Below are 576,716 nucleotides of genomic sequence, written 5' to 3'. Positions count from 1 at the left end.
GGAAGAAGAGCTAAGTGAGCCACAACATTTACTATTCCTGAAAATTTTCCCCATGAACTTGAGCCAGAGGCCCAGAGTTGTCCCCGTTCAAATCCTGCCAGCTCCTTCTCATCACTCCCCTGTGCTCCACAGTGCAGCACAATGGTCCAGGAAACCAGCTCACAAGGCTGAATGTCAATCCAGTCTGCCCCGCTTCTTAACTCCATCATCTTGGAAAACTGTACTAACTCTCTGATCCTCGTTTTTTTAATAAAATAGGGACAGTAGTAGGACATACCTCATAAAATTGTTAATTGTTGTGAAGATTAAATGAAATAACAGATATAAAGAGCTTGGCAAATGCCTAAGCCACAGTAAGTCCTCAGTAAATAACGACAGTGATAACTAGCGTTTATGATGAAAATTACTATTAGTGGACAGCTGTATCCTCCTTAAAACTTTCCCTTTATTGACCTTAATTATATGTGTTGGGTTTTTTGAGCTATATTGATTTTGACTGTCAGAAGCTGTGTCTGATTTCTTTTGGCTCACCTCACACAACTAGGGCAAATATCAATACAATTCATGTGGAATTGTATCCAGAGGAAACAAATCTCTTAGAGAAAGAGGCAAAGTGAGCAGCCTAACCAAGTTGCTCTTAGATTAAGCAAGTACTACCACCAAAACCACCCAGTTGAGGAAGTATAAACAACTTCCTCCAAGGTAGTTTTGACCCCATCTTTTTGAGCTCATAAAATATGATGAGATCAGACAAATACCAGACAGGAAAACTCCTGGACATTCACTCCTGCCTCTGAGATTACTATGATTACCACGAAGCATGGCCACCAGTGCCAGGTGGTAGGAGGAGGGTGGCTTAAGAGTGGGATCTTCCTAAAACTGGGGGAGTGTGGACCTTCACTACTGAGGTCACAATATTCAGATTAAATCAGAATTAAAAGAGGCCACTAGCCATAGCATAGCTTCTCAGAGACAATCTCACCCTTTCCTTTACAATGAAGATGTTAAACTTCTCAGAAAGCGTGAGGGTCTCTTGAAATCATTAATTCAAGACCTTCTATCACAACTTTCTGTAATTAATTCCATTGATTGGCATGACTTCTGCACCATTCACCGAAGCTCCTAATAGAATTTTTCTATCTTCCAACAGCAGAAAAGATACTTTCATTATTAATCAAGCCAGCCCTTAATTTTTGAAGCTCCACCAATTCCTGTCTTATCCAAAAGAGATAAGTGGAATGCGCTCCACTTGTTTCTCTGACTTTCTAGCTCTGCAGTTCTCTCTATTATTCTGTGCTTTGCTCCTCTAAAAGCAATTCGCTCTTTTCCGAAGAGCAGCTCCAGTTTCACACAGAGATGCAGACTGACGGAGACAGGGACCTTTGGCAGGAATCTCCCCTCTTGTCTCTTTCCTTGATCACAGTATTTGGCCAACTTTTCAGGTCTTGAGCCCCTGAACTACTTCAGAGCCAGCCTCCCAGATCTCAACAGTGTTTAAAGAGCCCTTCCTCCTCACAAAAGATGAGGGAAGGAAGAAAGGAAGAGCCTGCATAAGGGAGAAAGAAAGGCAGGAGAGAGGAATGAAAGAAAGGGAAGAAGGGACAACATTTTAGTAACTTTCAGTTCAAAGTACTTTCTATACATTTTCATTAACCATGTAATGTATTATTTGCAAGTCTAAAGGTGAAGAAACAGATCAGAGGAGCTATGTAGCTTGTTCTAGAAGATCTCACAAGCTAGGAGCTAAAGTGACAGGAATTAGACATTCAACACGGCCCCCACAAGGCCCAGTAGCCAAGCCACTTCTAAATTTCTTTCTTGCTCCAACCATATGGCAAGTGATAATTCTTGAGCACCTGCCATGTATCCCTCAAGTCCTAGCCACAGTGCTAGTCACAAAGACAAATAAAATGCAATCCTGTCCTTAGATTTTCCTGATCTGCTTGTTGAGATGAACTTTGTACATACCCTAGACCCTTGCTGTGGGTCCTTGAGTTCTCCTGTTGATATGTCAATGAGGAGAACACACAAATGTCACAGGGAAGGTTAAAAGACACCCTACAGGGAAGACCCCCTACAAAGACATAGAAAGTAAGCTCCACTGTATGCTACACAGTGCTCAGCCCTGGAGATATGGGAACTCCCCCCCACAGCTTCTCTTCTCAGTAAGCTGACAGTTTGATGGGGAAAACAGAAAATAAGAAAACACTTACCTGTTCAATGAGTATTATATGGAGAAAAATGCCCAGTGCTGCCAACTAAAAAGGAGAGTCCTGTACTGATGGCCCGAAGAGGGCAGAGCAGTCAGATTAGCTTCCCTGAGAAGGCAATGCTTAACAGACTTAATGCATGAAAGGAATTAACCTGGGGAGGAAAGTTGCCAGCAAAGGATGCACAAGGGTCCGAGAGCCAGACCCTAGAACTCTTGTAAAGAAATGGGAAGAAAGCCAGAGAAACTAGGACACAGAATGACTGGAAAGGATGGGCGGCAAGTCAGAGCTGGGGACTCAGAGAGGGGCTTTGGCAGGCCACAACATCTGAGTCCAACTTCAACTGTCACATCGTACCAAAAAACTACGCAACCTAGGACACATTCTGAATTCAGTGAAGTCTCACATTCCCTGCACTTCTCTGCCAGGAAAAATGGAACAAAACTTTCATTTTTAGCTGAAATTAAGGATATCCAGGGCCTTTATTATTCACCAACTTGCTCCCAAAGGAAAATAATCCTCAGCCTCTCCCACCCCCAAGAGAGCCACTGACCTTTCAAAATTATATGCGGCTACGCTAACAGGGGCATGTTTCAGCAACAGTAATTGAGGGCTTGCACATTTCCCTGGAATTAATGAGCAGCTGAGAGACTTGACAACATGGGAGTAACATCGTCCATGGTAGGTGGTCACTCTCCTTAGCATGCACGCCTGGATGAGGTCACCACAAGGTTTGAACTCCTATCAGGATATTCTATGACATCCAGAGACAGGGCAGAGTTTTCTCAGGAAAACAAGAGAATGAGAAGTTAAGATGTAATCACTGTTAGGGAAGTGAGTCTCTGAAGAAACAATGTGAGGAGCTTTGAAGTTGGACTTTTCACAAACCCTTTTTTTAATGAGTTTCAAAACAGCCACTATATAGATGAACTCTAAGACTGGCTGGCATGTCAAGAAGAGACAAGGGGGAAAAAAAAAAAAGAGAAGAGACAAGGGGGAGCCTTATTTCTCAAAGGCAAGGACAGGAATTACATCAGCAAATGAAAGCTTGTCTGTAGGGAATAAGAAGGACCTCATTTAGAAGGCCATTGACTTTGTCAATAGGTCAGATGACTGCTACCTTAAAGGAGTCAGTTATATCCAGCAGTCAGTTTCTCTGGAAAGTAAATGGGAGAAGCTGTGAGGACAGAGGACAGACAACCTTTCCTGCATCTCAGAATCCCTTGAGAAGCTTTTAAAACTCTAGATACCCAGGCCACACACGATAGCTACTAAGTCAGCATGGGTAGGGCTAGGAGTCACACAATTTTGACTCCCTCTTCTCCTGAGATTCCATAAACATATTAGAAAGGAATGCAGTAAGAAGGCAGTACCCACCTGCAATAGAAGACGAAGTCATTGACCTCTGAGAAGCACTCAGCTTCCTTGCATGTCAGTTCTAGTCACATGACTCTGGTGGTTTTCAGTTACATACCCAGCTAAGCTATTCCAGACTCCGGTAAGCACCAATGGTAACTATGCAATCAATCTTAACCTTTTCTCCTTTGAGATAAATCCATGACATTCCTCCCATTTCGGTGAAATATTATAGGAGTGTATGAGCCTTTTAGGAACAAAGTCCAAAATGATATTTGTAACTTGAAATTTTTACTTTAATTAAAGGACTGTAGGGGAGAAAAATCATGGATAGACATTCCAAGTCAAATTATAGAAAGTTCCCTATTTCTCACCCATACAGATAAAATGTTACTTCCTTTTCAACTTTTTTTCAGGTGAGAATAAGTAACCACTAATGCTTCATGTTTTCAGTTCACATTTCCACCATGTAGCCTCACACCGGTATTTATTTGGCCTTTGACTTAGAAGAATGCAGTCCAAGTCACACTTCCTCTTCAGTAGAGAACTGCCAAGGGAAAAATGTAAATAAGTCAAGTCTCAAGGTTTGAGGAGACAGAACCAGTGCGGGTGGAGTATCATATGGGGTAAATCTGCCCAAATATAGATTTTAAAAAAGAAAGAACATTTTCAAATATTGTCAGAATTTCCAACAACAAAAAGATAGCAGGAAAAAAATTAGGTCAAATCTGCCCTCTTTATCTTTGTCTGGCCACAGTAGGAGGACTGGCTTCTTTGGATCACTAGAATCATGACAAGATGCAAAGTAGAACATGGCCCAGACATTCAGCATATCCTGTTACGTTACTGACTTTTCTTAGACAAATTCAAGAATATATTAAGTATCTAAGTGTATGCCAATCACCCTGGGATAGCCAAGGATTGAGAAGAGTTGGTTCTTGCCCTCTTCCAGACAGTGTTCAGAGAAGATAGAACTTAGGTACCCGAAGCAGGACCACTAAAGAATGTAAAACATGTGAGCACTAATAAAAGGGGTATCTGTGCAGTAGGCTGTTATAGTCTAGGAAGGCTGCAAGCAAGAGGCAAGAACAGAATAAGCCTTAGAGAACGAGTACAGTTTGTTTTAGAGAAGAAAACTTCTCGACCCATACAGACTTCTATGTTGATTCCTACCAAGAAGCCAAACCTTACCTCAAAAAATTCTGTTTGTCTCTTAATGGGGAGTTACAGCTAGACTGGAAGAGAATGGATGTTGTGTCACAAAGTTTCTTTCTCCAAAGGAACTCTGAACTGAACTCTTGCTCTTGTCTAACAGGATATGACTCCAGACCTACTTGATGGTCTTAACTCACTCGATTTGTGGTGATCCTTGGAGTCCTCCTCAAATGTAGGAATTCAAACATTCTAGAAATTACAGGGTTGTAGCATTGATCTGATGTGTCGGTCTAGAGGTGTAGGTAATACATACTGGTAGGTAATACATCCAGATAGTGATTTTGCAAATGCATTTTCATACTCTTTATGTCATCCCCTTCCTAATTACATTTCACAAATTGTTCTAAGGCTTTTCTTAGGACTTGCTAAGGCAAGTTCTACACACCCTTAGCACATGCTACCACAGATAGGATAGCATTTTCTCCAAGGAATATCAGATAGTTTTTTTTTTCCATTTGAGCCCAACGATAAAACATTCTTGTTTGTTTTTTTTCTTAACATTTCAAAGCATTTTTGATGCATTAGTAAAAAAAATTAGCTTTGGGCTGGGGATTTAGCTCAGGGACACTGTGCCTGCCTCGCGAGTCCAAAGTCCTGAGTTCAATCCCTGGTGTACCAAATAAATAAATAAATAAAAATAAAAATAATTAGTCTGAAGATACCTGGATAACAATTGGTTGATGGGTTGAAGTCAGAACCAAAACTATAATTTAAATTTCCTAAACTCCAATCCCAGGAGCTTTTCTAACTTGATTGTGCTACTATATTTATCACCACCAATAACAGCAAAGAAGCACAGAATATAAGAACAAGAAAGGACCTTCATGTTTACCCAGTCCTGGATACTTTATTAAGCATTAAACTCAATGCCCAGAGAGGGAATAAGACTGGTCCAGAACCAGCCTCGAGAGTTCTGCACCTTCATGATAGGTCAAAACTAGCATTATTGAATAGGAAAGGAGTTGAATAGAGAGGAGAGTTGGGGTTATATATTAAGTCCAGTCTTGACCTGTTCCCTTTGTCATTCATTGCCAAGGACCTGGGGAAGAACCCCCTGTCCTCCTGAAAAGGGTTTCTGTTTGATCCCACAGCAATCCATCAATGAAGCCATAAGGACATCGACCCTCCCTCGAAACAGCGGAGCCGGAGCCAATGGCAGCGGCAGTGGAGAGAATGGCCGGGTGGTCAGCCATGACTTCCCCAAGTCCATGCAATCAATCCCCTGCATGAGCCACAGTTCAGGGATGCCCTTGGGAGCCACGGGATTATAACTGGAGCAGGCAGAAAACCCTTGGGGAGCAGGCTCAGGCTCCCCTAGCCCCATCCCAAACCCTTCAGTGCCAAAAACAACAAAATGAAACGCCACCACCACCAACCACCGCAACCACAAGGAGGACGATTCAACAGATTTTCCTGGAGAATTAAAAAAAAAACATTTTCCTGTCCCTTTTCTTTTTTTGAAGTTCTTTCACCCTTTTACGTTTGCTAAGTGAGGATGATAAATAACAATGTACTGCAATAAGAGGAAAGTAACTTTGTCTAATGAAGCCTGTGTCTGAAAATGGAGTCACTGGAACACTAATGAAGAAACTGGACTTTTTTCTTTTAATTCAATTGTTAATGTGTCTTAGTGTGTGCAATTTTTTTTCTTACTAATATCCATGGTTTGCAGGTTCTGTTAAGCTCCTTACTTCTCCTTCCTTCCCATTCCCAAACCCCACCTACCCCTCTTCAGTTTTCAGATTGGAGATTCAAGATTCGTTCCACCTTGCAAGGAAGAAAAGGAAAATGGCAACCTTTAAAGCTAATTAACCCTGGGGCTGTCCATGTTACCCTCCACTCCTTGGCCCCAAGCCTTGGATGGAGGCAGACATTGTCAGAGAATTGGGCTGCTTTCCCCAGATGGAACTCTGCCTAAGCATTGATTTAGTCAAGAACACACGCAAAAAGCAACTCAGAACAGGGGTGGTGGACAGAGCAGGGGCAGATGTGTAGTCAGAGGAGGACTCATGAAGTTATTGCTGCTCAGGAAAAGCTTCCTTTGATGTGTAAGAGACATTCCATAGGTCAGAGATGGGATGGTGTATTTCTTCAGAGTAAACTTCAGCCCTGAGAAGTATGTCCTGCTATGCTCATGCTCAAGGGCTCTGCAGTGGCTAACAGTCAGTTGGCCTCCTGGAGCAAACAGAGCCTTAGGAAGAGCTGACAGCCAGGGAGCTATCACTCGTGATTCTTAATTGTCCTCTGCTGGATGTTGAGCGGGAACCCCAATGTGGAGAAGACTCTCTCTGTGGAGCCTCTGATGTGAGGGGAAGTGCTCTGCAAATGAATTGTGAAAGAAAGGTGATGGGAGAATTGTGGAAGAGGAAGCCTCTTTAAAGCCTAAAAGCAATACAGCTTTCCATGATGTGCCCTGTGCTAGGTTTGGGAGACCAAATATGAAGTTTAGGGTTACAGTGATGCAGAGAACTTGGGTTTTATGTTAATGCAGAGTATTGTTTTAGCATGGCCAGACAATGTTGTCATCTTTGGGAACAAAGATCCCCAGAGCTGAATTGTTTGAAAAAGGATAGGGAAATGGATTAAATTGATAATAACTTTGGGAGACTTTGAGATCCCTGACCACAACTTCTAACCCACAGAGGCTGATCTTCCCTCTGGCTAAGATAGAATGAGGACATTGCCTTTCAGTGATCAAAATCAGCACACTCATATTGCAACTACAAAGCTGATGTGAAGCAAGACTAGAGAAGTGACCAGGTTCATGGAGAAAAAACCAGGCTAACCCAAACTTTGACTGGAAGTGGGAGTCATTGGCACATAGCTTTCTCAGAGACCCCAACTCTCATTCTTGGTGCAACTGGCTTCCAGCTCTCCAGCAGCCACTCTTCTAGGTGCATGATTTAGTGCGTGCCATGTGTCATTAGCTTTTATTCATAACCATAATCTAGCTTGTTCCCCACCCCTCTACCTCTATCCAATCTTTTCTGATAGAGATTATCATTAGCAAGTGACAAGCAAAATGTTTCAGAGTCTACCTAGAGATAGGTGCAGTATGATTGGCTTCATCTATGGATTCTCTCAGTGGATACCCACCATCTCTGTGTCTCTCCTTTTCTTCTTCCATCAACCATAGAAAAGAATCATTTCAAAACCAAATCTTCACCCTTACAACCAAAACATTGTTCAGTTTCTTACATGTTGACATGGGAATGGTATGTGAAGCAGCACCCTCAAGATGGATTATCACCTTTTATTACAGCCATCTAATGTCTCCCCAACCTTCTGCCCTCAATCCAGACTTTTCTCAGCCCTTAGGCTACCAGTGTAGAATCTGACATGACCCACCAATAGGGAGTCTGCATTTTGGAAGAGTTGGAATTAGCCCTCTACCATCAACATGCTTCAAAGACCTTTTGCCTTTGGCCTGGTAAGATGCTCTCCAGTCCTGAGCCTACCAGCAATATGACTTGAGAGAGACTCTGTGTGTGCTAGAAATGAGGGTCTATGCTATGTGGGGGTCCACAACTCCGGCAGAAGATGCTTTTCGTCAATGGGTGGGTGAAGGGAAAACAAAAGCAAGAAAAAGTTAACTTGTATTATGTATTTTTACTACATTTTTCTTAAAAATAGAGCAATGGGAAAACTCTGAAAGAGATTGACATTTTTCTCAACAGGAATCCATACTTAACAGTTCCAGCTTTCATTAAATTTTGCTCTTTGGTACCTGGGCCTTTTATTTAACATCTATATTTGTTTTAGCTCTCTTGGCAGAAGTGTGAAAGGATTCTTGCTTGATCAAACACTAAATATTTTTTGGTTCCTGTTTTTTCTTTCAAATAGCCAGGTTTTTTTCTTTTGGTATTTGCATAAAATGAAAATATCACCAAGAATTAAATCACTGTGGATCCATTATCTACTTTTCATTTTTGTTCATTCCATTTTTGTGCCATTTCTGAAGCCAGGGCTCTAGAGATTGCTATTTTCTTATTGCTGAGCTTAAGACCAACTACAATGGTGACCACTGTGCCCAACTCACAAATAGCTCCCGAGTCATTTTGTCTGGACTAGAATACTAAATGATTCATCTAGACAGGATTTTTTAGAAGACAAAGAGCAGTGCTTGGCATTCATGGCCCACAATCTCAATCTCATAAATAGCTGAATTTGACACATGGCCATCATGGCACCATCTAGGAAACGATTGTTCACAGGGAGTATCTCCCAGATGTCTCCAAACTGGCATCCAGGTATATGTGTGATATACACAGTCACACCAAGAACCAAATCTAGGCCAGACTGACAAAAACTAATCTTTGTCCTCAGACCCCAGAACTCTCATTTTTGCCTGAAACTTTTTCTTTCCCTCCAGTTAGATGAGTTTTCTGGAAGGGATTTTGACTTTGTTGACACTTGGATATTTATGATAAAGAACTATATCAACTATTTCCCCCCAAGGAACTTTGAACATATTAGTCAGCTTTCCTATCACAGAGACACAATACCCAACTAAAAGAAAGAGAGCTTTCATTTGGCTCATCGTTCAGGGGGCTCAGCCTATGACAGTTTACTGGCTCCAAAGCAGAAATACCATGACAGAAGCATGTGTCAGAGCAAAGCTGCTCCATTCAAGACAGGGAGAGAAACAGGTAAGGACCTTATATGGTATCCGAGGTGATGCCCCATGACCAACCCAGACATACCCAGGAATGTGCTTTTAAAATTTACAAACTATGTCTTAATCCAATAAAGTTGACAAATTAGGATTAATGGTCACACATATTAACCAGGGTCAAAAATCAAAATAAAGGAGGTTCTAACATAGCAACTACTGTAGTAGAAAAGGGACAGGAATAAAAGGAGAAAACCGCAGGCTTGCTCCAGTCATTATTTACACCTCTCTGGCACCATGTAGTTGTCCAAGGGAAACAAGTACTTAACACTAATTTACAGGCAAAGAAAATGGTCTCTGTTTCCTTACTGTCAAGAAGTTTAGACAGAGATCATAATGTTATAATAGCACAGACCACCCTGTGTGAGCACTATGTTAAACACATCCATTCTTTCCATACCATGACAGTGACCCTTAGAGTAGAGCCCTACAGATGAGGCATCTGAGATTTAAAGAAAGAACATAGCTTGCTCACAATGGCATGACAGAGCCACAATTTACATCCCATTCCTAACTGCCCATGTCACTGTTAACCAGGTTATGGTGAGTGATAGCCAAGTAAATTGTTCTCTATCTACCTGTCAGACCAAAGTAACTGAAAATAGAAAGGTTAGAGCTACACCTTTCATTCCTTCAGGAAAACCCATCTATCCTCATCCACACAGGGTTGTAAAAAAAACTTTTTTGTTGTTGTTTTTAGTTTTTTGGTACTGGGGATCGAACTCGGGTCCTTGCACTTGCACAGCAGGTGGCGAAACCACTGAGCTAAATACCCGGCCCCCAAAAAAACTTTTAAAACACAGAGCAGCCGGCATGTTGGAGAGGAAACTGAAAACAGGTTCCTTGAAGTATTGCTTCAGCCTGGAGAAGAGTCCTCGGGCATCCATCATGGGGGGAAGGAGTTATCATTTGCTGTGAAGCAAGGTCCAAGGTCAATTCTGTGAGTTACAGGGCAATGGATTTAGATTCAACTAAGGGCCAGAGTAACCTCTTACTAAAATTAGGTTACTCCTGGAGTCAGAACAAGTCCTTGTCGAAGAGATGCTGCAGCTGTGAAAGTTGAAGAATATATTCTGTGATTGTCCACCCCTTCCAGATTCCTGGAATCCACAAGACCATTAGCTTGAGGTTCTGTGCGCCGAGCAGATGGCAGAGGGGCTAAAGAATTCAAGGTCATCCCATGTTATTTCTTGAATCTTTTATACTCCTACTCTTCAGGGTCAGCAACACCCTGATAGGCACTAAGATGGGATTAACAATACCCTGCAGAACAGGGCTTGACTCTCTTTCACTGAAGTAATATCAGAATGAGCTTATCTTAAATAATAGACGAGATGGAAAATTTGTTCCTTATCAAATACTAATGTGCTCTCTAGGAAAGACTTTCTATGGAGGAAAGGGGTCCATCCATATCCCACTTTAGAGATAAGTGGGGATCTTGAAGAAGCTTCTTCCTCAAGGAGACATGATGGGCAGAGAAACTGCAATGAAAATAACCAGGGTTTCTATTCCTGGCGTGTCCTCCCAACTCAGCCTTTCAAGATGGACAACAGAACCAAATGTACTTCCTGTGCCTCATTTTACTCATTGGGATATCCTGTTTCCAGACAGAAAGTTATTCTCATCCTGACTACGCATTAGGATCAGCTAGGGGAATTTTAAAAAGTCACCATTGTCCGAGATGCATCTCTAGATTTAGTTGGTCTGAAATGACATACAAGCAACACGTGGATTTCAAAAATAATATTATTGTTGTTGTTTTGGGTTCTTTTGTTCTAAACTCCCATGTGACTCTAATGTGTGGCCAGGATGGAACTAAAATTAGGTTATCAAAGCATTCATGAAAACTGAAAATCACATCGTGCTATATGAGAGACGTTTGTTTATGGCCAGAAAAACAGAACAATTTTCCTGATAGCAGTCCACTTTTTGGTATGTTTTTCCCCTTTCCTTTGCTCTGTGCATATCCCACATTGTGAGGCTGTTTGTGGAACAAGGGAACTGTATTTCTTTTTTAGTATTATTTATTTATATTAGTAGATGTTTGTGGTACCTAATGATTACCTTCTTGCAGGGACTTGGTATATGTACGTAACACATCTTAAGTCAAGGTCAAAGACTGGCAGGTGGCCAGTACTAGTCCTATGAAGAGTATCTCATAGGGCCTGTCCTGAATACCCAATGAGTAAGAATCCAGCTGGACAGGGAAGCCCAGGATATCAAATATCCACGTTCCTTGCTGTGGCTTAGCTCAGTGATAGACTGCTTGCCTAACATGTTCAAGACCCTGAGTTCCACACCCAGCAGCACAAACAAACAAAACCTCCATGGCATGAAAGGAAAAATGTCATTATATTCATCTGATACAAGAAAAAGAAAAGACACAGTCTCCAATTAAAGCTCTAAATGCTCCTTCACCCTTTACGCATGTTCATAATAACATAACTTTCTGCTATGGAAAAAGGAGAGACAGCAGACATTGTAGAAAGATAATCATCAGAGAAGTGTCTCCTTGGGATAAGGGAAAAAAACAACCCTGTCAAATGAGTCAGACTTCAACATATCCAGTTATTTTCCAAGCTGGAAAACTACTTGGCTGTTTCCATTATAGACACCAAATCCTACCACCTGCATTTTTAACATAGTTCATTGGAAGGCACTGCCCATCAGCCTCATCTTGGGGTAACAACTCTTAACTACTCCTCACTACTGCGTTTCCCACTTTTATAGCACACTCAGGAATGAGAACCAGCACTTGCTCAGTGCTAACTGCATAGTAGGTAAAACACTAAAGTTTCAAATGCGTTTCATTTAGTCCTCAGAGCAGCCATGCAGGGTAGGGACTGCAGCCCTGCAAGGGTGAGAATTATTTCCCTCATAAGAGAAAAATGCAGGCTAGGAACCCAATGTCCTGCGGTCGGTGAATAGCTTGGCCTAAATTCTGATTCATTCCGCCTTTCTGCTTTGAGTGTCACCATGCCAAAAAAAAAAAAAAAAAAATAGTACCAGAATGAAATTTAAAAGATATGAAGTCTGTTATCTGCATGGCTACCAATTGCTGTGTGACCTTGGGCAATTCATTTCTCCAGTCTAGGCCTGAGTGTCCTCATTTGTGAAATAAGGGAATGAGGATACTTGGCACAATTTCTGAGGCCCCTCTTAGCTATTATAGCCTTATGTTAATGGCTCCAACCAGGGACCCTTTAGTCTCAAGGAGACATTTGGTAACACATTTTGGGTTTTCGCAAGTGGGGAAGAGGTGCTACTTGGAAGTTAGTGAATAGAGACCAGGGGTGCTGCCAACCATCTTACAATGCACGAAGAACCCACACACAACAGAGAATGATCCTGCCCAAGATGCCAGTATTGCCTAGGTAGAGAAGCTGTCTTATGTAATTACAGCGTCCGAATAACGTGTTGGGTGGGGATGATAACAAGACAAGGCTGAAGAGAAAAGGGACAAGGACCCTACATCAAGCGAACTGTCAGAGGAAATGAGCAGTTACATGAGTTTAGACAAGCGAGGTGATGAGTTTAAGGAAGTGAGCTGAGGTGAGAAGAGTTCACCCCACGGCATCAACCAGACAACCCAGAGAAGACAAGGCTGGGTGTTTAATCAGACAACGGGGCTCGGGAGACAGCAGGAGGCTCCTCCTACAGATACAATTTGTTCTCTGCCCAGTCTCCTAGCCCTGATTTTGGCAGGTGACTCTGCACCCAGAACCAGTTCAGAGGCCTACAGGTGAGCCCCACCTACCCCCAAAGACACTAGACAAGCTTCATTTTTACCCCAGAATAAGATAAGCTTAGCCTTCTAACACACATACTCATCTGTGTCTGCAGGCACATGTCATGAAGAACAAACGACAAATAAGTGACAGTCCTGTCTCTCAGAGAGGTGACAGGAAATAAGACACGAAACACCATTAAATACAACATAAGTTCAAAGGTAATTGGTGCAAGGTGGGAAAAAGGCCAAGTGCCTGGGTCAACTTCCACACACCTCATGCCACCGAATGTCTATCCGCAAAGGGACTCTAACCACATGACACTCCATAGCTCTCCCTTTGATCACTGTTTTTCAGCTACTCCAGCTTCCACTCCACTCCTCAAACATGCCACACCTACTCCCACTTCAGCCCTTACACTTCTGATCTTACCTTGAAACCTTTTCACCCACATCTTCATGAGGCTGGCTCCTCATCATCCATACCTTAACACACAATGTCATCTACCCAGAATGGCATTTCCTCTCTACTCCATCTAAAGTAGCTCTGAAGTCGTTCACTTTCACATTACTCATCACCATCTAAAAGTATCTTGTTTACCTTCTTATTTTGCATTTCTCCCTTCTAGAACACCCATTCACAAGACCAGTGACCTTGTCTGACTCCACTCCAATGCCTGGCACATAATAATCCTCAATCAACACTATTGTTAAATGACTTGAAGAATGAGGTAGGGAGAGCTGAAACACCAGTGGTGTCGGAAGGAGTTTGAGATCATGTCTGCCTGGGGAAATGGTGAAGGAGGTAACACAAGAACAACATTCGTGTTCTGTCTTGAGAGTTTCATAGTCATTACAGAGCCAGAAATGAAAGAACAAGCTTTAAAAGAAGAGGGAACAAAATAATCCAAGACACAAACATAGAAACTGTCAGGGTTTCCTTGGGAAAAGGCAGATACCCAATGTGGCTGGCACCATAGTGGCCAAAGAGAGTCCAGAGAGTCTGGGCTTGGCATGGAGAGCTGACACTGAACATATCATCATGTAGGGAGCCACTGAAGGTTTTAAAATTGAGAAATTCATTCATGTATCAGTTATTGAATCTAGAAAAAAATGTATTTTAGGACTCTGTTATGTGCTAAGCACTGTACAAGACATTTATCACCACTCTTCTTGTTTAATCCTTATGGCAACATCTCCATGAGACAAGAGTAACACCCTGATTTATACATGAGCAACCTGAGGCTCAAACATGAAAGGAGAACTAGCCACCTAGGTTACATATTTGTCCTACACTACAATACAGAAATTCCCATAACAGAGCATAGGATGCTGTCTGTTGACATGACAGTTTCTAGTAAGAAGTCCTAGAAGGATACTACCAAAAAGGATAGGATGGTACTTGCTTGTAGATAGTACTTGCTTGAACATGCAAAGACGTCACCGGATAAGAAACTAGTAGTTCCCAAGTACCACACTGTGATAAGGATTCTGAGCCCACTGTATGTTCAATAAAAGGGAACTGTGATAGATGGATTCATAAATCATATCATGAGTACACCATGAGAAAGAGCAGCTTCTTTGCAATATATTCACCGTCCTTGTTATGTTAGAATATTCTTATCAATTCCTGAAGGACTATAGGCTATTTAGCCCATAAGAAATGTCTGTAATAATATAGGTACAAGATGGAAATGGCAGGTGCTTCTTGCATGTATGTAAGAATGCTGCATATATTTTTGGACTATTTTCCACAGTAAGGCTGAAATGCCAACAAAGAAAACAGTACACAAACTCCATAAATACTAAGCTAGAGGAATGATGTGGTAGAATATTAGTAGCTATATGCATTACCACTCACATCTGTTGAACATACTGACTGGGCTGGGCATTTTACATGCATTGTCAGATCTCCTGGTCACAAATCTTTGAGAAGAGATCATAGCATTTTTGGTGGATGAATGCTTTAAATGAATGAGACTCATAAGATTTGAAAAGGACCTAGAAAAATACTTAATCATTACTTTATCAAATCATGTCTTCTAAGTAAATGAAATTGAAGCCCTAGAGAATAAGTGACCAGACCAAAGCCACATAAGCTTCTGGTTATACTCATACTTGCTCAAAGGTAGCCCCACTGGGTATTTTGCATGTGGCAAAGAGGTCTTCTTGCCTTCAGGCAATTCTGAAACTCAATGTCTGGCTTTTCAATTTCTCTATAGCATTAGTTTTGTGTATCTAGATAAACTGGGCATGATTAGGGGAAGATATTTTACAGAGATGCTACTGAAAACTAAAACTAAGTCTTGTAATTCCAAGCCTCCTCTGGGAGGCTGAGGCAGAAGGACCACAAGTTTAAGTCCAGCCTCAGAACTTAGTGACTTAATGGGACCCTCTCTCAAAATTAAAAAAATTAAAATGGGCGGGGGATACAGTTCAAAATGAACACCTGGGTTCAATCCTCACTGTCATAAAAAATAAATTTAAGAAAAACCTTAGTTTAGTCTTAAATATAAATATAGAGTAGGCAAATGCCTAATGAGGGAACTTCAGGATCATGATCAAACTTTTCATACCGTATCCCCAAAATTTCATATTCAAGACAAAGCATTTTTTCCTGTTTGATAAATTGCTTGTAAATGCTGTTAATAGGCAAAAACTTATCTGGCAACATCAAACTGGGCAGACATACTTGCTACAAGATGTTTTCATGATAAAAGTGTCTAGAGGAATCACAGAGTCACTGCAAGGATAAAGCACACAGGGAGGTAAGCAAAGAAATCAGAATTTTTAAATGACAGGATATTAAGGCAATTGTCAGTACTCTACAGTTTACAAGGGAGCCCTTGTTTTAATGTACACATCTAAAATATAGCCGTGAAAACCGGTAGAAATTACTTATTCCAAAGGTAAGTTTGAAGTCAGATGCGTATGGTATTTGAAGTGGAAGATTAAGTTACCTAAGCAATTCCAGAAGGAAAAGTGTTTTTGAGGAAAAAAATAAACCTTAATTACATAGATGTTTTATACACATAAATCATTATCCTTTCCTCTATTTTGCTTTGAAACTTAATCACATAAAAGTCATTTTTATTTTTCTTTAAAAAAATGAGTTGTCATCTACAAGTCTTGGGTTCACACACAAATTCATTTAGGGAGGAATAAAGAAAGCTGTTAATTTGATTGAGTAATCAGCTTAATGAATTAAGAATCTATTTAGTAATGATACAGAAGCCATTCAGTAATGATACAGAAGTTAATTTCTAAAGCATTAGAAAAGAATTTTTAAAAGCCAATACAATACTGACAGTGTACTATGTATCTATGGGATATGACAGTCTGGCTTCCTACCCTTTGGGGAGCTGCTCCTGCTACTCTCCGATCATGTGATTCTGTTTGCACTGCCAGTCTTCATACACTATCCTGCTCATGTCCCTGGTTCAGACAATCATAATTCATTTTGCCCTGGCTACAATGATTGACCACACAATACCATATGACTCAAATGGAGCCCATTAGAATTTTTCCCTGGAGATTTAAATCTGGACTTTGAATTTTAAAAAGGCCCTTACTTTTTTGATTCTCAGCAAAAGCTACCCAAGGCTGTCTTTTGAACCATATAGAGAAAGCTTTTCTATAGTAAGAGAGAACAAAGTCAGTCACCTAAACCAGGATACAGAATGGAGGGAAAGAGCTCTGGGCCCTAGCACTGGAGAGGCCAGCCCTTAATCAAATTTTCCAGTTGTATGCCTGACCTATTCTGAGTTATAGTTCCAAATCTAACAAGCAAAGTAATTCTAAATCATGAACCAGTAACCAGCTATAAACCATACAATTGATTAAGAAAAAGAAAGTATTTGAGCATTAACCAAATAACCCTAAAGCTAGCAACTGGTTTCAAACAGATCTATCCAAATTCAACTTTTTCTGTCAAAATCTATTTGCATATACTGAGGTGCTGCTGTCACATTCTGACTTCTCTCAGCCTTCATTTTCTCCAGTGCTGCAGGGTTGAGGGGGATGCTTTTCTGCTAACCTGTCCCCCTGGGGTACTGTGAGTGTTAACTCATCAATTGAAAACTCTTTGAAAAAGATCTGATATTAAGGAAGCACTGAATGAGTCCTCAAAGGGGTTCCTTTCTGTCCGCAAGATTTTATTTCCTTCATCCTTTGGAATACAGTGCATTAGCAGAAGGTCTCCTAACATCTCACTTTCTCTTTCCCCCAACCCCACCTCCACTCTCCTTTTAAATTATTTCAGGAAGAGAAAGGGAACTGTTATTGTTCATATCTCTTTCTTTCTGCAGCACCAATCAGACACCAGCAGCTGGCCACCCGCTTTGCATTAGCTATGTTGCCTTTGATGAAAGGAAGCGCACTAAATCCATCAATTCTGTGAGGATTTGAAGAAGATTGCATAGATAAACTAGAATACATAAAGAGAAAAAATGAGACAGGCAAATTGCATTACCAGAGGGGCCAACCAGGCCAACCTGTAAGTTAGTGCTTTCTGAAGTTCCTGAAAAAATCTACATCCTATGTTGGCTCCTACATTAAATTTCACTCACTGTATCACTATGTTTGATTCTCTCAGTTAGAGTTATAGTTGCTCTGAAATAAGAATCTTCACATTGCCACAGAATTCTGCAGGCGGTAAGCTTTTCCACTGTCTGCCTTGCTCCTTACCAGTTTCAAGAGTGGTGGATAGATACTATTATTCCCATTTTATGACTGGAAATTTGAGGCTTAGGAAGATCAAGAGACTTGCTCCAAGTCACACACGCGACCATATGTGCAGTAGGAACTGGAATATGGACATTCTAAATCTTAATCTACCCTCTTTCAATAGAGAGTGCCAGAGGGTTGCTGAGTGGTGTGATTGGTCCCTTTCAAGTGGAGGAAAAAAGTGAAAACATGTATCAGTTACCTTGAAGAGGTAATGGGCCAAAAGTTAGCACTATAATGAAACACACAAACAGGCAAAAAACGATGGAAAGAAAAACACTCATATTGTTTTCAGTCAGAGTCAAGCTGAAAGGTAATTTGACAGGAAAGATATTTTGTTGCCATTACTATCCTAAGAAGCTAGAAGAACTCTGCTCACCAGGATGTCTTAAGAAGAGGTCTTTCCAGGTGATTGCAACGAATGCCTTTGAGGAGTTAACCAAGAGGTCTTTGCATTCCTCCCGAGGGTTATGTAAGCAAAAGTGGTGTTGCTGGGGCCAAGGATTTAGCTCAGTGGTTCCATCGCCTGCTTCGAAAGCGAAAGATCCAGAGCTCAATCCCTGGTACCAAAAACAAAACAAAATAAAAGTAGTGTTGCCGCTCCCCCCAGTTCCACATACCCTGTCCCCTGTACAATAGTGAAGCAAACATAAAGAAAGTTAACCAGAACAGTGCTGGGGCTCTGAGAACTCAGTTGGGGGGTTCAGATGCATGTCTATAATCCAGGCTTGTGTCTGATGAGAGCATCACATATAACTCTCTCTGAAGGCCAATAGCAGAGGTCTGAGAGGCAGGCACTGCTATCTATGTTTTCACTTGTGATACTCAGAGAGGTTAATTTGCCCTGTGCCCCAGAACTTCCAGCCAGGAAAGTCAGGTTTGCATTTTAGAGTTGTCTGGATTTTCCTTATTTCCAGCCTAGCACAATGACAAATGCTGACTTTTCACTATGAATGCCAAAAAGTGACCTTGTACACTAGTTTCTGTAACATTTCTCAGAGATATGAATTTTCAGTGAAAATCAATTACTAATCATCTTCTCAGTTCTCCCATATCTACGAAAGAGAAGGGAGCTGCAGGGCCTGTTTGTGAACCATTTTCCACACTCACCGTAGCCTCAAATAACCTTATGGGGTACAGAGTTGACACTAATATGCCCATTTCTCAAAGAGCAAATAAGGCTCAGAGGGATTTTATGGGAATGCCCAAGGCCAACACAGGACTTTTAACTACAGCCCTGGAAACATTCCCACTCGACTATCTCACCAGACCTAGCACATATTCAGTACTCGATACATTAACGAATGAATAAGAATGACTCCATTCACAGACTATATCTCAGGAGATCACGCTTTCAAATTCTCTACACAGACTTCCATCCATCGGCCTCCTTGTCACAGATAATCTGGACTTATTAAATGGTCAAATCTGCAGAAACTCTTCTTCCCACAGCCAAGACAAATGTCAGCAGCCTCATTTCCTTTTCTGTCGCCCTCCTGTCCTCTCCACACCCCCTCCCAGCAATCCTCTCACCCACAGACATGATTCCATTTGCTCTTTCTTCACCTGTCCTGCCGCTTGCTCCTTTCCCACTGGCTGGCATGCTGCTGAATCTCTCACTTGCCCCTACCCCTGCCTGTCTGGCATTGGCATTTCTGCCCAACCCTCACTCAGTCCATCCCAGCAGGACCAAAAGTGGCAAGAAGCATATCTGGATTCAAGGCTGGAGACAGACCAGACTCTACTCCAACTCCACAGAAATGACTTCCAGCTTCTCTAATCTTATAATGAAGGTGCATCTGTGTCTGCACCAGGGAGAGAGATTCCTGGTGATCAAGACTCAGGACTATCACTTTCTACCTGTTGAATTAACTGTGTGCGACTTTACAGAATCCTAGCCTAACACAGCTTGAGAACTTGGCATGATGATTGCTAGGTACCACAGGCCTCTCGCCTACATTTTTTCAGGAACATGGATACTCACTACTGCCTCCAGAGTAGCTGGGTCCACAGTTTTTAGTTAATTTTATTGGTGCACTTTTGATATACATAATGATCACATTCATCGTAGGGAATTTGTACCTGTATAAAATATATCTTGATTCTTCTTTTTTTCCCCAATCCTCTCCCCTCCCTTCAACTTTTCTTCCTCTCCTTATTTATAGGGGCAACATTTGGTCTGCTCTAATTCATACAAGTGTGTACCAAAACAGTGTAAAAATCAGACATATAATCCCAGCCACTGGCTCTTGATTTAACCTCGAAAGTAGTCCCCTTTTCCCAGAAATCTTGAAAGCAGTTCTCACCTTCTCCCATCTTGTACCCTTAAAAATAAACATTTCCATGGTTTTCAATAATGCATCATGCAGCCTGATTTCCTCAATACCCAGGGTCATGTCAGGAATCAACTAAGGCTGTGTGTGTATGTGTGTGTGTGTACGTAACAGGATTTATAAACAGAAGTGTCCCACATTAGTTGTCAAATCACATCATTGTTACTGTTATTGCCATGGTTTAAATTCTTCCTCTACATTCTAGTGATTCCTAGGCTGTCTCTGTACTCCACAAAAAGGATAGACTCAAAACATCTCAAAATCACCAATTCCCTCATCTTCAAGATGAGAAGGAAGAGAGCAGACTCATATTTCATGAGCAAAATGTTAAGCATTTTACATCACCATGTCATTTACTCCTCACAAAAACCCTACTCTGGAAAGAGATGGTGATTATCTTCACATATAAATGAAGAAACTGAGGTGAAAAGAAAACAAGCAACTTGAGCAAAATTGAAATTTATAAAAGGTACAAATTTTGGATCCAATCATTGACTTGCTAGAGCCTGACCATCTAACCACGAAGCTGAAGGATTTAAGGTGTTATCCAATATTACAGTTTGGATCTAGAATGTCCCCCAAAAGTCTCATGGGTTCAGAGGTGGGACTTTTAAAAAGTAATTGGATTATAGGGACACTTTACGCATCCAATGATAAATCCATAGCTGAATGTGCTGTTACAAAGTAGGGCCTCATCAGAAGAGGCAGTTCACTGAGGGCATTACTTGAAAGTGTATATTTCTCTCCTTGGATCCTCCTTTCTCTCTCTGCTTCCTGACTACCATGATGTACACCTGTCCTTTTCTAGGCACTTTCACCATACAGTTCTGCCTTGGATCCAGTCAACTATATAAGAACTAAGGCCTCCGAAACTGTGAGCCAAAATAAACCTCTCCTCATTTGTGGGTGTTGGATATTGTGTCCTACTGATGAGGAAAGTAACTGAGACAGATTTTGGTAACAGAGAACTGGGGTCATTGCTCTAAATATACCTGACCATGTATTTCAGAAGTCTTTTGAGTATCAAGAGAATTTTTCTAAATAGGAAGTAAAAATTTTTCATCAAAAGGACTATTTCATTACACATTTTTAACAAGGTAGTGAGAGGTGTTGATGGCCAAAGTCTCTTGAAATTGAAGAAAAGGGAAAATTTTCTGTCTCGTGTATCATGTCCTTATGGATATAACTCTCACTTTACAGGAATATCTACGGTATGTGTGGTTGTGGTTAACTAAAGATTAATTGGCAAACATTTGGTAGTAACCATTACCAAAATACTTCCGCCTTTTAAAATATGGTATGCCAGAGATAAGTTAGAGGGAGATTTTGGGGTTTGAGGTACTTCACATGCCTTCTGTGTTATACTGAACACTTATAACTAAGTAGCCATGAAGGTACGTATAAGAAACAGAACTCTACTGACATTGGGAAATCACCTGAAACTTTACAGAAATAAATGTATATTATCCTTTTAAGAAAAAAAAAAAAAAAAAGAAGCCTTTTGAACTGGCTTATGGGAGGATTTGGGGAAGGTTTGGAGATGCCAACTAGAGAAACCCTAGAATGATTTGAGCCAAATTTGATGGGAGATTCTAATCAGAACTCAAAAGACACAATGCTGATGTAAATGCAGACAGTGAAGACCAGGCCCAGGAGGCTTCAGGTGGAAACAAGTACACCACTGACAGTGTAGCTACAGGCCATGTTTGTTATGCTTTGGCAGAAAACTTGTCTATATTTGGCCCATATTCTGAGACTATGGGAGACTGAGATTAAGAACAACAAACTAGGGCTGGGGATTTAGCTTAGTGGTGCCACTGCCTGCCTCGCAAGCGCAAGGACCCAAGTTCCATCCCCGGTATAAAAAAAAAAAAAAGAGCAACAAACTAATCTGGCAAAGGTAATTTACAGGCAGCCCAATGTTCAGACAGTATCATGAGTACTTCTGGAAGCTTTTAGCTATATCTACAGTGAGAAACAGGAGCAAATAGAACTCAATGATTTGAAAAGTTTGGAGATTTGTCAGAAAGGAAGCACCTGCAAAGTTGGGATAAAAGGGAGCATTATTGTTGAAAAGATTAGCATTAAAAAGAAGCCAAGTATTTTGCATCAAGACAATAGGAAAATGCCTCAAGGGGATCTCAGGAATCAACAAGATTCCACTATTCACTGGCTCAAGGATTTAAAGGGGTAAATGTAGACTGCTTTAAAAGATTTAGCTTTGAAAAGAGAGCCCCAAGGCACTCTGCTTGGGAACTACCTAGGGAGTTGGTTCCCCAGGATTTGTTTCACAGACCTCAGTCATCTAGGCAGTCAAAAGTTTCTTAGGCCATGATTCAAGGGGACCTGGCTACTGTACAAACTGGAAACAGATTTTAGTATCATCCACATGGTGTTGTTTTATGGGAATGCAGAATGCAAGAGTTGGGGGTCAAGGAGGCTTCCACCCAGATTACAGTAGAAGACCTGGGAGGTCACTCAATGGGCCCCTGAGAGGGAGTGAGTAAAGCTGTGATAGTGAAGCACAAAGTGCAGTGAAGATCCTAGGGAGTTAGAGAAGCCAAGAACATGGAACATCAGCTGAGAAAGGCCACAGGGACTGAGTGTAGCCACTCTAAGAGAGAAGCCATGAGGGTTGCAACAGACAATACTGTAGAGGGGGGCTGCCTAGAGCTCAAATTGCACAGCTTGCTGCAAGTGCCGTGCACAGAGTTACAGGATATAATGTTTACCTTGCTAGGTTCTTGTCTTGCTTTTGTCCCATTTCTTTCCATTGTCCTATTTCTCTTTTTGAAATGAGAATGTTCACCTTGTGCCATTTTATGTCAGCAGTTTTAACTTACCTTTTTATTTTTTCAGAGGCATAGCGCTAAACATTTGCCCTGAGTCTCGGAGAACACTTTGGACTTGGACTTTTCAACAATGCTGGACCTGTTAAAACTTGGGCAACTCTCAGAGCTGGGAAAAAGTGCACTTTTCATAAAGAGATGAACCTGAGTTGGGGGGGGGGGGCAGAATGCTATGGTTGGGATCTATCAAAAGTCTCATGAGTTGAGAGATGAAGCTTTTAAAAGGTGACTGGCTCATGGGGGCACTGTATTCATCAGTAGATTGATCCACTGATGAACCCCTAACTGAATGTGTCTTAGAAGATGGGGAATCATCACAAGAGGCAGTTCACTGGCAGATTATAAAGTATATATCTTCCTCTTTGGCTCCTCCCTTCTCTTTCTGCATCCTGGACACCATGATGTGAGCAGTTGTCCCCTGCCAGGCTCTTTCACTGTGCTGTTTCTGCACTGGGGCTGGCTATGCAAGAACCAAGACCTCTGAAACTTTGAACCTAAATAAATCACACCTTATTTAAATTGTGGGTGTTGGATATTGTATCCCAATGATTAGAAAAGTGACTAAGATACCCAATGTCAGAAGCAATAGTCTATTCTATTCTATTCATTAATTAGGAGTTGTCAATTTGATGTTCATTTGGTAAAAGCTCACACCAACCTTGCAACAACTGTGGTCTAGGAGATGGAGCACACCTCTATGGTTACCAGGCACCTCTATCTGTTGGAGTGTGCAGCTCTGAAGGAGCAGAGGTTGAAAAAGCGTACTTGGAGACAAGACTTAGTTCAATCACTGAGAGGCCTGGAAAAGCTACTTCTCTTTATGAGAAGGCCTTAGGGAAAGAGCAACAAGCTGAGACCTCTGTGGTCATTTATTTGTAACTCAGGGAAATGAGAACAAAGATGCAGAAGAAAAGCACTTGCAACATTTGCATAGGGTTTTTAGTCGGGGAACAGAAAAGGAATGGTATGGTTTGTTACATGACAGATGTTAACCTATTTTAAGCAATCTTATTGGGACAGAGCAGACACAATGGCCAAAGCAAACATCTCTGCTAATAACTTATGGTTGATTATGCTGACTGTTGTCTTTCTATAAACTTTAACCATACATTCCAGAAGTCTTGAACTGTTGCCCAGGAAATCCCTTCCTATTTCACATTGAGTTCAAACAGTCCTTTGGCCAGGTTGTCCCCAAATTTGTCATTATCATCCTCAGGGGCTGGAGCTCAGCCAAGCCATAGAGTTGTGAGAAAGCTTCATATCTGCATTTGGCCTGGATGTCTTAGGAAAGGAGTTGGAACTGGTGTCCAGCAAAGGTAAAAAGACCAGGAATTACTCTGCTCAGTGACAGCTCTTCTCAAAGACCATCCAGGAAGTTAATCCTCAAGAAGAAGAGCACCACAAAATCTCAAAAATGAGAGCTGAAACCAGAATAGCATAAGAGCTACATTTAGACAATACGAAGTCTTGCATTCAAATCCTCACAGTAGGATAATACTGGGCAGTTAGCTAAATTATCTGAGCCTCTGCTTTCTCATCTACGGAAAGGGGGTAATTACTCCCACCAAAAAGTATTGACTAAGTGACCACAAGCACATAAAGCATTTAGGGCAATGCCTGGCACACTCCAGATCTCATACATAATAAAATTTATGATAACAAAAGAAAAGGAATTAAGTAGTTCAGTGTAAATTTTGGTACTCAAGAATCATTTTATTTTGAATTGGAGGAAGAAAAAGAAGAATTTCCCAAATTTCATAATTTTACTTTTCCTCAACGTGGTGTCATCTAAAACCAAACAAATAAGTACTTAGTTCTTCCTTTGTCCAAATCATTGTTTCACAAATAAGGAAATGAGTCAAAAAGAAGGAGCCAGGCTGTCCAGCATCACAGACCAAGTTGTTGGCAGAGAGGCTACAACTTATATTGCCTTCCCCAACGTTTGCTTCCAAAGCACAAGACCCTTGAAAGAAATTAAGAAAGAAAGGGACAAATCTACCACCCTGTGTCAGTCAAGGCAGTTCGAGCTGGCTTCCCAGGCTGCTTCTGGATATGAGAACATCATCCAGAATCCACCATGTACATGAATATGAAAGTTCAAGGTGCTAAAACTTTTTTCTTCCCTCCTCCTGGATTGCTCAGCTTGGCAACAATGGAAGTTAGCATCCAGAATCCTAATGGTGTAAACATTTGTGCTTAAAATCAAAACCTAAAATGAATGATTGCACGGTTGACCCTTAACTAAAATCCAGACCTTCTAAATCTTCCAGTCAAGAGCTCTGCCAACCTAGATGTCAGATGCTCTAGATTTTATTCCTGCATCAACACTGCACTGTCACAAGCTGCACCCACACTTAGTAACTCAAAACATGATTCTGTGGGTCCAGAAGTGGGCAGAGCACTGTAGGGACACCCTTCCTTCCTTCCTCCATTCCATAATATCTGGTATCCTCTGGTGTGAAGACACAAAGACCAGGAGGCTAGAAATTATCATCTTTACTTTTATGTCTGGTGACTACATTGGGATGACTCTGCCTCCCAGAGATGCTGGTTTCCCATGGCATGGTAGTTCCCAGGTGGGCATGGACACTCAGACTCCAAACACAAGTCCTTCCCTGGATGAAGCATACTTTTAATGAGCCATTCTGGAATGAGTGGCATCATTCAGCACATAGAATCACTTCCACCATATTACGTTGATGAAAGCAATCTTACACTCACCCAGATTTAAGAAGAGGAGTTATTTCAATGGGAGGAGCAGCAAAAGACTCTGAAAGTATTTTCTAAATGCTTCTTCCTAAAAATGCCCATTAGCTCCTTGAGGTCAGGGCCATATCTTCCACATTCCTTCTCCCCAATTCCAAGCATAAATCAGGAACTCTGAGGGCCAGAGATTTAGCTCAGTGGTGCCGCCACCTGCCTTCCAAGTGCAAAGTCCTGAGTTCAATCCCCAGTACAAAAAAAAAAAAAAAAAAAAAAAAAAAACATAAATCAGGAACTCTGAGCACAAATAAAATTGACACTGATCAGAGTCCTTGACCATGGCTTCCTGACAAGGTTCTGACTAAGTAGCCAGTCAGTTCTATTACACTGTTCATTCCTCCTTCCCTCACCCCCAATCTCTTCGTCTACTCCACTGCTAAGATCCATCAGCTCACCATCAAAAATACTTCCAAAATCTTTCCACTTCTCCTCATCTCCAGGGATGACGGCCTCATCAGTCTCTCCCTAAATTACCTTTCACTGATATCTGCTGTTCTGAAAGTGCAATCTAAGTTTCAGACTTGTAATCTGCAGCATTTGGCTCTGCCCACTCTCTGACCTCACTCATGTCCTCTTCTCCTTCACTCGTTGTGTTTCAGCCTCACCCACCTCTTCCCTTCCTTCAGTATACAAAGACCCTTGCTCCGAGACTCCTCCCCATACCTGTCTGCATGCCTGCTCGTTCTCATCCTCTAAGTAAGAGCTATGTATCTCCTCCTCAGAACAGCTTCTCTGAGCACCCTCTCTGCAAATGACTTTGTTCTTTTCATGCCAGTCATCGTGATCTGTAATGCCTAATTTTTTATCTTTGTGTTGGTTTTCTGACAAGTACACGGATCTCATCTTTCATTTACCACTCCACTCTCTGCACACAGAGTACTCTCTGGCCCAAAGCCTGTGCTTGATAAGTATCTGTAAAATAATGAACCAGATGCAATGCTGCATAGCTTCTGGGAGCAGAAAAAATGAATCCATAATTTTATTTACTCTTAAAAAGTAAATTACAGCAGTCCCCTACTCTTGATGATCTGCCTGCCAACCCAGACTGTGCTTTATAAAACCAAACAAAAAGAATTAAAGAATATTAGTGATTTGATAGGGCCCTCAGAGATCATTTAATTTCTCATTTTGTAAATGAGAAAACTGGAATCCAGAGAGGCCACAGGATTTTACCCCAGACCATATCCATTTCTTCATAACACAGTATTTCTCAGTGTTTAATTTCTTTAATTAAACAAGCAATTGTCCATTGAAAAAATGAATATTACGTAGAGATGTGTCTCATAAAGACTGGAGGGCCTGCTTTCATTCCCACTCCCTTCTCCAAGTAGAGTCACGGTTTCTACTTTGCACTGAAACCTTGCAGGGCTCCTTTGTGTGTGGTTATAAATACAGACGTGTGTATATACATATCCAGTGCTTCACCATCTCACTTGACTACCTTAAATATTAGTTTAGGCTTAGAAATAAAAAGGCTTGTTTAGAAAAACGCATCTTTAAAAAATACCATCAGTCACAGTGGGTTCAAGAAACAGGAGGATAGGCTGTGCTACCCAGCGACAGAGAGAAGGCCAATAGGGCATGGGGCCAGTTGAAAAGTCTCTGTAGGATGGACCAGCCAGCATCCACGGTGGCTAAATGAACTTTGATCTCTTCAGTTACTCAAGACCTGCTGTCCTGGGTGGTGAGTGAATTCTAACCAGTGCTGATGAAGAAGTGCTGACTGGTTTATGGACAATAATTACACAGCTAAGTAACCTCTTATATCTATCATTATGGTGGGTCAAAACTAGAAAAGGGGACATTTTCAAAGGGAAAGTAGTGGAGAATAACCCTAAAAGGGAGAGAAAGAAGAATTCAACAATTAATATTCAGAGGGTTGGACTCAGCTGAGGCTCAAATTGGGGAAATTACCAAGCCTCAGATATTCCCTGTAACAAGGGAATAACAAGCTGGGAGTTTAGCTCAGGGGTTTCGCTGCCTGCTGCGCAAGTGCAAAGACCCGAGTTCAATCCCCAGTACCAAAAAAAAAAAAACAAAAACAAAAAAAACAAGGGAATAACAGAGGTACTAATGGCGTGGTACCTAGGACGTAAACATCACCGAACCATACAAACTATTTTTAATGTAAACAGTAATAACTATGCTGGATGCCTTCTCTGTAGTATTTTACCAATCATATGCAACAGAAATTAAACTCAGTCATGAGTCATAATGACCTAAGATCTTTAAAAAGAAAAATTTTACCTATTACCCCAGGCTTGAGACAGTACTGAGGTCAAGAAGTGGTATGGCAGACCTTGCAATCTTGTTCTCCATAGCGAGATAAGTTTGGAGAAACCCTACTCTTTCTCTCAGTTGCTCTATCAGTGAATAGCAACACTTGACTTACCCCTAAAACCAATGCAGTGGTCTGCTGAGAACAACACAGACAAGTTTTCACTAAACATGGACTGTGTGAGTGAAAGAACAGTGAATGGTTTAATGGCAAAGCCATAGGGTGTTGGAAGAGTAGTTCAAGATCTATCATTAACCTACCAAACGACCTCGTAAGTCATTCTCTTACAATCTAAGTTCTCTTACCTATGATCTATGGATATCATGAATTCTAAGACACATTTTTTACTTTTAGCCTCTTTGGTAAGGATGGTGGATAAGTTCAACACACATTTAACTGTTTTATTAGGCACAATGAGCCTAGGGCCCACAACAATAATTTTAGAAACCCAGTATTCTTACTAAAATTAGAAGAAAAAATGAACTTTTAGGTCACATAGAATATTTTACACATAATATAATAATACATAAATTATTATAGATAATAATATAATTATCTATATAACCATACAGTAATAAAATTTAATTTTAATATTTGGTATGGGAGAAGAAACCAAAAAAAATCATAACACAACTGTAGCTCATCCCTTCTTCTAGCCCAAGGTGATAACCCTGCTGATTCTTTGTAGGATGCTAGCACTGTATAATATATGGCCTGAGAACAATTCTACTTTCTTAAGAATTATTAAAAACTTTTTAATGTGTCCCCAACATGTAAAATACAGAAGAATATTCTAAAAAGTAACTAACACAACTTCTTCCAATGCCAATAACTTATGATTCTCAACAGTTGTTGAAATGGTGTCTTTTAAATGTTCAAACACAGATCTCAATGTTGCGCCAACTAGATATTCCTTCTGCAACTGGGAGAAAATGACAGAGAACCCAAGGAGAGATTGGATTATTCTCAGAAAAACCTCCCTGAGCTATATGTGTATATAAAGAATAATGGAATTATAGACCCTTCCACCTCTGAAATTCAGAGACATAAGCAAGAATGACAGAAAGGAAACAAGCTATATGAAATGTCAAAAGTTAGTGGTTATATTTTAACAACAGTATATTTTACATTTTAGAAAACAGCAAAATCTTTTAAATTTCTAGATTTCTTCTTTTAAAACATTATAGACTATAAGGTGCCTACCAAAATTTACTTTCTCTTCTTCAATTCATACCTAGATTAACTTTCCCAGCATCCCTTGCATATGGCCTAGATTTGGCCAAGTCACTGAGTTTAACCAATGAAAGAAGAAATGTGTGTCACTTCTAGGTCTGCCCCATTTAAAAAAAAAAATTACCTGACATCTGCAACTTAAAGCAGAGGTTTATTTGGGCTCTTGGTTTCAGAGAGTTCTGTCCATAGTTGCCAGGCTCCAGGGCAGAAACAGCATGCTTAAAGGCTTGACAGAGGAAAGTTGCTCAGCCCATGGCATCCAGGAAGTAGAGAGAGAAGGGAGAAGCTGGGGACAAGAATACATCCCTCCTGGTCATGCCCCAGTGTCCAGCCCTCTCTTAACAGCACGTTCAGCAAGGAACTCATCAGTGTATGAATCCACTGATAAGTAGTGCCCCCATGATCCAGTCACCTTCCAAAAGCCCCACCTCCAAACATAAGAAACTTGGAGCAAGGCATTTTAGATTTAAATTACAACATGCTACATGCCTCTTTTTTTTTCCCTAAGTCTGGGTTCCTTAAGTTTCCCATGTTGCCTCAAACTCATGGTATCAAGTGATCCTCCTGCCTCACCCTCCTGAGCAGCTGGGACTACAGCCATATGTCACCCTGCCCTGCCATGCTCTTTTCTTACACAGCTAATGATTAAATCACTGTTTGGAGAAGCTACTTCATGGCACCCACACCCATCATAATTTTTCTTAACAGTAAGATCAACCAGAAATCAAATTCTATTTTGTTGAGTTATTACATGTTTAGATGTATTTGTTATTATGAAATAATTATGCAACAATGGACACATCACTGAGGTATAAGATCAACAAAGATACATCAGAATCAGATTAAGCCATTATATAAAGTAAGTGGACCAAACAGACATTTATAAAAACACTCCATCAATGGCAACAGAATACACATTCTTCTCTTCTACACATGCAATATCATCCAGGATAGATCATGTTAAACCACAAATCAAGTCTCAATAATTTTTTTAAATCTTTTCATGTATCATTTCAGGCAACAATGGGAGAAAATCAGACATAATGGGTCATGCTTGTAACCCCAGAACGCTGGAAGGCTGAGGCAAGAGGAATGCAATTTTGAGTCCAGCATTGGCAACTGAGCAACTTAATGAGACCCTGTCTCGAAATAAAAAATAAAAGAAGGGCTGGGGATTTTGCTCAGTTTAAAGGTCCTGGACTCAATCCATTATGCCAGAAAAAAGAGAACTAGAAGTCAACAACCAGAAGAATAATGGAAAAAATATAAATGCACAGAAAATGAACCTGCTGCTAAATAACAAATAGGTGGCTGAAGAAACTAAAAAGAGAAATCAAAAATTCTTTAAACAAAGGTAAACTACAACATATCAAAATCTGGGGGATACATCAAAACCATAAAAGTAATAAAAGAGACGTTTATAGCAATAATTGCATGCATCAAAAAAAAAAAGACTTCAAGTAAACAACCTAACAATGCACCTCAAGTACTTAGAAAAGCAAGAACAAATCAAAGTCAAAGTGAGTAGGAGGAAAGAAACAAGATCAGAAATAAATATAATTAAAACTTTACAAAAATAGAAAATGTAAAGGATCAGTTAAAAAAACGAATTGACTTTTGAAAAAATAACAAAACTGGCAAACATTTACCTAGACTAGCCAAGTGAAAGGAAAGGAAAATACAAACAAATAAAATCAAAGATTAAAAAGAAGACATTACATCTAATTACAAGGAAATAAAATGATCCTAAGAAATCACTATGGACAATTATATGCTAAAAAAATTCAAAGACCTAAGAAAATATATTCCCAAACACACACAGTCTCCCAAAACTAAATCAAGAAGAAATAGAAAGTGTAAAAAGACCAATAATGAGTAATGAGTTTGAGGCACTAATTAAAAACTCCCATCTAAAAACAAGTCCAGAACTTCACAGCTTTACAGCTAAATTCTACAAAACTTTTAAGGAAAAAGTAACTCCTGAAACTGCTCCAAAACTCTTGAAAAGCAAAGAACTCTCCCAAACACTTTTATGAAGGTAGCATTACCCTTGTACCAAACCAAAGACACAATAACAAAATGGAAACTACAGACAAATAGTATCTATATTTGAATATAGATGTAAAAGACTAATAGCAAACCAATGTAAAAGTACATCAAAATCAATATACATCATGATCAACTGGGATTCATCCAGGAATGCAAGGATGGATTAATATTCGTAAGTCAATAAGTACAATACATCACATCAACAGAACAAAAATAAATTACTCATCTCAACAAATACAAGAAAAAAATCTAAGATAAAAATCCCTTTATAATAAGAAACTCTCAACAAACTATGTATAAAAGGAATATATCCCATAATACTAAAGGCTATTAAAAACAACCCTATACCTGTATGCCAGCGTCACATTAAGTGGGAAGACCTGAAAGAATTTCCTACCAGATCAGGAACAAAACAATGATGTCCATTTCCACGACTCTTATTCAACAGATTACAAAACGTGTCAATAACACCAATTGGGCAAGACAAAGAAATAAAGGGTACCCAAATTAAAAGGAAGGAAGGAAGTTATTCATTTGCAAAAGGTATGACTTTATACATAAGAAAGCATAAATGCTCCTTCAAAATTGTTAGAACTAATAAAAAATTCAGTAATGTTGCAAAATCAACATACAAAAACAATAGCATTTTTATACATTGATAATATACTTCCTGAAAAGGAAATCAAAATAGGCAATCCCATTCATAATAGTGGCACAAAACAAAATTAGGAATAAATTAAACCAAGTAAGTGAAACATCTGTATACAGAAAATTATAAAACACTGATGAAAGAAATTATAGGAGACACAAAAACTGGAGAGCTATCCTGTGTTCATGAACCAGATGAATTAAATTGTTAAAATTATCATACAACCCAAAGCAATCCATAATTTAGCGCAATCCCCATCAAAACACCAATGAAATTCTTTTTTGTTTGCTTTTTTTGTTGTACTGGGGATTGAACCCAGGATCTTGGGCAAGCTGGGCAAGTGCTCTACCACTGAGCTACATCCCCAGCCTCTTGAAATTCTTCATAGAAAAACAAAACAATACTAAAATTCACATGGAACTATACAGACCCAGAATAGCCAAAGCAATCCTGGGGGAGTGGGAAATATATAAACAAAATTAGAGGCATCACAATATCTGACTTCAAAATATGCTACAAAACTCTAGTAACCAAAACATTGTGGAACTGGAATAAAAACAGAAATATAGACAAATGTAATGGAATAGAGAACATAGAATTACTCTACATACAAATATGTTCACAGAAGTGATGGCAGAAAACTTCCCAAGCAGGAGAAAAGAACTTGACATACAGATAAGTGAGGCATATAGGACTCCAGCTAGCCTTGATCAAAAAAAAAAATCTACACATAGGCATATAATAGTTAGGATTCCAGAAATCCAACAGAAGAACAAAATTCTACAAGCAGTGAGAGAAAAGAAACAAACCACATACAAAGGAAAGCCCATCAGAATCACAGCAGACTTCTCAATGCAAACCCTCAGGCCAAAAAGAGCTTGGAGTAATGTATTTCAAGCCCTCAAGGAAAACAGTCTCCAACACAGATTGAGGTATCCTGCAAAACTATCTTTCAAAATTGATGGAGAAATAAGATGTTTTCATGACAAAGAGCACCTTAGGAACTTCATGAATAGCAAACCAGCACTCCAAAAAATTTTAGACAATATCCTAGGAAAAGACAATAAGGATCACAACTGCAGGAAACCCAGCAGAATCAATCCATCAGGCACAACAAGAAATTAAATGCAAAGGGGGAGAATTCAACCAAAATAAAAAGTCATGACAATGATAAGTCAATATGGATCAGTTATAACATCAATGTTAATGGTCTCAATTCACCAGTCAAAAGAAATAGACTGGCAGAATGGGTCAAGAAACAATATCCAACAATATGATACATACAAGAAAAACACATAATTCAAAAAGAAACCCATAGACTGAAAGTTAAAGGGTGGAAAACAATACTACATGTGACAGGAACCCCCTCCCCCAAAAAAAGTAGGAGTAGCTATCCTCTTTGCAGATCAAGTGGATTTCAAACCAACAGTGATTAAGAGACACAAAGAAGGACACTACATCCTTGTAAAGGGAACAATCCAAGAGGAAGGGATGATAATCGTAAACATACATGAACCAAACACTAGTGTGACCAGCTATATAAACAAACACTAACAGACATGAAAAGTCATATACACACTAATACAATAGTAGGAGGGGATCTCAATACCCCAGTGTAATAAATAGATCAACTACACAAAAAATAAACAATGAAATACTAGAACTCAATCCAACTCTTGAACAAATAATCTTAATAGATGTTTACAGAGTCTTCCACCCCACAGATTCAGAATACACATTCTTTTCAGCTGCACATGGGTTGTTCTCCAAAAACAGACCACATACTCACCAATAGAACATGTTTAAGTAAGTGCAAAGGAATTGAAGTTATACCCTGTATATTATCAGACTATAGTGCAAGGAAATAACAAAAGAAACCACAAGAATTTCAGAAACACATGGAAATTGAACAACACACTGCTGAATAACCAATGGGTCACAGAGGAAATTAAAGAAGAAATCAGACAGTTCCTACAATTAAATGACAATGACAATACAACATATCAGAATCTATGGAACACAATGAAAGCAGTCTTACGAAGGAAATTCATAGCAATGAATACTCATATTAGGAAAACAGAGGGAGCCCAATTAAACAAGCTCATGCTGAACCTCAAGCTTCTAGAAAAGGAAGAGGAGGACAAACCCAAAGCTCATACAAGGGAGGACATTATAAAGATCAGAGCAGAAATCAATGCAATGTGCAATGAAGACTAAGAGAACAATACAAAAAATCAAAGAAGCCAAGAGTTGGTTCTTCAAAAGAATCAACAAAATTGAAAAACCCTTAGCCAACCTTATCAGAAAAAGGGGAAAAAAGGCCCAAATCCACGCAATTAGGAATGGAAAGGATGAAATTACAACGGAACCAGCAGAAATCCAGAGGATCATCAATACCTACTTCCAGAACCTAAATGACAATAAGATAGAAAACACAGAAGAAATGGATAGATTCCTAGATACATATGAATTACCAAAGTTGAACAAAGAAGACCTAAAAATTCTAAACAACCCAATATCAATCAATGAAATTGAAAACATAATTAAAAACGTACCAACTAAGAAAACACGGGTCCTCATGGCTTCATTGCTGAATTCTACAAGATATTTAGAGAGGAACTACTGCCACTACTGTTTAAACTCTTCAATGAAATTGAAAGGGAAGCAATACTCCCAAATACATTCCTGGAAGGAAGATTCACCTTGATACTAAAGCAGAGAAAGGCCCAACCGAAAAACAGAACTACATGCCAATCTCACTAATGAACATAGATGCAAAAATCCTTAATAAGATACTGGCAGATAGAATGCAGAAGATCATGCACCCTGACCAAGTGGGATTCGTCCCAGGGATGCAGGGATGGTTCAACACACACAAATCAATCAATGTAATACACTATATCAATAGAGTCAAGGACAAAAAACATATGATCATCTCAATAGATGCAGAAAAGTCATTTGACAAAATCCAACACGCATTTTATGATAAAAACCCAGAAAAAAATGGAATAGACAGTCTCTACCTCAATCTGATGAAAGCCATCTATGAAAAACCAACAGCCAATATCATAGTAAATGGTCAAAAGCTGAAATCCTTCACACTAAAATCACAAACAAGACAAGGATGTCTAAACTATCACCACTCCTGTTCAATATAGTCTTGGAAAAATTAGCCACAGCAATTAGACAAGAGAAAGAAACAAAAGGAATAAAGATAGGAAATGAAGAAGTCAAATTGTCATTTGTAGAAGACATGATACTCTATATAGAAGACCCCAAGAATGCTAGCAAAAGTCTTCTAGACTTAACCAAATTCAGTAAAGTAGCTGGATACAAGGTCAACACACAAAAACCAATAGCTTTTCTGTACCTGAACAACAGACTCACTGAGGGAGATAGAGGGCAAACAATTCCTTTCACAATCCAAGAAACTGAAATACTTAGGAGTCAACCTAACATGAGAAATCAAAGACCTCTTCTCTGAAAACTATAGCACTCTGAAGAGAGACTGATGATGATATCAGAAAATGGAAAGGCATCCCCTGCTCCTTGGGTAGGAAGGATTAATATAGTGAAAATGGCCATACTTCCAAAACTACTATATAGATTCAATGCAATCCCAATTGAAATTCCAGCAGCACACTTCACAGACCTTGAGAAAACAATCCAAAAATTCATTTGGAACAAGAAGAGACCCAGAATAACAAAAGCAATTCTAGGTAACAGAGACATGGCTGGGGGTATTACAACCCCCAACCTGAAATTATACTACAAAGCTACTGTGATAAAAACAGCATGGCACTGGCAAAGAAACAGACCTGAGGACCAGTGGAACAGATTAGGAGATACAGAAACAACGCCAGACGCACTCAGCCACCTCATCTTCGACAAAGGAGCCAAACACCCTCACTGGAGGAAAGATAGCCTCTTTAATAAATGGTGCTGGAAAAATTGGGTTTCAACTTGCCAAAGATTAAAACTAGACCTATATCTCGCACCATGCACTAAACTAAAATCTAAATGGATGAAAGATTTAAATAGTAAAACAAAAGTGCTGAACCAGCTGGAACAGAGGTTAGGTAGAACTCTTGAAGACATTGGTGTTGGAAAAGATTTTATGAACAAAACCTCAGTTATCTGTGAACTAGCATAAACAAGCAACAAGTGGGATCTCTTCTTACTAAAAAGCTTCTGCACAGCAAGAGAAACTGCCAACAGTGTGAAGAGACAACCCACAATGGGGGAAAAAATTTTTACCAGCTGTTCTTCAAAGGTCTACTATCTAGAATCTATAAAGAACTTTAAAAAAAATCAGACCCCCCCCACCAAATTTAAAGACCCAATCCAAAAATGGGCATCTGAGATGAACAGACATTTCTCAGACAAGGAAGTAGAAGTAGCAAATAAACGTATCAAAAAATGTTCAACATCACTGGTCATTCAAGGGATGCAAATGAAAACAACAATGAGGTTCTACCTCACCCCACAAAGAATGGCTGCGATCATGAAATCAACCAACAACAAATGCTGGCGGGGCTGTGAGGAAAGAGGAACCCTGCTCCACTGCTGGTGGGAGTGTAGACTGGTGCAACCACTGTGGAAATCAGTATGGAGATACCTCAAAGAACTAGGACTGGAAGTCCCATTTGACCCAGCTATTCCCCTGATGGGTATCTTCCCAAAAGAATTACAAGAATCATACCACAGTGATATATGTGCACCCATGTTCATAGCAGCACAGTTTGTAATAGCTAAAACTTGGAAACAACCCAAATGCCCACCAACTGGAGACTGGATAAAGAAAATGTGTTATTCTTTTAATGGAGTACTACTTAGCCATAAAAAATGAGAAATTAGAGACATTTATAACTAAATGGATGCACATTGAGGTGATACTCTTAAGTGAAATAGGAACACGTGTAAATACTGAACAGTTTCTCTAGTGTGAGAAACTGAAAGTGTAAATAAGGACTAAAAGGTATAACAGATAATGTGAAATAGAAAGAAAAGGGCAAAGGGAAAGGGGGAAGTTGGAGACATAGGGGAAAGGAAAGAAGGGAATGGAATTAGTATGAGAAAATGAAAAACTGGAAATAAAGTCTTTGTAAATAGGGAGGGATGGAGGGGTTGAAAGGAGGGCAGGGGAATGGGGAAAAAATAAGAACCAAGAGAGATTACATAAAGGTGTAAATTTCCAATGATGAATGTCATTATATTGTATGCCTAAAATGTACCAATAAAACTAATTAAAATTTTTAAAAATCTACATACAAACAGCCAACTAATATTTGACAAAAGCACTAAATGCATACATCAAAAAAAGGATAGTTTCTTCAATAAGTGATGCTGGCAAACTGGATATGCATATGCAGAAGAATGAAACTAGATCCCTACTTTGCACCATGTAAAATCAACCCAAAATGTATCAAAGACAAAGACCTAAATATGAGATCAGAATCTATAAAATTACTATAAGAAAATATTTGGAACCCTTTAAGAAACTGATGTAGGCAATCATCTGGGGTGGAGGATAGGACCTCAAATACACAGGCAATAAAAGTAAAAATAGACAATTTGGATTATATCAAACTGAAAAACAGGGACACAGCAAAAGAAAGAAGTCAACAGTTAGGAGACAACGTACAGAACAAGAGAAGATGTTTGGAAACCTATTCATAAAACAAGTGGTTAAATCCAAAATACATAAAGAATTCAAGAAACTTAACACTGAAAATACAAATAATTCAGTTTTTAAATGTGCTAAAGATCTGAATAGATATTTCTCAAAAGCGACATACAAATGGCCAACAAGTATGTACAAAATGTTCAATATCAGCAATCACCAGGGAAATTCAAATCCAAATCACAATGAGGTACCATCTTACCTCAATTACAATGTCTGCCATCAAAAAGACAAAAAAAGTAATAACTGCTGGTGAGGATTTTGAGGAAGGGGAACATTTATGCACTGTTGAAAGAAATATATGTTATTAGAGCCATTATGGAAATCAGTATGGAGATTATTCAAAAAGTAAAAATAAAACTGCCATATGATGCAACAGTTCCACTTCTGCATATATACCCAAAATAAAGGAAATCAAAGGAGCACCTTCTCTTCCACGTTTCTTTTTTTTCCCCCATTAAGTTTATTGGTACATTTTAGCTATAAAATATAGTTACATACATCATTGGGATCTTGCACCTTTAAATGAGTATCTTGGTTCTTATTTTTTTCCCCTTCCCCTGCCCTCCCTTCACCCCCTCCACCCTTCCCTATTTGCAAAGACTTTGTTTCCATTTTTTTCCTTTTCTCATAATTTTTCTTTTCCCTTCTTTCCTTTCCCCTACCCCTCCCATTTCCCCTACTCCTTTAGACCGTCTCTTCCTAGTACACAATATCAATTATACATTTTTTAAATTATGATATCAAAATTTAAAGGACATTACCACAGATTTTACACAATTTAAAAGGATATAGAAAGCATATTACAAAAATCTCTTTTAAATAAATTTGACAACTTCTAAGAAGTGCCTTGGAAGACAAATTAATGAAACTAACTCTGGAGGAAATATAAAATTTCAATAGCACCTATTAAAGAAAGTATATTACTAGCTTGAAAACCTACCCATATGACAACAGGCTCATATACGTTTTAACTGACATATACATAAAAACTGACATTTTTTTTGATCATGGCTATTTGGAGTCCTATATGCCTCACTTATCTGTATGTCAAGTTCTTTTCCCCTCCTTAGGAAGTTTTCTGCCCTCACTTCTGTGAACAGTTTTTTTTATGTCATCTGCACTCTTTCCTGTTTCTTCTTGACTCCAGTCAGTCTTATGTTATTCTTCTTTGCATCGTCTAGCAGCTGCTGGACTGATTTCTCGTGGTCCCTTACAATTTTAAAATAATTTTTCTTTTCCTGGCCACTAATTGCAATCTTATCTTCTATATCTGAAATTCTATCTTCACATTGGCTCATTCTGCTGCATAGACTTTCAGTGGAGTTTTTAATCTCCTGGAAATCTGTTTGCATCTGTTTTATGGATTCCATTTGTTTCCTGTGTTGGGTTTCCATCATGTTCCTGAGCTCCTCTCTAGATTTATTAATCTTGTCTTGCACTATGAGCACAATCTCTGCTGTTATCTGAGAAATTAATTCTGATTTTACTTTTTTCCAGATCCTCTTTTGTTGCCAGTTCAGGGAGTCCAGGTGGTTGAGTATCAGTTTTCCAACTCGTTTCCCTTTTGGGTTGCTGTAGGTGATCTGGAAGTCTGGTTTTGAGACTTGTTTACGTGTCTTCTCATTTTGACAGCGGGAGTGTTAGGCACACTTCCCGTGTGCTGGGGGGGTGGGGGGGAGTAAGGTGGCCCCAAAGCCTCCTCTTGTGGGCTGGGAGTGGCTCACCTCCTGTTTGCTGGAGGAGGTGGTACGGCAGCCTAGAAGCCTTCTCTTGTGCACTGGGAGCAGCTCACCTCCTCTGTGCTGGTGGGGGCTCTTCCATGTTTTTTGCAACACAATTCAAAATAACCAAGACACAAAAATCATTCTAAGTGTCCATTAATGGATGAATGGATAAGAAAATGTGGTGCATATACACAACGGAATATTGTTCAACTATAAAAAGAAAAAAAAATGAAATCCTTTCATTTGCAGCAAAATGTATAGAACTGGGGATCATTATGTCAAGTGAAATAACCCAGACACAGAAAACAAATACCACATGTTTTTACTCACTTGTGGAAATAAAAAGACTCATGCCATAGAAGAACAGAGTTGATTAGTGGTCACTAGAGCTAGAAAATGAAGGATAAAAGGGGATGGAAAGGAATTAGATAAGAGGCACCAAAATGCAATAAGTAGGAAGAATTAGTCCTCATTTTCTACAGGACTTTATGATAAATGCTAGTTACAACAATTTGTGATACACTTAAAATAACTAGAAAAGAAGTATATTAAAGTTCCCAGCACAAAGAAATGTTTGTTTGAGGAGATGGACATGTTTATTACTCTGATTTGATCATTATACATTGTATATATTTACTGAATTATCACATGATACTACATAATAAAGAATATTGTCTCAATGAAAAGATAGAAAAAACAATACATATATATGACAATGCATTTCAATAATGACCCAGCTTACCCTCCAAAATTAAATTTCTGATACAGATAAATAGAACTTGGACTTAAATGTGGTCCCTGAGTATGTATCTAAAAATTCATTCTTTGTTTTATTTGACATTTCAATAAGCTTCTCATTTATCTTTTATGAAAACTGTTCCTAAAGGGAAAAAACTACAATGACTCCCCCATCTAGGCCATAAGTAATGTTTCCATTTTCTGATTTCCAGTACATTGTATCACACTTATGGAATCTTTCAGTGTTACTGTAAAATCCATTTGATTGTGCCTGTCTTACCCTCATAATGAATGCTGACCTAGGGAAGTCACTATCTGCCCTACCCTCACTCTGGCCAAGAGGATCTGTTCTGCCCTGACCTCTGCTGCCCTTAACTGGATTGCAGCCAAGACCCATGCTAGCTGGCAACCACCTGTGCTCTGGCACCAAGAGAGGACCTCAGCAACCCATGTCTGTCTCTCAGGAGTAAGGAACATAGCAAGAGAGAAATGCTAGTAGGACAAGATGGTGAGAGGAGGCATCAGAGTAGAATTAGGGCCATGACAAGGCTAAGCCACGTACAAACTGGATTTGTGGAGGAATTAGAAGAGCACAGAGAGTGACAAAGGGCTGTCCTTTGTAGAGACAGAAGGAAGCAGATGCACACACTGATGCAGGCACATACTGTTAAAGCTTGTATCAAGATGCTCCCCCCAAAGCCTCACATGCTCATAGATGGGGCTTTTGGTAGATGGCTGGATCATAGGTGTGTGATTCTGGGACTGAGGGTGTGTGGTACTGGATTAGCCCACTGATTGGTTTAGCATAGTTCTGGGTTTGGATGATGGGAAGCCCCACCCTGGGACTGGGTGGCACCATCCAATAGGCAAACTACATCCCATTTCTTCTCCTAGTAAAACTCCTCTGAGCACTGGGACAATTTGAAAGGTTTCTTTGTGGCCGAAGAATCTCTTCAGAGTAGTTTCCTGGTTCATTCCTCTTTATTCTATTATTTGAAGATAAAAGAAGTTTCCCTTGAATGAATTAGCATTCATTCAAGCATTTACTTGTTTATTTATGCATTTTATAAATAGTTGAATTTGTTAAGCACATGCTTTGTATCAGCTGGGGATATCATTATGAACAAGATAGCCAAGGTCCATACCCCAACGGGATATACAGTCTGAGAAGTAATAGAAAATTATTAAGCCAATAAGCAAACCAAAAAATTATAGCAGATACTTTTTTAAAGATGCTCAGTGCAATGTGAAATATTGGTAAAGGGAAGTGGAGAGGGTCTTCAGTAGGATGGGCAGAGGAGTCCCTCTTAGATGATGTCTGAGCAGAAAGCTTATCTATGTGAAGGAGCCAGTCGTGGAAAGAGCCGGGTACAGAGCCAATTATGCCAGAGGGGAAAGGAGCACAAATGTCCCAAGGCTGCAGCAGATTGAAGTAACTAAAGAACAAAACAGAGATCTAGAGTATAGTAAGTAAAACAGATGTGAGATGCTCAGAGTACTAGGAAAGAGTCAGCCTTGAAACAGTATGGAGGTGTAAGGAAGCAATAGAGTAAAGCGGGAAAGAACTAATAAGGAAGTCCATGTAGCTGTCTTCCCACTGGCCCTTGCAATTTCCTTTACACACATCAGAGCAGGGTTAATGTTCTACATGCACACACCCCTATAACCAGAGTCCATTCTTTTTGGTCAGCACACAGACCATGCCAGATGTTAGGGTAATTTCTGGGTATCATCCTTGCATCTAATTCAACTATTTAATACATGCAGAATTATACACTTATTGCAAGAGAGGAAGAAGAGAAATACCTCTGATGGTCTGTAGTTCATAAGCAAGTTAGGTAATAAGGCATGGATGAGTAATCCAACTATGACATACCAGAGCCTTTCTTGTACTCACAGTAAGAATAACACACTTTGAAAATAAGAAGGAAACGTGAGGAAATGAGAAAGGAATCTTGACAGAGGTGACAGCTGAATTGCCGTTTGAAGCCATAAAGGGATGATACCATGCAGCCAGGTAGTTTGCTTGACCCACAAGGGAAAAAGCTTCAGCATAAATATAGACAATGTACATCAAGGTCAGGGTCTAGCAAGCAACAGTGAACAGATGGCATCAAAGGGTAGCAGAAAAAACAAGAAATGGAGTGTGACAGGAGAGAATGCTAGACCAGGCTAAGGGCAGAAGGGCTGTGAATGTCTGTCTCAGTGTCCACTTTCTTAGGTCGGCAGCAGTGAACATTTTAAAAAGCACAGGGCACAGGGGTAAGTATAGACTTTGAGTCCCAGCTCCTCCACTGCGAAACTCTTGGAGCTGGGGAAATCTTTTCTTGTGCGTCCCTGTTTCCTCATCAGTAAAACTAACAAAATACCAGACTACACAGAGTAGCTGACAATGAGATGAGATAATAAATATAAATATCTGGGTACAGTAGATACTCAATAAATACTAGTGGTTTTTACTGTTACGGGCAATGACTGAGGAGGGGAGTTACTAGTTAAAGTTGTAAGGCAGATGCACTGGAGGTAAGAGAGACAATCAGCAGACAGATCATGTTTAAATAATCTCCAGAGCAAAAGGAATTCTAAATGTCATTTAGTTTAATCATCTCATTTTAAAGAAAGTTTTAAAGAGGAGGTGTTACTGTTAGTACCCGTTATTTGGGTCCCAGTTCAGTGCTTTCTATCACACATTGCCTTCATAAAGTTTTCTACCCCTTAGCTAATAACTTGGGTTCAAAACAACAAAATTTACAATACACACAGATTTCATTGATATCAGACTTAGAATTTAGACCAAACTAGAAAAGAATGCCATCTTGATGAGTGAAATTAGAATGACTAACCATTACGACCGATCTTTGCCCCAACAAAGGCAGTATTTTCAAACCACATAGCCCCTGATTCATTCATATCTGAACTTGATTCTCACAGGGGGCATGGCTGAGAACTGCCCTAGACCTGCAACAGCTCAACCCTGTTTGATGCTAATTGCATGTGAATGCTTGAATTAAAAAGACATCATTAAAAGTACATTAAGTTTAATTATGCCAACAGCATCAGGCAGGAAGAGGTGCAGCTTAATGCAGAATGCATAATTAGTTAAGACTTAATCCATTAGATTCTTATGTTTTAAGAAAATGTCTCCCATCTATAAATGTCAACATAAGTAGTAGCGGGGAAACCACTCCCAGGTGAGGGCCATTTCTACCATGATGTCCCTGGTGATGCACACTGCCATGACATTCTTACACAGTGATGCCACAAACTTGTACGAGTCAGCCATCAATGAAAGCAGGGTTCAGGGCTCCCGGGGGAGGCACCCAGCTTCCTTCTGTCCCTTGGATCGTGTGATAAGAGTCTTGGGATAATAGTCTACAGTTCTTTAACCACCTCTATCTGCTTTGGTTTTTCCATCTACAAAATAAAGTTCATTATTTTAATTACTGTAACTACTTCATAGCATTAATGTGAGAATTAAGTGAGAAAATCCATATAAAGTGTTTAGGGCTGTCTTGAATATACTATACACTCAGTAAATGGCAGCTGCACCATCACCATCATTACTACTATTATTCCCTCTCTATTTGAACACATCATTTCTCTTCCTCCATAGAATAAGATGACCACACCTAACTTTATTTGTTTTGCTTTGGCTGGGAGAATGTCCATAACTCTTTGATCTTATTCCTAATAGGGTCCCCAAAGTGTTAAGAATAACTTGCATCTGCTGTTTCGAGATTATGAACCTCTTTGAGAAACTGATTAAAGAATATAAACCCCTACTCCAGGAAAAAAATGTATATATACACACATAAGCAGGGCATTCAGTTTTAGTACAATTGCAGAACCTGGCTGAAATTACTTACTTTGGGTTTACTCTTAGTCTTAGAGTGAATTCCTTACTCACTGCATGTGGTCTTCTCTTCTAAGCCAGGACTCAGACTTGTCTAAAATGTCAATTCCAAGTGAGATGTTTGTCAAAGCCCTACAACTTGAATTGCAAAGTGTTTCTCCTGGAAGAGGTGGGCAGTCGTTTATATTTCTGTGCAACTCTTTCAGATTTTCACCTGTTGTTTGCCTTAAACTCCGTCTTCGAGACCCTTGGGCCAGTAAGAGTGGAGATTTCTGCTCCAGCTCTATCCACAAAGCAGTTTTCTACTTGAGTCAGAAAGTGCCCTTCAGTTAATTTGCAAGATCTCCAAAGTGGGGTGAGCTCATCTTTCAGTGTTTAAATCTCTTTCAGTTTCTGTTTGCATTTTGTTACTCTCTAGATGTCTTCCACCCCTGTTTAAAGATATTTTCTGAGTTTATAATGATGTATGTGATTATGAAGACTGGCAAGACCCACAATCCATAGAACATCACCATGCTGGAGATGCAAAAAAGACAATGACTTCACTCCAGTTTAAGTCCTAAGGTCTGAGAACCGGGAGACCTGACAGAGTAGTTCCAGTCTAATGATGAGCATGCTCAGAACCGATGTTGCAGTTCCAGGGTAAAAGCAAAGAGAGACTGATGTTCCAACAGGAAGAGTTCTTCTTTCTCAGAGAAGGATCTGGCTGTTTGTTTTATCCCAAGCGTTCTGCTGACTGGATAGGGCCCAATTACATTACGGAGAGCAATGCACTGATTTAAAATATTACTCTCACCCCAAAGCTCTCTAACAGAAACACCCAGAATAATGTTCCATTATGTTGGCATACCAGGCCCAAACTGACACATAAAAGTAACCATCACAAACCCAGATAATGTATAGGAGATAAGGAGTTATTTTAAAATAACTGTGATAAACGTTTTTAAAATCTACAGAGTAAGATAAATTAAGGACTGAAGAGTTTGAGAAGTTCAGGAGAAATAGGTGAACCTAAAAATGAAAAGAAGAAATCCCACAATGGTAAAACATAATATTAGAAATGGTAGAGCACTTGCCTAGCATGAATGAAGTTCTGATTTCGATCTCCAGCATCACAGAAGGAATGAAGAGGAGGAGAAGAGATTTGTTTGGATTAGATTAATATCATATTAGGTACTACAGTAAAAGAACCTGCACAGTACAGTAGAGATTATCTAAACTAAAGCTAGAGAGAAAATACAATGAAAGAAAACAGAATGATATTTGATTATCTGTGGGGTAATAGCCAATGGTGTAATTAGAACCTAAGAGGAAGAGAGAGAAAAATGGGACAAGAAAAAAAAGCTGATGAAATAATAGCTGAATGTTTTCCAAAATTAATCTAAACAACATACTACATATCCAGGAGGCTCAGCAAAACACAACAGAAGAAAAAGAAATGCGCTTACAAAAAGCTACAGAAAATAGACACAAAAAATACAAGAAAATAATTTTTAAAATGAAAGCTGACTTCTCACAGAAACATGGAGACCAGAATATATTGGAAAACATCGTGGAAGTGCTAGAAAAGAAGATTGTCAGCCTATAATTTTATATACCTCAAAAATAACTTTCAAAGATGAAAGCAAAATGAAGACATTTTCTGATCAATAAAAACTAACACAATCTGAAGCCATCACGCTCACACTTAAAGAAACCACAAAGAAATAGTTCACACTGAAGGTAAATGAAATCAGATGGAAATATCAATCTACTGGAAATGACAAGGAGGAATGTAAACTTTAAATATATAATTAATTTTACAAGAATACTTTTATTTCATAAACATTTAAAAAGTCTGTTTTAAAGCACGAATAATGACAAGATAGTGTAGAATTTATAGCATACATATGAGTTAGATATATGACAAAAATGGCTTTCCCATGTGGGACTCTTCCTGGAAATCCAGGAGTTATTTTCCTCTTGATTTCCAATAAAAACTCTCCAAACTTCAAGGACTATGACAAAAATATAACAATCGATAGAAGTGAATATAAATGGGAGTGTACTCTTGTGAACTTCTTATACTGAACATAAAGTGGTATAACATCAATTTAAATTACACTACGATAAATTTATAAAAATTATAATCCATTTAGCAAATACTAAAAATATGGTACAGATTTTGATCTTAAAAATAGACAAGACAGAATACAATAACATAAATAAAATACTCAACAAAGGAAAATGGGAAAGGAGAAACCATGAACAGGGAGAATAACTAGGAAAAAAATAATATGGTAGATTAAAATCTATCAGTATTAATAATTATAACAAATGTAATTGAATTAAACACTCCAATTAAATGGCAGAAATTGTCATACTTGATAAAGCAAGAATCATTTTTCACTTATTTTTAGTAAGGCACAGAAGGAAAATAAAAAGAAGGAAACAGATACTCTACCAAGAGTCAACATAAAGAAGTTGGTGTGGATTGTATCAAACAAATTTCCTGACAAAGAGGATTAACAGAGATAAATAGGTACATTTCAGAGCTACAAGAGGACCCATTTATCAAAAAGGCTTACAGTCATAAATGTGTTCACCTAATCATAAGCTTTCAATATCTCTCAAACAAAAATTGGAAGCAGTAAAAGGAATTTAACAATTCCACAATCAGGATAGAAGATAACAACTCCCACTCTCCATGACTGATAAAGCAAGTAGACAAAATATTGGTGAAGATACACAGCCAACCAATTTAAACTAATTATATTAGAAGCATCACACCCAGCAACTGTAGAATACACATACTTTTCAAGTGCATGCATAACGATCACCAAGATAGACCATATCCTGGGCTATAGAATAAGTGCAAATAAACTTTAGAGAATTAAAATTACACAAAGCACACTATCTGATTATAACAGCATTTAGAAATCATTAACTATGCAACATCTAGAAAAATCCTGAATCTTTGGAAATTAAACAGCAGCCTTTTGAATTATTCATGGGCCAAAGGAAAAAATATTTTTAAAATAGTATGGAAGTAAATAAAAACACAGCATATCGAAGTTTGTGGATTATGTTCAAAGGTAAATTTGGTAGTTTTAAATGCTCATGTTAGAAAAGGAGAAATGGCTACAATCAATAACCACAAGTTCCAACTTAAAAAGCTGTGAAAGGAAAAGAAGCAAAATAAATTCAAAGTAGGTGGAACATGATAACACAGATAAGAACAGAAATCAACAAAATTTTTTAAAAGATGGAGACTAGAAAAACAACAAAGGCAAAGATGTTTCCTGCAAAGGAAGACTAAGAAACACCTTGCTAGAACAACTAAGAGAGAACATAAATCATCTAAAAGAGGTATGCAAAAGATCATATTATCACAGATCCTACAGACATGACGGCTATTATGGAAAACTTTTCTTTTTTATCATTATAAAAAATTATAAATAATAAAATATAAATAATAAAATTATTTCATTATTATAAAAGACTATTATGGACAACTTTATGCCAATGAACTCAATGGGTTAGATGAAATGAGAAATGTCTTGAAATATGCAATTTATCAAAACTAACACAAGATGACTATATCTTCGATCTAAGCTTGAGAAAAAGGAATGGGTATTTGTTTTTGTCACATCTAGTCAACACTGCACTGCAGTTCCTAACCAGGGAAATAAGCCAGAAACAAAAAGCATAAAACTTGGATGAAAGGAAGCAAAACTGTCTTTACTCACAAACAGTATGATTTTATAGAGAATCTATAGAAATCCTATTAGAGCAACTTAGTAAACTTAGTAATATCATAGAATGCAAAGATGACGTGTAAAAATTCAGCTGCATTTCTATATCTTAGCATCAAAGCTGAAAAATAAAATTAAATACCATTTACAATAGCATCAAAACTCTATAATGCACGTTAGGAAAAAGAAGGAAAAGAAACAAAGGGATGAGCTCAACAGGACAGTTTATTTCAGAACAAACCTGAGAGGGACCATTCTGGCCTTGACACCAGACCGATTCCTCTCATACAGACTGCGAGGTCTTTTATAGGGCCGTGAGGGGGAGAGTTCAGTGAAAGGGGTTTGAGGCTACCTGCCAAGTACAAGGCTTGAGAAAGTACAGGGGGCAGTGGTTGCTCAAGTACAAGGCTTGAGAAGTACAGGGAGTAGTGGTTGCTGATGATGGCAGGGCTCAACAATGACACGAGTTACTGGGTGCAGCTGTGCTGGGGTGGGGTGGTTTAAGTGGTCGGCTGAGGGTGGTGGCAGTCAGATTCCTTCAATACATAGGAATGTATTAGAAAGAATGAATACCCGTACACTGCAAACCATAAAACATTGCTTAAAAAAATAAAGACCTAAGTATAATGTGTTCATGTTTTGAAAGACAATATTAGCACAATGTCTATTTCCCCTTAAGTTGATCTCTATAGATTAAATGCAATCTCAATCAAAATCCTAAAGGCTTTTTTTAAAAAAAGAACTTGACAAGCTTATCCTAAAATTTTGAATGGAAGCGTGAAGGACCTATGGTAATCAGAACAATCTGAAAAAAAAGAAAAATGCTACATGACTTACAGTATTGGATTTGAAGATTCATTTATCAAAGCTAAAGGAATTAAGACAGTGTAGTGCTGGTTTAAAGATATTAAAAAACAAAAATAGAGCAGTAAGGACAGAAGCTAGAATCAAGGAACAGACCTAAATATGAATGGCCAATCGATTTTTGACAAAAGATAACTGTCATTGGGTGGATGTAGTCTTTTTAATAAAGGATGTCCTTTTTGTTTGTTTGTTTGTTTTGTTTTATTTGAGGCAGGATCTTGTTAATTCACTAAGTTTCCCATCAAATACTTTTTTATATTGAGACAAAGTCTTGCTAAGTTGCTAAGTAGCCCAGTCGGGTCTCAAACTTGTGATTCTCCTACCTCCGCCTCCCAGAGTGCTGAGATTAAAGCCACCACAGTTAGCTTCTATATTTTTTTAAATGGCTCTTTAATCATTTCTTAACACCATACTTAAAAAATCAACTCAACACAAAAAGATAAAGCCATAAAGCTTCTAGAAAACTGAGGATGTTTTCAAAGCCTATGGTAGATGAAGAGAAATAGCCCTATTTAAAAAGAACCAATAAACTGAATTTAACATTTAAAAATGCAAAAGACATTAAGAAAAGAATGTAGGCTACAGGTTGAGAGGCAATATTTAAAATACATATATTTGACAATGCACTAATAGCAAAAATATAGGAAGACGTCTCACAAATCAATAATATAAAGGAAAGCTACTCTCCAAAGTAGCAATAAAAACTTGAACAGACACTTCATGAAAGTAGATACACAAATAGTCAATATGCAAATAAAAAGCTACTAACATCATTACCCATAAGAGAAAGGTAAATTATATTTATACCCTAATAGGATACCATTTCATACCTACTAGATGGACTATGAAAAATATGTCTGAAAATACCAAGTGCTGAAAAACATAGAGCAACTGGAACTCTCATATATTGCTGGTGGGAATGCCAAATGATACAGCTACATTAGAAAATAGCCTGTGGTTCTGAATATACTTACTATATATCTACTCTATGACCTAGAAATTCAATTCTATAGTAGTTGCTCTGAAATGACACTAGATAGTCCTATTTCCTAATGTTTATAGCCTTTTGTAATTCCCTCCCTGAGTGATTTGCCTCTAACAATAAAATACAGCAACATTGAAGGGGTGTTGCCTCTGATATTAGATTTTAAAAGATTGTCACTTCCATTCTGCTAACAGGCTCTCCCACTGCCTTCTAATTTGCATGTTCTGATAAATCAAGCTGACATCAGGAGAGGCCCATATAGAAAGAAAAGGAGTATGGCATCCAGCCGTAGCCCACTAGGAACTAAGACCTTTAGTTCAACACGTGCAAGGAACACAATCCTACCAACACAACGTGCAAGCTTAGCAGTAGATCTTCCCAATTGTACCTTCAGACGAGACCTCACATAACACCTTGACTGAAGCTTTGTAAGATACTCTGAACTAAAGGGCCCAGCTGACCAGTACCCAGATTTCTGATCCACAGAAACTGTGAGATAATAAATCTATGTTGTTTTAAGCCACTAATTTTGTGTGATTGGTTATACTATAATAGATATCAAACATAAACTCATATGTATTTCCTGAAGAAAATTGGAAGCTTAAGTCTCAAAAAAATGATTTGTACGATAATTACCATAGTAGCAAAAATTACAATGTTAATCAAAAGGTGAACGGATAAATTATGGTGCATTCCTGCAATGGAACGCTATTCTGCTATATTGATAACATGCTAATTGTTTCAGGGGGTTGGATTAATTTAAATGGAGCACAAAATTCAGTTCATACTAAGACAATAATTCTAAAGTAGGTACAGGATACAACACTGCAATAACAGACTTCTTTAATTTTTAGGACTGTGTTGGGTTTCCCAGTATATGTGCTGTCTCCAGCTTTCATATCTTCAATGATATGCAAGTGAAGAATTTTGGAACAAGGAAGCCAGAGGTCTTCTCAGGGAAGGTGTCTTTTGTACTGAGCTGGTCAGGGAGCCAAATCATAGCTACAGGTCCAATATTTCCTGTCAGCACTCTTCAGAGTCCAAAACCTGTTGCAAGCCGTAAATTCAACTGTTAGTAAACAAGGTTGACTGGCCCATCTGTCCTGAGTCATAACCACTCACATTCATATGGCTATAAAACATCATTTATCTCCAATTACTACATTCTCTAGCTTTAGCCAAGGATTAATATATTCAGGAAACACCACAGGTAAGTATGTGGCCAATTCACATGAAATTAATTGATGCTACACATGAGGAATTAAAAAGAAACAAACTATTGAAATATAAACAAGATTGGATCACAAAATAATTATGTGAGCAAAAGAAACAAGACACAGGGGTATGTACTGAATGGTTCCATTCACAGGAAATTTTAGAACAGGCAAAACTAAATCGTGATGATAGAAAATAGAATGCACTTATGTCTTTGGAAGAACACAGATGTGAGGAGTTAGAATGAGTTTTGAATTGAATAGAAGAGCACACCAAGTAACACTGAGATTACGGAGAAGTCTGTATCTTGAGGGTGTACACATTCATTTGGCAGGTAAATACATAGAACTTTCTTTTCCATCTTCTAACATCTTGACCATGAAGACCACATGTTCCAGGTGGGACAACTATAAAACAGCGTTTCCATTGGTCCATGGCCCTGAGTGACTGTGCAGAGCAGTTTTCCACTGATCGTGTTAAACAAGCAGCATGAGTAAGAAATAAGCCATATGCTAAGCCAATGGTATTTTGTAATTGTTAATTCACCATGGCCTACTTTATCCTCCTGTTAGCAAGCTTTTCATGGCTGTGGCAAAATACCTGAGAAAGTCAAATGAAGGGAGAAAAGATTTATTTGGGTACACAGTGTCCAAAGTTTCAGTCCACAGTCTATTGGTTTCATCCCTTTGGGCCTGAGGCAAAGCAGGACATGATGGCAGCAGTAGTGTGACAGAAGAAAATCTTTCACCTGATGGTATACAGGAAACAGAGGGAAAGATCCAGAGAATGTGCTAGAGGGCTTCCCCCTTCGTCTGGTGCAACCTACATTCAAGGCAGGTCTCCCCCATCAGTTTGCTGTCCCACAGACAATCATCTCTGGAAACACTGCCACAGACACAGCCAGAAGTGTGCTTTACTAATATCCTACCTGTATCCAGTCAAGTTGACAATAAAGATTAGCCATCATACCTGCCTACTACACCCTTTCTGTGAATCTCCCAAGTACTTATACTTCCCCATGAATATACGCCAAGTGAAAAAAAAAAATGGATTGACACGGGGGGGGGGGGTGAGAAAGCTAGTGGAAAAGTTTAAAAACTGCACCTAGTGTTACGACTTGCATGTAGATGTCCTCCCAAAGCCTCATGTGCTCATAGGTGGGACTTTTCAGAGTTGGTTGGATTTAGGGTGTGTGAACATGGATTAAGAGTGTATGATAACTAAATTAGTCCAATAATTGGTTTAACATAGCTCTAGGCACACCTGGGTGGCATCAACCAATAGGCTTATAGCCTGGATGGGATAAAAGACAAAAAGAGGCTTGATGCTGATGCTTACCTGTCCCCTGCCTGCCATGCTATGGACTGTTGCTCCTCTGCCATGCTGCCCTGCCTTGGAGCCAGTCAACTGTGGACTGAAATGTGTACAAACTGTGAGCTAAAATAAACCTTTCTTCCTTTAACTTGTACGTGTCAAGTATTTTGTCCCAGCCACAAGATAGTAACTAAGACACAAAGGAACCTATTTCCATGTCTTTCAAATAAAATAGAAGGCTATAGTGCATACATGAATAAAAGACCAGGCTTGAGAACCAGTACTGGATTCAAGTCTCAGCTTTTCTACTTAGTAACTATGTGTCCTGAGCGAATTGGGCAAACTTTCTGCTACCTCCATTTCTTTGCCTGTGAAATAGGGCTATAACTAGATGAGAAAATGTATAAATGGCTTTGGACAGTGCTTAGCACATAGAGGGCAAATAATAAATGTTAACCTTTGTTATGAACCAAATTATGTACTCCAAAAACTATCTGTTGAATTCCCAAGCCTGAATGTGGCTATACTTGGAGATAGGGATTCTCAAGAAAGTAATTAAGGTTAAAAGAAGTTGCTAATCTGATAGGACTGCTGTCTTTACAAAAGGAAGAAAAAACACTAGAGCATCCCTCTCTCACACACACATTCTCTCTCTCCCTTCCTCTTCTGCCTTTCCTTCCCCTCTTATTAGTAAATGTTTGCAGTACATAATGTTTACATTCTTTGTGTGAAGTACATGTACATAACACATCTTAATTTCTTTTTTATCCCCTTTCCCTCCCCTTCCTTAGCCCTCATCTCTTGATTCCTTTTCTATTTGAGAAAGATCTGTCTCTTCACTTGCTGTTATCTATTGTATTTTGCTATGTGTTTATAATTTGTATTTCTCACATAAAAGAAATCATGCCGTATTTAAGCCTGTGTGTCTGATTTATTTCACCTAACAGTGTGGTCTCAAAGTGCATCCATTTTCCTACAGATGACTCAAGTTTATCTTTCTTTATGGCAGAGTGGTCCTCCACTGCAGGTAAACACCACATTTCTTTATTCATTCATCTATTAATGGACATACAGGTTGCTTCCAAGATTTAGCTATAATGAATTGTACTGCTATAAACTGTATGCTTGAAATCATTGTAAGATGATGTCCTTAATTCTTTCAGGAAGATACCTAGAAGAGGACAGCTGGATCAAATGGAATTTCTAGTTTGAGTTTTTTGAGAAATTTCTATACTGATTTCCAAACTGGTTGTGTTAGTTGATATTCCCACCAATAGTGTAAAGCATTCCTTTCTTTTCCCCACAGTCCCTCCAGCATGTTATTATTTGATTCCTTGATGATGACCACTCTTTCTACGATAAGATGGAATCTCAGTGTTGTTTTAGTTTGTATTTCTCTAATGGCTCACCGTACGGAGCACTTCTTCATGTATTTATTGATATCTCTACTTCTTTTGTGAAGTGTCTATTCATTTCACTTGTCCATTTATTGATTAGGTCTTTTATTTGGGGAATCTAATTTTTTAGTTCTTTATATATTCTAGATATGAGTCCTTCTTCAATACATGATTTTAAAGGAAAATTTTTGTTCACTTATTTAACAAATTCTTTAACAAACGAATATGCCTTTTAGGTATTGGATGTGTTGTAGAGCACTGGGCTTGAAGCACAAATAAGGTAGTCAGAGCCCTGATGGTTACATTCTAGTAAGAGAGACAAAATCCAAGTTAAAAAACTAGCACATAACGTCAGGTTGTGATACGTGCTGTAAAGAAACACAAGGCAGCAATGTTCATACTGAGGGGTTCTTTTGGTCATTATATTAAATGACAATTATACCATGAGCAGAGACTTGAGTGAAGCAAAGCAGTCATGAGAATATCTGGGGGATGAACCTCCGGGTAGAGAGAAGAACAAGAGCAAAAGTTCTGGATGGCAATATATTTGTCAAATTCGGGGAAGGGAAGGGAGGAGGGAGAGAAATTAGATGAAAGGGATAGCTGGAGATCAGATCTCATAGGACCTGGTGGACCTCAGGAAGAACTCTGGCTCTCATTCTGAGAGATGGGGCTTTACTAGGGGCATTGATGAAGAGAATAATTTGATTTAACTTCTATTTAAGAGTCACTCTTGGCTCCCGGGCTGCTGAGTGGAGAACGGATTGAAAGTTGGGGGTGGGGGAAAGGTCAAAGCAGCAAGATTCGTTAACTGTTTATTGCAAGAATCCATGCCAGAAAACATTATGGGCTAGTCTAAAGCAGTCATTGCAGGATGGTAGAGAGAGATCAGATTCTAAATATGTTACCAGGGAAGATTGGTTGCTGGACTGAATGTGGGATATAAGGTAAAGAAAGAAGACAGCGATGACAGTAAGGTTGTGGATGACACAGGAAGGGCTACTGCAAACAGACGAGAGGATCTGTATTTTAATCCTCTGCCCTGCCTCTAACCTACCATCTGACCCCACATCCCTCTGTGTGTGGTATGATAAACCTTTAAAGCAGGATTAACTACACGTGAAATGTCTTTCAGAACCATGTGAAAATCAAATCAAACTCAAAAGCTTTGAAAAAGTAGCAGCACAGACCATCAAAAGGCTATCCTTTATTTATTCCCAACACAGAGCCCCAGGAACTGCTGTTTCTGCCTTCCTGCTTGCCCGGTCTCCCTTCCTTCCCCAGGCACAGTGATGCAGGAAGTCATGGATGGCACTGACATAAGGGCCATTACTGTCTGCGGCAATGGGCAGAATGTGGCACACAGTGAGTGAGGGTGGCCTGGCCACTCGGGATGACTTACTCACTCTCACAACACGAGTGTCCCTGAAAATGAACAAGGGGTCAGGACCGGGGCTCTGTGAGGACACCATCCCTACCTACCCTTTGTCAAGTGGCTGCAGCCCAGCATGCTGTGTCCTGCACTGTACTATACTTCATGACTTCAGAGCAAGGAGGTGTGACCCTCATGGGGGGACCTTAAAACAGAAATGGTCCCCTGCACTCCCTGTTCCTGCCCATGCTTTATTTTTTTTTCTGCATTCACCCCTTACCATCTGATACAGAATAAGTTTTACTTGTTAATTGTCTATCACCCTCACCTGTACAGTATAAGTTCCTTGACAAAAGGGATTTCTGCCTGCTCAGTGTACAGCTCCATCCTAAATGTCTGAAAGAAGGCTTGATGTGCAACAGAGCCATAGTGAATTTTCATTGGATTGATCAATGGACAGCTTTTTGAAAACTCATTATCTGTTTATAGACACCTTATTAAACATTTTCTATTACAAAAAAATGTATAGACATGCAAAGAATCGTGGCACACAAATTCAGGGACTTTACAGGAACTCTGAAATCCACCCACGAATCAATCCCCTCAATTAAAAACTGTAAGATAACAGGGAGAGCCCATTGTCAGCAGACAGGATCTGCAGCCCCAGATTCTTTGCTGTGTGGCTTCAAACAAGCCATGACTGCAAGCTTGGCCTCATTCTCCTGGTCTATAAAATGGCTTGAATGTGCAAGGCGACTTATAATGTCTTTCTGACCTAACATTTGTAGTTACCTAGTGCTACAAAAGCAAAAAATCATTTATTGGACTAGTTCACTGTGAAGGTGGAAAAGTTGAATCTTGGGGGGAACCATCTCTAGCCATCTCCCCATAATGACTCAAGTTTGATCTGGATTCCCATTAACTGAGGCTCTGTGCAGATCTGTGCTATCATTACAGAGCTGAGATGTTATTTCCAGCCCAATACTTAGTTAATTGATGCTGATGTTGTCACTGTGTTTTCCTAATTGATATGACCCAATTCAAGAGCATAGAGAGTTGGCTATTTGTAGCTGATGAGGAAGAAAAGAAAGGCATGGCCTTCTCCTCACTGAGTCAGCTATCCTTACCAGCTTGTTTTTATATTTTTTTTTCTTATCACAGAGTCTCAATCACACGATATAAATTCAGGATCATGGCCAGGTGAGAAAGGTTACACGTACATAGGAGAAGGTACTCCAGAAAAGGGGAAATACAAAAGTCAACACCTAGAAGAGTGTTTCCTTCATAGTGGGCCCTCAATTGCCCAAGGGAAGGATAGAAAAATGTAGGGATGCTACATGACTTAAAGTGGGTTCTTTCACATGTAGCCTTCAGATTCGGTGAAGAGCAGGGCATGGGGAAGATGCTTCCTACTATCCACTTTCTCCTCTCCCCTATTTTCCTGTGTGCCACTTCGCATCATTAGAGTCAGTGACTTACAACTGCAGCCACCAGCAGATAAAAACAGCTCGATTATTGCATTGGGTTCCTGGGTCTGCTGTAACAAATTACTAGAATGTGCTACTTAAAAAAAACAAAAATGTATTTTTCAGTTTTAAAGGCCAGAAGTTCACTGAACTGAAATCAGGTTTTGAGGGCCACACTCCCTCTACAGGCTCTAGAGGAGAGTCTGCTTCCGGTCTTTTCTAGTTTCTGGTGGCTGCCAGCATTTCTTGGCTTGTGGTCCCATCACACCCATCTCTACTACCCCCATGATCCCACTGCCTCGTCCTCTTCTATGTGTTGAAATCTCCCTCTGCCCTGCTCTTATAAAGAATTCTTTTTAGAGTACAGAGTCCAAGTTCCCCCTCCTTTTTTCTGTGTCCTGACAGAAAAATCACAGCATGTCCTAACCACTTTGTGGCCCAGCCACTTTTAGGTTTATTCCAGAAGGCTGGAGCCCAGGCCAGGCCTTGAACGTTCCTAGGCACTGAAAAAGGCTTGTTCAAATCACTGAAAGAAACTGGCCCTAGCCCTAGGTCAAAATTCCACTAATCATCATATAAACTTCACACCCCAAGCCCCTCATGATAGACATACCAAGATGGAGCACCACTTTTTTCCTCTCTCCATCATGAGAAGAAGCTGCCTCACACTCTAATCTTCCCTAATAAATGCTTTACACCCATCTCCCTGTTATTAGTGCTTCTTTCTTTGGAATCCCAACCAGCCCCATATCAGGATATTTGGGATATTCTCTCGTGGGAACTTCCCTGTCACCACCTCTGGGGTGACTCCAGCAATGGATTTAATGAGAAAAGACCTGAGATCACCTAGGTATTTCAGAATGATCTCACCTCAAGGTACTTGTTGTATGGGGGACAAGGATTTGGCTCAGTGGCACCGCACCTGCCTCACAAGCACAAGGTCCTGTGTTTGATGCCCGGTACCAAAAAAATGAGCATAAAAGATACTTGTTGTGGGTTATGTCTAGATGTCCCCCCAAAGCCTCAGGCGGTCATAGGTGGGGGCTTTTTCAGAGGTTGCTGGGTCTAGAGTGTATGATGGTGGAATTAAGGGGATGTGATTATTAAATCAACCCACTGATTGGTTTGGTACCTGCCATAAGCCCAGTAGCCTAGATAGAATACTAAAAGGGCAGAAAGAAACTGCTACAGTCGCTTGGACTTGCTTCACTACTTTGTTGCCTTGCTACCTTCTGCCTGCCATGAACTGTTTCTCCTCTGTGATGCCTGTCTGCCATGCTACCCTGCCTTGGAGCCAGCTGATTATGGGCTGACACCTGGACAAACCATAAGCTAAGTAAACCTTAACTTGTTGGTGTTGAGTATTTTGTCTCAGCAACAAGAAAAGTAACTAAGACAATACTTAATCATGACAGCAAAGAATTTTGTTTTTGTCTTTCTATCCAAGGTAACACTTGCAAGTTCCAGGAATTGGGATGTGGACATATCACTGGGGGCAAATTTACTGCCTACAACAATCACACTCAGAGTTGCTTACTCTCCACAGCGACCCTAGTCAGTAACACACCTATCTCCATTGTAACCTAGGTATGAAAACAGACTTTCTCTTTAATCATTCTCCTTGAATATAATTTAGGAAAGTTACTTATTTCCAAATGCTTTTTTTACTATTGGGAGGTGGGAATAAGAGCAGAGAATGGAGCAACGGGCCCTTCCCTCTGTTGGCAGAAGGACAAACTGTCCGTGCTGGCTGGACCAGGTCATTACAAGTCAAACCCATAGAAAGGCACAAGGTCAGACAGCTGAGGCAAATTAGAGCTGGAATAGTCTGTGAACAAAAGAAGGCAAGAGAGGCTTGAGCTATTGCCCTCATAGTTCAAGGCAAAACCAGAAATGGAAAATAGTAAAAGTCTTTGGAGCCAAATGTTTACCAAATTCCATGAACTTTGTAAGATGAGGCCAGTTTTGCAATGTCAACCTCTCTTTACACAGGGGACCCCAGGCTCAGGCCAGCTCCTTTTCAGTGAGATAAGGGCCCCACTATGAGGCCAGTGCAGGCCATCTTCACTTCCTCCACAGCCCATCTCAATGCCCTGGCTGTGGAGCTCCTGGTGAAAGACACTAACCTGCCGGACTTACCTCTCCGGAGACAGAACGAGATAGGAGGAAGATGCCTTAAAGTCGGCCTTGACACCACTACATCCCTGTAAGTGAGAACCATAAAAAGGAAATCACAGATGAAATAAGAAAATCTTCAAAAGCCAAAAGGTACCCTGGATTTGCGTGCTTTACATTAAATGCACCACTTTAGCGGTGCAAGTTCCCATAATTGGCTAAGAGATCACACAGCGGGGGTTTTTCTCAGCCCAAGGAGATGAAATGACTTGTAGTCCTCACAAACAGAGGTTTTTCAAGTCTCTCCCCATGGTAATCTGAATATTTGCTGCCACACAGAGCATCTTACTGCCCCAATTTGTTCTCTTTACATTCCTCCGGAGACAAAACACCACTGGAAAATATTTCCCTCTTACTGATGAAATCTATGTCTCCTCTACTGGGCTCCTCCACATTTTTCTAGCCTTTCTCCTCCAGCTAATCCCTTTTCCCAAATCTCACAGCCAACAGCCAAGAATGCCCACATCACTTAGTCCCTAAATTACTGAAAGAACCTTTCCATCGATCTTCCCGCAGCACTCTCAACCCTAGTTGATTGTGCGTATCCTTCAGTTTGTGTGTCCATTTCATCATGGTACACTCCTGCAAAGGACTCCCCCACTGCCAACCCCCACAGTTCCATAGGTGATGTTCATTGGCTCTTGGGTGTAACATTAAGCATCATCAGGTGCAAAACAGTTAAGCTATTAGAGATTGCAAATGATCCATTAACATTATATATTATAACAAACCCTGTGGAGAGCGAAGGGTTGAAACAACCCTGAAAGACTCCTAACCCCCTTGAGATTTTTGAGTCAGATAAGAACATAATGAGCCAGGATATGAAACTGGTACAAAAACAAGGATGTTGACTTGTAAAGAAAACAACGAATATAGAGAGGATTTGAATGTTTGCTGGACAAGAAAGTAACATTCCCGGAATTGTAAAGATATATTTGACCTTTTCTCTGTAAAAATAATTAGTCACGAGATCATGAGGGGAGGAAGGGAGGGAGGCTGTGGGTAATGAAGGAGGACATATAAAAGGCTCAATAAAGTGAGAAGGAGAAGGCCCTCGCTCTCTCCTCCTTTTCTTTTCCCTTGAGTTTGTGTTGTTTTTCTTAATCCTCACCCCTCTCCTCAGGTACTGTTCGATTAGTGACGGCTGGCTCCGTCAAAACCCAAAGGTATGCTTACTATCAAGTCAAGGTCACTGGTTCATCTGAATTCTATACTTCTGCAAGTATAGAGAAAAATGGGGGTATTTTAGCCAATGAAGTAGGAATATCACATGACCCATGGTCTCCTGTCTGTACTCTTCTCTTTGTGGTAATTATGAATTACTGGAATGTTTTCATTATGCAGTGGTTTGTGTCATTATGCAGTGGTTTTCAATTTTTACAGTTTTGGTCATACAGCAAAGTCACATTTTTTACTTTTATTCATAGATCATATAGCTAAACCATGTACATTAAGTTTCTGCTTGTTATCACTTACATTAGCAACCTGAAGAAACTTCACCCAATTTAAATAGTAAATTTGGGATGGTAAGTATAGGAAATGAGAACAGTCCAAGGAGACTCTGGAAGCTCCTCCACTCACAAATCTGCAACCTGGGAGGCCTCAGAAGTTAGTTTCAGCCAAAGCTATGAAGTGGAATGACAGTCCAAGGAGAGGAGAGCCCAGGAAGAGGCCCCCAGAACACTATAGGCTGGCTCCCAGCACAGAGGAGGTGAGCCACGTGGGTGCTAGCAGCACACACACACACCCCCATGGAAATGAGAAGACACATAAACAAGTCTCAAAACCAGACTTCCAGATCACTTACAGCAACCAGAAAGAGAAATAAGAGGGAACAATCTGATGCTCAACCATCCGGACTCCCTGAACTGGCAAACAAACAGGATCTGGAAAAAATGAAATCAGAAATAATTTCTCAGATAACAGCAGAGATGGTGCTCATAGTGCAAGACATGATAAATAAATCTAGAGAGGACACAGATAAAGAAAATAGAGGAGCTGAAGAACATGATGGAATCCCAACATAGGAAACAAATGGAATCCATAAGACACATACAAACAGATCTCCAGGAGATTAAAAACTCCACTGAAAGCTTACTCAGCAGAATGAGCCAATGTGAGGACAGAATTTCAGATACAGAGGATAAGATTGCAATAAGTGACCAGGAAAAGAAAAATTGCTTTAAAATTTTAAGGGACCATGAGAAATCAATCCAGTAGGTGCCAGACCATACAAAGAAGAATAACATAAGACTGATTGGAGTCAATGAAGAAACAGGAGAGAGTACAGATGACATAAAAAAACTGTTCACAGAAGTGATGGCAGAAAACTTCACAAGCAGGGGAAAAGAACTTAACATACAGATAAGTGAGGCATATAGGACTCCAGCTAGCCTCGATCAAAAAAAAAAAAAAAAAAAAAAAAACTACAAATAGGCATATAATAGTTAAGATTCCAGAAACCCAACAGAAGGACAGAGTTCTACAAGCAGTGAGAGAAAATAAACAAATCACATACAAAGGAAAGCCCATCAGAATCACAGCAGACTTCTCAGTGCAAACCCTCAAGGCAAGAAGAACTTGGAGTGATGTATTTCAAGCCCTAAAGGAAAACAGCCTCCAACCCAGATTGATGTACCCTGCAAAACTATCTTTCAAAATGGATGGAGAAATAAGATACTTGCATGATAAAGAGCACCTCAGGAACTTCATGAATACCAAACCAGCACCCCGAAAAATTTTAGACAATACCCTAGGAAAAGACAATGAAGATCACAACTCCAGGAAACCCAGCAGAATGAATCCACTGGGCGTGACAAATTAAACGCAAAGGGAGAGAATCCAACAAAAAGAAAAAGTCATGACAAGGCTTTTAAAACTTTTAACTTCATCTCCCTAATGAGTGTAGAATTCAATCTTATTATTCTACTGATTAGTATTTTTCTGATTCTAGAGTTGCACACCATTCCTTGTGCTATACTGGCTATTTATCATCTTATGTCTACTTTTTAATTGGGTTGTCTATTAATGAGCTCTAAGAATTCTTTATATATTCTGCTCATAGGTTATATGCATTGTAAATATGGTCTGTTTAAGGACTACTTTTCATTTGAATGATGTCATTTAAAGTTCTAAATTTTGGTGGAATCTCATTTATCAAATTTTTTCTTTCATACATCATGTTTTTGTATCCTAGGTAGTTCTTGCCTACCCTGAATTCATAAATATCTTCCCTTATAATTTCTTCTTAAACTTTTATACTTTTAGGCTTTCTTATTTAGGTTCATAGATCCCTTCAAGTCATTTTCATGTATGGAAAAAAAGGGTTGAAGTTAATTTTTTACATACGGATACCAGGTGTTCTGGTGCCATTTGCTGAAGATACTATCTCTTCCTCGGCTCTTGAATCGAGTTTATATTCTATAAAATGCTAATGTTAAATAATCTTTCAAAACTCAATGGACCATATATGTGTGGTTCTATTTCTAGATTTTCTGTTTTATTCCAATGATCTATATGTCTTTCCTTACACCAACACTGCCTTGATTACTGTAGCTTTACAAGAAGTCTTAAAATTGTGTGCTAAATGTCTTCCAACACTGTTTTTGTTTTTGTTTTTGGCTTTTCTGGGTCCTTTGTACCCTACATAACTTTTAAATTTCAATATCCAGTTCTTCATTTGTAGCAAGTATACACAGACCTGAATTTTTATATATACCTTGTGTTTTCTAATCCTTCTAAATTCAAGTACAAGTTTTAGGGGCTCCTAAAGATTTCTTAGTATTTCCTCTCTAGATGATCATTTCATCTACATATAAAGATTTTGCTTCTGCTGTGCCAAACCTATCCTAGTTGTGTCATTTTATTGCCAGACTATTTTGGTGGGGACTAGGTTTCAAAGTTTAATGGACAGATAAAGAGTAAGCATATCTGCCCTTGTTCCCCACCTTAAGGAGAAAGCATTGTATCTTCTCCATTCATACAAGGCGTTTTCGCTGGAAGTATGGAGTGCATGTCTTTTAATTTGTTGAGAAGTTTCTGTTCTACTTCTGGTCTCTTGATAGCTTTTACCATGAACAGCTGAAGAATTTGGTCCAATACTTTTTCTCCAACTAGTGACAGGATCATATGGCTTTTTCCTTTCCTCTGTTAAAATGATGACTTTTGGGGGTGGATCTGCCAATGCTGAACCAACACTGCCATCCCTATAACAAAACCACTTTCTACATCCTGCCAGATCTGATTTCTAATAGTTTGTTTTGTTAAACAAATTTCTATCTATGTTCATATTTTTTTCTTCTATTATCTTTATCCAGCTTTAGGATTAGCACAATGTTGAGTTCTTAAAATGAGGGGAGAAGTGTTCCTTTTTTCTGCTTTAATTGTTTGATATAATTTATCAGTTAAAATGTTTATGAGCCTGCTGTTGTCATATAGGTAGGTTTTCAAGCTAGTAATATACTTTCTTTAATAGGTGCTATTCAAATTTTATATTTCCTCCAGAGTTAGTTTCATTAATTTGTCTTCCAAGTTACTTCTTAGACGTTGTCAAATTTATTTCAAAAAAGATTTTTGTAATATGCTTTCTATATCCTTTTAAATTCTGTAAAATCTGTGGTAATGTCCTCTAAATTTTGATATTGTAATTTAAAAATGTATAATTGAATTGTGTAACAGGAAGAAAAGGTCTAAAGGAGTAGGGGAAATGGGAGGGGTAGGGGAAAGGAAAGAAGGGAAAAGAAAAAATATGAGAAAAGGAAAAAAATGGAAACAAAGTCTTTGCAAATAGGGAAGGGTGGAGGGGGTGAAGGGAGGGCAAGGGAAGGGGAAAAAAAAATAAGAATCAAGATACTCATGTAAAGGTACAAGATCCCAATGATGAATGTAACTGTATTTTATATCTAAATTGTGCCAATAAACTAGATGGAAAAAATTCACTTGCCAAAATCCAGTCCACTGAATGACCAGGAGGCCAAGATAACCACATGAAGCTGCCAGTGACACGGAAAATCCATTTTACCGTTGAATACAAGCATCAAACCAAAAGTGTAATACAGGACTAGACACAATAGAACTGCTTCTTATGTGGGCAATTCTATGTAGCAGGCTCAACACAGGATTTATGGATTTTCTAAAGGCTAATGAATGTCCCAAATGCACTGAGAAGGTCTGCTAATCTTCCATAAGGAAAACATCAGAGATAAATAAGAGAAGTTCATCTGTCTCTTCACATCACACAGATAATAACACTATAACAATATACACAGCAGCCAGGCGTGGTGGCATATGCTTGTAATCCCAGCACTCTAGGAGGATAAGGCAGGAAGGAAGGAAGGAGTAGGCCAAGAAGGGGAATAGAAAGAGGAAGCTGGGGAAAAGAGGAGGAGTGGAGGGGAGAGGAGGAAGAGGAAGGAGAAAAGGAAGAAGAGGAGGGAACTGTAGGAGGAGCAGGAGGAAAGAGAGGAAGAAGGAGAAGGAGAAAACGAAACAACTATAGCAGCAACAAAGCTATTCTTACATTATTACAAAGTATCATGAAGGTAAAAATTGCAGTTATGTACACATACTAATAAAATGTTAAAAATACCAATTCTATAGCTTTTTTTTGTTTAACAACATAACAGAAATTACCTAAGTCTATTCTTTCATGGAACACTATTATTTTTGTAGAAAAAGAATGGAAATCTAAGGGGGGAAAAAACCCTCAAAATTTACTTTCTAAGTGAAATGTAGTTGTGAAAAGATTTAGTCAATTTCTATATTTCCCTTAAGAAACTTGTGTTTCATTTTCTTGCATGCAGCCTGTGAAATTCTTTTGTAAATCCCAGAATAAAAAAGATTGTGACACCAATTGCTTCATTTCTCTAAAAATGTGTTTTGTGCTTATTGGGCAGAAAATTAGTCAGGCGATAGTATCAAAGTCTGTATGTGCTGACCATGATGGCATGGTGTGCATATAAATATCAAAAGTCATACACATCTCATTAAACACACCAAAGAAAAAAGAAAAGTTGAGAACTGCTGGTTCTTCCCTACATATCATGTTTCAGTAACTCTTTTCCACCTTAACATCCGTAATCACCAACTAGCCCCATGTCATTCATTCACTTGTGCCTGGCTCCCCTATCCCTGGAAAGCTCCTAGCCGCTCCCAGCTCAGGTCTTCCTTCTTCCATGAAGTTTCCCCTGGAGACCAACAGTTCTTATTTTCAGTGTACATTAAGGGGTATGGGAGGAGAGGGCAATTTAAAATGCTGAGTCACTTTCTCAAAGTTCTGTTTCAGTAGGTCTTGAAGCGCAAGAACCTTCGTCCTAACACTGCCAGTGAGTCTAAAGTGAGTACAAGTGGTCTACAAACCATTAAAGAGTTACTGATAAGGTTGCACGTGCCTGTACTCCTAGCTATTTGAGAGGATGAGGAAGGAGGATTGCTTGAGCTCAAGAATTCAAGACCAGCTTGAGCAACGGAGTGAAACCCTGCCTCAAAAATAATAAATAAATAATGCGCTGACCTGACTGTGGTGATCTTGTCCTTGCCTTCTGATTAACATGTGTAAATATTCACTCAGTTAAAGCTCTTTCCACCTAATCCTATATTGTATCCTCAACTAGATCTCTCTCTTCCTTTGTATCCCCCAGCATAGAAAGTGTACAGTACATACAAGATGGTACTGACGGATACTCAATATGATGATGTACCATATTTGACAGAGAACTGCAGGGTCTGGAGTACCTTTGCCCACACATGGCATGCTTCCTCCTTCCTTCATGGTCTGGGCATAGCCCATTCCCTAGTGTTGATCATCACAGTAACTCTGCAGGTAATGTGGAAAGAGACACACTACCTTGCTGGAGAAGGCTGAGGGTAGATTTCATGATAACATCACTCTAGTGGCTAAGGAATAATATCCAGTTGATTTCCCTAAAGGTGGAATACACACCAAGAAAAGTATTACAGAAAAGAAGTTCTAGAAGGGGCAATTTCGATGAAACATATCAAACACGTCACCTACGAGAATGCTAATAGGACTGGAATGGGATGTGGAGGCATAGTCCTTCTCTGGAGGATCAAGCTACCAGAATGGGAGGAAATGGAACAGTCTTGCAACCCAACATACATAGTCCCCCTGATAAAGACAGGCCATGTACCCCCACTCTTTTTTCCAGGCCAGGTCCTCGGACCTATCTTTGACTTTTGGAACCTTTCCCATCAACAATGCTCTTGTTCACACTCTAAAAACTGAGTGGATTTTCCTATAACAATAAAGATGTATAGTCTCTTTTCTGCTAGACATGAGCCAGCAGATTTCATTCAGCTCCTCTGAGGAAAAGAGAAAGGGTGGCTTGATGGTGAAGACCCTCTGGTAAAGCTGGGTCAAAGAGGGAGCTAACACTGTATTTCTAGGTCAAATGAACCAATAACTTCTCCTTTACAAAAAGTACAAATTTGCTGCTGAATTATCAAGAAAAGGAACAAAGATAATTCATAATCTCACCATCCAAAAATAGCTAGAACATGTCTTCTTGGTATTTGTTCTATATATGTACATATTTATAAGTTTTACAAAAATGCTTATTCTTTCATGGAACATTTTATTCTATAAAATCTATTAGGAAACTTCTACAAAGAACTTTGTAATACATAATCATTTTAAATATTGGCAATATATCATAAATAGTTTTAATTAAAATATATCCTTTTACAAAATGACTATTAAAGATATAAAATTCCAGTAGTGCACAACCATAATTTAATTAATCTCATATTGTTGACCTTAACCTCTTCCACATTTTTCACTAAAGTACTTTTAATTTGTTCATTGCCAGCATCTCTTTTTCCTTAGGACAGATTCCTAAAGGTGACACTGCTAAATTCAGGAAAATGCCTTTGTAAATGACTTTTGATGTATCTATCCCTCTCAATTTCCTCTCATGTTCCCACAAGAACAGTTTTTCTTTTTTTTTTGATACCAGGGATCGAACTCTGGTCCTTGCGCTTGTGCAGCAGGTGGCAAAACCACTGAGCTAAATCCCCAGTAAGAACAGTTTTTCTATAACACTTGTTTTGATAGGACAATGTTTTGCAATATGATTGCTAAATTAGGGAGCAATTGAAGCATATTGCAAATTTCATATTTCCTTACACATGGTTTCCCCTGTACAAAACACCAGGTAAACACAGAAAACCGTGTCTTACTCAGTGGAGCCACATAGGAATACAGAAAATGCACACATGAACTGACAGTGCTTATACAGGCTGCAACCTTTCAGGTGCCTAATTCCACAGGCAAAACTGAAGTCTGCGACAAGTAAAATGCCTATTGAATGACTTTTTAACATCCTTCTTAACCATTTAACATGTATAAAACAATGCTACCATTTTTGTGAGCTTACTATGTTCTTTTTTTAATGTGTTAAAATGAATTTTTAAATGTTAAACCTGCCTCTCCAGTTTTCTCTGTGATTTATTTTTTGCATGGTTTTGCATGGCATAGTGAGTTTTAAGAACATATGACTTACTGAAACTTAGCATATCTGGAAAAATCTTCATTTATAATTGTCCCACAACTTCTTCCTTTTCCTACATCGTCTCAGAAAATTTTAACATGTCTCTGCTGAATGTTAGAAACTCAGCAATCACCCTCTTGTACCATGATGTGAAGTGAAAACAACCAGTTTTTGTCACTGCGTGCTTACTATATGACAGTGCAGAGTGCCATTCTCCTTGATTTGTCATCAATTCAATTCCATTTCCAGGGGATCCCTTGGGTGTCTTTCATGTTTTCAACTCCTACTTCCTCCATCCTGGCAGGCTCACCTTACTACTGCACAGACTACTAGAATATGCCCCAAAAGACACCAAGTTCTCTCTGCTCTACTGCTTCTGCTGAACTGCTTCCTGTGCATGAAATGACTTTCTTGCTTTTCATACATGGTCAATTCCACTGAGTCTTAAAGCAGCAGCTTAAACTGAAATGCTTTTGCAAGCTCTTCCCACACTTCCTAAGGCAGCTGTTGCTGCTTGTCTTTGCCCTCATAGAAAAATTTTCTCTTAAAACTATTTACACAAAATGTATTTCAAATGCATAGCCAGCTTATTTAATGGTTAATTCTTTAGTTCTGAATCATATAAGCAGCACTCATGAGCCAAAAGGCTCCATTAAATACTGAAATTTTTACAGAACCCTGCCCCTAACCATATGAATTCCATCTCCAGCCAGTCTTCCCACCCCACATACTCATCATCCTGAATTCCAGGACCATTTTTCCCTTTCTTTCCTTTGTTTTATAGCATCCTGTCAGCATCCTTAAAAATTATTTATTTTAGGGAGAAGAGCAGAGGCCCCCAGCACTGAGCAGCTGAGCCTTTGGGACTACCACACCACCACTCCCAGTGCAAGGGAGCAGAGTCCCTCCCAGTGCCGAGGAGGTGAGCCTTTTGGCCCACCATACCATCACCCCCAGCACAGAGAAGTAGAAGCCCCCAGGTTGGAGCGGCTGAGCCTTTCGGGCTGCCTTACCACTACCCCCAGCACAGAGGAACAGAGCCCTGCCCGGCACTGAGGAGGTTAGCCTAGAGGGTGCAAGCAGAAGCCTCCCCACCCCCAGCTGAAATGAGAAGACACATAAACAAGTCTCAAAACCAGACTTCCAGATCACCTAAAGCAACCCTAAAGGGAAACAAGACAGAACAATCTGATACTCAACCACCTGGAGTCCCTGAACTGGTGACAAAACAAGATCTGGAAAAAAAGAAATGAGACATAATTTCTCAGATAACAGCAGAGATTTTGCACATAGTGCAAGACATGATTAATAAATCTAGAGAAGACATAGATTAAAAAAATAGAGGAACTGAGAAACATGATGGAATCCCAACATAGGAAACAAATGGAATCCATAAAACACATGCAAACAGATTTCCAGATTAAAAACTCCATTGAAAGTTTACACAGTAGAATGAGCCAAACTGAAGACAGAATTTCAGATATAGAAGATAAGATTGCAATTAGTAACCAGGAAAAGAAAAAGTTCTTAAAAATAGTAAGGAACCACATGAAATCAATCCAGCAGCTGTTAGATGATGCAAAGAAGAATGACATAAGAGTGATCGCAGTCAATGGAGAAACAGGACAGAGTGAAGATGACATAAAAAAACTGTTCACAGATGTGATGGCAGAAAACTTCCCAAGCAGGGAATAAGAAATTGACATACAGATAAGTGAGGCATATAGGACTCCAAATAGCCTTGATCAAAAAAAATCTACACATAGGCATATAATAGTTAAGATTTCAGAAACCCAACAGAAGAACAAAATTCTACGAGCAGTTGGAGAGAAGAAACAAATCACATACGAAGGAAAGCCCATCAAAATCACAGCAGACTTCTCAGCACAGACCCTCAAGGCAAAAGAGCTTGGAGTGATGTATTTCAAGTCCTCAAGGAAAACAGCTTTCATCCCAGATTGAGGTACCCTGCAAAGTTATCTTTCAAAATGGACAGAGAAATAAGATACTTTCATAACAAAGAGCACCTTAGGAACTTCATGAATACCAAATCAGCACTCCAAAACATTTTAGGCAATATCCTAGGAAAATACAATGAGGATCACAACCCCAGGAAGTCCAGCAGAATGAATCCACCAGGCAAAACAAGAAATTAAATGCAAAGCAGGAGAATCCAGCAAAAAGAAAAGGTCATGACAATGATAAGTCAATACGTATCAGCTATAACCATCAGTGTTAATGGTCTCAATTCACCAGTCAAAAGAAATAGACGGGCAGAATGGGTCAAGAGGCAAGAACCAACAAAGTGCTCCATACAAGAAACACACTTAATTCAAAAAGAACCTCATAGACTTAAAGTTAAAGGGTAGAAAACAATACTCCATGCAACAGGAACATGAAAAAAAGCAGGAGTAGCTATCCTCTTTGCAGACCAAGTGGATTTCAAACCAACAGTGATTAAGAGAGTCAAAGGACACTAAATCCTTGTAAAGGGAACAATCCAAGAGGAAGAGAGGACAAACATAAATACATATGAGCCAAACACTACTGCACCCAACCATATAAAACAAACACTATCATACATGAAAAATCAAATAAACACAAATACAATAGTACTGGGTGACATCAATACCCCACCGTCACAAACAGATAGATCAACTAGACAAAACATAAGCAAAGAAATACTAGAACTCATTCAAACTCTTGAAAAAAAAAAACTTAACAGATGATAAGAGTGTTCCACCCCACAAAATCAGAATACACATTCTTTACAGCTGCACACAAGTCATTCTCCAAAATAGACCACATATTCACTCTTAGAACATGTTTAAGAGAGTGCAAAGGATTTGAAATGATAACCTGTTTATTATCAGATCATAGTGCAAAGAAATAACAAAAGAAACCACAAGAATTTCATAAACACATGGAAATTGAACAACACACTGGTGAATAACCAATGGGTCACAGGGGAAATTAAAGAAGAAATCAGACAGTTCCTTCAATTAAATGACAAAACAACATATCAGAATCTATGGGACACAGCAAAAGCAGTCTTACTAGGGAAATTCTTAGCAGTGAATACTCATATTAGGAAAACAGAGTGAGCCCAATTAAACAACTGGATGCCAAACCTCAAGCTTCTAGAAAAAAAAGAGGAGGACAAACCCAGAATTCATACAAGGGAAGAATTTATAAAGATCAGAGCAGAAATCAATGCAATAGAGACTAAGAGAATGATACAAAAAAATCAATGAAGCCAAGAGTTGGTTCTTCGAAAGAATAAACAAAATTGACAAACCCTTAGGAAACCTTATCAGAAAAAGGAAAGAAAAAGCCCAAATCCATGTAACTAGGAATAAAAAGGGTGAAATTACAATAGACCCAGCAGAAATCCAGAGGATCATCAATGCCTACTTTGAGAACCTATACACCAATAAGATGGAAAACACAGAAGAAATGGGCAGATTCCTAGACATGTATGAATTATCAAAGTTGAATGAAGAAGACCTACAAATTCTAAACAACCCAATATCAATTAATGAAATTGAAAACCTAATCAAAAATATACCAACTAAGGAAAGCCCAGGCCCTGATGGTGCCACTGCAAAATTCTACAAGACATTTAGAGAGGAACTACTGCCACCACTGTTTCAACTCTCCACTGAAATTGAAAGGGGAGCAATACTCCCAAATTCATTCCTGGAAGCAAGCATCACCTTGGTCCCCAAAGCAGAAAAGACTCAACCCAAAAAGAGAACTATAGGCCAATTTCACTACAGAACATAGATGCAAAACTCCTTAATAAGATACTGGCAGATAGAATGCAGAAGATCATCAAGAAGATCAGACACCCTGACCAAGTGGGATTCATCTCAGAGATACAGGGATGGTTCAACATATGCAAATCTATCAATGTAATACACTATATCAATAGAGCCAAGGACAAAAACCATATGATCATCTCAATAGATGCAGAAAAAGCATTTGACAAAATCCAACATGCATTTATGATAAAAACCCTACAAAAAATTGGAGTAGATGGTCTCTACCTCAATCTGATAAAAGCCATCTATGAAAAACCAACAGCCAGTATCATACTAAATGGTCAAAAACTGAAATCCTTCACACTAAAATCACGAACAAGACAAGCACGTCCACTATCACCACTCCTGTTTAATATAGTTTTGGAAACATTAGCCACGGCAATTAAACAAGAGAAAGAAATAAAAGGAATAAAGATAGGAAAGGAAGAAAAACTGTCATTATTTGCAGATGACATGATGCTGTATATAGAAGACCCCAAGAACTCCACCAAAAGTTTTCTAGACTTAATAACAAAATTCAGTCCAGTAGCTGGATACAAGGTCAATACACAAAAATCAATAGCTTTACATGAACAACACATTCACTCAGACAGAAATAGGGCAAACAATTCCTTCCACAATAGCATCCAAAACACTGAAATACCTAGGAATCAACCTAACAAGAAAAATCAAAGACCTCTTCTCTGAAAACTATAGAACTCTGGAAGGAGAGATTGAAGATGATATCAGAAAATGGAAAGACATCCCTTGCTCCTGGGTAGGACAAATCAACATAGTGAAAATGGCCATACTTCCAAAACTGCTATATAGATTCAATGCAAACCCAATTGAAATCTCAGCAGCATACTTCACAGACCTTGATAAAACAAACCCAAATATTCATTTGGAACAACAAGTGACCTAGAGTAGCAAAAGCAATTCTAAGCAACAGAGACATGGCAGGGAGTATCACAACCGCCAACTTGAAACTATACTACAAAGCTATTGTGATAAAAACAGCATGGTATTGGGGGAAAAAACAGACCAGACCTGAGGACCAGTGGAACAGATTAGAAGATGCAGAAACAACTCCAGACACACTCAGCCACCTCATCTTCGACAAAGGAGCCAAACACCCTCACTGGAGGAAAGATAGCCTCTTTAATAAATGGTGCTGGAAAAATTGGGCTTCAACTTGCCAAAGATTAAAACTAGACCTTTATCTCACATCATGCACTAAACTAAAATCTAAATGGATGAATATCTAAATAGTAAAACAGAAATGCTGAACTGGCTGGAACAGAGGTTAGGTAGAACTCTTGAAGACATTGGTGTAGGAAAAGATTTTATGAACACAACTTCAGTTGCCTGTGAACTAGCACAAACAATCAACAAGTGGGATCTCTTCTTATTAAAAAACGTCTGCACAGCAAGAGAAACCACCAGCAGTGTGAAGAGAAAACCCACCATATGGGTATCTTCCCCAAAGAATCAAAAGAATCATACTACAGTGATATATGTGCACCCATGTTCATAGCAGCACAGTTTATAACAGTTAAAACTTGAAAGCATCCCAAATGCCCATCAACTGCAGACTGGATAAAGAAAATGTGGGGGGGGGGGTTAATTAAATGGAGTACTACTCAGCCATAAAAAATGAGAAATTAGAGACATTTATAGATAAATGGATGCACATTGAGGCAATATTCTTAAGTGAAATAAATAGGCAGATTGTCCCTACAATAAAGGCTTGTTGTGGCCTGGTCAGGTCTTGGTTTTTGGCCTTTTACCTGACAGTCATGTGAGCTACAACCAATAATGCCACAGGGGTTGGGGCCTATGAGTTTTGGGGGCTCACATCTCACCACAGCCTTCCCTGGGTATCACACATCATGCTGCTGGATTTAATGTTTGACCTGCTCAATTTCAGTCTTGCTTTAATTCAGTTTCTATCTATTCCCCTATTCCTCTCTTTAGGAATGGGAATATTTACTCTGTGCCATTATATGTTACAATTATTTTAATTTCTTTCAGATTTTCACAGAGGCTTGCAGCTAAGAGTTTGCCTTGAGTCTTTGGATTCATAGAAAAACTTGAACCCATTGGAAACTGTGACCCCAAAAAACTTTCCTTCTTTAAGTTGTGAGTGTCATGGGTTTTGTCCAGTGAAAGGAATGGCTAAGATAATAGATAGATAGATGATAAACAGATAGATGATAAATTTCCAAATTCCAAACTCTATTAAATACTCTAAAATGAAAAGTTTGGAGTATGAAAGAGTATTGATATAAAGAATTTGAAATAAGGGTTTATAGAAGATTAGAAAAAATAGAGAATTAGTAGGAAGTTTGCAGGTTTAAAATACTTCATACAGTTTAAGATGCATAACAAAAATAAAGAAACTGAGAGCACTAAATGCAATTAAACTGCTGTAAGATCCTTGAATCACTTGTGAAGCAATAAAAGTACTGATTTAAATTTAAATTCATTGGTACATTTTAGGTATACAATATACTGACATTCATCATTAGAAATTTGTACCTTTACATAATCTCTCTTGGTTCTTATTTTTCCCCCTTCCTCTGCCCTCCCTTCAACCCCTCCACCCCTCCCTATTTACAAAAACTTTGTTTACATTTTTACATTTTCTCATATTAATTCCACTCCCTTCTTTCCTTTCCCCCACTCCTTCCACTTCCCCCTCCCCTTTGCCCCTTTTCTTCCTATTTCACATTACCCATTATACCTATTAGTCCTTATTTACATTTTCAGTTTCTCACACTAGAGAAACTATTCGGTATTTACACATGTATCCTCTTTATTTCACTGAAGAGTATTGCCTCAATGTGCACCCATTTATCTATAAATGTCTCTAATTTCTCATTTTTTATGGCTGAGTAGTACTCCATTTAATTTTTTAAAAACCACATTTTCTTTATCCAGTCTCCAGTTGATGGGCATTTGGGCTGCTTTCAAGTTTTAGCTATTACAAACTGTGCTGCTATGAACATGAGTGTGCATATATCACTGTAGTATGATTCTTTTAATTCTTTTGGGAAGATACCCAGCAGTGGAATAGTGGGGGTCAAAAGAGACTTCCAGTCCTAGTTCTTTGAGGTATCTCTGTACTGATTTCCACAGTGGTTGCACCAGTCTGCACTCCCACCAGCAGTGGAGCAGTGTTCTTCTTTCCCCACAGCCCCACCAGCATTTGCTATTGGTTGATCTCTTGATAGCAGCCATTCCTTCTGGGGTAAGGTGGAATCTCAGTATTGTTTTCATTTGCATCTCTCAAATGACCAGTGATATTGAACATTTTTTCATATGTTTATTTGCCATTTCTACTTCTTTGTCTGAGAAATGTCTGTTCATTTCAGATGCGCATTTTTGGATTGGATCTTTAAATTTGGGAAGTCTGATTTTTTACGTTCTTTATAGATTCTAGATAGTAGACCTTTGTCTGAGAATCAGCAGGTGAAAAATTTTTTCCACATTACGTGTTGTCTCTTCACCTTGTTGGTGGTTTCTCTTGCTGTGCAGAAGCTTTTCAATAAGAAGAGATTCCACCTGTTGATTATTTGTGCTAGTTCACGGGCAACTGAGGTTTTGTTCATAAATTCTTTTCCTACACCAAAACTGGATTTCAACCTACCAAAGATTAGAACTAGACCCACATCTATCATCATGCACTAAACTGAGAGCAAAGTGGATTAAAGATCTAAATATTAAAACAGAAACACTAAACTTGCTGGAAGATAAGTTAGGTAGAACTCTTGAAGACATTGGCATAGGAAAAGACTTTATGAACAAAACCTCAGTAGCACAGGAACTAGCACAAAGAATCAACAACTGGGATCTCATATTATTAAAAAGCTTCTGCACTGCAGAAGAAACTACCAACAGAACTAAGAGACAACATACAATCTGGGGGGAAAATTTTAGCAGCTGTTCCTAGGACAAAAGTCTACTATCTAGAATATATAAAGAACTCAAAGAAATCAGACCCCCTAAATTCAAAGAACCAATTCAAAACTGGGCATCTGAAATAAACAGACATTTCTCAGACAAAGAAGTAAAAGCAGCAAATAAATATATGAAAAAATATTCAACATCACTGGTCATTCAAGAGATGCAGATGAAAACAATGCTGAGATTACACCTCACCCCAGAAAGAATGGCTGCTATCAAGAGATCAACCAATAGCAAATGCTGGCGGGGGTGTGTGGAGAAAGGAACCCTTCTCCACTGCTGGTGGGAGTGCAGACTGGTGCAACCACTGTGGAAATCAGTATGGAGATACCTCAAAGAACTAGGACTAGAGGTCCCATTTGACCCAGCTATTCCCCTGCTGGGTATGCTCCCAAAAGAATTAAAAGAATCATACCACAGTGATACAGGTGCACCCATGTTTATAGCAGCAGTTTGTAATAGCTAAAGCTTGGAAGCAGCCCAAGTGCCCATCAACTGGAAACTGGATAAAGACGATGTGGGTTTTTAAAAAATGGAGTACTACTCAGCCACAAAGAACGACAAACTAGAAACATTTATAACTAAATGGATGCATATAGAGGCCATCCTCATAAGTGAAATAAATAGGACACGTGTAAATACCAAATAGTTTCTCTAGTGTGAGAAACTGAAAGTGTAAATAAAGGTTAAAATGATTGAAATTAATAATTGGTAACTTGAAATAGGAAAAAAATGTCCAAAGTGGTGGGGGGTGGGGGGAAGGGGAAAGGAAAGAAGGGAAAGGAACAATTATGAAAAAAGAAACAAAATGGAAATGAAGTCTATGTAAATAGGGAAGGGCAGAGGGGATGAAGGATGCACAGGTAATGGGGAAAAGATAAGAACCAAGATACATCATCTACAGGCACAAGCATCCAATCATAAATGTAAACTTACTGTATACATAAAATGTACCAATAAAAGAATTTAAAGTACCAAAAGAAAATCTTTCCCTACACCAATGTCTTCAAGAGTTCTACCTAACCTCTGTTCCAGACAGTTCAGCATTTCTATTTTAATATTTAGATCTTTAATCCATTTTGATTTTTGTTCAGTACATGGTGAGAGACATAGGTCTAGTTTTAATCTTTGGCAAGTTGAAACCTAATTTTTCCAGCACCATTTATTAAAGAGGCTACCTTTCCTTCAGTGAGGGTGGTTTGCTCCTTTGTCAAAGAATAATTGGCTGAGTATTTCTAGAGTTGTTTCTGCATTTTCTAATCTGTTCCATTGGTCCTCAGGTCAGTTTCTTTGCCAGTACCATGCCAGTATATGCCTCACTTATCTGTATGTCAAGTTCTTTTCCCTTGCTTGTGAAGTTTTCTGCTATTGCTTTTGTGAATAGTTTTTTTAATGTCATCTGTACTCTGTCCTGTTTCTTCATTGACTCCAATCAGCCTTATGTTATTCTTCTTTGGATGGTCTAGCAGGTGCTGGATCAATTTCTCCTGGTCCCTTACAATTTTAAAGCAATTTTTCTTTTCCTGGTCACTAATTACAATCTTATCTTCTATACCTGAAATTCTGTCCTCACATTGGCTCATTCTGCTGCATAAACTTTCAATGGAGTTTTTAATCTCCTGGAAATCTGTTTGCATGTGTTTTATGGATTCCATTTGTTTCCTATGTTGGGATTCCATCATGTTCCTCAGCTTCTCTATTTTTTATCTGTGTCCTCTCTAGATTTATTAATCATGTCTTGCACTCTGGGCACAATCTCTGCTGTTATGTGAGAAATTATTTCTGATTTAATTTTTTCAGTTCCTCTTTTATTGCCAGTTCAGGGAGTCCAGGTGGTTGAGTATCAGAGTGTTCCCTCTGGGGTTGCTGTAAGTGATCTGGAAGTCTGGTTTTGAGGCTTGTTTACATGTCTTCTCATTTCAATGGGGTTAGGGGTGGGTGCTGTTGGCGCCCATGCAGCTCACCCCCTCTGCTCTGGGAGAAGTGCTATGGCAGCTTGGAAGCCTCTTCCTCTGCACTAAAAGTACTGATTTAAAGGAATCAGATGAATGCAGGAACTCTAATGTAATTTCTCATGAGATCACTAAAGGAATAATGTCTCATTAAAAGGCTAATAGAAAAGAAAAATATAACAATAAAAATAATCAATTGGTCCAAAATAGAGGAACAAAGAATAAATCAAATGAAAAGCAAATAGCAAGAAGACCTAATTAAATCCAGCTTCTCAGCAATTAAATGTAAATTGACCAAATATTCCACTTATAAGACACTGATTGTCAATCTGGATAAAGAAGTAAAATCTAATTATATACTGTTTACTGGGTACACTCTTCACATACGACAGAATAAAATGTTTATAAAAGAAGCTTAAAATATACCTTCAAAAGAGATGAAGCAAGAGCTGACAAAACTAAAAGAAAAAATCCACAATCATAGTTGGAAATTTTAGCAACCTTTTTTCATATCTGGTGAAACTAACTGCAGAAGCTCAATGAAAACACAGAAGTCCACAACATGTCTGTCATAACTAATATGTATAACACCGTTTTCACTAAGTCAGTAACTGCAACTTTTTCACTTATCACAATAGATCAAATAACTTATGGATCAAATAACCAGATTCACCTGGGCAACCATATGAATGACATAGTTTCAACATCTCTTCTACTCAGATACTTCTAGATCACAGCCAGCCTACGTCTGCCTCTCTCTCTCTCTCTCTCTCTCTCTCTCTCTCTCTCTCTCTCTCTCTCTCTGTTTAAAGCAATAGGCTCTTAGCTGGTTTCTGGACTCTCTTTTCTTTTTCCTTCATTAATTCATTTCCCACATAACTTATCTTTACCAAGCTTAGTAGTAAAGAATAAAATATATGCTTGGTCTCAAAGTTTCCCTCTCAGAGATACAATGTTACTTTCAAGGAGGAAAATATCAACTACATAGGGGACAATTCAGATAATACCTTCACCAGGTGATCCAAAGTAAAATCACCAATGTGGTATACGGATGTTGTACACCACTAGATGTGGTACCCTGAGGTGGATGCAATATCACTTGTGGCATATTCCAGCCAGCAATATGTAGCCTGGTTCCATGACATTCTACATGAGAGAACATCAGACAAACCCAAAATAATGAGCATTCCATTACAGGTAAAACAAGGTTTATTCTTTAACAAAGTAAAATTGTGAAAGATAAAGAAAGGCTAAGTAACTTTCAGGTTAAAGACTATGGAGACATCACAGTGAAACAGAATGTGATCAAAGGGTAAAAACTGTACTGGAGGATAAAAGCTTATATTTCATATTATTATTACATTGGTTTATGATTACTTGTTAGCTAACAATACCAGAATAGGCATTATAGATGGATAAACATTACATTCATGGTAAATTTTTTGAAGTTATTAAATGTACTGTAGTATATAAGGAAATATCTGTATTCTTAGAAATAAACAATGAATTGTAGAATAAAGATGCATAATACAGCCTTACTCTCCAATATTTCAAGGATATATATAGAAGAGAGACAGGGATACACACACAGACATAGAGGAGAGAGGTTAACACTGGAGGGGGGAAAGAGAGAGAACGGTAAAGCAAATAAGGAAATGCTAAAGAATTATGATGTGTTATGTACAAGCATCAACTGCCCACAAGGTACATAATAATTATGTACTGCAAACATGTACTAATAAAAATAAAAATAATTGGGCCGGGGACTTAGCTCAGTGGTCTCGCTGCCTGCTGTGCAAGCGCAAGGATTCAAGTTCGATCCCCAGTATGAAAAATAAATAAATAAATAAAAATAAAAATAATTAATGAATCAAAGTACAACAGAAAGTCTGCAGTATTTTTACACATTTTCTAAAGGTTTTTAACTATTTTTGCAGGTAAAATACTTTATAAAGACAACAGGAAAAAATTTAGTTATTCTGTACAATTTAGTTGTGCCTCTTTAGGACTAGCCTGAAAATTACCTGGAGGCTTGGTAAAATACAGACCCTTGGCCCCACTTCTCATCACTGGCCTAGAGATTCTTATTCTATGGATGTGTTTAAAGTTTGAAACACATTAGCTAGAAGATGTTCTGAGAGTAGGATACTAGGCATTTGGGGGAGTTCACAATTTGAGGTTAAATGCCATTCTCTCACACCAGGTAACTATTATTTTCTTTGTAATACCTCTTTCAATCTTTCTGCTGATATCCAAAAGAGGTCCTACCTCAAACTCTTGATATGTCCATAACACTTCTTAAGACATGCTCATCTTCCCCACAACAAAGAGACAGACTGCATGTTCAAAGCTTGTAGCAGGGAACAATAAGGAGTTAGAATTTCATACAGTTGTTATGATAAATATACTATTTTCTACATATAATAACTGATGATATTCCTCTCTTAACACTACAATATAAATTTTCTTTAAAAAATGAATTTAATGGAGCTGACTAAAAATATATTTTAACAAAGCAGGTGGAACTCAGATACGACAAAAATTCTAATGTTACAGCAAATGATTGAAGTTCTGAAAACAAAACTCAAGAGGAAAAATCCAGAATTAGTTCTCCCAAGTCTCCTCTGAAACTTTATCTTCCACTATTCCATTTGTCCTTGACAGTGATTTCCAACTCCCTGAGCAAGACTTGGAACTGTTCTTCAGCTCTCTCCATTTACTGAGTCACCCTGCTCTCATCCCAAACCTGATCCCAAGGGGTTCTGTTCTGTGAAATAACTACATCAATATAGACAGCATATAAAGGTCTGGCCCTTTAAAAAAGCTAGGAGGAAAATAGAACATTTATTCCCCTGGGAAAAAAGAGCCCTGAGTCAGTGAGATAAGAATAGCTAAAAAAGAGTAATTTTACTTCTAGGAATGTATGCTTGGGTAATAAGCAGAGGAGCACACAAATTATTTTGTGCACTGACATTCTTTACTGCAAAAATTTGTAACAGCAAAATTCCAAAACCATCAATGCCTAACAACAGAAAACTGGGTAAATAATGGTCCATTGTATAGAAATATTTGGGGCTTATTTTACCAATAAAATCCATACATTGAAAGAATTTTTAATGATATAGGGAAATAGTCAAAGATGAGTAGACACATTGCTTTTGCTCTTACCATCCAAGTCATCTTTCATGTTTCACACAGCCTTATGGTTTAGCTCTTCCATGGCCCTCAAAGGCTTCTGTGTTGAAGGCTGGATCCCCAGCTGTGGCACCGTTGCGAGGTAGAGGAAACTAGGAGGTGGCCTAGTTGGAAGAGGTAGATCATGGGCCCCAGACCCTTCCTCCTTCTTTCCCTTCCCTCCCACCATGATGTGAACAACTTTGCTTCATCACATGCTCCCTGCCACGATGCTCTGCCTCACCACAGGCCCAAAACAATGAGGCCAACTGACCAGGGAGTGAAACCAGGAGCCAAAATAAGTCTTTCTTTCTTTTAAATTGCTTATCTCAGGTGTTTTGTCACAGAAACAGAAAGCTGACTAATACACATAACTACAAAATATTTGGAAAGATTAAACTAATCTCCAAAAAGGGTTTTAATTTGTCTGAACCAGTGTTTTTCAAAATGTGGATTCTAGGCCAGCATCACTAAGCTTGTTATCAATTCAAAGTCTTGGGCACCATCTTGACCTACTGAATCAAAAATGCTGGAGAAAGAACCCAGAAACCTGTGTTTTAACAAGCTCTTGAGGAGATTCTGAAGCCTGTTCAAACATAAGATCTACCGTGCTAAAACAATCCCATTTTACAACCGGGCTCAGGAATGGACGTATTATTCCATGGGCATCAATAAGAAATGAAGCAAAGTTTGCTAGGAGTTTCTGGCAAAGCTTTTCCGTGCTTAGGGGATTCTGTAGGAAGAGACAGTCTTCTCCTCCTAACCTTGTTTTTGTTTTTGATTTTGTATACTGATGTGGTACCTGGCATTGCAGAAGCCACGTTGCTTTATGAGCTGACACAGCAGAAATGGAGCTGAGAGAACAAAGTAGAGAGCAGTAATCCTAAATTCTATACTGTCTTTGGATTCCCAGTAACGTAAGCTACTCCATTTCTTCATTTTGCCTGCCAGTTTGAGTTGGTTATTTTATTACTTTTAGCTTAAAAATCCCCATCTGATATACAATGTGATCCTAAGTATAAAATGTATAGTTAGCTCAAGGGGAAAATACTGGAAAAATACAGCTAACATGGAAATTCTTGTTTCAGCTTAGTGGAGGGTTTTATTTTTAAAAGTTCATTTCCCCTATATTTTTAATTATTGTAATGCAAAGTACTTTAATAATCAGAAACACGTACTTAAAAAATAATATTGGGCAGAGATTATTTTGAACATGTTCCTTTTAAAAAGAGAGTCAAGGACTACTAAAATAAAAGAAGAGATAATAAAGGCAAGTGGTATGGGACCCTGGGCAGATGGTAAACCAAAGGAACCAAGAACACAGAGTGCTCAGAATTAGTAGCAGTGAGGTGTTAAGGAGACAATTAACACTTATATTCTAAATAGCAGCTGAATATAAATGAGGACAGATGGGGCTCAATCGCTATGAAAAGACCTCGGGCAGTACAAAGATGAAAGTAAAGATAAACAGGCAAATATTTAGAGAAAGGAGAATTATAAATAGTGGTACTATGCTCAATTTGAACCAAGAGTTTCATTTCCTTTAACCTTTGCTCCAACTCATATTCCAGGATTCATGACAAAAAGCTATGAATATTCCTGGTATACGCAGCTTATTGATACCTATATCATATATTTGCCACGTACTAAACACTGAACATACATTGTCTCCTTTAATCTTCTTTGAGATAGGTATTATTATCCCTAGTATACAGATTAGGCTGCCGAGTCTCAGAGTTTCTAGTACCTTCTTCAAATTCACATTGTCTGGAAGATTGTGAAGCTGCAAGTTAAGCTGTTCTGACTCTAGAACAGACCTGCCTACCTCTGTGCTACCATGGCAGCCAACAAATGTCTCAGAATAATAAATGTCATTGTACACATTGCCTGGTTTTATTGCTGCTGTCAATATAAGCACTTTAAAACCTTCTCATTCTTTATTACCCATGAAGTCTGAACACCCTTGATGAGAGATAAATGAAATTACTGAATAGGCATCCCCAATGAAAGACAATTCAGAGTCTCTCAAAGGACAGAAGAGAGAGAGATAATCTGGGGCTTGGAGCTCTGAACAGATAATAAATTAGATAAATATGTTTTAGGGCTCAAAGTTAGTTCCAGTGAGAGAACACCTATCACTTAATGGACATCATGAGAAATGCCTAATAAATTTAAAGAATCTCAGTTTACAACTCAAGCCCTATTTATTGATGAGTATAACTTAAGGAGTGAATGGAAACAGACCAAAAAATCTGGGCTGGGGCGGGGGGGGGGGGGGGGGTGCGGTGTCTGCTAACCAGGAAAGCATCTTAAGAAACAGGGATGGTAAACAGGGCAGATAGATGATAAATAGATAGATAGATAATAAATTCATTGTCTGCCTGAATTCAGTGGCCCACACCAGCAGGTTCTTTCTAAGGGGGAAGATTTTGAATGTGCTTGGGATGAAACATAAACCATCCACAGAAAAAGATAGTGAAGAATTATGGTGACCACAGCCAGTTCAAAAGGAACTAGTGTGTCCCTGGCCCCACTCCTTTATTTTTAATGAGATTTGGCTATCCTGTCCAAACAGTGCCGGGGAAGAAAGCCTGGCCAGAGAAGCCTTCAATCTCCCATTGAAGCTATTCTCGAAAACAATGTTCCATAGATGATTCACAATACTAACAGACCCCTGGATCCAGCAAAGTTGCTGTATAAAACCACTTCCTGTAATTGTCACAGAAAGCTACTTTTAGACAGAGTCTGCTCTTGGCTGAGACATGCAGAGAAGGAACAGGGCAAAGAACTTCATTTGTAGGGAAATTAAAAGCAGAATAAGGACCATGGGAGCCAGCTGGCTTTTAAACAATTAAGCTCACTAGGGAAAACAAAAGTTATATTTTACTACGCTTTTTACCATAAGAGTTCTCACTAAGTTCTCTGACTTTTCATTTGGCACTGGGTTTGATTTTAGTGGAACAGTAATATTTGAAGACATACCTTTCCTGTACATGAACAACAGACTCACTGGAAGAGGAACTGGAGAAGCATCTCCCTTCACAATAGCATCCAAAAAATGAAATACCTAGGAATCAACCTAACAAAGGAAATCAAAAACCTCTACTCTGAAAAATATAGCACTGTGAAAAAAGATATAGAAGAGGATATCAGAAAATGGAAAGACATCCCTTGCTCTTGAGTAGGAAGAACCAACATAGTGAAAATGGCCATATTTCCAATACTGCTATATAGATTCAATGCAATTCCAACTGAAATTCCAGCAGCATACTTCATGGACTTTGAGAAAACAATCCAAACATTCATTTGGAACAAGAAGAGACCCAGAGTAGCACAAGCAATTCTAGGCAACAAAGACAAGGTAGGGGGTATCACAATTCCCAACTTGAAACTGTACTACAAAGCTACTGTGATAAAAACAGCATGCTACTGGCAAAGAAACAGACTTGAGGATCAGTGGAACTGATTAGAAGATGCAGAAACAACTCCAGACACACTCAGCCACCTCCTCTTTGACAAAGGAGCCAACCACCCTCACTGGAGGAAAGATATTCTCTTTAATAAATGATGCTGGAAAAATTGGGTTTCAACCTGCCAAAGACTAAATCTAGACCTATATCTCTCACCATACACTAAAAAAATCAAAATGGATTAAAGATCTAAATATTAAAACAGAAACACTAAACCAGCTGGAAGAGAAGTTAGATAGAACTCTTGAAGACACTAGCATAGGAAAAGATTTCATGAACAAAACCCCATTTGCCCATGAACTAGCACAAAGAGTCAACAACTGGGATCTCTTCTTATTAAAAAGCTTCTGCACAGCAAGAGAAACCACCAACAATGTGAAGAGACAATCCACAATGTGGGAAAAAAAATTTTACCAGATGTTCTTCAGACAAAGAAAGGTCTACTGTCTAGAATATATGAAGAACTTTTTTAAAAATCAGACCTCCCAAATTAAAGACTCAATCCAAAAATGGCCAACTGAGATGAACAGACATTTCTCAGACAAAAAAGTAGAAATAGCAAATAAACATATGAAAAATGTTCAACATCACTGGTCATTTGAGAGATGCAAATGAAAACAATACTGAGATTCCACCTTACCCCAGAAAGAATGACTGTTATCATGAAATCAACCAATAACAAATGCTGGCAGGGATGTGGGGAGAAAGGAACCCTTCTCCATTGTTGTTGGGAGTGTAGACTGATGCAACCACTGTGGAAATCAGTATAGAGATACTTCAAAGAACTAGGATTAGAGGTCCCATTTGACCCTGCTATTCCCCTGCTGGGGATATTCCCCAAAGAATTAAAAGAATCATACCACAGTGATATATGCGCACCCAGGTTCATAGCAGCACAGTTTGTAATAGCTAAAATTTGGAAACAGCCCAAATGCCCATCATCTGGAGACTGGATAGAGAAAATGTGGGGGTTTTTTACAAAATAGAGTACTACTCAGAAATAAAGAATGAAAAATTAGAGACATTTATAGTTAAATGGATGCATATTGAGGCTGTACTCTTAAGTGAAATAAATAGGACACACATGTGTAAATACTGAATAGTTTCTCTAGGATGAGAAACTGAAAGTGTAAATAAGAATCAAAATGTATAATAGATAATGTGAAATAGGAAGAAAAGACGCAAAGGGGAATGGGAAGTGAGAAGGGTAAGGAAAGAAAAGGGAATGGAATTAATAGGAGAAAATGAAAAATGGGAACAAAGTATTTGTAAATAGAGAGAGGTGGAGGGGTTGAATGGAGGACAGGGGAATGGGGAAAAATTAAGAATCAAGATATATTATGTAAAGGTACAAACCTAAAAGGTGAATGTCTTCAAATTGTATACCTAAAATGTACCAATAAAATTAATTTTAAAAAAATAAATAAAGAGGCTCCTAGAGTTACAGGGAATTAAATGGACAATGTCATCTAGATTATGAATGCAACATACAGAGACTGGGTATATATATTCATCAATGTATACTCATCAGTGGGCCTGATAGAGTGTACTGAATGAATGAATGAATGAATGAATGAATGTTGACCTTCTAGAAATGCCATAAACTCTCAGGATGGAAAGTAATCTGAGTAAACATCCACCTGAACATTCATAAAACAAAGGACCCTCTTTAATGACATTCTTGACAAGAATGCTTCCCGTGTCAACCAGGACATCATTCTTGTATGTCACTCAGGAAAATTTTCAGATGGACATTTTTCTCTTGTTCACCCTTATCCTGAACAAGAATATCTATTCTTCCCTGAAAATTAAAGTCATTGGTCTTTATTCTCCTCTAAGATGCCAAAAATAAGTTAAGACCCAAATAATAAGTCAGGCAGTTTTAACATGACAGCCTTTTGCATATCTAATTGTCTTGACTCTATTCCAGGCTCAGTATTCCCTCTTCCTTTCACAACATTTGATATTGTATCAAGTTCCCTAGCCACCTGATTTCCAGCCATCCTTAGGTGCTGTACACCTAATCTTCAAGTATTACCCAGCCAGTATAAACTGGAGCAAAACTATGCCTGGTCTGAATATTCTATTGACATACTTGCAGCCCAAAATGAGGTAAGCATTTAATCAGCTTAAGAAACTCTGGGAAATATCTATGAATGAGCTTCTAAATGTTAGAAATATTTATTCCTTCACTCAGCAAGCCTTAAATGCGTATCTCACATATGCTAAGCACTACGTCAGGTGCTGAGGACACAGAGATTATTCCCACTCTTGTAAAACTAGGTCTTTAAGAGTTCTTCTGGCACTTTCTTTGAGCTAATCCACAAAGTAGACAAGCTTTTAAGCATCTTCAGGTGAAAATGCAATCTCTTCTAAGAGCAGTGTACCCTCAACTCTCACCAGTTATCACATATAAATAACTCCTCCTCCTCTCCTTTCCTTCACACAGATATCTCTGAGGTCACTTTTTAGGGCCTAAGGAATAGTACAAGGACTTGCTTTCCTTTACTCCCTGATTTTTCTCCCTCCACACACATAACTGAAACCTACCCTGTTGTCTATAACCTAAGTACTGTACTATCTCCTCAATGGTCCTCTCATTATCCCCTTCTACCTTAAAAAGCATTCTTCACATATACCACGGTGCCTCTTTTCAACTTAAACCACACCACCAATCCCATGAGAATCCTCTAGTGACACCCTCCCCCTGTCACAGCTCGAATAAAATGTGAAGTCCTTTTCCTGGTTTCCAGGACCTTCCCAGCTGGTGCTGCCAGACATCTTCCACCTTTATCCCTTTGTCTTTATGCTCCAATCTTAAAGGGCTCTTTCCGTTCATACAACACACCTATTTCTTTCCACCATAATGTCTTTGTACTTCCTGTTTCTTCTACTGACAATGTTCTTCCCCCAATCCTTTGCATGGAATACTGCCCGCTATAGTCTGGAACTTGAATGACCCCCTAAAGATCTACATATTGAAGGCTTGTTCCCCAACTTGTGATACTACTGGGAAGTCACAGAGCCTTTAGAGGTAAAGCCCTTAGAGGAAGAAAGTTAGATCATTGGGGGTGTGCCTTGAAGAGTGTATTGGGAACCCAGGCCCTCCACTTTTACTCTTTGCTTCCTAGCTGCCCTGAGATAAACAGACTCCACCCACCCCATGCTCCCACCATTGTATATTGCACCACCACAAGTCCAAACAACAGGCCCAAGTGACCATGGACCGGAACCTCTGAAACCATAAGCTAAAATAAGCCTTTTCTGGGGAGACCAGCATGGCATGTGAGCTGAGCCCCTCCCTGAGGAGCCCACCATCACTCTCTAGAAGACCATCATGACACAGCCTGAGCTCCACCCCAGGAGCCACCACCACTGGGGTCTAGACCTCATGTGACAGAGAGCCAAAAGGCCATCATTCTGAGCCAGAAAGATGGCTCAGTGGTGAGCAGCAGAGAGTGAGCCTCTCCTACACCTGTTGAGAATTGAAGCCCACTGAGAGCAAAGAAAATCACTCCAATAAACAATCAGTAGACTGCAGTGACTGGTGAGTTGTTGGGGTCACAATATGGGCCCCCTCGGGAGGAAGGGCAGTTTAAACATGCAATAGAACTGCAAGGCTGAAAATGAGCTTCCGCAGCCAGAAAGCAGCCTGAATAGTAGTAGACTACAGCCAGCTGGATGAGATCAACTGACACAGATCTGTATGCTGCCCAATTTGTACACAGGTGACAGCAGAGACATGTCTTGAAGGGAACATTTTTACTTCTTTTCTTTTTTGTCTTCTTAATTTCTCGACTTTCTTGTTCCTGCTTTTGCCCTGTTTTGTGTTTTCTCAATTGTTTCCATATTTATGAGTGTGAACCCAGTTTCCAGTTGCCCTGTTGCTATTAGTTTGTTCTATTCTTGTTTTTGTTCCTTCCCTCTCTTTTTCTTCTGCCCTCAGCAGTTTCCCAAAGTTTGCATGATCTACCTATATCTTCTAGCCTTACTGCTAATTGTTCCCTCTCCTACTTCTCTATCCACCCCCTAACTTCTTCTAAGTCTTCTCCCCAGAGAGCAATTTTGCTATTTTGAAAAGCTTATTTACTGCAAACATGTTTCTGATTGGTTCTAGATTTTGATATATAACCACAAGACTAGTTCATAAGGCTAAAGGTGATAGATTACCACAATTTGTCATTTTCTAACCTGTGTTTGATGCTATTATTGATGCTGATTGTACTATTCTGGCTAAAGTGATGTGATTGTTCTAGTTAGTGATTCTTCCAGGTATACCCAAACCAAGATTTCCTAAGGATCACTACAGACTCAAAACCCAAAGATCAACCCAGGAATTATACCAAAAACACCAACAACAAAAATGAAAAGACACCTAAACAAGATGCAAACCCAGACCTCTAAGCTCACCAAAGGCAAATCTAAGGGGCAATGAGGTGGAAGAACCTGAAAGCCAAAGACCTAGTCTCCCTGAAATGATAACAAAATAAATAACAAAACAAATGAATGAGGCTTTAGAAAAATTCAAAGGAGAAATAATTTCCCAGATAACTATAGAGATAGAGACCAAAATGAAAGATATACTTAGAGACTCTAGAATGGAAACACACAAAAACAAATAGGGGCGCTCAGGAACATGATGGAAAACATAAATGCCCAGCATAGGAAAGAAATGGAATCCATGAAGCTAATTCAAACAGATATCCAGGAGATTAAAGACTCTATTGAAAGTATACACAGCAGAATGAGCCACTGTGAATACAGAATATCAGATATAGAAGCCAGGACTCCAACAAGCCACAATCAAAAAAAAAAATCTACACGTAGGTATATAATAGTCAAGATTCCAGAAATCCAAGAAGAACAAAATATTAAAAGCAATTAGAGAAAAGAAACAAATTACATACAAAGGAAAGCCCATCAGAATCACAGCAGACTTCTCAACACAAACCCTCAAGTCAAGAAGATCCTGGAACCCTCCCTGGTGTGTCTGCCCCCCCACCCAACGTGGAGCCACATGACTCAGGCACTTTGTCTTCCACTTTGAAAATAGCCAACTTGTTCTATGATATCAGTGTTTGGGATGTGCAAGGTCAGTTTTTTTGAACCTACAATTATGACATCTGAGACAGATAAAGGATCAGTATTAATGTGACTCTGTTTTTAATATTAAAATCAAGCATTCAGTTCTAACTAAGCATTAAATGAGACTTCAGACTCTTTCCTAATGTAAAATGATAGGTATGAGATATATAATTACCCAACTACACTCTCCACCCAAGCTTTGAAACTAGCCCAGTTTTCCTGATTGCAAAGTTGGATTCTCATATTTACATTCAATGCTTTGTTAATGTTTAAATGTTTGGAATTAGAATAAATTCATTATAAAAATGAAAACAGCCACATTTATATATAAATTTATTTGGTTGAAAGAATTGAGTAGGCCTTCTGATTTAAATTTTAAAATACTTTGCATCTTACTTTTAATCAACTATGATGAGACAGTAGCATTCAGGATATAAAGCACAGTGCTAAACTCACATGCCTTATTAAGTTACTTTCAACCTAAAATTTTAAATTAGGAACACCATATTTTGTGATAGGCAAATGAATGAATATATGAAAGTTACAGTTGAAAAGTAAATATCTGTTGATAACTATTAAGAACCTTGACATTTCAGAGCTGGAAAGAGATCTTTCATGAGAGGACAAAGGAGTTTGCTGTCCTACAGAAAGGGAGAATACAGTTTTCTGTGACCATATATTAAAGGAAACAAGCTATATGACCTGACATTACTTTAGAAATGTAATTAAGTGAGTACATGTTAAATAAAAGAATGTTAGAAGCTGCCAATTACAATGCTATCAGATAATAATCAAGGCAGGCACAAGGATACATGCCTGTAATCCCAGCTACTGTACTTGGAAGGCTGAAGCAGAAGGATTGTAAGTTTGAGGCCTGCCTGGGCAACTTAGCAAGATATTACCTCAAAGTAAAATTTAAAAAGTGCTGAGGATGTAGGTCAGCGATAGTGTTCTTCTCACACATGCTGGAGGACCTGGGTTCAATCCCCATTACTGCAACATATGAATCATGTAATGAAAGACTACTTAGATTCAGACCATAGAAAAATATGTTGTCAAAAAATAACCTAGTGGTGTGACCTACTATTCTTCTTTAAAATCAAATTTGTCAGAAAAAGCTTCTACAGAAAAATTTGAAGTCTGCAACATTTCTAAAAAGGTACAACAATCTTTATTTTCTGTAATGGGTTTTTAGTTTTTAATGTGCTTAAACAATTAAAGATAATTAAATGTTTCCATTCAACCCAGATATTCCCCTTCTAGGTATCTTCCCAAAAGAGTTAAAGACATCATATTACAATTATACATTTATATCCATGTTTAAAGCAGCAAAAGTCATAATAGCTAAATTTTGGAAGTGGCCTGTATGTCCATCAGCAAATGAATGGTTAATGAAAATGTAGTATTTATACATAATGGATAATGCTCTGCCATAAAAAAGGATAAATTTTAGTCATTTCTAGGAAAACAGATGCACTATGAGACCATAATGTGAAGTGAAATAAATTAGACACTAGTTTAAATATCTCAGTTTTTCTCACATAAGAAAACCAAAATAAAAATAAAGAGCAAAAAATAAGTTACTAGAAATGGGGAGGTAGATATGTTGGAAAAGGGATGAGGATTGGCAGAGTAGGAGGTTTTCGGGCCAACCTACACCTGCTCCCAGCATAGAGGAGGCTTCTGGGTCAAATGCTACAACTCCCAGTGCAGGGGAGGCTCCCAGGTCAATGTGCCACAGCTCCAAGTTCAGAGTAGGAGGCTTCTGGGCCAAGCTACCACCACTCCCAGCACAGAGGAGGTGAGCCCCCTGGGTACCAGTAGCACACTCCCCACCCCATCCCACCCCCGTCAAAATGAGAAGATACAAAAACAAGCCTCAAAACAAGACTTCCAGATCACCTACAGCAACCCAAAAGGGAAACAAGATGGGACACTCTGATACTCAACCACCTGGACTCCCTGAGCTGGCAACAAAAGAGGATCTGGAAAAAATGAACTCAGAAATAATTTCACACGTAACAGCAGAGATTGTGCCCAGAGTGCAAGACATGATTAATAAATCTAGAGAAGACACAGACAAAAAAAGAGAGGAGCTGAGGAATATGATGGAATCCCAACATAGGAAACAAATGGAATTCATAAAACATATGCAAACAGATTTCCAGGAGATTAAAAACTCCATTGAAAGTCTACACAGCAGAATGAGCCAATGTAAGGACAGAATTTCAGATATAGAAGATAAGATTGCAATTAGTGACCACAAAAAGAAAAATTGCTTTAAAATTGTAACGGACCATAAGAAATCAATCCAGCAGCTGCTCGATAATTCAAAGAATAACATAAGACTGATCAGAGCCAATGAAGAAACAGGAGAGAGTGCAAATGAAATTTTAAAAATACTGTTCACAGAAGTGATGGCAGAAAACTTCACAAGGAGAGGAAAAGAAATTGATATACAGATAAGTGAGGCATATAGGACTCCAACTAGTCTTGATCAAAAATATTTACACATAGGCATATAATAAGATTCCAGAAACCCAACAGAAGAACAAAGTTCTACAAGCAGTTAGAGAAAAGAAACAAATCACATACAAGGAAACCCCATCAGACTCACAGCAGACTTCTCAATGCAAACACTCAAGGCAAGAAAAGCTTGGAGTGAACTATTGCAAGCCCTAAAGGAAAACAGCCTCCAACCCAGATTGATGTACCCTGCAAAACTATCTTTCACAATGGATGGAGAAATAAGATACTTTCATGACAAAGAGCACCTGAGGAACTTCATGAATACCAAACCAGCACTCCACAAAATTGTAAATAAAATCCTAGGAAAAGACAATGAGGATCACAACCCCAGGAACCCCAGTGAAATGAATCCACTGGGCACAACAAGAAATTAAAAGCAAAGGAGGGGAATCCAACAAAAAGAAAAAGTCATGACTATAAGTCAATAAGTATCAGTTATAACCATCAGTGTTAATGGTCTCAACTCACCAGTCAAAAGAAACAAACTGTCAGAATGGGACAAGAAGCAAGATCCAACAATATGCTGCATACAAGAAACACACTTAATTCAAAAAGAAACTCATAGACGGAAAGCTAAAGGGTGGAAAACAATACTTATGTGACAGGAACCCCCAAAAAAGTAAGAGTAGCTATCCTCTTTGCAGATCAAGTGGATTTCAAACCAACAGTGATTAAGAGAGACAAAGAAGTACACTAAATCCTTGTAAAGGGAACAATTCCAGAGGAAGAGGTAACAATCATAAATATATATGCACCAAACACTAGTGTGCCCAACTATATAAAACAAACACTAACAGACATGAAAAATCAAATAAGCACTAATACAATAGTAGCGAGGGATCTCAATACCTCACTGTCACAAATAGATCAACTAGACAAAATCAAGCAACAAAATACTAGAACTCAATCAAACTCTTGAAGAAATAAATGTAACAGATGTTTACGGTGCTCTACTCCAGAAAATCAGAATACACATTCTCTTTAGCTGCACACAGGTCATTCTCCAAACCAGACCACATACTCGCTAATAGAATATATTTAGGTAAGTGCAAAGGAATTGAAGTTATTCCCTGTATATTATAAGACCATAGTGTGATGAAATTGGAGATCAATAGCAAAAGAAACCACAAAAATTTTATAAACACGTGGAAATTGAACAACACACTTCTGAATAACCAATGGGTCACAGACAAAATTCAATAAGAAATCAGACAGTTCCTTCAATTAAATGACAATGACAATACAACATATCAGAATCTATGGGACACAATGAAAGCAGTCTTACAAGGGAAATTCATAGCAGTGAATACACATATTAGGAAAACATAGCAAGCCCAATTAAATTAGCTGATGCTAAACCTTAAGCTTCTAGAAAAAGAAGAGCATGACAAACCCAAAGCTCATATAAGAGAGGAAATTATAAAGATCACAGCAGAAATCAATGCAATGGACTAAGAGAATGACACAAAAAAATCAATGAAGCCAAGAGTTGGTTCTTGGAAAGAATCAACAAAATTGGGGCCAGGGATTTAGCTCAGTGATTCCAGTGCCTGCCTCACAAGTGCAAGGGTCAGAATTCAATCCCCTGTACCAAAAAAAAAAAAAAACAAATAAACAAAATTGGCCACCCCTTAGCCAACCTTATCAGAAAAAGGAAAGAAATGGCTCAAATCCATGCAATTAAGAATGAAAAGGAAATTACAATGGACAAAGCAGAAATCCAGAGAATCATCAATATCTACTTCAAAAACTATACACCAATAAGATGGAAAACAAAGAAGAAATTGACAGATTCCTAGATACATATGAATTACCAAACTTGAATGAAGAAGACCTAAAAATTCTAAACAACCCAATATCAATCAATGAAAATGAAAACTTAATTAAAAACTTATCAACTAAGAAAACACGGGTCCTCATGGCTTCACTGCTGAATTCTACAAGACATTTAGAGAGGAACTACTGCCACCACTGTTTAAACTCTTCAATGAAATTGACAGGGGAGCAGTACTCCTGAATTCATTCCTGGAAGCAAGCATCACCTTGATCCCCAAAGCGCAGAAAGGCCCAATTGAAAAAAGAGAACTATAGGCCAATCTCACTAATGAACATAGATGCAAAAATCCTTAATAAGATACTGGCAAACAGAATGCAGAAGATCATCAAGAAGATCATACACCCTGACCAAGTGGGATTCATCCCAGGGAGGCATGGATGGTTCAACATATGCAAATCAATCAATGTAATACACTATATCAATAGAGCCAAGGACAAAAACCATATGATCATCTCAATAGATGCAGAAAAAGCATTTGACAAAATCCAACAAGCATTTATGATAAAAACCCTACAAAAAATTGCAGTAGATGGTCTCTACCTCAATCTGATAAAAGCCATCTATGAAAAACTAACAGCCAGTATCATACTAAATGGTCAAAAACTGAAATCCTTCACACTAAAATCAGGAACAAGACAAGGATGTCCACTGTCACCACTCCTGTTCAATATAGTTATGGAAACATTATCCATGGCAATTAGACAAGAGAAAGAAATAAAAGGAATAAAGATAGGAAAGGAAGAAAAACTGTCATTATTTGCAGATGACGTGATAGTCTATAGAAGACCCCAAAGAACTCCACCAAAAGTTTTCTAGACTTAATAACAAAATTCAGTCCAGTAGCTGGATACAAGGTCAACACACAAAAATCAATAGCTTTACATGAACAACACACTCACTGAGACAGAAATAGGGCAAATAATTCCTTCCACAATAGCATCCAAAACACTGAAACACCTAGGAATCAACCTAACAAGAGAAATCAAAGACCTCTTCTCTGAAAACTATAGCACTCTGAAAAGAGAGATTGAAGACGATATCAGAAAATGGAAAGACATCCCTTGCTCCTGGGTAGGAAGGATCAACATTGTGAAAATGGCCATACTTCCAAAATTGCTGTATAGATTCAATGCAATTCCAACTGAAATCCCAGCAGCATACTTCACAGACCTTGAGAAAACGATCCAAAAATTCATTTGGAACAAGAAGAGACCCAGAAGAGCAAAAGCAATTCTAGGTAACAGAGACATGGCAGGGAGTAGAGTATCACAATCCCCAACTTGAAACTATACTACAAAGCTACTGTGATAAAAACAGCATGGTACTGGCAAAGAAACAGGCTTGAGGACCAGTGGAACAGATTAGAAGATGCAGAAACAACTCCAAATACACTCAGCCACCTCATCTTCAACAAAGGAGCCAAACACCCTCACTGGAGGAAAGATAGCATCTTTAATAAATGGTGCTGGAAAAATTGGGTTTCAACTTGCCAGAGACTAAAACTAAACCTGTATCTCTCACCATGCATGAAACTAAAATTGAAATGGATTAAAGATCTAAATATTAAAACAGAAACACAAAACCGGCTGGAAGAGAGTTTAGGAAGAACTCTTGAAGACATTGGTGTTGGAAAAGATTTTTATTAACAAAACCTCAGTTGCCTGTGCACTAGCACAAACAATCAACAAGTGACATCTCTTCTTACTAAAAACCTTCTGCACAGCAAGAGAAACCACCAGCAGTGTGAAGAGACAACCCACAATGTGGGAAAAAATTTTCACCTGCTGTCCCTCAGACAAAGGTTTACTATCTAGAATCTATAAAGAACTTAAAAAGATCAGACCTCCCAAATTTAAAGACCCAATCCAAAAATGGGAGTCTGAAATGAACAGACATTTCTCAAAGAAGTAGAAATAGCAAATAAATATATGAAAAAATGTTCAACATCACTCATCATTCGAGAGATGCAGATGAAAACAACCCTGAGATTCTACCTCACCCCAGAAAGAATGGCTGCTATCATGAAATCAACCAATAACAAATGCTGGCGGGGCTGTGGGGAAAGAGGAACCCTGCTCCACTGCTGGTGGGAGTGGAGACTGGTGAAACCACTGTGGAAATCAGTACAGAGATACCTCAAAGAACCAGGACTAGAGGTCCCATTTGACCTAGCTATTCCCCTACTGGGTGTCTTCCCGAAAGAATTAAAAGAATCATACCACAGTGATATATGTGCATCTATGTTTATAGCGGCACAGTTTGTAATAGCTAAGGTTTGGAAACAGCCCAAGTGCCCATCAACTGGAAACTGGATAAAGAAGATGTGGTTTTTTTTATAAAATGGAGTACTACTCAGCGATAAAGAATGAGAAACTAGAGTCATTTATAGTTAAATGGATGTGTATTGAGGCCATACTCTCAAGTGAAATAAATAGGACACAGATGTAAATACCAAATAGTTTCTCCTGTGAGAAACTGAAAGTGTAAATAAGGATGAAAATGATTAAAACAAATAATTGATCATTTGAAATAGGAAAAGGTCCAAAGGTGGAGAAGTGGTAGGAGGGGAAGGGGAAAAGGAAGAAAGGAAAAGAAAAATGATGAGAAAGAAAAAAAAATGGAAACAAAGTCTATGTAAATAGGGAAGCGTGGTGGGGGTGAAGGGCACATAAGTAATGGGGAAGAAAATAAGAACTAAGATACATAATGTTCAGGTGCAAACACCTAATGATAAATGTAGCTTATTGTATTCCTAAAATGTACCAATTAATACATAAATTTTTAAAAAGGAATTAAAGGGGCAAAGGGGAAGGGGGAGGGTTAGGGGAAAATAAGGAAGAGAATGGAATTAATATGAGAAAATGAAAAAATGGAAACAAAGTCTTTGTAAATAGGGAGGGATGGAGGCATTGAAGGGAGGGCAGGGGAAGGGGGAATAAATAAGAACCAAGGTACATTATGTAAAAGTGCAAATTTCCAATGATGAATGTCATTATATTGTATACCTAAAATGTACAAATAAAACAGAATTTTTTTAAAAGGGAAAGGGATTAAGAGATTAAGGGAGGGAGAAGGAATGGAGAGGAGACAAAGATGATAAAAAGAGTTAAAATGTGTTTATCATACCAACTCCCCACAATGAATGTACTCATTACATGCCACAAACATGTACTAATAAAAATAAGAAATTTAAAGAATAAAAAATAAAAAAAGAAGAGCCTGGAGTGAGGTATTTCAAGCCCTAAAAGCAAACAACCTCCAACCAGATTAATGTATCCTGCAAAACTATCTTTCAAAACCAATGGAGAAATAAAATACTTTCATGACAAAGAACACCTGAGGGACTACATGAATACCAAACTAACACTTCAAAAAAGTCTAAAAAATATCCTAGAAAAAGATAAGGAGGATTACAACTCCATGAACCCCAAGAGAATGAAACCATCAGGCAAGGCAAGAAATGAAATGGAAGGGGGGTGCCAACAATAGGAAAATATCGTGTCAATGATAAATCAATACATATCAGTTATAACCATCAATGTAAATGGTTTCAATTCACCAATCAAAAGAAACAGGCTGGCAGAATGGATCAAGGAGCAAGATTCAACAATATGCTGCTTATAAGAAATACATTTAATTGAAAAAGAAATTCAAAGACTGAAAGTTAAAGGATGGAAAACAATATTCCATGCAACAGGGACCCGGAAGAAAGCAGGGATAGCTATCCTATTTGCAGACAAAGTGGATTTCAAACCAAAAGTAAGTAAGAGAGACAAAGAAGGTCACTACATCCTTCTATGCATTTTTTTTGGTACTGGGGATTGAACTTGGGTCCTTCAGCTTGTGAGACAGACGGTGGAACCACTGAGCTAATTCCTCAGCCCCAACTACATCCTTGTAAAGGAAACAATCCAAGAGGAAGAGATGACAATCATGAATATCTATGCAGCAAATACTAGTGCACCCAACCATATAAAACAAATACTAATGGACATGAAAAATCATACAAGCACTAATACAATAGTAGTGGGGGACCTCAATACCCCACTGTCATAAATAGATTAACTAGACAAAAAAAATCAACAACAAAATACTAGAACTGAAGCAAACATTTGAACAAATAGACTTAATAGATGTCTGCAGAGTGTTCTACCCCACAAAATCAAAATACAAATTCTTCTCAGCTACACACAGGTCATTGTCCAAAATAGACCACATGCTAGCTAATAGAGCATGGTTAAGTAAATGCAAAAGAATTGAAGTGATACCCTGCATATTGTCAGACCACACCACAATGAAATTGGAGATCAATAGCAAAAGAAATCACAAGAACTCCATAAACACATGGAAATTGATAACGCCCTCCTGATCAAAAGAAGCCTTTTCTTCCTTTTAAGTATTTTGTCACAATGAGCAAAATGTGTCTAATGCACTGACTTCAACTTAGGTTTAGGGTCAAATATTACCTCCCCAAGAAGAAATCCCAGAACACTATCCCTAAAAAAAAAAAATCAGTTCCAGTCTTTCTGTTACTCACACACACACACACCAGATACATGGGCATATACTCAGCATCCTCATGATCATTCTTCTTGTTATTTTCTCCCTCAGTACGTGTTACCTGCAATTACCTTACTGGTGTGTTTGCCATCTGTGTGTTCCACTAAAAAAGATTCTATGCAAGCAGGAACCTGTTTGGTCACTCTATTCCCCGTGGTTTGAAGAATGTCTGACAAACAGCAGACTATAACCGTTTGTTGCATGACGAGTGAATAAGTGAAAGAACCGACAAATTCACCACTGTCACTCTCCTATCCATGATTTAACGCTTGTGTGGGAGCAGGGAAGGGAAGGGTGGAAAGAGAGAAACTGAGGACATGGACAAGTGTTAAAGAAAATAGGACCGAAGGAATGATCAGCCCCTCAAAGTTGTATTCCGCATAAAAAAGGAAGTTCTAAATTTCTAATGGCATGGTCATCCAACCAAGAAATGAGCTGCCTTGTAAGTGAGCCAGTCCCGTACTGTGTGCAGAAGGAGTTGCACAGCCACCCACAGAGCTACAGCAGAGGGGACTTACACACCCTAATAGACGCTGAACTGAGTGTCCTTAAAGGATGATCTCATGGCTGGGAGTGGGTCCAGGCCAGTGCAGGAGAAGCACTAAAGCCACGGTGAGGAGCTTCCTCCCCCAGTAAATACATGATGTACATCCAATTAGTTTCTCGGCACCAGCAAACTGTCTCTTAGTGCCCTCAGCAATGAGATTTGCTAATTGAAAACACTTCTCTCGATCTGCTTGAGAGGCTGGGACTAAACTAGGCTACTGAAATGTAGTCCATGCCTAACTGGGGCAGGGGAGGTACAGCCAGGCAGAAGGCAAGACCTACTGGGGCAGGGATGATGAGGTCACTACTTCAGAAAGGCTGAAACTTCCGTATTCCAGTGTTTGGGAATTGCATTTATTGGAAAATGAATCTTTTCAGGTGAAGGGAAGCATTTTCCCTCTTTTCTTTGGAATAATTCATTTGAGCGAAAAAGCAATTATAAAAATAGGACATCTCCAGGCCTCTGAGCTTGCTTGTAAGAAAATCAGACTTTGATCCAACAGTCTTGCTTCTGAAAGAGACATCCGTTGGCATGTGACTTGTGGTTGGTAATACTAAGGACTAGGCCAGGGAAGATGTGCACACATCAGATTTCAAGGCGGCTACGGGGGGCAAAATGAGCAGCAGCAGCAGCAGAGGCACAAACAATTGCAACAAAACACCTTGAGCCAGTCTCTGTGTTAACTTCTCCACCAGCAATGTCTCCTTTCATATTCTCAGCAATTCAATGAACAAATACTATTCTGATCCCATTTTATAGATTAGGAAACTGAGGCCCTAAAATGAAGAGATTTCCCCACGGTCACAAAGCTACTAAGTGCTGAAGGAAGGTCTGTGCCTTCAGAGCACAGACTGAAACTAAAATCAGTTTGCGTGGGTCGATGAAATGGGTTCACAAGTCAGCCACAAACTTGCGAGACAACATTTTGAAATGCAGGAGACCTGGGATAAGGCCTGAGATACTGCTCTTCTCACAATGCTGTAAGACGATGCTGATGTGCTGGTCTATGGCCACATTTTGAGCGCCAAGATTGTAGGAACCAGGTGAATGACGGCACCTCGGAGTACCCAGAAATTTCCTTACTCTATTAAGACACAGAGGCCATATAGGAAGAAAAGAAAATCTGATTCATTTTGTTTCAATCGCTGTCTTGGAGACATTAAATCTTAAAGGCTGTAACCTCCTACTTACCTCAGCCCAAAAAAGCTCTGTCACATTGTTCTCTAACCCTGCCCCCTTTTTCTCTTAAAAAGAGACCAGCAGTTGGCAATACATAAGGAGAAAAACACAATTAGGCCCCAAAGAAAAAAATCCCACAGCCCTTCCATTTCAATTAGAATCAGCGGCTGTTAGAAACGGGCACATTTAGAGCTGTAATACCAACGGAAACAGTGAATTCTCAATTGTGATCAAAGGCTTCATTTAGCTGGCTGAAAAGAAAGCATGAGCTTAATTGAACAAGAGCGAGAGATCGCCTCCAAAGCAGGCAGGCACAGTCAAATAGCATTGAATAATATAATGCATCTGATGAAGAAAACTTAGCCCTAGGCTACAAATGCCCTCGCTCGACCCATAAATCCTCATCAAAAAGAGACCTTCAAAAGTCACCCGGTCTGACTGCCCATCTCCCGAGGGAATACACCTTAGATCAAGACCTTTGAAATCTCTGGCTGTGATGCAGAGGGACACCTGTCACACCAACCTAGCGGACATGGACCGTCCATATATGACTGTATGTTAAGTAAAAGTTTCACAAAATAAGATTTATAATTTCCATCTGTTAAGTACTTGCTTTTCATTTTCATGTTTTGAAATGCTGTCAAGAACCACACAATTGATTTTGAGACCCGCCCATAGGTCTTGACCCACAGTTTGAAAACCACTGTCCTGGACGTCCAAGGAAAGTGACCAACCAGCCTCTTCATCTAACAAGTGGAAAGGAGAGGCATTAAACAAAGTACATATCTACACTACAAACTGAGGTGGGTGTGGGAAGGGGAGAGCAAGGACACGATGAGCGATGGTGATGGAGGAACCTATTTTGGACCAGAAAGATGGCTGCTCTTGAAAGCCCCTCTTGAAAGGAACATTCATCTGGGACCAAAGGAGGGGAGGAAGGCAGCCAGACAGGAAGAGAGTATTTATTCTACTCAAATATATCTTGTGCTGCAAATGCACAGTTGTCTATGGAAACCTCAAATGATAGTAATGACAGCAGCAACAGCCAAGCCAGGTTCATCAAGTTTTACCATTCATCAGACTCCAGCCACGTGCTTCACAAAACCACTAGAGCATAAGGGAATCAAGTGCCTGGTTTGAATCTCAGCCGCAGCTCTTACAAGCTGGGTGATCTGGGATGGGTTAGTTCACTTTTCTCATCTGCAGAGAAGGGATTATTTATAGTGCTTTGTTGCATCACTAGCAGGAATAAGTGCATTCAAATTAAGGGCTCAGAACAAGGGCATGGTACATACAAAATAAATTGCTAAATAAAGGGACATGGATACAAAATCTTCAAGAACTTGCTTCAAACAAATACCACTTGTCCGTGGGCACAGGAAAAGAAACCCACCTGCCAACCCTGAAGTGGCAGATCTTCAAGAAGTGTTTTGTCCCTCTAGGGAGACAGAGGCCTGATTCCTCAACACTGCAGAACCCGACCTGCAGACAAAGGGGACCGGAAGAAAGAGAGCAGTCTGGCCCCTTGCCCTAATTTCCACCTTGGGACCTGCATTCTCTTTCCTGGCTGATAAATTTTCCAGTTCAGCACCAAAGACACAGTTGATTTCTCCAGAGAACAGTAATGATGGGATTATAGTATGCTGATACAGGAAACCTCCAGATAAATAGTATTAGTGGCTTCAATGTTGAAAAATCCCTGCTTTCAAGAGACCTAAACTAACAAGTTCAAGTCACATCAATAATTAAAATTAAACTACTATGGTGAGCTGAAAGTCAACTCCAATATGACATTTTTTAAAACAGTTCTCCAAAGATGAACTTAATATCAGCTTCAGGGAGGCATCTATCGCAAACCCACAAAATCAGAAACAAAAAAGCAGGCTGTTCTACTGTGCACGTGCTGCTTCTAATTCCCCAGGACGCTGAGAACAGGGAAGCTTGGCTGGGCATTCGAAACACCCATCACTAGGAAAAGGTGGTAAAAATGAGGAGCAGGCCTGACACTTGTAGCTCATTCACACCCACCTTCTCAGTGTGTCCCCTCGTTACCTCTCCAGGTAAGCAGAGCAGGGATTTTCAGCCCCATTGCCTAGATGAGGAAAGTGAGGCCTGCAGCGGTATAGTGACAGGATCGGGAAGCATGGCCAGCAAGTGACCAGTGTGGGATGAATAACCATCCTGAAGTAGAGGAAACAGAGAGAGAATGGAAGGTATGGGAGGCCAGATGGGAAGAATGAACCTAAAGAGGGGAGATTCCTCAAAGAGAGGGCATGCAAGCATGCTCACACGCTGCAGGGGAAGTAAGAACACCTGAGGTTGAGGTGTTCGCCCGGAGAAGGACCGTGGAGGACGGAGACAGAAGATGAGGCCTGTGGAACTCTAATGGCTCATGCCCGTGCCTGAGTGAATAAAGCCCAGGTGTGTTAGTCAGTTGGGGCTCTATGTAGAAGGGAGGCTTGAGCCTCCTGGTCCCCACATTTTAACTTGTTTTTGATTCTCTTTATTTTTCATCTTCGTCATGCCTTGGTCAAGTTTGAGCTCAGCTTGTAGGCTGGTTCCTACAGGAAAGAACTGGGGGAAAAGAAAAATATCATACCTGTTATAATAACAGAAACATGGCATAAAATTTTAAGGCAAAAGACCCAATTGGGACAACTGAGCAAATTCATTCAAACGAATGGCTGTTAAAGTTATGCTTGTTCTTGTGCACTCTTAGAAGATGCTAATATTTTTATATTACTACTGACATAAAAATACCATTAGCCAACAATTTACTGAGTTAAGGATTTGTTTGAACACATTACATAAATAGTAATGCACCATTTAATCTTTACAACAACCTTACAAAGTAGAAGCTGTTATTTTACAATTGAGAAAGTAATATTCAGAGAGGTAGATCATTTGCTGAAACTCACACAGCGAGCAAGTCTGGGTCTGATTGTCAGCCTCAGGCTCCTAACATTTCTACATGGTGACTCCATAAATACCCTGTAAAAAGAGGTGAACATCAATTGGATCAAACTGTAGCAATTTGAATTCATAGCAACCAAGAATTAAGCTAAATGCTACCCAGTTTCTGTGTGCCCAGCAGGCAGCTTTACTGAGCTAATGAAGTTGTCACCCCTCTTATACACTTGACAAATATGTATTAAGCATCACCTTATGTCATTTACCATGCGGACAATGGGAATATGGCAGGAAATAAGTAAAACTCCCAGCCCTGAAACTTTCATTTGGGGCAGGAACTGATAGAACTGTGACAGAAAAAGTGACATAAATATTATGCTAGCTGGCGGTAAGTGTTGCAGAGAAAAGGCAAGAGAGAGAGAAGAGAAGCAAGTTTTTATTTATTTATTTATTTATTTTATTTATTTTTTTTTTTTTTTTGGTACCGGGGGTCAAACTTGGGTCCTTGTGCTTGCAAGGCAGGCTGCGGAACCACTGAGCTAAATCCCCGGCCCAGAAGCAAGTTTTTAAAGGATGGCCAGGGAAGCCCTCCCTGAGAAAGATGACCTTTCAGTCAAACTCTGAAATGGGTGAGACAGTGAGCTGTGCAGATGTCCAGAGACAATGTTTTAGATAAGACAAGAGCATCACAAGGTAAATGATAGACAGGGAGGAGGGTGTGGCTGCCTTGGAGAGTGGTAGGGGATGAGGTCCAAGGCCACGTGGGTAGGTAATGTGGACCTTGTCAGCCACCGTTAGGACTCAGGCTTCAAGTTGTCATGGAAGCCACTGAAGATTTAGCTGAGGAGTGGCCAGGTCTAAGATCTAACTCACACACAGTAACTGATAGACTCAACGGACAAGCGCAGAGCAGAGAGGGCAGGTAGGAGGTGAGAGATGATGACAGCTTGTTACTAATAATTATTATGATTTTAGTGTGATTCTTGATTCCTTACCAGTGCCTTCACATAAATTATGTTCCTAAATCTCCATTTAGATAAAAAAAAAAAAGCACTCAGATTTATGACTTATTGAAGTAGCTTGTTATTACGTGGCCTGCTTAAAATCCCTCAGCAAGTTACTAGCAAAGAAGAATCTTAAGTCTAATATGTTTTTATTCCACATTCTGGGCCCAAATCCCCTCTTGTTTCCACCTCCCAACCAGTCGCCTGGCCTCTCTGGCTTCTGCAGGGCTCAAATGTTTTTCATTCGACCACCACAGCCACTCTGCCTGATTCTAAATTCCACGGGTATGTGCCTGGTAGGCAACAGACAGACAGGTGTCAGATCCCACACATCACAGGGAATGAAGTCAGCCAAGGGAGAGGTCTTCCAGCTCCGGCCCCACAGTGATCTAATCCTCTTGGATGATGTATAATGGAAAAAGAGGGCGGGGGTCTTCGAATATAAACTGAATGTTTACTCAGTACTTCTCTGTGCGCAAAAAGGTTTGAGATGCCACTTGGGGAAAAAAGAAGAAATAAGACTCTCTGTTATATAACATTGTAATCTGTTATAGTCTCTGTTATATAACATTACATTCTCTGTTATATGCCATTATAATCCAGTGGGGAAAGAATATACACATTTATGGGTAAGCAAGACTGTGCAACAGAGCAGGAGATGGACTATCTAATACAGTGTGGAGGGCTTCAGAAAGTTCAGAGAGGGTTGAGATTAGAGATGTCTTCAGGGAAGGGGAAAAGGGAGGCTTGAAGAAAGAAACTTCTAGATGCTTTCTAAAGGCAGTCACCAAATTCCATAATTGTTTATAACCATCGGGATGCCATAGCATTAAGGCATCTATTTTCCCTTTCACATAGTTTGTCCCTTTGAGCATCCCAAACATCCAAGATAGCAGAAAGGGAATTTTCATTATTAAGACCAAAAAGTCTAAGCCAAAAGAAGTGCCTTAGGATATTTAAATGTGCAAACAATAAGGCTCTCTAGTCCAGGGATCAGTAAACTATGCCCTACAGGCTGGCCTCTTGCTTTTGTGAATAAAGTTTTATTGGCACACCCTCTTGCCTTTTTGACAACATATTGTTTGTGGCTTTTGTGATACAACAGCAGAGTTGAGTCACTGAAGCTAAGACTGTGTGACTCCATAGAGTGCCTGAAATTACTTATTCTCTGGCCACTTAGAAAACATTCTGTGACCCCTATTCTTCTTCATTATAGAGGTGGGAAAACTTGGGTCTTAAAGGATGAAGGTTGTAGGATGAGTTTGAGTGTTGCGCAGTCTGAAAGTAGGAAGATCATTTGAGAGTTGTTCTTCATGCTTCAATAATTTGGTTGTTTTCAGAAACACGCACACACACACACACACACACACATATACACAAACACAAACACAAAGCCCCTACCCTCAGGGCTCCTACATATGAGAGAGAAGAAACTCAAAGTAAAAGATCAAAATAAAAGTAGACAATGAGAAGTAAGGAGATAGATCTTTCTCAGAGGAGAAAGGGCCCAAGACATGGAGATGGGGGAGGTAGTGGAGGGACAGGGGACATAAAAAGGAATTGGGATGTGTTAGGTACATGTGCCAGCTCCTCAGAGGGATGTAAACATTATGTACTGCAAATGTGTACCAAAAGAGGAAAAAAAGCAAGGGGATCAAGAGATAAGCGGACGGGGGAGGGTGGGAAGGGAAACCAGATGAAAAAAGGAATTAAGATGCGTACCAACTTCCCACAAGAAATGTAAACACTATATACTACAATTAAAATTTTTTTAAAGTGAAGAAAATATCCAATGTTCAAAACACTATGAAAGGAAGAGAAGGATGAGATAGTGTGTAACTTGGGGCAAGAAAGGAAATTTTTTGGATAGGGGATGAGGAAAATCTTTCGGGGGAGATGATGTTTAAAGTAGGCCATGAAGAATAAAAGCCATGAAGAGCAGATGGAAGAGTGTTTATGCAGATGAAACAGCAAATGCTAAGTCCCTGAGATAGGGCCCCTCCATCCTAGATGGGAAGGCCAGCCAGCCCATTAGACATTTGGAATCTTCCATTCCTGGGTTCAAATTTTGGCTGTTCAGTGTGACCTCACACAAGTACCTTACATGTGTCTGAGCATCCCGGAAGTGGAAGTCCTGATACCTACTTCCTTGAGCTGTTGGCAGAATTTCATAAGACAAATTGGGTAAGGAACCTATGCTTTGTACAGTGCTCAACAATTTAATATTCATTAATATTCATGGGAGACATGAAGGTAGAACTTGCCACGGGGGCTCAATCACTGTGCACCAAGACACGGAAAGTTACTACTGCTGTCCAGTTGTCCAATGTATATGGAGAGAAACTAAATTCCAGAGATGCCAAGCGACCAGCCCAAGGTCACTCAGCAATTAAGAAGAGACACAATACAAACCAGCCCCTGTCCGCACAGCTGCTTCCTGCATTTCATCAGCATAGCAGTCTTAGTTATACTTTTAGCATTAACCACCAGGAAAATATCAAAACACTCAAAGATAGGTGGAGAGAACAGGTGAAAGGAATTCTTTCAACACCCTTGCAGAGTAAAATCCAAAGAAGTCCTTAGGCAGTACCTGCTACATATCATGGATACATAAAAAATGAATTCTCCATATTTTCTGGGCCCTGGAGGAACTCACAGGCTTTGGAGAAGACAGTTATGCAAATCTTGAAAGATTCAAGTTCTTCTAGAGGCATGGGAAGATGGAATAACTTACTCTGCTTAGGGGTCAGGGAAGGCTCTCACTACTGTAGAGAGAAAGTGTAACATGAGCTGATCATGAAAGGTATTGAGGAAATCAGAAAGAGTTTGTTTTGGCAGAACAGAGCAGGTAAGGGGCACACAGTAAGGCTGGAAAGGTGAGTTTGCCTTGTAGAGGGTCCCAGACCCCTGAACCAAGGAGCTTGGGCTTGATGCCAAAAAGGGGGCATTGAGTGAGGGAATAACCTGCTCAAAGGGACATTTGGCAAGATCACTTTGTCCATAGGGAAGAAGGATTTGAGGAGAGACCAAAGCAGAAAGACCAATATGGTGCCTACAACAAAGGCCTGACGTTATGACAATAATGGAAGGAAATATATTAGTCTGTTTTCTGTTACTATAATGAAATATCTGAGGCTGGGAACTGTATCCTTAAAGAGAGGTTTATTTGCCTTGGAGGTTCAAGGGCAAGACACAGGCTTCTGCTGAGCTCTGGTGAGGTCACCATGAAGGGCAGCAACACAATGGTGGCAGCCTGTGCAAAAGAGAGATAACAGAGATAGGAAGCCAGAGAGAATCAGGATCAGGCTCACTTTTAAAATGATTTTCCTGGGAGCACTAACCAGGGTCTCATGAGAACTACATTAATCCCTTCTGAGGGTAGTGCCCTCAAGAACCTGATTACTCCCTTTTAGGACCCACACCACCTTTCAGCACACTAAACTGCAGATCGAGCTCCCAACACATCGCCCATGGGGGACAAACGACATCTAAACCTTAACGGGAAAGAAAGCTGAATCTGAAGCCCGATACGGAGAATCTGCACTATGAAACGAAGGCTGCCATGTTGGGTGAGAAAGGGCCAACTTCCTTTCACTGGGATGGGAAATCTGGAAGTCCAGAGAAGGACAGCATGGCAGTAGGGAGGAATGAGTTCTTCATGTAGTCGAAGCAATGAAGCACTGTGTTTCCCAATAGTGTTACTTTTGTTTTTCTCATTACGAATGTCTTTTCATACCTCTGTGACATACACCAGATGAAGCCAGAACTGCTCCTCGTGAATGGAAGGAAGGAACAAAATCACAGATGTGCTGAGGGACCTGACAGGACAGGAGGACAAAAAGCAAAGGCCTGGAGCAAAGGGCAGTTCAGCAAATAGAGTTTAAAACCAGGTGCTTGGGTATGTTTTCCATTCTCCACCACTCAGTGATTTATTGTACACCTGCCAGCTCTCCTCTCCAAACTGTGAAAGTGGTAAGATTCCAATCCGTCCTCCAAGAGACTGGGGCCCAGGTTCAGAGCTTTGGATTTCTTTACCACAACTCTGCAGCAGTTCTGCTCTTGAGCAAGGCAGTACCAGATTTTCCCTTCTGCTACACCCATGCCCAACTTCAGTGAAATTACCCCAGGTCCCACAAGGCTGACCCTTCCACTGGCTCAGCCACCCGCCACACAGAGAGCAGAGAGCCCCTGCTCTGTCACCATGCCCACTGCACTGGGTGCCCCTGTCTTTTCCCGGGGCCTGACTATTTTAAGCCACCTCTGAGGCCCCACCTGGCTGGGTTCAGTGTTATCTCCTGTGCACAGTTGCCGCCTTGTTAAAAGGCAATCAGAGGCGCTGGCTTTAATAAATGTTAACACCCTTAGTGTGAAGTTGGGCAATTAAAACGCCTCCCCAGGACCTCTAGAACAGGCCTGTGGAAAATCTCCCATCTTAATAAGCTCCTGTCATCAGAGGACACTGGAGGAAGCAGGGATAAGGAGGAGGCATTAACACTTGCAAATGTGAGGGAGCAACCAGGAAAGGCCCTCTCTCCTCAGTTCCCAGCCCTCTCTGAGAATCCCACACCAGCTGGATTTTACCTGATAGGTCTAGGCACTTGGCATGGGAGACTTTAGAATCATCTAGTCCTGTATTTTTCAGACTTTCCATTTGCTTGGGGGGTTAAAACAGCCTGAGGCTGCTGGGCTGAAATTTTCAAAGCAAGCCTGAAAATGTGCAAGCCTAGTCAGTACTCCAGTGTTGCTGCCATGCTGGTCCAGAAATCAGTTTGAGAACCACTGACCTAGCCCAGTACCTTCACACTACAGTTGGAGGACCAAAGAGAGACAGGGACTTGCCTAAGGTATCAAATCTAATTAGCGTCCAACCCCATTCAAAGGACCAAAGCAAGCCTCTTGAGAATAGTCCCCAAATACGTGCTTTCAATTCCCTCCTTCCCTTTAGGTCCACTGTCTTTATTAAAACATCATCATCGATATCCTGAAATGACATCTTTGAAGTTCAGGGAAGAAAAGGTTGATGGCTGACTTCTTGCCTCATCAGTGCATGTGAAACCATGCTGGAAAGGAGCTGTCCTACATGCGTTATGTGACAAAATTGCCTTTGTTTCTTCTTCCCGTGGATGAGATTAGAGGCAGAGATTTTTTAGGGCCCTTAGACACTACTAGGTTAATCTTTTAACCAAGATCCAGAAAGGGCAACAGGTTTGTCCAGCGTCACACAACAGAGTGAAGGCCAGGGTAGTTCCCTAGATCTTAGTCTAGTGTTTTCCTGATCTCCTTCCTCCTACTAGGCCGATCAAGCGTGAGAATGCTCCAGTCTAACCATGTCCCAAAAGTCAGCCCCTGCTGAGGAGAAAGCAAGGAGCTACCTGCCTGCATCACAGCAGGTTTCGCATTGGCTGAGGCTCCAGAGCTGCTTCTGTGATCCAGGTGCTCTCCTCCCCCTTCAGAGGACCCTTGGCTTTCTTGTTGCAAATCTGTGCAACTGGGATACCTACCTCATTCATAGAGCACTACAAGAGGTAATGAGTAGAAAGTGCGCGTGCTCAGTAAAAAGTATATTTCTAAAGGAAGAAAATGACATGACAAAGAAATGAAAAATAAAATTCCTACTGGTGGAAAGAATTTCATGTCTAAGAGCTAAGAATCAGGGTTGAGTCCAGTTCTGCCACCAACTTCCTGGGAGATTCTGGGGAAGCCACTCATTCTTTCTGGGCTTCTATTGTCTGCTATACAGGGAAAGGATGTGGCTGGATGGCTTTTCAGGTCTGAGGTCTGTAAATGTGATTCACAACCTACTTGCTCACCATGGAAGTAATCCAGATCCACTGAGGACAGAGGAACCCAAGAAGGCAGGGGAACAGAGGAGGAGAGTGACCTCTGTCCAGCACTCCCTGCCCTGAGCTCACAGAAGCAGCACTCCCTACCTAAGGCTTATCTCTGTCCAGGCCACCCCTTCCGCAGTTGTCTTGTTCTATTCCTCAAATACACGCCAGTTTCCACTGCAAAGACTTTGTACATAGTCACTTCCTCTCCACACACCCACTATGTATTTGTATGTATACATGCACAAGTGTGCACACATGCGCGCGCGCGCGCACACACACACACACACACACACTTCCTCTGCCTCTGGCAGATCCACTTCTATAGAAAAAGTTCTACATTAGCTGCTTGTGGGAGGGAAATGGCCACAAATGACAGTCAGAGCTTCCCTAGGTATATGCATCCACATACCTGGAAACATTGTCACCAAGCACTGCTCCCTGGGAAAGGGTGTGGATGTGCAAAGGCAGAGAGCCATGGCAGCTTTCTGGAGGGCCAATCCGAGACATCTGGAAGTAAATCCACTAACTTATTCCACTTGAACAGCTACAGCAAAATACCTTAGACTACCTGGGTTATAAACTACAGTTATTTATTTCTCGTAGTTCTAGATGCCAAGAATTCCAAGATCAAGGTTTCAGCAGATTGAGGGTCTGGTGAAGGGCAGCTTTCTCACAGACAAATGACTATATTCTCATTGTGTCAGCACATCAGGGAATGGTGAGCATTTCCAGGGGCCTCTTTTCACAAGGGCACTAATCCATATAAGGGTGAAGTCCTCAGTACCTTGTCACCTCCCTGAAGCTCCTCCTCATGTCATCACCTTGAAGGTGAGGACATGAATATGAATTTGGGACAATGCATCACTTGGGGTGAAGCACACCTGACAGTGCCAGGTCTAAGGTGGTAACTTGAGGCTTAGTGTTCAGAACCTGGGCTTCAGAGAAAGACAAAGGAGAGTTCAATCCCAAGCCCTGCTACCAACTTATGGTACAGAGCCAAGGCTCTGGGGTTGAACATATGCTGCTCATATGTGAGACTGTCAATAAATGAGCATGCTTTCAGACTCCAGATGTACCACAGGGAAAATCAGCAGATCAGAATTACAGACTTCTACAAGAGGAGTTTGGCAACAAGCATGACAAAGATAAGGTATTTTTCAAAATGATATGTTGATAGGGAAAAGTAGAGCAAGCTAAGGGAAAATTAAGAAAGCAGTCAGTGGAGTAAGGTTGGCCTGGTACAGATGACTGAGTAGGCTTCAGAAGCAGTCTTGATGGAGGAGGATAAGTCACCCAAGAAAGATAGCTGGGCCAAAGCGAACAGCTAGAAAAAAGTTCTAGAGAATAGAAAGCAATAGGATAAATCAATGATACTATAATTTGCTTCTTTGAAAAGATCTGTAAAGTTGAATAAACTTTACATAATTTGACTAATAACAAAGTGGACAAGACTCAAATTACTGAAAGAGAAATAAGTGAGTGGGAAGATTTTATTACTGACCATACAGAAATGAAGAAGGAAAGAGGATGTATGAAAACCACATGTCAACAAATCAGGTAACTTTGATGAAATAGGAAAATTCCTAGAAATACACAATCTACTGAAATGGACTCAAGAAAAAATAGATAATATAAATAGACCCAAAACAAAGAGACTGACTTTTAAATTTACAACAGTGATGGCAAAAATGCCCAGACCCAGATGGCTTCACTAGTGAATTCTACAAAAATTTAAAGAATTAATGCTAATTCTGCAAAAGCTGTTCTAAAAGAAATAACAATTTCCCATCTCACTCTATCAAATCTGTGATATGCATCAAAGCCAAAAAATCCTCCCAATACATGAAAGCCACAGATCAATAACCCTCATGAATAAAGATGTTAAAATCCTCATCAAAACACTAGAAAACCAAAATATCAATATATAAAACAGATAATTCATCATGACCAGGTGTGATTTATCCCAGGAATGTTAGGTTGGTTTAGTGTCTGAAAGTTAATCAGTAAAAAATAATATATAAATAGAATAAAAGTTTAAAATATGATCATCTTTGTAGATGTAGCAAAAGCATTTAACAAAATCCAGTACACATTCATGACAGAGCATTCAACAAACTAAAAATTGAAGGAATTTCTTCAGTCTGATAAAGGGCATGTAGGAAAACCCACAGTTATCATCATACTAACAGAGAAAGACTGAATTCTTTCACCTTATTAACATCAACAAGTTAAGGTTATCTATCTCTCTCTATTCAGTATTGTCCTGGAGGCTCTAACCATTACAATATGCCAAGAAAATGAAACAAAAAAATATCCAGATTGGAATGGAAGATGTAAAACATTTTTATATCATTTGCAAATGACCTGATATTATATATGAAAAGACCTCAGAAATCCATCAAAAAAGTATTAGAACCAGTAAACAACTTCAGCAGTATAGCAGGATACATGATCAATATACAAAAATAAACTGTACTTGTAGATTTTAATAATGAATCCAAAAATGAAATTAAGAAAACCCAATTTCAAATATCAGCAAAAAGAATAAAATATCTAGAAATAAATTTGATGAAGAAATACGAGATTTTATACAGTAATAATGGCAAAACATAGTTAAAAGAAATACAAAATCTAAATAAATAAAGAGACACTCCAATCCCTTAACATAGTTAAGAGACAGTATTTCCTAACTTGATTTACAAATTCAGTGTGATCCCTATCAAAATACTAGCAGGCAATTTTTTACAGAAATTGAGAAGCTGATTCCAAAATTCATAGGGAAATGGAAGAGATTCAGAACAGCCAAACATTCTTGAAAAAGAAAAACAAAACTGAAAGTGTCACAGCTCCCAATTGCAAAACCTACTGCAAAATTACAGTAATTATGTTTGTGTGGCATTTGACGTAAAAATATATGAATATCAAGCAATGGAATATAATTAAAAATCTGGAAATAAAGACTCACACTTATGGTCAATTGATTTTCAGTAAGATTGTCAAAATTATTCAATGGGGAAAATAGTCTTTTTCATAAATGATGCTACAAGGCTGACATCCACGCACAAAACAACAAATTCTGATCCCTGTGCCACACCACAACTATTATGGCTTGTGTCTAGATGTCCCCTCAAAGCTTCATGCAGTCATAGGTGGGGCTTTACAGAGGTGGCTGAATCTAGAGGGTGTGATGCTGGAATTAAATGTGTGATGCTAGGACCAAAGGATGTGTGATTACTAAATTAGTCCACTGATTGGCTTGACATAGTTCTGGGTAGGATTAAAGATGCCCCACCCTGAGTTTGAGTGCTACCTAAGGGCGAGTGGCCTGGATAAAATATAAAAGGAAGAAAGAGGGTCACTTATAGGTCATTGCTTGTCACTTGCTGCCTTGCTACCTTCTGCCTACCATGAACTGTTTCTCCCAGCAATGCCCCTCTGGTATGCTACCCTGCCTTGGAGCCAGCCAATTATGAACCGAAACTGTTACAAACTGTGAGCCAAATAAACCTTACCTCCTTTAACTTTGAGTGTCAGATATTTTGTCTCAGTAACAAGAAAAGTAGCTAAGACAACAACTCAACATATATACCTATCTGTAAGAACTAAACTATACATTTTTTTAAGTGAAAAGAATAATTCTTTGTGTCCTTGGGTTAGACCATGGCTTCCTAGATATGTCATCAAAGGGACAAAAGATAACTGACCAAAAAATAAGTAAATTGAACTTCATCAGTATTTAAACTTTTGTGCTTCAAAGTACACAATCAAGACAATGAAAAATAAACAAATGGTGAAAGCCATTTTAAAATTTTATATATGACGAGAGACTTATATGCAGATTATATAAGGAGTTTTTGCAGCTCAAAAATAAAAAGACAGTTTAACAATTGGCCAAAGATTTAAATAGACATGTCTCCAAACAAGATTTGCAAATGTCAAGTAAGCATGAGAAAAGATGCTCAACATTTTTAGTCATTACAGAAATATATCATTGGGATGTCTAAAATAAAAATGACAGGCAATAATAAGTGTTCATAGCATGTAAAGAAAGGTTTCATACACTGCTGACTGATATGTAAAATGATGGAAAGCAGTTTAGCAGTTCCTTAACATGCTAAATATAGAGTAACTTATCAGCTTCACTGCTAGCTCTGTGCCCAAGGGAACTGAAAATATGTCTACACAAAAACGTGTATACATATGTTCATAGCAGCATTATTCTTGCTGGAATATGGAAACAACATAAACATATGTCAGTAGATGAAAGGGTATATCTATACAATGGCATAGTATTTGGCATAGAAAAGAATGATCCCTCCCAGCACAGCTCATGTGGCCTAAGTCCTTTTGATGGCAGCCCAGTCTACAGATGGTGTGGAATGATGGTCTCTGACACACTGGGCTCTACATTATTGCTTACACCTATACCCATTATTATCTGAATTATTGTGTTTACTTTATACCCAAACTGTGTGATGTTAGCAAGGAAAAGCTATTTCTTCTTGACACATGAAGAGATAATGTTCAGAGCAAATCATCTTGAAGCTTACAAAGTCAGTGAATGGAGGAGCCATCACCAGAGACCATGTCTCCAGAGCTGAACACATCCAGCTGACAAAAATTCCCTGCACTTAGACAGCCCTATGGGGCACTTATCCTGCCTTTCGAGCAGCAATAAAGATTGAGCATCCCTTATCCAAAATGCTTGACACCAGAAGTGTTTTATATCTTAGGTTTTTTGTTTTAGAGTATTTGCATCTACATAATGAGATATGTTAAGGATGGGACACAAGTCGAAAGATAAAATTCACAGAGAAGCTGAGCCAGTCCCAGCACCCAGAAGGAAGCTCCCCTGCAGCCATCCCAAGCTCCTAGGGCAGAGAAGGTGAGCCTCACGTGCACCAGAAGCACACACACACACACCCCCTGCCCCAGTGGAAACGAGAAGACACGTAAACAAGCCTCAAAAACAGACTTCTGTATCACCTACAGCAACCCCAAAGGGAAACGAGGTGGAACAATCTGATACTCAACCACCTGGACTCTCTGAACTGGCAACAAAAGAGGATCTGGGAAAAATGAAATCAGAAATAATTACTCAGATAACAGCAAAGATTTTGCTCATGGTGCAAGACATGATTAATAAATCTAGAGAGGACACAGATAAAAAAAATAGAGGATCTGAGGAACATGATGGAATCCCAACACAGAAAACAAATGGAATCCATAAAGCAGATGCAAACAGATTTCCAGGAGATTAAAAACTCCATTGAAAGTCTGTGCAACAGAATGAACCAATGTGAGGGTAGAATATCAGATATAGAAGAAAAGATTACAATTAGTGACCAGGAAAAGAAAAATTGCTTTAAAATTGTAAGGGAACACAAGAAATCAATCCAGTAGCTGCTAGACAATGCAAAGAAGAATAATATAAGACTGATTGGAGTCAATGAAGAAAGAGGAGAGAGTGCAGATGACATAAAAAAACTGTTCACAGAAGTGATGTCAGAAAACGTCCCAAGGAGGGGGAAAGAACTTGACATACAGATAAGTGAGGCATATAGGACTCCAGCTAGCCTCGATCAAAAAAAAAAATCTACACATAGGCATATAATAGTTAGGATTCCAGAAATCCAACAGAAGAACAAAATTCTACAAGCAGTGAGAGAAAAGAAACAAATCACATACAAAGGAAAGCCCATCAGAATCACAGCAGACTTCTCAATGCAAACCCTCAAGGCAAGAAGAACTTGGAGTGATGTATTTCAACCCCTAAAGGAAAACAGCCTCCAACCCAGATTGATGTACCCTGCAAAACTATCTTTCAAAATTGATGGAGAAATAAGATACTTTCTTGATAAAGAGCACCTGAGGAACTTCATGAATACCAAACCGGCACTCCAAAAAATTTTAGACAATACCCTAGGAAAAGACAATGAGGATCACAACTCCAGGAAACCCAGCAGAATGAATCCACTGGGCGTGACAAATTAAACGCAAAGGGGGAGAATCCAACAAAAAGAAAAAGTCATGACAAGGCTTTTAAAACTTTTAACTTCATCTCCCTAATGAGTGTAGAATTCAATCTTGTTATTGTACTGATTAGTATTTTTCTGATTCTAGAGTTGCACACCTTTCCTTGTGGTGTACTGGCTATTTCTCATCTTCTTATGTCTACTTTTTAATTGGGTTGTCTATTAATGAGCTCTAAGAATTCTTTATATATTCTGGTCATAGGTTATATGTATTGTAAATACGGTCTGTTTAAGGACTGCTTTTCATTTTAATGATCTCATTTAAAGTTCTAAATTTTGATGGAATCTCATTTATCAATTTTTTTCTTTTATACATCATGTCTTTTGTATCCTAGGTAGTTCTTGGCTACCCTGAATTCATAAACATTTTCCCTTATAATTTCCTCTTAAAGTTTTATACTTTTAGGCTTTCATATTTAGGTTCATAGACCCCCTTCAAGTCATTTTCATGTATGGAAATAAAGGGTTAAGGTTAATTTTTTATATACGGATACCAGGTGTTCTAGTGCCATTTGCTGAAAACACTATCTCTTCCTCAGCTCTTGAATTGAGTTTATATTCTATAAAATTCTAATGTTAAATAATCTTTCAAAACCCAATGGACCATATATGTGTGGTTCTATTTCTAGATTCTCTGTTTTATTCCAATGATCTATGTCTTTCCTTACACCAACACTGCCTTGATTACTGTAGCTTTACAGGAAGTCTTAAAATTAGGTACTAAATGTCTTCCAAAAATAGTTTTGTTCTGGGATTTTTTTTTAACTTTTCTAGATCCTTTGTACTCCTACATAACTTTTAAATTTCAATATCCAATTCTTCATTTATAGCAAGTATACACAGACCTGAATTTTTATTTATACCTTGTGTTTTCTAATCCTGCTAAATTCAAATACAAGTTCTAGGGGCTCCTAGAGATTTCTTAGTATTTTCTCTGTAGATGATCATTTCATCTACATATAAAGATTTTGCTTCTGCCGTGCCAATCCTATCCTAATTGTGTCATTTTATTGCCAGACTATTTTGGTGGGCCTAGGTTTCAAAGTTTAATGGACAGATAAAGAGTCAGCATATCTGCCCTTGTTCGCCACCTTAAGGAGAAAGCATTATATCTTCTCCATTCATATAAGGCATTCTCCCTGGAAGTATGGAGCATATCTCTTTAATCTGTTGAGAAGATTCTGTTCTACTTGTAGTCTCCTGATAGCTTTTACCATGAACAGCCGTGGAATTTAGTCCAATACTTTTTCTCCAACTAGTGACAGGATCATATGGCTTTTTCCTTTCCTCTGTTAAAATGATGACTTTTGGGGGTGGATCTGCCAATGCTGAACCAACACTGCCATCCCTATAACAAAACCACTTTCTACATCCTGCCAGATCTGACTTCTAATAGTTTGTTTTGTTAAACAAATTTCTATCTATGTTCATACTTTTTTCTTCTATTATCTTTATCCAGCTTTAGGATTAGCACAATGTTGAGTTCCTAAAATGAGGGGAGAAGTGTTCCTTCTTTTTTCTGCTTTAATTGTTTGATATAATTTATCAGTTAAAATGTATATGAGCCTGTTGTTGTCATATAGCTAGGTTTTCAAGCTAGGAATACACTTTCTTTAATAGGTGCTATTCAAATTTGATATTTCCTCCAGAGTTAGTTTCATTAATTTGTCTTCCAAGGTATTTCTTAGAAGTTGTCAAATTTATTTCAAAGAAGATTTTTGTAATATGCTTTCTATATCCTTTTAAATTATGTAAAATCTGTGGTAATGTCTCCTAGATCTTGATATTGTAATTTTAAAAATGTATAATTGATATTGTGTAACAGGAAGATAACGTCTAAAGGTGCAGGGGAAGTGGGAGGGGTAGGGGAAAGGAAAAAAGGGAAAAGAAAAAATATGAGAAAAGGAAAAAAATGGAAACAAAATCTTTGCAAATAGGGAAGGGTGGAGGGGGTGAAGGGAGGGCAGGGGAAGGGGAAAAAAATAAGGACCAAGAGTCTCATGTAATGGTACAAGATCCCAATGATGAATGTAACTGTATTTTATACTGAAAATGTACCAATAAACTTAATGGGAAAATAAATAAATAAATAAACAAACATAAAATTCATTGATGTTTTGTGTGCACTTTAGACACATACCCTGAGGGTAATTTTACACAGCATTTTTTTTTCTGGTACTGGGGATTGAACTCGGGACCTTGTACTTACAGGGCATGTGCTAAATCCCTGGCCCTTTACACATTATTTTTAGTGTGCCTGGGTCTTGAATGTAACCTATCACGTAAGGTCAGGTTTGGAATTTTCTACTTACAGTGTTATGTCAGTCCTGAAGAAGTTTCAGATTTTGGAATATTTCAAATTTTGGATTTGGGGATTAGAAGTGGTTGCCTTGTACTCTAGGAGTTGTTTGCCTATACTTATGCTTTGTAAGGCACTAAAGAACACCAAATCCAACACCTCCTCAATCTTCCCAATACATTGAGCACCACAAGGGCCTGCAGAAAGCATGCAATTGTGAAATGTAAGAGATACAGTGGAGACTGTTTACATCAGAAGTTCTCGTCACGGCTAGCACTAGGCAGCCCTGGAACCTTGGGGAAGCCACATCTGAACTCTAAAGCACTGTCAAATTCTAAAGCTGGGGTATCGTAACTAAATGTAAGTAGGGCCCTGTCATCCTGCTGGTGGCCCTGGCCTCTGAGGTCCTGATGCTTTGGTTTCTGCTGCTCTCAGCTTCATCCTGACCATTGCCCCATGATCTTTATGGCAATCTCCCTTCAGTATGACAGAGGCCTTCAGTCCCCCAATTTCCCTGCCTGGAACTTGCCTCCCCTGAGTCTTCTCATGACCCACTCCTCCTCATCATTCAGCTCTCAGATCAAATGGTACCTCTTTACTGCTGAGCCCTGATCACCCAAATGCAACACGCCATTACATGCGTTCTTCTTCCCTCTTACCGGTCTCTGAATTCCACGTGCAAAATAACAAACTTCTCATATGTATTTGTTTTCTTGCTTTCCACAAACCTCCTCTACTAAAATACAAGTTTTGTACCATGTGTGTGTACATGTGTGTGTTTGTGTGTACACACGTGTTCATGCACTCATGACAGCTTAGATGTTCTTAGAATAGTGCCTAGCACTTACAGGTTTTCAATAATTATTTGTTGAATGGATGAATTTTCCTAATTTTCTGAGAATCATATTAGCTATGGAAAGATTCGTTTGTCTGATGAATTTATTGACACCTACCAGGAAGCTGAGTCCTAAGGCCACAAGGGTATAAGATGCGACAAGGTAAAAGCTAAGAAGACACCTGGCACCCAGATTCCAGGAAGCATCAGGAGTAGAGGTTGCCCCAAGGGCAAAAGAAATTGTAAAGACCAATATCACCCTCTGTTCTTTGCCCCCTGAAATCCACACGTGTGTGCGCACGCACAAACACAGACATGTGCTCAAGTTCCCACCTATGTGTACTCTCACACACGCTCCAAACTCTGCCTCCCAAGAAAAACAGCTTGAAGCTGAGCTGCCCAAATCACACCTAGATCTCAGAAAGGGGAGAGATCATCCTTTATAATTACTGTGTAGGAGCTTCCACACGGCGCCCTACTGAGAGCAGGGAAGAAGGCGGATCAGAGCAGACGGCTTATTAAATTATCCAGTGCATCAACTCAATGAGCACTGCAAATAGCTTTATTTCTTTTCCTCTTTTTTTGATTTCCTACCCATGGGGTTTTATTGTTTGCTATTTTTCTCCACCGTTTAGAAGGCTCCTTCAGTGTTCAGATCACTGCCTTCCTTCTTCTGGCTCTCGTCTTTTCTCATCCCCCTTCCGGCATCGTTCGTGCAGTGTGGGGACGCAGCAAGGGTATTTGGTGGACTAGAGTCGGCTTTTGAAGTTAGAAGACCCAAACTCAGGTCTTGGTTCTGTATCTGTGTGAGCCTCACAGACATGAACTTCACCAAGCTGTGATTGGCTCTTAGGTAAAATAAAGATGATAGACTACTGCCTTGTCAGCCATGTTGGGCCAGACCCTAGAGCAGATGATGTCATGACCCTGCTTTACAAACTCCCCAGAGAGGAAGTCAGTGTGACTCCAGATGTCGTCAGGTAGGTCTTTGCCCTTTATCTCGGACAGGAAGTCATCTAACAAGTTCTGGGAAGAGGTCCTGTAAGTACCAGTCATTCTCATTTTTTCTGATTAAAATTACGGATTCCCTTAAAAGTACTAGATGATCCCTGCCTGGATAAGAGGATGATTTTCCGGTAGAGTTGGGGCCAACTGCAGGGAAGTTTGGCTCAGAGTTGTGCCTTCCAGGTTATTGTAAGTCATTATAAGGCTTCAATGAGAGAAGATGGTTAGAACCCTTGTGTGATGTCTTACAGATAGTGGGGTCTTGTGTGTGCATGGTTTTGACTCTCATCATAACCAAAGAGAAGAGCACTTCCATTTTAATATTTATTTACACTTTCAGTTTCTTACACTAGAGAAACTATTGAGTATTTGCACATGTTTGTCCTATTTATTTCACTTAAGAGGATGGCCTCAATATGCATCCATTTGGCTATAAATGACTAGTTTCTCATTCTTTATGGCTGAGTAGTACTCCATTTTATTAAAAAACCACATCTTCTTTATTCAGTTTCTAGTTGATGGGCCCTTGGGCAATAAATAAAGATTAAAATGAATAATTGATAATTTGAAATAGGAAGAAAAGTTTCAAAGGGGTAGGGGAAGTGGGAGGGGAAGGGGAAAGGAAAGAAGGGAAAAGAAAAATTATGAGGAAAGAAAAAATGGAAACAAAGTCTATGTAAATAGGGAAACATGGAGGGGGTGAAGGGTGCACAGGTAATGGGGAAAAAATAAGAACCAAGATACAGCATGTACAGGTGCAAGCACCCAATGATAAATGTAAACATATTGTATACCTAAAATGTACCAATAAAAGAACTTAAGCAAACAAACAAAAAACAAGAGGACTTCTGTGTCCACTTTGCCTGTGAGTGCTACAGCAGGAACAACCACGGAGATCACGAGCTGGACCAGAACATCACGTTCACCTGAGAACCTGTTGCCCATGGAGCCCCTATCCTCCTTCAGATCTTCTGACTTGAAAGGAAGGTGTAAAATCTAGCTTTTCAGCTGCCATCCCCACAATCTAAACAACTCTGATGCACAATTATTAAGAGTTCCTGTGTTCTAAGCTAGACAGCCCTCTAACCCAAAGACCAAAAATAATCAACCAACTACAGAAAGAAAATAATTCTACTTAAAACATCACAGTGAGAATAACTGGGAATATTACTTTTTTATTGCCGTATAACAAATCACCATACACTTGGTGGCTTAAAGCCACCTTATTAATTCTGGCCTAATTTCAGCAGGTCAGAGGTCTGAGTGTGGCATGGCTGGACTCTGCTCAGGGTCCCCTAGGGCTGCAGTCAAGATTCTGGCTGAGCTCAGCGTCCTTTCTCAAGCTCACACCTTGCATGCAGAATTCCGTTTCTTCTGACTGTAGGACTAAGGTCCCCATTTCTTGCTGACAGTTGACCCGAGGCCACTCTCAACCCAGAGGCATTCTCTGATCCTTGCCACCTGGCTCCCTCCATCTCTGAAACTAACCACTGAGAACTTCTTCACACTTTCTTCATTCTAACCTCTAGATCGAGGTTTAAGGGCCTGATAGTATAGGTAAGGCCCATCTTCTCAGTCACTCAAGTTAACTAATTAAGAACCTTAATTACATCTACAAAATTCCTTTTGTCACATGTGATCATGGGAGTGATAGCCCATGATATTTTACCCACATTCAAGGAAGGAAGCCAGGCCTGGTGGCACATGCCTTCCCAGCACTCTGGGAAGCTGAGACAGGAAGATCACAAGTTCAAGTCTAGTCTGGACAATTTAGCGAGACTGCCTCAAAAACTAAATAGCTCTGGGGATGTAGCTCCGGGCAAAGGTCCTGGGTTCAATCCCTAGTACTTCAGAGAGAGAAAGAGGGAGAGAGAGAGAGAGACTGTTTTTGCAAGGGTGACGGTCATTTTAGAGTGCCTCCCACCATGCTGGGACTATAATCTGTGACTATGACCAAAAAAAAAGCTTATGCCATCAAATGACCACCCTGTCAGATTAAAGCAATTGCTTTCTAATTCCCAAACTGACATTTTTACCTCCAAACCAAATAATAAAAGAGAAGTTCATCAATAACAGATGTAGCTAATACCTACTAATTATAGGCATTCTGTGAATGTACAATAAATTATAAAATTCTTGAATAGACACTTTTCTTGGTTTATCTACATGGAAAACTGAGGATCTAGCCTACTCACCAGCCTTGGCTTGTGAGGAGCAAACTCACCTGAAATGTATCTGAAGCTGAGCCAATCAAGCACTCAAACAAAATTAGGTAGGATGACAAACACACCTAGTCTAGTCCTTCCTATTTCCCCAGCACTGTCCCAGGATTTATATATATTATCCCATCTAGGAGTTAAAGCAACCTCATGAAATAGACATTATTCTCATTCTATAGATAAAAAATGTGAAATATTGGTTATATCATTTGCTTTAAAATACACACACACACACAGCAAGAGGAAGCACCAGGATTCAAACAGAGATCACTCCAATTTGCAACCATATGTTTTATCGACAGACCTAATATCAACAAATGTTGGTTCTTTTCTCTGTAACTTCAGCCATACAATAAATTTTTTTTAAAAAAATCAAAACAGGGAAATGTTCTTCAAGCAATGTTAAAAAAAGTAATAAGTACTACATTTTGTTCTTGCCCTAAGTAAAACTAAATCTCTCCAACAGTGTCAGATGTATTACTAATTACACAATTACATTATGCAGTCATGCTGGTAATAAAATTCTTGAAGTGCTTTCAGCAAATTCAAGTTGGAGAAAATAATGGCTTGCTTTAAAATTATTTACTAAATTAAGCAATTCTTTACTCAACATTGTTTTTAATAATTCAAGTACAGGATGTTTTATTATGAGCATTTCCCAAAAACAAGTTTAAAAAATAATTTCATTCTAGTTAGTATGTACATGGTTGTTCCAGAAAGGTATTTTAAAAAAATATTTAATATTCCTGTTTTGCCAGAGAGTGAGAGGCTTTTCACTCTTTCCATTATTTTTTTCAACTTGGATACCTCTCCATCCTGCTCCCAGAACTCTTAGAATAGGGGAGGAAAAATCAGTTTCATTTTGTTCCCTCAGCAGGTTACCACAGATGTTTCAAAATCCTTGGGAGGAAGGGAATAAAAGATGCTATGCTGGAAGTTTTCACCACTTCCCAAAGACAGTTGCACATCTCCCTTCCCATATGCTCTTCTACAGTGTGATTTTATACCCTCCCATCCTTCCCTGATCAAGAAGTGGAATCTATTTTATTTCCATGAATATTAGTGGCCTGACTACACAGGCTAATAGAATATAGCCCAAAAAAGTAGTTGTGTCCATTCTAGGCTCAGCTCTCAACTGGCTTGGCAGCTTCTGCTTCCTTCTCTTGGACAACTTGCTCTTGAAATGCTCCATCTGAGAACAAGCCAACATACAGAGATGTACACCACATGGAGAGACCATATGTAGCCAAGCTGATCAACCACCAGCCCCAACTGCTAGCCATGAGAAGCTGCCATCCTGGACATCTAGCCCAGTCAAGTCTTCAGATGACTGCAGCCCCAGCCACCATCTGACTGCATCCATGTGAGCTATCCCCAACAATAACCAGCCAGCTGAATCCATTCAGTCACAGAAGCTTGGAGATGATAAATTGCTGTTTTAAGCCCCTGAATTTTGTAGAAGTTCATTATACAGTAAAATAACCAGCTACCCCTCTTCCAATTAGTGAAAGTATGAACTAAGATCAGATCAGGCCACCAAGTGAGTGACTGTGTCTCCATGAAGGGACAATTGGAGTTTCCTGCTCTTCTGTGGGCCCTATTTTTCCATCTGTGAAACACAGTGTTAGAGCTAGGTCAGAGTTACAACCTAGAAGTCATTGTGAGTGATTACATGATGTCCCTGGTTAGAGATAATATTTCTAAAAGCCTGCACATTTGAATATGGTGAAGCCACACTTGCTAACTGAAAACCATGTTTCCTTGTTTTGGGCTAGAATCAAATCAACTCAGAGTAAAAACACTGTTCTCTTTGGCTACTCAGAAGCTGATTAGCGTCACATAAGGCTTTCATAGCTAAAAATGAAGTAAAGAATTAGATACTGCTTAACACATGCAGTTTGTTCAGCATAGAAAAATAATATTTTTAAATGTGAGTTTTTTAGCTGAAAAGGGAGTCCTCAAGGGTGAAAAGCATGTAATGACTGGAAATGTGATCAGTAACGGTGGCCCTAGATATCAACTATTAACCCCTTAACATGAACCAAGCTACTTACTCTGCTTAGAATAAGTATTAACTCCTCTCATCTTTCAAGTAATCCAGGAAGTGAATACCACTACCTTATCCACTTCACAGAGGCAAGAACTGAGGCCCAGAGACAAATTTGCTTATAAATAGCCACACAAATAGTAAATAGAAAAACCAGGATTCAACCCCATCATATTTCAAAATCTATATACTTGCTCTCAAAAGATACAGATTTGTATGTAACTTGAATTAAGTGTCCTCAAAGATTGTTCCTTCCATGTTCCCTCCTCTTAGACACTCTGTGCCAGGAAGACTGGTGGTATAAGTATAGAAGTGGTGGTGTAGAAGTATACCCCTTGGTCATAAAATGAAGAAGTACAACTGAGTGCTCCATGAGACTGGACAATATCACACAGGACTGAGTTCTCACATGCTGCTTTAGGGCCACAGATCTGTACCAAACTTTTGGAGAAATATCTCACTATTTAATAAAGTTGAAGGTATGACTACACTGATCCCATTCCTAAACACTTGTCACAGACAAACTTACACACCTATAACTAGGAGGTACTTATATGGAGGTTTATCAAAGTGTACTGGTTACCACAAAAACTCAGAAGCAATCTAAACATCCATCAATAAAATAATAGAAAGTAGCTTGTGTTATTGACATTCAAGGAATTACTTCCAGCATTTTAAAGTGAATCAACTAGACTTCTGGGAAGATGGCAGAGTGGTGAACAATGGCATATAAGCCTCTCTGAGATTCAGACTCCAAATGTGGGAGCATAGCAAATTGGGAAAGAGAAGAAGGAGGGAGGTGGATCCTCAGGACCCAGGAAGAATCTGAAGGGAAAATTGGTGCCCATAAGGAGTGCAAAGAGAGAGACTTCAATGCAGGAGAGAGAGGTGGCAAATGGCACTTTCTCCCTGACTCTGAGCTCACAACATGAGAGAGGCAGCTTGAACCTATAGAGGCATGGTGCGGGAGACTCCAGAAACCTCCCCAGAGAAATGCACCAGTGCAATGGAGCAGTAGATGCTGTGGGCTGCAGTAGCTGGTGAGTGACTCCAATCCAAATCTCCCCAGGACAGGACGACTGGCCAGACACCATTTTGAGAAAGGGCCACCTGAACCCACAACTCATAGTAGCCATGGATTGGCTTCATCTCAGGGGTCCCAGTGTCTGGCTAAGGCATAGGCATAGGACACATACATTCAGGGCCAAAGATCAAAGCTCAGAATGGCAAGATACACCCAGAGTGTTGTGGACTGAAAAACTCAGGTCCCAGCCTCAAAGCCAGAAAGCATGATCAGCCTAAACTTCAATGGAGTTGAAAGTGCAGGCTTGTTAGAATTATCCACCACCCCATCCTAATTCCCCTGTAGGCTTTCTGGAATCATCCAACATGGATCTGGGCTGTGTCTGTCTCCTTTGCCTACCAGTGACATCAGAGACACACCCTGAAGTGGACATTTTTTTAAATTTCTTTACTTTTTTTCCCTTCATTGTTTGTACTTGTTTTCTCATGGGTATAAACATTATTTTTCTTTTTCTTTTATGTTTTGTTTGTGTTTTTGTTTCATCCTTCTTTCTTTCCCTCCAGTCTTCTTCACCAGGTTCCCAAAGCTTGGGTAATCCTTCAGCTTTGCTTCTAATCTCTTTCTCTTCTTCTGTTTCTCTATTTTTTCCTCTTGCTCCTTTTAAACTTTCTCACCTGAGGGTAAAATCACTGTATTGAGGAGATATTTACTGTATATAATTTTCTGGTTTGTCTTAGATTTTGCTGTATAACTATAAATCTTGTTCATATGGTAACATGTGCCAAAATAATAGTTGCCACAGTTTGTCATTTTCTATTGGTTGATGGTTGATGCTATTGTCATTACTGATTGTACTACTTTAGCCAAGGTGACGTAGCTTTTGTGATCTGTTGTTCTTCCTTATATGCCAACACCAAGATTATCTGAGGGTCATAAATAATCCTACAGTCCAGTACCAAAGAACAAGGTGCTAAGCCAATTAGGCAGCAATTTCTCATCACTAATAAATTAAAGAGGTAGGATATTGAGACAGACTGAAAAGACAAAATCTAGCGACACCTAGAAAACATCTCTAAAAAGTAGTCATTTCCAAAGGAGGTTTTGATACTAATAATAAAGGTGCCTACCATAAGCAATTTACAAGTCTCAACATAGAAAACAAATTTTTTTAAAAATAGAAAACAAGAAGACACAGAAACAAGATGCAATCCCAGACTTCCAGCTCACCCAAGGCAAATTCAGGGGACAATGAGGTAGAAGAAATCAAAAGTCGCCCATCTGAATTTTCTGATATGGTATCAACAGAAGACACAAAGCAGATGAATGAAGCTCTACAGAAATTCAAATCAGAAATAATTTGTCAGATAACTAAAGAGATGATGACCATAATGAAGGACATGGTTAGTGAATCTAGACTAAACACAGATTTTTAAAATAGAGAAGCTTAGGAAAGACATGGAAACCATGACTTCCCAACATAAAAAGGAAATAGATTCCATGAAACAGATTTAAACAGACACCCAGGAGATTAAAACTTCTATTTGAAGGATACACAGCAGAATCAACCAATGGGAGGACAGAATATCAGATCTAGAAGACAGGTTTGCAGTTATACCTTATTCAAAGAAGAATTCTTATAAATAGCAAGCAACTATGAAAAATCAATCAAACAGCTGCTAGAGGATGCAAAGAAGAATAACATGAGATTGATCAGAATCAATGAAAAATCAGGAGTCAGTGCAAAGGACATAAAAAACCTGTTCATGGAAGGAATGGTGAAAATTTTCCAAGCATGGAAACAGAGTTTGACATACAGATAAATGAGGCACTTAGAACTCAAATTAGCCATGATCAAGGAAAAAAAACTACACCAAAGCCTATAATAGTCAAAATTCCAGAAATTCAGGACAAGAACAGAATATTAAAAGCCATTAGAAAAAAGAAACAAATCACCTATAAAGGAATGCCCATTAGAATCGTAGAAGACTTCTCAACACTAACCCTCAAGTCAAGAACTTGGAGTGAAGTATTCCAAGCCCTAAAAGAAAACAGCCTCCAATGCATAATGATATACCACACAAAATAATCTTGCAAAATTAATGGACAAATAAGATACTTCCATGATTAAGAACAATTGAAGAAATTCACGACCACCAAACTAGCACTCCAAAAAGTCCTCAAAAAATATTTTAGAAAGAGAAAATGAAGACAATAGTTCCATGAACCTCAATAGAATGAATCCAACAGGAAAGGCAAGCAATTAAACAGAGGGGAAAGAAAAAGTAACAAGCAATAGCAAAATAATATGACAAGGATAAGTCAATACATATCAATTACAACCATCAATGTAAATAGTATCAACTCACCAATCAAAAGAAATGGATGGATAGCATGGATCGAGAAACAAGAGCCAACAATATACTGCATATAAAAAACACATTTAACTCAAAAAGAAATTTATAGACTGAAAGTCAAAGGATGGAAAACAATACTCCATGTATCAGGAACCTGGGGGAAAAAACCAGGGGTAACTATTCCATTTGCAGACAAAATGGATTTCAAGCCAAGACTGATCAAGAGAGATAAAGAAGAAAAAGGGAGAGAGATAAAGAGGATCACTACATACTTGTTAAGGGAACAATCCAAGAAGAAGAGGTAACAATCATAAATATATATGCACCTAATACCAGTGCACCTAACTATATAAAACAAATATTAACAGACATGAAAAATCAAATAATCACTAATACAGTTGTACTAGGGGACCTCAGTACCCCATTGTCACAAATAGATCAATTAGACAAAAAAATCAACAAAGAAATATCAGAACTGAACCAACCTTTGAAAAAATGGACTTAGTAGAATACATATTTTTCTCAGCTGTACATGGGACTTCCTCCAAAACAGACCACATACTAGCTAGCTTACAGAACATGCTTAAGTAAATGCAAAGGAACTGAAACTGTCCTGTGCATATTATCAGATCACATCGCAATGAAACTGGAAATTGGTCACACAGAACACGCCAAATCAGCACACTGCAGACAGGCAGGTCTGTGCACCCCCTACTGAGGTCCTGAGTCACACAGAACACACTGAATCAGCCCACTGCAAACAGGCATGTTTACCCACGCCCTAGCGAGGTCCCCAGTCCCACGGAATACAGAATACGCCGAATCAGCCCACTGCACACAGGAAGGTCTGTGCACGCCCTACCGACGTCCTGAGTCATGCGGAAGACACCGAATCTCCCCGCTGCAGACAGGCAGCCACCTGGCTCCACACTACAAAGACGCAGAGGACACCAGACCACCAGACCAAGGTACTGAGTCCTGCTGTTCCTGGCCCAGAGGTAGGGGCTTCTGAGCCGTCATCCCACTGCTCCTTGTCCAGAGGAAGGGGCTTCCCGGTCACCATCCCTCCCGCTGCTCCCAGCCCAGAGGAAAGGGCTTTTGGGCCACCTTCTGTCCTGCTGCTCCTGGCCCAGAGGAAGGCGCTTCCAGGCCACCATCTCTCCCACCGCTCCCAGCCCAGAGGGAGGGGCTTCTGAGCTGCCATCCCACTGCTCCTGGTCCAGAGGAAAGGGCTTCCCGGCCACCATCCCTCCCGCTGTTCCCAGCCCACAGGAAAGGGCTATTGGGCCACCGTCCCTACCACTGCTCCCGGCCCCTGTCCCACCTCACCCAGCTCAGAGGAGGTAATCCATGCAGGTGCTAACAGCCCCCTGCCCCAGTTGAAATGAGAAAACACGTAAATAAGTCTCACAACCAGACTCCCAGGTCACCTACAGCAACCCCAAAGGGAAATGAGATGGAACATTCTGATACTCAACCACCTGGACCCACTGAACTGGCAAGAAAAGGGGATCTGGAAAAAATGAAATCAGAAATAATTTCTCAGATAACAGGAGAAATTGGGCCCCTAGTGCAAGACATGATTAATAAATCTAGAGAGGAGCTCAGGAATATGATGGAATCCCAACATAAGAAACAAATGGAATCCATAAAACAGATGCAGATAGATTTCCAGGACATGAAGAACTCCAGTGAAAGTCTACACAGCAGAATGAGCTGATGTGAGAACAGAATTTCAGATATAGAAGATAAGATTGCAATTAGTGACCAGGAAAAGAAAAATTGCTTCACAATTGTAAGGGAACATGAGAAATCAATCCAGCAGCTGCTAGATGATGCAAAGAAGAATAACATAAGACTGATTGGGCTCAATGAAGAAACAGGAGAGAGTGCAAATGACATAAAAAATCTCTTCACAGAAATAATGGCAGAAAACTTCCCAAGCAGGGGAAAAGAGCTTGACATACAGATAAATGAGGCATATAGGACTCCAAATAACCTTGATCAAAAAAAATCGACCCATAGGCATATAATTGTTAAGATTCCAGAAACTCAACAGAAGAACAAAGTTCTCCAAGCAGAGAAAAGAAACAAATCACATACAAAGGAAAGCCCATCAGAATCACAGCAGACTTCTCAACACAAACCATCTCAAGGCAGGAAGAGCTTGAAGTGACATATTCCAAGCCCTACAAGAAAACAGCCTCCAACCCAGATTGATGTACCCTGCAAAACTATCTTTCAAAATGGATGGAGAAATAAGATACTTTCATGACAAAGAGCACCTTAGGAACTTCGTGAATACCAAACCAGCACTCCAAAGAATTTTACACCATATCCTAGGAACAGACATTGAGGATCACAACCCCAGGAAGCAAAGCAGAATGAACCCATCTGGCATGACAAGAAATTAAATGGAAAGGGGGAGAACCCAACAAAAAGAAAAAGTCATGGCAATGACAAGTCAATACGTTTCAGTTATAACCATCAACGTTAATGGTCTCAATTCACCAATCAAAACAAATAGACTGGCAGAATGGGCCAAGAAGCAAAATCCAACAATATGCTGCATACAAGAAATGCATTTAATTCAAAAGGAAACTCATAGGCTGAAAGTTAAAGGGTGGAAAACAATACTCCATGTGACAGGAACCAAAAAAAAAAAGCAGAAGTAGCTATCCTCCTGGCAGATCAAGTAGATTTCAAAGCAACACTGATTAAGAGAGATGAAGAAGGACACTACATCCTTGTAAAGGGAAGAATCCAAGAGGAAGAGATAACAATCATAAATATCTATGCACTAAACACTAGTGCACCCAACTATATAAAACAAATACTAACAGACATGAAAAGTCACATATGCACTAATACAATTGTAGTGGGGGACCTCAACACCCCACTGTCACAAATAGATAGATCAACTAGACAAAAAATAAGTAATGAAATACTAGAACTCAATCAAACTCTTGAACAAATGAACTTAACAGATGTTTACAGAGTCTCCCACCCCACAAAATCAGAATACACATTCTTCTCAGCTGCACATGGGTCATTCTCCAAAATAGAGCACATACTCACACATAGAACATGTTTAAGTAAGTGCAAAGGAATTGAAGTTATCCCCTGTATATTATCAGACCATAGTGCGATGAAATTGGAGATCCATAGCAAAAGAAACTCAAAAAATTTCATAAACACGTGGAAATTGAACAACACACTTCTGAATAACCAATGGGTCACAGAGGAAATTAAAGAAGAAATCAGACAGTTCCTTCAATTAAATGACAATGACAATACAACATATTGGAATCTATGGGACACAACGAAAGCAGTCTTACGAGGGAAATTCTTAGCAGTGAACATGCCTATTAGGAAAACAGAACAAGCCCAATTAAACAACCTGATGCTGAACCTCAAGCTTCTAGAAAAAGAAGAGCAGGAAAACCCCAAAGCTCATACAAGGGAGGAAATTATAAAGATCAGAGCAGAAATCAATGTATTGGCGTCTAAGAGAACGATACAAAAAAATCAATGAAGCCAAGAGTTGGTTCTTCAAAAGAATCAACAAAATTGACAAACCCTTAGCCAACCTTGTCAGAAAAAGGAAAGAAAAGGCCCAAATCCATGCAATTAGGAATGAAAAGGGTGAAATGACAACAGACCCAGCAGAAATCCAGAGGATCATCAATACCTACTTCCAGAACCTATACGCCAATAAGATGGAAAACAAAGAAGAAATTGACAGATTCCTAGATACATATGAATTACCAAAGTTGAATGAAGAAGACCTCAAAATTCTGAACAACCCAATATCAACCAATGAAATTGAAAACATAATTAAAAACTTATCAACTAAGAAAAGCCCGGGCCCTGATGGTTTCACTGCTGAATTCTACAAGATATTTAGAGAGGAACTGCTGCCACTACTGTTTAAGCTCTTCAATGAAATTGAAAGGGAAGCAATACTCCCAAATTCATTCCTGGAAGCAAGCCTCACCTTGATCCCCAAAGCACAGAAAGGCCCAACTGAAAAAGAGAACTATAGGCCAATCTCACTAATGAACATAGATGCAAAAATCCTTAATAAGATAATGGCAAACAGAATGCAGAAGATCATCAAGAAGATCATACACCCTGATCAAGTGGGATTCATCCCAGGGAGGCACAGATGGTTCAACATATGCAAATCAATCAGTGTAATACACTATATCAATAGAGCCAAGGACAAAAACCATATGATTATCTCCATAGACGCAGAAAAGCATTTGACAAAATCCAACATGCATTTATGATAAAAACCCTACAAAAAATTGGAGTAGATGGTCTCTACCTCAAACTGATAGAAGCCATCTATGAAAAACCAACAGCCAATATCATACTAAATGGTCAAAACCTGAAATCCTTCACACTAAAATCAGGAACGAGACAAGGATGTCCACTATCACCACTCTTGTTCAATATAGTTCTGGAAATATTGGCCACGGCAATTAGACAAGAGAAAGAAATAAAAGGAATAAAGATAGGAAATAAAGAAGTCAAATTGTCATTCTTTGCAGATGACATGATACTCTATATAGAAGACCCCAAGAACTCCACCAAAAGTCTTCTAGACTTAATCACCAAATTCAGTCAAGTAGCTGGTTACAAGGTCAACACACAAAAATCAATAGCTTTCCTCTACACCAATGACAGACTCACTGAGAGAGAAATAGGGCAAATAATTCCTTTCACAATAGTATCCAAAAAACTGAAATACCTAGGAATCATCCTAACTAAAGAAATCAAAGACCTCTTCTCTGAAGACTATGGCACTCTGAAAAAGAGAGATTGAAGATGATATCAGAAAATGGACAGACATCCCCTGCTCCTGGGTAGGAAGGATTAATAGAGTGAAAATGGCCATACTTCCAAAACTGCTATATAGATTCAATGCAATTCCAATTGAGATCCCAGCAGCATACTTCATGGACCTTGAGAAAACAATCCAAAAATTCATTTGGAACAAGAAGAGACCCAGAATAGCAAAAGCAATTCTAGGTAACAGAGACATGGCAGGGGGTATCACAATCCCCAACCTGCCACTCTACTACAAAGCTACTGTGATAAAAACAGCATGGTACTGGCAAAGAAACAGGCTTGAGGACCAGTGGAACAGATTAGAAGATGCAGAAACAACGCCAGACACACTCAGCCATCTCATCTTCGACAAAGGAGCCAAACACCCTCACTGGAGGAAAGATAGCCTCTTTAATAAATGGTGCTGGAAAAATTGGGCTTCAACTTGCCAAAGATTAAAACTAGACCTATATCTCTCAGCATGCACTAAACTAAAATTGAAATGGATTAAAAATCTAAATATTAAAATAGAAACTCTGAACCAATTGGAACAGAGATTAGGTAGAACCCTTGAAGACATCGGTGTAGGAAAAGATTTTATGAACAAAACCTCAGTTGCCCGTGAACTAGCACAAACAATCAACAAATGGGATCTCTTCTTATTAAAAGGCTTCTGCACAGCAAGAAAAACCACCAACAGTGTGAAGAGACAACCCACAATGTGGGAAAAAATCTTCACCTGCTCTTCTTCAGACAAAGGTCCACTATCTCAAATCTATAAAGAACTTAAAAAGATCAGACCTCCCAAATTTAAAGACCCAATCCAAAAATGGGCATCTGAAATGAACAGACATTTCTCAGACAAAGAAGTAGAAATAGCAAATAAATACATGAAAAAATGTTCAACATCATTGGTCATTTGAGAGATGCAAATGAAAACAACACTGAGATTCCACTTCACTCCAGAAAGAATGGCTGCTATCATGAAATTAACCAATAACAAATGCTGGCAGGGAATGTGGGGAAAGAGGAACCCTGCTCCACTGCTGGTGGGAGTGTAGACTGGTGCAACCACTGTGGAAATCAGTATGGAGATACCTCAGAGAACTAGGACTGGAAGTCCCATTTGACCCCACTATTCCACTGCTGGGGATCTTCCCCAAAGAGTTAAAAGAATCACACCACAGTGTTATATGTGCACCCATGTTCATAGCAGCACAGTTTGTGATAGCTAAAACTTGGAAACAGCCCAAATGCCCATCAACTGGAGACTGGATAAAGAAAATGTGGTTTTTTAATAAAATGGAGTACTACTGAGCCATAAAAAATGAGAAATTAGAGACATTTATAGCTAAGTGGATGCACATTGAGGCGATACTCTTAAGTGAAATAAATAGGACACACATGTATAAATACCAAATAGTTTCTCTGGTGTGAGAAACTGAAAGTGTAAATAAGGACTAAAATGTATAACAGGTAATGTGAAATAGGAAGAAAAGGGGCAAAGGGGAAGAAAGTGGGAGGGCTAGGGGAAAGGATAGAAGGGAATGGGATTAATATGAGAAAATGGAAAAATAGGAGCAAAATCTTTGTAAATAGGGAGGAATGGAGGGGTAATAATGCAAAATAGGAAGAAAAGGTCCAAAGGTGTAGGGGTAGTGGGAGAGGCAGGGGAACGGAAAGAAGGGAAAGGAAAAATGATGAGAAATGGAAAAAATGGAAATAAACTCTTTGTAAATGGGGAAGGGTGGAGGGGGTGAAGGGAGGGCTAGGAATGGGGAAAAAATAAGAACCAAGATGCATTATGTAAAGGTACAATTCCCAATGAAAAATGTAATTGTGTTGTATACCTAAAATGTACCACTAAAAGAATTTAACAACAACAAAAAAATTCCTGACCTGAAATTACACTACAAAGCTACTGTGATAAAAACAGCATGGTACCAGCAAAAAAAAAAAAAGACCTAAGGATCAACGGAACAGAATAGAAAATGTACAAATAACTGCAAACACACTTAGCCACCTGATCTTTGACAAAGGGTCCTAACACCTTCACTGGAAGAAAGATAGCCTCTTTAATAAGTGCTGCTGGGAAAACTGGCATTCCACATGCCAAAGATGAAACCTAGACCCGTGTCTCTCACTATGCACTAAACTAAAATCAAACTGGGTCAAAGATCTAAACATTAAAACAGAAACACTAAATCTGCTGGAAGATAGAATAGGTAAAACTCTTGAAGACATACATGTAGGCAAAGATTTTATGAACAAAATCCCAACTGCACAGGAAATATTACAAAAAATCAATAACTGGGATCTCATCACACTAAAAAGCAAAAGCACAGCAAAAGAAACCACCAACAGAGTGAAGAGACAACATACAGAATGAGAAAAAAATCTTCATCAGCTATTCCTCAGACAAAGGACTAATATCTAGAATATATAAAACACTTTAAAAAAATCACACCTCCCAAATTTGAAGGCCCAATCCAAAAATGGGCATCTGAAATGAATAGACATTTCTCAGATGAAGAAGTGCACACAGCAAATAAACATATGAAAAAATGTTCAACATTGGGCCAGGGATTTAGCTCAGTGATGCAGCCACCTGCCTCTCAAGCACAAGGTCCTAAATTCAATCCCCAGTACCAAAAAAAAAAAAGTTCAACATCACTGGTCATTTGAGAAATGCAAATTAGAACAACAATGAGATTCCATCTCACTCCTAAAACAATTGGCATTATCAAAAAATATTAACCAATAACAAATGCTGGCAAATCTGTGGGGGAAAAGGAATGCTTCTCCTTTGCTAGTGGGACCACTATGGAAACTAGTATGTGATTCTTTAAAAATTAAAATTTCTTTAAAAATTTAAAAATTCTTCAAAAAACTAAAACTAGAGGTTCCATTTGATCCAGTTGTGCCTCTTCTAAGTATTTTCTCAAAAGAGTTAAAAGCACCATACACAGTGATATATGTACACTTACGTTCATAGCAGCACAATTTGTAATAATTAAATCCTGAAAGCAGCCCATATGCCCACCAACAGATAAGAAGATAAAGAAAATGTGATAGGGCCAGGGATTTAGCTCAGTGGTGCTACACCTGTTTCTCAAGTGCAAGGTCCTGAGGTCGAGTTCAATTCCTGGTACCGCAAAAAATGAAAATGTGGTATTATATACGGTGGCGTACTACTCTGCCATAAATGAGGATAAACTTGAGTTATTTGTAAGACAATGGATGCATCTCGAGACCATAATCTCAACAGTGAAATAAATCACACACATGCAAGTTTAAATATTGCATTTTTTCTCCCATGTGAGAAACCCAAAGGGCAAATAAGGAGCGTAATGGAGGATAGATACTGGGAAAGAGGAAGAAGATGTTCTTATGAGAAAGGGAACAAGGTGGAAGAGAGGGAAAAGAAAATAGGAGGAAAAACTGGAAACAAAACGTTTGTAAATGGGGAGGAGAAGAAAGGTTGAAGGGAGAGGAGGGGACTGGGGAAAAAAGGAAGAATCAAGATATATTATGTACAAGTACAAATTCCCTATGATGAATGTGATCAATATGTATGACAAATATGTATAAATAAAAAATAAAGTTAAAAAAAGACCTGCACCCAATGATAAATGTAGATGTATTGTATACCTAAAATGTACCGATAAAAGAATTTCAGCAAAAAAACAACAACAAAAAGACCTAGTGACATGGTAGATGGAGGGCTGAAAATGAGGCCAGTGGTAAAACACTTAATTAGCATGCACAGGGCAAGGAATTTGATCCCCAGCACTGCAAAAAAATATTAAAAATAAAATAAAGAATAGTGGGGTGGCTTCCCATTAGGTCCTGTTAGGGATGTGCTCAAATCACATTCATTCATTCTGCAAACATTTATTACCTACTAAGTGCCACAGATTCAGAAGTTGCCATGTACACCTCTAAGGGGAGGTGGCCATAGAGAAGGTAGCCAAAACTGAGCTAGACCTGGGAAACTGGCAGCAAGGCTCTCAGACAGTTTTTAAGAAAAACCATGGTCAAGATTCCCTAAGTTTGAGGTCAGCAGGCTTCCTGAGAAGATCACTTCACGCCCCTTGCAAACTCACCCTTCCTAGCCAGCCTTACACCTTTTGATGCCACACAGTCAGCTGGTTGGAGCACAAACCCCAAGTTAAACTGTGGTGACCCTGTTGACCCAATTAGGCCTCATTTACATGCATTTGCAATATGGCTTTGGCCCCACTCCCATGAGCTTTGGCCACTATGCTGGTTCCGAATAGGGCCACATCAGTTCAAAAAAATCACCCCTCCTGATATGAGTGTGGAGACTCATGTTGACTGGAAAGAAGCCCCATGACTTACCAATTCAACCACTCCCCAAGTTCCAGAAAAACCAACTCTGGAACTTGCTGTAGTTTCCATCTCTGGGCACTCTCCACGCTCCCTTTTTGAGGGAATGCGACCCCTACTTACAAAATTCCAAATGGAATAAGAAAAATGAATGACTCGGTCATCCAACCGCCTCATGTTACCAGATGGGGAAACAGAGGCCCGAAGGGAGGGAGAGAGCCAAAGTTGCCTCGACTCACAGAGCAGAGCAGAGATGAAGGCTCAGATCTCTGAATCCCTAAACCAGTTCTTTTTTCTCTGCCCTATCCTACACTCCATAAGGCTGTCTCTGAGTGGGGTGAGCAGATGAAGTAAACAGATAAGAAGGAAAAAGAATTATCTATGCTCCTCTCCTTGAAACGATGCTACTTCTCTCTCCACCTTTTCCTTTCACCACCTACCCTGGCTTTCAAACAGCAGGTCCTAAAAGGCTGCAATTGATTCCAGAGTTTTCACACCCTTTCTGTAGATCCAGTGTTCAATTAATCACCAATTTCACAACCCTAGCACCATCTCCCATTGCAGCAGGACACACAAAGTGAACACCTCTTCCAGAGGCAGCCTGCAGAGATGGACAGAGTCATAAGGAAGAGAGGAGAGAAGCCCAGACTGATTTCATTCTCACTCTAGCTCTGCCCTCATATACTGGGAGAGCTTGGACAAGACTTACTCTCTCTGAGCTTCCATGTGATCACTTGCTTCTGAGGACCCACATCCTAGCTTTTATCAATGACCAATACACATAGTATGACTTGATCTTCACTATATGATCTGCCTTAAACACAGACCCTGGAAAGTGCAAAAGAGTCACGGCCATGTGTGACTTGTGATGACCTCTATCTGTTCCTGACTCTTCTGGGATGTACAGCATGATTCCTGCTCTCAAAATTATACTTTCCAGTGGCCTCGAACAGTAAGCTTTGGAAAGAGTTCCACTCCTAACTTCAAGTTTGGACCATAAAACTCAGACCTGATCAGACCATTCTATTTCCCCTTGTCACTGTGACTGGTTCAGAGATGGACCAGGCCCAAGCAGAGCCAATGACAGAAACTGTCTTGCTGGGGCAACCACAGTACAGATCAATGCTCTTCTCTGCTGGGTATGGAATTGAGAAGATGGTAGGCCTTGAGTTTCTGCTCTCATCTTGAAGCCCAAAAGCAAGCTTAGATAGCAAAGAGCGGAATGAGAGAGGCAGCGAAATAATATAAATATAAATATCCCAGCAGCATCTTTTAAACTACAGTACCAAACTAGCCCTCAAATCATCCCTATCCTTGGACTTTAAATGCTCTTGATCAGCAAAGTTACTTTTTCACTTACTTGAGATGGGTTTTCTGTTGCAGTTGCAAGAATCCTAAATGACCCACTGTCCCCCCACAAGAAGGGCATCTGGCCCCATCTTTGAAAGCCTTCAGTGATGAGAACCTCTTGGCCTCAAGCTTCGTTTGTCCTTGCCTCTCTGAGCCACTCCAAGGAAGGCATCAGGGGGCAGCTAAGAGAAGAGACAGGAAATAAGAGATGTGAAGAGTGAAACCCATCCCCAGCTGCAGGGCGAGCTGACATTTATGGGAACTGTTAAATCACTAGTCTTCCCGGTTGTTTAATATCATATATTGATTTGAAAAAAAAAAAAAAAATATATATATATATATATATATATATATATCATATATTGATTTGCTTTTGTTTCCCTGAAGGGAAGAAGGATTTGACTAACAGCCAATGTTCCCGCGAGAGCAAGTGCCAGAGGGTCTTACTGAACACCGAAGAATGGAATGCCAGAGAAGAAAAGAAAAAGGGAAGAATGATGGCCTGCAAAATTGGAAAATAATACGTACTTCACTGGGGCTGACAGGCCCTGAGCAAGCAGGTGAAGAAGGTGAAATCTATCTCGGGTGTCTCGCCACTTCCTCTAATAGCTTCTGTAACCTCTCTCCGGCTTCACTGTCCCTCTCCCCCAGGGGGCACTATCTTGATACCTGGAGAAAACAAACGTTATTGCAGCTGTTCTTAAATACTTACACATTCAGCACTTGGGCTTCTCAGACTTCCTTATTTCCCTAATAAGTACTGGGTAGGTGTCTGTCACGTCCCAGGATAATCTTTTTCTTGTGGTGGTGTTGGACCTCGTAAGACTGATTTTGAGTTTATAATTACATTTGTAATTATCACTTAAATTGCTAATCCTTTGTGATTTTGTCAGGGTCGTGTCCCTGGTCCTCTCAGAATCCTTACATGCTGAGTGCAGTAGAGGCTATTCCACTGGACACAAACTTATGAGCCTGTATCTTCATTAATCTTGCTTACCAATAAGAGAATTGAGGCTCAGACCTAGCTGCAAGGATATGCATCTGGATCTGAATTTGGGTCTGTCTGATTCTTCCTCCAACAATGAAGACACAAACCAACAACTAAGCAGGAAATACATAGTTTGTTCAAATGCAGGCAGCCCTTGACTTCACACTTGCTCCCTTTCTTTCTCTCTTCAAACAAATGGCTATATGACTTTCAGCGAGTCATTTAACTTCTCTAGACTTCAGTCTCTTTACCTGAAGAAGTGAAGAGTTGAGCTAGAGCTACTTGGCTTTGAAATGGCCCGTTCAAGCTGTAGAATTTGGCCCAATACTTTTTCTCCAACTAGTGACAGGATCATATGGCTTTTTCCTTTCCTCTGTTAAAATGATGACTTTTGGGGGTGGATCTGCCAATGCTGAACCAACACTGCCATCCCTATAACAAAACCACTTTCTACATCCTGCCAGATCTGACTTCTAATAGTTTGTTTTGTTAAACAAATTTCTATCTATGTTCATATATTTTTCTTCTATTATCTTTATCCAGCTTTAGGATTAGCACAATGTTGAGTTCCTAAAATGAGGGGGGAAGTGTTCCTTCTTTTTTCTGCTTTAATTGTTTGATAAAATTTATCAGTTAAAATGTTTATGAGCCTGCTGTTGTCATATAGGTAGGTTTTCAAGCTAGGAATATACTTTCTTTAATAGGTGCTATTCAAATTTGATATTTCCTCCAGAGTTAGTTTCATTAATTTGTCTTCCAAGGTACTTCTTAGAAGTTGTCCAATTTATTTCAAAAAAGATTTTTGTAATATGCTTTCTATATCCTTTTAAATTCTGTAAAATCTGTGGTAATGTCTCCTAGATCTTAATATTGTAATGTAAAAAATGTATAACTGATATTGTGTAACAGGAAGAAAAGGTCTAAAGGAGCAGGGGAATTGGGAGGGGTAGGGGAAGGGAAAAAAGGGAAAGGAAAAAATATGGGAGAGGAAAAAAAATGGAAACAAGGTCTTTGCAAATAGGGAAGGGTGGAGGGGGGGAAGGGCGGAGGGGGGGAAGGGAGGGCAGGGGAAGGGGAAAAAAAATAAGAACCAAGAGACTCATGTAATCGTACAAGATCCCAATGATGAATGTAACTGTATTTTCTACCAAAATTGTACCAATAAACTTAATGGGAAAAAAAAAAAAAAAGAAATGGCCCGTTCAGATTCCTTCTTTCCTCTGCTGCCCAGGGCATGCATACTAAATTTTACCATCCACCTTTCAGGAGTGAAGACATAGTGCAGTAAAAATGAAAAATGTAGAGTGGGGGCATAGCTCAGCTGTAGAGTGCATGCTTAGCAAGCAGAAGGCCCTGGGCTCAAGCTCCAGCATCACAGAGAGAGAAAAACAGAAAGATACCTAAAGTTGCTTCTTCTCAGAAATCTCTACATGATATTCATCAAGCATTGTAGCATCGAAAACCACAGAATTTTACAGTCAAGATAACATTCTAAGTAAAAATTAATTTTAGGACCAGGGATTTAGGTCAGTGGTGCCGCCGCCTGCCTCGCAAGTGCAAGGTTTGGGGTTCAATCCCCAGTACCAAAAAAAAAAATTAATTATAAAAAATCTAATAGTTATAATTTACTGAGGGTCTTCTTCTTTGTGTCAGGCACTTTACTGAGCATTCCATATAACATTCCACTGAATCCACAAACAACTATGCAAGGCCAGTGCCCAGATCAGCCGCAGTGGAAGGAACTGGGGCAATAACCTTCTCAAAGTCACACATCTAGCTGGGCTGGAACCCAAGTTGGTTTTATTCCAAAACCATTCTCATTCAAGTGCCCAACCCACAGCAAAAATTATCTTCAAAATCCCAAGGGCTGTTCCAGAAGGCCTACAATTAAGAAGAATTTTTAAAATATGCAGACTTTTAAAAAAACACTTTTAACCTGAGAAAAGAGAGGAAGGCAATGTATGTGCCTTTTCCTGAAGGGATCCACCCAACACAGATGTAACTCCGCCTTCTCAGTGTCGTCTCTGCTTGCAGCAAAACAGTGATTTTTAAAAAGGAGGAACACTGTTTTAAACTAGGCCTCTTGTGCAATGTCAGTGTCATTAGCCTAATCAATGATAAGAAACCAAGTCAGTTGTTATCAGGATGACCACCAATAGACCATTGCCTTCCTCCATGCAGGGGACAGAAATAAATGTAATGGAGATGATCAGGACAAGAGGGAAGCTTCATTGACTTTCACTGCATCAGCGTATAGAGGAATCTTACTTCAAAGATCAGGGTCCCTGGTCTCTCCCAACTTTGAAAATAAGTAATCACATCAATGCTGCTTTTCTTTCTCTCTACCCATCCAAGTCTTCCTGGGCCTGCCAGAATCCCTTCCTAGAAACCGTCAGCTCCCACTGGCTTGATACTTCATTGCATTTTGATCCCTTTGTGAGATGGTTTTGCCCCTAAACAATGCTTGGTTTTAATTTTAACTCAGCTTGTGACTTTGCTAGTCACATTCCCTCTCTGAACCCCAATTCTTCATCTATAATAAGGCAGTTCAATAAAGAATGGAAGATCAGTTTTATCTCTAGAGCCTTTTCTATTCATTTGGTAGTGGGTGTCTGGAAGTGCCTGAAAATTCAGTGCTGAAAGCGGTTATGAAGCCAGCCTTGAGTTCAGCACAAAAGACTGTCAAGATTGATTGGTGACATCGGCCATGGGCATCAGAGGATAAGAAAGAACCCTGTGCTATGTCATTGCCATCCATGGGTAGATGATATCTGAGGCTGGCAGGCTCTAGCAGTGCATAATTCTTCTTCTCTGTATCCACAGTGCAGGAAGCACAGTCAAATTCTCACAAACTTTTCCAAGAAAATATCCTAAGTGGCAGGGGTGAATTCACTAACACACACTTCCAGGAGACGAATGGAATAAAGACCCAAAAGCAGAATGAAGGAGACACTGGTTCTAGACTTTCTGGTTCAGCCATTATAAAACCAGGCTTTTATCTTGCCTATTGTGGTTTTGCAATAAACTTTCCTTAGCTGACCTAGACTAAGGCAATTGCTGTTGCTTACAACCAAATTAATTTTATTCTTACTAAGAGCCTGTAACAGTCACAACTACCGAGTACAGGTATGTGGCTGGCCTTGTGCTAAGAGCTGGACTCCCTTTCATTCAGGCTCCAGTAGAATCTTGTGGCATAGGTGTTCTTCTGCCCATGATTTCAGAGAGTTAAATCACTTGTTCAGATTCCTAAGTGCCAGAGCCAGGAGTGAGGAAGTTTTACCTCCACACAAGTCCTGAGTCCCTAATCACTACATCTACAAACAGCCTCCAAATTATATCCCTGTTAGTTTTAATCTCTGAAGGAGGAGGGCAAGCCAAGACCAAGCACGACAGGATGTAGTATGCTGTTCTATAAGCTCACATGCCTCCTGGGTGCAGCACCACAAACCCCAGGGGAAGTACATGCACCAGTTTGAGAAACTGAAAATTAAATAGGTCATTTACAACTTTCCCATGAAGGGCTCTTCTGACATCCTTTCAGAGGACATTTTAGATGATTTTCTAAAATTGCCAGCTCCCCTAGGCTAGTGACCTTGGACTCAGTCTCATTGGTCCACTCCTAGCTGGGGCAACTTGACTATCCTCACTACAGAAGCGGTTTCCTAGTTCAAGTCTCCTGTTCCTGCTCTTTCTCAGAAAGTCTTTCATCTTCCAAAAAGATGGCCAAATGTATTTCATCTGCTTATTTATTTGGGGGGTGATTCAGAAGTATTAACATTTAATTCCTTCTCCTATTTTTAAATCAGGACTTTGATTTTAAAACATCAAGTTGGCCAGCTGAGCAATAATAATGTGCGTGAGAGTGGAAAAATAGTATGCTATTAACAAGTGGCTTCAAATTAATCTGAGGATATGTCCAACTAACACCCTTATCTTTTTGGATTCACCCACCTGGCTGTAGAAGAGATTTACACTTGCAAATTCTAAGCTCTGAAGAGTAATATTTCTGCTTCAAGCTGTCCTTAGGAAAAAAGAAAAGGAACAACTTTGTTGCATTTGGCCACGAGATTTGCTCGGTGCAGTGGTGGAATTTGCAAGGATGAAGGAAAAGGAGTTATTAAGGGGCAGTGAAACAAACTGTAGGAGTTAATGTTTCGTGGAACTTCAGGATAGACTTAGTGAGGGTAAAGGCTCTTCTGTTTCTACAAATTCATCTCAGGGTTTTTGTTTTTGGGTGGTAGAAACAAGTTTGAGTTTGACTGATAAAAGGTGTGCTGATTCTCTTCAGGAGCAAGGAGGGAAGCATATTAAGAGCTACCGGACCAATTATAGCTGTTTATTAAATACGCACCGTATGCCAGGCACCGTATTAAACTCTCCATTTTTAATCATTTGTTTCCCTTTAATCCCCTTAAAAACCCCAGGAGGGAAGTGTTATATTTTCCACTGTTTTGCAAATGATGAAAATGAGGTATGGGTAGGCTCAAAAGCTGCCCAGCAGCACCCCAGAGCTGAGGGGCAGAGTTGGGGCGCTCTGAGCCCAGGGGCTGCCCTCCCGGTTACTTCCAGTGCTGCCACTGTGGAGAGGTCCTCAGAACCCAGAGACTGCACTCCTGACCAAGGTCACCTTCACAGCACTGTGAGGGCCCTCCGGGCTCTGGTGTGAGGTATGCCTTCGCTACGGCATTCTCTAGTGCTCCAACATCCTGACTTGGGATCCTTTACTGCTGAGAGACCTGAAAGGTAATTTCCTGTTGTCCACTCCATTTTGCCATGGAGTCACTAAAGTCAAAATAAGTAACTTGTCCAAGGTCAAAAACAGGAGCGCTATCTGTGGGATTGTCCTTCTTGCACTGCTCATCTCTACTGCATACACCACCACCCTCCCACCCAGCACTGCCGTGCGTAGCTCATCCGTCTTCAGCAGCGCTTCGCAGATACCCACCTCCCTCAAAAAGCTCACCCGTATGGCATCCCAACACCGACTGGCTTGTGTATGTTATGCTGAAAAACCAAAAGAACCCTAGAACATAAGAGTAAGGAAGCCTCACACCCATAATTGTATTCATTTCCCTCGTTTTAGGAATAAAGCGTAGCCCACAGAAGCGAAAGGACCACATGGGACTCATGAACTTCATGAGTGTGCACGAGCGGAGTACAGGAAGAAAACCTGAACCTCTTTTATATTCATTTTCATAGCACAGTTGAGAAAAAAGTAAGCTTTACTGCTACATAATATGACACCAGCACTGTTTGCCTCAGTCTGCAGTTTAGGCAGGATCACTTCTTACTTAAAAGGTGTGCTGGATCCTGAGAGGGTGGAGTTATACAGTTCAGTGGTGAAAGCGAGCCTTCTTATTCACTTGGTTTCAGAGCATTACAACGTGTTGTCATTTATATGCTGCAGTCTCTCACTAAGGTTGATTGTTAATTTTTCAAAGAAGTGACATTGCTAACTAGTGAAATGTTTATAATACCCTGTAATGAGGTAGGAAGCAATCATGAAAACCGTTGGTGCCACACTGAGATGAGATGATTATTTTATGGGAAAATACTAAAGGGTTGTTGAAATTAAAGTCAAGCTACTCATTTTTAATAAAAAGTAAATAAATATTCCAAATCTGGTATTTTCTGGGATGATAAGTAATTGTAAACTACCAAACGTATATTTCCAACAGTAATTATAAATTCACTCTTCAAGATAAAATTTAAATTTGTAAAATGTGTTTTTAAAAAATTAGCTATTTTACCAACAACTTTTTAAGTTGCAATTAAGAAAACACTTGGAAAACAACCATTAGAAATGTTTTCTCATTGTATGCTGCCTAAGTCATGTCCTAAATAAAAATTCCACTTCCTGATCTATATTTAAAAATCTTCCTGGGCCAGGGATTTAGCTCAGTGGTGCCACCACCTGCCTTGCCAGTACAAGGTCCTGAGTTCGACCCCTGGTACCAAAAAAGAAAATCTTCCAAATGAAGAATTTAGCGGCTTTAACCCACTTTTAAATGTAAACCAACAATTATTTAACAACCAGTGAGAAATTCACTAGCTAAATTTAGTTAACCAAAATTTTTACACAAAGTGGCAGAGAGAATTTTAAAATGAGCATCATAATTTACAGAGTATATCCAATTATACCCTCCTTCTAACTGGATCAACATATTTCTGTGCAGTATCTTGAGAGTCATTAAAAAGCAAATATCAAAATAACCTGAACTTGGACAAGAATTCATAAATACCAACATCTTAAACTAAGTTTAAAAAATAGTGAAGCACAGTTCAATCCTTTTGATCTCCCTAAAATATTAATAACATATAACTATTTTACATACCATGTGAATAATACTATTTAACTGAGATTTTAAAAACTTTTAAAATGTTTTACTTCTGCTCTCATGCTTTCAAAATGTTTATTTACTGTATATTTTATAATATACCAAATATCTAATACAGTAGAACTTGATGGCAGTTTTGAAGTAAATATGCATGTATTTGCATACTCAACAGTATTTTGCTGAGAAGAGAGTTAGTCCAGAAAGTCTGGCAGCCTCTGGTCTGAGGTCTCTCATTTGGGAACCCTGAGTTCAGAGACACACATGGCCTCCAGTCGCCTTGGCCAAAGTCAGAACAGCTCGGCCTCAGATGCCAAGTTCCTGTCATGGCCACAGGCAGATAAGAACAACTAAGCCATTTGGGTTCCCTGAATGCAGGGAAAACCCCAAGGGTCACCTTCCAGCTCTATCTCAAGCCTAACAGGCCACAGACTTGTTGAAAAGCTTCACAGGCTCAAAATCTTGTGCCAACCATGTTAATCTTCTCCTTGAAAATCTACAATATTTTCCCTTTGGCCAAAGTTTGCAGTCCATGGACCTTTCCCAATTTTCCACTTGATTTCTCTTGTCGAGTAAGAAATAAGTCTTACAATAGATTTACCCTTATAATAAAGACTTTAGAGTACAGCAAATCATTGGTAATATAGTTAGCAATTAAAATAATGAAATAGATATATACTTATTCATATGATTTTAAATGATATTTATGATATATTGTAAAGGAAAAACCATATTTATAGAGTATGTATAAAATATGTATCTAGAATAGCTCTCCACAACAAATGTATACACACACTCTTCTAATCACAGTTATCTTTGGGAGATGGGATTTGGAGTGAGTTTTTTACATTATTGTACATCTGTATTTTTTTCTATTACAAGCTTGTGTGAGGAGAGTAGGACTGTATTTTAAATTGAAAAAATCCAAATAGATATTTCCACTAAATAGACCCTAATCGCGTTTTACTTACAACAATGAGAATAACCACCCCTTATTATCAGATGACAATTTTATTTAAAAGTACTTTTTATTCCATAATATCCTTTAACCCGAGCAATACAACAATATTCCCAAGGCATCATCTGAAATTTGTCCTTCCCCTGCTCAAAACCCTTTCTAGACCTGTTTTGTTCACTACTATAAAATAATGTCCAAAATAATCTGTGTAGCATGCACACAATTTATATCTGTTCTTATCCCACCACTTCAGCTTCATTTCCTTCTGCTTTTCAGCTACTTTCTACTTGAATTCACCATACACTTTCCTCCTTCTCTTTAAGCTTTTATCTGTAGAATGCCCTGTCTGCATGTTCTGCTGTATAAACTCCTGTCAGTTCTGTAAAACCCAGATCAAATGTTTCTCTGTTGAAAAGTCATTACTCAAGCACTATATTCTCTCTATCCCCAGAGCCCTTTCTTCCATTTTTCTTTTATAGCATGCTTCCCTTAGGGAACGGCAAACCCCTCGAGAACAAGGGTCCTATTTATTCAATTCTGAATTAACATCAAGAGCAATTCCTGGCACACAGGCAGTACTCAATAAGTAGTGGCTGCCTTAAGAAAAAGAAAGGTATCTTTACACAAAATAGAGAGAAGAATAAGTTCAATTAAGGTAGTATTCCCAAGAGACAAGGCCAGACGTGATAAGGGGAATGAAGGGCAGTTCATCAAGACAGGCTCAAGCAGTAAAAATTTAAAAATTAAAAAAAAAAAATATATATATATATATATGAATGACAGTTGCTATGTTTCAGCCATCCCATCCAAATAAGACATCTGAAAGTTTGAAAGTTTCAACTTTTAGATGATCTCTGCTTTCCAATGACAAGGCAGAAATTGTATCCTTTCCTGTAAATTCAGGGGTAAAAGACTTAATGGGACCTTTCCATGGTCCTGAAATTGTTGAGTGCCCATCTATCCATTTCCCTTCGTTCAACAAGGAATTACTGTCCTTATGTAACAGCCTGCTCCAGGCGCTAGGTTAGAATTACAGCTGTCAACAAGATAGATTATATTTATGCTGCTATTTTGGAATGTACAGTCAATGTTATGGACAAAGACATTAAACAAAGGAAGAAAAATATATACCAGATCCTGAGAAGCCTATTCAAACAATTAGAATAAGGAGACATGATAGGTTTAAAAGCTGCTACTTTAGCTTAAATGGTAAGCAAACATTTCTCTGAACAGGTAATAGTTATGACGGAGCCTGGAGACAAGAATCTGCCAGCCAAACCAAGAACATTTCAGGCACATAAAACATCCTTAAGGGGACAATGAGCTTGGTATATTCAAGGGACAGAAAGAAAAAACAGAGCTGCTGCATGGGAAATGAAGGAAATAAGAAGGTGAAGTGGAGGCATAATACTTAATTGGGCTACTTTAGAAAATTTTAGTTCTTTCTGAATGTAATGAGATAATCTTTCTATCAAGAACCTTCCAGGCAGGACTTACAAATGGATGGAGCATTTCAACCCTCCTCTAGATTAACCCTTCACCTTAGTCCTTGGGAGTATCTACCTTTATGAGTTCTCTGATTGTAATCTTGATACCTGAAACCAAACTGCCTAAAACAGAATGTGGAGTTTAGCAATAAAGCCATACAGAAAAGGAGGTGAGAAGTACACAGAGGAATGAGAAAGTAGATAATTTATAATTCCCTTGGAAACAACATAAAATACATTACAATTGGAAAGTTGAGAATCAGACGATTGGAACAAATGTAAGCTTCACAAAAAGAGGGACCTTGGCTATCTTATGTATTACTAGCTCCTGGTACCCATAACAATGGCTGACATAAATTCTCACTCAATTTTCATCTACTGAATAAACAGGTGAAAAAATGAAGAGAAGATGAGATATGGTGGCCGTACAAATACTGTACACCACGCAAATCTCCAAACATAGGGAGCATAGTCCACCAAAAGCTGCTGATAAAACGAACCAAGTTTTTTCTTTTTGTCATGACACAACTGCTCATCTAGTCCTTTGAATTGTAATTGGTTGATAAAAGAACTGGAGAAGGACCGGGGTTGCTCTCAGTGGTTTCGCCACCTGCTGTGCAAGTGCAAGGACCCAAGTTCGATCCCCAGTACCAAGAAAAAAAAAACTGGTAACCTTGAATTATAAAATATTTGTACTATACTCAAAGACATACAAATTTCTCCTATATCCTTGATCAAAATTTATCCTCCTAACAGCCACGTAAATAAATTAAGTGAATCAATAAATATTATCCCCATTACACAAGTTAGACACAGATGTGGGAGAATGCAACTTAACTCTTAGTAATATACAGAAGGTCTTTGACTTGGAGCACAGGGCTCTTTTTCCACAGCATGCTATGTGTCATAGCCAGGGTCATGGAGTAAACACCTATATTTTGCCTCCCCATAATCCATTCTGCTTTATTTTCACAGAGACACTTCACCTATATTTTCAGATTTTATATTAATTATGTGGTTAATTCCACCACATCTCCAAAGATGAACAGGTGACCAAAGAGAAGCCAATCAAAGCACTAAATGTTTCATGCATAGGCACACAACCCAACAAGATTCACTGGGAACCACCTGAAACCCTTGATGGATCCATTAGGGAAATGGTATTTTCACTGGGGTCCTTAAGCTGATATTTAAGCCATAATGACCCCATGTGGAAAATCCCTGTCTATGAATGAAGCAATTCCGTGAAAACCTGGATTCAGAGATGAAACAACATCAATACCCAGTGAATTCATTTGAGCACCTGAATTTGGCTATGAATGATGTACATTGTAGCCTTTACTGTTGTGAGAAATAATAAATTTAAATACCGTGAGCTGTGTTTCAGTCAATTGTCAAAAGCTGAACAGAATGTATCAATATTATATAAATAGTGTAGCTCAAAAATATTTTAGAGGGCTGGGGATTTAGCTCAGTGGTTCTGGCGCCCGCCTTCCAAGTGCAAGTTCCCGAATTCAATACCCGGTACAAAAAAAAAAAAAATATATATATATATATATATATATATATGGAAAAAATAACCACAATAAATAATTTTTATGATTTAGATCTAGATTATCATGGGGCTTCATGCAAACTCGTGGCCTTACCATTCATTTTTATTTCACCTTTCTACCAATGAACAGAGAATAGAAATCAAGAGACTTCAAAAGCATTTTCCTTTGAACTTTAAAAAGTCAGCTGGATAATTCTTCCTGGACATATTAATATTGCTGTAGAAAGAATAAAACACAGTATCTCTAATTCCATAAGCTTTAGGTTTGGGAAGGTGGTGAATAGAGGTGTAGTCAGTCATGAAGTAAACAGACAAAAAGAGAGAGTAAACAGTCTCAGAGGGAAACGGTTTACAAAAGAAAGAGAAAAGACTTCAGATCAATACTGGGAAAGGTTAGACTTTATAAGTAAAATCTCACAGCATTATGTACTCTCTAACCCCCTTCCTTTATTTTTCTCCACAGTATTTATCATCTGTCACACAACGTATTTATTTGTTTATCATCTATCTCCTCTACCAAAAAGGTGGGCTACATGTGATCAGTAGTCGTGTCTATTTCTTCATTGCTCTATCCCTAGTTTCTGAAGGAAAGCAGCATATAATGGGAATTGATAAGTAATGGTTGAACACTTGTTAAAAGTATTTGCATTTCTGTAACTCTTGTCCAGAAGTATGTATCGTCAGAGCATTTAAATGTTATGGTAATGATGGCTATGTTCAACTATTTAGAGATCTATACTCATATAAAAAGCAGAAATGTGTGCTATAAGCCTTCTGTCCATTTGCCATGTAAATTAGGACCATGGTAGGTTGAATCATGAATCACAACAGCATGGCTTTGGCAGCTAAAATATCACAGGAGGAAAAAACAGGCTGAAGAACTGTACAATGTAATACATTAACCACTAGCTATATGTGGACCACTGAAAGCTGCAATGTGGCAAGTCTGAACTGAGATATGCCATAAGTATAAAACAAATCCACATAACTTCAAAGTCTTAGTATGCTTTTTAAAAAGCTAATTATCTCAATAATTCTTACTATGATTACATGTTGAAATGATAACTTTTTATATAGTGGGTGAAATAAAATATATTTTAATTCATTTCTCCTATTTCCTTTTCCTTTCTTAAATATGGCTACCAGGAAATTTAAAATACGAAGCTTTAGTTTGCAGCACGCATCCTGCTCCCGTCTGGACAGTTCGCTATAGAGTGCTAGCTTTGTAAATTCAAGCCTGGAAAACTGGATGATAGACACCAACAACCCTGTCTGGCCTCTGGACTGATTGTTTCAGAAAGCATCAAGAGCCAACATTATAATAAGAATTTTCTTTTCACTGCATTTTTTTCTCTTGGACCTACTGTTTAAAGTTTTTATGAGATGATGCATTATTTTATGCCAAGGATTTCCAGTAGTATAAGTCCTGTTAAAGCGAATGGTACAGAGAGCAACCACAATTGCCCTGTGGACATCAAACCTCTGGCTCATTCATTTTGATGTCAAGGACAGTTTGATGTCTCCCTGTTTAAAATAACATTTTTTTTCTACATTCAATCAGCAGTGTTGGAAAACTGGCTTCTTTCAATTCTTGCTCCCTTATTACATGAAGTTCATAATGTTCACCCTTCTTGGGATTTACATTTCATTTTTCATCAATTTCAAATGCTTTCTCATCTGACCATATGAACAGAGAGCCTTGAATGTTGCTTAACTACTTTTGGCATCTGTTTATTTCTCTTCTCATCACCCAGAGTGGAATTAAATTAGGGTTCACATTGCTCTTATCTCTAACCTAGCAACACTCTTAGAAACAGGACTTCTAATTCTTTGCTTTAGTCCTGGTTCTCAAGAGATAGTAGTCAGAATGAATGACTGATTCCAACTAAGCCCCAGGAATATTATCTGTTTTGCACAGCTGGTGTCTCAAAGTGAAAAGTAACCCAGAGGAACTGTGCCGATTTCCTCCAACTCAAAGTGTAGATGCCACCCATGACCTCTTTAATAATTTCCCATATCAGGGAATAATTTTCCACTGGCTAGCCTTGTTTATAAAAGGATGCAGACACAAAGACATCAGTTAGTGTGGTCCTTGGACCAGCCACTTCCAGATCACCTGGAATTTATTAAAAATGCAAATCACTAGATCCTATCTCATAACCACTAAATCAGAATACCTTCGAGTGGGCCTGGAATCTGCATTTCCACAAACTTCCTCTTTACACATCCTACAGTTTGAGAACCAGAGGGAAATGAGAGCAAATCTATGGGAGCAAATACACAGGGAGAAGACAAAGGAAGAAGCAGACAGAGAGGTAGGCATGAGCCTTTGCAGAAGATACTATTGCCACCATGTATGAGCTAGACTCTCATCTCCCTTACTACTGCATAAATGGCCCCACTTCGAACATTTTTCTTTAGAAAACCTTGCACAGCATTTATGGGACATTGTCTCCCACTGTATCTTCACCACAGCAGCTGAAGCATCGAGCCTATGTTTATAGAAGAAAAATAAGGGCAGGCTATGTCTACAGAAAAGGAGTTACGGATTCTTACTAAAGGAAAGGAGGAAAATAATAAAGAGGAAATAAGACCAAAAACCATGACCTTAGGAATAAAGATTCTTGGATTCTTGTTTTAGCTACTTTCTCACTGCTGAGACAAAACACCCAATCCTCAAAAGCTAAAGGAAGAGAATTTTATCTTGGCTCAAGGTTTGTAAAGGTTTCAGTGCACAATCTGTTGGCTTCAAGGCAGGGTGGCGTGGCAGAGGGGCATCACAGAGGAAAAACAGTCCATGGGATGGCAGGTGGAAAGCAACGAGCCTTTCTTCTTTCCCTTTTTATTTCATCCAGGCTGTAAGCCTATTGGTTGGTGCCACCCATACCCAGGGTGGGTCTTCCCTCTTCAGTAAATCCATCATCTATGCACAAAACTGTGCTAAACCAAACAGTGCACTAATCCAGTATCACACCTATGACCCAGTATCACACCCTCATGATCCAGTCACTCCTAAAATCCCCACCTATGAGTACATGAGGCTTTAGAGGGACATCTAGATATAAGCCATAACAACATTCAAGTTGAAACTCATATATACATGAATCCAAAGAGAGAGGAAAAAAAGAAATAAGCTCTAGAAAAGTGAATGGACACACACTGTAAAGGAAAAATTTGTCCACTTACTGGGAAGAAATCAGTCCATATTTTGAGAACTGGAGAGGGAATAGTAGCTGTGGCTGAGATTTTGGAGTCATGAGTAGATTTAATTTTGGAGGCACTGGTGTTTCTGTGGATAGCTTCACTTTGAACCCTGCCGAGAAAGCAACAATACTTCCTGCCAAAGTCATCCTTCTCTGAATGCTGCTCCAGCAATTATGAAGATTGATAAATCCCCAGCTCTATAGTACACAAAGCCAGAGGCCCAGGAGACCTGACAGTATAGTTCTAGTCTATATCCAAATGCTTGAGAGCCAATAGAGGCTGTGGTTGTGTTCCAGTCCAAAGACCAGCAGGCTCCAGACTCAGACCAATGTTTCAGTTCAAGCCAAATGGCAGGAAAAGACCTTTGTCCCATCTCAAGGCAGTCAGACAAGAGGAGGTCCCTCTTATTTACTGAAAAGCCAGGCTTTCATTCTGTTCAAGTCTTTAACTCATTGGCTGAGGCCCAGATACACTATGGAAGACAATCTGCTCTATTCAGTCTACATATTCAAGTGCTAATCTCCTTGAGAAACACCTTGACAGGTATACCCAGAATAATGTTAGACTGTATATCTGGACAACACTTAGTCAAGGTGAAACATGAAATTAACCATCACAGGGACTCTGCACCAGTTGCAAGCATACCTCATACAGACCTTTACTGCATCTCCAGCTGCACACCTCCAAACTCAGCTTTGAGGCATTGGCCTCATCAACACCTGCTCGACAGTTGTTTTCTGTAGAGATTCAGGACAAAAGTGAAACAAGGGGATCTGAACAGCTCATCTATGTAAACCACACCTCAACTTAAATAAAAAGGGAAGTGAGACCAATGCGGCTGCCATGCAGCCTGTAGTTTGACCTTGAATTTCTACAACCATTAGAGCAGCTGCAACCCATAGACAGATGCCTGACTGGAGAGTGTGGAGCCCCAAGCTGAAGGAACAGTATGGCCAGGGTAAGGGAGGTCCTGTACAAAACCCCAGACATGATTGCAAGACTCAGCATACAGTTGTACTGATAGTACATTTTGTTATGGTAAAAGGATACAAATCAGACTGAATGAAAAAGAATGGAGTAAGACCAAGCACATCAGAGAAGGAGTGGTAAGAGTGAAATTCACAAGAGGTTGAACTAGTAAATGGGCTTTCTCCCACCACAAGAAAGGAATGTGAAGATGTGTTGGGCCCAGGGTAGCAGTCTGTGGAGGGTCAGCATGGGAGCATCTATCTACTTCATCAGTCACTTAAGGGAAATGCCAGAACTTACTAATTCTCAAAGAATGTGTATGCACGGCTGGAACATGTGACCAGAGATCACAAGATCATCACTGAGCACTCAATACATCCAGAGGTCATACCCATATCAGTGTGCAGCAGAAATACAAAATTCAGAATGTTCATATTGCCTGTCTGCTGTGGGTGAAAACTGAACCTCCCTGCACAGGTAAAGAACAAGTGTCCCAAGGTCATAGCAAAGAGAAGGAACACAATTACTGAACACCTGCAACTGAATGAATGAATCTTCGGGATGTTGCTATTTAATTATTGCACACAAGTTGTAATGATGCTAAATAAAATAGAATGTGCTGTTACTAGAGTGTCTTTGGTTGCAATAAAATGTATTTTTGTCACTCAGAAAGCAAAATTTAAAACTCATCTGTGATTCAGGGAGCATTTGCAGAAATATTTTCACTTTATTTGGTCACGCAGTCACAACTGCAAATATGTATCATATGTTTGAAGAAAACAGTCTTTAATTCAACAAGATACAGGGACACTGTCAAGCAGAGATGAGGGAGGGGGATAATCCCTGGCGGTAGATAATTACTGTTCCCTAAGGATTGAGAGTGTGTGTATTTAAAAGATGATAGATTTTCTTTTTAAAAAGTGGCTGCCTGTAATTCCTGGCATCATCTAAGAATAACCTTAAGGACAAAGGGAAAATCTAAATGTAAAAATGCTCCGGATGGCTTGGCAGTTCCCCACCACAGACTGAAAAGCTTTGCTGTGCAAATGCCTCAGTAGTCTTTGCATTTTAGCTAAGGGGCCACTCCCTCTAAACATGTAAATAGCTTTTACAATCATAAAAATCCTTCAGACAATAACCCCAGGGGAAGATTGAAACTGGAAGAGGAGCCCATCTGTTGGCTTGTTGGAAAGGCTGGAGAGGACATAAACAATGTCTTCTAAAGGGCATCTTCCTTTCTCTCTCTGATTCTATTATACTGATAACCATCTATTAGTAATTTACTTTTTAATAGACTAAAAAGTTGACTGTCTGAATTCAAGGGGAGCTATCATCTTTGTTGGGGTTTGACAAGATTTAAGGAATTGTGAAGAAAAGATAAAATTTCTACCTTAGTCTACAAATGATAAAGGAGTCTGTCCAGAGATGTAATCATGCAGTAGATAGCACTGTGTCTTGCACCCAAGGGAATGACGCTATGAGAGCTTTCATCCTTGAGAGCATCGTGTATCCTCCTCCATCTTTCTTATCACTCAGTAGAAATTATTGTATTGTGGTATTTACCTTCAGGGGAAATCTTTTGATGTTTAAATGTACTTGATGATTCTATCTTTCATAAATCTGAATACAAAAGCAAAAAAAAGAAGACTAGACTCTTCCTGCAGAAAAACGGTGGGTGTCTGGGTGCAGACACTGATCAAGTTGTCTTCATCCTTCAGATAGGCTGGGGGATGACAGTTTTCCCCATAACTCTCCTGGTCCCTGAACTGTATCATACATCTCCCCAGATGTCTATAATTTCTCCCCTGCACCTGAGTTCTGAATTACGTTAAAGGCAAAATAGAATATGCCTAGAACACGCTCACATTTTAGAAGGATGATGGCTAGAAACCTATTAGACTTCTTGTGAAAAAAAATTTCCGGGTCAGAGTTAGACTACAATTTGGGATAGTGTGCTACTTATACAGTTGTATTCCCCCATACCCCATGGTTCTGCAGAGGTACTCCTGATGAGGTGAGAGAAACAACACAAGGATAGAGCTGGCCACTACCTTTGTTTGATCAAAGCCATGCCAGTCTTATCTGCATCTGTGGGTATGTATATGTATATGGAGGTATATATGTGCACGTATGTATGCACATGACTAGAGGTATTCCTCATATGATTTTTTAAATTTTTATTAGTACATGCTTCCATTATGATTGGTTTTTTTTAAAAAGTCTTTTTATTACAGAAAATAAGTTAAAATATATAAACACTTTTGGAGATGATGAAGTAATAGACCAGGAATAGAAAAATTAATTTCCTAAGAGGCCTCAGGCGAGTAACTTCACCTCCCTAAAACTTTTTACCCTGATCAGCTAAAGTAAAAAGGTAGCCATTCTGATGCCCAAAGTTCCATCTTGCTTTGCAAGTTTATGATGCTCTGATGGAGAAAAGGAGCAGTCAGAATGAAGGAATCAAGCTATCACGAGTATAGAGAACCCTCCGAAATCAGAGAAGCCATCAGCACCTTCAGAAAAGGTGAATTGCCTCTTCCTTTTTATTTCAATATAACACTTGACACCGTGCCACTCCAAGTCGGAGTCCCCAGTCACATTCCAAGACAGCTTTGGGGGTAGAGAAAACAGTAGTCTAAACCCTGCATTTAAAGTAGTGGCTAGGGTGGGGATTTAGCTCAGTGGCACCGCACCCGCCTTGCAAGCACAAGGTCCTGAGTTTGATCCCTGGTACCAGAAAAAAAAAAAAAAGTAATGGCTTTTCCTTCCCTGGAGACTCTTCACTTTTATACACCTTCCTACCTCTCACATTGTTCTTCCCTGCACTCGTTGACCTACAAGCATGGAAATCCAGCATCATCCTGGAACATGTCAGAGGGACTATAAGCTGAGATATAGGTCTGATGCTAGACAATTCCCTGGAAATCATTCACCTATCAGGAAATAATGAATGGAATCCAAGTATCTTCACCCCATCCAGCCATACTTTCTGGAAATTCTTCTTCTTGAACTCTTCAAGTACCAGGTATTAAATGGACACTTGGGTGAAGCCAAGTCTACAGAGGTAAGGAAAGCATGGTCTCCACTTCAAGGATCCTCTAGCCTATGGACAGTGAGTACCCACTGTAATAAATCATGATAGGTGAAGGTAGCAGTATCTTGGGCATTATTTTCTACTTAATGTCTAGCAAATGGTTGGACATAGTAGGTTCGGTAAAGGTCTGGACAATAAATAAATTAATCTATGGAAATACAAAAAGAAAAACAACTAGTTTGACTAGGTTGTGTATCACAGAGAAACATTTGGAATTTACTACTAATTCACGGAAAATTTGTGATGAGATGTGAAATGCTTGGTGAGGTTTGTTCTGTTGTTTTTCAAAATTTATTGATCTTACCAGGATGCAGAAAACTTTCAGTCAAAGGAATAAATCTCTGATTTTAAAATTCTAAACACAACCAAGTGAGGTTTATAAAAGTTGGTTGTTTAGTTTTCAGGTAAAAAGGAAAACACTGAAATGTTAGCCCCAAGTGTAATGATTGCCACCCTGTTTTCACTGCCCACATCCCAGCCTCCCAGGAATAGGCACCAAGGCAATAAATAATTCATAATTTAATGTCCCAAACAGTATTGAGAAACAGTAAAACACTAGAACCTCAAAAATACAATTAACATATTTCTATTTATTCAAATCTTCCTCTCTACTTACAATTAATGATGTTGTGGTTAGGGTTGCCAGATAAAATACTGGACACACGGTTAAATTATAATTAAGATCAACAGTAAATAATTTTTCAGTGTAATTATGTCCTTAACATTGCATTGGATGTACATAATCCCAGGCAGCAGTTAAATCTGGCAATCCTAGTTGGAGTTGAGCACAGGACATCTGCATCCTTAATAAAATGACTACTAATTCCAAAGCTCATGTATTGAAATTGCTGCCCAACTTTCCCACATAGAACATTTCCTCATGGTAATCCTGTGAACATGTGCCCTCTTCTGGATAGTCTTGTAAAATCCTTGGCTAAAATGAATTGAGCCCAGACAGGTTATTCTAAGGGAGGACACTCAGTAGAGCTTGTCTGATAAAGACAGCGTTTTCCATCCAGCCCCAAGCCAGGCTGCTCACAGTCTCTGGAGACCTCTTCATGGTGACCACATCTCCACCAGCCCCATAATCTGCCATCAAGCAACGCAACTCTGCCTCCAAGTCACCACTGCTGGCTCCTTTCTGTTGGGAATTTGCAAGTAGGGCTGGCAGATTCTAATTCAGTCCAAACTAATCTCTTCAATGGAGTAAGTACATATCAAGAGATATGATGTGACTACATTTTGGCATCTCTTTGTCCCCAAAACAAAACAAAATAAATGGTTTTTAGGGTAAATTAAAAAAATTATCGACCAGAAAGGGAGACATTTGCACAGACTAAAATGTTTCATTTTTAGTCTAATCTCTCCCTAGAGCCCACCTGCGTTTCTGCCTGGTTTCCATTAACACAAGCCACATCCTTATAACAAGCTCCCCCTTTTACTTGATCTAAGTCAAATCAACTTCTATTATTTACAGTTATAGACTTAGCTATTACTATAAATAATTCAGTTTTTTAAACTGCCTCTCTCCACAAGAAATTTCAGGGACCCATTGATATTCAGATGGATAGAGGACTCTTTCATCAGTGTACAGTCACCAGTGGGCAAAGGAGACAAACCACTCACCCTTTTTATTAATCCAGTCTATTCATTTAGAATATATAAATGAAGCACCTGCCCTGTTGGATCTGTTTTGGATGCTTTGGCAAGCAGCCAGTAAGGTGACCAAAGATGCCTGCCCTCCTAGAGTTGTCTGTGTGTACACACACTTACATAAATATACATGCATATGTACACACACACACACAGGGTGTCAATATCAAGATAAAGATGATGTTAGCTAGATTGGTCCTCTTTCCATCACTGTAACAAAAATACCTTACCTACGCCGCTTAAAGGAGAAAAGGTTTGTTTTGGCTCACAGCTTCAGAGGTTTTAGTCCATGGTCACCTGGCTCCATTGCTTCAGCGCTGTGGTAAGGCAGAATCATCATGGTGAAAGGACTTGGCAGAAGAAAGGTGCTCACTTCATGGCAGCCAGGAAGCAGAGAAAAAAGGAAAGAGCCAGAAAAAAGATGCAAGGCTTCAAAGGCACACTCCAGTGACCTACTTCCTTCCACTGGGCTGCATCCCCTAATTAACTCAGCAGCAGATCAATCTGTGAGTAAAGTCTGTGCCCTCACAGTCTAATCATCATCTGCAAGTCCACCTCTGAACACATGAGATGTTTTGGATGCTTTAAATCTAAACCATAACTTTGGAAAAACAGAGAAGAAAGTTCAAATGTAAGGCATGTTTCAAAAGAATAAACTGAAAGATGTGTTGACCCATTGAACATATAGAGTGAAGAAAAGATGACTTTCACATTCATTGCTCCAGGACAGGGCAGGCACTACCACCTCAAAAACCTAGAAATCAGAAGAACTAAAGCTAATCCTTTATTATTCTCCTTGTACAACTGGACCACTTGTCATGTGTTCAGAGGTGGTTTCCAGAAGACAATTGGCTCATTCAGAGTTCATCCATGGACTGATCTACTGATGAGTTCATGAGGGGATAGGGCCTGCTTGAAGGAAGTGAGTCACTAGGCCGTGCCTTCGAAGGTTTGTATCTCTTTTCTGGCTTTTTCCCTTTTTCTCTGTTTCCTTTCATCTAAATTATCTTCCTTCTCCTACTTTCAACTAATCCTTGTTCTCCCCACATTTCAAAAAGGTAATTCAGAAACCATCACTCAGATCTTCTAATCAGAAAATCAAAGAAAATAAAAGATTCCTATGGATAAAAAATGTTGGAGTTGACTATTTTTTTTAAGAAGAGCACATATAGAGGCCATATATAAATTATCTCAGTATAAGCATCCCAAGGGAAATTGGACCACACACAGACAAGAAGGTACAAAATAGGTAATGGGTAAGTTAAAAACCCGTTGATCTCTCCAATAATCAAATAAATGTAAAGCAAAATAAGAAATATATTTTTCATCTAACAGATTGATGACACTGTAAAACAACAGCAACACCAGGCATTGTTGACATAGTCAGGAAACAGTCTGGTGGGCAAAAGTGAGGAGTCTTAACACTTTATAGAGACCAGTTTGGTGATTCATACCAAAACATCAAATTCGTTTTCCCTATGACTCAAGAATTCCACTTCTCGGAAGTTTTCTTTAGGAAATAGGACAACATCGGCCTACAATGTATTCACTGTTGATATGTTTACAATGGAAAAGATTCACTATCTCAATTAATATGGGGAGCTATCAAATAAATGAGGTCTATCTATACAATGAAATACTGTCCTGATAAACACACACACACACACACACACACACACATATATGACTAGAAAATATCTTGAAAGTAAATTCACCACAGTATCAATAGTGGTTAATTCTAGATAACTGGATTATGCCTAATATATATCTTCCCTTCTAAAATGTATCTTCATTTCTTTATTTTTGCAAATAGAAATCTTATAATAAAAAAGCTATTAAAATATTACTATGTAAAAAACAATAATAATAAAATACTATAAATAATATAATTAACTGGCCAGAAGATATTAATGAGCACCTCAAGGAATTTTAAATCACATACAAATATATAGAAAAATATTCAGATTTACAAGTAATTACATTCATGAAAACTAAACTATTCACACTTTTCAATCTAGTAAAGATATTTCTTTTGAACTTAAAATACACAGTGAAGATAAGAGGTAGTTAAGCAAAACATGATCAAACATTTAATAGACATGTAAAATGATACCACCTTTTTGGAAAGCAATTTTGCAATATTTTTCAAAACTCTTTAATTCTTTAATTTATTCATATACTTTGATGCAAAGAAATCTAAATACAGACACATAGACATGGAAATCATATTTATTATAAAAAGAAATTTTAAAGCAAAATAAATATGTATTGATCAGGGATGATTTAGTATATATATATAGAATAACATGAGATAGTAAACATATAATAAAGTTCACACTAATTAAAAGTATTTACTTTTCAAATGTTAAGTTGAATATATATATTTTTATATACGTAGATTATGTATGTACATATAAAAAGTAAGTTAAAAATGAATAAGAGAAACTATAACAACAAATCCCTTAAAATATCTATGAGTGTCTAGGAGGAAGAGTAATTTTTTTCTTCATATACTTTTCTCTATTTTCTAAATGTAAAACCGTGAATATAGCGCATTGTTAGAAGTGAATTTTTGCACTGGTTTTCTTCTGTGGGTTTGGGAAACTGGGAAGCTACAGCACTTGCATTATTCACTTATTCACTTTGGTATTCTGTCTGGCCTAGAAGCTCCTTTTACTAGGTCAGAACTGCTCTAGCTGCCCATGGCTCAGGATATCAAGGTCAAAGGCCTGATGGGCACAACTTCGAAAGACCCAGTTAGCCACCCCACCCTGCTGACCGAGTCTCACTTCTCACTCCTCTCCTAAATGCTTTCTCCTACCCTTGAAAATCAGTCCAAGCAGTTTCCCCGCCCAATTGAGTCTGCCTCTCCAAGGACTGCCACTCCTTATAAGGCTCAGACAGACCCTACTCCTTCAAAAGGCTCCCTGTGGCCGGCCAGACACCCTCCCCCTAAATCAGTCTGTACTACTTAATCCCTCCCTTTGACTCTTTCTTGCACTGTCTTCCTAAGTAATTGGGACAGCATCTGTCAGGTAGATTGCATATTGGCAAAACAAGATTTCACATACTGACACTAATAATTTCTGAATGCTTCCTAAAATAAACCAGACATAAGCCAGAACAAAGTGGTTAGGCAGGGTGAAATCCAAGGTAGCATCTCTCAAGTGTACCCCAAATCCCTTGTGAGGGGACCTTCAGCTACCCACGAGCTTCTCCCGCCAAGTTAGTATCCTCCCTGATCTAAGGAGACACAAATGTAGCTAGAGTAGATTCCTTTTGTATAAGAATTTCCTTATGCATGTCATGTCCCAGGTGAGGAAATATTTCTAGACGTTAGACTCTCCTGATTCTTGAATAATCTTGGCATCACTGACACCATATTTTCTCCTGGGAGGGAGGAAAGTAGAGTTCGTGGCCCAGAGTTCCAGAGGAGCTTACATCTTTTAAACAACAGGTAAGAAAGGGTTGGTCTTGGCTCCTGGGTCATTTATAAGCATAGGGTTTCTCCTTTAGTGAGACTCACCTGACCATTTACCATGTCATCGGTACCATTACTATATCATCATACTAAGCACCACCAGTTTTGAGCACTGTAAGTGGGCCAGAAATGTGACATATGTCATCCAATCCTCCTGTATTCCCCTGCTGAGATCTCTACCTATCAATGTACCCAAGGTTGCATACCTCAAAAGTAGCACAGCCAGTTATTCAACCTGTGGCTTCAAAGCCTGTAATCTTTCTACCACTCCAGGCACCTTTCTGTAAGCCCTTCACACCCACTCTAATGTGTTAATGACTGTCCCAATCAAAAGAAATCCTTCTTGGTGGCTAACCTAATTCCTGTGTGCTCCAGCTTCAAGCCATTTTCCTCCCTCCTCTTCTTGAGGGATGAGTCTCCAGGCTTTTGAAATCCCTCTGCCAGCATTGTTAAATCACCCCTCAGCCATCATCTCAGGATGAATCATTCTAGATCTTTTTCTTTTTGGTGGGGGGGGACCATTATTCCCTTCCATTCTCTTTCCCCAAACACTCCTCTTTCTCGGCAGCTTTCTGACATGCACTTTCCATTTTGAAAGGTACGTAAGGATTTCCAGGGCTGTTCTGGAGTTTTTGTTTTTATTTTATTTGAGAGGGTTAGGAGAAGTGTGAACTACTAGGGGTGTAACTTTCCATCTGTCCAATTGGAATGCTTTGTTTCTTTTTTATATCTCTTTTTATTAATTATATTGGTACATTTAAGGTATATAGTGTAATGACATTCATCACTGGAAATTTGCACCTTTACATAATCCATCTTGGTTCTTATTTTTCCCCCTTCCCCTGCCCTCCCTTTAACCCCTCAACCCCTCCCTATCTACAAGTAGGGGAAAAGAAAGAAGGGAATGGAATTAATGTGAGAAAAAGAAAAAATGGAATGCTTTGTTGCTGAGGGAAGATAGATTAGAAAAAAGTTCAGAGGGCTGGGGTCAGGGAAATAACTTAAAGAACCAAAATAAATGAGTTCAAATGAAGATGAATCAGAAACACTGGATTAAATTTCCCTGAGACCTTCAATCTTACCAGGAAATGTGCTAGGTAAACTAGATTTAGATTTGACTTAGCAAATGTAACTGGGTTTGTTTTGGGTTTTTTTTAAATGAGTGGGCTGGGGATTTAGCTCAGTGGCACCTCCCTGCTTTGCATGGGCAAGATCCTAAGTTCGATCCCTTGTACCAAAAACAAAAAAAGAGAGACAGAAAAAGACATTGAGTATACTCAAGATCCTTTCACTACCAGAATTAAACACTACCAGAGACTACCATTGCACCAGAGCAGACTGAAGCTGGGTTCCTAAGTCCCACCCCACCTCACCCTCAGCCACTATTTTCTGGCAAGGAGGTTCCAACAGGGTATAGAAGAACACCAGGTTGAAAATCGAGAGGCTTTAGATTCAGCCCTATCTTTTCAACTAAACTGGATGACCTTGGCAAATCCTTTCTACTTCATAGGCCTCAATTTTCTCAAATTTATTTTTACTTTTTGGTTGTTGTTTTGGAGTGCTGGGTACCAAATCCACACCTCACACAAGCTAGGACTTGGTGATAAAGATTTGGAAGATTCCACAAGTAGTGGAAAAATACAGTAATATAATGAAAGGAATCAGTAATACCTTTCAACAATAATACTCAATGTAAAAGGTTTTAACTCTCCAATCAAATGACAGACTGATAGACTGGATCAAAAATCAAAAATGAACTAGAAATTGCCTGAAAGAGATGCACCTCATCCACAATGAAACACACAGATTGAAAATACAAGGATGGAAAATGATAGGTCAAGCTCCAATAGCAGATGAAATAATACCAAGAATCAACAAATGGGAGTACATCAAATTAAAAAGTTTCTGCACAAGAGAAATAATCAACAGAGTGAAAAGCCAACCTATAGAATGGGGAAAAGGGTTTGCCAGCTACTCTTCTGATAGAGAACTAATATCTAGAATATATGAAGATCTCAAAAAATTAACACTGCAAAATAAATAACCCAATCAAAAAAAATGGGCACATGAATTGAATAGACACTTCCCCCCAAAAAAGAAGCACAAACAGCCAATAAGTACATGAAAAAAATGCTCATCATATTTAGCCATTAGGGAAATGCAAATCAAAACAACTTTGAGATTCCATCTTACTCCAGTCAGAATGGCCATCATTAAGAATACAAAAACAACAAATGCTAAAATGGATGTGAGGATAAAGGAACCCTTCTACACCACTGGTAGGAATATCAACTAGTACAACCACTATAGAGAGCAGTATGATGATTCCTTAAAAAACTAAAAATAGAGATCCATTTGAACCAGCCATATCCCTTCTAGGTATATTCCAGAAAGAGTCAAAGACATCATAATACGGTGATGCATACATAACCATATTTATAGCAGTGGAAGCCACAATAGCTAAATTCTGTTCATGGTTGCCCATTAACAGGCAAATAGATAACATGTGCTATAGATAGAGCCAGTGGAATATTATTCAGCCATAAATAATAATTAAATCATGTCATTTGAAGGTAAATGGATGAGTCTTTTATCCATAATGCTGAGTGAAATAAGCCAAACACAGAAAGTTAAATATCACATGGTTTCTCTTATATGAGAAATACAAAATATGAATTAATTGAAGAGCAAAATACAGGACAGGTTATACGAAAAATGCAGGCAGACCTTTTGGAGATGGAGAAGGGAATCATGGGAAGGGAAGAGGAGCGAGTTTAAGGAGTGGGGGGAAGGGATCAAACATTATCAAGAATTGATAGACACATACAATTTAAAAGTATTTGACAGATTCCAGGCAGGGATGAACTAGCCAAAAGCCAGTAGACAAAATTTGTAATAATAGGCGATATAGTTGGACCTCATTCCTTCAGGACAATTAGACTCTGGTAATGCACCCTGGCTTTTCCACTCATATTGGTCTTGATCAGAGCTCTGTTTCCTATGGCTGTTATAACAACTTTCCACAAAGTTGGTGGCTGGAAAAATCAGAAATTTATTGTCTCAAAATTCTGGAGGCCAGAAGTCCAAAACTAAGGCCTCAGAGGTCCATGTTGCCCACAGAAGACCCAGGAGAAGGTCCTGGGAAGAACCCACTCTTTGTCTCTCATGGCCTCTGATGTCCACCAGCACTTCCTGGCTGGAGACTGCATCCCTCCAATCACAGCCCCCTCTTCATACAGCTTCCTCCTCTTCTGTGCATCTGTCTCAAAACTTCCTCTGCTGCTCCTGTAAGGATACATGTGAATACATGCAAGGTCTACCCCAATAATCCAAGAAAACCTTATCCTCAGAATAACTTAACTTTGTCACCTCTTTTGCAAAATAAGCAAACATTCACGGGTTGAAGGGTTTGACATGGATCTCCACTGAGGAGCTATTTTCAGCCTACTGAGGTGAGGAGGCATGAGAAGGTTGGCCAAGTGTGACCCATTCCACACCAGAAAAGGCCACTGTCACAGCTCCTGGGACAAGGCTGTACACAGTGGGCTGGTGATACTTGTTGAAGGAAGTCATCATTGGATAAAGAATTAGATTTGAAGGCTGGGCATACAGCTCAGCAGCACAGTGCTTGCCTGGCAAGTGCGAGGTCCCGCGTTTGATTCCCAGTACCAAATAGAATTAGATCTGACGATATGATGAGAACTAAACCCATGAGCTGGACTCCCCCCCTCAAGAGCACTTGACCCAGTGGACACTAAATGTATGGATTCTTTTTAATAAACTTGACTACAAACACGAAATGGGGTTATGGCTTAGGGGAGACATTCACATGAAGGTATCAGCCTAAAATTTCTAGCTTTCTGTCAGAAGACAGAAAGAAAATGCCATTTACGTTCATAATCATTTCATAAAAGAAGGAACATTTTAACACCAAAAGGAAGGTCATTTCCTCAGAATAAAGGGCAGTCCTTAAAATTGAATTAATGTAACTACATTAAATATTCATTTTACAGCCCTTTTTTCCCCTCAGTTTGTTGCAAATGAAAATTCCATCATAGATCCGCACCAGCTTGCAAATGGGCATTGGGAAGCAAATGCCAACTAAAAATGTTGGAAGGGGAAAAACCACTCAGTTCTAGGAATGAAGAAAAGAGCGTCCATTGGGAGAGATTCTCTCTCCCCACATACCCAAAGGAGCCATCAGAACTCCAAGGAACCGCCCTGTGAAAACCCACCTGCCCATGATGTTGCCACTACAGCCTCTTGCCAAGACCTACTGAGAAGGAACATAGGGAGCCCATTAAACTTGCTCATGTTAAACAACCTGGATCTCCTCCTCTCCCTCTACTCTCCAGACTTCTCTCTTCTCAGTGATCAACTCAACCACTGCTCACCTTTGCCTCTTGCAAGTGCTGCCTCCTCCATGGCCCTGGCATGATGTCCCAGAGGCCTTTGCCATTTCAGTGCCCCTTAATCCTCACCTGCCAGCTCGCTGGGCTGGCCTGTGGTGCATGCCCTGTGCATATGTGTGCACCCTCCTGACCCCTCTCTCCTGACCAAACCTCCAGGGATGGGCAGATGGCATCTGCTTGCTAAGGACATAAATGTCCCTGACCCCTGCCCCTATGCCGAGATAATGTGAGCTCTCCAGTGTGACTGCACAGGAAGCTAGCCAAGCAGAGATTCATGTTCTGCCTGGCAGTATCATGGTTTATGACAAGACGTTCCCCCAAAGCCTCATGCACTTATAAGTGGGGCTTTGGGGGGATGATTAGATTATCGGGCATGATACCCATCAGAGGATTAGTCTAGGGATGGGTTTATAGCTGAATGTGATGTCAGGAGGTAAAGCCTAGTTGAAGGAGGTAGGTCACTGGGGGTGTGGCTTGGAAGGGATATCTCCGCTTCCTGCCGGCTATGCCATGAGCTGTTTCTCCTCAGTCATTCCCCTATGCCATCAGCCATGCCACCCTGCCTTGGAGCCAGCTGACTAGGGACTGAAACCTCTACAAACTGTGAGCCAAATAAACCTTTCCTCCTTTAACTTGCAGGTGTTGGGCATTTTGTCCCAGCAATGAGAAGAGTAACTAAGACAGTAAGTAACCATGGGGATTTCACTGCTTCATTCACGGAGCTTTCAGGAAACCGTCTAGAAAGAAAGCCACTCATGCCCCAAACCCAAACCTAACAAAGCCTCTCAAGCTAGAGAAGCCTTCCTTTATTGAGAAGATTCATCCACGCTTTTGGTACAAGAATGACATCTCAGTTATATAGAACAGCAGAGCATGAAAAATATCAATATTGGAATCTCTTGCAGTGAGTAAAAGTTGTCCGATAAAAAAGTTACCAATGACATCTTTAAAAAGTCACTGCACATGCCCACTGTATAATAATCAGTTGAGATATTGGTTGCTGTTTGTTGTCACTATGTAGAGGAATCCAGGAGAATGAGAGCTGCTGTATTTTGTTATTTCTATTTTTTTCTTCCTATACAAGTGAAGGTTTCGTGCTTGCTGGCCTCCTGGGGATACATATTGCAGGGCAACAGGCCCTTTGGGTTTTAATTGCAAATTCTAAATTCGCTGGGGTAGTTTTGCAGGGAAAGAGAAAAGATGCTGATGGAGAGACAGAGGGGACAGAAGATTTGCAAGAACTGCCCCCTTGTCTTCCTCCCTTTTTCCCACTCTACTCTCTTTGGTGCCACTGGCAGATGGTGGTCCTCGGGGGGCAATGGCAACATGTTGCAGGGGGTTCTGCTCTAAACCCTGGCCTTTCTTCCTGTCCTGACACAGACTCTCTCTGCTAACTCAGCACAAAAACTGCAGAATGCCTGACCCCAAAGGCATGCGCATCACGGCACACATGAAGGAGCCAAGACAAGACTGCTGCTATCTCCAGTCCAGTTCTGAGGAGGCTCACAGGGTGGGGAGAGAAAGCTCACCCACCAGTTGGGCAGGGTAGGTGGTGGGTGTAAAGAGCAGGAAATAATTGATATAATATGTCCCCAGATTTGTGGTATAAACTGATACTCATGTAGGTGCAAAGTGAAAAAAATAAATATAACACGATAGAAAATGGGGTAGTCTATATTCTCCCAATTTTTCATTTTTATAAAATGGATGTATATGTACAGATGAATACTGACGTAGACACACACACAAGCTAAGATGTGTTAGGTGTTTAGAAGATGTTGAGCCGCATCCACCCCTCTCCTAGCTCCTGAACAGCCTCATGAGGAACATAATGCCTTTATTCTCATTTTGCAGGCCAGGAAGCTGAGGCACAAGGAAACTAAATCATTTACTCAAGACTGTGCAAAAAATGGGCATGGGAACTGGTACTGAGCCCAGATCCTCTGTCTCTCGAAAGCTCCTCATTTTCTACTCGCCATTCCTTGTGTCCCAGAGGACTGCGCCTCTGCGGGTGTAACTGAAATGTCCATAGGATAACCTCAGAGGCGGAATTACAGGTGGTATTAATTACTCTCTCTGTTCTTGTCCATATTTTCTGTAATGAGGATGCTTTACTTTTACAATTAGAGAAAAATGATTTGCCTTTGGAACAACAGAGAGCCTTTGTGTTCCAGGAGACGCTCCTGACCCTCAGCACGGCCTCCAGGGACAGTAATGATCCAGCCCAGCTGGCTCAGGACCCCGCCCCGATACTGGCTTCTCCCGAGGCCAGGTCAGACCAGCTCCTCTGCAGGGCCCAGGAGAAGACACATAGGGAGACCTAGCCTTCTCCCTGTCTGCTGAACTTAAAAGCAGGCCCCCAAAAGGCATGCACGCTGTCTCCCCCACACACCCACGCCCTGAATCTGCTTGTTCCCACATAGGCAGGTCCCCAGGAGGTGTCGGCTGTGGAACGGTAGGTGCTGCAGAGCTGCCTTCCCACCCCCAGAGGGGCCCTCATGGAGTCCCAGGTACAGAGGCAGATGCCCAACCCAACCAGACCCCGAAAAGAGGCGCAGACTCTGCTGAGTGGGAACGGTCTGCTCAGAGTCCCCTTGCCAGACAAAAACTTCCCTGACGCTCACCACAGGCACAGACAGTGCCTAGAGATTTCCCATCGCTGACCCAGCTCAGCCTCTGCACAGAGAAGCCCTGGGCAGCTGAGCACCCCGCCCCGTGCACCTTTTCAGTGCTCTTTGCACTGGGGCTCTGCCTCAGAGGTCTCTTCTCCGTCCTGGCTGGGTTCTTTCCAGCTCGTCCTGAAATCACCTCTCTCCTCTTCACGGGGCGGAGTCGGCCTTGAGCTTTCCAGTCCTGATGCTGCAAGAGCCTAGGAAGCCCTTTCCTGTCTTGGCCTTTCCACTCACTAGAACGTTTTTCATGGAATGGGATGGGCTTTTGGTCTCGACTTGGAGTAACCTCTTCCCCAGCTCCCTTACTGCCCTGTCCAAGTAGAAAGCAGGTCCTGAACAGAGCATCCCCAGGCCAAAAGACACAAACACAAAAGAATGCAACTGGCTCAGTGCTGACAGACGTATGGTGATGGGCACTGGTCATGGGGCTGAGTGGTAGTATGAGTGAGGCGACTGCATCAGACCAGAGTGGGGGGCATATCCGAAGAGGGCAGCCACCACGCAGCCCCAGCTGGGTACTGCTTTGCAGGAATATAAGCTGCTGGCTGCATCTGTAGTGTTCCAAGAGACATCAGAATGCTGCATTTCCACATGAACTCTTAGGTTGCTCATCTCTACCTCCGAGTGCTTCTACAGGTACCTGCCATGCCTGCTCCCCTCAGTCCTTGCAGCTGAGCTCCTCTCTCCTCAGCCCACGCTTCCCTCCTGGGCTCATACCCTTTGCCCCACATCCATGGGCAGGCCCCATGTCCTGTCACTTCTGTCTCATCCCCAGGAAGTCCTGACTCCAGCCCTCCTGCTCAACTGCCCACAGGGCTAAAGTGGCGGCTCACCTATAATCTGGCAGAAGGAAAGAGCCTGGGTCCCCAGCAGGGTTTCCAAAGGCTGCCAATCCCACATGAGTGCCCGGCAGCCTCCATTGCCAAATCACCAGGGAACATAGACAAATGCCACCCCCGGCCCTTGAGCTGGTGAGCTATTCCCCCCACATCCTGTCCTCCCACCCACAATCTGCAAGCTAGCATGTGTGTCTCCGTTCCACTAATTGCAGGCTGACTGATGGGGCTGGAACAGCATTCTGGCTTCTGGGTACCAGCACTCAGAAGGCAGATGGGAGCCTTAGGAAGGCACTGCCTGAATCCACTTGGGAACTGACAGTTCCCAGTTCCTGGAGCCTGGGGTCCCTCACCCCATAGTCTGGAAATGAAGCTGCTTCCCAGCTCTGGAGCTTAGCTCCTGAATTCCCTAGGCAGGGACTTCCAGCTTCAGTAACGCTATCAATCCTCCAACAATCCACAGAAAGACAGCTGGGACCCCACAGTGGAGGACATGGGAGGGAGGGAGCATGACCTTCTTCGCTGGCCAGTCAGTGAGGAGGTGCCCCCTCCTCAGTGCCTGCTTCCACATGGAAACTGGTAGGGAAAAGTAGGGATTCTGTCCTCACTTCAGTGGCTGCAACAAACACAGGTAACATAGTCAGAGAGGTTCCCAGGCACCAGGTATTCTGCACATATTCAGTCACTTTATTCTCACTGTAGCTTTATGACATTGGCAGTGCCATGTACATTTGCAGGCAAGGAAACTGAGGCACAGGGCAGTTAAGTAACTTTCCCAAAATCACCCGGTTTCAGTTCATTCAGTCTGATATAAAATACCAGAGACTGGGTGTCCTGTAACCAGCAGAAATCCACTGTCCCTAGTTCTGGAGGGCAGGAAGACCAAGATCAAGGCTCCTAAAGCCTCAGGGTCCACTGAAGTCTTCTACATGGTTCATGGGTGGCCGTCTGCTTGCTGTGGCCTCACCTGATGAGAGGGAGGATGGGAAAAAAGCCTCTTGTATGTGGGCTTGCATCCCATTCATGAGGGCTCAGCCCTCATAATCGGAAATTTCCCAAAGTCCCAGAAATGAGCTCACTTGGGGATTAAGTTTCAATATGCAAATCTGAGGGTGGCAAACACTCAGCCTCTACCATAGGGCTAAGAAGTAAGAGAATGGGTGTTTGAACCCAGTCAGTCTGGTTACAAAGCTCATACTCTCAGCCACTTCACCATACTTACCAAGAATCTACTGTCAGTTATGCACATGGAAGCATTAACATTTATGACTGAGTCAAAAGTGGCAGAAGGATGTATAGAGCAAAATCCCTTAGAGAGAAGATAGAAACATACCGTTGCAGCACCTAGGACATGAAAAGTAAGGTGGTGGCGGGTGTAGGTACAAGGGTGGCTCAAGGGGCAGACACATCCCTGCTGAATCCAGGCCCCTCCATTCACTGCCCATATGGCTAATTCTGACAAGTCACTCACCTTACTAAGCCTCAGTTTTCTCATCTGGAAATGAGAAGTTGTAGCTAAATGCATCAGTGGGCAGATTAATAAAAAAGACCACCATTCCATTTATATGAAATGTGCAGTAGATTAATGGTTACCTGGGGCTGAGGGTGGAAACCAAGATGACTACAATGTTTACCCAAAAATAAAGCCTAACCAGAAAATATCCAGCCTTGAAAACTTACCTGCCTACGGAGCAGCCACTGAGCAAGAGAATAGCGATGGCAGGAAGGCCAGGATAGGCTGATCAGGCAGCATGTTTGATCTTTAGCTTTCAAGGCTGATTACTTTCTGGCTAAGTCTTAGTTTTGAGGAAAGAGAGTATAGATGGGCCTAAGGAGTTTTACAGGGGTGATAAAAGTATCTTAAAACTAGACTGTGCTAATGTTGCAAAACTGGGTGAACTTACTAAAAATCTTTACATTGAAATGATTAATGAACTTAAATAGGTATATTTTATGATACATAAATTATACCTCAATAAAGTTGTTAAACGATTACGTAAATCTGCTAGCACATAGTGGGCCTTCTACAGATAGAAGTAGTTCTTACCACCATCATTATTAATAAAAGTATTTATAGGTTTATGAAGTGGTAGTCTCCATGAATTAAATTTTTCTATTGTACAAATATAAAAAAATACAGATAAGCCAAAAAATTAATTCACTGGAAATACCACTCTGCGAGCCTGTTAAGAAATATGTTTTTCTTGTACAATAAAATGAGAAAGAGAAAAACTCAATTCCATTAAAATATCATTGAAGAACGGAATCCTATTATCATAGGGGTGATTTTAATTTTCTTCCTTTGGCTGATTCTTCACGTTGCAACAATGAATATGTACTACTTGGATAACGTGGTAGATGGTTGTTTTCCTAAGTGGCTTATTTTATACTGAGCCTTGTGCTAGACTCTGTGAAGCATGGAGAGTGGCATAAGAGTTCTTTCCAATGAGAGGGAGTACAGGCAGAACACATAAAGGACCGACCTGGAAAGCTAAAGAACAAGAAGTCAGGGTTCAGAAACCAAACACATCACCCCGGTGTGGCTAGCAGACCCCGAAGGGGAGAAGCCCACTGCCTGTTGGCCAGAGAAGGACTCCCGCAGTCACGGCCTGTACACGGCCCGAGAAGATCCACAGGAGGAATGCTTGCAGGCTCCACCAGTATTCACGGAGCCCGCCTCTGGGCCAGACCCTGCTAGGTGCCAGGGGTGTGTGGCAGCAGAACCATGGTTCCTGCCCAGCGACACAAACTCTGCAGCAGGGATGACGTCTCTGGACCCTGCCACCTCAGCCCAGCTCTGAGTGACAGGCTCGAGTGAAGCACCCACTAATCACCCTGTATATGGGGAGAGCGCGGAGGAGGGGCACTTCCTCTGGGTGTCTCTGAACTCCCAACCTTCATCTTTGCTGAGGCCAGAGGAAGAGTTAGAGAATGACCAGAATTACATCAAGACCTAGGTTCTCCTCTCAACATGAGTTCCCAGGAGTAAATCCTTTCTTTCTCCTAATACGAGTTTCCCCATCCCTAAAATGAGTTTAATTATTATGCATTGCAGCTCTGTAACCAGAACTAGGCTCTGGCCTGGCTCTGCCACTTAGCCAGCTCTGTGACCTAGCCCAACTTAGTCTCTGGAAGCCCAGTGTCCTCTTCTGAACAGCTGGGCCAAATGGCAGCATCCAAGACAGACAGTTTGTGGGGAAGGGAGGACTGAACAAGGTAATGCACGAAAAGCTTCTAGCAGTGTCAGCAAACACTTGGCAAACATAAACGACAGCTTCTGCCGGCTCCCAAGTCTGATTTGGAAATCACAGGGCAGCTCAACCCGGAAGGGTGTAAGGCGATGAACAGCATCTAAGAAATGCAAAACTAATAGACGAGGATGGCAAGAATGTAACAAGAAGGCCTCTAACCACAGGAGGAAAGGAAAAGATCATGTCTTAGCTTCCCCCTGCCCTTACCCACACACTGTACTTGGGCCAGCGCTGCCACCTACTGGCAGGAGAGGAGCTGTGCAAAAAGAATGCCCTCACCAACCCCACCCCCACGGGCTGAGGATCTGAAACAAACTTTAAGGCCACAAGAAAAGAAGCCTTAGATATGGGGCGGAGGGCGGTGGAGTCGTGCTTATCAGAATGGTTTGAGTGGGAAGGATTTTTTCCCTAGAGCTACAAGACCCAAATTCAAACCTTTACCAGTTATGAAGCTGGATACTGAGAACAGTGCCTCATTTTAGAGTGATAATACATGCAAAGTGCCTGACAGAATTGAGAACTCAGTAAAGAGGACTTTTCCTCTGAACCTCTCCTACTACCACATCCCATCTCTGGAATGTCCTGGGTGTGCTACGGTGCAGGATTCTCATGCTCTGGTTCACAACATGCCTGAGCACTCTGGACCCACGGATATGGCTCTCTGAGCACCAGAAAGGGCCAGGAGGCTGAGAAATCCCAGCTGGGTGACTGACAGGAGCAACCAGGACAGGTAAGAAGCCGGTAAGGAGAGCGATGAGGAACCCTGCTGGGTCCAGAGCAGCAGCCTTCCGACTCCCAGGGGCCCTGCGTGTCCCTTTGTCATGCCTACACCCTGGCTACTCTCACGGCCTGACCTGCACCCTGGAGACAGGATGGGTCTCCACTGTGCAGTGAGATCGACGGCAGGAGGAGAGTCCCTTGCCCAGCATCTCTTAGTGAGTCTTCAGCTCAAGCCTCCTTAAATTCTTACAACAACTACAGAGTAGGCAAGAACCATTATTCTATCACACAGAAAAACCCATCTCAGAGACAATGTGTAACTTATCCCAGAGCACATAGCAGAGCTAAGGGCCAGACGAGCATCATGTTATTATCATATTGCATATATTTATCCCCACTGCAGGCAGAAGTTTGGGCCAGATGATCCTTTAAGGCCCTTTCGATTCTCTTCTGTGATTCTAGGACTCCAACCTGTTCTCTCCAGTTTCTATCTTTCTGATTTCCTCAGTGAACCAACAGATCAAAATAAAACAGCGTCCTCTGGATCCCCTGAGCAAACCTTGAGACTATCCACTTCCTTTTGTCTGTGCCCCGCCCCACTGAGGTCTGCACTCTTGCATATTCGTGAACATTCTCCAGCTCTCCAAAGCCCAGCTCAATTCTCACCTGCTCCAGGAAGCCCTCTCGTACCTTCCCACCCAGGGAGAAATAACACGAACTTGGTGTTGAGCAAGTCAGCAGGATGCAAAATGCCAGCCTTCTGCAGGCCTCTCTGCCAGGCATTGTGCTGGACACGCACATCCCCTATCACATGCAGTATATACATGTGTATTTTATGCATGGATATTACATGCATGGGCATACACTCTTACATTTCACCTTCAAAACTTCCCTATGAGGCACAAGCCAATCATACACCTGCCTTCCACACCTGGAAAGCAAATCTCAGGGGGCTGATGTGATGCACACTTCAGGTCATTCACCAGAAAGGCTGAAGTATCAAGACAGAAAGGCTCAGAAAGGGAAAATTAAAACTCATCCTAGGACCGGGGACTTTGCTCAGTGGTTCCGCCACCTGCCTCACAAGCGCAAGGTCCGGAGTTCGATCCCTGGTACCAAAAAAAAAAGCTAGAAAACCCATCCTAGAGAGAGTAGGGGAGGTATAACAAGAAGGTAGTTTCCAGGGTAACATAGAAAGAATACAGGAAACTGAAAACCCATGAGAACTTGTGGTCAGAAGGCCCAGGATCCAGAACATCACAGAAGTGGACATTTCCCACATGTGGTGGCAGCTCACTAACTAATAAAAGACTGTCACAGCTTTTTCTCATTTAAAATACTGATCTTTTTAGATAGGTAATATCATTGTGCAGATTAAGAATCAGCGGCTGAAATAAGTCCTAACTAAGCTCAAACCATCCATAGGGAGGCTAAGCACATGAAACAAGCTGCTTCCAGACTCCATGCTCTTCTAGTACATAGTATATTCTTTGTAATATCACTTAGAAACATCTACCTAGAAGACCCCCTTTGCTTCTGGCTGGCCCTGGGTTTACTGCACAGGCTGGATGTGCTTTCCTTCTGGGTGTCAGTATGCCTCGATGCTCACTCTGACATTCAGGACTCTTGATTCCATGAAAATCATTTTCTTTCTTATTGTTGCTCTTCGAGAGCTCTGTGTGAAAACAAAACAATTTGCAGCGTAGCTCACCCTTTAGTAGATTCATGGATAGGCACCAAAACAAGGTCATGGATAAACAGAAAACAGAATGGCAGAAAAGGGCTGAGAGGCAGCGGTGAGCTTCTCATCATTCATTCGGCAACGCTTTGGGGGTCCCTGTCAAAGGGCTGTGGGCACAGTGAGGAGACTTCAGAACTCCACGCACATGGGCTTCCTCCCTCACAAGGCTGCTGAGGGTGAGTTTCAGAGACAGGGAATACAGGAGGGAACCTCCACCCCATCCTGAAGGCCCGGGGACGCGCACATCACAGATCCCAGCATCTCAGAGACTACTGTGGGCTCTACCATTCGCCACTGCCGCACCTGTCAGGGGCTCTTCTGCTACAACTGCTGTAGCCAGTTCCACCTGCTGTCCACCCCAACACCTACCTGTGGCCTTTTGTCGCCCTTCCCAGCCCAACTCTGAGGGAAACTTCCCTAGAAACTCGGCTTCCCCACCCCGGCCCACAGCAGGGAGCCAGCTCTCCATCCTCCCTCAGGGCCGACATCCTCTGTCCCTTCCCCATCCGTGTCTCCATCTGAGTCACCCAAACAGGTCCCAGTCCAGGGCAGGTTCTGATCCACTCAGCCATCTCTCTAGGCCTGGCACTTAGAGAGCTAATAACACGTTCTAACAGATCAAGCGAGTGAGTGGGGTCCAAACAGGACAGGGAAGGCTGGCTGCCCCAGGGTTCTAACCCTATGGACAGCATCCAGGCAGCAGTAGGAGAGACTGTATGGGGCCAATCAAACTTGTCTACTGGAGAAACCACTGAGCAGGCAACTGCTAAGGAAAGGGCTCCACAGGAAGCAACAGGAACACTGAGTAACTGAGTGACTGTGGGCTCAGGCAGTGTCTTTCAGAGAAAACTCCATTCAAGAAGAACTAAATCTGAGAAGTGGTCTACAAGAATAATATCCCATGATTACATTCATTTGCTGGCCACAGCACGTTTCTCTTTATAGACCGGGGACGCCCAGCATGCCAAGGCTCTGAGAAGTCATGCTATAGAGACCACAGCTTAACCCACACTGCCCATGTTTACTTATAGCACTGAGAGATTTTCTAGTGAAATTTGTTTCACATCCCAAGAAACTGGTGCTCCACTGGCCACACTTAGAAATTCGGGCTGCCAGGGAGGTCAATTATGATGGTCTGGGAAGGCCTCCCTCAGTGTTCCTCCTGCCACAAAAATCAGTATTTTATGGGAATTACAGCCTTAAGACAAAAGGACAAAATTTGAATGGTGGATTTTTCAGCTCTGGCCAGCAATATGAGAAGGGATAGGAGCAGGGCCATCAAATCTTTCCCCTTTGTCATCTACTAAAGATGTGACCTTCAGCAATTTTGGAACCCCCGTGTTCTGAACCCCTGAAGACAGCATCCAAATCTTCTCTATTTAACAGCTCCCCTTATCTAAATCAATACGAATTCAGTGATTTCCTTTTCCACCCACACAGTCAGCTTAGCGGGCTTGGAGCCTAAAGATAGCCCTCTCTGTGACATAACTGGAACAATACGTGCTAAAGAAGAAAAGAGAGACAATAGGCTCTAGGAAGGTTTGGAAAGGGAAGGGTCACCCGGGAAGGCTTCCCAGAGGAGTGTGGAGAGGTGAGCTGGGCTTATCGTGAGCAGAGAGGACAGGATGGCCAGGCCAGTCCTGGGAAGGGATGCAACTCAGTCAGCAAAGGCCTGCAGGAGCCAGGAGCACAGCCTGAGCCTTATTAAATCAGCTCAGTGCAATTGCTCCAGGGAACACTGCCACCAACAAGAGAGCAAACCAACCACTGGGAGTCAGCAGCTGCGTTGCCAAGGAACAGAGTCATTGCCCTGTCCTGCAGGTAACTGGAAGTGACAGGTGATCTGCTGAGCAGAGTGGAGTGCTTGCTTTCCCTGCAGAACCATGAGGGTGCTCTCCCTCTCCCTCCCCCTCCCCCTCCCCCTCTCCCTCTCCCTCTCTCTGTCTTCAGAAGAGGTGGAGACCCACTGAAGCTTGCCCAGGCGACAGTGACAGTGTGGTTGTTGGGAAGATTCCGATGATCTCAAAGACGCAAGGGCAGGAAGACCGGCCGAGCCTTGAGGAAAATAACCAAGTGCCAGGACAGGGCTCTGCCTTTGTCTCTCTGCCTTTTTCCCTTTCTTTGTTTCTGTCTTTCTCCCTCTCCTCCCTTACTGTCACTCTTCCTCTCCCTTCTCTCCCTTCCACCTCTCCTCTTCCTCTCCCTTTCCTTCTTTAAGCTCAAAGTCTAGACAGGAAAGAGGGATTTGGAGTGAACTGCTCCTCCTCTACTTCTTCCATTCAGTGCCAAAGTTTTTGAAGATTGGATTCAGGGTCAATGTGAGTACTTCCAACATACTTTCTGGGATAGAAGATGAATTCCAGCCTCCTCAGTGAAGCCTTTCAAATTATTCCAGCCCTCTGTGCTTCTCCCTCCTTGGGATTTCACAGGAGTTGTGCTGACTAGATGTCACGTACACCGGGGGTTCTGTGTGGCTTGGAAAGAGAGCAGATGTCTAGGAATCTAACACTTTAATAAAGAGTTGAGAATCCATAAAGCACCTTTACACCAAGCATTCTTCTAACCTGCTCAATAATCTCACAGAGCTGTTTGGCTCATGGTCAGATGGGGAAACTGAGGCTCAGAGAGGCTGAGGCACCAGAGGGTCAGAGTTGCAGGAGAATGCAGATCTCCACTTCCCCCTTATTTCCACCTCCCCATTTCTCCAGGTTTGCAGAGGCAGAGGACTACTCCACAAAGCCAAGGCTCTGGCTGGGACCAGGAGGGGATAGGTGCCATGGTACCAAGTCAAGAGAGCCATGTGCTTATTGATCGGATGGCTCTGTCTCAGGAAGAAGAGGGAGAAATGAAATTTTGGAGAAATGGGGAATGGAGGAGGGACATACAGATTTGGGCAGAAGAAAACCTGGAACGTACACGTGTGGCCAAAAGGAAGTCCCTAGAGCACCCCCCTCCAGCCCCAACTGCAGACAAAAGTTTAGAAGCCCCAAAATTCCCTAAAGGTCACAGAAGACAGGACTACAAAAAAGCTGCAGTGATCAAAACTGGCCAGAAGATGGAGCCAAATGCCGTGGAATCCTAGTTATCTTTCTGGTTGGTTCCTTGGTTGTTTTTTAAATTTTATTTCCAGGGCTTTAGATGCAGAAACTAAGATAAAAAGGGAGGAGGGGGCAGCAAAAGATCTGCTCATTGTCTCCCATCTGCTCATTGGCTATTCAGTATCTGCACACCACTCCCCTTCCTGCTTATACTGCCAGACTCTGTTCAAACTGAGTTCCTCGCAAGATGTTCTGATCTAAGTGCAGCTCAATTGTGCTAGACAGATGGGGACCAGGAAAGGGGATCACAGAGGGGCTGGGCTAACCAATCAGAACATCTAGATTCCCATGACCAACTTCAGACAACCCAAGTCCCCTTCTCACTCTGCCTGCATTGCTGAGATGATGGCTCAAACATCATTGCCTGCAAGGAAGGGCCCTGATCCAGCGACATCAGAACTTCAGTGAGTTTGGGTCAGAGCTTTAGTGAGTTTAGGGAGAAGTGACAGAGGCAACATGCTAAACACCCAGATTTCAAGCTCTCCTGTCCTGTCAGCAGGCCCTGACAGCTAGGCTGGCTTTGGATCTCTTACATTCTCTGAACCCATTGGCTCAGCTGTGGCTATTGGGTCATTTTGAGGGATGCACTAAATATCTGAGACTGAAACATAGTGGTCATCATATCGTACACACCCAATAAATATTAAAGCTTTGCTGTAGCATGTGTCAAAAATGACCCAAGTGAAAGAAGGAGGCTTCCAATCCAAGATACCACGGCTCCCAGCACAGAGGTGAGCCTCAACGGCATCAGCAGCACTCCTCCCCGGGCCCCCACCCCCCCGTCAAAAATGAGAAGACACAAAAACAAGCCTCAAAAATAGACTTCCAGATCACCTACAGCAACACCAAATGGAAACGAGATGGAACACTCTGATACTCAACCACCTGGACACCCTGAACTGGCAACAAAAGAGGATCTGAAAAAATTAAATCAGAAATAATTTCTCACATGACAGCAGAGATTGTGCCCATAGTGCAAGACATGGTACATAAATCTAGAGAGGACACAGATAAAAAAAAATAGAGGAGCTGAGGAACATGATGGTATCCCAACATAGGAAACAAATGGAATCCATAAAACAGATACAAACAGATTTCCAGGAGATTAAAAACTCCATTGAAAACTTACGCAGCAGAATGAGCTAATGTGAGGACAGAATTTCAGGTATAGAAGATAAGATTGTAATTAGTGACCAGGAAAAGAAAAATTCCTTTAAAATTGTAAGGGACCAGGAGAAATCGATCCAGCACCTGCTAGACCATCCAAAGAAGAATAACATAAGACTGACTGAAGTCACTGAAGAAACAGGAGAGAGTACAGATGACATAAAAAAAACTATTCACAAAAGTGATGGCAGAAAACTTCACAAGCAAGGGAAAAGAACTTGACATACAGATAAGTGAAGCACATAGGACTCCAAATAGCCTTGATTAAAAAAAAAAAACTACAAATAGGCATATAATTGTTAACATTCCAGAAACACAACAGAAGAACAAAGTTCTACAAGAACTTAGAGAAAAGAAACAAATCACATACAAAGGAAAGTCCATCAGAATCACAGCAGACTTCACAACACAAACCTTCAAGCCAAGAAGAGCTTGGAGTGACATATTCCAAGCCCTAAAGGAAAACAGCCTCCAACCCAGACTGATGTACCCTGCAAAACTATCCTTCAAAACTGATGGAGAAATAAGATACTTTCATGACAAAGAGCACCTGAGGAATTTCATGAATACCAAACCAGCACTCGAAAAAATTTTAGACAATATCCTAGGAAAAGACAACAAGGATAACAACCCCAGGAAGCGCAGCAGAATGAATCCATCTGTCATGACAAGAAATTAAACGCAAAGGGAGCAAATCCAACAAAAAGAAAAAGTCATAACAATGATAAGTCAGTAAGTATCAGTTATAACTATCAATGTTAATGATCTCAATTCACCAGTCAAAAGAAATAGACTGGCAGAACGGGTCAAGAAGCAAGATTCAACAATATGCTGCATACAAGAAACACACTTAATTCAAAAAGAAACTCATAGACTGAAAGTTAAAGGGTGGAAAACAATACTCCATGTGACAGGAACCCAAAAAAAAGCAGAACTAGCTATCCTCTTTGCAGATCAAGTGGATTTCAAACCAACACTGATTAAGAGAGACAAAGAAGGACACTACACTACATCCTTGTAAAGGGAACAATCCAAGAGGAAGAGATGACAATCATGAATATCTATGCAGCAAATACTAGTGCACCCAACCATATAAAACAAATACTAATGGACATGAAAAATCATACAAGCACTAATAGTAGTGGGGGACCTCAATACCCTACTGTCACAGATAGATCAACTAGACAAAAAGGTAATGAAATACTAGAACTCAATCGAACTCTTGAACAAATGAACTTAACAGATGTTTACAGAGTGTTCCACCCCACAGAATCAGAATAAACATTCTTTTCAGCTGCACACAGGTCATTCTCCAAAATAGACCACATACTCACTCATAGAACATATTCAGGTAAGTGCAAAGCACTTGAAGTTATCCCCTGTATATTATCAAACTATAGTGTGATGAAATTGGAGATCAATAGCAAAAGAAATCGCAAAAATTTCATAAACACATGAAAATTGAACAATACACTTCTGAATAACCAATGAGTCACAGAGGAAAGAAATTAGACAGTTCCTTCAATTAAATGACAATGACAACACAACATATAGGAATCTGTGGGACACAACAAAAGCAGTCTTACAAGGGAAATTCATAGCAGTGACTACTCATATTAGGAAAACAGAGCAAGCCAAATTAATCAACCTGATGCTGAACCTCAAGGTTCTAGAAAAAGAAGAGGAGGACAAACCCAAAGCTCATACAAGGGAGGAAATTATAAAGATCAGAGCAGAAATCAATGCAATGGAGACTAAGAATGATACAAAAAATCAACGAAGCCAAGAGTTGGTTCTTCAAAAGAATAAGCAAAATTGACAAACCCTTGGCCAACCTTATCAGAAAAAGAAAAGAAAAGGCCCAAATCCACGCAATTAAGGGTGAAAAGGATGAAATTACAATGGACCCAGGAGAAATCCACAGATCATCAATATCTACTTTGAGAACCTGTATGCCAGTAAGACGGAAAATGCAGAAGAAATGGACAGATTCCTAGACACATATGAATTACCAAAGTTAAACAAAGAAGACCTAAAAATTCTAAACAACCCAATATCAATCAATGAAAATGAAAATGGAATTAAAAACCTACCAACTAAGAAAAGCCCCAGTCCTGATGGCTTCACTGCTGAATTCTACAAGACATTTACAAAGGAACTACTGCCACCCCTGTTTAAACTCTTCAATGAAATTGAAAGGGAAGCAATACTCCCAAATTCATTCCTGGAAGCAAACATCGCCTTGGTCCCCAAAGCAGAGAAAGACCCAACCAAAAAAGAGAACTATAGGACAATCTCACTAATGAACATAGATGCAAAAACCCTTAATAAGATACTGGCAAGGAGGAAGCTTCTGGGTAGGCATGCTGTGGCTCCCAGCGTAGAGGAAGCTTCTGGGTAGGCATGCCACGGCTCCAAGCCCAGAGGAGACCTCCAGATCGGCACGCCATGGCTCCCAGGCAGGAGGAGGCTTCTGGATGACATGATACTCTACATAGAAGACCCCAAGAACTCCACCAAAAGTCTTCTAGACTTAATAACCAAATTCGGTAAAGTAGCTGGATACAAGGTCAACACAAAAAAATCAATAGCTTTCCTCTACACAAACAAACTCGTTGAGAGAGAAACAGGGCAAACAATTCCTTTCACAATAGCATCCAAAAAGCTGAAATACCTAGGAATCAACCTAACAAAAGAAATCAAAGCACTTTGAAAACTATAGCACTTTGAAAAAAGATATTGAAGGGGATATCAGAAAATGGAAAGACATCCCTTGCTCCTGGGTAGGAAGGATCAACATTGTGAAAATGTCCATACTTCCAAAATTGCTATATAGATTCAATCCAATCCCAATTGAAATCCCAGCAGCATACTTCATAGACCTTGAGAAAACAATCCAAAAATTCATTTGGAGCAAGAAGAGACCCAGAATAGCAAAAGCAATTCTAGGTAACAGAGACATGGCAGGGGGCATTACAACCCCCAACTTGAAACTATACTATAAAGCTACTGTGATAAAAACAGCATGGTACTGGCAAAGAAACAGACCTGAGGACCAATGGAACAGATCAGAAGATGCAGAAACAACACCAGACACACTCAGCCACCTCATCTTTGACAAAGGAGCCAAACACCCTCGATGGAGGAAAGATAGTCTCTTTAATAAATGGTGCAGGAGAAACTGGGTTTCAACTTGCCAAAGACTAAAACTAGACCTATATCTCTCACCATGCACTAATCTAAAATCGAAATGGATTAAAGATCTAAATATAAAAACAGAAACACTGAACTGGCTGGAACAGAGGTTAGGTAGAACTCTTCAAGACACTGGGGTAGGAAAAGACTTTATGAACAAAACCTCAGTTGCCCGTGAACTAGCACAAACAACCAACAAGTGGGATCTCTTCTTATTAAAAAGCTTCTGCACAGCAAGAGAAACCACCAGCAGTGTGAACAGACAACCCACAATGTGGGAAAAAATTTTCACCAGCAGTCCCTCAAGACAAAGGTCTACTATCTCGAACCTTTAAAGAACTTAAAAAGATCAGACCTCCCAAATTTAAAGACCCAATCCAAAAATGGGCAACTGAGATGAACAGACATTTCTCAGACAAAGAAGTACAAATAGCAAATAAATACATGAAAAAATGTCCAACATCACTGGTCATTTGCAAGAAGCAAACAAAACAATGCTGGGATTCCACCTCACCCCAGAAAGAATGGCTGCGATCATGAAATCAACCAATAGCAAATGCTGGTGGGGCTGTGGGGAAAGAGGAACACTGCTCCACTGCTGGTGGGAGTGTAGAATTGCACAACCACTATGGAAATCAGTATGGAGATACCTCAAAGAACTAGGATTGTAAGTCCCATTTGACCCTGCTATTCCCCTGCTGGGTATCTTCCCCAAAGAATTAAAAGAATCATACCACAGTGATATATGTGCACCCATGTTCATAGCAGCACAGTTTGTAATAGCTTAAACTTGGAAACAGCCAAAATGTCCGTCAACTGGAGACTGGATAAAGAAAACGTGGGTTTTTTTAATAAAATGGTGTACTACTCAGGCATAAAAAATGAAAAAGCAGAGACATTTATAGCGAAATGGATGCACACTGAGGCCATACTTCTTTTGTTTTGCGGCCATATTCAAGTGAAATATATAGGACGCACATGTGTAAATACCAAAGTTTCTCTAGTGTGAGGAACTGAAAGAGTAAATAAGGACTAAAAGTTATAATAGATAATGTGAAATAGGAAGAAAAGGGGCAAAGGGGAAGGGGAAGTGGGAGGGGTGGGGGAAAGGAAAGAAGGGAATAGAATTAATATGAGAAAATGGAAAAATGGAAACAAAGTCTTTGTAAATAGGGAGGAATGGATGGGTTGAAAGGAGGGCAGGGGAAGGGGGAAAATAAGAACCAAGAGAGATTATGTAAAGGTGCCAATTTCCAGTAATGAGTGCCATTATATTGTACACCTAAAATGTACCAATAAAATTTTAAAAATGATCCAAGTGTAACGATAAGGTAAAGATGAATGAAAAAGTCTTAAGTAGTGTAGTGGACAGTTTTTCCGTGTGGCCATCTTCCCTACTCCCTGTCTCCCTGACCATTCTTTCTCTGACCCCTCCCAGGCTCCAGCAATGCTGCTAGCTGGTTCTGCAGTTAATGGGAGCATTTCTTCTTTTTCTTCGTGACTACTTCGTGCTTCTTGGTGATCACGTCTGACCAAGATGAAGTGAGAGAATGGTGCAGGTGAGCGGGCCAGGCACCGGGAAGCCCCCAAAAGAGCCATGGCAGTCAGCACCAATTCTGCCCCTGGCGGTCTCCAGAACTCAGCTTCTGCTCTCAGGCTGTTTCCATTCCCCTCCCATCTCGGTACCTCTGATCCTCTGCTCAGGTCATTTAGGAACTTGCTTCCGTTTCCAGCCAGAGAACTTTCTCCCACAGCCCTTGCCAATTCCTCCTTCTGGCTAGATTGTCTGTTTTGCTCATATAGATACTTGGAGAGAGCCAAAGCCTCCTTATGGAGACAGAAATTCCTGTTTCCAGGTCAGAAATCATGTTGCTTAGGACAGTGGAGCACTGTGCTAGAAGTGCGGGGCACTGGTTCAAGGTCCGACCTGCTCTGTGTGACACTGGCCACGCCCTCCAGCCAGGCTTCCAGCCTGAGCTCATCATTCACCTGGGGTTTGGTAGCTGTTGGCTCCAACCCAAGTTTATTCTGGCTCCTGGTGCAACCTAAGCTCCTGTACCCTTCAGGCCTCGGTTTCCCTAGGTGCTCCTGGTGTGTGAGTGTGAGACCAAAGTCTGGGGCCTCTCACTGGCATTCGCACGGGCTCCTCCTCCTCATCGTCATTGTTGGTGCTGCTGCTGCTGCTGTCACTGTTGCTGCCTTTGTTCTCCTGGCAGGGCAATTCCACAACCATCGGACAGTCCTGGGTCTGGGCCAGGCCATCCCACAGCGTCCGGAGCTCTCACTGCACACAGGAAACCTCACACTCTTTAGGCCTCAGCTGGGTGTGGAACAGGCACAGCAGAGCAAATAAGGAGACAGGTCGTTGTGGGGAGCTCTGCTGAGCATCGAGGGTCAGGGAGAAATAAAACCTGGAAATAGGACACGTGGGTGAGATTTATATAGAGATAGATTCCAGTTCTGTACAAGGTGTGACTTGGTTATAGTTGGCCCATTCTAAAATGGCATAAGCTTCCTCCTAAAGTGGTCAGCTACTCCACACTACAGGTAATCAGCCTGCTGGGGATGTCACAGAACAGAGCGCCTCAAAAGAGAGCCCACTCAGATCAGCCTGGGGGAATCTCAGAGGGGCTCATTCCTAGGACCCAGCCAACACCCACTGAATCAGACTGGGCCCAAGAGTCTACCATTTTAAAGCCCTAGATGATTCTGCTGGAGGATTCTGACTCATAAATGTATTTTTGAAAATTTCTGCCCTAGAAGTATATTAGATGGAATTTGTTTCCTTCCATCTCTGAAATTCTGATTGTATCATTCTATGAAATCCACCTTTCGTGAGTATTTGCATTACATAATGGGGGTCAAATTCTTCTCAAGTCACAAAGGCATAAATCCATAATGGAAAACATTTGACAGAGGAGATAACCAGGTGCAGGCAGATCACAAAGGCAGCTGTCCATCCTCCCTGTTCCTATAATGGAAATGACAGTCGTGGCTATTTAAGACTCAGTGGTCACGTCAAATTTCATCTCAATCTCCTTGTACCTGTGGCACAAATTTCTTCATCATAATGGGAACCAAGAACAAGAACAGAGAAAAAGACCCACTCCTATCGGGTGAACTGCTCTCTTTGCTGGTCTGGCTGACGCTTTCTGGCCCCCCCCAAAGTGTGTTATAGTCTCCGCCTTTCCTGTTTTCAGCCCTGAAGTGGACAAAGTGGCTGTACGAATGTTCTCAAGCCCCATACTCACGTTTGTGACAAATATTTCCAGCCAATGCCTCAGGGTCAGCCCCACACCCTTCTCTTACCCCCTGTGCCCTTGATGTCCATGTCATGTTTAGGACACGCTCCATAAATGGTAGACACATTCTATGCCAGCCTTAAAGTCAACTCTTCAGATCCAGTATTGTAACTGCCAGGAAATAATCACTTACACATTCAAGGACGGCTGGAAAATGGTATCCAACAGAATAGTATCAAAGTGACAGAGTTAACAAAATAAATTTGGCTAACATACATAGTACTTGCTCAACTTGTAAAATGCTAGTCATATGTTAAGTTAATGTTCACAAGACCCATATCCTGGGTACAAGGTTACCCTGAGCTTGTAGGCAAAGACAAAGAGACTCTAATAAGTAATGTCCACAAGGTCACATGTGTAGCCTAGATTTATACCCAAGCAGTTTGCTTCTACACTATATGCTCTTAAAAACTTGGTACATTGCCTTTTAGTAACTGAAAAATAATTGGAAACCACCTGAGTGTCCCAAACAGAGGACTGGCCAATAAATTAAAGAACTTCCCTAAAAACTAGTTGCATTTTGGGTGTCTATGAAAGAAAAATGGCTATGGAGAGGTTCTTAGCAGGGAAGGCTTTCAGGGGGCTAGTATTGAACCAGGGTTTGGAAGTCTAGTAAGGGGTAGGGGTGGAGCTGCAATCCCTGACAAAGCTGCCGCCACTCACGGTCCCCAGGTAGCAAGGGCCAGAGTGGGCTCTGAGCTCAAGATGCTCAACACTGACTGAAAGTCTTGAGTCACCATTTCATTCCAGCTCTGTTCTTAACCATAGGTGAGCATACCAAATTCCATTCTCTCTCAGGGCCTCAGTTTCTCCATATGCACAAAGGTGACAGTAACACCTGTCCTGACTCTCCACGAGCAGGCTAGAGGTGCAAAGTTCAGGTGAAAGTTTGAGCTACTGACCTCTTGAGCAAGCAAGACTGGCTCTCTTCTGTCCTTCCTACAGACCAGACAATAGTAAACGCTTTGAAGGTAGGTTCAGGGCCAGCTTCATTCACATGCAACCAGCATAGGCAAAAGGCCACACTCAGAAAGGTCTACATATGGGGTTTAATCTCTGTGGTCTGATCTTGAAATGTTTAATTTTATCACTGAATTTAGGTTTTGTAAGGGCTGTGCAATGGAACAGTGACTTGCTGAGAGCTTAGAACTTTCACACAGCCTGGTGCATTTGGTCTCAGGGTGAGGTAACAGTACCTGTAAGGGTCTGAACCTACCTGGTAAATGGCCTTGTGCCTAAGGAGACATTCAACAACAAATGCAAAATTTGATAGGCTAAGAAATAGACCATGGATAAAGAGACAAAGCTTTTTCTCCCCCGCTTTTGAATTAGGAGCTCTACATTTTCATTAGACATGGGAACCCACAAGTTGAGCAGCCAGCTATACAGCTGTATGAACAGTACAGTATACCCATAACGTAACATCCTTGTAAGGTGTGTGCTTGTTTTATTCCACTGTACCAGTAAGGAAACAGAGCTCAGGGAATATGCTGCCCAAGTAACACAGCTAGACAGAAGTGGCTGAGTCAGAATTTGAACCTAGATCAACCGGAGCTCTAATTGGTCTTAAGATGCGCTATAGGAAGTCAGGTGACTGGGAAAGTGAGGAGCCTCTCCAGAGCAATACCCCATTGTCCACTATCTGGTCAGAGCCATCACTCTTTATACCAAGGTTAGCCTGTCACCTGGACAGAGAAGGCTGAGCCCACCTGAGGGCCCTTATACCTGGAAATCTCTCTTCTGTCCCTGAGAAGCACCCGCCTGGTCCAAGGACAAGGGTTTCATCTCATGTGTTCTACTCTGTCCAGGAAGCTGAGGGGGCCCCAAGAACTCCACAACACACGTATTTCAGCATAGCCACCCACAGGCTCAGTGACTCTGTTTACTCCTTTTGATTTGCGCAGATCTGTGGCCCCATCTTAAAACAGGGCTGGGAAAACTTATGTAAGAGTTTTTCACATACCCACACAAATGGAAGGTGGTACTGTGGTTAGCACACCCACCATCTGAGTTCACCTGCATGAGGAAGACGGGACAGAGTTGGCTGTACTCATGATTTGTCTCTGCAAGGGGAAGTGCCAGGGACTGGAGGCATGGAGGACCGCCTCATCTGCAGGAAGAGAGCAGGGATGAGCTTCGGAGAAGCCCAGGGTTCAGTGAAATATCATTTGGCTGCCAGGATTCCTTCCTGGCTCTCAAATATATAAGCAAAACTTACTCTTCATAAAGTGGGTAAGGAGACAGGGAAGAGGTCCAAGACAAAGGAAATAATCAGACTCCTTAACAAGTTCAAACAGGTTAGGATGTCTAGATCAAGGCCTGGGCACAGGCTTACCTCACCCAGCAACCGCGCTCCCTGCTTAACTCCCAAACCAGAAACATGGGATTCCTGAACTAGGAATCATGAGCACAGACAGGGACAGCAAAGAATGAGATAACTCCTGGACTGGTATCCTCCAAGGGTTTCACCTCCTAATCCTCACCCTGGGAGACAGGTATTACCATTGGCTTTTTTGCATTGTCTCAGAATGGCAGTAAATTAGTACTCAAGAATGTCTTTTAAATGTGAGTCCTTACTGGGCCATATTCTCCTTTAAGTGCTTCCACTACAGTAAGAAATGCACACTGTTATCACGAGGCAAAGGAGAGAGATGTCACTACCTCCACCTTACAGGTAAGGAAACAGGCTCAAGAAAGGACTAAGCCAAGAAGTCCCATTTCCCCACTCTAGGCCACAGGAGATCCTAGAGGCACAAATGAAGACAGAGCATAGCTGGCTGGCAGCACCGCACAAAGTCTTTTTAAGCCTCAGTGTCCTCTCCCATACAGTAGTTATAAATCACCAAACACAGGGACTCCTATGGCCAGGCACTGTGCCAAACATGTATAATATCCATACTATAGAACATACATATCATCTTCCCCACAGGTTCGGTGAATTTCACTGAAAAACGATGGCTCAGAATCCCTTAGGAAGCCTTCTCAAACCTGTCCTGATCTCCTCTCACCCCACCTCTGCTGCCGAAGTACCTGCTCACTGAGCGGGTTAGGGTGGGCCTACCTGCCACCATTTCTGCTTCCTAGTGCCTGTGAGAGGGGCACTTAAACGGATGACAGGATCCACTGGGCCTTTGTTCAATCCTTCCAGGAAGTTGCCTCCTTTGGCCCAAAGTCCTCTTTCCATTGAAATATTGATTTAAATACTGTACATCCCATGCAGTTATTCAGAACAGACATCTTGTGTACCCTTTAACCAACTTTCCCTCAATGGCCAGCCATATCCTGCAAAACTGATTTCCCAACCAGGACAATGATATTACAACCCACCAATATTCAGGTTTGCTTTCCTTGTACTCACTTGTGGGGTGTCTGTCTTACTTGGGTCTACTCCCTTTATCACATGTGCAGTTCCATGTGTCCACCATCAGAGTTGAGATCCTGTCACTACGGAGACCTGTCCAGCTGCCAAAGCCACAGCAATCTCGCCCCGTGCCTGAACCCTGACAACTCTTACTCTGTTCTCCTACATAATTGTCCTTTATTGTTATATAAATGCAATTTTACAGTACGTAACCTTTTGGGATTGGATTTTTCACCCCACGTAATTCCCTCAAAATTCACCCAAGTTCTTGCCTATCTCCACAGTTTGTCCCTTTTAATTGCTGGCAACAATTGACCTAGGATATCTGCATTACCTCCAGCCTGGGGCTGTCTCAGAGCTGCCGTGCACACTTGTGTCCTCCTCTCTCCTTCCTGATCACTAATCGATACAGATGCTCCCTATTCACTGAGGTCTCGGTCCTGCTGTGACAAACACACTTGTCACCACGCCATCATCTCTAGGCCATGTCCGGAGGCTCTGGATAATCCCACCAGATGCTTCCATACAGATACTATCACTAGACAGAGCCTCTAGGCCTTTCTCCTCAGGGAAATAAAGTAGAGCAAGCATGAGTCGGGAACCACACAACTGAGACTTGTGCCACGGAAGCAAAACTTGAAAAGATCACTTAATCCTCTGAAGTCTCATAAGCACCACAATAAAAAAGCTAATACTTGAAGTTTCTTTACCAACAGTTGATGGTGGCAGTGCAATGTAGGGGTTAAAAGCAGGAACTCTGGTATCACAATGTCTGGATTTGAGTACTAGCCCCACCTCTTGTGGCTCTATGACCTCAGGCAAGTTAGTTCAACTTCTCTGTATCTGTTTTTCCAACTGTGAGTGGGCAAGTTAACAGTACCTATCTTGTGGGGTAGTGGTGATTAAATATATGTAATTAACACAGGCAATTCACGTTCAGAACAGAATCTGGCACATAGTGCTCACTGAACATTAGCTCGCACGGCTATGTGCCAAGTACGACTGCACTTTACACCGATGATTTAATCTGTGACTGTAATTCAAGGGCTACGAGATGGAATTTATAGATAATACAATCTAATTGAAGGGAGCAAGTCACCGCTCATGGTCACAGAGCTGGAAAGTGAGGGGCTGACAATGGCTCATAACCCTGTCTTTGCATAGGTGGGGTTGCATTGCCCTGCCTCCCAGAGCCGCTGTGAGGATGAGAGAAGAGTGTATTCTGTGGCACTTTGGATTCAAAACCTCCACACATACTAGTTCCTTTTAGCTACTGGTGGTTGATGAACAGTAGATGATTCTGTCATTCTACGTACAGTAGAAATCTATCCCTTGCAAAACCACCCACCACAGAGAAGCAGCAATTTGAGGGTACTGACAGATGCTTCTGCAAACGTTTGCTGTGCTGACCTGACTACGATCAGCCAGATGTGGGACGAGCCCGTGCACCTCAGCCACAGCTCATTACAACAGAGGCTGCCTCACTACCCTTCCTCACAGGGCGCTGCAGCAACAACACAGAGAGTGTTCAGCAGAGGCTGCAGGGTCAAGTCTGCTCTAGGGGCCGGGAGCCTCATCCTCTGCATTTTGTTCCTCCAGTGCCTGGGAGGTTGTAGCCTCTCCATAAATAGGCAGAACCTAGGGTGATTCTCATGTAACAAAGCAGCCCAGACTGGGAATCACAAAACCTGGATGCAGGTCCCAGATGACCCCCTGAGCAGCTGTGTGACTTCAGGGAGTCACTTCCTGGGGAACCAAGAGATTCAACTACATGCTCTCTACAGTGCCTTACAGCTTTGTGTTCTCTGCTTGCCACAAAGCACTAGGCCATCCCTTTTCATTTATTCCTTTACTTCCTTTCTCTCTGCTTCCCTTCTTCTTCTTCTTTCCTCTTTTTCTTTCATCCAGCCAACAAGTATTTCCTACCATGTGCCAGACATTATCCCAGAAGCTGGGAACTCAATGGTGAGCAAGATAAATACAGAAGTACTTAAGTGTTCACTGATTTACTAAATGCTTTACATGCATAAGAATATTACCTTTTTTTTTTTTTTTTTTTTTTTTTTTGCCTTACCAGGGATTGAACTCAGGGCCTTGAGCTTGCGAGGCAGGTGTGGTGCCACTGAGCTAACTCCCTGGCCCCAGAATATTACTTTCTTATTTGAAACTTTTGTTTCAACAAACAAGCTGATCCATGCAGTTTGAATCACCCTCAGTGACAAGTGAGAGAGGTAAAGGAAGATCTCATTGTGCTAAACACTCAAGTCCTTCAACTGTGACATACACAGCTACATTACTATGTGAACGATTCAGATTTAAACAGGCTCAGTGAGATTCGCTGGTAGAAGTTCTGTGACAAACCATGTTTATTTCAGTTTCCAAATGTGCTTTAAAAAGTCAACCATATCGCTACATTCACAGTCAGTTAAGAAAATGACTTCTGCTTTTAGAACTAGTTTAAAGGCATAGCAATGGCCAACGTGCACAGAAAGACAAATGTGGGGCTGACCAATAGAAAGAGATGATGATGTCTCTCAATTTACAAAGGTAGGCCAGTTAGAAACTTCAATGGTGGAAAAGGGCAACATTGATTTGTTAGGGTGAAGTGATCACAGCAGACTTCCTGTGTTTTGACTTCAAAGGAAGTATGCTGAGAGGGCATTTGGATTTCTTTTCACAATTTCCTGATGAACTGACGAGGGAAAGGAATAGCTACACGTGAAGGTATTTGGGATTTTGCCAGACATTCTGATAATGAGTGAGGATGGGGTCTCAAGGAAAACATGGAGAAGTGAGCCCACTGATGTTGACAAGCAAGCATGAGGATATAGTTTTCAAACTCCCCCTATAAACTCCCTATAAACTTACCAGATGGCTTGATGACATATTCACTAAGAGGCTTATTGTTCTTGGAACTTCCTCATTTCTCAGCGCTTCATTTTTAGGGTTTTTATGGAAATGCAAAGCACGTTAAATTAAAATGCAATAAAATATTTTAATTCTTGAATTCTTGAATTTATGAAATATCACACTTAAGTGGCTACATTATATTTTAAGAATTTTAGAAGATGAGGGACAGAGCTCACAAAAGCTACTTCGATCATTAAAAACCACAAAGTTGAAAAACTTCTGTAAAAAAGAGTGAATACCAAAATAGCTTTTAGTTATTGAAGAGAACAAGAAAAGCTTGAGATCTGGAGGTTTTTAAAAGGTGGTTTTTAAAAGCATACTACACAGTACACTAAAACAAAAAAGAACAAGGAAAAAAAAGTATTTTAGAGGTTAAATCCTGTTATAAATGAATATCATTTCTACGAGTGTATGATTGACTTCAATAATACTCAAACAATAAAAGCCCATTAACAAAAGGACTTCAGCACTCCTCTGGAGTTCGCTGTTAAAGAATTTATCCTGCAAATAGGTTTTGCAAAAAATAACAACAAAAAACAACATGAAGTGACTTGAAGTGTCTGCAAACATGAAACTATTTCTCTAAATCACATTTATTGGCCTTGAATCCAGTTGACTAAGAGCTGGCTACAACCTGAAGCTTGTCATCCTGGGGTGGGAGAGTTATTTGAAGCCCAAGGGCGCTTTGCTATAGGTCATGTGACTGCAAGTATAATAGTCTAGAAAGTTCTCCTCAACGCCAAATATCTACTGAGAATTAAAGACAGGATGAAATTTCTTGAGCATTTCCAAGAATTCACATGATAATACGCAATCATTTCAGAGTTTATATATGCTCAGTTTTCTTAAAGCCACAGACCTTATTCTAGAAAGGAGCAAGTATATGACATTAACAAACCAAGCATGTTGTGAATTCTAGAACACCGAATTAAGTTGTTCTTCACTTGCTTAACAACCAGTTTTATCCATTAACTATAAATTATATCCATAACAAAATTGAGTGTTTTGCAATATATCAAAGACAAATATGCCTGAGTGACCCACTAGTCTTGGTTAAAGCTATTATTCTAGACTTTCTACAAATATTTATTTTTAAATAATTTAGTAATTATAACTGGAAAGAATAACAGGAGGATGTGAATACTTCAGCCAAGTGAAGAAATAAACTTGTACTTTAAACCTGTTCTCCTGCCTTTTTATGTGGTTGTTTCTTGGCCACCATAAATCCCAAGTGAAAACCTCTGTTCTTCAATGTTGTTCCGACAAAGGCTTCTGGACTTGTAGTTCACATGCAGGTGATTCAGTCTTGTTCTCAATGAGGGAGATCTCCAACACGGGTAAGAGTAGCTGAAAGGCATCTTGGATGTAGGATGCACTGTTTGATGCCTGGAAGGAGTGAAAGAAACAAGAAAAAAAAATCATAGTCACATAAAAAGAAAATACACTAGAATACAACAAAAGAACTAATTAATATTTGAAATTTAACTAAATCTGTAGCTTGCCAAATAAAAACAGAGACCTGACTAATGCAGTAAACTCTACTATAGGGAAGAGATAAGGATCTAGCTCATAAGATGACATAACAGCATCTGTCAGCATTTTTTTCCAACCTGCCCATCAGAAATGGTAGCTGTTCCATGGCATCCTGCTCCAACTCGGCATTCAAAGCTTATTTATTCCTTGACTGAGTGGACAGGTTCTATCAGAGCACTGTACCCAATTACCGAAAAAGGCTTCAGAAAGCTATGAGTCCTGCACCCACAGGATTCCCAGCCCATTATAACAGCTCTTCTTCCATCATTGCAACACCACCAGTGAACACGAGACAGCTGCTTACAAACAGTAATGAGGAGCGCTGCTTTCAAAGATGAAGCCGTCTAGATACACTTCTATCAGGTACAACACACGTATTTATGAAAAGTGTTACAGAGTCGTTATGCCCAGCATACCCAGACTTCATTTATATCGGATAAGCCCTCATCTTTGATGATAACAACTGTTCACTGACTTAAGATAAAAATGTATAACCTCAAAAGACAAGAATGTTTCAAATCTGTAAGCAAGAATGATCAACTACAAACAGTAATAGGAAACTCATATCAAGTGAAATGACCTCTTCTGGATTTCAGTGGCTAGTACTCCTATTTAAAATTCAGTGTTGGCATTTGATAACTCATATTCCAGCCAAAAGAAACCTTGGAGATCATCTAGCTAAACCTATTTTGTACTTGAAAACAGTAAGATTACCAATAAGGACAAATTCCAGACCTAGAATGATACAGCAAACAGGGGAGAACCAGAACAGGACTGAGCCCCTTCTTTGCAAAGTTCTTTCAAGTCTGCCACTTGCCACCTGCTAAATCACAAACTTTTATTTTTTTAAAAATTATTTAAAGGATCAAAAGAGTTCCCCTGACTACTCAAAGAAAACTGTGCAGTTAAGGAATTAAATATATTTCCTTAATGGTAATTTGAAAATAATGTAAAACCAGAGAAGCAATAGTCCAGTAGTTAAAATTTTTTTCAATTCATATTTAAAACCTATCTCTTAAAACCTGTTATCTTATCTTTCTAGACTAACTTAAGTATGTTTTAAACATATCATTACAGTCTGTGTTGTCTGCACAATTAATCTACAAGACAAATTTCTTATACCATAGAACCCAGAAACCATCGCATAGGCGGGCAATATAACCAATTACGAGATCTCTCACACCTCCTCTCCAAGGGACTTAATCCGCTCTCCTTAACTCTAACAGACTGAGGAGAATTATGTACACAAGGAATCTCTGTGACAAAATGTATAATCTCAAGGACAAGAGTGTTTCAAAAAGTAAGACTTTTGGCAAGGAAATGACAAAAAGCGTTTTGTTTTCTAACACCTCTCTACATAAACCTAAGTCCTTAGGAAGCAGCACTTGCCTGTTTGTAATTTTCAGCCCTTCATGCTTACCAGCTGGTCTCCACAAAGTGTTTTATTACTGAAAAGTGTCCATTACGTAAGTTGTCAAGGGGTAGGGACTAAATAATGACAGCCTAGGGCAGTGGTGGCAAACCTATGCACACATGCCGCAAAGGGCTGTTTGTATCACTGAAAGCTCTAAAAGGTTTGCCATCACTGGTCTCGTGCTTTTTCCATTCCACTTTACCCCACAGCTTCAACTCGATGCCTTGCAATTAATGAGCAGAGAATATACATCAAATATACACTATTTTGGTTATATCTGCACCAACATGGCCAAACTACGAATCTGGGAGGTGGATATTCAAAAACTAAAGATTTAAGAGTTAATTAACAGGGTCATAGACTTAAAAACAATTACTACAAACCTCTAGAAATACTGCAGTGATTAATGGGTTAAGGGTATCTGTCTTTTCTTTGACCTAGAAAAAAAGAAATGTGTTAGAGCATTTTTTTGAAAATTGGTAGAATAAAATCACATTTTGAAACACACACACACACACACACACACACACATAAATATATGCATAGGAAGTCGACTGAGAGGGCAAAATGTCTCCTCTGGAATATGAAAAATTTTTTATATCTTTCTGTGCTATCCAAACTGACAGTGTACTACTTTATTGGTTTTCACTGACTTTTCAAAATATCTTCATTTTGGAGAAGAGAACAGAAGAGGTATATCTCACCACAAACTTTCTAAAAACTTTAAAACAAAACATACAGATATGGAACATGTATTCAAAAAATCTCAATGGTTTTTAAGACAGGCTATGTAGAAAAGTCTCATTTCATGCAAAGAAACAGCAAATTTAATTCTCACATGTGTCAGCACTTTATACTTAACTCATCAGCTTAAAGTATCTACATGGAACACATTAAAAGATTTTGCCTCATAAGACGAATTTCAGGAATCCCAGGAGCTCTTTTAAAGAAAATATTCAGAGAAAAAGAGAACCTATATCATAGGATTCTCCCATATAGCAATAATCTAAACTCAAATTTAAAGCATTTAATTTGGGCAATGGTCTCAAAACAAATTTAGGGCCTCACAGTAACTTTGCTGCCACACTTACACTAATACATTTACTGTACAGTTATTTTCATGTGCTTGTTGAAATGCCTTTGATTTATCCTAATTCATCATTGACTTCTCAATCATCTTCCATAATTCAGACACCTTCAGTACATGTTTATAAGTCCAATTAAAAAAAAAAAACTTTAGCTTTAGTTATAGCTCTCTCATTGGCTGGTAACTATACAATATGACTCACCACTGTAAGAAGCTACTCTTTAAAAATCATGGTCAAGGGCCGGGGATTTAGCTCAGTGGTTCTGCCGCCTGCCTTGCAAGCGCAAGGACCCGAGTGCAATCCCCAGTAACAAAAAAATAAATAAATAAAAAGCATGGTCAAAATTTGGGGTTTTTATTTTATTAAGAGCTATACTCCCATTACAGGTCTTACAAGGAAGCATACTGAAGACCATAAAAAGAGAGAACAAAAAAGTGTTGTAAAACTCAGTTAGCTACAGATAAAAAGTCATGTGGAAATGCCTGGGGACCCAAATGGTCAAAATGTCCTTTTTTAAAAGGAAACAAAGATGAAGAACTCACTTTTTTTATTCAAAACTTACTACATGGGCTGGGGATTTAGCTCAGTGGTTCTACCACCTGCTTCGCAAGCATAAGGTCCCGAGTTCGATTCCCAGTACCAAAAAAAAAACCCAAAACTTACTACAAAGCTACAGTAGTTAACATAATATGGAACTTATCTAAGGATATTCCAATATAAATCAACAGAATGTAAATGAGAGGCCAAAAAATAAACCATGTAGCGATGGTCAATTCATTTTTGACAAAAGGGCTAAAACAATTCAATAAAGAAAGAAAAGTCTTTTTAATAAAAGGTGCTGGGACAAGAAGGTATCTACAAGCAAAGGAATAAAGATGGGCCCCTATACATCCCATCATAGACAAAAATTAACTCAAAATGGATCACATCTACACAGAAATAAATCTTAATGATCATAGTTAGGCAATGATTTCTTAAATACCATACCAAACACAAGTGATAGAAAAGAAAAGTGATAAGCTGAATTTTGTCAAGATTTAAAAATACCTGTGCAAAGGACACATCAAAAAAGTAAAACAACAAGCCATGGCTCAAGAAATTATGTGCACTGCTACATACAGTGGTACCTCAGTTCATGAACTTAATTCTACAATATACAAACTCATGCTGGCAATTTGGTTGCAACCAGAATCATGGAACAAATTCTTTGACCAGAATGGAAAGAATTCAGTTCGTGAACCAGGTGCCACTGTAAGTGACAAGAAGCTTGTACCCTGAAAAGATAAAGAACTCCTACAATTTAATGATACAGGAACCAACAGCCCAATTTTAAAAGTGGGCCAGCTGGGCATGGTAGCACGTGCCAGTAGTCCCAGCTACTCAGGTGGCTGACAAAAGAGGGACACCTTGAGCCCAAGAGTTCAGGGCCAGCCTGGGACATCAGTGAGACATCAATTCTATAAAGAAAAAAAAAGGACAAAAGACTTGAACAGACATTTCTCTAAAGCTACACAGATTGCCAACAAGTACATGGAAATACGTTCAATATCACTAGCCATTAAAGAAACACAAACCAAAGCCACAATGATGTACAACAGCTAAAATTAAAAACAGGTAGTAACAAGGGTTGCTGAGGGTGTGGAGAAACCGGAACCCACGTACACTCCTGGTGAGAATGTAAAACTGAGCAGCCACTTGGGAAAGCAATCTGGCAGTTACTCAATACCTCCCAGCAATTTCACTCTTACCGATCTACTCAAGAAAAATGGCTATTTACACAAAAACTCACAGAGGTTAGCAACTTGCTTCATGAACTTAATTTGTTCTTCGATTTTGGAAAAGATGGTCATGGTCCTGTCTGTCACCCAATGCAGAGTTTGCAAACAAAAACAAAATTTTGCCAAATGCCAAATGTTTGCAAACAAAAGCGCTTGTGAACCGAGAATCCACTGTATATGCATGTTTATAACATTATTCATTTCAGTTAAGAAGTGGAAGCAGTCTAAAGGTCTATCAACTAAAGGACAGGTAAATAAAGTGTGGCACACAGCCATAAAAATGGAGTAGTATTCAGTAACAAAATGCAATACTAATACAAGGTAAAACATGAATGAAACTTAAAAATATAATGCTAAATGAACATATTACACACATTAACCCTCCTCTCTAATGTGAAACTGGGTAAGGGGATAGAGCAGGGGAGAGGGTGGCATGAGGGGTTAATGATCAAAGTATGTTATGTGTATGTAAAAATCTGTATAACCAGTAAAAGAGTGAAAAAATCCATAATGCTGAGTGACTGAAACTTGACACAAAATACCACATATTCTATCATCTCATTTATATGCAATGTCCAGAACAGACATTTCATTAAATAAAAAAATAAATCATTATTTCCTAGGACTGGGGGAATATGAAGAAGGACACAGGGAGTGATTGCCAGTGTATGAGGAGGAGATGATGAAACTGTACTTGTACGTAGACACACTAAACGCCACTAAATGGCACACTGGAAACAGGTGACTTTTAGCATATGTAAACTACAGGTCAATAAAGCTGTTTTAAAAGTCAAAATGGACACTGGCCCATACGAAGCACAATTCTCACCCCAGCAGTTGTCAGGCAGGTAGTGAACTCTTCAGATAGAGAGGACAACTCTTTACACAACACAACCGTCACCCTAGAAAAGAAGGGAGAAAAGTCAGTAGGGTTCTTCTTTCCCTTTTCTCTTTCTTTTTAAAACATAAGCCATACTTAGCAACTCTGTAAGAAAACAAATCACTTCTGGTAATAAACATGACAGAAGAAAGCTTTCAAAGGTAGAAATATATCCAAATGAGCAAGCTAAGGTATTTAGAGATCCATCTGAGCAGGCCTTCATGCTACAGCAGGAAGCTCACGCTTCAGAAAAGTATTTCTTCTCAGCAATTTAAAGAGCAAAATAAAGGTGAGATGGTAGGAAACAGGGGTAGACATTTTGGATAGGGAAGGGGCCTCGGGAAGGGAGGTTGGAGGTGCGGAGGATCAAAAATGATCGAGATACTTTATCAATTCTCCCAAAAACAAATGTAATTATTATGTATCACAAACACTAATGAAAGGAAAACATTTTTGTACAAAATCCTGTAGAAAGTATCATCCTTTCAGGCTAAATCAAAGGATATCATTAAAATGCATTTTAAGGACATAGTACTTTAAAAACCCAACATTCCATTTGGAAATATAGTTAAATAAATATTCATTTGTTCATTCACTCGGCAAATACGTAAGGAAAGTCCTCTGAGTGCCAGGCACTATGCTGAGCACTGGGAATATACAAACAAGTAATGTGCCTCTCCTCATGAATTCTAAATTCTTACCACTAAAGGGGACAATGCAAACAAGGACCACACACATGCACACACACACACGTGCATGCATATACACATATAAACATACACATCTATACATATAAATGTGTGTGTGCTCTAGGTGGTGACAAGAACTACGAAAATGAAGACGAATATAGGATTAAACAAACAATGGTGGGAGGTACTATTTTAGAGTTCTTGATGAAGGAAGGTGGCATCTGAGAAAGGCCTGAATTCAGCAAGAGAATGACACAGCCTGGGAGAGAGAGCATTCCAGTGTCGGCAATAGCTACTTCCCACGGGACAGGCAGCTTCGGACTATCTCTCACCCGTCAGGGGTTAGAGATGACACCTGGTGCCCTGTATGGGCTGGTGCAAAGGGATGGTGACACTGCAGGTGAAGAGGAGCCCGGGGGAGAGCAATGGCTCCTCCTGATCCTAACACACCAGGTACTCTTACTTTTTCCCATGGAAAATTCTCTTTTAAATCGGGAGGTCTATTTAGAAACTACTGGGCTTTTCCTCTTTTGTGATTATTTACATTCTACTGTTTTTTAATATTTTTGCTCAAAATTAGCAAGACTGTCAGAAAAAGGAATGGGTGTGTAACTTATACCTGGGTCTAAATCCTGGGCTGACTACTTAACTTTTCTGAATCTATGTTCCCTCTCTTTTAAATATAAACTAATCACATGTGGGGTTTGTAAAATTTAGAACACATGAAAATCATTTAGCATGATGCCTGGCATATAACTAGCATATATTCAGTAAACTAGTAACTATTATAAAGAAATGAGATTCTTAGAATTCTTCTCTGTTTTTACTTAGACCAAATTCCATTCCTATCAAGACTAACAATCTGTTACGAAATAGTTTCCAGAGCATCAGTTAATAAAAAAGGCCAGGTTTATATTGCAGACTTACAAGAGCACAATAAGAAGAAAAAAAACACCTCAAATGAATAAAGCTTTAATGTGAATGGCAGGGATGCCAACAGCCTCCGGTTGAAGAGACAGCATTACTTACTGGGAAAGAATCTGGCTCCTTTCTGTGGCGGTCACGTCCTGCTTCTGGCCATGGAGAACCAAGGCTGCTGTTTTGTGAAACAGTTCAATTGAGCAGGCAGTGAATTCTGCTAGGGTCCGGATTGCAAATGCATGGATATCCTGGACAGGAAAACAAAAAACACGACAAAATGAAACATTAGGTTCTTTTTTTAATCTGTATGGAAATGACAATGCCTTGCAGTTAGTAGAGGCTAACAGAGAATGATCAATAAACATTCTTTTCCTCCATAGCAGTAATACAGTTTTACAGACGGGCTCATCAATACAAAAACCAGTAGAGCTCCCCTACATTTAAATGTGACTGTGTAACTGAATTTAAATGAGAAGTGTTTGGTGGCAGCTTTTGGGAACCTTCCCCATGACACAACACACATGCACTTTTTTTCTTCACTCTTCTGTTACATTTGGAATTGAGATGCTACAATCTTGGCTCACAAGGTTCAAATTATGAATAGCAGTGAAACAAACTAAAAGCTCACTGAGTCCTCTACTGCAATATCCACATCTCAAAGTTGTGAAGAGGAGGGGGAGTGGAGAGAGGTAGGGGAGGAGAAGGAAGAGAGTGGGGGAGGGAGAGGGAGAGAAGGAGAAAGGGGGGGTGTTAGTTGCTTTGCTTACCTCTATTGAATTTTTAGACACTTCCTCAGTATTTTCTGCCTCCAACTGTTTTTCTCCTTCTTTCTTCTCTGCTAATGTGTTTGTCGGAATTGCCTCGATCCATTCATAAGCAGTATTTCTTGTCTAAATGTAGAAAGATTATCATCTACCAACGACTGAATTCAGCTCACCAAGATTACTGCGCAAGATTACATTAGCATCCTGGCAGCTGGTGCTCTTGTTCTCACTGCAACATACCATCTAACCTCAGTCCTTGTCTTACTAGGTAGGAACTCTTGACAGCACTTAACACTGCTATCCACTCGTTCCTTTTTGAACATTTCTAATTCTTTGGCTTTTTAAAAAATCTGAGGTATAGTTTCCATACGGTCCGAACTCAAGAAAGGTTTACCTATGTATATGCCTGTGAAACTGCAAACCAGACCAAGATACAGAACATTCCATCAGCCCTGGAAGGTCCCCTTAGGTTCCTTCTTACTCAATCCTGCTCAAATCATGTCCTCCTCCTCCTCTTGTCCAAAGAAAACCTTATGTTTACTACAAAAGTAATCTTAAAAATGCATAAAAATGGAATCATAATTTCATTTTGAGTCTGACTACTTAGTGTACACAAATGTCAGTTCTGTTTATCCACAATGTTGCCTATATCCATTTTTCATTCTTACTTATTGCTGTGTGGTACGTCACGCTCCACACAGACCATGATTTACCTATTCTCTTGATAATGCATCTTTGAGTTGTTTGTAGTTCTCTTGGCTTTTGATCAACATTATCATGTGGTTCTCCACCTAACTTTATGATCTCTTCTTTTTTATTTTAGGAAAACATAAAACAAAATTTCAAACAAAATAAGAGAATAACAATAGTTAACACACGTGTATCATGATCTTCAAAGTAGTTACTCCGAGTACAAATCTCTCACATGTGTTAATCATACTTGGCCAGTCTTTAAACCAAGTGTTATCTGGAGTTCCTGCCTTTAGTCTCTACAGTTATCAACCTACTCCCTCTCCGTGAACACCTCCAACCATCCTACTGCAGTGCTTTTTAACTGTCCCTGACCTGCTCCTGACACAGATCCTTATTTACATCATTTCTCTTGAAACGATGAATTCCAAATGCCTGCTGCATATATGAACCAGATATCCTGCAGGCATCTCACATTCAATGTGTAGACAGTTTTCATTGTTTCCTCTTCCTACCCCCAGATTTTCCATCCTTTTATTACCTAGAGCTTTAGAGGTTTAGCATGTACCAGTGACCTGAATTGAACTAAAAGAAACATTTTAGACTTTTTCCTTCTTCAATCAATCACCAAGATGGCCTGATTTTACATAAATATTTCTTCAATCCCCACCCTCATCCCAACCACCTTTTTCTATTACCACCACTTGAGTCCAGAGTGGATTTGAACTGTTCTCCCTACTTCTGATCTAGATCATCTTAAATTTATTTTCTTCTAGTTACAATGCTACCAATGATCTGCCCAAATCCCAGAGCTAACCATTCCTCTTCCCACTAACAGTTCCTCATCAATAAGGTCATGCTCCTTCACATGATCTAACAAGTCTCCATGACCTATACCCTTACTACTTTTTCAACCTCATCTCTTAGCACTTTTCTCTTTATGATCTGATAATAATGACCTGTATCTGTGCCTATTCTTTCTACCCTCCACCCACACAGTCTCCTCCAAGTAACTTTTAAAGGCCTTCCAGTACAGTAGGCACTTACACAATTCTTCTATGAATTTCTGGAGTCCTCTGGGTATCCCTAAATTTAGTACTTAACCAGAATATCCTTAAATTAACCATGCAACAGTCTTCTAACAAACCATGTATTGTAGGATGGCTGTCAAGTGTCTTACTTGGCTTTGCAACCAGCACCTGGTACACTGTGAAAGAACATCTACTGTTTTTACCTAGATTACATACCTATCTCTTTTCTTTTTGTAGCAAGTTCTAGATTCTTCTCAGTTTTTGTGGTTTGGGTGGAAGTACTTATATCCCAAGGCTTCAACAGTTGTCAAGTGATTCAGATTTAGCTGCTAAGAATATTAGTCTCCCTGTCCTCACAAGGATTGGTTCATAGATAAAAACGTGACCACATCAAGTCAATGGACCACCCCATGATCTCGGGTAAAATTAGTGGAAAAGGAAAGCCCTCTTTCTCCTGGAGTTACTCAATTAGAAAAAGAAAATCAACCTGAAGTTGCCAGTGGTCATCTTACCATCACGTGGGAAATCTTCCCTAAGAATGAGGTCAAAACAAAAAATACAGTAGAGCCCAGGGTCAGAGAGGGACAAGTCCTGCCCCTTGATTTTTTAGTTTCTTTGGCTATGGAATTTTCCTCTTTTCTTATGTCAGTTTGATCTCAGTTTTTGTCATTTGCAAGTAAGAGAGTCCTGGTTTTTCAGGAAATGTTTATTGCCATTAAATAAAGGCATCCACTTGATTAACTTCATATAGAGAAATACAGTATATTCAGAGCTGTAACCAGGAATTCATAAAGGGCCTTGAGAGTTATACTAAATCAAAGAATCATACGTGCAGATATGGCACTGGAGTTATCTTTAAGGACCCTTACTAGGGCCACATTCAAGGCTAAAATATGAATAAGCTAAAGTAGATCCTAAGTATCTAAGCATTCATTTCACATAGGGTCCTTTCCCACAGGACATCAGACAAAACCCTTCAGAAATATTCTGGCTCCAATCTAAACCTTCCACATTACTTAAGCATTAACTTCTCAAGTTCAAAAAGCCAAAGAAAATGTACTATATAAAGATTCATAAAGCAAGAAAAGTCAAAGGGTTGAGCAAACACTGAGATATCTAGCAAGACCAGAGCACAGAATATTGGCACTTAGTTATTCATTTATTGTAGGTACTGCACACTATGCTACATCCTGGGGATTTAGGAATGAATGATCAAACTAAGCGGCTGCTCTTCTTTATTATTGTGAGGAATGCCAATTAATGAGCAAAGAAATAAACACATGCATGAAGAAAGTAAAATGGAGTAATAAGAGTGCAGAATTGGATCCATGGAGGGTGGCTCGACTTTGGGTGATGAGGAAGATCTCACAGGAATAAAATCTGAGCTGAACTCTAAGAGTAAGAAGGAATTGGGCACACCAATGTATACCCAAAGACAACAGACCTGTAGAGAATTCAGCTTGGTATATTTGGGCAAAAGAACAAAGACTGGTATGAGAATACAGAGGATGGAGGAGTATGAAAGGAGATAACATCAGAGTGGTGAGTTTTACAAAGGAAAATAGTGACAGATCCAGCTAGAATCTTATCAAGCAACTAAAGGTCCAAACAGTACATAAAATTGTTTGCAACTTCTTCATAGAGATAAAATAAGAAAAAATTAGGGATTAATTTATCTGGACTTTAAAGAAAAAAGAAAAGAAAATGGCAAAAAGGCCACATAAAAGAACAAGAATTTAACATACTGAAAGGAGATTTTTAGTAGGTATAGTACACACCTGAAGTGACCTGTCTTGTAATACATTAAGGGAAGTCATCATGAACTGCCGTCCCAACTCAGATAATTTATCATCCTTTTCCAAAATTACTGATGCTTTCTGACTGCCTGATGCAGTCTGGAACTTACCACCGGTAAGGTGTGGAGATTTAGGAATTAAAAAACATCTTTAAGCTTAGCTTCTCTAGCAACTAATTTTTCTCCAGCTCAAAAATAGTAAGGACTGCAGAAGGAATGGGATTTGCCCAAGGACATATCACATACGTCAGAATTAGAGTAAGAACTGGACTCCTGAACTCCTACTTCAGGGCTCTTCTCTCCATATCATACATATAACCAGCCCTTGATCTTTAACTATTCCACATCCTAAATCTCAATGCCCCAAAATTAAACAATCTGAAGAATGCTTTCAGGGAATGGCTACAACTATGAAAGAGATGAGCAAGCTAATACCTTTTTAAAAATATGTATTCATTAATGTAATTTCCTTGAGCATAGAAGTTATGTCTTTCTCACTACTGTTTCCCTAGCACCTAGTAAATTATCTTGCATAATGAGGGTTAACTGAACATGTTTATCGAATATCAGCATGTATCAGGCTACCTCCTATGGGGTCATTAACAGTGAGCATTCATTCCCAATGTGTCAGGCGCTTTGTAAGAATTTCGTGTCCATTAAGGTTTTCAATTCTCACAAAAACTCTACATTATTCCCACCTCACAGACAGAAAAAGGAAAGCAAAGAGAGTTTAGCAACTCGTTCAAGGTCACACAGAAAATGAGAGAGCAGAGCTGGACTTTACCAACCAATTATGCATAGATCCTGACTTTAAGAAAGTCAACATTTGGGTTGGGAGGTAAGATACATACATTTTTAAAAACTGATCTTTTTATAAAAACACGTATGTAAAAGTTTAAGTGAAAAAATGCTAAGGAAAAGGGAAGTATATAGTATATTACTTTTGTTGTAAGAAGATAAGAAAATACACATGCAGAAGGATACGCTACAAAACACAAAAGTTTAACATCTAAAAGAGGAAAATGGAGAAGGAAATTAGGAGGGAATGATGCTTGTTTGAGTATATTTTTTGTACAATTCTGACTTTTGAAAGTATGCTACTACTCTATATATTCAAAAATTAAATTAACATGGGCGACAGCAAATAAATCATAAATTCTTTTTTGGTTGACTTTGAAGCAGTATGGACAAAGCAATGAAACTATTTCAGATGCATTTTATGATTAAAGAAATTTGCTAACATTAGAAGATAAGATTCTTACTGCAGAAGGGAGAAACAAATGTGTAATGGGGAAATGCAAGAAAGAACCATATAAAAATGGAGTAAAATTGGAGTTACCAGTGTGAACTCCTGGTTTCCAAAATGTGTATATGCATACATGTAAGCGCATCTATCTACATATGTACATGCACATGAATGTAAATACACACACACATACACATACAGGTGTGTGTGCATGAGTGTATTTCCTCATTCTGCTGACTAGGCCTAGAAGCAAAAATACTCCAGTAACGATGAAGACACCTAGTCCCCAGTCTTGATCTGCAATATTAAAAAGAAATTCACTTCTGAAAGGAATAGTCAATTCCAGGATTGGACACAGAAGGTACAAGACGAGTTTATAATATCTCGTTATGCCGGAAAGTAAGGGAGTACCCCCAAATGATGGGGGCGCATCACAGCGAAGTAGCCTGAAGACTAATCTGAATATCAAAATAAGCAAGAACACTGATAAAGTGCAAACCACTGGGGAAAAAAGTAGAAATCCACAAAATCATACCAATAACAGACAAAAAAAGAACCAAAAGGGGAGCGCTCTTGACTACAAGAATGCTGACAGCCAACTGGCAAAGGGGTGGGGGAGTGCTCAGGTTAGAAAAATATCACTTTAGGGCTGGAGATTTAGCTCAGTGGTGCCAGCACCTGCCTGGCAAGCACAAGTTCGATTCCCAGTACTGGGGATAAAAAAAAAAAAAACTGAGAAAAAAATCGTTTGCAATCTTCACAGTAAAGATTGGTGCAACAAAAAGCATGAATAGAAGCTAAATTTATGAAGGAAATTATGATGAAGAATGGGATATTTGTAGCCTCTCGCCACAGAAAGCTGCTAGTAGCAAAGGAAAAGGAATCATAACTCTACAGAGAGAAATCACACGACACATTACGAATAAGGCACAGGTGGAAATCAAGTGCCTTAGATGTCGTATCCTGGAAAGGACAGGCTGTTATTTACAGAGCATTTGGGCCAAGAAATGCATAACCTAACTTTAACATGAGAAAGGACCAGACAAAGCTTGAAAATAAGGAATGTCTATTATTACAAAGGGGGGAAGGGGATCCTCAAAAACATCAATGCCATAAAAGAAAGGTTGAGGAATTATTATAGATTAAAGGAGACTAAAAGTACGTGACAACTAAATATAATTTATGGCTACAGTGTTAAAGGAAAAAACTTGATATGAAAAACATCATCACTGAGTCAGTGAAAAAGCTTGAAAATGGACACTGATTAAATAAAAGCATGGTATTAACATTAAACTTACTGAACTATACTGTGGTTATGTAACAGATATCTGTATCCCTAGGAGACACTGAAATATTTAGGAGTAAAATAATCTAACGCTTACAAATACTGTCTGGGTATCTGTGTACTTGTAAACACAGAGCACAGGTGTAAGCACAAGTGCTTCAGCAACTGAGGGCAACAGCTGACCACAGTGACTGTGCATAAAAGATATATGAATGTTGTTTGTACTATTTATGCAACTTCCAAGGTTGATATTATTTCCAAAATAAAAACAAGATTAAAACAAAATGGAAAGTACTTATGGTGAAGGGCTACAATTGAATAAGGTAGATGAGCTGCTGAGGAATAGTCAGAAACGTTTTCTTGGAGAATACAGCATTTTCATGGGGCACAAGAGATTGGGGAGAAACACAAAGCAGCATATTCCATACCCTGGAATGTGGGAGAAAAGTTACTGTACTGACTTCACAGTGACTACCAGCTCTCTCCGGCCAGGAAGCAGTGTGTGCTGCTGCTGACTAATCGGAAATGTTTCTCAAGGTTGAGAGAGGTGGGTAGAGGCAGGAAGCAATGCACGACCCAGTGAATAATGGTCCATGAGCTGGCACTGCTATATACGCTGCTCAAGCACTGCGATGGAAACAGGCCTTCCCTACCCACTCTGAGCTCTGACAGAAGTCTCTCCATGTTCCAGATGTATGAAGACAGTTCAGGAGTCATCACCAAAGACCATGGCTTGGGCCATGGGACTCTCATTTCCACATGCTAGCTGGTAACTGTGTGAGTCACTAGACTCTGGAAAATGGCAGCCTCCATCCAGCACCGTGTGGACAGAGACCACATCTAGTCTGAATCATTCAGAGCCAAGACCTGTGAGGCCTTGTGAAACATGGTCAGCGCTGCCAACCTCAAATGACCATACTGGGACCTAAATTAAGCTCCCAGACAAGCAAAGCATCCCAAATGAAAGTAAGTGCTGGAAGAGATGAAGGCTTGGAGGGGGACTGGGAAGTGGACATGGGTTCAGCATACTCATATATAGGACCAGGCGGCAGGCAGATGGTGTAGAACCCCATTTCTGGGTGTGTTGACTCTGGTGACAGTCTAGCCAGAAATGTATAATCTTATGTTCTTTATCTACTAAATTCTTACAAATAAAATAATGAAAATCACCAGGAGGGGGTAACTTACCCTGGCAAGTTTCTCTGGTTTGGAAGAGACGTGCAGATGGGAAAACAGCTCTGTTATCTCTTTGGTAAAATCTTCATCCCCTAAAAAACCAAGTCCTGTGTAAAACATTCCAGAAAGACTGCTGAGGATCATGAGGAAGGTGAGGAGGATGCAAAGGGTAGCAGTAGCAGTACCAAGGGTAACAATAACGACGATGTAGCAGCAGCTGTTGACAGGAGCACAGTGCCGTAGTGCTTACAAAATCCTTTTGTGTACATTATATCAAAGAATCCTTTCAGTGGGCTTGAAGAAATGAGGACCTGAAGAAATTAAGGAGTTAAACCTTGCTCCTCCAGCTCCCCATGCTCTTTGTGTTACAACCAAGATGAATGGAGAAGTAGTGAAGGTAGAGTACCAAGCAGGTACAGGGCTTCCAAGGAAATAGAATTTAAGTTGGGATAGGAAAGAAACGTTTCAGGCAGAAAAAAAAGTGCAAAGATTTAGGAGTGAAAGAAAGCATGGCAAAAAGTTTGATATGGTCAGTATCTACTATAAGAGGAGGACTGAAAAGGAGCAAGAAAGCTGAGTGGGATCCAGACAGTAAAGGGCCGTATAAACCATGATAAGGAACTCAAACTTTATAGTCAGGGAGTGAGGAACCACTGAATCATTTTAAGCAAAGACAGGTATGGCCAAATTAAATTATACAAAGATCACTTTGGCTGCTGAGTGGGAAATGGATCAGATGGGGGAAAAAAAGGGAGGCAAAGCTGAGGCAATAATCCATGATACACATAAGAGATAGTGGTGGATCAAGAAGAAAAAAGGAAAGAGAATCCAGAATGTTGGAAGGATTGTAAGGAAACTGTTGGAATCAGCCTGATAATAAATGGCAGGTAACATGCAATACCTACACTTGAGAAACATACAAGCGAATCAGTGAGTCAAGGACAAAACACAATCAACACAGCTGAATAAATGCCAAGAAATGCTCTTTCCCTCTCTACATATATACCTTTACCACTCTTCCTTCGGTCCAAGGCCTGGTCTAGGGCTTCTCTGCAATATGGAATGCAGAATAGAACTCAAGTACACAGGAATCTTCTAGTACTTACCATCAAGATGTGCGTGTAGATGTCCATGACTTGCAAGGGCAAATTATGACTGCTGCATACCTGGCAATTCCCCTTAAAATCCCCAAGGGAAAAATATCTCAGCTCTTCTCTCTCCATCCACTATAATCTTGTCCCTCTCTCAAGGCAAAGAAAATAATTTACTGATCTTATAACTTGGTTTGGGAAAAGCTGATCTCACTGATATAACTCTGACCATCCCAACTCATCTAAACAACTCCTAATGCTATTCTACTAGGAAAAATCTAAAACCTGACTCCTAGGTAGGCATTTTATTTTCCCCACTAAGCTCTAAATTATTTAAGTTCAAAGAATGAATATGACTCCGTCAGGGGATGAATATACCAGAAGGTTCAAAAATCCCATGGCATGCAGGGGGAAAAAAAAGGACATTTATTTAGAGATATTTATCTCATTCTATTCAAAACTTCTATTTTCGGGCATATTTTTAATGTACAAAATACATTATTACAGTAGTTCATATATTTATAAACATTCAAACATATATACATTATGTCTAAGTGCCTGATAAATTTCTACTAGTAAAAGTTGTGATAAAAAAAATATTTGGGGCGCAAGCACAAGGACCCGAGTTCGATCCCCGGTACCAAAAAAAAAAAAAAAAAAAAATATTTGGAGGTTAGAGGTTACTGTCCCACACTCTTCACAAAACTAAGTATAAAAAGTAGCTGTTAATTAAATAAAAGTGTTTAAGGATAGAAAAAATAAAACACTTGCATTGCGGAGGGATGTGGAAAGAGACTGGTCTCCCTGAGCAGAAAGAGTCCTTCTTAGGCAAAGAGATTAGGTGTGTAAGACAGAGGTGCAAGTGCTAAGGACACGGATCTGATGGTAAATGAAGATAACCAACTTCACGAGAACCAGGCTCTATGGGTTGGTTTTCTCTCTGCTACTTCGCGTTTTTCTCTCTTAAAAGCTTCACCAAAGTCACTGTGGCATTCTCAACCAAAATCACTGAATAGGGTGAATAGGGCTGGGGAAGGCTGGGCGGGGTGGGGTAGCACACTGGAATCCCCGCTTGTGTTTTCAGAGTCCTCATCTCTGGCAAACAGGTAGGAGAAAATATATCACAAACCCAAATCCATCTGTTTGGAAAAGATCTTAGGGTTCTCTGAAAGCTAGTTAAAGACCGGGATTTCTGACTACTACACAAAGCCATATGTTGACAAAATTGAACAAATACTGTTAATGGTACCATGAACAAATAAGCTAATAAATAACTAGGAATTGTCATAACAAGGCTTTGTTAGGAACAATGGAGAAACTTAAGAAAGTTAAAATGAAATGATGGGTCTTCTGCTAAGTGAGACTTTTAAAATGCAGATTTTTAAATCTATTTACTTCTATCTTTCTAACAGTAAAAATAATAAACACCATTTGCTGGGTGCTTATGATGTGCCACCCATTAAAACTGACTGATTTTCAGGCCGGGTATTTAGCTCAGTGGTTCTGCCGTCTGCCTTGCAAGCGTAAGGACCCGAGTTCGATCTCTGGTACCAAAAAAAAAAAAAAATCATTCTACAAAAGCGACTGATCTTCATTTTGAACCCAAGTGTATAACTCTAAAACCCATCTTTTTTTTGGCGGGGTGGGGGTGGGGTAGTACCGGAGATCGAACTCAGGACCTTGCACTTGTGAGGCAGGCGGCAGAACCACTGAGCTAAACCCCCCGCCCTGAAATCCATCTTTTTAAAATCATGCTAAACCGCTGTTTCAGGACAGCCTCAAAAACCCATTTTGTTTTGTTTTGTTTTGAGACAGGATCTTACTAAGTAGTCTAGGCAAGCTGGCCTTGGATTTGTGGTGAGTCTCCTGCCTCAGTCTCCGAAGTGGTAGGATTATTTGGCATGTGCTATCACACTCAGCTTCAAAAATCATTTTCTTTTTCTTTTCTGAGACAGTGTCTCACTATGTAGTTCACTGTAGCCTTGAACTCGGGGCAATCCTCCCACATCAGCCTCCCAAGTGCTAGGATTACAGGTGTGCACAACCATGCTTGGCCAAAAACCATTTTTTAATAAGGAGCAGTATTTTCACATAAAATAAGCAAGATGTTATGTAACCAGCTAGCTTGACTTCTTAGAACACAATGCAGAACACAAACAAAAACAAAACAGAAAAGGTCCATGTCAGTGCAGAATCCAGACACACAGCTTTAGTCCTGAGCTCTTTCCTCTCTCAATGGACGACCCGAGAAAGGGTAGTTATTTGGTTTCTCACTCACACCGCAGTAGATCAGAAACAACCCAAATGAGATTCAGGGGACATCAGACACAAGCTCACTGACAATGAAGCGAAGTACAAGAGGGACAGATAAATGTACAGAAAGAAATAAGGATGCACAATTCTTAAAAGCAATCAGTCACTTTTAGAAGTACTACATTTTAGGATAATTTAACCTAAAAGGTCTCCAACATTTTGGGCTCAGAACCTCTTCATACTCTTAAAACCTTTTTGAGAACCCCAAAGAGCTTTTTCAAGGTGAGTTATACATATATAGACATTTACCACATTAAAAATTAAAACTGAAATGTTTAAGGTATGTATTTATTCACTGAAAATAATAAACCCATTACTTAACATACTTTTAAAGAAAAATGTTTTCCAAAAGAGAAAAATTTTAATGAGAATGCCACTGTTTTACATCTTCGATAAATGTCTTTAATGGTTAGCTTAATGCAGCATGGCTGGATTCTCTTAGCCACATAGCTGGAAAGACAGGGTTTTTTTGGTGGTGTGGGGAATCAAAGTGAGAACTCTGCACATGATAGGCAAGCATTCTACCAATAAGCTATATCTCCAACCCAGGAAGAAGTATTTTAATAGCCTTTTCAGATAATTGGTGAAGACTTAGATATTCTTTAATACATCAAAATTCAACAAGTGGACTTTAACAGAGAATAGGCTGCAATGATCTGTACTGGAATGAACTAGAAAGCATATTATAAAATTTTGCACTCAGGCAAATTTCCAATGATGAATGTCATTATATTGTATACCTAAAATGTACCAATGATTAGAATGAATAATCGATAATGTAAAATAGGAAGAAAAGGTCCAAAGGGGTAGGGGTAGTGGGAGGGGCAGAGGAAAGGAAAGAAGGGAAAGGAAAAATGATGAGAAATGGAAAAAATGGAAATAAAGTCTTTGTAAATAGGGAAGGGTGGAGGGCATGAAGGGAGGGCTAGGAATGGGGAAAAAATAAGAACCAAGATGCATTATGTAAAGGTACAATTCCCAATGAGAAATGTAATTGTGTTGTATACCTACAATGTACCAATAAAAGAATTCAATAAAAAAAAAATTTTGCACTCAGTTATATTAAATTACAATCTACCACCCTCTTTTGTCCATTCATGATTTTGTAACATCACGCATTAGTCACTGGGAAACACTGGTTCTTTGAGTTACGCAGATCTTCCAAATGCTGGCACATTTCACTGTAAAACATCTAGAAATTATTCTATTTGTTACGGTCACCACAGATTTCATCAGAAGAATCTGTAAACAGCACTGGGAAGCTGTGAAGCTCACCACATCAATAAATATGTTCTACAAATTTCTAACTTTGACTTAGTTTGAATTTTTATCATGAGTCATGAAAACAACCAGATGCTTTCCTTGAAGTAAAGGCTCACTTAACTCATTTTCAAGATAATGTGCACTAAATTTTCTACTCTGAAGAGTTCATGTGCTGTGTATTCTTCTAAGTGAAAACGGTGCTCCGTGACAAAAATACCTAGTTCGCCTCACAACTCAAACCATAATAGTGCACTGCTTGAGAAAATCACTTTACTTCAGTATGTATCACACACTATATTAAATAGTATACTTCAGGGTCAAGATCTAGTAAAATTAATAATTTTTACTGCTTCATCAAGGTCAAAGTTAAATGAAACTGGCACTTTAAAAAAAAACAATATTAGCACAGCTTGGTGCTACTGGCTATGGAACCAGCAATTTTACCACTTTTCATCATAGTAACTGTCCAAAGAGTAAAAAAATAAGAAACATTTTTTCAAGTGAATGACATCTTGGGATTATTACTCTCTTTAAGGATTTTGGACTCAAAGATCTACAGAAGACACATTGTAAACCACTGATTTATCGACCACATGGGTGACTGACCCTGTACGTCCTAACAAACAGCAGCAGAATTTTTCTATTCAATTTTAATGTTCATAACTGATTATGTCATCAAGAAAAGGCAAAACTATTCATTAGGTTCCACTTTCTTTAAAAAACACAGTGTAGAATACATCTTAGAAATATTTCCAAAATGTTAAAACACCCCTTACAGCTCATGATTCAGTTGCCCAGCAATTATGCTTTACATAAACTACCGCATTTCTAACATGTATATTTTCTCAGAGATGTACATATTAAAATTGAGGATAAGGGCCAGGGATTTAGCTCAGTGGTCCGGCGCCCGCCTTGCAAGCGCAAGGTCCCGAGTTTGATCCCCAGTACCAAAAAACAAACAAAACTGAGGATAAAATAACTTGTAAAAATGAAAAGCAAAATTATCACCCACATTTTGGGTAGCTGCCACCTTGCACGCTTCAATCCAACACCACAGATCTGAGGTGACAGGAGTCAGCGAGGCACAGCTGAGTTATCAAGAGGTATAAATGCTCATGGGATAATCAAACTGAGAAAAGGACGCCACCTGCCTCGTAAACGCAAGGTCCTGAGTTCGATCCTCAGTACCAAAAAAAAAAACTGAGTAAAGGATCTGACCACAGCAGTTTTTCTCACTGCAAAACTAGACTGAGTTGCACGCTGCAAGACTGGACTTGGAGCAGCTACAAGTCTGGCAGTGAGAAGAGGAGAGGGGACATGAGGCTGACTTGCCCATCCCAGCAAAGGGAAGGGTACAGAGAGGATTTTGCATGAAAATTCCCATGAAAAAAATCAGCCTAGTGTAATTAGAGTAACTAATTTATTTCCACACAAAGCACTACATATTAACATAATGGATCTTCCCCACTTAGATACTGAACTTCTGAATTACCTTTTTTCTCTTCTTCCTCTTCATCACAAAACTCTGGTAGGGAAAATGCTTCTTTGAGTTGCTCTAATTCAAGTTTTAGGGTCTCTCTTTCTTCTCCACTCAAAGAATTAAGGATAGACTTCACCTGAATGGATATAAAATTATAAAAAATTGTGGCAGGAAGAAAGGAAAAAACATTCTCAGATGGAGAAGAGAACACAGGTCAAGGTAAAGTCAGAATTACAGGCTCACCAGCCAATACAAGCAATTCCTTAGGAATCTTTTAAGACAGAAGGCTAGTTATTACAGAAAGGTAGAAGAATTTCTACTTCCACAAATGTCTGCAAAAAGCCAGGGGTGGTGGCACATGCCCATAATCCCAGCACTCAGGAGGCTGAGACAAGAGGATTACCGTGGTTCCAGAATAGCCTGGGCTACACAGTGAGTTCAAGGCCAACCTGGACTACAGAGCCAGACTCTGTCTCAAAAAAAAGATAGAAATCAAGAGGAAATGAAATAGTCTTGAATCAATTAAAGGCTAACAGGTAACTGTCTACAAACTGGCAGCTTAAGACAATAGGTTTTGTTCTGGCTGCTGAAGCCAAAGAAACCGGAAAAAAAAAGAAAAAAGAAAAAAAGACTGGAGTAAAAGAAAAAGAGCAGATGTGCTATTAAGATCTCAATCTGTCCCTTTTTGTGTCATTATAGAGAAATCACATTTGACTCATTTTGTTCCTCTGTAGCAATAATTTAAACATTAGTTTTTCATTTGTTCTGCTACAGTATTTACAGAGACCCTTAAGCCTCCATCAGAAATGCATTTCCTCTGTCAACTGCACAAAGAGAAAATAAGCTTTGCAACAATTCTTTTTTTGAAGAGTTTTTCAGTTGGAATTTTGGGTTTGGAATTACCTTTATTTCACTTTCTTGAGAGAGCATTTCCAGAGCTTCCAGATGTGAAAGGCCTTGAAATTCATCAAAGAGTAGCCCATAATGAGGTTTTCTGTCAGTTTCCATGGTAACCTCATTGGAGGTCCATAGCTCTTCTTTCTCCTTCGCCTCTCGTAAAACCTAAAAAGAGATGAAGGCATTACACTGCAGCAAGTAATGAGAGCTCAAGGGTGAGTTTCAAGAGAGGAAGGAATCAAAGCTGAGACAGGTCTCAGTACAGAGCACTACCCTTTCCTTCTCGGCACTGTGATTCAAATCCAATAGGCTCAGGAGCTGCCGGAAAAAAACAACACATAATCTGATGCTAGACAGTGTAAATAATACCTAAGGACCCCGGAGTTTCTTTCAAAGTGGTTTAAAGATTAATCTAATAAACTCTGACTTGATTTAGCATTTTGCACCGCACTGACAGTAGACTCTTACAAACAGGAGAGAGAGAAAAAAAGAAATCTTGGCATTTTTCTAAGCATTAGCGCTCTCACTGCTCAACCAACCCCCAGAGCTTTAATTTAAAATATCATTGAAAATTCTTTAAAAGGAAACTCTAACAATGTTCCACATTAATAAATGCAAAAATACAAATCAAAATAAAAACAGGAACCAAACAGGTAAAGAAAACCGGACCTGAGATAGTGTAGAATTTCGGTTCATCAGCCCCTTAGTTCTTTTAAAGCCAGGATCTCCTTCTGCTATTACATCCATTGTCTTTTTCCCAATGAATTCTAAGGCGTCCAAACCCCCAGAGATAACGCTCTTTCCCTAGAAACAATACACAATTTCATCACAACAATATTGAGAAAATATATTTAAACATTTTGATTACAGTATTTAAAAGTAGTGGCCATAGATACCAATCATTGAGAAGAATGTGGAGCAAGCAGTCATCATATCATTGCATTAATGTAAATAGGTAGTCAGCATCTACTACACCTGCAAGACCCAGCAATTCCAGAAGTTCACCAGAAGACACATATGTACAAGACTGACCCAGTATCACTTAGAATAGCTATAGCTTACCAACTGTGCAATAAACGCAATGTGACAAAGTCACTCAATGGAACACAGCCAAGAAAATACACATAAACTGCAACATGGATAAATGATGCGAACATAATATTGTGTGAAAGAAGCCAAATATAGAAGGGTACACACTGTTCAATTCCATTTACAAAAAGCACAAAAGCAGGCAAAATTCTTCTATGATAGAAGTAGTTGTCCCAGTGCAGGAGATGGAATAAGTCAGGGGGACTGCACACTCCCTAATATTAGTCTGAGTATGTTCCCACTGTGAAAATTCAAACTGAACACTTATGATTTCATTTTCTGTATTTATGATGTATTTCAACAAAAAGTTAAAAAAAAAAAAGTACTAGCCAACAACTCTTATATAGGAACAATATTAAGCATCCTCCATTATCCTTTTTAATGTTTCTTACCATCCATAGTTTTCCAAGTGCCTATCATAAAGACAGACACTTTTTTCCCTCCATTTGAAAGATGTAATTATCGACAAAATATTCTTGTAACCCAAAGACATTGTCTAGGGCCACCAAACTAATAATTCCTGGTCCATAAAATCTTATATACACTGCCTCTCTGTAATTCTTCATTCTATGTACCTTCATTTCTTTAAAGAAAGTTTCACACAGCTCTTACTCTACCCTAAGAAGTGTCTGATATTTAGTTATTTGGACTCTTGTAAGAATAATCAGTTCTCATGGCTTTTCAAGGAAAAGGAGAAAGATAGGCAGACCATTATAATAATGAAAAGCCACCTTGCACTTTTTACTCACTGTGCTCTGAACAGCAGTAGAAATGGTCGAGAATACACCAAATGGACCAGCCACCAGAGAGGAGTTTTCATTCTCTCTGGCATTTGTCTCTCCTACAATAGGGGAAGGTAAATATGAAAGGTAAATACGAAAGGAAGGGTCACTGTTTTGCTTTCTTAGCGTCTAAGTGACTTTTTAATAATTAGACCCCGCTTCCTGCGACCTTAAGCCTTTTTATTATTTTAAACCATCTGCCTATTTTAAAATGAAAGCTAACTACGCAGCTGTTTTTTCACTTTCATTTAATTTCAATTCAAAAATTAAATGCAATCTTTTGAGCATATTACTGATCAAAACAACTTTAAACTATATACTGAGTGATCTCCTAAACAAATTAAAACTATCGCACCAGAATACAGATCAGTGGTTGCCAAGGGCTTGAAGAAGAGAGAAGGAAGTGATTACAAAGTACCATGAAAGAACTTTTTTGGTAATAAAAATACTCTTACATCTCAATTGTCTATATAGTATAGGAAATATTCTGTATATCATGTTGTACTATACAGTTACACATGGTATACTATACAGTTATAAGTACAACTGTGTTTATCAAAACATAAAACTGCACAGCTATAAAGAGTAAATTTTGCTGTATGTAAATAACTCAATTTTATCCTAGAAAATTATAATCAGTAGGAACAGAATATATACATTACAAAGAAGAGTATGTTTCAAAAAACCTACTTTCTTACACTAAAATCTCATAGATCAACTAGTATATCAAATGATCAAACTATATATATATAAAAAATATATATATATATATATATAACTATATAGAGTATTATATCAAATACTCTATTATAGGCAGGACTGATATTGGACTTGCCCTCCTACAACACCAAGTAGAAAACTGGACAAAATTTTCATTAACAAGAAGTACAGGACTTCAGTCTAGGAGAACAGAGAAACAAAGTGAACTCTACAATTGGATTGGCTTTCTGTCTAGAGGCATTTTTTCAAAACAGGACACAAGATGAGAAAACCTAAGCAGAGCACAACAAAGCATAATGACTCAAAGAGAAAAAGACTAGAATTAGGGAAGGCTGAAGCAACTGGAATTTCCAAGGTAGAAAACTGGAAAGGATGGGGTTACAAAAGTGAAGAGCTCTAAGAATCTACATAGGTGTGCACTTGTGTCTTTGGCTGGATACTATACTGCTCAGGCAATAGGGGACTCTCCAAGGCTGGAAAAAAACTATTACGGAGCAGTAAGCTATTCTCAGAGCTCCTGCCTGGCTTAGGCATTAGACTTCCAATAAACCAAAACAGACAGATTTCATTAAACAACTGAGAATTTGGTAGACCTTATCTTCTGAGGTCCTAACAGTAGATATAAACTAGTCATTAGCGTGGGCTACTCCAGATTCACCCTAAATAAGCTTAATGTCTTGAAAGTATCTAACCTACATATTTATCACAGCTACCTTCAACAAAAGGAAAGCAGAAGACAGTACCTTTTAAGACACAACAAAATCTCTAAGTGATGATCAAATGATTTTCATCAGTAACCTCTGCACATCACAAAGTTCTGAAAAGACACAGTCCAATAATATGCCTGGCAGTAAAATTAACCACCCTCACTAGGAAGTTTAGAAGATGGGAAGGACTTATGAAAAGGCAATCTAGGGCCAGGGATTTAGCTCAGTGGTGCTGCTGCCTGCCTTGAAAGCAAAACATCCTCAGTTCGATCCCCAGTACCCCAAAAAAAGGCAATCCACTATAGTTTTGGAAAGTTCTCATTATTAAATACTTATTAAACTAAAATCTAGGTCAATTTAACTTCCACTAAGTGGTACCCGGTCTGTCCTCCTGAGCCACAAACAATAAACCTAAGCCCTTTTCTCTATGGTAGTCTTCAGAGATATTTAAAAAAAAACAGCACGTTCTCTCAATCTCCCGTCCTTAGATTTTCAGAGTCAACATCCATGATGCCTTCAATTTTCTAAGACATTAATTCCATCTATTTCATTAGGTAGCTACTTCTTGCACGATTCAGTCTAGTTTTCAATACCCTTCTTAAACATGGTCTTGTATAGCAGCCATCTTTCAGATGCTGTACACACCGTTGTTTATATATCCAAAACCACTTCTAACTCCCCTTTCCCTCCCTATTAAATGAGAGTACTGATATGGAAGTTTCTGATAAATGCTCAAAACCCACTTTCCCAGAATCTCTTTCTGCTACAGAATGAACGTAAGACCCCTGTTCCAGGTAAAGGCACCTGAGGAGAAATGTTTGGGGCTTCTGGGAAAATCTTTACTCTTCTTAATGAGAAAGAGATGCAAGAGGAAAAATGATACTTCCTATCTATTTTGTTCCTGACTTTAAGCACATTTGTTTTCAAACACCATAGTTGGCAACTGGAGTATTATCTGGCAACCATTAAAGAACAACGAAGAAATCAACAAAGAAACCTGGAGGGAATCTTACCCAGAACCCCGTCATCAATAAATCACTAAACTATCTGTACCTACAAGTATACTTCTAGAGTTCTTTACTGAGAAAAATAAACTGTTTTAGTTTCATATTGTTACCTGCAGCCAGAATAGTGTGATGCAGAATTCCCTAAGAACAGCGCCTCAAATTCATATACACAGTCATTTGCAGCCATGTTTGTACAATCTGAAATTCTCTCCTGACCGTAAGTGACCCATTTAAAAGTGATCTGACTTTAGGCAGATATAACCCCCTCTCCTAGAAATTCAGAAGTACAAACAACTAATAAGAGTTGGTCACTGATGGGGATGCTTATTTTCCCCAGGTGGACCTGATCAATGAAAACCTTCAGAATAAAACTTCACCTTCATAAAAATCCAAATGTAAAAGCAGTAACAAAAAATATAGCCCCCAACTAACACATTAAAAAAATAACAGGTCATGAAAGATCCAAATTCAGCTAACTCTTATTGGTCACTTATTAATCATGCCATGCAATGCTAAGCAATTCTCATGTTCTACATTCATGGCTTTATGTATTTAATGTTTTCAACAGTTCCTTGAGATAACCTGACAGATGCAAAAAGTGAAGAGACACACAAGTGGTTATACGACACAGACCTTGAATTGGCAGCTAAAGATTTCAAATCCTTTATGTCACCACAGCCCTATGATGCCACACAGAAGTAGATGTTAAACACCTACAGAAAACCAGGCTCAACTGTCCCGGCTCAATCCAAAATTCCAGACCCTAGTGTTTCCATATACTGACCTGCTGCACACTTGATTTCAGAGGAAATTTCACCGGGACTAGGGATCCCAAGGGAAGTCTCTGCCTTCTCAATGACATGTGAAATACCTTGTCCTGGTACGAAAAATGATAACATTTTTGCTATTGGTTACCAAAGGTGAACAAACCAAAAATTATACCTGCATATTTCTAAAACCATTATGATCACAAGGCGTGTTATTTTTAACAACATACAACTAATCGTTAGTATTATCTCCTTACAAAAACAGCTGATTCATCATCCCCACAGCACAGGCTTACAGTAACAATTCCTAGGCTTCAACTTTCTCATGAGAAAATGCTGCAAAGTCTAGCGGCAGAATGTATCAGGCCATCATTACTAATCATCCTCAATCTATAAAGCCCTTGAGTAAACATGGGGGGAAGAATTATTAACAAAGTCACTCACGACACGTATCTGTAGCACAGTGCACACAAAAATAATGAAATGATCTTACCTACTGTAGCCACTGTGGCTGAGGCTGAGGAGAGCAAAGACTTGCCCCAGCTTCCCCAGTATCCCCATCCAGTCTGGGTTACATCTTTAGAAACAGTCTCCTATTTTTCCCAATAAGGAGAAAAACAAAAGACAATAGAAAATACAAAATTATAGAAGACTCAGAACATACAGACAAGGTAACTATTAACCGAAGTATGAATGGACAAATACAAATTATTTGGCTAAGGAAATATATTACTTGAGCCAGGCCTGGTGGCACACACCTGTAATCCCAGCACTCTGGGAAGCCGAGGCAGGAGGATCACAAGTTCAAGCCTAGCCTCAGCAACTTAGCAAGATCCCATCTCAAACTAATGAAAGGAGGGCTGGCGATGTAGCTCAGTGCAAAGGTCCTAGGTTCAATCTTGAGTACCAGAAAATAAAGCAATCAATAAATAACTTGACTGACAAGTTCATGTTATCACCACACAAGCACCATGGAGCCAAGACAACTACTTATAATGGCATTCATAAAAAGACAAAAATGTATTTTATGGTTGTAAAATCGAAGAAGTGCAACCCTACATTAAATCTTTTAACCCTACTATTTTACATTCTAATATTTTAAAATGTATTACTTTGGGTGCAACCTATAATACCTGAACTTTGGAAGTTTCAAGTTCACTGGAAGGTTTGACCTCTGGTCTTTTCCGAGTGGATGCCACAGGTTCTGATTTACTCTCTGGCTCAGCACTTTGGTCAACAGACTCAGAATTCTTATCTGGCTCACAGTTTCCATCTTCAAGGGTAGGGGTTGCCTCCTTTATTACTGGAGTCTCAGTATCATCTTTATCTGACATGATTAGAACATCACCTGATAAAATAAAAAGTCCAAGAAAAAAGGTATTTATATAGGCTTTCTGGGTATAAATTCACAGATCTACATGCAAATGTAAGAAATAATATACAGAGAGACCCCATATACCTTCACTGAGTTTCCCCAGTTAACACTAGATAATTACAGCATAATATCACACCAGGAAACTGACACTGATATGATCCACACCAACCTCACTCAGATCTCAGCAGTTTTATATGTACTCACTTCTGTGTCCATAATTCTATAAAATTTCATCACATATGCAGTCATTGCTTGGTATTCATAGGGGATTGGTTCCAGAATCCTGATGATGGCAAAACCCTTACACAAACTCCTGTAGTATGGCATATAGCCTACACACATTCTCCTATATACTTTAACACTTACAGCTTACTTATAACACCTAATGCAATGTAAATACTACATAAATTGGTGCTATACTATACTGTTTAGGGAACACTGACAAGAAAAAGTCTGTATAGGTACACTACAGATGAATTTTTCCCCCCAAAATTTTCAATCTGTGGCCAGTTGAATCTGCCGACGAGGAACCCACTGATATGGAGCACCATCTCCACAGATTCTTGTGACCGTCACCACAGTCAAGATACAAAGCAGTTTAATCACAAGGATCCCTATGCTGTTCTTTTTTTTTTTTTTAACCACAGTCACTTCCCACACATCTTCCAACCCAGAGCAACCAGGAACTAATCTGTTCTCCCTCTTTAAAATTTTGTCATTTTATGATATTACATAAATCATACAGAATATTATCTTTTGAGATTAACTTTTTCATTCAGCACAAAGTTCTCCCAAATCCATTTAGGCTGTATCAATAGTTCATTTTTATTTCTGAGTAGTAGTCCACGGTATGGATAATCACAGCTATTTACCCACTGAAGGTTGTCTGGGTTGTTTCATTTGGGGCTGTAACACAAATAAAGTAACTCTGAAAGTTCATGTACAGACTCTTACAGAAACATACGCTTTCTTTTCTCTGGGCTAAATGACCAATGTATAAACAATGGGTTATTACGGTAAGCACATGTTTAGTTTTATATGAAACTGTTACATTCTTTTCCAGAGTAGTATGCTATTTTACTTCCCCCCGGGATTGTGTAAGTGATCCATTTTCTCTCCCTTCTCTCCAACTTTTTTTATTTAAGCCATTCAAGAAGCTAAGTGGTAGTATCTCACTGTGGCTTTTAAGTTGCATTTCTATAATAGTTAATGATGTTGAACATCTTTTCATTTGCTTATTTGTCATCTAAATAACCTCGTCAGTGACCTATTTGTATCTTTTGCTTACTTATAATTAGAGTTGGCAGTTTTGTTCTTTGGGCTTTTTGGTGAGGGGTTGTGTTTTCTTTTTCTTTTTTTTTTTGCTGCTGAATTTTGAAAGCTCTTTATTCTACATTCAAGTCTTCTGTTTAAAATGCAGTTTGACAGACAATATATAAATGAAGAAATGGTCAACATCACTAACCATTTGAGAAATGCAAAGTAAAACAATACTGAGGTTCCATCTCACTCCATAAAGAAAGACTAGCATCAAGAAATCAACCAATAACAAATGCTGGTGAGGCTGGGGAGGGGAAAGGGAGGCCCTTCTAGACCCAGCTATTCCCCATCTAGGCATCTTGCAGAAAAAGTTAAAAGCATCATACCACAGTGATCTATGCACACCCATGTTTATGGCAGCACAATTTATAATAGTTAAGTCTTGGAAGTAGCCTATATGTCCAACAACAGATGAACAGATAAAGAAAATGTGGTATATTTATACACAATGGAATACTTCTCTGCTATAAAGAAAGACAAACTTGAGTCATTTGTAGGAAAAGAGATGCACCTTGAGACTATAATGTTTAGCAAAGTAATCAGACACACAAACTTAAATATCACATGGTTTCTCTTACATGAGAAACTCAACATAAATAAAGTGCAAAATAAGAGAGGAGAGGAAAAAAGAGGAAAAAGTTACTGTAATCCATCATGGTCAATGTATCTAAAAGTGTGCCTTGATGTAGTATAATTGTCTGATTTGTTTTATAGGGTTTTTTCTCCCCCGTTAGTCTACATGTATGATAATTAACTTTATAAGGATTTACAGGATAAATGAATCTGATGCTGGCAAAAAGGACGAGGGAGTGGGGGGGAGGGGGGAAAGAAAGAACTGAGATGTGTTATGTACATGTACCAGTTCCCCACAATGAATGGAATCATTATGTACTACAAACATGTAGTAATAAAAAGCACCAAAATTTTTTTCCAAATTAAAAAAACATAAAATGTAGCTTACAAATGTCTTATCCCTGACCATAGCTTATCTTTTCTCATCTTCATGGAGTCTCTCACAGAGCAAATTTTTCATTTCAATGAGGTATCAGTTATCAATTTCTCCCTTAATCAATTATTATACAAAAACCTTATTAATCATTACTATTTCTATTTTTCTAGAAAGATTATTAAAGCCATAGATAATATTCTTGTCAGACTACCTTTGAATAGCAGTAAAGCTCTTTGGCAATTAAAGCTAAGATATTATTTGTACTTCTACAAAAAGCAGATAATAACTTGCAGGATAAATATCACCAAACAAATGTATCTCACACATAAACAGATACCTATACACATGCCCTAGGTATGTACGAACACAGTAGTCGAGTGTGCACTAAGTGTAGAACACAATCTATGCCATCAAACTTTCTAATGTAATAGAAAAGACACACTAACAACCAAGACAGACTGGACACCACACTATAAAAAAGGTACATACATACAAAATGTTAAAAGAAAAAGAGAGGAAGCTGGCCATAAGATTCAGGGAATATAACTCATAAACACAGAACCTGAAATAAACCTCAAGCAGTAGTCACCAACTGGTAATCTTTGAGTGCCAAATCTAGCCTACAGATGTTTTTAATTGGACTGCGCGGTATTTAAACTTTTTAAAATTAGTTGCTAGCATTTAAAAATTGGACTTCATATAAAAATACACGTTTCCAACTTCTCTTGTAAAACTGGAAGATCTGGCAGCACCAGGGGTACATCTGACTGGGTAATAACTAACTTAGCAAAAGAGCTCTTGGATAGGGCACAATTTCCACTCAAATCCACTTCATCATTTGTTATAACCTGATTAGTCCTATGGGCATTTTAGTTTGCAACACTGCCTTAAACTGTGCTTAAGATGCTGGAAGATGAAAATGCCAATGGGAGAATTCAAGGGTATGGAAACCACACAGGAGAAAGCTTAGAGGTATATGGAGTCAGTCACCTGGAGTAGTTAAAAAATAAGGCCGACGACGATGGGGAGCACAAGGCTAGGCAGATTAAGACAATACCGTGAAGCCTAAACCATGTGAGTATATCATATACATATATTACACAGTCCCAAAATACGTACAGGAAAAGAATACAGACACAACTACCACCTGACACACAAACCAACTTGAAATACATGCATTCACTTGCTTCTAAACATCTTATAGATGTACGACGCACCAAGATCTGGAGATATAGAACTAATGCAAAACAATTTCTACTCCACTTAATTCAAAGGCCCATCAAATAGGAAAGACTATACAATCCTTGCACGATATTCAATATTTCCGTAGATGACTAAATATGCATTTTACCGTTTTTCCTTATGCTCTCTCCAGGTTACAGCATATAACAATACTGCATATACTATACTGCATGTAATTCACGTTATAAAAGGCTAGAAGGACATACTCCAAAATATTAATACTAGCTAATTCTATTCTTGCATTTGTACAACAAAGATTTAATGAGGATCCAGAATTTGCCGGACCAGAATTTTTTTGTGTTGAGGGTTGCTTATTAGTATCGTTATTAGAATAGCTTTAGCATCCCTATTCTCAACAGCTTCATAACTGGGGGGGGGGGGGGGGGCACAATAATAACGCCACGAACATGGAAGTGCACTATTCAATGTTTCTGCAAGTTTTCCAGGTGCCCTGTAGTTATGTTTTCAAAATTGGAGGGGAAAAAGCCCCAGCAACTGGAACCTCAAAAGTAAAACGAAATGCATACTTACACACCCACCTCATCTACAAAGTGGACAGCCGGGCGGCTTAACACCGAGCCCTACTCCGCGGTCAGACTTTTTCCGACCTAGACTGCACCGCCCGTGGCCAAGTCAGTTCCCTCGTCTGCACCTGCGTCTCCCCCGTCCGACCGGGCGCCGAGGGGCTCCCTACACAGAGCAGCGACGCGAGGTACACGCAGGGCCTGGGATACTGCCGGCACCGACCCACTCGAAGGTCAGCAGCTGCTGCGAACAGTACCTGCGGAGGTGACAGCTGCTTGCGTCCTACCGTTGCCCGCGGGGCTGTCTCCAGACGCGCCAACGTGCTTTCTCGCGTTCCCCCAGTCCCGGGAGCGGGTCCCACCCGGAGACGTGGCGTAAACACGCGCCCCTGAGGTCTCCCGACAGCGACAGAGAAGGACTCACAGGAACGCAGCGCCTCAATAACCCAAGGCTTTCCAGCCCCGCGCCCTGCCGTGAGGCGACCGCCGCCCGCCCTCCGGCCGCCTCCTCCCCCGCCCCGGCGACCTCCGCCGCCTCGGCGCCCCACGAAGCCCCGCACCGCGCGCAGCCCCACCCGCACCGCTTCCAGCCGCGGACTCGCCGCTCCTCCGCCCCGGAAGTACTCCTTTAGCTCGCAGGCGGGGCTCCCCTGCCCAAGAACACTTCCGGGTCAAGCAGCGGCTTGGGCGGAAGGAGTTCGCCTTCGGTTCGGTAAGTGAGGGATTGGACCGGGTATCCGGTAAGTGAGGGAGGCACCGGGGCGCGAGACTCGGGTCGGGGTCGGGGTTGGCTATCACGATGGGAGTGAGCGGAAACTCCGCTTTCTAGTCACCGACGTTTTGGTGAGCGAAGCAGACCTCAAGTCTACAAACAGGATTTTCTAAGATGGTAATTGAGTGCTTTAAAGAAACTTGACAGGATGATGAAGAACGAAGTGAGGGGTAGTAAGTCTTATGCAGATCTGGAGGCAAGTATGCTAAGTAGAAAGAAAGGCCACTGGGGGAACAAACTTCGCCAAGTGCAGGCGAGGGAAAAGGGTCCCTGCGCCTCGGCAGGATGGGAAGGGAGGGAGGTGGAGCCAGGACTTCTGCACCGGGTGTGGGAGGCCTGCGAGCCCGAGGAGGAGTTTGGCTTTCACTTGGCGGTCAGTGGAAAATGAAGGCTTCTAAGCGGAGGCAGGACCTGCTCTTTCTAAGACTTTCATTACTCCTGCCCTCTTCTGGAAGATGCACCTCCTCATTTGCCCTTGGGCAGGGGGAGTGCAGGAAACCACACAGTCAGAAAAGCAGTCAGGGCAACCTTATTGTAAAGACGTGGATAGCTGAATCCAAGACGTAAAGGGGCTGGGCTTTTAAGAATCCTGGTCTTCCATCTCCCTTTAATGCCTTCAGAACTAACCCTCTTAATAGCTACGTGTAATTGACACTTCCTAAAACCTTTTAGATATTTTCATTTACTATCCTTAATTTAGGCTTAACTATATGTGACAGGAGCTTGTGATAAATGCCTACTCCAAAAAAAGAAATAGATATTGTTTAAGTGTAAAATAAAATAATTTCCTCTGTTGCAATAGAAAATGGATAGGATTGAGGCTTACGTATGTTATCTTAGTAAATTACTTAATAGTTCTCTTAATCTGATCTTTATAATGTTGCTGTTAATTATAACAGCAGTTCTCAAGCTTTTAGGTCCTGGAATCTCTATTAAAACTTCCTAAGAACTTCAGAGTGTTTTTGTTTATTGGATCATAGCTACCAATATTTATCATTTTCAACATCAGAACTTTCAAAAAGTTAATAGTAAAATAATATACTCATTACATGATAACATGCCAGCATTTTTTTCTCATTTGATCATTATACATTTACATGTATTGAATTATCACATGGTCCCTATAAATTTTTACAGTTTTTATATGTTGGTAACATAAATAAGGAATATTAATATTAACATGTACTTGAAAAGATGTCCTTGAATATTTAACAGTCTCAGTGCAGGGTATACATTGTTCAGAAATATTTACATTAGATACAGGTTATGTGTTATTGCAGAGCATAAAAAGTCATTTCTGTGTATTAGTATAGGGGGAAAAAGTGTAACTCAGCCTGCTAGATGTCAGGTATAACAAGTTCATGTTCCCCAAAATCGAATGAATTCTAAGGAGTAACAGAGATTAAAAGTAGGAAGAATTACTGAGAGAGAGAGAGAGCTTCTAAGAGACAGGAGGGGACCCGAAAGTGGGTTGCCAATAAGCCCACCTCTCTGAGAAAGTTTTATAGAGCAAAATCACGAGGTGAGTACAACATGGGTCAAAACTATGATCAGCCAATAAGATTACAAGTATAGCTGCTTAGGTAATATTTAATATTGATCCAAAAGGGAAGCAGGTCACATAGCAAGTGTACACGAAAATAACAAAGACATTTTTAGGAAGGCATGAGTATGATCACCCACATGAGTGACTGATGTCTATCTAGACTTTATTGGACCAAGTGATAACAGTTATAGTGTATTCTTTAAGTTATGGCTTATCCTTCAGGGAAGCAGGTAGGCCTGATCATTCCATCTTTATCTTGAGGCCTGGCCTTCCACAGATATGCCTGCGGCCACAGTTGTAATGTCTTTTTCATCTGCACTGACTCCCTCAAAGACCTAACCCTGTCTGACTGCCTATAATATTTCTACCTAACTTAGCCATGTATAATAGTATGACTAATACAAGGCTCCGTATTTTTTTTCTTTTGTAAAATTTTCGTTAGTACATGTTTCCAGTCCATAATAATTACAATCATCCTGAGGACTTGGTACATGTTCATAATACGTCTTAGTTCTTTTTACATCCCTTCACTCTCCCTGTCCTCCCAGCTGCATTTTTTCCTACCTTCCTTCCCCTTCTCCCTTTTTTTTCCCCTATTATCTATCTTTTATTTAGCTCTTTATATTTTGGAGTTCTCATATAAGAGAAACCTTGCGATATTTAAACTTGTGTGCGATATTTAAACTTCATTTATTTCACTTACCATTATGGTCTCGAGGTGCATCCATTTTCCTACCAATGACTCAAATTTATCTTTTATGGCAGAGAAGTACTCCATTGTATATAAATACCTCATTTTCTTTATCCATTCATCTCTTGATGGACATAATGGCTGCTTCCAAGATGTAGCTATTTTGTATTGTGCTGCTATAAACACAGGTAGGCATGTATCACAATAATATGTTGTCTTTAACTCTTTCGGGAAGATACCTAGAATGGAAATAGCTGATTTGAGTGGAATTTCTATTTTTAGTTTTTTGAGGAATCTCCATATTGATTTCCATACCAGTTGTACTAGTTTACATTCTCACCGACAGTGAAGGATTCCTTTTTCCTCCACAGCCCCACCAGCTTTAGTTGTTATCTGATTTCTTGATGATTGCCATTTCTTCTATACCAGCATTTCTTTAAAGTATTTTCCAAAACAACAAAAATATTGAGAATGGCAGTGTTTTACAATGGCAGTTGTTTAGAAATCTCTTTAATGTCTGACTTAGTAGAAAAGAACTAGGTTTTTATTTCTCCTGCATTCTTTTGAAGTGCCACTCAATATGTAGCCTCCGAAAAATTGCATCGTGTTGTACAGAATGAAAGCGAAAAAGGCAAATCCCCCCCCCACCCCCGCCGCCTTTTTGAGAAGGGGTTTTACTATATAGTTCAGGCTGGCCTTGAACGCGAAGCAGTCATCCTGCTTCAGCCTCCTGGGTGCTGGGACTCTAGGCATGCACTACCACACCCAGCTAAATGTGCTAATATTATTAAAATAGTTTTGAAAAAAATCTCAGGGACACCCAGATATCCCTGTACCACACTTTGAAAATTGTTAAATTGCAATACTGTTATATAACCATCCAAAGAAGTATAGGCTTGATTTGTAAATTAGTAAAACTATCTGTACACTAAAAATAAAGATGCCTAGACTTTCCCCCCAGAGATCCCAAGTCAGTAAATCTGTGTAGGCCCAAGAAATCTGCACCTTTAACAAGCACTACAGATGTAAGCACTCTGAAAGTTGCAGTTTGAGAAAAGCAGTCAGAGATGAAATTCTTGAGAGCATTCTGCCCACTAAAATCAAAACAGCTGGTAATTTTTTGTAGATTTTCAAATCTCTTTATTAACGATTTCTAGAGACTAAGGCTGTGAAAAGTTAGTAAGTTTGTAGCAGACACATTTCTGGCTACCACGTTGATGGATCTGTGAACTTGGTGTTGATCACCTGTTACAGGCAGTGGCCCTTTGGCAAGGACTGAAAAAGTTTATAGGCTATGGTTCCTAAGCTTACCGTTCATCTTATCTTAGTACCACACTATCTTTTACATTTCTAAATAGGACTCAGATAAACTGGCCAAAGAGGGACAGTGCAATAAGTCTTAGGATGGAGTATTCTCAGTATCCTAGAGGACTAACAAAGCAAAAGAAACTCATCTAAAATAACGCAATGGTATCGTAATGCACCTCTCTCTCGAGGGCCTGCACTCTGTTTTCTTTGGGTACTTTAAATTCTGCCTAGTAAACCTCTATGCCTCTTTAAAAAATAAAGAGGATGGCGAGTTTGGGTAAGAGAGCTTCCTGAATAAAGTGAAATTAGTTTGATGTTAGAGAGAAATTCCCACAGGAAAATATCAGTAAGGAGGTGAAAAATGAGCAACTAGAACTTTAAGGTGAAAAGTTATTTAGAGAATAAAACATGGACAATCAAGGCTTTGTGCCAAGATAGGAAAACTAGCAAGTTTATAGGATTTAAGCAAAGAACAAAATAATGATAATTAGCCTCCAGATGAGGAAATTAAGATCATTAGAGCACATCAGGGCTGTGTAACCAAAGACCATACTAAACTTCTGAATCCATTTATTTCTTCAGCAAGAAATTATTGTGCATGCCTGGTTGGACTTCTCATGATTGCTCTTGTGTCACCTGAATCTATTTTTGAGAATCTTGGCACCAGACTGGAATGTTTAGCTTATATCCTGGACAGTGAAAAATCACCATTAGATTTTAATTGTCTTGACTTGCTTGGATTTGTATTTAGGACCAGTTCTGAGAAGTGCCATGTTTACATACATCTAAGGGGTAAGGTTGGAATTAAGAGAGTCCTATTTAGAAATTTAAAAGATAATGTGGTGCTAAGATAAGAGGAAAGGACAGTGACCTAGGGCAGGGACAGTAATAAAATATACATAGGAAGTAACATAATAATGGCAGTAGCTTGTGTTTATAATTTACCAACATCTTATCCTTATGAAGTGGTTACCACTGTATTAATAACCTTAGTCAACACTTGTGAAAGCTAAGGCCTTTGGAGCCCACAGCTTGACCCATGGATCAGGTAGGTAACCCCAGAGCCCATTCTCCTTGGCTGTAAAATCCTGTAATTTTAGTATTGCAAAGCCAGAAGAATTGTGGGCTATTATCCAACCTATGCATATGCTAGACAAGAAGATCTGAAGATAAGAGTGAGTAATTCTATTTTAGATTTCTGAGTTTAAGATACTAGGGGACGTTTCCAACTATAGAGAAAAAATTAGGGGTAGAGAGATCATAAATCTAAGCCTATTGCATGAGTTTTTGTCCTTTGCCTCTCCTAGCTATTCCGCAAATGTGTGGCAAAAAGGATAAAAGTCACAGATGCAATGTAACTAAAATCTTGGGTTTATAGCAAAGCTCAAATAAAGATAAATACAGGTGTTTCTTAGAAAATGTGTGTTGAAGTTTGAGGTGAGACTGTCCAAATGTCAGTTGTGTGGTGTGTGATGGTTCTAAGATACCCCTGGAAGCATTCGGTGCTATTTTAATTAAAAACTTATGCCACATACCTGTAATCCCAGCACTTGGGAGGTTGAGGCATGAGAACTGAGTTCCAGGGAGGCCTGGGCCTCATAGTGAGTTGTAAGTTTGGCCAGGGCTACATAGTGAGACCCTGTCTCAAAAAACTTGTATGAAAATGGCTCTCTGATGATTTCTGTTTGAAAATTACTTTTTTATGTTACCAATCCCTATAACACTGGCTTGAGTATAAGCAGAACTACTTTGTGTTTGTTCTTTGCAAAGGATGCAGTAGTGCTAACAATCTGGTCTTCCTTTGCTTTTTCTCCTCCTTGCCAATTCAGAATGCCACTTTGTCAATTGGTGTGCTGCTTTGTAGAAACTCCTCTGTGTTCCAAGTATGACAGTGCCAGCAGAGAAGGGGGGATGAGCGGAGAATATGGCCTGCAACACATTTAATTATGGGGAGTGAAGCATTAATATCCCAGTATAATTGGAGCAAAAAACAATGCCATCTGGGCATCAGTTTTTTCCCCTCTGAGTTATCTGAGAACTATTTCAGCAAACAGCAGTTTCCTCAGCCAACTTAATATTGAGCCACCAGAACGGAAATCAGCCACATTACTTCTTTATTTACTTATGTTGAGAATTGGAATCGAATAGAAATATTTCTTTTCTCAGAAATTGGCAGGAACAGCAACAAGGCAGTCTGTTAGGGATGACAGCTACAAGCTCTTTCCTTTCTCTCCCTTTTTAAAAATACAGACAATATTCAGAGTGGTTTTCTAGGGTAAAATCATCTACATTTCTGATTATTCATGATCCTAGCAAAGCTTCCATTCTACATACCAAAAAGATAAAAATGTAGTTACACTGACTTTGACTATGACATTTACATGTTACATGCTTACTAATGCCGAACAAAAGTAATATAAAATTCTACCAAGTAACTTCATCTATAAGCAAAATAGAGCCTTTGTAATTGTTCACAGGAAGGTGGTACTTGATTTTCCCTTTTGAACTCTTCTCCAGCTTCAAATGTCGGTTGCTGCATTGCAAATAGCAGGCATATTATAGCAACTCCCAAACTTAAAAGAAAATTGCATTTCTAAATTGCATAAATTACTTCTTGCATTGTCTTATGCTTCCCTTCAGTATATTACACTGTCTTGTATACATTTAGCTGTTTTGCCACCACCTTCTAAGCTGGATGGTAAATTTCTGAGTGTCTGGGATGGTATCTTACTTGAGCATCCCTTGCAGCAGCTAGGACCTCATCCTGCTCAAGATGAGTCCCTGATTTAATTGATGTTTTAACGTCAGGGTAGAATGAGCAGAATATTAATATCTGTTCAGTTTTATCAGTGCTGCTGAGGGGAAGAAAAAAGGAATTAGCCAAGTCAATACAGTTTTTGTGGTAAGTAGCAGAACCTCATTCAAGCTAACTTAGTAAACGAAGATTTAGTATGAGAAAGTAAATCAAGGGCATCCTGATCCCAGGATAATCTCTTCCCTTGGACTCCTGCTTCTGTCTCTTTGGATACAGGCTTTTGCCAGTGTTTTCTTCTCCACTCCTCTTATCTGCAGATGCGCTGTGCCTCTCATTCACTCCCATTAGATAGTCTGTGTGCTCAGTAGGCCCCTGAATGTACACATGTGAGGTGCTCACATGAGGACCTGTTTTTCTCCTGGCATAAAATCAGTGTATCAAGCTACTTCTGCCACCTTTGGCTAAGGAGCAGCGCAGGGTGTTCATAGTGTTTTCCTAGGCCCAGTCTTGTAGACTTCTGTGAACTTCTAGGAGAGGCAAATGGCTAGGTCTCTTTAGAACAGGAGCTGCAAATAGGGCCGTGTCTGTGGTTTGCTTGCCACACCCAGTGTGAAAGGGAAGAGCTGGAGACCGAAGGTGAGGAGTGCTAGTGCTTCGTGGGCACGGCCACACTTCGGTTACTTTTGCTGAGCTTAATCTTCTTTCTCCTACTTAACCATTTCCCCGTTTGCTTTCTTATTTGCATATTCAATGTTCGCTTTTGTGTTCTAACTTTGAATAAAATGAAAGGCATTTACTTCTTTAAAAAAAAAAAATGAGTCATTGGAGCTAAAGAGTTGAATTATATCAAAAGCCAGAGTAGCATGTGTCCATCTCTGTTTTTTGTTCTCCTCCCTCTCCCGCATTCCTTCCTTTTGCCACTGTCTTCCTTCACTACCCCTGTCGTCCTTTCTCTAAACTTCTCCTTGCATGTGTCCCAAAACAGACACCCTGAGCACCTCTGTGCCTTCTCTTCTTCGAATGGCCCTGACCACATATGTCTCAGTTCTAAATGCCAGGAACACAGATTCTGATTAACTTGGTTAGCTAATAGATTGGCTTGCTCCTGTTCCCAAAAAATAGAGGCAGGACTCAAATCCCGGAGCCTTAAATTGAGAAGATCACAAAGAAAGCTTTCTGCCTGGAACTCAGGATGCATAAAACAATGTAACATCATGATTGGGACACAAGCTCAGTTTACACTGGCTGTTTGATCCATATTGTTGCAAAATATTTTCAGTGAGAAAAAGAAAGACTGAAATCATAAAATGGTGCCCTGAAACACAAGATTTTTAAGCATTTACATGGTATTCTGAGTAAAAGTGCTGTATAATGGTGTAACACAGAGGTATATTTTAACACTATCTGAAAGAACTTGAAACAATGACAATAGAGCATATTCAGTGATTACTATTACTAAACTCCATGTTTTATATGTACTATCTCATAAGATTTCACAATGTCCTAGGTGAATAAGTACTATAAATTTTCCCATTTTAAAGATGAAGAGACTGAGGCACAGGGAATTAAGTTTATAAAAGTTGGAGGGCTAGTTAAGAATCAGAGCCCTACGATTCAAATCCAGTAAATCTGTCTCCAGAGCCTGTTCTCTAAACCCATGTACTACTGGGGCTTTCTCAGAAACTTTATTACACTTTTACAGAGTAATCTAAATCCAGAATGAAATATGACTAGGGCCAAGGATTTAGGTCAGTGGTATCACGCCTGCCTTACAAGTACAAGGTCCTGAGTTCAGTCCCCCATACCCAAAAAAACAAAAAGCAAAACAGAATAGAATGTGACTGATTATTTCTTTCTTACTGAAGCTGCAGCGTTGAGTCTAGCACGCCAATAGCTAGAATTCTTGTAGAGGAAATGAGGACCTGTGTTGGTGGCCCCTAGATGACAGAACATGGACCCACTGCCCAGAAGTACCTGGAGAGCTAATTAAAAACCCTACATTCTAAAGACCAGGCCCAGAAGTTCTTAGTAGGTCTTGGATGGGACCCAAGAGTCTGTATCTTTAACGAGCTCTCTAGATAATTGTGATACTCAGCCTGGTTTGGAAACTCTGTACTAGGTGAACTTTTATTCTCAATATTACCTTCTAGGATACGATGAAAAATGAGGACTTTAGGGGTTGACAGTTTGAGGAATGTCTTTAGGTAGGTACCTATAAGGTCTTGGGAGATTGTTAACATTGTTTTTGTCTCAGAGAATAAAATAAGTACCAGTAAACATGTCATTTTGAATAATGATGATACTTCATAGCTATTCAGTTAATATAGATCCATTACCGATTATATCAAATTTAAAGTATCTTTATCAATAAACATTTATTGCGTATGTACTATTTATGACACATAGCAGTGAAAAGCATAGTCTCTGGTTAAAGGGCTCACAGGTCAGATGGAGTAGGCTGCTGAGCACGACAGAGCAGCACATGCCAGAGCCAGTGAGTCACATACATGGTGAGTGCTCAAGGGTCAGGAAGAAGCCTTCTGTGTCCAGGCATGGGGAGAAAGAGCCAGGCTTTGAAAGGAAGCTTGGAAACTGCATCAAGCAGAGACTCCATGCAGCAGTAATGCTGTGCCGGTCCTTTTTGTGAGGATGTGCTTCCCAGGACCCTCTTTTGGAGGCTGTTTATTCCCTCCATGCCCTTGCATCTCAGAGCAAGGAGGATGAGCCCATTTCCTCTATTTCCAGTATCTTCTATACTAGCTGTCTTGATCCAGGGGGTCATGACTGTCCCCACAAGTGAGCTACTGTTCTTCACAACTACTCAGTTCTTTGAGTTTTTCATCTTGGACAGGTATCTTCTTTACCCTGGTCACTACAATTTCCCAAAATCCATCTCTGGTTCTGCCCTTAGCCCAGCCTGTTCCCCTCCAGAATCAGGAATCAAATCTAGCCTTCTCTGGCCACCTAAGAGTGGTTAATGAGACCCACGTGTTGCTACTACAACTTGGAGCTGTTTCCCCAAATGTCCCCTAACCAGTGAGCTCTGCTTTTTCCCTGTGCCCTGGCACTCTACCTGGAGCACTTCTGTTCTTCATTTCTTGATCCTGCAGCACATCTTTCTCAGAGACCTTTTTTGGGTTGAGGTTTGCTTCATGCTGTGTCCTTCTGTGGCATCTTATATTTCCCCTTGGCAGCACTGAGCATATTTTGTATATATTTAGTTAGTTTCTGAATCCCCGCCAGACTGAGCTCTATGAAGACAGAGGTGGTGTCAGGAGGACAGCAGGTTGACACATAGCAGGTGCTCAATAGGTACTGCTGAGGAGAGGGAAATGTATACACCTGTAGTCTAAGACTCAGTGATGGGAAGAGGTAGGGAGGAAGGAGATGGCAGGATAGAAGTGACGTGGTATTAGAATAAACTAGAGTCATAGAGAGCCTTATATTGTGTTTGTTTTTGGCATTTTCCTCCATAAAGAGAGCAGGCCTCCAGCTCAGAATCATAAGCAAGTTCTCTGGAAGTTAATAGCACTGTTTTGTTTTCATTGTACTTATGTGTACTTTTGTACTTAAGTTACTTTTGTCCACAGAAGTGATGTAGAGTTTTATTCCACATTAAATAGATGAGAATAAAATGACTTGATTTAAAGGAAAAGCATAGATGGTAGTAATTCAATTTCTAGCTATAGCAAAAAAAAAAAAAAAAGAAATATATGACAGTAGAAGGAATAAAGGAAGTTTGGAAAATACTGTGTGATTGAACCCTAGGAACTCCTTGTGAAAGGCCTAGGAAAGCCTGGTGTGCTTTCCCGAACACTCACGTAGCCTGTTAATAGTGAGGAACACTAGTCTTAAATAAGAAACACTGGTCTCATGTCCAGTCTTGTAGTGAAAAAGCATTTGGAGGGTTTTATGTTGAGCCCCTATCACAGTGCCTGATTTATGCCCTTCCATCATAAATGTTATTTCTTGTGTTTTTGCCCACTACAAAAGAGAGATCAGGTTCTAATCTGGATTTTCCAACTAACTTCCAGCATAACCTTAAGGAGCAAGTCACCATGAAGTTTATAGATTAGATTAAATCATTTATCAGCTCTCTTCTAATGTCCAAGTCTTTGTTTCCTTCAGTATCATTTTAATTGAGTTTTAGGGTGAATTGGAAATAAATAGGTGTTCAATCTGTCATGTAAACCCAAAGTGTAAAATTTTTGGTTTTGCTGTAGTCCATTCTTAAATTTTAAGAATTTAGAAGACCGCTTGGTGTCATTATTCAACCAACCTTTCAAAGGCTAATGAAAATTAAATGACATTTACAAGTTCTTATAATTCAGACTTTCAAAAGTTTAATGGCAAAATACAATGATCTATTGGTTTTTATGTTCTATGATCAAACAGCCTTCATGTGAGTACAAAAGAGAGTAAATGTCATTTCCAAAACTAATTATCTTAGGCTTTTACATGACATAAAGCCAGGAATTTCAGCCCCTATTTTATAGAGGTATAAATTGAAATTTTTCTTTTGAGAGTCAGTGATTTTAAAGGGGAACCAAATGAGGAGGAAGATAATCATAAACAGAGTCTTACGCTGGACTTTTATTTTGCCTTTTTTATTCATAGTATTTTGTTGTTCTTTTAAATTTATCTAATATTCTTTCCCTGTAGTTTTACATTTGCATTTCTACCAACTACACACTTAAGATGCCAGTTTTTCCCTTAGCTAATTTTACTACACTTTGAGCTAGAAGTCTGGTACTCTTACAAACTTAAATATATTGTATTTTGGCTCTTAATATTGAAGAAACAATTACAGGAAAATTATTTTATCCAACACTTTCCCAAGAGGGAGGTTCTACATTCTCAGAAGCCAATATCTCTACTCACATATATGCCTTTAGTGTAATTTTCTTTCTAATATTAAGACTAAAAAATTACCTCAAATATCCCTGCATTATTTATATTTAATATATGTATGTACTTGAATTATATAAATTTTGAGTTTCATGACTATGATTATGATATACCAGTTGATTTACATTATTGATGTAACAACAGATGGTAATGTTGCAGGTTGAAATAAAAGATCATTAAGCTAAATATTTTAGCCTTCATTGGCTTCCTGTTGTATAGGATTTGTCAGAGTGAAATAGGATGATAGCATTTCAGAACTAGAAGAGTCCCTAGAGATTTTCTCATCTAGTTCCTCATTTGACAGATGAGAAAGCAGAAGCCCAGAGAGAATGGTACTCGCCAAGGTCGTACAGCTAGTTAGCAGTGTGCTAGGACCAGAATCTAGGTCTGTTCTTTCCTGACTCAGTGCTTTTTCTACCATCTCTGTGTGACATTTTTAGGTGGTGTCCCTAATCACTCCCTGATGTCAGCACCAATTATTTTAACCAGTTTCTCATCTCTTCATTTCTGATACGTAGAGTTTCACCCTACTGTGAGTCTCAGTTGATTAAATTTTATATTTGGCTTTCTTTTAGATTGGTCTCCACTCACTTTTTAATTGTGAAGACTTCAAAATACAGTTGGATCTACCTCTCTTTTGAAAAACTTCTCCACCAAGCAATAAATCACCCATGGTGCTCTTGTTGTAGCAGAGCAGCTTTTGAGTTTTCTAAGGCTAAACAAGATTTTTATTTTTCCCATGAAGCCACACTGTTGCTTCTTCACTTTAATGGTGATTGTTACTGTGCCAGCTGCTTCTGTTTTGGAAGATGCGGACTTCACCCAAGTTACCCCACTGGGAGCAAATCATAGTTCCATCTCAGCAGGATCCCACTCAGCTGATGATGTCGTCATAGCCAGAGAGGGAGCCAATGTTTCAATTGAATGTCTTCTCACAATTGGTCACTATGAAGATGTCCATTGGTACAACTCTAAAGGACAGTACCTGGATGGCAGAGACAGAGGTAATTGCGTCATGGTGTAATTAATCAAGATTACTCATTTCTTATTCTTCTGGGTTTGATGACATATTTAGCAGAAAATCTCAGATGCCAAATTACATATCTTAAAACTTTGGAAAGGCTTGGAGTTTTATCCCTATCAGAAGGAACAAAGTAATTATAATTATTTAATCAGAAGAAAAAATAAAGAAGAATTATATAAGTTTTAAAAGTGTCCACATGACGACAGCAAACTTCCTGCTGATGAGTTGATCTCATTCTTCATTGAAGTTAGTAGACTAAATGAAGGCTGCTAAATGCAGCTGTGCAGACAGTGCACTGTACAGCTCTAGGGCGCCTGGTCTGCAGTGTGAATAATGCGATGCAGTGGCCCTCAGTACCTCACTAACAGTTTTGGCTGGGCTAAAGAGAACAAAACATTTTTGCTTTTAAATGAATTATTGTAAATGTTAGAGGGAATTCAGAATGTTTTTTTAAAGTGAGGCAGGTACTCCTTTGGTATCCTGAGGGATTGGTTGCAGGAATGTCTATAAATAGCTAAATCTCAGGTCCCTTAAATAAAATGGTATAGCATATGCATATAACATATGTACATCCTCCCATATACTGCAGGCATCTCTAGATCACTAGCATATCTAAGATGGTGTAAATGCTATGTAAATAGTTGTTTACTCTATTAATGACCAGGGGACAGTGTACATGTTCAGTAAAGATGCAAATATTTTAATTTTGCAGTAGATTGAATCCAAGGCTATGGAACCCATGGATACTAGAGGCCTACTGTATAAATCTACATAAAACTCAAGTCTCTTGAGCATTAGAAGAGTGCTGTGGAATTCCATAGCCTTTCCTTCCAGCTCTTTGTTTCTATTCTGTACCTTAATTTGCTTGAAAATGAGAGATGTTCTCTTCCACTTTTTTTTTCTCAATCTTAAAAAACATCATATAAACATAATGATAATGCAATCAAGGACTCCTTTTTAAAAGGTTTTTATATAATTTTGCTGTTGGTAGACCTGATAATATACATCTTAATCCAGACTACTAATTCCTTAGCCAGTATTTTGTTAGAAGGATCTTTCTGAATTAGAAAGTGTTTGAGTTAGAAAGTATTTTTTAAAACAAATCACCATGAAAAGCCGGAGCTAAAGATTAAATTCTGAGATCCCCACAAGCTAAAGTTTGAGAAAAGGACACCTTAACTTTTTTCCTAAAAAGATAGTCTAACCTGAATTAAAAGGATATTGGTTATTCATATTAGGGTGGAAAATAGAATGGAGGTAGGTAGTATTTCTTTCAGAAGTATGTATACACTACAGGCTTCATCTGAAGGTCCATGGTAAATCACTTGCTTAGCATGCAGGAGGCCCTGTGTTCAGGTCCCAAGACTGTAAACAAACAAAAAAGTATAGAAGTGTAATATATATACATGAAATATCTTAACATTTTACAGACTAAATAAGTATTTAGCAAGCAATGAAGGAGTTTGAATTATTAGAACAGTATTTTAAATTAGTTTATTAAAAATACAGATCTATTTAAACCAGAATATCTAGAATGGCGCTGAGAATGTGGTATTTTGAACAAGATTTAGGGTTTTGTATTTAGACCCACTGGACTAGACTTCAATCTCCTCTGGGCTCTAGGAAATACTGAACAAACACATCTGAGATTTGAATTATTCAATGTGATCATTATAGACTGGCTGCATAAACAAAGCCTTAGGTTAGACAGAACCAGCCAAGTGGAATGGTAGTTTCATTTTCCTATTTTCCCTTTACTTTGGAAACCACTAACATCTATCATTGATGCTTTCAGCAGCAGCTCTGGAAAATTGTATTAAATTTTATGAATCTCAAGTGAGAGGAGTTTAAAGAGCATGTCAGTCTAGTGTAAGGTTCATAAATCTTGAGCTGTTATCAGCAAGTGAGCGACGTAGTTCAGATTGTGTTCGTAGTACAGTGATTGGTTAATGGAGTCCATGCAGTTCATCATGGCTTGGATTCAAAGGGTGTCCTTTTCATAGCTTCAAGTTCATAGAACAGAAACTCAGAATAATGGCTATGTTCATAGCTACATAGTTTCTTCCTTGTTTGCATTAGAGAAATGATGGCTTCTAAAAATACATACAGCTGTAGGATTTAGATCAGTTTTGATGATCATAGAAATAGGCAGCATGCTCACTAATTTATGTGCCACTATAATTCACAACCATAGAATCTTGGGATGAAAAGAGTTCTGAAAGACTGGGCTTTCAGGTGATACCTAGCAAGTATTCGCACAGCCTCCCCTGGGACACCACTTCTGATCATTGGAATGCACACCCACAACCCAAGTTAGCCCATCCATTCCATCTTTGAGTGGCTTTCATAGTTAAAGTACAGAATATTCTGGGAATTTACCATGAAGGTGAGACATGTGCGGCAGAGCCATGTTATTGAAGGATGTTGAATCAAGGTGGGTGTTCAGTATGCTTTGCTTTCTCATATACTTTTATGCTTTGTGTACCTGGTCCGTGAATGAATATACCTTCATGTGTGGAGATAAGGCAGCATGTTTCAGGTTTAAAGTAGAAGATTAGGCATTTTAAGGGCAACTTGATTCTCTTTGCCAAGCTGTTCATTTACCCCGACTTACGAGACACATAAGTTGGCTTGTGCTTCAATTACTCTTGGCAGAAAATCAAGATATCATCCACACACCTTTCCTAACAAAGCAAATTATGTGCAAAGCATGTCAGATTAGCCAGTTCATAATTGAAAAAAAATGTGTTAAATTGCTAGTTTTTTTAAAAATAACTTTTGTCCCTTATACATTCATTATGGAAAGTGGGTAAGCACAGTTTAAAATATTTATAAACTATTTATAAACTATCACCCCAGAAATAATTTAAATTTCTAAGGCATATCCTTCTACTGTATGAAAACATATAGGTAGCACTTACAGTGTATATGCACATTGTGTGTTGAAAAACTATGATGGCTGTTTTAAAATTTATTGCGGTAAAAGACACATTGTTGTTAATCCCCCTCAAAATAGTTCCCCTTACTTTAAACACACCGATCCCATCCTTCTTGGCACTTTGTGAAGCAGTTCGGGAAGTCCTCTTAAGTGAGTGTCTTTATTTGTGCTGTCATCACAGCCTTGGTGTCCTGAATTGATTCCAAACTTTTACCTTTCATGGTCACTTTGACTTTGGGCAAGAGCCAGAAGTCCCACGGTGCCAGACCTGGTGAATAAGGCGGGTGAGAATGCACTGTAATACTTTTGACAGAAATGCCATAAATGTGAACTGTAAACTGTTTCAGAAAGTGACAAGAATAATGGAATAAGTTGAAGCAAGAGGGCGTTTTTTGAAGGGGATTAATGGCAATGTGACTTTTACTGTAATACATTTATTTAATTTAAACATTCACCGTATTTTTGATCATACCAGCATATATAAACATTTATTGAATTAGTTATTTAGTACTATTTAGACGTACCTGTCTCCCTGAAAGACATTTTTGTGTCAAACAATAAAAAGAAAATGATGGCAGTTATTAGTGTCAAAAGGAAGATCTTGATTTCTTTTTTAAGCTCCAGGCTAATTAAATTCTGACTCTGGACATAACAGCCTGCCATTTTTCACATGATTCAAACAAACAGTAGAATCTAACTGATGAGTTAAAGTGCTTTCATGAAGAGGTGGAATATTGATAAGATAGTTGACATATTTAGTAATAATATTCCTTATGCTGTAATTTTTTCATGTCTATTGGATTATCAGGTGGAAAATGGTTGATTTCTGATAACTTCCTGAATATCACCAACATAACCTTTGATGACCGCGGGCTCTATACATGTTTTGTCACATCCCCAGTTCATCCCTCCTACTCTGTCACCCTACGCGTTATTTTCACCTCGGGAGACATGAGTGTCTACTATATGGTTGTTTGCCTGATTGCCTTCACAATCACTCTCATCCTGAATGTCACACGGCTGTGCATGATGAGCAGCCATCTTCGCAAGACAGAGAAGGCCATCAATGAGTTCTTCAGAACTGAGGGCGCTGAGAAACTTCAGAAGGCCTTTGAGATTGCAAAGCGCATCCCCATCATCACTTCAGCCAAGACTCTGGAGCTTGCTAAAGTCACTCAGTTTAAGACCATGGAGTTTGCTCGTTATATTGAAGAACTGGCAAGAAGCGTTCCTCTTCCACCCCTTATTCTAAACTGTCGGGCCTTTGTTGAGGAGATGTTTGAGGCTGTGCGAGTGAATGACCCTGATGACATGGGTGAAAGAATTAAAGACAGACCTGCCTTGGATGCTCAAGGTGGCATCTATGTCATTAACCCAGAGATGGGGCGGAGCAGTTCACCAGGAGGAGATTCAGACGATGGGTCTCTGAATGAACATGGCCAAGAGATAGCAGTTCAGGTTTCTGTCCACCCTCAGTCAGAGACCAAAAGTATTGATACAGATTCTCAAGACAGCAGTCATTTCAGCCCACCTGATGATACAGGATCTGTAGACTCCAGCTCTAACTACAAAGATGGAACATATGAAAACTGTCATCTCTGAGCTGTCCCAGTCCCTGCAAAAACAGCTCTTAGGAGGAACCTGTTTCATGGAGGAGATAACATTTTTACCAAAAGATAACTGGAGATTTTCCCTTTGATGTTCCACACATCAGAACATGAATTGCCAGACTCTTTGTAAAAATGCAGCAGTTTCCCCATTAGCTCCCAGTCATTTTCCTTAAACTTGATTAAATGATGCATGTTACAATTTAAAGGAGCCTAAGAGATAAACATGATGGGGAAAATACTGAACTAAGGGCCTTGTGGCTTCTCCTCTGGTCAGTTTTTCCATTGATCAGATGTGATACTTATTTTGAAGCCTCAGTTTTCCCCTCAGTAAGACAAGAGATTTGTATTTGACAAAATTGAAGTTGTCCCTAATCCTGTAACTTCCTACCTGTTACATTTAAACCGTGAAAATCTGCGGCACATCTCTGAAGCTAGCCCTAGACATTTAGTCTCTTCTTTTTGGAAAGGACCAACTGAGACTTTATCTTGTGATCTGGCTTTCTACACTGTGCCATAGTACACAGAAGTGTGTGTAATTTTTCAGATGTTCTTCCATGTGGAAAGTACAATTATATGTGCTGGATTAAATCTTTTCTTCAGTGTAGCACGTGACTGTGTTGTTACACAGATATCAGGGAGCTGACTGCTCATTAGTAAACTACTTCCCGTGAGTGAATTGATCCTTGTTGGGGGGACATCATAAGACATCATTTAGTTCATTGAGGCTGGCAGTCATTTCCCAGCTGACCTCCAGAAGTGAGCAGTGTGTTCCTAAGGAATAATTCAAGACTTTTAGGATAAGAACAGTGTCAAATTGTCTCTGATAGATCATAGATTTTGATATTTCTGTTAAGAATTTCTCAGGCTCTCCCTTTTGAAAAGTACTAGACTCTACATGTGGGTTCTGTGTTTGCGATCTCATTCTAGGATAAAACCGAGAACTGTATATTCCTCTTTAGACCTCAGTCAACATCCTTTCCCTCTGTGGTCTTAAATATGGTGCTAAAAGTTGCACGTTTCCCTATCTTGCTTGTTGTGTTGATATTTTATTTTTTATGTTTTTATTTTTGGATACTTCAGATGTGTAATTTTGAGCTAGGGCTGCTTTTGTGTCCTGAGAAATAATTACCTGAAACAAGATTAGATAAATGTGTTTGGTGGGTTACTACATTAAAATACACAGATAATCTAGACATAAAACGGGAGGAAAATGATGGATGATGCCACCTGGTTCAACTGTGTATAATAAACACTTAGGATGACATTTCTTGCCTGGCTAAGATCTGATATAATGGAATTGTAAATACTCTTCAGAATAATTTCTTCAGCTACAAGAAGCTTGGTGCCATATAATTTTAAAAACTTGGCAGTGGAACTGCATTTAATGCTTCACGTTTCTTCATTTGGTTTCTGGTTATTGAAGCATTACTTGAACTAGAGGATCCTGAGGGAAATGTTCAGAGGAGGTTTTATCAGGATTTTAATTTAAGGTTTCAAACAGAAGAAGACAGGAAATTCAAAGTGATTAGTCAAACTCATGCCTCCCTTTGTCCAGGCTTATCAGAAGTAATACATCTGTTCTAGACAGCATGAATGAATCAATGAGCAGCTTTATCAGATGGCTTTATGGATAAAGATGATAATGCTGCCTTTTCTGTCTCTCAGGCTGTTTCTATGGAAACCTCCAGGGCCAAACAAAAGCTACCAGTCATTTAGCCAAAGCTTACCTTGGCTTGTAGACATATATTTCTTCAAGGAAAATTGTTTTCATACATTCTGCTATTAGAGCAGGGGCTCTTGAACATATCCTAGATTATAGAATATACTTTCTCTTCCCACAGTGTTTCTCTTTAAAAATAAGAAAAATTTAAATCCCTTGTGTGGGATCAGTCTCCTGAATATCCCTCATACCTTCAGGTAGTACACCAATCCTGTCCTAATATAGCAAGTGTAGCATCCTCTCTTAGTACGTAACTTGTTACTTTAAAGATAGTGGATTTACCCCACATGTTTTCAGAAGGGATATTAATGTTTAGAAACCTTTGGTAGACAGATTTAAAGATCAAAGACCTGAGAAACAGAACTTTGGGAAAACATAGGAAGTACTGAAAAAAAAATTGTAAGTTTTGACAATATGATATAATAAAAGTATAGGCTGCTACTGCAGTGTATCCTAGATAAATTATTTTAGAAACATAATGGTGACCTAATTGGCAGCCAAAGTAACTGGTTTAATTTGAATCTTCCTAGTTATGGTGCCATGAAGGAGGACAAAATTTAATAGGTGTGGTGGGTAAGGTGCCCCACGACTACAAGCACTCTTATAATCCCAGCATTTGGGAGGCTGACATAGGAGAATTAAGACTTTAAAGCCAGCCTGGTCTACATAGTGAGTGAGACCCTATCTCGAAATACAAAAAATTAGTAGGAGTTGGGACCATTTCATGCAGCTAGTTTTCAAGAGGAATAAAATCACACGTTAATATTTTTTGTATCTAATAAAATACTCTTCATCTGTAATTAGCAGTCTCATCTTTTTGTAAATTCCTTAACCTTTGGAACTTCAACTACAGTCTAAAAGTCTTAACAGTAACTGTGGTATAATTATCTTTTTGTCTCACCAAATTCACGTTTGTAAAAAAATGCCTTCACCTAACAAAATGTACCTAAAATCCTTTTGTCGTCTCATTTGTGAATTTTGTATTGTCATTTAATGAGCTTTATTGTCCTTATGAAATGTAGTAAAATAAATTTCCAAAAAGTGACAAACATCTTTATAGATTCCTACCTGCTGGAACCAGATAGACAGGTGTCCTCTGAGTTGATACCTCACCTGTGTCGGTAGGTGGTGTGCTGATCACCTGTCCTCAGAGTTGAATCTGTTACAATGGCATAATTCTCAAGTGGGGCCCAGTGAGCAGCTGTACTTCCTACTCACTACCTTGATACAAATATCTTCACAGTTGCTAACCCAGAGTGATTGTGAGACTCTTCCCGGCTGCTGGTTTGTGTCACTTAACATCTGTTTTGAAGTCAGAGCACTGCCTGGTGCTTTCTCCAGTCCCCCAGCCACAGTGAACCCCTTGTTCTAGTGCTCTTCTACCCTGCATGTTGTTTCAGCCTATATCAAACTTTGGTGGATCCCAGAGTGGCACAGGAGCACTGCATGCTTATTGTATCAAGCCCAGCTAATCATGGGTGCTAGTCTTGTCTCCACACACCAGCAATTATAACTCAAGTGTGTTGTATTTCCTGAGTCACCAGTAAGAGAATGCAGTCTTTTCTCATCTAAGCAAAAATGTTAAAAACGCTCAGCTTTATACAGAAACTTCTAGGTTCTCATTAACATATTTCACAAAAGTATATTGAGTATTATTTGATATGGTTCACATGATGTTTACATGACCGCTATTTTAATAACTGAATTATAACGGTCCTTTTTTTAGGAAAAAAAGTCATACTTGAATGTAATTTGTTAAAGGTTCAATGTAGTATATTTCATCTGTCTGAAATCTTACAGGGTTTACTTCATTTTTATGTATGATGGAATTTGATGTTAATGATTTTTAAACAGGAATAAATTTAAATTTGACTTGGGCTTCCACCATGGCTTTCCACTTCAGTGTTACACGTATTTACTAAGCATCTGCATGTTTTTGCTGCTGTGAGCCATACTGAGATGATTATCCTGCCTACAACAAGCCTGCACAAACAGATTGTGCTACTTGGGCCCAAACTACAATTTCCACTTCCAAAGTAAATCATTCCTGGCAAAGGCCAGAGCTTCAGCAAAGGCCTAGAGATAGGAGGATTTAGTATATGTTTGAGAGAGCTGTAATCAGTGTATAAAGTTTCTGATCTTTGGCAGCTAGGAAAGGGAGCTCTGGTAGAAGCAAGTGTACAGTCTTATAGGCGTGGAAAGTGGTGACTGGAAGCAAGCATAGAAAAGCGCAAGGTTTTTAGGAGAAAGACAAAGGGACCAGGTGGGAGGTGTGACTCATTACAGAAATGCCACAGAGTCCTTAGAATGAAAATCTAGTCCCTGTCTTTCAGTGGCAAAAGATTGTTGGACTTAAAAGAGTCCTGATTCCAGTACTAGGCATGCAATCATGGACCTGTGAATTAGCCCCTCTGAGTTTCTGGAAACGAGTTGATAATACCTACTTCATAGAATCAACAGGAGGATTAGGCATGTAAAAAAACACTGTTGGCTGTAACATGGCCATGCAGTGTAAGGGACTAGTAATGCAGCCAGTGTCATCTGTGTTAGCAAGCTTGTATCCAGTTGATGATTGGTTACATTTATACTCAACTAAAAAATCCTCCAGGCCTCTCAGAATTACATTGCTCTGTGTGTGTGTCATAGGATCATGATGACATGATGATGGCTTACCCAAACACAAATTTATTTTTTCAACCATGAATTCCAGAGACAGGCAATCCAAGGCTGAGTAAGGGCCTCAAGGACTGGCACTAAGGACTTGGCATCTTCTAGACTTCTTAGTTCTTAGCATGTAGCTTCTTAGGATTCTTCTGATGGCAAGATTTGTTCGGTTCCCTTCTCCACTGCTGGTGGGAGTGCAGACTGGTGCAACCACTGTGGAAATCAGTATGGAGGTACTCAAAAAACTGGGATTAGAGGTCCCATTTGACCCAGCTATTCCCCTGCTGGTTATCTTCCCCAAAGAATTAAAAGAATCACGCCACAGCGATATATGCGCACCCATGCTTATAGCGGCACAGTTTGTAATAGCTAAAGCTTGGAAACTGCAGAGGACCCTAATGTTGATTATGCCAAGAACAGACTGTGAAGAGCCAACCCCACAGTTGGCCTGTTTGTAGAGCGAGTCTGGCCGAAGCCTGTGTGCCAAAGTCAAAATAACTCACACCCAAATTCCATTCCCACAACTAAAACCTTCAGACTAAAAAGACAATATTATAATTACAACCATACATTTTGTCTATTCTGTTCATAATTCAAAAATGCTTTGTCTTACTCTTTCTGAGCCTTGTTTACGTTAATTTCCATAAAAACTACACGTCGCCTTTACCCCAATTAATTGCCAATAAAAGTCAGTGCCTGAGACTGTCCAGTGCCTTTGTCACTTGCACCAGCATTGGTCATCCTGACACCCTGCTTTCTGTCTTAGTTCTGTCTCTTAGTGTATTTTTTTCCTCAGGCCTGCATCACACCCTGGACAGATGGGGAGTCTCAGACGAGAACAGCCCAAATGCCCATCAACTGGTAACTGGATAAAGGTACGGTTATAAAATGGAGTACTACTCAGCCATAAAGAACGATAAACTAGAGACATTTATAGCTAAATGTATGCACATTGAGGCGATACTCTTAAGTGAAATAAATAGGACACACGTGTAAATACCAGATACTTTCTCTGGTGTGAGAAACTGAAAGTGTAAATGAGAATCAAAATCTAAAATGTACCAATAAACTTAATGAAAAAAATGTATATTAGATAATGTGAAATAGGAAGTAAAGATCCAAAGGGGAAGGGGACGTTGGAGAGGTAGGAGAAGGGAAAGGAAATAAATATGAGAAAAGGAAAAAACAGAAACAAAGGCTTTGTAAATAGGGAGGGGTGGAGGGGCTGAAGGGAGGGCAGGGGAATGAGGAAAAAATAAGAACTAAGATACATCATGTAAAGGTACAAATTCCTAATGATGAACGTCATATTGCATACCTAAAATGTACCAATAAATTTAATGAATTTTAAAAAATGATTTGTTAGGTTGACTTCCCCTAGAAAAAAGTTCCTAAGACAGTTATATATGTGCAAATAATGTATTTGGAGGTGATCCCAGAAAGGTAGGAAAGTGGGAAAGTGAGACCAGAAATAGCCAATACCAGATGTATTAATGAATTACTGATATGGGCAACTAGTGTCCAATCCTACTAGAGATCTCTTCTGCCTCAAAATTATCCCACCTAAAGGGCAAGGAGCCCTTCAAATTATGTTATTATTAAGCACTATTCCAAGGGTCACTAACTCCCTGGGACTTCCACCCCACCTTATAAAGACTAAGCATGATCTTGTAGATAGTGAAAATCCTCAGAGTCACAGGAGCTTTCCATTAGGAAGCCTGTGGTGCATGTAGAAATGGTGAATGTCAGGAGTCATGGAGTCATGGGCAGACAGTACCTGACAGTACCTGCTACACAGGACGGCTCTTTTATGTCCAGCATTGTGTCTGCATTCCAGGCAGGGAGAAGGGTAGAAGGTCAAAGGACAAAAGTAAATAGTGCCTGAGTCTGAACTTTTTTTATCAATACAGCAATAGCTTACCTGAAACCACACCCAGACGCAGGTTATATGGCCACTTGCTGTAGCTGTAAAAAAGCCTGAGGAGATGACTATGTGTGTTTTGGGATGGATACATTATCCCAAAGTTTGTGTTTCATTTATTAAAAAAGGAGGAAAGGGTGTAAGGGGTAGACCACAGGTAATGTTCAGCAAGGTCATCTTCACTGTCTTACAGGAGCAAATGGCGGTACTGTAGTGGATCAAATTGCACCATGTTCCTTGAAGGCAGTTGTATACATGGACAAAGCAATAATCAGAAGCAGTAAATCTTGAGGCCATCACTTTTACTGTCTCCAGTGTGTGTGATTGAAACAGCAGACAGGCAAGATACAGGATTTGGCTTATCTTAACCTAATTATTCTCTAGTGGGTATTTACTGACCACCTGCCATATGCTAAGTGCTCTTCCCTGAGTGAGAGACTCCATGGTGATAGTGACGTAGGGTGCATCTTTAATGTGGGGTCACAAAAGCCTCTCCAAAGAGGGCATTGTGCTGAGACCCAACTGATGATCCAGAAAATGAAAGATTAGGAGGAGCCGCACTCCAGGCAAAGGGACAGACATTGGCGATGTGGGCCTGATGGAGAAATAGAAGAAACAGGCCCGTTCGGAGGATGAAGGGAGACAGAGAAGCATGCAGGGACCAGAAATATGGGCACTTTTTTTTGGCTGATCTGGGAAATGCATTTCTTAATGGAAAAGCTGAATGTACCTAATTTGGAGAAGGAGATTAACATATTTAAGGGGGGAAATATGATCATTCAGTAGTACTCTTAGTTTTTTTCCTGAAGTCACCTATAGCTAAAAAACCACTGTGCTAATTTTCCTTAAGGAATTAAACACTTTCAGAGCCCCTTAAGTCCCAAGCATGTTCTCGAGTTTTCATGTTTTTGCTGGAACTTACTGATAGGAATACATATATGTAAATACACATATGTCACTCCATCTGCCTAGAGGATCTATGTTCGCTGCCGTCATGCTTATTCTTCCTGACAGTTGGGAACACTGCTTTGCCTCTTGCTCTGCTGTGTGGGCAGACTCCAGTGTCCCAAGTGATGATAAATCAGCCTTCAAGGGGCCTCCTTTGGATAGAAGAGCCACCCTCCAGGAAATAGTTTGGCCCTAAGCGAAGGGAAGTGTATCCAAAGGAACTTCCTCCGTGGTGTAGTTTTATGGTGTGAATTTCATTGCTCTGAGAAACTGCAGACAGACCATTCCTGAAGCTACTGTACTCACAGCCCTTTGATGTGCTGAATACCTTAGGGCCAGTGATGGCGAACCTTTTAGAGGTCTCAGTGATAACAACGCACGGGGGGCACACGTGCCATAGGTTTGCCACCACTTCAGGCCATTCCTATTAAGTCACTTTCAACAAATTCTGTACACAAACTAGGGACACGGCCACATGTAAAACCGGATATGCTCTCTGCTCTTTGGTTACTTAGAGCCTATAGGAAGACAGATCCAATTCACATAGTCATCGAAGGTTTTCTTACTTTCCTTGTCACTGGGACATAATACTTGATACCTGCAACTTAAAGGAGAGGTTTATTTTGGCTCAGTTTTTAGTCCACAGTCAGCTGGTTCCCAGGCAGAAACAGCATGGCAGCGGGGCATGGCTGACGAAAATCTGCTCACCTTGTGGTGACCAGGAAGCACAGAAAGAAGGGAGGGGCCCAGGAGGCAGATATGCCCCGCCCCCATCGTGTCCCCAGTGACCAGTCTCTAATCAGGCCCCACCTCCTAACAGCAAGTCAGCAAGGAACGCACCAGTGAACAAATCCATTGATGAGTACAGCACCCCCACGATTCAATCATCTCCAAAATCCAACCTCTGAAAACACGAAGCTTTTGGGGGACACCATATCTAAACTGTAACAAGGGTGTACAGTTAAGAACTGAGGTGTACGCTAAAGAACATGGTTTTATGGGACTCTAGATCAGAGGAACCTGATCTAATTGGAGATGGAAAAATAATTCCTTGTAAAGGTGATACTCAAGCAACGAACATTGTTTGAGGGCTTGTTATGTTCTTTGCCCCGGGTCAGGGGCTATGGATTTAAGTCACAGTTCTGCTTAGAAAGGATTAATAAACCAGTTTAAAAAAAAAAAAAAACCAAAGATGTTCCTATAATAAACCATCTGAAAGACAGTGTATCATTAAGTGCTAAGTGGATCAGCACTAAATAATAAAGGCAGAAGGATTTAAAGATAAAGACTGAGAATGGACAATGCTGTGTGGACTGGGTGAGATTTGAGCTAGACACAAGGACGACAGCCATGGATGGGGGAAAAATGGTGTAATCGGATCATATAACTCAGAAATCTTCAGTGATGCCCTGTTGTCTAAGCAGGAAAAATTCTACATTCTTGACCCTTGACGAACTGCTCTCATCTTGTTTTCCTGAGTTTATCTGTTGAAGATCCCCTCTACTCCCTTGGAAATATTTTACTGTGTTCTCCCCTTTATATTATAGTTACTCTCTGCTTACCAGTTAGCAAGCAACTTTGGAGAATGGTATCATTCATCTATTAGTCACCTGCTTTTCTAACCTCTATTTCTTAGGGTATTTTCATATGGAAAGTACAATAAATATTGTTGCAGTTAGTGGAACAGGAAGGGTGAAATTGTGTGATATATGCCCATGACTGTGTCTGTTGGTCAGTGTGGGAAGTAAGAATGAGGGCTTGGGAGATAGGGCCACCCCTTCTCTGCAGCACCCACTTCCAGAGTGGCATCACCCACTTCCAAAGTTTTAAATACCATCTTCACACTGATGCCTTCCAAATGTGTATTTCCACCTCCAAATGCTCCCTTCCAGACTCGGGAATTTAACACCTCTCTACTCGGCAGCTCCAATTTGCCAGGCATCTCTAAATGGCATCTCTAAGCCTAAAACAGAATTTTTGGTCCTTTCCCTGACTAAAAAAGAAGACACCAGTTTATCCCCCTACCATCTTCTCAGTAAATGGCTCTGTCATCTACTTATTTGCTGCAGTCAAAAACCAGAATCATTCTTGACTATATTTCCCTTACTTTCCACCCCTAATAGGTCACCAAGTCCTACTGTCTTACTTCAAAAAAGCATAGATCCAATCCACCCAGGATTCTCTGCCTCCACTGACACCGTCCTAGTGCAAGCACCATCATCTCTCACCTGTGCTATTTGATGGCCCCCACTAAACTCCCTGCTTCCATTTTTGTCCCCTGGCTGCCCATTCTCCACATGACCACCAGAATGAACTTTCCAAAGTGTAAATCACATCATGTCACCTGCTTTAGTCCACGGTGTTTACCCTCATTAGAAGAAATCCACACCCCTTGTTATGGCTTACGTGACCGTACATGACCTGACTCTTCCCTTTGTGTCTGAGTGCATCTCTTACCATCACTGTCCACCTCACTCATGACATCCCAGCTGCCCTGGCCTCTTTGCTCTTCCTATAACACATTGAGTCTCATCCATCCTCAGAAACTTTAATCCTGCTGTTCCCTCTGCCTAGAATGAGCTTACCCCAGATGTGCTCTTTCTTCACTGGCTTCTTTTCTGCATTCAGACCTTAGTTGTGACCATTTCGAAGAGGCCTCCCTGAGCACACTGAAGTACTTATCCCCAAGGTTGGATTGGGTTAAGGTTAAGTGACTCTGTATTTCACTGATCATATTTTACGTTTTTAAAATTTTTTTTTTTTTTTGGTACCGGGGATCAAACTTGGGACCTTGTGCTTGCGAGGCAGACACTGGAACCACTGAGCTAAATCCCTGGCCCTAAAATTTTTATTAGTACATGTTTGCAGTTCATAATAATCACAGTCCTCGTGGGGAGTTGTTACGTGCACATAACACATCTTAATTCTTTTTTCATCCCCTCCCCTATCCTTCCCTCCTCATTTGTCTTTTATTTTCCTTACAGCATTTGTCACTATTTGACACTGTCTTTTTGTTTTCTTATTGTCTGTTTCCCTCAGCTAGACTATCAGCTGTTTTTATAAACAAAGTCCATCCCATCTTAGTTTTTATTATATTCCCAGCAATTAAAACAGATCCTGGCACCCAGTTGCCAATCATTAAATATTCATTGCATCATTGATGAAGATGAGTAGGTTAAGACTGGTTGTGTGAGCTTAAAGAAATCACTTAGCATCTTTGTCTCAATTTACCTCCTTACCTCATGTAGATGAAGGTGATATGTATACCACTTGGTTCTTCTAGAGCCAAGGAAGTGGATAAGAAAAATGGGATTGCTGAAGCTTTACCAATTATTATGAGGAAAATATTGGACTTTATGGGCAGGGAGCCACTTGAAAGTGGCAATGACAAGCTAATAGAGAAAGAAATCATTTGTTTTCTTAACCTGTGAACTTCATGGAGACTGAGTAAGATGGGAAAAAATAAAATAGACCCATTTGCAATTAAAAATTTGTAAATCCAAATTACATTAAATCAAAATAGAGTAACAATTTTTCTGGCATCAATAGATATTTTGCTAAGTGATTTGTTTTTTCAAATAGTTAATGTACCAATTAAGAAGAGTTTTTGTTTGCTTGAACATTTTAATGGAAATAGTTTTCAAGTGAATGTCGGCTCCATCTTCCTGGGGGGCACACTGAACAGAGCCTTTTGTCAGTAACTGGGAACATCATTATAAGAATATATAATTATATTTGCACATGAAATAGTGATAAGCTCTGAAATGATCCATGTATAGAAGCGTTAGGCTTTTTGAGCTCTTCTATGTACGTTATAAAGGCTGCTCCCTTCTCCCATTTAGTTAATCAAGTATTTGTAGGCCACCTGGCACATGACAGGCTGGCTGCTAAACATTACACTCGGGATGATAAACAAGATCAATATAGTCCCTACCCTCCTGGAGTCTTTTGGTAAAGACATACCTTGATTAAGAAAGTACAAGTGTGACAAGAGTTTCAGATACCTACCTGGGGCTCCTCATGGAAGACATCTCCAAAGAAATGGCCGTTATGCTTGCTTCTATGAAGGAATTGGTCAGGGGAAGATGTTCTGGCAGATGGAAATGCACATGCAAAGGCCATGAAAAGTGGCAGCCAAGATGGCTTCTGGTGCTGCTACTGAGTCAGGGCCAGATTGCAGAGCCCTCTGCAAGCTGATCCTAGGGATTTATCTTCATTCTGAGAACAAATTAAATAGTTTTAAAGAGGGGAGTGATATGATCAGTGTTACACTTCAAAACATGTTAAAACAAAACAAAATAACCAATAAGCCTGTACCTTCACTTATACTTTGGGTGTAGACAGTGACACAGTACTCTGCCTTTCACAGACAATGAAATTGACAGGTATTGCTCACGAGAATGGAACAATTACAAAACTCAAAAAGCAGATATTCAGGTATGGGGAGTACAGGTTCCAAAAAGAACCCTCGTTATTGGAGACCTGTTATATTATTATACATTTAGATTCACAGTTTAGTTCAGCTCAGCTTCATCTGATGCAGGATCTAAGAGGAAGTTTGTTGGGGTGGAAAGACAAACACTGGGAAAAGACTTGAGTTTCAGAGTTGCCTTGGCCACTACCTATAGACTAAGGTGATGATTAAGGGATCCACTCTTCTCTAGAAGGCTGAGATGCACATACCTTAGCAAGCAGGAAGTTCAAAGGAAGGCTTCACCCACCACCTACTCACCAATGACCTTGAACAAGTTACTTAACTCCTTCGATTATCAGTTTGCATATCTGTGAAAACCCTACCTCATCAGGTTATTGTGAGGGCTAAAATGCCTGGCACAGAAAACCATTGTTAAACATTGGGATCACTCTGTGATTATCTAGCTTAATAGCTCATGGTTCACATATTATCCCACTAATGTGGGAGAAAGAATTTGAAAATGAATATTTCCTTTAGGAAAAAAGAGGCCCCTTATAAATTAAGAATTCATGTCACGTGTTACATTTTTCTGTATCCTTTTGAGATTTCATAACATTTTGGGAAGCATCTTGAGCCATCCATCTGCCCAACATTTGTGCTCTTTCCTCTAACAGATTTGAATATGTGCAATGCTGCTATCTCTGGTCTATTCTGAGCATATTATTAACCTGAGCTTACATTATCAGTATAAATTCTGCTAAAAGCCAACTTTTTTTTCTTAATTCCTGAGCATTAATTTTCTTAATTCCTGAGAAATAAGCTTGCATAGTTTCTTTGTGGTCTCTTCACAGACTCTAAGGGTGCTAATAACAGGTCACACACTCTGTTTTCTTATTAGTTTAAAAAACTGGGTTTTAAATTATAAGTTTGATACATGCACAGTGTTTTAAAATATTAACAGAAGGTTTTTTTGTTAAAAAAGAAACGATCATTTCTTTACCTCCCACCTCCAGCTTCCTAGTTTATATATTAGGAATATTTTATACATTCTTCCACAGATTTTGTCCATCTATCCTTTCCTTTCTGTATTTATATTCCCTGTATTCTTTATTTTACACAAATATTATGCCATCTTTCTTTCCCATCTCCCTTCATATACATTCTGTATAATTGTGTGTGTGTGTGTGTGCATGTGTGTGTGTGTGTGTATATATATATATATATATATATATATTTTTTTTTTTTTGGTACTGGGGATCACACTCAGGATCTTGCACTTGCAAGGCAGGCACCGGAACCACTGAGCTAAATCCCCAGTCCCGTAATTGTATATATTTTACACAAATGGATCCATACTACTCAGAACTTGTATCTTGGACATTTTTCCATAGTGCTATCTATAGATCTGCCTCATCTTTTTTAGCAGCTGACATTCTATTAATGAAATGTACCCTTTAATAACCCCCTGTTGATAGACAGCTCAGATAGTTTAAATCTCTTGCTTTGACAAAAAGCAAAGGTATTTCTATAACATACACCTCTGAACGTATGTTTTGGCACATTTAAGAGACGTACTCTGCAAGATAAATTCTTAGATGTTTTAAAACCCAGAATAACATCTTTCTGTATGTTCACCAAACCCTCAGCATGTCACTGCTCTCAGACCTCCAAAAGGAGCTCGCTCCAAAGCTACTGGCTGCCTTATTGGACAAGAGAGGAACAATCAGTATCTTGAAAGGTATCATTAATCTTTATGTGAAGATTGGTGATAATGTAACAAATTAATGAAAAGTGGTGCACCATAGTTGCCTGATAAATGGTGTCTATTAGTTTCTTTATACATGTGAACAACCAATCTAGAATTTATCTCCAGGTCTTGAGGGAAATATAACTAGAGTCAATGTGTAGGTATAATATTAGTAAATTTTAGGTGACACTGTTTTTAGGAAGTTTAGTCATTTAACAGGAATGTCCAGTGCAACAGGAAAATCTATTTAGGTGGTAAAGGAAAACCTACAAAGCATTATACGTCCATATTAGAAATTTTCTCTGTCCAAATCCCAAAAAACCCTTGACATCTCAACAATACAAAATTAATCCAAGGCTGGTAAGCATTAATCTGAGCATCTGAACAAAAGTAACTGCCAATTTAAACAAGGTAGTTTTGGCTTTAATTTTTGCAAACCATGAGCATACTATTTAAAGGAATCTGAACTGGAGAGCAGGCATTTGCATTCTATTCATTTATTCATCCATTCAACAAATGTTTATTGAACACTTTCTAGGGGCCAAACAGTATTCCAAGTTTCAGAGGCTGTAATGTGAACCAAACAGATATGGGACCAGCAATTAAGTAGCCATCTGACCTCAGAAAGCCCTTTGCTCTTCCTGGATTTTGCTCTCCATGTCTTTAAAATACATTGTGGACTACATTATCTCCAAAGATCCTCTGGGGTATATCATTCTGTGCCTCTCAATGTGTCCTTAATGGTGATCTCAGTCCAATGTAGCACTAATCAGTGCACACAACACACGGGGCAGATTCCACAGAATCCCTCACAGATGCACTGCCAAGTCCTAACCAGTCTCCCTGGGCTACCATAACAAATTACCAATTAATACAATCAAAATTTATTCTCTATTCTGGAGGCTAGACATATGAAATCAAGGTGTGCAAGGCCATGCTTCCTTGGAAGGATTCTTCCTTGCCTCTCCCTAGCTTCTGGTGTGGCCAGCAATCATTGGTGTTTCTTAGCTGCACCACTCTTGTCTCTGCCTCCATCACCACATGGCATTCTCCTCCTGAGTGTGTCCGTGTCTCTGTTTTCTGTTCTTATAAGAAAGGTTACCAGTCATTGGAGTAGGACCCACCCCAATCCAACATGACCTCATTTTAACTAATGACACTTGCAAAGAGCCTGTTCCTAAATAAGCACACACTGAGGTTCCAAGTAAACATAAAGTCTGGGAGACACTATTGAACCCACTATAGATACTTTTTGTTTCCAGCAGCAGTGACTTCTACCCAACCCTTGCAGTCTGATGCAGAGAGCAGAGTGACTGTGAGAGAAAGGTAGGGCTGATGACAAAGGAAACGAGCGAGGGTGTCTGGTGGAATCCGTGTGACTACACCCTGTAGGTCATATGAGCCCAGTCAGGCCAGCACCTGAGCACTCCAGCTGCATAACAGCCATACTGTGCTGGGGATGACACAGTACATAGTGGGGTAACCACGGGAGCTTTTCTAGATTCTGCAAGACTTGGTAACAAAATACGATAGTCACGATGACTTTTAATTGTTGATTTCTTTGGTGCTGTTTGCAGTCATTCCATACCTTGTAGCTGAGTATCAAAACTGAAATTTATTTTTGCAGAACTGAGGATTGGACCCAGGCCCTTCACACTGGGTTACATCCCCAGCCCCTTTTCTTAAGTTTTTATTTTTAAGACCAGGCCTTGCAAAAACACTAAGTTGCCCATCCTGGGTTTAAACTTTCAATCTTCTTGCCTCTGCCTCCCAGAGTAATGAGATTATAGGCGTGCACCACCACACCAGGTTCAGACATTTTAAAAGAACATGCAGGAACCTGAAGGACTGGGATGTACAAAGCAGAAGTTAACTACTGGGCCTCTGAAGGCATTCGGGTGAAACCTCTGCTGTCCTGTCTTACTAGCTATGCGTCTGAGGAATTGTAAGTTCACTTCTCAGAACTCAGGCTCCTTCATCTCTGAAGTGAAGATAATAACAGAACTTCTTCATAGCCTTGTGGAGAAGAAGAACTGTGAGGAGAATACTTCATGTGCCACATTAAATGCAGTGCCGGGAGCATAGCAATGTTCTTAATAAAGGTTTGTTTTTATTGAAGTATCTCCTCATTTTTCCCTGTGTTGAAAGATCTTTCCCAACAAAGATACAAATGTACTAATTCTCTCATATTTAAAATTTTTTCAAAAGAATTGTTTGTCCTCCCTGTCTCCTATCCCTCTCCTCCCATTGTACAAAGGGTGCTTTGTACATCTCTGACATCTTTCTGTCATTGTGGTCCCTTGTGGCCTACATGCTCCTAAATCCAGTGCTCAATCCTCAGGCCTCGTCTTTCCTGACCAGGGAGCAGCTTTTGATGGTTAACCACTCCCTCCTTCTGGAAACGCTTTTTCTCTTGAGTCCCTCGGTACCACTTGCTCTTGGCTCTCTTCCTACATCCTGCACTGAAGTGCCCCAGAGCTTCTCACAGACTTCTCTTTCCATCTTCACTTCCTTCCTAACTGATCTCATCTATCCTTAAGACTTCAAACCTATCTATCACTGAGGCTTCATAAATTCATACATCCAGCCTGACATCTCTCCTGAACACAGCCCATTCAGCATCTCCAGTTCAATCTCAAATAGATATCTCAAACTTAACATGTTTAAAATCAAACTCACAGTTCCCCTGCACAGTAAAGCCTGATCCTCCCACAGTCTTCTCACCTCTGTAAATGAGAACTGCACTCTCACCAGTTGCTCGGGTTAAACACCTGGGAGTCCTTCTGAATTTTCACTTTCTCTTACACTTTGCATCCAGTCCACCCGCAAATCTGCTGCAAATCTATTTCAGCCTCAAAATAGATCCAGTGTATGACTGCTTCTCACCATGTTGCTGCTGCCACTCTGGGTCAAGCTGCCTTCATTCCTTACCTGAATTATAGCTGACACCTCCCGACTAAGCCCCCTGCTTCTGCCCTTGAACCCCTCAGTCTGTTCTCTATCCAGAGTGGCCCCACCTCTGGCTGCACATTAGAACTACTTGGAGAGTTTTGGAAATTCCCATGGCCCAGCCATATCTCAGTCCAATTAAGTCAGAGTGTCTGGAGGTAGGACCCAGACGCAGTGTGTGTATCCTTCAGTCAGGTGATGTCACTCTCTGACCCAAAAATTCCTAGTGGCTTCTGATTGCATAACAAAAGCCAGACCTGCTGCCAAGTCCCACAAGGCCTCACATTAGCTAGTGGTCCTCAGACTCACCTAAATCATTTGTTAAAATACACATGGCTGGACCCCATCTCCATGTCTCAATGAATGGGGCCTGGCCTGCCTGATACTGTGCTTTTCCGACAAGTTCCCAAGTGACTCTGGTGCTCCTGGAATGGGGACCCCACTTTGAGGTCCACTGCTGTTCAGGATCTGTCCCTTCTGCACTCTCTCCTCACACACTGTGCTGGTCTTGTTGCTTCTTAAACAGGCCAGGCCCCTCCCTCTCTGAAGCCTTTATCCTTGCCGTTTTTTCTGCCTGGACATTCTGCCCTCACTCCTTGTAAGTCATTTCTATCAAGTGAGGCTTTTCTGACTACCTTTTTGAAAATTGCTACCCTCCCCTTTTATTCCTCATTTCTGCTCTACTTTTTCCATAGTTCTGACCATCCAGCATATATTTACACATATGTGTACTTTCTCCCCCCCACACACACACACATATAAACCTTCTGAGAGCGAGGACTTTATTATTCTCCCTGTTGTGTCCACGGTGTCTAGGACCATGCCCAGCACCCAGTAGATACAGCTGTAAAGACCAGAGTGCCAGTAGCTCCGGGGATGGCCAGGAGAGGCCACTGTAGCGTCGCAGAATGGCCGAGAGGGCGCATAGCGGCTCTTCCTTGGCCAGCAGACTAACAGTCCTGAGTGGGAAGCAACACATGGTACCTCAGCGGCCAAGCAGGCCCAGATGAGACATAAAAATGCATTTATTGTCACCTCGTGCTCAACAGTTAGCCCCTGGAGACTGGCTGCAGCCCATACCCCATAAGCTTCTAGGCGGGAACACACTAGAGTGAGTGTTTGAACTGATCCTCAAGAGGGTTTAATGGACACCAGCTCCTGAGGAAAGTGGGAGGGGGGGGAATGAACTTGGCCTGGTCCAGATAGACCCAGCTGGGTCCAAGTTAGAATGGAGGAGTCAATTTGAGTTGAAATTCAGAAACCAAACACCCAAGAATTCCAGTGGGAAAAGGAAAAGAACCTAGCTCAAATGCTTCCCATCTGGCATCAGAAGGCTCCAATGTCCCTTCTCTTCCCTGTCCTCTTTAAAAGAGCTGTCTACCTACACATGTGCACATCCATACATCTGAAGGGTCCAAGAAACGGGACCCAGTTCTCTTTAAAGAGTATCCATTTATGGGCCGGGGATTTAGCTCAATGGTCTCGCCACCTACTGCGCAAGCCCAAGGACCCAAGTTCGATCTCCATACCAAAAAAAACCAACAACAAACAACGTATCCACTTTTATCCTTTATAACACAGTAGATGATACAGGGCTTGGGAATTTTAAAAGCAAACTTTTGTCCCACTTATAGCTGTGGAACTCAAGACTTACCTGGAAAGGGGGTCAACACATCCCTGTTCCCTGCCCCCCAGGTTAGCTGTGCTCAACAAATAGTGAAATAGTATGAACGCTCCTTATGAACCATCCAGATATCCAGATGGCTTTCTGGTGATGGTGGACACGACTAAGAGCTTTCCCAAATGGCACCTGAAAACAGCTGGGGTTTTGCAGAAGGTCCCATCTCTCTGTACAATTCAAGGGTTCATTTGCATATTATTTGCATACAATTTCAGAATCATAGCTAAAAATTACAAACCCCTTGCCATAGGACCATAAGCCCATTACATACATTACATTTTATTTAATTCCACAACAAATCTATGAGGCGAGCAATAGTCTAATCCTCCATTGTTAGAATGAGAAAAGCAACGCTCACAGAGGTTAACTTGCCCCAAGTGAGATCAGTGAGATCTAGACCCAGCCACTCAGCCCCTGTCCTCTGAGCTACATGTTATGGAGTGAGCTACAGGGACAGTGACACTGGACTTCTTCATAACATAGTAGCACAGTGTCATGGTACAGCCTTGGACCTGAGGGTCATGCCAGGCATGCATCGCAGCTTTACCACCGCTGAGCTGTATGAACAGGGAAGTAATTTATCTTCCCTAAGTTGGTTTTTCCTCTGCAAACTGAAAATAATGTTTCCCTTGAAAAGTTGTTGTAAGGATTAAATGAGATAACCCTTAAAGCATCAGCCTAGTTCCTGTTAAAGTAGATATCCATTAGTCTACCCTGAGTCTCAATTGAAGATGAAGAACCATCTTAAAAGTCTAACCATCTCAGCCACAACAACCCAGCAGGTTCCTTTAGACTTTGTGGCCAATCTTCAGGCCACCTCTAGATAAAATGTTGTCTCTGCTGCAGTTAGTAGTCTAGGATCTCGACTTTGCCTAGTTTTCCCTTAACCAATTCTTTACCACCCTGCCTCCAGCTGGGATCCTGGGCCAACAACACTGCCCTCTTGCTGACCTTTCTTTCCTACTCTCCTTATAGTGCAAAAAGGAGAAATGGGATAAGGAGAGGGCAAAGGCTTTCTTGATCATCAAGAGAATTAAAGTAAGATGAAGGGATAATGTGGAGGGAGAGATCAATGGCTTGGGTTATGCCTGCTCTCCAGTCAAGAGCCTCTCAGCTCTAAGCCATCCACTTAGGCACAGCAAGCTTCACTTAGCAACACCGTCTAGAGCTGTACTTGGTATTAAAGCTGAAAAAGACCTTAGGGATTATTTCATTTTCAGCTGTACTTCATGCTTGGAAGATGAGGCATCACAAGATGATTAACTTGCCAGGAACCTCATATTCGCAGAACTGGCCTTAGCACACTGGGGTGTCTGCTCCCTGAACTCTGTCTTGAACCATTCCAACTCCTACGACCTCACCCACTGCTGCAGGGGCATTAGCCCCAGAGTATGGCAGGGTCAAAGCTATAGTGGTGGACTTTGCCCTCCTACCACCATCTTCTTCCATATACTTGCTCTGTTTGGACACCACTTAGTCAGACCCCACACTAAGGTGCATTCTTCAGGCAAAAATTCACATCCTGAAGCTTCCCCTGTGCCATTTCTCCATCAAAACTTACCTTCCAACTGTAAAAGTCAAAAGAAATTCTTCTATGTAATAAGCTCCTTCATGTTTATGGCTGATAAGGGACTCAAATGGTTCTATGATTATTTTTTAAATTGGCCTCCTAAAGGAATGAAACCTTTCCCTAAAGGGCCAAGAATTCTGGGAATTCTGAAGCAGAAAATCCTCCCCAGCACACGCTTAGGTGTACAGTGGAGAGATCCACCAATATTGCCCCTGTGTGATATTAGCACCTGAGTGAAAAGTGTGGTTTCAAGCAATATTCTGATAAGGTCTGGTCTCTTGTCAGTGTCTTAAAAATCCCTTTCTTCTTAATATACTGAATTAAAGTCATTTATCTTCGTTTCTTTAGCGCACTCTTTTAAGCCACCTCTGCATTCCACTCAGTGTCTGCCATCAGAGAAAAGAGAGAAGCTGAGAGGATGCTGGTTGTCCTTCGCTTCTTCTCATAGCCTCTCTAGAAGCCGTTAAATTCACCCCTTCCAAAAACTCTCAAGCACTGGACCCCAAATGCCTTGTTTCCATAGGATTTCTTTCCTACGATGCTTCTAAGTTAAATATAATGGTTAAAATGGCGTAGCACCAAATACAATACATTTCTTCTTCATGATTCTTGGTTTTCTTGAGAGATGAGAAGACCTCATTATGGAGGAGCACAGTGGTCAAGAGCTCAGGAGACCGCATGTTCTTGGTTATTCCTGGTACCCTGATATAATAACAGTGGCTTTCATTCTCCAGTCTGTCCTGGTTTGGATGATAAGCTACATAATCACCCTATTAGGAGCATGTAGTTTAGAGTGAGCTTGGATTCAAACCCCAGCCTTGCTTCTTACTAGCTGAGTGACTTTGGCCAAGTTAGTTGAGGTCTATGAGCCTTAGTTCCCAAATCCAGATGGGATTCTATTGACACCCCATGCATAGATAGGACCGTTTGGAAGGCCTGGATGTTCACAGCGCCGAACTTATGGTAAGACTGCAGCATGAGACAGCTCCAGAATTACAGAACCTCCCCATGTGTCTTCCACACCGTGGACTTGCCAAGGCAGGGATGCAGACTCTTTTTAGGAATGTTTTGCATTGGAGAAACCTGGTCTTATAACCAGACAGACAGACTAGCATTCAAATCTCAGCTGCACCACTCTGTCATCCTCGGAATCTAAATCACCTTTCTGTGATTCGCTTGCTTATCTGGGCAACCAAGGTCAAATCTCAAACGCTATTGTAAGGAGAAAATAATAAGAAGTTGTTGGGAAGCCCTGGGCCCTGTGTATGAACTCTTATTATATTGCTGCCTCTTACTAGTACTTTTGGAGGAAGGGAGGCACAGAATGGTGAGAGGCGTGCATAGGTCCAGCCGGGTTGGCCAGTAAGGACAGAAGCAGGTCTGGCCCTGGGTCCTTTCCATTCTATCTTCTAGTCTTCAAGGACTTTGCTCTTCCTTCTCGGGTCAGAATCAGGTCCTAGACCATCAACATTATTTCCAAGTCTAAATCTTTCTCAAGCTCTGCCTTCTCCATCGTGGAAATTAGACACAGGAAAGGGAAGCATCATGATGACATGCAGCTGGCCCTGGAGCTTCTGGATCAGAGCCAAACTTCATATTTGTGGAACTGATGTCAGTCTGCTGGTTGTGTGACATTGGGCAAATTACTTCACTCCAATGAGCTGCAATTTCCTTGTGTGAAAGAAGAAAATAATACCACTTGCAGGGGGATGGAAAACCCAAGTCAATCTGATGCCACCCCATGCTTTCAACCTCCATTCGGCCTCAGATTCACGAGCTGTTCAACCCCATGGCTACTTGGGGACAGTTAGGGTGATGCTAAGTAGTAAGACTAGAGTTTCTGGACTAGAGCCTGTATTTCAGGTGTGTGCAGTTTAAGTCAAAAGTTTGATATTTGAGATAGGGTATGAGGTATGAAGTATGATGCTATGTCATGTGAGTGAATATTTTATTCAGTTTACTCAAGCATCAGACCTGATTTTGTTTTCCATAACCCTCCAGCATAAGCCAGAGACTGTCAACCAAAGCCACCCTGCCTCCTATTTTTTGTACGCAGAGCTTTATGGCGCATAGCCAAGTCCGTTTGTTTACACACTGCGTAAGACTACCTCCTTGCTATGATGGCAGGATCGAGTAGTTGCCACAGAAACTGTATGAACTGCAAAATATTTATTGCCTGACCCTTTACAAGTCAAGTTTGCATCCTGCTATAGGTTCTAAGAGTATTTAAGTTCTAACAGTAACTACAACACTACTCAATGCTATTGTTGGCTTATACTATGCCAAGTGCTGTTCTAAGGGCTCTATATGTACTATCTTATTTGATGCTTTCAACAGCTCCATGATACACACACTATTATTCCCAGTTTGTGAGTGAGGGAACAGAGATAGAAAAAAGATTAAATGACTCACTCCAGGTCTAGTGCTGGTAAGTAGTACAGTTGGGATTCTAACTCGAGTAATGTTGAGGATTAGACTTCCTTAGAAACTTTCACACGTATTTTCTTTCCCAATCAACTTTATGATAGGAGAGATAATTTTAGGTGTCCACAAATATATCATTTTAAAAAAATCCTCTCCATTCCATTTTAAGTTTTGCATAATAGGAGGAGTCTCCCTTCTAACAGAGAATGAGCCGTCCACACACAGCAGTACCTTGCTCAAATTTAACTCTATTGCTTCATTTCGTAGCATTTATTTTTATGGTTGCCATCTACTCTGGCAAATGATCCTTGCTTTCTCTTTATAGCAGTTTCCTTTCAAAATAAATTTATTTAGGGGAATGAAAAATTGAATTGACTCAAATATTAAAGAAACCACACTAATAATGGTGCAGATGGTGTGTAAATATGACACACATCAAATCATGACAGTGGTGCAGAAGTGAATGACAAGCTGGGAAGCCCTGGCCGGAGCTGCAGTCGAGTGGTCAGGTGACTTATCCGCCTCCCAGTCCACAGCCCTTTGGTGCATGGCTGTGGTGGACACATTGTTCCCCTCCCTCCGTAAGCTTATTTTCCCAATTTACAGAGTAAGGGAGTTTGAATTAAATTATCTCTAACGTTCTGTGGCATTCCAGTTTATTCTTTTCTGGCCTGGGATTTACCATACTTTAACGTGAACTAGGATTAAATTAGACTTGTTAGAAATCCACCTTCTCAAACCACGTAAAGACACTGGGCTCGCTGGCATTCCCCTATGTCTTTCCTTCTTAGAATGAGACTATTAATCCCCATCTAGGTTCCTGCAGAAAAATGTGAGGCGATAAATGCATGCAGTGAAAGATTCAATTTGCACTTCTTACCTTTACATTAAACAGGTCCAGATTGGTGTAGGACATTTACCAGGAGAAAAATATGCTCCTTGACATTTCCTCATTTGTAGATATCCACCTTGGCCCAGCAGGCCTGATCCAGTGGGGTCTCTCTCCCGCTGGGGAGTTCGGTGTCTGCTTAGCTCCAGACAACCATGGTCACTGCTCACCGGGCTGGAAGGAAAAGAGGAAGATTTTTATTAGAAAACACGAGACATAGCACTGCAAATGGGTTTCAAGCCTATGTGAAAAACAACCTAACCAGAAGTGACAAGAGTGAAAAGACCCATTCTCCTTGCCTTTCAGGCCTTGAGGGTGGAGCAGTATCCAGAAGAGAGCAAGTGCACTAGCACATACTCTCAGTCTGCTGCAGTTAGTACTTTAACCCCCTCATCGATCCTGAGAAGGTGTTATCAGCATCATTTATTTCATTAATCTTATGACACATTAGAGTACAGAAGAAGAAACAGGCTCAGAAAGGTTATAATCTTTTCTAGCTTCAGTATAATTCTGATAGCTGTAGGTATCATCGCTCTCTATCTTATGTGTAAGGAAGTTGAGATTCAGAGAGGTTGATTCACATAGCTAGTAAGTAGTAGGGGCAGGATTTGAACCCAGGTCTGACTCTCTGTGGGTCTTTTCTCTGTGATTCCTTTCATGCAGCCTCAGAAACTCTAGCACTTGGCAGGAGAAAAGGAGGGAGGGTGGTAAGCAGGCTTGATTCCCATGGAGGCGATGGGAAGAGACAGCAAGGGGAGAGAGCTGGGAATCGTCTCCCACGTGTCAGACTCAACAACGTTTCCTGTCTTCCTCACTGTGTGTCAAGAAGTCTTACGTAGTCAACATGACGAACCTTCTCCCCAGCCACCTCAGGGATCTGAAACTATCTATCTGGCCTTGCCAGTGACAGCAGATGGGAATATCTGTGACCAAGCCCACCACTGCTAGCAAGGATTGGGTTAAGAGCCTGCTTTCTCTCAATTACAGTCTTCCCTGCGGGCTCTTTCTCTTCCTTGGGCTCTGCACAAGGCTATGAGGCACAGCTTATCTGCAGAGCCAGACCTCTGTGCTCAGAGTCCCCAGCTGGAGTGGGCACTGTCAGTGCCCCCCTTGGCATAAGCCCACGTCGCCGTCACCATTCCTGTGGTCCCCGCACCAGCCTCTGTGTGCTGTGCCCCCAGCTCATGCCTGTGACTTTCTCCTGAGGCATTCTCTCACTTTCAGAGAGCTGGAAGTGTGTGGGAGCCAGTCCCAACCGAGCAGAAGAGGAAAGCTCAGCTCTCGCCTGGTGGCAAGGCCGGCTCTAAGTGCAGTGTACACTCCAGAGCTTCCCACACAGCAAGGCGGCGTGGAGCCCAAAAGCACACCTTACCCATCCTGTTTTGCTACCCATATTCCCTTGCCAGCTGAGAGGGAGAGGGAGAGCCCTCAGTAAGGCACACATCGCCATCTCGGGGTCACTTGGGGAAACTGACCTTAAACATTATTTCTCATCCATTAACTATCTTCCTGTCCTTCCTGTGCACAGATGGTATCCCCCTGAATGGACAGCCTCTCCCTGTCAGTTTGTGAATCAGTCCTCCCATGGGAGTCCTCCTTGTGGACATAAGCGTGGTAAAGAGAGTGTCACTGTCAAAGTTATCTACTCTATCATCAGGTTTCCAGGGAACAATAAACTCAACCTAGTGATGTCCATGTTCCTCTTATGTGTAAAGCCTTTTAGATAAGAAAATTCCACTACATATAATGCTGACCTTATCCCATTCCCTTATAGAAAAAAAAGCAAGACACTTAGAGTTGTTTCTTCTGGTCCATCCACTTATCAACTAGGTAACCTTAGCAAACCCTTATTTTATTTTAAAAAGGAAAAGATTTTTTCTCTACTTATTGAAGTATTGTCTTTTGTGGAACAACTTAGAAAACTGAGAAAAGTATAATAATCTAGACACCCTACCATCAAAAGTTCTTTTCAGTAAATTTCTTGAATCTTTTTTTCTATGTAGGTATTCTTAATCAATTGTGATAGACTTTGCTTGTGGCCATCATCTGGTTCTTGTTGCCGTCTAAGTACAGGGGACAGAAACACTTCCTTCCCCCTTGAGTATAAGACATGTCCATTAACTTTGGTTAATGAAAGGTGAGTTATATTTTTAAGAGCAAGTGTGCCATTTCCCATGCGCTCTTCCTCAGATACCTCTGGACCTCAAAGTTTCAAGCTGAGAGATGGTGGCTTCTCCATCAGACTGGATACCTGAGGGACCAGGGATTTAGCTCAGTGGCACCACACCTGCCTTGCAAATGCAAGGTCATGAGTTTGATCCCTGGTACCAAAAAACAAAACAAAACAAGACTGGATACCTGAGTGACTGTGACAGCAAAGTCCCCTGCCAACTTAAGATGGGTATTTAGTATGTGCAAGAAGCCAACTATTGTTTTAAAAAATTGGGATCCAATGGATATTTTAGTTTGCTAGAAATGCTGTAACAAACCCACAGATTGGATGGCTTCAGACCAGAAATTTATGATTTCACACTTCTGGATCTTCCAAGTCCAAGATCAAAATGTCAGCAGGATTGGTTCCTTCCAAAAACTATGATGGAGCATCTGTTCTCTGCTTTTTGCCCAGCTTCTAATGGTTTGCTGGCAATTTGTGGCATTCCTCATTCGGTAGAAGCATTACCCCAGTCTCTGCCTCCATCCTCATCTGGCATTGTCCCTGTACATGTGGATAGGAGTCCAAATTTTCCCATTTTATGTGGATACCAGTCATGTTTGATTAAAGCCCACATTAATGATCTCCTCTTCACCAGTTACATCTACAATGGCACTATTTTCAAACAGGTCACATTCTGAGATATTGGGCATTAGGGCTGCAACCTAGGAATTTGAGGAGGACATAACTCAACCCATAAGAGTGGCTGTTTATTACCAGGGTGTATTTTAGCCTATATTGATCGATCCATGTATCATCCTTTTCATGCTACTTTTTGACATCCTCTTTTTACTCTTTTTCATTAGTACATGTTTGCAGTACATAGTGATTACATTCATTGTGGGGAGTTGGTAGTGTACATAACACACCTTCTTTCTTTTTACTTCCTCTTCCCCTCCCATATTTCCCCTTTCCAGACCCCTACTTTTACTTTATAAGGTTAATAACTTCTGCGGTGTTATGGTTCATAGCTGAATGTGTGCTGGAAGGTGCAGCCTGGCGAGATGAAGCAGTCCCTGGAGGCCTGACCTGGAAGGGTGTACCTTCTGCCCCAGCCCTATCTCTTTGCTTCCTGACTGCTGTACCTTACAGCTTTCCTCTGTCATGCCCTTCCGCTCCGCCGTTTCTGCCTTGGAGCCACCCGGCCATGGGCTGAAACTCTGAGCAAAAATAAACCTCTTTACCTTCAAGCTGTGGGTGTCAGGCGCTGTGTCCCAGCAATGGAAAAGTGACTAAGACAGAAGAAAAATTGCAATTCTTTTTTATACATTTTTTATTTTTATTGGTAATGTTTGCAATACACAATGAGTATATTCATTGTGGAGAGTTGGTACGTATCCGTAACACACCTGAATTCCTTTTCTGGCCAGTTCCTCCTCCCACCCCCATCTCTTGGTCCTTTTCCCATTTACAAAAGATCTATCCCCCTGCTTTCTATTATCTGTCTTTTATTTTGCTCTTTAATTTATTTATATTTTAGGTTTCTCATAGGAAAGAAATGTGTGATATTTAAGCTTGTGTGTCTGCTTTGTATCACTTAACATTATGGCCTCAAGGTACATCCATTTTCCTACAAATACCTCAAAGTTATCCTTCTTTATAGCAAAGTAGTACTCCATTTTGTATAAATACTATGTTTTCTTATCCATTCATCTGTTGATGGACATATGGGCTGCTTCCAAGATTTAGCTATTATGAATTGTGCTGCTATAAGCATGCATATGCACATTTCACTGTAATATTTTAACTCTTTTGGGAAGATACCTAAAGAAAAACAGCTGGGTTGAATGGAAGTTCTATTTTTAGTTTTTTCAGGAATTTTCATACTGATTTCCACAGTATGTCTCTAGTTTATCTTTCTTTGTGGCTGGGTAGTACTTCATTGTATAAAAAAACCACATCTTCTTTACCCAATCATCAGTTGATGGGGGTTTGGGCTGTTTCCAAGCTTTAGCTATTACAGACTGTGCCACTATACACATAGGTGCACATATATCACTGTGGTATGATGCTTTTAATTCTTTTTGGAAGATACCAAAACTGGGAATAGCTGGGTCCGTTTTAGGGTTTTGCGGAATCTCCACACTGATTTCCACCATGGTTGCACCAGTCTACACTCCCACCAACAATGGAGAAGGGTTTTCTTTTCCCTCGCAGCCTCACCGGCATTTACTATTTGATTTCTTGATGATAGCCATTCTTTCTGGGGTAAGATGGAATCTCAGTGTTGTTTTAATTTATATTTCTCTGATGACCAGTGATGTTGAACATTTTTATGTATTTATAAGCTATCTGTATTCATTTCAGTCCGCATTTGGGAAACTGGAATTCTAATCCAGGTTTTCTGATTCAATGGCCTGTGCTTTCAGCCACTCTCCAGAGGCTGATGCCCGACAGTCTAGGTGCTTCGCAGTTCACCCCAGCACCCCCACCCCTCTTACTTCTCAGCAAGTTACTGTTTGTCTTTAGGCTCGTCATGTTAACTTTTGTGTACATAGCCCAGTTTACTTGTTTGTATCACCTGTTTTCCTCCAGTATGCATTGCTTTTGCAACCACACACTATGCTATATAGTTCCTCTCCTTCATTATTAAAAACATACCCCATGCCCTTTTTTTTTTCCTGTTTTTCTTTTATTAGCACATGTTTACAATTCATGCAGTTTACAGTCATCTTAGGGAGTGTGTACATGGAGAAGTTATAGCTTGTTTTTTTAAATCCCCTTCCCCTCCCCCCTTCCCTCCTCGTTTGGTTCCCTTATCACCTTTTTCATGCTTGTTGATATTATTTGTCTTGGCACATGTTATGGCATATGGTGTTTACATTGGTTGGAGTTATTAGGATCTCGTTCATGGCACATCTTTCTTCCTCTCATTTCCCCTTCCCCTGCCCCTCACTCCTCTCCCATCCCTTTTTAATTTACCTTTCAGCTCACTAAAGATCCTGGAGTGATTAAGACAATCTAGTCAGGTGTGGTGTCTCATACCTATAATCCCAGCGCTCTGGGAGGCTGAGGTGGGAAAATTGAAAGTTCAGTCCCAACCTGAGAAATTTAGGGAAACCGTGTCTCAAAATTAAAAAAAAAAAAAGAAGGGGCGCTGGGTATGTAATTCAGTGCCAAGGCCCCAGGGTTCAGTTCCTAATACCGGGGTGGGGAGGCGGGGAGACGATCGAGATAGCCCCCACCTGAGTCTCCCTGGCCCTCTCCTCTCTGCTTGCACTTCCTGAGCACAGACCTGTGAACTAGGCCCCATCCCCTGTCTTGTACCTGTTTTCTGCCAAGCAAATTTTCTCTCCAAAGAAAAATCCAGGAATAAGAATATTTGATTGATCAAAGCAAATGGGTTATCAGGAAATGCCAGGTCCTCCTGTGTACTTGTTTTGTAAAAGAATCTCCCATTACAAGGAAATCAATCACATGGCAGCTTTTCCTCATTCCTGATGCTCAAGTGTCCCAGTGGAGAGAAAAGAAGAAACCCTGCTTTGTAATGCCCAGACAGTGAATCACAGGGACTGTTCCATCACCTACTGCTTTCTCCCGCTTGCCATCCTATAGGGCATGATGTCTTTTTTATCCCACACAGAGGATCTTTGCGTTTGTGTGTGCTCCTCATTAATTTGATCACAGGGGATAGATCTAAGATGGGATTCAAGTAAATGAAAGGTTCTCCAGAAGCTATCCAGGTAGAGGCATTCCCTGATAAGCCCTCATCTGTGCCTTTGAATTCATTAGCCGGGACCGTACAAAGTCTCAAAGAGGCGTGGAGACTGAGCACATACAGCCAAGAGAGCCAGACTCCGCAGACTGGCACCGAGTCACCTTCTTCCAACCCCAGTCAACCAGACACACACACATTGTGTTTACTCCAATTTTATCATTAATTTTCCTGGCTCCTTGACAGCCTCTGCCTCCCCAGATTAGATTTCTGGAATTAGACTGATCTTAATGCTGCAAGAGAACAGCAGACCCATCTCCCTGCTTTCAGGCAGAGATCTTCATCCCCAATTTGCCAATTCAGGCAACTGAAGCTGTGCTGTGAAGGACCTCTCTAAACTGGTTAAGAACTGGGGAGACCAGCCTTCATTTGTAGCCTACCCAGAAAGACAGCTTCACTGAAAGAAACCGCTCAGGCTGCCTGCCACTGTGCTGCAGTACCCATTGTGAGTCCAGGATTCAGATGGGCATTTTAAAACACAGCACTTAGCCAGAAGGATTGCTATAATAAGCCATTAATGCCTCAGTGCAAATGAATTTGATCAAATTGACTTTGGCCACCTCACAGGGTCAGAAAGGACACAGAGAGATAAATGCCAGTGAAGGAAAGGGATTCAAAAGACAGCAAAGGCAGGAATAAAAAGCCCCCAGGACTCCAGGAACAGCAAATAGACATTGGACATCAGGTGGGGGAGTGAAATAAAAAAAAGGCCAAGAGTCTATAAAGAGATGGAGCAAAGAGCTCTTAGCTACCCAGCAATCTTCAGAGGACTTGAGCCAATGTTAGACTCACTTCTGAATATGCAAGGTGAATGACCCCCCTAAATATCTCGGGCACCATTGCAACTATTAAAAGGAGGTAATAATGGTTTACTTATCCAAAGGTAGAGGGATAAATCAAAAGATCCCTGGAGAACCTTTCATCCAGGAAGGTTCTGTAAATCAAAGTGAACTCCAGTCAATGAAGATATCCTCTGGTTTAACCCTTCCAGCCTTCGCATCCCCTAGATTCAAACAGATTCTCTCATTTTTAAGCTCAGCCACTGTGTAACTCCCTGGGCAACTTTGAATGAGTCCTTAAATCCATTTGAGGCCTCATGTTTCTCACCTACAAATAAATCATAAAACCTACCTCACTGGGGAAATGAGGGAAGTTTTGTTGGGAAGTTTTAATAAGATGATGTATGTGAAGCTTTTAGTACAGTATTAGCCACAAAACAGATGCTTCAGAGTAGTGATTTAGCCACTGAGTATCATTATATCTTCATCATCGTCATCATCCCGTGCTTACCAGGGATCCCGTGTCTCCATGGCATATGGAATGGGCTCGAGTCAGACCATCCTGGTTTCAAATATGGGCTCTGACTGAGACCACACATCTAACCTCGGGCAAGTGACTGCATCTGAGCTTCAGTTTCCTCATCTGTTCATAGGAATGATAAAAATGCCTGCCGCAAAGGTGAAAAATGAAGCAATATGTGTAATTTGCTAAGCACGGTGGCTAGCACAGAGAAACAGCTGAATAAATGGGAGACGGAGACCCCAAAATTCTCTTTTTCCTCCTCTGCCTTTCCCACCTGTGTGTCTCTAACTTTCTCTGCTATCAAATGCAGTTGAACAAGGAGAATGAGGTCCAGTTCTGTGAATGATCAGGTAGATGCAAATACCTCACTTTCAGCCAGGAAGACAAGCAGGGAGACCACGCAGCAAAGCCCAGTGCACCTGTTGGAAGGGCTGATCTGCTTTGGCTCCCACAGGACTACTCTGGCTGTGGGGCTGCAATACAGAAAGCAACTTCCCCTGCAGTCACCCCCTTCAGAGTGGGGCTGGAGAAGACAAGAGTGGCTAAAGAGCCCAGAACAGTGGCTAATCCTCCAATTGGCCCTTCAGAGGGAAGTGGATAACTGGAATCCACTCTCTGCTCTAAGCTCCTGGTTACAGCAAGGTCTGATCCAGGTTTTCCTGAAATCATGGGCAAATCACTGACCACCTGTTTGTGTCTTGCTCTTGGAGTGCTGCCTTCTTTCTCTCTCTTGCTATCTTCTGCTCTTCCTTTTCCCTTCGTATATCTCCCTGTTCCATTGTGCCTGTCAGAACCCCCTCACCACTCATCTTCCCCTCATAACTACTGTAATACAGGGTAGGAGGTATGGAATTATTCTTTCATCTATGAGACATCTACTGTAGAAAAATTAAGATGGGCTCCTCATTCTTTGGGGGAGGGTACTGGAGATTAAACAAAAAGCCTTTGTGCTAAGCTACATCCTCAGCCCTTTTGAGACGGGGTCTGTCTTAGTTACTTTTCTCTCATTGCTGAGACAAAATACCCAACACCCGAAGTTAAAAGGGAAAGGGTTTATTTAGCTCAGAGTTTGTAGAGGTTTCAGTCCATAATTGGCTGGCTCCAAGGCAGAGTGGCACAGGGCAGAGGAGAAATAGTTCATGGAGCCCATATGGTAGCAAAAGCAACAAGGGAACCTTAACAATGTCATTCTGCCCCTTTTATCTTATCCAACCTACTGGGATGAGGGCAGTGCCAAACCAATCAGTGGACTGGTTTAGTAACCACATGCCCTTAATCCCTGCATCACACACTCTAGATCCATCCACCTCTGAAAAAGCCCTATGATCACATGAGGCTTTGGGGGGAGGGGGCATCTAGACCCAAACTATAACAGGGTCTCTCTAAATTTCTAAATTGCCCAGGCTAGGCTCAAACTTTTGATCCTTTGCCTTAGCCTCCCAGAGTGCTAAGATCACAGGTGTGTGGCACCACACTAGGCTGGACCTCTCATCCTCAAGGAAATGGACTGACATACAAAGGAATACACTTACAAAAAAACTACAGTCTGCTTTGGTAAATGCTCTTCCCAAGTTCTATACAGGGTAAGTATGTACCAGAAGTGCCCAATTCTGACTGAGTGGGGTGGAGAAGCTATTTCAGAGCACATGTGGGGCCTGAGACATGAGGATGTCTTAGTTTTTAAAATAGTGCATTCATTCAATCAATGGAGTAGTTCTGGGTCTTCATTTAAACAGCTGTGACTTAAACAGGCATTTATCAAATAGGCACCAGCATTCCTAAAGTAACTGACTTGTTGATATATGTATAATCTTCCTCTTTCCTCCCGTGTGTCAGTGACCCAGAAGGAGGAAAAGAACAGTCCCCTACTTTGAGGGTGGCTGAGGAACTAAACCAGAGAAAGAGCTAATAAGGCTCCTCACCTGGAATGTCTACAGAACAAGAGCCCTGGGCTTTAAATGCTCCGAGATTTATTCTTAGTGATTAAGCCAAGGTTTTCAGATAACCCAGTGCCTCTGTCTTCTGTCCCTCTCCAAGCCCAGGGTTGACAAGTAAATCAGGCAAGGACTTAGGGAGCCAGGCCTTCCCCTACCCAACCATTGATCAGGCCACTGTGGGTACATCAATGGTCGGAGCAACTGGAGCAGTTTCTGAGCGACAGCTTACAGAGATGGCGCGTTACATTTAAGCCACTTACATTTTGAAGCCTTTCAGCTCTGTCAAAACAGTGCCACCCCCTGCTGTGTTTCTGGCATAATAACTGGCTTGAAAAAGGCAAATCTTGATGCAACTCCTATGTGACCATGTGAATGTGTAGTGACTAAAGCGGGGGGCGGGGGGGGGTTAGAGAGAAGAAGAGAGGAGAGATTTTCGGGGCTTGGTTTTGTTTTGTTTTTAAATCCTTAACAATGCAGGACCTTTTGGTTCAATTTTCTCTGATTCAATGTTGTGCACTAGGAAATCTGGATCTAAAAGGTTTGCTTTATCTTGTAATACTGAAGACAAAGAAAACTCACTGTCAGGGTTAACAGGAAATTAAAGAATATCCAGTTACTTCTGCCAGGGTAAGGATACTAAAAGCTTTATTGTAGTCCATGATATAGTCCAAGGATTTGTCCTGGCCCTGGTATAGAGTAGATGATTAACAATATTTGTCGAATTGTCCTGCTATAAACATGGATATGCATGTATCACTGTATTATAATGACTTTAACTCTTTCAGAAAGATACTTAATAGGGGAACAGCTGGGTCAAGTGGAATTTCAAGTTTTAGTGTTTGGAGGAATTTTCATACTGATTTCCATAGAGATTGTACTGGTTTACATTTCCACCAACAATGTAGAAGGATTCATTTTTCCCTACAGCCTCATCAGCATTTGATGATATTTGATTTCCTGATGACGGCCATTCTTTCTGGATAAGAGTTTTTAACAACACTGTGTCTACCCTACCATTCTATTCCCACAGCATACAGGGTTCTTCACATTAGTTTATTCCTGGTAGTGTTGTCATACCTCCCACATCCTCACCTTTTCTTTCTTTCTTTCTTTCTTTCTTTCTTTCTTTCTTTCTTTCTTCCTTTCTTGTGTGTGTGTGTGTGTGTGTGTGTGTGTGTGTGTGTGTGTGTGTGTGAAATGAACCCAGGGCCTTCACACTGAGGTATATCCCCATCCCATTTTTTATTTTATTTTGAGATAAATTTACTAAATCCCCCATGCTGGGCTCAAATGTGCAGTCCTCCTCCCTCAGCCTCCCGGAGTACTAGGATTGCAGGCCTGGCCCAATTCTTTGCATTTCTGAGAGAGCACTTCACCTGTGAATGGAATCCCATCTTGCAAATAAATCCATTCATTCATTCATCAATCTTGTGTTGTATCCATATTCTACATGAGCCGTGTTCTCCATCACTGACAGAAATGTAAATATAAACATATGGGAGAAATCCTGGAAGAGATTACAGTCTAGAGAGGAAGCAGGGACATGGACATCTAAAATCAAGGATACAATCCTGGAAGAAATGGATAGAGACTGTTAGAGAGAAGAAAGAGAAAATTCTCAAGAGAATCTCATCGAAGAGTCCAAAGAAAGGAAAGATAATCAGGCTGTTAGGACTTGAGTGTGCGGGCCAGTGAAAGAACAATGAAAGTAGAGTTGGGTACATACAGTGCAGTGAGGAGAATTGTCCAAAAGTAACCGTGGGGGTCATCTGCATTGCCTCGGATCAAGACCCGCATCCCTTTCTCCTACCCAGAAAGGCTGCACCCAGACTCAGCTTTTCCCAGGACTGATGTCCTCCTTCGCCTGATAGAGAGGAGCCTCACTCTCCGGGCACCCCAAGGTTAACTGTGGAACAGCTGTGTCTCAAGACTATTCCTACGGATGGGTGGCACCACAAGCTGGAGTAACAGCATCAAGCAGCCTACGTGTCCTGTCCTCCGCCAAGCCTATTCTCTTGCCTTTGCTCTATAAATAGGAGAATAACAGGAGCCAGCGAGTCTCTGCTGGAAATTAGACCTTACTGTGGGCCTAGCAGTGGCTTCTCTCTGTGGGACAAGGAAAGCACCAGCTTTGTCAGCTCTCTCTTTCTCGTCAGTAGAGTCTGTCCTTAACCTGTGCACATTTCAATCCAAACCCTGGTGCTTAATAGACAGAGATGCAGAGGGGTCCAAATCGCAGAATGTAGACTTGGGAGCCATTCGAAAGTAAGCAGCAAGGGAATTCCAGAGTTTGAGCAGGGTGTGCGCTGCAGGAACTGAGGACACCTGCTGTGTTAGTTACCTTTCTCTCATTGCTGAAATAAAATACCAGACACCCAAAGTTAAAGGGAAAGGGGTTTATTTGGCTTACAGTTTGTAGAGATTTCAGTCCATAATCAGCCAACTCCAAGGCAGGGACAACAAATAGACACGGCAGAGCAGAAACAAGGCAGCAAAGGTAACAAAGGGAGTTAACAGTGTCTCCCTGCCCCTTTTATCTTATTCAGACTGCTTAAGGCGGGTAGCATTCACATCCTTAGTGCCCTTGAGCCTACCATTGCATCATGAATCAATTCCAGCTTCAGACACTCTAGATCAAGCCTATGACCACAGGAGGCTTTGGGGAGACATCTAGACCCAAACCTTAACAACTAGTGAAGAATACAGGACCATGTACCCTGGGAGTCATGGGAAGTGGGCCAGAGGGAAGTGGTTCTGCTAATGCTGTTCAGAGCTCCTGCCTTTCCTTGGATTCTGCCAGCCCCCTTTTAGGGGGAGCAGAATTAGGCCCTTTTTGGATGCAAGTTAGGTTGAGTCAGATGGGCAGCTTGAAAAGAAACTATAGTCAGTTTTGGACACTGAAGCTATAGAGTGAATGCTGTCCCAGGGCCCTAGTAACACCAAAGCCTGTGCCTTTCGTTTGTACCGTGTTGTGCAGTCTCCTTACACTAGTTCCTGTTGCTAGTAGAGATACTGAAATTTGAGATCCAGATAACTGGGGGCCACTGGACTAAAGCTGTGATTTCAGACCGCTATTGGGAATATTGAATTGGAGATGTGTTAGGATTGGGGATGGCTTTTTATCTTCCCAAATCCAAACTTCCTCTGAAGCTTGATAAAGAAATCAAAGTTCTGTGAGCACTGAATGTGTTTCTGTATGTGTGTCTGTGGGTGGCATTCGAAGAGGCTAGGCAAATTTTTGCCATTGTCATTTGCAAGCATTGCTCTTGGTTGATAATATCCCAAACCAGCACATCCTCCAGAGCCTGTATGGACGAACAATTCCTCCATGGAGGTGTGCTCTGGCTTTGCTCTGTGCTTCTCTGCACAGGATCCTGGAAGTAAGGGGTACCTAGCGTGGTTCTCAGAGGAGGCACTCCAAACAAAAGCTCTCACCTTCAGGCTCACTCACATACAGCCAGGCAATGAACTGTACATGTCTACCCCTTCCCAGATTTTATTCCAGTGGATGAAAAGAAAGGAGGAACCACACCTGAGTTATCAGATACAGAGAATCCAGTTCCAAAACCCTTGAGGAAAAGAGCTAATTGAGCAGATGCTGGGTCTCTAACCACTTGATTGCTGTGGCTTTTACCCCTGGGGGTTGTGCATAATCAGCAAGAGATTGCCTTGTTCCTTACCATAGTGGTTTGTACCATAAGCATAGTTGTCTCAGAGCCCACTGTCATCTTATCAAAGATGCATTTTGTGCAATGCATATTAGATAAATAAATTAAATCCAAGCTAAGGAAGACAACTCAACTCTTCCTCTATTAAATATATGGTCTGATTAATGAAGACTTTATCATCTTATGATCTTAGAGCCAGAAGCAATTTTAAAGGTCATCCATTTTCAAACCCTTTTCTAATCCTCTCAAATTAAAAAACATATATGTGGATATGCACATATTGAGTACTTGCAGGCACCACACTAAGTATTTCATTTGTATTCTCTCATTGCTGTACTCTGAACCCTCATAACAAGCCTCTGCAGTGGCCACCGTTATCCTCTCTACTGCACGGCCAGGAGCCTGCGGCCCAGAAGTTTCCATCGCTCGTTCCAGGTCATGCAGTGACTATGGAGAAGAGTGTCTTCAGAGATAGAAGCCCTGCCGCTCTACCCGAGCGTGACCTGCATGTGTGCTTTACATTTTCCCATGTACTGTCAATAATTGAAAATTGAGAGTTCATTGTTAGAAATATCCAGATTTTCAGTTTTCCCTGGAAAGTCAAAAGACCTGTCCACCTTGGGCTGGCATTCCCACATGGGGAGTGTGGAGTCCTATGATAGAGGGGAAATAGATAGAACTCCCAACCTGCTAGATATCTGAAACTCGAGTTCCCGGTCTCCAAAATTGAAGAATGAATTCTAGGAACAACAGAGGTTAAGAGTAGAAAAAATTTATTGAGAGGAAGATAGCTTCTGTCTAAGAGAGATAGAGAGGGGACCGGAAAGTGAGTTGCCTGCCCACTCCACTTTTCAAAGGCGTTTTATTGAGCAAAGCCACGAGGTGAGACGGGTTCGAGGTGAGACAAAACTATAAGATGCAATGGGAAATTACAAGATGAGCATGAGGTGGGACAAAACCATGACCAACCAATGAGATTACCAGTACCGTCACCCAAGTGATACTGATTAAATGAGGGTCAAATGAGAAAACAAATCATGTACAAGGAATTTCCAGAAAGGAAATGGACTAGTGAGATTTTTGCCAATTTAGAATATCGATCACTGCTATTCACCTCTAGGGGAAGTAGTACCTCTTTTCTTTTTATAATGTTAACCATGGGCTAGGGATTTAGCTCAGTGATGCCACGTCTGCCTCTCAAGCCCAGGGTCCTGAGTTCGTTCCCTGGTACAAAAAATAATAATGCTAACCAGTGAATGTGCCTCAATTGTTTTTCTATGCTGAGGGCCCAGCTTTGTCTAACTGCCTTATAATAATTTCTAACTAACTTAGCTATCTGCAGTAATATTTGTGGCCACCTCTTTAGAAACAAAGCAGATCTTGTCAATAACTTGTTTTGACTTTCCAGTGGCTCCTAATCACACTTGGAGTACAACCCAAAGGCCCCACTGTAGTCCACAGGCTGCACATGTCTGGCCCCTGCCCGCTCATCCTGTCTGATTCCTTGTGCTCCTCCATGCTGACGATCTCACCACTCCTTGGACTTAAAACTCTGTCCTTGTTTAGGGCCTGCTCCCATGCTGTTTCCTACCTGGAAAAGCTATTTCCACTAGTCTTTCATGTCTGATTTATGCTGAGAGGTTAGCCTAAATATCACTTCCTTAGAGAGGCCTTCTTGACCTCAAGGTAAATAGAATAATGTCTGCTTCCTTCACCCAAAAATGTCACATTCTGATCTCCAGAGCCTGATGATATGTTACTTTACATGGCAAAGGGAACTTTGCAGATGGAATTAAGGGTTTTGACCTGGGAGATTGTCTTGTGTTATTCAGGTGAGCCCAATATAAAGACAGGAGTCCTTGTAAGAAGAAGATGGAGACTTAGAGAAGACTTGGCAAAAGTCACAAAAGTTGACATGATGTGAGAAAGAAAGGGCGCAGGAACTGAGGAAAGCAAGGAAACATTCTCCTATAGAGCCTCCAGAACAGCACAGCCCTGAAACACCTTGACTCTCATCTAACGAGGCTGTTTTGAACTTCGGACTTAACAGAACTGTAGGAGAATAAATGTTTATTGTATTAAACCACTAATTTTGTGGTTTGTACAACAGTATTTGGAAATTACCACAACCGCTTATTCTAAAACACTCCCTTCTCTTTCATTAGTCTCACTTAGTCATTTCTTAGTATCCTTCTATGCACCTGCCACAACTTAAAATTATTGCATTTGATTGCTTGTATGTAGTGTCGGTCTCTTTGATTGGACTGGAAGTCTCAAGAGTACAGACAGTGCCATGTCTCTCCAGTTCATGGCTGTTATCCTAGGACAAAATGTAGTGTCCAGCGACTGTAGAAGCATAGCAGATATTCATTTAAGTGATTAAATTGGTTATTGAGTAGTTGACCCCATTACCCACTCATATATTCTCGTCTAAGCATATTGTAGGTTGGAAATGTCCCTACTTAATGGTGGAACTTAGCATTACACTCAGCCAGGTGTAAATATTTCTCTGAACCATAAGAAACAATCAGAGCTTTTAAGGAAATTAGGCAGCAAGCCCAACAACGAACAGGCAGTGTGCTCACAATAAATTCCTTTCCTGTTTCCTCAATCCCTTCTCCACTCAGTTTCATCTGGTATCTTATTAGAAATGCAGAATATCAGGCTTCACCCCAGAGCTGCTGAATCCGAGTCTGTATTTGAACAAGATGTCCAGAAAATCCATGTGCATATTAAAGTTTCAGAATTGTTTCACTACATATTTAGATGGGAGTGGGCACTTTCCAGAACAACTCAGTTTGCCACAGGCAAGTGCTGCAAGCACTCTCTGCCCCATCCCAGCCTGAGTGAGGCCCTCACCTAATAGCTTGTTGCAGCCACATCCTATCACTGCTCTGTAAGCTTGATTCTTTGACTCTGGTGATAATGCCTGTCACTTCCATCTCTCCAGTCCTAGCCACCTCCCAGCTCTGTGAATCCAGACAAACAAATGTTGAGTATGTAGGCACCCACAAATCCAATAAGAACCAGGTTTCATTGACAGGAGAAGACGCTTTTCGCCCATGTGATGGTGGTGGGGTCTGGCTTTGATGAATCCTGCTCTGCATTCTTCTTCCAAGGAGTGCAAGAACATAAAAACTACTCAGAGCCTCTAGGATTCATGTCTAGAGTCAGACTGCTGAGCTGCTACTTCCAAACAATCTTCCCAATACTCTTGTGAGTCTTGTAATGGACATTTGCTAAACAAATGTGCTTATAAGTGTATTCAAGTCCCCATTTGTGTAGATAACATATCTGTAATTGTTCACTCTTTCTGGAAATGTCCCTACTTCAGAAAACTCTTCTTAGTCATTCTCAGGACCAACACTCACCACAACATCTAGGACATAGTAGATATATAATCAGTGTTTGTTAAATAAAGAATCCTCAGATGATCTGCTGAGAAAATTTAGCCCTGCTGTCTTTGTAGTGCCTGCCATTGTCCCCATGCAGGCAAATTCTCTTTTACTAGCAAGTATCAGAAAGTCCAACCAAAATAGAATTGATTGGAAAGGAATTCATCAGCTCACATGAGTACAGTTTGATTGTGGATGCAAACTATATCCTCAGGACTAATCTCACTCTGTCTTTTCTCCCTTATATGGCTTTGTTTTCAGACAGATTCCCTTTTTTATTACAATAGAGCTGTGGCCACTCTCTCACACTCTCACACCCTCTCAGCTTCAGATTTATGAACTTTCAAAATGAGTTTCACTACTTTTGATTAAGTAACATGTTCATCCCTAAACCAATCATCTGGGAAATGCAACTTAAGTATGGGTTTAGGTTTGGTCTTATGCTCCCCACCTGCTTTACGGAAGGGAGTGATGGCTGGCCAAGATAGAATCTTATAGGCCAAATCCAAATCCCTGTGGGAGAGTATATCCTTCAGTAACTGGTACCAAAGACTGAGTGACTAGTTGCTGAACAACTGAGCTACCACTTTCCCTAAGAAGCTTATGCAGTAGTTATTACACAGGAAGACAGATACTTACTATTGGGAGGAACCCACCAAGGTAAGGCTTCATGAAAGACATAGCATTTGATCTGAAACCTAAAACACTGGAGATGACTTAGAATGCAAAGATGGAAAAAAAGATATTCCTGGTAACAGCAACAGTTTAAGCACAAGTTTGGAGAAATGAAGACTATATACAGGGAAGAGTGAAGTCAATAGAATATAGAAAAGAATAAGATTAGAAAAGTGAGGACAGATTATGAAGGATCTGAAACTTCAACCCAAGTAACCTGCTTTGTAAAAGGCTGCAGATTGCATTAAAAATGCATACCTGGGCAAACAGTGATATGTTCGTGCATTATTACTCAGCAAAGAAAGCAATGAGCTATTGAGCCACAAAAAGGCGTAGAGCACCCTTAAATGCATTTGCTAAGTGACAGAAGTCAGCACGAATAGACTGCATACTACATGCATCCCACTATATGACACTCTGGATAAGGCAAAACTATGGAAACAGTAAAATGATCATTGGTTGCCAGGGACTTGGCGGGGAGGGGGGGGGGAAGCAAAGGGATTTTTAGGACAGTGAACCTACTGTCTATGGTATTATAATGGTGGATATGTGTCATTATGCATTTGTCCAAACCCATGGAACATACAATACTAAGGTGAATCTTTATGTAAGTTATGGGATTTCAGTGGTTATGATGTATTAATGTAGGTTCATCATTTATAACAAATATACCACAATAATCCAAGATGTTAAAAAAACAATAAGGGAAAATGGTAGGGGAGGCTAAGAGGGCATTTGGGGACTCTATACTTTCTGCTCAGGTTTTCTGTAAATCTGAAACTGCTTTAGAATACTCTATTAGTAATAGTAATAAAAGAGAGAAAAAAACAGACTGTTCGAGGTTTAAATCTAAGTCGAGCATGTAGAAGTTGGGAACTCTTAGGCAGGCTATTTATTCTCTCATCCTCAGTTTACCCACATATAATATGAAGTTACCCATGCTGTAGAAATGTTGTGATAAACAAGTTAATGCACGAAGTGCCAAGAGTATTTCTTGACATCATGTAGCAAGCATTCATAAGTGCTAGGCTTAGGGACTCTGGCTGGGAAGGGATAGAACTGCTTGTTTCTTAGAAACACGCAAGAAAGCCATTGAAATTTTACACTGGGAAACTGTTGCTTAGGCTTTTTTCGATAAATGTCAAATGGCAGCTGCCTACAGAATGGATTGTCTTTTTTTATTTTTTATTTTTTGGTACCGGGGATCAAACCCGGGACCTTACACTTGCGAGGCAGGTGGTGGAACCACTGAGCTAAGTCCCCAGCCCCAGAATGGACTGTCTTGCAGAGAAGTTAGAGACAGATAAATTAGGATGCAATTCCAAGAGGAATATGGACGTGGCAGTAGAGATGGAGAGGAGGCAATTATGGAGGAAGTGTTGATTAATGGGGAAATGAAAAGAGGAGTCTCGGGAGATCAGGGTGCTTCAAATGAAGACTAGAAATGTGGAGGTGGAAGGAGCAAGCATTGAAATTTTAAGCTCAGGAAAGAACTGGCTACCGAGATTGTTTACTCCTTCCTCTATGGCTGAAGATAGCCCCCACCCATGACTGTTATCAGAGAATCTTACATCATTTCCCTGCTGCAAAGCAGAAGGTGGATTTTTACACAGAAATTTACCTGACAACTGCATTGCTGCCTTGACATTTTAAGTGGTACCTGCCCTTTTATGTCAGACATTTCCCACAAATAACAAAGTGACAAGCCTCCCTAATGGGCATTCAAGTGTTCACCGAAGTGAGAACCCTCCTAGAGTTGGGGACATCTGGTGCCTGATGAAGACAAAGGGAACATCTATAAGAAACACATTTCAAGCAACTACCTTGGGGACCCTCCCACCCAGTGGCCCCGTGTTTAGCCAAGCAAAGTCTCTAGGAGGAAAGCAGAGCAGACCTGCCTCCTCCCTGCCTCCTACTGAGTCACCATAGCAAACTGCAGAAGGCACACAAAGCTGCCTGAAAATTTGCAAACTCAAACCCCAGGAAGCACAAACGTTGGCCTTTCCAATTTGAAAATAGGTGAAAAACATATTGACATCAGGCTGCCACAGGAGAAAGAACAATAAAAGTTATAATGGACCCATCTCACTACCCTATGATTGAACCCCCTCTGCAACTTTGTTGCAATGTAGCTCCCTGACCAGGAATCAAGCTCACAGCCAGGGAAAGGAAGCTCACCACTAAACCAAGCTGGTCAGTGGGAGGACTTAGAGCTAACCCACTAATCTTACAGCTGAGAAATCCAAAATTCAGATGGGAGAGGTCTCCTAGTGACCCAAGGGCTGACCTTCCTTCCCATGCCTGGAGCTATGTCTAGGCATAACATGATGAGTAAAAGAGGCGGGCTCTGACAGTATCAGGAAAAGTGCAGAACCTAACTTTTTTCCTGAGTTAACCAATTTCTCTTTTTAAATTCCAGTTTCTTGACTATAATCTAGGGACACTAATAATATCTAACTTACTGGGCTGCCATTTGGGAAAATGTATACTGGGTACTTGGCACTGTGCCTGCCACACAATAAGCACACATTAATGGCAGCTACTCGATATAATTAGTACAGATTCTGCTTATGTTTACCTGCCATCCCAGTTGAGGATTAAGAAATTCTATTTACCATCCTGACTCTGCACTGTTCATCATTTGGTTCTGTGTGGATTCCAGTGTCTCAGAGAGAGCCAAGACCAAGAAGATGTGCTGCTGACAGGTGACTTACTTACGGGGTCCAGAAGCCTCCTCTGCCAACCAGCCTTTGCAGCCTGGAACCCCAGCCCTAGGTACTGCTTGTGTACAGTGCAGCCTTTGGGCTGAGCCAAGATAGCACCACTGGGAGCTCCTTAAGAAATCAGTTGTCAGCACCTTGGACAGAGTACAGAGGCCTATAGCTCCAGGTAAAGGAGGGATCAGTTCCTCCACATGACAGGTGGGTGGCTGCTAAGACACTTCACAAGAAGGGATGCAAAAATCTTTGCCTAGTTTCTAATTTCTTAGACTGTACAGGAAAAGGAGTAAAGCAAACCAAGAATAAAACTTTCCATATGTGCAGTTTTCATTCTCCACTTCCTACTGAAAGCCCACTCCTTGGTAAAAGCTTGGGGTAAGAAAAACAAATAAGGATGATACTCATTCCAACAAGAGAGATTTAACCAAGTGGGTACATTTCATTGGCCTAGATGATTTGCCAGCTCTCCCTCTTCAGCACTGTTACAATTATAGCTATTCTTAGAGGCATATTTCATTCTGGACCCTTTATTTCCAAGGAGCAGAAAAGAACAAAACTCAAAGCTTTATCATCTGGTTCTGGTTTGTAGAACACAGCAGGCTGCCATCTGGGCACATCCAGAAAGCTATAGGAAACCAGAGCTCAGGGACAAGTACACATTGCACTGAGCTCCTCCAGCCACCTGGAAGAAATGGTGCTATTTGCATGAAGGAAGGAAGGTTGCTGGCCCTTCTATTGATCTTCTAAGGAATTTTCATCATCTGGCCAACAAAGGATGAGGTGCTTCCTGGAAAGAGAGGGGCATAGTTACCTGCACTTCCAGAGCTCAGAGGAAGGAGGATAATTACTACCATACGCCACTGCTAGGAAAAATACTTTCTTTGTATAGGAGTTATTAAACTCAATTTATCAGAAGATAACACTGAGGCTCAGAGAGGCTGTTCAGCATTCTTTCTGTAACAGAAACCCAGTTCTGACTGGATTAAATCAGAAAGGCAATATCTTGGGTCAGATAACTAGAAAGTCTAGGGGCAGTTTGGTCTTCACATAAGGCTCTATAGAGGAGATAAAAGATGTCACGACTGTCACCTATAGCCTTGGCTTTCCTGCGTTGCCACCACTTGCCTCCGAAGAACACAGGCTCTTCCTCTTGGTTATAAGGTAGTGACCACAAACTCTAGCCCCATCGTCCTGGCCTGGACATCCCAGTGGACTGAGAGCTTTCCTTCCTTGATATTTCCAGCAAAAGTTCGAGAAATTATACCCATTTGTCTTGCTGTCCAGAGCAGGCCTTGTGGTCAGGGAGATGGGATAAGCACTGACCTGCTAGGCCTGATTGGAGGTCCTGCAGCTGAAGCTGGGGGAGCCCAGATTCCCAATGTCATGCTGATCGAGAGGCAGGGCAGGGTGATTCCCTAGTGAAAGTTGACTAAGCTGCAACTAAGGGAGTAAAGGATACAGGTAGGGGCCAGGGATTTAGCTCAGTGGCACGGCACCTCCTTGGCAAGCGGGAGATCCTGAGTTCAATCCCCAGTACCAAAAAAGGGGGTGGGGGAATACAGGTAGGCAACAAAAACCAGGGTCACTATTCTGACAAGTGGCCACATTCTTCCCACTATCATATGTGTAAATTACGTAGCTGAGTACCTGACAGATACCATGTGTTTTACTGAGCTTTTGAGACCCTGCTACACTAATCACAGAAAAAATATTTTATGTCCCCATTGGGATCTGAAGGAGAAGACCAGAAAATTAGGTTAGGTAATTGAGACTCAACCTGACATCTCCTCAGAAACAGCCATTTTCCTTCTTTGGGCTGATCAGAAGAAAGAAATCAAAGATAACATATTTTTTGTCACTTTGCCCAAGAAATCCACATATAAAAAGATATGCATCGACTGTGTTTAAAGTCTTATGCAATACATCAAGAGCAGAAAAAGAAGATATCGTAAGTGAGAAATAAAGGGCTAATTAAGCCACTATCTTGCCATCAGGGAACAAGGAATAACTGAATCATTTTTATGATAGTAGCAATTGTTGATATCCACTGAGTGATTTAGACACATGGACTTTTCTTTTAATCTTCACAACAATCCTGTGAGGTATACAAAATTAAAGCAGCCATTCAGTACAGGCTTGGTGATGTCACATGGCTTGCCTGGTGTCCACACGTAACAAATAGCCAACATAAGATTTGAACTTAGGTCTTTCTGATTTGAAATTAGTGTTCTTGATCATTGCAAAAATCTGTATGAACCTCTATTCTTGCTAGGAAACAAGGTAGTTTCCTGGAAAAGATAGAAATTTGAACAGTGTATCAGTCAGAAAGTTTTGGTTATAAATGATAGAGGTTCCATGCATATTGAATTAAGCAAAAATACATGAATTTTTTTTGCCACGTGTAACTGAAAAACCCAAGGAGAGATAGGACTGTGGGCACAGGCTGAGTTGGAGCACATGTAATGTTGCCAGACTCATTCTCTGTCTTTCAGGTATCCTTTCATCTGTGTTGGCTCCGTTTTCCTGCATGCTCTTCCCTTAGTGTGGAAAGATTGTTGCCAGCTGCTGGAAGCTGGCAGTTTCCTACCTTAAATGTCTTAATAGAAAGAGGGCATGAGCTTTCCAAAAATCCACCCCGCAAAAATTCAGACTTTAGTATTATTGGGCCATCTAGAGTAATGTACCCTTACGGAGGCCAGATATATACTGATTGGCTGTTTCTAGGGTCAGAGGCAGCAATCTGATCATCTTCACTACATGTAGCACAGACTGAGGAAGGAAAAGGGCATTTACCAATATAAAATCAGTTTGCTATTATAACAGAAGGGCATTAGATATTAAATCGAGAACTGTTGATAACTGCATTAATCACCTCTTGTGCTTGTCAAACCACCCAAAATGTGTAACTTAAAACAGCCACCATTTATTTAGCACAGGATTCTGTGGGTGGTGGGTAATTTGAGCTCCTTCATGCATCTGTGAACAGATGCTGGGTCAATGTGGGACCAACTGGCCTAGGGCCCTCAGGTGGAATGGCCCAGCTCTGTTTCACACATTTTCTGAGCCTCCAGCAGTCTGTCTCAGGCTCTTTCACATGGTGGCAGGTTTCTAAGATAAACAAAAATAATTCAACCACTTTTCATGCCTGTTTGCATCCCATTTCCTAACATCCCACTGGCCAAAACAAATCACATGATAAACCTGGAGTCAGGATTGGAGGGCACTCACAGTTATACAGCAAGGGGCCCGTGGATTCAAAGAAGGGAAGCATTTGTAGACTTTTGCAATCTGCCACTATGGGCACTTAAACCGCACTAAAATCGTGTCTAGCACATAGCAGGCACACGTCAATAAAATCTTGTTATATAAATGACAAGGTTAAAACGAGGGAAGAGCAAAGAAGGGCTTCAGGCACAGAAAACAGTACCAGCCAATGCCCTGATGGTAAATATGGTTTTTTTTATGCTAGTGAGTTTTTATACCATGGGTAAAACAGAGTAGGAGGCAGTAGTGGGACTTGAGGGCCATGGATGCTGAGCTTAGGATTTGGACTCCTCCCTGCCCTGGGGAGTTGTTGAAAGTGTTTGAGTAGTGCTGTGATTAAATTAGCAAAACCTGTACAGGGCTTTAATGGGTAGCCTCAGGCCGGTGACCTTCTCTGGAGGACAAAATCCAAAGAAAGGGGGAAAGGTGACATCCTTAAAAACACAGAACTACTCCAGTGTACTATGCTCCAAGGGGCCAACACTGAGTTCAAAACTCATTCTCTGTCTTACTGTGTCCCAGATCCTTCTGCCATGAGGACTTGGAGACACTTAGTATCCTGAGCACCAGGCCAATGCAGCTTGCTTGCAGCCCCCTGACACTTGAGACCAGGTGGTCCTGGTGGTCCTGGCCCTCCCGGATGTTTCTTGTGCGGTCTTTAGTGCCCTATAGAACCTCCTTTAAAATGGAACTTTGGCTTTAATTCCCATCTACTGCTCTGCTCTGAAGTCCAAACTTCCTCTACAGTTGAACCCTCCTGGTCTTTGTCTGCCCCTCCCATGTGATGCTAGGAAGCAGTTTGTTCAGCAAGCTTCTTGGCAAGTGCTGAAGGCCTGAGACTGCCATCGCTTTGTGCACAACTTCTCTGTGCTCAGTCACAAGCCTCGAAGGCTTTGGACTTGGCTTTGGAAATGGATCATTTTTGGCTCCTGATTTGCTTGTACCTCACCTCTCAATAGGAATACTTCAGCCTGAATTTCTTTGTTGGTTTATTTATGTGTCTTTTAGCAAACGAAACAAACGCTGACCTGTGGCAAACAACAAATCCACAGGCCACATAGTGTTTTTTGAGAAAAAATAAGCCTCGTGTCCATGCACCCAAATGTGGCCCACAACAGCCTTCACAGCAGCACTGCAGAGTTCATGCTTCATCCACATAGCCCAGGTCACTGAGGCCAGAGGAGCCAGCTGCAGCTCCCAGGGTCACCAAGTGGAGCTCACAGGTGTCTGTTTCTGCAACTGTTCCTTCATACCCAGCTTTCACCTAATGGTTTCCTCTGGGGTGGAAGGCAAGAATCTCAGCACAGTCCAGGGCCCTATTCTAAACACTGTGTATATTTTAGCTCATTTAGTCTTTTCAAGAACGTTTGAAGAAATTGGGGCACAGAGAGAGTTATGGACCTACTAATGCTCACAGAATGAGTGTTAATGCTTCCTTCATGATTAAATGCTCAAACTTAAAATGAAGCTAACAATAAAATAAGTGAATATTTTTAATAAAATGACTTTAAGCAAAGGGAAAACTGATTAGTCTCATTGGAAAGAGCAGGGAACAGCTCAAGCCTTATATTTGCATCAGAACTTCAAGACTCCCGCATGTTCTGCCTCTCCTCTACACTAATGGAGAAGCATTGTCTCCCTACTCTGACATCCCTCCAGAGATCCCCCATACTTATCATTACTTCTTTTTTTGTAAGAGTTAAGTGACAGAATTTTTTTAAATTAATTTTATTGGTACATATTTGACATACATAATGATCACTTCTAATGTAATGCTCATCACCATTTATCTTTCTGCCTTCTTCACTAGAAGTGAGATTTTAGTATCTGATACACAGCAGATACTTAGTACTTGGCAGGAAGCCCAAACTTAAAAGGGTTCTGTACTTGTTGGCTCTGTGTTACTACAATGAAATGTCTGAGGCAGCTAACTTTATAATGAGAGAAGGTTTACCTCGCTTACAGTTTTGGAAGTTCAAGGGCATGGTACCTGAATCAGCTTGGTTCTGGAAAAGGCCTTCTCATTGTGGCAAAGGTATATGTATGTGGAAAAGCATTACTAAACAACAAATGGGAGAGATGGGAGAGGGGTGGGAGCAGAGAGAGAGAGAGAGTGAGAGAGAGAGGGAGAGAGAGAGCCACAATCCCTTCTGAGGGCACTGCCTCAGTGATGTAAGGACCTCCTAGTAGCACCACCCTGGAAACCCAGCCTTCTTAGGGGACATAATAAAACAATAAAACTTTGTCTAAAACCTCATCCAAACCACCTCTGGTCTCTAAGTTCTATTTGGAGCTATAAGTGCAAGGATTATGAGCAAGTCATTGCTCCTGTTAGCTCATATAGAAAAACTTTAGACAGCAGGCACCATTAGTTAGCTGCCCAAACCGCTGTAAACTCAGCAAAGTTGTATTATGGAATCCTGAGTTCAGAACCCAGAGACTGGAAGGCATGAATGCTTAACTGCATGCAGAAATGGGCCTTCCCAGCAGGAAGTGTCTGGTGATGAAAGCCGTCCCCGGTGCCCATGCTCTGCCACATTTCTCTGGCTGACATGTGCAATGAGGAGTTGCAACCAGGTTCGCAACTGTGCTTCCTTGAACAGCTGCGTCATCGTAAGGTTGCCATGGTGGACCAGGCAGCATCTGTTGTTCCAGGGACCCAGCTGGCTTTGCTGGGGAAGAACTGGTGAGGGGCTCAGCCAAGAACACTAAGCAAGCAGGGTGGGAAGCAGTCAGTAGCCTCCAGCTTCAGCTGACCATATCCCCAAGCCTGGGGCTTGGACGCTGGGGTAGGTGGAGAAATTGTCTGGATTTCTGACACCCTCATCTAAGGTCTTCTGCTCATGCTCAGCATTATCTGAGTAACCCCAAATAGCTAGTTCTAAGTCGCAGTTCCTTCCTCTGTGACCAAGGGCACGTAACTAGATTTCCCTAAGCCACAGTTTCGTTCCTGAGGCACAGACAAAGGGGAAGAATAGGTACGTGATAAGGTCCTTTTAAGATCCTAAGATTTTTTTAAAATTCCAAAATGAAGTGGATCCTCTCTGTATTCAAAACACCTGAACTCCTGCAGTCACTGGTCACCCACGGTAAACATGTCCCTTCCTATCGTGCTGTCCTGCTTTATTTTCTATGTAGCACTTACCATAGCATCTTAATTATTTGTTTGTAATATATGGATTGGAAAACGTGTTTAGAATATTAACTGACATAATTAATTCATTATTAAATGGCGTGCCTTTCTTCCACTAGAACCTGAGTTCCAAAAGACTTGCCAGTCTTGGGGCCTGCTATTCTCCTGGCACCTTGGTCAATGCCTGGCATATAGTGGGCATGGGAGAAATAACAGCTGCATGAATGAATATTAAATCATTTTATAAATTAAAAAATGCTCTTTAGAAGTTATGGGTTACTATGACTATTATTTGCAGGCCAGAGGCTGCAAATAGAGTAGATATTCCTGAGTTTAGGTGTTCAAGTAAGAAGCAAAGAGTCTGCTCAGAATATGTTGGGGGAACCGTGGCGAGTACTCCCCAGCTATATTGCATAGAAATTCACCTTCTTCCAAGTTGTCATCATTGCCAACCTATCACATAGTGAATGGTCTCTGTCTGGCACTGCAGTAAGAGTGAGGAAAACCATGGTTTTTGTTTTATTTTTTTAAGACAGGGCTGCACCATGTAGTTTAGGCTGGTGTTCAACTTACTGTGTACCCCAGGCTGGCCTTGAACTCACAGCAATTCTCCTGTCTTAGCCTCCCAAGTGCTGGGATTATAGGCACATGCCACCACACCCAGCTTATAACAAGAGATTTATTTGCTTTTCATATCATTTTACATGTATTTACACACAAAAATGTATACACACACACACACACATATATATGCATGCCCTGTTCTGAATTTGAGTTTCTGCAAAGAAGATCCTGACACAAATGTCAAGGTGTGCATAGTTTATTTGGAAAGTGATCCTAAGAAGTGATGGGAGTGGGTTTAGAAAGATGGGGAAGAGAAAGAAGCCAATATCAAGTAGCAGCTTGGGTTGCTGAGGCTCCAGTCTGCGGGGCTTCTCAGAGTTGCCTCATCCAAGGAAGAGGAAGCTGAGGTATTTATCCTCCAACCCCTGCCCATCACCCAACAGAGTCACTCTGGCATTTCTGACCTGCCCAATTTTAAGCTGTACAAGGTCTTCAGACCAAAAACTGACTGTGATCATAAAGGAGCAAAAGTGGCAGTTGGGGATAGCAAGTCCAAAGGGGACACAATCAAAGCAAGGGTGGCTTCTCCTGTACCATCTCAGGGAAGGACACTGACAAAGAAGTCTCTTGCCGCTGGACTTGGGTGTGTGTGAGGAGCATGGAGCTAAGACTGGGGGGAAGACTAAAGCTAAGTTTCTCTGAGAGTCCAGAAAGAGATGAGGAGGGTCTCGGAGCACGGGGTTTAGGGGCAGAGAGTGATAATCAGACAGTTGGTAAACCCAGACAGTCTTTCAATGGAAAAGATGTCTGTAGAGACTCTGATGTACACTGCTGTGCCTTCTTCTCCAACTCTCCAGCAAAATCTTTAGTAAATGTGTATATTGTTTCAGGATATGATGTTCTAGATTTGAAGTAGGCGAAGCTCTGAAAGAGTTCTACTATGGAACTGGTGCAGACTGAGCCAATTGAAGGCACCTGGAGACAGCTAAGATCCCAATAAAGTATTCGTATTCTCTGTTAATCCTGACTGTTGTCCTTTCTCCACATTAGTCAGCTCCGGCCACAATAATGTTGCATAACAAACTACTCCCGAGACTTAGTGGTTTATAGTAAAAAGCACTCCGTTCTCTAGTTCATGGACCTGCAGACTAGTTTGGGAAGGGCTCAGCTTTGAGCAAGAGGATGTCTCCAAGCTCATGGTTGGGTTCCAGTGTGTTCCATATGTGCCCTCCTTCTTTGTAGAGCAGGCACTGTAAAGTGCATATTGTTCCAGCAGTAAAGCACAGGAGAGGAGAGGCACACCAAACCTTGGGAGCACTCTGTGGTCTCTGCTCACACTAGGTTCATAACATTCCATTGGCTCAAACAAGCCACATGGCCAACTCACAAACCAGCACTTCTTACAAGGTAAGAAAGCATACCCCTGTGCACGTGTGTGCCCTGCAAAGTCACACGGCAGAAAGAGGGTGTGAGGAACTGAGAACAACTACTACAGCCCCATCTTACCCCATAGAATGAGGAGGCTTAAAACAGTTAAACTATTTGCCTGAGGTCACAAACCCTGTATATGATGCAGCTGGACTATGGACCAGCTTTGCCTCACACCAAATCTTGTATGCTTAAATCACATGCTTCTCTGCTAGACTGCAAGAGGAGCTAAGCTTCTTAGAGCAGGGGCTCTTCACACACTCGCCAGTGTGCAAGGCACCCATGTTAATCACGGTCATGCCACCAATTGGTGACTGACCAAGGAGCCTTGTTCTTCCCATTCTTTGCACCATTCTCCCCATAGAAACATGCGCTCTTGGCTTTAAAACATCACCCAAGGAGCTTCCTCCTCCCTGAGGATTACTCACTGCAATCTAGTTAGAGGTTTTTGAAGCAGCCCCAAGAGACCCAGAGGTGACCAACATTTCCGTTTTTACTTCCTTGAAATTTCTCCTAAATGTGTCTACTCTGCCAGTCATATCCACAAAAGGAAAGAGGTAAAGTTCACACCATTCAACTCCCTGGCTGTTGCCATGGAACCCATCCAGACACCAACACGCCAGCAACTCTGGCTGCCTTTGCAATGGAATCAAAGGAGGGAAAAATAATCAGCGGGGGTGCAAACTCTTGTTTAAATGCAAATACCTTTGAGAGGAAGCAATTGAAGGAAAAGAAATTATGAAAACCCAGCAAAGCACACGGAGTTGGGGCTAAGGTTGATAAGCTATGCTGGTCCCCAGCAGGACAGTTCCTGCTCCATCTCCTGCCAAAGTGGGGATCGTGTTCCTGAAAACGATTTGCCAACGGCGTGCATCCCAGTCACCCCTAACAAGTCTCTCAGAAAGGAGGAGAGCAGACATCCTGGTGGGGAGAAGCCTGTCACAGCAAAGAGACACTGATGGGAGGGCTGAGCCGGTTTGCACTAGAATTTAAAGGGAAGGAAATAAAAGTTGAGAATCAGGGGCCAAGTGAGATTTTAGAAGACAAGTTATCAGGCTCCCCAAAAAGAAGGATGCACCAGGAGGTGGATGAGTACAGGCAAACGGTAGGAAAAGATCCATTAGAGCCAGCAGTGCTTTAGGTCTCTCTGATAAACAGTGTAGTAGATTTTCATTTGGTAATCTTGTTTTGTTAAAAGTAAATAGTCATCCATTTTTAGCTTAAAATTTGCTAAACCTCAAGTATTTAACCACCAGAGATTATATCTTACACCACATTTATACTGTATTGAGGATTATTTGTCCTGTATCCTTAGAAGACACCACCAACCTAAAAGCTATTCTGTGACTCTGGCTCAGGGAACTGGGCAGAGCTGGAAGGCTTAGGGTGAGGGGAAGTCTGAGTTAATTCCATTGCCTGGAAGATCTGAATTAACCCCGTCTTGAGCCATCACTGGGCTATGGATGTCTCATACAGGAATGTAGGTGGAGAATCTGTGGATGTTCTCAGACTAATGTTATCTGTAATACTAAAAAAAAGGGTGCGGGAGAAATAAGCAGTGTGTCTCCAGTCCCTGAGCACCTGTAGGGCTTCTAGTCAGCCCTGGGCAGATTAGCATGGAGGCTTCCAAAAGGTTCTCATGGCTTGGCAGGAATAGATAGCACCAGATTAGGAGTCAAAGGTATAAATTAGAATCCTGGCTCTACTACAATCCAGCCATGCAACATTGGGAAAGTCATTTCACCCTCCCAGCCTTGGCCTCAGTTTCTCCTTCTATAAAATGAGGATGCTGAGAGGGTTAAATTAGGTGATGAAAGTTTCTCCTAGCCTTCACTGAGCACCTAAGAGAGTTACAACTGTGGGCCACCCTCTGGCTTCAGCCATGTCTTAGTGTGGGATGCATGGTATTTTTTTAATTGCAAGCTAATACTTAAAAACCAAGCAGTTTCATATAAAAATCTAGGATTCTGGTTCTCTTAAAAAATTAGGTCTGACAATTTTGGAACTTACCATGTTGCAGTTGCTGGAAATAGCTGCCTCATTTAGAGGGAATACACACTCTCTACCTGGGCATCAACCGTACCTCTCCCTTTTTTTCTAACCCTGGTTGAGGGCCAGTTCTGTACTTGTCAGAGAAACTGTTTTATTGTGTGGCAGACAGACATTTCCTGGAAAACACTCTATGTTTAATCCTCAAAATAACTCTAAGCAATAAACAGGTAACATCCACTCAACAGCAGTGAGTGGTTCTAAAGTCCCAACTGTCATTTTACACACGAGGAAAATGAGTCTTCTTACTTTTCCGCCCAACTAGAATTGTAGCTGCTTTGCATTGGTTGGCATTTGCTGAGGGCCACACAGATAGTAAGTGTCAGAGACTGGATCTGACCCCAGACCACCCACACTAGTGCCCATGCTCACAATTACTTCACTATTCTGCTCATCCAGGAAAGGTAGCATTAAGTAGATGACTTTATTCAGATCACAGCAGGAGGTTTAGGAAAATGGTAGCCCACACGGGTTGATTTTTCCACATCTCACTTGTTTCTGGAGTTAAGTGACCTGCACAAGGAGCAAAGTCCTGAATAAACAGGAGCAGACCCGAGAGCCAAATGAGGCCACAGAAAAATGACTCAGTGGAATGTCCTCATGTTAAGAAGGGGAAAGAGACTTGGGAAAGCTCAACGACTTCCCCACGATCACACACTTCTTAGACAGATCAAGGCTTGGACTAGATTTAGGAAAATGAATTTGATTAGCCAGCCAGATATATGTTAGGTTCCCAAATGAACTGATGCCGTAATTGTATGGGTTTTACATGTAAAAAGATTTGGGGTGAGAACTGAATCAGAACGACCTGCAGAATTGCCTCCATTTTCTCCTATGGCGACAGTGAAATTGCCCCTAAAATTGTAGCAAGGAGGTGATGCAGCCCTTTCAGCTTCCTGTTAGAATCACAGACTGTCAGAGGGACGAGTATATCAGAGGTCATCTAGGCCAATCCTTTCATGTTGCAGGTTTGCAAACCAAGGCCCAGAGGTGAGGAGACTCATCCAGGCCTTGCAGCGCTCGCTAACCCGGAGCCATTTCCCGCGGCAGCCCCAGCCTCTGCCTTTCCCTGGCCGCTCACATTGTTTCGTGCTGTTCTTAGCCGCTCACCCACCAGCTTTGGAATCCTTCTGGGAAGCATTTTAATGATGTTACTCTGAGGCCCTATAACTCATTCCTCAGGGGCTCGGGGATGGAAGGACAGCTGGTCTAAAAAATGCTCACAGCTGGATTAATAAGAAAAGCAACACCTCCGAATTCCTTCACTTCACAGGAGGGCAGGGAACGCAGCTGCTTCTCTCTGCTTCCCAGATGCTACCAGGGAGGCTAAGATGTTCGTTGCTTTCCTGTCAGACTGGAATTATGCAGATTTGATGTGGAGTCTGTGGGTAGTCCCTCCTCCTCCAAGCAGCCTTCCCAACTCCTCCTCAGAGCTTACTCCAGCACTCAGCACAGAAGCCCTTACAGGGCCCGGATGGACTAGCTTCTGCTATCCTCCCCAACTGTATCAGAGGCTGTCTGAAGGCTCAGACCAGATGTGATTCACACAGCCCTCAACCAGCTCCCAGTCACAGTGCCCACGACACACAGTCTCACCACTAGCTGCTAGCACTTACTCAGAGACTGGTGCGGAGGAGGTGGGTCTGGGATGAATACTTGGCATACTTTGTCTCAGTGAACCCTCATAGATACCCTGCAAGCAAGCTATTATTATACTCATTTTATGGTGAGGACACTGAAGGTTCCACACTGTATTGCAGGACTAAGAAATTCTAAAACTTCCCATGATGTATTATTCCTTCCCTCCCTTCTCTCTTCACCCTTGTGTTCTCCAAAGCCCTCAAGCTTTCTCAGCTTCTTCCTGCCTTAGGGACTCCACTGAACTGCCTCTTCGGCCTGTATCACACGCCCGCCTGCGCCCAGTTAATTCTGCCTTAACATTGTCAGATCTTGGCTCCTCAGGATAGAACTCTTAACCTCTAAATTAAACTGTGTCCTCTTGTAATAACCTCTCGTAGCTCCCCCAGCTTCTCCGTCTTGGCATTTGCTGCAGTCTGTAACCCCACACTTCACGAGATTGTGAGGTTGCCATCTGTCCTTTCCATCAGGAAGAGCCTCATGAGGACAGTCCTCTTCTCTGTTTTGCTTGTTGTTGTTGTCGGTGCCAGCCACAGTACCAGACGTAAAGTAGACGCATAATGAGTTATTGAATGCATGAGCATTTGACCCCAAAGCACATGTGCCGACTGCTATATAACTTGGAAAAGCGGATGTTACTAAATGATCATATCAATGAGAGAGTGGATGGAGGAGGAGATCAGCCATAAGCTGCCAGCTGGGAAAGATCAACTGATTGACTACTAGAAAATGTGGAAGTCCAGCCAGCTTCTGCTTTATTCATTTTGCAACAAAGCAGACTTTCTGTTTGGCAAAAAAAGAAAATAATTCTGTGTTTCACTTTCTCTTTTTAATAGTTATTGAGAGCCTGTGGCTCAAACAGCCCCTGAATACAAATGAAAGAATGGGTCAGTTCATATCAGAAATGAATAATTAGGACATCCATCTTACTTCTTCCCCGGAGCTTGGCTCTCAGATTCCTTGAAGAACTGCTTGATCAGCCCAGCCCCTGGAATCATGTAGGCAATCTTATTTTTTCCCCAAATTGGGTTTTCAAATTTCCACTTCAAGAAAAATTGGGAGTGGGAGGGTCTAGCCTGAGGAGACTGAAAAGTTAATAGCAGGGGTTCAAAGGTGTTCTGAATGAAGGGCTCAGAGGCCACAAGATGGGAAGGAAGAGAGAGAAGACTGTGCGTGAGGGGGTCTTCTCAGAAAATACCCCACCCCAGGTAGGAAGAGATGGGCACATGCACATAAGAAGTGTGGCTGGACGGAACCCCAGTCCTAAAGTCTTTGTGCAGAATCGGACACACTGCAACTGAAAGGCATGTGGACAAAGATCATCTGGCCCAGCCTTCATTTTATACCTCCACAAAGCCCAGCCAGGCAAAGGATTACACCCGTTCCCTCCATGAGTCAGCACAGGGTCCAGACTAAAACCCTCGGCTCTTGACCCGCACCCCAGGGCTCTATTCACTGCGTCAAGATTCTTTGTTCTGCAGATAGTCCAGGGTGATAAGCACAGCATTGGCCTCCCTAATACATCCATCTTGTAACCTCCCAACCCTGTGAATGTGTTACCTCATGCGGCAAAAAAGACTTTGCAGGATGATGAAGTTATGGCTTCTGGTTAGTGAAACTTTCTCAGATTGTCTGGATAGGCCTAGTGCAATCACAGGATCCTTGTAAGAAGGCAGGAGAGGAAATGTGTGGCAGAAACATAGGCTGGAGTGACTTAGGTGACCTCCAAAAGCTGCAAAGGGAAAGGAAAAGGCTTTTTACCCATAAAGCCCCCAGAAACAGCATCACTCTACTGACCCATTATAGACTTCTAACCCCCAAAGACGTGTGATAATGCATCTGCGTTGCTATAGGCCACTGAGTCTGCAGTAATTTGTTACAGTTGTGATCAGAACCGTACATCCAATGACACCACTCACTCCACATGCTGAGGATGCAAATCGCTCAGAGACAGGAAGACCCAGGGAATCCCTGGAATTTTGAGTGGCCACGTATCACAGCAATTGTGAATACCCTTTGTGGAAACAACCCCAGTGACCATCCATGGGAGAGCAGATAAATATGCTGTGGTATGTTCATACACTGCAGAATGCCACATGACCATGCACAAGAATGACTGATAAATGTAATGACATGGATAGATCTCCCAGGCGTATCATTAGAGCGAAAGAAGTCAGACACAAAGATGATGTATTGAACCATTCTGTCTACATAAAACTCAAGCCCAGACAGAATGCAGTTATGGTGAAAAAAACCTGAAATGTGGTTCCTTTGCAGGAAGAGAATAACAGGGAGAGGCGATGGGATGCGGTGGGGCTTGAAATGTGCTGCTACCTCTCAGTCTGTTTACAAGGAGATAAATAGGTAGGTAGGTAGATGGATACATATATATATATAAACTTATTAATCCTTCACTTAGGCTTTATTCACTTTACATAACTTACATTGCAATAAACATTTTAACAGTAAAAAGTCAAAATTTTTTTAAAAATCTAAAGAACACTGGCTCTAGAGCTGGATTCTTTGAGTTCGATCTCAGCTCCATCTGTCCTAACTACATGGATCTCTTGGGCTAGTTGCATTTCTCACCTGTATAATGGAGGTATTAACAGCTCCTACCCCAAAGAGTGGCTATATATAAATGAGTATATATACAAATGTGCCAATTCTAGTAAGTGCTTCGTAAATGCACTTGGTATATACAAATGTGCCATTTCTAGTAAGTGCTTCATAAATGCTGGTCATTATTTCTCAGGGATAGATGAAGAGGTGTGCTGGGCCCAGCCTGTACCAGCTCTGAGAGCCGATGGTGTGCATCTTTTGCCAACACAACAACCAGAGGTATTAGACGGGTAGCTCAGAATCAGTCATAGTATGAGTATTTATACAATAATTGACCAAAAACTATCAATCAGTAGCTGTTGTGTTTGTTTGGAAAGCCTCTTACTAGCACATCACTATATAAATGACAAAATGAGACCTGCTCTGGAGAGTATTTTTCGTTAGAAAAGGGGGAACAAAGATGAAAGAACTGGGGTCAGAAAAGCAGGACTGACACCACTCACCCCACATGCTGGGGTGACCCAAACCTTTTGCATCAGTCAGTATGAACATACCTTCCTAGGGAAACAGATTTTACAGGAGCTATACAGATACATAGGAATTTATAAGATTGGCTTGCAGCAGCCGCCCACAGAGCCAGGTGAGGAAGAGAGCAGAGGGTCTGGGCCCCGGGAACTGAAGGATCCAGTCGAAGGTCTGGTGCTCACTGCAGTGTCCTGTGTGAGTCTGTATCAGGAGGGTGAAGGGCCTGCCCTGGAAGGATGAAGAGTCTGCCCTGGAAGGAGTCAGGAGACGACATCCAAGGTGATGGTGAAGACCTGCGCTCCTCCAAAGAATCAGAAGCAAGCCTCCTACTTCCTTTCCCTTTTTTTTTTTTTTGGTACTGGGGATCGAACTCAGGACCTTGTGCTTACCAGGCAGGCGCTGGAACCACTGAGCTAAATCCCCAGCCCTTCCTTTCCCTTTTATACCACTTAGGTGGCAAGCCCATTGGTGCTGTCACTTGAACCCAGTAAATCCCCTCAGCTGCGCCCAGCACTGTGCTGACCCAGTTTAGTTGGGTGTGTCTTACTCAAATTGACCCAATCAATTAACTCTCAGAAGGACTACTGCCTCCCCTCCCCAACTCATTGGACGCTGGAGGCTGAGACAGAACCTCAGGACGTGCTGATGGGCCTCCGGACTGCGTCGGTATCTCCCACTGCAATCTCTGCTCTCTCTTCCATCTCTGGGGTTCTACCACTTCATTAATGCCAGCCCAGCCTTTCAGACCTTATTCCCCACACACCCACACCCACACCCACATGATACCTCTAGGGAGAGGCTGGCCATCCTTCCTGCCTGTCCCCTAGCAAGGGACCCCTCTAACCAGTGCCAGGCCCTCCTCAGAGAGCTTGCCCAGAGTCCCACTCCCTGGTCCCACTCACTCACTCCCTTTCCCTTCTCTGCTGCTTCTAGCTCCTCTTCAGATCAGCTCTTTCTCACCATTAATGCCTTCGTATAATAGAACTTCCTCAGAGAAAGTTCTTCTCGGGCAGCTTCACTCACTGTCCATCGTGGTACTGACCACTAACTGAAATTCTTACATGGGTGACTGCATACTTAGTGTCTGTCTTCCCAGTCGGGATATAAATTCTAGGATACGCACTATTTTCATCATCCCTATTCAGTATATCAGAGAAGCTGAGTAACCCACTTATGGTCACCAAGCCAAAAGTGGCAGAGCTAGGATCTGAACCCAGTGAGCCCCACTTTTAAGCACTATGTCATTGTAGAATGATTACCAGCTACGTGGGCAACTGCTAAGTCCAGAGAGAAGACAGCTCCTCAGGAGCGAAGAGCAGAGGAGACCCACTGCCAAGCTTAGGAGCTCGACAGAGCCTGGCTGAAAGTTTCAAGCTGTAAATCTTGAGGCCAGTGCCGGGCTGAGGTGTGGTGAGTGATAAAGGGCACAAAGGCAGCAGCAGAGCCATGCATTCAGAGCGCGCCTCCACTCACTTATTTATAGAGGATGAGATGTTAATCAAGGGCCCATTCTTTCAATTGTCAGTGCCTTCTCCTGTAGCAGCAGGCGTGATGAGCCAGGGCTGGGGAAAGAAGTCAAATGTTTTGCTTTTTTCTGAGATTCATGCCATTCCCTGGCTCCCCACTGCAGAACTGGCCCTGAGACAGAGATCAGTCCTTTGGCCAAAGGATGTGTGCTGGAAGCCAGAGATCAGGAGGAAGACTGTGGGAAGCTGGCTGGGTAGTGAGAACGGACTGGGCAGGAGCCCTCAAATCCTGAGACTGGGAAGAGACTTCCAACGGTGCCTGCCGGGTGCACACTGAGAAATGTGTGATGGTGGGTGGGGTTGGTGGTGACTCTGTGTGACCTTAGGCAAGCTGTCAGTCTTTGTTTACCTCCCATACCTCGTCTGCAGAGGACAGATGAAAGAACTGCCCGCAGAGCCCTCTTCTCAGACTGGTGCAGGCCTGATACCTGGCACAGCCCACAGCATGGTGGGAGGTGCCCCATAAATACTGAATGAGCGCTGTGTTCGCCACAAAGCCCTATAAAGATGTAACTAGTAATCAGACACGGGGGCCCACACCCATAATCTCAGGACTCTGGGAAGCTGAGGCAGGAGGGTGGAAAAGTCAAGCCCAGCCTGGGCAACTTAGCAACTTGGCAAGGGCCTGTCTCAAAATAAAAAATAAAAATAGGGCTCGGACTGTAGCTCAGTAGGAAGGTTCAATCCCCAGTACTGGGGGCGCCGGGGAGGAACTTGTTATGATTTCCACAGCCATGTGAAAATGGAAGAAGACATCCTGGCAGGTGGTAAGTTCCTCACCACTGCACCCAGCGCAGCAGTAGCTGAGAAAGGAGTTGCTTGCCCCGAGCAGAGCAAGCGCAGCCCCAGCTCTCCCGTGAGGAAGCAGTGCTGGCCAGTGACGGTGCTTTGAGGTCCGACAGTGGTAGTTCAATCATTAGCTTGGGTTTTGATTAAATTCCTTAACCTCCTGGATCCTTGGTTCCCTCATCTCTAAAGCTGAGGTAGTAATAGGGCCTGCCTCATAGGACTGTTTTGAGGATTCAGTGGTATAATGGATGAGTAACTGAGGTATTGGTCATGAAAGCAGCCTTTGGTTCGTTCTATTTTCTGCCTTCAGTTAAACCCAGCTAAGTCTATTGCCTTATGTATTTGGTAAGGATGACTTCAGCAGGTGCCAACACTCAGGTCATAAAAGTACAGTCCAATTGAAGACACCTGCTTCTTTTAAATCTCATTTCTTCCATCCTCCTGGTGTGGTCTGGACCGGACGTAGGGAAGGGACTTGGCCTCTTCACTCATTCTCCCTCTCCCTTAGCACCTTGGAGCAACTCATACGCCTTCCATCTCTGCTGTATGACTCTTTTCTCCTCTAGCGTCCAGTGTCTAAGACAGGCAGCTGATATATTGTCATCTGACCACTTGGTGGAAGCAGGAGGTGTCCCCAGCCTTTCAAAGGGCCACTGTCTTTCCAGGTGATTCCGGCAGTCTCTGCTGATGTAATGATCTTGGTGTATATTGCTGGCAGATCTGCTTTTCCTGGGGGTAGCATTTACTTTAGCTTAATGGCAGCTCTGAGGGCCACTCAGAAAGGGGCGCCCTGTATGTACCTCCTTCAGCCCTTACAGGGGCCTAGGATAGTGTTTCTTACTGAGTGTCTTTTGCAAGCCTCCAGGTCCATTCATGGGCAGCTGCAGGGACCTCAGACTACCCGGTCCTTTGGGCCTTGGGGTACACACTACACCCCAACTCCCTGCTTACTGAGCTGTCCTTCCTCTCTTCCTCAGCAGCAGTCTCCATGTTCATGTTCAGCCCTAAACTCTGGGGAACTCAGGTTGAGCAAGAGTCCTACAGGCCCACCTAGCTCGGTTCCCAGGGCAGCACAGATGGGGCCTGGAGGCACTGTGCTGCCACTCAGCAGGTGTCCAGCTGAGAGTGACCAGTCCATCTCTCCTTGCAGCCTCCCTAAATTGCAGGAGGGATCCTTGGAGCCCTTCAACATCCCACCCACCCACCTGGGACTGGCTGCTGGGGGTTGTGGCATGGCAGGAGGGAGGAAGGGAACCCTCCCCAGGAACACTGCTCCTCCAGCTCTGCCTCTCTTTGTTTGCAATTGTGATCGAAAACATCACTGGAAAGGGAATTTAGTGTGACAAGATTCAGTCTGCTGCCTTCCAATTTGCCCAGGAGAGTCTGTCTGGACACTGTCACTGGCAGTTCTCATCAAAAGAGGGAGAAAATAGCACTTTTTGATCTTCTGCTGGTCCCAGGGTAAAGAATAAGTTTCCCTAACATCCCATTATGCCGAGAAAATGTTGAATGCAGCAAGTGGTAAGCGCTCACTGCAGTTTACCCACTGGCTGCTTCGGCATTGCTTTCCTGCCTTCTCACCCTTTTGGCTCTGAGCTCCAGCCTGTGAAGCTGGGTCCAGTGACTCAGATCTGCCCCTGGTCCTCACCCAGGCCATTCCCTCTCCCTGGGGAGCGCTGGGGTCTCAGCCAGAAGCCCTTGCTGAGTGCCTGCCTCCACTGGTCAGGCACCCCTGCAGCACGCGCCCTGCCGCTGCCATGACTCTTTCCCTCCCGCAGGCTCATTTCTGCTTCCCCCGCTAGACTGCAGGAACATGTCTGTAGAGTTCTCCCGGCCTTGGCTGACAGTACAATGTCAGACACAGAGGACGAAGCGCTCAATACTTGTTTGTTGAATTTTTTTCAAAAAAGCTTTTTTTTTCAAGGCAGTTACCTGGTGAAGCTCCAGGTCTCGGCGGAGTGGGAGGCCTTGAGCTCACGCTCGTCCCCTCAAGGAGGTGAGGAGGGCCCCGAGTGATGGGTGCAGGCTCCCACCTCATCTAGAGCCACCCTCATTCTGCCCTCACACCCTCCCCAGGGACCGCTGTCAGCAGATTGGACAAGGCCTAGGGCCGCTCTGTGGAAAGAGCAAAAGGGAGAGACATAAGCCTGCCTGGGGGAAGTTGCCAAGTCACGGGAGACCCATTTCTCCCCCCAGGCCCGAGGCCTCCTTCCCGAGGGTCTGTGCTAATGAGGCGGTTACTAATGTTCCAACTGGGAACAGCTGAGGCAGTTAAGGGCCTGAGTCCACCTGTGCACAGCCATTAGCCAGCTAATAGGTGAGAAGGAACATGCGGGCAAGTGCTTGGCCGGCCATCAGGCGCCCGGCCCAGGCTGTGCAGCCAGGCAGAACATCTTCGGGTGCCTTTCTCGCCCCGTCTGGTCACATGACCTTCGCTCAGCCCGCCCAGCTCTCAGAAACTGTCTGCTAGGAGGGACTTTGTTCATTCCGCAAGCATCTACTGACCCCGCTATGTGACAGGGCCAGGGACTTCTCGGCTTCTCTTCCCAGCTGTTTTAAGCAGAGGGAGCATAGACTCACATGCCCTCAGGGCCTCACCAGGTAACTGCAACGCAGGTGTTGGGGTAAAACCTGGGAGTTCATACCTGGGCTAGGAGGCACCCGTCACGCAACCCCTGCGGGTCATTGTCCTGTGAAGATGTGGCCCACCGTGGCTAAAGCTCGTATTACCTTTACATAATTTGAAAATCTATATTGTTATGTGAAATCATTTAATTTCTCAATATTAGCAAGTAATTAAAGAATTTAAAATTTCCATGCTGACCAACCACACGGGGTGGATTTGGCTTGCCACAGGCTGGTCAGTGACCACTGGAAAAACCAGTGAGATAATTTTTCTGAAGCACTTAGCGCCTCTACCTTAGTTTAGATTTTGTCATTATTGTGATTTACAGTACTTGTCCAGCTCCCAGAGAACTATGAACCGAAATATATGAAAAATGTTCAACATGCCTGGCCATTAGAGAAATTCAAATTAAAACAACTCTAAGGTTCCATCTTATACCAGAAAGAATGTCAATCATCGAGAAATCAAAAAATAACGAACACTGGCATCACTGTAGTGAAAAAGAAACCCTCCTACACTGTTGGTGGGAATGTAAGATAGTACAACCACTATGGAAATCATATGGGAATTCCTCAAGGAGCTAAAATTAGAAATTCCATATGACCCAGTGATCCCCCTTCTAGGTATCTTCCTAAAGAGCTAAAGACATCATACTATAGCAATATATGCATACCAGTGTTTATAGCAGCACAATTCATAATAGCTAAATCCGGGAAGCAGCCTATATACCCACCAACAGACGATTGGATAAAGAAAAATGGTATTTATACATAATGGACTACCACTCAGCTCTAAAAAAAAAAAAAGACAAGTTTGAGACATTTGCAGGAAAATGGGTGCACCTTGAAAATATAATGTTGAATGACATAAACCAGGTACACAATCTTAAATACCATTTAGTATCTCTCATGTGAGTAAGGCAAAGTACAAATAAAGAGCACAATAAAGGATGGATAGAAGGAGGCGAGGAGATAGAATCTCTTGCAAATGAGGAGGGGTCCAAGAAACATGGGTGAGGAAGTGGGTAATAAGTAGAATAAAGATATGCCACAGACAGGAACCTAGTAACCTCAATGAATGTAAACATCATGTCATAAACGTGAGATAAGGTTAATAATATCAACAAGAGGGAAAATAGGGAAATTTAGAGGCAGAGGGAGGAGGTGGGGAGGGATTAAGGACCAAGCTGTATTATGTACAAGTAGCCACTCTCCAGCATGATTGTGAACTGCATGTGCGGTACTGCAAACATGCGCTAATAAAAAATAGATAAAGCCATACAAGCACTAGAAGAAAACATAGTTGAATTCCTCTATAACCTGGAAACGTAGAAATCATTCCTAATTACGACTTACAAGCCATATGAATAGAGAATATATAGATAAGTGTATTTCATTTAAAAAATTTCTACATGGCAAAAGAAGTTATGACATAAGGAACTGGTAATAATACAACATATCAAACTGTTCATATTCCTAGTATATAAAAGAGCTTTTAAAAATCTGAGAAGAAAAAGGCCAGTAAGCTTAGAGAAAAATAGGCTAGCAAATTGTACAGATGATCCACAGAGAAAGAGGGCAAGTGGCTCTTAACCTTTTGAAGATATACTCAGACTTGCATATATAAGAGAAATTGTAAATTAAAGCTGTACTGGAGTATCAGTTCCTATGTATTCTATTGGGGAAAACAAAGGCTTGGCAAATTAAAGAAACAGGCTCCCAGGATGGGAGGGCGATCTGCCTGCGGCATCTGTCACCCCATTGAGCGGCAGGGTTGATTCTGCTCATCTGGCAGGTTGGTTGGGTGGGTGTCTCACCGTTCCATGTGCGTCACCGTTTCATGTGCGTCCCTCCCGAAGCTTTGCACTTCGTGAAAGAGGATGACCCTCCCCAATAGAGGAGAACCATCTCCTCAGCCAAGGTTATACAAGTAGCTGCCCTCCCCTGCTAGAACCTCCAAACAAATATAACAATATACTGTAATAAAACTTCCATGAATATAGTCTCTTCCTGAAAACATCTTATTGTATTTTCACCTTTTTACTTAAAGGAAGCACTTTATGGCTTCTTTTTGGCATATTCAAATTGATAGTATCACAACTTTTGTGCTTTGGGGGCTACTACGAAAAAAAAAAAGCAAGAGATCCTTGAACACAATCACTGCAATACCATGATATTTGCTCTGGTAATCAAGGCTGCTACAAACTGACTTCAGGAGGGCAGTGTATACCATGTGGATACGTCTGACAAAGGGATGAAACATGTCCTGGTCAGAATGGAACGGGAAGATGCAAGATTTCATCACAATACTCAGAATGGCACACATTTTCAAATTTTATAAATCATTTATTTCTAAAAGTTTTCATTAATATTATCACACTGCAGTTGACCATAGTAACTGAAACCACAGAAAGTGAAATTACAGATAAGGGGGAAAGGGAGGGAGTGAGGCCTGGGCATAATTTTGGCAATGCTTCAGTACAGCAACTTATTAGAAATCAACCCTTCTCTGGCTGGCTGCTAAGCCTGACAGTTGAGTTTTTAGTAAGTAAGAAGCAGGGCCTGCAGGCAGAATCTCAGATTTTAATTTAAACTTTCAGTTCTTTTGATTTGTTTTCCTTCACACTAACAGTATCCCCTCAGGCCCTTTACTTCAAAGCCCTGAGGGCTTGGGAGCTAAGGGTCTGCAGCTACTGCATAAAGACACTGAAAACAACAGAAAGGGGTTTTGGCCACAGGCATCAGTATGAACTGTGTTTGCCCCACAGTTAGGGGTTCCAGCTATGGACTCAAATCCTATCTTTGCTCCTTACTCATTGTGTAACGTTTGGCAAGTGTTTCAAACCCTCATCTATAAAATGAGGCTAATTCCAGTTCCTAACTCCTATTGTCCCAGTGAGGATTAAAAGAGCTAATATATGCAAGACACTTTCTCTGTGTTAATTGTTGTAAAAAAGGTAGAAAAGCCATAGTCTCTGCCAGCAAGGAACTCATAATCTAGCGGGAAAGATTAAGGTAGAGATGTAAGTGACAATATTAGAAGACATAAAATGCTAATGTCCCAAGGGTGAAACAGATAAAGCATTGCCTGAGTACAGAAGTGAGAACAAATCATTCCTGCAGCCCAAAATGTGACAGGCTGCTGATGGTGGTGACATTTTAGCTGATCTGAGGATGGGTAACATTTGGGCACCAGAGGCCACTGGACAAGAGGGGTAGAGTAGGAGTGCTGGGAGCTTTCCTGGCAGAGGGAGGGAGGGATGGAGGACTCCCTGAGGGGCAGTTCCAGACAGAGAGCTGAGAGGGGCTGCAGCTGGCTTCAGAATTGGATTCTTGGGGTAGCAGAGGAACATTTAAGCTCACTTTGAAAAGCAGAGTTAGTTATTTTAAGGGAGAGATCCAGGGAGACTCAGGAAAAAGAGGGGAATGAGTGTTTTAAGAATGCTGGGTTTTGCAGAGGCTGGCGGTTGACTTATTTAACAAATACTGGGTACATTTTCTGTGAGCAAGATCCCTCCCCTTGGGTGAATGGGGCAATAGGGGTGGGGAGACAGACAATACATATGAAAACAAATCGTAAAATAATTTCACTAGTAGAAAGTGTTGTGATTTGGAAATAGAGTAACAGGACAGTGACCCAGGGAGCTACACTGACTGGGGGAAGGGTGCCAGGAAAGAGCTCTCAGAGCTGAGATCTCAGTGGTGGAAAGACAGTCATCAAAGATGTAGTAGAGGATCAGTCAGAGTGAACTGTTACAGGGCTTCTCACAGAAATCAGGGATGTATGGCTGGCAAAAGAAGAGGTCGGAGGAAGCCAGCCACGCAGGACCAGATCATGCGAACTATTAGTCTTGTCAGCCTAGGCAAGAGGTTTGGACTTCAGGAGGGATGGGGAAAGATTTAAGGGTTTTTAGACCATTTTCAAACATGATCCGACCAGCATGGGGAAAGGCCAGCCCTGGTTGCCATGTGGAGAGTAGATTATGTGGGAAAGGCCTAGAAGTAGGAAGGCCAATCAGAAGGCTGTCCCGCGTGGGATCCAGAAACGCTCTGGGGACCCTGACGGGGGGAGTGTGTGCCTCTTCATGACAGCAGGCCCATAAATGGGTCATGGCACATCCAGGACATAGTCTGCTGCCCCTGCCATGGAGCCGCTCTGCGCACGCTGCGGGGAGAGACATCCTGGACACGTGCCTCAGGGAAAACAGCATCGTGCACATCTGCACAGGTATGTTATGGGCCCAGCCACATCCCACTAAGTACACATTTCTGTATCAGTTTATCAGCATATAAAAAGACATCTCATCTGGGAAGATAGTCACCAAACACTTGTCTGTGATTATTTTTTTTCCATGAAGTAAGATTTTTAAATGTGTTTTTTGTTTTGTTTTTCAGTGTTCTTTGAACTTTTCTGAGGTAAAATTTTTTCCCACACGTATGTATCATTTCTACAAAAGCCTGGTGGTTTTTGTTAAAAAAAAAAAAAAAAAAAGGAGAAAGAAGGAAAGACCAATCCCTTTGTGTCCAGATCTGCCTCCATGCATACACTTGCACACAAGGAGTGAGTATAAGGAACTTGTGCGCATACACGCGAACACAGTGCATACACGTGAACGCACATGCATCCACAGGAGCAAATGTGCACACACACAGGCATGTACTCACTCCAGTACAAGGGGGTGGAAGGCAGCTAGAGTGGCGGCAGGTGTGCATTTTCCAAGGACACCACCGGAGCCCTGGAGAGTTCCCCTCGGGGAGGGTGACTAATCCTCCCATGGCACGGCTCAAGCACCCAGAGCAAAGATCCTTCACTCCTTGAGAGGCTGGCTTTGAAATTCAGAGTCAGAAAGTAGAGATGATGTTTTAGAAGCTACATGCCCCTCAACACACACACGCACGCACACGCACATGCACCCACGCACACTCACATCCATGCCGTGAAGCTGCCGAGCTCCCTTTAACCCACCTGCAGAGTCTCCACAGTCACACCTGGCCAGGAGGGAGTATCCACGAGGAAACAAATAAACAGAGCATGGACAAGGGCGCGACACCTCAGGCCCGGCCACAGGCACGGCTCCGGCACTTGCAGAGATCTCTTCATCTTCTCAGAAGGAAAACTTGGAGCTCAGCAGACAAAAGGATGGACAGGAGAGAAAGGAGGTGGGAGAGGGTGGAGGAAGTGACTCCTAGATGCTGTGACTGTCGCTGGGCACCTATGGTTACGAACGCCTGGCTCTCCAGGTGGGTTCTGTTTGACCCGCACCATGCTTAAAAACTATGAATTAGTTGGCAAGGGCTAAAATGTGGCAGTTTTATGGAAAAGTTGGATTTCCTGGTTTTTTCTTGAAAAATGCAGAAAATAGCATTTGCTAGGCCTGCCGTCCCACCCAGGTACAATTGTCTGGAGACCTTTATACTTTCCCAGGCTATGTAGGCATGTGCTTTCGCTACTTTTTACTCTTTACACAAACCTATGATGTGGGAACTACTGTGGTCCCTTGAGTTCCAACCAGCCTGACGTACGAACAACTTGGGTTACAACCTGAATTTTAGTTTAACTTACAAACACACTCCAGTTACAACCCGAATGCCGGCTGCTTGTGCTTCCAGATGGTCTCAGATACAGATTAAAGAGTTCTGGAAGGAACATGACAGCATCCTTGCCTGCGTGGGGGTCACTGAGAAATCCTGGGCCAGTGTCTCTCTGAGGACACTGAGATCTGCCTGTACAAAGGAGAGAGACTTTGAAGGCTGTGTAGAGGAGCCTGAGCCTTCACTGACCAACTTGGGTTACATCCAGCCCTCAAGAACGAATTGAGTTTGTAAGTCAAGGGTCCACTGTACAACTATTTTGTGGAAGAGGAAGCAGAGACAGAGAAGTGAAGTGGCCTGCCTAAGGTGACATAACTTCAAGTCGCCGACTTTAAAGCCTATGCCCTTGGCAGAGGGGCAAAGCTGCAGAACGAGGGGCCAGTGAGGCATCTCCCAAGCTGCTGGCCATGGCCTCGATAAGGTTCCCTCTTCCAGGAACAACTGGTCCCCCTGCCTGGACATCACTTGATATGGCCTGGACATCCCTGAACCCAGTTGATACCACCTGGTTCTAGATGAGTATAAAGCAATGTAGAGACTGCAGCAGGGGGCTGGACGTTACCAGGGTGAGGGGGCTTAAGGTTTTTAATCTGCGCTAGACTTCTGCTACCTGTGTAAAGGGGAGTAAGTGTCCACCCATCCCCCGGGCAGGTGGGTCATAGTACCCCTGCCCCTATTTGCACCCTTGGACCAGAGAAACGTGTTTTTCTTTCTTTTTCCTATGCCAAGGTTCCATTTAAAACTTCCTTTGGACAAAAGGAAATTTTGCTGCTCAAAAATAATTCAGAAAAAAATTGGCATTTCGGGTGCCATAGATATCTATTTTCTGGTGGCTAAGAAGCTATCATCAAGAACTGTCCATTAGCCCTGCGGGTTCTGGCCAGCTTCTTATCTTCAGCTTTCAGGAGGGGCCTCCTGCTCGTCTCTCCTCCCCTCTGGCTCCTGAATGGAATTGGCCCTCCAGGACTCCAAGTAGGGTCTGAAATGTGTCTGTGTGGATGTGCACAGGAAGCATCCCTGAAGGAGATTCGCAGAGATGCACTGAGTGCAGGTGATATTCACAGGGTCCCCAAAGGCAGTGACTTTCTTTCTGAATCTTATGTTCTCTTGAGAAGCAAATAAGTCACCTCTCTGGCTTCCTCCTTCTGCCAGGCCTGTGCTCCTGTGCCTTTATTCCCCCACATCATGCACATGCTTGCATACACACATGTGCACACACATGAACATGGGCGTGCACACTCATGTACATGCATCTGATAAGCTTTAAGTCACTCAATAAGCAGCTGTGCAATTTCTATCACAGGTGGATCCCAGAGTCTGTTTCTGAGCTGTAGCAGAGGCCAGCAAGGGTGAGCAGGAGAAGCTCCCAGCCCTCCTTCCCTAAGAGGCACAGGTCCTTTATTGAGGCATGGCAGCTGGTCTCCAGGGAGACATTCATGAGCCCCATCCTGTGTTCCTAAGCCAACCCTGGGGAAGAAGAAGCCTGCGCTGTAACCAGCTCCCCAGGAGATCCAAAGCCCAGCCAGGCTTGGGAAGCTGTGAGGAAAGCCCTGCCTCCCTATTCCTGGGCTGCATCCAGATTCTTTGCAAGGCCCTTCTGACGTGGTGTCACCCAGACACTGTCACCTGCCCTGTGCATGGGTGGTGACTCCAATAGTGAGGAGTCTGGCATCACCTCAGAGGATGGGGCCGAAGATTCGAAGGAATCCTCTTGGCAGCCCTCAGGAGACACCTAGATGGAGATACCCGTGGCTAAGATTCTCTCCTTGACCAGACAACTCAGGTTCCCCCGAACTACTTCTCAATGAAGCCCTGACTTTTGGAATTTCACACTGGTCTCTGCTTTGTCCAAGTTTAATAAGAATCCTGTGAAGTCAGCTTAGCCAGAATCTCCAATCCTCAATACTGACCTGCTACCACCTCCTCCGTCACCCCCAGGTGATGTCTGCTAGTCCTGCCCTGTCTTCAGCAAGAACTGAAACTGCTGGTCAGTTTAGCTGGAATCCCCCTCATCTCTGATGTTTTCTCTTAGTAGTTTCCATTCACTGACCCCACCATGCTCCTTGGCTGTAAGTTTGCTCTTTCCCTAGTACTCAAAGTGAAGCCTGGTATCTTTTGCTTATGCAAAAACCCCATTGTAGTAACCCCCTTGATTAAAGTTGAACTTTCCATATTTAGCAAATGTCAGAATAATTTTTCCTTTAACACTTACCATTATAATCAGAGATCTGGACCTCTGAGACACCTAGGGGGCTCTGTCCTTAGGCACTGAGGATGAGCTGAAAGGCTTCCCTTCTCACTAGCCTGCATCTTACATTTCCCAGGCAGACCAAGCATGCTGGAGGAGTCCCATGTGATCTCCTGCTGGATAAGGCCCTGAACCCACTTCTCTCTTTGGGGTTGGGTCCTTCACATTCCTCCTCTTCTTCCATATTGTCACCCTTTACCCCCAGCCACCCCAGTGTGTCGCCTCTTCTTGGCTCCCCCACTTCCTGGGTGTCTGATCAACCCCACTATCCTTACCGAGCTCGTAGCCATGTCCACTCTCCTCCAGACTCTTCCCCTAACATTGTTAACCACATAACAACCAACATGTGTTAAGTATCTACTATGTCCCAGGTACTGTTATTCACCTCATTGGATTCTTACAATCATCATATGAAGGAGGTCTTATTATTACTTTCATTTCATAAATGAGGAAAACAAAGATCAAAACAGTAAGAAGATCTACGTAAATTCGAACAGTTTTCAAATGGCAAAGCCAGGATTCACACTCAAGTCTATCTGTGTGCTTCATATGTTGTATCCCTACCTGATATTGTATGATATATTTATTCATTGGTTATTGCACCTTAAAACATAGGCTTCCTAAGGGCAAAGTCTATCTTATTCACCACTTTCTATATCAGTACTTGCTACATAATTCGAGTTCAATAAATATTTAAGCGAATGAATGAATTGGTGGCAAAGTCTACACACTATTTTTAAGTTTATTCATTAATATTCATAGTAGCAATAAACTTGGTTAAAAAACCAAGAAGTATAAAAAGGTACCATGAAATTTAAATCTCCTCCCTAGATACCTAGTTTGCTTCCTCCAATGTTACAAGGCTCTTTTGTGTCCTCCCAGGTATACTTTGGATGTTCTAGACATGTGTGTGCGTGGACAAGTATGCATGTGACGTATCTATGTGGTATATAAACCACCCTGCAACTAGATCTCAGGTCATGTGACTTGGGAATGTTCACACACACACACACACAGACACACACACATGCTATTAGCCATCACACTAAACTTTCATGAATCAGAGATAGGAACCAGTTCTAAACTTTAGAACCTGGGGACAGTTTCAGACCAGGGTAGTAAGCTGAGGGAGCTGGCATCACTGAATGACCCAGAGTAATGGCACAGAGGAGGTGCTTTGAGATGGTCATTTTCCAAATGGAGAAACGGAGACTGGGGCTGCTGATATGGCTGGTAGGAATAGACATCCTCACAGTCATATAAGGAGCTAATTATAGACCAACGGCAAGAATCAGGCCTCTGGAATCCTTTGCCAGGCTCCCACCACCCTGGTCTCCTTTCTGCTTGGCACACTCAGAAGAAATCCCGACCAGTTCCCAGGAGGGAGAGGGCTTGGTTGAGCTCTGTCAATGGCAGCATCCTCCCCGGCAGGCTGGGGTGAGAGTGATTATGTAGGTCGCTTGGTAATGAGAAAAGAGAGTCTGAGCCCGTTAAATGCAGGCTGTTTCATTTGGTCCCAGAAGATTGGATTAGCATTGATTGTCTGCACTGAGCTAGTAGATAAAAGACCCACACCAAAAGGGAACATCGGCCTGAAAGGATGAGCCAAGGCACTTCACTCTCGGTACAGCTTCCACCCTGGCATCTGGGACTTCCGGAGCCCTTTAGCAGCTTCCAGGAGCCTGCGCCTTCCCTCCAGTTGGCACAAAGCAACATAATGCAGGGGAACAGAATCCAGAGACAAAGCTGGGGAAGTGCAGGGAAAGGGCACTCCGTTGAAACAGATGCCCTGTTCTGCTGATGGCTCTCACCCGCATCCTTCAGTTTACCCTACTTCACACACAGACACAGAGCATAAGCTCCATGAGGAAAAGGACCCAGCACATTTTCTTTGCTGTGATTCCCCAGTGCCTAATGTAACTGATATATCAGGTGTTTGATAAATATCTGGAACAAAACACCTGGCATCTGCAGCTTAAAGGAGGTAAGGTTTATTTTAGCTCACAGTGTCAGTCCATGGTTGACTGGCTATGAGGCAGGAACATTGTGATGGGAGGGCATGGCAGGGGAAAGCTTCTCACTTCATGGGGACCAGCAAGCAGAGCACAGGGTAAGAGCCCTAGAGAGAAAGAGGCCAAGGGTCAGTTACAGCCCCCAGGGGCATGTCTACACAGCACACTTCCTCTAACAAGGCTGGGCCTCCTAGTAGCCCGTCAGTGGGTAACCCACTGAGAAGGTTAGTGCCTTCGCAATCAGCCACCTCTCCAGGAGTCTTTTAATGCAGTCAAGTTGACAATCAAGATGAACTGTCAAAGCGAAGTCACAGAAGGAGGCTTGGGTATGGCACACACAAATATGGGCTAAATCCTGCCTCTGCTACTTGTCAGAGTTACCATCATGCCAAGTTTCCAGCTTCTCAGTTTCCGATCCTCAGCTATAAATTAGGGACAGTGAGACCCTCTTCTCAGTGTTGTGTGTATATATGCTCACAGGAATGGAAACCCCAGCAATAAGGATTTTTGTCGGTTTTTCCCACTGATGTATCCTAGCACCTGGAATAGTGCCTGGCACATAAAAGGCACTCCATAAGTATTTGTTGAATGAATGAACCAATAATACTAAAAGGTAGCTGCTATGGTTTGCATGTGATGGAATATGTCCCCTAAAAGTTCGTGTACTAGAAGCTTGGTTGTCAGTATGGTGATGATGAGAGGTGTTGCAACCTTTAACAGGCACGACCTGGCACAAGGACCTTTCCGCTTCTTTGCCACATTATGGTGCCTTGAAGGGACCACTCACCAGAGGCCAAACACACAGTGCCAACCAATCTTGGACTTTCAGGCTCCAAAATCCATGAGCTAAATAAACCTATTTTCTTTATAAAGTGCCCAGCCTCAGGGATATTGCTATAACAACAGAAAACAGACTAAAATAGTTGTGATTTATTAACCACTCATTGTGTGTCAAAGTCTATGCCAAGCACTGAATGTACTGAACATTTTCTCCTTTAATCCATACCAAAGTCCTGTGAGCTAGCCCTACTTTACAGACGACAAAACTAAGGCTGAGCCCCAAGCTTCACAGCATGCTTTAATGGGGATTTATTTTCTTCCCTCCACCCACATCGCATTGCTTCCCTGTTTGCTTTGTTGTTAGCTCTTCAGTTGTTCAGCTCCTGTGGCCTCAGTGTTGTCCCTTGAAGGTCTCAGGCCCAAGCCCTCTGCTCAGGCTGCAGCATCCAAACTGTACTTCTATCCAGATGAGGAGCCCTCCAGTGAGTCGGCAGGGAGACGCCTATTTTCCCTGCTCTCTCTCTCTCTGTGCCTGGCTACAAAGCAGCTGCCTGTTCCAGGTCCAGCCCTCATTCTTGGTCTCTTCCTCTATTCATCTCTTAGCTGGTCTCTGGCCTTTAAGAGTTGGACATTTTTCTACCTAGACTGAACTTTTGTTGAAAACGCCCTTCCTGCCTTCTTCACTTACAAATGACTATATTATCTCATACTAAGGGTGTCTTCTTTCAGGGAACCTCCTTGGATCCCTCCTGCGCCAACACAGAGTCCCTTCCATGGTTCCTGTGGCTCTGTACATCTCCCTGGCTAGCCCCTTCACACCGTGTTGTTACTGCATGTTAAAAAGCCTGCCTTCTTTCACCAGACTCGATTTCCTGTTTGAGACCTTTTCCATCTGGCCCACAGCTGTGTCCCCACATGCAGCTCAATGGCACACAGTGAGACCCCCTGGTATTTTGTGAGTGAATGCACTGCTCTCCCGATTAGCTGACTTCAGAGACCCGCAGTTCTGCTTTCTCCTTCGAGTCTTCCTACTGAGCTAAACTCCTGGATTTGATCACTCCTCACTAGGCCAGCCCAGCTATCACCAACCTTGGCAGAATTTTTGCTCCCTAGAACTCTTAGAGTTTTTCCAGGCTATTGGGGATGGTGGAGAATGTGTCTCCTGGATGGGACTGAATGAGTCCAGCCCTTTGATTCTACAGAACTGATGCGCTCTGGGGTGGAGTGAGGGCAACTGCTGAGGTCACAGGTTTGTGAAGCACATAGACAGGAGCAAATGCCACTTTTCTCAACTTACCATGCAAAATCTTTTCTCTGCATTTAGTCCGTGGTGCAAACAAAGCCAAATGAGACGTGTTTAGATGATATTGCATAAGCATAAAAATCAAGACTACAAATTGAATTTGGGATTTTGTATATTGTTAATGTTGTATCTGCCACCTGATGGCATGCTGGGGAGCAAGAGAAAAGCATGGGTAGGATTTAGGCGTTCTCATTCAGACCCCAATCCTGCTGCTAGAGGCACCCTATTTCCCCTATCTTAGAGAATGGTAAAATTTGCTGTAGTGTTAGTATTAGAGGAAGGGTAGAGGAAGATAAGGCTAGAAAGGAAGGGTGCAGCCCAACCAAGGAGAGCTTGGAATGCGCCATCGAAAGTGTTTTGGAAAGCAGTGGGCCATCTATGAGCAGATGACCTGCATAGATAGCCACAGGTTGAGCCCCAAGGCAATACTTGGCTAACAAGTCTGGGTGGAGAAGCAATCATTTCGCTGAGGTCGAAACCTAACCTACCTGCCCGGGAGGCTAATGCTGTACCCCAGCATTCCACCTCTCAAGTAACGGGGGCTCTCACCTTCCCTAACACCTCTCATTTCCCAAGCTCGGGTTTCTGGAGGAAGAGATTAGAGGGAAGCAGAAAGATTTCCCCAAGTAAGTCATTAGCAGGGTGGCTGGAACCTCCATGAGAGCTTTGATGAATAAATGTACCCTGAGGGGCCAATGCACTTCGGAACTGGCCTTCCGGGAAGGGACAGTAAGCAGAACCAGAGAAAGCCCCCCAACAGGACAATTTCTTTAAATGTCCCTGATTTGGGGTGGGGAGGTTTTCTGACAGGAGAGCTCGATCCAAATGAGGATTCACTACTGATGCTTCTGCTACCAGCCTGGGCTTTTTCAGGAGATGACAAAAGACTAGGAAAAGTGGCTAAAACCAAACTGTCATTAATACGTTATATGTACCTGGGAATGTTACTTCACTTCAGTGGGATCCCATTTCCCTGCCTGTTGGAGGAAATAAACCCTGCTCGGGGATAGCAAATAAGTCCCATCTTCCAGTTCTGATCAGGTGCCAGCGATTGCCAGTCACAAAGTGTTAAGAAGATTTCTGAGGCTGCTCCCAGAGAGGAGCGCAACATTCGGTCAAGTTCTCCAGAAGACGGAGTGATAGCCTGAGGTATTAGTTTTCTATTGCTGCTGTAACAAATTGCCACGCTCTTTGTTGTGTAAAACACAAATTTATTCTCTTACATTTATGGAGGTCAGGAGTCTAAAATCATTTTTTTACTGAGCTAAAGTCAAGTTCCTTCTGGAACTCTGAGGAGAGACTCTCCTTCCCACCCTTTCTCAGTTTCTCACGGGCTCCTGAAGGCACACGATCCTCTCTTCCATCCTCAAAGCACATGGCTTCACTTTCAACTTCCATTATCACCTCCTCTTCTCTTCTGTAGTCAAACATCCCTCTCATAAGCACCCTAGTGATTTATACTTGGGGCTTATCCAGATAATCTAAGATAATCTCCCTATGTCAAGAGATCTCTTACATCCGCAAAGTCCCTTTTGCCCTGTAAGGTAAAATTCATGGCTCCCAGGGGTTAGGACAGAGATATCTTTGGGTGGGGAGGGACTACCACACTTGACCTATGGCACTAATTTGCAGTCCCTACGATCAGCCGAGAATGAAGCCTGGAGCGGGATGATGCTGGTGTTTGAAGTTGGTGTATGGAAGCTATCACAGAGAAAAAGATTACACATGGCATCTTCTCCGTTTTAAGAACCACTCCAGCTTCATTGAAATTCTACATCCCACTGCCTCCTCCTGACACTGTATCATTTACAATGCTCCTGAGGCTAGTACAGTGACTCATTATTATTAGTTAATGAAGCATCTCAGGCTGAAGCCCACAGTCAGCAACTGGGATAAAGAATAAGGACAGAGCTGGACTACAGTGAAGTCTGTAGCTGGGATGTAAACCAGAAGGGAGAAGGGCCACACTGTAGTCATTTCACGCACATCTACTGGACACACAGTGTGTGCCAGGAACCGCAGATACACAGCAACGGGGACCACATGGGTGGTCCTGGCCCCACAGAACTGATAGGCAAGTGGGAGACAGGCATGTTCATGAATCTATGAAGACACCCATGAAAAATTCTCCAAAGGAATTGGGTTGGGAAACACCAAGGACAGCCTCTGCTTGGGAGGATGGGGGGCAGCTTCCTACAGGAGGGGTGTATTGTTCAGAGGTTTCAGTCAATGGTCAGCTGGTTCCAAGACAAAAACATCATGGTGGAAGGGTGTAGTAGAGACAAGCTGCTCGCTTCATGGCAGCTAGGAGGCAGAACACAAGGAAAAAGCCAGAAAGAGAAAGGGAGTGGCAGAGGCAGGATATAGCACTCTCCAGAGACATTCCCCAGGGACCTGCTTCCGAGACCCCACCTCTTAACAGCCCATCCCATGAATGAACTCATCAGTGGGTTAGCCCATTGAGAAGGTTAGCACGGGCAGGACCGCATTCTCTTCAGGTCCCATCTCTGAACACTGCTGCACTGGAGATCAAGCCCTCAGTACATGGGCCTTTGGAAGACACTTTGAACCCTAACACAGGACAATTGAACTGGGTCTTGAAGGGTTTGCAAATGTTCTGAGGTGAAAAGGACATTTCAGCAGCAGAAGCCACAGGTGCTGGGGGATGGCAAGGTCCTGAGTTGGCTTTTTCTGGCAACCTGAGTGCAATGGAGGGAGGGTAAGGCAGGAAGAAAGAGGATCTGCAAAGTCTACCCTCACACCAGAATGCTGGTCAGCAGCTAACATTTCCCTGGATCATGAAAACTTGGCCAAGAACTTTTGGAGAGCCTGGCTTTGGGGACAAGGGGCCAAAGCAAAGGAAATTGCTGAGGGAAATTACAAGGAGAGGCTGAAGGCTGAAATGGGGAAGCAAAGCATCGGCTCAAAGCTCTACCACTTCCAAGGTCTGGGCCTGAGAAGTCCCTTTCCCCCTCTGGGTCTCAGTCTCCTCACCTGTAGAATGAGGAAAATAACCACCACTGTTAGGGTCCTTGTGAGGCAAGGGCCTGGTCCATCTTGTCCTCTGCTGTGTACACAGGGTCTGGCTCGTGTTTGTAAACAGAATGAATAATGTGTGGGAAATGCTTGGCAGGGTGTCTGATAAATAATGATTGTTTGGATGATTAACTAATTAATTCGGGGGAAGAAGTTTCCATGATCATCTGACAGAGGCTGCATGTCACACTGGGTGCTCTCCAGTGTTTCTGATGAGCCGTCCCTTCTTCTGGGGCGAGACACCCTGGCGTCACGGAAAGAGCTCTGAATCTGGAGCTGGGAAGCAGGGAAGCTTTGGGTCGGGTCCTCACTCTGTCACTCATCAACTGGGGTCCTAGGGTCGCCCACATCCTGCTCCAAGCCCCCTGGCTTCCTCCAGGCCAGCCCCAATCCAGCTCTCCCACATCCCCAGGAAGGTCAGTTGGGGCTGAGGAATGACATCTGGACTTTTGACAAGCTCCAACTCCTCTTCCTCCCCAGTCAGCAGCTCGAGAGAACCTCCAGAGCTTTCCATGAGTCTTCCATCTATCATCCATTAGCTCTCTCTCTCTCTCTCTCTCTCTCTCTCACACACACACACACACACACACACACACACACTGACACATATTTCTTCATAAACAGATAACCTCTTGGCCGGCTGTATATGACCTCAGTCCCAAACCAGAAGAATGTTATGGTCAAGGGTTCAGGCTTCAAATCACCCAGCCCAGGACGAGAATCCCAGCTCTGCCTGTTCCTAGCTACATAATCCTGGAAGAAGTTCTCAACCCTTCTATGCACTTCATGCAAGGGGAAAAGAATGAGTTATTTACCTCATGGTCATCAGTGAAGAGTAAATGAAGTGAGACGTGCAAATGTGGTACTGCATGCCTGTAATCCTAGTACTCTGGGAGTGGGGGCTGAGGCAGGATAATTGCAAGTCGGAGCTTAGCCCCTGGAACTTGGCAACTTAGTGAGACCCTGTCTCAAAACGAAAACTAAAAAGGGGCTCAGGGTGAAGGCCGTAGTTCAATTCCCAGTACTGGAAAATAAAGCAAAGAGCGCATGACAATTGCTCTTTCAGTAGAAGCCGTTACTCTTATTCTTGCCACCGCTCCTGCTGCCCGTGTTTCCGTGAGGTGAGCTCTGAGGCACAGCCACTGTTAGTGCCTTCTGCTCACCACTCTGTCCCCAGCATGCAGGCCAGCGCCTGGCACGGACTCAGTGCTGATAAACATTTTGTTTCCTTTCCTTCATGTTTCCTCTTGCTTTTTCAGTAAATATTTGAAGACTCGGGTAAAGATTAAGTTCTTGGAAACATGGCTTATCTCCCCTCTCATATGATTTCCAACCCCTCTGGGAGATTCCGCAACACCTGATCTTAATTATCACATGAGCTTCCTTCGCGCCCAGCCTGACCCACTGCCTCAGCATATATTGAGGTTCTTGCCTCGGTCTCACCCTGCCTCCTTCCTCCAAACTGTGAATTCCTTGAGAAAAAATACTGGGGGCTGTACCTCAGAGTAAGTACTTAGCAGGTATTTTCTTTTAGACAAAATAGATTATAGATCAGCTATTTAACACATGAAGAAACTGAGCTCCGGAGGGCTGGACACTCCTCTGGTGTAGAGGTGTAGGGCAGCCCTGCTTCCAAAACAGCCAGAATGGCCCTGTCTCTGCCCACAGCGCCCTCACACTTGCTCATGTAACACTCCTTGCTAATGACTCAGCGAGGATGGACTGCACCACACAGGTGACAGAGGACAGAGGACAGAGGACTGGGTGCCCCGTATTAATTCCTTAGCCAACTGCCTGTCGCACGGGAAGGTTACCTAGGCCACCGTGATGCGCTTTTCATTAAGGCAGGGCTTCCTCGAAGGTAGTCTTTGAAATGTCAATTTTAATTAAAACGCTAATTCTAATAAGCATACCATAGATTAAACCCAGCCAGAACAGCTTCCTGCTGGGTGAACTTCTCACATGCTTCAGTAGACTAATGTCTCTGGTAAAAGCCTGTGTTTGGGATCTTCCCGTGTACCAGGCAGCCTCCCTCAGAGAGGGCCAGATCTAGGCTTCCAAAGACACAGCTTAGCATGGACACAGCGGGGTGCCAGTCTCAGATCAGTGCTGGGACAGAGCTGGTACCACAGCAAAGGGGGGAAACTGTGAGATCATCCCGTCCATGTCGTCTTACAGATGGAGAAACTGAGTCACAGAGAGAAAGGGGCAGATAACTGACACTCAGAAGAACCCAGATCTCCTGTACCTCCCAGCACAGTGACTCCCCTTTCATCTCCCTGATTTTGCCAAATAGAAGTTGTGTATGCTTGGATAAATCTATTTCTTTTCTGCATTCCAAATTCTTTATCTATAAAATGAAGGAGTTGGAGTAGAACAGCAGTTCTCAGCATTACCCATGCATAAGCTCACTGAGGAGCTCTTAAAACTCCCAGTGCATGGGGCCCTCTGAGACTAGTTCAGAAGAGTCCCTGGGTAGTGCCTGGGCATGAGTTCTATATAAGGCTCTCCAGGATCTTCCACAGTCTAGGCTTGAACACTGCTTCATTAGGCTGATGGAGGCATCTCCTGAATTCTTCCCTTCACCTAGCCTGGATCATACTTCACAGCAATTACATTTTATGGCTGTGTTCCCTGTAAACTGCATGACAGCAGAGACTGAGCATAATAGACAGACCCTAAAGTGAACATAAATGATCCCGTCTCCTGGCAGGCACACCCTTGTGTTGTTACCTTCTTTAGTGTAGCCAGGAATTGTATTTGCTCCGATCTATACACATGGCAAAGGGACAGATACTAGCTCTATGATGGTGTTCTATAAGGTGACAATGTCTGTCTTGCTTGTCAACTTGATTGGGTTGGGGAATGGCTAAGAAATTAGTAAAGAACACTTCAGGGTATGTCGTGAGCATGTTTCCAGAGATGACTGGCATGTGGGACAGCAAACTGAGGGGATACCTGGCCTGAATGTGAAGGGCACGATCCAATACGTGGGAGCCTGCATGGAACAAAAGTGAGAGAAGGGGCGGGCATTTAGATCGCTGGTTCCACCACCTGCCTTGCAGGTGCAAGGTCCCGAGTTCGATCTCCGGTACCAAAAAAAAAAGAAGGAAGAAGCATCCTAGGACAGCCAGTCTCTCTCTCTCTCTCTCTCTCTCTCTCTCTCTCTGGTAAGGAGCTTTCCTCCACCTTGTGCGTTTGCCTTGGAGCCAAGTGGCCATGGACTGAAATCTCTAAAATCATGAGCTGAAGCAGTCCTTTCCTCCTTTAAGTTGTTGTCCTTGGCTATTTCTTCACAGTGATGGAAAGCTAACACACTAGCCTTCCTCCTTTGCTGAGTTTGAGGAAGCAGTGAGCATGTTGGGAAGGGCCATGTGGGGTGGTACCGAGGGGGCCTATGGCCAACAGCTAGCCAGGAACTGAGGCTCATTGTTCCCCAACCTTCAAGGACCTGAACCCAACTAATCACTGTGTGAGCTTGGTGGTAAGGTCACACATCATGAGATTATGAGCTGCATAGTGTTCTGCCCAATGATGGACCACATATATGGCAGTGGTCCTATAAGATTACAATGGAGCTGAAAATTTTCTACTTCTTAGGGATGTCAGAGCCAGTGTAATGTCATAGCACAATGCAGTGATCCCGTGTTTATGATGATCCTGGTGTACCCAAACCTCTGCACTGCCGGTCTTATGAGAGTACAGCACCAACAAACATTTATAACACATGATACTTAATGACACTGCTATCGTTTGGATATTGTTTGAGTCTGTCCCATGAACTCTCACGTGCTGGAAGCTTGCTCCCCGATGGATGGAGTTGGGGTGAATTGAGGCCTAGTCAAGGCAATTAGGTCATGAGAATTCCACCGTCATTGATGCATTAATGCTGGTCTTATGATTGGGTCAGGTCTCGCAGGACTGAATCTGATCTTGAGAGAGCAGGTTGGTGTAAAATGAAGCCAGATAAAGTACTTGGCCCTTTCTGCTCGCAGCTGTTTCCCTTCCCTCTTCTCTGCCAGGTCTCGATGATCCCGAGGAAGCTAGCATCCCTCGGGATGCTAGCACATGCTGTTTGGAACCTCTAGCCACCAGAATCATGAGCCAAATAAACCTTAGAAGTTACCCAGCTTCAGGTGTTTTGTGATGGCAACAAAAAATGGACTAAATCAGATAATAAGCTGCTATGTTACTGGTTTATTTATTTACTATACTACATTTTGTATTATTGCAGAGTACATTCCTTCTACTCATTAATAAAATTTCCTGTAAAACAGTATCCTTGTCAGGCCAGCAGCAGCCTCAGACATTTCATGTTTATCACACTTCACAATTGCATCATTTTCTCTGGTGTTGATTTAATCTCTTATTGTTTTGATCGTCATGATTATAGGAACGCTAATCTAAACCACACACACACATATGCAAATATACACATACACACACACACATATATACACACATACCATATAGCTGCGGTATGCAATGGACCATGCTGTCTGGGTTTGTGTGAGTACACTGTAAGATGTTCTCATAACCACCAATCACCTATTGATGCATTTCCTAGAATATGCAGCCACTGTTGAGGGACACATGACTACCGATATTTCCCCAAACCTTCTGAGGAGAACCAGGCCATCCCTGGCTGGCACCTCAATGGCAGCCTCAGAGCAGACACCATTCATCATCCACCCTCAAACTTCTGATCGGCAAAACGCTGAGATCATAAGCATGTGCCAAGCCAGGCACACAGCCCTCAGGAGGCTGAGGTGGGAGGATGGCCACGAGTTCAAACCCAGCCTGGGTTACACAGTGAGTTCAAGGCCAGACCGAATACATAGCAAGGCCCTGTCTCAAAAAAATAAACATAAGTGAGTGCCATCTTAAACTGCTGAGTTTACGGTTCACTTGCTACATGGCAATATCGAACAAGCACACTAAGCCTGTGTGATCAAACTCCTATATCCTCGGTATCTAGGACAGTACGTGCCACATGGTAGGTGCTTGGAGATATTTGGCAAATAAACGAGTTAAGGAATTCATTGTAGTAATGACGTTAAGTCTTTTGGATCCAACATTTACCCAAATCTTTTTTCCTTTCTTCCTTCTCATCACCAGCTACTAGTTCAAAATTCAGTGTCAACTTATCGTGCGAGGGCTGCACTCTGCAGCCTTTCAGTCTCAGGAGGGCAAGTGGGAAGCACACACTATGATTATGATGATTGCCGCGATCCCGCCTTAATGAAATCAGCGTGTGGTTAAATAACAGTTTGTTGAGCGTAAATTGTTATTGTTATTGATAGACCTTTTCCTTTACCTGATAAACGCAGTGAGCACTCCAGGCAAGGAAGGGATCCTGGCTTTATGGATCTCTAACCATTCCAGCGAGGCAGAGGACGCCCTGAGCCTGTGGCTCGGCCTTTGGGTGACCCTGGCCTTGGTGATGGTGGCACCTGGACTCTCCTACCCAGTCTGGCTTGGAGGCCTGCTGAGGTCAGTCTGGCTAAGCACACTGCCACAAGACACGGGTCTGCCTGGGCATTTGCTACTGCTTTTCTTTAGCCTGAAGAACAACACAGACTTCCAAGAGTACAAAGCAGAGCATGGATCTAGGTTTCCTGTTGAGGCTCAGGCCCATCTCACACTGCTTCGGCTAGTCCCCACGTGCCTGGACAGGCCAGGATGCTGCAGGTTCGAGAATGCCTCAGTGAAGCCAAGGTCACAGGCTGGGGGCAGCACAGACAGAGACCGCAGCTCAAGGCATGACTTCACCGGCCCTGCCAGGCTGCAGGACCCTCATCTAGAACACCCCTGACTGGCGCTCTGACAAAATTCAAGCACATTGAACAGAACTTAGTCTGTTTTTTAATGAAGTTTATTTATTGGTACATTTTAGGTGTGCAATACAGTTACATTCATCATTGGGATCTTGTACCTTTACATGATGTATCTTGGTTCTTATTTTTTCCCCCTTCCCTTGCCCTTCCTTCACCCCCTCCACCCTTCCCTATTTGCAAAGACCTTCTTTCCATTTTTTTCATTTTTCATGTTTTTTCTTTTCTCTTCTTTCCTTTCCCCTACCCCTCCCACTTCTGCTATTCCTTTAGACCTTTTCTTCCTTTTCACAATATCAGTTATACATTTTGATCCTTATTTATGCTTTCAGTTTCTCACGCCAGAGAAACTATTCAGTATTTACACGTGTGTCCTATTTATTTCACTTAAGAGTATGGCCTCAATATGTATCCATTTAGCTATAAATGTCTCTAGTTTCTCATTCTTTATGGCTGAGTAGTACTCCATTTTTTAAAAAACCCACATCTTCTTTATCCAGTCTCCAGTTGATGGGCAATTGGGCTGTTTCCAAGTTTTAACTGTTACAAACTGTGCCGCTATAAACATGGGTGCACATATATCACTGTGGTATGATTCTTTCAATTCCTTGGGGAAGATACCCAGGAGGGGAATAGCTGGGTCAAATGGGACCTCTAGTCCTAGTTCTTTGAGGTATCTCCATACTGATTTCCACAGTGGTTGCACCAGTCTGCACTCCCACCAACCATGGAGAAGGGTTCCTTTCTCCCCACAGCCCCGCCAGCATTTGTTATTGGTTGATTTCTTGATAGCAGCCATTCTTTCTGGAGTGATGTGGAACCTCAGGGTTGTTTTCATCTGCATCTCTTGAATGACCAGTGCTGTTGAACATTTTTTCATATGTTTATTTGCTATTTCTACTTCTTTGTCTGAGAAATGTCTGTTGGTTTCAGATGCCCATTTTTGAATTGGGTCTTTATATTTAGGGGGGTCTGATTTTTTGAGTTCTTTATATATTCTACATAGTAGACCTTTGTCTGAGGAACAGCTGGTAAAAATTTCTTCCCACATTGTAGGTTGTCTTTTAGCTCTGTTGGTGGTTTCTCTTGCAGTGCAGAAGCTTTTTAATAAGATGAGATCCCAGTTGTTGATTCTTTGTTCTAGTTCCCGTGCTGCTGAGGATTTGTTCATAAAGTCTTTTCCTATGCCAGTGTCTTTGAGAGTTTTACCTAACTTATTTTCCAGCAAGTTTAGTGTTTCTGTTTTAATATTTAGCTCTTTAATCCACTTGTTTTTTAGTTTAGTGCATGGTGACTGATAGGGGTCTAGTTTTAATCTTTGGCAAGTTGAAATCCAGTTTTTCCAACACCATTTATTAAAGAGGCTATCTTTCCTCCAGTGAGGATGGTTGGCTCCTTTGTCAAATATGAGGTAGCTGAGTATGTCTGGAGTTGTTTCTACATCTTCTAATCTACTCCACTGGTCCTCAGGTCTTTCTTTGCCAGTACCAAGCTCTTTTTATCACAGTGGCTTTGTAGAATAGTTTCAAATTGGGGATTATGATACCCCCTGCCATGTCTCTGTTGCCTAGAATTGCTTTTGCTATTCTAGGTCTCTTCTGGTTCCAGATGAATTTTTGGATTATTTTCTCTAGTTCTGTGAAATATACTGTTGGCCTTTCAATCAGGATTGCATTGAATCTGTATAGCAGCTTTGGAAGTATGGCCATTTTCACTATATTAGTTCTTTCTACCCAGGAACAAGGGATGTCTTTCCATTTTCTTATATCCTCAGCGTGCTGTAGTTCTCAATGTAGAGGTCTTTTGCTTCCTTCGTTAGATTGATTCCTAGATATCTCATTTTTTTGGATGCTATTGTGAAAGGGATTGTTTCCCTAATTTCTCTCTCAGTGAGTAGAACAGAACTTAGTCTTGAAAATTAGTTGAAGTACTGCACCTGGCCTGTTGAAAGCATGTAACAAGTCCATGGAGAAAGGGTGGAGGGGTCTTCTTAGAAAATATTTGCAGCTGATGCAGAGCAAACAGTGTGTGGTCAGAGCCCAGGGCAGTGTGATTATAAATTAATATCTCTCTTTCTGACCCTCAGCTTCCTCCCTGATTAAATTCTCAGGCTGTTCACTCCTCTCCCCCACCCAGAGCTCCCTGCTAGAGGTTCTGGATCCCAGGGACTTCTGTTCCCTCCCCCCAACAGCTGGGCCTGTCTGAGGGGGCTGGGAAATATTCACAATAACAGTAATTGAAATAACAGAAGTTACCATTCTATGGTCATTTAGCATATGCACTGTGCTAAGCTCTTATACACATGAGCTCACTTAATACTTAGGCCAGTCCAATGAAATGGGGCTCATTCCTGTTTCACAAACAAGGTCCATGCTTTTAAAAGTTCTAAACACTTCCTTTGTGCCATACAGACACAAAGAACACTTATGGGTTTGTCTGTGGCTGACATTTAACTTAAAACTCTCCTACTCTCCCATGTTCTCACCTGTAAAATAAAGATAATACAAAGTGTGAGGATTGGCCCATTCATTCTCTCATGCAGGAAATGTTTACTGAGAACTAGGCATTATCTTAAGTGCTGGAGACACTATAGGAGAGAAGCATGCAAGTTACTTCCCTTGAAGAGTTTAGAGTGAAATTATATAAATATGTATAATGTATAGACTATAAAAAGTACAATGAATGATATGAATATAGTACTATGGAACCATTTACATGGGAATTAACCAAGAAAATGAAGGTATAAATGGATTTCCTGAGAAATTATGCTTGAGCTAAAGAGTTAAGAAGATGAAGTAGAAAGGGAAGGACTTTTTGGATAGGGGAAACAGCATGTGCAAAGGCCCTGTGGCGAGGATGTGTGAGAAAGAACCAGAAGACCAGTGAGGGCAAGAAGCAGAGAAGGTAGGAACATGATTTGGGAAGACATTGAAGGGAGAGGCCTATTGTGTGCCTGGCCAGGGCCAGAGGCTGAGCTTCAAAGAGTGAGCAAGACAAGGTCTCTGCTGTGGGACCTACATAGGACAACATAGCAAAGCAAAAATGAATGAACAAGACTATTTCAGATATCAGCAAAAGCTATGAGGCAGTTTGATAAGAGTCAATCATGCAGAACTAAGGAATTTAAAGACCTGTCCTCTAGCTGCAAGTCCAGGGTTTTATCCAGGAGGACTTTGCTGATTCAGATGCCACTGAGAGCTGAGAAATTCCCTTCTGACTCTCTCTCCAGCCCGAGAGCACAAAACGTGGCCCAAAAGACTCATCATTTTGGGGTGAAAACTCAAAACAGCTACATTGCTGAAATGAAGCTAACCCTGAAGCAATCCAGCCAAATTAGAGATTTTCTCTTGAAAGCAGCCTGCAAAAAAAAAAAAAGACAGATTACTTTTAAAAGAGCAAAAATTAGACCAGCAGCTCACTTCTCAAGAGAAGGTATGGAAGACAGAAAGTACGGCAGTTTATAATCACCCACCATGCTGGGCACACTGCTCTGTGAGGTTCGCCATGTTCTTTCTCGCAACTAAATGTGAAGTACACTTTCTAATGGAACAGCTGGGCATGGAGAACAGAGCCGATGAAAACTGGAAGGTCAGCAAGCTCTCTGAAGAGACAGAGGAGTTCTCAGAGTGACCAGCAACAGGTGAGGGGCGCCTTCCACCACTAGGAGCGCAAGCCTGGTGGCTGGGAGGAATGAAAGGGACCCAAGGGAGGGGGCAGCAAGAAGCGACTGCTGTGGACCTGGCCTGAATTTGGGGTGGGCCAGGTGGTTGGGCGCAGATGAGACACGGCCCTCTGAGCACAGCCCTCCCCGATGATAGCCTCCTGAAAATCGTCTCTAGGTGCTGAGAGGCCAGTCGAGGACAAAGGAGCCCTTGCTGGCCTGGCTCCAGGGAAGCCCTGAGGTTTCTGGACCCTTTCCAGTCCGCATTCCTGGAGCTGGCAGAGGCTTCTGGAGAGAAAAGAAATTTCTGAGCTTAGGCTGTTTCACTTTTCTTCTTTCCTTCCCCTGATTTCCTTCCTCCATTCTTCTCTTTCTTTCCAATTCCTCCTTCTTTCTCTATCCTCCCTCCCTCTCACACATACCAATGCCATGATCAGATATAACACCTATGTATATAAACAAACACAGCCACGTGCTCACCTCCTACACGTTTCATGGCCACACACAGTGTTCATAGTTGCATTCATACACACCTCAGACCACTTTAAGTTCAGCTTTCAAGTTCATAGCTTCCTTGCGAGTCATTGCAGCTCCATGTTACAGATGAAGCACCTGAGCCTTAGGGATTTTAAAGAGCTTCTTCAAGATCACAGAGCTGGGGAATGACAGAATTGAGTCTCGCACTCAGGTGTGGCTGGCTCTGACTGCTTTGAACATCCCTGCTATCTGCACATATGCAAACATGGACACACTCAGCTCCAAACACACACACACAGGTAGTCACACTTACCTCTCATATACTGGTTACATTTCCTTTTGTGTGTATGTGTCTCTGTGTGTGTGCGGTGCTGAGGATTGAACCCATGACCTTGTGCACGCGAGACAAGCAGTCATCCACTGACTTCTCCAGCCCCTTGATTACATTTCTACCCCCTTGGACACTCTTACACATGCTCAACCATGGAAAAGAAGTTCATTGATATGCAGGCAGCATTTCTGAAATTTATTTTTACCTTCTTGTACCCAAGTCTTGTAAATTGTACATACTAGTTCCTCATAGACACCAGAGGATTTGGTTCAATAGATTCGCCCGGCAGATAGAAGACAAATGGTAGACACGAACATTTGTGCTGGGTGTTTGATTTTTGCAGCCCTTTCTACCTTGTCTCATTCTCACCATAACCGTGTAGGTAGAGGTGGAAGGAACCTCTCTACTCACTTTGCTGATAAGGATACTGGGTATTAGAGTATCCAAGAGTAACCCAGACACGTAAAGGACCTCGCTTTCCTTCAGTGACAAAATAATAAATGACCCAGCTGCCTCTTACCTCAACTTTAGAAAGCCCACTACACCCTACCCCAAGTGATGTTGTTTACAGTGTGGAGTAATTCCAGAGTTAATTAGTGGCTCGGCAGTATCGTCAGTGGGCCTCATGTGTGTTGGTTTTGTTCCAGCACTGTTTTCCCCTGTATCCTGAGATGGTTGACCATATCCCAGGAACCATATCCAGCACAAGAAGAGGTCTTTTCTTTCCCCGTGTCTCTACAGAAGAGCAAGAAACTGTTTTTTTAGAAATTTTCCTGCAAACTTACCCTTATATTTCACTGGACAGAATTCTGTCACAGGAAACTTTTGGGTATAGCTAATGTGTCCATTATTTTGGTTATAATGATGGTTTTGCAGGTATGTACCACCATTATATTGTACACTTTAAATACGTGCAATATATTATATGTTAGTTATACCTCAGAGAGCTGTATATAAAGTTAAAATACTCTTTCCCTCTATCCTTTGGTCCTACTGGTTATCAGATGAGTATCTTTCAAGATCTTTGTCTGTGCACTGATAGACATAACTGTACCCATAAAACATACACTGTTGTCTGTAGTTGTTGTTTTTAAGTAAAACTACATTGTATTAAATTGCAACTTCTTTGGGGAACACAATAATTCTCGGAGCTTTTCCTAAATTGCTATTTAGAGATTCACCTCATTCTCGTAATATTGCAAGATGCAGGTATATCACAGTTTGCTGAGACACTCCTTTGTGCTTCAGTTTGCTCCCAACTTTGCACTGTTCCAAGCAGTCCTGCAGCACACACCCCTTAGACAGGCCTCTGGGTACACTTCCACATGACAAACCTCCCAAAGCAGGGAGTTTATACAATTTTGATTCCACTCTAATGTAGCTGCGCCCACCAGCAGTGGTTAAAAGCACACATTTTCTCACACGCTCTCTAACCTTTGAAACTATCAAACTTTTGTTCGCCATCTGATGGATGAAAACTGGCATGGCATTATTATAATTCCCATTTTTAGCAGGGTGGATTTCACAGAAGTTTCTGCAGCACAGTCTTAGCCATTCTGACCTTAGGCTCAAAGAATCTGCCTGAGTTTTCCCAGGATGTGGGAGTCAGCTTTGGGAGCTAAATGGCCGGTGGGCTATTAATGTTCCTGCCAGCTCTGTGCTCTACGCTCCTGGGACTCTTGCCTCCTTCCAGGCTTAGGCCCAGTGTTATGATCTAGATTAAAATGTCCCCCAAAAGTCCCATGTGCTAAGAAGTGGAGCTTTTGGAAGGTGACTGGATTATGGGAGAGAAATCCATGGTGATAAATTCGTGGATAAATCCATCAGTGACTTCATATCCTAACGCGCTGTTAGGAGAAGGATCCTGGGAGGAAAAATGGTCACTAGGGACGTGCCTTTGTGGCTCCTCCCTCCTCTCTTCTCTCTGCTTCCTAGCAGATCCTTGTGCCTTGGAGCCAGCTTGCCATGAACGGAGCCCTCTGAAATCCTGAGCCAAATAACCTCTCCTCATTTAAATTGTTGATGGTAGGTAATTTGTCCCAGAGATGATAAAGCTGACTAATAACCCAGTAAATGGATACACCACCACGTTTGCCACTTAGCATGCCGTTTTCTCCATGGGGCACAATTTTTAAGACAGGAAATCCAAGTGACTAGGGACATTTACTGTGTGTAACAGAGTTACCTTCCGGATGAGGAAATCTTAGCCCTGGGAAAAGAGACCAAGAATGCTGTGAATATACTTTGCTGGACACTGAGCTGGTCTTTTCGGTCTCTTGACTTCTACCAGCTCATTTAAACCTCACAATGAGCTTGGGAAGTATTATTGTTCCCATTTTATAGATAAGGAAACTAAAGCCCAGAGAGACTTACTAATTTTCCCAAGATCATCCAAGGAGCCCCTACTAGTCCATCTGGCTCCAAAGAGCCAGAAATTATATAATTATATATTAATTATATCTCAGTACTTCCCTGGCCAGCAAGTAAGGGTGTCTCAGAAGAGCGTGGCCATAACCAGCCAATGCTTCCTTTCCACTTCAGCCGTCAATTGTCACTCCCCTCGCATCTAAATTGCCGTGTTCCTAATGCCTGGAAGATCCTGAAAGGTGAAAATCTTTCTTGGAACTGGCCTTGCTTTGTCTTACTTAGCATGGAGCAGCTGATTCGATACAGTTGAGGATAATTTGCTACCCCAAATGAAACTTAGAGGACAGATGGACAGGAGGATGAGACAGAGAGTGATTTGGTGCTGTTGTGACCATCGCTGCCCCTTCCATCTTCTGGGCTTAATGTGGCAGTAAAGAATAAAAGCAACTTGTCTCGCTATATAACAATCCATTGTTCAATTGTTTGAGCCCTTTTTTTTTTAATTCTGAGAACTTTTAATTTTAGATAGTATCTACTATCTAAAAATGACCATTCAAAAACATCACCGGATTTTTTCACATTTTTTAATTAAATAAGCAACATATCGCTCATCTAACGATGAAATCCCCTTGGTTCTCATTTCAGGTTTCATTTCTTCTCTCCCTCATCCCCAGCAAACTCAGTCACAAACTTAGATTATTTCTGCCTAATCCATTTTGTTCTTGTAAGTATCCTTCAATGAATGTATCGTGAACAAATAAAAATAAAAATTCAGTTTGTATAAATGGTGTCATACCTTACCTATTATTCTGTTGCCTGCTTTTCTGCTCTTTACGCAATGCCCCTGAGCGCTCTTTAAAAGTTCAGAATCATGTCTTATTTGATCTCTGCAGCCCAGGTTGCTTACACATTCTGCATCCTTACTAAATCAGAGGAGTGAAGAAAGGGAGGAAGGAAATGAGGAATGGAGGGAAGGGGGAAGAAGGAAGACCAGCCAACATGGCTAGTCTTGATGAAAACTTCTGTGTGGGCCTTGCTCAAACAGAGGGTAATCACCAAGGCGTAAGTCGTCCATGCCAAGATTTCCCTAACTGAGAAGGGTCCTTGTCCTGGTGGGGCAATGAGCCTCTCCATCCAGCGGCCTGCCCTGGAGAAGCCCTCGCATGACTGTGAGAAGCTGCAGGCCACACAGCCGCCTCATGGGCTTGGCTCCACGGTGGCTCAGCTCTCACTGGCCATCCATCAAGCAGCCAAGGCTGAAGCCCACATTACTCTCCATCTCTCAAAACCCCTCAAGGATCTGGGGAATTGGTTGCCAGTCTAAACACTTGTCTTCCCTCCCTTCCTTCTCTGGCTCCATCTTAGTCTCTGTCAACCACAGAGGGTCCCTCACTGTCTGTCTCTGCCTCTCTGAGTGCTTTGCTCGCTGAGCATCTGTCTCGGATTTAAAATTATGCCTCTGTCTTCCTTTCCCCAGCCCCTACATCTACCTGCCTGCCTTTCCCCTTCCCCTCCTGAGTCTTGCTGCAGCCATAGATCCAGGATCCCAGCTGGGCCATAGATCTCTCTGTTACTGCTGTTCTCTCCCTCTTGCTTTTAAGAATGCTTTTTATGGTGGCTTCTAGCACAAACAGCTGTTGGAGCTTGTGTGAAAAAAAACTCCGGGAACAGATGCTCTGGCATCCCTTCAGATGCTTCTTTCCTCCGTAATCTGACGTGGGTTGGGGAAGACATTCACTCATTCATTCATTAACTCATTGAACAAACATTGATTGAGCTCTGATTAAATGCCAGCCATTGACAAGGGGCGGGGGGCTGGGAATATAGCGCCAGGTGAAACAGGCCTTATGGAGTTTGTAATCTAGTGTGGGGAGGCAGAAATAAATGTAACACCCACTCAAATATATAGTAGTGGGGGTGATCAATACTATGGAAATGTGCCCCACTGTGCTCTGTGCCCGTTATATACTGGACACTATTCTAAGTGTTTCACCTAAATGTTTTCTTAATAAAAACTTCTATTAGGGTATTTTACAGATGACAAAACTGAGGAGCAGAGTGGTTGAAGATCTCGCTCACGCATACACAGCTTATGAGACCAGGGAAACCACGATAGGAGCACAATGTGGAAGTTGGGGGAGTGAGAACAGGAGTCTTTCCTGAGCTCAGTGCTGCCCGTGCATGCACAGAATTTTCTTTTCCAAGATCACACAGAGAAGAGGAGGCAGGAAAAGGCCTAGAATCCAGCTTCCTCAATCCCAAATGAATCCATTTCTAAAGCAGGCTGGAGTACACATGCAGGCTCTACTGCTAAGCCCCGTGATATTATATGGGAAAATAAAGTGGAGTCTAGGCTTAGGGAGCTGGCAGGAATAGACCCTTGCTGTGAAGTCAGAAACACAGAGCTTGGACCCTGTGAAGGAGGAGAGACCACGGGGTGTTCTCTATTGCATCCCCAGGCCACAGCACAGTGACGAATGCATAGTAGCGACTAATCATTATTTAATGGAAGGTGAATAAATACGTAAGTCGGATTAAATGCAAGTGAATTAAGTGAAAAGGATGGAACAGATGGAAGCTCCAAGTTTTTTCCAAGCTAAGGGTTTGCGATTCGAATCACTTCATTTCTCCTATCCCTCCGACCAGCCAACAGCACGGAGATTCTGCCCGGAGTCTGGGTCTCCTTCTCTCCCCTCTTTTCATTCTGCATATCCAAAATGTTTTCCCACAGTTTCACACAACTCCCTCTGGAGACTTCTTTAGTTTTTGCTGATTCACCTAGGAACTGAGTCTTATCTAGAAACTTTTTTCTTCCTAAGTCCCCTTTGATAAAACAGTGCCCAGAGGATCTGTCTCTCTGAAGCTTAATAAAATGCTGACCACTTTCAGGATAATTACTGAAGCAGACAGGCATGTTGCTCCTGGAATCTGCATTGCATCCCCCGCCCCGCCGGAGTTGACAGAGCCCAGTCATTTTTATGTTCTTGTAAGTTATATGCACTGCCTTCTCCTTCATTTTCCTCTCTGTCTAGAGAGCTGCCTGTGGGATATTTCATCTCCAGGCCAGGGAAGAAGGGAGGAATGTTTGGGAGAGCATTCCCCTCAAGAAACTGGGCCAGGAAGGGGCCTCTGACTAGAACGATGACTCTTGGCTGCTTCTGGCGCATTCAGTGGTTGCCCCAGTTCCACAAAGGAAGTAGGGAAGCAAAAACCCACTGGGAAACCTCGGAAAAGAATGAAGCACCCAAGGTACCCACCGACTGGGAGACTTCTGGCTGAAAGAGTCAGAGCAGTGCTTTTCACAGGTGGCATGTTAGATAAGGACACACCAGGGACTAAGGACCGGGTCCCAGTGGCCCTCGGTCACTGAAATAGGCTGTGTGACCTGGGGGACATGACTGCAGCTCTTTCGGGCCAGTTTCCCAACCGCATAAGTGAAGAAGAATATTTTATTTCTCTCAAGTATTTATTGTAAAAATAAAGTAGTATCTTTAGAACACTGTCTGGCGTGTAATTACAGTCGTCACTGGTATGACCTGTGGAAGGTGGCACACTTTCATGTTCACGTTGACATTTGGTCCTACTTTCCTCACTCTCCTGGTAAAGAACTGACACCAGGACCAGGTTGACTCTCGGTTCCTGTGCTCTTATGTTCTGGACCGTTCCAAAGTTTGATTTCTTCCCCGTGACTCTAAGGACTTCCTAATTTATTCTTCCCTCCTAACGACTAAGGAAGGTGAATTGGGCTAAAAATAGAAATAAACATTTTTAATGGCCAGAGGTACTTTTTAAAATGACTGTCTCAAAACAGGAGTGTGTTTTCTAGCTGTGGGAGCACTCACCGAGGCTGGCCAGACACCTGGAGAAGATGGGAAGGACACGGCGTAGTTAGACGGGGTAGCCTTCCAATTCTGAGATTCTCCTATTAGCAGGAATTGTGGATTTCTGCCAGCCATCCAGCCCCACAGTCATTATTTTTGGTGGGTGGGTGGGGTCTCGTAGGGTGTGATAGTTTTAGGAGCAGATGCAGCTCTCACACTCCACCCTGTTTGACTAAAGAATCAGATTTCTTTGGGACTCAGGAGTCTGGATTCTGATCTTCTTTCTGCCTCAAATTCACTAAGTGATCTTGGGAAAGAAACTGCTATCGTTTTCACCTGCCAAGGTTTTCCTCTCATTCTCTAGTAACAACTCCTCCATGTCCCTTTGGGGACCACCCCTCTCCTACTCACAGTCCCCGTGACTCTAGTGAGACAGTGCCATCTCCGTGAGGCTGCACATGACTGAGTCTAACCAACAGAATATTGCAGCTCCCTAGCTAAGGTGGTTGGTTCAGAAGTGGGCACAGGATTCAAGTTAGACCAATAAGAATCCATCCCACGACTTTGGCTAGAACTGTCGAAAGCGAGTTGCTCTTTCCTGAGAAGTGACTGAGCTGGTAACTTGTGAGCATGGGTTTTCTGAGGTCTACCCTGTGGGCAGAGCCTGCCTGAAAATGAAGCCAGCATGGAGAGGTGGCAGGAACAAATCCTGATGACATCAGTCAAATGCCTGCATCCAGCAGTACCTAAGGACAGGCTTACTGCTACGGTGGTGTTATGTGTGGTTTTTCAGTTATGCTAGTCAATAAATTCTAGTTGTGTTTTGTTTTTAATTGGGGGGTTACTGTTTCTATTTATTTCATTTTTGCCCCCCCCCCATTTTTGGCAAACACATTTAAAATGCATTTTTACCACCTGCAGCCAAGAGTGCCAAAAAACACCAGAGGAGGGAAGCCTTTAGCTCCTCTTCCCCTGCTCTGTGGCAGGGCACACCTTATACAATCCCAGGTGAAGACTGTTTATTACTAAATGTGTCATAGAAAACCATTAATGTATTACAGAAAAGCATGGATGCCTTACCTAGAATGACACCTGAGGCCACTTCAATGACTGTCATAGTTATTGGTCTTACTCCATATGCACAACTGTGCTGCTCATCCACCATTCCTTTTAGTGAATGAAATCATCATTCATCCTCCAAATAATGACAGCACCTGCTATGTGTCAAGAATTATGACAGATTATGTTTGGAATACAAAGATATGTAAGATATTAAGAAGGGCACAGGAAAACCAGAAGGCAGCATTTGTAACAGGCTTTTATGTAGACAATCCAAGGAGCCCAGCATTTTGCTGGTTTAAAAGAAAAAACTCACAAGAATACTTGATTACTTTCCTATTGCTGCTGTGCAAACTCACAAACTTAGTGGCTTAAACATCACAAATTTTATTTCTCTGGAAGTCAGAAATCCAAAATGGGTCTCACCTGGACTAAAATCAAGGTATCAGCAGGACTGCATTCCTCTAGGAGACTGCAAGGCAAAATCTGTTTCCTTGTGTTTTCTAGCTTCAGGAGACTGTTCTTATTCCTTGGCTCGTGGCCTCTCCTCCCACCTTCCAAGCTGGCAGTGGCATGGCAGTCTCAGATCTCTCTCTCTGACACTCCTGCCTCCCCCTTATAGGAACCTCTGTGATTATGTCCAGCCCACTCAGGTAACAACAGGTACTCACTCCACCTCAAGGTCCTTAACCTGTTCACATCTTTGAAATTTCTTTTGCTATCGGGCACATATTCACAGATTCTGCAGTGTGGGGTATGGGATATTTGGGGAATTATTAATTATAAATACAAAGAAATCAGTAACATTATTATTATTTCTAAAGCAAGGCAAAATTAGGGCTCAGGGAAGTTTCAGTAACTCTAGTAAGTGCCAGTCTTGATTCATACTTAAAAGATACGATCGAGAGTTTACATTTGTCGTAGTTTTTCTCTAGCAACTCGAACAATTGTGGATGTTAAAGTCACACAGACGTGAGTCAGTCACTTAACAACCTGTGCCTTACTTGTATCACCTGCAAAGTGGGACTAGTCACATTATGTTTATGAACATTTGAAGTTATGCATGTGACATTCTTAGCATTGTGTCTCGCACATGGTAGTTGCTCAATACATGGCCACCGCTCTTAGGTGTTATTCAGGGTCCAAAGATGGCAGATGGTGAGAAACAGAATCAGTGCTCTTGGATAGGGGTAGAGGTAGTTCCAGGAAGAAATGCTCACTTTTGGCTCAGAGTTGGGTCTCCAAGGACAGCTGTAGGGTCGGGGTGGAGTGGGATGCTTTCTACTGGCCGTTAGGATACAGGTGAGAAGACACATAGGCAGGTGCAGACATAAAGGGGAGCAAGCCCAGGGACAGAAAAGCCTGGGGTATGGAAATGAACAGGCTAAAATAAAACAACTTCTGGGTGGGGATTTAGCTCAGTGGCATCGCACCTGCCTCACAAGCACAAGGTCCTGAATTCGATCCCTGGTATCTAAATAAATAAATAAACCAACTTCTTTTTTGCCTCCAACTATTTTCTGAGATCTTTAACGAGTGACATATAAATGTATCCACTTTGAGCAAGCTATTGGCTGTTTGAGAGCTGTACTTGGGGAGCAGCCACGCACACCAGTCCTAAAGAACTGTACCCCTGCCTCTTGGCCTCTGCTCAGCTGGTTTGCTATGGGGGGGCGGGGGGGGTGCACCTGACGGAAGGACAGCATGATTTGTCACTGTCCTAACTTGTCCATTTGTCTCCAGCCCAGAGGGCCCTGTTGGGGGAGTTTCCAGGGACCTCGCTGAAGCATGCTGGAATTCTTGACAGAGACACATGGCGGTGATTACATGCAGCGTTAGGCACAGTTACTGTAAGATGTGGCAGCTCCTCGTCCTCTCTGGAGCAGTCTTGCATTGCTCCACTGCACCCTTGGCTTCTTACTGACTTTAGCAATTAGTACCGGGTGTAAAGGGGTTGGAGGTACAAGGGCTGGCAGCAGGACTCCTCTTCCCCAGAGGGTGAGGGTACCCTTCATTAGCACAGTGGAATGGGGCAGTCTGAAATGCTCTTCTTCATCACCAGCTTCATCTCCTGGGACACCAAGGCATTCACTGCATTCTCACAAACAACACTCGAAACAAGAACCTCCCTGGGGACGGGGTCATGGTGATGCAGTATGAATAACTGACAGCATTTCCTGAGAGAAAGGGCTGAGGAAAAAGGAGAGGCAAATTGACTCTTACATGAAAATGGCCTAGGGATCTCATTAAAATGCAGATTCCTGGACTCAACACTGACCTGGTGAATCCAAACCTCTGAGTCTGGGGCCCAGGAATCTGCCTATCAGTGGCGGGTACCCCAAAATAAGAGTCGTGGACTCTGTGATAAATTGGAAGACAGGAATCAGTGACCTGGATGACAAATTAGTCCAACTTGTTGAACTTGTGGGGCTGATTGGGAGGAAGCTGTATCACATAGAATGGACTATCCAAGAGATCACAAATGCCAGTTATCACATTGTAAATATCCACCAGTACTATCATAGTACTAAGGGCTTTGCTTTAATTCTTTTTTGTGTTGGTGCTGCAATTATCTCCATTTAACAAATATGGAAACTGAGGTTAGAGAGTCTGTGTGGCTTGGCCAGACAAATTCACCTGGGTAGTGGTCATCCTGAGCTTTATCTGACCCTACCCCTGACCACTGCCTGACAGCTGGCTGGGAACCCCAAGAATGAATCTCCCAAGGTTCAGGCCTCTTTCTTTATACCAAATGAGCAGGGGTAAAGTTGCTGTCATTTGACTGGAACTAGTTCTCAGCCTCTACTCCAGGAAGGAGAGAGGTCCCTTTCAGTGCCCGTGAGGAGCGTGCCCAGTTGATGCTTCTCACCCCGGGGCAGCAAAGACCCTCTGAGAGCATTCTTGCTACCCTGGGTTGCTCACCTCCCCAGGTCACTCCCCCAGTGAAGTCCACCCCCAAACACCCGCAGAGCCTGAGCCAAAGTATAATCCAAGGACTATTATTTGTATGAACAGTCAAGCTATAAATTGAGGTAGCTCCCTGTAAGTAATACCTGTCCTATTTTGACAAATAGTCTTTCTTCATGGCCTAGAAGGGTAAAGGTCAAATACAGAGCTTGAAAGTGCTCCTCCCTGAAACTTGCAAAGCAGAGAGATCTGGTCCCTGCTCTGGCTCCTGCCACATCCCCCTTCTCTTTCCACCCCCAACTATGTCCCACACCCTGCAGGGCAGACACGAAGGTGTGTGGCTACCACACCCTGCAAATGCTGGCTCTATCCACATGCCCTGCAAAGGGCCATGCCTTGGCCCAGTGCAGCCCGTGCACTCATTCTAGGGAGCTCAGTCTTGGTCTGCCTGCTCCAGTCATGCCCCTGTCTGGCTGCCCTCTGCCCCCTGAGTCCATTTGCTGCAGCAGCTAATTGTGGGGCCTGAGATGGGAGAGGGCTCTGGATGCAGCCGGTCATCAGGTCACCTGTGTTAGTATGCCACTTAGCTGCCTGGAAGCCAACAGGCCCTGGTCAGTCTAGCATCAAACTTGGCAGAGGGCACTAGGAAGCAGCCCCTCCCACTGCAAAGGAAGTAGGGCAGAGGAAATAAAGTCTGGAGCCATTGCTCCAGCCTGCAAATCAGAGAGCGGGAGAATCGGGTCCTCAGGCAGAGAAGGGAGTCACCAAGGTCATGAGATCATATCTCACTACCTCACCGAAAAGTTGTTTGTTAAATCTTGTTATCTTTTGATTTTAAAAACATTATGATGCATACCACTTGAAGATGATACCAACTGCAATCCTTTAAGTCTATGATTATCACAGTGAGATCTGACAAGAGTATTAACATCCTCTATGGTTACACAGGCACATTCTCAGGCTCCAGTGCTGTCCACTTAGTCAGAGCCTGGAAGAGGGGTCCAGCCATCTATGTTTAATAAGCCCTCCTGATGATTCTGATCACAGTGAATTCTGGTCACGGCTGACAGAGGCAATGCAACCATGGATTGCTTCAGAGCAGAGTAGCTATCCCATGAAGTCCATGTTGATCAATGTGTGTTCATTGAACACATGCATTGAGGGCCAGACATGATGTTAGCCATTAGAGAACCACGATATGGTCTTTGGCCTTAAGTTGCTCCCAGCCAAGCAGGGGAGCAGGTAAGAAAACAGATCACTGCAAGAAAATGTGACAAATCCTAGTAGTCCATGGAATGGAAGCGCATCAGATGACTCCCAGAGGCAGCCTGGTAAAATGTCCTTAACTCATTTCTTTAGTGAGGCTCCTCTGAGACCTGTTCTCTCCGAGGCCTCTGACCCGAGACCTCATCCTATCTTTGCTTCGTCATCTCAGCAAAGAATCCTGCTAAGCCTCCCCTCACCCTTGAGATCTGATCACCTTCATTTGTGATCAAATGCCTCATCCCTTTTCTTTGATGTCTAAACCCCTGACCTGCCCTTACAAGAGTCCCCTGACCCTGAGGTCTTCTCTTAGGAATTTTCTGCCTACTGACCCCTCCCTCTGCTCCTTGGCTGTCATTTGTTGCATTGGGAGTAGAATCTGATATCTCTTCCCTATTGCAGCACCTGTGTGGCAACAACCCTGAGAAGTCTTCCTTGCCATTTTAACAAGTGATTTACTTACTTATTCACTGATGGCAAGGGACAAGGGAGTAGCTGTGCAGAACCCCAGAGGAAGGAGAGAGTGTGGCCTGGCCCATCTGGGCTCTGGGTATGGCTCCCACGTCACAGGCAGTCCAAGAACAACATGTCGATGGCCCTGGAGATGAGAATGGGAGATTTTGAAGGTGTCCTGAAGGCAGGGGGAAGTTTTAAGCAGAAGAGTGACATGTTTAGGTTTTCATTCTAGCATGGTCTTCCCGGAAGGTGGCTTTGGCAGTAGATCAAGGGGCCCAAGGTGGAGCCTCCAAGGTACCAGGGAGGAGACTGCTTTCCTTGGAGAAGAGGCGGGTGGACTGGAGTAGGAAGCAGGCTGTGGGGAAGTGGACATCTTTGAGATCGATTCACAGAGGCCCCACATCAGAATCACTGGGGGAACTTTCTAAATACCCTCTTGCCTAGCTACCATAAGAAGCCCTGACTTGGAAACTCACGCATCCCTGTGTTTGGATTCTGCAGCCAGGGCTCAGAATCACCAAGGCAGAGGGGGAAGGGGAAGGGCTTGGCAGCACTGACAGAGGCGGAGAGAGCAGGAGGCAGGAAGGAGAGCATGCGTGTTGGGGGCAGGAGCATCCCCAGAGCCTGTGTAAGGCATCCTCAGAGAGCCCAGTCATTGCACCTTTCAGAAGGTGAGTCATGAGACTAGACTTGGAGGGCAGAGTCAGAAAGCTCCACCAAATGTACACTTAGAGGAAGCTTCACACAAACGAAGCACTGGACTCAAAGGTGTCGTTCAGACTCACTCATTCACACCTTCATTCATTACGGTGCTTGCCGGGGGCTGTGCTATGTGCTGCGATATAGCAGGGAGCAAAACAGAGACAGTTCCTGCCCTCCCGGAGCTTCCAGTGTGATGGGTGAGACCAACTTTATCCGAGTAATGATCTACCAGATGTAAAATGACAGTTGTGCTAAGCCTAACAAAGGATAAATACCCAGCATGTAATTAGGGGTGTGACCAGCTGGGGGGGAAGAGAGGTGGAAAGCTTTCCCTAAAATAGTGTCACCTGGCCTGGGGTGCTGAGGGTGAGGAAGAATTACTTTAAAGGGCGGGAGCTAAATTGGTGGTAGACCCCACAGGCAGAGGGACAGCAGGCACAGGGACCCTGTGGCAGCCAGCCTACATCCTCAGATGCTCGACTCTTCCCTCAGAGGTATGTGGGCCCAGATTGTCAGCTCACAGGAGAGCCCCCCAGGCACCAGTCCCTGGCACCCCTTCCAGAAGCCCACTTGGGATCTGGTGCTGTCAGAACACCCCTAGTTTCTCACAACGGGGAGATGCTCAGAGGTCTGTATGGAGTGAGTTCCCTGGTGGCTTCCCGGCAGGCTGGCAGCACCGGTCCAGCTGTGTGAGCTGAGACAACCTTACAGCGAGGTCACTGTGCACACCCACTGTCTCCACGGGGGAAGTGCTTCCAGACAGCTGCTCTGAAGCGATTCTCCTTCAATTTCCATTTTATAGCTGCCTCTTCCCTCTCAGGGTGCAGCTGTGTCTCTGAAGAAGTCAGACTGACATTGCAGGTTGTGATTATGATGCTTTCACCTGCCTCGGATTTCTTGGCTATTTGCTACCTGTGACCGGAAGTTTTTCTGCACTGGTTCTATGGCCTAAATATTCACCAAGCACCTGATGAGTGCCTGGCGCAGAGCTGGGTGGTATGGTGGATGGGGACGGATAACAAGAAGATGTCCCTTCTATCCTCCAAATGACAGGCGACTCTACATAACCAGCCAACAATTGTTTGCAGAGAAGGAGCATGGAATTGAGGCTTGAGTGCATTATTTAAAGTCCCCAAGGCACTCACAACAGAAATAAATTGTGCCACATATCTGTCTAAAACTGGTGGGCAGATGGCAGGTGGATTAAGTGAGATAAACGCTCATCCATCATACCAGGGAGCCAATAGATAATATCTAGAGTTAATAAATCAAGGAGTGGAGGTAATAAATCTTTAACAGAACCCACCAGAGTGTGATGACTAAGAGAACACTGAGGGATCTGGAGCCTGGGGTCCCGAGCTGAAGTCTTCTTTCTGTAGCTCCCCAACTGTGTGCACATGGGCTGACCATTTAACCAATCTGCACCTCGGTTATGCCACCTGGACAATGAACGTGCTGATAGCACCTGCCTACTTCACGGCGTCTTTGTGAGCGCAAGGAACCAATGTCATGAAGGCTTCAGTCCAGGGATTGGCGTGTGACAAGCATACTCTGCAAATATTAGCCAAGGCGAAAAGCAAAACAGTGGGCTCTGGAGACCAGAACGTGGAGGACCTGCCTTTTATGATAAGCTGTCTGGATTACCTAATTTTATAATCATATGCATGTATCACATTACTAAAAATGCAATTTTTAAATATATATATACAAATGGAGTGATTAGAAAACTAGACCCTGAATGAACTCTTCTGGTCTAGGACATTCTTTTCTCGACCTTCTCTGCGCCACCTTCAAACTTAGTTTTTCACCCCCACTCCTTGCTCCCTTGTGTTCTGTCTTAATTGTCACCCACTCTTTTTTTCTTTTTTTTTTGTCACCAGGGATTGAACTCAGGTCCTTGCTCTTGCACAGCAGGCAGCGAAACCACTGAGCTAAATCCCCAGCCCAAGATTGTCGCCCACTCTTAACGGCTCCTGATAGGGTTTAGGGTCCTTGAGTCCTAGGGCCCGAGAGTCTGACGAGATGCAATTAGGACTCCCAGGCCGAATGCCAGGCACCCATCTGGGGTGGACAGCATGGCATCTTAGTCTGCAGGCTGTGGCATTTGCCCCTGGGTGAGGGATCCCAGGGGTTGCTGGAAAGGCCCACACCCCCCTTCAGGGCCTCCACACCTCTACTGAGGAAGACTGCCCACTGCCTGAGGGTCCGGAGGTTCAGGGCACTAGGACTCCTTGCGGACTCGGCCACTTCCAAGCTGTGTGACTACAGGAAGTCACTTTCTTTTTCTGAGTCATTTCCTCCTCAGTAAAGACAAGAACTTGTTCATTCTAAAAGACTTGAACTTTAGTGCCCGTTTCTTCTTCCTCAATCTTTACCAATCTAGGAAACTGGAGCCATCGTCCACTGCTCAGAAATAGAGCACAACCCGATTATATAGCCTCTTCCACCTCAGACGAGAGAGTCGTACTCCCAATCTACCGTGGCCTCCAGATCTAACGGCTTCACCCACCCAGCATACACCCACCTTTCTCTGGACTCAGGACTCCTATTTTCCTTTGGGGCTCGCTCTTCCCCATTCTCAGGCCTTATGAACTCAGGTGAAACTAACCTGTCACTCTAGATGTGAACACATGAGTGGACTTGCCAGTGAGACTCGGTGTGAGATTTTTAGTGAGGCTGTTGAAAGAGAAGCCGGTCTTTCTCTGGCATTGCTACCGGAGCTGTCAGGATAAGGTAAAGCTGGAGCAGCTGGCAGATACCTTGGGATCAGGAGGGAGAAGGCTGCCTGAGGGCAGGAACATAAGGAAGAAGCAGAGTTCAGATAGCTTCTCTGGCTTGATGGCATCCTTTGAATAGCTGGAGCACACTATACCTGAAGGCAGACCTACCCTGGACTTTTTGATTAACTAATGTAGTAAATTTCTTCCATGTTTTTCTTTCTCTCTCTTTCTTTCTTTCTTTCTTTTTCTTTCTCTTTTTTGCTCCCATTCTTTTTTGAGCTGGTTTTCTGTTACTTTCTGAGAAATAATCTTGTCTTTGAATACTGTTTATCTTCAAGAAATTCTTTCCCATGTCACTTCTTTTTCTTCGCAAACTCTTTCAAGATTCACCCAAACATCATCTCCCTGGGGATCTCTTCCTTGTGACCCTTAGCAGAATTAGAAGTTCCTCCCTCAGGCGCTCATGGCAGCCTGCACATTCCACCAATGAAACCCCGAGAACACTGTGTTAGCCTTTGTCTCTCCAGATCCTCAGCTGCTCAAATGCTTGTTCATCTTTGAATGCCTGGTGCCTAGATCAGGGGTAGTGTACAGCTTGTTTGATGACTGAGGGAGACGAATGAGCACAGTCATTCTGTTGTGACACTACCCTGCTTTTTTGGTTCCTCAGCAGAAACAGAAGCCAATGTGTCACTCTACTCTATGTGGATTAGTCACAGTTTAATCAACTAGGAGGTGGTGTAATGTATATACTGAGCTAAGTAAATGCTCGAAAACAGTCTAATTTTAACCCTGAATTGTCAGTGCTTTTGCATACTTACCCTTTCTTGCTACCAATCTCCTTCGTACTTCTCCTGGAAGCCACACGGTAGAGTGAACTGAGAGTCAGGAGACTGGGTTCTACTCCCACTTGGCTTCCTTTATGAACTTGTGGAGCCTCCTCGTCCTCATTATACAGGAGTTGAACCACATCAGCTGGAACTTCTAAGACCCACAGGACTGTAGTGACCACTCACCTCAGTTACCAGGGACCACTCAGTCCCAGCTTGGAATGGCCATGCAGGAAAACAGGCCCAGAGTTTCCCAGGTCTTGCAATGGTTAACAAAGGTTGAGACTGTAGATTTTTCTATGAAATGAATGCTTTAAAAAAATACTTTTGTGCCCTGGGCTGTAAAGAACAAAAAAATCTTCCTACATTGCTGGTAGGTGTGCAAAAGAATTCCACTCCTATGGCCAAAAATTTGGCAAAAGGTTTCACAAGTAAAGATGTGTTTATCCTTTGAGCCAGCAAATTTGACTTCTAGGAGTCTCCCCTGAAGATTCATGTCACACTGTAGAACAAGATATGCACAAGGGTATTCATTATGGTGTCAATAGCCCAAGATGGGTAATAATTGCAGATGTCCATCCACAGGGGATTCATTCGCATCGTGAAATATTTTGCATCTGGAAAAAATGGAACAATTTCTCTGTATTTAAACGGAGTGATCTCCAGGATTATTCACATAATTACTTTCTCTGTCAGTGAGACACAACTTAAGGGAAGATACCCACAACTTACCGGAAGAGAAGTATATTTTGGCTCATGGTTTTTAGGAGTCTGTCCATAGTCAGCTGGCTCCAAGGCAGGAAGGGCATGGTGGAAGGACATGCTGGTGGAGGACAGCTGCCCACGTCATGGGAGCCAAGAAGCAGAGAGCAAAGGGAGGAAGTGGGGAAGGAGACAGACCCTTCCAGGTCACTTGCCAGTGATCCACCTTTGATGGGGACCCATCTCCTGACAGCATATACAACACATATATTAGTGGATGAATCCACTGATAAGTATAGTGCCCCTATAATACAATCACTGTTCAAAAACCCTGCCTCTGAGCACATGAGAGCTTTGAGGGACATTTTACATTTAAACCATAACACACAGTAAGAGCAAAAGTGCGTGGAAAAGTGCTCTTCAAATGTGATCCCCCAGTTGGACAGAGTTTGCAGAACTCACTGTATTGCCCCTCACTGGTAAGCTCGGTAGCCGAGGACATGGGACATTGGAGCTTTCTGCTTCTCTCTATCTCATTCTGGGTGTTCATGTACACATGCATATTCAGTAAGTGGCAGGACCTCCCACAGGGACAAGCAGTACTGCTCAGAATGTCATTGGCAAACCCAGCATCTCACTAGAGCAGTCTAGGGGAGTCACAATAGTAGAACTTCACTGAAAGTTGAATTTGACTCCAACAGCATTCGGTTCTAATACTAGATCGGACTGTCCTCAACAGCTGTGAGGACCCCTCTCCTTCCTCCTACATAAAACAGTTGTTATTCGTATGTTCACTTTTACAATGCCCTTTCCATCTCTAGGCTGGGAGCCCTGTGAGACTGTGATCCATCTGTTTGCCCATCACTGAATCCCTAGCATCTGCTGTAGTGCCTGGTGTGTGGTAGGTCGGAGCTTGGTAAGTTCTTAATGAATATCTCTTGAATCAATGACTAAATGAGTCAGCAAGGTAATACACATACAGAACTAAGGTAGTGGCTAGGCAGAGTTAAGTTTCCTTTTCTGAAAACTGGAAATAATAATAGATCCTAACTCGCAGGCTTTTGATGAGGACTCAAAGAGTTAATGTCTATACATTGCTCCCTTCTTCCCTTCCCGTTTTGGAGAGAATCTGAGTGGCTCCGCTTATCCTTTTGAACCAAGTCAGGGACCAGCCCACGGATGAAGGTGGAGGTGGTCCCTAAAGTAGAGAATTTAGCCATTTGATGCAGCAGGCTTCTGTTCAGGGATTCTCGCAGGCATTTGAAATACATTCCATGAAACAGACCTAGAGGGGAAGGAGCAATTTTAAAATTTATTAGGCAATAAAATCAGAATTATTAGGTAATTGTTTGAATGTGGGAGGTCACTCGAAGCAGAAGCACAGATGACATCAAGGGTTGGCATGGGTAACTGGATGATCTCTCAGCTCCACGTTCCTCTGTGCTGGTGATGTTCTCAGGAGGCTTCACCTTGACTGAAGGAGGAAATGGACAGCACTCACGCTGGAAAGTTTGAGAACCGTTTAGGAGAACAACGGAGAAGGCTCCAGGGTGACCACAGGGACAGTGCAGTGCCCTGGGGCTAGGAACAGCCTGCGCAGCCTGGCCCTAGATCTACAGGGAGGGGAGGGGCAGTTATCGGAACCCAGAGAGGGAAGGTTGTTTAAAAGAAGGCTGCGTGCCAGGAGCTATGGCCCTTAGTAACAAAGTCCCAGTAAGGGATCTAGGGAAAGAAGTCCTGAAGTGAGTCTTCTCCTTCCACTTGAAATCCTGTCCTGGCTCCTCAAAGGCTGAACCCAACAGGAAAGTAGAGACCAAAAGGCCCATAGGCCCAAATGTCACTTCCTTGGGTGAAGGAGATTAGGAGCAAAGGCAAGATGTCCAGTATACTCCTCAGAGTAGAGTTCATACCCAATCTTTTTAGTAATCCAAGGCAGAGGGTCCGCCATTTCCTTGGTAGACTCTACATTTTAAAACCACACAAACCAACGTCATGCGACACATTGGCCTTCTGGAGATCAGGTGCCCACCCCTGGGCCAATCACTGTAGCTGAAGGGACTGAGCGCTCTGATTGGCTAAACCAGCAGTTGAGGGAGGAGTTAGTTCTAACCCAACTTGCTGGCTGAGATGGAGGAGTACAAATCCCCAAGGAAAATCAGGGTGTTTTAAAACACAATAATGGGGCTTTTGAGATGGGGTTTGAGGTTACTGTGGGATGGACTGGGGAGGAAGAGACCAGAATGCATGGGTGAATGGGTAAGCAACTGAGCTGGCCCCTCTCCAGGCCTGTTTCCTAACAGGGAGGAATCTCAACATTCTGTGGCTCCAGCACTCCCCAGCAAGCTGTCAACCAGCCGGTTCAGTCTTCTCATCAGGAGGGCAGACCCCTCCCTGTCAGCAAAAACCACCAAACCTTGCTTTCGACCTTGACCAGACCTCTCAAGACGCCACCTAGTGGAACACTGGTGACCTACTAAGTGGATGAAAAACTGCAGGGTTTTCCAACCCAGGAAGCCCCTGAGCAGCGCGCCTCTCAAACTTGGCAACACGTAGGAATTACTGAGCGCAAGCTGAGTTCTGCTCCAGAGCTTCGGAGTTATTGGTCTGGGGTATGGCTGAGCATCCCAGCCACATCTCTTCTTAAAGGTTCCCAGCCGACTCTAACAAACTACCAAGCTTGGGAACGCTGGGCTAGAGGACCCAACTCCCTTATCTTACACAAGTACCCACAGAAAGGAGACTCTTTCAAGAGCCTCAGACTCCTAGGGAGACCCTTTGTCTTGCATCTCCCCACCTCTCTGTGTTTTGTACAAATTTCTTTTCTTCGTACAAAAATGATGATGTTATGGTTTAGATCTAAAATGCCCCACCCCCGCCCCTGCCAAGCTCTTGTGTTCAGAGGATGGGCTTCGGAAGGGGATTGTATTTCAATCTGATGTTATTGGGAGGTTACAGCAACAGAAATTGGAGACTGGTTGAAGGGAGTGCGTCACAGGTGTGTGACCATAAGGACTGTATCTGGTTCCAGGCCCCTTGCTCTCTGGCTCTCTTACCATCTTGCTGGGTTTTGGCTGCCATGAAGTGAGTAGCTTTCCACTGGACACTCAAGTCCACCATGATGTTTCTGTCTTACCTCAGGCCTGAAGCAATGGAGCCAGCTGATGACCAAGTGAAACATCTGAAACTGGAGGCCAAAATAGCCTTTCCTCCTTTAAGTCATTATTCTTGGGCATTTGGTCACAGAGATGAAAAGCTAACCAACACAGAAGAGGAATTAAACAGCAAATACTCTCATTTCCCAAGCCCGGGAGGGGGCGGGAGGGAGAGGGAGAGGGAGAGGGAGAGGGAGAGGGAGAGTATTCCCTATCTAGGTCACTTCAAACAGACATCCTTGGGCTAGGGATTTAGCTCAGTGGTTCCGTTGCCTGCCTCGCAAGCACCGGAGTTCGATCCCCAGTACCAAAAACAAACAAACAAAAAAAAGCCAGACATCCTGTAAACCTTTTATTTTTACTCAAACTAGGAGCTGAAATGCAGACAGTACATTGAACCTCCTAGAGAGGTATTTCACATCTGCCTATCCTCCCCCATCCTACCTTGCAAGATTGAGTCCCAGAATTTTGGAATTTAAAAAGACTTCAAAGAGCATCTGATACAAGTGCTTTATTTAATAAAACCAAGTTCGTATTTCCCTGCTGGATATCTTCTCCAAAGAATTAAAAGAATCATACCACAGTGATATGTGTGCACCCATGTTCATAGCAGCACAGTTTGTAAGAGCTAAAACTTGGAAGCAGCCCAATTGCCCATCAACTGGAGACTGGATAAAGAAAATGTGGGGTTTTTTTTTTTTATAAAATGGAGTATTACTCAGCCATAAAGATTAAGAAACTAGAGACATTTATAGCTAAATGGATGCACATTGAGGCGATACTCTTAAGTAAATAAATAGGACACACATGTGTAAATACCGAATAGTTTCTCTAGTGTGAGAGACTGAAAATGACTAAAAAGTATAATAATAATGTGAAATAGGAAGAAAAGGGGCAAAGGGGAAGGGGAGGTGGGAGGTGTAGGGGAAAGGAAAGAAGGGAATAAGAAAAAATGAAAACAAAGTCTTTGTAGTTAAGGAGTGGTGGAGGAGTTGAAGGGAGGGCAGGGGAAGGAGGAAAAATAAGAACCAAGAGAGATTATGTAAAGGTGCAAATTTCCAATGATGAATGTCATTATATTGTATACCTTAAATGTACCAATATAATTAATTAATAAAATCAAACCATGTTCAGGGGAGGGGGCTTGAGGGGAGGGGGGATTGAAAAAAAAGAGGCAGAACATACCATGTACAGGTGCAAATTCCCTATGATGAGTGTTATCATTAGGTATGCCTAAAATGTACCAATATGTTTTGCTATAAAAAAAAAAGCCATATTTAGTGAGACATCTCTAATTCCTGCTACCACATACATTCATGGACCCATACATGATATACCTGTGATTCAGACAATTTGAGAGACTTCTGAGGTCATATAAGAAGTTAGTGGCAAAGTCTGGACTAATTAAGGCTGATCAGATACAGGTACAGAAGTTTCAGATTCAGAACTTTTCTTTCTCTACAGCGTTCACTGCTGATAGGAATGCAAAATGGGACATTTTACACTTCATATTTTATACTTTGGAAGAAAATTTGGCAGTTTCTTAAAAAAATCTAAACATATTCTTACCATGTGATTAAATAATTGAGCTTCTTGGTGTTTATCTTGAGGAACTGGAAACTTATGGCCTTATAAAAACTTGCATGGATGTTTATAGCAGCTTTATTCATAATCACCCAAACTTGGAAATAACCAAGACATTCTTTAGTAGGTGAATGGATAAACTGTGGTACATCCAGACAACAGAATATTATTCAGCAGTAAAGAGAAATGGGCTATAAAACCACAAAAAACATAAAAAGACATAGAAGGGACTGGGTGGTATAGTTTGGTGGTAGAGCCCTTGGCTAGTGTGGATGAGGCCCTGAGTTGTGTCCCCAACAGCACACATGCACACGTGCACACAAATACACGTGGACATAGAAGAACCTTAAATGATATTGCTAAGTGAGAGAAGCCAATCTGAAAAGGCTACATACTCTATGATGTTCTGTAAAAGGCAAACTATGGAGACAGTAAAAAGATCAGCTGGAGGCAGGGAAGAATGAACAGGCGAGCACAGGATTTTTAGGGCAGCGAAACTACTCTGTATAATTCTGTAAAGGTGGACACATCATTTTACATTTGTCCATGCTACACAACTTACCATATCGAGAGTCAAACCTAATGGAAGCGATGGACTTTGGGCGATAATGAGTGCCAATGTAGGTTCAACTGTAACAAATGTAGCATGTGTGGTGGGGGATATCTCCTACCTTCTGTTCAACTTGGCTATGAATCTAAAATTGCTTTAAAAAATAAAGCCTATGAAAAAGGAGCAAGAAGTACCAAAAACTAAACATAGTCTGTGTCATGGGACTTACAACTCAGTGGGAGAGAACAACATCACACAATAACCCAGCAACTGTAAATCCGTACTTCGAAGGTAAGGAAAGGCATTGCTAAGAGGTCATAAAATGGGGGAGCTTCATCTATGCAGGGAGATCAGTCTTCTGAGAAAGTGTCAGTTGGGCGTGGTGATCCCCAAGGGCAGAAGTAGGAGGAATTAGGCTGGCAGGAGACACAGAAAACCAATACGTACAGCTTTCGAGGTTTTGCTTTTGGTCAAGCCAACCTCTTCCTCTCCAGCCTGGACACTACAGTCCTGGAACCATCCTCCTTTTGCAGATGAGAAAATGGCGGCTCAGAGCAGTTACAGGACTTGACCAACATTAAAGAACATTAGAATGAATGATGTCAAAAGCTCTTGACTTGCTGAGCCTTGGCTCAGGGCTTGGCCAGACCAGCCTGAGGGTACAGTCCTTGACAGGTCCGCCACCACAAGGGCCCCTAGGAAAGCCAAGGTGAGGGCTTCCAATAGGAAAGCTGTTCCATCCTCAGTGGGGAGGATGAAGCCTGCTCCTGTCACTTCTCCTCTGGTAGACAATGACAAGATAGAAAACTGAAGGATGAGTAAGGCAGAGAATATGCAGCTTGGAAAAAAAAAAAAGATGGGAAAATAGGGAGAAGAGAGGAGGGGAGATATACTCACCATTCATCAAACGCATGTTTTTATCCTTTTGCATGTATCAGGCACAAATATGTCACAATGTAGGGCTACGGCAGCGAATGAGCAGATGAGACATCTGCCCAGTGCAGCTGAGAGTCTATTTGGAGAAGTCCAATAATAAACAAGTAAATAAGCACATAGATTAGACTACGGCAAAGAAAGGGGACATGCACGATGAAGAAAGCATAGCAAGATAGACAGTGCAGAGAGAATGCTTTTCACAGGGCCTCTGTGAAGAAATGACATTTAAGCAGGGACCTGAACAATGCGCAGAAGCCAGCAATGGGAGGAAGATCTGGGGAAACAGCTGCCAGCGACAACAGCCAACGTGAAGGTCTCAGGGCTGGAATGTGCAGAGGACACTCAAAGACTAGGATGAAGGTATCCGTGGCTGGTGTGGAGTGGACGAGAAGGGTGGTGATAGATTAGATCAGAGAGGTGCAGGTTGGAGCAGAGGGTTTGCCCTGCAGCTGAAATCCTGTGCATTCATCTTCAGTGCTCCTTTTGGTGTTGAGATTTTATTTCTCCCTTTGTTACTAGGGCTTCCATCAGACCAGGGACTGCAGTAAGCCCTTTAAGTGCATTATCTCATTTAATACACAGAACAGGCCTAGTAGGAAGGCACAGTGTGAAAGTAACACTGGCTGTTCAATTTCAGAGACCAGCTCAGCTTTTCTCAGGAGATGGCATTGTCTCCGTGAGCAGGATAAAGCCCCAGGCGCCCTCCCCCTGCCTGGTGCAGCCCTTACTGTAGAAGGTGATCAAAGAGCCCTAGGATTAAAGCTGGCTTCTCTGGCTGGAGTCCCCACTGGGGGCAGATTGGCTGGCATGCAGCTTTGATCAACAAGTGACTATGGTAAGGCAGGAGGAAAAGCTCAAATCCAACTTCCGGCAGAATCCTCCAGGGAGCTGAAGAGGGGTGAGAAGGAAAGAGACCCTGGATATTTCCTTTCCTGTCATGACCTTAAGGGCTGTACCTGACTCACACAGTAACTAGGAGGACCAAAGTTCAGCTTCACATGGCTAAGAAGAGCATGAGGTGGAATCCCCTGTCTTTGCCTTGCTCTGGCTCAGGGAAAGGTAGAACCCTTTGCAAATTCTTCCACCTGAAAGGAATGCCAGTTTTCTAATTAACAAAAAAATGAAGTATGTGCTGACAGAAGAAGGGGGTACAGCCAGGGATTTAGCTCAGTGGTTCCACCGCCTGCCTTGCAAGCGCAAGGAAATGAGTTTGATCCCCAGTAACCCCCAAAAAAGAAGGGGGTATAAAGAAATACCTAGCGCCTGCTTGCTTGGAACTTACACTGTAGAGACCAAGGGGAGACAAAATATGAGAACTGCTCCAAAGAAAAATCAAGCAAATGGAAATGATGGGGGTGCTCATGTCTGGCGGTCCGGATAGTTCTCGCTGAGACAGGACCAATCTGGCTCCTGAGACAATGGAGAGAACCGGGCAAAGGTTTGGCCCTGAGGTCATCATCCACTTAGTGTATCTGAGGAAGATAGCAAGACCAGTGCAACAGAGGGCAAGAGGAAAGGCAAAAGTTAGAAGTAGGGTCTGGTCGCACACTCGTGGGCTATAGTAAGCACTGTCCTAGATTATCCTAATATGCTAGGAAGCCACAGGTGAGAGAGAACCAGTAGCGAACCGTGGTTTATAGAGGCGTCACTCTAGCTGCCCTCCAGCATCACACTCAGGGTTATGGAGGCACAGGAAAGAATTCTGTAGCATCACCTGAATACATAAATACTGTACATCAACTGCCACATACGCAAGACATAGGCTATTCCCTGCAAAATTATTCACAATGGCCAAAAGGTAGAAACAACCCACATGTCCAGGAATGGATGGATAAACAAAATGTGGTGCACACATGTAACGGAATATCATTCAATCTTAAAAGAAAATGGCATTCTGATACACGCGACAACATGGACATACCTCGCAAGTATTATAAGTGAAATAAGCCAGGCACAAAAGGACACTTATAAGATTCCACCTATACGAGGTACATGGAAAACTCAAATTCATAAAGCAAAGAATCAAGGTGGTTGCCAGCAGTTGGGGAGGGGAGGGGAGGAATGAGGAGTTAGTGTTTAGCGGATATGGAATTTCAGTCTGGGATGTGGAGAAAGTTGTGGAGATGGATAGTCATGTCTGTAAAAGAATGTGAATTACTTAATGCTACGAAACTATACACTTAAAATGGTTATAATGTTAGATTTTATGTTTATTTTAGCACAATAAAAATTTTTTTTCAAAAGACACAAGGCTAGAATCTAAAAATAGACAAATGGGCATTCTAGGCAGAAGTAACAAGTGCAAAGATCCTGAGGCAGGAATGTGCCTGGCGTGCTCTGAGGAACAGCACAGAGGCTAACATGGCTGCAGCACAATGCGGAGTTAGGGGTGAGGGCTGATGGTCTGTGTCTGTGTGGAATCCCATCGTTCCTTGTAGGGAACTGGGCCGGTGGGGGGGGGTTGCAATGCCACTGGAGGGAGTTGAGTAAGCACTGGGATTTGATAAAGCATTACTTGGACAGAAATATAAGGAAAGTAAGCAAGTCCCGAAGAGGAGTTTTAGAGGATCTTGTGGAGGAGGTGGCAATTCAACAAGACATGGAGGGTGAAAAAGATTTCCAGATTTAGATGAGGAGGAGACTGATTACTGGGGGCAGGACCTGCGTGGTCAACACACAGGGAAACAACATCAGCAACGGGGCGGACAGAAGGCAGGGCCGGCCTGGAGCCGAAGGCTCGCCCCAGATGTCAGCCCCCAAAACGGAGCTCTCGCCGCTCAGCTGGGAGCAGGCGTCCTCAGCTCGCGGGCCTGGGGCCGGCGCCTACCCGGAGGCCAGCGCGGGCGACCGGGGAAGCGGAGAACAAGCAAGGCGCCCGTGGGGGTGGCAGAGGGAGGGCAGCGAAGAGGACCCTCGGTCCCCGCGCGGCAGGGAGGGAGCCGCCAAACAGCGCACTCGGCGCCCCCGGGGGAGCCTCGCCCCCCGCGCCCGGGCACCCCGATTCTGCACGCGCCCCCCGACCGGCGGATCGCGCGTCTAATGCTTCAGCTCCCAGCCGTCAGGCCGAGAAAGTCCGGAGGCTGTGGGAAGGGCACGGGGCGCGGCGTCCGGCGGCACACGGGAGACCAGAGGCCTTCGGGCGGGGCCGGCGCGCGCGCGAGCGGGACAGCTGGCAGGTGGCCCTCCACGGTTACACCGGGGGTTCACTCGCACCTCACGTCCGGGGCCGCCGGGGGCCTGCGCAGAGCACGGCGACGGCCCCACTTTGCGGCCGAGAACCCTGCGGGGTCGAAGCGGGTCTCCCGTCCCGGGCCGGGCGAGTGGGAAGCCACAGCCTGGGCTGCAGGCGCTGGCCGGGCTCTCTCGCTGTGTGCATATCCCCGGGGAGCTCGAAAGCCCCGGGCCGTGGTCCGCACTGGAGGCGGCCCGGCCCCCGGGCGCTTGGTCCCGCGCCCCGGCTCGCGCGCACACGCGCCCGGCCCGCCGGCGCGCAGCCCTCACCGGTTAGCACCCAACTCCCCAACTCCGGACTCTCGCAAAGCTCCAGCGGGCGGGGGAGCCGCCGAGGAGCGGGACGCACCATCGCCACCGAGAGGGGGAGGCGGTGCGGCTCGGGACTCCAGGGCACCCGGGCGGACGGGGACGCGCGGCGGGAAGACCCAGGCCAGCGGCGCCCCGAGACCGGCCGCGGGCTCAGGGGAGGGCAGCGCGGGACGCACGGCCGGGGAGGCCCGGGGGCGGCGGTGGCGGCGGCGGCGTCTCCCCCGCGGCGGCGGCGCGGTGGCGGCGCCCGGCTCCCCGGCCTGTGAGCGGCGGAAGTGCCGAGGAGTTGGAGCGGGGCCGGCGCCGCGGCCGCTTCTGCTCGTCGGACTGTTGCCGCCGCCGGGCGGACGGGCGGACGCGCGGAGCTGAGGGCGGCGCGGCGGGGCCGGCCGGGCGCGGCGGGGCTGACCGACCCCGATGAGGCGGAAGGAGAAGCGGCTCCTGCAGGCGGCCGCGCTGGTGCTGGCGGCCCTAGTCCTCCTGCCCAACGTGGGGCTCTGGGCTCTGTACCGTGAGCGGCAGCCCGACGGCACCCCAGGGGCACCCGGGGCGGCGGTGGCCCCAGCGGCCGGACAGGTGAGCGCCTCAGTTGCCCAGGTTGGGGCCTCCCTTCCTTGAATTCACTTCTAGCCTGCGGATCCTTCTTCTGCCTCTCCAGTCTCGTCAGAGGCAGCGCCGAAGAGTCTGCTTTTCCCATTCTGCGGATTGGAAAAATTGAGGCTCAGAGAAGGATAGGGACTTGTCCAGGATCCCGTTCCAGTCAGAGACAGAGCCAAAACTGGAACGCAGGACTCCGGGTGCTCAGTCCGGGGCTCTATTTATCATATTTTACCCTCCTGTTTTTTTTTTTTTTTTTCTGTCTGCCTTCTGATATTCTCTTCCACTTCCACAATTCTCCACCTGCATCCCTGTGACCCAGGAAGATACCTCCTGCGGACCGGAATGGAGAGGCTGGCGCTTCTATTTGGTGCCACATTCTCTCTGCACCCCCTCCTACCTGCTGATCCTGGTGTGTGCCCCCCAGGTCCGTCCCTTTCCTGTTTGCCATCTGCGCAGGGACGGCTCTCCTGTCCCCTTCCCCCCCCCCCTCCCCCAGCCCGTTCCTTGATCAGGTCCTGTGCCTTCCCTGGGATTCAGAGATCTTGCTTCCTTTGGAGCTTCTGGCCCCTGAGGGTGGGTTAGGGTGAGCTGCTGCACCTTGAGGAACTTGCCCCCTTTGACCCTCTGGACATCCGGGTGGTGGATGGACCCTCGACGTGTTCCAGAGCTAATGGTGCCCAGGGTCCTGAGGATGGAACGCCACATGCCCTCCTTGTCTTTTCTGAGCTGATCAGATGTAGTGCTTCTTGTGGCCAAAACTGGGATCTTCATAGTTGGTGCGTTTGGTGCCTCTCCTGTGTGCGTGCGTGCGTGTGTGCGTGCGTGCGTGTGTGTGTGTGTGTGTGTGTGTGTGTGTGTGTGTGTGTGTATTTAGACTTGCAGCTTCCGGATAATAGAGCCTCTGTCTCATCACACTGGCTCTTGCAGCTCCTGGCCAGCATATGCATGCTGCTGGTACTCTTCCAACAGGGGGACATTTGGGTTTCCTTATGGGCATTTCTTGGTCCCACGGGAAGTGGGTAATTTGTGCATCAGGGTCAGACTTGACTGATGGTTGGCTGGCCTGAGGGGAAGACACTGACTTTTTGAGGCTGCTCGTTCTCCGTTCTCCTTTCGCTTCTCAGTATCAGGCTGCTGCCTGCCCCTTCTGGCGTCTTGAACACAGAGGCCTCTTTGCTACAGGGCTGATCTACTGGAGCTCAGCCCGTCACTCTGGAAATTGTTGCAAACCATCTTAGAAGGTCTGGTTGATCTTTCCTTCTGATCTAAACAGTAGATCTTACTGTTTAGAAACTAAGGGCCCAACTCCTTTGCTGAACTCCGGCTTCAGAGTGACAGCCAACTTGGACTTTTCTCCCTGCAATTCTGTATCTGGTGGGTTTTCCTTTCACAGAACCTCTTTCATCTGTTACCACCGTGTACCAGCATAAGGGTCAGGAGGCCAGGGTTCTGTCCTAAGCTCTGCCATTAATTTGCTGTCTGTGTCGTCGTCCTTGGTTATCCCCAGTCTCCCTCTAGGCCTTACTTTCTCCTGTGAAATGAGAATTTGGTCCAGTGTTGGCATTCTATGATACTCTCACTGAATCACTAAGGAGTACAATGAGCCATTCTTTTCCTTTTCCTGACTCTGTGGAGTCCCTGGTAGCATCCCTAGCTCTGGGGGTGCCATACTGGACACAACCCCAGCCTGAAGGAGAGTGTCCTGGCTAAGTGCAAACTCTCCTTCGGAACAGCCATGGCCACTTCTAAAATAACTCTTGATATTCTGCCTCTGCCTGGAGAAAGCCCTCGTATTTCATTGCAGTAGATGCCAGAGACATCCTGATTTTCATTTTCTATGCACCCAGATGTGTAGAGAGAAGGTCAAGGTTAACTGCCAGTTTGGCCTGAGCTTTCAAAGTAAATTACTCACTGGTGCAAGAGGGTACTGATGGAATAAGGCAGCCCTTTGAGCAGAGGGAGAGGAGAGCAATAGCTGGATGTTGCTTGGAGCCACTCGCTGAAATGAGCAGAGAGACTCATCTGGGCAGGTCTAGTGCTTATTCATTTCTTTTTCTCTGAAATAGCATGAAGAGGAGGGGGTTGGAGTGGCAAAGGGGTGTGTGTGGGGAGGGCTCTGTCAACTGATTGTCCTAGCTTTGAGGTAAACCTCTGCCTATTGGGAGTAGCAGAAGGGAGTTGTTTTCCCACTGATGAGCTCTTCTAGGTGCTACGGGGCTCAGCATTCATCTGCTGCCTCTCAGGAACATCCTGCCAGATTCCCACACAGCCGCTTTCTGTTCCACTCTCCCACAGACGCAGCGCCCTGGGCTCGGCCCCTGGTGCCTTGTTTGAGCGTCAGCTGGCCCTTCGGGAGGGGAGCTGACTTTCGGAGTAGTGCTGTTCAGTCCTTCAGCCCACATAATGTGTCAGCCTGCTGCTTGGGAGATCTGTCTGGAGTACACAGGGCTCTTTGGACGGGGCTGACTAGGTAGCTCAACCTCTCACTCTCGTAGCTGTTGGGACTCTTCCAGAGCACCTCGTTGATCTTTCTGGTAGAAATAACCACAGAGGCTCTGCAGGGAGTTCTGACAGAACTTTATCCAAGTGAAAACTATGTTCCTTATGGTTTGAGAGAAATTTTCTGCCCACCGTGCAGTCCTTTAACTCCTTGATTTTGCCCGTGGATTGAAGAATGGAGTTTAACATTAGGAGCTTTTGTCCTCTGCTAAAATGTGAGCCTTCATAACTGCCATGCCAGCTCACCCTGGGTGTTCCTCTAGAGCCGAGTGGGGCATCTCATTTATAAAGGACACATAACGCTTCTGGGATTTTTAACATTCGTCTGGTCAGTCAGCTGGTTTCTCAGAAAGTTCCAAAACCAAGCAAGCAAAGCCAACTTTGAGGCCATCTTTTGTTTAATTTGGGGTTCTCTCTCATTCCTAGCCCCAATCTACTTAACATCTTGCTTTAATTCTAGAGTCTGTTTTGTATTCCAGGCTTGGGAACTAGTTATTAAAGACCCACAGTAGGAAACTCAATGCAGTCCTTCCCCATTTTGGAGCCACAACCTGTGGTGAGAAATGACTCCATTGGACAATGGCGTCTGTAGAATAGAAGTGGGTGGGACAGTGGAATACCAATGACTTTCATTTTCAAGTATTAGTTCTTCTCATGTGTCAGAGCTGAACTTTATTCTTAGAGCATCCAGAAATCAATATTTGTTGCTTCTCTTTTTCAGTCTTCCTGGTGGCAGACCCTTGCCCATCAGAAAGTTAAGTACCACGGAAATGTATCCTGCAGTGATTTCTTTAATTTTTCAAAGAGGGCCTGGATTGTCTAGGTAGCTAATCACTTTTCTGTCTGCTTGCCCAGGTGAAATCTGATGCCCGTAGGAGGGAGTTGGCCTCCCTGTATTTTTCCTGCCCTCCTCTGCTGTTTCCCAAGGAGACCCACTGAGGCAGGGACTCCTTCATAGGAAGGGAGGCTTGGCTTCTAGTTCTTTCTCTCTTACCCTAAACTCACTGTGTGACCTCAAGAAAGTGGTTTAGCCTCTCTGGGACTTGGATTTATCTTCGGCAAATGTGTATCATAATGCTGCTTCCCCGCCCTGGCCTGGACAGATGTTGCTAATCAGTCTCTTCCCACTAAGCCCAGACCTGGCCTTAGACTGTCAGCACCGACACTTAACTGGAGTTAATGACCTTGGGATTCATTTGTGATGGTGGAAATAGATACTGTTAGTGCTTTTCCAGTGCTACATAACATCCTGGCTTCCTGAGAGTTGGAAGAACGTGTTAGAAAGGTTTCTGCAACCAGTCATCTACAATCTAATTTGTAATGAGGCCCCGTTTAAGGGTTTGTTTGTATTCTACTGCCTTCTCTTGTGCTGGAATCTAAAGATGTCCAGCCTTTAATCTGTTGATTCCAGTCACACAGAACTAACAGGTAATGGAATCAGGAGTGAGAAGGCAAAAGGCCCATTTAAAGGATAACCGTCTAGCTTGCTAATTGTTCCTTGTCCACAGTCAGCTCTTGGACAGAGTTAGCATCAGGATCTCAGCACTGTGTAAAATAACCCCAAGGCAAACTTGGCAGTTAGAAGTCTGTCTGGGGCAGTTCAGTGCTCCCCGCAGTGTCTGCAGTAGCTTCTGTATTTTGTATATAGTTGACCTGCAGCTCATGTATGTGTCAGCCAGGAAAGAGAAGGACTTAGATAAGAGTCCTGCTCCTCCAGAGAACCACTGCTCTTACGGTGAGAGAGGAAGGGAAGGCAGCAGCCTGCACGCGTCTGAGTTCCTGTGGCCTGGAAGTGCGCTATGGCCTCCCCTCCCGGGAGTGGCATGAGGAGCCGCCCTGGGCTAGCTCATAGCATAGCGTTTGGCCCATGGAAGACTGGAAGTTATCTAGTCTAGCTCCCTCTTTGTAGGTATGAAAACTGAGGCCCAGAAGAGGGGAAGTCCCCAAACACACCTCACAGAGAGGAGAGCAGACCAGAACACAGTGCTCTCCAACTTCTTGTTCTGTTTCACTGGCAAGATATCCCCCCCCCCCCGCATACTAATATTTCATCCTTCTCTACCATTTCTCTTTTGAGCCAGGATTATTGCAGCAACCTTTAGAAGCCCATACTTAATGAGACCAGTTATCTGCAGGAACCTACCTATCTTTTTTGTAGAATCATTTTTGCAAATTTTCTTCCCAACGTTTTATACTTTTAAAGTGAGTAAAATGGATGAAACTTTAAGGTGGCAAAGAGATCCCACAGGGGAGTAGAGGAATTAAAAAGTGGTGTAGCTTGTGGCACTATTACTGCCTTCCATGGCCAACAGTGCTAATTGAGTAACCTCAGGTTCTGTATCAGTTGCAAGTAACAGAATGAGTTAAGCCAGGCAGGCTGAAGTTAGTTAAGGGACTATAAGGGCTCCTGTGATTGCAGTTGGTTTCAGGTATGTTATGATCTAGAGGTTTGTGCAGTTGTTTTCTTGGCTCTGACTCTGTCTCTGTGTATTAGCTTTGCGCTAGACTGAGCCAACATAGCAGCAATGTATGATAGCTGTGCCTGGAGACCTCATGTCCATACCTAGATCCTAGAGAGGAAAGCTTCTCTCCTCTGGTTGCTTCTGTAGACGAGAGGAGAAGCATCTTCACTGGAGCTTCCAGCAGGCCCCCCTTTAGGCATTAATAATGGCTCAGGGGGTCTGCTGTGTTCACAGCCAGACAGGCCGCCTGTCAGGAGGACGAGCGAAGTGGGTTGGCTTAGCCCAGCCTGGAGCGAGGGGTGGGGTTGGGCCACCCAGACTGTGGGAAGAGTGTTCCCCAGAGAAGGGTCTGAGTGCTTTGTGGTGAGGAGGAGAACGACACCTCAAGAAGAAGCCACAAATATCCCCTCCGGAGCCCTGCTGGTGCTGTGTCCCAGGCAGCAATCGTTCCCCAGGGCTCAGACTTGGTCCCTAAGAGAAAACCTCTCTGCCACCCTGGACTCATTCTGGAGCACTGAGCTGGGGTCTGGAGGTCCCTGTTCCTGTCCAGCTCTGCCACTCCCAGGCTGACAGGCTGGGAGGGCCTTGGTTTCCTGCTGGGGAAAGTGTGGGTGCTGATGCTTGCCAGCATGGGAGAGGTGAAAGCTGCCTTCACTTAGCCGTAAAGTTCTCTGGCTGCCTTCCATTCCCTCACAGCTGTCCTGAGAGCTGGCCTTCCCCACGCGGCCCAAAAGTCAGCTCACTGAACATTTCTCTGAAGCTGCAAAAGAACTTCTGTCTCTTCAGCTTCGACATTTTTCTGCCTGGCCCTCTTAGCTGGAGGAGGCGGAGTGTTCATACTTTGGAAGTGAGAGGAAGCTAAACAATTCCGCTTGCTGTGGAGGGTGGGTGTGTATTTATGCGTGTGTAGCTTTCTATCCATGTGTCTCTCTCCACTCTCTTATCTTTTCCTGGTTCCTGTTTGCTGCCCTCTGCTGAGTGTAGATAGGAGAGGGAAGGGAAAAAGCAGGCCCATATTTTTTTCCCTTTGGTTTTGAGAGAATCCTGAGTTTTGAATGGTGAATTTTCTTTAGCTTCCTCAGGTGATGAAAGCTACAACGTAAAATAATACTAGTAAGAAGGATGATGTTGATGTGATGGTGGTGAGGATGATGCTGGTGGTAATAATGGCAGTTACCATTTTTTGAGCACATACTCTGCTGAGCCTGCTCCCTTTATAGCTTGCTAAATACTCACAGGTAAGAAACAGGTAAGAAGGAATGAGGGGCCGTAGCTCACAGAACCACAGGTGTTTGACCAAGGGCCTGAGTACCTGAGCCAGCGTGAGTTCTTGTCGTCTTGTTCCTCCGTATCTGCGTAGGGCAGAGGACCTGTCTCCCTCCCCTGGCCCCCACCTCCTTCTGTGAGGCTGCCGTGGGCACCCAGGTGTCTGCACAGCGGGGAGAGAGCTTTGCCCAAGACTGAACCTCTTCAGTGACCCAGGAGCTCACTTGGGGGTAGCGTGACCTTGAGGAGGAAACTTTGCCCCACCCCTCCTGAGGCCCCATTGGCGGAGCAGCTCCCAGTTTCTCCTCCTGGCTTGTGACATTTTGGAGCCCTGTGTAGGGCTCTGGCTTTGGAGCCACACTGCCTAGTTCACATCCTTGGGTGGGTGGTTTAACCTGAATGCTTGGAATTCCCGGCTTCTTAAATGAGAATAATTCTCTTGGTGTTTTTGTTTGAGGGTTAAACGAATCACTAGGGGCAAAATCCTGAGTGCAAAATTTATCGAGGAACAAGCACAGGGGGAACGTGGCCATCCTGCTGCTGTGCCCACCGGTAGAGGGACTGGCTCCTCTGGCTGAGGTGAGGAGGTTGTCCACACCACCGCGGTGCAGAAGCTGAGCCCCTCAAACTGTTGTTGGCTGGCGCAGGGAGAGCCAGGCAGGTGCAGGATCTCCACTCACTGCGCAGAAAGGTTGTATGGAGGAGACTTCTCCTTGGAAGGCTTCCTGACTCTTGGCAAGGTGCAGCAGTTGTTGATCCTTCTAGGTTCAGCCCATCGCCAGCCGCTGCAGGATGGGTTCTTAGTCACTGGGTCCCAGCGCTTGCCCACTGGCCTTAGCTCTCCCAAGTTTTAACTGCCTGCTTTGATCAGCAATCCTTTCGGGGAAGACCTCTGCTGCCTTCCCCTGCCCCTGACGTGGGCCTGCGGGCCAGCTGGGTGCATGCACTCTCCTCTGGTGGCCCCAAGCCCCTTCTGTGGATCATTGTGCACTGTGGCGGTTACTTTTAATCTGTCCAGACTCTTCGGTCTGAAGATAGGAGCTGTGCTCTGCCTTAGTCACTCCTGCTCACCCAGCATGTTCGCTGAATGACTGAGGGAGGGAGGGAGGAGAGAGGAGGTGAAGGAAGAAGGGAACCATCACTTTGGTGCTCAGTATCTGCTGGCAGAATGCAGGAAGCTTGGCCAGAGAATGGATGTTGACCTTGGGGGCCATCAGAATCCCCGGGGAGCCTGTTAAGGACAGAGACTCCGGCCTGGCCAAGGAGCGAAGTCGGGCTGGTCTGATCTGAGCCTGTCGGGCCGAGGATCATATGCTTAACAGACCCTTGGAAGACAGGCCTCTTCTTCCCCGGACTGCTTTGGGAGAGCTGCCTTGGAGCTTCTCTTCCCGGGAAGTGCATTTTTCTGCTGCTGCTTGTATTGCCAATCAGCACCTGCGGGAGAGCTCTGCGTGCCTGTTAGTACTGGCAGTGAGTCAGACGCCAGCAGATCAGAGTCCGGGACCCATCCGGGATGGGTGGGGCACTGTGGAGTCCTGCCTGGGCTGCAGGGACTGGTGGGCTCTAGAGCTTCACTTTCCTCTGATGCCCAAAATCTGTGGCCTTTCTGGGGTGGGGCTCCGCCTTGTTGCTGTGGAGACACAGTGAGGTGCTTGTGAGTGGAAGTGAGTGGCATTATGGAGACTCTAAACCTCTACCTCGAGCTGGCAAGAGCAGAGGGGGGACTATGGAGTCAGAATCCAAACTGACCTGCCCCACAGGCCCAGCCCTGCCCTCGCTCGCTCTGTGCATCATCCCTGGGCTTCCAGCCCCTCCAGAAATGAGCACAGTTATCCCTATCTCGTGTTCCTGGGACGATTACATTAAAGATGTGTCTGAGGTGCAGAGAGGTGAGGTGACATACACAGTGCCACACAGCGAACAAGTGCGCTGGACCGTGGATGAGTCTGTGAGTCCGTCAGTTATCACTGAGGACCCGGGAGCCTGGGTCTTGGATTTGTCGTGTTTGGCTCTGCGAGCGCTTTCTTAATCTGAGTGCGGGCAGGCGTGTCCAGGCAGGGATCACAGCCAGTCCCACGTGCACCTGGGCCACACGCAGGCAGCCTCCCAAGAGCCTGGGTCACCAGGGTGGTGTGTTTGGGTGGGTGACCCTGAGTTACAGATGCCAGCCGCCCCCCGCGCCCCCCAGGCTGCTGCCTGCTGAGCACAGACTGGGGCAGAGCATAGGGTCAGACTGGAGCTTCTGGCGGCAGAAGGAGGTTTCTTAAACTGAGCAGGTTGGAAACATCTGGCGGGGGTGTGTGCGTGAAAATTACTTCCTGCTGCTAACTGGGGTTGTATGTTCTCAACTGAGAAGTGTTACACTTTGGGTGTCTCCTCCTGCGTATTGATCAGAGTCAGCTGCTGACAGTGAAAATGTGTATGTGTGTAAGTGCCTGTTTGAGAAATAACCAGTTTCTAAATTTGCTACCTAACTTTAGCAAAAAGTTGGTGATTCTTTTTTGGAACATGAGGGTCTGTAGTTTGGATTCCTGGTTATTTTATTGATAATAACCCTTAATGACTTTTCTTGAGAGCTTCTTGCATTAATTTATTTGACCTTTACATTAAAAAACAAACCTTACTCATACTTTTAACAGATGCTACAACCTGCTAGCCTACAGGCCAGATACAGCCTCTAGATAGGTCCCATGTGGCTCACTCAGTGCTGGCTCATAGGTGGTTGGATGTCTTTATTTTTAAATGTTTGTTGCCAGTACCTAAACATTGCAATATTTCATATTTTTAGAATGGCTTTTTGCAATAAAGCTGAAAGTCTGGCAGCTGGACCTGGGTTCTCGAATCATGAAAACTTGCCAGGTCTGGGTAGCAGCTGCCCCTCTAGACAGATCCCCCTCTTCACCTAGCCACAGCCCCCCGTGCTCTGTGTCAAACCTGAGTGCACCATCTTTCTATTTAACCAGCCCAGCCTCTGAAGACATTTGAGTTTGGAGCCCTGCGGCCTCATGTGCAGGGTTCCAGTTGGTTCTCCTTCCCTCCCAGTGAAGGCAGGGCAGCATGTATGGGCCCCACTTTACAGATTGGAAAACTGACGTTTAAAGAGCATATGTGACAAAACTGGTTGCAGAACCAGTAAAGTAAGGCTAAACCTTCCAACTCTAAGACCAGTATACTTTCCTGGGGGGAAAAGACGGTACTTGGAAATATGAATGTATTATCCTCTGGGCTTTTGAGTCGACTCTTAAGTTCAGATGATTCCTGCTCCATCTCAGTCCAAGAAACTGTTTGCCTTGCCTCTTTCTGTCCCCAGGCCTCTGAGCGTGAGGCCCAGCCTCTGATACAGCTTGTTCCAGCCATGTTGGGGCAGCTGTGCGCTTGTCAGCCGTGCTGTGGGTGCAGAGTCCACTTTGATTTCTGCCTCGTGCTTCCTGCTTTATCAGGAAACGTGCAGTCCTGGGATCCGAGGAGCGTTAGGGTCCTGCCAGATGACAGTGAAGACAGCATCCCTGCAGAGCCGGCTCATGCTGCGTCCTCTTGTCTTGGGACCGCAGAGGCATCCGGGGCTCTTCTGGAGAAGGGTCTGTGAGCAGTCTGGGCCCAGAGCTCGCTGTTGAGGCGGCTCTGCTGTACGTGGCCACTTGTGCATACAGGGCCTGTAGCCAGGGCAGGCATGCAGCTCTGCCCAGTGCTCAGGGACCTTCCCTCAGCTTCCGGGGCGCAGCAGCGTGAGGCCCAGCCAGGCATGGCAGCCAGCCCTGGACTGAGCCCTAGCTCTGCAGCAGTGATTATCATGACCACATCTAGCTCCGACCGCAGCCCGTGCCCTGTGCCCATCTCATTTCGTTAGCCCAGGAGACACCAGGAGACGAGTGCTCTTTTATGGTCAGTGTACAGATGGGGAAACTGAGGCTCGGGAAGCTTACGCCATCTCCCAGGCCTGCACAAGGAGCCTAGTGATGGGGCTCCCGCTCAGATTGCTGCTCTCGGACTTGTGCTCCCAGCCGCCAAGTGTGAGTGACTCCTGCCGCAGTCATTTAACCTCCTGGCTCCTGCTCCCCACTCCCCGAGTGGGATGTACCTTCCCAACGTGAGCAGAGGGCAAAGAAGAGGCATCTGCCCTTTGCCAAACTCTCCTTGCCGCCCCTGCCTTGGCACTGCTGGGAGGCCGAGGTGCCTGGTGGGCCCCTTGCTGCGGGGGGGCAGGGCTCCCGGCAGTCTCCCTGGGGGCCTGGGGTGCCCTTCCCCGCCACCCCCCACCCCAGTCTGCCCTCTTCTCTCCTGGCAGCAAGAGAGGCAGCTGAGGCCTCCAGCCGCCAAAGCTGTGCCAGAAAACAATGAGGCACATTAAGAAGCCTGCCAGGTGCCAAGTCCGAGGTATTAAAGGGACATTTGATTAGTTTTAATCCTAATTGTCAGGCTTTGCTCTTTTTTTTCTCCTCTCTGCAAGCAGTTAAGGGGCATAAAGGCCCTGGTATGGATTTCCTTCCTCAGTGGCTTGTGTATACCTCTTTCACCCCTCCTGTTCTCACTGGCCTCTCTGTGTGTGTCTGTGTTTCTCTTTCCCGAACCCCACTCCAGTTGTCTCTCTCTCTGCTTGTGTGTGTCGATCTCAGCAAATAAGATAAAGATGAGGCTACAGAAGCCACAGGCCCACTAACCTGGGACCCATGATTGCAAGAGATTGTTTCTTTCATCTTGTCTGGTCTCCTTCAACCATATCCTTGCCAAATGGGCAACCATCCTTGGCTTGAACACTCCCCATGGTGGGTGACTTTCTCCCATTAGCTCAACAGAGTCCTAGGTAGTCTGCAGTAGGGCAGGTAGAGCATTTCCCAAGCGCCCTCTACTCTGCTTTTCAAGCTCCTTTCAGATCTTCTTTGCCAGAAAGCCTTCTTTGATCTTTCCAGTTAGGCGCCATCTCTGTGTCTTGGAAATGCTTACAGAACTTAATTCGCTGTAGCCGCACGAATGTCATAGTGCCTGTGCTTTGCCATTGCCCTGGGCAAAGGAAAGTGTTGTCACAGGAGCCTTCCCAGCAGGCCGACCCCAGTGAGGCTCCGACTGGAGAGAAGAGGTCCCGGGAGCGTCCTCCTGTCTGTAGAGGCTCCATTCCAAACTTTGCCAGTGTGCTGTTTGTGATCTTTTAGGTGAGAGAGTAACGTAGGCTTTGTAGACAACGTGGCCTCAGGTGTAACAACTCAGTTCTGCTATTGCAGTGTGAAAGTGGCTGGAGGCAATACATACGTGAATGAATGCGTTGTGTCAGAATAAAATTTTATTTGTAAAAACAGGCAGCATGCGGGATTGGGCCATTGTTTGCCAACCTGTGTTCTGCTCTCTTCCTGGTGGAGGAAACCTGGGTTGGGAGGCAGGACCCTGAGCCTTTAGATGGGGTCTACCTTGTGTTACTCCGGCAGCCCCTGATCCAGTAATGCCTCAGTTTCCTCATTCGTACATTGTGTTACTGGGGGGCAGTGAGTTCTAAGGCTCCTGCCAGCTCTTGACACTCAGGGAGGCCCTGAGTTCTCCACTAGATCTGATGCGCCTGCTGTGTCTGAGTCTCCCTCTGAACTGCAGTCCAAATCTGCCATCTCCTTCCAGCCTCCCACTCGCCCACCCTATTTTTTTTTTTTGGTACTGGGGATCGAACTCGGGACCCTGCCCTTGCGAGGCAGGCACCAGAACCACTGAGCTAAATCCCCAGCCCCATTGCCCACCCTATTTTGCCTGGATCCCTGCCATGGCTCCTGCCCCCCGCCCCCCCCGTTGCAGTCCATTCTTTACACACAGCCCGAGAGCACTCTTACCAGTGTAAATCAGATGTTCCTGTCCCTTTCCTAAAACCCTCCAGTGGCTTGCCACTGCTGCACTGCAAACATACACAGTTCAAACTCCTGCCTTATTTGGCTGCGGCTTACCTGTCAAACCCGTTTTTTCCAACTCCCCACCCGTGGCCCATTTCCACCACATTGGGTTCTTGTACATCCAGTGCCTTCTCTCAGGACCTTTGCACAAGGAAGGCTTCCTCAAAGATTGCTGCATGGCTGGCTCCTCCTCGTCTTTGAGGTGTCTGCTCCAGTCTCTTCTCCTCAGAGAGGCCTTCCTTGAAGCAGCTATTGGAAGTACCTCTTCCCTTGTCACTCTGCAGTATATCTGAGTTATCTCCCCAGTAACTTAGCACTGTCCAGAAGTACCACACTAATTAATTTGCTTCAGGAGCAGCATTAAGGTAGGAACCTCCTCTGTCTGATTTACTGCTGTACAGCAAGGTCACATAGGAAGTGTTCAGCAGGTGTACGTTGAATGAATGAACGAACAAATGCATGCATGCCTGTGTCCCCGCATACCTGTCCCCGTAGGGTACCTCTGTGCCATTCCCCTGCATCTCATTTGGATACCCTTCTGTGCTTGGTGCCTGGGAGAAAATGCACACTTTCCCTTTTGGAGGCCTGCATTCTTACAGCAGGGGAAGAAGCGGACTTCCCTCTCCCTTGGTGAGATCAGAGCGCATCAAATGCTAGCTCCCTTGGGCAACAGCCAAAAGCCTGTTTGTTGGTGAGAGCTTTAAGGCAGTCTTTCTCACTGTTCTCTTATCTTTCTGTCCACATGACTTCCTTGCTGGGGCCTCTGGATTAGGATCCCTTTAATTCTCCCCTCAGTCTTCAGCAACTGAGATAACTTTTTCTGGGACTCTATACTTTTTCTGTTTGTTCTTGGGAATGTTGGACCCCTGCTTATTTTTTTAGGGGAGGTATTGGCTGGAGGTGAGGCCCAGTATCCGTTGGGTACAGCAGGATCACGAAAGGAGAAGGGCTGTGGGCCACTGTGCCCATGAAATGGACAAATGGAGCCTTCTGGGTTGCATTGTATCCACAAAAAGTTACGGTAAAGTCCTAAGCCCCAGTACCTCAGGATATGGCCATACTCAGAAATAGGATGATTGCGGTGGTGTCTCATTAAGATGCGGTCACACTGGGGTGCACTGGGCCCTTAATCCTGTTTGACTGACTGGGTCCTTATGAGAAGAAGAGAGGAGAGATACAGAAGGACGATGCCTGCGGAGATGGAGGCGGAGAGGGGAGTCATGCTGCCATTGGCCTTGGAACACCTGGGGTACCAGAGGCAGGGATAATTGTCTTAATCTCTTCCTGCTACTTCCATTCCTCTTTAATTAATGGAAAAGATCCTCTTTTCCTATGGAGGATTAGCATATTACACAGCACGTATGTGTTCTTTAAGTAAAGCCCCTCTCCTGAGTAAGAGATGAACCTCTCTTTGTCTTTAACAGACATTACTTGGAATATGAATGAATAAACCCATGGCACCAGCTGATCTAAGTTCCTCACTGTCTCTCGTTTTGTTTTGAGCTCCAGTTAGTTACATTAACTTCAGCAATGTACTGTTTTGTTCTGTGTTCCAACTAAACTGATTTGGGGCATTATGGCATGATAGCCACAAAAACCAGCCACTGCCTTAGGACATGGAGGGTCAGCACCATGGGAGGGGACCAGCCAGGTATGGGCACCAAGATGGGGAGCCCGCACTGGCTAGGTCAGAAAGAACTTCCGCAAGCTGGTGACTTTAAAGGGGTTCCTGAGGAAGGTTAAGGCTGTACAGTGTGTGTGTAGTAGTAGGCTTGGGCCTCTCAAGGGTTCGAAGGGTGGTGGTGAGAACCTGCTCCAGCAATAGTGGGTCAGCTTGAGTCACTGAAACTTCAGATGTTTGCCGCAGAGTGTCGGGGAAGGTGGATGAGTCCCATAACCCAGGGTCTTGAGTTGCTGGGCTAGGGAGGCTGGACTTCAGGGGCTGGAGAAGCTGTGATGGTTTTGAGCAGAGGAGACTGAAGTGGAGGTATGCCTCAGAAAGATAACTATGGAAATGCAGGAGGCAGTGGAAGCAGGGAGACCAGTCTGGCGGCCGTGGAAGTGGAAGGAGAATGAATTCATTCATTAATCCGGGGAGCCTTGCTGTGGTGCAGACATCCTGCTGGGCAGTGAGGCCTCAGAGCTCAAGCTGTTCACAGGAATAATAACTGTTGCTGGCTGTTTTCCCTAGGTGCAGCACATATGCTATCATTCTTAGCCCTTACAGCAACCCAATAACATACGCACCATGATTGTCCCCATTTTATTAATGAGGGCGCCAGGCACTGGGGAGATGAAATGCTTGGCCCAAGGCACACCCTGGCTGCTGGAGAAGCTCCCAGTGGCCTGCAGAGTCCTGAGCCTTGACCCTTGGCTCTAACTCCAACCAGGTTGAGCCAGAATGCCATGGGGTCTCTCTCCGGTAGGCTCCTTTTGGGTGGGGCAGGAAAGCCTTCCTGAAGGATCAAATCCTGACCCAGGTACTTAGGTGCTGAGGGTTGGGTAGAGAGCAGAGGGGACAGCGCAGTCAAAAGTCCAGAGTGGGCAACTGAATGGAGTGGGCAGGGTCTCCTGGATATAGGGTTGCTGGCCCCTAAAGAGTCAAGCTGAGTACAGGGCTGGGAGCGGCCGGAGAAGGTGTCTGGTCGTGAGACCAGGTGACCGGATACGTCTTCTCAGGGGTCCGGGAGTTCAAGAGTGTTGGCATCGAAAGAGGCCCAGAAGGTCATTGTGTCGGTCACTATGAGCTGTCCATACCCAGGTCAACTGAGGCAGAGCAGCCCCCCAAAACTCCAAGAAACCCAGCCTCCCGAGCACAGGGCCGGCCTGCCAGCCTTAGCTGCTGTGGTATTGGTACAGGCGTTTGGGTCTCTGTTCTGCTTCACTGAACGTGTCCCTTGTCAGTCTCTGACTGAGTGCCGAGTGGGCCCCAAGCTGGTTCTCAGCTAAGTACTTGATACTCCAGGAGGAAAGGACCCAGTCTTCGCCCTTGAGGACCAGCTAGCCCGCTAGCCAGACGATTTCAAGGCAGTCGGTAGAGTGAACAGGACCTTAAGACAGGAAGGGCACACGGAAGCCTTCAAACTGGATCCTTCCTGTCTCCTCTGTCCTTGCCCCCTCCCTATCCTAACCCCTAGGCTTACAAGGCTTCAGGTTGAACCCCAGGCCGGCCATTTACTAGCTGTATGCCTTTGAGAATGTTCCCTAATCTGTTTCCTCACTTGTTCTGTTTACAGATGGGTGTGATGAGAGTACCTACTTCATAGGGTAGCTGTCAGGCTTAGAGGAGTTCTGACATGCAAAGCCCTTGGAATAGCGCCCGACACTTCATAAGTGCTGCGTAGGTGTCATCATCATCACAGGTCCACAATCCCTGAGCCGAAACCTTTGGTATTAGGTGCATTTTAGGACTCAGAATTACATAATCAGGTCAGTTAGGAGGGCGAAATCACAGTTATTTGAACATAGGAATTTTCAGAAAAAGAATTATTAACTATAATAGGAAATTAGAGTAATGAAAGATAGGCTAATAGGGAAAATGAGCTGTAAAGAAGATAGGAATGTCAGATGTCTAGGAGCAGCCGCCACCCCCAGGGCTGAGATAGTGACCTTGGAGCCCCCCACCCCCAGGGTGGAAGGATAAGTCCCCAAGAAACCCTGCCCACCAGCTTCGGTCCTGACCATGGGAGAGGGCACCCATCCTGCCTCCTGGGTGGCACAGCCATTGCTGTGGTGCCAGAGCAGTGTGACTTGCCGGATATCCTGCCAGGGGGCAGGCACAGAAATTCACAGCGAGCGGTCCCCCAGAACGCACTGCGGAAGACCACCCAGAGGAGCGGGCGCTGGGGGAGCTGCTGGCACTGTGAGGACGTAGGTGCTACAGGAGTGGACGAGGGGGAGCCATACCTGCTGTGAGAGCCTGGTGCCAGAGAAGCCACCCTCCCCGCCTGCACGGCGAGCACGGCAGACCCAGGATGGACCCTTCTGCAGTGTCTCCCCTGCATCGTCTACTGATCGGCCCAAGCACCACCTCAGCTGGCCAGGGAAGCAGGTTTAAGGGCCCAGAACCATTTGTGTCACGGCAGGCAATGAAGGTGGCTTTGGAGCTGAGAGGCAATAAACTGATAACCGTCTGTCTTAGTCAGTTTGGGCTACTATGATAGAGTACATTGGTTTAAACAATAGACCTCTATTTCTCACAGGTGCAGAGGCTGGAAGCCTGAGATGAGGCTGTCAGTACGGTCAGGTTCCTGGCGAGGGCTCTGTTCCTGGCGTACAGACGGCTGCTTTCTTCTGTGTCCTCATGGGATGAGTATACTTTAGAGAGATGCAGACAGACAGAGGGGCGGACACTCCTGGATTGAGGGGGCTTTCTTATGAGGACATTAATCTCCTTAACGAGAGCTCTCCCTTCAGGATTGAAATATCACCCAAGCCTACTTTCTGACACCATCATGTTGGTGGGTAGGATTAGGAATTTAGTTCATACAATGCATAGACCTTATTATGTACCAGCCCTGGTGGGGTCTACAGTAGCTCCCTATAGTCAAACACATTTCCTCCTCCTGTGGCAAAAATGTGTTCACACGAAGTGGATAAGTAAAGACTATTAATAGCCTCATGTCTATTCAGGTCAGGCTTTGTCACTAAATGAGTTTTTAAGAAAAAGTTATTCAAAAAGCTTTTTGGATTTTGGAATCACGGCTGAGGGATGGTTGACCTGTATTATTTTCATTACCTTTCCACTTTCAGCAGGCAGAGTGATCTTTTGGAAATGTAAATTATGCCACTGGGTCTCCTGGGAACCCATTAGTGGCTTCCTGTTCTAGGATAAAAATTAAACTCCATTCCAGACTTCCTCCCCACACAGCCTCCTCCCTCTCTATCCTCCAGCCTCACTGATCTTGAACAAGCTATGTGTCCTGCCCCAGGGCCTTTGCACATGTCCTTCTTCCTGCATGGATGGGAGACTCGTTCAGTTTCCCTGCCCCATACACAGAATTTGCTTGGCTGACACTGCCTGTCACTAAAGACCTCAGCCCAGGTGTCCCTATTTGGGGGTCCTTCCAGACCTGTTCTAGCTCTTACTCCACTCAGGGCTTCTTTCTTTAGCCTACATGTCTCAGTTTGTGATCATACCAACTTCTAATTAGGGTGGTTATTCAATTATGTGTCTCCCTATTGAACTGTAAGTGCTCTAAGGACAATGGCCATGTCTGGGTGTCCTCTCCACCACTATTTTATCCCAAATGCTTTACCCAGTACCTGACATGTGACGTATTTCATGAGTGAAAAAAGGAGCAAACAGCTTGGACAGGCCCCCACCCCAGGAAAAGAACATAACTGGAATGATCAGCAAAATTTGGATATGGACTGTATGTTAGATGGGATTACTTATCAATATTAAACTTCCTGGTGTATTTATTCTTAGGAAATATATATTGAAGAATTCAGGAATAGAGAGTTACCATGTCTTCTGTTTTCTCTCAAGTGGTTCAGAAAGACAGTTTTAGACATAGATCAGTGGAGAGGGTGGTAAAGCGTATGGGGCGAGGGTGAGGGCCAGTATGGACGGAGGGTACACAGGAGGTCTTCCCACTTTCATCTTTTCTGTAAGTGTCAGTGTTTCACAGTAAAATTCTTTAAAAATTCAGCGGCTAGAAATGAATGCGGAAAAGGGAAAGGGATGCCATGAGGAGGAGGACAACTCCACTCACAAAGGCAGGAGGGCAGGAGAGGACTTGGCTGTCTGAGGAGCTCCCAGAGGGCAGTGAGGCTGGGGAGGAAGCGACGGAGCTGAGCTTCCGGCCGGGCCTCTCAGGGAGCGCAGCTCAGCCAGCCTCACCTGTGTCGTAGCCACATTTCCCCTTTCTCCTGCTTTTGAAAATGTTTTTTACCGCATTATTTGTTAGTGCGCATTAATTTTATGAAACACCGGATTTCATCGTGGTGTTTCCATCCACGCTTATAACTCGTTTCGACCCCGCCTGTCCGCGTTATCCTCCCGAGCCCCTCCCCCTCCCTCTTCCTCCTCTTGTCTAATGGTCTCCGCCTACCATACGTTATCCTGTTAGCTTTTTTTGAGTCCAAATATTAGGAAAAAAATGTCATTTGATTTTCTGAATCTGACTTATGATCTCCAGTTCCATCCCTTTTCCAGCAAATGGCAAAATTTGAGGGTTTTTTACAACTGAATAATATTTCTTTTTGTATATGTACTGCATTTAAAAAAATTTTATTAGTACACACTTGCAGTACATACTGATTGCATTCCTCATGGGGAGTTGGTACCTGTACTTAACACATCTTAATTCTTTTTTCATCTGCTTCCTCTCCCTTCCCTCCTCCTTCCCTCTGTCTCTCAGTCCCCTTCCTTTTTACAAAAGATCTGTCTCCCTATTTCCTATTTTCTATCTTTTATTTTGCTTTCTAATTATATTTGGGTTTCTCATATAGCAGAAACCATGTGATATTTAAGCTTGTGTGTCTGATTTATTTCACTTAACATTATGATCTCAAGATGCATCCATTTCCCTACAAATCACTCAACTGTCCTTCATGGCAGAGTATTACTCCATTGTGGGTAAACACCACATTTTCTTTATACAGTCATCTGTTGATGGGCACGTAGACTGGTTTCATATAGTTACTGTGAATTGTGCCACAATACATGGTTGTACAGGTATCCTTGTAGTATGCTGACTTTAATTCCTTTGGATACACGCCATGTCATGTTTTTTAATCACATGAAGCCAGTCTCAGATCGTCCACCTGGTTTATTTTTTTATCTTTTTGAAGTGGAGTCTCACTATTTTGCTCAGGTTGGTCTTGAACATCTAGACTCCAGTAGTCCACCCACCACAGCCTCCCTAGTACCTGGGATTATAGGGCTGCACCGCAGTGTCAGGCTTGGTTTCTTTTGTGGCTTAATAGGAAAGCTGTCATCCAAGTATGTGGATTTTTCTTCTGCCCTAAAACTGACATTTCTGTTGCCTCCTTGGTCTTAAACACACCATGTGTTTCCTGTTTTCATTATATATTGTTACCAATATATATATCATTATCCATTGTTGCATAGCAGATCATCCCAAAATATGAAGGCTTAGAACACGCATTTGTTCTCTGAGTTTTTGTACATCAGTAATTTGGGCTTTGCTGGGTCTGTCATGAAGCAGCAGTGAAGATGCTGGCCAGCTTTTCAGGCATCTGGGTCTCACTGTGGCTGGGCATTCGGCTGCAGGATGGCACACTCGGTGGCTGTTGGCGGGAGGCCTGACTTGCTCAACATATGAACTCCACGATGAAGATTTGCAGCGTGCTTCCTGCTGAGCACATGATCAGAGCGAGAGCCAGAGCCACAGTTCTTTGACCCAATCCAGTCTCTGGACTTGTGTATTGCTTTTGACACTCTTCTGTCAGTTGGAAGAAGTGAGGGAAAGTTCAGCCCATGCACAAGCAGAGAGTGAGACTCCACCTCTTGCCTGGAGGAGTGTGAATCTGGGCAATTTTAAAATCACCAGGGCTCCTGAGAGTCTGTTGTATGCTGACACTATAAATGGAAGCAGAGATCCATGGTGGAGACCAGTGTATGCCCTCTAAATGTTGACATCTGCTGTAGAAGTAAGAAGTGCTCTGAAATTGGTCATATGAACAAGATTGCCTGAGGAAGTTCTCAGGAGAAATCAGAATGAATGGGCAAAGAGAAGCTCTCGGGAGGAGCTGATACCTGCCTCTAATGAGCTCTTTTCCTTCTGGTTTTAAACACAAAAACGGTTTTTGAGACCCTCTTGCTTTGTAGCCCAAGCTGGGCTTGAACTAGTGATCCTCCTGCCTCAGCCCCCAGAAGGTTGGGATTGCAGGGACGTGCCACAGTGCCCAGCTTTCCCCTTGGTTCTCGGTCCTGACTGCTGACACGGGCACATGGCGATGATGAATGATGGTGGTAGCACTGGAGCATTCTCACCACGGCGGGCCCTGTGCCGGCCTCCTGCGTCTCCTGTGGATCATGTCCCTTGGAATTGTGCAGCAGGCAGTCCTGATGCTAAGTACTTCACACCACATTTCATGCTTTGCACCAGCATATGGGGCGACTTCCATCATCACCACTGTACGGATAACGAAAGTAAGGCTTAGAGAAATCAAATACCCTGAGCAAGATGGCGCTACAGTAAGCAACAGAGTGACCGCAGGCCCCATGGGCAGACTTGTAGGTTTCAGTTCCAGCTCCTCTACTTTCCATCTCTAAAGCCTTGAGCTAGTGACTTTCGCCTCCCTGTGCCTCAGTTTCCTCATCTGTGATGTGCATATAAAACTGCTTGTGCCCAGCGCAGCACCCCACTGGTGTGAGCACTGGCTGCCGGCGCTGCTGGTGTCAGCTCAGAGCCAGGCACATGGCCATGCTGCCTCCTGGGCTTTGTGCGGGTTTGTTACAGGGATTGAGACGGGAGAAACAAAGGTACCTGCGGCACTGGCCGGTGTGTGTAGGGATGAAGAGTTGGAAGGGAGAACAGTGTGTGCGGGCGGAATAGGTCTGCAGGTCCGCTAGTCCCGCTGTCTGCTTTATTTCCACGCAGATGCAGGTGCTTCCAGAGAGGCCGCCCACTCCCTCCTCTGTGCCCGTCAGCTGGGTTTAGGGAGCTGCACTCGAAAGCACTTTTCCTGTTGCAGAGCAAGGAACACTGGCCTGGGTAACTGAGTCAGTCAGGATGTGAGTCTGTTCCGTATTTGGTTTTTTAAGACAGAGCCTGGCTACATAGTTCAGGCTGGTTTTGCCCTCATTGTGTAGCCCAGGCTGGCCTTGAACTCCTACTGGTCCTCCTGCTTCAGCCTCCTGAGTGCTGGGATTACAAGTGTGCAGCACCACATGTGGCTTGTGCTGTGTGTTCTTGAGCCAATTCCTAAACCTTTCTGAGCCCTGTGGGCCTCTTGCAACCCCTCCCCCAGAGTTCTCCATCGGAAAGAGGACAGAGAGGCTGTGCCGGTCTGAGGACTCTTCTTTCCCTTCCAGCCGTTCAAAAATTGTGCCTTCTTCCAGCAGTGGGAATGCAGAACAGTCGTTGGATAGGAATCACTGCTTCCCATCCACGGCCGGCCACACATCTTCACTAAAAACCCTTTGGGAAAAATCAGGGTTGCTCTGAATTCTAAGGATCAAAACAGCCCTCCAAACAAAATCAGGAGCCGGGTGGTTCTCCTTTTGCAGGTTCGAATCCGACCCCCAGCCTGGGTGGGGTGTGTCCTTTAGACTGGGCCTGGTGACCCTGTAGTGGCTCAGCGCCCTGGTCCATGCTACTCACTGCAGGGCTCCGCTGAACGTTTCATTGACTGCGCTCACAGCAGGTAGTGAGTGCTCAGCCCGTGGGGTGACTGGCCCCCAAACCCCTGCTCCATTCCCTCCCTCACACTAAAACACTTCCTTTTTAAGCTTTAAGAAAAGGGACTAATTTTTTTTTCTTTTTAAAATTTGCTTCAGATATGCATGAACCATTTCCTAACAAACAACTGCAAGTCCCAGGGTATTCACCACACGTGAGATGAGGAGCAGGCCCGCCTGAATCATCTCACAGTGATGGGGGGAGGCTCGGCCGCCCCCTGTGCAAGAAGCTCGCTCTCCGTCTGTGTCTCTCTCTCTCTCTCTCTCTCTCTCTCCCTCCCATTTTCTCATTGTTCAACTCTACTTCACAGAAGACAGAGGAGGGTGCTGAGGGAAGAAAGGGAGGATGAGGAGGAGGAAGCGAGGTGTCAGAGGGAACCCTGAAGCGGTCTGTGATTTCAGGTGCTCTGCAGATGGTAGACCACAGAGCAGTTGCTTAAACTGAGTCCCTGTCCCCGCTAAAGTGGGCATAACAGTGGGACCGGTGGGCACTATTAACCTGAGAAAATGCGTGCTGGGAAGATGCTTTGTAAAGTGCACGGTACCCTTGTGGGTACTGAGGTATGATTGCATGTAGGTATAACTTGCATGCTTTTTAAAAATTGATTTTAGAGCTAAGCATGGCACATGCCTATAATCCCAGCACTCCAGAGGCTAAAGCAGGAGGGGGTGAGTTGGAGGGGAAAAGCTAAGACGGGATTGCTTTCAGAGACCGAGTTTGGGTGGGAGAGGGCCCCTGGGGAAGCATCCTCTCTCAGTCGCCTTCACAGTTACCGCCCAGTCTCAGCTGGAATAGCTTCAGGATGGGGAGTGCCCTCCTTTCCTTTCTTTCCTTCGCTGATCAACCCAGCCTTTCAGTTTTTCTGGATACAGGATATAGCAGAGCTTCTCCTCCCTGAGATGGACAGCAGAAGAATGCTGTCGTGTTGAAATGAATCCGTGTGCTGTGGCATGCACGGTGCACATCCGCCATCTGCACACAGCACCGCCGCGGGTGTGCAGAGTAGTGTCTGAACTGCTTGCTCAGGGGACCCGGTGCTCTCTGGAGCAGAAAGCAGAGTTATTAGGGCTCAGGCTTCAGCCCAGGGCAGGAGGCAGGCTCAGCAGGTCTCCCCCAGCTCTGTGAGTCTCAGCACCAAGCCGCTCTGTTCAGCTGCAGTTTCTCTAGCTCTAGGTATAGAAGGGTTTATCTGGGAAAATACGGTCTGTGACAGCCGTTGTTAACCCTCTCTTCCCTCCTCCCACTCCTCTGCAGTGGAGAGAGCTGTTTGCCTCAGCCCCGCTTCTGCTGCTGGTTTCCGGGGCTTCTGTTCAGGGTGGCATGGTGAAGGAGGGGACAGCAGAGCTGGGGTCATCCCAAGGGGCGCTTCTGCGGTGGGTCCTGTAAACCCTGTTTCCAGTTCTTTTAACTTTAACGCTGTGAAAATAATTTTTAAAGCCATTTATAGGTGCTGTGTACACATTGTTACATGTTGAATGAAAATCGCTAGCTACTCTTTCAGCATCTGTTTAATTGGAGGTGATCCCGAGAGTGCAGCCAGGGCACGCTGTGTTTGTTTGTTTGTGTGTTTGTTTTGAATGCATACATTTTCGTCGGATGCATCTACTGACCTTTAAATCAGAAAGATTTGCTCAGGGAAAAAAGATTTGCTCAGGGAAGTAGCTCAGTGGTAGAGCATCTGCCTAACATGTGCGAGACCTTAGGTTCAATTCTCAGTACTGGAAAAACCCAGGAAGATTTGCTCTGCACTGGGTAACTCAAGGAAGAGAGACACTGTACTTTGGGGCAGATGTCAGCCTGTTGTCTGACTCCTGAGTTCCAGTTATTCCTGTTGATCACCACAACATTATTGGATAACTTTACAGTAAGCCAGTGTTATTAACTTGCAAATGAAAATGTTGTAGTAGTGAAACGCATCTTCTTGATCTTCCTAAATGAAAATCTTCACTCACTGAAAACCTACCAGTTTTTCACAGAACACGGCATTGGTATTCCGCGGTGGCTTGGGATGCTCTTCTGGTCCATCATTACCTGTGTATTAAATTATGTCCCAGCTGCACTGTAATAACCTGATAGTTTATTCCAAAGACCTCCCTACTAGAAACTTCTTCTATTTTCATGTTCACAATCCTAGCAGTTGCTTTTTACTTGTGAGGGGACCCTGGGCAGATTTTCCCCTTCTAGATGGTATCAACCCATGCAAAAACATTCTCTGCTGTCTACCTGAGAAAAATTCTTCCCTCTGCCCAGGTGGTCATGCTTTAATAGAAGACTTTTGTCTTTCTCTTCCTGTTCAATTTGTTTCCTGTGTGCTGAGAGACTTATGGGCAGTTCGCCCATAAAAATCACTGTAGCAGCTGTTGAATGCCTAGGGTGGTAAATAGATTACCCCTCAGCCTCCTCAGACCCAAACGTCCTCCACTTCCTTCCTCTTCCTCCTCCTCCTCCTCCTCCTCCTCTAACTGGACCTCTGTTCTCCTCTTGGTCTGTCTGGATTGGCCTGTCTGGCCCTCTCCCATCTCCCCAAACCTTTGTGAGCTGTAGTGGCTGCAGCCCGGCAAAGCCTCGTTCTCCGTTTAAGAGATGCCAGTAGCACCCAAGCTGTGCCTGTCCTATGACGTCTGGCAACTCGGGCTCCACTTGGGGAAAATGAGAATGTCACATCACCCTGCCTGCCTGCAGGGTTTGTTGTGAGGAGCGAGGAGGGTACCTGAATTCTGTGGAACTTGGAGCTCTGTCACCTCTTCCCTGGGGAGCTGTTTCTGAGCCCTTTAACCCTTCGGCACCCCAGCACTGTCTGCTGGTCCATTTGTTCCCTCCGTTGTCAGCCAGAAAAATGCAAGTAATGGGAGAGATGGACTGGGCTCCAGCTTTGCCTTCCAAATGAAATGAAATCAGTGAAAGTTCCCACATACCCAGAGCCTGCCATGTTTGTCACTGAAGCAAGCATGAGGGGGCCCTTGCCTTCCTGGACTGAGGCTCAGCAGTCAGAAAGCCCTGGGTTTGAATCTTGGTTCTGTCATTTGTAGTAGCTGTGGGGACCTTAAAGAGATATCCATTATAGCTTATTATCTAGGTGTCCCCCCAAAGCCTCATGCCTCATCGTGCTTTTCAGAAGTGGCTGGGCCTATGGTGCGTGAATATGGATTAAGCGTGTGTGATAACTAAGTTAATTCACTGATTAGTTTAGCATAGTTCTGGGTGTGGATAACGAGAAGGTCCACCCTGGGTGTGAGTGGTACAAACCAATAGACTTGTAGCTTGAATGGAATAAAAGGGAAAGGGAGGCTCAATGCTGCTGCTTCCCACCTCCTGCCTGCCATGCCATGAACTCTTTCTCCTCTTCCATCCCTCTCTGCCATGCCACTCTGCCTTGGAGCTAGCTAGGACTGAAACCTCTACAAACTATGAGCTGAAATAGACCTTTCCTTCTATAACTTGTGGGTGTTGGGTATTTTGTCCCAGCAACGAGAAAGTAACTAAGGCATTGCCTAACTTTTGTGGGCCTCGGTTTTCTCCCCTCTGAAATGGAGGTAATTGTTAGCAACTTCACAGGTTCATACTGAAGATTAATTGGGAGCCTGTGGAGACAGGGCTTGTGTTAGGTACGTTGTCAGGGCTCAAAAATACCTGTTAGTTGTTTTGGTAACAGTGCCATTTAGAGACTGTTTTCTTTCTTTTGCACTGTACAGTTTGACTTACCCGATTCAGCCTGGCGAAAGTGTCGAGGCTGGGGGAAGAAGGAAGGGGCCATTCCATGCGATTGAACCCTTTCCCCACGCCAGCCTGGGCACTTCTGGAGCAGGATCATTGCCACTTCCCAAGAGCAGAGGAGGGCTGGGATGTGTGTCCTCGCCCTTCCTGGTGGGGTGGTGGTGGCCTGGGATGGCTTTTCCTCACAAGCCTGCATCCCCTCTCTGTCCCCACCCCAGAGTTCCCTGTCTCATTTCAGAAGCCCTCCCAGGACTTCGGGTGAGACACCCCCCATGGGCAGCTCGTTTCCATCGAATTCTCCAGCTGCTGTCTCCAGTGCTGAGGAGAGACATTATAATTCATCACAGTCCTGATCAGGGGTCCAAGGATCCATAGCAGCAAGAGCTGTGCCACGAATTGTGAGCCGCAGCCTGGCTCTCCTAGTGACCTTGCGCCAGTCCTGTAAGCCCTCCAGGCCTTGGTTTCCTCCTCCCTAGAATGGGAGCACCCATTTCCTCGCGAGTCCCGGGAGGTTTCCAAGAGAGAGGTGACCACAGTGTTGGAAACCACAAGTCCTTACTAAGGTGGAGTTTGTATTCCCACAGGACCGGCATGAGGGGTGTTTCTCTTCCGAGCCATTTCTAGCGCCTTCTTGCTTTTGTTACGGGTACCTTAAAACCAACCGGAAGTTTCACTTCCCATGCTGAGCTTGGGAGGAGCAAGTAGCCCCTACAGCATTAGTAAGTGAGGGGCTATGAGTAGAAGTCTCTGTTCTCTTAGCGCCAACTTCTCCAACACGAAAAGGTAATCACCCTTGTGGAGCCTGGGATGAGAAGTCAAAAGCTTGGGACTCCCACCGACAGCCAGCGCCATTCACCATGCTGACCGCCACTAGTGCTGGTTCCTTGTGGTGAAGAATGGGCTCCTTGTTTATTCCAGCCCCTTCTTCCTTCTTCCTGCATTCTTTTTTCTCCCTGTGTTGTATTCTGCGCAGCTCTCTTTTTAAAGCACCAGTCTTGTCGTGTTCCTCCCCTGCTCAGAGCCCGAGCTGTTCAGACCAGGCACCATCTCCCGAGCCACCTGCTGAGCTGTGTCTCCCGCTGCCCCCAGATCACCCTGGGCTCCAGCAGTGGCCTAGCTTTCCCGCACCTGTGTGTTCTCACTGGTCCCCGGGCCTTGACCTGCTCCCAGTTAGGGCTTCCCTGGACAGGTCCCCTGCTCACTTCAGGCCTCAACAGAGACATCTCTTCCCCCGGGAAGCTTCCTGCCCACCCCCCAGGCCAGGGGGTTTCTTTGATACCCCGCGCTTATGGGGGTCTTGGCCCCTCCAAAGCCCAGGATAGTCATCGTTTGCTTGGTACCTTCCCTCCAAATGTGTGACTGTTCACTGTGATAGTCCCAGCCCCAGCCCACCTCCTGCCCCCGAATGCAAGTCCAGTGAAAGAGTAGCAGAACGGATGTAGACTATCACCACCAGCCTGAGAACCGGGGCGGGGGTGGGGGGGGGGGGGCTCAGAATTACCAGGTCAGACTGGTAGCTTCCTGTCCCTGTCCAGTGATCCCGCCCTCTCGATTTACAGTTTCTGTGGGTGCGACAGGGGTCATTGCCCAGGGTGGGGCCATTGAAGTGGCCCACACCTAGCGTTGAATGAAACAGGGAACTGATACAGACAGGAACTTGTGTAAGATTTCTGTGTGTGCACTCACACACACAGAGTGATTTCATCTGTGAGATGACATAAAACTTGGTAATTTTTTCACTCCTACACTGTTGATCTTTGAGAAAACCACAGTAAACACAGGAGAGAAAAATTTTGTCTTTGTTCTCTCCTTAGGTCTATACTGGGGAATGTTCTTTCCTTTCTGTAAAAAGTACTTAGCCTCAGAATATGGACTACTTGTTTTTAAAATTCTGATTACTTTCCCTCTAAGACTTACATAATTTTTTAAACATGGGAAATCCCGGATGTTTCATTTTTCTGTCTCAGCAACGATTTGGAGAGAAGATGAATTATCCTGCCTGGTGCCATGAGGTCTATTTTTATCGTTTGGGATGTAGAGACTAAAACTGACAGACCATATTTAATGTTGCTTATGGTCCTCAGCAACAGGCCTGTCTTTAAAGCCTGCCAGAGGAGAACTGCCACGGGGGAACATGTGTTAGTCATTAATCCGACCTGCTCACCAGGACAACACCGCAAGGAAGAACCCACATTTGACACAGATAACCGTGGTGCGAGTTCAGGGGAGCTCCGTGACACCAGGGATCGGGCAATGGTGTCTAAGGGGAAGGCTGAGGAACAGCGTTTCCATAGAGAGCCCAGTGGCCGGAAATGTCTGAGAGCGGGAGGTGGGGGTAAAGGAAAGTAGGCCCTGGCGGCAAGGGTGGAAGTTACTGGAAAAGCCCTTCCAGGTGGGTATAAAAGGAGTTTCCCGGGAAGTAGAATCTGGCCCATGAGTGTCCCCAGATGGCAGTGAATTCCCACAGCAGAGAGCTGGGGCCGTGTGAGGCGCCTGTCAAAGCGCTGGGCCGGACCGGGCTGCAGGGCAAACCCAAAGGCTCCCAGACCAAGCCAGGGCCAAGTGAGTGAACAGTTCTCCAGTGGGGCTTGAAATGTGGGTACCCTGAAGCCAGATCTTTCTTTAGTTCAAGAAAGGAGACTTGTGGGTTTGATTTAAATATCTTGCAGGCCAAGTAAAGCCCTGTGTGCCCCTCAGTCTCAGCCATGAGCTGTCAGTGTGGCTCCTCTGGTTCAGGCTGCTCAGGGTTCTGAGCACTTCGGTCCTTCAGAGGGGAGATGAGGGAGGTGGACAGCAGTATCTCCAGCCAGCAGATGGGGAACCAGGGCACCTCAGGGTTCTGATGCTGCCAGAGAGACACCCTGCCCAGGTAAGATGAGGGCAAGGATGGAGTGAGGAGAAGTAAAGAGCGGCCACCTCCCTCGCCTGTACCCCTGACCTTTCATTTTTAAGTTCTTCTCTTACAGTTGCTGAGGGAGCTAGCGGAAGGGCTCAGTACTTTCTGGGGGTAGCACTGGAGCTGGGGTTCTGCCTCCCAGGATGCTGGGGTGAAGGATGAAGCGTGTTTCCTTCCCCTTCCTGCCCTGCTGCGGGGGTTGGGGTGCCCCCGAGTCCTGCGTGCCCCGCCTCTGCCTTGGAGCACAGAGCTGCCTGGAGCAGTTTCAGAGCCCAGCTCTCCCTTCCCCCGGGCGGGCGCTGTGTCTTTAGGCCTCCAGCCATGCCCGTCATCTCGCCATTCTAACCCTGCTCTGGGGAAGGCTTCACAGGCATCCAGGGACCTCCTTCAGAATGCACACAGAAAGAGAAGAAAGCCACAAGAATGCAACGTGACGTCTGCCTCAGACCCGAGGCCTTGATTTGCGAGGGACTTGGGCACTGAATAAACGCGTTGTCATGAAAGCAACCTCAAAAAGCCAGTCATATCCAAACCGCGCTTCTGCCACTCCCCAGAGCAGACCGAGGCCTGTCTGCCGCGCTTCCTGCCTCTTGGCCTTGCCAGTCCTTGTGCTGGGGCCGCGCTCGCTTCCTGGAGCACATTCAAACAAACCTGACACTTTGCTCGCTCCACCCATGAACTGCCCAGCTTGTTTGTTTTTAAGTAAGAGCGAGGTTTTTATTTTTTAAAAGTATTGGTCATTTTTTCCCATGCGTATAACCCTGTCAGGCCATCTTGACAGTCAAGGTGATGGATGTTTCTGTCACCCCAGGTCATCTCCTCACCACCCATCTGCTTTCTGTCTCTCCAGATGCATTTGCTAGTATTTTATGTAGAAGGAGCCACACCGCTCATGTTCCTTTTTGCTTGGCTTTTTATTTCACTCAGTTGGATGAGTTTTGATTTTTTCTGTGCTACTAGGGGTGGAACTCAGGGCCTTGTACATGCCAGGCAGGCGCTCTTGTGCTCTCCCACTGAGCTGCACTCCCATCCACAGCATAATGGTTTTAAGACTCATCCATGCTTATGTGTACATCGATAGTTTCTTCCCTTTTTTGCTGAGTAGTATTCATTTACACGAATATACTCTTAATTTGCTTATCCATTTGCCTGTCGATGGCATTTTGGTTGTGTCTAGCTTTTGGTTATTGCAAATGAACCTGTTATGAGTATTTATGTGCAAGTCTTTGTGCAGATACGCGTTTCTGGTTTTCTTGGGTAAATACTGGGAGTGGAATGGCTAAGTGGTATGGCAGGTTTTTGTCTAACTTTTTAAGAAAACAAACAAAAGTGTTTTTTAAAGGAGTTGTGTTGTTTTACATTCCCACCATCAGTGTATCAAAGTTTCAGTTGCTCAAAGTCCTTGATGGCACTTAAAACAGTCAGTCTTTTATTTTAGTTTAGTCATCCTGGAGGTATGAAGAATTTAAATTTATATTTCTCACATGAAATTTATATTCTTTTGTGAAGAGCAGCTCTTCATGTGTTTATTGGACATTTTATATCTTCTCTGACATGTCTGTTAAAATCTTTTGCCCAATTTAATTGGGTTATTTGTTTTATTGAGTTTAAATATTTGGCGTACAAATCTTTCCCGTTACATGTTTTGCAATACATTCTTTCAGTATATGACTTGGCTGTTTTATTTTCTAAATAAGCTGTGAATATTATCTGGTAACATCTGGAGCATATGAGTTTTCCAGGAATATGAAAGACATTGAATATTTTACCAATGTAGTAAATTTTTTTAAATCCTGTAGAACCCGAGTGTGGAACTAACATGAATGAGAGCATATTTAATATCACAGTTAACTCCTGATTGGGAAATTATTTTGCATAGTTTGAGAAAACTACTATATGGGGAACCACACTAAGTACTGGCAGAGAAAGAAGGAATGATACATAACCAGTAATTGGGTTCATTTCTGTGGAGGAAGAAGTATAAAGCACCCTGCTCATTATTATTGTTACATGTGCTACGTTCTCTATTGGCATGATAAGAGGATCCTTGTTAATCCATGTTAATCTTTCTGAGGTGGATCTTCCCCATCTTGCAGATGCAAAAACTGAGGGTCAGAGAAGTTAAGTAACTTCCCCAGTACATACAGCTAGTATATGGGGGACCAGGATTCAACCCCAAGTCTATCTGACTCCAAAGCTCACAGTCTCAATCTCTGAACTGCCTCTCAAGTAGAACATAAAGAGGTTGTACTATGGAAGAAGAATCTATCTTATGCTCCCATAAACAAAATGTTGGAGAGCAAGAAGTGAACATTTATTTTTGGCTCTGCCAGCAGACACCATGGGACAGTTAGCGTTCGAGGTGGTTCTTGAAGGATGCACATGACCTCAGTCACAGCAGTGGCAGAAGGGGAACAATAGTTGATGGGGCGAGCATAAGAAAAGAGGCAGAGGTGCAAATGGTCAGGGAATCATAAGCCTCACATCCCTTGGGAGGGATGATGAGAAAAAAGGGGATTAAAATCTACTTCTCAAACAGCCTTGAAAGTTGGAGCAAGAAGTTTGAATTTGATTTCAGAGGGCCGTGGGGATCCACTGAAGCATTTGAGCAGGAGGGTGAAGGGGGACAGATGGTTGGGTGTCTCAGATGGACCTGGGTAGAAGAGGGGCAGAAATCAGCTGGGGACCCCCAGAACCCTGTGGTATTAAGGGCTCCAACGAGGGCATTAGCTGTAGAAATGGACAAGAAATACATAGTTCAGAAGCAGAAGCCACTTCCCACACGTGCTGTCCATTCTCTCAGCTTTTCTGTAATCTGGGACTGATTTGCCCCGTCCCCTGCTGCCCCTTCCCTCCTCGTCCATCTGTAGTTTGCATACTTCATTGCTCCCAGACAGCAACTGGGGAGGGGAGGGACTCTCAATTTGTCCAGCCTGTAACTTGTTGACTAATGGTGATAAATGAGATGGCTCCTGGAGAAGGCAGAAACTTCGGGCCAAAATGAAGTTTTATGTTATTCGTACATTCATTTCTTCACTCAGCTGCCCAGTTCATTTACTTACCGTCCGTCTTTCCAAACATTTATTGATTCATTCAGTAAATATTCAGTCACTTGATATTTGTCAAGTACTTACTATGTGCCAAACACTGTGGTTGGCACTGAAGATACAGCAGGCAGCAGAGCAGTCTCTGTCCACAGGAAGTTCCTGCTCCAGTGGAGGATTAGTTCAGCCATCTGCTTCTGGGCTTTCTTTTTGTCTCATCTTCTGATGTATTTTTTTTCCCTCTTTTTTCTTGCTTTTTGGATTATTTTTCCCTCATTCTACTTCTTTCCCACTCTCGTAGTAAGAAAGTTCAGTGTTGTCTTTTTACACTTTGACTAGTTAACCAAGCAATTTTAACATGCATTCTTGAGGCTAAAATTAATTAGTGTTTTTGCTCAACTGCAGCCCATATAAGGAACTCAGTGAGCAGCTGACTTTGATTGCCTCACCTTGTCTGAGACATATGCTATTGTTTTCATGTACTTTGCTTATTTATTTATTTTTCTAATTCTCTAAGAGATACTGTTTGAGAGAGGCTTTCCAAGTGGAGTCACTTTCAGTCTGTCTGAAGCGCATATCCTTTTGCATTTCTTTCCTGAACGGCCTTTGGTAGCAAGCTCTACTTTTGCTTGAGAATGTCTTTCGTTCCTGTTCTTGCCGAGTGTGCCTTTGGCGATGTGAACCCTCAGTGCACTCAGCATATTTTCCTACTGATGGATTCCACTGTAGCTGCTGAGAAGTCAAGGTCATCTAATGATTATTACTTTAAAAGAAAAGCCTTGTTCTCTGGCTGGTTTTAAGATTTGATCTCCATTTTTGCTATTCTGCAATTTCACTCTGATGTGGGTTTTTAAAAACAGCCTTACTTTAGTGTTGTATAGATGACCGTGAATTGCACGTTTGAAGTGTACATTTTGCTAAGTCGTGATACATGTACCCATGAAAACCTCACCACCTGAAGACAGCGAACCTGCCACTGTCCTGCAGTTTCCGTATGGCCCTTAGTGTCTGCAACCTTGGCCTCCTCAGTCCCCAAGCAACCGCTGATCTGCTTCCTGTCTCTATGGATTGTTTGCATTTTCTGGAATTTTATACAAACAGAACCATACAGTATATACTATTTTTTAAAATTTGACTTCTTCCAGTGAACGTGATTATTTTTGAGACCCATTCTTCTTGTAGCATGTGCGGAGTTTATTCCTTGTATCAGTAGAGTACATTCCTTTGCATTTACAGTGATACTTCAGTTGTCCAGCTTGTCCACGCTTGAACTTGCCACTACTCGGACAGCAAAGTTTGAAAAAAATCTGCACCATGTTGGTAACTTTGCTCGAAAGTCAAACCGAAAATCTGATTTGAAAAAACCTGCACAGGCTGAGAGTGAGTCACACGTTGCATCTCACCTTGGACACAAAGGGTGACGCTTCGGTCTAAAGCGCTGCTCTCACCCACCCAACTTACAGTACTCACGCTAGGGCATTACAGCATTCAGCACTGTGCTTTTTGTGTGTGTGTGCTTTATTTGCATAAAATATCATAACCATGGCTCCAAAGAAAGTTAGTGATACCGGCAGTAAAGCTAAGAGGAAAACTGTGAGAACCACGATAGAGTTAAAGAAAGAAATCACTGTGAAATTTGTTAAAGTCCTGAAAAAATGAATTTATAAGTGTAATTTTGGGGCTTCAGAACCAATTATTTGTTTTTCCATTATTTCTTATGGGAAAAGTACGTTCAGTTCTTAAACTTTTCAGTTTTCAAACACAAATTTGGGACAAATTGAGTTGAACAACTGAGGTTTCCCTGTAATATATTATCACAGTTTGGGTATCCATTTACCTGTTTATGGATATTAGGGTTGTTTCCAGTGTGGGGCTATTACAAAGTTTCTGTAAACATTCATGTACAAGTCTGTATGAACATAAGCTTTCATTTCTTGTGGAATTACTAGATTGTAGTTTAGATGTATATTTGACAGCATTGGTACCATTTTCCATTCTTAATAGCTGTGTATGAGAGGATTTCAGTTTCTCCATATCTTCCTCAACACTTAGTATGATCAGTCTTTTTAACTTTAGCCATTCTAATAAATGCAGAGTGGTATTTCATTGTCATTTTAATTTGTACTCATATTTCTCTAATAACCAATGATGTTGAACATCAGTCACTTCATGAACTTATTACTCTTTGTATATTTTTTTTGTGATGTTATCTATTCACATCAGTCTTAGCAATGAGGAAAACATCTTTTGCCTATTTAAAAAAAATTGGGCTTTTCAGTTTCTCATTATTAAATATTTTCATGTCAGTGAGGATTGTGCTAAGTTGCCCAGGCTGGGCTCAAACTTGAGCATTCCTCCTGCTTCAGTCTCCCAGAGTCCTGGAATCACAGGTGTATGCCTCTATGCCCTGCTCATTATTGAATATGGAGTGTTCTTTATATTCTAGACAAAAGTTCTCTATCAGATATATGCTTTTCAGTGTTTTTGCTCAGTCCATGGGTTATCATGTTATTTTCTTACCCATGTCTTCTGAAGAATAAGAAATTAGTTTACTTACGTATTTTGAGATACTGGGCATTGAACCCACTGAAATCCCTAGCCCTTTCAGAGACTTATTTTGAAACACAACTTTGCTAAATTGCCTGGGCTGAACTCAGACTTGAGCGATCCTCCTAACTCAGCCTCCTAAGTAGCTGGGATTGCAGGCGTGAGTCACTGTGCCTAGCAGAAGTTTTAAATTTTGATGCAATTGGACCATGCTTTTGGTGCTGAATCTGAGAAATTTTTCCCTAACCCAAAGTCACAAAGTTTTTTTAATATTTCATCCTAGTCATCTTGTAATTTTAGATTTTGTTTAGAATTATGTTTCATCTTAAGTTTTGTATGTGATGTAAAAGTCTTTTCTAAATTTTAATGTCTAATTGTTCCTTAGCAGTAGTTGAATAGACTCTCATTTCTCTACTAATTGCCTTTGCACCTTTGTCAAAAGTCAGTTGCCATATTTTCTGATATCTGTAGTTTGGGCCCACTGTTGTGTTTTATTGATTATTTGTTTTGCTTTTCTTTTTTTCCCATTTTCTTCCACACTCTACCTCCAGCTCCCAATACTAGGGATTGAGCCCCAGGGCACTCTGCCACGTAGCTCTGAGCTAAATCCCCAGCACTTTTTAAAGAATATTTTGAGACAAGGATTCACTGAGCTGTCCAGGCTGGGCCCAAATTTGCCATCATCCTACCTTAGCCCCCCCAGAAGCTGACACTGTAGGTGTGTACCACCACGTCATATATATCACAGGGTCTTGATTTTATAATATGATTTGAAATCAGGTATTAGTTACGCAAGTTTGCTCTTTTCTGCAGTTGTTTTGGCTATTGTAGGCCTTCCGCATTTCCATATAAATTTTTGTTTGTCAATTTTTTAAAGAAGACTTTGCTATAATTTTTATAAATTTATTTATTTTTATTAGAGTTACATTGAATCCATGAGTTAATACTTAGTGTTTTGATCAATGTATGTTGTATATCTTCATTGGTTTAATCTTTATTAATCATTTTATGCTGTGGTAGTTACATATTTTTATCTTTATCCCTAGAATTTTGTATTTTTGATGCTCTTATAAATGGTATTTTTTAATTGCTCAGTGCTAATAAATTAAAGTACAATTGTTTTCTATACTGATTTTCTCCAGTAATTTTTTTTTTTTTTTGTACCAGAGATCGAACTCAAGACCTTGGGCTTGTGAGGCAGGCACGGTGCCACTGAGCTAAATCCCAGGCCCTTCTCCAGTAATCTTATTAAACTCACTTATAAAATTCTAGTGATTTGTTTGTAGAGTTTGTCAGATTTTCTACACAAGGAGTCGTATTATCTGCAAATATGAACAGTTTTGCTTATTTCTTTCCAATCTAGATGCCTTTGTTTTCTTTCTCATGCCTTATTGCTCTGGTAAGAATCTCTAGTGCACTGTTGAGAAGTGGTTAAGAGTGGATCTTCTCACCTTTTTTCTGATCTTAGAGGGGAAATACATAGTCTTAAATGATGAAATTAAGTATTATGTTAATTCTAGGATTTTTGTGAATGTTCTTTATTAGATTCACGAAGTCTTTCTAGTTTTAGTTTACTGACAGGTTTAATCAGAAATAGATGTTAGATTTTGTCAAATGCTTTTTCTGCATTTATTGAGATAATTATGTGATATTTCTCTTTGAATTTGTAGATGTAGTAGATTGCATTGATTGGCTGATGCAAAACCAACCTTTTAGGATGAACTCTACTAGTCATTATTTATTATCCTTTTTTATTTATGGTTAGAGTTCATCTGCTAAAATTTTATTTAGAATTTTTGCATCTGTCTATACTTTTTCTTTCTCTTTTCATGTCTTTGGCCTAGTATTAGTGTTTTGTTTTTGTTTTTTATTCTACTTTCAGACTCTGCACTGTTGCCTCTCGTCAGTTCAGTGAGTTTCCCAGGCATTATTTCCTCAAACACTTCCTTGGACACAATTTGGCTTTCCTTTAGCTCCAGAACTTGAGACATTTTTCAAACCTTTACCCTTTATTTTCCATGGTTCTTAACTTCTTTCATCTTTTCCTTTTTTTCTCTCAGTGCCACATTCTGAATCATTACCTCTGAATTTTCTTCCAGTGAATCAGTTTTTATTAGAACTCGGTTTAGATACTGTGCTATTTATCGATGTAGGTTGTTGATTTTTGTTTTGACTTGTTCTGACGGAATTTCATGTTACAGTTCTAGAGGGGACTTTGATCTTTTTCAAATCTGTTTGGTCTTTGTAGTTTCTTGTTCTCATACATTCTGTGTCTGGTAATTAAATGTCCAAAGGTCTTTTTTGTGTGTACATGGTTGGTGGGGGGGATCTAGTTTTATTGTCTTTCCCCTGTGTTTTTTTCTGGTATTTCATTTCTTTCTTTCTTTCTTTCTTTTTTTGGGGGGGGGGGTATTTCATTTCTTTATAGAATCAATGATCGGAAAATATGGCAGATATTTAAATTTTAAAAATTCATTACAGTAAAAGGCACTTTGCCATTAACCCCTCTCAAAAAAATCCCGCTCACTTTGAGTACACTTCCCTCCATTCTTGCCGCTCCCTGAAGCAGTTCTGGAAGTCCTCTTTTGTCAGGCTCCTTATGAAATATCAAAAATACAGTGACTGCTACATCCTGTGGAAAGGCAGCCTCATAAAAATATTACAGTGTGTCCTCATTAACCAGATCTGGCACCATGCAACTTCTGGCTGTTCCCCAAAGTGAAAATGACTGAAAAATAAACATTTTGAAACTATTCAGAACATGGAGTCTGCCACAAAATGCAACTAAAAACACAAAAGAGGACTTCCATGCTGCGCCTCAGGAAGTGGCAAGAACGGTGAGATAAGTGTGTTCAACGTGAGAGGAGTGTTTTGAGGGGATTAATGGCAATGTGTCTTTTATTGTAATAATTTTTTTAAAATTTAAACACTATTTTTGGTCCTACTGCATATGTTTTATATGTGTTTATTTGCCTCCTTTTCTGCTGACCTCCTTCTTTTTCCCTCTTCCTTTCTTTCCTTCCTTCCTTTTTGTTTGTTTATTTTTTGAGATCTGGTCTCACTGTGTTGTTTAGACTGGTCTTAGACTCCTGGGTGAGAGAAATGAAATGAGCCGAAATGCAAACACCCAAAGCAGGACTTTTATTAAGGGACAGAGCTGCTGGGCTGTCTGGGGCTGGCTAGGTGAGGTTTATCAGGCCTGGGGGAGTGTGGTGGTGGCAGATGATTGGCTACGACTGGGGGGCGAGGTGGGAAAAAGCAGGTCTTTGTTCTCTCTGGAGTAACTGTTTCCTGTAGGCAGGGCCATTTTATCTAGCAGAGAGCTCTATCACTGGGTTCAAGTGATTCTCCTGCCTCAGCCTCCCAGCTATGCATACCACAGTGCCTGGCTTGCCACCTCTTCTTTTCTTTTTCTCTTTCACTCTACTGTGAACTTCTATTTTTAGACCTTTTCTGTGAGAGTGATCTGGGGGTTGGCCGAAGGTAGGTTCCTCCCAGAGATACTACCATTTCTTCTTCCCCTGCCTAGTACAATCTCCTTGTTTTCAGTTTGAAGTGTTTCAGACTTCCCAGATTATCTGACCGTGGACCAAAAACCTATATGAGAGTCAGATTATAGAAACATTCTCAGGAGAGATTCTCTCCTACCCATTTAGTCATTGTCAGAATGTGAGCTGGTCAGGTGGGTTTATTTCTGTCCATTCTTACATCTGGGGGTAGGGAGTACACTGTCTATGGATAGGGGTCTGGAGGGGACTTGTGTCGAGTGCCCACCTCATCTGCGCTCTGGTCTCTGTCCTCTGTGGCCTGCATTCTAAGAGGTCATAGCAGTCAGCACTCTTGTTGACTTGGCTTAGCAAAAGCCCTCAAAGCAAAAACTGATTTTGTTTCTCCCAATACTGCCTCCAGTTTCCTAGTTTCATTTGGTTTTTGCTTTCTGATTATTTCTTCTTTCCTTGCAAGTTTGCCTATGCATTTGCAAATATGCTATTTTGGTTTTGTTCTTGCTTTTCATTCTGCTTTCTTGGTTGTCTTCTGCCCGTGGTTTGGTCAAGGTATCCAGTCTGCCAGGGAAATGGAAGCTGGCTCTCAGGCTTTTGTGTTGTTGTAGCTAGAAATTGTTTCTTCTCTGCCATCCCAGGACTATTTGTACTCTTACTGGTTTGTTTCCATTTCCCTGGGTGAGCATGGGAGAGCAGCCGGAAGGTGCTTACCTTCCTGCGTTGGTGTTCCGTGCACCGTGGCCCAGACCACCTGTGTGAGCAGTGGGTGAGCCCCGTGCTTTACATTTTTCCCTTTCCCTAAAGCATCTGTGCCAGTCCAGGTAAGCTTCTGAGTGTAATTAAGTTTCCCCCAATGTGCCACATCGAGAATCAACTCCTTACTGTGTAGTCTCAAACTATTCTCTGCCTCTCCTTTAGAGTATTTATCACAGCTAAAACAGTGTGATTATTTGCATGGCTATTGGATTTAAAACCTGTCTCTTCTGCTAAGAATGTGAGTTCCATGTGATGAGGGCTGGGACCATGTTACTCTCCCTGCTGTCTCTATTTTCTGGCACAGTGCCTGGTATATAAAGAGTGTTCTATAACCAAATAAATGGATGAATGAACTTGTGGATGCAGAATGGCAGCATCTGTCCCCATACACTGGAGACAGAATTGGGTGATAACAGAGCTAAATTTAGCAGCCACCCTTGGGGCCCGCACTCTGTGTCAGTCCCCATGCCAGGCACAATTGGAGGGTACAGTTGGTGGTCAGAACGAAGCATTAATACCACCCTCAAGGAGCCCTCAGTCCAGTGGAGGGAGGCAGTGTTGGTATCACTGGAATTTCCAAACTCAAACAGCCAGTTCCTCATCTTTGTTAAGGGTGTAACCTCACCACCGGTGAACTGCCTGGGGCCTAAATACTAAGCCCATGTTCCAGTGTCTCAGAAGCAGCCCCAGATGGGACCTTGAGCTGCAGTCCCTGCCTGATCTCAGGTGTCCCTTGAGTTCACTTCACTGTCAAGGGCTTCTCGGAGCCCAGGAGTTTACCCAGTTGTTTGAGGACAACTTGGTTAAAATAAAACTGTCGTTCTCCCCATTCTTGGAGTTTATTAGTTAGGGGCCATGGAGGTGAGGGAAAGCCCACAGATGCCCTCAGTGGACACAAATGGATGACTTGAGGGCCCGTAGCGCAGGGCACCAGTGAGAGAAGCCTGCCCCTTGGTGCACAGCCGGACTTCCGGGGCCCCAGATCTGCACCCTCCACTTGCTGAGACATAACAGGCAAGTGGGTCTCGGTTTTCTACTCCGGCCTGTAAACCTCTTTTGCATGGGGCTGCCCAGATTCCTGAGCCCTCGCTGAGCCTCTGGGGAGGCAGGGCAGGGGTAGCTAGATGTGCCCTCCGCCAGCCTTTCCTCCTCTGAGCTTCCTCTATGCTGCTGCTCGCACCTTGTGGCTAAGTGACTGGACCTGATCCACATTGCACTTCTTACTGTCTCCGGAGAGCAGAGCAGTCCTGGGGTCTGGCCTAGCCCAGGAGGAAAAGGGGCAGCATTTGATGGATACAAGAGGTCTAGCTCATCTGACGAACCTTTTGTGCATGTTTTAGGACATGGCCTGGGACACTCAGGCAGGCAGCGCCTGCAGCTTCTAGAGCCTGCTGCTAATTGGCTCTGTGAGCCGAGGCTGCCTGGCCTCTGGTTAGAGGAGGGGAGGGGCTGCTGGTGGGATTCCAGCTTCTGGCCTCAGACTCCTTCCAGTTGTCGAGATTTTCACTGGCCCAAAGCAAAATGAAAGAGAAAATAAGAAAGTAAGGAGTTTTAGAAAAGCTGGCATTTGCTGATGCGGAGGGACGTTTCCAACTTGGAGCGCTCTGTCCTTAGCTTATGAAGTGGCGGGAAGAGCGGCAGGTGGGCTGACTGACTTCTGGCCGGCTTGACTAGTTACTGAATGGACCACAAAGCCAATGGTGCTCTCTCCTAAACCCCTTTTGGAGGAACACCTTTTCATGTCACTGAATTTGGGAGTCAGAGCTGCAGCCGCGTTTCAAAGGTGACTTTGAAATCGAACAGCCTCGGCTCTTCTGATGTGTGGGCTGTGGGGAGAGCAGGGGATTCTTTCCTTGTCTTCTTATTAGCTGCAGAGTTTGGATTTTGATGAGTTTCTGCCGTACTGTGCGCGTGAATGTGTCAGATGAGAGTGAGCCTGTTCTCCTGGAGAGAGTGGGGCTGCCTCTGTGGGATCGTGTTTGGGACCATTGCCTGGAGCTGTGTGTGTTTCCGCCTCACAGGTGGCAGGAGCCTCGTTGCCAGTGGGCTCCGCTGTTGACTCTGGATCCAGGGAGGCCTCCGAAGCTCGCATGCTGCTTGCCTTTGCCGAGAGCTCTAGAAACCCAGGTCTGTGTATCCATCAGCTTTTCTGCACAGGATCCTGGGTGCATCATCTGGCTGTGGATTCGCTTCACCCCAGGAACCTGTGAACTTTCAGTTCCCTTGCTGCGTGTCAATTCAGAGAGATGCTGCAGGTGTAGGTGATTCTGCCTGCTGGGAGGGAGAGGCAGGAGCTCTAGACAGCACAGTGGCCTGTGAGAATCTTTAAGGCAGTGGGAAGAAACTGAAGGAAAAATATTTTAAGCAGATTTTGTTATAGAAAGTGAGTTAAAAAGGGTGAATTCAAAACCTACCTCTCAGCACTGCGTGACTCTAGATAAGCCACTTAACCTCTCTGAGTCTCTTGTTTTTGTTTTGCTCCTTAGTGGAAATAGAAGGCTGTTATCTGTCTTGCTTTTATTTGATTATTGAAAGGTCCTTTGGCCATTGTACATAACTTCGCTAATGTAAATTAGATACTGTGGGCTTGGACAGTGGTTGAATGCAAATAAACTGACTGGCTTGCTCGATACACCTAGTGCTCCTCCCTGCTGTGTGCAGGCACAGTTCCGGTAATGGTGAGAACCCCGTACCCACCACCGGAACCTTGCATTCCAGTGGGTGAACTGGGCCGTGCAGAAGCAAACAAATAAAAATGACAGGGGTTGTGAGTGCAGTGAAGGAAAGAAGCACACCCATGTGAGAGAGCCCAGAGGGCTCTGGAGACAGTGTAGGGTTGGAGGGCATCCTTCCTCCCTTTCTGAAGGCTCAAGTCTGCTGAAACACACAGACAGTGACTTAATGGGAGAAAAGGGGCCTGTACATGTAGACTCACAGGGGAGAGGGAGGTGGGGGTGGGCGATTTAAGGGGGTGGGCGCTCACCCATTTTTAGAGGAAACAAACGGGTCCAGGAACACAATAGCATGAGACAGAGGTCCTTGGCCCAGGGAGGCAGCGACAGGTTCTGGGACAGTGAGGTCTTCACCGTGCACTGGGAACAAAGACCATCTTATTTTAGGGAGGAAGGAAGGCTCTGCCAGCCTTAGGTAATCCAGGCTGTCCTCAGAAGAGATGAAAATCGGTCTGGGAGCAGTGACAGCTCTGAGTGTGCAGTGGTTCACTTTTCGTAGACAACGAGGTGGGGCGAAGGCACCAGAGCCAACTGGATTTCTTTGGGAAGAATTTTCTTCAGCCAGGTAAGGGCCTCAGGCACAGCCCTCCTCGTGTTGCAGGGTGGGGGGACCAGGGCAGGTTAGAGAGGCCTTGGTCCTGAGGCAGCTTCTGAGGCTCTCCAGCCTCCCATCGTTCAAAGTGCCAAACTTGAGGCATCGCTTTCTGAGCCCCAACAGTGTATATGATGATCAGGTTGTGACCCGAATGAAGCCTGGAAGAAGCCAGGAGCAGTGTCCAGGCAGGAGGAATGACGAGTACAGGGCCCCTGAGGCTGCAAGGAGCGGCTTGCCAGAGACTAGAAAGGGGTGCAATGTGCCTGGGGCCCAGCAACGTGGAGTAGACGTCTGATTGTCTGCAGAAGGTACAGAGCAGCTTCACGTTCTTTTTATCTATTTCTTCCTTCCTATTTTTCAGATTCAGTTGTCTTGGGCGATAAAGTTAATTTACAGGTCTGTTCTGGATATTAAAACCATTCTTCAAAATACCTTTAGGGGCTTGGGATGTGGGTCAGTGGCAGAGCGCTGGCCTAGCGTGTGCATGCACGCGTAAATAAATAACGCATCTTTGGTGGAGAAGGGAGAACAGTGTGGAGTGATTATGGGGTTAGGTCCCCTCGGTGCATGCCCACTCGGCCACTGAGGAGCTCCCTGACCTTGGACAAGTTAACTCAGCCTTTCCAAGCTTCAGTGTCCTCTTCGAAAATTTGAAGATCATTATCCCCGAGCTTTGTCCTACCGGGGATTGTTAGGAAAATAAAAACACTTGAAGGAAATTATAAATATGAAAATGCTTGGAATGTGTAAGGGGCATTTTTAATGAGAAAAACGTCTTGATTCCAGTGCTTTGCATGCCAGGCTTGTTTGGCTGTCGGTAACTGGATGCTCTCAGACAAGGTTCCCGTGGTTGGGTTGAAGCAGTGTTAGCTTTCGGTGGGAAGGCTGTTCTAGGGCTTGTCCTTCAGATGCAGCAGAAATGGTATTACAAGGAAATAAATGAATAATGAATGAAGGGCTCTGAACTCAGGCTGCTCCTGCAAGATTTCTGTGTACAGGAAGATCAGCAAAAAAGACACAGTCTCATTGTGCTGGCTCTGCAGGAGAAGGGGCTTTGTGCTAGCAACTGTGTCCTGGGCCCGGGCTCTGACTTCTGAAACTGAGGCCTCGTCGGGTCACCCAGCAGATTGGCCATGACCCTAGGGTGAGACTGTGGCTCCTCAGAGTGCCAGCCCAGTGGTCCTTGCACCCCGGCCCTCCCTGCCTTTGATATTGTGAGACATTCAGTAACATGCACTTGTGGAGTGCTTTTCATGCTCAGGCCGTGCTCCAAGGAGCAGGGTAGACATGGCGCTGCCTGGTGGCACAGGCAGCCCAGCTGGGGGGCCAACCATTACCAAGGAAGCTATAGAAGTGCCTAGGTGGGACAGGCAGAGGATGCAAGGGATAGGAGCTATGGCAGGTACTAAACCCAGGGTTTTGTTTGATATTTGCTCTGAGCGGGCAGGGAAAGCTTCCTGGGAGAAGTGGTATTTGAGCAAATATCTGAAAGGTGAGTGAGCCAGGTTGGGGCGTGGGATGAGGAGCAGGTTCTGGGCAGAGCGTCATGCAGAGGTTGGGCTTGTCTGATTGGCTCGGCCCTGAGGGGCTGAGCCTCGAGGTGGGGGCCGGAGAGGGCTGAGGGCCTTGAGGATGTCATGGCTCAGGGTGAGAGCTTCAATGATAGTATCCTTATGTCCTTGGGAAGCCATTGAGGGTTTTAAGCAGCAGAGGCCATGGTCAGGTTTGCATTCTTCGGGGGGCAGGGTGGGGCGGGTGCTGCTGCAGCTGCTGTGTGGAGATGGGCCATAGGGGACAGGGTGCCAGCAGGGCAGCCGTCTGTGAGGCCAGGAAGCCTAGCAGGGGACAGTGGAGAGCAGTAAGCAAGTCAGAAGGCGCTCAAGGCTTAGACCACACAAGACTTGTGGTGACTAGCTTCTTGTGCAGTTTACGGCTTTTTCATTTTTTTTTTTCATTACTGGGGATTGAACCCAGGGCCTCTGTACTGAGCTACATCCCTGGCCCTTTTTTGTTTTGAGACAGGCTCTTGCTAAGTTGCCCAGGTTTGGTTTGAACTTTCAACCCTCTTTCTTCCGCCTTCCTTCGTGCTGGGTTTACTCTTCTCATGATTCGATCAGACGTCCTGAGCTAAGGTGGTGACCAGTGCCACACTGACTGTGAGGCTGAGATTCCTGCCCTCCCAAGAGGGTGGTAGGGGCCCTCCTAGTATGTTCTGTGCTTATATGTTCTCTTAACACTGCTAAAAGAGTGATTTCTCCAGAGGTTGATCATCATCTCTCTCCACCGTGACTTCCCCTCTTCTCTGGTGGGGAGTTGAGTTGGGAGCACATCTGTCAGCATTCACAGATACACTGCACACACCTTCATTCTGGGTATCTGTGAAGAGCCTTTCCCTACCCCCAGGGCCCAGGGCATGAACAGCGGTTCCCACAAAGCCTGATCCAGCCACAGTGCCGTGATTTTTGCTGCCTGCATCCCTGGTGCCTGTCAGCAGTGGCAGGAACCGCCGCTTAGCTCCAGGTGAAGAGAAGCCTGGCGATGCTGTAAGAGCTGCCTGCAGAAATCCGGAGGGCTGGCATGGACATTGTCAAGCATGCGCTTCTCTGTCGCTAGTATATAACTTAGGCACAAACATGGTAGTGTTTCCTGTGTACCCAGCATTGTGCTGAGCATGTTACATAGTGAATGTCCTTGATCCTCAGAAACAAGTTCATGAAATAGTATTGCCTCCAGCCTGTATGTGGGAACAGTGAGGTAACCAGTGCTGGTCAGTAAGTGGGGCCGAAATGTACCGAGTGTGGCGTCAGAATCAGGGCGCTGGGCCCTGTGCCTGGGTTAATGCTCTCCTGTTGCCTTCTGAAGTTTTATTTTTTTTCTGAGACACTGTAATCCAGGCTGGTCTTGAACTCCTTCTGTAGGCCAAGCCGGCCTTAAACTCACAATCCTCCTGCTTCAGCCTCCTGAGTGCTGGGATTACAGTGTGCACCACCACACCCAGCTCTGGAAGTCCTTAGTAACTGTGAAATGAGGGACCCTGCCTTTTCATTTCGTACTGGGCCCCAATATATGTAGTCAGTCTGGATCAGGGTCCATACTCTGAACTGCTCACTACATTGTCTAACAGTAGAACAGGGTACAAGCTGCCGCTCTAGGTAGTGAGTTCCCCACCCTTGGAGACATTCGGGGTGGAGCTGGACCCTTCAGCAGAAATGCATTAGCACTGGAGGACGTCTAAGTGGCAAATGGGGAGAAGCTGGATTAGCATCTGAGATCCTCTGAACTCGGAGATTCTAGGACACTGAAACTTTCCTTTCTGTGGTTTCACTGAAAAGTCAGAAAATAGAGGAAAGAGGGCCTGAGGGAAACGGTCTGGTGCGTAGAATTTTGTGAGAAAGTAGGACAGTCCCTAAAGGAAGGAAATTTGGGGAAGGACAAGGAATTAGAGATACTTCCTTAGACTGCTGCCAGTGGTGCTGGGCTGCAGTCCCTTCGGAGTTGAGCAGATTGTCCTGTTGCCATCGCAGGTGAATGAAATACACGGCCAGTGGGGGTCCCCTTGTCCCCAACGAGCCTGCAGTTTCATTTCACCCCGAGAGTCACTGGGCCGCAGCAGCTGCAGGCGCCATGCCTAGGGCAGCGCTGCTGGGGCCTGCGCTGAGACCTCATGGTCACTGTCCTCTCAGAGGTCACTGGCTGTCTTTGCCGTCTTTCCCTGCTGCCCGGAGCCCTGAGCAGAGACTCACAGCTGCTGTTCTGGGAATGGACCTCAGGGGAAGATTATCCCAGGAGATTCCAACTGTTCTCTCTCTCCCTCTCTGTCTGTCTCTCTGGTGTTCGAGGACCAGGGGATAGAATTGAAGACAGGAAGAACAGAACCTATAACATGCATGCCATAGCGGGCTGCTTATTATCATTGAGAGTTGTAAAAGGTTCACCATTGCTGCTCCTGCCATGGCTATGCCATTACTCCTCAGGGTTGTGGCCTTCGGGAAGATACTCAGTCCCTGCACATCCATTTCAGCCTCGTAAAGGGGATGAGAAAGTGAATGTTAGCGGTTGACTTGAAATTTTTTTTATCTAGTCTCATCAGTAGCACAGTTGGTACAGTGCTTTGGATTTTCAAAGAGCTTTTCGTATATGTGATTTCACCAAGTTGTCTTACCAGTCGGAAGGTATTGCTGTCATTTTACTGATAAAGGAGCTGAGGCTCAAAAGATGCAGGCCCAGCCTTCACAGCTTCACAGTAAGAGGGTCCTTGCGTTTTCCAAAAGTTTGCCCTTCCATTCACTGTGCTGTTGACAGGTTCCTGCCTGACGTGGTCCGCAGACCTGTCTGTGCACAGTGCCGTCTCACTGAGGTCTGGGGCGTCCTCGAGGTGCTCCGTCTTAAGTCTGTGTGGACCGGGAGACCAGCAGCGTGAGGCAGAGGCCCCTTCTGTTCACAGCGCTGCTCTCCTGCTCTCCAGAGGTGTCAGCTGGGCAAATGAAACCAGAACCTCTTGGAACCTAGATTTTCTCATATGCAGAGTAGCAGTGCTCCTAGCATCTCCTGTGTGGAACTGTTACAAGAATTCAGTGAGATAACGTGTGTAAAACGCTTAGTCCGGTGCCTGAGCCAGTCCTTCTTAGTTGTCATTGTTATTGTTCTTATAATAGCACTTTTCGCACTAAGTGCATGCATCTCCAATTCGGCCACTTTCCATATTTTTGCCATTATGCATTCAACATATTTTTAATAATCTTGTTTCAGGCTTGAAACCATAGGCTCTTTTTAACAGCTGTTGGACGTATTTTTAAAAGCTCTGCCTGAATTCACAGGGAGCCCCTGTAAATCCACTTGAAAGCAGATTTTATCACTAAAAACCCACAAAACACCTCAGTGAAGATGGAGGAGTTGGAATATAATTTATGGCATCCACTTCTTGCTGCCATTTGGCATTTGGAAAGTGCCACTGCCATTAGCAGTCACTTTTGAGTATTTATGATCTTGTGGTTAGAGCACTTTGATTCTCATAACAGAAACAGGGTCATATTTAGAAAATGTACCCTCCACCAAGCTGAAAAGTGAGATCCCCCAGAAGCTGATGGATGAGGCCGCACAGAGGAAGGCAACCGGCCCGCCAGCTGGACCAAGCTGTGCCTTCCACACTCCCCTCGGAGCCTGTCGTTGGTCTCAGGCCTTAGCTGGCTGGGCCTGGACTTTCTGCTTTGTCACGGCCTAGAGGACTAGGGCAAAAAGATATGTAACAAAATAGGATTTACAGCCTTGAGGTTGGTGAAGATCAAGCTGGGATTTGTCACGATTTCCTCCCTGGCCCCAAACTAATGTTTTTGTATGCCAGGTAGCAGAGAAAGTTTTGGATAGTCTAAATGAGGAAGCATGAGTTCAGTGTGGCAACAATACTCAAAACTGGCAACAGGTAAGACCCCGTCTCCCACTGCGGGCCTCAGTTTTTCCTCTGAGGATTTGGTCCTGGCAAGCTGTGAGGACCGCTCTAACAGCCCACTGAATCTCTTGATTCCCATCAAGTGCTCGGCTGCCAAATTGTACAGGAAGTTGAGGGTTTTCAGAAAAAAGGAGAACTTCCATTTAAGTTGAAAATTTTTAAAAATCAGGACACTCACTGTGTATGAAAAGGACAACCTGTCCACCGTGCCGCAGTGCACAGCCTCGGTGTGAGTCTGTGTGCAGGAGAGGTGAGTGGCCTGCAGTGCTGGCCTCGCCGGCTCTGTGGGGTGAGGTGCGCTCGCTCCTGCCTCAGCCAAAGCCTCCCGGACCCCCATCACGGTCAGTCTCCACATCACCTGGGGCTTCTTTGGCTGTGAGTTTCTCAGACCTTCTTTGGTTGGGGTGACTTTGACAGTTGTAAAGAGCCTGGGCGGGCGTGTTTTAAATCTGTGAGGATGTGTCCAGTGTTTTCCGAATGCCTCAGTGGTGGTTCCGGGTTTGGAGAGGAGCCCGGGGAAACGAAGTAGCATCCATTCTCAGCACATCATATCCGATCGATTGCACCTCGAGCACCTGGCCCCAGGTCCTGTGGTCCTCTGCTGCAGTAGCTTTCTTTTTCTTCTTCATTCTCAGTCTTTGGAAGGGCCTCACTGGGCTGCCCTCCATCTCCACTTCTGACGAGGCTTGCTTGCACAAAGCATTGCTGGCTTCTCTGCCCGTCTGCCCCAGGTTGGGTAACAGGGATGCGGAGATGCAGCGAGGGGCCTGCACGCGAAGGTGCCCAGAGTCTGGAAGGCAGCTCAGCCCTCACGCTCCCCGGGGAAAGATCGGGGAGAAGGGCCCGTGGGAGCTCAAGGGAAGTCACCTCACTCCAGGCTTTCATGGTTTATGTTTTTGGGCATTAAGCAGATTCCCCTAATGCCCTCCATTTCCTTTAGCCATAAGTTTTAAATGTTAAAAAAGAGAGACAGAAAGAAGGTGAGCTTATTTCCTTTCCCTGCTTACCTGAGACTCCTGGATGTTATTATTTTTTTAAGCATTTGCATACCACTTTTCATGTTGAAAGCATTTTTAGTCCTATTAATTAGTAATCCATATTAATATGCAGATTGAATTAATCTATTTCAGGCGCAAGTTTGTCTTGAGGAAACAAAATAGCTAAGTGTTATTCTTCTGCACCTGCATCTCCCCTTTCTCCCACCGCACTTCACCGTGATCGTCATTAGGATTATTGCCGTGATTATTAAACACTGATTGAGCACCGCGCATGTCTGGGGGCTCCGAGGAGTCCAGGGAGGGGGCCTCCTCTTCCCCGGCCGGGAGCCGCACGGAGCTGCCCTGGGGAATTCATTAGCGCTTGGAGCCCAAAATTGGGCTCATAAATAGTCGTCCTCAGGAAACAGTCTCGGCTCTCCTATTTTTATTTTAGTTTCACTAAGCTGAATCCCTCCTTGGCTCTGTAATCGTCTGAGGAGGTTGGTTTTTACTTTCAGACAAAGTGTATCTTCTGTAGTGTAATCACCATTTATTGCAGTCTTAACTGTGTACCAGGAGCCCAGCAAGCCTTACATTTGACGGCCCCTCCCTGGGGCGGGGGAGCTCTTGTTTTCCTCCTTGTACTGATGAGGGAGGGAAGGCTCCAAGAGGCAAAGCTCAAGCCTGGTAATGTCAGCAGTGGGATTCAAACTCTCAAACATATCGCCGCAGAGCCCACCCGCCCTCCCTCACACTGCCTTTCCAGCCATGCTGCTCACTTCCCCCTTACTGTCACATCCACCCTTCTCTTCTGCTGCTCTCAGCTGGGGAGAAGCTTTCTGAGAAAGTTCCCTTTAGCTGCATTATAACTCCAAAGGGGAAGTCCCGGCTCTGTCTCCATCTCCGTGGGGCCAACTCAGGAGCTCTCCCCCGCAGCTCAGGGAGGTTCTTTCTCCTCCTTCTGTCCTTGCACAGCCTTTGGCAGTAAGGTCGCTGCCATCCTCAGCCATTTGTAGAGCGCACTTTACTGGCTGCTGTTGGGGTTGCTGCCACAAGCGCCCCACCCCTGCCCTCCAAGAACTTGGGAGCTACTCCTAGGTGAAGAGTTCCACGTGTCCCACTAAGTGGGCACTTCTGTTTCTGGCCTTGTGTCTGTGTTTTAAAAAATAGCTACTGCATGCCAGGCTCTGTGCTCAGAGATTGGTATCCAGAACTCTTGTATGTTCCTCACGTCCCCCCTAGTAGGTAGGTCTTTGGTCTCCCCGTGCAGCAGGTTAGGACACTGAAGCTCACAGCTGACTGAATTCACACGTAGAGATAACCTTGGAAGAGACAAATCTCTGAATCCAGAGGCTCCCCTTTGATTGTTTCCCTTGTAGTATTGTCTGTGTGTGTGTGCGCGCGTGTGTGTGCGCCCGTGCATGTGCACAAGCTTGTGTTTATAGATCAGGAGCAGGATTGGGCCCTGAGAGACGCAGCTATCCTTAGGGCATGCAGTCTGATTGAGTGACTGTCAGACCAAAACCAAAAGAACAACCCGCAAATACCAACAACCATAGATGCTACCAGGGCAGCCCCTAGTCCTGGGTGACCGTGGGTGGGTCTTAACTTCTCCTAGCCCCCGTCCTCACCTGGACAATGGGGTGATAAAACCCACCTTCCAGGATTTCAGTAAGGATGAGAAGAGTACAGAAAGCTCTTGGTGTGCAGTGGATCCAGTACATGGATTTAGTAAGCTCCTCGTGGCGGGTTAGAGCACTGAGGGAGGGGTCAGCCTCACACCGTTGTATGGACCTTTCAGTCTTTGGTCCACAGTGGACTGTTCAGATGCTTGGGGCTCACTGCTCATAGTTCTGTGACCCGAGCTAAGGGTGTGAACTTCCTAGCACCCACATGACTTGTATGCAGCTCCGAAGAGATGCTCACCCCTCAACTGACAGTTCTGTTTGTGGCTGGGAGAGTCACACCGGGCTAGCTCTGAGCACTCCACTTAGGAATCCTGAGTGGTGACAGGCGTCTGCTTCCTTGGATGAGGAAAGAAGCTGAAGGCCAGGCACAGCGCGTGTGTGGAGCTGATGAGAAAATGCTGTTTCACCGTGGTGTTCCACAGAAGGCCACCTGGAGGCCACCTCCTGGCTCCGTGACCCGGGAAAGGATAGCAGCACCTCTCATCTGTAATTTGGGGGAATATCCGCAGGGTTGTGGACGTGGCATACAGTAACACTCGGCATGCACTTTGTGCAGTTTGCCAGCGTAGAAGTGACTGCGGTGTTGCTCTGAGGGGCCCCTTGCCGAGATGCTGAGCCCGAGCTGTGCCTGATGGATGGTCTGTTTCAGATTTTGGTCGCTTTAGCTTTTGAATGAGACTCTTTTTGGAAATGCCCATGGGAAGAATGTGCCCATGCCAGTTGGATAAGGCCCCTCCTGGGAATGGGAGGCCCCATCCCGGAGGAGCAAGGGTTTGGGGCTTGGCAGTTCCTCAGATTGCCAGGCCGCGGCTGGAGCAGAGCTACAGGACTGGCTGGGGTCCCTGAAGTATGCAGAGACATGGGAGCAGTGGGATGCTGGGGCCAGAGGGCAAGGGCCAGGCGTTCCTTTGATTTTTTTTCTCTAGCAGCACTATAATTTTGCTGTAGAAAGTTTGTAATATACAGATAAGTACAACACAAAAAGAAAATTCCCAGTGATGGTGATAACCACAATTGCTTTGTGCACTGTATCTATCTGCTCACATCTTTGTTTTTGAGACAAACTCTTGCTAAGTTGCCCGGGTTGGGCTCAAATTTATAACCCTCCTGCCTCAGCCTCCTCGGGTGCTGGGTGCTCACATCTTTTTTTTTCCTCGAACATGGAATTTGCATGCTTTAAGGAGATTATAGTTTATAGAGAAGGTTTTCTTCCTTTTTTTTTTTTTTTTTTTTTTGGTACCGGGGATTGAACTCGGGAGCTTGCGCTTGCGAGGCAGGCAGTGGGAGAAGGGTATCTTAACAACCCTTTTCTACTTGATAGTGGATGGGAATTATTTCATGTTCATAAATAGAGTTGTACATCATTCTCACTTTAAGATACTGGGTACTATTCCTATTTTGAAGATGCACCCTGGCTCCTTTGACTGTGCCTGTGTTATTGGGCCTTTAGATTATTTCGTTTTTCATTATTGTAAACAACACACAGGGAGCATCTTAATACATATTAGATGCTTGTCCAGTTACTTTCTCAGTATATACCTGCAAAGTTGGAACTGGCCTAAGGCTCTTTGAATAAAAAGTTTTTTCCTCTTTGCTGCTTCAAGGTGTTTATTCGCTTCTTGTAGGTGGGATAAAATACCCAAGATCTCCAACTTATTTTGACTGGTGTTTTTCAGAGGATTAGTCCATGGTTTGTTGGCTTCAAGACAGAAACAACATGGTAGAAAAGTGTGGTGGAAGAAAACTGGTCAGTTGTTGGCAGCCTTGAAGGAGAGAGAGTGAAAGAAGGAGTGGGGAACTTGAATATTCCCTTCCAGCCTGATGTGGCAGTGGACGCCTGTAATCCCAACACTTGGAAGCTGAGGCAAGAGGATCACCGTGAGTTCAAGGCCAGCCTGGGCCACATAGTGAGTTCAAGGCTAGCCTGAACTACATAGCGAGACTTTGTCTCAAAAAAGAAAAAGAATGAATTTGAGTATTCATATTCTTCCAGGTCATACCCTAATAACCACCCTCTTCTAACCTGGCTGTATCTCCTAATAGCTATGAACTGAGTAAAGTGCCCCCATGATCCATTTACCTTCCAGAAGTCCCACCTCTGAATACATGAGACATTTGGAGAACATTTTAAATCTAAACTATGACATTCCACCCCTGGACCCCAAAAGGCTCATGTCCATTGCATTGTGCAAAATGCATTTATTCCATCTCTAAGAGTTGCCAGTGTCTTAAAAGTTCCAGAAATGCTGAAAAGTCCAAGTCCAGAGTCTTCTCTGAGACTCCAGGCAAACTTAGCTGTGAGCTCCTGTAAAAATCAAAAGGAAAATTAAATACTTCCAATATACAATGACACAGATTAAACATTCTCATTCTAAAAGGGAGAAATAGGGAGCTAGAAAAGAACTGTGGACCAGAACCCTTCAGGTCAAACATTATATCCTGTAGTTCCATGTCCAGCATCCAGGGCAGGTTGTGGTGAAAAGTGAGCTCCATAGGGCTTGGATGACCCTATATCTATAGCACTGCTCATTGCAGCCTGCAAGGCCTCTTTTTTGGATTGGCTCTTCTTGCTGCCTGCAGCTTTTCTTGGTAGACATCCCATGTTCCTGACATCTCTTAACTTCCTTGGATCTCTACTGCACCTACGGCTTCATTCTTACAGTTTATATTCCCTGCCCTCTATGGAGAACCTTGCATGAATCCCCAGACCTTCCTCTCAAATCTAGGTGAAAGCCTTCATGACCCCATAACTCTTGGCATTCTATATGCCTGGAAAACCAGCATCGTGTGGATAATGCCAAGCTCTGACACTTGCTTGAGCAGTAGCTGCGCCCCCTTGGAACATGGCTGCAGCAACCTTAGATGCCTGCATGACTGAGCACTATGAGTCCCAGGGAACCAATTCATTAGGTGGTCCTTCTGTAGCAGGTGGCCCAAAAGTTCACTTTTCAAATGAAAGACTTACAATTTTGCACCCTTGAGCCTGGGATGGATGGGGTCTGGCCAATTCCTGAGATAACTTTAGACCATCTTTTCTATTGTTCTCATGCAAAGTACTTGGCTTAAAAAAAAATAAAAAACAACTAATCTTTTCAACAACCACACTCTGCAAGGCTCCAGTTTTGCAGGGCTTCCTTTCTGGTAAAACTAAATTTTTCACATCTTTTGTCTCTACTATTTACTCCTGATTCTCACTATAAATTTGGCTAAAAGCAGCCAGAAGTACCCATGCTGCATCTTGAATATTGGGCTGCCTTGAAATTTCCTCTACTGGATCAGTTCATTCACCACCTTTAAGTTCAGCCTCACACAGAGTCTTAGTACATGGACAAAATATGGACCTTTTTTTTCCTTTTTACCAAAATGCAACACAGTTTCTAATAGATCCCTTGTTCCCATCTGAAACCTTGTGAGCCTGGCCTTTACTCGTATCAGCATTCTGGTCTTCTGAGCTCTGATCAGAATTTCCCACCAAGCTCAGATGACAGCAATCTAGGGCTACTCTAGTCTGTTTCTCCAGACTTTTCCAACTCCTCCCACAAACTGATTGCAAAAACTTCTAAGCCACATTGTCAGATCCAATTGAAATGGCACTAAGAGAAGGATGCTGGAGCTTGTGAATATGCTTCTTGTATGTTTCACTATCACCACCACCGTAGCTATACTGCTTAGCCATTTTGAGCCACTAAGGATGTTCAGTCTCTATCTCATTTGACCAGTTCTGTGAAGTGGATAGTGCAAGCTCTTCTCCTTTTGCAGATTAGAAAATTGAATCTCAGGGAACTTTTACTTGACTTGTTCAAAGTCACACCATTAAGAAAAATAATTGCTGGAATCTTGATTCTACCCCCTTCAATTTAAAGAGTCTTTTGATAGTAACCATTATTTTTTCAGTGGGAGATCTCCCTTCAGGAGAATGGTCTGTGGGAGGTGGGTGCATGTCGCACATGCAGCTCTGTCCCACCTTAGACCTGCTGGGGCAGCACCTTGTGGGGTGGGGGCCGTCCCAGGAAGCTGCATTTGTACAGGTTCCTGGGTGACCACTGAGATCTGAGCATCGACCTGAGACTGGGTCTTTTACACCCTTGGTAGGTCCTTCCCTTCCTTTTTCTTTTGTTTTGGTCTTTGAATACTCTGGTGCATTTTACAGGTGACTTTTCTAGAGTTAGTAATAATTGTGATCCCATGGGGTGTAAGACCTTCCTGAAGGAAGTCCCACGAGCAGGAAACAATCTAATTCCCGCCTTCCTCCTGTCCCTCTCCTGAAAGCTCACTGATTCTCACCATTTGTAGGATTTTGCTCAAGCACTCAGGACCCTCCCCTGGGTGACAATATGATCCTGGCTCAACCTTGCCAACCTCCTAGACTCCTTCTGGCTCCTACCCTCAACCAGGACTCAGATGTTTCCCATGTATCAGAAAACAACTACCCCTCCTCCTCCTCCTCCTCCTCCTCCTCCTCCTCCACCTTCTCCACCTTCTTGGAGCAGAGTAGCCACTGCCTTTTAAAAGTGCTTTGAGCTTGTCTAGCCCATTATTTTCACTCCTAGTCTTCTATAGCTTTGTAATTTGTCCTACTTTGTCCTGCTTTTTGATTCTTCAAAGTTTTACTTGTTTTCCTTAAAGGTAAATAAATCCATTTTGCTAAGCACACAGACCCCTAACACAGCAGGTCTGAATTCACTTTCTATTCTGCCACTTACCTAGCTGTGTTACTTTGAAACTAGATACTTCACCTCCCTGTACCTCTTTTCCTTATCTATAAAATACAATAGTATCTACACCCATCTTAGGGTGAACAAGTAAGATAAGAATGAAGGCCCTTGGCAGGGTGCCTGGTGCACTGATGCTGCCACTGACAGGATCACCGTGTGCATTGAGAACAGGGACTGTTTTGCTCTCTTCTGAGCCCCTTGCAGCTCCTGTAAGTCAGATGAGAAATACAGTGCTCACTGGACTCTTCTGCTTTCACATGGGTGTTTGTAGTTAGGACCCCGTGCGGGGAGTACCTAGGTGTTCCTGGAGTTGGTGTTGCGTATAATTAATAATGCATGGTCCATAATTAGGCCGCCTGTGTTCAACCCTGCTTCTGCCATTTAGAAACTGTGACCTTGAGTTCATTGTTTAACCACTCAGGTTTCTCATTTTTAACACAGGAGCAATAATAGTTGCACCTGAGAGGGGCATTGTGAGCATTCAAACAGTTAATGCAGTTAATTCCTTGAATGGTGCCTGTTGCAGAGTAAGTGCTTGACAGAAGTTATGATTAAGTTACTCTGCTCTCAGAGCTTTTGTGAAAGGTGTCCTGCTGTCTAAAGGCATTTCAAGAAGGCGCTGGGAGGAGCTGGGCTCAGGGCTCAAAATTCTTCCTCTGGGTTGCTCTTTGACTGGATCTTAAATTGGTTCCTACCTCTTTGGCCCCCAGTAGCCTGGCGAGCATTTGTATTCCTGAGGGGCTGGAGCACCCAGGGGTGCTTTGGGAGTGTCTGGGCTCTCACCGTTGTCTTACAGGTGAGGGTCAAGGCCCGAGCAGGGAAAAGGCTTGCCCAGGGGAGCGAGAGACAGCGCTACCAAGGCTGGGGTCTCCGGCCACAGTGGCTTGCTCTTAGCTCTCATGGCCAGCTTCCACGGCCCCGGCCTGAGAAGGCTCCTCTTCCTGAACAGGGGCTTCGCCACTGCTGGACGAAACTGACTACCTGTGACAGGCGGGATGCAGAGTCGGCCCTCTGTCCTGCGACCTGCTTCATTCCTGGATAACTACGACCACATGTGTATTGAGAATCATTTCGCCCTGTCTCGAAAGTGAGATGGGATTCCCACAACGGGAGGCCCTTTTGTGAAACACCACAGCAGCTTTATTCCAGAAGCCCAGAAGACAAAGCTGGTACCAAGACCGGGCAGGTTCAGTGTTTACCCACTTAGAAGAAAGTTTAGACTGCTTTCCCTTGGAAGGGAGGGGGCCCAGGAGGGTAACCCAGCAGGCAGCAAGGCAACAATGCCAGGCTGCGTCTTCGAGATGAACGGGGCTTTGACAGGACGTGGTCAGGGTAGTCCCAGGAGAGGAAGCAGACCAGTGGTGTGAAAAGTCCATACCTGTGTGGGATTAAGAGTAATCAGATGGGGGCAGGGGCTGGGGGCATGGGAGGAGCCTGTGTGGATGATGAAGAAGGAAGGGGGTGATCACCAGGAATGGCAGCTCCACCCGGGAGACCCAGGAAGGCACTGCGGGGGTTACTGGAGGCCGAGCTTTGCGATTCAGAATGCTCACCAGCCTGCAGCAGGCTGGACAGCACTGGGAGAGGTCCTGCAGGCCAGGGGACCTGTTTAAAGACTTGTGGGGTGCTGCGGGGGAACGAGATGAGGACACAGTGACGGTGAGGACAGCACTGAGGGGACAGCTAAGGGGACGATGAAAGCGAAGATGTCTCTTGACTTGGTCTCCCGTGGACACGGGGAGGTGAGGGCTAGGCCGGTGTGAGGACAGCAGTGACCGCTGACTTTCACTGAGCACCGGGCCGTGCACCGGGACCATGAGGAGGCTGCCATGGTGCTCTCACCCCGTCCATGCTGACGGGTGTGTCCCCGCAGACTTGCTCTTCATGGGCCCCTCTACAGCTGAGGACGGGCTCAGAAAGTCACGCAGCAGGGCTGGAGGACGGACAGTCTGCTTCCTGAGCTGCTGCCCCTCTTGCCCTGCCTGGTGGATGTGACTACTTTTCTTTAGTGCTGACTGCATGGGAGAGGCAGCAGGGAAGAGGTGGCCTGGGTGTAGCGTGCACTGGTAGGAGTGACCGTGTTCTAGGCTCAGGGCCCAGGGCAGTTGCTGAGATGTGTGCACAGATGCCAGAAACAGTTAAGAGTCGTGTTGAAGTCTCCTGGGTGGCTCTGCAGCTTTGCCTCCTCTCCTGATACAACAAGGGAGGTACGAGACTGGGAATCAGACTCAGCTGCGAGTTTCATCTCAGCCGATTTCCAGTTGGTTGAGCCACGGTGAATCCCTGGGCCTCCCCTTCTCCTCCCTGCATGTGGACTTGTGAAACACAGATGCGAGAGTCAGCAGGCCTGGGCTGGGGCCTGGGAGCTTGCATTCCTAACGAGCATCTGGGGGTGCTGGTGCTGCTGAGGACCACTACCCCTTGTGTCCCCTCTGCTCCTGTGGAGCACGCAGGCTCCACCCAGCAGCAGAACAGCCAGGCCAACACGTCATTGGCACCGATGCCAGGGGATGCTCAGTCCACATCGAGGGTGCAAACACAGGAGATGGCACTTTCAAATGGCCTGAGGGGCCATTTCCCTGCCCTTCCACCCCTTTCTACTTTCTGCTTAAATCCCGCCCCGACCAGTGGGCGCAAGTCCAATTGCTGCATGGGTCTCAGGATGGGTGGGAAGTGGAGGAGTCCCAAGTACCTGTAGTCAGTGTCAGGATTCCTGGCCTGTTAGACAGCAGGCGCCCGAGACAGGCAGGCGCTCCTGGGTCACAGATTCTCACCCACACTTGAGACAGCACCTGGGGCAGGCCTTTGGTGGACACAGGAAGAGCTCCACACCTTTCGTCCTGGAAGGTCACCCTCCTTGGCCCGTGGCCTTCAAGGGCACAGAAGGGAATGTTTTTCCTGACCACACCCCGCACAGGAGCAGCAGGGCCCGTGACCGGTCCGGTGAGACAAATGGAGATCCCAGGGAATCAGCTGCGTACACCTGGAGTCCTCGGTGGGCTCCTGCTCAGTTTTATTGCCTTGTCATTTTTCTCCCCATCCTCTGGAATCGACTCCTTGAAGAGCTTGACGCTGGCTCAACCTGTGTGACTGAGTGGTAAGCTGGCTGCTGGGACCCTCTTCATGTTTCAGGGGAACGAGGGGCAGTCCAGGGCAATGGAGGTCCTGCGTCCTCTGGAACCTGGGGCTCTGAGGATTTGGGGACCGCTTAGTCATTATTTCATATAGTATTAGTTCTAGAAGTCTTTTGGGGCCTTTCAATTATTTTCCATTAAAACCATGCATAATTTTGGCTGCTTTCAACTATAATTAATGGAAGACCCAGCTCATTTAAATGATACACATCATAAGAACTGTGGCAGAAGAGCATCTGTGGAATTAATTCAGTGGCTCAACAACATTGTCTGATGTTCATATTCGTGCAATCTTTTAGCTCCAGCATACTCAGCATGTTTTCCTTGGCGTAAAGTTCTTCATTGTTCCAAGATGGCTGCTGGAGCTCCACATAGTACATGCAGACACAGAGACCTGTGAGGTAGAAAACTGGATAAATCAGAGCTCTGTTAGGAAAGAAGGAGTTGGAGTGAGAAATGACCATGGGGGTAGCTCAATCCAGGTGTCAGGTCTTGCTTAGAAACATTTACACTTTGTCTTCTCCCCAAGATATTAAGAACAAATATCCTGGCATAATGAGACAGTGTGCCCTTAGCTAATATTTCCTAGTTTTATTTCCTTCTGTTTCTGCACATGGCCATTGGTCAACCAAACAGGCCCACTGCTGTTGTTGGAATTTGCACACTTCATTTCTGCTTCTATGCCTTGCTTGGCCTGAGCCCTGTGTCTGGGACACACCTGGTCCACGATCCCGTAGCTCTCGACACAAAATATGGACAGATATGGAGCCTTTCCCTTCTCCTTCCCATCCCTTTCTTAGAAAATCTTTTAACTGCACAATGAAATACTAGGCCGTAGGAAGCCATGCGGAACAACCACACGTTTAATTATTCTAAGGTGACCATCCACACACACACAGCCACTCCCGGGGGAAGTGGAGCGTTGGTGGGCCACTCTCCAGAAGCCCCTGTGCCCCCATGAGGGTCTCCCCTCTCCCCAGCTGCTGCGTGCCCATCCAGCATCCTGGCCACGAGCGTGCTGATAGGAGACTCGACTCACTTCTCCAGGCAGCCTTTCGTTGAGCAGCGAGGGTTATCAACAGCGTGGCTCCCTGGAAGGTGACGTGTGTGTAAATCCGGTGCGTCTGCCGGTCCCTCTGCTTCCTTCTCTGCTCCCTGGAGTGTTTGTTCTGCTGAGGACCCAGGAGTTTCTCACCCTGGGCTCTGCGACTGCGCTCTATCCGCGGAGTCACTCAGTTGGACCTGGGACCCTTGGGACAGTGGCCATGTCTTCCAAGCCAGCGTCTCTGCTCTCTGCTGGATTACAGTGTGCTCAGGCACCTGGCGTTTCCCTGTCTTTCTTGGCCACGAAATGGGTACTGGGAATGCTCCAGGCCTTTTCATTGGCCCAGGGGAGAGGGTTGCAAATGTTCATACTTGTATTTCATGTGAAGAAAAATACCCCATGTGTTCCTAAATACTGTCCCCTCCTTACGCCCTCTTTTTTTTGAGACACGGGCTCCCTCCATAGTCCAGGCTGGCTCTGAATGCACTCTGTACCCTAGAGTGGCCTTGAACTCTCCATCCCCCTGCTTCCGCCTCCCGTGCTCTGGGATGACAGGCATGCACCGATGCACCAGGCTAATATGTGTTTCATTTAAATTCAAGACTCTAGAGCCTGCTTTTTCTTTTCTCTTTTACACCTGTGTATGTCCTTTCTTCACACCAAGAACCTGGGTGTTCGAGGATGCAGGAGATAGTAGATTTAAATTCTTGTTTGATGTTATGCACATGGCAGTATCATAGAAGGCCATATAAAGCTTTTTTTCCTCTTTCTATCTGTGTGTGTGTGTGTGTGTGTGTGTGTGTGTGTGTGTGTGTGTTACAGGGGAGTTAGCTCAGGGCCTTCACATAGAGCTGCATGTCTAGCCCTTTTAAAATTTTTAAAATTTTGATACAGGGTCTGCCTGCCTCAGCCTCCTGGAGTACTGGGATTATAGTGTGCGCTACCAAGCCTGGCTTAAAGAAGCTTTTTTTCCACATACTCTCCCCGATTGTTGTCCCCTCGATTTTGCGGTTGCCGGTATCCGTGTTGTAAGGCGCTCTGCCTTCTGACTCCCGTTCACTCGTGGTTCTGCAGGCACTGTGTGTTGAAGTTTGCCACCAGCCCTGGCAGCGTCTGTCTAGCAGCTTTGGCTGTCTGAAGCCCCTTCTTAGGCAGGGCTTGTGGAAGCAGTGTTTCTTGAGTTCCTAAATGCTAGTTAGTAACAGTCTTGCCCTTTGGACTTAAAAAGACAGTTTTGCTGGATATAAGATTTGTGGCTCACATTTTCTTTCCTTGAGTATCTTGAATGTGTTCTATAGTTTCTTTTGGCATAAAGTGTTGTGTTCAAACATTTGGTAGTAATCTCATTTTCCCTTCTCAGTCCTTTGTTTCTTTTGTTTTTCACAGATAGCTGGAAGGATCCCCCTTCCCTGCTGCGGGCTATACATCTCCCTTCTCGCTCCTCCCTTTTCTAGTGCATTTACCTGCCCCTGCCTTAGTGTTGTTTGTCGCGTGTTGATATTTTTGGTTATGCTGTGTGCTCTTGCAGTTTGTGCTTTCACATTGTTTTTTTCTTAAAATTTTTTCTATTTTTTTCATAGTTTTAGCTTTTTTTTCCCGTTACCTTCTTTTAGTTTTCTTCTTCTTTAGGAATGCCTCCTGTCTGGATATTAAATCTTTGTTGTGTAGCTTCGCTGCTGATCACTTTCTTTTGAGTCTTTACATCTTTTTTTCCCCAATTTTTCTCAATTTAGTTTTTTCCCTTTTTTCACTATTTAGGACATTACTGGTTTTTGTTTCCTTTTGTTTTTTAGTTTTTCCAGTTTATTCATAGTCTTCATTTGTGAACTGAGTTGTTTAATTTCTAATTCGTTGCTGAAAGTGTTACCTCCTTTTCAAGTCTTTCTAATTCTAATTTAAATTGTTTCATATTTTGGAGCATTTTGTTAATGTCTCTTAACTGTCTGAAATAACAGACTGCAGTTTGATCTGTTTTATAAGAATATCTTCCAAGCATGTTTTCTTCGTTTGTAGGAATGCTGTTCTGCTTCCTGTCACTTTTAAATTTTTTATTTTAAGACAGGGTCTTACTAAGTTGCCAGGCTGGCCTAGAACTTGTGACTTTCTGCCTTAGCCTCCGTAGTAGCCAGGATTACAGGCAGGGACCACCACACCTAGCCTGCTTCCTGTCTTTTTTTTTTAACAGTAACTCTGTATGGGGTATCTCATCAATACTTTTCTGTTGTTCATTTTTCAGTGAACTTCATTTTCTTGAACTTGCAGAATAGGGGGTCACTCAGGAAGGCTCTTCTAACGTCCTAGAGCCTCTTCTTTGCTTTTTGGATAGCATTAAAAATACAGTGGCTGCATTTGCTTAGATTTCCATGCTCTGCTTCTCTCTCCCACTTCCATCAGAAGTCCCTGGTCCCTCTGTGTCTGCTGTTCCTATTCAGCGCAGGTCTCGGTCTGCCCTGGTGGACCAGCATGCCCCGCTCATTGTTAAGGGCAGCAGCCTTCCCACTGGCTGGCGCTCACCAGGCTCTGCCTTCCCAGCAGATGCAGGTGCCTGGGGCCGTGTCGGCACTGGGCTCCCTCACCTGCTTCCTCCCCTGCAGACACCAGTGATCCGCAGGCCCAGTGGGGATGTTTTCTTGCATCCACTTGTATTTTAGGGTTCACAGGGATCTTACTTTGGTTGTACCAGCTGTTCCCATGGTTTTGTTATCCAATTGCTTTATATGACTTTCTGGAATTCAGAGATATTGAAAAATTGTTTGCCGTCTTCCTTCTTAATCACTTTAATTCCTTCAGTGCCTCTCACATACATATTAGATGCTCATAAATATCAACATCACCCCGGAGAATTGTTCATGTTGGCAGAGAAATATTGACTCGGAGATGTTTTGTTTGATGAAGCCCTTTTGGTCCCAGAATTCCAGTAGAGGTTTTTGCCTGTCTTAGGGTAAGTTTTATTAATATTGAATTTCTGAAAGGGCTGCAACCCTAGTCAGGAATGTAAAAATTGGCCTCATACCCTTTGGAAAAAGTACCTTGCTACATAAAGGCAAATATATTTAGATGGCAGATAATTGTGATCAGTTGATAATGACTTTCTGAAGCATTATGTTAACAGTCTAAGGCCATGTCACACCTCACTGATTTTTTTAACTAGCATGCTTTGGGCTGCAAGGAACAGGAAATCCAATCCAAAATGAGAGCAGTTAATATATTAAAACAGTGAGACATTCGGGGTCAGGGTGACGTTAGCGCTGGCTAGCGGAGCAGCTCCATGGAGTCCCCAGCAGCCTGTCCTTTCTGTGTCTCTTGTCTGCCGTCCTCACGTGCCTGCATCTTTCCTTCGGAGGTGCAGGAGGACTGCTACAGAAGTTCCTGCAGGAGCACAACAGACTTTTTTTTTTTTTGGTCACTTTTTAAGGAGTGAGAGCTCTTTTCCTATCCTGTATCTCTGTCCCCAGCAGAGCCCCTCACCTGGTTCTGTCCTGAACTGGACTGGGCCCCAGGTGGAAAATGGGACCACAAGGCTGGCCCTGGCTCACCAAGGCATATCCCTTAGTCATGTGCAGAAACCTGGCACCTGTATCCAAATGAGCGGAAACGACTCTTGGATAAAAGATTGCAGTGCCTGCTGCAATGAAAAGGAGCGTCACTGCTGCCCGGCAGTCTGCCCCGCCGGCCTAGGACAGACATGGATGTCAGGGCTCATGAAGTTGTCGCACCTTATGTGACTCTTTGAGTTTGAAAAGATGTTTTCACATATGTTGTCTCAGCTGTTGGTTAGAAGTGTCCTTGGCCTGAGCAGCTCAGGGGTTATCACTCTTATTTTATGGCAAGAACTTTGAGACCCAAAGAGTCAGATTGATTGGTGCAAGATTACTTAGCCAGAAAATGACAAAGCAGGGTTTCCTGCCTCCAGATCTGCTGTCTTCTGCTTTCCCAGCTTGGTGCTGGCTGAAAGGAAAAGGGCACTAAAGGGGATCTGGGGAGTGACCGGGCAGGCCCTGTAGGTACCGCTCTCTGGTCCAGCCTTACCTGAAGAAGCCCTCCTCCTCTTCCTTCCTTCTTCTCCCTGCTTTACTCAGATACAATCCACGTACTGTAAAGGTCACTTTTAAAAGTACACGTTCCCGGGGCCAGGGATTTAGCTCAGTGGTTTCGCCGCCTGCTGCATAAGCGCAAGGACCCAAGTTTGATCCCCGGTACCAAAAAAAAAAAAGTACACGTTCCCGTGTCTTCAGTAGGTCCACAGAGTTCTGCATCCACCCTCAGAACAGCCTTCCTTTCCTAATAGCGATGTAACGGGGGTGGGGAGGGATGACTGGGGATTGAATGTAGGGCCTTAGCACCGAGTTATATCTATCCCCAGCCCTTTTTATTTTGAAACAAGGTCTTGCTGTGTCTCTAAGTTGCCTGGGCTGAGCTTGAATTTGTGATCCCCCTGCCTCTGCCTCCCAGAGTGCTGGGATTGCAGAGTAGCTGTGTGACTTTGCATTTAGAGCAGGAAGTTGACCAAGGAGGGCCCTGGTGCTAGATGCCTGAGCTCTCCTATTGCCTCCTTCTCCAGAGCAGCAAATGCAGGTCCCTAGAGGCAGGTCAGGAAGGCTGCCGGAGTGAGAGGCTGAGGAGCTGGGAGAAGGCGGAAGTCTGAGAACCACCCCCCACCTGCCTGCCCAGCTCCCCTCACCTAGAGGCTTTGCAGGCAGTGTCGCCCTGCCAGCTCCTGCCCTGCCAGAACACAGTCTGTTCAAGAGAAGCTGGACATTTGACTCTTTCAGAGGACTTTCTGAATCTTTAAACTTTGGGTATTTGTTTTTTTTAAAAAATGTAGCACTGTGCATTATCTCTTGCAAACCTACTTCATCTCTGCCTTTCTAAAGTTTTCTGTTTTTTAAAGATGTCAATCCCTAGAACTGAAAAAAAGACATGTTTGTATTAAGACTCTTTCAGCTGTAAATGATAGAAAGTCATTTCAGAGTAGCTTCCACCAGAACAGGGATGTATTGGCTTTTGTTACTGTGAAGACCGAAAAGCACTGCCACAATGCAAGGCTGGGTCCATCGGTTGTGCTGTGTTCATTGTGGTGCTTTGGCCTCTCCTGGAAAGACCCTCCCTCACCATGGAGGCTGCAAGAGCCTGCAGGTTTCCTTCCTCCAGTTTGGCTCTACCAGCAGAAGAAAGCAGCCCCGTCCTGATCCTTCAGTAGGACTCACTGGGCCAGCCTTCAAGCCTCCCTTGGGTGGTCCACTTGGCTCGAAACTTTTCCTTGTGTCAGGAGCTCCCATTCCCTTTGAAATAAGTGTCAAGTCTCCACTGGGGGTGATGCCATCCATCCCACAAACCTCATGCACTAACAGGAGGCGAAACCTGGCTCCCCAGGATCAGATGAGGGTTCTGGAAAAGGGGATATGGGTACACGGTTGACAGCTTTCAGGAAATCACAAATAGTCCAATGTTCATTAAGTAGCCCGAGAACCAAAAACACCCATAACAAGAATCCTGGCTTTCAAAGAAAAAGGGATCAAATATGAGATTGTAATAGCACTTTAAGAAACAGGTAATCTGTCTTCAGCAGTTCAGATACTCTCTTGAAAAAACATAAAGACCCCTGGGATGTTTACCAAACCCACACTTTTCATAATAGAAAAGGATAGGGGATTATTTCCCCATGCATGACTTGTATATGTACAATATAGTTTTCCTAGGGTCTTACATCTTCCTTGTAGGCAATGCTTCATTTATCTGACATCATTAGAGAGTAAGGTTTTCTATATGAGTGAATTTTGCAGATACATTTTTGCTTGTAAGATTTAAATGTTTTTAAGAATCTTGCTTAAAACATTCCTTTGCATTAACTGAAAACGCTGATAGTAAACATCAATTAACATTTTTCAGGCCATTTGCACTGTGCTTTTAAAGTTAGGATGTGTGCCTGCAGATGTAAGAATCCACTGAATGGCTGCAGCCTGTCTTTTCAAGGCCTGGGTTGGGGGGAACGGTAATTTTTATATGAAAGTAAATATGAGTATGTTGTAAAGTAGAATTCCAAAGAATTTTCCAGAGGACACCTGAACTGACTCAGGCTGCTGTCCCTGACCCTTCCTAGCCCAGCCTTTTCTCCCACTCAGATCCAGGCACCTTGAGGGAGAAGCATGCCCGTCACCAAGCGGCATGGTACTTTTCCTGCATCATCGTGTGTTGTTGGGCCATTTTCCATCACTGCATAGTCTTCCCTGGGGAGCCTTTGGGCACTGCCAGGAGACAGAGTCGGGCCTTGTAAATGAATCACATTAGAATCCACATCTCAGTCACTTGACTTGGAGGATGAGGATTCTTTTCCTTTTCTGCACAGTAAGCTCAGGCTCTGTGACTTACCCAGGGAGACTCACACCAAGAGGAGATTGGTGAGGTCCTTGGGACTCTGATCCCTGGATAAAAGGGACATTGATTCCAGCCCCTTACCCTTGGCATTACGAAGGGGCGGTTGCTTTGCGTTCTTGGCACCAGGGTAGAGGGGTCTGCCTGCCCCTCCCCTTGAGTGGTCCTTTTTCTCCCCGCGTCATGGGTTTTCCTCTAGGCAGGGGCCCGGCATCATGGCCTGGCTACTCAGGATCCTTCCAAACTCATGGCTTTGATGGTAAGGTTGAATTGCTGTTGGCCCCCGGGAAAGCCTGCCTCTGTCATGTTTGAAAGTCGGTCCAACCAAAAATACAATTGTATTTCTCAGGAGCAGTGATTTGTTGATTAGTAGCAGAAATTTTTGTCACTTTTATTTTGGAATAATTTACAAAGAGAAAAAGTTGCAGAAATAATCCTTTGTACCTGTCACCAGCTTCCCCTAATGCTAACTTGTGACATAGCCGCAGTCTGTTACCTGTGGACCATGAAATTAACATTGCAATGAGATATTAACTTACATCCAGACCTGGTCGGAATCTCAGTGGTTTTTCCTACTGATGGGCTTTTCTCTGGTCCAGGGTCCAATCCAGGATCCTGCTTCACCTCAAGTTGTCACAGTTCCCTGTCTCCTCCAATCTGTGCAGTTTCTTCGGTCTTTTCTTTCTTTGTCATGGCCGTGACACTTTTGAAAAGAATAGCCAGTTGCTTTGTCAAACATTCCCCACTTTGGCTTCATCGGATGGTTTTTCCTGATACCTTTGACGGATTCAGCGAGAATCCACAGTGCCCTTCTCAGAGTGCCTCTGTCAGGGTTTGTGGCCAATATCCTTATTACTGCGATGTGACTTGGATCTCCTACTTAAGCTGGAGTCTGCCAGGTTCTCTCTCGGAAAGCTAACTGTTTTCTCCTCCACAATTAATAAGTAGGAGATACTTTGAGACTATTTGAATATCCACTCGGAAGAAGTTTTTCTCCAAGCTGTTTTATGTGAAGGTCTAGCAGAGAGGGTAAGTGGAAGTGAGTCGCTGATTGAAGTGGATGGAGGATGGGGAGCAGCAGAATAGACTCTTCCTACTCCTGCCTCGGGCTGCTCCCAAGTTGCCTCAGTTGAGCCCCAAAGCCTCTGAACGCTGTTTGAAACCGTAGCTCTTGCTGTGGATTTGGCTTTAGGGTGCTATAATTCTTACCCATGCCCTAAGCCCTTGAGCTCAGTAAGTTCAGCTAGACGGTTTTCTTCCAAACTGAAATAGAAAAGTTAGACTAAAACAACAACATGAAGTATACCAGATACTCATCAACAAGCATTTATTCAGTGCCTTCTGTGTACCAGTCACTGAGATCTGAAACGCCTACAGCACAATCTCTGCCTCTTAGTCCTGTAGCTGTTCTTTCAGAACAGAGAGGGCTTTATCATGTAGACCTATGGAGAAACATGAACGAAAAGGAACAATAAATTGGCCTTTTCTGGGTAAAGTATAGTGAGGATTTTTGTTTGTTTATGACTGGGTGCAGGAGTCACTTTGGCCCTGCTGTCCTGGTTAAGCCGTTATTTTCCCTCTGAGAAGTATAATCAGAACCACCCCTTAGCTGAGGTTTCATTTTCTGTGGTTTTAGTTACCCAGGATCAACTGCATTCCAAAGATAGGAAGTGGAAAGTACTAGAAATAAACAGTTCATAAGTTTTAAGTAATTTGTATTATAGTGTATTATTATAATTGTTCAATCTCATTTTTAATTCTTGTTGTTAATCTCTAACTGTGCCTGATTTCTGAGATAAAATTCACTTAAGATGTATACGTATAGGAAAAAGTATAGCACCCAGGGTTTTGTACCATTTCTGCCATTTCAGGCATCCGCAGGGATTCCCGGAACATTTCCCTGAGGATAATGGGGAAAGGACCATGTGCTTTAGGGGAATGGAAGACCCCAACAGTCCCAGCCATGCCTTCCCCCAAATGAAAGGCCCCCCTTGGTGGCTTTGATTCTCTTGCCCACATGTGCGAAGCTCCCACCCGCGTCCTTCATGGCTGAGGTCTTTTTCTGTCTGCGATCACATTATTATTCCAGACACTGCTGGAATGCCTCGTGCTGAGGAGGGAGGATTAGGCCGAGGAGGCTGGAGGGAGCGCAGCCAGTCATCTGCCTGAGCCTGGCAGAGGAGATTATGCCTCTGGGACAGGGTTCCTGGCCGAGTCTTTGTTCCTTAATTAGTCTCCTGTCTCTTTCGCCTGTGACAGTGGCAGCATCCAGGGTGCCCCCCACCCACCTTTGATGCAAATACTTCTAATGAAGTTTTACAATCATCCATTTTAAACAGATCAGAAAAATTGTCAAAACCACGCTAGCCACAGAGAATTCAGGAGCAGCAAATAACTTTTTAAAGCATTATGTTTCTTGAGGGAGTAAAATAGCACATACTATCCCTTTAGATTTTGTTTAACATGAAGCCTTTATTGACTGCTCCTGATGGTTGTGCACAATTTAATGTTCTCTTAAGTGAATATTATTTAGCTTCTTCACGTGAGTCACTGCAGCCTCGTGGATCTGTAAATTTAGATGCTGATCACAACCAGAAGTGAATGTATAAAGCGGTTACAATTTAATTAACTGGTAATAGATCTTATAGGTTAAAGAGCATGTATAAATATTGCTTTATGAACCGGCCTCTGCAGGAAGTATGGGCACCAGCCATTCCCTTTTCCTCTTCCAGGGATGAGTAATGGGATGGCCTTATTAACTGAGGAGTGTTAGATTGGGGGAGAGGGGGTTGTTACACAGATGCATCCAGCCACTCAGCCTGGAAGAATCTGACTTCAGAGGTCAGCAGAGATTTCCGATACTTTTTCGCCCCTTGTACTGGGGATTGAGCCCCAAAGCACTAGGCTATATACCCCTCGGCCTTTTGTTTTGTTTTGTTTTGTTTTTGAGACAGGGTCTTGTTAAATCGCCCAGGCTGGCCTGGAAATTGCAGTCTCCTGCCTTAGCCTCCAGAGTAGCTGGGATTGCAACTATGCAGCATCACACCGGTTCTGACACTGTTAACCTAATTTTACAAGACAATATGGAAGCTCATTAACTCATGTCTTCTCTGGTTTGGGGCAGAAGGAAGTTTTGATGGCTGCTCAGTAGGTTGGGGGTTAAAAACAAGCCTTAGTTCAACCTTTTCACCTTTATAGGTGGAGAAACAGAGGCCCAGAAGGGGAGGGTCCCAGTCTCTGGGTACTGGCCAGTAGGGCCGCACGCTGCAGGTGAGATCAGGGACCTCAGGAGGCTACTCAAGGTCTACATCACTGGAGAGTCTCCCTCAGGCTTCCTGTCCTTTAAGAGTGGAGGCCTCTGGACAGTGGACAGCATTTTTGCCCCACTCTGTATTCACCAAACAAGGAAAAATTTGTTGTCTCCCACTGTCTTGGTAGGATGGAGAGCAAGAGGTCCCCGGGCCATGACTTCTGTGAGTGTCACCCAAAGGAAATCTCTAGCCAAGGCTGGGGTCCCTACATGCATCCCCTGGCATTTCCTGAGGGTAGTACTGCTTACATTTCTTGCTGTTGCACAGTAATCGTCTTCCATGTCCAGCTGAAACTCACAAAAGAAGTTCCCATTACCTCGTTCATGTTGTGTCCCCAGAGTCTAGCACAGCACCTGGCACTTGATGGATGCTTCATGATTATTGTTCAGAAATGAATGAATTGAAACGGGGTGTGGTGGTATTACCCTTAATCCCAGCACTCGGGAGGCAGGAAGATAGCCAAGAAGAGTTCAAGGACAGCCTAGACTGCGCAGTGAGACTCTGTTTCAGAAAAAAAAGAAGGAATGAATGAATGAATGAACGATGAACCAACCTCAGACCTTTGACCCTTGCTGTATGCAACAGGAGTGGTAACTCAGTGACACACCTGCCCTACATGGGGACAGGTAAGATGAGACAGGAAGAAGAGCCGAGAGGGTGGGGGCCCATGAATGCGAAGCGATAGTTCGTGAGACTTACTGGCAGTTTTGTGAGGCCTTCGTTGTATTGTATTTAGTTCTCCTTGCCATGATTTTCCTGTGGCGGGGAACACATCGGAGCTGTCTACAGTGACATTAACTGGTAGTCTCCCGCCTAGAGTGTGAGACCCCTGATGTTTAGAGAAACCTCACAGGTACTCCTCTCCCTCCACATTCTCGGTTAGGAGGGCCCCAGAGAGGTTGCTCTGCCTTCCTGGTGTCGTACCGGGAATCCAGCTAAGCTGGGACTCGGTTTCCACCCCCTGATTCTGTCCTCCTCAGCTCGGAGTTCCTGTCACTGTCCCGCAGAGCCGTGGAGTGTTGGCGCCAGTCTGTGGCTTGAGGTGTGTCAGAGCCTACCACCGGGCGGGGCTGTGGGCACGTTCACCAGTGCTGTGTCCGGTGCAGTCGAGCGACCCCAGTCACCTCCAGCGCTGAAGACAGCAGCCCCGCAGGCAGGCCTCCCTGAGGGCCACTTGAAGGCTGCACCCCACTTCCCCAAGGCCCCAGCCACTTCCCCTCCCCCCCAGCTTGCCCTGTGGTCCTTCCCCTGAGCCCCCTGTTGGGCACAGCAAAGGCTGAAGTTGCTGAGGAGCATTTCTCAGTGAAAAGCCACAAGAGCCTTTTACCTGACACTCCCTGGAGCTGCATCCTAGGCCTCTAAGCTGTCAGTGTGATAGATGAGGTCACACCAGAATCTAGAATAAATCCCGAGCCAGGCGCAGTGGCACAGGCCTGTAGTCCCAGCACTTTGGGAGACTGAGGCAGGAGGATCACAAGTTCAAGGCCAATCTGGCAACCTAATGAGACCCAGTTCTCAATAGGAGAAAAAAAACAAACCAGAAGGGCTGGGGATGCACTCAATGTGAAGGCCCTGGGTTTAATTACCAGTACTGCAAAAATCGGTCTGTCTATCAGTTCCTTCCCTGAACTGGCCCCCTCTCCCCTTTTAGTGTTAACATCAGGAAAGGCAGAAGAAGGCTGGTGAAGTCATCCAGATTAAAGCAAACAAAGGATGCAAAATCTTTTTGGACCTTGGTTTGGGCAGAAATAGCTATGAGAGCAGTCTGGGGACAGGCAGTGCCACGTGCCGGCGAGGGTGTGAACAGTTGGAGCCCCGGATGGTGGAGGTGGGCCTGAGAGGCTGTTCGGCCGGCCGTCTGGGAAGGCAGTGAGCCAGCTCCCCCGAAGTCAGGCATGGAGCTACTGCACAACCAGCAGCTCCAGCCCAGCCACAGGCCCAAGAGAAACAGAAGCACAGGCCGCACAGCTGCTTGGCCATGCCTTTCCGTAGTAGTAAAAGGGAGAGAAGCCTCAGATGTCTGTCAGCTTATGAATGGATACACAGTCTGTGGTCTGTCCACAGTAGGGGCCATGAGCCAGCCATCAGCGGGGTGCAGTGCTGATCCGTGCTACAGCGTGGATGCACCTTGAAAGCACTATACTCAGTGAAAGAAGCCACGTGTGATGCCATCCCATTATGTGACATGTTCAGAAGGGGCAGATCCACAGATACAGAAAGAGGACACGTGGTGTCTCAGGGCTGAGACTCGGGGACATGGGGTGTGACCATCTAGTCCGTTATTTGAGCTGCTACTACAAAACGCTATAAACCACGTGGCTTAAAGTGTATGTATTTCTCGCATTTCGGGAGGCTGGGAAGTCTAAGGTCAAGGTTCCAGCAGACTCGCAGTCTAATGAGGGCCACTTTCCGGTTCATAGGTGGGGCCTTCTTGTAGCATCCTTGCCTGGTAAAGGGAAGGGCTCTCTAGAGTCCCTTTTACCAGGACACCAGTTCAAGCCCTCCTGACTTCAGTCACCTCTCACAGGCCCCACCTCCTCGTACTGTTAGCTCAGGGTAAGGATTTCAACATAGGAATTCTATTCTGACAAATAGTCCAGTTGTAGCATTGGTGATAGACCCAGGGTTTCTTCTGAGGATAATGAAAATAATCTTGAGTTAAGTAATGGTGATGTTTGCACAACTTTGTGAGAATATAAAAACCACTGAAGTGCACCCTTTAGAAGAATGCATTTTCTGTTGTGAATTATATGTCTGTTAAAAATAAATGTAAAGTAAGGCCGGGGATTTAGCTCAGTGCTTCCACCGCCTGCCTCGAAAATGCAAGGTCCCAAGTTCAATCCCCAGTACCCACCCCCCAAAAATAAATAAAATAAATGTAAAGTAATGTGGGGATCAGTGGGGAAATTTGAATATAGATGTCTGTCAGATAATAATTCATATCAGTGCTATAATGGAATTGTGACTTGAGGAGGACATGTTTTTGCTTGAGAGCTGCATGCTGAAGTACTTGGTGACCAAGTGTCACAATGTCTGTAACCTACTTTCACATGATTCAGTGAAAAACGCAGGGCAAATGTGGTGAAATAGCAACAATCAGTGAATCTAAGCAAAGGGCCCAGGGGTGTTCTTTTTACTATTCTTACAGCCATTCTGTTGAGATTATTCAAAACAGTAGGCTGGTACATAATAGGTCCACAAGGCGTTGAGGTGGAATTTGTAGAATACCAAGGGACAGAGAGAAGCCAAAGAGCTTTTGGCGGTCTGTCCAAGACAAGGCTAAATGAGCACTGTGTCAGCCTTCCTCTGACGAAACTGATTCCGTTGCTGAGCAGTGCAGACCCCCATCACTGTCTCAGGGGGAGCCTGGAACCCAGAGCCCAGGACTGGGGCTCCTCATGCTGACTGTGAAAGAGGGGGCTTTCTGCTGACCTCCTGTGGGCCAGAAATGATGGCCAGTGGGACCGACAGCCCCGGTTCCCTTCCCGACCCACCTCCAGACTACGGAGGACAGCAGTGGCCAGATGCTCTTTCCTGTCCTCTAAGGGAGACACTGAAACAGCCAGCAAGTGTGATTTGTAGAGAGAAAGATTTCTCAGTGAGTTTTCTAACCCTCACATGTTCCCCCCTTGTTGCAATATTTATATTTTGGGAAGGGCTCTAGGGAGCCTTGTGGAACTTGTCTGTAGTTTTCTGTCCTCATGCCCCAAATAAGAAAAAACTCAACACACTGTCAGGCAGACTTTAGATTCGTGGGGGAGAATCTGGCCAGATCTCTTCCAGAACAAATAGTGAAACCAGCAGTCAGTGGGGTCCGGTCTGAAAGGGACCTCGGAGCTTCTTCCTTTCTCCAGTGGTGACAGGGGCTTCCACAGAAAAACTCACTCCTTTCATCCTAACACCCACCCAGAGAATACAGGCAGGAGCATCGGCAGCAGCCTAAACCCCAACAACTGCTTTTACAGGGCGGGCTGATTTTTCAGTGAGCAGATTTGCTATGAATTTATAGAGTGTTTTGATTCTAAATTCACAGTGTGCATCTTTAATGGCTCCAAGTTTGGATAATTTTATGCTGTTTATATCGTAGCAGCAATGGTTTATGCATATTTCTCAAGTTATTACCCTCCTAGGAGAAGAGTGAACAGCCTCCTTTTAGAAAAGATGGTCCCGTATGCCCTGGTTCACTGCCCCTCTCCTCAGAGATCACTTTGCATAGCAGTGTCAGGGATGCAGGACGACGGGATGAAACACCCGCCCCTGTGTGCAGGCAGGCGGGACTTGGGGTTTCTGGAGCCCCTTGCCTGGCTCCCAGATGGCCTTGAATTTGAAAATCACTGGTTGGGCACTTTGCAGTCACCTAGTGTTTTTCTATTGAGACCTTTTCCAATCTTTATTTTTTTTAAAAAAGTTGCCCACCCTCTTTTACTCCATCAAGAAAGAAATTTGTTAACATGCAACCTGAACTTTTAAAAAAGGAATCAGGGGGCTGAGGATTTAGCTCCGTGGCTCCGCCTCCTGCCTCGCAAGCGGAAGGACCCGAGTTCGATCCCCAGTACCAAAAAAAAAAAAGAAAAGGAATCAAGAATTTTCTTTCTGGGAGTCCTGCCTGAGGGGATAATCATAAATGTGAGTGTCCTACACATAGAAAGTTCATTGAAACTTTATTTTTTTATTGCAGTAAAATATATGTAACATGGGAAAAAGGGTTTAATAGCAGAAAACTAGAGGCAGTTATGCAGGAATGGGCTGTAATGCCTTCTGAAAATACTCGCAAAGAATTTTTATTAACAGGACGTTTCTCTTGACATCTGATAGGTCAGGAAAGCTGGTTTCAGGCCTCCGACTAGGTCTTCAGGTTTCAGACACATGTACTGAAACCAGACAAAAGGGCTAACCATGGAGCTATTATCATCAGTGGTGACCAGCAGATGGTGAGATGGTGGAAGATTTCTTTCATTGATTTTTTTATTTTGCTGAGTTAGTTGTAGTTTTCATATGAGGTTATGAGTTACAGAGAGATCTGTGTACTTTATCTCAGTTTCCCATAGGGAATTTTAATTTCTTCCTTTGTACTTTCCTCTTTTTCCACTTAATCTTCAGTGAGGGAAAAAGTAAATTAAAGAGTCGAGGGCTGTCATTCTTGAAAAGCGTACACACAGCTTACCCTTCCTTCTGGAGCACTGGCCCCAAAGTGTGGTGTCTCCTTTCCCTGCGTACCACGGCTTATTGCCTGGCGTTTGGTCCACTGAAGGCTTAGCGCCTTCTGCTACTCTTGGGCCCCTTGCCTGGGTGGGGCACTCGCACACAGATCCTGCTGGATAAACAAGGTGCACCTCCTCAAAGCCTCAGGTTTACTCAGACTGCTTGGAGAAAAGAAAAAACAAACTAATGTCTCTGTTTTTTGCCTTGCCGAGAATGAAACGCAGGGCCTTTGCACTGAGCCACATCCCTGGCCTGTTATAATTGTTGTGGTTGTTGTTATTTTTGTTTTGAGACAAGATCTCACTAAGCTGCTAGGTTATTAAATTGCTCAGGCTGGGCTTGAACTTAAAATATTCCTGCCCTGCTTCAGACTCCAAGGGTGTTGAGATTCCAGACATGTACCACCACACCTGGCTCTGTAATTGTTTTTATTAAAATAAAATTAGGGGGCCGAGGATTTAGCTCAGTGGTTCCAGCCCCTGCCTCGCAAGTGAAAGGTCCCAAGTTCAATCCCTGGTACCAAAAAAATAAATAAAATATAATAAAATTAGTATAAAACTTGTAAATTCTGGAGGATAAAGTAAGATTTGAGATGTGAGTTGAATATGTAAAGCAAAGCAGGGTAGCTATGGCTACTTGGGGTCAAAAGTTTCTCAGATGTCCCCACTCTGACCATTTCCCTTCCTCTGGGGTGAGTGGCAGGAGTTGAGGGCAGCAGCAAGTGTGAGGGACACTGTAAGGAGACATCCAGAAAAGTGCTTCTGGGATTGAATTAGGTGGTCTCCTGCTTTGGCTGCTTTGTTGTCCCCAGCAGGGTGGAAGGTGGAAGTGAGAGAACACAGCGCATCTTGGGAAATCTGGTGAAGAGGATGGCTGTTTAAAAAAGCATTCAGGTTTCCCTTTTGGCTTAGTGCTCATGGCTCCAGGAAGGCGTGCCCCCCTCCCCCAGGGAATCGGCCCCGTCCTGATCTCTGGGTGGGCCTGGGAGAATTGGCTCACCTCTCGGTCACCTTTTCCTTGCCCACAGAATGAGAGGTTCAGAGCCATCTAGTATGTAATGCTCCCAGGCTCCCGAACGCCTTGCACCTCATTGAAAGTGTACAATGATCCTGCAAGAATTTTAACATTCTTAGAAATTAGTCTTTACTGATTTGGGTATCTCTGTCCCTTCATGGTGAACCTTGATGTCAATACTTCTCTTTTGCTATTAAAAAAAAAAAAAAGCACATCTGTAGAAACTGATTAACATGATTCTCTTTTTTTCCCCCTTTCCCCTGAAGATTATCTTGGGGATGTCAAAAACACTTTTTATAGGCAGGTTGGTCTTTTACAAGACATGTGTTTACAAAGCATGAAATTAACATTTTTGCATAGAGCCAAATAATTGCTGATAACATGGTGACTTTAGTAGCAGGTTTGCAGCTTGAGCAGTTATTAGAAAGGTCAGATGCTACATGCAGTAAGGCAGTTAGCAGACTCCATCACCAAAGTACTTAGCCAAGCACTCCGTGATGGAGCAGCACCTTCCCCCAAAGGTGTTTACCCCTGACATTGGTCCAGACATCAGCACAGCAGTTGACCTTGAGGTCCCCGGAACATCACAGTGCTACAGCAGCCTCAGGCTCCTACGAGGTTGGCTAAGGAGATTCAGTGTCCAGCACCTTCCTCCTCAGAAGAGGAGGCCCTCACCCAGGCTAAGGAACACCAGATGGCAACATCTGCGGGGAAGAGACAGTAGCAGGGGTCAGCTTTGGGGACGTTTAGGTGACCCTTAACTTCATGAAGGTGTTAAGAGAATATTAGATTAATTCAGAAAAGCCCATACAAGGAGGCAAATTGGTATGCAATTGTGGACTTGAATTCTTCCTGTCAATGTTAGGTGCAGTAAGAGATCGAGCCTGACTTACCAGTGTTTGGATAGTACAGACTTCTTTCGCATTCATATAGAGTTCAGATTGGACTCCAGTGTATACTCAGGAGCACCCCAGAAGGGAGAGGGAAGGTGAGAAGGAGCTGAGGTTCTTGAGGGGTCCCCAGGGAACTTACTGAAATGTGTTTTGGAAAATACTGTGCAGAATCTGGGGAGCCCTGGTCCCTTTGTGGCTCAGGGCCAAGAGTGTGTGGGAAGAGAGCTCTCCTCCGCCATGCTCACCCCTCCAGAAGTGTGGACTCTACAACAGAGGGGACAAGCAGATGTTTGAGATGTCTTCCGCTGGCTGGCTGGGATCAAGTTTTGCGGAGTTGCAAGCATGAGAGCCAAGAAGACCTCGGTTCAAATCTCGGCTTTACCACTGTACAACTGTGGTCTTGGGCCAGTGATTTAACACTTGTGAAATCTTAGCCGCTATCTGTAACCTTACTTGCAAACAAGCCTATCCACTGAGAAGGAATTCCAGGCACAACACATGTATGCACCCATCTGTGCATTCATTTGGTGTGTTCAGCTAATATTTACTGAGCACGTGTATGTGTCTACTGCCCCACTGAGTTTGGGGAAGTCACGTGTTAGGGTGAACCAAAACAGATGATGCCCTGCTGGAGCTTATAGTTCAGGAGCAGATGCACTCGTTACATAATCCCTCCAAATAAAAGCCTACTTTTCTGTTTTGTTCGGAAGGATAGGACTGTACTGTGATTGTCAGTGGACAGGGAAGACGTCCCAGGGGAGATAGCCTCTGAGATGCAGTGTGAAGTGAATTTTGGTGGAGTAGGAACCATGTGACAAGTGTGTGAGGAGGAAATCGCTTGTGCAAAGGCCCTGTGGTAGGAGAAAATGAGGTAGATTTGAGGGACCTGAGAAAGTGACGAGAGCTCTCAGACGACAGCGAGCATGGTACCGATGGGCTGGAGTGGTCGGCAGAGGCTGGGCCGTGCAGAACCTTGTGAGCCTGTTAAAAAGTTTGGTTTCATCCTAAGAGCAATGGAAGCCATCAGAATAGTTCAAAGGGGTTTCAAATTATTATTAAGCTCAGTAAATGTTAGTTATTATTGTTCCTTTCCATAAACATTTATGCTACATCCTAACATTATTTGTTCTCACTGGATATTATGAATATATAATTTTAAAACACACACAATCCTGCTGATCTATTTGGTATTCTAAAAGCAAGGTCTGTAATGCAGTCCTCTAGAACCGCTGGGCCTATTGTGATGTGCCCGCTCGTGCATGTGTTATCAGAAGGACACTAAAAGCAGCCTGGACTCCAGCCAGAAAGGTGAGCTGTCAGTACTGGAGCAGGGCCAGCTGGCCATGGCTGGGGCCAGCAGACTTGGTGGCTGGCTGAGCCAGATAGGCTTCCGTGGTCCAGGCCAAGCTGCTGCCAGGGCTCCAACAGTGAGCGGATGTAGACGCTTGGCAGAGAAAGCCTAGCATGGCTGAAGCAGATAGGACCTCAGCACTGCAGAGTCTGGGTGTCCCTGGGCCGGGAGCTCAGGCCTGGCTTAGTGGGGGCAGGAGGGACTGGGCTGAGAGCCACAACACCACTGGGCAGCCCTTGGTGACACCTTTCCTTCCTTGAAGGAAGAAGGAGAGTCTGGGCCCTAAACCTTGTACAGGAAGTGCAAATGAGGGTGCCGACCCTACCATCAGAACCTTGGCAGAGGCCAGGCATTCCCCAAAGTCAGGTGGCTTGGCCGAAGCTTCCTGGGGGTCGGGTCATCAGGACTTTCAGGATGTATTTGATTCATCCCTGTGTGATAGCACTTCATGCACCTAGTCAGCACCTGGCTTACAGCTGGGGCTTCTAGCACTACTGCCCGACTGAGCATCCATTTCATGTCCTTCAGCCTTTGGCCACTCATCTGTCTTCTGTCGTGAGCCCTGAGGTCGGAGCAGTGCGGTCTGTGTCCCTCTTACACACTGCTGCCTCTCTTGTATTGCTGTTGGGGAGCCCAGTGTAGAGTTTGCTAAGTCACATGTTATGGGGAGCTAGACCTGCTGCCCTGCCCTTCTGGAGCCTGTAGTTCACACTTAGCACCATTCTGCATGGGGACCAGGGTGGGGCCAGGCTGTAGGAGGCCTGGACCGGCAGGCCCACAGGCCTGATAGATAATCAGCAGCCATAGACAGCTGCAATCCTGGGTTGGCTCCACTGTGACCCAGTTCAGAGGACAGTGGTGGCCTCTTGCATATGGGTGTGGCCCTCCATGGTCGCCAGATGCTTTCATCAACATGTTCTCCTTTGATCCTCTCATCAACTGGGTGAGATGGGACTGCAGAGCTTGAGAAACAGGGGCACGATCTGTCAGTGTCCCTTGTGAAATCACAGCTCCAGCATACCAAGTCACCAGTTGGGGTTAATCTTCTGGGAACAGCTGTTCCTTCAAAGAAAGATAACATGGATAGGTGACCTGGGAGGAAACGGTGGTCTGGAGAAACACTTTCATCCCACAACGAGGGTGGGGCTCAGTGTGGAATGGACGGTGGTGGTGGAAGGGTCTAACAAGAGAGTCATAGTCTGCTTGAGACAGCTCTCCTACATTCAGGCTTTCCAAATTCAAATTCAGGGGATTTGAGAGGTGTGGGCCCAACTGTCTGTCTCTCTGTCTGTCAGTCATATTCTGTGTCCATTTCTATCTGGCAGGGGAGCTGAAGTTAATATGTCTACAAATCCTGTGTCCTTTGAGCCCTTACCAGTTTCAGACGGTAGCCCAGCGAGTGCCCCTTGTCCAGTCGTCTGACCCCTCCAGGAAGCGAAAGTGCACACTACAGTGGAAGCCACAGCTGCGGGTAGAGCGCTGCCTCAAGTTCAGGTCAACCCACAGAGCGTGTTCTTAGACACGGCAGCATGAGGAGGAGAGGCGCCCCCCTCCCCCGGCTCCTTCCTCTTTAATTTTTAACTGTGAAAAATGAAACAGGGCCCTTCACACGACACAGCTATTTTCTGAGGTCTCATGCCTCCCTTCTGAATGGCCCAAATAATATAACTTATAATTATGCTTCGCCTGGCAGCCTTTTTGGCCTTCTGAGCGGTAGCTGAAATTCCTTGGCAAGGGAATGCCATGAGAAGGAGCCCTGCTAAGTGGAACTCTGTGGTGGTCTTTCTCCCCACGCTGCCCTCCAGAGCTGCCTCCCACAGCACTCGGTCTTCCCACCCAGAAGTGCTCCCCAGATTCCTCACTGAGTCCAGGGGCCCAGGGAGGCTGTGCCTGCCTGAGGGAGGCCAGAGGGAGCAGCCCAGTGCGAGTACTCAAGGTAAACAGGGGCCTGATTCGTGGTGGCTTCGACTCTAGTCAGGTAACCTAGGCAACGGCAGGGAGACTGCACCACTGTTGACAAGTGACATGGGATTAATTTCTTCCCGGATCTCCAGCTTTCTCTGGGATTCACAGTACCCTCCACGAGCCCTGAGAAGGAGAAATCGGTAGCGCTCTGCTGGGATTGCTCGTGCAGGCTTTGTCTCTTTTAGGGATCCAGTGGGGCTGATGGAAGACACAGATATGAAGTCCAAGGCCATGTGGTCAAAGGCAACTCAGCAGCCTTTAGTTTAGGAAGCTGAGGAAATTCCCCGAAGGCATAGGGTGGCCAGCGTTATTTTCCTATGCCAGCTTTCAGTTCAGTTTCCTCATCCATGAAATAGGGATAGTAGTAATAGCACCACCTTCATGGCTTGTGGCTAAGTTAAGGACTGGGAATTATCTAGCATGGGGCTGGCACATAGGGAGCCCAGAGAATGTTGGCCCCCTAGGAGGGAAGGCAGCTCCGATGCTGTGTCTCCTTCCATGCTCTTTGCTGCTAGGCATGAAATGGGCTCCACCTGGAGGAAATCTGAAGCGTCTAGAAGTGGGAATGGGGGCTCTAGATGGGGAACCCAAGAGAATAACTGAGGCATGGCAGGCAGGAAGTACACTCGGGAAGTATGGGCAGGGACCCGAGGGCAGGAGAGTGGTGGAGAGGCTGGTACTGCACCCAGTGAGGCACCCCAGCTGTGGGAGGTGTTGCCCCTCATTGTAGGATGCTGGTCCAAGCCTGAGGCTCCTGAATCGGCCCAGTCTGCAGTGGGGTGTGCACTTCATGGCCTCCTGCTCCTGGCTGGGACCTGGGTCAGTGCCGAAAACCTGATTCTGGTTTTCTTTCTCTGCCATGTAGAACAAAGATCATGGGAGACAGACTCACAGGAAAAGACACAGACTATTCCCATTCAGGTAGTGAGGCCAGCAGATACACGGTATGTGGTTTCTGATGCTGTGTGTAGGCTGGCGAGACAGTCTGCATGCACTCTGAAACATTCTGAGATTTTTTTCAGGTTATAAAGGAAAAGAGAAATGCTAGGAGCAAAAACGTCTAGTAAATAGCATGAGGCCTGGCTAAATAGTCTCAGACAAGCCAGCCACTGAATCTCAGTTTTCTTATTGCAAATTCTGGAAGGAATACACACACACACACACACACACACACACACACACACACACACACACACGAATGTTAACAGTGGATATCTCTAGGTCATGAGACTAGGATTTGGGAGTGAAGAGGTTTTATTTTCCATTGTATACACGTTTGATTGAGTCTTTCACCATTTGCCATTATTATTTTTATAATTGCAAATCAAATTATAGGGTTTGCCTTTCAGAAATGCAACGAAGGGGTTGGATTAGCTCAATGGTTTCCAAGCTTGTTTTTTTAAGCAGTGAAATACTTTTCACATAATCTTACTTGAAAGCCTAATTAATGTATAACAAAGAAGAAATCAGAGGCCCTTGTGCTGGGACTCCCCCTCCAACTCCCAGTTGCAGTATCTCCAAGGGATCCATTGAACATAGTTTGAAAATAATGGGTTTAAATGATGTCTTTTGGGCCCTTTTTTGCCTGTTCAGTTCTATGACTTCTGGTTATCAAAAATAAATAAATAAATAAATAAACAAACAAACAAACTAGGGCATTGGAGCCTGAGGTCCTGGCAATTGCTTACAGAGCAATAGCTGCAGACTGCCTCCGGTCCTGGGGGGAGCCAGCGGATGGCACAGGCGGTGTTACTCAGAATCTGGGGGACAGGAAACAGGTCAACCTTGGATTGCTTCTCCTGGGCTAAAATGATAGAGAAAACTTACGAGGCAGATTTTACAACTTGGATCTGAACCTGGGGCTTTGACAGGCAGAATGCTAAGGGGACAGTGAAATGGAAAGAGGTGGTAGAAACCCATTCACCTTGGAAAAATGTGCTTATGAACACAAGGGTGCTGCCTACTTACACCATCATCGCAATGAGTTATTTAGCTTCTCAAGTCTGTAAAGTCTTCCTAAGACTGTTAAAAAGATTAAATGAGATTGATTGTACATCTGAATGTTTGGTTTTGGGCCTTGCCCACAGTAGGAGCTCAGTAAATGTTGGTTGTCATTGTCATCAACCCCATTATCAAATTCCTGGACGACTCTGATAGTGGCCTTGTTACCTTTTCCGGTGTACTCTTGGTAAAGACTGTAACCTCTCAGGACTGTAATTTAGAGGTGTTCACCCAGCGCAGGAATCTCCTACAGACATGTTTATTTATCCAACATAATATGTTACAAATCAAGAAAATAGTCCCTAGAAATCTGAAATGTTGAGCTTCTCTTTTAAAAATGAGCATTCACTTCTATTGGCTCTCACTTGGTAACAGTTGGCTGGTGCTAGGGTGGCAGTTTCCTGCCCCCCAGCAACATGGCCGTGTCCTGTATTGATCTGCCTTCTCTCTGCATTGTCTTATACCTCACAGTCTTTGTTACTTTCTCACTACTGGGACGAAATACCCAACACCCCACAACTTAAAGGAGGAAGGGTTTGTTTTGGCTCACAGTTTCAGAAGTTTCAGTCCATGGTTGGCTGGCTCATATGCAGAAAGAGCATAGTGGAAGGGCCTGGCAGAGGAAACCTGCTCACATCATGATGGCTAGGAGACCGAGAAGGGAGCAGCCAGGGAGAAAGATGTCTCCTTCCAGGTCACATCCCCAGTGACCCACCTCTTCTGGCCAGGCCCCACCTCCTAACAGCACACTCAGCTGCTGAACTCATGAGTGGACAGAGATCCCCACTCTTGATTGACACGTGGAAAGGTCCTAGAAGAACATGAACAGAAGACTGTATTGCCACTAGCTTTGGAAAATGTCATCTATCATACTGCTGAGAGGAGTATTCGTCTTCTGTTACTGTGTAACAAGTTAGCATAAATTTTGAGGCTTAAAACCATATACGTGTATTGGCTCAGACTTTTATATGGTCATGAGTTCAAGCGGACCCAACTGGCTTCTCTGCTTAGGGTCTTATAAGGTCAAAATCTTGTAAGACCTTGTCTGGATTCTCTAGGGAAGAATCGAATTCTAGGCTTTTTCCAGTTGTTGGCAGAACTCAATCCTTACGGTTGTACCATTGAGGTCCTTAGTGATTTTCAGCGTGGGCTGTTCCACGCTCCTCAAGGCTACTCACACATGGCCCCCTCGATCTACAAAGCCACAGTGCCGCATCCTTAATGAACCTGAATTCTGTGATGCCACATCAAATTCTTCTCTACTCGTTGAATTCTTTTTACTTCCTGTTATACTGCCAGTTGGTGAGAGCGCTTGGCTTTCTGTGTGTGATTAGGTTAAGGTGACCTGGACGGTTTCCTCCCGCCCTATAACATACTATAACTGCAGGAGTGATAGCCCATCATACTCCCAATTCCATCCACATCCGGAGGGAGGGGATAGTAAAAGGATGAAGGCCATCGGAAGTCATTCTCTGAATTTTACGTATCATGGATGGTTTCGTTCTCAGTGAGTTGAAAACTGCACAGTGCTTCTTCATCACAGGTCATTTAAAGACAGTGGTTTCTAGTCCAGGAGGAGGGAAGGACATGTCTGCAAACACCTATAATGTAAGACCTCACATACTAATGCCCAAGAGAGAAAAGTAGAGAGGGTGCAGTGGGAGAGAAGGTTATTTTTAAGTGGAAGTGCGTTAAGGATGTGGTTTCTGAACTGGGCCTCAGAAAACAGGTGTGGTGTGGATCTTTAAAAGATGAGGTGGGGGACAGGATTCAGAGAGTTCTGTTTCTACTTGGGCACCTTTGGGTGTAAACACAGAATTGAACTGAATTCTAAGGTTATTTTATCGCTTCTTTCTTTACAAACCATGCTTTGTAAAAAAACAAAACTACTCCAAAGCTCGGTGACTTCAAACAACCACCATGTTTTCTTGCTCACAGTCGCAGGTCAGGCCAGTGGGTGGCTCGCCCAGCCTCAGCTGTGCTCACTCACACACCTCTGGTCAGCTGTGAGTGGCTGGAGACTGCTATCTCGTCTGACCCTTTTATGTCTGGGACTCAGCTGTCTGTCAAGGTCCAGGCTGCCCTCAGTCCTTTTCCACCTGTCTCATCCACTTGCCTCTCACATCTTTCTAGCATACTAGGCTGGGCTTGTTCTTATAGAGGAAGCAGAAAAACAAAAGAAGAAGGCAGAAGAGTAAAGGTGTCTGAAGATTAGGCTCGAAGCTGGCACACTGTCCATCTGCCTCATTCTTTTGGCTGAATCAAGTCACGAAGCCAGTCCTGCTTCCAAAGGTGAGCAACCAGACTGCACTCTCCATAGGAGAAGCTGTACAGTGCCATCATGAAGCCAGGGATACAGGGAGGGGTGGAAGGTGGGGGATACTTCCAACCAATCAGCCACATTCTTTCTGAGAAAGTTTCCTAAATTCTCTATAATAAAAGAACTTCAAATACATGGTGTCTCAAGCTAAGCCAAGGTTTTTAGAGAAAATTCCATGTGAGAAACCACTTAGAAAATGTGAAGTGATCCCTCTACCAGAGTTGTAAAACACCAGCTTTAAAGAATGGTGTACACTCTTTGTGAGTTGAAGACAATAAAAGAATATTTCATCCTTTAGCATCCAGCCCCATGCCCCTCTGCACATGGTTCCCAGGACCATTTTTCTGGGAGAAGAATTCATGGTACTTCTGCCAGGCCCTAGTAGCAATTTTAAAATGGAATGATCTCAAATCTGGCCTCTATCGTAGATAGAAGCCATTGTGTTTTATGACATTCCCTGAAGCGCCTAACCAGTAGCACTTACACAATAAGCGTGTACTAGATAAGTAGGTAATGGATGAATGACTGGGTGAGTTGACAGATGCTGCAGAAGCTCCCTGATGTTTCCTTTAGAAAATGCTTTATTATCGTGGATTTTATTTCCTGCCTTCCAGGTTAGGAAATCGCCAGATAGTTCTGTCCTGGCTACATGCTCAAAGTCAACAGCAGCAACAAAAACTAGATTGCACATTGTTGAGGGGAGAAAACATGTTGCATCCTTTCTCATAAACCCTGTAATTAGTAACAGCAGAGCAGGGTCCACGAGTTCCCTAGGGTGCTGATCGTTCTATTGGGTGGCAGCAGGTGGGTGGGGTACTAATAGCCAAGTGAATTTGTGAATGCTAGGTGAAACAAGTTAGACAGCTTTCTTCTTTGTGGGCCTGCAGAGAGCCTTTAATATGTTAAGATATATTGTGAATCACCAGAAACACGGTAGAATATGGAAGGGTTGAAAACTGGAAGGATTACCTTTTTAAGGAGGGAAGTATAATTTGTCCTTGTAAAAAAGAAAAAAGTATATATCGTAATAGTTATGATGTTTGCTATTCGTAAAGTATACAATTTCTGGCATTAAATACTTTCACGGCGCTGTGCAGCCATTGCCATTATCTGTAACTCCCATTTTGTCTTTCTAAAAAATAGTTCCCAATATTAAAAACTCCCTTTAAACAAGAATTCCCCTTTCTACTCTCCTTATTTTGTGGTAACCTCCATTCTACTTTCTGTCTCCGACTTTGCTTATACCAGATACTGCGTATACGAGGAATCTTACTATATGTCCTGTTCTTTGCTTATTTCACTATGCATAATATTGTCAAAGTTCACCTATTTTGTAATATATATCAAAACGCTATTCCTTTTATGGCTGAATAGTAGCCCATTGTATGTATGTGATACATCTTGTTTATATTTTCCTTTGAATTGTTTCTCCTTTTGGCTGTTGTGAATAACACTGATATGAATATTGGTATACAAACATCTGAATCCCTGCTTTCAATTTTTAAAAATATATATCTAGGGCTGGGGATTTAGTTCAGTGGCACCATACCTGCCTTGCAAGCTCAAGGTCCTGAGTTCGATCCCCAGTACCAAAAAAAAATAGATAGATAGATAGATAGATAGATAGATAGATAGATAGATAGATAGACAGACATATAGAGAGAGACATATCTAGGTGTGGAATTGCTGAATCATATGGCTCTGTGTTTAGTCTTTTGAGAAACCCCAAAATTTTCCACAGCAGCTGTACCATTTTGCATTCCCCGCACCCCAGCAATGTACAAGAGTTGCAGTGTCTACACTCATATCCTCACTAGCACTTGTTATTTTCCATTCTTTAAAGAATAGCTATTCTGGTGGGTATAGAATCTTTCAAGGTGGTTTTGATTTGCATTTCCCCAATGCTAACTCTTAAGAGCTCTTCATGCATTCTGAATGTAAGTCCTTCATCAAATATTTGCTTCACAAATACATCCTTGCAGTCCATGGCTGGCTCTTTGAAGCCAAAACCTTTTGGTTGTAAGGAATTCCAATTTTGTACATATTTCCTTGTATAAAGTTACAGTTTTGCCTCTTACGTTTATATGCATGATCCATTCTAAGTTATTTTGTACATAGTGTGAAATAAAGACTGAAGTGGGGTTTTTTTGCCATATAGATACATAATTATTCCACCATCATTTGTTAAAAATACTTTTTTACCTATTAAATTTCCTTAGCACCTTTGTTTAACATTGATGGACCAATTTCTGGGCTCTACTCTGCTCCACTGATCACTTATCAATTCTTACTTGAGTACCACATTTTCTCGGTCACTGTTGGCCTAAGCAGTGGTGGCGAACCTATGGCACTGGTGCGGCAGCAGGCTGTTTGTATCATTGAAAGCACTAAAAGGTTCCTTATCACTGGCCTGGAGCAATCCTTGAAATTAAGACATGTAAGTCCCCCAACTTTGTGTTGCAATACTGGGCTTAAATCCAGTACCTTCAAACTGAGCTACATCCCAAGCCCTTTAAATATTTTATTTTATTTTGAGGAAGGAGCTCACCAAGCCCTTGAGTTGCGCAGGCTGAGCTTGAACTTACAGTCCTCTTGCCTCAGCCTCCCAGAGTACTGGGATTACAGGTGTGCGCCACCACACCTAGCTTGTTCCTCTATTTTTCCAGGTCACTTGCATGTCATTTTCTAGAGGAATTTTTTAGAGGACTGACATCACCCCACCTTCAGACCCATTAACATGATATAGCTGCATTTATGTAGAGCTTCACATTCTGTAACAGAATTTTCAATGCGTAGGTTTTATATAGTTTTGTTAGATTTATCCCTTAAGCATTTAATACTTTTGACACTATTATAAATATTTTTTATCTTTTGATGTTTTATCACTACTGTTTATCACTCAGTTCACTAGTTCTAATAACTTTTTTGTAGATTCCTTAGCATTTTTATATGGACGTTATTTTGATCACTATTTTACAAAGAATGGAGACCTAGAGAGACAAAGGGGTGTGCAGATGATCCCACTCTTTTTTTTTTATTTTGATAAACTTTATAGAACAAGCACAGTGAATTATCTGTTATTATCATTCTCAGTTGCATTTATCCTTTTTAAGTAGATAAGCAGTTTTCTTTATGCCTATTGCTGTTCTCTTAGCTTCTGCTTTTAATTTGGTTGCTCATAAAATAGGTTTGGTTTTTTTATAATCCTGTTTACCAATTTGCTTTCTGTACTGATCAACAGGAAGTTTTGTAGTGGAAGCATCTTTTCTACCCATTTTTGGTCTCCAAAATGCCTGCTTACACTGTGTCCTTGATGCTGCCAAGTCCGAACCTTGGGGAGCTGCCAAGGGGTAAGATGTTTCCAAAACCAAGGTCTTTACTGAGGAAGCTGTGCTTGCGTTTCTGGCGTATTCATTTCCAGATACCAAAAAGAATATTCCTGGTTGTTTTTTTTCTACTCAGCTCAACCAAGGCAAAGGCCGACAAACTTCATGTCCGGCTGGAAATATTGCTGTCCGCGGTCCTGTCACTCAGAGGCCAGATGCTCCCACTCTTTACAAATGCAGAGTCAGAGGCCAGAGTTCCACACCTGGATTTGCATTTTGAGCAGGACAGTAGTGGAATGGAGGAGAATAAGCAGCCAGGGTGCACACTAGATAGCTCTTCACAGACCCTGCCACACAACACCTCCACTCATCTCATGGGACAGAGCATAGCAGGGCCACATGGAGCTGCAGGGATGGCCGCGAAATAATTCCCAGCTAAAATTCCTGTTACTGTGGAAGAAAAGGAGAGCAGCTCCTGAGGGACTTACAGCAATTTCTGCCACAAACTGAGACAGAAAACAGTTGAAAATGAAAGAAAGAGGAAGGTGCAAAAGTTCAAAGCCTGTTGCATCTGTTTGAAATCATTCTAGGATCAGGTGAGCCAGCTCTCTAGAGTTTTGCAGCCCATTAAATTGATCTGAAGCCATTTAATCATAGGATAAAGTTAATCCTCAGAATCCTTTATGCTGTTAAGTCCTTGTGGCTCTATTAGGTGTGTCTAATCCCTCATGACCTTCCCTTCATCTAGAAAAGTTAAGACAGAAAGTATCTCTGCTCATTCATTTGTTCAGCAAAAAGTTGGCATCTTACCCTCATGGGGCTCACAGTTTGTTGAGAGAAAGACAAAAATCAAACAATCACCAAATCATTGTGAAATTACATAGGAGCAGCAATGATACCACAAGGGCGCCCATCCCAAGCTGTGATCTAGTGTGTTGGTTTGGATTCATTCCTAAAGAAGGTCTCCATCTGCAGCAGTGTGGACTGTTCTGGGAGCACTGTCCTGTGTGCTGTGTTGTGTGAACTTCCTGTGTCCTACCAGGGCACGTAGCGGTGTCTCTAAAAGGTCACTGTGTTAAGTGACACAAGTCAGACACTCATGCTTAAATGTCACATGGCTTGTCTCCTATGAGAAACTCAAAGTATAAGTAAATAGCAAAATAACAGATAGATAATAGCAAGTAGGAAGATAGGTCTTTTTCCAAAGGGAAGGGAATCAAGAGATGCGTGGAGGACTTACGGGCCGGGGATTTAGCTCAGTGGTTCCGGTGCCTGCCTCGAAAGCACAAGGACCGGAGTTCGATCCGCGGTACCAAAAAAAAAAAAAGAGATGCATGGAGGGCTTGGGAAGGAAGGGAGAAGGGCTGAAAAAAGGAATTAAGTTGTATTATTTACAACACCACACAAGAAATGTCAACACTGTGTACAGCAAACGTGCTTTCACAAAGAGGGAGCAGGAAAAGCTGTGTAAGGACACGAATGCCAGAGTGAGGGTGAGTGGAGGAAGTGAGGGAGTGGGTGGTGCGGCCCCGTGTGGCCCCCAGCCAGGAAAACCTGAGAGGAGCAGAAGAGTTCAGAGGCTCCCAGATGGCACATGGAGGAGGCCAGGATCCTCATCATTCATACTGGCCTCATGGGCCAGGAGGGAACCCAAGGAGCTAATATGCTTTGGACCCAGTGGACCATCCAAGGAGATGGCAGCTTGACTTCTACTTGGTGGTCCGATTCTGAGACCTTCTGAGGCACGGTGCGAGAGAAGGCCCTAGCATTTATGGGCAAGGAGAGTATAATACCAGAGGAGTTACATCTTGCCTCCTTACCCCTCTACCACCCTTCTTGGGAGACCTTTGCAGGCAGTGAGCAACCAGCAGCCTGAGGTTGTAGAAATGAAGCCATGAATGAGCATCTAACACGTGTCCTTGAGAATTCATACTTCTAATTTGTAACAGAAATAGGACACTGACTGACTGCTGAAGGCCACTTGGGCCACTTTTGAGACAGATTCTTAAGAATCTGACAGTATTACAATAGTTTGGTGATATCTGCCTTCATCCTAGTGTGATTATGATGAAGAAATGGAAAGTCTACATAAAAATGCTTTGTAAATTGTAATGTACTATATTGGTCACCTTTCTGTCATTGGGACAAATACCTGACACTTGCAAGTTAAGGAGGAGAGATTTATTTTGGCTCACAGTTTGAGAGGGTTCAGTCCTTGGTCAGCTGCCTGTAAGACAGAAATAGCATGCCAGAAGGGCCTAGTGAAAGAAAGCTGCTCAACCCGTGGCAACCAGAAAGCAGAGAGACAGAGATGGACAAAGAGAAAGGAGGCAGGGACAAGAATACACCTTTCCAGGTCACAACCCCAGTGACCCAAATGCTCCAACCAGGCCCTACCTATTAACAGCATATTCAACTATAAACCCATCAATGGATCAATCCACTGATGAGTATAGCAACCCCGTGATCCACTTACCTTCAAAAGCCCCAACTCTGAACAGAGACTTTTGGAGGACATTTTAGACCTAATCCATAGGTACCATCCGACTAACAACTGATAATGATAGCTATAAATTTTAGTGCTTCTTAAATACCAAACACTGCTAAAAATTATACAGTAAGTCCCCAACTTACAAATGATTTCCATTCTGGGAGGATGTTCATAAGTCAGATTCATTCGTAATCTGACAAAATGAGCCTTATACAATACACCTGTGAATCTTATGCAGTACACCTGTGAAAGTTTGCAACTTGAATGTTCGTAGGTCAGAGACTTACTATATTTGTTATATCTTTTTAATCTTTACAGTGACCTTTATGCTAGGTACTATTAACTTTTCTCATCTTACCTTTGAGGAACCAAGGCTTGAGAAAATCGTGTAAGTTATCTAAGGTCACAGATTTTTATATGCACTAGAACTGACACAAATCTAGTCCCCTGATTCCAAATAAATGTGCTTACCTATTTTGTTATGCCATCTTCAGGATATAGGTGTGCTGTGGTTTGGATCTGGAATGTCCCCCCTGAGACCACATAGGGAAGGCTTGGTCCCCAGTGTACAGCACTAATGGGAGGTGGTGGAAACACTAGGAGGTGGGCCCTAGTGGGAGGAAGTGAGGTTATTGGAGTGTGCCATTGAAGGGGACGTTGAGGTGCCAGCTTCTCCTCCCGTAGGCCATGAAGAGAACAGGTTTTCTCTGCCATACATTCCCTCCATTATGTGCCATGCTACTGTAGGAACAAAGCAACAGGCCCCAGTGCCCAAGGACAGAAACTTCTGAAACTATGAGCCAAAATAAACTCTTCCTCCTTATAACTTGATTATCTCTGGTATTTTGTCATAGTAAAGGAACGCTAACAAGCAGATTATGATTATTACTATTAATAAGGCAATACTCTACCACTTGGCTCAGTTCCCAGTTCCCGAGTAGGAGGATAACAGGATATGTTTGCAGTCACTTTTCCATCCCTGAGAGGGTAGAACTTGCCTGATGTCGAGCTCTCTGGTTTTGCTTGCTTTCCTCCCCACCCCCCTACTCTGCCGCAGAGTAGCACAGCAGCCCTCGGTTGTGTTCAACCCTGGACGAAGGCGCTCTGTTTTCTGTGCCTGTTCGCACGTCAGGCCGGCTGACACTTTCTGGACCCCTTGTGAACTGCCCTCTTGGCATGGCTGCGGGAGGTGTGTGTGGCGGAGACAGCAGTGGTGATGATGATGTTCCTGCGGAGTGGGCAGTTTGCAAAGTGCTTCCCTATCGATTTTCTTCTCCACGCCTCAGTTTTGGCATCTCCAAAGTGGATATAATGACATTAATAATGCAATCAAGTCTCATCTCACGGGAGAGTTAGACTATAATAAACTCACCACTTAAAGTGCAAATAGCATAAAATCAGAATCACCCCTGCCAGCTGCCTGTGGAATATAAAGACAACCCGCCTCTCTATGTCCGGTCCAGGCAGTTTTACCTCCAGTGTGAAAACCAATTCCTGTTTCTTTGGTTGAAATAATCACGGTACCAAAAGTCCTTTTCTCCCGAGAATGGGCTCCCCCCACAGCAGAGAGCCCACACTGCTGGCAGCCGGAGAAACTTGGGCCTGGGGCTGCTACAGAGTGGGTACAGGTGAGCCAAGCACGAGGGCAGCAGCTCTCCGCCCTCCCAACTCATGACTGCTCTCTTCTTCATTATGTTACTGAATTCTTGAAGGTAAAAAAGACATATAATCCAGTCTCTTCGGGTCTGATTTCTTCTCTTCCTTTCTCTCTCTCTCTCTCTCTCTCTCTCTCTCTCTCTCTCTCTCTCTCTGCATTGAGTATTGAACCCAGGGCCTTCACATGAAGCTTTCTCAGCCCTTATCTTTTTTATTTTGAGACAGGGTCTCACCAAATTGCCTGAGCTAAACCCAAACTTGCAATCCTCCTGCCTCAACACCTCAGAGTCCCTCTCCTGCTCTCTCTGGGCAGTATTGAAGCATGAAATACCATGTGTTGAACCAAATACCAGTCCAGAGAAGGGGAGAGCCAGGCCCCGGTCCCAGGTGGGTCCTGTTGGCATCTGTGGGGCCGAGGGCATCAGGCGTACGGATGAACTTCTAACTTTAGTGTCCAAGTTCTCAGGCTGCACGTTTTGGCCCAAATCCATAGGACCCTGTGACCACAGTGAGCAAAACTCTGTGTGTCCCCATCTGCACGTCTGTCTGTGATCATCGCTGCCTGTGCCACTGTGCTGGCCTCATGCCTGGCGCCCCCTTCCTCCCGGGGCCCTGACCCCTCCTCCACTGCCGAGGCTGCTAGAGAGCTTCCACATGCAACCCGATCTTGCCACCTCCTTATATGAAACGCAGGCATTTCCAGAGTGGGAGGACACACTCCTGCCCACCCTCCTCTCCGCCACACGTCTCTTCTCCATGCACCACACGCCTTGCTCTCTCAGTCTCTCTTTGTTTCATGTTGGCTCTGCCACGGGGCCTTTGCATGTCTTTGCTTTTGCCTCTGTAATGCTCTGTTTTCCTCTGTTAACTCCCTCTCCAGATTCCTCAGGGAAGCCTTGCCAGCCAATCAGATCTGGAATAAAGGGACTCCTTGCACCACGTACCTCTTTTATGCATCTCCCATGATAGCTACAGTGAACCCTCAAGTTACAACCAGCCTGACATATAAACAACTTGGGCCATGACTGGAAGTTTAGCTGTTTTTGTTTGTTTGGTTTGGTTTGCTTTTGGTACCGAGGATCGAACTTGGGTCCTTGTGCTTGCGAGGCAGGCGGTGGCACCATTGAGCTAAATCCCCGGCCTCAGAATTTTAGTTTTAACTTATGATCAAAGCCTTCAGTTATGACCTGAATGCCAGCCGCTTGTGCTCCCAGATGGTCTCAGATACAGATTTAACCCTTACAGAGTTCTGGAAGGAACATGACAGCATCCTTTCCTGTGTGGGGTTCACTGAGAAATCCTGGGTCGATGTCTCTCTAAGGACACTGAGATCTGCCTGTGTACAGGAGAGAGACTCTGAAGGCTGTGTAGAGGAGCCTGAGCCTTCACTGACCAACTTGAGTTACAACCGGCCCTTGGTAGCGAATTGAGTTTGTAAGTCAAGGGCCCACTGTATTTTAATTTATTTGTGGTTCTAGATTAAACTGTATGCTTCCTCCTGACACACAGCTTCCTCTCAGCTGTATGGGAATAAGGCCTTGTTTGCCGTCAACAGAGCCTGGCCTACCCTTTGTTCCTTGTCCATGGATAGAAAGATGGACGGATGGATGAGTGAGTGGATGGATGGATGGATGGATGGATGGATGACAGATGTTTATTGGGGAGAGTTTGGGGATTTTTTCCTCCCCATGATAAAACACTTGGGTCCTTACTTTGAAAAAATTGTTGCAATTTTTCTTTTAGAATGGAAGAAAAACTTTACTGAAGCTTCCATTTGCCCTTTAGATAACAGACATCCCCAAATATCTTGGCTTTTTTTTTCTCTCTGCTGTTTAAAAAATCTTTTAATGAGCTTTCACACGTTAAGTGGCAAATGACCTTTTCTAGAACTATCTTTGCAAAATAAAGGGTGAAATGGATGCATGGTATGGTTCTGCCCTTGGAAACACCAATTCAGCCTTTTTAAACAATAGCTCCTATTTGTGAGAGACGGACCCCCTCCTAGCAGGGAGGGGTGCTTAGGACAGCAGGACTTGCCTGACGTGGGCCCAGCAAGCTTCGTCCCCTCCTTGCTGGGTTGTTGTGTCTCCTTCCCTCTGTCCCCTAAGTACCCTTTAGGGTTGACTGTTTTCTTGCCTAACTTGGCTCTGCTCGAAGCGAGGGAAGGTTGTCTCAGAAGAGCAGCCTGCTGGGGAGGGGCTGGAGCAGGTCAGCCTCCCTTTAGTGTGATGTGCAGGGCTGGAATAAAAGTGGTCCTTAGCCTTTGAAGAGGGAACATGTCCTCCAAATGAAAGCAAACATTGTCTTTGCCCCTGCATCTCTCACAAGAAGAGGAAGATTCTGGAACTGATGGAAAGTGCTAGGCAGGAACGTGTTTTCCCCTCCGAGCTCTCTGCCAGCCTGTTCCTCCGCTGTCACCTGCCAAGAGGTTCAAACAGGAGGCCCTGCAGTTCCGATCCGGGCTTCCTGGTCTGGGGCTCATGACTCGCTTTTCACCCCATTCACTCCAGCTAGGTCAGGCCCCTGGCCTTAAGGAAATACCCCCCTCATTCTCTAGCCTTTCTTTCTTTGGGCATGCTTTCCCTCTAGCTGGATCCCATCCCCGCTTTGCTACCAGTCAGAGCCCTTCCCATCCTGCCCAGCCCCTCACAATGACTCCTGTTCTGTAGGAACCCTTTCCTGGTAAGGAAAGGCTCTGGTAAGGACCTACGGAATTTATTTCTGCAACTTTAAGGCACAGTTTGCAGTGTTTTTCCCTTTCTTATATATGTGGTTTTTCCCTTCCTTATATACTTAACAGCCATACTGTTGCTGAGTCATGGACTATTTTATTTATCTCTGTCTCCCAATCTTCTTTGGACGTAGTAGGCCCTCAGTAATTATTTGTTAGGTAAACAAATAAAAACAATCTGGCTTGTGTCCTCAGAACTCAGGAAGAAATTACATTTATCCAGTTGTCCAAACTCCCTTGCTTAAAGTAAGTATCCTTTTGGCTAAGTAAGCTCCACTGGGTGCTCTTTGAAGTATAACCTGCAAGGTCACCTTGAAGAGACTGCCTTGCTCTGTGTTGGGGGAGGGAGATGCTGAAGGGAAGAGAGTGAGCTAGAATAATCCATTCGATAGATAAACAAATGTTTGGAATTATATAGAGAGTTGTTTAAACCTCAAAGCCAGATGATTCCAGTGCTTTTGTAGGGTTCCTTGAGAGGAAGATGGGAGAAATCCTTCCTAGAATCTGCAGCAGAGTCTGGGGTGTAAAGCCACCTCCGACCCCAGCTGAAGCAGATGACCTGCCCAGTTTTCTTTTTAGCCCTCGCATGGATTTGAAGGCACATTCAGGCCTGGCCAGAGGTCCAAGTGTCCTTGCAGAGCGGGCTGTGCCAAGCCTGCAGTCCTGGGATTAGGGGATGCACTTCAACGAATCTTTCTTCTCGAGCAGAATACAGTTGGCTTGCTTTGTCACTATTCTCTCCTCTCTCCAAAGGGTGCCAGGCACACTAAATAGTGATTAAACAAAGATTAAAATTCCATTTTTGTGTGTGAGTGTGTGGCTGTTGGAACACTAATCGATTCTTTTAGTGGAATGTTAAGTAAAAGCACCCAGATACCAGAAGCAGTTATTTAGAGCAGCCAGTCAAAATGCATTTCCAGTTTATTGTTTAATGTGATTTCCACATTAATTTTGCCAACCTCCCCACAAAGGCACCTTCCTTGCCATGCACCTTCCCACCCCCTTTGTCTCCTGTAGCAAAAGGACATTTTGAAAACCCAGGGGAAGAAAAGTAGCCAAAGATGCTTGCAAGAGAAGGAAAATAATCACAGCTTTCAGAGCTAAATCTTTGAGTTTACAGAATTTAAGAAATTTAAAATTACTACTAGATGGAAAAATCCAGACGTGCTTTATTATACAATATTAAGTGATTGCTATTGCTTAAGAATCACTGCCTTTTCAAAAGCATTGTTAGTGCCTTCCTTATTGTTAAAGGTCTTGTGGCATTTGTGTCTGTTGTAGAATGTCACTGTAACTAACAACTGTTTTCTTTCCTTAAAGAACACTAAGTTCCTACATGGGCACGTGACATATTGTTAACGAAGAAACCAAATCCTGTTATCAGCAACAGCCAGTTGAATTGGATCAGATGTTAAACAGGTTACCTCTTCAGGATCCATAGCATTTGTCTTAGTTACTTTTCTCATTGCTGGGACAAAATACCCGACACTCAGAGGTAAAGGATGAAAAGTTTATTTGGCTCACAGTTTGTAGAGGTTTCATTCCATAGTTGGCTAGCTCCAAGGCAGGGTGGCGTGGCAGAGGGGCATCGCAGAGGAGAAACAGTCCATGGCAGGCACGCAGGTGAGAGCAAGCAAAGGGAAAGACCAGCCAGTGGCAAACATCTGTCCCTTCTGTCCTATCCCGGCTACCCTTAGGTTGGGTGGCACCCACACCCTTAATCCTACCCAGAACTGTGCCAAACCTGTCAGCAGACTGATTTACTAAACTCACGTCCATTTTCCAGGTGGGAACATGGAGGTGTCTGTGATTTCTGTATCGTGCACAAGGTCACAGACAAGGGCACTTTCCACTACAAACTAGCCTAGGAGTCAAAGGACATGGCCCTTATCTTCTTGCCCACTTGTGTGGCCTTGGTTTCATAGCTTGGCCTGTTTGGACTTCATTTTCCCTGTGGACTGATTGTCTCTGAGCAGTTGCTTTGTTCACATATTTGAAGAAGACTCCAGCAACCATGTTTTAGATGTTTTCAGCTCCCTATGTCAACAAGCTTCAAACTGCTCTTGATTTCAGAAAGGTGCAAGGATTCACCTAAAACTGCATAGGGCACCTCAGCAGATCCAGGGAGTGAGGGAGGAAGGAAGGGCGGGGGGGATGGTTTAAAATTTGAGAAGCACCGGATCTAACCCAGCACTTTGACTCCTGTCCACCCCATCCTAATGAACAATCCAGCTTCCTGTTCCTGCCTCCCTTTGACATCTTCTTCAAAGTGGTCCTCTTTCATAGTAGCACCAGCTTTTAGAGTCTCTTCATCATAGGATGACCACTTGATTATTCAGCAGCTCCTGCCATTGGCACGCACTCGAGTCTCAGGACCTCCTCAGAGGACAAGATAGCTTCTCCCCTGTCCTCCACGGCATCTAACCTCCTAGCCCTCAAACAATTTCCAACCTTCCCACCTAGGACACATTGCTGTATATCTCAGCACTTTATAGACCCGCTGGGGCCACGCAGGTAACCAGTGCAAGGTGAACAGCAGGTGAAACACAGTAAGGAGTGGTGGGACTACAGCAAACTGGAGAGACATATTCCACCCTTATCTGCGCAGCCCTTATTCAGCCCAGCTACAGGGCTGGGGGAACTCTGCCCAAATACTGACTTATCTTTTTGAGTTTTCAGAAGCAGATAAACATCTTGATAAACAATTTGAAATCTTCCTACTTTTTAAAGCTAGATTTTAAAACATACACACACGCACACTTCCTAAAAGCCACCAGACAGTGTTTGCCAGCAACCACAGAAGCAGAGCATTACCTTGGGCAGGCCCCTGGCTCCCCGCAAACTTGATGTCTCTGTCTGGCTTAGGGAAGTGGCTTTGCCGTTTCCAGATATATGTGCTTGTCTGGGAGATGTTGATCACCTGCTTGCTTTTAGCAAAAGAAGGTCTTCAGATGGAATCCCAGTGTCGGAAACAGATGCACTCTGCTCTGAGTGAAGGGGGTGGCAGGCCCCTCTCCCGGCCTCTGCTTCCCAGGCCAGGGCCTGAGATACCTCCTGCAGAAGTGTGTCTCAGGGCAGTTGGAACGCTCTGAACTGATTAGAGCCCCTTAAGGACCTCCCAGCTCAGCTTCTGTGATTTCCAAGAGCCTTCAGGACTGCTTACAGGCACGTGGCCTCTGTGTTTGTAGTTTTCTTGATGTGTCTGACCAAGACATCTAATACTCCAACTTCCAGAATTATCTTCGTACAGTTTAAAAAAGGCCTACTGAGGGGAATGTGGAAGCTTGTTGTCATCACGAGACATGCTGTAAAGTTGTTGGGCCATTGTGGAAAACCCGCTAATGCAAAGATGATCCAGAGATTTAATAAACAAGCTTGGTTAGCCCAAGGCCTTCATAGTTAATTATATAGGAAATGGACTGTTGAACTCTGATGCCATAATGACATGAACAAGTCTGCAGGGTTTTAATGGGCAAGGTGATCTAGAAAGCCGGTGACATTTACATGCACAGGAAGATGTTTAAATAGCCTTGCAGTACAGGCTATGTGGGCTTTGACTTGCCTGTTGATGTGGGAAAACATCAGCCCCTTCGGTTGACTCTGGACCCAGGAATTCACCCTCCTTCAATTAGGGAAGCCACTTCCTAATGGGCCCACTAGGATGGGCTTACTTCTGGGGCACCGAACCAATGCCATCGCAGGCCAGCTCTTGGGGCTACTTTCTTGGGGCTGCTGTGTATTTTTTTCTTTCAGCCTCTCAATTGTCTGTCACAAACCCTGCACACATTTGCCATATGTTCACCCTTTTTGAAGCCGGGCCCCGAGGGTTACAGAGATGACCCAGACCCAGTTTCTCTTTCTGCGCCCAGATCTCCTTTCCCTTGGGCCAAGCCCAGATCTGCATTTGCACCTGCCATTGGCCCTGCCCACCTCACTGCTCCTGTCCAAGGCCCAGCCAATGTCCTCCTGTCCAGAACGCTCCACTTCTCCCAGTGGAAGTGAACTCTAGGCCACTTACCTGAGTCACTGCCCTGCCCTGCCGCTGTGTCGCTGCCAGCCACCTGAGCTCGAGAGCCCTGGAGACAGGTCTGAACTGAACACAGTGTGCAGTACTTGCTCCATGTTGAAGGCTTAGTGCCAACAGGAAGGAAAAAAAAGGCAGAATGTAAAATACCTCAATAATTTCTTACAGATTCATGTTGAAATGATAATATTTTATTGTATTGGGTTAATTAAAATATATTACTAAAACTAATTTCATCTTTCTTTTTCCTAACCTGGAAAGTAGAAAATTTCAAATTACAGATCTGCCTCCCGCCTTGTTTCTGATGGGCAACACGACACATGGTACTTTCTCCCGTGGGTGAGGTGCCTGTCTTTTCTTTCCCCTGTAGGTTTGGGAGCGCCTAGAGGAAGATGCTGAGTTCTGTTGTCTCACCTTGCACACCTTGTACACCTGGCTGGAGCATGGCAGTGACACAAAGGTGGACGCAGGCAACGGACAAATCCAGCAGACACACAGCCATCCTGCCCGCTCCAGAGCCAGTGGCACTTGCAGGGCTGCATCACTGACCTTATTTGGTTTTCCTGTCTCTCACAATTTTTGTCTTTTCTTTCCAGGGCTCACACAGTCGACAGAAGAAGCCATTCTTTGTGGGAGATGGGCAGAAGCTGAAGGACTGGCATGACAAGGGGGCCATCAGGAGGGATGCCCAGCGCGTGGGTACGGAGGGCAGGACATCCCCGGGTGGGCTCCACGCTGACTGTAGGCACGGGTGTGTGTGCGGGGGGACATGTTAGCACGTGTGTGTGGACCTCCTGCCAACTCCTTCCCTGTCGGCTCCATCCCTGCCCCTGACTCCTAACCTTTTCCCTGCTGTTCTGACCGTTTGTCCACTCACACCACCAGATTCTACCCCGAAGGATTTGCCCTGCCACCTTTTCTGGGTGATCAGAAATGTCTCCACCTTAGGATTCTTGACCACTAAAACAAGGACCAATACTAACAGGAGTGGATCACCTATTAAATACCTCCTGTGACCAAGGTCTACATCCCATGCGCTATTTGCTCTGTGTGATCTTAGAATAGCAGCCTTTATGGCCATTTAGTAAGAGGGGAGCTGTACTTCATAGAGTTGCAGTAATCTGCCTGCAATCACAGTGAACATGAGGCTGGCTTGGAGCTTGAACCCAGGCCCAGAAGGTAGAGTTGGTCCCTACCCAGCACTGTAGCCAGGAGGTAGAGTTAGTTTTGTGGGCTTCAGATAAAGTTTTTTTTTTTCTACATAGTCTTCGGAACAATTCCTTTTAGACAGAGAATGAGGGCAGAGGTGCTGGGATAAGGTGAGAGAGAACATGGAGAATCATCTCCAGAACTCTGATGCCGCTTACCAACCATGTGCCCATCAGGTGAAACACACACTCCCTGAGCCTTAGTCTGCCCATCTGTCAGTGGGGCTCCTACTTCCTGCCTACACAGCCTCAGAGTATTGCTGTAAGAGTGACAAGGAAAGTCATGTATATGAAGTGGCTCTTCTATATTGCAAAGCACGATAGAAACATAAGGAATTGATATTCCATTCATTTTTTTTACCTCACTTAAAGGCATCCCCACCTATTTATGTTTTACCATGGGCTCTGAAAAGAACTGATATAATAACTAATGGCCAGGGGAATCTAAAGATACGACATGCATTCCTCTGATGACAGTGATTTAAAATTAAAGGGCATGGAGTACTGCTTAAATTCAGAAAGGAAATATTTGTCAAGAGCTGGTTTTCCAGACATCTGTACTAGAATTATTAGAACGATGGGCTACCCAGCAAGGAAAGAGCAGTGGAGACACTGAGAATAATAACCAGCCACGTGTGATGGTCCATGCTAGTAATGCCAGCTACTCAGGGGGTCAAGGCAGGAGGAGCACAAGTTCGAGGCCAGCCTGGGCAACTTAGTGAGATCCTGACTCACTATGTACAAAGATCTGGGGTTGTAGCTCAGTGGTTAAGAGTGCTTACCTAGCATGCATGAGGCCCTGGTTCAATCCGGAGCACTGAGAAAAAATGAAGAAAGAGAGGGAAGGAAGGGGAAAGAGGAGAACAGCAACAAAGTGCTGATTTTGCACTGAGCTACCATCTCAGTCAGCGCAGTGAACCTCCTTATTCTTGTTAGCATAAAGGGCAAAAACTGAGGCTTAGAAAAGCTAGAAGCATGCCCAGGGTAACAGAGCGGGGACTAGCAGGGCAGCCCGGCAGCCCCCTGCATCCCCATGAACAAATCTTCTGGTCTCTTTCTGCTTGCTGTGCGTGTGTTCTTTGCCAAGTCTGTCCTGGGCCCTGGTCAGCAGTGGCAGATCGTGGAGCAGAGCTAGTGCAGAGAGCAGGGTCCTTTCCGTCTTCTGGCTGAGGTGAAGTAGCCACAGCCCCTGGGCTCCAGCTCAACGCACACCTTGCTAGCTGACGTCAGTGTTTACGTTGCAGAGTAACAAACAGAACAGAGTTCAGACCACCAGCTCCAGAAGGTGAGGTGATTTTTTAACCATCTGACTTTATTGCCACTTCTTCAGGGCTCAAGCACACAGATTCTTGGGCCACTATTGCAGGGTTGCGGTTCAGTTCTCACACGCCTGTGCTCCTTGGGATCCCTCAGAATACTTTCCTGAGGCACCAGGGACTCTTCCCCGAGATGGGTTATGCAGAGAGGAAACTTGGCTTTCTTCACCCAAATCTGTGACTCAAAGCAACGCTTTTCAGGCCATCCTGGCTAGGGGTATGCAGCTTTCACTTGCTTGCTTGAGAAAAAGTAAGAGCATCTAAGGCCGGGGGTGTAGCTCAGTGGCACTGTGCCTGCCTTGCAAGCACAAGGTCGTAAGTTCGATCCCCCCCCCCATACAAAAAAAAAGTAAAAACATCTTTTGTCATGTGTGGCAACTTTGATTTACATACAGAGTTTGATTTACACATCAAGTAATCGCTTTTCCTCACATTTGCATAGTGTATAGTTTACAAAAAGCATTCACATGTGGGTCCTCTCATTAGATTCTCCCAAACATGCTGTGGGCATCAGATGAGGAAGCTGCAGCTCGGGACCAGGTGTGATGAGCCCAAGGTTGATGGGCTCGTAGATGGTAGACCTGGCCTGCTGTCCAGGTGATTGGACCCAAAGGTCAGGGATGTTTGGAGCTCCTGGGAGAATGGAGGGAACAGGGGCTTGGGAACCACACCTGGATTTATAACCTTTCTGGGTCTCAGTGTGTTCAGCTGTAGAATGAGAGCTCTCATGCCCACTGTACAGGGTTGCTATGGTGACTACATGAGGACAAGCTGTGTACAGTGCATGACGGGACCATAACCAAATACAAATACATGCCAGCTCCCCACCCCCACTGCCCACTGCTCCCTGCAAATTCTGGAGGTGTCCCCTGTGTGCAGGCATAAAGTTGCATCTTTGTTTTCCACCCTTCTTTCCCCTCTCCATTCACAGTGCTCCCCACAGAAGCCAGGTAATGAGCAACACTGAATTTACTCTTTGCCTCTAGGAAATGGAGAACAGGGGAGACCTTACCCCATGACGGATGCAGAGAGAGTGGACCAGGCGTACCGAGAAAATGGATTTAACATCTACATCAGTGATAAAATCTCCCTGAATCGCTCTCTCCCTGACATCCGGCACCCAAAGTGAGTGTAAAGTCTCTCATCTTCTGGGATCTAAGGACTTTGGCCATAGCTCTTGTCAGAATTAAAGAAACAGGTACCAGAAGCGCTGCTAGCCGAGAATTTGTCCTGTCGCACAGGGCCTTCTGCAGATTCTCCTGGAACTTAGCACTGGTGTGGCGAGAGACAATGCTCTCTCTAGAGGAGCCGGGTTCCTTCCTCTTCTGAGCGGGCCGGAACCACCTAACCTCTGCATTTTGCCTTTGGCCCTGTCCCCCGCCCCCCAGGAAGTTTAGACCTCAGCCTAGAGGACCATGACTGTTTGTGGCCCTTGCCCTGTCCACTTCCTGTGTATGATGTTCTTACTTCTTTTTTAAAAAATTAGCTTTTAGGGCTGGGGATTTAGCTCAGTGGCACCGTGACTGCCTGGCAAGCGAAAGGTCCTGAGTTCGATCCCTGGTACCGAAAAAAAATTAGTTTTTATTCTTTGTTATAAACTGTCTCAAACCATATTGGGTGAGGATACAGTGTAATGATTCTAAAAATTATAATAATGGCAGCTAACATTCTTTGAACAGGTGTCAAGCACTTCCTGTGAGGTAAGCCCTGGAACGATGCCCATTTTCCAGATGAAGAAACTGACGCTCAAAGAAGTGTCATAACTAGGGAGCTGAGCCAGGTCTTACACTGCCGTTTAACCAAACCTGGACTCTATGCCTTCAGCACTCCTGCTTCCCGGGTGCTTTCAGGAAGGCTTGTCATGTTGTGGTGATTTTCTAGGAGAGCAGTTCTCAAACCTGATGTCCATTAGAACACATCGCCCGGAGGTCTGCTGGGACACAGGACACTGGGCTTCACCCCAAGTTCCCGAGTCAAGTTGCAACCCGAGAGCTGATGTCCGAAGCTCTTGCTTGGGGTCACACTTTCCGAACCACTGCCAGTAGATTTCAGAATCGCTTCTGCACAAGGCAGTGCTGAGCAACACCAGAGCAGAAAGTGCTTTGCTCAGGGACTAAGAAAATAGAACCTAGGAAGAGATAAGAGCCCATTTATTAGCTACTTACTGTATGCCTGCCATCGCTCTAAGCCAGAGGTTTTCGAAGCATAGTTTCCCAGATCAGCAATGTCAGCCTCACCAGGTAGTTGGTGAGCTGTGCCAATTCTTGGACCCTCGCTCATATATTCAGTCAGATGCGCCCAGGAGGGGTCCCACAGTGTGCGTAATAAGCCGCGGTGATGTGGATGCAAGCTCAGATTGAACCACTCTTCTGGGCGCCCAAAGTTCTTTAGCTCAGCCAAAACTGCCCAACCCCTATGAGATAGGTAGTGTTGTGTTGGTTTTTTTTCTTTTGGTACCGGGGACTGAACTCTGGTCCTTGCCCTTGCTAGGCAGGCGGCGGAACCACTGAGCTAAATCCCCGGCCCCGGCAGGTATTGTTTCTATCCACTATTTTGCAGAGAAGAAATGAGGCCCAAAGATTAAATTGTTGACATAAGATGACACAGCTGGTAAGGGGTGAACTCGGGGAGTCTGGCCCTGAAATCTGTGTTCTTAATCCCTGGTGTCTGAAGGTGTTTCCACCTCTAGGAACTCAGTTGGGAGACTGCAGAGTAAAGACTTCATCTTGGTAGCGTGTTTGGAAATTTACAAAATACTCTTGCCCCCATGACCTCCTTACTTTGCTTGGAACAGTCCTTGCAACAGTCCTTGGAGGTCGGGATTGACATCATCTTTCCTACCTTGTAGATGAGGAAACCGCATGGTGGGATGCTTCACCTACAAGATGGGCTGTCACCCAGGACTGCACCCTTTGCCCCAGGATCTGTTGCCAGGAGGGGATGGAACAGTGTGGTTGCCTACAGAGGTTGCAGGTTTTTTTGTGATCTTCTCTGTCGAGCCCCAGAGTATTCCATCTAAATCTCGGAGTGTGTAGTTCAGCTATCACTGATGTTTTGGGATTCAGAACTATGACCTGACTCTGAGGCTCAGAAACTCAATTTATGTGCTTAGCTCCTTGCAGGCTCAGACTTCTGCTCTAATTTCATCTTTCTAGCCCTAGGAAAAAAGTTCATTTGAGAGCATGGTGCTCTTACCTCAGCTGCTATTCTTGTGGTACCATGGGCTCTTAGCCCTGGCTGTACCTAGTTGGGGGTTTTTTGAAGTACAAAGGCTGGGGTCCCACCTCTGACTACTGGAAGCTCAGTCTCTGTGGTGCAGCCTGAGTCTCAGTAATTTCTAAAATGTCCAAAAGCATTTCACACATGTGACAAGGGTTAAGAAGCACTGATGTCAAATTAAGATATACTTTTGCAATGAGAGAGAAAGAGAGACTGTGTGTGGTCACAACTTTCATCCATCCATTCATCTGTTCGTTCAGTAACTATGGATTGATGGTCTTCTATGTGCCAAGCCCTGTGCTCACCCTGAGGAACACAGGGCTAGAGGGGTCATTATTGCTGCTTTAGAGGAACTCACCCTTGTACAAGGGCTGGGGACAAATGACATAGGTGGGTCTTTACACAACAGTGGTGGAGATCAGCAATAGGAGTGGCTACGGGGTACTTAGGGACGACTGAGAGTCCTTCTACCAGCCATGTGGGAGCTAAGAAGGCCTCCTTAAGGGGGTACCACCCGTTACATCCCCAGAGACCAATTACAGCCAGCCAGGTGATGGAGCCTGGAAAGGCGGTGCAGCAGAGAGAAGTGCCAGGGAGTGGCCCCCGGCAAGACAGCACACATTTTCTGCCTAGGTCTTAAGGAGAGGAGCTTTCCAGATGGCTAGGAGTGGAGCCAGGATGGAGATGCAACCTTCTGTCTCCCAAGGCATTGTTCTTTCTCACTAGTGCAGAAAAAGAAATGTGTTCTTAATCTAGGGGTCCCCGAGCCCTCGGACGCCCCAGGGACAGAGTTCCGGGGTCTGTAGTCTTGGGGGAGACCGACACTGCATTTTTCTTTTCATCAGCTGAAATCTGGTGTTCCCTTCAGTTATGAGTGTAGACGGGAAAGCCCCTGTGATGTCACCACCCAAAGAAACCCTGGCACATCACTTGTCACGACTTTGAAATGAAGGTGACTTTTTAGATTGATAGATTTTTTTTTTATCATTTTGTGCATTAATAAAGAAGCATATTTTTTACTGTATTTCAAATTTTTAGTCTACTACTAGAAAGTTATTTCTCACCTTACAGTGGTGCTATGTGTCAACTCACTGCAAGCTACAAATATTTTAGGTCAAAAATGCATTTAATATACCTATCAAACCTCATAGCTAAGCCTAGCCTGCCTTACATATGCTCATATTAGCCTACAGCAAGGCAAAATCATCTCATTTTATGTTAGATTGTGGAATACTTCATGTAATTTACTGAATTCGATACTGAAAGTGAGCGAATGCTTGTGCAGGTGCTTTTGCACCATCATAGAGCCAAGAAATCTTAAGTTGAACTAACATAAGTCAGAACCGACTGCATTCGGCCGGTTGATTTCCTTTGTGAGGTTGTTCATTTTATTGTCTGCATAGTGAATGCTGCTCAGAGATGCATCCAAAGGCTTCAGCATCCTGGTGGAGAGGTCTAGCGTGGAGTAGCTGAAGAGCGCCTGCCGGGGTGGATGGGAATTGAGCTAAGGAAGCTGTCTTACCAGCCGGTCCTCCCACCCAGCCAGCACCCAGTTTACTGGCTGTGAAAGGCGTCACCAAACCCAGTGCTCTTGACCCGCTCCCCCCTTTAGAATCACCAGTGTGGAAGCTGACTTTTCAGCAGTGAGTGGACAGATGTCCTAAAGAGCTTTCGTTTTTCAGGGGGCGGGGATACTTCCCGGCAGTTTGACGGCAGCGTTGTGTGAGTAAATTAGAGCAGTTGTGCTGCTCACTCCCTTCGGTTTCTTTTAGCTTAACCAATTTCTCCAGTAGGAGATGAAGTTTATGTTTGCCTTTTATTCCTTTAAACTGAATTCTGGCAACGCGTATCAAGAACAGGATTGAGGGCCCGTTTGTGCCAGCTGCCTTTGCTTGCACCAGAAGCGGCGCTGGGGAACGCACAGCACAGAGAACGGAAACTAGGCAGTTTGGCCTGCCTTGCCGGGCTTGCGTGTGGGCGATGGCCAGCTGGCTCAGAGCAGGCCTGCCCTCTGTGAACAGAGCCTGGCTGGTGGGCTGGCCCGCTTTCCCTGCACCCTGGGGAGCCCTGCTGGGCTGCTTGGCAACTGAGCATGGAGGCTCTGCCCGGCCACAGGGCAGATACAGGGAGCCCGAGCTGCAGACGCCGCAGGTCCTGCGTGCACCTTGCCGACGGGGAGTCAGTTTCCCCGTGGGGAGAATATCCACCACAGCCCTGACCTGCTTTCTTCATTTCGTGGGTTCAGCTTTAGTAACAGATGGGCCTGAGTGGAATCTTTGTCCACCAGATTCCTGCTTCCATGCTCCTTTTTTGCTAAACTAACATGGGTAATTTATGGTGTGTGCTGAATTTCCTCAGAAGAACTTACAGGCTCATACTAAGTGTAGGCCAGGACCCTGTTGAGTACATTTACAACCTCGACAGGTTGCAAAGCACAAACAGGGAAGGCCACTGGAGCCTATTACCTTTGACAAGCATCGAGTAATACCGTGACGCTCTGGGAAAGTGAGAATTTGCCAGCATGGGAAGTTTAAGTCACCCACATTTTGTGATAATAGGAGTAATAATACCCTACAGGAATGTGCACATGAACATAAAAGTGCTATTTGGTGGCCAAGATCGGGTAACGAGCCACACATAGCCTCTCACCTGAAACAACCAAAATCAAAACAAAGCAGACAAAATATGTGAAGCGGTGGCCCTAGACATCAGACGTGAAGAGCGACAATCCCTGGGAGATGGGAAGGACATGGGGTGAGCCGCACAGTGGCCCAGCTGCCTGCCTGGAGAGAATTTCCAGGCTGTGGTGAGGGGAGGCGGAGCCAGGTAGAACCTGGGAGCCGTCCTCAGTTGAAGTGATGGGGCTGAGAACCCAAGGAAGCTGGAGTTGACAGGACAGAGTCCTGCAGAGGAAGGAGCTGCCCTGAGGGAGAGCCTCAGAGATGTAGAATCCCCTCAGATACTGGGCAGATTCCTGACCTGCACAGAGCTGTGGGAGTTGCCTGAGGCTGGGAAAAGCATCACCCAAAAGGACTGGAAGGAGCAGAGGCAAGCATTCACTCAGGGCCGAGAAAAGTGCCTCTTCCCTCCTCCCAGGCTGGGACACCTCATAATTCATACATGGAGGGAGCTGGGTAAAGTATTCAGGAGAGTTTTGCCTTAGTGGGGACGAACCAGCCCTACACAGAATAGTGTTCTGGACCTGCCCAAACAGTCATATATTGTGACCAAAAAAGATGAAACTATTTCTAAATACCTTAATGCATTCCAGAAGAAAACTTGAGAATAGTTATGGAAATACAAAATATTCAGTGCTGAACCACATGAAATCCAAAGATTACTAGACATTTAAAGAAGCAGGGGATCATGAAAGAAATGTGGTCTTTAATGCCAAAAATAGTCATTCGAAACCAACATAGGGTTGACAGAATTAGCAGAAGACACTAACTGCCATTACAGCTGTATTCCATGTGTGGAAAAAGTTATGTCAAGACATAGAAGACATTAAAAGACCCAAAATCAAACTTTTAGAAATGAAATCAACATGTTTCAAATGAAAAAAAAAACTCACTGGATGGGGTTAATGGCAGATTAGATACTGCAGGGGGGAAAAGATTAGTGAAATGCACCATGGAAAATAAAACAAAAGAAACTGAAAAGTGGAAAGAATATCAGTGAGCTATGAGACAACTTTAAGCCATCTGATCTTCCTGTAAATGGAGCCTGTGAAGAAGAAGATGGAAATAATGGCCCAGACTTTTCCAAATTGGTAACAACTACAAAACCACATAAAACAAGCACAGTGAAAACTTAGCTCAAGAAACACGAAGACAATGACATCAAGGCACCTCACAACAAATTATGGAAAACCAGTGATAAGGAGAACACGTTTCAGAGCTGCCAGAGAAATAAAACATATCACAGGCATAGGTTCAAAGATAAGAAAGGGAAATTCTTGTTGGAAACAATGCTAGCAGTAATGCAGTTTAGCAACTTCTTTGAGTTACTGAAAGAAAAAGCCTTGTCAACCTAGGATTGTACACCCAGTGAAGAGATCTTTAGAAAACAGAAAAGAAGTAGAGATCTTTATTCATAAAGAAGGAAGATCACTGAAAATAGTAGCTATGTTGGTAAATATTTACTACCTTTTTTTTACTTTTTAAACCCTTTAAAAAATTATAATTGTGTAACAAAAAAACAAGAATAACATATATTTGTATTTCAGACATACATAAAAGTAAAATGTATGCCACCATAAAGGTTGGATAAAAGAAACAGTCATACCATGCAGTTAAGGTTTTCATTACCACATGTGAAGTAGATAATATTATTTCAAGATAGGGATAAATTGAACATGTAAACTCTAAAGCAAGCACTAAAATAACAAAACAGATATAGCTTGGATACTTTCTCGTCACTGGGACACCATATCCCACACTCATAACTTAAAATTTGTATTTTAGCTCATGGTCTGTAAAGGTTTCACTCCAAGGCAGTGCAGCACAGCAGAGGGGCATAACAGAAAGCAGAGAAAAGGATCAGGGAGAAGGAAAGGAGACAGACGCTCCCAGGCCAGGCCCCAGTGATCCTCCTCCTCCGACCAGGCCTCATCTCCTGACATCACATTGATCACATTTAGCTCTAAACTCATCAGTGGACCAATCCATTGGTGAGTATCATGGCCCCGTGATCCAGTCACCTCCCTGAAGCCCCACCTATGAGTGCTTGAGGCTTTGGGGAGACATCTGTGGTAGATACAAACTATAGCAAGGTCCCAAGTTCGATCCCCGGTACCAAAAACAAACAAACAAACAAACTATAACAAATGGAATCATGGACATTAATCCAAAAGAAGGCAGAAAGAGGGGAAAGGAGAAAAAAAGATCAGAAGAGAAACAAAGCAAATACAGAGATTGTATACTTTAACTGAACCATATTAACAATCACTCTAAATATAAATACTCAAATCATTTTAGTTAATAGGCAGAGATTGTCAGGTTGGATAAAAAAGCAAGATCCAACTATAAACATACCCTTTAAATAAAAGTACAAATAAATTAGCTGGACTTCATGGCACACACCTGTAACCCCAGCATTCTGGTTGTCTGAGGCAAAAGAATTACAAGTTCAACCCCAGCCTGCACAATTTACAACTTAATGAGGTCTTGTCTCAAAATAAAAAATAAAAAGGCCAACAGATGTAGTTCAGTATGAAACCCTGGGTTCAATCCCCAGTACCACAGTGAAAAAAAAAAAAAAAGAAGAAAAAAGATAAAAATCAGTTAAAAGGAAAAGATAGAAAAGATATACCATGCTAACACTAGTCCAAAAAAAAAGCTACCGTGCTTAATTAATATCAGTAATAGATTTCAGAGCCGAGAATATTAACAGGAATAAAGAAAACCATCCATAATAAAAAGGTCATTCATAGGATGACATAGCTATCTTAGATTACACGAGGCAAAAGGTGATATAACTATGAAGAAAAACACACATCCATAATTACGTGAGATTTCAACAGATATTTCTCAATGATTGATAAAATAAGTAGATGTGAAATCAACAAAGATATAATATACTTGAATGACACTGTCTATAAAACACTCTACCCAATAACAGTAGAATAGGCATTATTTTCAAGTAGATAATGGACTATTTACCTAGATGGACAAAATTCTGAGGCAGAAAAACAATTTTCCATACACTTAAAAGGATTCAAGTGATGCAAAGCGCACTTATTACTGACCTCTATGGAATTAAATATTTAAATCAGTAATAAAATTATCTCTTAAAAATCTCTAAAAGTATATAAACTGAATAACTTACATATGACTAATAACTGGGTCAAAGAAATCACAAAGAAAATGAAAAATATTTTGATCTGAATGGCAATAAAAACACAATACATCAGAACTTTGAAGAATGTCACTAAAGCAGTACTTAAGGGGAAATTTGTAGCATTAAATGGCTCTATTAGAAAACAAGAACGGTCTTGAGGTGGTCCTGTCAGCTTCTTTCAGAAACTAGAAAAAGAGACTGAGATGTATAATGGATGTTAGGAAATGGGAGGAAAGTGTTCAAATGGGAAGGGGAACATGGGAGGAGGGAGAAAGGAGGGAAGGGACAAGAAAAAAAGTGAAAATAGAAGGAAAAAGTGGAAATAAAGCTTTTGTACATAGGGAGGGGAGGGGGTTCGGGGGGAATGGGGTAAAATAAAATATTTTTTAAAAAGAAAAGAAACTAGAAAAAGAAGAAATTAATGCACGATAAACAGAAGAGAAGAATTTTTTTTAATCAATGCAGAGATCAGTGAAATCAGAGAGAAAATAGATTATAAAGTCAGCGAACCCAAAAACTGGTTCTCTTAGGTAGTCATTTAAATTGACTGACTTCTAACCAACTGATAAAGGAAAAAGAGAAAGGACACAAATACCAGTACCAGAAATGACAGGTGACAAACTACAGACTGTGTAACTATTAAGAGAATAATAAAGGAATATTCTGTACAATTTTTGCCTATAAATTTAAATGACAGATTCTTTGAGAGACACAAACTATGAAAGCTCACTAAAGAAGAAATAGCCTGAATATCTGTGTATCCAGAACCTGAGGTCTGGGTGTGTTCATTGATGAATACTACCAGCAGCTTAGGAAGTAATAACAATTCCACAGAAACTCTTAGAAGAAAGTTAAAGAGGATGGAATATTTTCCCAGTCACTGTGAATTAAACATTGCCCTGACACCAGAACCAGGCAAAGGTGTTACAAGAGCGTGACAGGCCACTGTTCCACATAAACCATTTGGGTCGGTGTCATCGTCCTCATCTTCCTCATCTTCATCATCATCTTCATCGTCATCATTCTTCACTTCCCTCAGGTGAGCAAATAGCAGAACACAGGGGTCTCAGGAGTGCCAAAGCCATGTAGTATGCCCTAAGCACAATTTATCCAGAGTCCAAGGGAAATGACCTTGTTACCGTGCTTTGCCAGCCATCACGGCATCCAGAACACTCTGGTGGAAGAGTGGGAGGTCTGTTCACAAAGAGCTTCCAGGAGAGCCCAGGCGAGCTGGCAGCAAGACCCTGCACTGGGGCCCCCGTGAGGTTGTGCCCTTGGTGACACTAAGGTGGCTCGTGAGCCAGGAACGCCTCTGCCCACACACATGCCCGCCCCCTAGATGGTGAGATCTGCCTGAGCAGAGGAGAGGCATGTGATGGAAGCAGCTTCCCCACAGGAGGCGCCGCCAGCTGCACCTCCCTGTTGAAGCTGTGCCACAGCTGCCTTCATGTGCTCGGCTCCTGCCCTGCATGGCCACTCACTGCTGCCCAGAGCGAATTCAGTCAGGAGCTGACTTTAAGGGAACCGTGTGTTTTTAGGGGCTCCTCCCAACCCCATCTGAAATGCACTAGTCCCTTCTCAGGCTCATCATACCAAAACGATCAGCGGGTAATCCCTGGCTTGAGGCAGTTTCATGCCTGTTTTTCACTTGAAACTCTCTGCAAGCCATTCATTCATTCACCAAATATTCAGTGAGTACCTACTGTGTGTGCTTCCTGCGTAGTCTACACTGTAAGGAAAATAGTAGTGAAGAAATAGGCAAAAATTCCTTTCCTCTTGAAGCTTTCATTTTACTGGTGCGGGGGTCATACTATAAACAAACAAATTTTTTTTTCAGGTGGTGATGTGCTGTGTAGGGCGGGGGGAAGAAGCAGGGTGAAAGGTGGAGAAAGTGATGGGGCTACTTTACTTCAGAGAAGCCCTCTCAGATAAGAGGACATAGGAAGAGAGATATGAACAGCTGGAGCTCCTGGCAGAGCAACTAATGCAGGAGGAGCCCTGCAGGAAACAGCAAATGCAAAGGCCCTGAGGCCACCATGCTTTTCTTGTGCAGACCAGTGCGAGAGAGGGAAGCACAGGTGGAGAGGTGTTGGGGTACCAGTCAGGGGTCACTGAAAGGCCAGGGCTTTTACCAGAGTGAGTAAGATGGGAAGGAAGCCTCTCAGTGGTTTTCAGACACAGAAAGAATGACAAGATCTGATTTGTATTTTAAAAGAATCACTTTCATTGCTATTTTAAGAATAAACCGTGGGCATCCAGGGGTGGAAGCAGGAAGACTAGTAAGGAGTAGGTTACAGCAGAGGAGGAGAGCGACAGTGACTCAGACCCCATGGGAGTGGGAGCAGCCCAGCCAGGGCAGAATTCTAGGTGCAAGTACTTTGCAGGGAGGCGACAGGAGCAGTGTGGGCTTGAGGGGAGGAAAGGGCCCGAGGCCAGAGCAGCGGGGGAGATGCAGGCGGTATGTGAAAGAGCCTTGGGCCGGGGGATCAGAAGTTTTGTTCCAGACAAGTTCAAGGTACCAGGACCCACCCAGATGCCAGTGTCTAGCCGGCCGAGAGTCCACGCCACGGGCTGTAAGAAACCGAGATGGGTGCCCTTTCTGAGTGGCTGTCTTTGTTGTGGCTTTAAGAGACTTGCCTTCCATGAATAGCAAAGAAACCCCAAGGCCCTGGGGACGCTGAGCCTGGCCAACCGCATCTGTGGGGTGTGGATGGATGGGGCTGTGTTGGGTCCTGGGCTCTGCAAGAGCAAGGCCACCTCCTTCCACCCTCACCCTGCAGGCACACGGGGAGTGACAGGCTCAGAGACATATTGAGGACGTTTTATCTTGATTCATGTGGCAGAGGAGGCTCAGTGACATGCTTCCAGCAGAGTACTTCAGGGTGAGGTCCGAGTCCCAGAGACTCCCGGCCCTGGGCGGATGCAGACCTCCCCTGGCAGGTTGTTAGGGCGGCTGCTTGTGTGGGAAGCAGAGCGGAGACCCGTGCTCCCTGGGAAAGTCCGCATTTCTTTGGAGTATGACTGTTTCTTAGGAGATTTAGATCAGCTCTCCTCCAGAATTAAGTGACTCCTTTCTGAACAATGCTTTTTCTTCAAGGCAACAATTATTGATTCATTGGACCTAATATTGGTGTTTAAAGGTGCTCGTGAGATTTAAAATGAAATGGCAACCAATAAAATTTCTTAAAGTGACTTATTTTCTTTGGTTTTTAAATGAGATTTTGGTGAATTCTGCATTTGGGTTGAAATTGCTGAGATTAATAGCTTATAAGCAAAAATGGCTGCCTGTCAACTAAAAATCAAATAAACATATGTTCCCTACCCCTGCAGTTCGTGCCACCACTCAACCTGTGAGCTGATGTATGGCTTGTAATTTTTTAAATCATTTCTGCCAACACTTGCAGGAGTGGATGCTGTGTTCCCGGTTCACAGTAACACCTGCCTTTGATCAAGTGCTTTTACGTATTTGTCAGTGTGCCGGGGTTTGTGCGGGACATTGTACCAGCCTCATCTTACTATCGGTGTCTTTGTGCACTGGCGATCATATTCTCTTTGTGCTCAGCATTATCTTCTGGTTTATCAAAGCGCCATCATTTTGGGATGCCTGCCCCCTGCCAAATGGTTCGTATCCAGTGAGGATCACAGGCTCCGTGTTTCCCTCACACAGACAGAACCTGCAAGACACTGACCCTTGGCTCCAGCCACTCGGGGAAGTGAAGACAGAGGCTCAAGCCTGGAGCTAAGAGAATGGTTCTCTGCCACCTCAGGTACAGGCGGGACCGTGTCTCACAGGGAAGGAAGGAGGCTCCTTTCTGCAGGAAGGCCCTTGGCCTGGACATACTGAGCAGGACTCATTAGATGAATCGAGCAAACACAAGCAGCAGGCTCTTGCCCCTGCACTTCACCCACCATGACGAAGGTGATCCATGCTTTTCCAGGAGCAGACAAATAGCATTCGGTAAAGCTGGTTACAGAGATGGCTTTGATTTTAAGTGGTATTGGCTTCGAAAGGAGTTAAGGAAAAGGAAAATAATGCCTGGCAAATAAAGGCAATTATCAGTTCTGTCTTCATTAAGATGCTATCAAGGGCAACACGGTGGAAAAACAAGCAGAACAGCTTAGTACATGAGCGTGGTTACACGGAGCAGAACACGATCCCTCCTGATTATGAGTCTCCTCCACATCTTCTCCCGGGGAAGAAATCAATAGTCTCTTTCCTTCCTTGTTCCCCATTTAGCCACATCTTAACTCTGCGCAGTAATGAACGGTAACCATTTAGTGCAGGGTTTTCCTGCTTTTGCAACATATACAGACATGTAAGTGGGGCTTAAGGGTTTGTTTTGCACAAAAGTGTGGCTGGACAATACGTATTTTATTCCACAAGTACCTTCTTTCACTTAGTATATTATGTCATGTGTCTAAGACATTTCTAATAGCTGTGTAATATTCTACAGGAATATCATCTGTTCAGCCTCTCCTTGTAGATAGGCAAAAAGGTTGTTTCCGGCCCTTTGCTTCTAGAAACAGTATGGCAACTACACCCTAGAATGTTTGTCTTTAAGTTATTTCATCTTTTGTCCTCTTTCATGAATCAAATATGTTGATCCTAAAGTCCATTTCCTCGTAACAACTGTTTGCCTGGCAGCTGGCGCCCACCTGGAACCTGAGGGATGTTCCATTGATAATGGTGATTACTTCATCCCTTACCTGCTGTGCTCAGTAACCAGAGTTCCTCCTTCCTGCTGTCAGCCTCCTTAAAGTTTGAGTACACAGAATACATTGAGTACACAGAACAAACATGATATTATATGGGACAGCAATGAGGAAAGGCTTTGGTGGGAATTTTTTTTTAATGTGTTTTTTTTAAACCATCCTAAAACAATACGATCCGAACAGAGAGGTCTCCAAAACAAGCTCACAAAGGCTGTCAAAGACAACACGCTCCCAGACCCTTTAAATACTCCTTGTGTCTGGCGGCTCTGGTACAAGTCAGGAAGAGCAAAGCAGGCGAGGAGCTGATGGCCCTGGGTTCGTAATTAATAATAGTAATAATAGTAAACCTTTGCATTTCTCTAGCTGTCTTTAAAAGAAGGAATCAGCAAAGCCTCCTCTGAGTGTAAAGGGGCCTTCATAGAGATGTCAGCCCAAGCGCATGTTGTCAGATTAATCTTCCAGTTCCTCTGATTCCAGCCAACTGTGGCAAAGAGAAAGCCAGTGTCTGTCTCGTCCCCAGGGAAGGGTAGAGAAGGGCTGAGAAGGAAGGAGTCCGAGTGTCGGTGTCTGTGCTTCAGGTCTGTTTGGGGGAGAGATGGGAGCAAGGAGCCTTTCCACTCTACCCACTGTGACTCAGTTTCTTCCTTTTGAACCAGAGCCTGGAACTGTTTATAACTTCTTAGCTTCTTGGCTCCGAGGCCCATTGGACATAATCCTTCTGAGAATGTGGCACTATAAAGGAATTTTATCTTTTGCAAAATAGAGGAAGGAGACTCTCCGAATTTTGCTGGAGAATGATTTCCATTATGGTCTCTGTGAAGTAGAACCTGTCTTTAGGTGCCAGATACATTCGTTCCTTGTGGGAGCCTCCATAGGAAGGACTTAGCCCCATTTTATCTGAGGGGAAGCAGAGACTCTTCTGAGGTGACCTGGCTGGTAGGTGATAGTGGTGAGATTTGAACACAGATGTGAATGTCTCTTGAGCCCATGCCCTGCCCACACCATACCTACAGATCCGTCCCCAGGAAGTGCAGTTTCTTTTAGCTCCAGACGAGGACCATGGATGTGCTGTCTCACTCCGTGACCCTGGGAAGATCCTGCCCATTCTGGGCTTCAGTTTCTTAGGGGTCATGAAGTGCTGTATCCCACAGGGAATTGTTCACAGTGCCATGGGATGCGATGGGCATTGACCGACAGGGCAGATCCCGTAGAGCAGGAACATGCATCCATGACTTCCAGGTCTGGATTTCCATATTAGTGATATCTCTGCAGTTTAAAAACTTCAATACTAAAAGAATCCAGTTATTTTCAAAATCATAGAGAAAAATCAAGGCAATTGATGTAGCTGTGGTACAACTGTTGGATGTTTGCTTTTGGGTTTTTTTATTCCAGAGAAGGGATTTAGGGATAGGCTACACTTGACTTCCAAGTTACCTCCCCTAAGAGGGCCCCCACATAAGGGGGCAGGACAGTAAGGGGACGTGAGAATGTCTGAGACAGAAGGTGGAGAGAGCCAGCCCAGGAGGAGGAGGCGGGGCCCTGGCCAGCCAGGGCTCCCCGTACCTGAAAGGGAAAGACCCTTCCAAACCCGGCCTCCAGGTTCCCTCGCAACCTCCCGAGCACCAGGAGCGTTCCGATCCTGCCGTGAACAGGCCTTTTGTTGCTGTCTACCTTCTCCCCTCATTAATTCTCTACACTTCTTGGCCAGAATTGGAGTGGCCTGGTGATTGTTTTCGAGGCTGTTGACCACTGGCAAGTCACTGCCTCAGCTGCTTCTGCTCCTGCCCTGGGAAGGGGCAGTTCTGAGGCCCACCCGCGCCCTTCCTCAGCAAGTCATTCCCATCAGAGGGAAAGTCGTGGACCAGGCAGGCCCCATGGCTGGCCTGACGGGGACAAACATCTCTGTTTGGACCAGGGTGGTGCGTGATACATCCTCATGTTTACAGAGCGCCAAAGTGCTCCGTTCTCATTCGCTTCTCGGCTCAAACCTGCAAGTCCATTTTAGGAAGGCAGAGGCGACGTCCTGCTGAAGCTGAGTAACCAGCTTGGGTTGTGTAGCTAATAAGTGGTCTGTTCAGGTCCTGATCCATAGCCAACATGAGAACACTGATGGGCCTCGGCAGGCCTACTTAGGGTGTCCACATTTGTCCTCGTGGGAGTCTTGGTTGCTGAAGTTCATCGAGCCCTCTTGCAGATCCTATTCACCCCTTCATGGACCTGCCAAGCCCGCAGGCAACACTGAGGACATGAAGGCAGACATGTGTTCCTTGAAACTGTGTCTGCTTTAAGTTTGTTACTTACAAGCAACCGAGGTCTCCACAATACTTTCTTTGTCTCATGACTAAATAAAGAGCCAGGTCCACCTCTCAGTCCTGCACCAGCTGGCCGTGTGGCTAGGGTCACCATGGCGCCTCTCTAAGCCTCACTTTCCTCTTGGGAAATACAAGGACTGGACCTGGCCCCTTTTAACTCCAGCTGCTGGGGGCCTACTCGCTGGGGCATGGCCCAGGGATGGGCACAAGGACATGGCACTCATGGTTCCTTCACTCTGCTGTTCTAGGCTGCTTCCACTCTGTCCTCACCTTATAGCCACATGCAGGGAGGCAGGAGAAAATTGTCACAATTTATTATTCCTTACATTATTTGTCCTAACACTCTGTTTCTTTGGGGACAGGGACAACTTGTTCCTCACCACTGTGATGACCCCAGGGCTCGGCAAGGCGTCTGTCATGTGAAGGTGCTCAGTATCCCTTTCTTGAGTAAGTGAATGATTGAGGCAGTGAGCGGAGAAGAGCATTCTGAGTGATGAGCTGGCTGAAGGCTGAGCTGCCAGAGTAGGACTCATGACGCAGAAGCAGAGCGCTCACTTAGGCATTTCTGAAGCCTTGGGCCCTCTCTCGGGATGGCCAGTCCTGATGCTCAGGGCACTGAAATCAGGAGCAGTGTTTGCGGAGTTCTCCTCCACGTTTGTCTGGTTCCCGGGGCACTTGTGCCGCTGTCCCCAGCCGCACCTCTTACTCCCATAGGCACGGACAGTGTCAGGTTTGCTCAGCCGGTCTGTGGATGTAGATGTGAATTGAATGTTTGTTATAGCTCCCTTTAAAATGATTGGATTGTCTTATTTCGGAGTAGACTCAGGTGATTTTTGAAATGCTTCCCTTGTATTTTGACTTCCTTTATAGTCCAGTGCTCTAGCATAAGCCTTGAGGGTCTGCCTTCAGAGCTAGTATATTAGATTGGTCTTTGGGTCCCAAGAGCTCAAAATCCTGTAGGGAACATTAAGTTCCAGGCTGCTCAGCCACAAATGAGCTCAGTTATCTCATTCCTCCCGCTGCCCTCCGTCCCCACCGTGACCCTCTTCCCGTGTCATGTCCTCCACATCAGACAAAGTCCTCCGGTAGCAGAGAGAGAGGCCTTCCCTTCAGATCCGAGGTCTCTCCTGGGGAACGTTTCTGTCTCTTTGTCCCTCAGAAGCTGTCAGTAGTTCTAAAAACAAATTGATTTGACTAACAGAGCTTAGGGACTCTCAAGTCCTACCAGCAGCAATTGTTTTAGCTGCAGCTGAAAGTGACTTAAGGGAAGAAACATACTGGTTCCCATAAATGAGAAAGCTGGGAGCAGACCTTGCCGAGCTTCAGGCATAGCGGGATCCAAGTCCACAGTGATGCCAGCGGGACTGTCTCTCCAACCTTGGGTCTGTTTGTCACTCAGTTAACTTCGTGCTGAGTCAGGGAGCATTCTGCATGGCAGTTGCAGGCAGGCCACATTTATGTACTTCCTTGTTCACTTTCAACAGAAAATTGCTTACCCCTCTCCTACCTGTCTCAGCAAAGGCTCCCTCCGATTTGCAGGTGCCCCTCCCTGAATTGATCTAGGTGGCCGGACAGGCGTGATTCTGTGATTGCCTGAGCCAGCCTCCTTTGCCTGCCCCTGAGGCAAGGAAGGAGCCTGCTCCATACAAAAACTGTACAGCTAAGGGGTAGGAGATTCCCCCAGGAAAATCAGGGTGCTGTTACCAAAGGAAAGAGAAGCAAGCAGAGCAGCCACCTAAGACTCACGGGTTGCATCAGTCTAGCAGTCTTACTGACAAGAGAGGAAACAGATCCAGCAAGAAGGGAACTGGACTGTGACATGGCAGAGCAAAAACTAGACATCAGCATTTCAGACCGCTACGCAGTTACCTTGGTTTGTTGTTGTTGTTTTGGTTTTGTTTTTTTTTTTTTGGTACTGGGGATCGAACTCAGGACCTTGTGCTTGCCAGGCAGGCAGCAGAACCACTCAGCTAAATCCCCAGCCCAGTTTCCTTGGCTTTTGTGTTTTATCCATTCACTCTTATTGTGCATATATGACAACTAGCACTGATAAATTATTCCTATGAAAATATTAATATGCATAAAGGACAGATAGGTTTAAATATGGACTCCACCCCTTAACAGCTATTTAATCATAGGCAAGTTACTTCGTGCCTTATGTATTCCTATTTTGAGAATAAAAGTCCATGCCGTGTAAGGCTATTGCAACACCTAAATGACTTAATACGTGTTATGTGCCTACAGCTGCCTTGTTTTCTGTTATCATCATTGTCATCTTCTGTTCCTGTGTTTCAACAGCTTGTGGGTATTCAGTCATTTAAATTTTTCATCCTTTAATCTTCCCCTATGGATGGACATTCACTTTGTCTTTTCTCTCTTCCTTATTACAACAGTGTGTCCACAACCATCCCCAGCTTTGCCTCTTTGCCCTCGAGTTGTTCTCGTGCCCTGGGGAGACTGAACCCCAGGGCAGAGGAAGTACCCGTGCAGGGAGTAAAATGACTTTCATGCAAGTCTCACAAGATTCCAAACTCCACAGCAGTCTCTTCTTTATGGTACCATTTAGGGTCAAAAATGTCAAGCCAAGGGGACCTCCAGATTGCCACTGTGCGTGCAGGAAGTTTCAGTGTCGCTGCTTCATCCCTCCGTGGGGAAGTTAGGGGCACCACCAGGCCTGATCTGCCCCCACAGTGTCCCTTCCAGGCGTCCCAGGAAGCCCACAGAGACTACAGGTGGGGAGAGCAGAGAGGACAGGTGTCCTGTCTGCATGCTGTCGACATGAGTATGTGTATCAGAGGACACACACCCTGAGTGTTCAGCAGAGGTCAGCCCTGGGGGTCAGTCTCGGCAGAACACACCTGCCCCATCTGCTCCCCATAAGTCTCCTGTGAACGGAAAACACTGCAATTTGAAAATGCATTTGATGCACCCAGCCCAGGTGGGATGATGGCCTGGCACCACGGTGTGCCATAGAGTACTGGTGGATTACCCTGTGATTATGCAGCTGACAGGGAAGTGTGGCCTGCTTCGCTGCCCGGCATCACTAGGGGGATCAGACTGCATATCACCAGCCCAGGAAAGGATCAAACTCAGAATTTGATGTAAAGTTTCTACTGAATGTGCATTTGTTTTTGCATCATTGTAAAGTCAAAAAATTGTAGGCAGGGCCGGGGATTTAGCTCAGTGGTACCATGCCTGTCTCACAAGCACAAGGTCCCAAGTTCGATCCCTGGTACCAAAAAAAAAAAAAAGAAATTATAGGTAGACCCATCTTAGGTTGTCACTCATCTGTATAGCTGTTGTTACCAGTTTTCCTTTGAGACTTTCTTGTCTCCAAGACTATTGTGCTGAGCAACTATCACTTTGAAATCAAGAAAAACTCTAAATATTATTGTTACGGTTTATATCTCAATGTCCCCCCAAAGCCTCATGCTCTCCTAGGTGGGGCTTTTGCGAGGTGACTGGATCATGGGTGAGTGATCAGCGGATTTTCCACTATGAGTTTATAGCTATTGTGATGTTGGGAGGTGGAGCCTGGTCAGGAGAGGTGGTCACTGGGGGCATGGCCTGGAAGGGTCTGTCTCCCTCCTCCTCCTTTGATCTCTCTCTGCTTCCTTCCTGCCATCCATGAGCAATTCTCCTCTGCTATGCTGTCCTTCCATGGAACTAGCTGACTATGGACCGAACCCTCTACAAACTGTGAGCCAAAATAAACCTTTCCTCCTTTAACTTGTGGGTGTCAGGTATTGTGTCTTAGTGACAAGAAAGTGACTGAGACGGTTATTTTAAATAAATCCTATCTGAGTTTGAGGCCCAGGTTAATGTCACTTACTTCTACGGGTTCTGTTTTCCTCACATAGAAAACAAGTTTGCACTCCCCACTTGTCTCCCTTGTGCTGATCTGTGTCCGAAGAGAGAGAGAGAAAGAAGGAGACATGCTCTTAAAGCACTGGGCCCGAGGAGGCAGGGTATCACTGTCTGTCCCACTGAGGTGGCCACGCCAGCCCTTTACAACAGGAGCAGTACCCTGGGCTCCCCCTGGAGTTCATATTCTCTGTGGCTACTTTTCAAAAGCGTCTTTGCAAAGGATTCTTGTTCATCGCACACAAAAGCCCTGAGCGCTTCCCACCATCCAGTGTTAAACCTCAGGTGCCAAGATGCCCACAGGCCTCCCACAGGGCTGGTGACCACACGGGGCATCTGTGGGCAGGTTATGGCCCTCTGTCTCCCTCTGTGCCATCCCCAGGCCCCTCTGCCTCTTGTGACCTGAGGCCTCATAGGAGAATCGAGGCTTTGATTGGGTTCTCATGAGGAAGGGGGCCTGTGGTCCCGGGTGTGGAGCTGGTTCTCTGCTGGATACTGCAGAGAACCATTGCTGCACATTTTAAAGACTTATTTAAACAAGGTCCTGCTTCTAAGTTGGGACCAAACTAATGAGGGGCTCATGGCAACATTCAAATTGCAACTTTATGTTTATTTAGGAAATGAATGAAGGGATGGATAGAGGAGGAGGAGAAATAGAGTAGATTAAAAAGAGAGAGGGGCTGGGGATTTAGCTCAGTGGTGCCGCTGCCTGCCTCACAACCACAAAGTCCCGAGTTCGATCCCCGGTACCAAAAAAAAAAAAAAGAGAGAGAAAGATAGGTACTATCATGGCTCTGATCCAAGCTGAGTCTTTTATTTGAGTTCTGAATAATGTTTAATTCCACAATTGAACTAAATTAGAAGTGAATTTAGTCTCTTGTAGCTTTGTCTACTTTCCTTAAGGGGCGATGGTATTTACTTAGCAGGCTGTGGGGCCCATCTCTGGGGCTGGAGAGAGCCTGGGCTCTCTGCTGGGTAATAGCTCCACTACTGTATCTCATCCGTGGACTCCAGGCAATTTATTGCATCTGCCCCACTCCCAAGCCCTCTCAGTCAAGCAAACCTGTGAAATTGGATGGAAAGCAGGAACTTTTGTACCAAACTAGATAGTGCCTGTCTTTCTTGTCCACAAAGGACGCAGCTGAGTTAAGGGAAAGGGATTTTTAAGAAGAGGTGCTTTCATTTCTTTGAGGAAGCCGACATAATGAAGTCGAAGGTTCCCAGAGAAGACTGGCTGAAATGATCAAAGGGATTAGAGAGGTGGGAAAGGGACCGAGGAAGGCTTCCTGGGGCCTGGATAAAAACCATCCAGCAAAATCGAAGAGCAAATGGGGACATCAAAGAAGTCTGGAAGGCCCCAAAGGAAAAGAGAGAGACTCCTTGTCCGTTAGAACTGGACTGCTAGATTTGGGGAGTCCAATTCACACCGATGGAAGTGAGCTCAGTGCCACAACACCCAGGGTTCCTTCCTGCCTGGTCTGGAAGGTTCACCTCGGGGCAGGAGCTGGGGGAACTGCACACACAGCTTCCCTTGGTGCCTCTTGCAAAAGTAGAACTTGAACCTGAGAATCATGGACCTGCCTGGGTTTTTCATTCAACACTTCTTTCTGAAAAGTATCAGACACACTGAAAAGATGAAAGAATTGTACAGTGAACACCCCTTTGCTCCCCCCATCACGGTTCTACAACAAACATTCTCTACTCACTGGATCAAGCATCCATCCAGTCCTTGCTCCATTCCATCAATCCACTCTACTTTTTTTTTTTTTTTTTGTGGTACCGGGAATCAAACTCGGGACCTTGCACTTTCGTGGCAGGCGGCGGCACCACTGAGGTAAATCCCCGGCCCTCACTCTATTTCTTGATGCCTTTCAGAGTACAGTGCAGAGACCCCTAAGCAGCAGGCGCAGTGGCACACAAAGGAGACACTCTGGGTGCATGCCATGTTCCAAGGTCTCCCCGAAACTCTTCTTCCCTGAACCCCTCCCATAACACCTTTCCCTTCTGGGGTCTCAGATCCCAGTCTCTCCAGGATCCAGGGAAGTAAGATGAAGAGTCAGCAGGGGGAGCAGTGACAGCCAGTGATTACCAGGCCCATCCACTGTCACCTTCCGCTGTTGCTGCAGCTACCGGCTCTGGGTCAGTGTTGCTTGTGTTTTAAGAAAAGCCAGAAATGAGGGCTTTTATGTGTGATCTGCTTTTCACATTTTGCAACTAATGTTTACATCTTGTGTATAAGTTATTTGTGTGAAGTAGCAGTGTTACCTCTTGTGTTGAGCATTAGTTTTCTATAGCTCCCATACAAATTATCATACATTTAGGAGCTTCACACAGTGTTGGTTTATTTTCACCAGCTTAAATGACACAGATTTATCCTTACAGTTCCATAGGTCAGGAGTCTAACGGTCTTACCAGACGGTGTTCCTCCCAGGGTGTCTAAGGGAACCTGGCTAGTCTGGGCTTGGCAGAGTTTAGTTCTGCAGACTGAGGCTCCCGTGCCCTCACTGCTGTCAGCTGCAGACCGATCCCAGCCTCTAAGGCTCCCACCTCCCCTGGCTCCAACCCTCTTCCGACAGCTTCAGAGCCAGCAAGGGCAGATCGAATCCCTTTCACACTTGAAACCGTCACTTTTTTTTTTTCTTTTTTGGTCATTTTGTAACCCAAAAGAAAGATCCTCTGCTTTCAAAGACCCCATGGTTACATCTAAGTCACCTGGACAGTCTCACCCTGGATGTAGTCTGCACAGTCCCTTTTGCTAGGATTCAGGCTTGCGCACCCTCAGGGCTGATGCTCTGCCCACCACGTCTGACTCCCGGCTGAAGACTCAGGATGGACAGTTGTTCCTTCTGAGCCTGCCTGGTCCTCAGGTCCTCTCTTCTGGTCCCCAAGGAAGCCGCCTCTCCTCCCACAGGACCCACATGGAGTGAGTAGGGAGCACTCTTGCTCACTGTGTCAGAGTGGTGCTGAGGTGCCCCTCCTCCCTGAACCCTGCCAAGCATGGGCAGGGACAAAGGCACTTCCTGCAGGAGAATGGCTGCCCAACCTCCACAGTACAGGGGGCCATGTAAAGGAAAGAGTTTGGGATGTGCTGTAAAAAGAGTGTGGTTGAACTCTGGCAGCATTCATCCACTTATTCAGCAAGTATTTCCTGGTCACAGACTATGTACCTGGCACTGTGTTAGGCGCTTACTTTCTAAGGGGAGAGATGATAAGCAGTCACCTAAATAGACTATATAAAGTGTGCTACTTGAAATGAAGAAAAACTTGGGGTGCTGTGAAATGGAATTGAGGCCAACAAATTTTTTTTATTAAGGACCAGAGAGTAAACGTTTTTGGCTTTAAGGGTCATCGAGGGTCTCTGTTCCATATCCTTCTTTTGTCTGTGTATTGTTTCGTTTTTACAGCTCTTTAAAAATATAAAAATTATTTTAGCTTGAGAGTCACACCAGAACAGTCTGCCAGATTTGTCCCTGGGCCATAGTTTCGGCTGATCCCTGAGATGGAGAATCAGGAAGGACTTACATACACCTGAGGAAGCAGCAGTTGGAGAAGAATTCTCCGAGCAGTTGATATTTAAGCTAGGATATGGAGGTGGGAGAAGAAACCAGCCAGCCAATCAGGTGATGCGTGGGGGAAGAGGCATAGGGAGGAGACAAGCGTCCCCAGGCCACCTCTGATCACCACTGTTCAGTGCCCCTCACACCTAGTTCTTCATCTTCAGAGCTTCCCTCAGCTTCCGTGCTTCCCTCAGCTTCCGTTCTTCCCTGCGGGATTGTGTTGAGCATCGCCTAAGATCATATTGACTAGAAACCAGCTGTGGTGGTCACAGCGCTGCTGCTGTCCTCTGAGATGGCTAAGCCCCAGCCGTGTCCCTGTAGCGTGCTGCACCGGTGGGACTCTCCCTTCTCCTGGCAGGCCGCCTCCCTGCCTAGGATCCCAATGCCCTCTCTCCAATGGGGCTGGCAAACCCTGCCTCGTCTGTCGTCAGGGCTCTTGTGAAAGTTGGATGCGAACACAATTCGTGGGAGTTGTGAATGCAGGTTCTCAGGTCAGATCCTACCCATCTTTATTTGTGTGACTTTGGATGAGTTTGTGTAACCTCTCTGCTTCAGGTTTGTCAGGTGTGAAATAGGGACTTCATACTGCCTTCTGTGTAGTGTGGGCTCGCTGTCCGTGTTGTAGTGAATAGGAAAGCACTCTGCCCATTGCCTCTCTCCGATTCCCCTATCCCCAGGCTACTGAGGATTTGGGAGCAGGGGCACCTCCCAGCCTATTTTCTCTCTGGGAATTGCCCTTGGCAGCAGGGAGCTGCCTTGCTCACGATGCTTGGATAGAAAGGCCAGGCCTTTGTCTCAATCTAGGACAACTTGGAAAGGCGATCTCAGGTCCAGAACGCCTGATAAAGTGAACTGAGATCTCCATGCAGCCACACCGGGGTGGGCTTCGTCTCCCTTACCTGCCTGGCTCACTTGCCTACAGATGCATCTGCCCGGAACACTTCCCAGAAAACCAGCTGCACACTGTTTCTCACCTCGCGTGCTGGCCCCAGGGAACCTGTTCTTCCATTTGGCAATGTGGGTATTGGAGGACAGTGATTCTCCAGCCCGAGCAGGCACCAGCGTCACCCAGAGGCTTGTTAAAGTGCGAGGTGCGAGCGGCGGGCCCGCCCTGAGAGATGGATTCACACTGTCCGCTCAGCCAGAGACTCGCCTCCCACCAGCGTCCCGGTCACGTGCAGCCCCGGCCCACGCAGGCTGCCTCCACAGTCCCTGGTTTAGAGCTCCGGAAGTTGCTTCCTACTTCCCTCCTGAAGCTAAATGAGAAGGCTTACTATAAAGTGAATAAAGAAGCTTTCTCTGTGTAAAGTAGTCTTGGTGTGACCAAATTGACTTGCTTATTGTTCCCTGAATTGAACTTACCTGCTTTAAGAAATAAAAAAGCAAAAAAAAAAAAAAAAGGTCCTTTTATGGCACAATTTCTAGGATTTATTGCTAAGTTGAAAAGATAAGGTGAAGAAAAGTGCATAGCCTGCTACCATGTATTCAAGAAAAGATGAAGGGGCTAACAATTTATACATGTAGTTACTTCTACTAAAGAAGTAAGGAAAACAATGTAAGGATTAACCACAAAATAAAATGTGTTCTGAAAGGAAGGGGGGAAACTAGATGGAGTTGTAGGTAAAAGCCAGAAATCTTTGAATCATCTCTTTTGTAGATTTGACTTTGGAACCACATAAATACTTTATATAATTATAACAGCGAGATTATATCTGAATCAAACAGTAAAACCGAAACCCTGAAAATGAAAAGGTAGATGAAATAAATGACCAACTGTGTATTAAGAACCATGTAGAGAAGAATTATTCAAGTAGCTTCAAAACATAAAATTTGACTGTACATCCATCATAAAATTTACCATGCAGATTTTTAAAAATCTGTAATAATATTGTACCAGTGATATTGGCATTGCTTCCATGAAATTATTACATATTGTAGGAAGAGGCAAATAAGTAACCTAGACTTTTAGCAAAGTAAATATAATATATTAAACCAGATAAAAACATTGTAATAAAATTACATAGATCAATATACCTAATGAATATAAGTGCAAAAATCTGCAACAAAATACTAGCAAACCAAATAAATGCAGCAATATATAAGAAACTTTATATACCATGGCCAAATAGGCTATCCCAGGAGTGCAAAGTTTGTTCAACATATGAAAAGCAATCAGTGTCATATAACATATTAATAGAATAAAAGACCAAAACTCCTTGTCTTGCCAGATGCAAAAAAAAAAAAAAAAAGCATTCGATAAAATCCAGTGTTTCAGGATAAAACACTCAACAAACTAGGAATATAAGAAAGATTCTCAATCTGACAAAAACCCACACAAACATTATTCATAGTAGTGAAAGAATAAATTTTTTCCTATAAGATCAGAAATAAGACAAAGATATCTGCTCTTGCCCCTTCTGTACAGCACTGGACTGGACTCTCTAAGATAACTAGACCAGAAAAAAGAAATACAAGGTATTTAGATTAGAAGGAAAGAAGGAAAATTCTATCTGTAGATGACAGTTTATGTCTGATGACACGCTATATATAAGTATGTCTATCTGTACATGTACATAGACTATCCTGAGGGATCCACAGTGGACCCTCCATGTCTGCTAAGCAGTGCACACACTGCCCACAGTAAAGACATTGCCACAACATCTTATTGAATTAGCTCAGGCCTCTAGACCTAACTACTAGTTCACAGCTAGGGGTCCAGAGATTATGTTAAAATGACATCAACAAAAAAAGATGCAAGCAGCAAAGTACAGACTGCGGGAGACCCTGTAGGACACATGGCCCAGTTTCTTCAGCTAACAACTTCTAAGGAAAGAGTGGGCAACTTATATATAAGAGACTTAAGAGACATATCAACTAAATGCACTATGTGCACTTTATTCTGATTTAAACAAACCAACTATAAAAAGACGTAAGATCAAGGAAATTTGAATATGAACTAGATGTTTGGTGATATTAAAGAATGATGTTCATTTCTTTGAGTGTTTTAGGATGTTGAGTGCCCACAGAGGCAGGGCCTTCCACTCCATCCCATGTGGCTCGTGGGGAGCAGAGCCCAGCAGGGAGAGAGGAGAGGCTAAGCCAGTGAAGCCTACTTTATTCTTCCAAACACATGGATGAATCACTTTTCCTCCACTGGAGACAAATGTGTAAGAAGTGATGTATAATAGAAAAAAACGGTTTTCTTCTGTTACTCCCGATCTTGATACAGAGTATTTCTGTGACCAAGTATGTGGGCTTTTTCCCCCACCATCAAGCGATTCTCTGACACTAGCTGCATATCCTGTAATTCAAACCCATTCTGACACTCCCGACAGAGAGTAAGAGTCAGCTCCCACATCTGAAGACTTAGTCCTACAAGACTACCCCGCTTCGTGCAGCGATCACAAATCCAGGCTGCAGTGCTTTTGACCAACCAGCTGTAAATTCCAGCTTCCCGTGACAGGCTCCTTGGGGTTAGTCTGCTAGAGCTACTCATGGATCTTCCAGGAATACTTCCTCTTTCCAGTTTACTGCAGAGGATATCACTGCCACGGACAGAGGAGAACAGCCAGATGAAGAGCTACCTAGGGCAAGTTACGTGGGAAGGGACACGGGACACCCGTACCTTCTCTGGGCACTGCCTCCCCAGCTCCGTCATGGGGCACCAGCCCGGCAGCTCTCCAGACTCACTGGTTTAGGAGTTTCGGGGAGCTCTGTCACACCAGTTCACTCAGTGCCCACTCAGTCAGCTGCCTTTCTCCCTTTGCTGGAGGTGGGAGGTGGGACAGGAGAGTTCCAAGTTTCTAATCCTGCCGTTTGTTCGTTTGTTCATTTCCTTTCCTTTCCGGTGACCAGCCTGCTCCTGGAGCTTATCAAGGGTGGGCTCATTAGAACAAAAGATGCTCTTATCACCAGGAAATTCCAAGGGAGTTAGAATCCCTGCGTTGGGAACCAGGCTCAAAAAACAAACACCGAAACAGAAGATCTTCCTAGCACCTCTATTGCTCAAAAAATTACAAGGGTTTTATAAGCTCTGCACCAGGAACCAGAGACCAAGGCCAAAACAGAAACATTTGTTCCAATGGGAAGGCAGGCCAGAGTGTCACCGATGCCCTCTGCCGCTCGTGGACTCATCACGGCCTCACAGCAAGCCGGGGAGCTTTCTTGTGAGCCCTCCTTGCTGCATTGCAGAGACTGGAGGCAGGATTTGGGGTCCCAGGGAGCAGAAAGTTCCCTGGTGACCGAGGTTCCCCCAGCTCTCACCAGGGTCCCAGAGGCTGGCAAGGAGGTGGTATTTGCAGTTAGCCTGACCCTGTCCTCTCCTATTTGTGTTTCCCTCCAGCTGCAACAGCAAACGCTACCTAGAGATCCTGCCCAACACCAGCATCATCATCCCCTTCCACAACGAGGGCTGGTCCTCCCTCTTGCGCACCGTCCACAGCGTGCTGAACCGCTCGCCCCCGGAGCTGGTGGCAGAGATCGTGTTGGTCGACGACTTCAGCGATCGAGGTAGGCCTTCTGCTCCCACACTCCATCCTGTGACTCCCCAGGGATGCCATGTTTTCCCTGTGTAGTGGCCTTGGCATATGGGTCTCTGTTCATGCAGTGCTTGCCACAAGCCAGGCTGTAGACCTGGCCGCGCACACATGATCTCACCCAGTACCCACAGAAACCATCAAATGGACCCTATTTTTATCCCCTTTATATCAATTTAGAAAGGCATTAAATGGAAAGAACAGAAGCTTGATAAACAATGGATCAAACAGGTAAAAGATTCACTTTCATCTAGCTATCTATCTGTTGTAGTCAGGGTTTGCAAGGGAAATAGATTTAATACAGGACACATAATTTTAGGATTATTTTTATAATATCTACCCAAAAAGTCAAATGCAGAGGTGTGCAAGAGATCCAACCGCACTCTAGAGACCCAAAGAATCCAGTGAAGGGCCTGGATCCCACAGCAATGTCCCACACAAGTCCAGTCTGAAAGCCTAGAGCCCAAGGCAGCGTCCTCCTCCAGTCCAGCCAGAGGCCTAGAGCCCACGGCAATGTCTCATGCTTGTCCGTATTGAGGATCTGCACCCGGAAGGCCCAAAGGCCAGTGGTGGAAGCCAGAAAACCTGTGCTGGTGGGGTGAAGGATTTGCACCACCAGGCTGAGGGACTGGAGCACGGAAGTGATGCTTACGGTGAAAATCAGAGCTCCCCTGATGAGAACAGCAGCCATTCCCAGAGACAGTGAGGCCCGAGCTTCTCCTCCAATGAGAGAACAGCCACGTTCACATGACGAAAACCAACCACACCAAGCTTCTCCTAGAAAATCAACAGCCCACAATCTTGCCCTCCAGTTCTCTTTTTATGCCTTGGCAACAATCCTCAGGTGGGTCTTCCATGCCTAACCACACTGATTCAGTTCAGCTGGGTGTTCCAAGTCACTCATTAGTTAATCCACACTGTCTATCTGTCTATCTTTCTATCCGCCACATAACAAGAGATCCAAGACTGGTATAACTGGCTGTTTGAGGCTGTTACAAAAGAACTAAGCCTTTTCTCTATCTGCTTCTTCATGCTTATGGTCAGAAAATGACTGCTGAACCTCTGGAAAGTTTGCCTTTCAGCCAACAAGGAGGGAGGGCAAGGGATACCCAGCTCTCTCCAGTCAAACTTTGCCTTCTTTTCAGTCCCCCTGAGACTTCCGGCCCAAAGTCTGACATCTGCTCAGCGTGTCTGTGAGGGTGGCTAAGAATGTGAATGTTTTGTGTTCAGTCTCTCGACTAGGGGCAGGAGAAGGAGACACGAGACAGAGGTATCAAATAAGCCCGCTTACAGTGCTTGCCACCTCATGTCACAGATGAGGAAACGGACCCAGAGAGGTTGAGGGACCTACCCAGGGTCACGTAGGTCTTAAGAGGAGACAAGGTGACTGAGCCTGTCTCTCTGGCCCCAACCATGTGACCTCAACCACACACAGAGTTCATCTGGAGTTTAAGGGACACAGAGATGAGGCCAAGATGAAACCTGAGAGGGAAAAAACCTGCCATTCAGCCGGTGGCTTCCGGCTCACTCCTGCCCGGAAGCTTTCGTCAGATGCCACAGAATGGATGGAGCACTGCCCTATCCTCTGCTCACCTCCTCCCCGAGGCACTGATAAGTGGTGGCCAGAGGGCCGCTGGGTGCTGTCCAGCAGGAGCCGGAGGCCTGGGATGGTGGACAAACTGTAGCTAAGAGCACGCAGCTGGCCGGGTCCAGAGGGGGAGCAGTGAGCCTGCACTCAGGCTCTGGTGTGGCCCTCTCCCCGCCTACCCTGCATGGCTGGCTAAGTATCCAGCAGGATGCCCGCGGCAGCTTCCCCAGGTGCTCACCTGCCCACGCCCTTTTGTACTGTGACACTCTCACTCACCTTAGCGCCAGGCCTCTGTGTGTGCATGTGATGCACACGCATTTAGCTCGGTTCCCCCCAAGTCTGTGAAGTCCTCCCTGGCCGTTCACGTGCACTTACTCTCATGGCACCTTGGCTTTTCCTGCCCCTCACCTGTCAGGGGTGGAGTTAGGGTACTTGTTTGTGTAGGTGATGTTGTGTTGTCTTGTGTGTCTTTCCAGCCAGCTGTATGCTGTGTGCCTTCCTTGGCCCACAGCCCTGCTCTTTTGCAGAGAGAAAGCCTGGAAATGGCCTCTGATCCTGTCCCTGCCACATACCAGCTGTGTGACCTTAACTCAGGCACTCCACCTCTCTGTTCTTGCTTCCCTCCTCTGTGAAATGAAATCACAAAAGTACTGACGGCCTGTGACTATCAGATGAGCTAGTAGATGTAAAGTGCATAGGACAGTGCCTGGCAAGAGTGGACATTAAAGGTAAATGTTTAAGCTTGCAACTGTGACCACTGATGACATTATTTAGGCCGGTTCACGGGAGAGGGAGTCGGGGTTAAATGCAGGCACAGAAGTACGCGTTTGGGCTCCCCTGTCTGTGGCTGAAAGTGTTTTTGCAAACTGTTAAACAGTAAACAACTGGGCTACTGTTTCACTTTCCACTTAAATTTCATCCCTGTCCCTTCACCCTTTTTAGCACCCACCGTGGAGGGGCCCATTCCAGTGCCAGACTTATGCACTACCTCATCTGTTCCTGACAACAACCGAAGCCTTGGAATCCCAAGTCACAGATAAGGTGTCTGGGTCTGAGAAATGCCCCAGAGTCTCAGCCACCACATGGTGCCCCTGAGCCCTCGGACTCAAAGCCCCGTACCTGTGTACTGCTGCACCTTCCGCCTTCCGCTCCTCTCTCTGCTTTCCTTTTCCCGGACTCCTCTCCTAGCTTCTTCCTTCCTCGGGATTGGCTTTGTCCTCCCAGCTGGCTTCCTGCTGTGCTTCCCCCAGGGCCACAGCAGCCAGGACTGCACTTACTGCTTCCTCTCTCCCTCCCACTCTTGTACCAGCAGTGCCCCAGGATCTTGCTTGCTGTGCCTCTCTCCAGGCAGCCCCTTCTCAGTGCCTCTCACTCTGGCCTGTCCTCTCTGGCATCTCCACTTAGCCCCCGTGACCACTGACTGCATGGCTGTTGACTTACATATTTATGTCAGTCTTCCACCCAGACTGTTGGTAGTCTAGACATGGGTGATTAATAATGTTTGTGAGTTACGGAATGAATGAGGAAGAAAGGAAAATGGTGGCTTCTTCCACAGGCATAGAAAACCGTCACCGGCAACAAGGCCGTCTTCAGCCAGCAAAGCCAACATGGCTGTGGAAGGCTTGGCAGTTCCTGTGGCGACTGGGCTGCCCACATCTTTGCATTTCAGGCTGGGCATCCTGTAAGCTGTTTTCTGGAACACCAGCTGCCCTAAATGGACCTTTCTCTGAGCTTCACACTTCCCAAGACGTAGAATAAACCAAGCATCAGCCAGATAAGAAACATGCATTCTCCTTGTTGAAGGGATTGCAGGGTCCTCCAGCCAGTCACTTTGACCCGGTCTGTCCTCAGAGCAGCCCCGGCTTGGGCGTGGAGAGCCTCCTGGGCACAGGGCTCACGTGCCTCTGCTGGCCTGCATATTTGCTTTCTGAAAGTGTTCACTTATGTGTGAAAAGCACAGATGTATGTAGTTCAACCTGCCTGTTTCACAGATGGGAAAACCGAGGCCTGGGGCAGTGAACGAGATGTAACTAAGAGCTCACGGCTATCTGGTTGCAAAGGAGGGACAAGAATCCGGTTCTTGGGCTCTAATGCAGCCCTGTCTATCCCTACCAGAGCTGGTTAGATATTCATCTATGGAAGGACATTACTCCTTCCTGTTCCTAAGGGCACTGCTCAAAAACTGACCTTCCCGTTGTAATGAAGAGCAAACTTCTTGCTAAAGAAGTGCCCACTGGCAAGAAGGCGGGCTGGGCGGGGCCTGGCAGGGCCTGGCAGGGCCTGGCGGGGCGGGAGCAGTTGCAGGCTGCCAGGGCGCTGGAGCGGTGGTGGGCTGGGTGACTAGCCGGTTTTGCCCCAGATGGTCCTACGGTGGCTGCTCACCACCCCCCCCCGCCCCCGGCCTCACGAAAGAGCAGCTGCGCCCGCTGCCCACTCACAACTACTTCAAGGTGGCCAGTGTGGCCCGCAACCTTTATCCTCATCTCTACTGAAGAGCATACATTAATTTTAGGAATCCTGATGACATCCTTCTGTTCAGAGATCGTTTTGATGGATATGTCTTCATGAGCAGTAAAGGCCTGGAGTATCCTGCCAAGTGGTAGAGTTGGGCCCATTCCAGAAGATAGTCAGGAGGAAGCTGAAGAAGAGAGACACCAAGACGGGGAGCATCGAAGATGATCCAGAGTATAAAGTTTTTAGAAACTTACAGCATGGAAGAACAGAGAACCAGTGCCAACCCTGAAACTTCTGGGAGAGATAGAGGCAAAGATGAGAAAACTTGTTGCTAGAAGAACCACACCTCTTTTGGTCTATATTAAAAACAGAAAATTAGAAAAACAGAGAATTCAAGAAGAGAAGCGAGAAGAACGAAGGAGGGAGTTAGAAAAGAAATGCTTACAGGAGGAAGAAAAAAAAGACAAGAAGAAGAAAGATACAGGAGGAAAGAGGCAGATAAACAAAAGACAACTATTGAGACAGAAGTGAGGACAAAGCTTCTTAAGAAACCAGAAAAAGGGCCGGGGATTTAGCTCAGTGGTTCGGCCTCCTGCCTCGCAAGCGTAAGGACCCGAGTTCGAAAAAAAACCAGAAAAGGAAGAGGAACCAGACACAGAAAAACAGAAAGAAAGGGGCGAGGAAGTCAGCACTGGAGATGGAAAACAGGAAACCTGTGCCCCCTGCACCTTCGTGAGAGCCACGCCTTCAGAGAGCCCAATAGGGGTGCACAGGGAGGAGTGCACCTTTTTCTGCCACCCTTAGGCATACCAGTGTGTGTGCCTCACGACATTCTGGGATCTGAGGATTGCCTCAGGATGTGCCCGCACATGTTTACTTTGCTTCTCATCAGTTGTACCAGGAGCTTAGTCAATGTTGAGCTTGCGGTGTCAGGTTTCCTGTTCCTCCTCCTCCTCAGCCCTCTCTTGGGTGCCTTTCCTGCACCTTCTCTCTTCCTTCATCGTGACCTGCACCAGTTTGTCAAAAAAAAAAGAAGTGCCCACTGTCAAAGCAGCCAGTCTGGACTCTAATGGTCTGGATCACTAACATCCCAATTTGCTCAGTATTTTGCTCAGTGATAAAGACAACATAACCTTCCCCAGAAGAAAATGTGTTGGTCTTGACAAAGGAAGATCTATGTTCTAAGAATGGCATTCTCCAAGTGCTTCTGTTTCTCCAGAGAGCAACAATGCTGACACAGTGTGGTGTCATCCTCACACCCTAATCAAGAGACCAAATGCTGTCCCATTTCACAGATGACAGTGAGAACTGAGGCTCCTGCCTGCTGCCCTTTTCTTCACAAAGTCTCCCTGCATCCCAGAGAACTCCCAAGCCCACATTAGCACTCAGATTTTGCAACCTCCATCTTTCAAAAAAAAACCAATCATTATTCTTGTTCCAAGAGGGAATTCTCAAGGCAGCTTTGGAAGAAAACTTACTCGGTACTGATTGTTCTAAAAATGAGATTTGGGAGGAACAATTTCAGAATTATGGAGAGACCTGTCTAAAGTACAGCAAATATGGGCCATCATGAAAGACGGATTTCTCAGCCCTATCAGCAGAGGCAGCTCCCAGACTTGAAATGCATAGATGCTAACTACAGGCTAGATTGGCACAGCCTGGCAGAAGGCATTTTCCTCTGAAATGAGTCTCCTCCGGGACCCCGAGGGCAAATAATTATAATTCAGCTAAGGGTCAGGACCTAGGCTAGGAGACAGAATTGGAGCAGATGAATTCTTGAAATGAGATCCAGAGCTTTGTGCAGGCAGCACCAGGGACGAGAATGGAGGCAAACGCTTACACCAGGATGATCCTGGCCGTGCTTACAAACAGAATACTACAGTTTTCCAGGGGACTCCAAAAGCTCTTCAAATGCGTGGGCTTTGCTTGAGGATTAGAGGGACTCGAAGGGGTTCTGCACTTGTGAGAGAGAGGGGAGGACGCAGGCTGGCTGATCGCCTCTGGGTTGAACTGCCTGGGTGGCAGATTTCTGCTAGGAACAGCAGAGGAGGTCTTTGTTCACTTGTTTGTACTCTTCCTCTTCTTCCCTCCCACTTTTGAACAGTATTGTTTTCGCAGAAATATGGCCTGCGTTGTCGTGGAAAGGGTTGCTGTCTTCGGGTGAACTGCGGGCTGGCTGGAATGGATGAGGGACCCATGTGAAAGGCTATGCTCAGATTCGCTCGGCAGCACTCTCTCTCCCACCTACACGAGCAGGAACACCCCCAGGGAAGATCCCCACAGCAAGCCCTTAGGGCCGTGTTTGCAGCTGTGTTGGCAGGTTGTTGGCAGTGATTGGTGCTGGAACGAGTGTGGCTGTTGCTAGCCTGGTAGGCGCCCCTCATCGATGATACCAGGTCCAAGGTCCTCTTTCCACGATGGCATGTTACTCCCAGCCTGCACGCTCTCGTCATGCCAGTCATGGGAACATGTCATGGAAGTTCTCTCCCCACCTCCCCCCCCATGCACATTCCTCTACCATGCCTTTTTTCCCTGTTAATCTGTCACATCAATAATAGACACAGAGCTAACCCGTTTGTTTTTAATGGCTACATAATACGGTACTCTATAGTGTGAATCTAAAATTCATTCCTTTTCATTGCACTTTATGTAGTGGACACCAAAACATTCTTAGTTTCTTTTCTTTGACTTTCTGCGTCACTTTCCCCGTCCTTATAAAATGACTACCACCTCTGTCCTTCTCCAAGGCAGTGGTAAGTTGGACACCCAGGTATCAGCTGCGTGTGGCAGAGGCTCATCCGGGGCCACAGCATGGGTCCTCTTCCTCCCAGGGACTGGCTTACACCAGAGGAGCCTGGCCCCTGGGCAAGGCAAAGCCCCTGCTGATGCATGTGCGCCCACAGGAGGCAGTGTGCAGCCGGCCACATAGACACAGCGTGCCCGGCCTCACCTTCACTGCCTCCTTGGCAGGAAATCATTTTCCCTCCCTGAAGGATTGAGGGCCAAGAAGTGGCTCCACCAGAGGTAGTGAAACTGAGGCTCGGCAAGTGTGTTGGTAGGCGGCCAGTCTCTTTGCTGTGGATCAGCATGGCAGACAGGAGGGATTGTCTTCCCTGTGACCTGTTCCTTGAGCTTAAGAATCCCAGGTCTTAAGGATCAGTCTCCAGGGTCTTACCATTAAGAACCCCCCAGGCTTTCTTGATTCTCTTCTCCTCTAACAGCTTTGACATCCTGAACACCTCTCCCTCAGACTCCAAAGGAGAGAACTGCTAAGAAGATTAAAGCTGTTACAGAATATCAATTAGTTTATAATGAGGGAAATCTATAAACCTTTTCATGGATACCTGGTAGGAACACAGGATGCAAGAGTCAATATATTTTTGTGACATTTTGTGCATCTTTTAAAAGATAGGATTTTGTGAATCGAGCACTCTAGAAATGATTTACTGAGAAAGCAAAAAAAAAAAAAAATCAAATAAATCACTCAGATTGCATCTGAAGCATCAGAAGCTCCGGTGTTTGGAAAAGAATCGTTTCTGTAGTGGAAAATAGCTGCATTATATTTTCAGAAAGGTGACACTTCTATTGAGGTGGGTAGACCTTCTACATTTTAAAAACTTGGTGCAGCAAGACTGCTAAACCAAAGAGATTCTCGTGATTTTCTTGTGGGGATTAAAGTCTAACCTTTTCCGTTGTTTCAGTGTTGCCTTAACTGCATAATGAGGGAGAGGATAGCGCCAGCAACCAGTCTTATTCATGTCACTCACATTTAGCTCAGTAAGTGGGGAGCTGAATGTGCTGATTTTGTCAGCATCACAGAGGGGAAATAAGCAATAATAATAATGCTGCATAGCACCTACCGTTGCACCTGCTATGTGCCAGACACTGTTGTAAGCAACTTAGACACATTGTATCTAATTTTACAGGAAGCCTCTGATAGCTAACATTTGACTAAGAGGAAAATGCTGTGTGTAATAGAGAGTTCAAACAAAAGTACAAGAAATTCCTCTTCTCTCTGCACCCCACTTCCTAAGTAAAACAATAGCAGAAAAACTTAGAGGTAGCCAGGAAGTAATCATGATACTCCATCCATGTCCATATATCGAGTAGGTATGTTTCCTTATTTTCACTTATTATAAGCATGAGCCAGGTCCTCCAAACAGCACTGGTTGTAGCAGGTTAATGAAGCACATTGGCAAAAGGCAGGTATCAGCTCCTGCCTCCCGCCGAACACCAAGGCAGCCTCCTGGGAACTGTCAGAGAGAGAATTCCCGGCTTCTTCCCTCTTTCCTTGCTGAGCTCGCAGCCCTGGAAAGGTTCACGGGCGTCTTATCCAGCAGCCACAACTCCAGAGCGAATTTTGGTTTGACTTGAATCCAAAGGTGTCCTCAGAGTTGTTAAGATTGGAAGCTTAAAATATCACCAATTTTCATAGCCAGAAATAGCCAATGCTTGACAGCTCTGAGGATCAGGACAGCCAGATCCACACATCTGTACATCATTTACTTCAAAAAATTTCCAATGCAAAAACTATGCAGCACTGTGAACCAATATAGTATTCAAGGGCATTGAGAGTTTAATTTCTCTTTTTTTTTTTCTGCCTTTCTTGCTTTACTGCCTCAAATTGGCAAACCTCATAAGAATGTAATTTTTGCAGCATTATATAAAACCAAGAAATAGGCCTGTGTCAAGGCCACAGTAAGTAACACCGCTTCCTCTTCGCACTTTAATGACACTGCTTTCTGTAACGCATTGACGCATGCATGCTGCCTTTTCTAACTTTTGGGATCCTCGCGTACACTAAGTCCCTCTCCAGAAACTCAGAAAAGTTCATTCTTTCTAGAGTGATGAAAAATTAATTTTATCTGTTTGCTTCCTAAATGCAGTCCTCCTGAGATGCCCACACGACTTACTAGCAGCCAGAAAGGCCAGCGTAGCTAACAAATCCCTATTGTGTGTTGTTGGTCCTCCACTTGGGGGCCTAACGTTAAGGAGTGGGATTTATTGGGCACTGCTGATAACATGCAGTGAGGGTAGAAACGGGTGGGATTAGAAAGCTCTGCTTTCTGCCCAGCCTTCTCAGAAAGATTTTCCCTACCTGCTGTCAGAATATGGTCTCCACAATAATGCACTCCAGTCTCTCTTCATGAAGAACTCCGGCAAACAGTCACCTTCCCGGAGCTGCAGGCCAGCCAGCAGATCTCTTCTCAGCAGGCAGGAGCAAAGACAAGCTCTGAGCTTTTCTGTCGGACACCTTCCCGCCACCCTAGGACAGCGTTCTCACCCAGGAGTGAGTGTGGTGACCTACAATGAGCCCTTCGTCCTGAGCAGAAATACTGCCCTTACTCTTTGTAGTGGACACGAAACCCTCTCTGCTTCCCCTCTCAGGCCAAGGGAAGATGAGCATGGTCAGGTCGTTGAACATCTCCTTGCCTATACCGTTCCTTGTGCCAGCCAGCCCCTAAGTACAGATGTGCTGTAGGCCCATCCCATCCCATTCTGTCTCTGTCCTGGAGCCAGCACCTTCTCTTCTGGTATGAACTAGAAGAGCTGCTCACCCAGCCCAAAAGCCACGCTGCTGTCTTCGCTTGTACCCATTGGATGAGGATTAGGGAGAATGTACTATATACCCGCTCAGCACTCAGCAGATCGTCAGTGTTAATGAAACTGTTTTTAGAATGGTGCATATTATTATTACTGTTAACTGAAACCCTGAGCTTCTGTCCACCTCAAAGCCTCATTCCAGGGATGAGATGAAATTAAGAGTGTGAAACTGCTTAATGAGCTACAATGTGCAATAAGCACATGGAAGAGGATCTTGATTTCCACGGAAGGAAAGAACCTTGAAGAGAGTACTCCAGTCTGGAGGCTGAATAAATCGTGAACTCAGAGGCCACATCCAGAGCGTGGCATGTGTCCTCAGTTCCTACCGAATTCCAGCAGTGGCTCGTAACTCTCCTCCCTATCAGCGTCAGTGGAGGGGCTTGGTAAATGCAGGTTACAGGGCCCTCCCTCAGAGGTTCTGATTTATTGGTCCTGGGGGGATCCCAGCAATCTGCATTCTTAGCAGATTTCCTAGATTATTTTCTCAGATATTCTTAGATTATTTTGATAGAGCCAAAAAGGCTCTTGGTATTAGGGCCCAGGGTGTAGCTTAATGGTACAGTGCCAGAAGGGAAAGAAGGTGGAGCAGAGAGCAAAGGAAAGGTGCTTAGATGTGTGGAAACAAGTGTGGCAGGCTACCAGCCAGGCCTGGGCGTATGTGTGGACGGTGATGACCTGGGTCACCCTAAGTGCAAAGACACCAGGCCCCCGTGGGAGGAAATCAGGCGTCTTCGCCCTCAGTCCCACCCCTGTTGTCCAGGGCGCCTCATCGTCTATAATCGCCTCACTACCACAGGCCTGTGTGGATTTAGGGTCCCACGTTTAATTTCAGCCGCTATTCGTTGATCCTGATGATCTTAGTTAAATTATTAAAGTCATATTCCAATTTCGAGGGCCCTAATTATATCCCTGAGAGGCGGTTATTATCTGGATGATCAGATACACTCAGCCAACACTGGACAGTTTTCTCCCCACTCATCAGAATTTTATACTTGCAGGATTTCTTCAGTTGCTGTGTGTGTGTTTTATATAACAAGATCTCGGGCCTGAAGAGTTGTAGATATTAGAGTGGGAGCTCTCACATGTTGGTGTTGGTGTGCATTAGAGTCACTTGGGACATGTGTGAAGCACCCCATGGCAGTGCAGGTCTTCATCTGGGTCAACCCAGGAACCTGCCTGTCACCAGCTCCTGACGGACAGTAAAGCTCTTTCCTGATACTCTGAACCAAGAAATTCTGCTTTAGATGGAAGGAGATCTCAAGGAATATTGGGTGGAAAAATTACTGAGTGGTGAGAACAGTGCCCTCATTTTTCAGTAGGGAAACGGAAACCCTGAGAGGGGACAGCTCTCGTTCAGAGCTCCGTGGCAGAGGCGCACCAGCATCTGTGGCCTGTCGGAAGGATCACATGAGATAATGGATGGGAAAGCGCTTTGGAACATATTCAGCACTGTACATACAGGGAGGCACTATTATTTTCAAACTGGAGCAGGCTTGTGACAGAAATGGCTTGGTACTTTCTCTCTAAATTACCATAATCACCTGTTTGAGGCCCCAACCAAGCCCATAACTGAATTCACCAGGCACGGGATAAATTCCTCCTAAATTGTCCAGTAAACTTTTTTTGATGAGAGAATGTGCTTGGGCCCCTGCCTGATCCTCAGTCGAAAGCTTCCTGCTTGTTCTTTTGCCTGGCCCTGCCTGTTCTGGGGTAGACCGAGTCTCCTCCAAACTTGGAGCACCTGGCTCAAAAGCCTCGCTCTCCTGTGGCCCTCTCTGTTTTTGGAAGACCCTGTTTTGATCCCCATCAAATTTCTTCCACTGTGAAATAAATTTCTTAAAAATGTGTTGGTAGAATGAGTTCAAGAACAGACGCTCCGGCTCTATTCACATTTCAACCTTTATTTTTAAATATTTCTTCCACACTCCTACGGATCCTATCTCTTAGTGTGCTCTCCACATGCAGAACCTCAAGTTCAAGCTTTTGCAAGTTACCCACATGGAAAGTCTATTTTTAAATGTGGAAGAAATCAAGGCTTTGCACTGATGGCAGAAGACTGAGTGTTCCCAGGCAGCAGACTTAAGAATTCAGAGAATTTCTGCACTGTTTTCAAGAATCTTTACCCAAGCTCTATGGTTTAGAGATGACCCTGGGCACTTAGGCATTTGCCCAAAGTCATTCAGGTAGCTCATGACAGTTCCTGCGTATGTTCAGAGAGCACCTGTTGCTGGCCATCCGTGGCCCCTCCAGAACTCAAGGGCACACTCAGAGCCCCATGGTCCGTCTGTCTCCAGGGGTCTGCTGCTGCTGCAAGACCTTGCACTGTGTTCAGAACATCCCTGCATCCAGCAGGTATGGACACTGTGGTTGTGTCCTCCTTGTCCCTTCAAAGACTCCACACACGGGTCAAATAGGAGCCCAAGCTAATCCCCCCTCCAGATTATGGAGACATAACTGACAAGTAAAAACAGTTTCTGTTTAAAGTATACAATGATGCTTTGGTATACATACACACTGAGATCACTACCAAATTTAAGCCAATTAACACATCCAGATATCATACTAAGATCTATTGTTTTAGAAAATTTGAAGTATATAATTCAGTATTGTTAAGTGTATTCACGGTAGTATACATTAGTTCCCCAGAACTGATTCAGCTAATAAGCAGAAGTTTATACCTTTTGAGCAATGTTACCATTTCCACCACACTTCAGCCCGACAGACCCTGTATGACGCTGTTACTATGAGTTCAATTAATTCTAATGTAAGTGAGATCACATAGTATTTGTCTTTCTGTGTCTAGCTTATTTTCCTTACCATAATGTCCTTTAGATTGATTTGCGTTGCAAATGGCAGGATTTCCTTCTTTTTAAAGGCTGAATAATATTCCTCTGTGTGTGTGTATGTGTGTGTTATATTTTCTTTAAAGATCCATCCTTAAGTGGATATTTATGCTACCATGTCTTGGCTATTGTGAGTAATGCTATAGTGAACACAAGAGTCCAGATATCTCTTGGAGTAGGGATTTTATTCCCTTTGGATATATACCCAAAAGGGAGATGGCTGGATCATATGACAGTTCTCTTTTAAGTATTTTTGAGGAACCTCCATACTGCTTTCCACACTGGCCGTATGGAAACTACAAGCTGAGGCTCATCTTTTAGGGTATTTCTTGCCTAGTCCAGTCAAGTATCTGCCCCATTTGAACAGTCAGCTAATTGCAAATACAGTGCATGCAGTACACACTTTCAGCACAGCGCTTTTTGTTGTCTTACAGACATTTCTCTCGTGACAACTCTTTGCTCGTATCCCAGGGTGCTGTGTCCAATTTCAAAAGCCCCCTTGGCAGTACCAGGAACCAAATCTTATCCCCACCAGTTCCCTTGAGGATACTATTGCTTTTATAATAGTGTGAAATCTCGCTTGTACAAATTTTTTTTTTAGGGCCAGGGATTTAGCTCAGTGGTTCTGCCACCTGCCTTGCAAGCGCAAGGACCGGAGTTCAATCCCCAGTACCAAAAACAAACAAACAAACAAACAAACACATTTTTTTTTTATTTAAACCTGAATGCTTAAGTATTGGATCCTTGCGTTCTAAGAACCCAAGGTTGGGTGACCTTGAGCCGATACTTAACTTTTCTGTGCCTCAGTGAGCAAAACCGGGCTGTTTCCAGAGGGAACTGTGCAGATGAGTTTAGGAATTGCATGGAGCAGCCATTAACCCTGGTACACACATCCTTGACAGGAAGTCCTCATGTTCATCTGTCTCTTCTGCATTTCACTTTCTAACTATCCCTTGAAGACTCCAACTTATGCTATCATTACTACTAATAATACCACCAGTGCCACCAGTTATCAAATTAATATGTGCTGAGAACTGTTGAGTTACAATCTCACTGAATACTGTGAAATTGGCATTGTCTGTTGTTAATAGATGATGTAACTGAGGATTAGCAAGCTTCCTTCCACTTGGACAGAGGTGAAGGATGGCAACTTTATCTGGGTGTAGAGCAATACCCTAGTATGTGCTACTTCCTTTGTGATATGGAGGTGTCTCCTAAGGATTTAGTGCCTTATGTTCTCCCCACTTATTTTCATAGACCATTTGCTCTTGGTACTTTGACTTTGAAAATCAGGGCCAGCTTAAGACAGACTAACTATCCACCTATCAGGAAAAAGAATGAAGAAAGTGGGCATTTTTCTGCCAGAATTCCCACTGCTGATTTGCTGAGATATTTCCCCACTCTAAAGCAGAGTGATTTCCTTTCTCTTCAACCTTCACGGCCCTGGAAAAATCTTAAATTATTCAAGACATTGAAGCTTTATTATCTGTTAGAAGGCTATATGTAATTGCAAGGTATCATTTAAAGAGCTGTCTGTCTGTGTGAACCATCTTGTTTTGAATCCCTTGTCCTGCACAGAATGGGAAGATACATACTTATTTATCAGTGGTGCTTTGTAGCTGCCTTAGATCAAACCTGTTATTCCTCCTCCACAGCACAAGCCCCCAAACAAATGGCTGGTGATGCAGAGAGCATTGAACTCGTTTGTGCATCATCAGTCACTCTGTCGTGTGCATCTTGCTGGACAGCCATGTAGTGTACTTGGGAGATTTCACTGTGATTATAGCCTTTGGTCACGTTGGCTATCTGTCATACTTAGATAGTAATTGCCCCACTTTGGCCTTTCAGAAATTATATCACCCCCAAGTCACCACTCACACCACGTTAGTCATAAAAGTGTAAGTGCCAACTCTCATTTCATCCTTCCTCTTGATTCTGTAGAGAGAAGTACCTTTGCTCAGTGTTTGTCATCAGTGATATGAGAAACTGAAACCTCTGTGTGAGGGAGTAGGGAAGGTGCATTCGTTTTTCCTCTATAAATCCCTCATCACTTCAATGATATTGTAAATGAAAGCTTCATCGAGTGACTTTTAAAGGTACCGGTATAAAAGCAAGTAGACAGGCTTTGGATCCAGCCCTGCCAGTCCATGGCTTGGAGACCTTGAGCAATGACATCGCTTCCTTATGCTTCTGTGTCTGCATCTGTGAAGTACGGATGACATCTGTGACCCGCTAGGCTCTCAGTCCTAGGACGCCTCTTCCCGAGTGTAGAGTTATAACTTGATGCCTTAGAATTGCCTTAATGCGAATTCCTGGGACTGGAAAGTATTTGTCCTTGCACAGAATGACCAATGGCTGTGTTTTTAGAAGCCCAAGACAGGAATTTGTGGGTTTTTTTCTTTCTAAATCTTGCCTCTTGGGTGATATTTACCGTTATTTTTCTTTTTTTTTTTGGCACCGGGGATCGAACTCGGGTACTTGCGCTTGCGCAGCAGGCGGTGAAACCACTCAGCTAAATCCCTGGCCCCTGTTATTTTTCTTTTGTGGTGCTGGGAATTGAGTTCAGGACCTTGCACATACTAGACAAGCACTCTGCCACTGAGCTACATCCCCTACCCACTGTTTACTTCCTGTTACCTACCAGATGCCTATCCTCAGGAGACTTTTTCCCTTTTTAATTTGCTATTTTGCATCAGCCTGGAATAAGAATCCAGTTATTAGCATTTGCAGATTTTATCTGAAATATTAGTTCGTAGGTCCCGAGGCTCTCTCCTGTGGTTAGACTTTGTAAAGAATGGTTCTCAACCACGCAGATGGTGAAGCCTTTGATTCTAAATGGGAATAATCAGGGAGGGCTTCCTGGAGGAGGCCTCAGTGCCTCCTGAGGGAAGCTCCTAAGGTAAGGGAACAGCGTAACAGGATGGTCTGCTAGCCATTCTAGCGGGAGTCTGGACCTCCCAAGTTCCTGACCTCTGTCCTCACCACTGAGGTTTCCCAGTCCCCGAGGGGACCTATAATCTAATGAAGGATCCCACATCAGAAATGCACTGAAATTCTGAAACAGCAGCCTTTCCCCGCGTTTGTGTTTGGACCCTTTACTCCTCGCTTCCATGTCAGTGCCTGTGGGTTAATGTGAACAGTATTTGAAATCACAGCTGAAACCAATAAACCACGATCTTGGCTTATAATGGCTGTCAGTCATAGAAGAACCATAAGCCCCAGTCCATCCATGCCCCCACCCCCCAATGTCCTGGACCTTTCCTGTCCAGTACAGTGCCCCCAAGCCACATGTGGCTACTTTACATTTAAATAAATTACCATTCATTATAACTAAAAATTCAGTCAAAACAAGCCACATTTCATGTGCTCAAAGCTAGACATAACCAGGACAGCACAGATGAAAAACCTCAGGGGAAATTCTGCTGGGCAGCCATGCCCTAGAGAGCCAAGCGTCCCACACAGAGCAAGCGGCGCCATGAATGGTAGGTGCGGATGTCAGGACTTGGCCTAATCTTTCATATGGCTGGGACCCAGCACAGGATGCTGACTCCACAGACCATGGCTCAAAGGCCCACTGCCACCAGAGCAGGAAAATAAACTTGGCCTTCCTCTGCAGGTGAGAGTGTGAATTGATAGGCCAGTTTGGCAGTCTGTATCAAAACTCCTTAAACATGAGCCTAGCCTTTCATCTAGCACTTCCATCTCCCGAAATGTACTGAAGGAAACAATCAAAGATAAGCCAGTAGCTGTGTGTACATGGATATTCACTGTGCTGCTGTTTCTCATAGCAAAAACCAATAGAAATGGCCAGTGGTGCGCCGGTAAAAGTTAACCACCTGCTGCAGTGAACATAGGGAGCCCTGATTTATAGCATTTGCTGATTTCTCTGGCATAAAAACTCCCACCGTGGCTGATTCCAAGCCAGGAGTGGAACCGAGTTGAGAAGAGATGTTCATAGTCTTCTCTCGTGAGCCTGTAAAGCCACCCCAGCACACTGCTAGTAAGTGGCCTGAATGAAAAGAGGAAATTAAATAAATGGTTAATTAAATGGTTAAATAAATAAATAAACAAATGGTGACAGATAAATGGTGTAAAGGTATTAAACATAGCTGTGAGCCAGGGTTCCCAGACTTGAGTATCAGAATCACAGGCGGGCCCGTTAAGACCTAGTTTTTTGGGCCTACTTAGAGTTTCTTATTTTCCCGGGCAAGGCCTAGGTGAAAATTTGCATCCTAACAACTTCCTGGGAAACACTGATCCTCCTGGCCCAAGTTCACGAAGGAGAACAACCTCAGTGGTAGAATATCTGAGGACATGACTATTAGCAAGAAGATCCTGTTTTGGGAGTGTGTATGGATGCATAATAATAATGAGAACTACATGCATAGAGTCCTTGCACTGTGGCGAGCACTGTGCTGATATTTGATTATCTGGTTTATTCCTCACTATGCTATGAAGAAAGTAATGTTATAACCCTCATTTTACATACAAGGAAACTACAGCTTAGGGAGCAAGTAAGCTTCTGCATATCTAGGGGTAGATGTGACTGGAGTTAGGACTGGGCAGCTGGCCTCTGGGCCTGGCCTCAGCTTCCCTGTTGGGCCACTCACCTGGGGCTCCTCTGTGACGCACGGTGCTCATCAGCTTTCTGCCACTGGGACAAAATGCCCAACATACACAGTGAAAGGAGGAAAACTTTTGGCTCATGGTTTCAGCCCACGGCTGGCTGGCTCCAAGGCAGAAACATGATGGCATGGCAGAGGAAAGCTGCTCACTTGGGGGCCAGAGGCAGCACCGGAAGAGCCAGAGAGGAAGGGACCGGGGAGAAGCATATGCCCTTCCGGGTCACGCCCCCAGTGACCTACGTCCTCCAGCCAGGCCCCAGTTCCTGACAGCGCATTCAGCTAGGAGCGCATCAGTGCACTGATGAGTATAGCACACTTCATGAGTCAATCACCTTCCAAAAACCCCATCCCTATACTCAAGAGCTTTTGGGGAGATGTTTTGTTTTGTTTTTGAGACAGGGTCTTGCTTTGTAGTGAAGGAGGCTGGCCTTGAACTCACTATTGGCCCAGACTGGCCTTGAACTCATGGAGATCGTCCTGCCTCAGCCTCCCAAGTGCTGGGATTATAGGCCTGCACCACCATGCTCAGCTTTGGGGGGGACATTTTTTATCCAAATCATAACGTGTGGCGGTACAACACCGAAAGGCAACCAGATACCCATGGTTATTTCTAAGTGGTGGAGTCACAGAAAATTTCTGTGTTTTCCTGGGTGCTTTTATGTGTTTTGTAAATTTTCTACAATGCAATAGTTTTATACTCAGAAAAAGTATGCAACACAGTAAACATAACCGGGAAAGGCTATTTTACCCTTGGTTCACTGTCTGTACACCTGTCTGTGGCATTCTGCAGTTTGGGTGACCCACAGCCCAGGGTAGCTCTCTTCAGTCACCAGCATCTGTTCACTATTCTAGGGCTCTAAATTTTCACTGTGCATAACTTGCCTGGTCCCTCAGGAATCCCACAAGGTAGGTCAGCTTCCATTTTACAGATGCAGGCACCTTGAACAGACTCATTCCTTTCCTGGCTTCTATTCCTAGCATTATTCAGCCGCTGACATTTATTGAACACTTACTTTGTGCTAGGTATCTTACTTAGGTAACTGCATTTTAACTTCAGGACAGACCCAAAGGGAAGATGTCATACCACCTTTTTTAGAGATGAAAATGGGCCTCCAGGGCTATGTGCCATGCACTAGGATGCCGAGCCAGTTTTCTGACTCCAGAGCCCATTGATCCATTTGGGGAACATTTAGGAAATACACCCTGCATATCTGTTTGCCAGGCCCCTGAACTGCTGACATCAGCCATTCCAGGCCCTACTCTGCACCCAGCACCCTGACCTGGGCACAGGCAGTTCCCTGTTGGTGTGGGATTTCACCTCCCGAGGCTGGCCCGAGACAGCGCCTCTGTGCACCAGGCCAGCTCTGTGCCACTCACTCCTCTGTCCCCTTCACCCAGCCCTGTGAAGTGGGGAGTGTTACCCTCATTTTGCCCATGAAATCCTGCAGCTGGGAAAGGTTAGGCCATTTGCCCAAGCTCACATAGGTAATAAGCAGGAGCTGGGTGTTCCCGTGGGCCTACTGCTACCTCCTACCATCTCCCTGTCCTCCAGAGGCCTTGCCTGACAGCTAGGGCACAGAAAGGGATGGGCCCTCAACCTGTCACTGCCACGTGCCTTTTTCAATTACGCTCGTTCTTGCAGATGCTTGTTTAGTGGAGAATAATGCTGCACAGGCTTTTAAATGGCTAGTGTTAATGAGGCACAGCCCACACTGACTGGCGTCGATGCTGGCAGGTGTGCTAATGGGATTGGCCAAATAAAGGAGGGGGTGCTCTGCCAAGTGCCTGAACATTCAATGCAGCTGCTTAGGAAATTTTACTCACTTTTTTGGCTTCAGAAGCCTTTGATCTCCCCATGCCTTTCATCAGGCCATAGCGATAGCAGACAAGAAAGTTTACAGCGTCTCCTACCAGGTCACAGTGTTCCCATGCCAAGCTCTGTGCCGTCTGAGGGTGGCACTTGAGTCCTGGAGTCCTCACCTGCTCTGCTCTCTCCTCCTCTCCACCTGGGCACAGGAGTGTCTGTAGCCCTTGGAAGGAACGAGGGCCGCATGGTGACTCAGCAGATGCTCCTGCGAATGTTATTTAGGCTGAGCACTTGGCTTGGACCAAGACTTTGGTTCTGTTTCTCTGGTGTTAGTTATGACTTCCCTCTCCAGGACCAGTGGAGGCCAAGGCATTTCGGTTTCTTTAGTTTGTTTTTGAGTGATGGTGGTCGAGGTGGAAAGGGAGCAGCAGCAGTTAGGAGTAAAAACAGAGCGCAATGCCACCACCACCCCAAAGCCTTTAAGAGTTATCCCAGCATATTTGATTTTATTATCTATTGACCAAACCACTGGCCAGCATTCTCACAGGGGATGAAGATGCAGAGAAAGCTCTTGTCCTCTTCAGCATCCCCACCCCCTTAGGGAACTGGTCCAGGGATCTCGGGCCAGCAGGCAGGAGTGGACAGCACCCCCAGGCGCGTTGCTTGGTAGGAGGAGTGGATCCCTGAGCCAGGTTATCTGCTCCTTTCCCTGCTCCCAGAAGTCCCCCCTGGGCCCCAGCTGTCTGAGCTTCAAGTGAGACTTTAGGGATGCCCTGATGCACAAGACAGAGCCCTGCCGGACTCTGTAGGAAGTGAAGTCTCGGCTGTGAGAAATGAGCAACAGGCAGTAGCTGGAGTCAAAGGCAAGCGTGGCCCCCGGCCCTGGGCAGCTGTGTGCTGTCAGCCAGGGGGTTTCTCCTCAGGTCCCAGGAGGAGCGACGCTTTGGAGTAGTCCAGCAGTTGAGGGAATTAGGGAAGGGGCACTAGTTTTGTATCTAATATGTCCTTATAATAATGACACCGCACATTTGTGGTACCCTGTGTGCTTTCCTGGGCGGGAGACAGTGACACCATTACAGCTTTTGGGGCTCTGCGCCTGGAAACAGTACACAGCCCTGAATGTGTTCATGTGATCCATCACTGTCACTCCGTAGACATCATCGGTTGTGGGCTGTCACCAGATAAACCTCATTCTCATCTCCCTGGCCACATCGTGGTTGGTTAGTGGACCGTGCTAAATTGTGACATCAGCATAACAGAACTCTCCTTAGGTCTATAGGGCTGGGTGGAGGGATGAGGGCCGGCCCTGGCTCAGCACAGGGTCAGATGTCTGCCTTCACAGGACAAGGCCTGACCCTGCCCAGAGACAGAGCACAGAGCCCCGTGCATCTGTCCAGCCGCCCAACCCTGTCCCACGCTCCTCCCTCTCACACTGCCCTTCTGCAGCCATGTGCACATCTGCTCTTCTGCATCGAGGCCCAGGGCCATCAGCCCCCTGTCTTGAAGGCAGCTCTCCCACTCCCGCCCTAGTTGGTCCCTTCCTTGGAGGTCTGGGAGCTTGAACCCTAAGCCTGAAGGGTCACACCCTTATTACTTGGTCCCTCCTGTTCCAGGCCTGGCACCTACTTGTCCAGCTACAGAGTGAACAGTTCACAGGCAAGGGGCCAAGCACAGTGCGAGTGGCCTGCCTTAACAGCTAAGTGATATAAGCATTTGAGATATATATTTTTTTAGATGCTATTGTCTATCAAGAAGGCAATGATTTTTTTGGTATCTTACTTGCTCTTTTTTTTCAGTAAGAATTTCCTATGCCAATGGTGGCAAACCTGTAACCTGCATGCTACAAGGGCTGTTTGTATCACTGAAAACTCTGAAAGTTTCGCCATCGCTGTCCTAGGCCCTGACTACTCCTCTCAGCAAGGTGTTTCGCCCCCCTTTTGCAGATGAGGGCACTGAACCACCAAGGGTAACAACACATGACACTGGGTCCAGGCCCTGTTCCTCATTTCCATTCTTACTACAGTCTGGTGAAGGCTGCTGTGTGGCAGCAGCCCCTTCTCAGACATGAGGAAACTGAGGCCCAGAAGGATAAGTGAGTGACCAAGAGTCACGGCAAGTTGAAGGCAAATTCACTGAGGCCCCAAAGCCGGTCCTCACCGGGGACCAGCCCAGGCCCTCTCCCGGGTCACGTGCCCAAGCTGCGTGCTGCCACCAGACATCTGGCTCCTGGACTCCAGGACTTCGTTTCCCGAAAGGCTCAGTTCCGCAGTTTAAAGCAGACATGGATTCTAGGTTGAATTCATTTCATCTTCTGGTGGAATCATAAAGGTGTCTCCAGCTAAAAAGGTTATGCGGACATTTACAGACCCGCCACCACATCAGCCACCTTTTCTGCATGCGCTGGAGACGCTTCCGACACACACATCTCCGGGATGACTCAGGGACCCAGTGTGGAGACACTCCCACCTCTCCTGTCGTGTGTCTCCGTCTGCACATGAGAGGAAGCACACACGGAGCCCTTAACACTGAGGGTTGCTTTGAGAAGAGCAAGGAGCCAGGGTGAGCAGGAACACTGAGGGGTTCGGGCCGAGGCAACGAAGGTTCTGGGAGCAGCGTCTGAGGAGTGGGCTGAGGAGAGGGGACCTGAGGCCCCAGACTGCCAGCAGCATCCGGGAGGCCCTGCCACTCTGGACCTTCGTCTCGCCTACATCTGTGCACTCCCGCCGTTTTTTGATTTTTGTTTTTTTCAACAGTAAAAGATTTTCCCAAAAAAGCTCTTACCCAAGAGCCTGACAGAAAAGAATGTGAAGTATGGCTTCTCCTCTGAAGGTGGGACAAGAAGACCCAGAGAGAAGCTGGCTTGTCCTCCAAGGGCACAAGCCAGGGACCTCTGCAGTTTCTGAGCCCCTCCTGTGCCTCCCAGCGGGGAAGAGGCAACTACAGGGGCTGAGCTGACAAGACCTCGGGCTCTGAGGGACCCCTCGTCGTGCCTTAGACCAGTGTTTCTCAGATGAGGGTTCAGTCGGTCCAGGGAGCAGGCAGAAGTTTTACATATCTCCTTTCCACTTTGATTTTTAGTCTCAAATTATTTTACTGACTATAAAGATATTTCTCCTTGCAGTGAAAATTCACAATTAAAACCTCAGCTTCTATATCAATAGCTTTGTTAGGACTTCTTAGATACATCCCTAGGTATGTTTATTACTTAAATTTGGGAGACATTAGCTTAGCCCGATGTTTGCTGAGCAGGTGCATTTGATAGGGAAGAAGGTTTGGTGCAAGAGAGCAGCTTGAAACATGTGCAGATGTGTAGTATAGGTGGCGAAGGCTACAAATTGGTATATACAGCTGGGCTCATTCCTAGGAAATACCAATGCCATACGGAACATCTGTAGCCATATATATAATTTATATGTGTATGCGTATATATATTAATGCTCAGATATGTACATATAGATAGATACGTGTATATCACAATGTTTTTAGTAGTCTGGATGGTGAAATTACAGGTGGTTTTTATTATCTTTTTTCTTTTTTTTTTTAATCTTCTTTTTTCTTAGCCATTAAACTGTTTTGGTTTTAGAAAACTTCCGTGAATTACACCTCCTTTGCCTTAGATTGTAAACTTCTGGCTTTGAAAAGTTTATGTTCCTTTCAAGGTGCTGGATATAGCTCTACAAACTTCCTTATTTTGTCTTCAAAATGATTTTTTGAATTCTGATGGAATTGCCAATATTAGAAGTGGGAGGTATTCCCATAAAAACCCTGGCTCTCTGGTTACCGTTTTTGGTCCCACAGGCCTCCCATACTGGGTCTGCAGGTTCCCATCTGGCCCGTTTCCCACTCAACTGCAGGCTGCCCAATGCTGGGAGCCTGTGGGGCTGCTGTCAGGACTGCTGGCCCTTCAGGCCGACACCAGGCCACATCCCCTAGGAACTGCTCCTTCCGGGAGCTGAGCTCAGGATTTGACCAACACAAGTCCCGGAAATGCTTTTGTTGCCTTCATGGGCAAGGTTTAGGGAAGACAGCTGGGTGGAGAGAGAAGGCTTCGAGGTGAAGATTTGCACAGCACTTGACATAAGATGAGTGGGCGAGCCCAGAGTAGCCAAGGGGAGCCTCTGGGACCCCATCTTCTATAATTCCTGAATATGAGATGGAGCGCATCGGTGGAGTGTGGGCACCTTGCCCTCGAAGTTCACCCTTCTGACAAGCTGCATGATTTTCTCACTGAGTGAAGCTCTTGGAACACTGGGAGGAAATTGTATGTAGGAATTCAAGGGGCTCTGTCTGATCTTGAGTGAATAGAAGGAATGGAATCTGCAGCATCCTGCATGGGGGGAGGTATTTCCAGGGAATACAAATTGGGACGCCGCAGTCTCCTTGGGGACTGCAACACTGATGCCATTCTTCCTGGCTTGGAGAAACAATAGTAGTAATAATAATGGTGGTGGCTAGAAAGAATGGATGCTCAGTCTGTCTCTGTCCCTGGGCGCTGAGCAGTCTGCATACACTGTCTCATTTTACCTCATCACTCTGGCAAATGGTGCTCCAGTTATCACCCCACCCTTCAGATGAGAACACTGAGGCCCAGAGAGACCCGCGCCTGTCAAGGTGCTCTGGACAGACTGTGGACGTTCCAGCCAAGTCCACCTGATTTGAAGCCTGCTCCTGGGTGTGGTGCTGAGCTCCACTCCGACTGTGCACCCATCATTTCCCATAGTAATGACGATGCCCCTACTCACTGCATCCTCAAGGACCCTTCTACATCCACAGCTGCCTGGCCAGCAGGAAAGAATTCTGGTCCCCATTTAACAGACAGGACACTGGGGCCCAGAGAGGGAAGTGGGGCCACATGGCTCCTCCTCATTCTGATCCTCGCACATTCTCAGGACGTTCCTTCCACCTGGCTATAATGCCAGGCTCTCCCAAATGGCCACTGTCCTTCGAACTTGTTTCTACAAACCTCTGCCTCATTGCATGTGCATTTGTCAGAGTTTTGTGTGGGTATTTTTTTCTTGCTTTCTGCCTGTGTTTGTGTGAACCTCGCCACAAGGGCCTTATTAATCACTCGGAGTTGAAGGTTACCAAGAAAAATATGCCAGAGTGTGACAGCCCATTAGTATCTGTGTTGTAAGGAAACCAGTAATCATCGTAATTGGAGCATGCTTTGGAGCAGAGCGGGGCTCTCTTTGAACGGTTGTCTCCCCCTGCCTGTATCACTAATACCACGGGAAACGCACCTTCCTTATGCTGCTATCCCAAAACTGCATTTCACTCCCTGAAATTCTGAGCCAACCGAGCTGGACAAGCCCCCTTCACCCAGACCAGCTGGGCAAGGGTCTTTGCCTGTAGGAGAGGTTTAGGAGCTCAGTGGAGCTGTCCCTCCTCTCTGGCCTGGGGGAGCTCATGCCCAGCCCAGTGGCTTTGATGGTGCGCAGATGAACCCCCTAAAACACAGACGGCCCCGAGAGGAGAGAGATCTGCCTGTCAGCCCCTTCTGGGTCAGTGGCCTTCTGCAAACTTAATGGACTCTGCTTCTTTCTCTTCTTTCTTTAAACATTTACTGCCCTTCAAAACAATCTGCGAGTCCTACGCGTTCCCCACCCCCCATCAGATATCGCTGTAGGGAGCGGGACATGGCCTGCTCTTTGGGAAGTGCATCCTTTTCTGTATCACCTGAGGCCAAGACTGTCCAGCTTTGCTTCATCTAGTTTGTGTTATGACAGCAATAGTTATTTTCTAAATATTTTATTACACCTAAGGGCTATACTTTCAGGGATCATTTCTATAGCTTGTTTCTAAATATTCTGTTATATCAATTATGCCGTTGAAAATATACCTTCTCTCTTCACTCTACCACACTCTCCTTCCCAAGATTCTGCATTCTAAGCAGGAACTGCTGTTGGGATTAAAAATCAGGAAGGCTACTTCAAAGGGCAATTTGGAGGTATGGGAAAATTTTAATGTGAAAATCCCATAACTTAGAAATTGGACTTCTTAGTGTCCATCCTAGAGAAATATTCACTGTTTGTACCATGAGCATATCTAAGGATGCTCACTGTAGCACTGTTTGTAGCAGTACCAAATGAGACCTAACTACTCATCAGTAGGCAAAAGGGGATAACTGTGACACATACCTAAATGTGGAATATGGTACCACAGTTGAAAACGCACTTGGGCCGGGGATTTTAGCTCAGTGGTTTCGCCGCCTGCTGCGCAAGCGCAGGGACCCAAGTTCGCTCCCTGGTACCAAAAAAAAAAAGAAAAAAGAAAAAGAAAATGCACTGGATCTAAGGTGTGTTACAAAATGAAAAAGGCAAGTTGCCACACACCGTATACAGACAGAGCTAGTGCTTTATGTTTTCAGGGTGCGTGTATGTACGTGGACAAACATGTAGAGAAGGTATACAAGGATGTGCTCCAAACTGCTGACCATGGTTGCCTAATAGACGGTGGAGTGAGCCACCATCAAGGGTTGTGACGAAAGAAACTTTACCCTCTCCTGTGTTTGTAATATTTTAGTTATTTTCACAAGGAGAATATGTGTATATATTTTTCATTTAATTAAAAAGTATTATGATCTTGAAGAAAAGAAGGTGGTTGAGCCGATCTTTTGTTCCCTGCAAGGTTTTAGAGATTTAACGTGTTCACCCTCCCAGGAAGGGATTTGCATCCTAGTCCTTTATAGGCTAAATATTTGTTCCTTAGTAAAACCTATATGTAATACTCATAAATGCTTAAGAAGTGCACCTTTTTAATTGAAGGATATTATGAATTACTTCTTCACTGTTTGTTAACAAGAATTATCATTAGTGAAGAGTAAGTGGACCCTAATTCCCTGTGTACACAAATGTTTTAGGGCTCTGTGCCTTTACCTGGGTTGTTCTTTCCACCTGCAGTGTCCCCCTTGAGACTCAGCCCAGGAGACCTACCTACCGCCTGTGGTCCCCCGCCCCAAACTTAACTCATCTGCCAAGGTTTAGGTCTGAAATGGCTCCGGAAGCTCTGTGTGTGTAGAAGGCAACTGGACCACGGGTTGTATAGCTGACTTGCTGTTAGGAGGGGGTGCCTGAGAGAAGGCGGGGCATTGGGGGTGTGGCTTATGTCACCATCCCACCCCCCCACCCCACTCCCACTTCCTCTCTCTCTCTCTCTCTCTGCCTCCTGGGTGCCATGGGATGAGCCGCTGCCCTCTGCCCAGGCCCTTCCACCTTGCCCTTTCAGCCTTGGAGCCAGCTGACTATGGACTGAATCCTGTAAGAGAACTGTGAAGCTAAATAAATCTCTTCTCCTTTACATCGTGTCAAGTATTTTGTCCCAGCAAGGGGAGCATGACTAAGACAGCATCCCTCTACGCTGCTGCCAGTCTTTGCATGTGCTTCCATGATTGAAGGATGCATAGTGGTTGAGAGCTCAGGCTTTGGAGTCAAACACAGCTGGATTCTTGTCCCTGCGCTGCCATGTACGAGCAGTGTGTAAGATGCTGTGACTCTGCAAACCTCATTTACACATCTCCCAGAATGGGGTGCCAGCCCCACATGTTAAGGTCGTTGAAGGGCACTCAGTGCTGGGTCAGTGCAGAGGTCACTCTTAGTCTATGCTGGCTGTGTGGGTTATTCTTCTAGGAGAAGGGCCTCTGCAGACCTGGAGCCTGAGCCTGGTTCTCTTGGTTTCCGACCAGCCTGTACCACCCCTGACCCATACTTGAGGCTCAACTAATGGTTATTTGGGGCTGTACTGTGCAGTGCAGAATAAGGAAACCTGACCTTCTGGGCCTTAGGGATTTTCTACTAAAAGAACAAGAAAGCCCCAACAAATTGTAAAATATTAAAAGAAGCCACTTAGTAGTTAATTGGTGATATTTAATTTATCTTTGCATGCTTATTTTATTAATGTCCAAACTGAGCCTGAATTACTTCTCTGATTTTTGAAATGGCCCCCAGAGGGGAGCACTGGTCACCCACGGGAATGGGGTCCGCAGTGGCAGATAGGGCATTGCTGTGCCTCAGGCCACACCGCCTGCCTTTAGGGGTACTGCTTGTCCCTGACTCCAAGACCCAGGTGGCCATCTGCACCCCTCAGTGGGAACAAGCTGCTACCTCTCCAGGCCTGAGACCTTGTTGCCTCAGCATACCCACACTGGTGCTCCCCAGGTTGTGAGTTTGTGATACCCCAGCTCTAACCCACTCCTTCTGTTCCCACAGAGTACCCCGACATGGCATGGATGGAAGGGAATCTCCTCAGTCCAGCAGCAGTGGGCATCGGGTGTCTGTGTGAGCGCGCATGCATGCGCGCATGTGTGAGAACAGAACAAATCAGACTGTATGGGCATTGGACAGCTCCTGCACAGCTGGAGAACTACAAAAGTCTTCTATTCCTCACTCTTCCGGGTTCAGACACTGAACCCCAGCCCACATGGGCTCCCTTATGGAACCCACATGGAGTTCCCTTGGAGGCAGCATTCTGGGTGTTTCTGGCCTGACATACAACATACAACTCTGAAAAATAGAAGTTGTTCACAGCTAGGGTGGAGAGAAAATTACAAGGGTGAATAAAATAAGCTAGAACTTAAGAAAGGAAAGCTCCACTCCCTGTATGGTAACGACTACGTTCCTCTGAGAAGGAGCCCTCGGGATAAAGGAGTGTCACCATCCTTGGAGCTGGCCGTTCAAAGAGGGGCGCAATTCAAATGCTGGGGCCCCTGAGGGGCCACCTAGTACAACCAGGTATCCAACACTTGAGCCTTACCTGTCGTTTGTATTAAGCTCCACCCCAGATTGGTTTCCTCTAGTGAGGGACAGCTCACTGTCCTGGGAGATAGCCCGTGCCTTTGCAAGACAGCTCTTAAGTGAAGTTCTTTCCTCCTACTCACCTGAGTTCTAGCTCTCTGCGATGTTTGTCTTCCATCCTAGTCCGTCTTCTGGAGGTAGTATGGTGTCAGGGACAGGGCATGAGCTGCAAAGCCAAAGAGCCCTGTCTTCTAATCAGCCAGTTGTCAGCTTTAGGCAAAGTGTTCCACCCATCCCAAATTTTGTCTCCTTGCCAGCCAAAATGAGGGTCCCTCCCTCACTTGGGACGTTCTGAGGATCTAGTGAGATAGAGAAATAAAAGAGCCTGCTAGGTCTAGAGGTGCTGATATAGAAAGCTGATTGTAACATGTTGTTAAGTGAGGAAGCAAGCAGGTTTCAGGGAATATACGTCTCAAAGCATGGCAAGTGGACAGGAAATATAGCACACTCAAGAGTGGCCATCTCTGGCTAGTAGGGTGCCCGATGTGGCATGTCACTCAGATGCTACCCTGTCCCAGGATGACTAGAACATTTCTTAAAAGGTGCATCACATTTGAAATCACAATAAAAGACATTTTCCATCTTAGAAAGATGAAATATCCAAACACTTTACATCCAAAAATTAAACCACCTGTATCAGTTGCGGTGTTTCTGCTCAGGCTGTCTGAATTTCCAAGGCATATCCTAATGTGATTTTGTACCAGCGTTAATCTACAGAAAGGGCTGTAAACAACAAATAATGGAAACAAACAAAATCAGTGACTGCTTCAGATTCCACCTGATCTGCCTCAGGGCCTTTGCATTTGCTGCCACTTGTCAGTTTGTGTTGTCTTACTGATTGGATGTCACAACAGGCGTGGATGTGAAGGGCAGAGATGTACCCTTTTGTTAGATGGGGGTGAGGTCTGAGTAGGAAAGTCCTGATGTCCGTTGATTGACAGGTTTCCTGCTGCCAGCATGACTTGCTTCTCAGCACCACCTCCTGTGTTTGGAGACTCACAGGTAACTTCCCGGAAGGCAAAGCCTCCCACACATGCTTCGCATCTGCCCTTGAGTGACACCTCGAGTCCTCTGGACTCACATTGTGTGTATAGATCTAAAAATAACTAAAAGCAGCAGGCGATGAGCAGAGTAGATCAAGTCAGAATCATTTCCCAAACATCTGTTAGTGCCAACCATGCGCCAGGTACCGTGAGGGAAATGAATCGCTCTGCCCTGCCCTGGAGCCCTGTGCTGGGCAGGTGGTCACAGACTGCACCCGGAGTTGCATGCAGACTCAGAGGGCTGCACGCTGGCGATTGTACTCAGCACAGAGCGTCGTGGGATGGATGCTGCTTCCGGGCGCTCTGAGCTCAGCCTGGAGGAGAGCAGGGCCCCAGGACAGGGCCGAGGAGCTGGGGGCCCAGAGGAAAGGAGTGAAGGCCAGGGAGTGAGTGGAGGGGTCCGCGCAGGGCTGAGGCGGAGGCAGGCACAGAACAGGGGGCCAATGCCGAGAGCCCTGAAGCCACCGCAGGACGCAAGTGCACCTGGGCTGTGGCAGCAGCACGGAGGGGTGAGAGGCCCCTGGGGCAAAAGCGCCCCTAAGCAGCCTAAGTCCTACAGTTCAGGACGGGTTGGGGGGTTGGGTTGGGGGAGGGCAGTCGGTGGTAGCTGGCGGGGTGGAAAGTCTCCCCCAGGAGACATTTGCCCTTTACCAAATAGGAAACTGATGAGCCACGCTGTTGGCGAAGTGGAAATGTTTTTCCTTCCTTCTTGTTTAATAACACCTTAAACGATAGGCATAAAAGCCAGCATCCTAAATGAAACCCGTTGCTTTCTGACACCTGACAACATGACATAACTTAAGGGCAGCTGCCCAGAGCCCACAGCTGGAGTTGCCCATGAATCTGCCCCCCCGGAGGGGCTCCGGCTGGCGGAGGGCAGAGCAGCTGCCTCCACTCCTGCTTCGAAGCTGATTGGTGGGGAGTCGCTTTCGCAAAAAACGGGGGAGGCTGTAATTAACTTGATCGAGGTGGTTTCTGGAGTGTTTTATTCGTTCTCTGATTATTAAATAGATTTATGGCCCTGCCCACCCGCTGAAAAGGGACCGAGGCATTTAGTCGAAATGAAAAGTGCAGACAAGGCTGCCTGTTTAGATAATAGCATCTCTTTTTTTAATAGATTACTCATCTCCTGCAGAATAGGAAGAGGAGTTAATTTGTGTGATGAAGTGCTTTCTATTTCTGGGAGCTCGCTGGTGGTGCGATTGCTTGAGGAAGGAACGTAATTCATTCTTAAAATCCCCCAAGGCATGTTTGGGCCAGATATGTGCGTGGCGAGGAGTGGAGTGATTTGTAATGGGTGCCGAAGAACAGAAGGGCTCGTGGTTTCAAAGCAAATGTTTGGGGAAGGTGTACAGTTCGTCTTTAGATTACAAGTCATTCCAACCATTTGTTCTCAGAAAAGCACCAGAGAAATAAACTTAACTTGTTAACCTAAGCGGTCAGGCCAGCAGGCCCCTGATTGCAAGGGACCGTGACAGGAGACAGGCACAGCCTTGAATTCCAGAGACACCACCTTGGTCGGTGCTGTTCCTGCAGCTGTCCAGGAGGGTGGGGTGAAGGCTGATGTACGGACCAGGGTCTGGGGCCGTGCTGGTGGCCAGTAGGGACACAGCAGGGTCAGCTGCCTCCTTGTCCACTGGCTTTTGCTCAGTGACTCCCTTTGATTTCACCTACAGCCCTCAGAGTCCCCAGTGCCTGGATGGGAGTGGCCAAGGAGGGCTTTGACCTTACAGCATCCATAGCACCAACTAGCAACCCTGTGGGCATCCTGCCCACTCTGGGCCCCCGCCACACTGCTCTTGGCTGTCTCTCCCTTCCCTGCACATGACAGCAGCCTTACCAATCCCTCTCTCCTTGTCACTGAGTGTTCCTCCGCAGTGCACTTGGTTACAAACATGCACATCAGCGTTTTGCCCAGTCTCTTCATTCCCCTCCTTGCCCCTTTTGCCCACTGCCACCCAGAAAACCTGCAGACATGTCCGGCACTCTCTCCACAGTGAACTCTGGTGGAAGGAATTGCCTGCACCTCTCTGCTCTCCTCTCCCCAGGTGTGCACTGCCCTGACCTTCGGGTGGGCAGAGCACACGCACCCCATGGGCAGTTTGTGGGTGGAAACCATCAGAGGCTGTTCACGGTTGCGTCCTCCACAAGAGTGCTGGTGGTGGCATTTGGGTTTCCAGCCCGGGGCACCTGCATGAGTCTTGTAGTAAAATAATGGCTCTTCCAGAATAGACATTGACAAGCGCAGTCCCCCCACCATATCCTCTCCAGAGCCGCTGGGGATCCCGAAATCTGGAGATGCACAAGCCCCTTATAGAAATGGCGTTGGATTTACGTAAAACCTACCCACATCCTGTCATGTACTTTAAAGCGTGTGTAGATTACTTACAATACTTAAAAAATGGAAACATGTAAACAGTTGTCAAACTGCGCTGCTTAGGGAATAATGACAAGGAGAAGTCTTTATGTTTTCGGGACAGAGTCAGTTTTTTAAAATATTTTCCATCCACGGCTGGCTGAATGTGAGGCTGCCTAACCCGAGGCTATGAGGGCAGGCTGTACAAGCATTTGGTGGCTTCTCTGCCCGTAGTCATCCCGAGCATTTCCACTGCTTCTCCTTTATGTCACAGTTGGTGCACTAGATAGAATTTTTTGAAAGGGAGTATTAGGCACGTTATATTCCTTTAAAAGATTAAAGGGAATTACGCAAAACAGCTATGACATAAAGGGGCATTGAGTCAGAGAGGGCTGGAAATCCCTGGATTAAAAAGTAGGCCAGCCAGACGTTACAGTTATGTTGGCCTTTGACAGCGGGTTCAGGCCCAGTTCCCTTAGATCTGCAGCAGCCGTGGTGTTTTTCAGCAGCTGAGACAATAGGCCCATAGATGCCAAAAGCAAGCGTGTGCTGATGCACACTGTCCCGGCCGCTCCCGTGGTGACAGGAAGACAACTGAAGTGTGCTCTGGAGTCTGGCACAGGGAAGTCGGCCATTTGGGAGGAGGGATTTTCTCCACCTCTTGGTATCCTGGAGATGTCAAACCGAAAGAAAATAATTCTAGCGATGACCTAGCGAGGCAGGCAGTGCAGTGACAGTCCTGTTTGTAGAAATAGACTCCAGGTGCATTTTTGTGCATTTTTGTGCATTCTCAGAAATTTGATAATCATAACAATAGCAGCAACAGTGTCATGAAAAGGTCCCTGGCCTCGGCTGGGGGTGTGGCCAAGGACCATCTCACGATCCAGGGTGGGATCTCTTAACACTGTAGGTTCCAGAATGTTCTTGACACTGCATCAGTAGATCCCTCCCTTGCTACAGGTCATAGCCAGAGTGTGAAAGCCGATGTTGCCAGGTGCATAAGCCCTAGAATCTGTGAGACAGCCTGGGTGTCTTCGTGACAAGCAGCTCCTGAGGAACTCTCTCTTGGGGCTGGAGTGTGGGAACCCCAGCAGGGAGCCCCGTCAGGAGGGACACTGACTCCTCAGATCGTTTCTCACTGGAAGGGAGGGAGCAGGAGCTGGAGGAGGGGGTGAAGGTGGGGGTGGCCAGGAGGGAAGCGAGTGAGTGTGAGAGCTGAGCTGAGGGCAGGAGGGGTGGAAGTCTTCAAGCTGACCCCCATCCACCTCACAGGTCTGCTGGTCGGAGGGGCGGCAGGTATCTTGAATTCTTTGAATGACTTCAGTTTTCCTGTTATTCTAGCAGGAAACGGGGGCTCTCTTTTTAATCTTCTGGAGATGCTACGAGGATCGATGATCAGGTTTCTTTCTCAGAGGACACATCCTGCATTATGTCCCTTCTGTGGTTCTCACACCCTGCATGTGTATGAATGGCTTGGAGGGCCGGTTAAAATACAGATGAATGGGAGAGAAACTCAGCAGGTGGAAGCTCCCCACCTCCATCCCAGGCTCCTAGGGCAGTGAAGCTCAGCCAGTCCCAGCACCTGGAAGGAAGCTCCCCCGCCTCCATCCCAGGCTCCTAGGACAGAGAAGGTGAGCCGGTCCCAGCACCCAGAAGGAAGCTCCCCACCTCCATCCCAGGCTCCTAGGGCAGAGAAGCTCAGCCAGTCCCAGTACCCGGAAGGAAGCTCCCCTTCTCCATCTCAGGCTCCTAGGGCAGAGAAGGTGAGCTGTGTGGGTACCAGAAGCACCCCCTCCCATGGAAATGAGAAGACCCATAAACAAGTCTCAAAAACAGACTTCTGGATCACCTACAGCCCCAAAGGGAAAGGAGATGGAACAATCTGATACTCAACCACCTGGACTCTCTGAACTGGCAACAAAAGAGGATCTGGGAAAAACGAAATCAGAAATAATTACGCAGATAACAGCAAAGATTTTGCTCATGGTGCAAGACATGATTAATAAATCTAGAGAGGACACAGATAAAAAAAATAGAGGATCTGAGGAACATGATGGAATCCCAACATAGGAAACAAATGGAATCCATAAAACAGATACAAACAGATTTCCAAGAGATTAAAAACTCCATCGAAAGTCTGCGCAGCAGAATGAACCAATGTGAGGATAGAATTTCACATATAGAAGATAAGATTGCAATTAGTGAGGAGGAAAAGAAAAATTGCTTTAAAATTGTAAGGGAACACAAGAAATCAATCCAGCAGCTGCCAGATGATGTAAAGAAGAATAACATAAGACTGATTGGAGTCAATGAAGAAAGAGGAGAGAGTGCAGATCACATAAAAAAACTCTTCACAGAAGTGATGGCAGAAAACTTCCCACGGAGGGGAAAAGAACTTGAGGTACAGATAAGTGAGGCACATAGGACTCCAGCTAGCCTTAATCAAAAAAAATCTACACATAGGCATATAATAGTTAGGATTCCAAAAATCCATCAGAAGAACAAAATTCTACAAGCAGTGAGAGAAAAGAAACAAATCACATACAAAGGAAAGCCCATCAGAATCACAGCAGACTTCTCAATGCAAACCCTCAAGGCAAGAAGAGCTTGGAGTGATGTATTTCAAGCCCTAAAGGAAAACAGCCTCCAACCCAGATTGATGTACCCTGCAAAACTATCTTTCAAAATTGATGGAGAAATAAGATACTTTCATGACAAAGAGCACCTGAGAAACTTCATGAATACCAAACCGGCACTCCAAAATATTTTAGACAATATCCTAGGAAAAGACAATGAGGATCACAACCCCAGGAAACCCAGCAGAATGAATCCACTGGGCGTGAAAAATTAAACGCAAAGGGAGAGAATCCAACAAAAAGAAAAAGTCACGACAAGGCTTTTAAAACTTTTAACTTCATCTCCCTAATGAGTGTAGAATTCAATCTTATTATTGTACTGATTAGTATTTTTCTGACTCTAGAGTTGCACACCATTCCTTGTGCTATACTGGCTATTTATCATCTTCTTATGTCTGTATTTTAATTGGGTTGTCTATTAATGAGCTCTAAGAATTCTTTATATATTCTGGTCATAGGTTATATGTATTGTAAATATGGTCTGTTTAAGGACCACTTTTCATTTTAATGATGTCATTTAAAGTTCTAAATTTTGATGGAATCTCATTTATCAATTTTTTGCTTTCATACATCATATTTTTTGTATCCTAGGTAGTTCTTGCCTACCCTGAATTCATAAATATTTTCCCTTATAATTTCTTCTTAAAGTTTTATACTTTTAGGCTTTCTTATTTAGGTTCATAGATCCCTTCAAGTTATTTTCATGTATGGAAAAAAAGGGTTGAGGTTAATTTTTTATATACGGATACCAGGTGTTCTAGTGCTGTTTGCTGAAGACACTATCTCTTCCTCAGCTCTTGAATTGAGTTTATATTCTATAAAATGCTAATGTTAAATAATCTTTCAAAACTCAGTGGACCATATAGGTGTGGTTCTATTTCTAGATTCTGTTTTATTCAAATGATCTATATGTCTTTCCTTATACCCACACTGTCTTGATTACTGTAGCTTTAGAAGAAGTCTTAAAATTAGGTACTAAACGTCTTCCAACACTGTTTTTGTTTTTAACTTTTCTAGGTCCTTTGTACTCCTACATAACTTTTAAATTTCAATATCCAGTTCTTCATTTATAGCACATGTATACAGACCTGAATTTTTATATAGACCTTGTGTTTTCTAATCCTGCTAAATTCAAATACAAGTTCTAGGGGCTCCTAGAGATTTCTTAGTATTTTCTCTGTAGATGATCATTTCATCTGCATATAAAGATTTTGCTTCTGCCATGCCAATCCTATCCTAGTTGTGTCATTTTATTGCCAGACTATTTTGGTGGGGACTAGGTTTCAAAGTTTAATGGACAGATAAAGAGTAAGCTTATCTGCCCTTGTTCCTCACCTTAAGGAGAAAGCATTGTATCTTCTCCATTTATATAAGGCATTCTCACTGGAAGTATGGAGTACATGTCTTTAATCTGTTGAGAAGTTTCTGTTCTACTTCTAGTCTCCTGATAGCTTTTACCATGAACAGCTGTAGAATTTGGTCCAATACTTTTTCTCCAACTAGTGACAGGATCATATGGCTTTTTCCTTTCCTCTGTTAAAATGATGATTTTGGGGGGTGGATCTTCCAATGCTGAACCAACACTGCCATCCCTATAACAAAACCATTTTCTACATCCTGCCAGATCTGACTTCCAATAGTTTGTTTTGTTAAACAAATTTCTATGTTCATACTTTTTTCTTCTATTATCTTTATCCAGTTTTAGGATTAGCACAATGTTGAGTTCCTAAAATGAGGGGAGAAGTGTTCCTTCTTTTTTCTGCTTTAATTGTTTGATATAATTTATCAGTTAAAATGTATATGAGCCTGCTGTTGTCATATAGGTAGGTTTTCAAGCTAGGAATATACTTTCTTTAATAGGTGCTATTCAAATTTTATATTTTCTCCAGAGTTAGTTTCATTAATTTGTCTTCCAAGGTACTTCTTAGAAGTTGTCAAATTTATTTGAAAAAAGATTTTTGTAATATGCTTTCTATATCCTTTTAAATTCTGTAAAATCTGTGGTAATGTCTCCTAGATCTTAATATTGTAATTTAAAAAATGTATAACTGATATTGTGTAACAGGAAGAAAAGGTCTAAAAGAGAGGGGGAATTGGGAGGGTTAGGGGAAGGGAAAAAAGGGAAAGGAAAAAATATAAGAGGAAAAAAATGGAAACAAAGTCTTTGCAAATAAGGAAGGGTGGAGGGGATGAAGGGAGGGCAGGGGAAGGGGGAAAAAATAAGAACCAAGAGACTCATGTAATGGTACAAGATCCCAATGATGAATGTAACTGTATTTTCTACCAAAAATGTACCAATAAACTTAAAGGGGAAAAAAAAAAATACAGGTGAACAGGCCACTCACCTGATCTGGGAGGTCCAGATCCGGCCCCAGAATGGGTGCGATCCAGCAAGTCCCCAGGCAAGGACAAGGCTTTGAAAACCAGCATGTTAGAGGAGCAGAAAAGGTTGTACCCAGCCCAGCTCCTGGCTCAGAGGAGCTCAGTTAAACCAAACTGAATTCAGCCCTGGCAAAAACGCCTTTGCTAAGGTGCACTTGGCTGGCTATTACGCCTAAATTGGCTAATGACAGCCCATGTCAGAGGAGCCTGAGAAAGGTCTTTAGCTGAACTCTTGAGGTGTCTTTCTGCTCTGCCATTCTCTGAATTCCTCCCCGTACTTGGGATCAGAACACGAGTCTGTCCTGAAGCACAGCCCTCTTTCTCACAGTACTCGACGCTCTGATGCTTGTGTATTTCCCCTGCCAAACTCAATCCTAGTGTGATCACAGCTTTCCTTCTCAACCTCTCTTTTAAATTTCCTGGGTATTTATAGTTACCTGTCTACAAGGTTTTTTAAGGAAATGAAAGCCCTGAACAACCCAGAGACTTTAGATTGTGAGTTGGAAACTGGCATCTGCCAGGCAGAATGGAGTATCAGGGCATCAGGAAGTTGTGTCTCACCTGGTTAATTGCCATCTTTGCCATTGCAAACACCTGGTAGGACCCCTGGCTGTCTGGCCCAGCTGTCTGAACATAGCTGTGCATAGAATACTGAGATTTACAGGTGCATAAATCTGCCCTAGCAAGCAGAGGAGCGAGACACTTGAACAGCAGGAGCCCATTGGACCTGAGATCTGACAAGACCTAGAACATCTGCAGGTCCCAGCGACCCCAGGGCACCAAGGGCAGCCTGCACTGCTGCAGCCTGTCTCCGCTTCCCTCAGGGGCCGAGCCACACAGTTCTCTCCCAGATGCTCTGGGGGCTCCCAAAGCCCGGGACATGCAGGCTCCTACATTTCTGATGCTCCTCATCAAGTGTCTCTGCAAAGCTTGGTGGCATCTGAGGTTGAAACTCTGATATATTCCACTTGGGGCTTAATTGGATTGCTCAGAGCAGTAAAGACTTTTGAATACCCAAACTCATTTTGAGCCCCTCTTCAGCACTTAGCTTGCTGGCGGTGTAAACATGGACAGAAACATTTTCTCACCCAACTTGCCTCACCTGGAAATGAGGGTGATGAAGTGAGACCTCAGGGATTGGTGTGAAATCCAACGAAACAATGGGGAGGGTTCAGCAGTGATTCATAGCAGCCTCCACCCTGGGTCCAAGCCTGAGAGGAAACCTGGTGAGCGAGCATTTGCAGCATGTGCCCTCGTGGAGCCGAATGATGGAGAGAGAGCGAGCGATGCAGAGGTGTTTGGAGAAGCCAGCTGAGTGCCCTGGAGGACAAGTCCCGGGCTCTGTGGCAGGCTGACGTAGGCACAGACCTTCGAGCGCCAGAGATGGTGCGGCCGGGGCAGCGAGGCAAGGGTAGAGCAAGGTGAGAGGTGGGACAGGCATAGGCTGACTGGGACTCTGCACAGCTGTTTTTTTGTTTGGTTGATTTTTTTTTGGGGGGGGGGGTTGCCCCTGGCAAAGGTATTAGGCCTTCTTCCTGGAGCCATGAGGAGCCGTCGGAGGGATTTAAACAGCAGTGGAAGAGTAACAAGATGCAATTTACTTTGTAGAGAGACCCAAATGGCCACATGCTGGCCAGACTGATGAGGGACAGAGTCCTGGCTCTGCAGTCAGCCGTGGACTGCAATGCTAGAACAAGGGACAGTGTCACCCGGCCCAGGTCTTGCCTGCAGCACGTGACTGCTGCAGTGCCAGAGTGCGAGAATCTCACCGCTTTGTACAGGCTTCCGGGGCTGCTCCAACAAAGAGCTACAGATGGGGCCGCTGAAGACAACTCCACAATCAGTGTTGAGCGCTCTCTGAAGGCTCCCGGGAGGACCTTCCCTTGCCTGCACCTGGCTGCTGCTGCTGTTGGCATCCTTGGCATCCCGTGGGCCTGTGGACACGTCACTCCCTGTCTGCCCTGCAGAGAGAGACAGTCAGACAGACTGACAGACAGTCCGCCAATTCAGTGGAGCATAGATAGGGGCAGGCAGGGAAAACAGGGCCCTGAGCGCCTGTCCTCATTCCCACCTCAACACCTGAGGGGATGCCAGGCGCCCAGCAGTGAGCTAACTCCCTTGTTCTTGGAGAAGAGCAAGCTGCACCTGATGAGCTATAATGCCCCCTACGTGGATCTCGGTGGGCAGGGGCATAAATAAGTGATGGGGGTGACCATTTCTGAAGCTGAGTGATAAGTCTACAGGGCTCATTATTCTGATCTTTTAAAATAGGTTTGAAATGATTCTTAATTTTCTCAAAATGGTTAACAAAGGAAGAACTACACTCTGGAGCCAGAGTGGCTGGGTTTTACTCCAAGTCTGCCACTTACTGTGTGAGCCTTTGGGAAGCTCCTTAGCTTCTCTGTGCCTCAGTTTCCTCACCAGTAACGAGAACACAGCGCCAACCAGTGACCTGCCTCACGAAGGTCTGCAGAGATGAATGAAGCAGGTGTAAAGTGTCTGGGTTAGTGATGCACATAACTAACTAGCAAGCGTGAGCTGTTATTTCTGGAAACTAGGTGCCGAGGTGCTGCATGGTGCTGAGCCAAAGCTGGCCGTTTCCATGAGCTTTCTGGAGCCACACCCTGCTCTGGAGAGCTCTGAGGTCACCCCCGCCGCCTGGGGCTTGGGTTTCCCAAAGCAGAGGCTGAAAGGAAGATGCAAGTGTGCCCCGGTCATTTGGAAGGGGAGTTCCGCAGGCGGGTGGAAAAGCGAGACCCGAAGAGGGCGGCCAGTGAAAAGGTGCCTGTGACTGGGGCAGCTGCAGGCAGCTAGAGCGGGGCCCAGGGCCAGGCGCCTAGGAAGCTCTCTCCAGCTCTCTGATAACTGCTCATCTAACAGCTGCTTAACGCCTCAAAAGAATGGGGCCTCACCACCTGCAGGGTCAGCCTCGGCCCTTGCTGGACGCCTCTGGCTCATCATTAAATTGGGGATAATACCGACAAAAGCAATTTCATATCTTTTTTAATCAGGGCAGCCCCTAAAACAGGGATGATAAGGATATGACATTGGGGCCCCTGCCACCCTGCTACAGTGGGGCAGACACACGTAGAGCCAGGATCTTCCTCAGGGAAGCCCGGCTGCCACCCCTGCCCGGGGCTTACGGGTCATCCCGCTGTGTCAGACTCACCGGATGATTCCTCCTAAAATGCTCGTCTTCTCCACCTCCTCCCACAGGAGCAAGACACTGAGGCAGAGACGGGTAGGTGCACTGGGAAAGCCTGCTGCTGCAACCTTGGCTTTATACTTTACAATGTATAAACTGTGTCCGCTGCGCAGGTTGCATCACTATCTGAGCCTTAGTATCTTCCTCTATAAACGGGCCCGATATATACAGCCTTTCGTGTTGCTGTGTCCGAGATCATGGCTACCAAATAGGGTGCGCCGTATGCAGATGGGCTCAGTAATTGTCCCCTGTAATTGTCATCATGACGACCATCATCGTCTTCATTTAAGGTTTCATTCAGCTCTGAGATTCTGTGACCTTGCGTAATTTTCTCATGTAAGAAGGCTGTGGTAGAATGAGGCAACGGTCCTGATTTTGTGCGCGCACACACCTCATAACTGCCCTTAAATAATCGCTCCATCCTTACCACAAGCTGTCAGAAGGCCTTAATTGGTGGGTGTGTAATGGCGACAGCCATCTGCATGGACGAGATTTAGTGACAGGGCTACACCCAAGTGGGCCTCAATCACAGCCAGCAGGCTACTGTGTCCACTCTGCTGGGAGCCGAGCTGTGTAGCACAGATTATCTTGTCTGGGTTTTAACGAGCTCCCAGTTGAACCCAAACAAGAGGCAGAGGTGGTCACAATGACTATGGATTTTTTGTCTTTTTTAAAACATAAGTGTTCCTACATGAGTGGCAACATACCTGGAGCGCAGTCATGCCTCTTGCTAACTTGTCTCATCACCCGAGAAAGTCTCTTTGGGGAAGATTTAGTCCCTCAATTAGGGCAAATTGATTTTGGCTTTCTACAGAGCCCACAGAGAAGAAAGGCGAGGAAGCCGTATTAATCTCTGTGCGTGAGCAAGAGGAGGATGGGAATGTTTCCTTGCCTTCTAGCGTCTGCTTGCATATGTGAAGATAACCTTTTCTCCACATATCCTTTAACTGCTTTGGCCTGCGACACAATATGAAATCGCGCAGATGTTGCTGGAGAGGCGAATCAAAGTGGTGAAGAGGTGAATCGAAGTGTCTCCCAGAGGGCACACGACCAAAGTGGTTTTCAGTGGGACCTAAGACGGTTCCGGGTGATTCAGAGACAGCGTTTGGACCACTGGAGGGAATGAGTTCTCTTTCCAGCCCTCAAATTTCTTCTGATTATCTGAACTGGAGCGCCTAGGCCGGGTTCCCACATTCCCCTTTCTGGACCAAGAGAGAGACCTGCAGCTGTAGGTCGTGGGGAGCCAGGAAAATCAGGCAGATACCCAACACCACTGCTCTGTTTCTATGTGTTAGTGATTTTTATTTATATCTCCTTATTATAAACAATACCAATCTTCTACTTAAGGTGTTTTAATTTTCCTTTTAAGATAAATTTAATTTCTTAAAAATTAAGTCTTTAAAAAACTAAGGAGATTGTAAGAAAGTCGGTGGATGCAGCAGTGATCATGACAGTCGAATGCGATTGCCAGAGGTCGGGAGGATCTAGAAAGGAAAGCATCCTGTTGGTGTCTGTGGGCCCTCACAAGTGCCTCTGAGTATTGTTTTCTCCTCTGTCTTTCCAGAGGGGAGAACTTTAATGCAGAGTACATCTGTAGGAACCAAGGGAGATAAAATACGTGAAGCTCTTCTGTAGATCATGGCGTGCCTGACCGGTGAGAGCAATTCATTTTAGGGGCTAGAAAAATAAAAAGTTCCATGAGTTCTGGACCAAGCAGGAGGGAGACGCTGAGTTGAAACCCAATACTGCTATTAACTGTGTGCCAGAGGTGGGTGCTTCCCTTCTCCGGGACTCAGTTTTCTATCTACAAAACAAAGAGGCTGAACTAGTGCAGTAGTTGGTAGGCCTGGCTGTGCATCTGATCGCCCACGGGTCAGATAGAAATAAAGATGCCAGGTGCTGCCCAGACCTGCCTCATCACAGTCGCCAGAGCCAGGCCAGGCTTGCAAACCGAGCCGCTCACCGGGTGACCTCCAATGGCCCTGCTGAGTGAGGGGCCCCTCCCAGTTCTCACCCCTGCTGGAGTCGATTCAGAGCAGGATTTGGGCATGGTTCAGAGGAGTTATCACCCCAGGGCCTGGCACTGCAGAGCCGAGCCATTCCTCATGTGCTGCCTGGACTTCTGTACGACCCAAACCACCAAGGCCCGTGAAGACCGTCTGCTCCACAAGCCCGATTCAGAGACAGCGAACACGGAGACCCAGGGGTGAGAAACAATGCTCAAGGTGCTGGAGATGGGCTTGCAGCCCAGCCCTCCTGGCTCACGGTCAGCGACACTTCCACAGCTCCAGCTTCCCCAGCTGAGAGACAGAATGTGCGCACCACTGTTTTTTCTTAATTGGGGTGAAAGTTGCTAGCAATGACAAAGCACAGAGATCTTAAGAATCCACTCCCAGAAGGTTTAACAAGTGTGTAGAGCTGGAAAACAGCACCCAATCAGGACAGACAACATCTGCTCACCCTGGCAAGTTCCCTCCTGAGGCCTATTCGAGTCCTCCCTCGGCAAAGGCAAGCGCTTCCTAATTCTTCCATCACAGGATCCTTTGGCTGTTGACGACCTTCGAGTTAGCACAGTCATGCGCTCTGTTCTTTCATGTGTGGCTGGATATAGCTTGTTCATTTTATTTACTCATCCGTTGTGGACTATGCACTTGTTTATTCGTTCACCTGTTGATGCACACCCATGCTGTTTCTAGTTGGGGCTCTAACAAAGAACTCCACTCGCTCTTTCATCTCTCTTGGAGTGGAGTTGCGAGCAGAGGACAGCTGTGTTTCCAAGAAGCACTCGAACAGCTTTCCAAAGTGCACCACTTTATACTCCTCCAGCCGTGAGCAGAGTTCAGGAGACCCAGCTCTTCCTTGTAGCTGTTGTTCCTGTTTTTAGTTCCAACCATTCTGGTGAGTGCACATTGAGTGGGATCTCGTGTTTTTAGTTTGCATTTCCCTCATAATAAATGAACTGAGCCTCTTTTCATAAGCTTATTGACCATTTATATATCAATTAACTTGTGAAAATTTTTTCCAGTTTTTTGCCTACTTGTCAATTGGTTGTCTTTTTGTTACTGATTTTGTAGGCCTTCCAAGAGCACTCTGGACACACATCCTTTGTCAGATAAATGTATGGCAAGGATACATCACGGCACCAGCTCTGCCATAAGGGGGATGGCATGCAGTGGAGTATAACAAATGGATGGAGGAAGCAGACTTGGAGGGAGTGCGGGTCAAGCCCAGAACTTCCTGCCTCCTGCTCTAGAGATATTCACAAAGACATTGAGGGGATCATGTTTTCTTCCTCACCAACTTTAGACCTGAGTCAGAGTGGTCTGTGCCACCTGGGAGATGTCTTTGGAATCCTTAGCCTTCAACAGTTGCATCTTTGGAGAAATGTCCTATGCAGAGTCCCTAAAGGTTTCTTTCCATTCTACCAAACCTGACCTTTTCCAACTTCCAGTGCAACAGAATTAAGGCACTTCCTCTTGGACTGGCTTTTGAAAACTGTCCTTTTAGAAAGAAATTCTGTCAAAATAGTACCAGGGCCCTGGATGGGTAACTGGTACACTTCTGTAATCTCAGCTTCATGAGAGGCTGAAGCAGGAGGATTGCAAGTTCAAGGCTAGCCTGGAGAACTTAGTGAGAACCTGTTCAAAATTGTAAACATGGGTTGGAGAAATAGCTCAGAGGTAGAATGGCCCTGAGCTCGGTCTTCAGTACTGAAGGCCCGGGTGTGGCCACACCAGGGGCCTGAACTGAAGACATTGCCTCTGGAATATCTGCCTCAGCTTCTTACGTAGGAAGGAGTGGCAGCCATCCTGACCTCCCTGCAGAGCTGCCCGCAGGTCACTCCTGGCCTCTGGATGCAGCTTCTCAAGAGAACTCGTGGGTTAAGAAGAAATGGACCCAAGTAAGCCTCTCGAGTCCCTGCTGGGTTTATCGAAGTACAGGGTGTCTGTGGAAGGAGCCATAAGTCCTCAGGACCCAAAGGTGGCTCTGATGAAAGATAAAGTGGGCTTTTCCCCACCTGTCAAAAGACTAGACCCAGGTGAGCTCAGAATGCCCACCAATTCCGAAGAACACTGGCTACGTGAGGAGAAAATCAAGTACTTCTGAAAGCTGGGGCAGGAGATCATTGAGAACAGAAGAGCAGAAGTTCTTGAAAACCAGCTCTAGGCCAGGTGTGGTGGCCCCTGCCTGTAATCCCAACATTTTGGAGGCTGAGGCAGGAAGACTGCCATGAGTTCGAGGCCAACCTGGGCAACATAGTGAGTTCAAGACCAGCCAAAACTACATATCGAGACCCTGTCTCAAAAAAAGAAACATGAAAACCAGCTCTTTCTCATAGAGTTGCTTCCAGATCTCAAGATAGCGTTAAACAAGGGGAAAGAATACCCAAAGCCAAAGCACATGTTTAGAAGGAAGATTCCCTCCTTCAAGAACATCCTACCCCGATCACTCAGTACTGTTCCGAACTTGTGATCCACAAAGACTTGAGTACAGTGGAGTGGGAGCCCTCAGAAAACTCCACAGGAAGCAGGTGCTGACGAGCAGCTGAGAAGCTCCGCCTACCACCCAGCTGCACTCTGCTCTTGGGCCGAGGCTGTGGTCTGGACCTTGTCCACGGTGCCCCTGTGCTGCTCCCTGTGGGGTGCAGCTAGTGGGGGTCCCCTCAGCAGCCAGGGCAGTGGGGAGAACGCAGGCTGACTCTATTTCCTGACCGGTGCACCCCACGTACTGCCAGCTCCAGGCCCAGATTCTCCCCGCGGCCCTTCCCTGCGGCTCTTTGCTACCCTGTGAGTCCCACTCTGCCTTCTGAAACCGGCTCTGAATAAACCTCCTGATGCTGTACTCCGCCCCCTCCCAAAATGTGGCCTGCCTTGTCATTTCCTTTCCAATGTCTTTTAACGAACAAGGTTTTGCAGAGCAAGTTCTTAATTTAAGTCCAATTTATCAATTTTTAAATGGATTAGTACTTTTTATGTTGTACTCAAGATCATGAAGATATTCTCCTATATTTTCAAGAAGACTTTGCTTTTACTCTTAAGCCTACAACGCATCTAAAATTATTTTCTGTATATGGTTCTAGGTAGCGATTGAGACTCATGTTGCTTAATACATTCACCCAGTTTTTCCTGCACACGTTGTTGAAAACTCTTATTTCCTCCCTGAATTGCTTTGATGTCAGAAGATCAGTTGACGGTATACATGTGGGTCCACTTCAGACATCTGGTCTGTCCACCTTTGTCTACTCACTGCCAGTACCTCACTGCTTTGATTATTTTAGATCTTTATTATGTTTTGAAAGTAGCATGACTCCTTTGACTTTGTTCTTTTTCAAGACTGTTTGACTGTTTTAGGTCCTTTGCATTTCCATATAAATTTTAGAACGAAGCTGTTAATTCAGAAAGTCTGCTGTGATTTTTATTGGGGTTGCATTGAACTATAGATCACTTTGAAGGAGAAATGACTTCACAATATTGAGTCGTTTATAAACATGATTTCTCTCCACTTGTTTGGGTTTGTAGGTATGTGAGGCTACTGTAAATACTATTGTCATTGGGCTGTCCAATCGATTTGTGCTAGCGTATAGAAATACAATTGATTTTTTTAGAATTTGGCAGCTTTAGTGAGGTATAATTTACATACCATAAAGAATGTTTTTAATCTACAATTTAGTGTGTTTTTAAATAAAAGTATACGGTTGTAAAACTGCCTCCTCCAGTTTTAGAGCCTTTCTGCCACTGCAGAGAAGCCTCCTTGTGCCTGTTTGCACCATCCTCGCTCCCAGCCCAGGCCATGCAGCCACTGACCTCCCTTCTGTCTCTGTGCTTTGCCTTTCTAGAAACATCATATGCATAGAATTCAATAAACCTTATCTTACAAGTCTGGCTCCTGTAACCTAGCACAATATTTTTGTGGTGCATCTATACCATTGCATTAGATACTTCTTTTTTATTGCTGTTAGTGTTCCATTCTATGGACTTAGCACATTTTGTTTATCTAGTCACCAGTTGGTGGACCTTTGGATGTTTCTAATTTAAGCTATTATAAATACCCATGGTATAACATTAGCATGCAAGTTGTTTTGGTTTTTTTTTTCAAATATTCTTTTTTTTTTTTTTTTTTCTGGTAATGGGGATCGAACTCAGGACCTTGTGCTTTCAAGGCAGGCGGTGGAAACACTGAGCTAAATCCCCGGCCCCTAAGTTTTTATGAGTGTCTTTTTAATGCTTATTTTTATCAGCGCATGTTACAGTGCATAGTGATTGCGTTCCTCGTGGGGAACTGGTGCGTGTGCCCAGCACATCTTCATTGTTTTGCATCCCTTTCCCTCCTCTCCTTCCCCTCGCCTCTGTTTCTTGGTCCCCTTCACCATCTCCATTTTTCCTATTGTCTGTCTTTTATTTTGCTCTCTGTTTATATTTTGGGTTGCTCCTGTAAGAGAAACCATGCAGTATTTAAGCTTGTGTGTCTGGTGTATTTCATGTGTGGACATATGTTTTCATTTCTCTTGGATATATACTTAGGAGTGGAATTTCTGGCTTCTATAGTAAATCAGTGTTTGACTGAGGAATTGCTATACGATTTTCCAGAGTGGCTACACCATTTTTCATTCGCATCAGCAGTGTGTGAGAGCTCCGCTTTCCCCACATCCTAGTCAACGCTTATTGTTAACTGTCTTTTTTATGACAGCTGTCCTTGTGGGTGTGAAGTAGTATCTAATTCTGGTTTTAATTTGCATTTCCATTATACCTTAGGATGTTGAGCATCTTTTCGTGTGCTTACTGGCTTTTGTATATCTTCTCTGAGAAGTGTCTACTCATGTCCTTCGGCCATTTTTTAAATTGAGGTAAAATACAAGTAACATAAAATTAACCATCTTAAAGTATACAGTTCAGCACATTTCATATATTCAAAATGTTGTGTGAGTATCACATCTATCTAGTTGTAAATATTCTCATTACTCCAAAGGCCCCCACTCCCATTAAGTAGCCACTGCCCATTTCCCTGATCCGAGCCCCTGTCAATCACTAATTTACTTTCTGTCTCTATAAATTTACCTATTCTGTAATTTATGTAAATGAATTACTATTTGGCCTTTTGTGTCTGCTTTCTTTCATTGAACATAATGTTTCTGGGATTCACCTATATTGTAGCATGTATCAGTGCTTTCTCCCTTGTTTCTTTTTTCTTTTTGGTCCCGGGGATCAAACTCTGGACCTTGTGCTTGTGAGGCAGGCGCCCGAACCACTGAGCTAAATCCCCGCCCCTACTTTCTCCCTTTTTATGACTGAGAAATATAGCACATCTGTTTACCCATTCATCAAGTAATGGAAACTTGGATTATTTCCACCTTTGGTTATTATGAATGGTGTTGCTATGAACATTTACATACAAGTATTTGTTTGAATGCTTGTTTTCAATTCTTTTGGATATGTACACAGGAATGGAATTGTCAAGTATTATGGTAATTATTATGGTAATTCTACTTTCTGAGGAATATTAGACTTTTTTCCAAAGCATTTAGCTTACTTTTAAAATGAGTTCTATTATTAAGTTGCAGTAGTTCTATGTCCTAGATACCAGTGTCCCTTATGAGATACATGATTTGCAAATGTTCTCTTCCATTCTCTAAGTTGTCTTTTCACCTTCTCAATAGTGTTCTGTGATCCATAAGATATTTTTTCTCTCATTCTTCTTATCCCTCTTCCCCTCCCTCTCTTCCTTTTCCTCCTCCTTCTTCTTTTGTAGTATTGGGGATTGCGCCCTGAGTTATGTCCTCAACCCTTTTGAAAATGAAATGTTTTAATTTTGATAATGTCTAATTTACTTATTTTTTGCTTGTGTTTTTGGTGTCATATCTAAGAAACCATTGTCTAATCTGAGGTCACAACAATTTACCCCTGTGTTTTCCTCTAAGAGTTTTATAGTTTTAGATCTCTTATCTATTTTAGTTAATTGTATATGAGATAAAAGGGGGTCCGACTTTATTCTTTTGCATTTGGGAATCTAACACTACCAGCACTATTTGTTGAAAGACTGTTCTTTGTCCCATTGAATGGCCTTAGGAAAATCAACTGATCATAAATGTGAGTATTTGTTTCTGCATTCTCAGTTCTGTTCCATTGATTTATGTTGTCTATTTTTATGCCGATATCACAGCATCTAGATTACTGGAGCATCGTTGTAAATTTTTAAATCAAGGGAAGGGAGCCTTCAACTTCTTCTTTTCTAAAAGATTATTTGGCTAGTCTGCATCCCTTGCATTATCATATAAATCTTAGGATCACTTTGTCATTTGTCATTTTCTGCAAAGAAGTCAGCCAAGATTTGATAGCATTAAATCTGTACATCACTTCGAGAGGCATTTCCATCTTAACAATTTCTGATCCATGAACAAGGGATCTCTTTCCATCTATTTTGATGTTTGACTTCTTTCAACAGTGTTTTGGATTTTTAGAGTATACATTTTCCACTTCATTTGTTAAATTGTTAAATGGTATTTTTACCATTTTAATTGCATTTTCCCATTGTTCTTTATTTGCCCTATAGAAATTCAATTGAGTTTTAAAAATTGACCTGTTCTCAAGCCTTGCTAAGTTTACATGTTTGTTCTACTTTCTTTGCAGAAACTGTAGGATTTTCTGTGTAAATGATCATGTCATGAACAGTTAAAGACACTACCTTCTTGTATCGAATCTTTATGCCTTTTTTTTAAACCAACTTCACTGGTTAGCAGTTCTAGTAAAGTATTGAATAAAAGTTGTGAGTACATGCAGCCTTTCTCCTGATCATCAGAGGAAAGCATTCAGTTGTCACTAAGTATGACGTAAACGATGGGGATTTTTTAGCCTTCCTAGTTTTCATAAGGACTCTACCCTGTTTAAAATCAGGACACACCAACAGTAATGCTGGGACTTTTAGAAGAAAGTGACTGTGATATTTATTCAAGACAAATTTCCAAGCATAAGACAGAAATCCAACTCACAATAAAATAAGCAAAAAGGAAAATGTTGCCGTGTGATAACACCCAGGAGTCAATATGCCTCGGGTGCAAAGGGATCTGGGAACAGAAGTGTCACCAGGAAAATGTCTCTCTCCATCTCTTGACTCATTTTTACATATTGGCTGCAGCTTCTGCAGATTCCCACCATCACCTCTCACCACCTCATTTTGCCAAATGCCAACTACAACTCCAGACTTACAACCAGCCAACTTAGAACCTTAGCAAAAAGAAAGAATTCTATTTTTTCAATATTTCTAAAAGAATGTTCTCGGAACTCATTATTTGACCACCTCAGGTCACATGGCCATCTGGGAACCACCTTCTGGGGCCAGGGGAATGGAGCACCCCAGTGGTTAGGCCCGAGCCACATGCTCTTGGAACCAGGGGGTGGGGGGGTCAGCTGAATCCCAAGGGAAAATCAAAATATTATCATCAGAAAATGAGAGACCAGGTCCCAGCCGGAAATAAACCACAGGGCCCCATGCTCTTCTACAGGATCTCTCAGTGCTCCAAGTCTGGAGCTATCACTGGGCTCCTTTGTTCTCGGTTTCCCCACTCATGGGCTCCAAATAATGATCCCTTCCTTTTCTTGGACACAGAGCTGTGTCCAAGCTGTGAAGTGCGGTGCACACACACGGGACGGGTCATAGGAGTGATGGCTAAGCAGCTGCTCTGATCCACCTGACCTCTTCTGTCTTCCTCCTAGAGCACCTGAAGAAGCCACTTGAGGACTACATGGCCCTCTTCCCCAATGTGCGGATTCTCCGCACCAAGAAACGTGAAGGCCTGATAAGGACTCGCATGCTGGGGGCTTCAGCAGCTACTGGGGACGTCATCACTTTCCTGGACTCGCACTGTGAAGCCAATATCAACTGGCTTCCCCCCTTGCTCGGTAAATGGGAGGGAGGCAGCCTGGAGTGAGCCACCTGCCCCCTACTGCCCCCTACTGGCTGCAGGGCATCACCCATGAGGGCTCCCCTGCCCATTGGAGGACCCAGCAGAAGGCCAGGCGCCATACAGGAGTGAGAGGGTCCTGAGTGCTCGGAGAGGCCTTAAAAGTCCAGTCCATCCGGTCCTTCATTCCACAGAGAGGGAAAGTGACGAGTGTCTAGTGGCAGGACTGTTTCCCTCAGAGGGCTCTACATTTCAGACGGCCACACCTGGCTTCCGTTTAAGAACCAAATGGCGGGCGGTATGTTTCTGTCAAGTTAGAACAGCTACCGTTCACTGCCCCACTGCTGGGAGCCAGGCAGGTGCCAAGCATGATCACTGATCCCATGAAAGCATGCCGGGCTAGAGGTGTCCCCTCTCTGTAGTAACAGAAACTGAAGTTCAAAGATAGCAGGGCACTTGCTTGTCCCTGGGGCCACCAGTGTCAAAGTCACCATCTGTCTGGTTCCAAAGTCTGCTCTCTTTCAAGTTGCACACTGCCTCCCAAGCTCACTTCCTCTCGAGGAGTTCCTGGCAGAGGCTAGGGTAGGGCCGCCAAGGCCAGCACGGCTCTAGAGCCGCCGCCGTCACCACTGACGGGCGCATGAGGACTGGGTGCTGGCATGAGGTGCCCTGCGCTGGCACAGCACCAGGCCTGGACCCTGAGGAGTCTGCTCTGAGGAAGGTGGCGAGCGGGCACTGGCAGACACAGGAGAGGAGGCTTTCTGCTGAGACTGGGCGCCAGGTCGAGGCAGGGCTGAACAGGCTGGGAAGGAGTTGCCAGTGTGGAGAGGAAAGGGAAGCCCCCAGCAATCCATGGGAAGCTGTCCATCAGAGGGCCCAGGACCAAGAGGATGGAAGTGGAGGATGTAGTTCTGCCCCCGCCTCAGGGGTTCCAGTTCAGCAGTCAGGGAGGGCCTAACCGGATGCTTGACTAAGCAGCTCCCGAGCGGCTCCCATGCTGAGCTGAGGAGGAGCAGCTAGCAGATGCCACCATGGAGGGGAGGGGTCCGGCAGCCAACCTCACACTGTACAACAGGATGATCCAGCAGACCAGCGGGGAATTTCATTATCGGATTATGGGCTTCTGACACCCAAGGGCCAGCATCTTCAGTGGGTTAGGACAAAGAGGTAACTCAGTATTTCTGGTAAACTGTTTATTTAATTAAACCAAGCAGTTGTCTGCATCTGCCTCTCATTACTGAGAGAGAGAAAGCCTCAGCATAAATCACCTAATTTATAGTCCTGAAGGAGCAGCCCATTTGGAGGGTCATCCAGTAACTCCTAGAGGGAATGAGGCAGCGGGGTGCGAGCCTGAGCTTGTATCTAAATAGCCCTTAACTCTGTTTCTATGGAAATGTATGAGGGCAATTTTCATAATCTGCCGACGTGCACGGAAGAAACATCCACCCTTTTTTCTTGTTCTTTTTCCAATAGAGATGTGAACCCATGGTGTAGATTTAAAAGTCTCTCCCTCTAATATCAGTAACTGACAGAGCGCAGCATGGCTTTTGTCTGTGAAACCATTAACACCTCCAGGCATCGCTCGTTCTGCCTTCTTTAGAGATGAGACATTCTGATGCTGAGAAGGATTCACCCCCCTACACACACACACACACACACACACAAGGAAATCTGCTTCCGACCATCGTCATAGTCATCATCATCATCATAATCTTCTTCGAATGACAGTGATAGTCCCTTAGCAGTTTAGGGCATGTCCACATTTAAATCTGACTGATACACAGTAAAGCAGGCAGGCTAGGCATTTTCATCCACATTTTGCAAATGAGAAAACTGAGGGGCAAAGAAAATGAGGGAGATGCTCAGTCTTCCAACTCCTGCTTCTGGGCTTCTTCCAGTCCCCGTAGTCAGGGAGAAGGTGCTGGAGGCTGCACTAAGCATTTTGGCTCCATAGTCTGCTCAGTCTTCACAGAAACTCCATGAAAAAGGTGATGCCTTCCTCCATTTTGTCAGCTTTCTTGTTGCTGAGGTACAGTCCCTGACACCCACAACCTTCATTTGTTCATGGTTTCAGGGGATTCAGTCCATGGTCAGCCGGCTCCAAGGCAGAAGCATCAGAACAGGGGAACAGTGCCAGACAGGAAGGGGAGAGGACCGAGATTTGGTTCCCAAGGTCACACCTCCTGACCCACCCGACATACCCAGAAATGAGCTCTAATCCCTTGGATGCCCCCAAACAATCATATTGACACAGCAAACTTAGTCACCACAGGAACTGAGGACCAGAGGCATCAGATCACCTTACCCAAGGTTCTACTGCTCACAGGTGCAAAACCACGACTTAAGCTGGGCATTTTCTGTTTCCAAGCAAGTACAGTGCCATGAATTCTGCCTTCTCTTGCTACCTTGACCCCGACCTCCCACAGTCAACCAGCAGCCAGCAGGGACTGTGTCTCAGTGCCGACCCTCCTTGGAAGTACAGTCCCCAGAATGCACATGAATAATTAAGAAGTGGTCCCCTTCTCTACCTCTTTCCCTGCAAAAGATTGCTAAGTATATCATTAAAAATCCTCAGTGAAGCCTGACATGGTGCTACATACCTGAAATCCCAGCACTCTGGGAGGCTGAGGCAGGAGGGTGGCAAGTTTAAACTCAGCCTGGGCAACCTAGTGACTTAGTGAGGATCCTGTCTCACAATTTAAAAATATAAAAAGGGCCAGGATGTAACTTAGTGCAAAGGCCCTGAGTTCAGTCCCCAGTACTGCAAAAATAAATCAACCAACCAACCAACCTCAGGGAGCCTGTCCACAGGCACTGCCAGGGATTCTGATCCAGTCGGCCTGGGCAGAGGCAGGGTTGGGGACTCTCAAACACCATCCAGGTGCACCTGGCTCTGGTGGCCCCAGGCCATGCTTGGATCCTCGGGGGTACACTGCCAAAAGCAACATTTCTTAGTTTTTTAAACTACGCATCATAGCTAGAAATACACTGGACATCTCAATTGAATACACAAATGCACACATTCATGAAATATGAATAAGGCACGTCCCCTGAAATCTCTTCATCTGTCACTGTATCCTTTATCAGCTGGAAGGCAGCCTCATATTCAGTACTCTTTTTTTGTTGTTGTTCATTACAAACACACACACACAGTTGAGCCAGGGATTTAGCTCAGTGGTGCCGCCGCCTGCCTCGAAAGCACGAGGTCCTGAGTTCGATCCCCAGTACCAAAAAACACACATTTGCATGCACAGAGTTGATTTCGTGACTCCCTGATGTGTTGTCTCTTCACTTTAGAAAAAGGCAATAGTGCTGCTTTCTGTCATAAAAGAAAAATGTATCATAGCTGTTGAAATCTGGGTCCTGGTACCTGCTGGTCCACTCTGGCCCTACAGGGCTCCCCACTGCAAGTTCGAACTTGACTCCTGGCCCAAAAGAGCACACCCCACTCACCCCTTATGGTTGATCATCTGCCCTGGCAGCTGGCCAGAACCCCTTGGCTTCAGACAGGACTTCCTATCAGGAAGAGCACTGAAGGCTGAGCAGAACAAAACTAGAATGCTCTTTGCAGGCTGGGCAGGCAGTGACTCATACAGAATCACTCCTTTCTCCAGGGCCTCAAAGGGACCATGAGGCTACCTAAGTCAAAGCCTTGGTTGGCCTTCATAGCATTCCGGCAGGACCAGTGGTCCACCAGGCTCTGCCTGCCTCCCTCCAGGTTTGGGGAACAGTCTGCTCTCTCCTGCGCTTCTGACTGAAAACCTGAGCTGAACTCTCTTGAGGAGGGCCAGATACCGGCTGCCCGCAGCTGTGAGGTCAGACCATCTGAGGAGGGCCGGTGCTGGAAGGCCTAGCTGCTTGGGGCTGTGAGTCAAGATCAGGACTTGCAATCCCAGGAAGGCAGGCAGGGCCAGCAGCGGGTCCTCCCAGAAGGAGACCGTCTCTTCCCATTAGAGGCCTCTGGGAGCTCTGTGACACACTGCTGTGTCCGTCGTTGTGGTACCTGAGGCTGACCCTCCCCCGCCATTCCACAGAGGGCACTGGGACTTGGAGACCCTATCAGTAGAACTGCCTCAGGACCCTGTCGTGGGAGGCACGTCTGGGATAGGGTTCCCGGTCCCCCTTGCTCAGAGCCTGTACCTGCCTTCCTCTTCGTGGATTCTCAGGCTCAGGTATTCAGAGATTTCACCCAGGGAGCGTGTTACAAATCAGAGTAGCCGCGGAATGAGACTGGACACTTAGTTTCTGCCTCGACTAATGGGGATCTCTTGGCTGCTTCAGACCGCATCGCCCGGAACCGCAAGACCATCGTGTGCCCAATGATCGATGTGATTGACCATGATGACTTCCGGTATGAGACGCAGGCAGGGGATGCCATGCGGGGTGCCTTTGACTGGGAGATGTACTACAAACGGATCCCGATTCCTCCAGAGCTGCAGAAGGCTGACCCTAGTGACCCGTTTGAGTAAGTATGAGTGACTCGGGCCCCTGGCAGGGGTCGGGCCCATGACCCCTTCCCAGGACACACACGGCTGTGTCGCCACCTCCCCTAGCCCCAGGGCAGAGGGTCCAGATGCCTGGCCTCACTCAGAACCAGATGTCAGACTCCCCCGCCAGAACTATCCTCCTTTTCACTTGTCACAGCCTCGCTCCTGGGCTACCAAGCTGGCCATCTCCACGCTGATGACCTCTGTGAAGTTTACCATGGGGGCCAGAAGGGTGAATAGTCAGTCACTCGTGCTCTGTCCCTTTCCAGCCCGGAACCCAGATGTAACCATCATCTTCATCTTCCCCGTATGACAGGAACAGTGCAGAACACATTGCACCCTGATCCAGTTTAACACCCAACCACTGATAGTAAGAATCATCACCTGTGTTTTCCAGACAAGGACACCAAAGCTTCAGGAGGCTACATAACTCACTCAGGTCACACAGCCATTAAGTGGCAGTGCAGCTGTGAGTGCTGGTCCGGGTCGCTGTTTCCCCATCATTCTGTTACACCCCCGTGTAAGTGCTGAAGAAATGGCAGCTTGTCCCACAGCAGAAGTTTAGGAGGTGTGGACTGGATGCACAGCATCTTAGAAAGTAAAAAATGGAGTGAACCTACCATGAAGGACTCGACGACCCCTTGCAGATGGGGAAACTGAGGCCACAGGAAGAGGAGGGCTTGCCCTGGGGTGCCTCCCTGGACTCCACGCTGTTCCTCAGCAGTAGGCTCTCACCCCTGCAGCTGCCATGGGAGCTCTCCTAGCTCTCTTGCCAGATGTGTCAAAAAGACCTTGGATTTAAACCCAAGGCCAGGCTTTTTGGCAGTATTTGTCCCTGTGGGTGCTATACTTATGGGAGACTTAGTAGCTTCCAACCATACTTGAAGTTCTGATGGTCAGAAGTCTAAAATGAGCTTGCTGGGCTGAAATCATGGTGCTAGCAGGGCTGTGTTCTTTCTGATGCTCTCGGGGAGAATCCTTTCCCTTGTTTTTCCCAGAGAGATGCTCGTGGTCCTTGGCTCCTGCCCCTGCCTGTCCTCAAAGCCGGAAGCATGGTACCCTCATATCTCTCTCCCCTTCCCTCTTTCCTTCCCCCCTCACACACACCTCTGCTTCCACCCTCTCATCACCTCTTTTTCTGACTCTCCTGACTCCTGCTTCCATCATAAGCCCTTGCGATGACCCTGACCACATGTGACTGCCCTGGGCTCTCATCCAAGCTCTGAAACCCGATGGCATCTGCAGTCTCCTCTGCTGTATGAAGTCACGCATTCATAGGTTCCAGGGATCAGGACGGCCACCCCTGCTTCGCCACAGCTGAGCCCTTAGTGAACCCCAAGTCCTCTGTGCCTTCCCCTCCCAGCTAAAAAGGGGGTTGTCGGTGGCTCAGCCTTCTTCATGGCACTGTGCACATCCAGGATTGCTAACGGGGGCCTGCAACACTGTGAGTGCACGGAAGGCTGAGAAATGGGGAAACCAGGATTCTTCATGGAAATGGTAGACAGCCAGGCGATGGGGCACCGTGGAGCAGAGTCCGTGTGTTTCTTCAGCAGGTCAATTGTTCGCAGTCTTCTCCTGACCTCCTTAATCTGAAACATGCTTGCTCACTACCATTAAGATCCCTTCCTACTCTGGAGATGGGATTCAGCCAAGACCACATCGTGCTGCCAGCCCCTGCCTCGTCCACCTCAGAGTCAGTCCTCAGTTCTCCTGAATTCTTGGAGAATAAGACTAATAGAAGGAGGAACTAACACTTGGCCTGCGGCGGCAAAGCAATTTCAACCAACATTATGGAGCATGAGCCTTACAGCAGGGTCCTCTGGGATGGGCGGCTTTGTCCTCATTTGACTGCTGCAGACCCTGCAATTCAAAGAGCAAATGAGACTCCCACTGACCTCACCCTAGAGCGGTGCCTCTCTCCCTGGGTACACATTGGCATCACCAAGGGAACTTGCAAGCTCCCAGGCCATGCTCCAAATTACACCAGAGTCTAAGCATGGGAGGCAGGCGTCGTTTTTTCATAAAGCCCCCCAGGTGCTGCTGCTGATGGCCAGGGAGGAGACCCACTGCCCTAGACGCTTTCTGAAGCATTTTCTGTCTTTGTGTCCTCAGACTCTCCCCCAGAAGCCTCTCTTCTGTGTTGCACTTGGACAAAGCCCCAGGGAGTGGCCACCAGAGAGAGCCCAGTCATGCTCCATGCTCCTCCCCACAGTGCCCAGCCACTGGGCACTCTGCGGCCCCGCAGTGGTGTAACGATGTTTGGAAGACTCGGGTTTTGGTGGCAGACCCCAGTTTGCATTGCAGCTCATGCGGTTACTAACTGCATGCCCTTGGGCAGATTTTATAGCATTTCTCAATTTCAAATTTCTCCACTTGAAAAGGGGACCAGTAGTAACAGAGCCTTGTGAGAGCCGGAGAGAATGTGGGCAAAGTGAAAGGCGCATGCTAGACACTCAAAAGCGTTGTTGTTGTTATTATTGCTGAACACAGCGGAGAGGGAACAGGCCGGGAGGAGAGGCCTCTGAGATGCACAGCCACAAGCCCTCAGCATGCCACAAGGCTAATCTCCTGCCTTCCCCTCGCCAGCCCTGCTGCGGGCTCTGGTCCAGGCCACTTGTCCTGTGCAGTCTCGGGTCTGACGTCTGAGCAGAACCAAGTGAGACAGTCTCTGCTTGTCCAAGCCTGCAGTTCCCTCCAGCAAAGAAACCCCAAATCCCACAATGTTCAGAAAACAAAGGGGAGTGCACCTGTCACCTGTTCTGCTGCAGTGCTGGATACTTTTAGAAATACACTGGCAGTGTGGGGTAGATGGGACTTGTGGAGATGAGACTCAGGCTCCAAGACTGATTCACCACTGAACAGTATCACTCAAGCCACATATGTAGTTTTAAGTTTCCTAGTAGCCACATTTTTTTTAAAAGAGAAAGAGAAGGGCTAGGGGTGTAGCTCAGTGGTGGAACATTTTACCTACAAGGTCCTGGGTTCAATCCCCAGCACCAAAAAAAAATAATAATAACATTCATTTGCATACTATATGTCATTTAAACAAGCATATCTAATATTATTTGATCTGCTACTCATGCTAGAAGTACAGATGAGTTCTTTTAGACTCCTGTCTTCATGCCAAGTCTTGTGGATCCCGTGTGTATTTTACACACCCGGTGCATGTCCATTTAGCCCAGTCTGGTTTCCGGTGCTGTCCTCACCGCTGACCAGTGGCTCCTGTCCCAGGCAGCACAGGGCCAGTGGTTAAACATTGCATCTCGGTGACACAGCAGGTCGAGGAGAGCAGAGACTGCAGTGAGGACGCCCCAGTTTCTGACCCCCATCCTGTCCGCCGTCCTCCTTTGTTCCGTCCTGGCAGTGAGGGCTGCGGGTGGACTGTGGGTTACAGGACAGATTCCAACCACCACCCTTGTGGCAGTGGACCCTGAAGGACGGTGCCAGCTTCACACATGCAACGTGGGGGTGACGAGAGTGAGGACTGCCTCATGAGGTCATTTTAGGGATGGAAGTTCAGTGTAGTGCCTCCCATCTCCAGCCCTCCATAAATACTCAAAGGATCCCCTTTTCCAGGAGGCCCCTCTGAGAGGCCATCTGTCCCGGAAGGGTGGGTTGAGTGAGAAGTGTTGGCATCAGCCTACTCATCATGAACTTGCAATTCCAAGGGCCCGGAAGGGGTGGGGCTGCCGCGGGAAGTCCTGCTGGCATTTTCCAGCGGAGGCTGCCTCGGCCGTTCATAGATCTCCACACAGTAAACACTGCCCGGGACTCCAGCAGGCAACATGCATCCCGGGGGACTTAGTGTGTCTGCTGACTTCCTGTTCCCCGGGTCCCCTCAATTTGTCGCCTTTGTGCCCTCCTGGGTGCCTTCCCTTTAGGCCCGTCTCCCTTGTCCAGATGCTCTGGAACGCTGTTTCCTCTGAGCCCTGCCTCCCTCCTCCCCAAAGCTGGAGCACACACACTCGCTGCACCTTCTGCAAGTGCGCTTGCCTGCACCCCAGCGGCCCTGGTCACCCTGCACCTGATCTTCTGGATCCTCTGCCCCAGGCGGCTGTCACACTACACAGCATCCCCTGAGGGGCCGTGGTTCAGCTCTCTTTCCCCAGCACCTGCTTCCCATGGCCCTCGGTGAATGAACCCACGAGGGAATGAAGGGATGGAGGTCACCTCACCGCCCAGTTCCACTGAAAGATCAGAGGCAGTGGCTGCTTCTAGAAACCTCGCGGATCCTCGGAGAAGCGTGCTGCAAAGCACAGGCTCCCGAGGTCATTTCAGTAGGTCTGGCAAGCAGTATCCCTTTTCATCTAAGAGATTCTGCAGCAGACAGGCTTGGGGACACCTGATTTGGACCCTTTAACTAATGGGAAAACGATGCCCCAGGCCCACGGGAGAAAAGCACCACTGTGATTTCGTGTCACGAGTCTTCCCAGGTGTTAATCCTGTGAACGAGCTTTGGGTCCATTTGGTAAAGACACAGCACTGGTGAGAAGCGGTGGGCAAGGACGGAAGCCTGGCCTCGAAGCACAGCTGTGTTCTCGGGGCAGCGTGGAGCAGCAGTGCCCTCGGCTGCGACGCGTCCACCAGACGCCCGTGTCCTCACGCCCTGTTCTCCTCTGACAGGTCTCCCGTGATGGCCGGTGGGCTGTTCGCTGTGGACCGGAAGTGGTTCTGGGAGCTGGGCGGGTACGACCCTGGCTTGGAGATCTGGGGCGGAGAGCAGTATGAAATCTCCTTCAAGGTGAGCCTGTGCACCGGGACCCCCTTCTTCTGGTCCACCTCGGCCCCCTAACCCTGGCAGGCTGCCCGCTAGCATCTGAGCCTGGGCGGACTGGAAGCATTAGGGTTCTGTAGCCCGCTGCTCCTCAGGGGAGAAGTCAGGGACCAGGGACCAGCGTGCGCGTGCATGCGTGCGTGCGTGTGTGTGGTGAAGGTGGAGGCATCATAGGGGGCCTCCCAAGGTCGCCGGAGGCCTTGGCCATAACTCTTAGCAGCATTCACCTCTTCTGAAGATGCTGGAATAGGAGAGGTCTCACTTCCGGTAGAGTCGGGTGTCTTTGAGGGAGATGCCCCACAAGACAGCCATGGGAGAGGAGCCAGGAGGCACAGGCTGCGGAGTGCTCTCCAAGTGGCTGTGTGGTCTGGGATTCCCCCTGGCCTCGCTGGTTCCTGGCCGCCCCTCCCAGGGTTTCCCTTTTATGTCTCACTGCAGGAGACCAGGGGATGAAAGCTCCAGATGGGGAGTCACAAAGCCTGGGTTCAGACCCCAGTTCCTGTCAGTAGCTGTCTGACAAGTTAGATTACTTCCCCAGCTTTCTTTCCTCATCTGAAGTAAAGGAATAATGGTATGACTGGCTTAAGTAACTCATGTGAAGATTAGATGAGATAATATCTAGGAAGTGCTTAGTGCTTAACCTGGGAACATGGCCAGCAGCTAGTAATTGGCAGACACTGTGAAAGATTCCGTGAGTAAATATTTACTCTGGCCTATTTGATCGGCCCATAGGCTACGGAAGCTTGAGTCCACAGTCTCCTCCTTGTGGAATTCTGCCCTGTTCAGCCCCTGTGCGGAGATGGCAGGCTTCTCCTGGCCCTGTGGCCCCAGCACCGCCAGCCTCCAGCGTGACCACCCAGCTGCAGCCAAGCCCCAGCCCCGTGGGAGGGCAGCAGCATGACTGCGCTCCCTGTGGCAACACGGAACCCTGTCCCCCTCAGCTGCCGCCAAGCTCCCACCCAGGGCCTGCTCGGCCATGTGGTGATGGGGACTCGTCCTAGGGCTGGCTGCCTCTTCCTCCCGTGTATCCTGGGTGGGCGTCCTCCCCACGAGCCGCAGTCTCTGCTTCCATAAATGACACAACCCTCAAGGGGTTGTCTCAAAAGTTAAATGAGACTGTTTGTTAGGTGCTTTTTAATAACTATCCTAAAGCTTATTAACGTTAGCAATGTTTGTATTATCTTCAACAATGCTGGGTGAGCAGTTCGGAACTGGGCCACATAAATTCTTGATTGGGGGGGGGGGGAGCAACCACCAGGAATTCTGCTGAAGCATTTTGGTTTGAAAAGCAGCCCACATCTGTTCTAACTTCCCGATCTCTGAAACTATCTCCTGTGAGGAGACAGCCACCCAAGTAAGACTAATGCTCATATCCAGAGGTAATATTCAAAATATTTAACAGCTGCGATGGCACAGTTAACAGCCAGTCGGAACAGATGCCAGCCGTAAACAATGACACCCGCTCCAGCGTGTCACTGCTGAAGGGAAGCCCTGGTCCGAACTTCCGGAACAGTGCGCCAAGCCTGCTGGGCTGTGTAACCCTCCCAGCAGCCCACAGGGTGGTCGCATGTTACCACCCTCACATGAAAGCCAGTAAGGCCCCAAACATAGAGGTCACTGCCACCAGCCTGCCTACCTCTAAACCCCACGCTGTCGCCTGCTAGGTTTGTTTCTCGTGCCTCCTCGGGAACATCGGGGAGCAGCAGCTGGGAAGACAGTGCCTGAGAACCTGGGTGCAGTCACTCGCCCTGCTGCTCAGCTCTCGCTTCCCCTGGGGTTACCCCCGCCCGCTGGGGTGCTCTGCAGTCTTGGTGAATGGCGCAGCAGCAGCCCGGTCAGAACAGCACACAGGGCTCCTCTCCCACCCAGCACGGGCCCCACGCTCATCAGAAGAGCGGTGTGTGGAGTGATGCCTGCTGCGGGTGCAGGGCTGGTGAGTGGGCGCACAGGTGATTTGTGTAATATCCCTAGTGCGTGGAATCTAGTTTTGCATGTAATGCATTCTGTGGGTACAGTGAAGTCATCCATCCCCAGGGAATCACAGGAGTTTGAACTCCACAGCTCCCCCAATCTGTCATTCTTCTGAGTTGTTTCCACATTGGGCAGGATGTAAGCTTCAGTGAGACAGGGATCGTCTTGTGTTCTACTCACTGCCGTCTGAGTACCTGAGGCTGCCTGACACGGAGAGGCACTTGTTAGGTGGTCGAGTGGTGACAGTAGCTGTGCCGCTGGCCAGCACCAGCTCCTGGCTCCTCAGCCTCGATGTCCCCCTTCAGAAACTCCTCCCGGGAGAGCAGAAGGAAGAGACAGGTGCACAAAGGAATCTCTGGGCCCAGAATGACTTCCTTCTGTGGGTCTCAAAAACCCATCTATACTGCTCATCAGGCAATTATGATGGAACAAGAGGCATTTTTCTCCACAGTTTATTTACAAAAGCCTTAGTCACGAAGCCGTATTGGGAGTGCTCATTCGAGAGAGAGGAGGAGGCTGGCTGGACTTGCCCTGCTGTCCAACTGTGTCTGTCTCTCTCAGCGGGAAAGGAGACGGGGTAACAAGGGCCCCTGAGGCTGGCAGGGGACCGCTCCCTGGCCCTCCTCTGCCTCTGGTGACACAGGTTCCCGGAGCCCACAGCAGCTGTGTGCCCATGTGTTCTGCTCACTGGTCACTGGCCTGAGGGCACCCATGTGCCCGCCTGCCTGGCAGCGCTGCCCACTGACACAAAGCACAGCCAGCTGCCCCCAAGGCCGAGTCTGCTCTGATTAAGCACTGCTGAGGTCCCTATTCCTCTTAATGACAGAGGAAGGAGACTGCTCTGAAAAGCACAAGCGTATTCTCAGAAATTAAGATAAATTGATACATGCCATCAGGGCTGATGGATCAATAATTTGGCTCTGACTCCACACCAGGCTGTCCGTCTCGACGAGAAAACCCCAGGAAAGATCTTCCAAAGACTCTGAAGTTTCTAGAAAAGCCATTGGCTGTTTCTTTCCTATCCACATCCTTCCTACCCCTCTGAGCAGAGCTCTTGTTCCCCAAGCCAGAGTCTCACTGCCGAGGTGCCCTGCTCAGAGGTCGGGGGTCTAGCGGGTGGATCAGTCTTGAACTTGGTGGCCTGGCCTCCTGCTCCCTCGGGAGATGAGCTCCCACTGCTCATCCCTCCACCTTCTCCCTTCCTCCTGTGCCACTGCAGAGGAGGCTGCCGGTGAACTAAACCCAGATCCATGTGACTTACACAAAAAGCCAGAACTGAGGGGCCACACGTGTGGCATTGTGGGGACCTGACAGGCTGGACTGAGGGGCTGACCACATCGTCCAGGCTTGGTCTCTCAGTCCCTGGGCTTACTGTCACCTGGGTTGGCGCCCCCTCAGGGGGGATCTGTCCCTTGGAGCTCCCCCGAAGCGCAGTGGAAAGGCCTTCCCGTCATGCTCTGGAAGTCCCCAGTGGAACCTCCTGGGCCTACTGGGCCCTTTGCCTCCTGAGCAGCCACAGGCTGGAGCCAGGCAGGTGGGCATGCGCGGGTTCCCCGCGGGAAGTCCGGGTGCTGTGCCCAGAAGCGGAGTGGGTGTGGGGCAGGCCACGGAAGCCCCCTTGCCCGGCCACAGTCTGAGCACAACCCCAGACTCTGTACCAGGCCCACACCCTCCGTGCTCCCTGAAACGCTTCCCAAGTGTGGCTAATCCACTCAGCCTTCCCTGAGCCCCTGTGCCGCCTGGGGACCATTCCCACCTCCACACTCCCAGTGTGGCTCTAGTAGCCTGTGTTGAAACCATATGAGGACCTGCATCTCTTCCTGCTGGGTTCTTGGCTCCCCAGAGGCAGGACTGGATCCTTTGTGCCCCTGTGCCCTGGTCTCTGGCTCCTGTAGCTGCTCGGCCTCAGTTACGATGGGGTTCATCCCCATAAACCTGCTGGAGACTAAAAGAATTATAAGTCAGCAATATGCTTACCGCACCCAACCCCCTGAACAAGCTGGCTTCCCAACACAGCACCCTGCAGAGAATCCGCCAGCCCTCTTGTGATCTCCGCTGACTGGCTGCCTGCTATGGCTCCCTGCTGCTGTTCATCAGGGTGAGAAAGGAGCACTAGCCTGAGAAAAGAGCAAAGTTCAAAGCGTGGTTTCTCCTGGATGTCGCTTGTGCACCATGGTAAAGTCAGAAAACACTAAGTCAGACTGGCATTACCTGGGGACTGCTGTCGCTGTCAGTGGCATCGCCTCCCCTGGAGGGAGCTTCGCTCGGCTGTGCCCGTGTGGGCTTACCCGTCCCCGCGAAACAGTGGAGTACCGCTCCTCGGGTAAAGCCCTTTGGCGCACACAGCTGTGACACGTGGCCTGGGTCAGAGGAGACAGCAGCAGGAGGAACAGAAGGGGGCTGCGCCACATCCCCACGAGGCCACAGTCGCAGTGTCTTCACCTGAGGGATACGGGAGGAAGCATCCAGGCAGAGCCACCCGACTAACAAGTGGGGAAGCGGTGGCCCTCGGGGCAGTGTAATCGGATGTAGCTGCAGTGAATAGCAATTTAGCAAAACCCATTAAATTTCCCAGCAAGCTCATTCTTTGATCCAAAATCCCATGCCCAGCAGTTTGTCCACGAGAGACAGCGCACAGGTGAGGAAAGATCTAGGTAGAAGCTGAGTACTGGGGTGTGACTTGCAATTGGGCAGGATTAATGAGACCCAAATGCATTTCCTCGGGGAACAAGCCCATTAGAGCACATCTAAACAGTGGAATATTAGGTCCAAGAAGTTAGACGCCTCCACAGTTAAGCTTAAAAAGATGAGTGAAAACTTGTGATCTCACCGTCAGTGTTTTTAGATATGATGGAGGCTGGGGCCGTAGCTCAGCAGGAGCTCTGGAAAAACCTGTCCAGAACCCTACATGGATCCCAGCACCACCAGACGAGAAACCAATAAATAAGTAATAAAAAGAAATACATCACAAATACAAAGACACCTCTTAGAGCATCCTCCGTAACGCCCCCTGCAGGTGACGAAGCGGAGGCTTAGGTTAGATCACTTCCGGGAGTGACACCCAACTCCACAGGGCCTTGTGTCCCTCAGGCCATCGAGGGTGAGGGCCCGTGGGTGAAGCTGTGCCTTTGCACCTGGTGAGTGTGGTCATCCAATCGGGGAAGGTCGAGATGTCTCGGAAGAAAGAGGCCCTCAGTAAATGTAGCTGTTAGGGGCCTGTCAGGTGAAGAGGCAGAACAGCAGGTGCTCGAGTACCCAGGCCAGGGTCCTAGAGCAAGCTCCATAAGCTCGTTGCTGTGTGGCCTTCGGAAAGTGACTTAACCTCTCTGGACTTCCTCGTCTATAAAATAGGGATTGAATAATCTTTATTTCACTGTGCAGTTGTGAGCATGATGTTAGTCAGAATGTATTAGAAGTTGATCCTGGTGCCTGGCACACAAGAAGTGGGCACTGAACTGCAGGCAGCTGTGATGTGGTTGTGGTTGTGGTTGTGGTTGTTGTGAGCGTGCCGTGGCTGCTGGGCGACAGCAGAGGAAAGAGCTTCCAGGCCTCGGTTCCGCCCGGATTCCGGAACACCTGCTGGAGCCTCTGGACTCTCCTGCCCTTTCTGCTGAACATTTATTTCCTCACCTCTGAAGGGGTGAAGGTAACCCCGAACTGGCAGTGTTGTCCAGAGACAGGGAGCTGCCGGACACAGTCCCGAGAGGGGTTTCCTGGCCCAGCTGTGACACAGCTCGGGGCACAGGCAGCGCCTGGCCTCCTGCAGTGACCCGGATGTGCAGGCTGCTGAGTCCAACCAGCTGTGCCGGGTGGGCGGGGTCTGGCGCCAAGAGGACCCAGGGCGTGGGTGTGGCGGGACCGAGGAAACGCGGGGCTGACCGGCAGGTTGGCCCGCAAGTTCCAGCACCTTCCCCCAGCTTTCAAGGGTCTGCGTTGTTGGACCCTCTTGACACCTGGCTTCGGCCTTCTTGGTCGATTTCACAGTGAAGTTGGCCAGGACCGAGTCGCGCGAGACTGAATGACACCTTTTCTCTTCGGGCTCGGGAAGAACAGCGCATGGGCCCCGAGGCGGAGAAGTGAGTGCAGTGTGGTTGGCCCTCATGGCCCATGGACCGGGGGTCCAGGGAGGTGGGAGGCCCCAGGAAGGGCGCCCTTTGCCTGCAGGCCGAACAGAGCTGTTAGAGACCCGGAGGAAGCCAAGACCGGCTGAGCGCTGGGCCCAGAGAGGCAGAAGCCGGAAGCGCCGGCTTGGTGGGGGTCGAAGGCCTGCCCAGCTCTGGGAGACCCCGGCCAGATTCCGCCCAGGTTCTGCAGTTAGGAGCCTCGGAGCCCTGGAGCAGCCTGGTCTCAGTCGCCGCCCGTGAGGTCACAGGCTGCTTGCAGCTGCTGTGTTTCCAAATATGAGTCAAACCCCCGAGTGAGACAGACACCCCCATTCCAGGGTGGAATCCCGTAGGGATCCTGTCGAAATAGTCAGATATTTAGTGTAGTAATTTACAGACGCATTTGCTTAAAACCACATTATCTAAAAATGTTTTCATTTAGAAGCAAAGGTGTCTTTTAAACTAAAATAAAACTGTTCTACTTTCCCTTTAACCAATTGGACCCAGTAGCTATTAGGAACACCCAAAGCTAGCATGGGTGAGGTCCCTTGGGGCCGGCGCGCGCCAGGATGCGCGTCAGGATGACCCGCTTTCCCTTTGAGGCGCTCCCGGATCCGGGGGATCCGGGGGACGACACCACACCGTGCTCTGGTGTCCTCCGCACGCCCCTTGCCTCCGCTCAGCCCCACCCACCCCTAGGAGGCCGGAGGCACAGTCATTTTTCCCGTTTTGCTGATGAGGAAATCCAGGCTTTCGGCCTTACAAAACCGCACCTTAGCGGGTAGAGGGGACCTCAGCGGGGCCTAACGCGAGGGTGGAGTCGCACACTGCCGACAGTCGCTGGCTCCTCGGCTGCAGCCCCTGCCTGCCCCGGGGCCCCTCTGGACGCAGCCCCGTGTCCCCTTGTGTTTCCAGAGGCACCTCGCTGTCTGACCCGTCCGGGACGCCGAGTTCTGGGTTGGGGAGACCCGGCTGCTCCCCTCTGCCACCGGCCAGGCTCTTCCTGCTGGCAGGGAGCAGACCAGGGCCTCTGGTAGCCAGACCGAGAAGGTTCCAGGGACTTGGTCCCGCCTGGTGCTGCCAGTCCCCTGGTCAGTGGAAGGTTTTGCGACAGCTCAGTTAAGCACTGCTTCCTTTCTCTGAGCCTCAATTTCCCCGACTGGAACACTGGGCTGCAGAAGAAAAAGCTGTGACTTGCAGGTGGCAGAGGGTCTCCTCCTTCAGCCACAGAAGGAAGGTTTCCCGGGGCCCGACACCGAGCCCAGTGCTGCTCGAGATCAGCCTCAGGGCTGAGCGCTGTGCCGCGTACACAGCTGGCAGGCGTCAGGACGCACCCGGGTGTGGGCTGCACTGTGCGCCCACTGCGCCCGCACCAGGAGGCCTGCGTGGTGAGTGTGAAAGAAGGCAGGGGCCTCAGGGGCAGCAGGCGACCTGGGGCAGAGCACAGCCGCGGCCCCTCCACCCAGGCCAGTCAGGGCCCTCCTGTCCCTGGCCGCTGTCTGCCCTCCAGCCTCGGGATCCTGTCCCAGCCAGGCTGCCCTCCTCGAAGCACACTCGGCCACGGATCCACACGAGAATGGATCCCTCCCTCGGGCAGCTCTGATGCCAGCCGGGACCCTGCGGGGCAGGTGTGGGGTACACGGTGGGGGCCTGGTGGTCCCGAGGGCTCAGGAGCAAGTTTGTGTCTCCCCAAGGGAGCCCACATTCCAGATCAGTCCCCAGGCATCCTGGGCTCAGCCTGCGGGATCTGAGGGCCTCTGGGATCCCTCAGACCCAGGGGTCAGGGTCGTCCTGGCTCCTTGGGACCGGTCAGGCTGCAGGCCAGCATGGCCAGGGCAAAGGTCCAGACGTCACACCAAAGAGAAGGCTCTGGAAGTTGGTCCCTGTGTGCACAGGGCGGGTTCCCCTGCCCTCAGGGCTGAAGCTGCCTCCTCCACTCTGCGAGTCCAGTACGGAGTCCAGGAGCTGGGTGCCGGCCTGTTCCACTGCCCGGAGACACTCAGAGCTAGAGCAGGGTGAGGTGTCCCTCGCCCACTGAAAGGCCCAGCGGAGACCTGGGCAGCATCTGTGGACAAAAGGACCCTTCCACGTCACTCACTCGGGAGAAAGGGAGAGTTATTGTTATGGGACGCTGGCCCCTGATCGATAGCTCCTGCTTTGAAAATAGACTTCTTGGCTTGGCCTTGACATTAATCTACCTCAGAAGCCCATTATCTCAAGACCAATGTTCTGGTCCTTTGTTCTCCCCCAAGATCAGACTGTAATTGCATTTCTTCAGGCAGCGCTTCCGCTAACTGCGGCCCCTGCACGTGCCCACATGGGGAGCTGGGGCTCCGACGAAGACAGCGGGAGGGAGGCAGCCGACCGACCACGCGGCCTCAGCACCAGGCCCCACCCGCCCAGTTCACCAGGACCGGAAGCCCAGCCCCAGAGTCGGGTCAAGTGGGAAAGGGCGCTGTTTCTGGCACCGGGGATCGAACTCGGGTCCTTGCGCTTGCCCAGCAGGCGGCGAAACCGCTGAGCTAAATCCCCAGCCCAGAAAGGGCCCTTTTTTGACAAACGTGCTGTATGCATCCCAACTCCTGCTCCTTATCCACGGAGGAGACAGAAGCTTAGTAAAAATAAATGTTCCAGATTCGGCTGGATCCTGCCGCGGCCACAGCCTTCCTCCCCCGCTAAGGCCTGTGGGCCGCAAATCTGGATGTGCCCAGCCCCGGCCTGCACCCTGCCGGCTTCCTGCGCCCACGGCAGGGTGGCTGTGTAAGAGAACCGGCTCCGTCCCGTCCCCACGGAGGCCGTGTGAGGACCCCAGCTGCCCCACCGGCCCTCCCGCCAGCCTTCCCTCCGCCCGGCCCTGGCTCTGGTGCTAGGGCTTCCCCTCACCCCTCAGATCCTGCCTGTCTTCCGCCTTCAGCCACCTGAGTCTCCATGGGTGCCCTCCCGGCTGGTCGCTCCCCAGCTCGTGGGGCGAAGCAGCACCCACATCCACACTAGTGCGTCCTGTCCTCGTGCTCTCCCTGCGGACACTGTCGCCACCTGTCAGCTTCTGCCGCCCCTGGGACACCCTTCGTGTGAGCCTCCACCGCGCGGCTCGGCCCGGTCTGCCCTGAGGTTGTGGCCCGGCTGTGGGCCTGGGCCGTAGGCGTGACGGGTGGCCTCTCTCGGCTCCCCGTGAGGACACCTCACAGCCCTGCTTTTCTTCCTCTTCGGTGCTGGGGGTTGAAGCCAGGCCCCGTTCGGGCTGGGCCAGCACTGTCCCCCGTGCCACACACGGTAGCGGCTCCCCAAAGCCGGGGACTACAGGGCAGGTGTGGGCGAGGGTCTCGCTCTGCAGTGTCCCGCTAAGAGGAGCTCAGGCCTCCTGCTATCTGTAGGAGCCTCCTGTCCTGGAGGCAGGGGCAGCAGGGCATTGGGGGTTCCTGGCCCCCCAGCTTCCTGTGAGCGCGGACCGTGGCTGTCTTACCCCCTGCTGTGTTCCCCGCACAGGGTGTGGCACATAGCAGAGACCCCTAAGTAGGAGTCACGTCCCCAAATGAATACAGTGTCTCACATGACTAGGACTCTGTGGGCCTTGTGCTGGGCACTTACACCAACAGCTCATGCCCCCCCCACCTTGAATCCTTTACATAAGAAGAAACTGAGCTCAGAGAAACCCTTCCATCAGTCTTACATGCGTAAGCGGCTGGGCCAGGATTTGAACCCCGGCCTGCTAAGGAGGCTCTGTTTAGGCTGGTCCCCGAGGGGGGCTGTACGCACTGGCTAGGAGCTCCTTGGACGCTAGGAGCAGGAGGCGGACGGGCGGGTGCAGAGACGGAGGGGAGGGAGGAACTGGAACTGTTGGAGCCTGGACGCTGCCTCCTCCCCTGGGTTTGCCCCCCACCCCCGCAGGCCAGAATTCTCTGCACCACTCCAGTCATCCACAGAGGTCAGAGCTCAGACTCCAGAGTCCCTTAGAACTGAATTTAAACCAGACATGTTGGCACACGTGATCCCAGCAACCAGAGACTGAGGCAGGAGGGTCTCAAGCTCCATCCCAACCTAGGCAGCTTCATGAGACCCTGTCTCAAAAAAGAAAAAGGGCTGGGGATGTGGCTCATTGTGAAGGCCCTGGGGGTTCAATTCCAGTACCGCCCCACTCAGTAACTTACTGCTTAGTCAGCCCTCAGGCATGTCGCTTGCCAGCTGACAGCTGCCATGAGGGCCGCTGTCCTGTCCGCCCCCTGGGCGGTTCTGTGAGCCCCGAGGCAGGCACGTGGGAGGCGGAACCGTCATCTTCTGCTCGCTCCCCCTGCAGGTGTGGATGTGCGGGGGCCGCATGGAGGACATCCCCTGCTCCAGAGTGGGCCACATCTACAGGAAGTACGTGCCCTACAAGGTCCCTGCTGGCGTCAGCCTGGCCCGGGTAAGGTGGTGGCTTTCCTGGCTGTGGGGAGGGTGGCTGGGAGCCCCAGGCTGATGGTCCCGGATGGGATGGGAGGAGGCGTCCCTTTCTCCACGTGAAAGACCCGAGCCTTGGCCCGCCTTGGCTGTGTGACCTCAGGAGGGCGGCCTGCCTCCTCCCAACCTGTTGCCCTCTCTGTTGAAAGGAAGCTGATTCTTTCCACCTCTTAGCACTACCGGAAGAGTTAGGGAGATGACAGTGTCCAAAATGTGACCTGAAAGTGATCTTGGGAGGCAGGCGTAGGGCTGTCTTACGGTCAGGTGCTGAGGAAATGAGGCGTAGCACGGCAGACGTAATTTCACACGTATCACTTGGGAGAAAGCTAACGTGGGCGCCAAGTTGGACCGGGGCGATGTAAGAAGCATGTTGGATAAATATTAATACACCTGGTGTGGCGTGTTTGGGAAAGCCCGAGACAAACTGTTTAAAAGTTCCTGCAGGGAAGGGGAGAGAGGTTAATAAATCCCCCCCCCCCTTCTCCACCCTCCGCACTTTCATTGCCAAAACCTACTGTGTCCAACTATTTCACTGGCCTGAAACGGTTTGCAGCCATCATCGCTTGGATGGCACCGGCCACGGGCTCCACACGGAAATCTGTGAGCCAGAGACACTGGGTGTGTTGTGTCGAGGGGAAAAAGACAAATCAAGGGGGCCCACAAAGGAACAACAAAGCGGAGGGAGATCGCCAGCGGCAAGTGGCCGTGGGGGACAGTGCCCATTCGGCACCTGTCCGCATCGCCTCCGTGTGCCCAGGTCGCTGTCTCGTCCCTCGTCCCTGACAGCTGTCTGGCGCAGAAGCCGCCGCGCGGGCGTGGGCACTTACAAGGACGGGTCGGGAGGCTGGGGGCAGCGCGGAGGGAAACGAGGGCCTGCAGTGCCCTCTGGTGGTAGGATTTGTAACGACAGCCTCCAGCCACCCGCGCGGTACAAGGCCCATTCCCACTCAATACCTTGGACACCCGAGAATACTAGAGAGGAAAACAGCGCGCCTTTTGGTGAGCCCAAGACCGAGACTCTTCTAGCTACAAGTGGAGACCAACCTTGAAGCGTCCTTTTCCTGTCCGGAGTTGTCATTGATAATTTATAATGCCCCCCATAAAGATTGGCCACCACCTCCTGTTTATTGAACCCTAGATGAACGCGGAGGGTGACAGCTCATGTTAGCAGCATTGTTTATCACACTTCTTCCAGCCAGGCGACTGCAGAGCGTCTGACAGACTTCCCTCGGTTCCCCTTACGTGGCCCGAACCGTCGGGAAGAGGACAGGAATGTGGAGGCCTTGGGTGACTGAGCCAGAGTCCACACCTGTTCCGCCTGGCAGGGGACCGGGCGAGCAGATGTTCTTTAAATAGTGTTCAGCCTCTCGACCTCCGCAGGCCGAACCGAGCAGGACCCTAGCTCTGACCTCGGTCACCTGAGTGGGGCCAGGCCTCTTCCTCAGCCCCTGCCCAGCCCTGCTTCTCGGGGCCGAGTCGCTGGCCTCTGTCCCAGTCTCCCGCCCCCACTCGGCCTGTGGGAAGGGTCTGCTCGCTGTTCCGAGGCCAGGCCGAGGCCGGCTTCCAACTGGCTCGCACTGGCTGGGTGAGGTGGGATCCTGGTGGCCCTGAGACCCGGATGGAGGCAGGCGGGTGTGCAGCTCCGAGGCAGCCTGAAATCCCTCTTCCGGGCCTCTGGGAAAGGGGCTCAGGACGCTGTGGAGAAGCGCGCAGCAACTCCGTGTGGCGGAGCAGAGCAGACTGCAGGGCGTCCACGCTCGGCTGTGGAGGGGCAGGGACTCGGCCCAGGAGGCCGTGGAGATGGGCCCGGCGGTATCCCCGGTCCTTTCCCGACTCAGGGATGGGAGAGGGCGGATGCGTGCTTTCCTCTAACTGTAGAAAAGCTCAGATCTGGGATAAGTGGCTTAGGGAGCCCCATGAAAATGTAGCGATGCGTTATTTACTTTTTAAAGAGTATCTGATTTCTGCCCGAGCTGTTTCTGTTTTACTTATCTTTTACTTTTATTAGTGCCCGTTTGCAGTATGTAGTGGTGACGTTCATTGTGGGGAGCCGCGTTGTGAATTCAGACAGACAGATGGACAGTAAGCCGAGGGCCTGGGGGTGGGCGAAGAGGAGAGGAGCCCTTGCATCTCGGAGTGCAAGGGGACTCAGGACGGCAGCCGTCCGCCTACCGCTCCTGTGGGCGCCGTTGGGAACCGAACACCTGCTCCTGAATGGTTTTCGAGGCCCCTGTGCGCTCTGCTGCGCCAGGAAGAGCCGGGTGCTGCACAGAAACTCAGTGGCTTCCTGGTCCCGAACTCGAGGCCAGCAGAGCCGGGCAGCTGGGGATTCGCCTGCTGCAGAGGCCTCCCTCCCTCCCACTCGCTTCCTTCCCCTTACGCAGACTCTGCAGGCTGTGCAGAGCTGTGTGAGCTGAGGACAAGAGCTTTGTGACATGAAAATCAGGTGTCATTGCCCATAAAATGTTGCCTGGACTCGGCCGCCCAGTTCATTCAGTGTGTGGCTGCTCCATGGACGCATCAGAGTGGAGACCGCCTGCTCTGCCAAGCCTGAAATATGGGCTGTCGGGCTCTTTGCGGGAGACATTTACACCTTTGCAGACCCCTGCCCAGGCCTCGCCTCCGGGAGCGTCTTCTGCCCTTGGGTGTGAGTGACTGGTAACCCTGCTTCGTCCCTCGGGGGCTGTGATAGAGCTGAAGCTGGAGGAGCCAGATGCTGCGTGGGGTGGTGGCGCCTTGTGATGACACCCAGGGAATTTCCCCAGACCCCGAAGCCCGGCCCTTGCTGGGTAGGTAGTATGTACACTGCAGATGGAACAAGGAATTTTCATCACAGTGACATGTGAGAATTCACTCTTCCTCTGTCTCCAAGTCCGTTCACAAACAGGACATTTCCCCACCTGCTGTCTCAATTTACCAATATCAGTGTTGTCATTTTTTTATTGGTTATCCTTGTGCCTAGTGATAAAAGTCGCAACAACCTTCGAACGTGAAATAGTTATGAGATTCCAGCTGCTGATGGAATTATACCTTTTGGGTACAAAAGATAATTTAGTTTTACCATGTAACTTGGTCAGAATCCTCTTAGCTGAAAATGACAGAAACCCAACTCAAATTGCCTTCATCAAAAAGGGAATGTAATGGCTCATTTAATTGGAAAGTCCTTTGGTAGTACTGGCCTCAGGTATGGCTGGATCCAGGTCTATGGGACCGAGTTCTTCAATCTAGTCCTCAACCTCAGCCTTACTCACTCTGAGGTTGATTTCATCCTTGAATGGGTTTGCATCATGTGATTGCCATGCAGCCCAGCAGCCATGGCTGACATAAGCTGTGGATCTTACCCAGCAATCCAAGCAGACACAGAGCAATTCTCTCAATAATCAGCTGATTGGCATGGAATAGGTCATTGTTATCGATCCCTGAACCCAGGGGTGTCTATATTCACACTGCCTAGGCAGGATCTAGTGCCTTTCCTTTGGCTACATGAACTGCCAGACAGGAGGCGTTCCCCAAAGGAAAACTGCTGGGGGCATCACTAGAAGAGGGCATGAAAGACGGGCAGGCAAAACAAGAGCAGTTCCTTATCCAGCCATGAGTCCTGAAATCCTTAAAACCTGCATAAATAGTAAATAGAAAGTCACACCCACTTGACAGGGTCGGGCTCTGCAAATGCATCATCGGCTCTCATATGGCAGAGTGCCTCACATGGCTGGCCACACTGTCACTGCCCAGTGTGATCCATGGGGCACCTTCACGTCTGTGGCTGTCACTGAGCCACTGTCATGATGTGGCCATGACTGTGGAGAGCCTGAAATGTGGGGGGACCAGTAGGACCTCAGGTAAGTAAGACACGTTGACCCTCCCCCAGGACACCTTGCGCCCATGCCAGGCCTGGACACCTCAGCCACCTGACCCTTCCTTCCGCCTACCTCCTGCCCCCAGAACCTGAAGCGCGTGGCGGAGGTGTGGATGGACGAGTATGCCGAGTACATTTACCAGCGCCGGCCCGAGTACCGCCACCTCTCGGCTGGGGATGTGGCAGCCCAGAAAAAGCTCCGCAGCTCCCTGAACTGCAGGAGTTTCAAGTGGTTCATGACCAAGATTGCCTGGGATCTGCCCAAGTTCTACCCGCCAGTGGAGCCACCAGCTGCCGCGTGGGGCGAGGTGAGTGTGGAGGCCGGGCTGGCTCTCAACACGGGAGCCCCAGGGAGGTCTGAATATAAAACGTTCTCTGCCTTCCTGTTTTCTCTTTAGCCTCCTCCTGCTAGGTTTGTGGGGTTTTTTTAACTTTGCCATTTAATATTCTGCATAGAGAAATATTACAACTTTATTAGTGTGGAATTCACTTTTCATCTTTATGTTATGTAGTGCCAGGTATTGTGGTGGTTGGGCTTTCGGTTGTTTTTTGTTTTTGTTTTGCAGTGCTGAGGATCAGACCCAGGGCCTCATGCATGCCAAGCACATGCTCTGCCACTGGAGCCCACAGTGCCAGTTTTAAATGCAAATTTACTTTACCAAGGACAGAGATAACATGCCTGCGATCCCAGGGCAGAAGGAGGCTGAGGCAGGAGGGTAGGGAGTTTGAGTTCCACCTGGGGCACTTAGCACCTTAGCAAGACCCTGTCTCAAAACAAAAAATTAACAGGGGTGGGGATGTAGTTAGTGGCACAGCCCCTAGGTTCAGTCCCCAGCACTGTCGGTAGTAGGGGTACAGGAAGCACGTAACTGGTGTTTGGAGTGAGTGACACCGAGGCTGGAGGCTGGTGTGGTTCTTACCAGCAAAGCAGCACAGCAGACTGCTCGGGGGGCTTTGTCTCACTGCTTGGTGATAAAAGCGCTCTGCCTTCTGCCACCAGATGAGCAAGGACAGTTTGAGGCGAGTTCCGGTGTGAGGTCAGGGTGGCCTCTGGACCCTGCCAGCGCCCCTCTTCCTCAGCCACAGACTTCAGGCACTGGCCCATACCCACCTCGCGTCCTGCTGAGTCCGTGTCCATCCAATCCCCACAGTTCTGCACTTGTGGGCATCACAAACTCTTAATGCACACAGGGTAGCAAGAGGCAGCGAGTTCTTATACACAGGTCTCCCCTGCTCGTGTGCATGCCCTGGTGTCCCCTTGGGTTTCATTGACAAAACAGATCAAAGATAAAATGATCAAGAACTTCAAAGTCAGACATAGTGAGGTATACCTATAATCCCAACACAGGAGGCCGAGGCAGGGGGATCTCAAATTTTAATCCAGCCTGGACTACACAATGAGACCCTGGTTCAAATAATAATAGTAAAACCATGGCAGACTTCAAAGGAAGCACAGGCTGTCCCCAACACAGGCCCTGTGTACCTGTATGTGGTACCTGTCGCAGCCCAGCAGATACCAGGTGGAGGTGCTCCCTCACGACCGTGAACCCAGGGACTCAGGCTAGTGCGTCATTGGGAATGTGGCCTGAAGGGGGAGCAGGAGAGCTGGGTCCCTCCCAGAGCCCAGTTTAATGAGGAGTTCATTGGCTCCCATAGGAACTTCGCCGCGGCTTCAGACAACCCGGGCCCGGGGCCCTGGTGGTGTCGGTCTCCTTTCTGCTCCCTAACTTGGCTTCCTTTTATTTGGCCCCCTGCTGGAGGCAGCTGTCCCCCGAGACAGGGGGTGCACGAGGGGCAGGGGAGCGGGCTGGACAGGGCGCTGGCTGCCAGGAGGAGGGCCTGAAACACAGGAAAGCCAGTGCTGTCACCAGGGAGGCAGGGGCGGTCCTGGCTGGCAGAAGCCGGGGAGTGGGGGGGTCCCTCAAATCACAGCACATTAGTCACCCTTCCTGAGCCAGGGGCCACGCTGCCCCTCACCATCGGGCTCTTTAACTGACGAGTCAGTCTTCCCATCAGCTCCGAGCTTCCAGGAGGCAGATGTCACACGGGATGAGACTGGGAGATTCACAAGAGGACATGTGGGGCTGACTGGGAGGACCTGAGCCTGTGGTGCTGGCCCCGCCTCCGGGAAGAGGGTGGGCGGGGTGGAAGAGCCTCAGAGCAGGTCGAAGCTCTAAGGAGTCTGAGGTGGATGAATGAGGCACCTCCAACCAAGTCACCCCTCGGAGTGCAGCATTCAGCACCCCCTGAACAGGGCTGCGGTGTTGTCCCCACCTCAGAAGCACGGCTGGGAGCAGGTGGGACAGCAGGAATGACGTGGCGCAACGCAGGGCCTGGCACAGTGGCCTGCCTGCCTGCATCAGTCAGTGCTTCCTCAGGAAGCAGCTGGAACACAAGATGTACAGACACATAGGAATTTACAAGACTGGCTTAGAATGCCCGCCCACAGAGCCAGGTGAGGAGAGCAGAGGGTCTGGGCACTGGGGACTGAAGGATCCAGTCGAAGGCCTGGCGCTCACTGCAGTGTCCCGTGAGAGTCCGTATCAGGAGGCCGACAGGCCTGCGATGGGAGGCTGACCAGTCTATGCTGAAAGCCAGGGGATGACGTCCTAGGCGAAGGTGAAGACTGGAGCTCCTCCGAAGAAACAGGCAGATCTGTGTTCTTCATTTCCCCTTATACCATGCAGGCAACAAGCTGCCCTAGGGTGGGCCTGCCGTACCCTAGGGTGTGGAGTTGCTGAGCCAAGTTAGTTGATCTTCTCTTACTCAAGTTGCCACAATCAACCAACCATCACAGTCCACCCCTTGGCAACTTGACAATGAGACACATTTCTTTAAGCCAGTGTCCACCTACAAAGACAGGCTCCTAATTACACCTAGCATGTTACAGCTATCCTGCGTACAGATGGAAACACACTGATTCGCTCCCCGGAACGGAAGACAAGGTTTCTTTGGGGAATGGTTACTCTTTTTTTTTTTTTGTATTAAATTCTTTTATTGGTACATTGTAGGTATAAACACAATTACATTTCTCATAGGGAATTGTACCTTTACATGATGCATCTTGGTTTTTATTTTTTCCCCATTCCTAGCCCTCCCTTCACGCCCTCCACCCTTCCCTATTTACAAAGACTTTATTTCCATTTTTTCCATTGCTCATCATTTTTCCTTTCCCTTCTTTCCTTTCCCCTGCCCCTCCCACTACCCCTACCCCTTTGGACCTTTTCTTCCTATTTTACATTATCGATTGGGAATGGTTACTCTTAACATTTCGTAACTCAGACATCATAACATAAGTTGAACGATCCTTAAGAACCAATAACAAGTCTACCAACATTATATTACATTAGAATCATATTAGGAGAACACTCATACAGTTACTATCTTCATTTCTGTAGCTGATCTCAGGGTCACAGCTGGTATTTAGAACTACCTTCTTCTACTACCCATTCTGTATTCCCTTGGCCTTCAGCAAGCACTTCAGCAGGTCTTGGTTCTTTCCCTGGTGGTGTGACCCACACCTTCATTCCTGAAAGTTCTGGGCCCTTTGTCATCCTGCATGGATTGGGTTGTTGTAGTTTCCCAGTTGGTAACACTAGGAGGCGCCCTAAGTGATCTCCTGTATTGCAAGTATACTCTTCCTTTCCTCCACTCCAAAATGGTAGTCCAATTTCCCCTTGATAGTCTTGGTCAATCACCCCGACAATACTGTGATTCCCTTTTTAGCTTATTTCCTCAGAGGCACGAGGAGACCAAACAGACCAGGGAAAAGTCTTCGCTTCCAGTTTGGTGGTATTGTTGTGCTTCCTGGTATAAGTCCTCCCCTTTCTGGAAGTAAGACTTCTAAGCCAGAAGAGCATGAGGTCACAGGAACAGGAAGCAAACATTTTGCTAGTGGATCACTGTGGGTAATGATGAGTGGTACCATTCCCACTTCCACCCCTTGATTCCTGGACCCGTGAATCCTGCCTATAGGAGACACAGTACCATATAGTAGATGCTGATCCAAAGCATATACAGCCTTCTGAAGAACCTTCTCCCAACCCTGTAAGCTACTGCCACCTAGCTGGCGCTATAACTGTGTCTTCAAAAGACCATTCCACCTTTCTGTCAATCCAGCTGCTTCCAGATGGTGAAGAACACGGTAAGACCAGTAATTCAATAAGCATGCGCCCATCGCCTCACTCCTTTGGCCGTCAAACATGTTCCTAGGTTGGCAGCAATGCTGTGTGGAATTCCGGGATGGTGGATAAGGCCTTCTGTGAGTCCAAGGATGGTAGTTTGGCAGGCCCATTAGCTGCAGGGAAAGCAAATGCATATCCCGAATACGCGTCTGTGCCAGTGAGGACAGAGCACAGTCCCTTCCATGATGGAAGTGGTGCAGTGTAATCGACCTGCCACCAGGGCTCAGGCTGATCCCCCAGGGAGTGGTGCCACATCAGGACTCGGTGTTGGTCTCAGCTGCTGGCATAGTGGGTGGGCATCCAGCCATGCTGCAGCCGGACCAGCCTCGGCGAGTGGGAGCCCGTGCTGCTGAGCCCATGCGTAGCCTCCACCCCTGCCACCATGGCCGCTCCTATTGCTGAGACGCCACCCTAAGCGCCTGAGCACGGTCTTTGCCCAAGCAAGTGGCCAGCCTGGGCTCCCAACTCCCAGCCCCTCCTGCTGACACTGAGGGACGTGGACCACTGCTGTTCCTTAGCGCACGGGAGCGGCTGGGCTCCGGCCACCCTTTGTCATGCCCTTGCCCTAGCAGCCAAGAGTCCAGGGCCATGGCAAAGCCAGACGTGGAGCGGCAGGCCTGTGATCACAGCACCCGGGAGACAGACCGGATGGGGATCTGAGGGCAGCCTGGGCTATGGAGCGAGACCCTGTCCCTAAAGAACAAAACCGAAAGGGCCCTCCAGCAAAGAGGCCTTATGTCCTTTTCTAGCGGTTTCCAAGGTATGGTCCCGGACCACCTACACCTGGGTCATCTGGAATGAGGGTCACATTTGAATCCTGGGTCTATTGGCTCCAGTTCGCAGGAGTGGGCCCCGCATTACCTCCTCCTCCTCCTCCCCTGCTGCGTGGCTTCCCCTGCGAACGTCAAGGCACCTCATGCCCACCCCTTCCCTCTTCCTCACAGATCCGCAATGTGGGCACAGGCTTGTGTGCGGACACAAAGCATGGTGCGCTGGGTGCCCCACTCAGGCTGGAGAGCTGCATCCGGGGCCGTGGGGAGGCTGCCTGGAACAACATGCAGGTAAGGGGACGGGAGCACTGTGCGTGGCCGGCAGCGCTCACACAATCGGCCAGAGGGAGAGGCCACGCTCAGCAATGGGCGAGAGTCTCAGCCAGGGCTGGGTCCCCAGAGCTTCAGAACCCTCGGAAAGGAGTGACAATGACTGAAATCCCTGGGGGCAGCCCTGGAAGGACAGGGAGGAGAGAAGGGGAGGTTGGATGTCTAAGGTCAGCCGGTCTGGCGGGAGGGCCCACCTCTTCAGGAACTGCCTTTCAGCTCTCTGTGGTCCCCTCCTCTGCTAAATAACTCAGCATTCACTAATTCTGAACCTGAGGAGATTATTTTTAAATGGCTTTACTGTGGATTTTCTGGCATTTTGGAAGTTTAAAGCAATGTAAAGCTATTCTTGGGGTCCACTGCCCCAACAGGACTCACAAGAAAAGGTTGTAGAGTGCACACGCCAAGAACAGCAACACCTCTGTCTTTGTCTGTTTGCTGTTGCTGTCACTGAACACCACAGGCCAGGAGAGAGGTTGCTTTAGCTCACGGTTCGCACAGTTCCGGAGGTCCTAGAGCATGGTGCTGGCATCCCCAGCTCCTGGGGAGGGCCTTGGGCCAGGTCACAATGTCACGGGGGGCACCACTCAGCAAGAAAGCATGATTGCTAACTTGGGTCTCTTCCTCCTCTTATAAAGTCACTAATACAGTGCTAGGGGCCCAACCCTCATGCCCTCCTCTAACCCTGATTATCTCCCAAACGCTCTGCCTCCAAACATCATTAACACGACTCTGGGGATGATGTTTCCGACCCATGGGTTCCAGGGGTGGGGACATCCCCAAACCCTGACTCTCCGCACACGGCAGCCTGATGGTGCTTTCTTTCTTTGTTTCTTTCTTTTGGTATCGAGGACCTTGCACTTGCAAGGCAGGTGGTGGAACCACTGAGCTAAATCCCCAGCCCAGATGGTGCTTTCTTGACAGCAGTTCTTAGTAGATGGCGACCCCCCTGACTAAGCCTTCTGAGTTCACCAGTGCAGGGTGTGGCTGTCCCTGCTCCCACCCACCTAGGGCTCCAGAAGAGACCTGGGGGAGCATGAGCGTGTGCAGCAGTGCCCGTGTCAGTGCCTGAGGACCCCTCAGACAAGCAGCAGGAGGGCACCTGGGGGTGCAGCTGTGCCCGCCTTCACCTTCTGGGGTGGGAAGCATGGCAGCCTTGACCCCATTGGGAGCTCTGGCTCCTGGGAACCCCAACACCCTGAACGGCACACTAGAGAGCCTGTGAAGGGAGAAGGTGCATTTGGGAGACAGCCCTGTGCCGAGGCGCCCAGGAAACACGTGTTCAGGAGGCAGTGGGGGGCAACCCCCCCTCCACCACCACCATGCTGTCTGCCTCCAGCCAAAATGGAGGATTGGAGGCTGAATTTACCCTCCTGCAGGAAACAACCAAAGTGTGAACAGTGGTTTTTAAGAGGGTGGAACATCAGCCAGTGAAAATCTTTGAGAGATGAGAACCCAGCCATTGTTGAGCCACCTTCCTTCACTCAGGGAGATCTCAGCCCCAGATCAGGGAGAGAGAAGGGGCTGCACCATGCCAGCTCCCTGGGGAGGGGATGAAGCTGGGTGTTCGGGAGACCCTGAGGCTGTAACCAGCAAGATACATGCGGGAGAGCTAGACAGGAGGAGGGCTTCTGAGCTAACGCCAGGCCTGCATGACTTCACTAAAGAATCTACCAAACACTTAGAGACTTGACCAATCCTAAAAAAAATTCTTCCAGAAAAGGCAGGAATACTTGCCAGCTCGTTTTGTGAGACCAGCATTACCTTAGAACCAAAAGCAGACTAAGACATAAGACCAACCATATACTGACATTTAATCCACATAGATTAAAAAATTCTGGAGAAAATGTTAGAACATCATAGTTGACAGCATAAAAGGTAATACATGGTGACTAAGTGTAATTTGTCCCAGAAATGCATATTATTCACCATATTAACAAACTAAAAAAAAAAAAAAACCAGTAACATCTCAATACACCCAGAAAAAATATTTGAAAAAAATCTAACATCCATTCCTGGCAAACAAGGAACAGAGAGGAACTTCCTCAGCTTGATCTGAAAAGCACATCACTAACATCATGCTTAGTGGTGAAAGTCTGAATGCTTTCTCCTCAGAAAGGGATGCCTGATCTCATCATTTTGGTTTCATACTCTATTAGCAGTTTCAAACCTATTCAACAAGAAAAGGAAAATAAACACATCCAAATGGAAAAGGGAGAAGGAAATCTGTATTTATAGACTGTATGAGCCTGGATGAAGAAAATTCTATTGAACCTACAGAGGAGCTTCTAGAACTAATAACGAAATCTAACAAAGTTACAAGATACAAAAATCAGGACTAGGTATGTAGCTCAGTGGCACAGCGCCTGCCTGGCAAGCCCCAGGTCCTGAGTTTGATCCCTGGTACCAAAAAAAGATACAAGAGTCAATCATATTTTTATATACTAAGAGTAATGAATCTGAAATTAAAATTAAAAACAAGCATTTTCCATAACATACAAATATTAAATACTCAGGTATATAATGATGTGAAAGTCCTGTACTTTGAAAATTAAAGGAGGTCTAAATAAATGAAGATATATACCATGTTCATAGGAAGACTCAACACTGATATCAGTTATTTCCAAACCAATATATAAATTCAACACAATTCTCATATCCTAGCAAGCTTCTTTATAAAACTGAAAAACTGACTCTAAAATTCATGGGAAATGAGCAGGGCCTCGAAGAGCCAAAACAACTTTCAAAAGGCAATACAAGGTGTTCAAGTTATATTATAATGCAGAAGACGTCAGGATGGAGTGATACCAACAACAACAACAAAAAAATCAATGGAGGGCTGGGGATTCAGCTCAGTGGTTCCAGCGCCTGCCTGGCAAGCACAAGGTCCTGAGTTCGATCCCTGGTATAAAAAAAAAAAAAAAATCAAGGGAATAAAATAAAGCATAGAAGAAGACCCACACTTATAAGGACAACTGATTGTTTTTTACACAGGCATAAAGGGTGTACAATGGAGAACAGACAGTCTTTTTAACAAATGGTGCTGGAAAAATTGGATACCCATATGCAAAAAGGAAATCAATATATAGCTACACCATATACAAAAGTTAACTCAAAAGGGGTCATTGTCCTACACATAAAAGCTCTTAGAAAGGGAACTAGGAAGGAGGGAGGAGAAAGGAAGGGAAAAGGAAAAGAGACCAGAAGGAAAAAATGGAAACAAAGCTTTTGTAAAATGAAGGGAAGAGGGGTTGAAGGAGGGGAGGGGAATGAGAAAAAAAGGAGAAGCAAGATAGATCAGGTACAGGTACAAATTCCCTATGATGAACGTTATCAATGTGCACATCTAAAATGTACCTTTACATAATATTAAAAATAAAATTAGATGCATTAAAAATTTTTAAAATAAAAAGCTCTTAGAAGAAAATACAAGCAAAGGGATTTATGGCCTTGAATGAAACAATAATTTCTTAGACACAACACCAAAACAGCAAAACAAAAGAAATAATTGAGCTGGACTTCCTCAACATGAAAACAATTCCTTAAAATACTGTTGATAATAAAATAAAAAGGCAAGCCACAGACTGGGAGAAAATGTTTGTAAAGATAAAAGATTTGTTTCAAAAGAAATAAAAGATTTGTTTCTAGAATATATAAAAATTCTCAAAAATCAATAATGACAGAAAAAATGGTCAAAAGGTTGGTACAGATACATTGCCAAAGAAGGGATGGCAAATAAACATATTAAAATGCTTAGCTTCTTTAGTTATTAGAAAAATAGAAATGAAAATTACAGTGACATAACCACACGCCTGTTATAAAGACTGACCAGACTCAAAGCTGGCCAGGGTGCGGATGAGCCGGAAGGAACTGTACCCTGCCACTGGGAAAGCCAACGTGACAGCCACCTTGAGATACAGTTTGGTGGTTTCTTAGAAAATTAAACAGTGATCTATTACGTGAGTCAGCCATTCTACCCCTGGATATTTACCCACGAGAAAAGAAAGCATGCCCCTGCAAAGAGTTGTACACCACTGTGTGTAGCAGTTTACTTTGTACATAGCCCAAAACTGGAAACAAGCCAGATGTCAAAAAACAGGTAAGTGGAGCATCATGAGTGAAATATTGCTCAGCAGTAAAAAGGAGTGGGCTATTGATAAGTGCCACTACAACATGGATGATTGCAGTGAAAGTAGATTGAGTGAAAGAAAGAAGACAAAAGAATATGCATACTGTATGACTCCTTTTATATAAAATTCTAGAAACTGCAAATGAATCTCTAGTAACAGAAAGCAGATCAGTAGTTGCCTCAGGACATGGTAGGGAGGGAGGAAAACAGTACCAGGAGCATGAAGACACTTTGAGGGTGATGGATGTGTTCACTGCCTTGATTGGGATGCTGGTCTCAAGTATAAACATATTGGTCAGTTTTTCCATTGCTGAGGCACAGCACTCAACAGCACCACTTAATGGAGAAGCTTAACTTACTCATGGGTTCAGGGGATTCAGTTCACGGTCAGCTGACTCCAAGGCAGAAACATCATGGCAGAAGGGCATGGTGGAATAAAGCTTCTTACTTCATGGCAGCTGGGAAGCAGAGCAGGGGAACGGTGCCAGAGAGGAAGGGGCCAGGGAGCAGATATAGCACCTGCTCTCACACCTCCATGGCCCTCGCAGACACGCCAGAAATGTGCTGCATTAATCCTCTGAGCAGCTCCCAAGCCAAGCAGGTCGACAGTCCACTTTAACCGTCACGTATGTCACACTGTACACCTCGAACGTGTGCAGCTTGTTGTATGCTTGTTATTCCTCAATAAAGCTTCTGGGAAGGAGGAACAAAAACGTTTGCCAACCAAAAGCAGTACATGGTCGCAGTGTGGACTCTGAGCCAGAGCGTGAACAGAAGTTGGCAAGGCAGTCTGACAGCCCTGGAGCTCTGGTCGCCTGAGGCCTTGAGGACTTGGCCATAGCTTTCCACTGAGCCGCTTGCTGAAGTGTTTGGACCTGGCATGGCATGCGGTCTGCAGTTTGCTTCAGAATGGCGGGGGGGTGGGGGTGGCGAGCCTGGCCAGGAGTTGGGGCTGAGACAGGAGGTGTGGCCCACAGACTCTGTGTTTGACTGTTTCCATAACCCTAAGATAAAACGGAGAACAAACAGGGCCTTGCTGCCGTTCTCCTGCTGTCCCTGTGTGCCCAGGTGTTCACCTTCACCTGGCGCGAGGACATCCGGCCGGGCGACCCTCAGCACACCAAGAAGTTCTGCTTTGACGCCATCTCCCACACCAGTCCCGTCACCCTGTATGACTGCCACAGCATGAAGGGCAACCAGCTGTGGAAATACCGCAAAGTGAGTGAGTCATTCCAGGCGTGCGGGACAGGGCCACCTGCGCATGGCTTTGTGTTTTGTTTCAGGGTGTGTCTTGTTTTGTTGTTTGAGTGTTTGTTTTTGTAGTGCTGGGAGTCAAACCCAGGGCAAGTGCTCTGCCGCTGAACTACATTCCCGGCTCAGATTTTTTTCAAAAAACAGTGTATTGCCTCATAGCTTCTCCCTGCAGAGTCCTCCCCCTCATTCGTTTACTCCCCAAACCTCAACGCCCGATTTTCCTGCTGCTCAAGAGGAGCCAGAAATTCACATTTTATGTGAAATCTCAAATGTTGGCAACTGAGTCCATTTCAATGGAAAGCAAAAGTATACCCTGAGGACCAATGAAATTTGGCTGGAGCCAGGCATTGTACGGGGCCCAGCCTGGAAGTGGCGTCCATCACCTCTGCCCACGCCCAGTAGGCAGAGCAGTCACAGGGCAATGCCCACCTCTGGGGAGGCCGGGCCGCACCTGGCTGTGCCCAGGAGGAAGCCCGGGAGTTCCGGGAGCCCTGTCCAGTGGCCTCCTTGCTTCCTCATCGCTGTTACTGTTGCTGCTGTTTGTTCCTGTCCCTGGCACCTCCTGGCTGATGTCCTCCGTGTTTTGTAGGACAAGACCTTGTACCACCCTGTGAGTGGCAGCTGTGTGGACTGCAGTGAAAGTGACCACCGGATCTTCATGAACACCTGCAACCCGGCCTCCCTCACCCAGCAGTGGCTGTTTGAACACACCAACTCAACGGTCTTGGCAAAGTTCAACTGGAACTGATGCTCGAGTCCCCTGGCAGGCCCAGCAGGGCCTCTCTGGCACTCACTGCAGCCTCGATCTCCCCGGGAGGCCGGGCCCCTGTGGGCGCCATGGTGTCCAAGGTGCTGGCCAGAGGGCGGAGGGCCAAAGGGGCTGTCAAGGCTGAGCAGGGGTCTGCCTGTTCCCACAGCCCTGAGCCGGGGGTGGGTGAAGCAGAACCCACAGAAGGCCCCGCAAGAAGGCAGAGCCTGCCCTAATTCTTGCGGGTGTCACAGCAAAGCAGGAAGACTTTTTCAACTCTGTCACCCTGCCCCCTTGAGCAGTATGTGGGAGATTCCAGGGAAGCCCTAGACCACCCAAAAATGAGTCCAGCAAAGCTGCCTGGCCCTGAGGTGGCTGTCCCACATGACAGCCTGACAGGGGCAGCATCTAGCACCAGTGCCACCACCTGGGGCAGAAGGAAGAGAAATCCTCCTTGGGCCTTCTGGTCCCTGCCTGAGTGGGGGTGGCTGTCACTAGTGCCCAGCTTCTGCTGTCTCAGTCCCAGGACTTTGGTTTAAGGCCACACCTGGAGCCCTCAGAGTTCAAACCTGAATGCTGGCCAGCTGCCCCAGACCTTCCTCTGCAGCCGTGGACATGCAGGAGTCCCCTCGGGCTCCCTGGGTACTTGAAATGCCCATCCCAGTGCTCTCCAGACACAAGGTCAGTCAGCCACCAGCTTTGGGGGATAATTTAGTGGCCTTGAGCCCGTGGAAAGGCCAAGTAGGCCACCAAGCCAGATGTGCTGTCTGAATTCCCCTATCCATGCTTCCGTCTCCTTTTCTCCGAGGCAACTCTCTGCCTCAAGATGGGGGCAGGGGTGCCACGAGGTGCCCCGCTCCCAGGGGCTGGAGACCTCCGCAACGGACTATGGGCAGGACACCAAGCCTCTGGCTTCAGCATGGTTTGAGTTCTCACAGACCTCTAGCATTTCCCAAGAACTCGGATTCCACCCCACACTAGAATGTTCCACAGGATTCTGTACTCTAGCATCAGGTGTGGACTTCTAGAATGCTGTGATCCAAGTTGCAGCCGGGTGTGATGCAGCCAAGGCAGCCCCAGGCCTCGAGACCCTGAACCCCAAGGTCAGAGGCATAGGAAGAGGGAGTGCGGGACCTGGTCCATCACAGTACCACGGTCTCAGCAAAGACCAGGGCCCCGGAGCCGCATCTGAGTGGAGAACCCCATGTCCCATGACCAGATGTACACTCAGCTCCACACCAGCCCTTCACGTTTACCTGTCACTGTGTAACTGCACATCAGACTTCCAGAGGGTTCTGTAACAACCTGCCACCCACTGATTCATAAGTGAAAATTGCATTCCATAACTATAGCTTCCACCAGCTGGCCCAGAAAGTACTTGAAATCAGTATCCCAATTAGAGTTGGGTCACTTGGCTGTATCCTCAACTGTTAAGTAGCTGAGACATAAATCTTGGATCGAGCCACGAATCTGCCTCGGAGATGCTGGCTGACCTCAGAGCCATCCCTCGCCCCAGACTGACATGTAGCAGGCGAAGGACCACTTCCACTGCGGCCCTTGCGCCTGACAAGTTTGCTTGTCGAGCCCTCCTGCCTTTTCCCAAATGAGTGCCATATCTCTAGAAGTGGTCCCTATGGAAAAGACTCCAAAGCGAGGCTCCTTCTAGATTCTAGAATGAGGATCACCAGAGCACTGCAATTTGGGGACCTGCATCATCAGAGAGCAATGCAGCAGCATCATTAAAGTAAAAACTGTGCCTTTTAAAAAAAGAAAAAAATGCAAATGTACAGCAAATCCCTAAACTTGAACCATTTCCTAGTGCCTTGCTAGACAACTGTACAGGGGAGGGTGGCAAGGGGGTGTTTTGGTGGTGTGTGCAGTTCCTGTTGGGTGGGTGCCTTCCTCAGTGTCTGACTGCAAGCAGGAGATGTGGGACCTAGACCGAGGTCTGAGATTGAGTGGCCCCAAGGGCAGAAGCCAGAGTGGTCCCCATTGGGGCAGGAATACTTCAAACAGAAGGGCGACTCAGCAGCAGCTCCAGTCCATGGCCTGGAAGGGCCTTGGCAGCCGAGGGGAAGCTGTGTGTTGCCTCTGTGAGCCCTGTTTGGGGCCAGGCCTGAGGCTCCCCATTCCAGGCCCCACACCCATCCTTCACCATTTGGATCTGGGTGTTCAGCGAGCTGGCTAGGTTTCCAAGTGGCCCCACTCCAAATGGCTGGCAGTGTTCTCGGCGAGATCAGGATTCCTGTGCAGGGCCTCCTCCTCCCTGGCCTTTGGTTCTCCTTTCTGGTCCGGTCACACCCTGAACAGAGTTGGGTATGTCCACTGACCTCGGCTGTTTGTCACTGCTGAGCTCTCATCAGTAAGTCCTGACCTCTGCCCATGTAGTAGAGGAAGGACAGAATTTTATTGTTCACTTCTGTTGCCTGATTGCAAATACTAAACCCCTCGTTTTTGGAAGCCACCTATCTGAAGGATTCGGGTCTCTGCTCACATCCCGCTGAGCCTGTACAGATACCACTGGCCAAGTCACAGGTGAGAACGTGGGCTCCTTTTCCTCCAGAACTTCCATTTGGTGGAAGTCACAAAATGAGTGTGGCTAAACAGTAAGGTGGCCAGGTGACCCACCTTTCCCAAGGGCCCTCCAGAAGCACCCCTAATGCCAAGAATGTGTGTTGTCCATGCCAGGCCTTTGGAGGTGTCTGGCTTTGCAGATGCGTACGTGAGGAGCATTCTGTCTTGTCCTCCACTGGGAGCTTTCGACTTTGAAAACAGTCCAGAAACCATTGATTCTTCCCTTCGGGAAGAAACAGCTCTGAGGCAGCAGGGGGACATCCACAGGGCAGATCTGGGGAAGGATGCGATGCTAGGCCAGGGAGAAAGAGTTTTATTAAAGATGCAGCATGGAGATTTCCAAAGTCCACATTCCATTCTCTCTTCAGACCTCCTGTCTATTGAATGCCTTTTTCAATTTAAGAAACAGGTGTTGTCCTTGAAAATGGCTTCAGATTTCTCTCTGTGCATCTCCATTATTCAAGTCTCTCGAGTCTCAAAAGAACAGCAGGAGTGTTTACAGTAGTAATTGAAAACTGGGATGCCCAGTGATCTGTTGTAATTTCCAGAACCAACAGACTGGACGAGGGCAGGAACTGCAGTTCTGTTCTAGAATCTTTTCTCTCCCTCAGTTGATGCTCTGTAAAAATCCCGAGTAACATTTTAGTTTAGACTTGACCTTGAGCCGAGAGGCCCACTGCCACCTCGGGTGAGGGGGACCCACAAACCAAGAGACAAGGCCAGCTTAGCCTCTGCTCCTGAAATGGCAGACAGGGCCAGGCCTCCGCTCTGTTACTGGCTTGAAGGCCAGGCCCCTCGGGGGCTGCAGGTAGGGCTCCTGGGGAATTCAGACAGTAACTGCGTGCAGAAAACCGAAGGCCACCACCCTCTCTCCTGCCTGGGAAAGCGAGCCTTTGTGAAGAATGACTTCCTGTGTGTAACTGTGACTGTGATCGCTGTCGGGTAAACTTGCAGACTTTCTCTAAAGTGGTCTCTGCATCTTCTTGCCTTGCGCCGTCCTCTTCCTTCCCGTGCACCTACTCAGCACTCAGACCCTGCCGGGGAACTGAGCAAAATCCCACAGCCATTGTTCTAGGCTGATCTAAAACAACAGGATGATTGCACGCACAAATAGGGTAAGCAGTATAGTTTAGAGTCTGGGGTGGAGGTCAAAGTCAGAATAATCAGCGAGCCAGAAGAGGAGGGGTCTGAACCAAGAGGGAACCCGGAGAAGAGAGTTCCTAGCAAAGCCAGCACAAAGGCCCTGAGGCAAGAAGGGGTTCCTATGTTGGAGGAGCTGACGGAGTGAGCTCAGAGTTCCACAAGCTCACCCAGGAGTGGGGGAGTTCCAGGAGTCACAATATGAGAAAGCTTAACTCGCTCTGACGCTTACCCATCAGCCACAGGGACTTGCTGACCAAACATTTCTATGCTGTTAGGTTAGGTTTGTCTAATACCGTGTTGTAGAAAAAACAGGAGCTTGCCCACCTCTGTACAAACACAGTGAGAGGCTGTGCAGGACCTACTGCCATCTAAGCCTCAGTTCACAGTGAAGCGACAAGTTTTTTGATGATGCTTCCAGCTGCTCTTGAGGTCCTCAGGGTGAGTGGTGGGGATAGGGCAGCACCATAGCATAAGCTCCCCCGGTCTCGTCACTCAGGGCCCACCAGAGGGCGCTGTGGATCGTGCCTTGGAGAAGGATGAATCTGGCCAAGTCCAAGCCTAGGACAGAGAGGGTCTTAAAGGTCTGCAGAGCCTGAGGATGCCGCTTCCAATACCTGCTTTTTACAGATACAGAGTCTCAAGGCCAGAGAAGCTCCTGAGTCAAAGTGACAGAGGTAACGATCCAGGTTTTCAGTATGCCTGCTCCCGTGTTATCCTCTCATACTTCCACTTTACAGCTTTGCAGACGGGCAGGGAGGCGTGATTTTTTAAAGCCTTTCGTACCTGTTGTCCCCACACTCTTTAAGAATTCCATGTATCAGAAAAGACAAAAATATTAGCTATGCATTCAATAAAAATGTATCAAGTATCTACTACATGATAGTCACTCTGCTAGAAGTTTAAAGATTGTGCAAGGGTGAGCCAAAACAGACATACTCTCTGCCCTCACAGGGTGTACAGTTTAGCAGGAGGAGCAGACACTCATCAAATAGTCATTCCAGTAAGTGTGCAGTTAGGGCCATGGCGAGTTCTACAGAGGAGAAGGCCACGTGAAACCAGGCTGAGGCCTTCACCTAGGAAGGGAGGTCACAGGGCTGGCAGTCAGCCAAGGTTTCGGCATGAAATCCTCAACGCATGGCGACAGAAGAGAGTGAGCACGGAAGGGCCTGTTGAAGAAGTGTTTGGAGTCAAAATGACCAAGAGTCGTGAAGCCCTGACAGACTGGCAGAAAGGGGGAAGGGGCTTCCCAACAGAAGCTGCTGCTCTAGGAAGACAAGTGCAGCCACCAATGCCAAGGGAGGGATGCAAGGACACCCTTGTCTGTCCCCCTCCACCTCCCAGGCAGCTGCCCTCAATGCTTCCTACTGGGTAAGTCCAATAACTCAAATCCACATGAAGAAATAGGAGGTACTGGTCAAGATACCTACACAGGTACATGTAGGATAGTAAAAATGGAGTTTTCATCCATAACCTTTTGTCTTAGTTACTTTTTTCGTTGCTGAGACAAAATACTCAACACTCACATTTAAAGGAGGAAAGGTTTATTTAGCTCACAGTTTGTAGATATTTCAGTTCATAGTCCTCTGGCTTCAAAGCAGGGCAGCAGGGCAGAGGGGGATCAAGAGAGAAACAGTCCATGGCAGAGCAGGCAGGAGGCAGCAAGCAGCAGCAGCCTGCCTTTCCCTTTTATCCCATCCAGGCTACAAGCCTTGTGGATGGTACCATCCACACCCAGGGTGGGGCTTCGGTCCTCAGTAAATCCATCCCACCACACCCAGAACTATGCTAATTCCAATCAGTGGACTAATTTAGTGTCACACACCCTTAATCCCACTATCACATGCCCTAGATCCAGCCTCCCCCAAAAAGCCCCACCTATGAGCACAGGAGGCTTTGGGGGAATATCTAGACACAAGCCATAATACCCTTTTTTCCTCCCCATTTGATTTAAAAGAAAACTCCCCAGCTCAGTCTGTTGATGGGAATACAATGTATAAAAAAGAATGTGATTTATATGATAAGCAAGACAAGGGAGGAGGGGAAGAAATTGAGTTGGTATTATCCGACCTAGAATGTTTTTAATTAAGATGTTAATTGTAGGGCTTCGGATTTAGCTCAGTGGTTTCATACCAAAAAAAAAAAAAAAAAAAAAAAGATGTTAATTGTAATCCCCAGGGCAATAGAGAAAATAAAATATATACAGTAAAGAGAAATGAATCAAAATGGTACACTAGGAAGTATATATTTAGCGCAATCAAAGCAATAAGGGAATTGTGAAACATAAAAGATAGAAGCTAGGGCAGTTGTACAGCACTTGCCTAGCATAGGGCAGACCCTGGGTTCAATTCCCAGCACTGGCAAGAGACTCAAACAAACAAAAAACATCAAAATGGCAGAAATAAGTCATTTCTTCTCAGTAATTACATTAAGTGTAAATGAGTTAAATTTTCCATACAAAAGGCACAGATGAACAGAATGAATTTTTTAAGTGATCCAACTATACCTGTTTAGAAGAAACCCCACCTTAGATTCAAAGGCACATGTAAGTTGGAAATTAGAAAATGAAAAAGATGTCATACAAACAGTAACTTTCAAAAGGAGCTAGAATGGCTACAATAACCTGAGATAGAAGAATATGAAAATGCAACATATCAAAATTTATAGTATACAGAAAAGTAGAGCTCAGTGGGAAATTTATTATAGCTGTAATGAGTACATTTAAAAAGATTTAAATCAAGAATCCAATTTTCCACCTTTAACTAGAAAAGGGAAAGCAAACTAAACCCAAAACAAAAAGAATAAAATAATAAAGATTACAGCAGAAATCATTGGAAATGATTAGAAAAAATTAATAAAATCAAAAGTTGTTTCTTTGAAAGTAAAAATGGACAACCCATAGAGGAAGAAAATACTCTCCAACCATATACTTGGCAAGGACCCAGTATCCACAGACTGTAAGGAACTCTTACACAACAATGAAAAGACAAATAGCCTAATTAAAATAGGAGCAAATATTTGAACAGACACTTCTTCAAAGAAGACACACAAGTAGCCATGAACTATACACAAATGATGCATGAGATTTC

General features: G+C 44.2%; 4 protein-coding genes and 2 pseudogenes across 17 annotated transcripts in view; 4 read left to right on the top strand and 2 right to left on the bottom strand.

Moving 5' to 3' along the window:
• Positions 1-8,696, top strand: part of Gria1 (glutamate ionotropic receptor AMPA type subunit 1) — a 309,950-nt gene extending 301,254 nt beyond the window's left edge. For both annotated transcript variants that reach the window (XM_004836538.4, XM_004836539.4), the window contains exon 16: positions 5,852-8,696. In XM_004836538.4, the coding sequence (XP_004836595.1) occupies positions 5,852-6,052 (201 nt within the window). In that variant the 3' untranslated portion in view covers positions 6,053-8,696. The remainder of the gene's footprint in view (positions 1-5,851) is intronic.
• A 182,424-nt stretch (positions 8,697-191,120) lies between these two features.
• On the bottom strand, positions 191,121-226,143 carry Fam114a2 (family with sequence similarity 114 member A2). Of its 5 annotated transcripts, none has more exons than XM_004836536.4 (14): positions 226,080-226,143; positions 221,222-221,436; positions 220,582-220,681; positions 220,106-220,198; positions 216,855-216,946; positions 215,686-215,820; positions 215,023-215,181; positions 214,132-214,255; positions 207,985-208,079; positions 200,753-200,875; positions 200,094-200,233; positions 198,325-198,397; positions 195,013-195,066; positions 191,121-193,068 (listed from the first exon to the last, which is right to left on the bottom strand). In XM_004836536.4, exons 2-14 carry the CDS (start codon positions 221,420-221,422, stop codon positions 192,931-192,933), a joined length of 1,527 nt encoding a protein of 508 aa, XP_004836593.1. In that variant the 5' UTR covers positions 221,423-221,436; positions 226,080-226,143; the 3' UTR covers positions 191,121-192,930. The 5 variants fall into 5 exon arrangements, with proteins under 5 accessions (XP_004836593.1, XP_087050675.1, XP_004836594.1 ...); XM_087194549.1 differs by having other exon boundaries at positions 207,985-208,064; XM_004836537.4 differs by having other exon boundaries at positions 207,985-208,064; positions 225,756-226,114.
• On the top strand, positions 226,106-245,725 carry Mfap3 (microfibril associated protein 3). Of its 4 annotated transcripts, none has more exons than XM_004836533.3 (3): positions 226,106-226,210; positions 238,054-238,482; positions 242,249-245,725. In XM_004836533.3, the coding sequence occupies exons 2-3, from the start codon at positions 238,218-238,220 to the stop codon at positions 243,040-243,042; spliced, it is 1,059 nt and encodes a 352-aa protein (XP_004836590.1). In that variant the 5' UTR covers positions 226,106-226,210; positions 238,054-238,217; the 3' UTR covers positions 243,043-245,725. The 4 variants fall into 4 exon arrangements, with proteins under 4 accessions (XP_004836590.1, XP_004836591.1, XP_004836589.1 ...); XM_004836534.3 differs by having other exon boundaries at positions 226,172-226,238; XM_004836532.4 differs by lacking the exon at positions 226,106-226,210 and adding an exon at positions 226,248-226,387.
• Positions 245,726-248,249: 2,524 nt separating this feature from the next.
• Galnt10 (polypeptide N-acetylgalactosaminyltransferase 10) lies at positions 248,250-573,453 on the top strand. Of its 6 annotated transcripts, none has more exons than XM_087194548.1 (13): positions 248,250-248,309; positions 348,627-348,721; positions 455,681-455,783; positions 458,595-458,733; positions 485,454-485,620; positions 534,686-534,871; positions 539,155-539,338; positions 543,984-544,101; positions 554,503-554,610; positions 558,588-558,809; positions 563,630-563,746; positions 568,980-569,129; positions 569,755-573,453. In XM_087194548.1, exons 4-13 carry the CDS (start codon positions 458,624-458,626, stop codon positions 569,911-569,913), a joined length of 1,521 nt encoding a protein of 506 aa, XP_087050674.1. In that variant the 5' UTR covers positions 248,250-248,309; positions 348,627-348,721; positions 455,681-455,783; positions 458,595-458,623; the 3' UTR covers positions 569,914-573,453. The 6 variants fall into 6 exon arrangements, with proteins under 6 accessions (XP_087050674.1, XP_004836586.1, XP_087050672.1 ...); XM_087194547.1 differs by lacking the exons at positions 248,250-248,309; positions 348,627-348,721 and adding exons at positions 358,018-358,146; positions 398,117-398,222; XM_004836529.4 differs by lacking the exons at positions 248,250-248,309; positions 348,627-348,721 and adding an exon at positions 357,881-358,146.
• On the bottom strand, positions 443,946-444,374 carry LOC147822999 (triple QxxK/R motif-containing protein pseudogene; annotated as a pseudogene).
• LOC147822998 (regulator of nonsense transcripts 3A pseudogene) lies at positions 488,842-490,493 on the top strand (annotated as a pseudogene).
• Positions 573,454-576,716: the final 3,263 nt, after the last annotated feature.

This window comes from Heterocephalus glaber, unplaced genomic scaffold, assembly GCF_053883595.1.
Source record: "Heterocephalus glaber isolate CG9 unplaced genomic scaffold, H.glaber_assembly_v1.0 deba00001606, whole genome shotgun sequence".
Classification (NCBI taxonomy): domain Eukaryota; kingdom Metazoa; phylum Chordata; class Mammalia; order Rodentia; family Bathyergidae; genus Heterocephalus; species Heterocephalus glaber.
This window is presented reverse-complemented; position numbering and strand designations above follow the sequence as displayed.

Bases quoted from the DNA above. Each gene is read 5' to 3' on its own strand.
- Fam114a2 (XM_004836536.4), bottom strand. From the start codon at position 221,422: ATGTCAGATAAAGATGATACTGAGACTCCAGTAATAAAGGAGGCAACC. The intron at 195,067-198,324 runs GTGAGAATTGTG...CTTTTTTTCTAG, and splicing joins CCTGCCTGACAACTGCTGGG to GTCAAAGAAAAGACAGATAC. The intron at 193,069-195,012 runs GTTTGTAGTAAT...CACTCCTTCCAG, and splicing joins TCACTGCAGTATTTCTAGAG to GCATCAAACAGTGCATCCTA.
- Mfap3 (XM_004836533.3), top strand. From the start codon at position 238,218: ATGAAGCCACACTGTTGCTTCTTCACTTTAATGGTGATTGTTACTGTG. The intron at 238,483-242,248 runs GTAATTGCGTCA...TTGGATTATCAG, and splicing joins CCTGGATGGCAGAGACAGAG to GTGGAAAATGGTTGATTTCT.
- Galnt10 (XM_004836529.4), top strand. From the start codon at position 357,988: ATGAGGCGGAAGGAGAAGCGGCTCCTGCAGGCGGCCGCGCTGGTGCTG. The intron at 358,147-455,680 runs GTGAGCGCCTCA...TTTTCTTTCCAG, and splicing joins TGGCCCCAGCGGCCGGACAG to GGCTCACACAGTCGACAGAA. The intron at 563,747-568,979 runs GTAAGGGGACGG...CTGTGTGCCCAG, and splicing joins CTGCCTGGAACAACATGCAG to GTGTTCACCTTCACCTGGCG.